The sequence below is a fragment of the Leucopleurus acutus genome (genome assembly GCF_964270905.1).
Source record: "Leucopleurus acutus genome assembly, chromosome: 3".
Classification (NCBI taxonomy): Eukaryota; Metazoa; Chordata; class Mammalia; order Artiodactyla; family Delphinidae; genus Leucopleurus; species Leucopleurus acutus.
The window spans coordinates 116,727,195-117,303,910 of record NC_139145.1 but is presented as its reverse complement, the minus strand read 5'-3'; the positions used below and the strand labels follow the sequence as shown (position 1 = coordinate 117,303,910).

The 576,716-nt window shown below is 38.0% G+C and overlaps 6 protein-coding genes across 9 annotated transcripts in view; 3 read left to right on the top strand and 3 right to left on the bottom strand.

Moving 5' to 3' along the window:
• The window catches only part of ANKRD31 (ankyrin repeat domain 31), a gene marked incomplete at its 3' end in the record, with an annotated part of 129,924 nt that extends 7,453 nt beyond the window's left edge, over window positions 1-122,471 (bottom strand). The window contains exons 1-24 of the mRNA XM_082836379.1: window positions 121,966-122,471; window positions 113,396-113,469; window positions 109,586-109,686; window positions 101,860-101,900; window positions 98,142-98,218; window positions 96,578-96,621; window positions 92,824-93,354; window positions 90,208-90,479; window positions 87,816-87,925; window positions 77,907-78,062; window positions 70,233-70,375; window positions 63,960-64,104; window positions 60,981-61,033; window positions 58,496-60,014; window positions 57,802-57,972; window positions 55,835-55,972; window positions 47,929-48,071; window positions 41,814-41,976; window positions 39,605-39,720; window positions 35,740-35,827; window positions 24,533-24,629; window positions 20,954-21,953; window positions 15,310-15,450; window positions 7,778-7,880 (exon numbers count right to left, since the gene is read on the bottom strand). Of these exons, the coding sequence (XP_082692505.1) occupies window positions 7,778-7,880; window positions 15,310-15,450; window positions 20,954-21,953; window positions 24,533-24,629; window positions 35,740-35,827; window positions 39,605-39,720; window positions 41,814-41,976; window positions 47,929-48,071; window positions 55,835-55,972; window positions 57,802-57,972; window positions 58,496-60,014; window positions 60,981-61,033; window positions 63,960-64,104; window positions 70,233-70,375; window positions 77,907-78,062; window positions 87,816-87,925; window positions 90,208-90,479; window positions 92,824-93,354; window positions 96,578-96,621; window positions 98,142-98,218; window positions 101,860-101,900; window positions 109,586-109,686; window positions 113,396-113,469; window positions 121,966-122,120 (5,581 nt within the window). The 5' untranslated portion in view covers window positions 122,121-122,471. The remainder of the gene's footprint in view (window positions 1-7,777; window positions 7,881-15,309; window positions 15,451-20,953; window positions 21,954-24,532; window positions 24,630-35,739; window positions 35,828-39,604; window positions 39,721-41,813; window positions 41,977-47,928; window positions 48,072-55,834; window positions 55,973-57,801; window positions 57,973-58,495; window positions 60,015-60,980; window positions 61,034-63,959; window positions 64,105-70,232; window positions 70,376-77,906; window positions 78,063-87,815; window positions 87,926-90,207; window positions 90,480-92,823; window positions 93,355-96,577; window positions 96,622-98,141; window positions 98,219-101,859; window positions 101,901-109,585; window positions 109,687-113,395; window positions 113,470-121,965) is intronic.
• Window positions 122,472-122,699: 228 nt separating this feature from the next.
• HMGCR (3-hydroxy-3-methylglutaryl-CoA reductase) lies at window positions 122,700-176,275 on the top strand. 3 transcript variants are annotated; one of them, XM_082836159.1, is made up of 20 exons: window positions 122,700-122,783; window positions 160,140-160,327; window positions 160,753-160,864; window positions 161,144-161,231; window positions 162,560-162,644; window positions 163,539-163,644; window positions 166,690-166,796; window positions 166,901-167,017; window positions 167,450-167,598; window positions 167,717-167,964; window positions 168,074-168,252; window positions 169,284-169,478; window positions 169,815-169,973; window positions 170,115-170,272; window positions 171,000-171,105; window positions 172,730-172,900; window positions 173,202-173,342; window positions 173,428-173,586; window positions 174,031-174,185; window positions 174,330-176,275. In XM_082836159.1, the coding sequence occupies exons 2-20, from the start codon at window positions 160,163-160,165 to the stop codon at window positions 174,382-174,384; spliced, it is 2,655 nt and encodes an 884-aa protein (XP_082692285.1). In that variant the 5' UTR covers window positions 122,700-122,783; window positions 160,140-160,162; the 3' UTR covers window positions 174,385-176,275. The 3 variants fall into 3 exon arrangements, with proteins under 3 accessions (XP_082692285.1, XP_082692283.1, XP_082692284.1); XM_082836157.1 differs by lacking the exon at window positions 122,700-122,783 and adding an exon at window positions 155,037-155,106; XM_082836158.1 differs by lacking the exon at window positions 122,700-122,783 and adding an exon at window positions 155,045-155,093.
• Window positions 176,276-188,956: 12,681 nt separating this feature from the next.
• CERT1 (ceramide transporter 1) lies at window positions 188,957-312,202 on the bottom strand. Of its 2 annotated transcripts, XM_082836072.1 has the most exons (18): window positions 311,720-312,202; window positions 306,761-306,895; window positions 274,022-274,138; window positions 255,906-256,013; window positions 254,970-255,108; window positions 250,093-250,176; window positions 239,756-239,913; window positions 235,540-235,632; window positions 219,225-219,311; window positions 217,041-217,133; window positions 216,457-216,534; window positions 210,071-210,166; window positions 202,364-202,496; window positions 201,448-201,518; window positions 197,535-197,663; window positions 196,861-196,990; window positions 195,500-195,636; window positions 188,957-192,017 (listed from the first exon to the last, which is right to left on the bottom strand). In XM_082836072.1, the coding sequence occupies exons 1-17, from the start codon at window positions 311,813-311,815 to the stop codon at window positions 195,509-195,511; spliced, it is 1,875 nt and encodes a 624-aa protein (XP_082692198.1). In that variant the 5' UTR covers window positions 311,816-312,202; the 3' UTR covers window positions 188,957-192,017; window positions 195,500-195,508. The 2 variants fall into 2 exon arrangements, with proteins under 2 accessions (XP_082692198.1, XP_082692197.1); XM_082836071.1 differs by lacking the exon at window positions 216,457-216,534 and having other exon boundaries at window positions 311,720-311,927.
• Window positions 312,203-312,457: 255 nt separating this feature from the next.
• Window positions 312,458-374,003, top strand: POLK (DNA polymerase kappa). Its single transcript, XM_082836070.1, has 15 exons — window positions 312,458-312,539; window positions 331,701-331,864; window positions 338,169-338,288; window positions 347,101-347,253; window positions 350,892-351,023; window positions 354,182-354,335; window positions 357,876-358,115; window positions 359,273-359,397; window positions 360,713-360,879; window positions 363,256-363,288; window positions 366,483-366,579; window positions 368,951-369,122; window positions 370,823-371,782; window positions 372,281-372,323; window positions 372,550-374,003. The coding sequence occupies exons 2-15, from the start codon at window positions 331,709-331,711 to the stop codon at window positions 372,632-372,634; spliced, it is 2,637 nt and encodes an 878-aa protein (XP_082692196.1). The 5' UTR covers window positions 312,458-312,539; window positions 331,701-331,708; the 3' UTR covers window positions 372,635-374,003.
• A 3,522-nt stretch (window positions 374,004-377,525) lies between these two features.
• Window positions 377,526-433,701, top strand: ANKDD1B (ankyrin repeat and death domain containing 1B; the record flags this gene model as incomplete). Its single annotated transcript, XM_082835056.1, is given in 14 exon segments — window positions 377,526-377,674; window positions 379,845-380,164; window positions 387,544-387,647; window positions 390,600-390,697; window positions 399,917-400,019; window positions 400,118-400,219; window positions 407,784-407,939; window positions 413,154-413,252; window positions 418,766-418,864; window positions 421,344-421,442; window positions 424,333-424,411; window positions 424,414-424,430; window positions 428,603-428,698; window positions 433,360-433,701. Coding segments are annotated over 14 exon segments (1,863 nt in total).
• A 7,281-nt stretch (window positions 433,702-440,982) lies between these two features.
• On the bottom strand, window positions 440,983-474,195 carry POC5 (POC5 centriolar protein; the record flags this gene model as incomplete). The annotated part of the gene is made up of 12 exons (XM_082836073.1): window positions 474,091-474,195; window positions 470,063-470,158; window positions 466,199-466,340; window positions 464,348-464,431; window positions 461,139-461,344; window positions 459,073-459,249; window positions 457,155-457,259; window positions 455,172-455,351; window positions 453,564-453,717; window positions 448,940-449,223; window positions 443,611-443,787; window positions 440,983-441,126 (listed from the first exon to the last, which is right to left on the bottom strand). Exons 2-12 carry the CDS (start codon window positions 470,144-470,146, stop codon window positions 440,983-440,985), a joined length of 1,737 nt encoding a protein of 578 aa, XP_082692199.1. The 5' UTR covers window positions 470,147-470,158; window positions 474,091-474,195.
• Between the last annotated feature and the right edge of the window lie 102,521 nt (window positions 474,196-576,716).

Below are 576,716 nucleotides of genomic sequence, written 5' to 3'. Positions count from 1 at the left end.
GCACAGCTAAGGAACTAAGGAACCATTCTGCCTATGGACAAGGTAGGGAGAAATAAATCTCCCTCAAGTAATATCACCAGACTTTAGATATTCTGCACAAGTCTGCTTAAAATGAATTGATAGATTCATTAGTAGGCAAAAGAATGGGCTCATGCAACTATTCATGTTATCCAGTGGCCAAAACTGGCAATTCAAAATGACCTACTAGTTAGGTTAAAAATAATTTAACTTTTACTGTTCTTTTTCCTCTGTTTTTTGGGGGGGGTTTTACAGTAAAAGAGAACCTTTAATGTATGTCATGAAAACGTCTTTTATACCAGATTTCAATGACCACTGAAAAATGCAATAAATAATGTGACATAAAATAATTTTTAGACAAAGTAGAGAGGGCTTATGAATGAAGGAAATTCTAAAGGATATAACACAGGAAGGAAACTTGTCCTAGATGGAAAGTTTGAGAAGTGAAATAGAACGGAGAGCAAATAAAGTAGTAAATATGTAGATAATCCAAATGAACATTGACACTTAAAAACAATACACAATACAAATACTACATATGATAATACACAATTATGTAAGGCTGATGAATTTTTTTTTAAACATCTTTATTGCAGCATAATTGCTTTAAAATGGTGTGTTAGTTTCTGCTGTATAACAAAGTGAATCAGTATACATATATCCCCGTATCTCCTCCCTCTTGCATCTTCCTCCCTTCCACCCTCCCTATCCCACCCCTCTAGGTGGAAACAAAGCAGCAGGCTGATCTCCCTGTGCTATGCAGCTGCTTCCCACTAGCTATCTATTTTACATTTGGTAGTGTATACATGTCCATGCCACTCTCTCACTTCGTCCCAGCTTCCCCTTCCCCTTCCCTGTGTCCTCAAGTCCATTCCCTACGTCTGCGTCTTTATTCCTGTCCTGCCCCTAGGTTCTTCGGAACCATTTTTTTTTTTTAGATTCCATACATATGTGTTAGCATACGGTATTTGTTTTTCTCTTTCTGACTTACTTCACTCTATATGACAGTCTCTAGGTCCATCCACCTCACTACAAATAACTCAATTTCGTTTCTTTTCCTCTGTTTTTGAAAAAAAAATTCCCTTAATATATCAAAAGCAAAAATAATCAGATTCATTATTTTAACTGATGGTTCACTTCTGACACATCCCTAACCCATCTTACTCCTCTGGTTCTCAGTTTCATCATCTGTAAAACAGGTCCGAGACTAGCTGATCTATTAGGTTCACTTCTAACTTGAAAATTATTGAACTCAGACTTCCAGAACTTGTGCTTACAAACTAAGCATTCTAAACTTCATTACGATTATGGAATGAAACATCACTTGCTCTAGTTACAAAGGAAAATGAACATACTTATGTATACATTCTCATCCTGAATTAGAAATATAATTCCAATCAAAGGCAAAATGATTAAGAATAATTTTAATGAATTGTAAAAATACATCTGCTCTAGTTATGATGGGGGAAAAATTCTACTATGGCTATTTAAATATGAAGTTCAGGGACTTTCCTGGTGGCGCAGTGGTTAAGAATCCACCTGCCAATGCAGGGGACATGGGTTCAAGCCCTGGTCCGGGAAGATCCCACATGCCGTGGAGCAACTAAACCCGTGTGCCACAACTACTGAGCCTGCGTGCCACAACTACTGAAGCCTGTGTGCCTAGAGCCCATGCTCCGCAACAAGAGAAGCCACTGCAATAGAAGCCCGCGCACCGCAATGAAGAGTAGCCCCCGCTCGCTGCAACTAGAGAAAGCCCATGTGCAGCAACGAAGACCCAATGCAGCCAAAGAAAAAAAAATAAAGTTCAGTGTCTTCTGATAAATGAAGGATCCTAAAGGATAAATATGGTGATAGAGTATTACATGATTGGATATCTAAAACTAAATTAATAATTTTGCACAGATTTACATTGATAATATCAAAAGCCATCGGTGAAACTGTACTGGCATCAAGAAACAGACTTGATTATTATACTTAGAAGTTTAAAACTATTTAGGCCCTCATTGTTCAGGGGAAAATGGAAATTAATAGGTGGTTCTTTAAGCTGAATTGGATTTGAGATACTTGATTTTATATGTAAAGTGTTCAGGTTTTCTGTGTCTCTGTCGTACAGACATGAACCTTGGAGTTCTACACAAAGAAGCTCCTAATGTCCTAATGTGTGTAAAATAATCTGGCAGGGGGTCTGGTGCATGGCAAATGCTCAACAGGTAATTTGTTTTCTTCTCTTTCCTCCCCTATCAGTAGATATAAAATACCAGGATGAAAAAAAATACGATCAAAATAATGAAAAAGGATCAGGAGTTTAAACAGGAGCTGAAATAAACACCCTGTGCTCTGTTATCAGGCACCCATCTTCCTTGGCTGTTTAAGAAGTTCTTAACCACATAAAACAGAAGCACCTGTGAATGTTTGTGTTCTATTACATATACTTTTACAGAGAAATGAAGCACAATAACAGCACTGAAATGAAGAAAACTCTTTCTTTAAAGTCATTTATTCACAACAGATTATAAGTAGGTCAAAGACCATTTTCATTAAAAACAAAAAAAGTCTATTTTTTTCCTGAAAAAGCATATTCTATTTCAAATGAACAAGTGATGTTAGATCTTCCTGAGAGAAAATTATAAATTATATAATCAGTGTGCATTAAATGATAGCCTGGGAAAAGAAAGGCCTCAGGAGATACTCTTTTTTTGTTTGTTTGCTTTGCTTAGATGAATACATTCAGCTTCATGTGTTTTGAGTGTCTTGGTACTATGGTGACAGGGGACATAAACATATAAAACTGGCTTTCCAGGTAAATAATGAAATGTGATCTATATTAACAGAATGTTTTTCTAAAGAACTTTGTGAAAAATATGTCAATATTTTTATACATAATGTTCACATTATGTAATAGAAGTTTTGGGAATGTTCATTTTTCCCATTCCAATATATACTGAAATATTGATGAAGATTCCCTCAGTAACACAAAGGAGGAACTACAACCAAGTAGGCAGAGGGGAGAGAGGCTTGGGACGAAGCTGTGAAATTTTAAGGGAAAATGCATCATAGACTCACTCCATTTTAAAGCTTATAAAGGACTTTAGAGATAGATACTTCAGGGATTTCATCAACATTTCATGAACAGAACTTCATTTTTAAAGATTAGCATTGGTACGTTTAGAATCTTTCATTAGAAACAACATATATCCTCAAATGTGTTAATATACCACATTTTAACATCCTGGAATCTATCAATACATTGCCTCAAGTTGCCAAGTTAACTAGTTTTTGTGTAGAACTCAAATAAGTAAAAAGCTCTTCCATGATCTCTGACTTACTGAAGCAAGTCATTTTATCACTTATCTTCATGACTCATGATTTTCTTGATACCATGAATCCAAAATGATATGTAGAAGTAAACTGGATGAGGGGAAAGGAGAAATAGTTCTCTTTGAAATTTCTGGTTGAGAAAAATGTGGAGGGCCATCATTCTTTTTTCTTTTTTTTTGAAGTATAGTTGATTTACAATGTTGTGTTAGTTTCTGGTATACAGCAAAGTGATTCAGTTATACATATATATATTCTTTTTCATCTTCTTTTCCATTATGTTTTATTAAAGGATACTGAATATAGTTCCCCATGCTATACAGTAGGACCTTGTTGTTTATCTATTTTACATAAAGCAGTTTGTATCTGCTAGTCCCAAACTCCTAATTCATCCCTCCCCCACCACCCCCTTTCCCCTTTGGTAACCATAAGTTTGTTCCCTGTCTGTTAGTCTGTTTCTGTTTCACAAATAAGTTCATCTGTGTCATATTTTACATTCTACATATAAGTGATATCAGGTGGCACATGTCTTTCTCTTTCTGACTTACTTCACTTAGTATGATAATCTCTAGGTCGATTCATGTTGCCGCAAATGGCATTATTTCATTCTTTTTTATGGCTGAGTAGTAATTGTGTATATATACTACATCTTCTTTATCCATTCATCTGTTGCCGATGGACATTTAGGTTGCTTCCATGTCTTGGCTATTGTAAATAGTGCTGCTGTGAACATAGGGGTGCATGTATCTTTTCGGATTATAGCTTTGTCCAGATGTATGCCCAGGAGTGGGATTGCTGGATCATATGGCAACTCTATTTTTAGTTTTTTAAGGAATCTCCATACTGTTCTCCATAGTGGCTGCACCAATTTACATTCTCACCAACAGTGTAGGAGGGTTCCCTTTTTCCCACACCTCTCCAGCATTTGTTATTTGTAAACTTTTTAATGATGGTCATTCTGACAGGTGTGAGGTGATACTTCATTGTGGTTTTGATTTGCATTTCTCTAATAATTAGCGACGTTGAGCATCTTTTCATGTGCCTATTGGCCATCAGTATGTCTTCTTTGGTGAAATGTCTATTTAGGTCTCTGCCCAGTTTTTGATTGGGTTGTTTGTTTTTTTGTTGTTGAGTTGTATGAGCTGTTTGTATATTTTGGAAATTAAGCCTGAAGGGCCATCACTCTTATACCTCACAGTTAGACAGAAAATTCAGATAAGGGAGATTAATTCAGATAAAGGAGATAGTAGTAACTAACCAAAATCCCATTTACCATTTGTTGAATTCTTCACCACAAATTCTGTTATAGCCTGTGAGATCTAGGAATGTCCACCTATGAGGACCGCCAACTGTAAGTAAATTCAGTTTTAAAATAAGCAGTCCTTTGGATCATGTTCATGTTTCCATTCACTCATTCATTTATTCAATGAACATTTTACTTGGAAGCTACTATATGCCAGGCATTGGGAATATAATAGGAAGCAAGAGCCCACAAAAATCTCTCTGAACTCAAAGATCTTCTCAGTCTATTGGGGGTTAAGATTAGGTAACTAGCAATTATTTATAATATAGAGTGATATACATAAGATTTAACCATCTATTTACACAGTAGTATGCTAGAAACTATACAGTTAAAAACTTAAATAAAACTGAAAGTTTCTCTCTTTCTCTTTTTTTCACCTTGTCCAAATTTCATTTTTTCCAACAGTTATTTGCTTGGTTCCTGTACTAGGTTATCTAAACAAGGCATGTCTGAAAGTGAAAGGGAGTGGTACTAATAATTTTGCTGGATTAGGGACTGCCCTGGTCAAATGGGGATACATGGTCATCCTAGTTATGGGAAATGTAAATATCTCTTCCTAGTCCACTATTTCCAAAAAACAGTATTCTGAAGAGTGTGATCATCAAAAAGCATAAGAGAACAGATATGTTCATGATCTGAAGTAGGCTAATTAAATCCATGTGGACATGTTTTTCCTTTAGACTTTATGGTCTCTATGATGTCAGAGCCACAACTTCCATTACCACATTTTGATATGCAGAAGAGGGGAAAAGATTCTCTCCAGAATGCTTTGCTTGTAATAAGGTTAGAGACTTTACATTTGTCTAACTTACCAGGTCTTTGGATTTCTGTCAGGTACCACAAAACCAGGTACAAAAGAATCCTAAATCAAAGATGCTCAAACAAAACTTCAACAGCAGCCTACGGATGCCTGCAGGGACCTGTCTATAGATTCCTAGGTCCAGATCAAGGTAGCAAGATGCTGGTTGGCATACTGGCGCCTCCACAGTTCTCAAATTAGCACTAACATTTTCTGAAATATCTAAAGGAAAGAAAATTCAGGATTTCTGGACAGAAATTAGTAACAAGAAACTGTTTATACTGCAGGCAACAGGAGCAGCAATTCAGAACCCATTTTTTATTTCATGCTCATTTAGCAGAGGAACTGTGAGCCCTCTGAGGAAGAAGACGCATGGCTGGGGTTGGAAATACGTGCCTGGAGCTAGAAAATCTGAGGAGCAGATATGCTTTCTGATATGAGGAAGAACCTATATTTCTGCTTTGACTCTTAAGGATAGAAACTAGGAGAAAGGGTTTGCTTGACTTTCCTTCAAGTATGTGTGTGCGCACGTGCACGAGGCAGAGAGACGAGAGGGACAAGAGAGACAGAGAGACAGAGGGCTTGAGTGTACAAGCACAAAAGTGGGTGTGCTTTGGAATCAAAGTGAAGGGCTGAATATTAAGAATTTTCAAATTATTACCTGCATAAGAAATCAGATACTACTAGTCATTCAAAGTCAACAGTCAGGCTGGCTGCATAAGAATCAATCCTAAAAACTCAGGTTCCTTGGCCTATCTCTAAGATTAGATTAGGTAAGGAACCAAAGACCATGAATTACTACAACTCCTTCCAGTTTCGTAAGCTCTTTAACTTCCCCACAATTGTTTTATTTTATGTGTTTCCCCAAAATGATGAAAAATACTTTTGAGGCTATCCTTAGAAAACAGGGGAAAATGCATCTTATTCTGAAGCCAGTTTTTGAGACAAAGGTTAGAGTGAATTCAGTATAAACTTAGGAAGGTACTTTGAATTACTGGGATTTGTTGTAAGGAAAGGAGTAACCCTGGGAAACCCCTGGTTAGAGGCTTGTGATAGTAATCCTGTTTGGTTCTTGACTCTGGTTGTCACAGAATTATCATTTTTTGTTTTGTACCTCCTCTCCTCATATATTGTCCCCAACTGGTCTAAGACAGGGAAACTGGGGGAAAAAGAGGGTGCACTGCAGCAGAGAAGGGTGATACAACATTAGTTATGTCTGCTTTTCATAAATGTGTACTGCCCTTTCCAATAACTTCAAAATCGGCTGCTGACTGGTGAAGACCCCATTCTCTTCAGTTTTCTGAAGGTTTATTAGTGTACCCTAACAAGCAAAGACTTAATTCTAGTATCTAGGATCTATTTTTAGAAAATATGGAAAACTAACCAAATCATGCCTGCAGGAAGGAAAAAAATACCATTTTTCCCTTTTACATGACACTTAAAAAAAATCTACCTAAAGTAAGCACATCACAGATCCAGAGAAAGGAATTGTGAGAGAAGGTGTCATTCTTCTAGAATTTAAGTTAAACGGTGTTTAAACGGAGTGCTGTAAACAAACAAACAGAAAATAACAAGTTTTGGTGGAGATGTGGGGAAACTGGAACCCTTGCACCTTGCTGGTAGGAATATAAAATGATTCAGTTGCTGTGGAAAACAGTAATGGCTGTTCCCTCAAAAGTTAAACATATAATAACTATATAATATAGCAATTCCACTCCTTGGTATACACCCAAAAGAACTGAAAACAGGTATCCAAACAAATATATGTATACACCTGTTAATAGCAGCACTATGTCCAACAGCCAGAAAGTGGAAACCCAAATGTCCATCAAAGGATGAATAAATAAGTAAACTGTGGTTTATATATATATGTAATGGAAGCCATAAAAAGGAATGAAGTACTATTACAATGTAGATAATCCTTAAAAGCATTATGCTAAGTGAAAGGTGCCATACACAAAAGGTCATATATTGAAGGATTCCATTTATATAATATATTCAGCCTAGGCAAATCCATGCAGACAGGAAGCAGACTGGTAGTTCTCAGTGACTGGAGAGAGTGGGGAATGGGAAGTAACTGCTGAATGGGAAGTAACTGCTGAATGGGTATGGGTTTCTTTTTGGGGTGATGAAACTGTTTTGGAACTACGCAGAGCTGGTGGTTGTAAAACACTGTCAATGTACTAAATGCCACTGAATTGTTCACTTTAAAATGTTTATTTGAATATCATGTGAATTTAACCTGAATGGAAAAAAAAAAAAGACAAGTGCAATGCCTTCTCAGCAGATGTGGGTGTGTTTTCCCCACAACTAAGAAACAGATGTTGGTCTGCACATACCTGGAAGACAAGGTTGATGTTGCTGAGGTACCAAGTTTGGGTCTGGAGGCAAGGGTAATTCCTCAGAAATATACTTTAAAAGTTCCTTCCCCCGGTATGTTACCTGCACATAATTAAACACAGAACTTCAAAATCATATATTTTATCAGAAGCAAATACAGCTTTCTCCTGCAAATTGTAACTCCAGTAAAGTATTGATTGTTGTACATTATGTACTGGCAAACTAGCCCACAGCCAAATCTGGGCTGCCATCTTTTTTGTAAATAAAGTTTTACTAGAACACAGTGATTCCCATTCATTTACTTAACATCTATGGCTGCTTTTATGCTACAGCAGGATGGAGTAGTTTTGACAGAGACCATATGCTCACAAAGCCTGAAATATGTATTATCTGGCCCTTTACAGAAAAAATTGCTGATCCCTGATATGTACCATTAATTCTCTCATATGTTCACTTATTCAACAAATATTAATCCAGCACCTGCTACTTTATAACTTTAAAAAATTAATGTTGCATTAATAAAATTAAGTTATAAAAGTAAAATGATACTTTTCTACAAATCAGATACACAGCTGGTTACATTAACTGCATTTTAGGTCTATACATCAACGTTTTTTTGTTTTTCTTGGTTTGTTTTTGAACTTAGTTATTGTGTATCAGCCCAAAAGGTCAGAGCTTAGAAATATGTACATACAAATGGGCTGGACTGAGGTAGACTGGCAAACACCTGCCAGAAATGTTCTGAGTCCAAGGGTCTTTGCGTCCTCCAGACCTAGTTCTAGAGCAGTCTAATAGTATACTCCCAGAAGCTAGGTTCACTATGGTTAAACCAGCAAGTCTCAACTTGGACATCCCTTCCTCCAGGATGCCTTCCTATAACTGCTAAGCTCAAGTAATGACCCTCCTCTAGGATCCCATAAAGTCTGTGCTCATATTTCTGTCAAGGCACTTATCCCACTTAAAGGAAATTATGTATTAATGTGTCCGTTTCCATTGAACTATAGGCTCCTTGAAGAAGGATCTGTATAATATTAATTTTTATTCTCTAGCTCTTCATATAGTGCCTGACAATACTAAGAAAAAGCTCTTAAGTCCCAGCTCTTAAGCAAAATTCTTAAAATTCTCTGAGCCTGAGTTTGTGCATCTGTTAAATGAGTATCTCCAGATTTTTAAGTTGGGAGGAGTAAAGGAGATAATATATATGATAATATATACTTTTGGCATGCTGTCTAGCACATCCTGAGTGCTCAGTAAATGCTTGTTACTGAACAGAGCGAGGAAGGCCTAAGGAATACAGAATGGTTAGGCAGACTTTTAGCTCAATCCTATGACTAAACAAAGCTTGGTAATGTTAATGAAACAGACCTGGCCTACTCAGTATGCTAAACCCTCCTCACTTGCCAGGGAAAAAGAGCGGTGAGGCCACTGAATGCCACCTGTCATTTCTCCAAACAACTAACAGTTAACAACAATGGATTTTGAACATTTATCCAAAAACAGCAGAATATACATTCTTTTCAAGTGCACATGGAACATTTTCCAGGACAGATCACATACTAGGCAACAAAACAAATCTCAATAAATTTAAGAAGACTAAAATCATATCAAGCATCTTTTCCAACCACAACACTATGTGACTAGAAATCAACTACAAGAAAAAAAACTGCAAAATATCCTCACAAACACGTGGAGGCTAAACAATATGCTACTAAACAACCAACAATTCACTGAAGAAAGCAAAGAAGAAAAAAAAATACCTAGAGACAAATGAAAACAAAATCATGATTATCCAAAATCTATGGGATGCAGCAAAAGCAGTTGTAACAGGGAAGTTTATAGTGACACAAGCTTACCTCAGGAAACAAGAAAAAATCTCAAATAAATGACCTAATCTTACATCTAAAGAAACTACAGAAAGAAGAACAAACAAAACCTAAAGTTTGTAGACGGAAAGAAATCATAAGGATTAGAGCAGAAATAAATGACACAGAGACTAAAAAATAGAAAAAGTCAATGAAACTAAAATCTGGTTCTTTGAAAAGATAAAATTGATAAACCTTTAGTCAGACTTATCAAGAAAAAAAGGGAGAGGGCCCAAGTCAATAAAATCAGAAATGAAAAGGAGAAGTTACAACCAACACCACAGAAATATCAAGGATCTTAAGAGACTACAAACAACTACATGCCAATAAAATGGACAATCTAGAATGGACAAATTCTTAGAAATGTACAATCTCCCCACACTAAACTAGGAAGAAGTAGAAAATCGGAATAGACCAATTACCAGTAATGAAATTGAATAAGTAATTTAAAAACTCCCAACAAACAAAAGTAAAGGACCAGATGGCTTCACAGGTGAATTCTACCAAACATTTAGAGAAGAGTTAACACCTATCCTTCTCAAACTATTCCAAAAAACTGCAGAGGAAGGAACACTTTCGAACTCATTCTAGAAGGCCAGCATCACACTGATACCAAAACCAGACAAGATATCACAAAAAAACCTCACAAAATTACAGCTAATATCACTGATAAACACAGACACAAAAATCCTCACAAAATATTAGCAAACAGAATCCAACAATACATTAAGAGGACCATACACCATGATCAAGTGGGATTTATCCTAGGGATGCAAGGATTTTTTGATGTCTGCAAATCGATCAATGTGATATACTATATTAACAAACTGAAGAATAAAAATCATATGATCACCTCAATAGATGCAGAAAAAGCTTTGACCAAATTCAACATCCATTTATAATAAAAACACTCCAGAAAGTGGGCACAGAGGGAATATACCTCAACATAATAAAGATCACATATGACAAACCCATAGTTAACATCATACTCATGGTGAAAAGCTGAAAGCATTTCCTCTAAGATCAGAAACAAGACAAGGATGCCCATTCTTGCTAGTCCTAGTATTCACATAGTATTGCAAGTCCTAGCCACAACAATCAGGCAAGAAAAAGAAATAAAAGGCATCTCAATTGGAAACACATAAGTAAAACTGTCACTGTTTGCAGATGACATGATACTATACATAGAAAATACTAAAAACACCACCAGAAAACTACCAGAGCTCATCAGTGAATTCAGAAAAGCTGCAGGATACAAAATTAATATATTGTTGCCTTTCTATACATTAACAATTAACTATGTATGCATATGGCTGATTCACTTTGTTGTACAACAGAAACTAACATGGCATTGTGAAGCAATTATACTCCAATAAATATGTATTTAATAAAAAAACAAATGAACCATCAGAAAGAGATTAAGGAAACAATCCTGTTTACCATTCCATCAAAAAGAATAAAATACCTAGGAATAAACCTACTTAAGGAGGTAAAAGTCCTGTACTTGGGAAACTGTAAGACATTGATGAAAGAAACTGAAACTGAAACAAACAAATGGAAAGAAAAACATGTTGTTGGACTGGAAGAATTAATATTGTTAAAATGACCATACTACCCAAGGCAATCTACAGATTCAATGCAACCCCTATCAAAATACCAATGGCATTTTGCACAGAACTAGAACAAATAATTTAAAAATTTGTATAAAAACACAAAAGACCTGAATAGCCAAAACAATCTTGAGAAAGAAGAACAGAGCTGGAGGAATCATACTCCCTGACTTCAGATTATACTACAAAGCTACAGTAATCAAAACAGTACGGGCACAAAAACACACACACACAGATCAACAGAACAGAATAGAGAGCCCAGAAGTAAACCTATGCACTTATGGTCAATTAATCTATGACAAAGGAGGCAAGAATATACAATGGAGAAAAGACAGTCTCTTCAATAAGTGGTGCTGGGAAAACTGGACAGCTACATGTAAAAAAATGAAATTAGAACATTTCTCATACCATATACCAATCCAAATGGATTGAAGACCTAAATGTAAGACTGGAAATCATAAAATTCCCAGAAGAAAACATAGGCAGAACACACTTTGATATAAATCAGAGCAATATTGTTTTGGATCTGTCTCCTAAGGCAAAGGAAACAAAATAAAAAATAAACAAATGGGACCTACTTAAACTTAAAAGCTTTTGTACAGCAAAAGAAACCACTGACAAAATGAAAACACAACCTACTGAAGGGGAGGAAATACTTGCAAATGATATAACTATTTGCAAGTATTAAGGGGGTAATATCCAAAATGTATAAACAGCTCATACAACTCAATATCAAAAAACAAACAGCCTGGTCAAAAAATGGGCAGAAGACCTGAATAGAAATTTTTCCAAAGAAGACATACAGATGGCCAACAGTCACATGAAAAGATGTTTGACACTGCTAATCATCAGAAAAATGAAAATCAAAACCACAATGAGGTATCACCTCACACCTGTCAGAATGGCTATCATCAAAAAGAATACAAATAACATATGTTGGCAAGGCTGTGGAGAAAGGGGAACCCTTTCGTATGCTGTTGGTGGGAATGTATATTGGTGCAGCCACAGTGGAAAACAGTATGGAGATTTCTCAAAAAACTAAAAATAGAACTGTCATATGATTCAGCAATTCCAGTCCTGGGTATATATCTGAAAAAAAAAAACCCCAAAAACACTAATTTGAAAAGGTACATGCACCCAATGTTCATAGAAGCATTATTTACAGTTGCCAAGATATGAAAGCAACCTAAGCGCCCATCAACAGATGAGTGGATAAAGAAGATGTGGTATATATGTACGATGGAATATCACTCAGCCATAAAAAAGAATGTAAACTTGCCATCTGCAACAACATGGATGGACCTGGAGGGTATTATGCTACGTGAAATAAGTCAGACAGAGAAAGACAAATACTCTGTTATCAGTTATATGTGGAATCTAAAAAATAAAATGAATGAATATAACAAAACAGAAACAGACACAGATAGAGAAAATAAACTAGTGGTTACCAGAGTGGAGAGGGAAGAAGGGCAAGATAGGGGTAGGAGATTAAGAGGTACAAACTACTATGTATAAAATAAATAAGCTATGAGGATATATTGTACAGCACAGGGAATATAGCCAATATTTTATAATAAATTTGAGTATAATCTATAAAGATTTTGAATGACTATGTTGTACAGCTGAAATCAACTATACCTCAGAAATAATAAAGTTTACCTGCAAGTATATAAAAAGAAGAAAGAATGGATTTTGTTCACATTATCACCCTGGCAATATCCAACACACCTTATACACTCATCAATGTGTAGGCTCAGTATGTTTTCACCTATGTCTCAGATTTAAAGTATATTTTTATCAGTTAGTGCTGGGTAAAATTTTACCTTAGTAGCCTTAGAGGTCATGAGTCCCTATAGGTCCCAGACATCACTAGGGATAATTCACACATTCAAAGAACACAGCTTTAAGAAAATCCACTGAGTTAAAAATCTATTTTCCACAAGGTAGGAGTGATTTAATGAACAAGGATAACAATGAACAGAACTCAAACTGAACAGGCACTAGGTCACTTCAGGAGACTGAAGTGGCAAGAGGAGTGAGTGATGTCCAGTGGAGTACGCATGAGGATTCCCTTGGCAAAGCTGTACAGCAGCTCAGCTGCTTGGGTACGAGGTATGAGTCATCTCCGTGTCTAGTGGCTGTGTCATTCTGTCTGATGTAGGACAAGACCTAGTTTTCTGGCATTTCTTGCCTGACAACCAACCAGTCCTGGCTCTATAGCCCCACCACTGTACTAGGAACTAGTCGGTGGAAATGTTCACATTTACCGAGGTAGCAAAAAGCTCCTATCAAGAAGTGACTGTGAATTCAGGAGTTACCCCAAGACAAGAGGGGTAGAGGTTACTGTGGCAAATTTTAAAAGAGGCTTTAAAAAATTGTAAACAAACTCACTGGGGCAGTGCTTCTCAGCTTGTGGTATTTACTAGAAGTACATGAGTGTCCTACAGTAATTTTTGAAACTATTTCCATTTCTAGGATAATTAAAAAAAAATCTAAGCTTGCTCAGATAATCTGTATGAGTATCTTATATCCAAGAATTGCCCTAATTTTAGTGCCCACATTTGTATTTGGCTTCACTATCACATAGATGTTAAACAATATGACTCCAATTGACATGGCTAATGAGAAAAGACCAGAGGCAATGTGATATGTAAATGAGGCATATAAGTACAGAGTGAGAGCCAAATGATATCACAGCCAGCTATTCAAAAGCAGAAAATGCAGTAGTTCCAACAGAGAAAAAGAGTGGGAGGACTGAGTCATCATCAGTGGGCCACAGGCATGTTAAGCTCAAAACAACCTAAGCTACAGCAATTAGTACCATATTCACACTGTGAGCATAGATTCAGTTTCAGCAAAACAATATCATCTATCATGAATTTAAGAAACTTTGCAATAAAAAGGGATTTCCATGGGTAAAATGTTAATTACTAACATGCAAATATGATTTATGAATCCATGGAAAGGATTAGGCAGGTTGAATTGAAAGCAGATGGCCTGGTGACTCCAGTGGTGGGAAATAAAAAATAATAATAATACAGGAAAAAAGGAACACAGAGAGACTATAATATAAAGCAGAGAAAATTTAAAATGTGCTCATGTAAGTGAAGGAACTGAAACACTGTTCTGGAAGCACCTGCAACAGAGGTCTAGGAGACCAGAATGCAGAGTTTAGGAACTAAGACTGAGATAGGAGCTAGGAAGGAGAGTGGGCAGAGCTGAGTTGGACAAAAAACGAGAGAGGAAACCACCTTCTATTACTGGTGCACTGAGACTTACTGTAATGGCTAGTGGAGGTTAAAGGTATTTGCAGTTCTGTGAAACAGTAATGGTGACTGTCTGATGACTCACACTTTCCTGGGTGAATCATTGCAATACTGTTCCCTGAAGGGGTGCCATGGACATCTGGAGGTGGCTGATCACTGGACCTCAAGGGTGTCAGTCATCGATACTCTTCAAATTGGTTATTAAACTGGGCTTATAACTCAGAAGTCAGAACTGAGGGGGAGACCACTAAGTCTGGGAAGTCTGAATAAAAATTCAGAAATATTTTTTGGGGAGGCTAGCAATTCATGGATAAGACTATGTTCAAACATAAAAGTGCACCATAACTTCTGTGTGTCTTAGGCCCCTTTATCATAATTTTCGTCTTTAGGGGAATATTTTGCTTTATTTTATCAGAATACTAGTAACATATTAATTAAATTATCAATTCACCAGTGGTTCCAAATTTTCTATGTGGAGTCACAGGGACCTGCAATCACTGTGGAGGTGAGGTGGCAGGGACAAGAGGGGAAGATCGGAGGCATTCAATTTGCTGAGACTAGGTGAGGAACAAGGAAGGAGAGGCTCAGTTAGCTGTGCAATCCTGCTGTGGGGAATTCTGGCAAATAGGAATTGTGGGAGAAAGCATGTAGCACACTGCAGAAGGGATGCATGAGGACAAAACTAATTTGGAGAACTTTCAGATTTCTTAAAAAAAGGAATTAGTTTTATCATAAAAAAATATGTACCTTTCCATTTGAATATGAAGTTAAAGATAACTTAAGAATGACCCACCTTACTCCAAGCATAATTCCAGGTCACGTAACTATCAGCTCCTAGAAGATCCTTGAGCCAGATGACTGGGTTTTGATAAATCTGACCATTTTCTACCTTAATTTTGCCATTCAATAAAACACTGGCTTTATGGGTAGTCTCCTGAGGTGAAAAATAAAACAAAAATTAGGATTAAAAAGTATCTGAAATATATGAACTTCTGCTTCTGTCTATGATGAAGTAACAGGGACCAGATTTACCCTAACACATGACACAACCAAAAAAAAAGGCAAACTAAATATATGAAACAATGGTTTCCAAGATACCAAACATCAGGGAACAAAGTATAGTGATCCTGAGAAATGAGAAACTAATGAGGTGAGCCCTATAATTGTCCCAACTCACTGCCTTGAGAGTTTCCATGTCATGTTACAGAGAGAGGGCATCCAGGCAAAACCCGTGGATTCTCTGAGTTGAATAGACAGAGCATAGTCTAGGGAGGCATGATGGCTAGAGTTTGCAGGACAGACTACTGAAGAAGAGAGAAATATATATAGAGAGAACTCCGCAGATCTTCAGAGAACTCTGCAGAACTCTGCAGATCTTCCGCTGAGCTGTGATTGGCCATGTGTGTGAGGAAATTACCCAAGCCTGGGAAAAGAACTACTTGAAAGAAGTAGAGGTAATGGCATTCTCGGGCATTCTCAAAGTGCAGAAATAGCACCCGTTCCCAATAGTAAGACTAGAAAAACCTCAAAACTGATGGGGCATTGGGAGGTACACAGAAGAGTCTTGCCTCTGTAGTGGGATATAATTAGCCTTAGACTGAACACTGCTCCAATCCTGCCTAACAAATTATAAAAGCAAGACCCAAAAGGATAAAACTGTTTCTGTGTAAATTAACTATATTCTAGAACAAATATCCAAAATATTTTTAAGAATAAAAACATATCTGGCATCCAACAAGCTAAATTTCACAATTCTGGGATCCAATAAAAAATTAACAGGCCTAGAAACAGGTAGGAAAATAAATCCATATGGAGGAGAGAAAGCAATCAATTGAAAATGACTGAGAACTCTCAAAGATGTTAGAATTAGCAGATAAGGACATTAAATAGTTATTATATTCCACATGTTCCAAATGTTACATGGAGATATGGAAGATATAAAAGAAGACTCAAATCAAACTTCTAGAGATGAAAATTACAACATATGAAATGAAAAATACAGTGGATGATATTAACAGATTAGACACTGCAAACAAAAAGATTAGTGAATTCAAAGACACAGGAATAGGAATGGCATAAAAAACCCACAGAGCAAAGAGAATTTAAAAATAAGATCATCACAGTGAATTGTGGAATGATTTTAAGCAGCCTAATATATATGTAATGGGAATTCAAAAACGAGGGGAGGGAAGAAAAAATATTTGAAGAAATAATAGCTGAAATTTTTCTAAATTTGGAAAAAAAATTTCCAAATTCTTCTGTTTAACCTGTACTGGTGAGACAGAGTCTCTACCTTTGCAAGGTGCTACTGAGACTATTGGGGTCCTGCTCACACTTGCCCTGGCTTGTAAGGTGGTGGTTTCACGTCAGGAGAGGCAAGTTGAAAAGGCAAGAGGCTAGTGTGCCCCTTTCCACTAAATGCTCAGATCCTAAAGCAGGGGTATAATTCAGAGAGAAGTTGCCATGTTCCTGCCCTAAGCTCCAGAGCCATGGCACAAATATTTTGCCTGGGAACAATAACAAACGTAAGAGAAGATGGGGATCAATACACAGACTTGCTACAATACATTGCCTACTCTAAAATATCTAAAATGCCCAGTTCCAACAAAAAATTATGAGACATGTGAAGAAACAGGAAGTATGACACATACAGCAAAATAAACTAACGAAAAAGCAACATAAACTGCCTGTGAGAATGACCAGGTGTTAGATTTAACAAAGACTTCAAAACAGCCGTTTAGAGCTTCCCTGGTGGTGCAGTGGTTGAGAGTCCGCCTGCCGATGCAGGGGACATGGGTTCGTGCCACGGTCCGGGAAGATCCCACATGCCTCAGAGCGGCTTGGCCCGTGAGCCATGGCCGCTGAGCCTGCGCGTCCGGAGCCTGTGCTCCGCAACGGGAGAGGCCACAACAGTGAGAGGCCCGCGTACCGCAAAAAAACAAACAACAACAACAAAAAACAGCCGTTTATATACATGTTCAAAGAACTAAAGGAAACCATAATTAAGGACGGAAAGCAAGGTATGATAACAATATCACATCAAACAGAAAGTATCAATAAAGAAACAATTTATTAAGAAACAAAAAGAAGTTGAGTTGAAAAGTACAATAACTAAAATGAAAAATTTAATAGAGAGGCTCAACAGATTTTCAATGTCAGAAGAAAGAGTTAGTGAATTTGAAGAGAGATCAATAGAGATTATGTAAGCTGAAGAAGAAAAAGAAAAAAGAGTGAAGAAAAATGAAAAAGCTTCAGAGAAATGTGGGACACCATTAAGCACACCAACATATGCATAATGGGAGTACCAAAAGGACAGGAGAAAGGAGCAGAAAAAATATTTGAAGAAATAATGGCTAAAAATTTCCCAAATTTATTAAAAAACATTAATCTACATATTCAGGAAGCTCAGTGACGTCCAACAAGGATAAACACAAAGAGAGACAAAAATAGATACATAGTAAAAATACTGAAAGTCAAAGACCATAAGAAATTATTGAAAGAAGCAAGTGAAAAATGACTCATCACTTACAAGGTAAACCCCAAAAGATTAACAACTGACTTCTTATCAGAAACAATGAAAGCCAGAAGCAGTGGAATAACACACTCAAAGTACACAAAGAAAAACCTGTAACCAAGAATCCTATTTGCAGCAAATCTTTCAAAAATAAAGGTGATATAAAGACCTCTCTTGAGAAAATTTGTTGCTAGCAGACCTGCCTTACAAAAAATACTAAAGGAAGTTCTTCAGGTTGAAATCAAGTGACCCCCAAATGGTAATATGAATCCACATGGAAAAACAAAGAGCATCAGTAAGAGCACATATTATAAAAAACAGTATAAATGCACATTTCTTCTTTCTTTGCTTAACTGGTTTTTAAAACAATTGTACAAAACAATAGGGATATAATACATATATATTTGCAAAAGCACAAAGGCGGTGGGTGGAAGAAGTTTTACTGGGCCAAGAAAATGACTCCATATGGTAACTCAAATCCACAGGAACAAATGAAGAGAACCAGCAAGGATAAATAAGAAGGTTAATATATCAAAAGTTATAAATATAAACTTGCTCTCCTTTCTTCTCAGCTCCTTTAAAAGTCACAAAATTTTATAAAGTAATAATTATAACAATGAATTATTGGGTTTATAACATTTACAGATATATCAATAATATATATAATAATAATATCACAAAAGGGAAAGAGAAAAGTTGAGCAACACTATAAACTAACCAGACTGAACAGGCATCTATAGAAAACTTCTCCTAATGATAGGAGGATATATACATTCTTCTCAAGTACACATGGGACATCCTCTAGCATAGGCTACACACTATCTAAGCCACAAAATAAGTCACAGAAAATTTAAAAGGACCAAAATAATACAAAGTATGTTCTCTAAGAGCAATGGAATGAAATTAGAAATTAATAACAAAAAAATGAGAAACTCACAATTATGTGGAACTCAAACAACATACTCCTAAATAAACAACGGGTTAAAGAAGTAATCAAAAGGTAAATGAGAAAATACTTTGAGATGAATGAAAATGAAGGCAAAACATACTGAAACTTGTGGGATGCAGTAAAAGCAGTGGGTTAGAGGGAAATTTATAGGGGTAAATGCCTATATTGAAAAAGAAGAAAGATCTCACATCAATAATCTAAACTTACAAGAAAGACACTGGAAAGAAAACAGCAAACTAAACTAAAGCAAGCAGAAGGAAGGAAATAGTAAATATTAAAGTGGAAAAAGTAAAACATGCAATAGAAAAATAGAGAAAATCAAAAAAATCAAAATTGGTTCTTTGAAAAGATTAATAAAACTGACAAACCTTTAGCTAGATTAACCAAGAAAAGCAAGAGGGAAGACTCAAATTACTAAGAGCAAAAATGAAAATGTGGACATTACTACTGACCTTATAGAAATAAAAAGGACTATAAGAGACACTATGAACAGCTGTATGCCAATAAATTAGATGAAATGAGGAAATTCCTAGAAAGATACAAACTACCAAAACTGACTCAAGAAGAAATAGACAATCTGAAAAAAAAACTATAAAAAGTAGACACTGAATTAATAATCAAAAAACTATCAACAACAACAAAAAAGCCCAGGTACAGATGGTTTTACTGCTGATTACTAGAAAACACTTTTAAAAGACTTAATACCAATTCACAAACTCTTCCAAAAAACAGAAGAGAAGGAAACACTTTGGAATTCATTCTGTGAGACCAGTATTACTCTGAGCCCAAAACCAAAGACAACACAAGAAAACTACAGACCAATCTGCTTAAATGACTCTATGGACACCCTGTAGGAAGAAAGAGGAAAAAATACAAAAACAGTAGAAAACTTTTTTTTTAGCAATCATTTAGATTTTATACTTTGCGTATGTACATACATCAAAACTTGTCAAATTATATACTTTAAATACATGTAGCATATTGTATGTCAATTATATTTCAATAAAGCTGTTAAAAATAGCTGAAATACAAAGAATTATATTAGAATTTTATCATTGCTGATCCAGAGGAGTAACCACAGCTGTCAAAATTTTAGCTAATGTAACCAGTAACTGAAATTTGAGTTGCTTTGGCTAATGTGAAGTAGGTATTACTTAGCAATAAATTGGTTGACAGGCAAGCAAACAGGAACATCAAGGGATCTGAGATCAAGCTGCTAATTTAGTGTTTAAACTATAGTTTGGAGCATTAAAATTAAGTTTCTTTTGCTCCTAACTTATAAATAAAGCTTATTAACTAGGAAAAGTCTTATAATCCAGAAGTAGAAAGGGTTGAAAAAAGGGGTCATTTAGATTAAATTCCAATTAGCTTGGATTGGTTTTCTGTTGGACTGGTCCACAAGCAAAGCAGCATTCCAGGACCCTGCAAACTTTGCCACTCTTATATCCTCTTTCAAAAAATGAATAGGGGGAAAAGGGAAAGGAAGCCTCATTTGTAGGCATTTCTAGCAGAACCTTTTTTTTCCTCTTCTGTTATTATGCATATGTGATATTGTTTTAATTGAGTTATATTTACCCAAACTCCAAGTCACTTTCTGTTTCTAAATTGAGCTACTATGGAAGATGTGTTTATACTTAACCCTTATTAGGGGAAGCTTTAGCAGTACACACTGGTAGTTCCCAAAACTTTGGAACCAAACACAGCTCCAATTTATTATTTTTATTTTGTTCTTAAATCCTTCCTGCTGCAGTAAAACTAATTTTGGTCTGAGAGCCTAAAGGTGCTTGTAACTAAAATGTACAGGGCAATTTTAGAAGCATGATTTCACTTGCTAAGATATAATGGTCTCTCCATTCAAGAAGCCCAGCCAAACCCTATTCCCCTAATTAGAGCTAAACACTGACACTATGTGACAGCAACATTTACTCACTTACTTATAAAATTTACATAATTTTAGAGAAAAAAAAAGGATACCTGTGTTTTGAATTCCAGAATATTATTTCCCGGATTAATTCTTCCTAGCAACATCAGATCCTTTATCTGCATACATTTCTTTTTAGGAGTTGTGCTGTATTTTGAAGGATTTTTTACAGTATGTTGACGGCCAGACCCAGAGGAGGAGGAGCTCTGACTATCATTTGCATGTGGAACAGCAAGAGCTGATTTTCTAAGATAAGCTTTCACCTGATGCCCCGTATTACTGCCAAAGACATCAATCCCTTGATGCACCAGGGATTCTGATGTCCCCATATGTGGTTGCTGCGAAGCTGTTTTCCTGTTTCCTTTTTTTGGATCACAATTGGAAAGAGCCTGATCACAAATAATAGTTGATGGATTGGCATCATTGTGGGCAAATACACTTGCGGTTTCTGAAATCTTTAATGTGCCAGTTACTGCTGAAGGACTAAAGGACTCATGCCCTTTGGCTGTAGTAACTGTAAGATCATTTTCTTTTTGTGAATATTCTGCTTGAGCAATAAAAGAAATAGGTTGCGATTGTAATTTAATCTTCTTAGTGCCATCTGAAAGTCTGGATTTTGATAATCTATCTAAGGTACAGTCACTGACACTTTGTTTAGAATTCAGTTCATTTCCAGAAAATTCTTCCCTTCTCACTGTCTTTGAATTTAGACAAGTGTTGGTATTTTGGTTGTCATGCCAGATTTCCAAAGACAACTGTGTTTCCTGCATGCTTCCACAAACAAGGCTGACAGGAGAAACTGAACATGACTGGGGCTGTACTGAATTTTCCAGACTAGTAAACTCTTGGCTGTCCTTTTCATTAGAGATTTCTGAGCTCAATGGCAGCTTCTTGAAACTAAGACCAGACAAAGATGTAACATTCTTATAGTTCTGAATTTTCTGGCTTATTTTTTTCTGTTTTTTTGCTACAAGTAAAAGGCTCTTCTGCCTTGTGGCCAAGTTAGCTAGTTGGTCTCTCAGGACTCCATGCTTAAATGACTCTATGGACACCCTGTAGGAAGAAACAGAAAGAGGAAAAAATATAAAAACAGTAGAAAACTTTTTTTTAGCAATCATTTAGATTTTATACTTTGTGTCAAATTAATCAGCTCAAAGTACACAAGAGACTATCTTTGCAATGTATATTCTTTGAGAGGAAACTGTTGCTTTACTTGAGGTAAATAAGTTTGCCTTTTTTAGGTGACAGCGTGGTTATCCACATTTATATTCACATCATTACTTATCAGTTGTGAGTCAGCCCTAAAAGAGAAACAAAACTTGGGTTGTTTATCTAGATACCTAGTAGTTCTTTAGTTGGAAGGTATAAATTGATGGCCAAGGAGCAACACCATTCTTTAAGTTTGGAATTCGCTTACCTGTTTACAGTGAAATGGTGTATCAAGAAGTAAAATTTGGGAGTAAGTTCCACCCAAATTCCCTTAGTTATGGAGGACTGAGATTGTTTTGTGAATAATTATAAGTAAACTAGACCTGAGAAATGTCAATTCATCAAGTACTTATTGTATTGGGTTGGCCAAAAAGCTCATTTGGGTTTTTCCACAAGATGTTACGGAAAAACCCGAATGAACTTTTTGGCCAACCCAATAATTGTACTTTGAATCTGTAGTGAGGTACTTTGAAGTGATGACCCAGATAAGCATTATCCTGTGTGCCCTCCTTAAACCAAGTCTCTCAGGGGCTTGAAGACTGAGTGGGAGGAAACTGGCTCATCCACACCTGTCTTTTGGTTATACTCACCTATTCCACACTGATCTTCAGGATATTGGACACTTTGTTTCCAGTAGCTCTCAAAGTTTTTGGTTTCAGGACTTTTTTATACTCTTAAAAATTATTGAGGAATGCAAAGAGCTTTTGTTTATTTGAGTTATATCTATCAATATTTACTGTTTTAGAAAATAAGAGAAAATTTTAAAACACAAGACTACACAAGTGCACATTCCATTAGCTATTAGAGTGATGATATCATCACACGCCATGTGGCCTCTAGAAAATTCCATTGTACACTTATGAGAAAATGAGAGCAAAAGAGGGCAAATAACATCTTAATGTTATTAAAAATGGTTTCGGGGGCTTCCCTGGTGGCGCAGTGGTTGAGAGTCCGCCTGCGGATTCAGGGGACGCGGGTTCGTGCCCCAGTCCGGGAAGATCCCACATGCCGCAGAGCGGCTGGGCCCGTGAGCCATGGCCGCTGAGCCTGCGCGTCCAGAGCCTGTGCTCCGCAACGGGAGAGGCCACAACAGTGAGAGGCCCGCGTACTGCAAAAAAAAAAAAAAAAAAATGGTTTCGACTTCTTAGACCCCTTGAAATGGTCTCAGGGATCCTCAGGGACCATCTTTTTAGAGCAGCCGTTTTAAGAGAAAGCAATAGTATAGATACTTGTCTCTCTAACACAGTTTAGAGTTGTCGGTATTGAACTCCAAACCAACTGGATGTCAAAGCAAGTAGTAGATGTAAGTGGAAGAAGCATCAAGAAGAAATCAGATTAGCAAATAACTGGTAGTATAAAATGCAAGAAGCTGGATAGATAGAGAAGAAAGAAGAAATTAATATCACATTTAAAACTACGTGAAACAAAGAGTTCAGACAGAAAATACAAATGCTCTTTAAATTACAAGATTTTAAGGCAAATAGCAACATTAGTATGAAGACACACATATATAAAGGCATATTATTCAGCCACAAAAAAATAAATCCTGCCATTTGAGACATTGATGGATCTTGAGAGCACTATGCTAAGTGAAAATAGTCAGAGAAAGACAAATACTGTACGATCTCACTGATATTTGGAAGCTGAAACAAAAACAAAAAAGGCATAGATACAGAGAACAGATTGGTGGTTGGTGGAAGTGGAGGTGGCAGGTGGGTGAAATAGGTGAAGGTAATCAAAAGGTATAAATTTCCAGTTATGAAATAAATAAGGCATGGGAGTGTAATATATAGCATGGTGACTATAGTTGATAATACTGTATTACATATTTGAAAGTTGCTAAGAGAGTAGACCTTAAAAGTTCTCATCACAAGAGAAAAGAAAAAAAGAATAGAAAACTAAAAAAAATAATGCTCAAAACAAGAAAAAATCATATAACAAATTTCTCATAAAAAAGGATGATAAGAGATAAATAATCAATATAATCAGGATAAAACTCTTTAAGGACCCTGAGAGTTTAGAAGTACACAAAACCACAAAATATACATGATTAAACTGCTTAGAAGAACAACATTTGTGATAGCATAAAAGAAAAAATTTTAATGTAAAAAATGTGAGTTTACTAAGGAAAGAAATTTACTTATGGAATTCATAACCAGAAAGGCTTTCATAAAATTCATGGCTGTAGACAACTTTTTAAGATAGGAAAATGTCCTTTTCTGAACATTTCAAATAATAAAGTAGAAAAACATCTTTCTAGGAAGTATAATTCCTCATGGAGGTAATAGATTAGATGACCTCATAAAGTCCTTTTCTGGTCCCAAGCAACATTTGTAATCTTAAGAAATTCTAGGCCTACTGTAGATAAAAATAGATAAATTCTGAAAACTCTAAAGCATTCCTATTTTTTTTTTTTCACTCACCTGTATTTTTTAGCTAAATCATCCCTTTCTGCCTTCTGTTTGGTAAGCACGTTGTCCATAACCTCCTTTATCTCTAACATCTTATCAGTGTATTGTTCTAGAAACATGGTAATAAAATAAAAAGTCAGTTAATTGAGAGATAAATGTTAAATTTGGTCACATAGGACTTAGCCTTACTGTTAATTAAAAAGCCATTATTTCCCTAGGAATTATGTCACTCTATGGAAGTACCCTGAAGTGTATAAGTAAGAACATGGTATCAAGAAGAAGCAGGCCAGACTGAATTCTAATCCTGCTACCCCATTGACTAAGCTTTGTGAACCTGGACAAGTCACTGACCTCTCTGGTCAGCTTCCTTACCTGTGAAATGAGGGTAGTAAAGGAAAATAAATAGGAAGATAAATATTTTGTCTGTTAAAATTATGTACTTTTTAAAATACAAAAGGAATACATTGTCAATGTAAAGAAAATCTGCAAATAATATGAATGTTTACGGAGAAGAGAAGTCAAAGAGTATCCCACTCAACCACTCCTTCTCCTCAATATTTCACTCCATGAAAGAGATTGCTGTTAATACTTTGGTAGGGGTGTGTGTGTGTGTGTGTGTGTGTGTGTGTAAACTTTAAAATATATTTATATAATATATTGTTCTATACTATATTTGTACTATATATAACTTATACGTACTTAAAAATAAGAGTCACTATCAGTTCTTTTTTTAAATTAATTTATCTTTTATTTACTTTTGGCTGCGTTGGGTCTTCATTGCTGCACATGGGCTTTCTCTAGTTGTGGTGAGTGGGGGCTACTCTTCCTTGCAGTATGCAGGCTTCTCATTGTGGTGGCTTCTCTTGTTGCAGAGCATGGACTCTAGGCATGCAGGCTTCAGCAGTTGTGGCACGCAGGCTCAGTAGTTGTGGCTCGTGGGCTCTAGAGCACAGGCTCAGCAGTTGTGGCGCATGGGCTTAGTTGCTCTGTGGCATGTGGGATCTTCATGGACCACGGCTCGAACCCGTGTCCCCTGCATTGGCAGGAGGATTCTTAACCACTGCACCACCAGGGAAGTCCCACACTGTCAGTTTTTGTTCTTTACACTTAACACTTAGATAGGGCTATATGATATCTACAGTCACTTATTGATCTATATAAAATTACTTTTATAATAATTAAATTTTTCCTACTTTCTTCCATTGCTTCCCAAGGCATCATGACCTCCCGCATCACAGATTCACAGGATTTACATGTAAAGTCAGTTATGTCCAAACCCAGATTCCCAAATAGGAAATTTCGCTTAGATGAATACATTTTATTTCTTTTAAGCCTACCTGCTATTCATTTCATTTTTGGCTTTGTTTCTTAAGCTTTTTCCTAATTCTTTTAGACCAATGCATATTTTTCTAGATAATTTAACTAGACAAAATCAGTGGTGAAAAATGACATGAAGTTCACAGTTGGAATTTACTCCAGAACCTCTCTCTGCAAATCAAGACAAATAAGTATAGAGTCTGTTCCCAGACTAGTTTCTATCTCCCTATTATTATGGCAAAAGATTAGTTTCACGATGTGATGCATATGCTAACAAAGGGGAGAAACTTGTATGATAATTAAGAATTTAGATATAAACTTTTTAGCAGATTTGACACTTTAATAAAAAACATTTACATTATCTATGTCTCCTGTTACATTTGGGTTTTCTAACTGAATTTTAAACCACTGGTAAAAATAACATTATCATAGTAACCAAAAGATTCTATATATTTCTATAAGAATGGATATAAAGATGTTTTACATGTAACTTGATACTATATACTTATTTATCAAAGAGACAAAATTAATCAATGGTATCTTAGAGAAAACCTAGAAATTGCCCTAATATGTGTAAGATTTTAATATGTGATAATAAGGCACTGTAAACAATGAAGATGAGAGGAATTATTCAACAAATAAGACTAGGCAAATGGGGTAGTAATATGGGGGAAAGCCCTATCCTATCCTTATACCATACGTGGCAGAGAAATTTCAGTTGAATTATAGAGTTAAGATGCTTAGAAAAAAAACATATAAAATGTTTAAAATGAACATTTTTTTCTGTCTCAATTCAGTTGAGGCACTAAAAATATTTGACATCAATGTATATTAAGACATCAACAAGAAAAATTTACAAAGAAATGTACAAAAAAAAATTCGTTACTCTTGGATCCCTCAACCAGATCAAAGATACAAAAGATGTCAGAATATGGAGGTGGTGACTTTGTAAAGCTGTTTCTTTAGAGAGCTGTAGCTTAACTGGGTGGGATTCTCTATGCTGAGCAGCAAAAGTGAAAGGCGAGGGCGTTTCTCCCCTTTACTTCAAGCCTAAAGGGGGAGTTTCTCAAAGGACTATTAAGAGTGTAACGACTTTCTATTGAGGTGACAATGGACTCATATCTGACTTCCTCTTTGACCTTGAACATCTAGAGGTTGAGACCCTGAAAAGCAGGGAGCTTCTACAGCAGGGCAAGGAGAAAGTTGCTGCTGTGCTAGGAATTGATTGTCCTTCCTTCTAACAGTGGGTCCAAGGAGCCAGGATCTTGAAGACAGTGTGGAGACTGCCCTGTGGTCCTGCTTATGAGGGTTTGTACCTGAGGGTGACAATCTGTGTAAGGTGGACCCAGGAAAAAAAAGAAGCTGAGAGGAGACTGAGAGGGCCCCGGGAAAGAAAAATGTGCACTGTCACATTATGGGAGCTATGTAGAAGTTTCAGAACAGCCTCAGAAATTTTGTTTTGAAGAAACTTAGTTTTAAACAACTGCAAAAGAGTGATGGCGCCAAACACAGTCAGGACTTGATCACCAGCCAAGAACTCTAGAGTCCTACTGCCTTACCTCTCCTCCCCTAAAGGGGCAATGAGACCAAAAATAGGGATCATGATTAGAATAGTCATGGTGATAACAGAATCATGGTTATAACAGAATAAAATTAAGTTACAAAGCCTGGGGGTGGGGAGGGGAGGAAAGTTTCTAATCTTAGAAGCATTAAAAGAAACAGCAAAGAGGCTGATACATTCTACTATACAGAATTTGAGAATTTCTGTATTTAAGCACACACTAACATGTTATGAATAAAAAGACAGTTAAGGGGTGAAAAAAGTATTTGCAGCAGTTATGGCAGAAAAGGGGTCAATAACTTGATTATATAAAATGGCTCCAATTTATTAACAAACAGGAACAGTCAGTTCATGAAACAGAAAATAAAACTAGTGAAAAAGTACCACTAATAAAATCAATAAGGCAGATGAAAATACAATGCATATTTTTTATTAAATTAGTAAAATTTTTTTTCTGTAAAATTATTTAAAATGAAAATACTGAGGCTATTAGCAGCGTGAAGGCAAACAAACATGAATGTGTGTTGGCAGAAGTACAAATTATTATGTAATACTTTAGGAAATCAATTTATCAATATGAACCAATAGATTTTATAATGTTTATATATTTTTGACCCAATAATTTCAATTATGTTAATTTTTCCTAAGAAGATAATCCTAAATCCAGAAAAAACTATGTGTTGTAGTGTAATAGCAAAAAATTATAAAAATCTAAATGCTCAACAAAAAGGGGAAAATTAAGTAAACCATAGAACATTTATTGAACATTTACTATGTAACCACTAAGAATGATGACTATGACAAAAAAGAATGTAAAAACAGCACATCTAGCACACCTACCAAAAAAGATATCCTACATCCAAAGACAAAGAAACCACAATGAGACAGTAGGAAGGGCACAATCGTGATAAAATCAAATCCCATACCTGCCAGGTGGGCAACCCACAAACTGTAAAATAATTATACCACAGAAGTTCTCCCAAAGGAGTGAAAGTTCTGAGCCCCATATCAGGCTCCCCAGCCTGGGGGTTTGGCAATGGGAGGAGGAGGCCCCAGAGAATCTGGCTTTGAAGGCCAGCAGGGTTTGATCACAGGAATTCCACAGCACTGCGGGAAACAGAAACTCCACTCTTGGAGGGTGCACACAAGGTCTCATGTGCACCAGGACCCAGGGAAAAAAGCAATGACTTCATTTTAGCCTGGGCCAGACCTACCTGCTAGTATTGGAGGGTCTCCTGCAGAGGTGGGGGGTGGCTGTGCCTCACTGCAGGGACAAAGACACTGGTGGCAGTAGTTCTGGGTAGTACTCATTGGCTTGAGCCCTCCTGGAGGGCACCATTTTCTCACCAAGACCTGGCCCCACCCAACAGCCTATGGGCTCCAGTGCTGGGACATCTTGGGCCAAACAACCAACAGGACAGGAAGACAGCTCCACCCATCAGCAGACAGGCTACTTAAAGTTTCCTGAGCACACAGCTGCTGGCTAAACACACCCCTTGACATGGCCCGCCCACCAGAGGGTCAACACCCAGCTCCACCCACCAGTGGGCAGGAAGCAGTCCCTCCCACCAGGAAGCCTGCACAAGCCTCTTATACAGCCTCATCCACTGGGTGTTGGGGTGGGGGCAGAACAGAAGAAGCAAAAAGAACTATAACCCTTCAGCCAGCAGAATGGAAACAGCAATCTCAGAAAGTTAAGACAAAATGAGACAGCAAAGGAATATGTCCCAGATGAAGGAACAAGATAAAACACCAGAAGAACAACTAAGTGAAGTGGAAATGGGCAATCCATCTGAAAAAGAATTCAGAGTAATGATAGTAAAGATGATCCAAGACTTTGAAAAAATAATGTAGGCAAGGATCGAGAAGATACAAGAAATGTTTAACAAAGACCTAGAAGAATTAAAGAACAAACAAAAAGAGGTGAAAAGTACAATAACTGAAATAAAAAATACACTAGAAGGAATCAATAGCAGAATAACTGAGGCAGAAGAACAGATAAGTGAGCTGGAAGCCAGATGGTGGAAATCACTGCTGCAAAAGAGAATAAAGAAAAAAGAATGAAAAGAAATGAAGACAGCCTAAGAGACCTCTGGAACAACACTAAATGCACCAACGTTCACATTACAGGGGTCTCAGAAGGAGAAGAGAGAGAGGAAGGACCTGAGAAAATATTTAAAGAGATAATAGCTGAAAACTTCCCTAACATGGGAAAGGAAATAGTCACCCAAGTCCAGGAAGCACAGATAATCCCAGGCAGGATAAACCCGAAGAGAAACATGGTGAGACACATAGTAATCAAATTGACAAAAATTAAAAACAAAGACAAAATATTAAAAGCTACAAGGGAAAAACAACAAATAACGTACAAGGGAATTCCCATAAGGTTATCAGCTGCTTTCTCAGCAGAAAACCTGCAGGCCAGAAGGGAGTGGCACAAAATACTTAAAGTGATAAAAGGAGAGAACCTACAACCAAGAATACTCTATCCAGCAAGGCTCTCATTCAGATTTGATGGAGAAATCAAAAGCTTTACAGACAAGCAAAAGCTAAGAGAATTCAGCACCATCATACCAGCTTTGCAACAAATGCTTAAGGAACTTCTCTAGGTGGAAAAGAAAAGGACACAACTAGAAATGAGAAAATGATGAATGGAAAAGCTCACCAGTAAAGGCAAACATATAGTAAAGGTAGGAAATCATCCACACACAAATATGATATCAAAAACAGCAATCGTGAGGAGAGTACAAATTCAGGATACTGGAAATGCATTTGAAATTAAAAAAAACAGCATTTAAAACAATCTTGTATATGTATATAGACTGCTATATTAGAACCTCATGGTAACCACAAACCAAAAATCTACAATAGGTACACAAACACAAAAGAAAAAGAAATCCAAACACAACACTAAAGTTAATCATCAAATCACAAGAGAAGAGAACAAAAGAGTAAGGGAGAAAAAAGACCTAGAAAACCAAATCTGAAACAATGAATAAAATGGCAATAGGAACATACATGTTGATAATTATCTTAAATTAAAATGTATTAAATGGCCCAACCAAAAGACATAAACTGGCTGAATGGATACAAAAACAAGACCCAAATATATGCTGTCTACAAGAGACCCACTTCAGGTCTAGGGACATACAGACTGAAAGTGAGGGGATGGAAAAAGGTATTCCATGCAAATGGAAATCAAATGAAAGCTGGAGTAGCAATACTCATATCAGACAAAATAGACTCTAAAATAAAGACTGTCACAAGAGACAAAAAAGGACACTACATAATGATCAAGGGATCAATCCAAGAAGAAGATATAACAATTGTAAATATATATGTACCCAACATAGGAGCACCTCAATATACAAGGCAAATACTAACAGCCATAAAAGGAGCAACTGACAATTACACAATAATAGTGGGGGACTTTAACACTCCACTTTCATCAATGAACAGATCATCCAGACAGAAAATCAGTAAGAAAACACAGGCCTTAGATGACACATTAGACCAGATGGACTTAGTTGATATTTACGGAGCATTCCATCCAAAAGCAGCAGAATACACATTCTTCTCAAGTGCACATGGAACATTCTCCAGGATTGATCACATGCTGGGCCACAAAGTGAGCCTTGGTAAACTTAAGAAAATGGAAATCCTATCAAGGATCTTTTCTGACCACAACACTATGAGATTAGAAATCAACTACAAGAAAAAAACTGTAAAAAACACAAAACATGTGGAAGCTAAACAATATACTACTAAACAACCAATGGATCACTGAAGAAATCAAGAGGAAATAAAAAAATACCTAGAGACAAATGAAAACAAAAGCACGATGATCCAAAACCTATGGGACACAGCAAAAGCAGTTCTAAGAGGGAAAGTTATAGCAATACAATCTTACCTCAGGAAACAAGAAAAATCTCAAATAAACAACCTAGGCTTACACCTAAAGCAATTAGGGAAAGAAGAAAAAACAAAACTCAAAGTTAGTAGAAGGAAAGAAATCATAAAGATCTGAGCAGAAATAAATGAAATAGAGATGAAGAAAACAATAGAAAAGATCAATGAAACTAAAAAGTTCTTTAAAAAGATAAACAAACCTGATAAACCTTTAGCTGGACTGATCAAGAAAAAAAGGGAAAGGGCTCAAATCAATAAAATTAGAAATATAAAAGGAGAAGTTACGATGGACACCCCAGAGATACAAAGGATCACAAAAGACTACTACAATAAACTATATGCCAATAAAATGGACAACCTAGAAGAAATGGACAAATTCTTAGAAAGGTACAATCTCCCAAGACTGAACCAGGAAGAAACAGAAAATACGAACAGACCAATCACAAGTACTGAAATTGAAACTGTGATTTAAAAGCTCCCAACAAACAAAAGTCCAGGACCAGATGGCTTCACAGGCAAATTCTATCAAACATTTAGAGACGAGTTAACACCCACCCTCTGAAACTATTCTAAAAAATTGCAGAGGAATGAACACTCCCAAACTCATTCTGTGAGGACACTATCACCCTGATACCAAAACCAGACAAAGACAGCACAAAAAGAAAGAAAATTACTGGCCAATATCACTGATGAACATAGATGTAAAAATCCTCAACAAAATACTAGCCAATTGAATCCAACAATACATTAAAAGGATCATACACCATGATCAAGTGAGATTTGTCCCAGGGATGCAAGGATTTTAAAATAACCACAAATCAATCAGTGTGATACACCACCACATCAACAAATTGAAGAATAAAAACCATATGATCATCTCAGCAGATGCAGAAAAAGCTGGACAAAATTCAACACCCATTTATGATAAAAACTCTCCAGAAAGTGGGCACAGAGGGAACCTACCTCAACATAATAAAGGCCATATATGACAAACCTACAGCTAGCATCATACTCAATGGGGAAAAGCTGAAAGCATTTCCTCTAAGATTGGGAACAAGACAAGGATGTCCACTCTCATCACTTTTATTCAACATAGTATTGGAAGTCCTAGCCACAGCAATCAAAGAAGAAAAAGAAATAAAAGGAATCCAAACTGGAAAAGAAGAAGTAAAACTGTCACTGTCTGCAGATGACATGATACTACACAACATTTCTATACACTAACAATGAAAGATCAGAAAGAGAAATTAAAGAAACAATCCCATTTACCATCACATCAAAAAGAATAAAATACCTAGGAATAAACCTACCTAAGGAGGCAAAAGGCCTGTACTCTGAAAACTGTAAGACGCTGATAAAAGAAATCAAAGATGACACAAACAGATGGAAAGATATACCATGTTCTTGGATTGGAAGAATCAGTATTGTCAAAATGACTATACAACCCAAGGCAATCTACAGATTCAATGAAATCCCTATCAAATTACCAATGGCATTTTTCACATAACTAGAACAATGGAGACATAAAAGACCCCGAATAGCCAAAGTGACCTTGAGAAAGAAAAATGGAGCTGGAGGAATCAGGCTCCCTGACTTCAGACTATACTACAAAGCTACGCTCATCAAAACAGTATGGTACTGGTACAAAAACAGAAATATAGATCAATGGAAAAAGACAGAAAGCCCAGAAATAAACCCACACTCCTATGGTCAATTAATCTAAGACAAAGAAGGCAAGACTATACAGTGGAGAAAAGACAGTCTCTTCAATAAATGGTTCTGGGAAAACTGGACAGCTACATGTAAAAAAATGAAATTAGAACATTCTTTAACACCATAAAGATAAAATAACTCAAAATGGATTAAAGACCTAAATGTAAGACTCGATACTATAAAACTTTTAGAGGAAAACACAGGCAGAACACTCTTTGATATAAATCGCAGCATTATCTTTTTAGATCCATCTCCTAGAGTAATGGAAATAAAAACTTTGACATGTATGTTCCTATTGCCATTTTATTCATTGTTTCAGATTTGGTTTTCTAGGTCTTTTTTCCTCCCTTACTCTTTTGTTCTCTTCTCTTGTGATTTGATGATTAAACAAATGGGGCCTAATTAAATTCAAAAGCTTCTGCACAGCAAAGGAAACCATAAACAAAACAAAAACTCACAGAATGGGAGAAAATATTTGCAAATGATGTGACCGAAAAGGGATTAATCTTCAAAATTTACAAACAGCTCATGAGGCTCTATATCAAAAAATAACCCAATCAAAAAATGGGCAGAATAACTAAATAAAAAGAACATTTCTCCAAAGTATATATACAGATGGCCAAGAGGCACATGAAAAGAGATGGTCAATATTGCTAATTATTAGAGAAATGCAAATCACATCTACAATGAGACATCACCTCACACCAGTCAGAATGGCCATCACCAGAAAGTGTACAAACAATAAATGCTGGAGAGGGTGTGGAGAAAAGAGAATCCTCCTACACTGTTGGTGGGAATGTAAATTGGTGCAGCCACTAAGGAGAACAGTACTGAGGTTTCTTAAAAAACTAAAAATAGAGCTACCATATGATACAGCAATCCCACTCATGGGCATATATCCGGAGAAAACCATGGTTCAAAGGGATACATGCAACCCAATATTCACTGCAGTGCTGTGTACAATAGCCAAGACATGGCAGCAACCTAAATGTCCGACAGATGAATGATAAAGAAGATGTGGTACATATATACAATGGAATATTACTCAGCCATTAAAAAGAATGAAATAATGCCGCCATTTGCAGCAACGTGGATGGAGCTGGAGATTATCATACTAAGTGAAGTTAGATAGAGAAAGACAAATATCATATGATATCGCTTATATGTGGAATCTAAAAAAAATGATACAAATGAACTTATTTACAATACAGAAAAAGACTCACAGACTTAGAGAACAAACTTATGGTTACCAGTGGGAGAGGGTGGGGGAGAGGGATACACTGGGAGTTTGGGATTGACATATACACACTGCTATATTTAAAACAGATAACCAACAAGGACCTACTGTATAGCACAGGGAACTCTGCTCAATATTCTGTAATAGCCTAAATAGGAAAGGAACTTGAAAAAGAATAGATATGTGTATATGTATAACTGAATCACTATGCTATATATCTGAAACTAACACAACATTGTTAATCAACTATACTCCAATATGAAATAAAAATTTAAAAAACAATAAAGTAGCATATGGGAGAAAAAATTAAATATAGACCATCCATTGTTTAATTAATAATATCTAATACATTATTTCTCACACATCTAATATATTATTTCTGGTAATGCCTTAAATGTTTGAAATTTTGTGAGTTTCAACTGTAAAATTCAGATGTTTTAGTAAATTAATGCCAAAAAAGAAGAAGAAAAAAGGTTATAAATCAAGGATCTTCCCAAGCTGTCTGATTTTATCTCAAAGGGTACTTTTATCTTATGAGCACAATATGGGAAATTTCATGCAGGATAAAAGAAGCAAACAAACAAGTCTTCAAATAAATCCTACTCAGGACAAATAATAATTTGGCTTATGGCTTAGTAATTATTATCAAATTGCAACACGACAAACATGGAATGTACAGTCAAGTCACAAATGATTCAGAACTGGTTCCCTCTGACATGAAGTTTTTCTAGTGCATTTGAAGATGTGTAATTATATTTTTAAAAATTCTTCCTAATGAAACACCAGTAGCATAACCATTTTATAAAGAGAAACTTGCCCTAAATACTTCCATGAGAAGATACTTAGTCTACTCAATAACTTAGAATTAATTTGAGAATTTATTATCACTTTTAAAAAATGATTTCATTTTATATTATTTTACTTTGGTTTCAAGGGATATCATACTCCTGCAAACAGTGAAGTCCAAAATTAAGGTACTGACAGTACTGTACTCCCTCTGAAGGCTCTAGGGGAGGAAACTTCCTTGACTCTTCTAGTCTCTGGTGGCTCCAGGCATTCCTTGGCTTGTGGTTGCATCACTCCAGTCTCTGCCTCCATCTTCACATAGCCTTCTCCTTCTCTCTGTGTCTCTTTCTTGTGTGTCTCTTATATGTACACCTATCACTGGATTTAGAGCCCACTTGGAAAATCCAAGATAAATCTCATTTCAAGATCTCTAATTATATCTGTAAAGACTCTCCCCCCTGCAAAAAAAGTCACATTCACAGATTCTGGGGCTTAGAATGTGGACATATTTTGGAGGGAGGGCACCTTCAACCCCACTGCACTCCTATTTTGAATTCTACTAAAAGTTAATTTGGCCTGTTCTTGAACTTTATAAAAATGGAATCATACTTGTACCCCACCCCCCAAAAAAGAAGATGAGATAGCAATACCTTGGATGAATGAAATAATCAGACTTGAGTATGAGTATATATTTACCTGCATCTTCAGGGGTTCTTATTTCAAACGCTAACAAATTTTCTTGTTTTTCTTCTAAATCTTGTAGAACGGCACTGATGGTCTGATGCTATCAGATAAAATATTAAAAACTTCATTACAAGAAGTAGATGTTTTTCTCTGATATGCAACTGACAAATGCACAGTAAAAGTGCTAAAGAAAGTGACACTAAAAATGCTCATTTCCCTTTATGTTCCAAATGTACTCAGGCTTTGTTTAAACTTAATTGTATATATATTACATATTTGGGGAAAAATTAAACATAAATATATCTTGATTTATGTAGCAGATCTGCTCCAGGAAAACAGAATGTAAGAGTAGCAAGCATACAAAGAATCACAATTTCTCAATGACTTCTGTTATAGGCATAGGAGAAAAAGAACACTCAGCACATAATATTTAAAGACAATATATATGCAACAAGTTCACTTTAAGGCTTTATGACTATCATTGTACACTATTGAAATTTCACACACAGTCTTACAAATACTAAACACTCTCAAAAACTCACAAAGGGGATTTAAAACCATCTCTTTATATACTTGTCAGTATTAATATTCCTGACTCAAATGCCTTCTATATATTCTGCCCAGAACTTTCTCTTTCTTATCAGAGATGGAATTGTGGAGTGGACTCTGGAACTGGACTGCTTGGGTTTGAATTCCGGCTTCATCTCTTCCTAGCTGGGTGACTACAGAAAGTTAATTATCGTCTCCTTGTCTGAACTGAGTAACACATATAAAATGTTTAGGACAGTGTCAGCACAAAGTAAAAGTTCTATAAATACTGCTTATTATTATTATATTAAACCAATCTCACACACAAAACCCCTGACTAATCTAATCCATACTGATTTCTTCTTTCTCAGAATTACTTAAGAATTTTAGTGCTACAGAAATTAGCATTAACATGTATAATGTCTTATATATTATATTTCCTCCATCAAAACAATGAGATCTTGTAGGCTGGAGCATGGCTTTCATATGTGTACAGGTTTCCACACTGCTGGATATACAGTTGTTGCTCAATAAATGACAACTGATGGACTGACTCGTACTACGTATCCTTTAATACATTCTCAAAACACATTCATTTTTAAAAGATGTGTGTCCTCAAAGCCTTGTGAAGTACGTTGCTCGAAAGTTTTACTTTGGTGCCCACAAGGGATATGGAAAATGCACATAATAAAACCATCCAGTTATGTGGAAAAGTAAACTAAAGGTCTAAATTTGTGACCAGACTAAGCCTCTACCTACAGGTTGGGATAAAGAAAACATCTTTTGGTGCTGACTTCTCCTTCTGTTTTGTCTCATATTGTAGATGCACTCAGTCTTGTCCACCATGGGCCATAACTTTTCACTCCATACCAGCTCCACATTTTACCATGGAGGGCCCAGTAAAACTTTCCCTCCAAGATCCCCCTTCTTAGTCTTTCATTACTATTTGTTTATCTTACCAAAAACGAAAAACAAGAAAAACCACTCCTAACCTAGGATCTGTCTTTGGAATAAGCAACTTATAGACAGTTTACACTCTACTTACTGTAAAGCTTCACTAAGATTTTATTCCAGATTTACAACTTTTACTATGGCAGGATCATCTTTGCCTCTGACATCTCTTTTATAATTTTGAATATTAAAAATAAAACATAGTGGTTAAGAGCACAGGCTCTGGAGTCAGATTGCCTGGAGTTTAATTCTGCCATTGCTACTTAATAGAAATGTAATTCTGGATTGTTACTTACCCTCTCTTACTTTAGCTTATCTGTAATGAGGAAGGTAATGATATTAATAGAAACTACCTAGAAGAATTATTATAAGGACTAAATGAGTTAATATAAAGCACTTAGAGGAGAGCTTACCATATAATAAATACTCGGTGAATGCAAACTATTATCATTATTTTTTATTACTTCTGTACTCATTCTATATGGAGGTAGAGAAGGAGGCTGCCTACACATGCTGTGATCTGAAGGTGTTAGAAGGTAGCACCAAACTAAAATCATCTCATTTCCTTTGCACCTGGCCATAGAGTCGCCCCCGGCCATCCTCAGTTTGGTTTGGAAATTTCAACATTCAAAAACAATTTTACATTTACAAAAGACAAACCCTTGATGATTTTAATGTCTGTATATTTAAGTTTCTTTTTCTTTTTTTTAAAGTTGGTTTTCATTAAACTCCTATATCTCCACTATATTCCTCTGTGGCTCAGCATCTAAAATGATATACATTATTCTGAAGCAAATACCCATATAGTTAATAACAATAGGGTGATTTTTCCATAATGTTTTAATCTCTACATGAAAATATACCTTAAAGATACTAATGGTCAATATGGTGAACTGAGCTGATACAGAAGGACTCCAGTCTACTCCAAACAGTTGGAAAAACACATTAGACAAAATACAATAAACTTTAACCACCTGTCCCCAGCTAAGACTGGAAAAAGAAAGAGAAATAAAATGAAGTTAGTAGCAGCCCATGAGGGATCTGGAACAAACATAGATATTAGGGATTAGGGTCCTACAAAGGAACAGAAGATAAGGCCTCAGGGCCACATGAAGAAGGAGTTAGAATGGAGTCCCCTCATAAAGCTAGTGACCTTAAGTGGGTGTCCTTTAGCTTAAATAAGGATTAGAAAAAATTCTACTTGACACCCACCCAAGGCTTTGGGTAGAAAATCAGTGATCAAAGGCTATTGCCCAGAATATAGTGCAGAGAATTAAAGAGATGGAAAATATGAAAAAGACATATGGAGACTGGTCTAACAGCCATCTAAATATGAGTTCCAAAAAAGGAGAGACTGAGAATGGGACAGAGGTAATATTCAAAGATATAAGGGCTGAGAGTTTCCAATATACAAATGAGAAATGTGTCTTCAGATTAAAGGAGCATGCCTAGTCCTTAGAATAATTAATTAAAAACACAACCACATTTAGACATAACCTAGTGAAACTGCAGAATATAAATGAAAAATCTTAAAAACTGTAAGCTTAAAAGACATTACCTACAAGGGAATGCCAATCACATTGACAATTAACTTTTCATTCATTACAAGAGACACCAGGAACAATGTAAAATATTTTTTAAATGCTGAGGCAAATACAATTTAGTTTGAATACCATTAAAAATATTTAAGGTATAAAACAGTTGATTAATCATAGTTTAGGTTCAATGAATAATATTTTCTCCTCTACACTAACAAAAAATATGTAAGGGAAATCTAATCAACATCCATAGTCTTATTCAAAATATTTCATTGAGGATGCTACTTTGCTTAAGAAGTTAGTGTCTAGTAAGCTGTATGTTTTAATTAAACTAAGAATATCCATTTTATATATTTATATATGTATGACTACTATGGGTTTTTTTTTTCAAAAAAATACGTTTACATGAGGGATTTCACATATAGCAAACACTGTCACTATAAACCATGTGGGATCCACGTTGGTTAAACCAGGTTTCTTTTCTCTTCTCTGTCAGGGTTCCAGGGTCTTTTCTACCTAGTATGTATCTTAGATACTTTTTGGAAGTGGGTGGGTGAAGACACGCTATGACAGTGGCACTGTCTGTCGGATAAGAAGTAGCCAAAAAACGCAATCTAGGTGTAAAGGATAGTAGCTAAACTATAATTCTGTGTTCAGTGCAGATAATGGAGAGTTAACTATATACCATATTTTCTTGGTTCATTCTGTTCAATTATGCTGTATTATTTTCTTATGACAAAAAACATTTTCAACCTGTATGTCCTTAAAATGGAAAGAGTGCTGCCAACAGCCAATGGCTGGCTGGCCCAAAGAATGGCATTTTCTAGGCTGAAGAACAAAAGGATTTCAACTTCACTCACCATGGCGAGGTTTTCTTTTGTTTTTTCTTGGTGTGAAATAGAACGTGTATCAACAGTTTTGCAGTCATCACAAAAACACTGTTTATGTCTTTTTGCCTGGATAGCAGGAATTTTTACTTTAAAACATAAAATTAGAAAATATAAGAATGTGTAAAAATTTAGCATCATTTTATCAATTGTAATGGTGACAGGAATGGGAAGGATAAAGTAAGTCTATAATTACTATGATATCTTAACGTTGGTCAGCACCTCATTATTTATTATCAATTGACTAACTACAGCTAACATTTGCTGAATACTTATCACATGCTGGACATCGAATTCTTTTCCTGAATCATCTTATTTAATCTTCATATGAGCCCATGAGGTAGGTAATTAATTACATCTATTTTACAGAAGAGGAACGTGAAGCTTAGAGGGATTCAAGAAGTTGCCTAAAGTTACATAGCTAGTACTGAAACCAGATCTGACTTCAAGTCCATGCTCTTAAATACTAGGACTATAATTCACTGTCTCCGTAAAATTCTCTCTGAACCTTCTCCCATTTTGGATTCTCTTTCTCCATATATGGGTACCCTATACCCCTCATTCTGCTGGGGAACCTGATGAAGGAAAGGTATATACAAGAAACAACAGAAAAGTGGGAGTAGATATAGCACTTTTTAACAAGAGTGCCCAATAACTCCAAATATGGCTTTGAAGAGGGAAAGAGACATACCTGGGGCTTTAAGAAAGTCCCTGACCCTATGGACTTAGCATATGGTAGCAGGCAAAGAAAAGAAGATTTGTGTATCAGTCTCTTGACTTTGACCTACATGTGATCTAGCTCACTAGTAAAATAGGACACAATGATTAACCTTGCCTCTCACCAATCATATCAGTAATAATGATTCCTCCCTTGAAAACAAACAGTTGGTAAGGACTGTGGTAGGCTGGGGGAAAAGTGAGTCACGGGTTTTCTCTTCCCAATATTCTCCCTCATAGAGAGGACAGATAAGTTCCCGGCTTTCTTCTTCTATGAGTCAAGGCTCAAGCATGAAGGAAAAGGAAGAACAATTCTCTCTCCTCAACATTCCCAAAATTGTGTTTAACTGCCTGTTTTCTGGTTATCTCCTCACAAGACTGGAAGCTCTTCTTGGGCAAGTGCCTGGTTTGTATAGCAGGTGCTCAACAATTGTACGTTTTCTCAATTAGTGTTCACTAAATGCTTCTTCTTCTTTTTTTTTTTTTTAACACATCCATCACCTGACATTGTTACCGTGTGTGTGTTGGTGAGAACATTTAAGATTTACTCTCTTGGCAAATTTTAAGTATACAATTTATTATTATAAACTATAATCATCATCTTATATATTAGCTCCCCAGAACTAATTCATCTTATAAGTGAAAGTTTGTATTCTTTGACCAACATTTTCCCATCTCCCCCCCATCACCCCCTCCCCCAAGCTCTTGGCAACCACCATTCAACTACCTACCTGGTTCTTTAAGCTTGACTTTTTTAGGTTCCACATATAAGTGACATCTTAAAGAGTTTGCCTTTCTGTGTCTTTCTATGCTTATTTCACTTAGCATAACATCCTCCAGGTTCACCCATGTTGCCACAAATGGCAGGATTAAATGCTTATTTCTTATAGATAACTCATTATATTATTTAAGTGCAAACTACTGCTAAAGATGGTTCACAAAATTTTACCTATATATTCCCTTGAAATAGTCTTTCCATTGTAATATATTACACATACACTCACACACATATATAAGCATAATATATTTGCTTAACAAATTCATATTCTAGCATTAGAAAGTTTGTCTTGAAAAGTTGGCATCATTACAAGTTTTGAAGTAATGGAATATTAGTTTCAAAGACTTTAGTATGTCATTCTTTTCCAGCCCCACTACAAGTAAACCAATCTGCATAGTTTCAGTGACATCTCTATCTCAGATCCAATGTTACGAGAGATTAATGTTTGTTTAATGAATATGTTTTGTTTCAACATATAATCCCAATACAACAGGACCATATAATCTATAAATTAAACCAAGTTTGGAAATGCTATTTCTAAAAATAAATGATGCTTTTCAAGAGTTTAATAAACATACAAAACATTTATCCCTAGTTATGAAATAATTTACACAAATCTTAAGATTTTCTTTTTCTAAGCAGAGGTACACACCCTTATAAAATAGCAAGCACCACTGACATACATACCAGTGACTACAGCATTACTCTCATCTCTATTGTCAGTCTCAATAGCACCATAAGATTTTAGCAGCTCTTTCATGTTTTTAACATCTGCTTCATCCAAAGCAGTCTTCTGCTTTTGATCCTTTTGATTAGGGTTTGCTCCATGTTGTAGTAGAATCTCAGCTGCCTAAAAGGTATTTTTCCAAAGTTATCTCTACAGACACCTAAGATCAATAATTCCTGCTTTCATTACAAGACACCACTATCAAGTATTAAAAGTTATCAAAAAAAAGTTTTCAAACTCTGACCAAGAAAATCTTGATTAAATTTGATATGACAACTGTAAACTGCTCCACTGATTTGGCCTGATCTGTCCTCACAGAAGAACCAAACACCATGACATAAAAGTACCAGATATGCTGCCTTCATGGCTGAAGAGGCAGACTTTGGGAGACTGATGTGCAAAAGGATTTACTCTATCTCTTTAACACAGCCCTTTGTCCTCCCCTAAACTGCTGGAAGATAGGGTGGAGAAGGGAGGAGGGATCATTTCAGGATTATATTAAATTATACACTGTATTATAAATTGCCATCAGACATAGTTGAATAAAGTTTCATTTGAACTATATTTCAGGTATGTTACTTGTTTAGGAGGTTTTATAAGCTAGCCTGGGAACCTAATGTCCATTCTAATATTTTCTATGCAAATGTTTCCTAAATAGATGACATATTCACAGAATGTTAATAAGATTAAAAAGAAACAGAAATAATCTACTCCAACCCCACCTTTTAAAGAAGAGAAAACTGAGGTCAAAGATAAATGTTGTGACATTTTGGGGGCAAAAGTTTCTAATATAAATAATGCTTCCCTGAATAACTCAAATAACTCAAATTTGTGTTTAAAAAATTTGAATAACTCAAAGTTGTGTATCAGAAGTAAGTTTATAAGTCATCAAAGTTAAAGACTGTCACTAATTAGTTGACAGTATAAGCCAACTAGTAAAAAACAATCAGTGATTCCATCTGCACAAGGCAAATGACTTAAACCACTGAAAAATCTTTTGTTTAGGAAAAATGGTCAGTATTTTGTTAAAGTAAAGGTATGCATATGTGCTAGTAGCTTTTCTCTTTCAACTTGTGTCCAGATATGGAAAAGCAGAAAAACTTAGGAGCAAATGGGCCAGTAGAAGTAATAAGGATAGCTCCTTATTTGTTCTATCAGCCTATTTGTTTTAAAGTCAAGCATACAAAATTCACTCCTGCTACTTACTATCTATGTCCTTGGGCAAGTTATTTACCATCAGAACCTCATTTCTCTCACCTATGAGGCTTAAATGTGAACCCGTGTAAAGTATTTGGCACATGGCGGGGCTTAAGGAAAACACTCCCCTATTTAGCCCTGTGTAATCTCCAGCCTGCTGGCTCTTTGCTTAACCTCATGTAGTTTCCTTACCCACATCTGTAGATCAGCCAAGGAATTGAGGGGGTTCCCCTTTAAATCTCTGGAGAATTCTTTCTGTGCAGATATATTCTGTCTGGTATTTTGCCCCATAAATTTCAGCTGTTGGAGTTTAGAACTCCAAACAACCTTCTCAACTCATTGAGATCATAAGGCTATTTGCTTTCTTCCTCCCTAGGCTTCTGCCTGAAAACTCCTCCTAGTCCACGAGGTGGGGCAATCTTACGGTTAGTCTCATGTTTCCATCCTGTCAGGGATCACTGCCCTCTGCTGCATGTTGTCTAATGTCTCAAAACTGTTATTTCATATATTTTGCTCACTTTTCTAGTTTTTAAGGTGGGAGGAAATATCTTACCCCTGCTATCCCATCTTGTACAAAAGTGGGTACCCATTCCCCCCACATTTTATCTTTTAAAAAAATCTCTTATTCTTCTTTTCCTTATCTTTTTATTCTCCACATTTTACAATGTAGAATACATGACCATCTTGGAGGATAACTTAAAAAAGAAATTAAGATTTTTTTTAATTGAAAGTTGAAAAAGAAAATAAGATGTTGAATAACTTTGCATGTAGTCATGCCAGAGAGAAAATTAGGAATTAAATATACAGGGTGTTATAGAATTGATATTTAGTAGGTCTACAGTACCATATATTTACCTTTCTTGCTCCCCCTTATTAATCTTTCTAGATCATCTATCAATATCCTACCTCAAAATAAAGAAATAGGGACAAAAGGGGAGAAAGTGAGTCAGAAATAAAATGAGTCAATGATAGAAGAACTGTCACATGGAGGGAAAGTTAATGAAGATATGAAGAAAGATGCTGGCAATATATCAGTATCAAAGGAATTAAAATATCATTAAAAATACTACCTCCTTCTTTTTAAATAGAATATTTCTCCTTAAAGTAAAGGCAACAGAGATGTGGAAGGTTATTCCAAGAGCAAACTTGTCTTTATCACCACTTAGGTAAAAGAACGTCAGTAATTCTCTAGATCAAGCAATAGCAAACTATGGCCCATGGGCCAAATCCAGTCTGCTGCCTGACTTTGTAAATTAAGTTGTATTGGCACACAGTCAAACCCACTCATTTACACGTTGTCTAGGGTTGCTTTTGCACTAGAACAGCAGTTGAGTAGTTGCAACAGAGACTGTGTGGCCCGGAAAACCTAAACTGTTGATTAGCCCTCTGTAGGAAATATTTACCAATCCTTGCTCTAGACCAGAGCTGTTCAACAGAGTTTTCTGTTATGATGGAAATGTCCTAATCTATACTGTCTAATATGGGAGCCACTGCCACATGTAGCTATTGAGTACTTCAAATGTGGCTAATGCAACTGAAGAATTGAAACTTTCAAAAAAAATTTTATTTATTTATTTTGGCTGCTCTGGGTCTTAGTTGCGGCACTAGGATTCTTTGTTGCCGTGGGCTGGACCTTCATTGCAGCGTGCGGGATCTTTTAGTTGTGGCATGAGGACTCTTAGTCGCGGCATGCAAACTCTTAGTTGTGGCATGCATGCGGGATCTAGTTCCCTGACAAGGAATCAAACCCAGGCCCCCTGCATTGGGAGGGCAGAATCTTAACCCACTGGACCGCCAGAGAAGTCCCTGAATTTTCTTTTTAAGATTTTTTTTTTTGATGCGGACCATTTTAAAAGTCTTTATTGAATTTGTTACAATATTGCTTCTGTTTTATGTTTTGGATTTTTGGCCACAAGGCATGTGGGATCTTAGCTCCCCGACCAGGGATCAAACCCTGCAACCCCTACATTGGAAGGTGAAGTCTTAACCACTGGACCACCAGGGAAGTCCAAGAATTGAATTTTTTAATTTAATTAATTTTAAGTAATTTAAATTTAAATAGCCACATGTGGTTAGTGGCTACAGTATAGGACAGTACAGCTCTAGATCAAATTCCTTATTTCAGGGGTAAAGATATCTTTATCTTTCTCAAGCAGCAGAACTAGGCCTAGAACTCAAGTTCTCTAAAATCCAGTTCGGTGTTTTGTCAAGCTCCCTTTCTGCTATTTCCTGTGGTGAATTTTCAGTTCTTGGCATTTACTTTACAGAAGACCCTCTACATCTGAGTTATCATTTTCTCTAACCCTTGAAGTTACCAAATTTCTATGAGGGAAGCTACAGTCTTCAAAATAGGAAAATTCTCACTTATGAAGGCTACTTACAAAATTTGATCTAATCAAACATCCCTCCCTGTTCAATAACATGGCATTTTTTCCCATCCATCAAGTCAACATATTTCTCTTGAGTTTTGGTCAATTTACTACTGGTCCCTGATATTGTAAATAGCCAACAATAAAATGGAAATACACTACAAATTGATTACGAAGCCAAAATGTAAAAATGTAGGATTTCCTGAAGTCATATATTAAAATAATATTGTAGGGCTTCCCTGGTGGCGCAGTGGTTGAGAGTCCACCTGCCGATGCAGGGGACGCAGGTTCGCGCCCCAGTCCGGGAAGATCCCACATGCCGCGGAGCAGCTAGGCCCGTGAGCCATGGCCGCTGAGCCTGCGCATCCGGAGCCTGTGCTCCGCAACAGGAGAGGCCACAACAGTGAGAGGCCCACGTACAGCAAAAAATAATAATAATAATAATAGTAATAATAATATTGTAGAAATGCTTGAAGCACCTGTGAAGCAACTGATAAATGAGAAACTTAGAGGTAAAACTGTTAACCTAAAAAAAAGAAAAATTTTGAATATGAATGGATTAATACAGGACCTAGGGAAAACTTGTGGCACCTCTCAAAATTTTTGAAAAAGAGAGCTTCCCTGAGGTCATGATGCAAAAAACCAACTGTGAGATAAAGGATGTCCTATGTGCTGTCATACTATTTTGCCAGAAAAGCTAGGCCCAGAAAGCATATATTATTCTGTTTTTGCTGTTCCAGAAATCAGTATGTATTTCAATTAGAAACTAAATATAATACTATTTAGAAAGGAGTTAACATAGCAGGCATAAAACTGCTATCTAGAAAGGCTGCTTGCTAGGTTGGTCTGTAGCTGGCATCTGTGAACTTGGCTGGTAAACAGTGCCCTACATTGATATAAAACTGTCCCTAATTGATGAGTGGCTCTCTGTGCTTAAACTGTCTACACAAGCAATGTGGTTTATTTATGCTTCTGGGAGTCTGGAATCTTGCTATGTGCTAGGCAGAGGGTACATGACCAGCCCTCAATATAAATCTTGAGCACTGAGTTTCTAATGAGCTTCCCTGGACAGAAACATTGCACTTACGTTGCTACATTTTCACTGCTGAGGGAAAAGCAAACTGTATGTGACCTCTCATAAGGAAGAGTGCATAGTACAGCCTGCACATGGATACCTCCAGACTCCACCTTTTTCTCTGATGATCCCCCTGTGTACCCTTACTATACTGCTGTAATAAATCTTAGCCATGAATACAATCATATGCTGAGCTCTGTAACACCTTCTAACAAATTTCCAAGTATAGGGGTGGTGGTATTGGGAAACCCCTTATTTTGTTTATATTGCATTTTTCAGGATAATGTCTAAAATCCTGATTTTCCTACTATGAAATTTGGCCCTTATTTAAGTGGTTTCACTTTAAGTAACATTTTCCCTGTACATATAACCAGTAAGTTCATCACTTCAATGACTCTTCCTGTTTGCTTTCTTCCATTGCATGACCACATAACTTTGAGACTTTGTCAATTCTTTTTTAATTTAAATATCTTAAAGGTCAAAGAGCTTCTTTGATCAAAAGAAGCCTCCCTGGACATTAGCCCACCCATTTGGTATTATTCTTCATCATTAGTTTACCTCTCTTATCTCTGCAAATCATAAATTCAATACTATTCTTTCACATGACTATATTTAGACTGAAAACAGTGGGGATATATTTTCATAAAATTAAATAAAATTACCAGGCTATTAAAAATACCTAGAGACAGAAAAGTAGTTTTAGTGAGAGATCCAAGGAATTTTTTGTATGAACCTTGGTTTTATATTGTTGTTGTTGCTGGTAGTTTCCTTAACTACTTTTCAAAGCCAATAATTATTCCTGAAGTCTATATTGCCTACTGACAAATCTTCTAAGGTTTGTCGAACAAAAAAGATGAGTTTAAAAATCTGGAGAATTTTGAAGTCTAGATTTGAAATTGAGTGTTACTGAAATAATTACCCTGGTGATTTTCTCTTGTGATATTTTTACCATAGCTATCTGATTAAAAAAAAAAAAAGGAGAAAAAAATACAAGAACCCCCAAGGAAACAAGCAACTTGAGCTTTTACCCATTTCTTTGAAACTTCAAACCCACTGAGAAATTTCGAGTTTAAAAAACATCTGGCTGTCACATATATCATCACTATATAGACTCTTTTATACACAACAGCAAAGCATTTAATGCAATTAAAATTGGAATGTATTATATTAATAGGCTGTGTTTACTTCTAGCCCTTTCATTTTATTCTCACTTACATGAATTACATGATGAAGAGACAATGGAAAATGATTCATTAGGAAATACACTGGTTTTCTAATCTATATGTAATATCATATTCATTTGTACTTTTAAGCAGTTTTTAAAAATCATTTGTTTTAAGGAATCACTTCAGTTCGCAATTTAAAATATCTTCACTGTCTTCACTCACTTTTTAAAGAAAAAGAAATAGGAACCTAATCTGATGTGCACTATACCTTTAAATGGTTGTTTGCAACAGCACCATGTAAGGGCAGAATTCCATCTACATTTTCACAATTAACATTAGCACTAGCTTTTAACAACTCTACAATTATATCATTACATCCCGTACTAGCTGCCTCATGAAGTGGTGTCCAACCTAAAAAGGGAAAAAAGAGAAAACAAAACAAGCTGCTTACAAATCAGTATTCAAGTAGTATATTCATTATTAAGTTTATTTGCACTAATGGAATTATTAACTTTATTGATTCAAATGTATGTACTAAGTACTGGACAAGAAATAATATTGAAAACAGGCTACCTAAAGATCCCTGAGCTCAGAGCTGCCCCTGGACATGGGCCTGTCCACCAGAGGGCCCAGGATCCAGACCCACCCACCAGTGCACAAACTCTAGACCCAGGATGCACAGGGCCCTGTAGCCAGAGACCCTGGCACCCAGTTCCACCCACCAGTGGGCAGGCACCAGCCGAGAAATCCTTAGGCCCCAGGTCTGTGCACCAGCAAGGCTGCTTTAGCCTTGGGAACAGCCTCACCCACAGTGGGTGGAAACCAGCCCCAGGACAACTACAGCCCCACAGCCTGCTGTGGCAGGAGTCAGCCTACCCACAGGCAGGCCAGCACCAACCCTAGGACCAGCTGGGTCCAAGCTCTGCCTAGCAGTAGGCCAACACAAACTTTAGGACACACTGAACCCCACAGCCACCTGTATCAGGAACTGGCCCCACTCACCAGCAGTCCAACATGAGCTCTGGGACCCCTGGGTCTTGAAGCCAGACCCCAGGACCTGGCTCTTCTCGCCAGTGGGCTGGCACTGGTCCCAAGAACTAGCTTCACCCACTGGTAAATCTCCTATACCCAGACTCTGCCAATCAGTGAGCCAGCACTAGCCCTGGGGTCCCCTGGGGTTTAGCAGCCAGCCACCTTGTGACCTAGCCCCACCAACCAGGGGCCAGCAGCCTCCACACAAAGCAGGGCCTGGCAACCAACTGTACTGGGGGCCAGCCAAGCCTACAAGACCACACACAGTAGTCAGCCTGCCACAACAGAAGGACCCATGCAGCCCACCTAGGGGGTACCCCTAGAACATACAGCTCTAGTGATCAGAGGGGAGTGAACTCCTGGAAGCTTAAGACATTTCCTATAAAAGGCTACTTCTCCAAGGGTGGGATATGTAACAAGCCTACCAGATACATAGAAATAACTAGTTAAGCAAAATGAGGCAACACAGGAACATGTTCAAAACAAAGGAACAAGATAAAACCTCAGAAGAACTAAGTGGAGATAGGAAATCTACCTGAGAAAGAGTTCAAGGTAAGGACTGTAAGGATTACAAAAGAACTTTGGAGAAGACTGGATGAACAGAGAAGTTAGAAGTTTTTAACAAAGAGTTAGAAAACATAAAGAACAACCAAACAGATGAAGAATACAATAACTGAAATGAAAAATACACTAAAAGGAATTAACAGTACACTAAATGATATACATAGGAACGAATCAGCAAGCTGGAAGACAGAGTAGTGGAAATCAAGAAGTGAGGACAGTTTAAGAGCTCTCTGGGACAATATCAATTGTACAAACATTTTCTTTATAGGAGTCCCAGAAGACGAAGAGAGAGAGAAAGGGATGGAAAGCATACTTTAAAACATAATAATCTGAAAACTCCCCTAATCTGGGAAAGGAAAGAGACATCCAGGTCCAGGAAGCACAGACAGTCCCAAACAGGATCAACATAAAGAGGACCACATTAAGATACACTGTGATTTAAACGGAAAAATTGAAAGATAAAGAGAGAATATTAAGAGCAGGAAGGGAAAAGCAACAAATAACATACAAGGGAACTCCTATAAGGCTTTCAGCTGACTTTGCAACAGAACTATGCAGGTCAGAAGGTACTGGCAGCATATATTTAAAGTGATGAAAGGGAAAAATGTACAAGAAAAAATACTCTACCCAGCCAGGCTCTTATTCAAATTTGATGTTGATATCAAAAGTTGTACGGACAAGCAAGAGCTAAGAGTTCAGCACCAGCAAACCAGCTTTATGTGAAATGTTAAAGGGACTCCTCTAAGCAAAAAGGAAAAGGCCATAACTGGAAACATGAATATCACAAAAGAAAAAGTTCATCAGTAAAGGCAAATATACAATAAAGGTAGTAAGTCAACTGGGTACAAAACTATTAGGAAGGTTAAAAGACAAAAGTAGTAAAATCATCTATATCCACAATAAGCAGTTAAGCAATACACAAAACAAATACATGAAAAATATGATGTTGAAAACAGTAATTGTGAGGTGAGGAGAGTAAAAATGCAGGGTTGTTAAAATGCATCTGAAATTAAGAGATCAGCAAGTTAAAATAATCGTATATATATACACACACATATATAAATAAAACTCATGGTAACCACAAATCTATAATAGAGCCACATGCAAAAAAGAGAATGGAAACCAAACATAACATTAAAGATAATCATAAAATCACAAGAGAACAAAAGATGAAAGGAATAAAGAAGAATTACAAAAACAACTCCCAAACCATGAATACAATGGCAATAAGTACATACATATCAACAATTACTTTAAATGTAAATGGACTAAATGCTCCAATCAAAAGACACAGAGTGGCTGAATGGATACAAGAACAAGACCCATATATATGCTACCTACAAGAGACTCACTTGAGATCTAAAGACACACACAGACTGAAAGTGAGGGGATGGAAAAAGGTATTCCATGAAAATGGAAAACAAAAAGCAAACTGGGGTAACAATATCTGCATCAGACAAAATAGACTTTAAAACAAAAACTGTTACAAGAGACAAAGAAGGACATTACATAATGATTAAGGAATCAATCCAAGAAGAAGGTATAACGATTTTAAATATATTTGCACCCAATATAGGGCCACCTAAATACATAAAGCAAATATTAACAGACATAAAGGGAGAAATTGACAGTAACACAGTAGGGGACTTTAACACCCCACTTTCATCAATGGACAGATCATCCAGACAGAAAATCAATACAGAAAAACTGGCCTTAAATGACACATTATACCAGATGAACTTAATTGATATATATATAAAACATTCCATCCAAAAGCATCAGAATACACATTCTTTTCAAGTGCATAAGGAACAGTCTCCAGGATAGGTCACGTGCTAGGCCACAAAACAAGAACTGGTAAATATAAGAAAACTGAAATCATGTTGAGCATCTTTTCTGACCACAACACTATGAGACCAGAAATCAATTACAAGAACAAAACTGCAAAAAACACAAACACATGGAAGCTAAACAACATACTACTAAACAACCAACGGATCACTGAAGAAATCAAAGGAAAAAACAACAAATACCTAGAGACAAATGAAAATGAGAACACAAGGATCCAAAATCTATGGGATGCAGGAACAGCAGTTCTAAGAGAGAAGTTTATAGCGATACAAGATTTCCTTAGGAGTGAAGTAAGTCAGAAACAGGAAAACAAATACCATACACTAACACATATATATGGAATCTAAAAAAAAAAAAAAGGGGTTCTGAAGAACCTAGGGGCAGGACAGGAATAAAGACGCAGATGTAGAGAATGGACTTGAGGACATGGGGAGGGGGAAGGGTAAGCTGGGACGAAGTGAGAGAGTGGCATGGACATATATACACTACCAAATGTAAAATAGATAGCTAATGGGAAGCAGCCGCATAGCACAGGGAGATCAGCTTCATGCTTTGTGTCCACCTAGAGGGTTGAGATAGGGAGGGTGGGAGGGAGACGCAAGAAGGAGGAGATATGGGGATATATGTTTATGTATAGCTGATGCACTTTGTTATACAGCAGAAACTAACACACCATTGTAAAGCAATTAAACTCCAGTAAAGATGTTAAAAAAAAAAAGATTACCTCAGGAAACAAGAAAAATCTCAAATAAACAATCTAAACTTACACCCAAAGGAATTAGAGAAAAAGAACAAAAAACCTGAAAGTTAGTAGAAGGAAAGAAATCTTAAAGATCACAGCAGAAATAAATTAAATAGAGGCTAAAAAAAAAAAGAAAAGAATCAATGAAACTAAGAGCTGGTTCTTTGAAAAGATAAACAAAATTGACAACACTTTGGCCAGACTCACCAACAAAAAAAGAGAGAGGGCCCAAATCAATAAAATCAGAAATGAAAAAGAAGTTACAATGGACACCACAGAAATACAAAGGATCATAAAAGATTACTACAAACAACTATATGCCAATAAAAAGGACAACCTACAAGAAATGGACAAATTCCTAGAAATGTACAGTCTCCTAAGACTGAATCAGGAAGAAATAGAAAATAGGAACAGATAAATTACCAGTAATGAAATTGAATCAGTAATGAAAAACCCCAAACGAACCAAAGTCCAGATGGCTTCACAGGTGAATTCTACCAAATATTTAAGGAAGAATTAAGACCTATCCTGCTCAAACTATTCCAAAAATTGCAGAGGAAGAAACACTTCCAAACTCATTCTACAAGACCAGCATCTCCTTGACACCAGAGAAAGATATCACACAAAAGAAGAAAATTACAGGCCATTATCACTGATGAACATAGATGCAAAAATCTTCAACAAAATATTAGCAAACAGAATCCAACAATACATTAAAAACATCATACACCATGATTAAGTGGGATTTATCCCAGGGATGCAAGAATGGCTCAATAGCCACAAATCATTCAATGTGATACATCACATTAACAAATTGAAGAATAAAAATCATATGATCATCTCCACAGATGCAGAAAAAGCTTTGGATAAAATTCAACATCCATTTTGAAAAAAACTCTCCACAAAGCAGGTATAGAGGGAACATACTTCCACATTATAAAGACCATATATGATAAACCCACAGCTAAAATCATGTTCAGTGTGAAAAGCTGGAAGCATTTCCTCTAATATCAGGAACAAGACAAGGATGCCCACTCTTGCCACTTTTATTCAACACATTATTAGAAGGCCTAGCCACACCAATGAGACAAGAAAAAGAAATAAAAGGAATCCAAATTGGAAAGGAAGAAGGAAAACTGTCACTCTTTGCAGATGACATGGTACTATACATAGAAAAATCCTAAAGACACCACCAAAAAACTACTAGAGCACATCAATAAATTCAGTTAAGTTGCAGGATATAAGATTAACATACAGAAATCTGTTGTATTTCTATACACTAACAACAAATTATCAGAAAGCAAAATTAAGGAACCTTCTCATTTTCAACTGCATCAAAAAGACAAATACCTGGGGATAAACCTGCCTAAGGAGGTAAAAGAGCTGTACTCAGAAAATTATAAGACAGTGATGAAAAAAAAAAAAACTGAAGATGACACACCCAGATGGAGAGACAAGATATACCGTGTTCATGGATTAGAAGAATTAATATTGTTAAAATGACCGTACTACCCAAGGCAATCTACAGATTAAATGCAGTTCCTATCATAATACCAATGGCATTTTTCACAGAACTAGAACAAATAATTTTAAAACTTGTACTGTAGCACAAAAGACCTCGAATAGCCAAAACAATCTCAAGAAAGAAGACCAGAGCTGGAGGAATCACACTCCCTGACTTCAGACTATACTACAAAGCTACAGTAATCAAAACAGTCTTATACTGGCACAAACACAGACACACAGATCAATGGAACAGGACAGACAGCCCAGAAATAAATCCACACATTTATGTCAATTAATCTATGACAAAGGAGGCAAGAATAAACAATGGAGAAAAGACAGTTTCTTCAATAAGTGATGCTGGGAAAACTGAAGAGCTACATGTAAAAGAATGAAATTAGAACATTTCTCACATCTATACAAACATAAACTCAAAATGGACTAAAGAACTAAATGTAAGACTGGAAACCATAAAACTCCTAGAAGAAAACATAGACAGCATACTCTGACATAAATCATAGCAACATTGTTTTGTATCTGTCTCCTATGGCAAAGGAATCAAAATAAAAAATAAACAAATGGGACCCAGTTAAACTTAAACGCTTTTGCACAGCAAAGGAAACCACTGACAAAACGAAAAGAAAATCTACTGAATGGGAGGAAATATTTGCAAATGACATGACCAATAAGGGGTTAATATCCAAAATATATAAACAGCTCATAGAATTCAAAACCAATAAAAGAAACATGCCAGTCAAAAAATGGGCAGAAGACCTGAATAGACATTTTTCCAAAGACATACAGATAGCCAACAGGCACATGAAAAGATGCTCAACATTGCTAATCATCAAAAAAATGTAAATCAAAGCCACAATGAGATATTATCCTACTCCTGTCAGAATGATTATCATAAAAAAAAAACACCAATAACAAATATTGGTGAGGATATGTAAAAAAGGGAGCCCTTGTACACTGTTGGGCATGTAAATTGGTGCAGCAACTGTAGAAAACAGTATGGAGGTTTTTCAAAAAACTAAAAACAGAACTATCATATGATCCAACAATTCCACTGCTGGGTATATATCTGAAGAAAACAGACACTAATTCAAAAAGATACATGCACCCCAGTGTTCACAGCAACATTATTTACAATAGCCAAGACATATAAGCAACCTAAGTGTCCATCAACAGATGAAAGGATAAAGATGTGGTGTGTGTGTGTGTGTGTGTGTGTGTGTGTGTGTTTGTGTATATATATGCGCAATGAATTCTACTTGGGCATAAAAAGAATGAAATTTTGCCTTGTGCAAAAACATGGATGGACCTGAAGGATATTATGCGTAGTGAAATAAGTCAGACAGAGAAAGATACTCTATGTTATCACTTACCTGTGGAATCTAAAAAATAAAAGAAACAAGCAAATTCAGCAAAACAGAAACAGATTCATGGATATAAACAATAAAGTAGTGGTTACCAGTAGGGAGAGGGAAGGGGGGAGGGGCAAGATAGGCGTAGGGGATTAAAAGGTACAAACTACTATGTATAAAATAAATAAGCTACAAGGATATATTGTACAGCACAGGGAATACAGTCAATATTTTACAATAACTAAGTGGAATATAATCTATCAACTTTGGGTTTTTTTGTTTTTTAGTTTTATTTGTAATTAAAAATTTTTTTGAGGTACAGTTGTACAATATTACAACTTTGAATCACTATGTTGTACACCTGAAACTAATATAATAAATCAAGTATACCTCAATAAAAAAGTATGCTTCATTTTTTTAAACAAATTAACCACATCAAAAATATTTGTTGATACAAGTGCCAAAAGACTCACAGAGCATAAGATATAATGGGACCAGAGTAAATACTAATCATGTCAAATGGTTTCAAGTTAGATATTAAAATAGAGTAAGATCATCTGACCTTCCTATTTATACCCTGTATTGTCACATTTCTCTTTGAAATGACATTTGATCAATCAATCTGAGTTTTTTCCCTCTGGAATTCCTTATACAAGTTTCTTTTGTGCTTGAGAAAAATGTTAGAAGATAAATTTAAAAATGGAGGTTTAAGATAAAAACAAGACATGGGAGAAAAAAGGAACAGTATTAATAGACAAGGAAAGAAAAGAAGGGACAGGGAAATGGGAAAATTTGGTATTCTCTACAAAATTAGATAATGATATTAAGGCCTCCAAGGAAAAGTTCTAAATAAAGCTTCTTTCCCTTCCCATTCTGTATACTCCCTCTGAATGCTCCCAAACGTATGTTAAAAACTGTTTCAAAGGAGAAGGTTATTTTAGCAATTGGTGTGAACCAAGATAAATGTTACTATTCAACTAAATAATAATATATTATAAAAAGATTTTCAAAGTGAGCAGCTATATATCAGCCAGGATCAAAATGGGGGAGGGTAGCTGAAATGTGTATATCAGTGAGTTCAAATTATAAAGACAACTACAATTAAAAATCGAAACCTGCATTGTCTTTTAGATTCACATCTGCTCCAGATTCTATCAGAGCTTTCACCAGAGACAAGTTTCCTCTTCTGGCAGCCAAATGAAGCCGGCTTTCTCCTCTGGCATTCCTCTTATTGATCCCAGCTGTTTTCATTTCTGTAAATTTGCCAAGCAAAACTGAGTATTCTTTTCTGCCAAGTGCTGATTATGATGAAGGATCTTAGAAAATACACAGCAACTTCCTCAGAACATCCTAAGTAGGATGCACTACACAGAAACATACCTCAATTAATATCATTGCTGTTACTATTTAAAAATATAACTTGTAAAGAATTGATAGAGCATCTGATCACATTACTTCAAATTCATTCTAGCAGTTGTTCACTCTATCATATGCTTGATTAAAACAAATAATACTTGCTTCATTTCTACACTCACTTCACTCTCAGTAGTCCTCTATCAATGGATAAAAGTTTTCTTAAACCAAATTGTGATTTTATAAAAATCCTCTTTCTATAACTATTCTTATATCTCAGTGGGTGTGTTTCTGATCACAAAAGATGCCAAGAACCAAACCATGGCCTATTGGGTATTTCGTTTTCTTTCATAGAAAATGTAGTACAATATCATTATCTGAAGATTTTAAAATCTTTTCCTTGCATCACAAGTTAGACTTGAGTTGGAACTAAAAACAGTGAATAGTTTTTTTCCCAAACTATGCTAAAATGATGTACTAAAAGATTTTTTGTAACATCATATAAAGAAAATAGAAAACAATATCTCTTCTTCAAGTGGCCTACAGTATAGTGGAATGACAGACATGTAAAAAATTACATTAAAATATGATTCAGTGCTGCTAGAGAAATGTATTAGTTTCCTGTGGTAGCTGTAACAAATGACCACAAACTGGGTGGTTGTGTTGTGCTTAACACAACACAAATATATTATCTCACAGTTCTGGAGACCAGAAGTCCAAAACCAAGGTGTCAGCAGGGCTGCACTCTCTCTGGAAACTCTAAGGAAGAATCCTTCCTTGCTTCCTCCAACTTCTGATGGATACCAGCATTCCTTAGCTTCCTTGGCTTTTGGCCACATTGTTCCTTTGCCTGGGTTTTCACATTATCTTCTCCTTTCCTGTGTGTCTCAAAGGTCTCTCCATTTTTCTTTTATAAGGATACTTGTAAGATTTGGGTCCCATTTGGAAAATCCAGGACAACCTCCTCATCTCAAGATCCTTAACTACATCTGCAAAGATTCTTTTTCTAAACAAGGTACTGTTCACTCTTTAAATGAGATAGTATCACAGATTCCAGGGAACAGGACATGGACATATGTTTTGGGGGGCCACTATTCAACCCGCTACAGGAGGTATGTATAAGAAGGGCTTTAGTTTACGTGACAGGCGGACAATGCAGGAAAGTTCAAAGAGTATGCCTAATATTCCTACCTCTTACTATATCAACTTTTTCTTACTAAATCAACTTTTCGGTGCTTAACATTTAACCTGAAGTAGTCCAGTCTATTGTTCACGCAGAACTAGCTCCAAGAACTATCAAAGAATAGTCAGCTATCCATGCTGCCAAACACATACAGTTCATGCATCTGACACAAAGAAACTAGTGGCTATGCTTCTTTAATTTCCCATGTGTTAAAAGGGCTCAGTGGAAGTATCTAAGGGATCTGACACAATTCAGATGTGCTGCCCCCGTTCAACGTTCTTGCTGTCTCTACTGTTTATCTTATCTCCTCTAACGTAACAAATTAGAAGTCATAGGCAAAAATATGACAATATATTGGAAGACTAAGAGATTCTCAAGTGGTGGATTACAGTAAAACCATCTGACAAATATAGCTGAAATAACCTTATAAATTAGTGAATGACTAAAAAAAACGGTAAATATGAAAATGTGTAATTCTTTGAAGCAGAGTGGATTGCTAGGCTTGATCATGCAAACCTTTCCCTATATAAAAACAGGAATACAAACCTTGGCTGCAGGTAGCTTTCAAGAAATTTTGCCTTTTTCTGAAATTCTGAACTTTTTTGTGTTCCTGGATGTTAGTAGGCATGTGAATTTCTGAATCTGTTTTTTCTTTCTTCTCCTCACAATTTCTTATAGTGTTTTCATCTCCATTGACATTATTAGTTAATTCCTCACCTGAAAAACAAACATTTTGCAATATCAGTGTTGTAGTTCTCCTTACCGGTTACATGACTAAAAAAGAGTCTAGTCATGTTAATTGTTCCAAGTTTCTGTTCCTAGCTGGACTGCTTATTTTAAAGGAGTGGAAGCCTTTAAAAATGTTTTCATACAACAAACATAAATTAGTTTTCTGGATGCAATTTCAACTGTGAATCACTGAAATCAATGGAGCTAACAATTTCCTGCTATGAAAATGTTGTTCGCTTTCTTGATACTAAGAAGGTGCTATATTAAAAAAACTCATAGAAACATAAAAACTCATAGAAATACTGTTTATTATCTCCTGTCAATATCAATTTAGCACATTCTTTCAAAGTAAATACCATTACTTAACTAATTAAAAGTATCTCCAAATTATGGTCCACATGTCCTCATTCTTATCAGTTTGGGCATAGGTTGAGTGAAATTCAGTTAGAAATTTCTGTGAAATAAGTAAATCCAAAAGAAACGTGTACAAATTGAGCACTACTACTAATACCTGGTTTGTGAGAAATTTCCTTCTCTTCTCTTTGACTAAGCTGTGAGACGGTCAATTCTTTACTGGTATTGTCAGTGGACTGAAAGCCTATACTATGTATAGTTCTGATCTCTTGTCTCCTTTTTTCAACTTTAGTTGTTTCCATTACTTGAGAATGAACAACTCTGGATAAAGGCCTATTTGAAGAACTTGGTTTTTGGCCTTTGTCAGTGTAATTCCTTTTAGTGTCTCCTTCCTTATTCACCTTTTCCACAATATGTGTATCCGTTTGATTCATTAAAGGAGTTGGTATTCTGGGGCTACAATCCTGAGGCCTCTCGAATAGTTCCACGTGACTAGTCAACTTTGAAACTTCATGTGTTGAGAGTGTTCTTGTACAAGCAAGGGAAGTATGTTCAGGACTGCCATGTGAGTGATCAAAAGAAGTTCCACATGTACATTGTTCATAATCTGAAACATGTTCAGAAACTATTATATTATCTGAATTAGAAAAATTAACAGCTTCCTGTTGTGGAAATATGGTTAGGCTGCCTGCTTTTATTAACTCATTTTCCTGTGAAAAATGGTCTTGAGAAGGTAAAAATTGTTGAAAATCCATTTCTTCTCTATTTGTTTTATTCTCTTTATAATTATCGTGGTTTTTGCAACCTGAAGAACTTATCACCTTTTTAAATGTTACAGTCTCCTCAGGAGCACAGGAATCACCATCATCATCATTATTAAAATTTTCCTTTATAAAGGATGGGGAAGAGTTTTCCCACTTATTAGGGCTCTCATCTTTTTGACCTGAGTTACTGTTTTCATGAGATTTATAAGGGCTAATGTGCTGCTGTTCTTGGTGAGTATGAGGCTGCTGATCTGTAGCAACAAGTGGTAACTCGGTTTTTTTATGTAAAGAAAGTCCTGAGAAAGAAACGGCTTCAGCTTGGTCAGTGGATTCTAATTCCAAAAATTTTACTTCTTGTCTATCTGATAAATCCAGGCTTTGGGTATGTGTCTCTTTGGGAAATGAACAAGTCTCAACATCATTACTTAAACCATTTTTCAGGCCTGACAGAGATGGGCTAAAAGGTTTACATGATTTTTCTGGAAGGTCATCAAGGGTTTGGAGAGTATGTTGTTGACAAGTAACCAATCTGTTTATTTTTCTGGAAGAAGAGACAGCTATTGTCTTTCTTGGATCGCTTTCTTGGATTGCATCATCGACTTGAGTTCTTTTATGTCGTGTATTTCTTCTTCCTTTATCTTCAGACACATTTGTGCTGGGATCCTCAACACCATGGAGATTGTCCTTTCTGAGTCCTGTCGAGTATATTTGGTTAAGAGTTGATCGTTTATACTTGGATTTACCAAATTTCGTGTTTTGGGAATCTTTTTGGTAATGTTCATATACATCTTCTTTATTTATAAATAAACCCTCTTTGCTTCCTTTATTGACTTTTACATGTTCTGGCTTCTGTCTCTTGGAATTTTCATCACAAACAAACCCACTGTGATTTTTAGAACTGAATTTTGGTTTCTGTAGAAACAAAATACATAGTTAGCTTTAATTTTCAACTATAGTTCTACACTTAATTCATTCTGGATTGGAGATAAAGCAAACTAATATTCCATTCAATGTTATAATTTGATCTCACCACAGGACCTGCTGGGATATATACAACCTGGTTTGTATTTCAGAAAAGTAGACTAACAGAAGAAAGGCAAAAGTAATAGACTCAGTATGTGTACTAATCTTTATTTTCTCCTGTACATTTTAATTTCTTTTTGCCAGTATTTTAGCACTATCTATCTTACTAAACATAATGAAAAATTTTAATCTACCTAATTTTTATAGGCTTTTAAAACAATCAGGTAATCCCTTTACAAGGAATCTTTACAAGAATACTGTAGAAACACTCTCCTCTCCCATTTGTTATATAGATAGACCTAGAATTAAGAGTTTCTTCCTCTGGTATCTGTGAGAGACCACAGGTAGGGCAGTGGAAGAAGGGATTTAAAAACAAAAAGACAGATATACAACCAAGTTGGCCTGCATGGAAAGATTACTGTGGGCTGCCAAGATTAAAACAGGGACAGTGCTTCCTCTCACACATCACAACACAAGCACCAGATGAAAAGTAACTGCCCACCACGTGAAGTTTGAAGGGATGGATCGACACCTGTGACTCTTATACTGTGCTCAGGCCAGAGGAAATTTGACATTGTTGATAACCCTCATGGCTCCGTAAAGAGGAGAAAGGAAATGGAAATGGCTACCAATACATTAGTGTGCCCACATATGCTTTATTTACTCAACTGCTTCCCAAACTAACAGGCCAGAACCTTCTGATTCTTATGTAATTATTCCAAAGTGTCTTAAAAGCAAAGGTGAAGTCACTGTTCCTGGTGAATGCTTCAGTAGTCTTTCTTTCCCCTCTGATGATCTATAAAATAACCAGCAGGTGTGCTCTATAAAAATGTTTATTGTTGAACAGAGATATACCTTGTGGTGGTGTTCATCCTCTAAGTCTGAAGGGTCAGTGCTATTCGTCTGCGCTGTAAGCAAAAAGAGAAAAATCAAAGAAAAGAGCCTCCAGTAGTCAGACTCTAGACTTCTAAAACCAAAACTCCTTTGCCGTGAGAAAACCAAGTGGAAAAAGTGAAATTATGCAAACACTTTCTATTAAAATTGACACATATAATATTCCATAATTTATAATTTCCATATTTATTGAGAAAGCTGAAAACATTTCTCTAGGAAAAGCAAAACAGACCCAACAAAATTATGTTAAAGATGGGCACTGAACTCAGTATTTTTATATTCCCCACAGTTATACTCAGATATGCAACTGTGTGCAAGGTTTTGTAAGGCAAAAAATTCTTCCATAATTAATTGTATTATCATCATTTTCTAATATGTCTGCTTAATAAAGTTGCAGGATACATAAGTAATATACAGAAATCTGTTGCTTTTCTATATACTAATAGTGAACTATCAGAAAGAGAAAGCAAGAAAAAAATCCCATTTACATTTACAATCTCATCAAAAAGAATAAAATACCTAGGAATAAACTTAACCAAAGAGGTGAAAGACCTATACTCTGAAAACTATAAAACACTGATGAAAGAAACTGAAGATGATACAAAGCCATGGGAAGATATACTGTGTTCTTGGACTGGAAGAGTACTGTTAAAATTTCCATACTACCCAAAGCAATCTACAGATTTAATGCAATCCCTATCAAAATAGCCACAACATTTTTCACAGAACTAGAACAAATAATCCCAAAATTTATATGGAACCACAAAAGACCCTGAACTGCCAAAGCAATTTAGAGAAAGTTGAACAGAGCTGGAGGTATCGTGCTCCCTATTTCAGACTATACAATACTACAGTAGTCAAAATAGCACAGTAATGGCACAAAAACAGACACATAGATCAATGGAACAGAATAGAGAGTCCAGAAATAAACCAACACACCTATCTTCAATTAGTCTATGACAAAGGAGGCAAAAACATACAATGGAGAAAAGAAAGTCTCTTCAACAAAGGGTGCCTTCAATAAGTGGTAAAACTGGACAGCCAAATGTAAAAGAATGAAATTAGAACATTTTCTCACACCACATACAAAAATAAACTCAAATGGATTAAAGACATAAATGTAAGACCAGAAACCATAAAACTCCTAAAAGAGAACACAGGCAGAACACTCTGACATAAATCATACTAATATTGTTTGAGGTTTGTTTCCTAAGGCAAGGGAAACAAAAAATAAACAAATGGGACCTCATAAAACTGAAAAGCTTTTACACAGAATAGGAAACCATTGACAAAACAAAAAGATGACGTACTGAATGGGAGAAGATATTTGTATAAGATACGACCAATAAGGGGTTAATATCCAAAATTCATAAACAGCTCATACAACCCAATATAAAAAAAAAAATCCAATCAAAAAAATGGACAGAAGACCTGAAAGATATTTTTCCAAACAAGATAACACACAAAGGGCTTCGCTGGTGGCACAGTGGTTGAGAGTCCGCCTGCTGATGCAGGAGACGCGGGTTCGTGCCCCGGTCCAGGAAGATTCCACATGCCGCGGAACGGCTGTGCCCGTTAGCCATGGCCGCTGAGCCTGTGCATCCGGAGCCTGTGCTCCACAACGGGAGAGGCCACAACAATGGGAGGCCCGCATACCGCAAAAAAAAAAAAAAAAAAAGTCTACAGATAACAAAGATTGTTAAGGATTTGTAGAAAAAGGAGCCCTTGTATACAGTTGGTGGGAATGCAAACTGTTAAAGCCACTATGGAAAACAGTATGGAGGTTTCTCAAAAAAACTAAAAGTAGAACTACCATATGATCCAGCAATTCCACTGCTGGGTATATAGCCAAAGAAAATGAAAACACTAATTCAAAAAGATACACACACCCTAATGTTCATAGCAGCACTACTATTTACAATAGCCAAGACATGGAAGCAACCTAACTGTCCATAGCAAGTGAATGGATAAAGAAGATACAGTATTATATATATACAATGGAATATTACTCAACCATAAAAAAGAATGAAATGCTGCCATTTGCAACAACATGGATACCTAGAGGGTATTATTCTTGGTGAGATAAGTCAGAGAAAGACAAATACGCTGTTATCACATATATAGAATCTAAAAAAATAAAACAAACCAATGTATATAACAAACCAATGTATAAACAGAAACAGACTCACTGATATAGAGAACAAAGTGATGGTTACCAGTGGGGAGAGGGAAGGGGGAGGGGCAAAATAGCGTTTTGGAATCAAGAGATACAAACTACTAGGTATAAAATAAATAAGCAACAAGGATATATTGTACAGCACAGGGAATATAACCACCATTTTGTAATAACTTTAAATGGAGTATGATCTATAAAAATACTGAATCACTACATTATATACCTGAAACTAGTACAATATTATAAATCAATTATACTTCAATAAAAAAAATAAACAGTTCTTATATAATCTTCTTGAAACTGCAGGTCAAGTTCTTTTGTAGTTCATCTTAGTGCAATGATGAATGACAAGGCAAAAGTACAGCCATAAGAAAATATTCTTAAGGAATGAAAGTAAACAATCCTGGCCATATTCATGGAAAATGATAAAGCCAAATATAAGTTACATCACCCATGTTATTCAGACAACGGATTATGGGGAAAAGACCCAGAACTTTACAAAAGTTTTCTTAACTGTTTCCAATACATATCCTGGGGGAAAGTACATTTAATACTATCTTTCTTTGTTCTTTTAGAGTTCTTCCATTTGGTGCATTTGCAAACAAGTCAGTGTGCTCAACTAAAGGAATGGAGCAAGGACACCACAGGATGGATTTTCTCAAAATTTATGAGGAAAACCAATTTAATTTCTATAATTCCAAGTTTGATTTCTATAACTCTCTACTGACATGATGAACAGATATAACAGGGCAGTTCAATTTTACCTGATATAAGATGCTTTTGATGTTTAGGAACATATCTCTCAAGGAGACGCTTCATACATGAGTCTTTGGCTTCATCCAAAGCACACTTTCCACTGTCATTTCTAAATAAAGGATCTGCTCCATTCAAAAGAAGTAACTGTGTCACCTAGAGGAAGATTTTGTGAGGGAGCCCAGACAAAAGGTGTATTATTATAAATGTGTGCCAGCATACAACTCTAAGCAACATTAAATATTTCTTTCAACAATGTTTCCTGTAACATTACTGCCCCAAACCAAAAATTAATGTAACTGCTACTGAATAATAATTTATTAATATAAATATGCCTTCTCTTACAAAAAAAAAAAAAAGGAGAGAGGAAGTAAGGAAGAGGGAGGAAAGGAGGAATGGAGGGAGGGGCAGAAATGTTTGTGGTTCAGTTGCTGATGAAATGGAGCTAGCAGATATACCAGGAATTAGGATTACATTCTGTAGTAGTGAATGTAATTTTAACAGGTTCCAGGAAATAGCTATGTCTTCTGTATAGACCTGTGTTGCTGCAGCTCCCCCTCGGTATCAGAGAGAAACAGGTAAATCTTTAATCTGTTACTGCTCCTCGAGTAACCTCCTCTATGAAGCTCTCCCTGACCTCCTCACCCACTGATCCCCTAGAGAAAAATGACCTCTTCCTACCTTTATGTACATATTTTATGTCCAATATGCTGTATATTATACTTATTTCTTATATATTTCTCTCTCCTGTACTCCAAGTTTTTTGAGGGTAGGACTCTGTTTTCTTTTAAAATTAATTTATTATTTTTGAATAGGAAATTAATAAATACGGTTCAAAATACAGAAGGCTCAGAGAAGTAGACAACGAAAAATAAGTTTCCCTCCTCAACCCTTGTCCTCTAGTCATCTAATTATTTTTTCTAAGTCAGCTCTGGTTACAGTTTCTTCTGAACTTTTCCAGAGTTAGTCTAGTCCAACAGGTATATATGTACGAATCATAACTGTGTACATACATTTTTTCTTACACAAGTGGTCATATACTATATACATTCCTGCCCACCCCACCCTGCAACAGACTTTGAAGATTGTTCCAAATCAGTATGGATTGAACTTCATCATTCTTTTTAGCAGCTGAGTAATAGTTTACTTTTGAATGTACTATATGAATGTACTATAATTTACTTAACCAGTACCCTACAGATGCACGTTTAAGTTGCTTCCAAGTTTTTGCAACAGATATATGTCTTAATCATCTTTATATTCCCAGTGTCTATTTCAGTATCTGGCATAGAGTATATATTTAATAAATGTTGTTTAATAAAAGAATGAATGTTGACCAAGGAGGATGTGGGTAACAGGCTTTAAATAACATACTAAATGAAGCCTAGATTTCTCTGTTAATGTCTGGAATGAGAGAAAGGATCTGAATTTCTGAAAATTTTATGCATCTGAAGATTAAAGATATATACATTTTTCCTTTTATAAGAAAGCATTCTAGGAGAGAAAAATGCCCCACCACACACAGGGAGAATATGAGCCAAATCTTTTAAAAATTATTAAGACTCAGCAACTTGATTCTGCTTTTCAAATGGCTTTACTGTGGGAGTTTAATGCTAGATAGGGGGATTGAAAGTAACAGTAGATACAATTAAATTTATAATTCATATTCCTGGAGCTTCACATTTTGTTTAGTAATACAAATAGAGAGTGTACCACTTTTTTTCAGGAAAAGTAGTTTCATAAGTGGGTTGCCAAAGGAGCTGTGTTGCTTATCTCTGGAGGTTTTATGTCAAATAATAAGCCATGCAGTATGAAAGTAACTCAGGATCAACAAGCATGAGAAAGAAGATGGGAGGAAGGGAAAAGGCAAGGGCTAGAGCTTCACTTTTCTGGAAATCTGGGTTGGTGATCCCAAGCGAGTGAATACATTACTTTGGCAGTCTCTGTTTTAGACTCTGGATACTCTGCGTCACCAACTATGCACATTTACCAATTCTCTCTATAGCTTGGTATCAGGAATTCTGAAGCCTAACTAATATATCCTCTTTAAAAAACTCTCTTCTTACCAAATGGCAGTAAATCAGTTATTTCCACTACGTTTTATACCCCTATTTTAAATCTGCATTTAGGTTCTGTATTAGTTATCTGTTGCTACCTAACAAGTTACCCCAAAACTTAGTAGCTTAAAACAATAATAAATATTTATAATCTCATAGTTTCTGTGGGTCAGGAATTTGGGAGTGGCCACAAGTGGATGGTTCTGCCTCAGGGTCTCTCATGAGGTTACAGTCAAAATGTTGGCTGGAGATACAATCACCTAAAAGCTTGCCTGGGGACTTCCCTGGTGGTGCAGTAGTTAAGAATCCACCTGCCAAGGCAGGGGACACGGTTCGAGCCCTGGTCCGGGAATATCCCACATGCCGCGGAGCAACTAAGCCCGTGAGGCACAACTACTGAGCCTGCACTCTAGAGCCCGCGAACCACAACTACTGAGCCCACGTGTCACAACTGCTGAGCCCACATGCCTAGAGCCCATGCTCCGCAACAAGAGAAGCCACTGCAATGAGAAGCCCGTGCACCGCAACGAAGAGTAGCCCCTGCTCGCCGCAAGTAGAGAAAGCCCACATGCAACAATGAAGACCCAACGCGGCCAAATATAAATAAATAAAATAAATTTATTTTTAAAAATTTAAAAATTAAAAAATAAACAAAAGTTTGCCTGGGATTGGAGGATCTGTTTCTAAGATGGCTCACTCACATGGCTGTGGGCAGGAGGCCTTTGTCCACTGCCACGTGAACCTCTCCATGGAGCTGCTTGAGTGGCTGCACGAAATGACATCTGGCTTCTCCCAGCGTTGCTGAACAAGTGAGTGAGAGAACAAGGAAGAAGCCGCAACAGTTTTCAGCCTAGTCTTAGAAGTCATGTACTGTGTCACTCCTGCCACACTGTGTTTGTTAGAAGCAACTTACTGAAACTCCAGCCTACCCTCCTGAGGAGAGGAATCAGGATCCACCTTTCGAAGGGAGGACTGTTAAAGAATTTGTGGACATACTTTAAGATTACCACATGTTCTTAACTGGAACAAGCAGAGCAATTTCAGTAAGTGGCTGGCCTCACAATCCCCACTTATTTAGTTCATCAAACAGTAGGCCCCATAAGGAAATACACTGCTACTTAAAGCTTGCCCGTGGCTTTTCACCTTTAATCATATTATTGACTCTAGTGCTTTCCTCCCTCTAGAATCAGCTGACTTCTGTGTGGTTGAACCACACTGACTCCATTTTGTCAGCTCTATCTTAGGTCTGAAGTCCTACCCCTCCCCTTTCTGCATGATTAAGCTTTAGCCTACTCACAAGGAATGTGCCCAAGCCAGATAAACTCCCTGTCAACTTTTACCCTTGCTGACAGAAAACTGGAAGAGTGTCTTCTGTTGACACAGATGCTTAATGGTCATGAGACCCCCCAGGGGGAGGAAAAATCTCCAGTTCCAGTTAGTGTGGACATGCTTCTCATTTGGTAGTCAGATTCTGTTGTTAGCTTTGGCCGCTTTAAATCTCCCTGTGCTCCTTTCAGTGGTGAGGAGCACAGCTGTGAATGCCTCTGGACTGTGTCTGCCCAATCCTGCCAGTATGTAAGCTACCCACAATAAACTTCACAATTGCACTTTATGGAATTGCCTGCTTTGTTTTCCAGTCTCAAAGTTCCTTTTCAGTTTGGAGGATATTAGAAAAAGAGATACAAGTATAAAATCAAAGTTATTATGAATCTATAATATTAAGTCTGAAATGGAAATATCAGTAAGAACTCATGATTTGTTTTTCTTTCTAAAAGTATACATTTCACTGAAAATGCCTAAAAACAATGACATCCAATAGCAATGAGCACACATAGCACCCAGATTGTGGTCTCTGATAGTTTTTACATTAAAACACCATTTAGAGAAAATATGGGAAGAAACATAGATAAAGTCAGTCAAATCCAGAATTTAGGAAATTCTATAAGACAAATGACCCAGGTTCTAGAAGACACACACAAAAGAAAATATAGGAAGAACTGTTATAGATTAAAACATATTTAAGAGGGACTTCTCTGGTGGTCCAGTGGTAAAGAATCCACCTCCCAATGCAGGGGACGCAGGTTCAATCCCTAGTCAGGGAACTAAGATCCCGCATGCCACAGGTCAACTAAGCCTGCATGCCACAACTACTAAGCTCCTGCGCCTCAACTAGAGCCCACGTGCTGCAAACTACAGAGCCCACACACTCTGGAGCCTGGGCACTACAATTAGAGAAGAGAAAACTCGCATGCCACAACTAGAGAGAAGCCCGAGCACTATAACAAAGAGCCCGCGCGCCACAACGAAAAATCCCGCATGCCTCAATGAAGATCCAGTGTGCCACAACTAAGACCCGACGCAGCCAAAAATAAATTAAATAAATAATAAACCTTTAAAAAAACCACACACACTTAAGAGACATAACAAACACATGTAAAGTACAGACATTGATAGATCATGATTCAAACAAAAACTTGTAATAAAAAACATTTTTAGATAATTTGGGGAAATTTAAATATGGACTAGATATTATTAAGTGGTATTTAAAATTTTAATTTTTATAAGGTAAGATGATAAAAAATGTGGGTGTGGAAAAAAATGTCCTTATCTGTTAGAGATGCAGGTACAAGTATTTATGGATAAAATGGTATGATGTCTGGGATTTTAAAAAAATACTCCCAACAACAACAAAACACCATCCATGCTCCGGCCTGTTGATGTGGTATGACTTTTTAAAGTGTAATAGAATATACAATCAAACTTTATAAGAAAGCTCACTCCAGACACAAATGGAATGCATAATCACCATGTGTGGGGGATATCTTTTCAATATCTGTGAATCCCAGCAACACTGTCAATGAACCTCCAATTCAACATCTCAAATATTTATATACCACAGGATACTTCAGGAGTTAGAGGCCTGTGTCTTTGGTCCCTTTTACTTCACTAAGGGTACAAGAGAAGGCTACATATCTGCAAAGGCCAGAAAGAAGACAGCCAGTTATAGCCTGTGAGGCAGAAGTTAATTGGAGCCAAGTTATCAGGAGGGGCAAAGGAAGAACTGAGAAAGAAAAGAAAAAAAGGTATAAATCACCCACGGCTCATATTACCCAAAGGGAGAAAAGATTCTTGACCAGGACAGGTCAGCCCTGGCAAGTTGGAGAGCGGATGGGCCATGGAGAGAGAGAAGAAATGCTTTGGCATGAGGTTTCTCTGCTAGAGGCCAGTTTTGAAGAGCAGATAAAAGACAGAGAGAGGGCTCACACCATCACTTGTTCTAGCATTCTTCTGGCCATTAAATTAGGTCCAAGGCAGAATTTTCTCCCCCAAGCCCTCTACAAAATGTGCAGGAATGACCACCTACCATCAGGTGATACATTATCCAAAAAAAGCAAAACCACCCAAACCCTCCAAACTAGGAAGGGATATGTCCTATTTGTCTACGCCCATGGTTCCTGGCAGCCTTCCCCAGCTTTACCTGTGGTAGGCATTTCTTCTGGAGGAACACTGAACAGATCTTCCTGAGCCTTGTTGATTAGCCCCCTTTCCTACCCTAGAGGTTTTAAACCCAGAGGCAACTTCCAATACTTGAAATAAATAAGCTATTTTCACAAGTGCCTCAGACCAATGCAGTTCCTGGACCAGAAAAATGTCTAGGAAGCTCAGAACATATATGATAAAGCAAGTGTGCTGGAATTCATAATCTTAATTAATATTACCATTATTGAAGCTACTATTAACCAACTTGTATAGAATTATAGTATTTTGATACTATAACCACTGGTACCTCTGTGCTGGTGTGTACTGGCTGATCATTAAAACCTGGGAGGTTCTCATGTCTTAGTCTGACTCTGAAAGTAACACTAGACTACAAAAAGTTGTAAGCCTGCTATCAGGGCTGGACATCACTGTGTAACACTCTAAGAAGGAAATGTTCTCCTAAAGCCTATAAAGAACCATACAAAAAGAGTCTAAAGAAATTTAAAAAATACTGTGTATAACCAAAATACGCATTCTGAAGTTATTAAAAGTAACATGTAAAATGGGATCTACCACATTAGGCACAACTGATCCATCACACAGTAAAATTTTATTATGAATTCTGAGTATTGATTAGCAGAATGAACTGAAACTGGATCCCTATCTGTTTTTCTATTGCTTAGTCCCAGAGGTTTTTAATACTTGCAGAATGTAGTGTTTGCTCTGCAAACAAAAGAATCACAGTACCTTATAATGTCCATTCATCACAGCATCATGTAGGGGAGTGATCTGGTACATTCCTCTGATATTTACATCTGCTCCACCCCTTAATAGTTCACTTGCTGTCTGATAAAATCCTCCTACACTAGCTTCATGAAGTGCTGTCCAACCTGTTACACAAAAAAGAAATGGTGTTTGTTTATATTTGGCATCTTAATAATGTTTGTGCTTGCCCTTAAAATAAGAACTCTAATTCTAAGTTGTTGCTTTAAAAATATTTTGGTTATATGAGACAAGATAATCTCACCATGAAAGCAACCTGTATTATTTGTGGATTCAATAAATCTGATGGACAAACAAAATTCCTACCCCTAATTCTGTTGGTGTTAATATGGAAAAATATGAAAATAAGTAAAATATTTGAAACTATTTTTGCCCCCCTCAAATAAAAAGGCTGTAAGGGGGTCATTATTAGCTCATAGAGAATGCTGGTTGCAGGCTACTTTTCTGCAGAGAAGAGGGGGAAAAGCCTTATTTGTAACTCAAGGTACTTCCATTAAAATAACCCACCCAGCCAGCAAGACTACGCAGAAGTCAGTTCAAAAGTATACAGTCGACTCATGAACAACATGGGTTTGAACTATGCAGGTTTACCTTAGACACAGATTTTTTTCCAACAGTAAATACTACAGTACTACACAATCTGAGGTTAGCTGAAGGAGTAACCATGGATACGGAGGGCTAACTGTAACTTATTCTCAGATTTTTGACCACACAGAGTGTTAGCACCCTTAACTCCCAAGTTGTTCATGGGTCAACTGTATATTTCTTTTCTCCCTATTTGCAAAAAGTTAGTTACAGTAAATTCAACAAACATACTACCAACTCCTCCAAGAAAACCAGTCATCCAAATAAATATCTTCTTCCTTTGCTAGCCAGATTTAATGGTATAAGTCAAAGATACCTAAACTCCAAAAAATCATACGATTGATATAAGAAAACTTTAAAAGTTGCAAGTTAAAGTGTGCTTCATTCTTTCCTTCCATAAACCAGAGTTTCTCAACCTTGGCACTAACATTTTCAGAACCTTCTCCATAATCCAGTTTCTCAACCTTGGCGCTAACATTTTCAGAACCTTCTCCATAATCCAGTTTCTCAACCTTGGCACTGATATTTTGGGCTAAATGTTCTGGGCACTGTAGGATGTTTAGCAGTATCTCTGGTCTTAATCCATCAGATGCCAGTAGTACCCTGCTGCCCATTCCAGTTGTAAAAACTAAAAATGTTTCCAGAAACTACCAAATGTCCCCTTTGAGGGGACACTCCAGTTAAGAACGTCTATAAAACGAGTTTCTCCAATAGTATTAATTAGAAAGCCTTGAGGAAGAAATGAAGAGCACCAAAACTGGTAAATATATAGTTAATAGAATTTATTTCCTATAAATTTCCTTAAAATACACAAGGCTACTTAAAGCAAAAATTATAACTTTATGTTTTGGAGTTTATCCTGTATATACATGTAATATATGCGACAGACATAACATAAAGGATAAGGGAGGGGCTTCCCTGGTGGCACAGTGGTTAACAATCCGCCTGCCAATGCAGGGGACATGGGTTCAAGCCCTGAGCCAGGAAGATCCACATGCCACGGAGCAACTAAACCCATGTGCCACAACTACTGAGCCTGTGCTCTAGAGCCCACGAGCCACAACTACTGAGCCTGTGTGCCACAAGTACTGAAGCCCGTGTGCCTAGAGCCCACGCTCCACAACAAGAGAAGCCACTGCAATGAGAAGCCTGCACACAGCAACGAAGAGTAGCCCCCACTCACTGCAACTAGAGAAAGACCACGCACAGCAACGAAGACCCAACGTAGCCAAAAATAAATAAATAAATTTATAAAAAAAGAAGGAAAAGGGAGATGTATTTGATGTTCTTACATTTTATATGAAGTATTACAATATTAACTCTAAGAAGACTATAAAATATTAAAAATGTATATTGTAATCCCTAGAGTAATCACTACAAAATAATGCAAAGACAAAAACAAATAGATGAAGACACAAGAAACACAAGTAAAATGGCAGTAAATCCAAATATTCATATTAAATGAAAATCGACTAATTACCCCAATTAGACAGGCAGAGGTTGTCAGAATGAAATTAGAACATTTTCTTACACCATATACAAAAATAAACTCAAAAAGGATTGAAGATGTAAATGTTAGATGGGAAATCTCGCAGAAGAAAACATAGGTAGAACACACTTTGACATAAATCATAGCAATATTTTTTTGGATCTGTCTCTTAAGATGAAGGAAACAAAAGCAAAAATAAATGAATGGGACCTAGTTAAACTGAAAAGCTTTTGCACAGCAAAGGAAACCATCAACAAAATAAAAAGACAATGTACTGGATGGGAGAAAACATTTGCAAATGATATGACCAATAAGAGGTTAATATCCAAAATACATAAACAGCTCATACAACTCAATATCAAAAAACAAACAGGCCAATCAAAAAATGGGCAGAAGACCTGAACAGACATTTTTCCAAAGAAGACATATAGCTGGCTAACAGGCACATGAAAAGATGCCCAAAATGAAAAATTATCAGAGAAATGAAAATCAAAACCACAATGAGATATCACCTCACAACTGTCAAAATGGCTATCATCAAAAAGTCTGCAAATAACAAAGGCTGGTGAGGAAGCAGAGAAAAGAGAACCCTTGTACACTGTTGGTGGAAATGTAAATTGGTAAAGCCACTATGGAAAACTGTATGGAAGTTCCTCAAAAACCAAAAAACAGAACTACCTTATGATCCAGCAATTCTACTGCTGGGTATGTATCTGAAGAAAATGAAAACACTAATTTGAAGATACATGCACCCCAATGTTCACAGCAGCATTATTTACAAATAGTCAAGATTTGGAAGCAACTTAAGTGCCCAACAATGATGAACAGAAAAAGAAGATGTGGTACACACACACACACACACACACACACACACACACACACACACAATGGAATATTACTCAGCCATAAAAAAGAATGGAATTTGTCATTTGCAACAATGTGGATGGACCTAGAGAGTACTATGCTTAGCGAAATACGACAGAGAAAGACAAATACTATATGTTATGACATGTGTGAAATCTAAAAATTAAAAAGAAATGTATATAACAAAACAGAAACAGACTTACACATACAGAGTAAAAACTATTGGCTACCAGTGGATAGAGGGAAGTGGGGAGGGGCAAGAAAGGGGTAGGGAATTAAGAGACACAATCTACTGAGACACAATCTACTATGTACAAAATACATAAGCAATATGGAAATATTGTACAGGACTGGGAAATATAGCCATTATTTTGTATTAACTTTAAATGGAGTATAACATATAAAAATATTGCATCACTATGTTGTATACCTGAAACTAACATAACATTGTAAATCAACTAAACTTCATTTTTAAAAATAATAAAGAAATAAATGTTTGAGAAAGCCATGTTGGAGTTGAAAGAATAATTTAAAAAATAAAAAATATGTATACTGGCCCCTGCCCCCTGGTTCCTAACACAGAGCTCCTAAAACCCTTGTAAACAGGGGTGGCAGGATGATCTTTCGTCCTTATAGTCTTTGACCCTAGTTCCTGATACAGAATTTCCAAGACCTTTGTAATTTCCTGAATGATAGGAAAATCTGTCTCAGAGCTCCTAAAATCCCTTGGAATTTCCTGGGAGATATAAGTGTAGTTTGTTCCAATGAGGCAAGTTTTGGTGGGCTCATAGATGAGGCTGGTCACCAGAAAGACCAAGTCATAATTAGAAGCTGGAACTTTCAGGTCTGCCTCTGTTCTTCAGAAAGGAGAGAGGGGCTAGAAATGGATTTAATAATCGATCATGCCTATGTGATGAAGTCTCCATAAAAATCCCCAAAGTATGGGGTTTGGAGAGCTTATCCAGGTTGGTGAACACATCTGAATGCTGAGAGGACAGCACACCCCAATTCCATGGAGACAGAATTTCCTGTGTTTCGGACCCTTCCAGACCTCACCTTATGTACCCTTTTCATCTGGCTTTTCATCTGTATCCTTAATCATATGCTTTATTATATAATAAACTCGTAAATATAAGTTAAGTGTTTCCCTGAGTCCATGAGCTGTTCTAGGAAATGATCAAATCCAAGAAATGGGTCATGGTAACCCCCAGTTTGCAGCCAAGGTGAATGAAACCTGTGGGTAACCTGGTGATCTCCTACTTGTGATTGGCATCTGAAGTGGGGGTCAGCCTCATGGGACTGATGTCTTAATCTGTGGAGTCTACACTAACAATGTCTAGTGTCAGAACTGAATTGAATTGCAGGATACCCAGCTGGTGTGGAAGAATTGTTCAATGTGTGGAAAACACACGTATCTGGGTGTGAATAAAGGAGAAACACATGAGTGTTTCCCTTTACAATAAGTATGTAACAAAAACAAATATGGAGAATCTAGAAATTAGGTATATGGATGTTCACTGTTCAATTCTTTCAACTTTTCTGTATGTTTGAAATTTTTCATAATTTCATAAAAATTTTCAAATAAACATGAACTTTTGGAAGATAACTATTTAAGATCTATTTTTTAAAAAATAATATAAAAACTCTCTTCCCCCAAAGTACTGTCTCCAATAAAAAGCGTGAACTAATTGCTATTTAGGTTCTGGGAACTGTAAACCAGTGGAAATTTGCTTACTGATAATGTACACTGGTTAACTTGATTATTTGTCACAGTCTAGGTTTGGTGGGATGAAAAATGAAGTATCAGAAATCCAAAAGTTATTAACTTTGGAATGCAGATGATGATTTTCCTTCTAGGAAACTTCCTTTCCTTATTTAGGTTTTGCTTAAACTACAATAAAAATTAGTTTCCTAAAGGGGACAGAAATGGCTGCTACAGGAATGAGAAAATAACCATAACAAAAGATGTTTGTTTTCCCTGAGCTCAGAATGACTAAAAGATAAGGTAAATGTAAAGCAACTGTCTGGCTTCCAAGAAAAAGCCAGTCTCATACACTAAATTTACTTCAGAAAATTCCCAATGAAAACAAAGTACATGTGGGCAATTCATAGTAAATGATGGGGTCTTGGGGAGGGAAGCTGAAAATGAATGCTACTTTAAGTGTGACCTAAGTAAGCAAGGAGGACCCAGTGATGAACAGTATCAGTTCCAGGGTTGAAAGAAATTCCCAGCAGCAACAAAGCCAGAGGGACCTTTATTCTGCAGAGAGCTACTCTAGACCACATAAAGGGCTACATATTCCAGAAAGAAATCAAATGTAACAAAGAATTTCCCTTCACCTAAGGCTTACTCCTTCTGTGTTGTAAAACCACTCCTCGTAAATAAAGATGGAGTACATTTTATAACAGATCTTTTATTATCTCCCCAAACTGCAGGTTGGGAGATCCTTAAACAACATAGTTTTTTCTTTTTAAAAATGTAAGTATCTTGGAGGAAATTTCTTCAAAGGTTTATAAGAGTGTAAATTTCCTATGAAGACAATATAATTTAACGCATTTGTTTAAAAAGATTCAAGATCATAATAATATTAGTTATATGATCTAATGCAGCAATTGTTAACACCCACAGAGATATAAAGTGCACTCTCTTCATTACAGTCCTCAACAATTTTGCCTCTCATTTTTTATGTCTCTTGCCTTGCTGTTGGCTTAAACTTCTTGCTATTATCAATATCCTGACCTAAGCCAACCTTTCTTTTCAGTTCTAATGTGTCATAGGCTTAGGAATCAGATAGGATTCTGTGTAAAATAATGCTCAAGTCATTGATCTGAGAGGGTTTTAGCAAAGAAGCTTTATTAGATCTATTTTAGGTATTCAGAATTTATTTTCAGGCTACTTCATGGTTGTCACCCTTGGTTTTGATAGGTAAAGAATTATTGAAATTGGTTTTTTAAATCAAAGCTATCACAAAATGTAAATGAGGACTTATAAAATGCAAATGTTATCTATAAAAAGACCATTGGTCTGTTACTATAACGTTTTGTTAATTCCTCAAAAGGCACTTAAGCCTTTATTGGATTATCTCACAAAATAAATTTATTTAAACCTTCCTAGTAGATACTGTTTATCTTTTTGTTTTCATAGTATCTGGCACAGAGGAGGCATACGGTAAAAGCTCACTACATTGAATTATATGGAGGCCATACACCTCTTGTCAGTAGTTCTTGAACATTAATGAGAATAAAAATCATCTAGGGAACTTGATTTCCAGATTTTAACCTACAGATTTTGATTGTGATTTTGAGTGATTTTGTGTGTGTGTGGGCTTTGGGAGGGTGAAGTAAAGGTTGCATTTTGAACAAATATTTTAAGTGACTCTTACGAAAATGGCTTATGGACAACCCTTTGCAAACACTGCCCTCTGCAATTCTGTGGGATGTGGTAGCCAGAAGTAGTAAAGGTCAGATTAAGATGCAAATTGAGAAGGAAAAATAGAAAACAAGAGAGTTCAAAAAGTCTGGAAAATATGGAAGGATAAAGAATTCATGAAGGTCACAGAAGTACCTAGGGAAGTGAGGAGAAGGTCACTGCCTGGCCAAAGACAAGCAGGGAATAGCAACTGGGGATGTTAGTGATGGCACAGAAAAAAAGGTTAATGAAAAGAAACATGTTAAGACTGATGCTTGGGAAATCCATAAAGTTCAGTTATTGGCATGCAGAACTACTCCTAAACTTAAGGAGCACATAGAGACTAAGAGAAAGAACCATATATTTCTCAAAATCAAAGGAGCAAGTGCTCTGGCTAGCAAGTAAGGATCCAAGGTTGAGAGCTGTAAGACCATAATGGATGAACTGGGTGTGAGACTTAGAATAATAGTCTTTAAAACCCTGATTATAGTATAAACCCAGGTGCTGCTAAAGTAAGTACTGGAGGTGCACTTGTAATCACCTGCTTGTCCATGGATCGTGCTGCTGATCTCTGTGTACCATAAGACTTTGTGCATTGTTTCATACCCCGAGAAAGTCTAGAAACAATAGTAAAAGTATGGACACAGCGCTGCTCAGTGTTTTAAGTACTCACGTGCCTTTAAGGAATCATTCCTCTCCAGGAGAACGTATCAGGTTCTCCCCACAGGAAGACTGTACAGAGACCTAGCCTTGCAGAAAGACTGTTCTTTCTGAGCTTCCTGCCCCACCCTCTCTACCTCATAGTCTGTTCTCTCCATTTCCCTGGCAATTGTCCTTGCTGTACATCTACCATTTTATCATCAATTTTCCCTGAAGCTCAATGTACCATCAGCTTCTTTCAGCTTTGAACCTCACTTATCTTCCATTAAAAGCTGAGTCTCATAGTAAAAATGCCCACACAAAGCCAGCAAGCCAGCCCCAGGAACCCCATCCTTCTGTGTAATGCTACTGCACATGGCCCACCTGGTGCAGTGGGCCTTTGAAGGCATAACCTTTGAAGGCAGGCATAATCTTTGAAGGTGAAATGTAATGTTCTTCTCCTGCCTCTCCCCCCCTATCTTACCACTTCCCTGGGAGATGATGGTGAAGCACTGCCTAAGTAGAAAAATTACCTGGAAGCTTTTCTGTTTGAGACTTGCCTTAGGCCTACTTTGCCATACTTACATAGTAGTGACTCAGCTGAAACTACAAACCACTCTTAAGATAACTGTAAGTGGTAACCACAGCCTACCAGCATAACTTGGCTGATTAACATTTCCACCTTTCTTCATATAATGATGAACAAGATTAGCGTCGTTGTTCAGAGCAGCTTTATACAGTAAGTTCTCTCCAAAGATGTTTCTACGGTTAATGTTACAACGAGATACTTTATCCATCTTCATTTTTTCTGAAATGAGGGCATGAACAAAAGAAAACAAAAAAATTAATAATCCTTATTTGAAAATCAAGAGGAATATAAGTAATAGAATGAATCCAGTCAACATTCTGGAATAGAGCATATTACATTATGGAGAAGTATTTCTTCCATTAACCCAACTATAATGGTATCTACATGCAAAAAGATGAAAAAGACAAATGTCATTAGTTTGAAATATTTGAGTAAATTATAAATCATGTAAGCAGTTTATATTGATTGAAACTCTAGGAAAGGTGCATGTATGAGAAGACTAATGGATTATTTTCTTAAAAGTTCTGGTGAAAGGTATTATTTAAATCCAGAATTAGATGTTATTAAACCTAACAAAATATTAAATACCAAAATGTCTTATAAAACCATGAGGAGAAAATCTCAGAAGTATATAAGGAAGATACAAAAATTAACCCCAGCAAGACCAGAAAAGAGAATGCTAAATTTTCTTTCTTTACTAAAAATAATTGTTATGAACTTAAATAAAGCTTGGTCTTGAGCAGTATAATAGTTTTGATTTCCTAACCTGGGAAATACACAATTAAAATAGTTTTCCAGGTTATATATACCAAGTATCATTTCTCCCCTGTGCCTCCTAAACTCCTCATCTAGATAATCCAAATCCTGTCAGTTTTTACAGATAATACTCATTTGGTTTTCCTGAATTTCAGAACAGCTTTTCTTTCCTTTGGCGCACCGCCCAGCTTGTGGGATTGAACCTGGGCCCTCGGCAGTGAGAGCGCAGAGTCCTAACCACTGGACCGCCTGGGAATTCCCTCAGAGGAACTTTGGTGATAGCTTTTCCAGGTTCATCTAAATAACCTGCCCCATCCTGAAACCTCCGAAAGGTAACTGAGTACTGCAACAGGTTTCTTAATGGACCACAATTTAACTGCTTTGTTTTTATTTGATTCTCTCCATTCAGTTCCACTGTAAAACAAACCAACTGCTGAACACCTGAGCCTGCCTTCCCCCACCCCAGACTACAAAGCATTCTGCTCCCACCAGATAAACTATATGCAAAAATCAATAGTCTTTACTCCCAGATCTGTCTTTTCCAGTTGTACCTGCTATTATAAATAAGCAATTTATTAAAAATAACAAATTAAGAATACAAAAATTTTCAATGAAAACTAAGTTGTGAAAGACATTCACTTCTAATCATGACTAAATAACTGCTGTGACTTGCCCTCCCATTGTAAACAACTAGAATATTAAACAAAATATATGGGGGAAAAAGACCCTTTATTCAGACATTGGAAAATAGGTAGTTCAGACCTATTTGACTTCCCTGAGTGAAGACAAACAGTGAAGTGAGCCCTAAGGTCACTCACTCCAGCTTCTTGTCTGGAGGCTTTTCAGAGTATAGCACAAGCATAGCAAGGTGATTCTGCTGAGCTAAGGAGACAGAGGTCAGAGTCTGGGGAGGCTGGGGTGAACAGAACTTACAGGGCAGGGCACCACAGAGGAGAGCAAGAGAAAAGGCACCAGGAATCTATACAAAGGGCTCCTTGAGTCATTATCTGAATACTGAACTGCTCATGCGTGGGGTGAATCTTCATGAGGCTGGGCAAGAACAATTACCCAGGAACTATAAATTAACAACCATCAGAGATCACACAGGCTGGGAGACATTCACATTCCTGCCAGGCTGAGGAGAGACCTTGCTGAACTACTGGAACATTCAGAGAGACCTTTAATGGGTCATGTCTTAATAGCAGAGCTAAACTAGTCCTAGAGTAAGGCCTACACTAGACCTGCCTAACAAGGTTTTTAAAAAAGTGTTGAAAGGATCAAACTGATCTTCAGGTAACTTGTTGGCCAAAACAAAAATCAACACTCTTAAAATACACAGAATGACACTGAATAACATTCTGCTGCATATGGATATACAATTGTTTTCCACTACAAAGGCCTTGTGCCTTTGTCAAAACTCAGGGTTTATTTCTGAACTCCCTTCTCCTTCCATGGACCTATTTCCCTATCTTGATGCGAATATCATGCTGTTTTGATTAAGCCATATAATAATTCTTGAAATCAGGTAGTGTTAGCCCTTTCACTTTGTTCTTTATCAGAGCTGTCTTACTATTCTAGATTCTTTGCATTCTATATGAATTTTAGAACCAGCTTTGGTATTTCTACAAGAAAATCCTACAGGAATTTTGATTGAGATTGTGTAGAGTCCATAAATATACCTGAGTAGAAATAACATCTTAATAATATTGTCTTCTGACTCAATCTCTCTCCATCAAATTTCCTGTGTTTTCTCTGTTTAATATTTTGTAGGCTTCAGTGTACCTGTCTTTTACATCTTTTGCTAAATTTTATCTTTATTTCACATTTTTTGTAACTGTGGCATAAATTTCACTTCCTAATTGTTTGGTTTTCATGTTTCACTTTCTAATTGTTTGTTGCTAGAATACAGAAATATAATTAATATCTGTATATTGATCTTGTATCTTACAAGTTTGCTAAACTCACTTACAGTTGCTTTTATTGTAGATTCCATCAGATTTTCTATATAGACGATTATGTCACTTGTGACTAAAGACTGTTTTACTTCTTCTTTTCCAACATGGATGCCTTTTATTTGTTTTTCTTCCTGACTGTACTGACTAGGACCTCCGGTACAATGATCAACGGAAGTGGTGGGAACAGACATCCCTGTCTTATTTCTGATCTTAGGGGGAAAGCATTCACTCTTTCACCATTAAGTATGACAGCTGTGTATTTTTTTTGTAGATGCCCTTTGTCAGATTAACCAAGTTCCCCTCTATTCTGAGTCAGCTGAGAGTTTTCATCGTAATGGATGTTAGGTGTTGTCAAAATCTTTCTTTGCATCATCTACTAAAATGATCATATGGTTTTCCTTTTTTAACTTATTAATATAAGAAATTACAGTGATTGATTTTAAAATGTAATGTAATGGAAATTTTTTGTTCCAGTTCTGTAAAAAATGCCATTGGTAATTTGATAGGGATTGTACTGAATCTCTAGATTGCTTTGGGTAGTATAGTCATTTTCACAATATTGATTCTTCCAATCCAAGAACATGGTATATCTCTCCATCTGTTGGTATCATCTTTAATTTCTTTCATCAGTGTCTTACAGTTTTCTGCATAGAGGTCTTTTGTCACCCTAGGTAGGTTTACTCCTAGGTATTTTATTTTTTTGTTGCAATGGTAAATGGGAGTGTTTCCTTAATTTCTCTTTCAGATTTTTCATCATTAGTGTATAGGAATGCAAGAGATTTCTGTGTATTAATTTTGTGTCCTGCAACTTTACCAAATTCATTGATTAGCTCTAGTAGTTTTCTGGTGGCATTTTTAGGATTCTCTATGTATCTCGTCATCTGCAAACAGTGACAGTTTTACTTCTTCTTTTCCAGTTTGTATTCCTTTTATTTCTTTTTCTTCTCTGATTGCCGTGGCTAGGACTTCCAAAACTATGTTGAATAATAGTGGCGAGAGTGGACATCCTTGTCTTCTTCCTGATCTCAGAGGAAATGCTTTCAGTTTTCCACCATTGAGAATGATGTTTGCTGTGGGTTTGTCATATATGGCCTTTATTATGTTGAGGTAGGTTCCCTCTGTGCCCACTTTCTGGAGAGCTTTTGTCCTAAATAGGTGTTGAATTTTGTCAAAAGCTTTTTCTGCATCTATTGAGATGATCATATGGTTTTTATTCTTCAATTTGTTAATATGGTGTATCACATTGATTGATTTGCATATATTGAAGAATCCTTGCATCCCTGGGATAAATCCCACTTGATCATGGTGTATGATCCTTTTAATGTGTTGTTGTTCATCCTTTTAATGTGTAGAATTTTGTTGAGGATTTTTGCATCTATATTCATCAGTGATATTGCTCTGTAATTTTCTTTTTTTTGTAGTATCTTTGTGTGGTTTTGGTATCAGGGTGATGGTGGCCTCACAGAATGAGTTTGGGAGTGTTCCTTCCTCTGCAATTTTTGGAAAGAGTTTGAGAAGGATGGGTGTTAGCTCTTCCCTAAATGTTTGATAGAATTCACCTGTGAAGCCATCTGGTCCTGGACTTTTGTGTGTTGGAAGATTTTTATTACAGTTTCAACTTCATTACTTGTGATTAGTCTGTTCATATTTTCTATATCTTCCTGGTTCAGTCTTGGAAGGTTATACCTTCCTAAGAATTTGTCCATTTCTTCCAGGTTGTCCATTTTATTGGCATAGAGTTGCTTGTAGTAGTCTCTTAGGATGCTTTGTATTTCTGCGGTGTCTGTTGTAACTTCTCCTTTTTCATTTCTAATTTTACTGATTTGAGTCCTCTACCTCTTTTTCTTGATGAGTCTGGCTAATGGTTTATCAATTTTGTTTATCTTCTCAAAGAACGAGCTTTTAGTTTTATTGATCTTTGCTATTGTTTTCTTTGTTTCTATTTCATTTATTTCTGCTCTGATCTTCATGATTTCTTTCCTTCTGCTAACTTTGAGTTTTGTTTGCTCTTCTTTCTCTAGGTCCTTTAGGTGTAAGGATAGATTGTTTATTTGAGATTTGTCTTGTTTCTTGAGGTAGGCTTGTATAGCTATAAACTTTCCTCTTAGAACTGCTTTTGCTGCATCCCATAGGTTTTGGATCATTGTGTTTTCATTGTCCTTTGTCTCTAGGTATTTTTTAATTTCCTCAGCCATCTCTTGGTTATTTAGTAACGTATTGTTTAGCCTCCATGTGTTTGTGGTTTTTACATTTTTTTCCCTGTAATTCATTTCTAATCTCACAGCATTGTGGTCAGAAAAGATGCTTGATATGATTTCAATTTTCTTAAATTTACTGAGGCTTGATTTGTGACCCAAGATGTGATCTATCCTGGAGAATGTTCCATGTGCACTTGAGAAGAAAGTGTGATCTGCTGTTTTTGGATGGAATGTCCTATAAATATCACTTAAATTTATCTGGTCTATTGTGTCAGTTAAAGCTTCTGTTTCCTTATTTATTTTCATTTTGGATGATCTGTCCATTGGTTTAAGTGAGGTGTTAAAGTCCCCCACCATTATTGTGTTACTGTCGATTTCCTCTTTCACAGCTGTTAGCATTTGCCTTATGTATTGAGGTGCTCCTATGTTGGGTGCATATGTATTTATAATTGTTATATCTTCTTCTTGGATTGATCCCTTGATCATTATGTAGTGGCCTTCCTTGTCTCTTGTAACATTCTTTATTTTAAAGTCTATTTTATCTGATATGAGTATTGCTACTCCAGCTTTCTTTTGATTTCCATTTGCATGGAATATCTTTTTCCAACCCCTCACTTTCAGTCTGTATGTGTCCCTAGGTCTGAAGTGGGTCTCTTGTAGACAGCATATAGATGGGTCTTGTTTTTGTATCCATTCAGCAGGCCTGTGTCTTTTAGTTGGAGCATTTAATCCATTCACGTTCAAGTTAATTATCGATATGTATGTTCCTATTACCATTTTCTTCATTGTTTTGGGTTTGTTTTTGTAGGTCCTTTTCTTCTCTTGTGTTTCCCACTTAGAGAAGGTCCTTTAGCATTTGTTGTAGAGCTGGTTTGGTGGTGCTGAATTCTCTTAGCTTTTGCTTGTCTGTAAAGCTTTTAATTTCTCCATCGAACCTGAATGAGATCCTTGCCAGGTAGAGTAATCTTGGTTGTAGGTTCTTCCCTTTCATCACTTTAAATATATCATGCTACTCCCTCCTGGCTTGTAGAGTTTCTGCTGAGAAATCAGCTGTTAACCTTATGGGAGTTCCCTTGTATGTTGTCATTTTTCCCTTGCTGCTTTCAATAATTTTTCTTTGTCTTTAATTTTTGCCAATTTGATTTCTCTGTGTCTCGGTGTGTTTCTCCTTGGGGTTTATCCTGTATGGGACTTGCTGCGTTTCCTGGACTTGGGTGGCTATTTCCTTTCCCATGTTAGGGAAGTTTTTGAATATAATCTCTTCAAATATTTTCTTGGGGCCTTTCTCTCTCTCTTCTCCTTCTGGGACCCCTATAATGCAAATGTTGTTGCATTTAATGTTGTCCCAGAAGTCTCTTAGGCTGTCTTCATTTTTTTTCATTCCTTTTTCTTTATTCTGTTCCGCAGCAGTGAATTCCACAATTCTGTCTTCCAGGTCACTTATCTGTTCTTCTGCCTCAGTTATTCTGCTATTGATTCCTTCCAGTGTAGTTTTCATTTCAGTTATTGTATTGTTCATCTCTGTTTGTTTGTTCTTTAATTCTTCTAGGTCTTTGTTAAACATTTCTTGCATCTTCTCCATCTTTGCCTCCATTCTTTTTCCGAGGTCCTGGATCATCTTCACTATCATTATTCTGAATTCTTTTTCTGGAAGGTTGCCTATCTCCACTTCATTTAGTTGTTTTTCTGGGGTTTTATCTTGTTCCTTCATCTGGTACATAGCCCTCTGCCTTTTCATTTTGTCTATCTTTCTGTGAATGTGGTTTTTGTTCCACAGGCTGCAGGATTGTAGTTCTTCTTGCTTCTGCTGTCTGCCCTCTGGTGGATGAGGCTATCTAAGAGGCTTGTGCAAATTTCCTGATGGGAGGGACTGGTGGTGGGTAGAGCTGACTGTTGCTCTGGTGGGCAGTGCTCAGTAAAACTTTAATCTGCTTGACTGCTGATGGGTGGGGCTGGGTTCCCTCCCTGTTGGTTGTTTGGCCTGAGGCGACGCAACACTGGAGCCTACCTGGGCTCTTTGGTGGGGCTAATGACAGACTCTGGGAGGGCTCACACCAAGGAGTACTACCCAGAACTTCTGCTGACACTGTCCTTGTCCTCACGGTGAGACACAGCCACCCCTCGCCTCTGCAGGAGACCCCCCAACACCAGCAGGCAGGTCTGGTTCAGTCTCCCCTGGGGTCACTGCTCCTTCCCCTGGGTCCCGATGCGCACACTACTTTGTGTATGTCCTCCAAGAGTGGAGTCTCTGTTTTCCCCAGTCCTGTGGAAGTCCTGCAATCAAATCCCACTAGGCTTCAAAGTCTGATTCTCTAGGAATTCCTCCTCCCATTGCCGGACCCCCAGGTTGGGAAGCCTGACGTGGGGTTCAGAACCTTCACTCCAGTGGGTGGACTTCTGTGGTATAAGTGTTCTCCAGTCTGTGAGTCGCCCACCCAGCAGTCATGGGATTTGATTTTACTCTGATTGCACCCCTCCTACCTTCTCACTGTGGCTTCTCCTTTGTCTTTGGATGTGGGGTATCTTTTTTGGTGAGTTCCAGTGTCTTCCTGTCAATGAGTGTCCAGCAGCTAGTTGTGATTCTGGTGTTCTCACAAGAGGGAGTGAGAGCACGTCCTTCTACTCCGCCATCTTGGTTCCTTTCCCCTCACCTTCATTTTTGAAAGATATTTTGCTAGGTATAGAATTCTAGGTTCTAGTTATAGAATTCTATAGAATTTATTTTAGTACTTTATAGCTGCTGCTCCACTGTCTTCTTGCTTGCACTGTTTCCAACAAGAAATTTAATATCATCCTTATGACATGAAAAAAAAAAACATGGCCTTTTTTTCCTTATCAACACATACATATTCTTCTGACTTCCTAAATGACTGAATATTATTTCATTGGTTACATTATAATTTGTTAACTATTCACTTAATTTAGATCGTTTCTAGTCATTTTATTATAATAAACAATGCTGTAATCAACATCTTTATAAAATATATTTACATATTTAAGCAAATACAGCCATAGAATAAATCCCTTTAAACAGAATTGCAGATTCAAAAGAATTGTGATTTAAAATTCTGATGAATGTAAATAAACTGCCCTATAAAAAGACTGGAAAAACTTTTACCAAAAACGTATGAGATTGTTTACTTTTTCCACATTCTTGCCACTGGGAATTCTCAAATGTTTATTGGCATTCTCTTAGGTGAAGATTGTACTTGTTAATTTGCATTTCTTTAAGTATGAGTGAGATGTTAATCTTTTCAGGTATTTACATTTTTTTTTCTGTGAACTCCTATTTTTCTTTATCCTTACTGTTTTGTAAGAGCTCTCTGCATACTAGTATAATTAACCCCTTGTCATGTGTTATTAATATTTCTTCTGTGTTTGATGATTTTTTTTTTTTTAGGATATCTTTCCATACAATTTTTTAAAAATGTATATAGTCAGTTTTATCATTCTTTTCCCTCCTGGCTTCTGGTCTTGAATTGTTCTTTACAAAGGGTTTTTCCAAGATTATAAAAAGATTCACTTGTCTTTTCTCCTAGAACTTTTCTTTTCCTTTAACTCTGGCCAGACTGGAATTAAATTTGGTATAAGGAATGTTATAGGGATCCAACTGTTTGTGTTTTTCACTATTTATTATTTACTCCTTCTTTCTGCCATCAATTTGAGATGCCATATTTATCATAGACCTACCCCCATATTCCCATTGTATCTGGCTTCTACATCTAAACCCTTTATTCTGTTTCACTGATTTATCTGTCTATTCCTGTGCCAATACCAACTTATTTTAACTTCTATTGTTTTCTAATTGCTTTCACATTATGTAGAGCAGGTTCCTGCCTCTCTACTCTCCCTTTGTTTTATTTTTCAGAATTTTCTTTGTTAGTCTTTTATATTTAGTTTTCCAGCTGAAATTTTGTATCATTCTCATAGCTAACCTCCAGCCTTATAAAGCAAAACAAAACAGAACAATTAACAAATACACAAAAATCTGTTTTTGATTGAGCTCTCATGCATTTACAGAATAATTTAGGGAGAAGTAAGTTTCTTACAATGCTGAATCTTTATGGTCAAGAATAAGGCTCTTCTTTCCATTTATTCAAGTCTTTTTTATGTCCCTCAGCATAATTTTTACACTTTCTTCTTACAGGTATGGCAATTTCTTATTAGGTATATGAGCAGGTATTTTCTCTCTTTTGTAACTATTATAAATGGGATCTTCTCTTATATTTTGTAACTGGGTAATACTTATGTATATGAAAGGTATTTACTTTTGTCTTCTTTTGGTTTATTGAATTTTTTAAACTTTTTAGCTGGAAATAATTTCCGATTTGTAAAAATAAAACAAAGGATTCCCCCATTGTTAACATTTTGCCGCCACTTAAATCATTCTATCTACCTCTTTATATATACATACACATGCACACAGACACATATACACATAATGAATAACTTGCATACACCATGCCTCTTTACTTAGTAATACTTAAGAGCATATTCTCTAAAAGCAAGGATACTATCTTACATAACCAAATTATTAAATTAAGAAAATTTAACATTGATACAATATTATTCTTTAATCTACAGTCCATATTTCAATTCTGCCAACTGTCCCGCCATCTATTATTTTGTAACCAGTACTCCTGGGTTCTTATTATTTCTGATAGTTTTTTAGTTCATTCTTTGGGGTTTTATATATAGGAACAAAGAAATAACATCTAAATATATAATAATTTCCTCTATTTATTCTTCTGGTTATAATTTCCCAAAGCCTATGCTAGGTTAGTCACACCACAAATAGGTCAGATATCTAAATTTGAAAAGGGTTCTGAAACTATTCTCTTAAAAGTAAAAGTACAGGAAATATAGCAGCCTATGAGGCAGAAGTTCAGGATCCTAGTTTTACTACTAATGAGCTGTGCAGTGCTGGGGAAAATCCTTAACCTCTCTGAACTTCCTCATCAGTAGAATGAGAAAGTTGAGACATATAATCTCTAAATCCTTTTTTAGTACCAGGATTCTATATTTTTGTAAGTTACTTATTAAAGAAATAAAATAGGCCTCACCATTTTTCCCTGCAAGTTTTCTGTTTTTCCTGATCTGTTCTCCACTCTTGAGTCTGGATGAATGCACAGTCTTCCCTTTACCGTCAATCCTTAAAGCAGGATTCTGCATTCTTGAAAAATAAATGTGCTTTTAAAATTACTATCATGTTCTCCACAACCGTTCAAAGAGAATCATACCGAATTTTTGACTAATTTTTTTAAAACTCAAAGATATTTTACTGAGCTGTTGTCAAGCAGGATAGCAGTTTTAAACATGGAGATGGCTCCTGAGTAAACTGCAGATAATTCTGTGACAGACATGCCAGTCATTATGGTTTGTATTTGTGCCACCTATGGGTTTCTCTCCTTTAGGGATAGTCACCTATAAGTGAGTATTCTGAGGCTCCTGTCCCTCACTCCCCATGCTGGCATGCCACTATCCACTCTATTCACAACTTCTAGGAAAAAAGAGGCAGGCAAAAAAAAAAGGACTTGCCCTGTGGTATTGCACTGATCAAAAACTGTAAAATACTGGCATAAAAGCATATATGGGTAGGTTTATTTTGGTTCTCTCTATTCTGAGAGCCCCAAAATAAACCTACCCATATATCTTCAATTAATCTATGACAAAGGAGCCAAGAATATACAATGGGGAAAGGACAGTCTCTTCAGTAAATGGTGTTGGGAAAACTGGACAGCCAAATGCAAGAGAATAAAGCTGGATCAAAATCTTTTTTTTTTTTTTTTTTTTTGCGGTAGGTGGGCCTCTCACTGTTGTGGCCTCTCCTGTTGCAGAGCACAGGCTCCGGATGCACAGGCTCAGCGTCATGGCTCACGGGCCCAGCCGCTCCGCGCGGCATGTGGGATCTTCCCGGACCGGGGCATGAACTGGTGTCCCCTGCATTGGCAGGCGGACTCTCAACCACTGCGCCACCAGGGAAGCCCCTGGATCACAATCTTACACCACATACAAAAATCAACTCAAAATGGATTGAAGACTTGAAAGTAAGACTTGAAACCACAGAACTCCTAGGAAAAAACATAAGTAAGCACCTTGACATCAGTCTTGGCAATGATTTTTTGGATTTGACACCAAAAGCAAAAATAAAGAAGTGAGACTACATCAACCTAAAAAGTTTCAGTACAGCAAATGAAACTATCAACAAAATGAAAAGACAACCTACCAAATGGGAGAAAATATTTGCACATCATATACTTGAAAAGGGATTAATATCCAAAACATATAAAGAACTCATACAACTCAATAGCAAAGAGAAAAGCAATCCGATTAAAAAACGTGAGAGGAACTAAAAAGACATTTCCAAAGAAGGCATCCAAATGGCCAGCAGGTACATGAAAAGGTGCTTAGCATCACTGATCATCAAGGAAATGTAAATCAAAACCACAATCAGATATCATCCCACACCAGTCAGAATGGCCATCATCAAAAAGTCTACAAATAATAAATGCTGGAGAGGGTGTGGAGAAAAGGGAACCCTCTTGCACTGCTGGTGGGAATGTAAATTGGTGCAACCACGACGGAAAACAGTATGGAGAGTCCTCAAAAATTAAAAACAGAACTACCATATGATCCAGCAATTCCACTCATGGGTATTTATCCAAAGGAAACAAAATCACTATCTCAAAATAATATCTGCAGTCCCATTTTTACTGTGGCTTTACTTACAATAGTCAAGACATGGAAGCAACCTAAATATCCATCTATGGATGAATAAATAAAGAAAATGTGATACACACACACACACACACACACACACACACACAATGGAATGGTATTCAGCCACAGAAAAGAAAAAATCCTGCCATTTGCTAGAACATGAATGGGCCTTGAGAGCATTATGCTAAGTGAATAAGTCAGAGAAAGACAAATACTGTATGATCTCACTCACATGTGGAATCTAAAACAAAAAAACAAAAAGTCAAAAAAACAAAAACCCTAAACTAATAGATACAGAGAACAGACTAGTTCTGGAGGTAGGAGACGGTGTGGGTGGGTGAAATGGGTGAAGGTGGTCAAAAGGTACAAACTTCCAGTTATAAGATAAATAAGTCCAGGGGATGTAATGTACAGCATGGTGACTATAGTTAATGATACTGTATTGTACATTTGAGAAGTTGCTAAGAGAGTAGACCTTAAAAGTTCTCATCACAAGAAAAAAAATTTGTAACTATGTGTGGTGAGAGATGTTAAAGAAAGAAAATTAGCATTAAGCTAAAATACAACAATTTCCCATTACTTTGTCTTAAAAAAAGAAAGTAAAAGAGTTTTCTGGGTTTTTTTTAAATTGCAAAATTAATAAAATAATAAAACTGAAATATAAAGTTCTTTACTTAGAGGTACACTGACTCTAATGTCCCAAACACAGAATTATGTATTAGGTTGGTAGCATACCTGAAATTCTCAGTTGAAGAGTTATTATTTGTTTGATCCTCACAGCCAAGTATTTTGGGTAAAATCTTTTCTGGCATCTTATATATGTCATCTGTGGGCTTTGCATCTCTGCCTACTTTCAGTCTGGATGATCTCCTTAACACACATAGAGTGTCCTGGTCAGAGCTATTTTCCACCGGCTTTGAATTTCCTTTATTATTTAGTGGATCACAAGAGGTGACATTTTGATGAACCAAAGTTTGCAATCCAAATGGATTTGGGTCTTCTAGACTCTGTAATAAGATGTAAATACATACACAAATAATTACAACAATGCAATAAAATAAAATAAAATTAGAAGAAATTAAGTTTTATCTTGTCCTTTGATTACACAAAAATACCTTATAAGATGGAAATACAAAAACCCATAGACATATGTGAACATAATGTAAATTTTATCATAGTTAATGTAACAAATGACAATGCAGATTTAAAAGCCTAAGACAAGAAAAGCATAAGTAAATATTATTTTTTATCAATATTCATCCTTAAAACTCAAGGATAAACCTAAGGTCACTCTGGGTGCTTTAATTTCATAGGAAATGGGTAGCACGAAATGATGAGAGACACATAAAAAGAGTAGTACTGTCACGCCAGGCCAGATCAGTGTTCTATTCAGCCTAGTATTTTGTTATTTGATAGCAACAGTAAGTGATATTTGTGGGATGAGATACTATATAACTTCCATTATATTGATTTTAAAAGGTTAGCAGTATATCATGAACAGCTCTAACTTCCCCTTAAAGTTAAATCCATTATAGATTTAACTTTTGTGGGGATACACATTTTTATACATATCACGTAAACCTTTCTTGAGCTTATTTATATATCCAGCTTGCAAAGCTTCTCAAGGTAACAAGTTTCATATTTTATTTAAAATATTTATTTATTTATTTATTTGGCTGCACCGGGTCTTAGTTGCAGCACACGGGGTCTTTGTTGCCACATGTGGGATCTTCGTTGCGGCATATGGGATCTTTAGTTGTGGCATGCAGGATCTAGTTCCCTGACCAGGGATCGAACCCGGGCCGCCTGCATTGGGAGCGCAGAATCTTAACAACTGGACCACAAGGGAAGTCCCACGAGTTTCATATTTTTATTATAGCTAAGTAAAAGAGTATTTACTTTGATTTGTTCTAAATCAGTCTTTTCTACTTCTAAGTAGACTTTTTTTTGAAGACCTCCTAAGTTCATGCTCACTCTATCAATACCAGTCATAATTTCCTACACTTTACTCATATTACCTCTTTTTAGATTAGAATCCTGGAATGTTTAACTTAATCTTCATGCCCTATCCCCATGATTAGTTTCTCTTTTTCTGGATTTTTAAACATATCATTATATCTGTTTTGAAATTTTTTGACCAGAATTGCATGCAGTATTATTCCAGGTGTGTATGTTATAACCTGAGCTTAGTATCATGTTATTTAAATCTTCCAAGAAATGTTCACAGGAGCATTTTGGTAATAGCCAGAAGGAGGATAGAAAAGAAAAGAAAAAAAAATCCAAATGACCATCATTAGTGAATTGGTTAAATAAATTATATTATTATACACACACACACACACACACACACACACACACACACCCCCACCCACCCACCCATAGAGTGGAATACCATTCAACAAGTAGAAAGATTTAAGTAGTGCTACTTTTGTTGACACAGAAAGATAACCACGATGTATTATTAAATTTTAAAAACAAACTGCAAAGCATTATGTATAATATAATCCCATTTATATAAAATAAACTTACATAGAATTATGCATAGAAAAAAATGGAGACATGCAGCAAACTGTTAACAATGATTATCTCTGGAAAGTGGAATTGTGGGAGACTTCCTCTTACTGTAATGTTTGATTTTTTTTTTTATAATGAGGATGTGTTACTATTATAATCAGGAAAAAATAAAGATTATTTTTAAAAAGAAAAAAACTGTCAACGTGAAAAAGGGACTTGGCAAGTGACAGGCCACTCCAGGGTCTCCAAGCATAATAGTCCAGGAATTCTACACCCAAGAACTGTGTCACCTGACAGTATCCTCAGACACAGCATGCAAAGTTGTACTGAAGCCAGGCATAATTTTCTCCCTCTCCTGGCAGTCCAATTGCATATATTTTACTTCCAACTAGAAACTGATGTGGGTATGTTATCTCTACTCTGCACCTAGGCAGACATAGTGATTTTCTGAGCTAACTGGGAAAATTCTGGTAACAATTTTTTTCCTTCTTCTATATAAGCAATGTAATGATGATATATCTTCTCAGGTTTTCAGAGGAGAAACTTATCTATTTTAACTTTTAACCCCTTGAAAACTCTACCCCGGGAACCTCAGTAAAGGTAACTATATGCTTCAAAGTCAAAAAGTATCTTCTGAATGTTGGTATTTGGGTAGAAGGTTTGAATTTAAAATAAAGTATATGGGCAATGAAGACTTGTTAAAGGTCACTATAAAAGGCAAAATCATAGACTCATACTTGCACTTACTTGCTGCACTGAAAGATGCTTGTCCTGTAGCTCACCTAACTTGGAATCTTGTTCAACTGGTTGAGTAGAACAAAGAGCCTCAAAATTCACCTCTGCTATTTGTGTACAATCTTCATCAGCCTGAGACATACTGGGCTCCACTCCTAAACATTCATTTCCAGCACTGAGACTGGTATCTCCCTCTTTTCTGTGACAGATGGGTTCCACCTTGGCTTCTGACAACGTGTTTAAGGCTGCTAACGACTCAGCTGGCAATGCATCATCCTTTGAGTTTTCTAGTAAATCTTTGTGACATGTCAAAGGTATTGATATGGAACTCGAAGAATTGCTCAATGGGTTCATCAACTCTCTACATTGAAAATCACTCATTATTCTAATCGGTCTTTCCTCCTGGGTGATTTCTGGTGATGTCAGTAACTTTTCTAAGGTAGACACAAAAGTTTCAAGAGAGCTTTCTTCATCTTTGGTTTCTTCAGAAGTCATGGTCAATGTGACGTCCTTGCTAGGCTCCTTCTCTGGCTCTATTAACAAGTTCTCCTTTACAGCAAATGTACCAAGTTCTTTAATAGTAGTACTTGAGAGAAGGCTTATTTCAGGAGAGTCTCTGTCTCTACTTAGTTCCTATATATTCCAAATAGAATTTACATCATTATTACATATACAAAAAAGTGTTTAAAGTGAAAATGTTATAGTTTTCTAGTTCATCATGTTGCTAAGTTACCACCAAAAGCTTTATCAACTTTCCTCCCTTCCATAAATAAAAATACTCTTTATTGGGGCTTCCCTGGTGGCGCAGTGGTTGAGGGTCCGCCTGCCGATGCAGGGGACGCGGGTTCGTGCCCCGGTCCGGGAGGATCCCGCGTGCCGCGGAGCGGCTGGGCCTGTGGGCCTGTGGGCCGTGGCCGCTGGGCCTCCGTGTCCGGAGCCTGTGCTCCGCAACACGAGAGGCCACAGCAGTGAGAGGCCCGCGTACCACAAAAAAAAAAAAAAAAAAAACTCTTTATTACTTTCCTATACCAAATTACTAATGACTGTGAACACATGGTTAAACATTTAATAGTAGACCAAGGGTAAAATTGGCCGGGCCATAATTACAGATGGCAAATTATCTATTCAGCTAAGTTTAAATTATCTGGGCTAAGGGAACACCAGAGATAACATGGATAGTTAAATCAACAGATAATCTAAAAACTTCACTGCAGTTAATAGTTGAAAAATTCTCCCTTGCTAAAAATCCCTATTGAATTTTATTAATTAACCAGGAACAAAATTGGTGTAGTTTCACCTTCCTTTTATTCCCCACCTCTGTACGCATATGTAAATGTGACGTAAAAAGGCCAAAGGACAGGTGGTCAGGGAGGAGAAAAGGAGAAATGAAAACAGTTCTATGTAAATATTACAAGCTCTGGCTATAAATCAATGGTTCTGACTTATGGTTGTTTTAAACAAAAAACACAAAACTACAAAACACAAAATGACTATTATCTTCAAAGACATCACCTTAATAGGTTATACTTGTTCTCACAATATTTCCAATGATCAAAATATTATTAGACTTCCTCTTTTGAAAGCGCTTTCAAAATTGTTTATAAGCCATTCAAGAAAATCAGTCTCAATAACTTAAAAGCATTAAACTTTCTTTCAACATTGAAAACTGTTAATTTGCTTGACCTTAAATATCAGAATGGGTTTCAGTGACTTCTGCCTGTTTCTAAAAATCAAATCCACCTTCACTGACACATCACTCTTCCAGAATGCACTGTAACTTGTAAGCCCTCTAATACTATGATTTGATTTGAATAAGGGAAGTGAAAACCATTTTATTCTCCCTCCTTCCTTTTCTACCTGCCACCATTTATATTCTCTGTACATAGCATCCAGAGCTTAATAAGATATATTTATTAGCAATGCAAACTATAATTTGCTCAGAAAGATAAAAGAAATTTAGAAGGAATTGAAGAACTGGATCCTATCCATTCTTGAAGTCATGTTCAAGATCTCCCTCTTATCTGAAGTCCTTATATCTACTAAATTCAAGGCCTTAGATCTAATAAAGTATATATATATATATATATATATATATATATATATATATATAGAACTCTGCCCTAAAGGAAATTAATTCCTAAATTAAGATTGAAGGCATTAATACATAAGACATTAAATAAACTATAAATCGTGCTTCGCTGCTGGTGCAGTGGTTGAGAGTCCACCTGCCGATGCAGCAGACGCAGGTTCGTGCCCCAGTCTGGGAAGATCCCACATGCCGCGGAGCGGCTGGGCCCATGAGCCATTGCCGCTGAGCCTGTGTGTCTGGAGCCTGTGCTCCACAACGGGAGAGGCCACAACAGTGAGAGGTCCGCGTACCGCAAAAAAAAAAAATAAATAAATAAATAAATAAATAAACAAACTATAAATAATGTCAAAAACACTGCATGAACTCAAATGAATGGCATAAACCATAGCCCTAGTGTAACAAGAATAAGTTTTCTGGGGGGAAAGAAAGGGAGGCAGTGAAGGGTTTTCAAGATTGCCTGAAAAATGCTCGGTTAAACAAAGTTAAACAGATTTATTTACTACAAGACTTTTCAAAACGTGCACTATAAATCTCTGAGGAGACTTTAGGATACAGTGTTCTCTAAACTTCTTTGTTCAAAAAATCCTTTATTCTCAGAAGATCTATTACTGTCACAGGAGGCAAGTGATAGGGAAATACTGATATAGTGAATAAGCAATGTTAAAGAGGGAGCAATTACTTTGGTCAAGATCACCACAGTCATCTGAGACAGATCCAAAGAGGAGAAGGAACTTAAGCCAGAAATTAATGATTTGTGAAGGCGTAAAAGTAGGAAAAACACGTATTTCTTAAGCACCAACTAGGTACCAAACACCGTGAGCCATCACTGCTCTCAGTCCTCACTATAATCCTATGAAATGAGTATCACTTTCCGTATATTACACATGTAAATGACACACTTGCCCTTGGAACACAACCTATGTGGTTCCAAATTTTATGCTCTTTCCCTTGCTTTCTGGCTCCTGACTTAAACAAAGGCATGGAGGTGGGAATGTGTAAGGTATACCTGAGATGAAGTAAGGTACAGGTGTATGACAGGGTTGGCCTGGGGAGGTCCTTGATTGTTGGAGTCTGTTATGGGCAGAGCCAATCTTATAGTCCTCTGATTTCCCATAGCACCAAGCAGAAAGCAAAGTCAAAACAAGCCCTCAGGTACATGGTTACTGATTAGTAACTGGAAGATGGGAAAGCAGTATCCAGCAGGAAATATTAAAGGAACAAGGGTAATAGACAAAGCAACAGAAGGCATTTTTGCTATTACATCTCAGCAACTAGTTTGATATTAAATTATATGCTTCTCCTCTAGATAAAGAATAAAAGACTTATAATGCTAGATAAGAAACACAGATCAAGAAAATTCTATTTCATTAGAGATAAGGAAGAATAAATACTGAAATAGGTCTCCACTACAGATATAAGATAAGTGTCCTCGCGATTTCTGTCTGACTGTGGCAGCCCAGACTGAATGCGAGAATGCAGGGAAAAATTTTTTGCCACTCGCAAAAAAACCTGTGAACAGTGAAAGCCTGCTTTATTCCAAAGACAGATATACAAGAGTTTACGAGAAAAGTACTGGAAAATTATTCCCCTTAAAAAAAAACAAAAACACTGAAATGGGTTGTTACACAATTCTATCTATTGAAATGGTTTAGTCATATTCCTGCCTAGGGGAAAACTTAAATGAACTTGATACTTTAAGCAACATAATGTTTTTAAAAAAATCTAAACCCAAGATTTGAATAGCTAATTTCTATTATACAGACCAACCTTTTCTGGGTGTGTTAACACTTTAGGATCTTCAGCCTCAGGTCCTAGAAGATAACATTATATGTTTTCATTCCAGTTTTATTAAAGCATTAAAACATATTGTCTCACTCAGCATTTCTTAATCATATAACTTGAAATGACTCCCTCATTCATGTGATATATCAAATATTTAATAAATATTATACCAATTTATTGATATAAAAGTATGTTGGCAATAAAATTATGAAATTCTTCCATTCCTTAAAAAAATATTTCACATGAAGCCAGGTAATATTATAATTGTTTGGAATTAGTTTAGTTAAAAACTAACCTCTCTACTTTGGCTGAGTTATCCTAAGTATTCGCAACTACATGGAAAAATCATATCTACTTTCTCTGTGTCATTATCATCTCCATTATAGGTAACAGAATTCAAATGAATTCATGCTGTTGAGTTAGGCATAAAAAGGAACATTCATGTAGCGGCCAAAAGGAATCAGGAGATGTCCTAAAGGTACATGTATCAACAAGTCTCTATTTCTTAAAGTTATTAAAAATTTTTAAACATTCTACGATAGTTGCTTTTTTTTCCTGTATTGAGACTACCTTTTGAACACTACTAACATTTTTTGAGTATCATTATGAACTCATGATTTTTTTTCCACAAACTTATTTCCATGAACCAAAATCATGTTAGTTTTTTTCCCCAGCTAATTTGTCACAGGTTGGCCAGTGGGAGCACAATTGAGCTAGCTCTTTACCCTTTTAGCACTGCCCCCTGACATCCTTGAAAGCATTTTTGTTTTCCAACAATGGTAAGATTTTCAGATCCATCCTAATATCTTCAAGCTCCAAGACAGATCAGCTATCCTTTTAGGATCCCTGGTTTGCTTGGCATTTGTACACCCATAGCACCCATACACCTGGCACTTAGCAGGCTCAATAAATATTTGTTAAAATAATGAATAAATAATATTACAGACCAAAATCCAGGCACTAGGAGTGCATGCAAGAGTTGGTGATGGCGTTAAGTGGTACTGCTATTGTTGTAGTAGCAACAGATCAGAAGACAGAGATTTTAAAACTTAGCTTTTCAACTTCAAGTATCACGTCCTTGTGCCTTTTCTTATAATACAAAGTTTCAATGACCACTAAGAATATTTACTACACTGTCATACAACATACATAGGTGGCACTTCAAAGTGAAAGACAGCTACCCCTCTAATACAGCTGAAATCAAGTAAATGGCCTGCCTAACTGCCAGTCAAGAAAGACATGACATACATATTAAGAATGCTATGAATAGAGAAAACAAACATTGTTTTCAAATTTGAGCCCCCAAATTACAAGTCAAAAAAGTAGATGTGGAGGAGTAGGTACTGACTGCACCTGAGCTCTTCGCATATGGGCAACTTTAAGCAGCATGATTCCAAGGTCAACAGCAACACTGATTTCATATGTAAAAATGTATGGAAGCAATGTATAGTAGACCAGCCTAGTTGTAAATAAATCCATATCTAATTAAGCCTTCTATTTTTAGGCAAAGACAAATTCACTTTATATGACTCTACTCATCAAAGTGTACCTTGAATACTCTGGTGGTTCAGTGAAAGTTCAGCCTGGGGAAATGACACAGTGAACGCTGGACAACTTTTTCTAATCCTAAAAAAAAAAAAAATCAATCAATTAATTAATAAATACATATAAAGTTTCAAATGGAAAAAACCCCACTATTTCTCATTCAGATACAATTTAAACTTCTTTTTAATTTAAAGGAATTTCAAATAGGATCAACTTTTTTTGCTCCAATTACTAGCAATTTGTTAACATTTAAATTTCAAATGGCTGCAAAAATGGAGAGAGCCAAAAAAATTAAGGAATGAACTTTAGGAGTGTAGACAAGCTAAACTACATTTAGGTCTGAAAGTAACTTTGGAGATGACTGTCTACCAAATAGAAAGGTGGAGTGAGAGAGAAAAATTGGTCCTAATTTATGAAGCTTGACTACTTAAATCCTCAAATACACTGAAAGTTTGTCATTATAGCTTGAGATGTAAGTGAAAGTCACTCATGAGAAAATTCTCAGACATTATTTACCTTTCTTGTATTTCACAGCAGGGGAAAAAAAGGCAGGAACTACTGAAGGGAAGAGGTTGTGAGCAAAATAAAGGTCAAGCCTAATCTACAATTTTGATCATCTACCCTGGGATAATTAAAAGTTGACTGTAAGCTGGGACGAAGTAAGAAAGTAGCGTTGGCATATATACACTACCAAATGTAAAATAGATGGCTAGTGGGAAGCAGGTGCATGGCACAGGGAGATCAGCTCTGTGCTTTGCAACCACCTAGAGGGGTGGGATAAGGAGGGTGGGAGGGAGACGCAATAGCGAGGGGATATGGGGATATATGTGTATGTATGGCTGATTCACTTTGTTATACAGCAGAAAATAACACAACACTGTAAAGCAATTATACTCCAATAAAGATGTTTAAAAAAAGTTGATTGAAGAAAAGCAATCAGTTAACTATTTTTTTCCTCAATCTAATTTACTATACAAATGCAATCAAGATATCTTCCTTTAAAAAAAAAAAAGCCTCTTGTTCCAGTTGTTTTAAGAACAGTTTTTATGAACCAGGCATAGCTACTTGAATCCTAAGCAAGAATAATAAATTGAACATTCTCTCCTGCCTAAAAAAATAGAAGTGATCAGTATAAGCTATCTTGAAAATGAATCTGCTCATATAGAATAATTTCTATGAAGCAAATAGAAAAGAATGCCATTTTTTCCCCTAAAACATGATTCTTTGAGTACAAGCTGATTTAAAATAAAACAAAATCGTAGTTTGAATCAACAGCAGAATTTTTTCCTTAATTATAAAAGAGAATTTAACACAGAAGTTTTGAAAATAGAGCAAACTTTCATCTAAGGTATTAAAAAATAATTATTTATATTAGGCAAGACTGCAAACAACATACATGTCCAATATTAGCGAAATGATTAAATGAATTACAGTATAGTAAGTTATACAATGAAATATTATGAGGTCATTAAAATTCATGTTTTTACAAAATATTAATGATGTGAAATAATAATGATGATAAACACTACTTAAAATTTGAAAACAGGGGTAATTCCCTGGTGGTCCAGTGGTTAGGAGGCTGGGCTTCCACTGCAGGGGGCATGGGTTCGATCCCTGGTCAGGGAACCAAGATCCCACAAGCTGCGTGGTGTGGCCAAAAAAAGAAAGAAAGAAAGAAAGAAAAAAAACAGGAAACAAAAGTATCTGCAGAATAATCCCAATTTTGTAGAAAATATGAACAAAACAAAAATATATAGAAAGCCTAAAATAAAATGTACCAAAATGTTAACAATGGTTCTCTCCAGGCTGTGAGACCATGGATGCTGCATTAGTCTTTCTTAGTCTTTTCTCTTTTTCCATTTCTGTAGATGAACTTATATTGCTGATATATTCAGTAAAAGGATTATTTTAAAATAGTGATTCTCAAACTTTTGGTCTTTGGACTCCTTTACACTCTTAAACCTTAGTGAGGAACTCAAAGAGCTTTTGTTCATGTGGCTTCTATTTATTTATATTTACATATTAGAAATTAAAATGGAGAAAAATGTTAAATAATCATTAATTTTTAAGTAACAGTAATAATCCAATATATTATTATATTATTATGAAACATTTTTGCATTTTCCAAAATAAAAAAAAATTTAGTGAGAAAGTGGCACTGTTTCACATTTAAAAAAATCTCTTTAATGTATGGCTTAATGCAAGACAGCTGTCACCTGAACTGCTACAACACATTCAATCTTTTGCTATATATATATATATATCATATATATATATATATATATTTTTTTTTTTTGCGGTATGCTGGCTTCTCACTGTTGTGGCCTCTCCCGTTGCGGAGCACAGGCTCTGGACGTGCAGCTCTGCGGCCATGGCTCACAGGCCCAGCTGCTCCACAGCACGTGGGATCCTCCCGGACCGGGGCACGAACCCGTGTCCCCTGCATCGGCAGGCGGACTCTCAACCACTGTGCCACCAGGGAAGTCCTGTGATATATTTTTTTATTTGAAGTATATTACAAAAATCTGGCCTTATACAGATAAGCAGTTGGAAAAGGAAGGAGTACTTTAGCAGCCTTTTAGGATAATAGTGCATATTCTTTTTAGATAACATACCAAAACTCTAAAAGCAATAATTTCCTTAAAGGTTACTGGAAATGTGAAAATTGAAACAAAATCAATGAACTTTTATATTGGTCTACGCTGCACTTTGAACGGATCTTTTACTTGTCTGTGGGTGATGCTGTGACATTATGCATCGGTCTTTCAGAAAATACTGATTTGCTGAGTTATGCAGCTCTTCCCTATATTGATCTATTTCATCATAAAAATCTCAAAACGGTCACCTTTGTAAATATTTCCACTGATCTTACCAGAAAGTTCAAGAAAATGTCTGCCGTATACTCCACTGTGAATAAACAGTTTGTTAGTTATTCTTCCAAGTTAAAAAAAAAAGGTGAAACTATTTTTTTTTTACTAATCTTATAACTCAAACAAGTGCACAAGTGCTCTTCTTAAGACAACTATCACACTTTACACAGAAGGGTAAAAAGATATATATTCAAGGGTAGAAATTTAATAAAACTAATAACTTTTCTGCTTCATCAAATGCACTAAGTAAAACTGGCCTTTTTTTTTTTTAAACCGCTAGTACATGGCTGTGAAAAATACGGTGACTACCAGTCCTATTTGGTGCCAGTGCCCTGATGCCTACTAAGGCTCCAGCTTTTTATCCACCATTTGCTTTAGCACTGTAAGTGTAAATGTCAATACCATAAAATAGGCAAATAATGTGTTAGCATTATTATGAAAATAGTTTTGACCTCACAGATCCTCTGGGAAGAGCCTCAGGGACTCCCAGGGGGTCCACAGGCTTTACTTTGAGAACCATTGTTTATAAAAAAATTGAAAGGATAAGGTCTCTTTAAGTATAATAGTTCTATGAAAGTCTAATTTCAATAAGCTCTACAAATTCTTCCCTCATGCTATGCTATAAATTTGCTTTTTAAGTAATATTAGAGAATCAACTGATTCAGTCTTTCTCATGCAATGAAACTTATCTACAATGTTTGTAAAGTAACATATATTTATGTTGCTAAAGGGACAATTATTCAAAAATATACAATAACTCTAAAACTCTTAAGAAAAAGAACACTTATTTTATATGTGTAAAATGACAAAAAATATCTATAATATAATAATGCCCAAAATCATTATACTTACTGTAACGGAGCTTCATTTTGTTCCATTTCATCTTGAGGTTGCTAGAAAGAAAGAACAGTAGTTTTTTCCAACTGAGGAATACTAAGCTAATACAACAAGCTAAAAATTTAACATTTAAGATATGTTATTCTTTCTTAGAATCTTTTTTTATTGTGGTAAAATATGTAAAACATAAAATTCACCGTTTTGACCATTTAAAGTTCTGTGGCATTATGAACATTCCCATTGATGTACAATCAACACCAACATCCATTTCCAGAACTTTTTCATTTTCTCTAACTGAAAGTCCATACCTATTTAAACACTAACTCCCCATTTACTCCTCTCCCAACCCCTGGCATCCACGATTCTTTCTGTCTCTGTTTTGACTACTCTAAGTGCCTCATATAAAAGGAACCATACAATATTTGTCCTTTCGTGACTGGCTTATTTCACTTAGTAATGATGTCTTCAAGGTTCATCCTTGTTGTAGCATGTATCAGCATTTCTTTCCTTTCTCAGGCTAAATAATATTCCATTGTATGTATGTACCACATTTCATTTATCTACTCATCTATTAATGGACACCTGGGTTGCTTCCACCTTTTGGCTATTGTGAGTAATGCGTCTATGAGTGTGGGTATACAAATATATTTTCGAGTCCCTGCTTTCACTTATTTTGGGTATATAACCAGAAGTGGAATTTCTGGATCATATGGTAATTATATGTTTAATTTTTTGAGGAATCACCATACCATTTTCCATAGCAGCTGTACCATTTCATTCTACATTTCCCACCAGCAATGAGCAAGAATTCCAATTTTTCCATATTCTCATCAATACTTGTTATTTTGTTTTGGTAATAGCCATCCTGATGAGTGTGAGATGGTATCTCATCATGGTTCTGATGTGCATTTCCATAATGGTTAAAGATGCTGAGTATCTTTTCATATGCTTATTAGCCATTTGTATGTCTCTTTTTTTTTTTTGGCCACGCTGCATTGGCTTGTGGGATTTTAGTTCCCCAACCAAGGATCGAACCTGGGTCCCAGCAGTGAAAGCGCCAAGTCCTAACCACTGGACCACCAGGGAATTCCCTACATCTTCTTTACTAAATGTCAATTTATGTCCTTTGCCCATTTTTTAATTAGTTGTTTGCTGTTGTTGAGTTATGAGTCTCCATATACTCTGTGTATCAATCCTTTATCAGATATATGATTTACAAATAATATTTTCTCCCTTTCTTTGAGTTATCTTTTCACTCTGTTGATAGTGTCCTTTGATGCACATAGGTTTTTAATTTTCACGAAATCTAGCTTATCTATTTTTTATTTTGTTGCTTATGGTTTCATAGCCAAGAAATCATTGCCAAATTGAATGTCATGATACTTTCCCCCTATGTTTTCTTCTAAGAGTTTTATAGTTTTGGCTCTTATGTTTAGTATTTTGTTTTAATTTCTTTCTGTAAAAGCATTTGTGGAACTTAGGTAAAGAGAAAGGGAGTGTTCCTTCTTTTTATTCCTAGCATTTCCCTTTTCTTAGTTCATTAATCCATAATACTCCTGATGAGCCACTCTTGTCAGGTTCTGAGTTCTAATATTTCTCCTGAGGGCCAAAAATCATACAACCTTTGTGTTACAGTGTTAAATGCTTAATGGATTCTGCCTAATTCTCAAGTCATGCCAGAAAAATCTGAAGTTGTTGTGTCCCTTTCAAAAAAGATTAAAAAGTGTTTCCATTTTAAGATTTCACAGCACACTGGCTTTCATCGCTTTAAAAGGAATTCTTACCTTAAATATCTTATTAGTATCAAATAAGATCTTTACAAAAAGATCTCTCTTTGGGGTACCCTCTATGTTTGTTTCTATGATCAATAATAAAGCTTTCTGAAAATATGTAAAGCCATTTAGCCTGAACTTCCAAGCATTTTTGATCACTGAAACAGCCATAATAACAAGAAAACACAAAGTAATTTGAGAACTTAAATCCTCTCCAATTAATAATGTTCATTGTTATTTATTGATAGTGCATCCTTATAGTGCTCAAGGTTATCACATTGGTTCCACATATACATACTTCCTAAGCAGACATTGCAAAAAGCTCAGAGGTCCAGAGTGAAGAAGGAATTTCAAGAAGTAAACCTAGGGACTTCCCTGGTAGCGCAGTGGTTAAGAGTCTGCCTGCCAATGCAGGGGACTAGGGTTCGAGCCCTGATCCGGGAAGACCCCACATGTCGCAGAGCAACTAAACCCATGCGCCACAACTACTGAAGCCCGCGTGCCTAGAGCCCGTGCTCTGCAACAAGAGAGGCCACTGCAGTGAGAAGCCCGCACACCGCAACAAAGAGTAGCCCCCGCTGGCCACAACTAGAGAAAACCTTCGCACAGCAACGAAGAGCCAACACAGCCACAAATAAGACAAATAAATAAGTAAATTTATAAAAAAGAAAGTAAACCTAGATATTCCCAAGGATTAATTAAACAGGGTACACTTATGTACTTACTTGGTATTTCTGAGTCTTCACAAAGCAATTCATTCAAGTATCTGTAACACTCATTTCATTCATCTTACTAAAGGACCAGTGAATTTTCCAACTGAGGGCTAATTTTTCATTTGACCCTACCCACATAAGGAAAATACAAAAGATAAGAGAGCAAGTAAGAAGAAAGTTTGCTCCTGACAGCTGATTTTTTTTTCCTCTTCCATAGGCAGAAATACCCCTCAGGAGGTAATGCCTCGGAATATAATGGGGGTTGGAGCTGTTCATTTGTTGATTAACAAAATGTAAGGATACACTTCAATCAATTCTTTCTTAAGGGGTACAAATTGCTATCTATGCTTTTGATACATGAGACATTTTTCTCCTGCCCCTACGAGGGCAATAAAGTGCAGACATTTAAAAAAAAAATCTGTTGGGGGTGTGGTGTGAGAGGTGAAAGAAGGTTTAAATTAATTGTATCAATTTAGAGGATCTGGGAAAGGAGCAAATCTGTTTATATATCCTTAACCAAAAAACAATACTCTACTATCTGAGATCATTTTCTTCAACTGAATCATGGATTACTGGGAGAGAAATGGAAGCCTGGCCAACCTGATCAGCCTGACCAACCTTGGCTCTCCATGAGGCATGAGATGTCTCACACAAACTATCCTCACATTCCGCAGAACAGAATACACATTCCTGATATTCAGCGTTTTAGTGATCTTGATGAATTATTGATAATGTTTGCTTAAAATACCTTTCTCTCAGACTGAGGTAGCCAAATTTGGTTATCTATACAAAAATATTTTTTATTATTTCCAAATATCCACATGATTGTCTTTTAGAGAGTTTGATCTGGACATATGGTACCATCTCCACATTGCTTCAGTGTTAGTAATGCTAAAATGATCATTTTAAACTCCACTGAGTAGTATCTAAATACAACTTAAACACAAAGTTATTCAACCACTGAATGAGAAATATCTTTACTCTGGCTGAGTCAGGTGCCAAAGACCTGTTTTCATCCATTCCTTCCCAAAATATTCCTAAGCAATTGCAACTCTGGGCAGAGACAGCAATTCTAGGACCCTAAGAATTAAAGCAGGTCAGGATGGGTTAGTCAGGAAAAGGATATCAAAGACATTAATGATCAGCATAATAGAGTCAAGGGGTTCCCTAAGTTTTGAAAACTCACCTTGAATTTGAGTGGTCCAGCTATTCATGAATCAGAGAGGTAGCTAGCAAGAGAGAATATTACCTGCCTACTGGGGCTTAAAAAGACCCTGCAGGATTCAAATTACTACATATAGAATGGATAAACAACAAGGTCCTACTATATAGCACAGGGAACTATATTCAATATCCTGTGATAAACCATAATGGAAAAGAATATGAAAAAGAATATGTGTGTGCATGTGTGTGTATATATATACATATATATATAACTGAATCACTTTGCTGTACAGCAGAAATTAACAACATTGTAAATCAACTGTACTTCAATAAAATAAATTAAAAAAGAAAAAAGACCCTGCAGTATATATATACATAATCTCTCCATGGGCTCTGGTCTTGCCAACCATGATCCTTCTTCCATTACACAGTTGTCGAACAAGCCTGTGCTTGTTTGTTTCCCTTTCAAGGTTCTCTTAAATGTTCATTTTAACTGATTTCACCACCACATATGGATAAGGGTGGAAGGTGAAAGCTGCTTAACGGAGAGGAAAAGTGAATTCAACCTGGATTCATACCTCTTAGACAGCATTTCAGTGAGTAGAAGATGGAAGAAGCAGCCTGATGGTAATAATCACAAGATTGAATTAATCATTGTTCCCTATCAAACAAGTAGTTTCCAGTATTCAAAAACGATTATAGTAAGATCAATGATGCCTGCTATATTAGTCAGGGTTCTCCAGAGAAACAGAACTAACAGGATATGTTTATACATAGAAAGAGATTTATTGTAAGGAGCTGGATCATGTAACTATGGAAACTGGCAAGTCCAGATCTACACTGTGGGCCATCAGGCTCAAGACCCAAGAAAGCTGATGGTATAGATAAAGTCCAAAGGCCGTCTGCTGGATAATTCTCTCTTGCTTAGGGAAGCTGGTCTTTTTGTTCTATATAGGCCTTCAACTGGTTGGATGAGGCCCACCCACTTTATGAAGGGCAATCTGATTTACCCAAATCCAGTGATTTAAACGTTAATGTCATTCAAAAACATCCTCAAAGAAATTCCCAGAATAATGTTTGACCAACTATCTGGGCACCTGATGGCCCAGACAAGTTGACATATAAAATTAACTATCATACCTCCTAATTTTGATAGTAATGTCTCCAATTATCTCTCCATACATACTACTAAACTCTCCAAACAAAATTTTTAAAATTTCTATGTAAAGTTTAAAAACTGCTTGCCATAGCACCTATAAAGAACAAGAAAAGGTACGGCAAGACCCAATAAAAATGATGAGTATGAAATATTTTAAAAGACTGCTTCCTATGTTTTTAAAAATTAGCATAGTGGGGCTTCCCTGGTGGCGCAGTGGTTGGGAGTCTGCGTGCCGATGCAGGGGACACGGGTTCGTGCCCCCGTCTGGGAAGATCCCACATGCCGCAGAGCGGCTGGGCCCGTGAGCCATAGCCACTGAGCCTGTGCGTCCGGAGCCTGTGCTCCGCAACGGGAGAGGCCACAGCAGTGAGAGGCCCACAAACTGCAAAAAAAAATTAGCATAGTGCATGTCAAACGAAAGATCCTCTATTTCTTCATAGTTTGCCCTTACTTGAAATGTTCCATCATTTTTAAAAAAATTTTTATTGCAGTACAGTTGCTTTACAATGTTGTGTTAGTTTTTGCTGTGCAGTAAACTGAATCAGTTATACATATACATATATCCACTCTTTTTTAGATTTCCGTCCCATTTAGGTCACCACAGATCATTGAGTAGCGCTCCCTGTGCTAAACAGTAGGTTCTCATTAGTTGTTTATTTTATACATAGTAGTGTATATGTGTCAATCTCAATCTCATCATTTCTAAAATAGTTTGTTTTGAAGTTGAATATCAATATTATATCTGAGTTTTAAGAAAAATTTATTTAGAAATCTGTTTAGTAACTGAATTATTTAGAATTCACTTAAAATTAGGTTGAAGTTGTGAAACAATATATATTTTTTTCTTTAAATAACTCTGGGAAAGCACCTTTTCTGGTCTCTCTATTTATTTGACAAAATCAATTTTACTCATATAGTTAAATTTCTAAAGGTTTATTTTCAAAGAATAAAATTAAAAACTGTGAAAGCAGCATCTGTTAATTTAAAAACTGATATCAATTAAAATTTGCTACAGATGTTTAACACTTTGGTAACATGGTCTAACTCTTACTGTACACAAAAACGGTGTGGGGGGGTGGGCAGTGGAAAGTTAAAGGAGGTATCTATTTTACTACCAATGAATTCCCACGAAGGCAAAGAGAGGGACCAATACCAAGTGCTTCATTTATCCTTCTTATCTTAATTTTACAACAAGCCCATAACCAGCAGATGGCTGAGTTACAATCTCATGAAAAATCTTTGAAAGATACATTCATTAACTCTTCAAGTCCTCTATGAAAATTGTTCCAACAGCTGATCATCAGCAATTACTTGGGAGGCTTTTGAAAAATGGACAGTCCTAGGTTCTACTCAAATACGGGTCTGAGAGTCTATATTTTTAAAAAGCTGCTAATAAATGGAATATTTATAAATGGAATGGAATATTTATAAATGGAATGGAATATTTATAAATGGAATATTTCCTGCCGTATCGATAAACAAAGGATGTCACAGTCATCAATGATTGCAACCATCCAACGTGAGCCAGTGAGCCCTGAGGAAACTCAGGGCTGAAAAGAATACCTGCCATCTAGCAGCCATCAGACTGCAGCCACTCCCTGCGGTGAGTCCTGAGGAAACTCAGGATGTGAAAATACAGGATACCGGCCCCAGAGAGCTGAGGTTCACATCAAAGGAATGATTTCAACGAGCCCAGACTCTGGCATCTTCCCATACACAGAAAAGATCTAAATTCCTTAACTTGAGATATCTGGTTTTTTTTCATTAACAATAATCTTTTAACGTCCCCCGACTACCTGCCCTTTGTTGCAAAACTCCTAATTTATCCTGGCTCCTCCCCTCGCCTCCTCAAAGCAGTTTCTCAGAGTTATCTGAAACGCTGTCTCCCGGGCTGCAGTGCTCATTTTGCCTCAAATAAAACTTACCTCGTAACTCTCACCTTGTGCAATTTTTTAAGTCAACACTATCCAAATAAGTTTGGTAATCAAGCTCTCAAAATCACCGTTCTGAGGTACAATCTAGAGCCTGATACAATTTTCACATGGTAAATGTTTCTCAGATAAATTGAAAACAGTTAATTTTTATTTCCTATTTCACAGTTACTGAAGCTAAAGGGAAAAAAATTATTTTTCTTAAATGAGAAGTTACAAAAATGATATTTCAACAAATTAGTAGAAACTAAATATGGACATCTCAGCTTTAAAAAAATATTTGGTGTTGAATTTTACTCTTTTGACTAGATACAATTCAATTGATACACCTTCCTAGGTACAATATTAATTAAACCCGCATGGTCACTCTTTGGAACTGCTGTCAGTTTCTGCTATTAAAATACATGTATTCTCCGTTCTATTCCTTAAGACTCTGTAGTTATCTCTAGTTAGCTAACTTATTTATGCCAAGGTGCTAAATGAATCATCCCTTACCTTTCCCCATGGTGACTGCATTAAAAAGAAACAAGTGAAAATTTGTGTATCTAAGTGTGTGCCCACACACATGCACTCACACACCCACACACACACACACACACACACACACACACACACGACAATAGAAGGGTCTTTCAGTGGCCCATATCTCAAATTATACTACACAGACTAGTATCTTCTTCACAAATTTAAGGTGACCTCTGACACACAATGGAGATGAAACTGTAATTATTATATCCTATTTTAGCCTATTTTAACCTTCTCAATTCCACATCTCTACCAGAAAGAGAAATAAATAAAGGAAAGAGGGCCTAAAACATTTGGCTTTTACTGAAGTTGCAGTGAAGAAACAGAATGACTGGCGAAGAAAAGGGAAAAAACTGAGTAAGAAAAGAAAGAAGTAAAATAATAGGACAAATAGAATTAATCATTAGTAATTTGCCCCTATTTCAAACAGCATTACCAATTTTTAATAAGTATGTATTTAATCAATATACTACATACCTGTAAGACTGCATCCTCACTAATAGGCATCATCTGATTTTTATTCAGTTGCTCTTGTGGATCCTTTCTGAGTTTGAATCCAAGTTGAATCTCTGGAGTGCCTAGAATGAAATATAATCATAAATCATTTGCAATAGTTTTATTGCTCTGCTTTAACAACGACCCAAGGATTTTATAGACACTGCAAAATGTCATTAAAAATCATCTTGTACGGGACTTCCCTGGTGGTGCAGTGGTTAAGAATCCACCTGCAAATAAATGCAGGGGACACAGGTTTGAGCCCTGGTCTGGGAGGATCCCACATGCCGCAGAGCAACTAAGCCCGTGCACCACAACTACTGAGCCTGTGCTCCAGAGCCCGCATGCCACAACTACTGAAGCCCGCACGCCTAGAGACCGTGCTCTGCAACAAGAGAAGCCACGACAAAGAGAAGCTTGCGCACCACAAGAGTAGCCCTTGCTAGCCGCAACTAGAGAAAGTCTGCGCACAGAAACAGAGACCCAACGCAGCCAAAAATAAATAATAAATAAATAAATTTTAAAAATCATTTTGTAAATCATAATTTCCTAACTGCCACTTTTATGTGTCAAGGTATTTAAATTTAAGAAGAAACGTATACACAATGCTGAATGAAATAGTACTTGATATTTCTTTGTCCCAGGATGAATGAATGCAAAGGATATATAAAGAAAATTGTACAGACTTAAACCCTGCTAGAAAGAACACTTTCTTTTTTCATTTTAAGTCATTTTTTAAAACTCATAATGCTAATGTATTATTCAAGAAGAGTCAGAATTTTCAAGACGGCAAATTTAGCCCATATTTAACTTTTCTTCCCTTCCGAGTTCCCAAAAAGAATCCAAAGAAATTAGTTTAAAAAAAAAAATCTGAAGCAGCAATGGGAAAAAGGAAATATAAAATAAAAAATATATATAAAATAAAAAATATATCGGGCTTCCCTGGTGGCGCAGTGGTTGAGAGTCCGCCTGCCGACGCAGGGGACATGGGTTCGTGCCCCGGTCTGGGAAGATCCCACATGCCGCGGAGCAGCTGGGCCCGTGAGCCATGGCCGCTGAGCCTGCGCGTCCGGAGCCTGTGCTCCACAATGCGAGAGGCCACAACAGTGAGAGGCCTGCGTACCGCAAAAAAAAATAAAAAAATAAATAAAAAAAATAAAAAATATAGAAGATGGGAATGGATTAGAGGGAAACCAAACCCTGGTTAGCAGCTTGTCACTCATCATAGGAAAAGGAGGGGCTCCCTCAGAAGTAACCAGTATATGGAATTCTTCCATCAGAATCCCAGAAAACCACCTAGCTCAGAGTAAATCCCACAGACAAAATATGAAGGAGGGTAAGCTGGAAGCTCACAGTGGCTGAAGTCTCATACTATTTGTACCAAAGAGCTTGCTGTTTGTACTAAAGAAGCTTAGGATGTATGCTGCAAGCCAACTACTCTGTGTAGGAGAATATGTTCCCTCCAAGATATGGAAATGTATTAAAATCTAAGGCTGATAAAATAATGTAGTGATGGCACAGAAGTAGAAATAATCAAATATATCAGTGAAACAAAACAAAAAGTGGGAAACAGACCTATAATATATTTGGGAATTTAATATATAACAATAATGGTATTTTAAACAGTGGCAACAAGATGACATTCAATAAATAATACTGGGGCAATTAGTTAATCATTTGAAAAAAATGAAGTTAGAGACCTACCCTACCTACCCTCCATATGCTAAATTATTCTAAAAATATTAAAGACATAAAAGTAAAAACAATAAATATAATAAATGGAAAAAAGATAAAGAAAATATTTTTATGGTCTTGAGATAGGTAAAATATTTCTAAGTTTGAAAAAAGAAACCTTGAAAGAAAAGACTGACAGATTTTATTATATAAAAATTTTTAATTTCTGTACTACAAAACATATCATGAATAACATTAAACAATAACTAGGAAACTGGATAAAACTATTTACAATGTACATACAACAAAGTTTTGCTATCTTTAATATATAAAATGCTCTTATAAATTAACAATAAAACGAGAATAAGAGGCATTAAGGCAATTCATACACACAAAAAAATTATAAATGGTCAATATTAAAACATGCCTAGCCTTGGTATTCTTCAAAAATGCAAATTAAAATAATCAGATATGTTTTATTCACCAGTTTGGCAAAGATTGCACATGTCCTGTGTTGGATCTAGAGGGAAAAAGTCATCTATTTTAGGGGGCAATATATGTCAAGGTCTGACATGTGCTCATCCTTTAAAGCAAATCTAACTTTAGCTAGTTACTCTAAGGAAATAATCAGAAAAGTAGGCAAAGATATAATACTGAGAAACATCAAACATAATCAAATCATTAAATGGTACATTCATACAATGGAATAAAAGCAGCAATTTAACAGGCTGAGGCAGATCAATATAACAAAGAAATAATACATGTAGTACAATACTAATTATGAAAAAAGATATATATATTGGTATGCAAAAGTCTGGAAAGAAACACAAATACTAAACACTGCCAATTGTTGGGAGTGGAATTACAGGGAAGAGAAGGGGATGGGATCTTTCACTTTCTGCATTATATAATTTTACATTTAAAAAATATTTTATACTTTTAAAAATTGGCAAAAATAATTAAGGTCTATCCATTTGGGGAAGTGAAGGGAAGGGAAGGGAAGGGAAGGGAAGGGAAAAAACTTGGTTGGAATATTGAAACAGATCTCTAACTTCTTCCTAGTGTCATTTTATATATCATAAGAACACATTCTGGAGACCAATATTACACACTATCCCTTCCAATTACATGTAGGAAAAACTACTCCAAGAAGAAGCTGTAATTTGCCGCTGGGGTATCAGGTGAGAGGAAGTACAGTGAAGACTTTGTGAACTACAGTGGGCTTGAACTACGCAGGTCCACTTAAACAAGGATTTTTTTTTCATAGACATATATTTGGCCCTCCATATCCATGGGTATGGCGTCCACAGATTCCACCAACCGCAGACCATATCGTGTACTATGCTTACAATCTGCGGCTGGTGGAATTTGTGGATGTGCAATCCACAGATAGGGAGGGCCAACTATGGGACTTGAGAATCTGAGGATCTGGGTGTATACAGGGGTTCCTGGAATCAATCCTCCATCGATACCAAGGGACAAGTGTATACACACAAGAAGGTTTTCATGATGTTTAGGAGATTTTCCTTCCATTCTACACCTATTTCCAGACATCCTCCAATAAAAAATGGCTCACAGGAAGAAATCATAAAAGGAAATAACCTACAGTTTGAACAGCTACTGCAGAATTGATCTTTTTGAACTGTAACAATTAGTGATAGATTTTTCCAGAAGTGCTTAAATTGATCTAGAAGTGGACTTAGGAGGTTTGGAGAATTTGTAAGTGAAAGGCTCTTTTTAAAAATATATATACCAAGGATATTTGTACCTTAATTTTAGTCAGAAAGAATCAGACTGATTATTATAAAGTATTATCTACTTTTGCAAATAGGAAAGTTCAGGGTTAAGCAGGAAATTCTGGGGTGGAGAATTGCTATTCGAGTGCCACTTCCACAACTCAGTAGCCCTCTCTAAAAGTCTTAAACATCTTCCAGAAGTTACAAACCCCATTGCTATCCTTATAAAATAACAGATTTTAAGGTCTATTACAGATGCCTGTAAGAAACTAACTCCGTGTAAAGAGTTAAAGAATAAGACTAAATATAAAAGGAGAAGTTAATGGAATAATAATATTTGGAAAATTAAAGGAACTACTTAGAGAAAAGAATTATTTCTCACCTTTGCATGTTCTACTTATACCAGGATGGAGACTGAACTCAGATCTAAGAGATGTGTCTTCCTTAAAAATCAACCTTTCAAACATAAGAAAAGAAGGTACAGATGTTATGATGTTTTCTAAACAAAGACTAACAAATCAACTGTCATCTTTTAGAAAATTTTTTCCAGCTTTATCGAGATATAATTGACATACAACACTGTGCAAGTTTAAGGTGTATAATATGATGATATATTGCATAAACTGCAAAATGATTAAGTGGATAAACTTTTAACATGGTGCAATGTAAACTACTCAAAAATTATAACTTGTTAAAATTCTTAGTTATACCACTATTAATATTCTATATCAAAATTTTTTTCCAGAAATGTAGCCTTTAATTTAAAACTTATCCAAGATGAAAAATAAAGACATATTCATGTGGTCATGTTCATTTTAATAAATATTCTGCTATTTTTATATATTTTGGAGTAAGGGACAAATATCAATATAGTTTTTGAACAGAAGTGAAATGAGATTATTTGAAGGACCAGTGCTGTTGGGTTTTTTCCTTCACCTTTCTCTATACCACAAAGAATTTCAGATTAAAATCCCAGGGTTAAATCTGAGTGTATATTTTCAGAACATACAATTACAGAACTTTAACTTTTGGATTCACTTCTTACTATGCTCTTGGCAGCACCAAGGTAAAGAGAGAAGACAGTCCTTATTCTCAAGAAGCTTCAAATCTGGTGAGGGATACAAATAGCAATGATATAGCACAGTGAGTATGCTACTAGGCAGACCTAAGTATTTATTTCTTCTGCTTAAAAAACCTTTACAGAATGAAAAAACAGGCAAAGGACTTGAATAGACATTTCTCCAAAGAGAATATACAAATAGCCAGTAAGTACATGAAAAGATGCTCAACAATACTAAACATTAGGGAAATGTAAATCAAACCACAATGAGGTACCACTTCACACCAACCAAAAAACAGAAAATAACAAGTGTGGCAAGGATATAGAGAAACTGGAATTCTTGTACTTTCTACTGGGAATGTAAAATGGTACAGCCACTGTGAAAAAGTTTGGTGGTTCCTCAAAAATTAGACATAGAACTACCATTTGATCCATTAATTCCATTTCTGGGTATGTACACAAAATAACTGAAAGCAGGGACCTAACTTGTACACCCATGTTCATAGAAACATTATTCACAATAGCTAAAAGGTGGAATTGACAAGTATCCATCGACAGATGAGTGGATAAACAAAATATGTACAGACATACAGTGGAATATTTTTCAGCCTTAAAAAGGAAGGAACTACTGATACATGCTACAACATGGATAGACCTTAGAGACATCATACTAAGTGAAATAAGCCAGACACAAAGAACAAAAATGGTATAATTCCATTTACATGAGGTATCTAGAGGAGTCAGATTCATAGAAAGTAGAATGGTAGTTGCCAGAGGCTGATGGCATAAAAGAATGAGGAGCTATTATTTAAAGGGTACACAGAGTGTCAGCCTGGGAAGATGAAAAAATTCTGGAGATAACTAGTAGTGATGGTTGTACAACAATGTGAATATACTTAATGCTATTGAATTATACACTTAAAAATGGTTAAAATGCTAAATTTATGTTATATATATCTTACCACAATAAAAAAAATGTTTTAAAATCTTGCCAGAATCCAAGAATGTAACAATGTACTAAGGCATAAATATATGATTTGGAACTAGGGCTTTTTTGGTTTATTTTCTTATTCATTTTGCTTTTTACTTTTTTTATGGAAAATTACAAACATCAACAAGTAATACAGACAACAGTATACTCATCGTCTAGGTGCAACAATTATCAGTACACAGCCAATCTTGCGTCCTCTATGATCCCTCTGCCATCCTCTCTACCCCCTGCAAGTCTCCCACTGGACTATTTTTAAAGCAAATCCTGGACATCTTATTCCACTTCATCTGGAAATATTTCAGTATTCAACTTTAAAAGATAAGGCTCTTCAAACGTAACCGTAATAATCACACCTTTAAAAAAAGAGCCAAAATTTCATACCTAAAAAGAAGTCAATAACTCCTTAATATTATTAAATTTACAGTCTGTAGTAAGCAGCCTCTATAATGGCTCCCAGTATTTATGCCCTTGTATATGGTACTTATCCTTGAGTACGGACTGGATCCAGTGACTCTTCTAACAAACAAAATACAGCAAATAGGTTGAGATGTTCCTTCTGAGATTAGGTTACAAAAAGATAGTGGCTTCCATCTTACTCTCTTATTCTCTTGCTTCTTCCCTCTCATGGAAGCCAGCTTGCCATGTTGTGAAAGCCATTTGCAGAAGCCTATGTAGCAAGAAACTAAGGGAGGCCCCCAGTCAACAGTCAGAGAGGAACTAAGGACTCAGTTCAATAGCCAGAGAAGGAACTGAATCTTACAGCCACCATTTGGGAAGAAGATCTTTCTCATGAAGCCTTGAGATAAATGCAGCCTTCTGAGTCCTTGAAGCTGATGATTCAGTTAAGCCACTCCTAGATTTCTGAACCACAGAAACTACACAGTATGTGTATTGTTTTAAGATGCTAGTAAGTTTTGGAGTAAGCTGTTACACAGCAATGTAAACTAATAAACAGATTGTAGTCAGATTTCCCTGTCTCTTTTTACAGTTGTTTTGTTCATATCAGGCTCCAAACAAGATGCACACATTGCATTTGGTTGTATGTCTCTTAAGTCTCTTTTAAAATCTATAAGTTATCCCCTTCCCTGCCCCTTACAATTTATTTGTTGAAGAAACTGAGTTGTTTTTCCTATAGAGTTTCCCACATTTTGGATTTGAAGACTGCATGTCATTTAACATGTTCCTCTGTCCTGTATAGTTCCTGTAAACTGGTTATTATATATAGAGGTTTGATCTGATTCGAGTTCAGTCTGGGGAGGCACTGTGTGTACTTCCTACAGGAGATAACAAAGAATGTGCTGAGAAAGGCAGTCTTGTGCATACAGTCTTTCAACCCCTGCTAGGCCTTGGGTCTGGAACACCTTCTTACTAAAAGATAAGAGTCCTCCCAGCCTGTACTAGACTTACCACCTTATATGGGAATCCCTTTCCCTGTTTAGACACAGTGTGTACTCCTTCGTTCTGTTTAAACGTGTGTGTCATATGGTACCTGGCCAACCCCACTGCTCTGTCTATCCTCTGTGGGGAGAGGATGAAGTCCTTCGTTCTGTGGCACAAGAGGGGTGTGGGCAGGCCAATGGCCCTGCATCAGCTGCAGAGAGTGACTGCTGGCCATGCGGGACTGATGCCCTCTACGGAAGCTAATCTTGCTCTGTCTCTTCTCTTCTCTCCATTTAACAGTTTTAAGAATAGTACTTGGCACCATTCTGTTTTAATCATTGGAAGAGCCCCTATTTGCCATATATCCTGACCAAAAATGTTGCTTTCTTTAGCTAATTTAATGTGATTATTAATTCTTTGTCTCCTGTATTTTGCTATTTTTCCCTTCTGCAACTGTATCCTTTAAAACAGGTATTTTCCATCTAGACAATTCACATGAAAATAGTGCTAGCCTATCTTAAGGGAAAGAATTAACACTCATTTTGCAGGGTAATTATGTTCAATTAGCCTTTTACTATATGCACTTATAATGTTCAGAGGACATGATTTGACCTGAACATATACCTAAATCCAGGTAATAATGAACTATCTTATAAGGTGGTTCTGTTTAAATGTATTGAACAGGATTAGTTTGCAGTATACCCCTTAATGTTATTGAGCAGTTCACATTTACGGGAGGCTGGGACAGAAATTAAGGATTGGTAAAAGGTTCCCAGGGCACATATAAGAAAAATGAATCCTGCCTCTTAGTAAACAAATCACAAGCAAACAAAACCTCACTAATCAGCAACTTAAAATCTTACAGATTAGTAGCAACACTTACCAAGCCAAAAAAGGGACTGGATGCATTTTACAGTTTCAAGAGGGCTAGGACCAAGTCCAGGTCCTCAGAGTACTTTTCAGGCACAGTTAACACCTGGCATCCTCATTCTTTGAAAGCCTTGCTTTATCTAATCCCAGTGGTCATCAAACCCCTTCTCAGATCTTAGCAAAAGCACCTTAATAGCTGCAACATTTAAGGATTATTTATGTATAACATTTTGCCTGTTGGGCGTCTCTGCTCTACTAGGACCTGTGCTCCTCATTCCAGTCAAAGTAGAGAGCTTGTGCATGAAAAACAGAATAAACTGCATGTAAGTAAGCAAAGAAGATGGGTGGGAGGGAAGCAATGGTATTCAGCTCCAGCAATGCTTAGACTTTGTATTTCCATACCAATAAAAAGAAAACTAATTTTTAACCTTGAGCTATGAGATCTGAAAGAATGATGTTTCTATGGCACTGCAGAGAAGCATTTAAAAATGAATTAGGGGGGAAAAAAAGATTGGTCAGTCAAGATAGAGTAAGCCATCTATAGCCTAGTTCTCCACTCATTACAACTAAAAACTCTGGTAGATGGGACTTCCCTGGTGACGCAGGGGTTAAGACTCCATGCTCCCAATGCAGGGGGCCCGGGTTTGATCCCTGGTCAGGGAACTAGATCCCACATGCATGCCACAACTAAGGAGCCCTGTGCTGCAACTAAGGAGCCAGTGAGCTTCAACTAAGGAGCCCACCTGCCACTAAGCAGCTCACCTGCCACAACTAAGGAGCCCATGTGCCACAAATAAAGGAGCCCGCGAGCCGCAACTAGAGGAGCCTGCCTGCTGCAACTAAGACCCAGTGCTACCAAATAAATAAATAAATAAATAAATATTAAAAAAAAAGAAGACAGTGCCATCTATAAAAAAAATAAAAATAAAAACTCTGGTAGAATTTTTTTTTAACAGCTACCTGAGCAATCTGAAAAGTAAATAATAGCAGGTAAACTGGGGACTGAAATTGAAATCTAAATAACAACTCTGGAGTAGGTGAGTCTCATGGTTTGCTTGGTTTTTTTGTTTTGTTTTTTGCTCTTTTTTTCTTTTTCTTGTCTCCAGTTTTGATCCTAGGCCTAAACCTATAAGTGTACAGTGGACACAGACAGGAAAAACTCCAGAAGAAACCTCTCCTACCTTTATCCAGAGAACTAGGGAAAGGGATCCCTGAATGCCGGAAGGTGTGGGGGGAATGTGCCTGAGTTTTCTTGTTTTCTCTCTTTAGCTTCAGAGCTATACTGCTACCAATCATGGTAGCTTGGGCCCTTAAAACTTAAGAGAAAACCTGTCTCTCTCCTACTAGAGGAACCATACTCCCAAGAGTATGAAAAGAACCTCTTTTATTTTCTTCTCTTTTTCTTTCACTTTGCCCTGAAGGTGGCCCCAACTGCAGGGAACTACTCTACAGCGAGAAGGCTAACACTGAAAGAAATCCATCTTTCTGGTCAAACGAATCAACATGTGGGCATGGGGAGGGAAGGGTGCATGAGAATCCTGGAGAAAAGAGAGCAGGAAGGGGAATCACCTACTTCTGTATATGATCCAACATAAGTGTGAGACTCAACCCTGAGCTGTCCACATGCAGAGCAGATTCAGAAAAGTGTAACAAAGGCTTAGAGAACTGAACTATGATATTAACTACTGTCCAAATTCCAGATTAATCCCTGAGTGGTACATGAGTCAGACAGACTCAAACAGTAAAGTAAAGGCTTTACTCAAATAGTAAAGGCTTTGAAAATTGGACTGATGTCACCACCCACAGAAGGCAAAACAGAACATGCAGTCAGAACCTAATCAGATTGACTGCCTGTTAAAACAAACAAAAATCAACTCCCTCTAGAGGATTTTAACAGGAACAAGAGTCCAAAACATAACATTCAAAATATACAGGATATAATCCAGAATTACTCAACGTGCAAAGAAAAGGAAAATCTGACTAATTCTTGAGAGAAAAAATAACAGATGCCAATGCCCCAACCTCCCAAGCCCAGATGCTGGAATTACAAGACAAAGACCTTAAAGCAGCTATTATAATAATTCTCTATTACATAAAGGTGAACATTTATCAATGGATGAAAACAATGAAGTTCTCAGCAGAGAAATAAAAACTGTAAAAGAGAATCTGATGGAAATTTTAGGAGATATAATTATAATATCTGAAATTAAAAATTCACTGGATGGTCTCAACAACAGAATGGAGATGAGACAGGAAAAACTAAGTGAATCTTAAGATAAAGCAATAGAAATTATACAGTCTGAAGAACTAAGAGAGAAAAAATCAAAAAAAATTATTAGAGCCTCAAGGATCTGGAGACTATCAAAAGGTCTACCATTCGTGTCATTTAAAACCCCAGAAAGAGGGCTTCCCTGGTGGCGCAGTGGTTGAGAGTCCACCTGCCGATGCAGGGGATGCAGGTTCATGCCCCGGTCCGGGAAGATCCCACATGCCGCAGAGCGGCTGGGCCCATGAGCCATGGCCGCTGAGCCTGCGCGTCCGGAGCCTGTGCTCCGCAATGGGAGAGGCTACAACAGTGAGAGGCCCGCGTACCACAAAAAAACAAACAACAACAACAACAAAAACTCCAGAAAGAGACGATAAAAAGATTGGTACATAAAAATATATATGAAGATATCATGACAGAAAACTTCCGAAGTTTGGTGAAAGATATGTTTATAGATTCGAGAAGCAGTGAACCCCAAACAGGAAAAACACAAATAAAATCATTACCAGAAACATCATAATCAAACTGCTGAAAATGAAAGACAGTGAGGAAAATGAAAGCAGACAGATTAAAAAAGATGATATATCACACAAATGGAAATAGTGATTTAAATGGGGAGGGAGGGGCTTGACTACAAGGGACAGGGCAGCCCGAAGGAGTTTTTTTTGTTTTTTTGGCACAACAGAACTGTTCCGGATCTTGAGTGTAGTGGTTGTTATAAGACTCCAGGTACCAGTCAAAATGGTCCCTGTACACCAATAAGAGCAAATATTACTGTTTCTGTATATAAAAGAGCCAAAAATCTGGATATCATCCTTTACTGCTGCCCTGCCCTCATCCTCCATATCTCATCAATCACCATCTGCAGCTAAATTTACTTTCTAAAGGCTTCTCAGATTTGTCCTTTTCCCTCTATTCCCACTGTTTCTGCCTAGTTGAGCTCTCATCATCCCAGTGTGTTACTACTTTGATCCCAAAGCTAACCCCTATAGCCTTGCTTTGCAAAAGGTGATCCCCGATCTAATAGTACCAACTTTAACCTGGACGCTTGCTAGAAATGCAGAATCTCAAACTCCAGCCTAGAACTCCTGAGTTGGAATCCACCTTGTAACAGGATTCTGAAGTGATTTATAAGAAATTCATACCTTTCATTAAAATTTGCAAAGCCCAGGCTTCCCTGGTGGCGCAGTGGTTGAGAGTCCGCCTGCCGATGCAGGGGACACGGGTTCGAGCCCCGGTCCAGGAAGATCCCACATGCCGCGGAGCGGCTGGGCCCGTGAGCCATGGCCGCTGAGCCTGCGCGTCCAGAGCCTGTGCTCCGCAACGGGAGAGGCCACAGCAGTGAGAGGCCCGCGTACCGCAAAAAAAAAAAAAAAATTTGCAAAGCCCTAGTCTAGGGCATGCCTGAGTGAATGAAAATCTGATTATGTTGCTCCTCCACTTAACATCTTACAAGCTCCCTACCAGGACACACACAGGCTATAAGAGGCCTCACGTGACCTTACTGTACCTTTCTCTCCAGGCTCATCTTTCACTACACCCATCTCCCCATTTAACACTTCAGTAACACCCAACTGATTGCACATTCCAACACACATAACACAATGCTATGTCCCACCACTACACCTTTACCCGTGCATGCAACTGCATGAAAACCTCCTTGGCCTGAAAACCTCCTCTCCTTCATCTGACAAATTCTGACCCACCTTCAAGACTCTACCCAGAAGTCAACCCTGGCAAACTCTGATGACCACCTAGGTTGAGGTAAGCATCCCTCTGGGCTCCTAAACCAGCCTGGGCATCCTTCCTACCCTGACTTCCCACATTACATTGAAATCATCTGTTTACGTCTTTCCTGGCCTGTAGGTTTCTCAGAGTCAGTGGCCTCATCTCTTTTATCTTCTCCCTGTGTCCAGCACAGGGAACTAGATATGTTTTGATGAACGGAACTACCATCTTCCCTTGATTCTTATAAAACTATCCGTTTCCAGTTTGGTAGTAACCATTTCCCCCGTCACACATTCTCTTCCTGAGAGAAAGTATACTAACCGTCTCCTGGACCTGAGCTACGAGTCGCTGGAAGCAAAATGCACTTGAGGAGTTTAGACCCAAGACTGTTTTGCCTACGCAAAAAAAGCCCCAGGCTAAGAAAGAAGGCTTTTTAAAAATGTCAGAAAGCCACCTGCTATAGAGCTCATTCGGTCCTAAGTTGGGGAAGGGCTGGGGGGCAGTTGCGGTCTTCTTTCTATACGAAATTCGGAGCTCAGGCCCAGCTGCCCCATGAGGCCCTACTCCCGCCCGCACGCAGACGTTCGGCTGGTAACAATTTCTCCTCAACCCTCAGAGGGCCACCCGCCGCCAGAACCCAGGCCCAACGGCGGTCACCTTCTCCAGGGCAACTCCTCTTCTTCCTGGTCGCTCTCCGTCACCGATGCCTCGATCACCGTTTCATCACTGTCCCAGTTTGGGGCCTGGGCACCTTCCTCCATCTCCGCCTCACACTCCAAGTCTTTTTTATCCTCTTTCTCTAACTCCTCCATTCCCCCAAAAAATAAAAAAAAAATTAAAAAAATTTTAATTTGCTCTGAGGGCCAGGAGAAATTGTAAATTCAGAACAAAACTGGTGGCGGGAGCCCGGTGGGCCACGCGAGCACACACCGCGGGGTCGGAGGGCGTCGTGGGGAAGGCGGGCGAGCGCGGAGGCCTGACCCCACGCCGCCGGCAGGGGGAGCCGCGCGCCGCTCGTCTGACCCTCGCGCCGTACGTCGACCCGTCACCCCCCGCTCCCGTGGCCGGAAGTGGCCCGAAGTGGCCGGGCGCGCGCCCGCGGGCCCCGGGTTTCCCGGCGGTCTGGGGCGTGGCCGGCTACCATACCCGCCTTCCGCACTTTTGCTTTGTGGCTGGGCGGTGGCGCGGGGGGTCGTCTAGAGCTGCGGCCGCGGGGATCGGAAAGGAAGCGTTGCACCGGACAGACTGGAGGCCGAGCCCGCCTAACGCTATACCGGCAGCGAGGGAGAGCTGGGTCACGTGCCGTGCAGCTCATTTCGGGCTTGTGAGACGCAGACCCGGAAAGAACTGTCAGCTCTGCTAGACTTTTCTGAAGCCAGAATGTGGTCTTAGCCCCGAAGAGTGTTTTTGAGTCCTTCAAGTGCTGCCTTTCTCCTTAATCCCTTTGACATCCCTTCCCCAAGAGTCCCCCTGAGGTAAGCAAAACAAAAATGTTAATCAGAAGTTTTTAGATGATCCAACTGGTTTGTTTTATATTTCTGTTTTTTCCTCAACTCTTTGGTTATGCTAGAATACAGATTGTGTTGGAAAGGCAGGTTAAATGCCTTGTATTTTCCCTTTATTACTTTTTATAATAATATTGGTGCCTAGCAGCCTCCCACAGTAACCAATTATTATTTTTAAATGAAATGACTACATTCTTATATATTTGATTTCAGTCTCTTTGCAAGTTTTTAATTCAGACTCATTCGAAACAAAGCCAAGTGAGCTCCACCTCCCAAGTGAGAGGAAGATTCCAATAAGACACACCCTTTCTGCATAGCAAGTTTTTAGTACTCACTTCGGAATCTACAGGGTCCAAGCACATATTGGGTCTTTAATGGTTTGTCAAATAAATGAAAGAAACTAGGGTTTTCTGACTCCTCAATTTACTGTCCTTTTCAGTACATGGAGTGGCTTTGCCATACTTATTATTATTTTACTACTTTTCAAAATTTTTATTTTGTATTGGAGTAGAGTTGATTAACAATGTTACTTTCAGGTGTACAGCAAAGTGATTCAGTTATACATATGCATGTATCTGTTCTTTTTCAAATTCTTTTCCCATTTATGTTATTACAGAGTATTGAGCAGAGTTCCCTGTGCACTTTACTATTTAGACCATAGTTAAGCCACTGCTGTTTAAAACACTTGGTTCGTGGTTGTCTTTTAAACTTACTTGATTCTGGGTGTGGAGAAAAGGAAACCCTCCTACAACTGTTGATGGGAATGTAAATTGGTGCAGCCACTATGGGAAACAGTGTGAAGGTTCCTTAAAAAACTAAAACTAGAGCTACCATATGATCCAGCAGTCCCACTCCTGGGCATATATCTGGAAAAGACAAAAACTCTAATTTAAAAAGAGTCATGTACCCCAATGTTCATAGCAGCACTATTTATAATAGCCAAGACATGGAAGCAACTGAAGTGTCCATCCACAGATAAATGGATAAAGATGTGGTGTATATATATACGATGGAATGTTACTCAGTCATAAAGACTGAAGTATTGCCGTTTGCAGCATCATGGATAGACCTAAAAAATATCCCACTAAGTGAAGTAAGTCAGACAGAGAAAGACAAAAATTATATATCACTTATATGTGGAAAAATAATACAAATGAATTTATTTACAAAACAGAAACAGACTCATAGACATAGAAAACAAACTTACGGTTACCAAAGGGGAAGGGGGGGTAAATTAGGATTATAGGATTAACAGATACACACTATGATATATAAAATAGATAAACAACAAGGATTTACTGTATAGCACGAGGAACTATATTCAATATCCTGTAATAACCTACAATGGAAAAGAACCTGAAAAACATATATATATATGTATAACTGAATCACTCTGCTGTACACCTGAAACTAACACAATATTATAAATCAACTATACTTCAATAAAAATAAAACAACCTACAGTTAATATACAAAAAATAAACTTATTTGAATATTCCTCACCTCAACTCTATAAACGAGGCAGAACAGTAATAAATATGCAAAGAACTAGACCTCTTTGTGTTTTTTACACCTCTCCACCTATATATCCTCCATGTTTAAAACAGTCCTAAATTCCCAGGTGAAAGGCTGATGGGGAATTTTGTAACAGGTAGATCAGGCTGACAACATTACATCCACTGATAATCTTAACATATCACTAATAGTGAGATAACCAAATATGCTCCTCCAGGCATGATACAATAGGAATAAATGGTGCTACCTATGAAGTATTCTAAGCCCCCACAAAAGTTAAAAACCTGAATCTAATCAAGACTCTAGATCTAACTATCAGTTATTTATATGAGGGGGGAAGGTGGAAAAGCAGAGAAATGTGTTAACACCAGGAAGATAAAATTAACCAAATCTAGAATGTGGGAAATTCAATAGGACAAATGACCTGGTTTCTTTCAACAATTTAATATCATGGGGTAAAAAAAGAGAGAATGGGAACTCTTTTAGATTTAAAGAGTCCTAAGAATAGGGGAGAAATTCAAGTAGTTAAAAAGGAAAATTGATTGCTTGTTAATATAAATACTAACACATAGTGAATTAGTCAGAAAACCTTGAGAAGAGCATTATATTCTTTTTAAACCAACAAATATCTGTAAAAAATTAAAGAATATGAGGCAGAATACAGTTAAGTTAGATTATATCAAAATTTGAATCTTTGAGGAATAATATTGTATAGTAAATTTATAAAATGAAACCAAGTAATCCTTCAGAACTATAATTAAATTTTCATTGCTTGATTTCCATTTAGGCTTTAAGTCTTTCGAGAAAAAGTTCTATTTGGGAATTCTTTACTTGTTTTAAAGGTGAATTAGAAGTAGAAGGCCAGCTTTGCCACCTCAGATTTTCATTAGGAAGGAAAATTCCAAACTCATACCAATAGCATATATGCTGTACCACAAATGCTCGTGAGGCTCAGTGCCCTGAAGGAGGGCTGGGAATTAGGGCCCTTCCCTTACTGGCCTCGCCTTCCAATGGATGAAGCAGACAACAAACAAGTACATAAATAAATGAGATAATTCAGAGAGTGATGTGTGCCTGAGAGAAATAAAGAGGCTGCCGATTAGAGAACGTGGTCAGAGATCACCTCTCTGAAGAGGTGACATTTGAAGAATGAACATAAGTGCACAGGCCCTGAGACATCCCAGGAGGCTTGTGTGCCAGAAGCTGGGGAGTCAGAGGAGAGTGGTGTGAGATGAGGACTCAGGCACTAAGCAGGAAGTGGAGTATGTACAAGGTGTACTATAATGAGACTTGTTTGGAAGTGTGGATTTTGAAAAAGAAGTCTCAGGATTTTTGTGGTTACACAATATATTTGGCTTTTATAATTTAAATTTTTTCCTGCCTATATAGCTTCATAGCATTTCCATTCTATCCAGGTTACTTTAGATCCCAGAACTGTAAGAGATGAGACTTTCATGGAAGATTTGCTTGATCATAAGTATAACACAACATGAATATCTAAGAGAGTAAACCCACTTTTCACCTTATTACTTTATTTCCCCCCAAAATAAAGGTATATAAAGTACTTCACTGAGTATTTTATGATGAATATTTTAAAATGCATTTTCCAAAAATAACATTCATTTTCTCAAAGATTTGGATTAAAAAAAAAAAGATTGCCATCCATCAACCCAAATTATTTGCATGGTCTTTAGCACAAATAAGAACTATTTTGTGAATTTAGAAATGAATGAGAATATGCATGTAATCCGAAAAATCAGTATATGTGAGACCCTTTCTCAAAAACTGCAAAATGTGGGAAAACACAGAGACAGGTTTACACAGGATTAGGTGTTGGTTCAATACCTAAATTTGTTTTGCAGTCATCGTTATAGTTGATTCACTTGTGTAGGAATATGCTGACCCAACTCCTACAGGCTATGTCCTTTCTTAGTGCAGAATTTAATATAGAAGCTCAATTTTACTTTAAAATAGCATATATAAAATAGATATGAAAATAATTCAAAAAGTTAAAAGTACTATGAAATTTAAGGTAATAGCCTAATAAGCAATTAATATTTCATTTTAAAAAACCCTCTGAAGAATAATTAATAGCATGTGTTATTCTGGTGATTGACAAAAAGATATATTACAATGAAGCCCATAAAATCAGCAAAGGTTGATTGCAAAAACTCGGCATTTCAAAAATGAGAATCAGAGGACTAGGCATGCCTAGTGGTAACTTATAACAACCCTCCCTGACCCATTGCCCCAGGATGCCTACAAGACGTTGCTATTCTGTGTGATCTCTAAAATCATAATTATTCATTGTTTAGCTCTATTAGATCATGAGTAATATATTTCTTTAGAAGTGAAAATGCAAAATGACCTAGTTAGGGGGCAACAGTTATAAACTGATCATCTGTCTCAGAAGGAGAAATACATTACAACATTATATAATTTATGATGACATGAAAAAAGCAACAGATGTTAAACAAGATTATCAGGATTTTGTAAGGATTCTTAAATTATTTTCCCCCTAAAAACACAGTATAATGTTGGTATAAAAAATTGGCAATCAAAGTGACAGATAAAGTCATGATAGGCTGTCAAAGAATTAGAAACGCAAATGCAACAGCCTGGTGAAAATGACACTGATTTTGTCAACTAGTTTTGACAAGTTCAGAAGATTCCAACAGTAATTTTGAAAAGTTAGAGACACCCTAAATGTCCATCAATAGGGGATTATCAGTGGAATACTATGTTGTCATTAAGAAGAATGAAAAGCAGATATATACATAGACATGTATAGCTTCTCTTAGTATACTATTTACAGAATAAAGCAAAGAGCTGAACAGTGACAGCTCTGGAATTTCATATAGGAAAGTTGTCAAGGTGATAATCTTTTTGAAGTGAGAGCTATGAAACTTCAACAAAGGTTGTGTTTGAATAGCAAACACAGTTGTCACTTAGCTGCTTACACAGCAAATTCACACCTGTATCTTAGAGTGTATGTTTATTTGGGGTTGTTTAGGGGGATTGAGGAAATAAGAGGTTATCAAGCATACCAAGCCACCCCCTGACTCTGCTACTGAAGAACTGTATAATCTGTTTTTTATTGCTTCTCTTCATTAAGGAATAATTTGCATATAATGACATATGTAGACCTTAATGTTCAGTTCAATGTGTGGTGGATTTTTTTTTTTAAAAAGTTTCTGTATTTCTTACACCAGCATACACAACCTACAGGAGGAAAATTGGAGTTGTAAGTGGAAAAACGGTAATCTTAAAAGCTCAAATCTTAAAAGTATAATTTACATAAATGATTAATACATAAAAAATAATAAATTTTAGTTGATTTTTGGACTCACGAAATTGCCAAATTTACATATGGTAATGGGATATTCTTTGTGTGTAACTGAAACAGTCATGTAAACTAGTTTAGACTAATATATTAGCAGGTCTGCCAAAGTAGAAAGACACAAAAATGCCAGCCATGAAAGGTTAATCAGAATTTTGATGTAGTAAAATGATGCAGTTCAATGGTTTTGAATACACACACACACACACACACACACACACACACACACACACACACACACACACACACACACACACACACACTCTCTCTCTCTCTCAGGTAACCACTGCTTAAAACAGGATTAAGAATATTTCCATTGCTTCTTCCCTTTCCTCAATACCTACCCCCAAGCAAACACTTTCTGATTTCTATCATGTAGTTTCTCTAGCACCACAGAGTAGCCTTTCATGTAAATGGAATCATATTGTATGTATCTTTTTAAACTGGATTCTTTTAGTAGGTTTAATGTTTTTAAGATTCACTGATGTGCTTTATATCAATGCATTCCTCTTTATTGCTGAGTACTATTACACAGTATGAACATACCAAATTTGTTTAGTCCACTCGCCTGTTGACAAACATTTATTTCCACTTTGGAGGCTATTATAGAGAGGCTGCTGGTAATATTCTCACTGAAGTTTTTTTGTGGATGTATGTTTTCATTTCTCTTAGGTAAATACCTAAGAGTACAATTGCTGGGGTATATGGTGGGTATATGTTTAACTTTATAAGAAACTGCCTTTCTATACTCCTACCAGCCATGTATGAAAGCTCCCTTTGCTCCATATCTTCACCAACATTTGATAGTCAATCTCCTATTTATTACCCATTCTGGTGGGAGTGAAATAGTATCTCATTGTGGTTTTAATTTGCATTTCCCTAATGGCTAAGGACACTAAGCACCTTCTATGTGCTTTTTGACTGTTTGTACCTTTTGTAGTTTCTATGCAAATTTTTTGCCCACTTGTCAGTTGGGCTGTTTGTATTTTTATTGTTGGTTTGTAGGAGTCCTTTACACAGTCTGGACATGAGGCCTTTGTCAGATTTATGCATCATGAATACTTTTTTTTTTTTTTTTTTGCAGTACACGGGCCTCTTACTGCCGTGGCCTCTCCCGCCGCGTAGCACAGGCTCTGGACGCGCAGGCCCAGCGGCCATGGCTCACGGGCCCAGCCGCTCCGCGGCATGTGGGATCTTCCCGGACCGGGTCACGAACCTGTGTCCCCTGCATCGGCAGGCGGACTCCCAACCACTGCACCACCAGGGAAGCCCTCATGAATACTTTTTACTTGTCTCTGGCTTGCCTATTCAATTTTTTTTCTTTTTTTGAATTTTATTTTTTTTAATACAGCAGGTTCTGATTAATTATCTATTTTATGCATATTAGTGTATACATGTCAATTCCAATCTCCCAGTTCATCCCACCACCACCACCCCCCGCCCCCCACCCCCCGCTTTCCCCCTTGGGTCCATACGTTTGTTCTCTATATCTGTGTCTCTATTTCTGCTTTGCAAACTGGTTCATCTGTACCATTTTTCTAGAATTCCACATATATGATTTAATATATAATATTTGTTTTTCTCTTTCTGACTTGCTTCACTCTGTGTGACAGTCTCTAGGTGATCCACATCTCTACAAATGACCCAATTTCATTCCATTTTATGGATGAGTAATATTCCATTGTATACATGTACCACATCTTCCTTATCATTCATCTGTTGATTGGCATTTAGGTTGCTTCCCTGACCTGGCTATTGTAAATAGTGCTGCAGTGAACGTTGGGGTGCATGTGTCTTTTTGAATTATGGTTTTCTCTGGGTATATGCCCAGTAGTGGGATTGCTGGGTCATATAGTAATTCTATTGTTAATTTTTTAAGGAACCTCCATACTGTTCTCCACAGTGGCTGTATCAATTTACATTCCCACCGACAGTGCAAGAGGGTTCCCTTTTCTCCACACCCTCTCCAGCATTTGTTGTTTATAGATTTTCTGATGATGGCCATTCTGACGGGCGTGAGGTGCTACCTCATTGTAGTTTTGATTTGCATTTCTCTAATAATTAGTGAGCACGTGAGCAGCTTTTCATGTGCCTCTTGGCCATCTGTATGTTTCTTTGGAGAAATGTCTATTTAGGTCTTCTGCCCAATTTTTGATTGGGTTGTTTGTGTTTTAATATTGAGCTCCATGAGCTGTTTATATATTTTGGAGATTAACCCTTTCTCCGTTGATTTGTTGCCAAATATTTTCTCCCATTCTGAGGGTTGTCTTATCATCTTGTTTATAGTTTCCTTTGCTGTGCAAAAGCTTTTAAGTTTCATTAGGTCCCATTTGTTTATTTTTGTTTTTATTTACATTACTCTAGGAGGTGGGTCAAAAAAGATCTTGCTGGATTTATGTCAAAGAATGTTCTTCCTATATTTTCCTCTAAGAGTTATATAGTGTCTGGTCTTACATTTTGGTCTTTAATCCATTTTGAGTTTATTTTTGTGTATGGTGTTAGGGAGTGTTCTAATTTCATTCTTTTACATGTAGCTGTCCAGCTTTTCCAGCACCACTTATTGAAGAGACTGTCTTTTCTCCATTGTATATCTTTGTCTCCTTTGTCATAGATTAGTTGACCATAGGTGCATGGGTTTATCTCTGGGCTTTCTATCCGGTTCCATTGATCTGTCTTTCTGTTTTTGTGCCAGTACCATATTGTCTTGATTACTGTAGCTTTGTAGTATAGTCTGAAATCAGGGGGTCTGATTCCTCCAGCTCCATTTTTTCCCCTCAAGATTGCTTTGGCTATTCAGGGTCTTTTGTGTCTCCATACAAATTTTAAAATTTTTTATTCTAGCTCTGTAAAAATGCCATTGGTAATTTGATGGGGATTGCATTGAATCTGTAGATTGGGTAGTATAGTCATTTTCACAATACTGATTCTTCCAATCCAAGAACATGGTATATCTCTCCATCTGTTTGTGTCATCTTTGATTTCTTTGATCAGTGACTTATAGCTTTCTGAGTACAGGTCTTTTACCTCCTTAGGTAGGTTTATTCCTAGGTATTTTATTCTTTTTGTTGCAATGGTGAATGGGGTTCTTTCCGTAATTTCTCTTTCTGATCTTTTGTTGTTAGTGTATAGGAATGCAAGAGATTTTTGTGCATTAATGTATACTGCTACTTTACCAAATTCATTGATTAGCTCTAGTAGTTTTCTGGTGGCATCTTTAGGATTCTCTATGTATAGGTATCATGTCATCTGCAAACAGTGACAGTTTTACTTCTTTTCCAATTTGTATTCCTTATTTTTCTTTTTCTTCTATGATTGCCGTGAATAAGACTTCCAAAACTATGTTGAATAAGAGTGGCGAGAGTGGACATCCTTGTCTTGATTCTGATCTTAGAGGAAATGCTTTCAGTTTTTCACCATTGAGAGTGACGTTTGCTGTGGGTTTGTCGTATATGGCCTTTATTATGATGAGGTAGGTTCCCTCTGTGCCCACTTTCTGGAGAGTTTTTGTCCTAAATGGGTTTTGAATTTTGTCAAAACCTTTTTCTGCATCTACTGAGATGCTCATATGGTTTTTATTCTTCAATTTGTTAATATGGTGTATCACACTGATTGATTTGTGTATATTGAAGAATCCTTGCATCCCTGGATAAATCCCACTTGATCATGGTGTATGATCCTTTTAATATGTTGTTGGATTCTGTTTGCCAGTATTTTGTTGAGGATTTTTGCATCTATATTCACCAGTGATATTGGTCTGTAATTTTCTTTTTTTGTAGTATCTTTGTCTGGTTTTGGTATCAGGGTGATGGTGGCCTCGTAGAATGAGTTTGGGAATGCTCCTCCCTCTGCTATATTTTGGAAGAGTGTGAGAAGGATAGGTGTTAGTGCTTCTCTAAATGTTTCATAGAATTCACCTGTGAAGCCGTCTGTTCCTGGACTTTTGTTTGTTGGAAGATCTGTAATCACAGTTTCAACTTCATTACTTGTGATTTGTCTCTTCATATTTTCTATTTCTTCCTGTTTCTGTCTTGGAAGTTTATCCCTTTATAAGAATTTGTCCATTTCTTCCAGGTTGTCCATTTTATTGGCATAGAGTTACTTGTAGTAGTCTCTTATGATGCTTTGTATTTCTGTGGTGTCTGTTGTAACTTCTCCTTTTTCATTTCTGATTTTATTGATTTGAGTCCTCTCCCTCTTTTTCTTGATGAGTCTGGCTAATGGTTTATCAATTTTGTTTATTTTCTCAAAGAATCAGCTTTTAGTTTTATTGATCTTTGCTATTGTTTTCTTTGATTCTATTTCATTTATTTCTGCTCTGATCTTTATGATTTCTTTCCTTCTACTAACTTTGGGCTTTGTTCTTCTTTCTCTAAGGTTCCTTTAGGTGTAAGGTTAGATTGTGTATTTGAGATTTTTCTTCTTTCTTGAGGTAGGATTGTGTAGCTATAAACTTCCCTCTTAGAACTGCTTTTGCTGCATCCCATAGGTTTTGGATCGTCGTGTTTTCATTGTCATCTGTCTCTAAGTATTTTTTAATTTCCTCTTTGATTTCTTCAGTGATCTCTTGGTTATTTAGTAACATATTGTTTACCCTCCATGTGTTTGTGCTTTTTATGTTTTTTTCCCTGTAATTGATTTCTACTCTCATAGTGTTGTGGTCAGAAATGATGCTTGATATGATTTCAGTTTTCTTAAATTTACCAAGGCTTGATTTGTAACCCAAGATGTGACCTTTCCTGGAGAATGTTCCGTGTGCACTTGAGAAGAGAGTGTAATCTGCTGTTTTGGGATGGAATTTCCTATAAATATCAATTAAATCTATCTAGTCTATTGTGTCATTTAAAGCTTTTGTTTCCTTATTAATTTTCTGTCTGGATGATCTGTCCATTGGTGTAAGTGAGGTGTTAAAGTCCCCCACTATTATTGTGTTACAGTCGATTTCCTCTTTTATAGCTGTTAGCATTTGCCTTATGTATGAGATGCTCCTATCTTGGGTGCATATATATTTATAATTGTTATGTCTTCTTCTTGGATTGATCCCTTGATCATTATGTAGTGTCCTTCCTTGTCTCATGTAACATTCTATATTTTAAATTCTATTTTATCTGATATGAGAATTGCTACTCCAGCTTTCTTTTGATTTCCATTTGCATGGAATATCTTTTTCCAACCCCTCACTTTCAGTCTGTATGTGTCCCTCGGTCTGAAGTGGGTCTCTTGTAGACAGCATGTATATGGGTCTTGTTTTTGTATCCATTCAGTGAGCCTGTGTCTTTTAGTTGGAGCATTTAATCCATTGACATTTAAGGTAATTATCAATAAGTATGTTCCTATTACCATTTTCTTAATTGCTTTGGGTTTTTTTTTTTGTAAGTTCTTTTCTTCTCTTGTGTTTCCCACTTAGAGAAGTTCCTTTAGCATTTGTTGTAGAGCTGGTTTGGTGGCACTGAATTCTCTTAGCTTTTGCTTGTCTGTAAAGCTTTTGATTTCTCCGTCGAATCTGAATGCGATTCTTGCTGGATAGAGTAATCTTGGTTGTAGGTTCTTCCCTTTCATCACTTTAAATATATCATGCCACTCCCTCCTGGCTTGTAGAGTTTCTGCTGAGAAATCAGCTGTTAACCTTATGGGAGTTCCTTTGTATATTATTTGTCGTTTTTCCCTTGTTGCTTTTAATAATTTTTCTTTGTCTTTAATTTTTGCCAATTTGATTACTATGTGTCTTGCGTGTTTCTCCTAGGGTTTATTCTGTATGGGACTCTCTGCGCTTCCTGGATTTGGGTGGCTGTTTCCTTTCCCATGTTAGGGAAGTTTTCGACTATAATCTCTTCAGATACTTTCTCTGGTCCTTCTCTTGTCCTTCTGGGACCCCTATAAATGTGAATGTTGGTGCATTTATTGTCATCCCAGAGGCCTCTTAGGCTATCTTCATTTCTTTTCATTCTTTATTCTGTTCTGCAGCAGTGAATTGTACCATTCTGTCTTCCAGGTCACTTATCCATTCTTCTGCCTCAGTTATTCTGCTGTTGATTCCTTCTAGTGTATTTTTCATTTCAGTTACTGTATTGTTCATCTCTGTTTGTTTGTCCTTTAATTCTTCTAGGTGTTTGTTCTTTAATTCTTCTAGGTGTTTATGAAACATTTCTTGCATCTTCTCAATCTTTGCCTCCATTGTTTTTCCGAGGTACTGGATCATCTTCACTATCATTATTCTGAATTCTTTTTCTGGAAGGTTGCCTATCTCCACTTCATTTAGTTGTTTTTCTGGGGTTTTATCTTGTTCCTCTGCCTTTTCATCTTGTCTATCTTTCTGTGAATGTAGTTTTCGTTCCACAGGCTGCAGGATTGTAGTTCTTCTTGCTTCTGCTGCCTGCCCTCTGATGGATGAGGCTATCTAAGAGGCTTGTGCAAGCTTCCTGATGGGAGGGACTAGTGGTGGGTAGAGCTGGGTGTTGCTCTGGTGGGCAGAGCTCAGTAAAACTTTAATCTGCTTGTCTGCTGATGGGTGGGGCTGAGTTCCCTCCCTGTTGTTTGTTTGGCCTGAGGCGACCCAGGACTGGAGCCTACAGGCTCTTTGGTGGGGCTAATGGCAGACTCTGGGAGGGCTCACGCCAAGGAGTACTTCTCAGAACTTCTGCTGCCAGTGTCCTTGTCCCCATGGTGAGCCACAGCCACCCCCCCCCACCTCTGCAGGAGACCCTCCAACACTAGTAGGTAGGTCTGGTTCAGTTTCCTGTGGGGTCACTGCTCCTTGCCCTGGGTCCCGATGCGCACACTACTTCGTGTGTGCCCTCTGAGAGTGGAGTCTCTGTTTCCCCCAGTCCTATCGAAGTCCTACAATCAAATCCCTCTAGCCTTCAAAGTCTGATTCTCTGGGAATTCCTCCTGCCTTTGCCAGACCCCCAGGTTGGGAAGCCTGACGTGGGGCTGAGAACCTTCACTCTAGTGGGTGGACTTCTATGCTATAATTGTTCTCCAGTTTGTGAGGCACCCACCCAGCGGTTTTTTTGATTTTATTGTGATTGCGCCCATCCTACCGTCTCATTGCAGCTTCTCCTTTGTCTTTAGATGTGGGGTATCTTTTTTGGTGAGTTCCATTGTCTTCCTGTCAATGATTGTTTATCAATTAGTTGTGATTCCAGTGCTCTCGCAAGAGGGAGTGAGTGCACGTCCTTCTACTCTGCCATCTTGAACCAACCCTTCATTTTCTTATTAATGCCTTTTCATCAGAAATAGGTTTTGAGTGATGTCCAGTTTATCAATTTCTTCTTGTACGGTAAGTGCTTGCATTAGTTTCCTAGGGCTGCTGTAACAAATTACCACATAGTGGATGGCTTAAATAACAGAAATTCATTATCTCACAATTCTGGAGGCCAGGAGTCTAAAATCAAGGTGTTGGCCAGGCCAGGCTCTCTCTAACGCTTCTAGATGAGAATCCATTCCATTCCTTCCTCTTAGCTTTGCTGCTGCTGATAGTTCTTGGCATTCCTTGCCTTGACTCCAATCTCTACCCCCTTCATCAAGTGGTCTTCTCCCTATACATCTCTTTCTCTGTGTCTCCTCCTCTTCTTGTAAGAACACTAGTCATATTAGAGCAGGGCCTACCCTACTCCACTATGACCTCACCTTAACTTAAACAATTACAACTATAACAACCCTATTTCCTAATATGGTCGCATTCTGAGGTTCCTAGAAGAACATGAATTTGGGGGAGGGGGGACACTAAACAACCCAATACAGTGCTTTTTGTGTCTTACGCTAAAAACCTTTGCTTAAGCAAAACTTATTCTACACGTTGCTTTTTCTTTTCTGCTTCCCTTCCTCCCCTTAACTAACCTCAAAGGCTGATCTCTCCAGGACTGGACTATGGGGAAGACAGAGAGTTGGGGGAGGGAGGCAGGGAAGTTCTTACTAGAGTGGTGTCAAAGGTGAACTTGATCCAGCTTCTACTAGTTTGTAAGAGCTGATTGTTAAATTTTCAGGAATTTGGAAGTCAGTTATTAAACGTAGTCACTATTAAAAATTAAAGTATATAAGCATAATTGAACAAATTATATTAAAAATAAAGGCAGTAAATACCCAAAACTCATCACTTCTCAATTATTTTGTTACATTTTACTATGGGGCCAGATTTTGTGGTTTACTGAGTGGAGGAAGAGGACCAGGAAAGAAGAACTAATAATGTGTAGAGTAAGTTTTGGAGTATTTACACCACAGAAATCTGCAAATTTTACAAGTAACCGCCCGCCCCCTGCCGCCTGCCCTGCTCCCACACATCATAGGGCTGGTTGTTATTATGTTTAATAGCTTCCACAGGATGTGTGTATGTGTGTGTATGTGTGTATATTGTGTGTATATATACACACATCATATATATATACAATATGTTATCATCAAACAAAAATGTATGTATGTATATATACATATACAACATATATAATTAAGCAAAAAGTATATATATACATATATAATTTATACAATATTTTATAGTTTAGAAAGTATAGGAGAGGGCTTCCCTGGTGGCACAGTGGTTGAGAGTCTGCCTGCCGATGCAGGGGACACGGGTTCGTGCCCCGGTCTGGGAAGATCCAACATGCCGCGGAGCGGCTGGGCTGGGCCCGTGAGCCATGGCCACTGAGCCTGCGCATCTGGAGCCTGTGCTCCGCAATGGGAGAGGCCACAACAGTGAGAGGCCCGCGTACCGAAAAAAAAAAAAAAAAGTATAGGAGAAAAGCTGGAAGGAAAGAAATGTGCTAAAATGCAAAAGACAGTCACCCTGAGTGACTATCCTTGAGTTCTGGGTAATTATTTTCTCCTCTATAATTTCCTATTATTTTCCTAATTGCTTAAATGGCAATGTAATACTTTTAGAATGAGAAAACAGTAATTTTTACAATATTAAATACTTTTTAGGATGTCCAGAATGTTTGTACTGTTTTTGAAACCTGATTTGAAACCTCAGTCAAGTTTCAGATGCCCTAGGAGAGATAATCTCTAAAGATTTAACATTGTATTCAGCTGACAGATGTCAAAATGCTAATGCACAAGTTTCAATTACGCCAACATTGTCTTTTAAATATTCAGTCCTTAGTCAGTTTTACTTCCTTCCTATCTTTTGAAGATATGCTTCCTGTTTCTGTGTTTAAGCTTATATCCTTCCTGTTTCTGATGGCTGCAAGTTTCTAGTTCAGTAATTCAGAAGCTTTGGATGAAACTGAAGACTTTTTTCCACAGCCCTGTAGCAACATCTAGTGGGTATTTAAAGACAGGACAAGACAGAGCAGCAGTTTTGATGGCAAATGTGACTTAGCAAAAAACAAAAACAAAAAAGCCTTAAATCCTCAAGACAAATAGAATCTCTCCTGTGATTAAATAACTTTACATACATTGGTGTGTATGTAAACACTTAAGATAAAACATAGCTGACATTTCCTCATCTAGCCTGCTGTGAACTTAAACAGCATTTGTTACTACATTATATAATGGGCATTATCATGAAGAACCATATGAGAGGTCCCTAAGCAAGAGTACCAGAGCAGTGTAAAAACCTCCAAAAGCAAAAAGGAAGAACTTGTGTAGAATGGCACCTGAAAGGAACAGAAGTGTCCAGGAGTATAAGCAGAGAGTAAGAGAGAAGAGACAACAGGAGGGAAGGGGTAGAAAGGAAGCCAAGGAAGAAGAGAAAACTAAAGCAAAATCATGGGAAGTGGTAAGTTTACAGAATCCAGATTTATCCCAAGATAACTGCAGTCCAGTCATTGTTCTCTCAACCAAAAGGTAGGTGTTTCTTAACCCCTCAAGCCTGTTCGAGGTACCCAGTCCCCAAAAGATCTTTGCCATGTTTCCCTTTGACTTGATGCATTACCTTTCCCATCTCACTTTCACTAGAAGTTCAGGACCTAGGTAGGTGATGGGTGGTAGCTGATGAGTGAGGAAAAAAAGTGACCGTAGACACTTTCTCTAATCTCTCTCTGCCTTAACTTCTCTAGTTGAAAATTAGAGAATAATTTGGTCCCTGTAATTTTCATAGACATTTTTCCATAATCATCAATTATTTATGAAAATGCTATTACTTATAGAAAAAATCCATAAAGCTTAGATACTAGTGGTAGCATTCCTATGCACACCTAAGAAACAAATACCTGCTTATGGCTGTCAACATGTGGGGCTGGGCTGAGCTCCACACGAGTTAGGAAACCTCGTTCTGCAATCTGGGACCATTTTTCTAATCTGGCTTGTTGGAGAGGGAAATAAATAGAGACATTATTGAGGAATTATTGAGGCAGTATGATGGGGGAGGCAAAAAATATGAGATTGGGTAAAGGGAAGACTTGTCCTATCAGATAGCAAAATGTATTTTAAAACTATGAATTATAATATTATATATACTGGAGCAGATATAGACAAATAGCTCAGTGAAAGAGTATAACTACATAACTAGATCCATGCATGTATGAAATGCTTGGCAATGAAGATCAATAGGGAAAGGGGGACTTTTTTTTTTTTTTTTTTTTTGCCGTACGTGGGCCTCTCACTGTTGTGGCCTCTCCCATTGCGGAGCACAGGCCCTAGACGCGCAGGCTCAGTGGCCATGGCTCACGGGCCTAGCCACTCCACGGCGTGTGGGATCTTCCCGGACTGGGACACGAACCCGCGTCCCCTGCATCGGCAGGCAGACTCTCAAACACTGCGCCACCAGGGAAGCCCAGGGGGACATATTTAAGAAATGGTATTGGAACAATTATTCGTGTACAAAATATTAAATTTGGATCCATACCTCAAACTATACACAAAAATGAATTCCATATGGATCAATGAAGAAGCCAAATTTTTAAACATTTAGAAGAAAATATATCTTTATAATCTCAAGGTAAGGAAGGATTTCATAAACAAAACACAAAAAGCAAAATTCATTTTAAAAAGGTTGATAAAGTATATAGTATAGAAATCAAGAATTATATTCTTGGAAAAGACAAGGAGGGCCCAAAAACAGAAATGCACAAACCAGGAAAAAATTATTTGTAGAACATAACCAGGAAATTATTAACATCCAGAGTATATAAAAAGCTCTTCTAAATCAATAAGAAAAAAAATCAAACAATCCATAGAAAAATGTGCAAAGGTCACAAACAGGCATTTCATATAAGAGGAGACTTGGTTGGTGGGTAAACATGAAAAGATGTTCAACTTCTTTTGTAAGCAGGAAAATGCAAATTGAAATTAAAAGTAATACCATTTCATATCTACCTAGGCACACTTCCTTGGAAGATCTTACACATGTGCATTACAAGTATAGAACTTGCCTGGTGGCATAGTGGTTAAGAATCCACCTGCCAATGCAGGGGACACAGGTTTGAGCCCTGGTCCAGGAAGATCCCACATGCCGTGGAGCAACTAAGCCCGTGCGCCACAACTCCTGAGCCTGCGCTCTAGAGCCCGCGAGCCACAGCTACTGAGCCTGTGTGCCACAACTACTGAAGCCCGCGTGCCTAGAGCCCACGCGCCACAACAAGAGAAGCCACTGCAATGAGAAGCCCTCACACGCACCGCAATGAAGGTATCTCCCACTTGCTGCAACTAAAGAAAGCCCACGCAGCAATGAAAACCTAATGCAGCCAAAAAATTAATTAATTAATTAAAAAAAGGCAAGTATAGAATATTCATCAAAGCCTTATTTATGATTATCAAAATCTGAAAAAAATATTAACAATGGATTAATGAATTGTGATATATAGTCATATAATGTAAATACAGCAGCAAAAATGAATGAATACAGTTATAAGTATCAACACGAATGACTCAAAAACATAAAATTTGGCCAAAAAAGGAAGGTATGGCAGAACATACCAATTTATATAATTTTCAAAGGAAGAGAAAAACTATCCAAAATATACTGCTTAAAGATACACAGATTGTGTAACGTTATAAAGAAAGTCAAGGTGAAAGTGGCAGTGACAGTAGCACAGGTTTTTAATCTTTTCAAATTCCCACATAAAAACTAAGTGGCAAAACCAAAAACTCGTGGACATTTACAACATGACTATTTGCCAAGGTCTCTCCATGGACCTGAAAATACAAATGGGTGGAGATGAACATCCATGGTCCCAAGAGCTGTGTGTACCTGGGGCTATGTAGGAGGAAGCAGAGAGGAACAGGGGCGTGTCTGACAGACCTGAGAACAGGGAAGCCCCGAACAGCCGACAGATGGTCCCTGGAAAGCATGGTGTGCCCACTTCAGAACAGCTGTTGAGATTGACAAGGGTGTTGTCCAGTGCAGTAGGGTGAGTACAGGGGTCCTTGTTAAAGTCTGAAAAGGGTGCAAGCAGCCTGGGCTGCGTGGACTTGTAAAGACAACCAGGCAAAGCTGCCTTTCAAGACAACTGCTGAAAATAGGATAGAAGAGAGTAGAGACACGGTGTGCACCTCATAATACAAGAATAGACTTTTTAGAAAGTGTATTTCCATTTTTTACATGCATGTAGTTTGAAAACCATATTGCAATAGCTATCCCAAGTTTTAACTCCAGTCTTTCCTACTCTGCCTTTTGAATTACGTTCCTAAAGCTCTTATGTGGTCTTTTTGCTTATCTACCTATAGACATTTAGGCCCGTGTTCCTCGAAGTGAGATCCATCAATCCCGTGCACTAAAATCACCTGGGATACTTTTTTTAAAACGCAAATTACCCAGGCCCCTTCCTAGACCTGTGAAATCAACATCCAGAAGTGAGGCTCAGGAATCTGCATATTAAACAACTCTCCCCCACCATATTCTTGGGTGCACTAAAGTTGGAAAAGGTCTCAGTCCTGTGAACTTAGGCATGACCCAAATAGGCCTGCATCTCCACCCACCTGAGAAGCAGGCACCATAAGTTGCAGGACAAGGATGTTTCTGTGGGATGTGACTGGGCAGATAGGAAGAATGGTAAGGGGGCTATTTTCTGGCCTCCTAAACCTAACGTGGGGTACGTAGATTTAAAATGGATCATGGTCATATATGAAATCTAAAAAAACGGTATTGATGAACCTAGTGGCAGGGCAGGAATAAAGACGCAGATGTAGAGAAAGGACTTGAGGTCAGAGCGGGGGAAAGGGGAAACTGGGATGAAGGCAGAGAGTGGCATGGACATATATACACTAAATGTTAAATAGATAGCTAGTGGGAAGCAGCCACATAGCTCAGGGAGATCAGCTTGGTGCTTTGTGACCACCTAGAGGGGTGGGATAGAGAGTATAGGAGGGAGATGCAAGAGGGAGGGGATATGGGGATATATGTATACATATAGCTGATTCACTTTGTTGTACAGCAGAAACTAACACAACATTGTAACGCAATTATACTCCAATAAAGCTACAAAAAATTTTTTTAATAAAATAAAATGGATCGTGGTCAAGCCAAACACATCAGGAGCTTTTTTGTTTTGAGCAATAAATCTGGACGGCAATGGCAATTCAGTTTTTTTCTTAAATTTATTTATTTATTAGTTTTGGCTGGGTTGGGTCCTCGTTTCTGTGCGAGGGCTTTTTCCAGTTGCAGCGAGTGGGGGCCACTCTTCATTACGGTGCGCGGGCCTCTCACTGTTGTGGCCTCTCGTTGTGGAGCACAGGCTCCAGACGCGCAGGCTCAGTAGTTGTGGCTCACAGGCCCAGTTGCTCCGCGGCATGTGGGATCCTCCCAGACCAGGGCTGGAACCCGTGTCCCCTGCATTGGCAGGCAGACTCTCAACCACTGCGCCACCAGGGAAGCCCCGGCAGTTCAGTTTCTATTTGTTCTGGCTTAGATCTATTGTACTTGTAGACACCATAACATATATGTTCAATTTGGCCTCTTTAGGTAGGACTTCTGTGACAACCAAGAGCCCCAAATCTGGAATAAATAGAGGTTAAAGGAACCAATGCAGAAATGCCAAGTAGCTTTTTGATATGTTGGCTAAGAAAAGATGTAGAGAACAGTGAACAATCCCACCCTGGGACAAAAAGAGATAAAAACTTCCCTTCCCCCTCTTCCCATGTGTACACAACACATGACCGAATGTGTTGAGTCTTTGAGCAGAGGGTGAAGGTGGGGAATGGTATTTTCCTTGAGTCCTTTCATTGGGTTCCTGGTGCCTTGTATCAGTGCAGCTTTCATGACCCACCTCACTTATAGCACACATCTTAGTTTTTCAGCAAAGCACTTAAAAATGTACAGTTAGCTCTCACCTGTTGACTAATAAGGCCTAATCACCCAGAGGAAGGGCTCAACAATGTGTATTTTCAGTAAGCGTCCCATAGAGTTTTTTAGGAAACTAGCCTAAACATGGAAAAGCTGCTGAGGAGAATAAGCAATAAATTTTAAAAAATTTCAACATTTACTCAGGTCAAAGTGAAGCCAGGTGTCCAAGCTGCCCTTGCACCATTCATTTGTACAGTTTGTGTGAAGTTTGCAGGTCAAATATGTTTCATGATAAAGGAATTTCTATGATAGAGTAATTTTTATTTGTGCTTTTATCTTGTGCCAGCTGATGATGAAACCCACTTTTTCCAAGTCACACCAGCTGGGAGCAGGGCTAAAATAATTTCAAATAGGAGTCCTCCACTCAGCTGGCCCTGGCAAATTGGGTGAATGACCTCCTCCATTAACTCAAATCCCTTTCAAATAGTACAGGAGGTCATCCTGGGTGCCTCACTGGTCTGTTTATTTGCCTGTGCCGTTGGTGGAAGGATCCTAGGCCATTCTTTGCCATCGCCTGCCACTGGGTGGTTCCACTCCAGGTTTCTGATGCCTTCTGAGGCTCCTGGTGTTGACTACACAGATCCCCCAACCACAACTGGCATATCTTCTGTCCTCAACACTTCACCCTACTTAAATTGCATACATTCCAGAATGGCACTGAGGTTAAAGTGGCACAGATTTTTTTTTTTCCAGCTTTGCTCATCCTTAAGTCCTTGGAAAAGGTAAGGTCAGTGCATATCCTGGTGACTTCAGAATTGCCCTTTCCGAAGAGGCCTAATCCTTTCAGACCAAGCTTTGGTGCCCTTGCTCCTTAGGTTGAGGATGAGTTTTTTCCTAAGAATTTCTGCAGTTCTCAAGGCCCTCTGCTCCACTGCACTAAGACTTGTTTAAAGTTGCAGGATAAATATGGTTTATGCTCCCAGACTGGGGCTACCACTGCATGGAATATTCTGAACAGGTTAAAGCAAAGAGTGGGAATATAGTTTGTCTGAAAGCTGTCAAATGGCTGGATTGTAGACAGTCCAGAAGAAATCTTTTGGGAATATTCTAAGACAGTTACAGCCATCACCATTTGTTGAGTGATGACATACCAGGTATTATGCATACATTCAAGTTTACAACAACCCTGTGAGATAAATCATTGGATACTACAGGTGAGGAAAGGGCCTCAGAGAAGTCAAACAACTTGTCCCAATCATAGAGATAGTAAGTGGGGGAGGAGAGGTCAGGACGAGGGGATTAGGTTTGCTCCCAGGTCCAGGTCCAAGTCTGTGCCCTTACAAGCTCAGCACCACCAGATCAAGACCTTCTGAAGTGAAAGGGCTCTGAGAGACTAGATCAGTTGAGATCAAGATTGTGCTCTATTGTGTTGTTTGAGGAAAGGCAGGTGTATAAACACAAATAAGACAGGTGGATTATTCAAAAAGAAATTGAAGACACAGGGCATTGGGGGAGGGGGAGTTGAGGTGAAAATTCCAACCCTCTAATCATGCCTTGGTCTTTGTGGTGACCAGCCCTCATCCTGACACTATCTGGGGACCCCAGCCACTAGTCGTCTAATTAGCATACAAAAGACACTCTCATCACTCTGCAGATTCTAAAGGTTTTAGTAGCTGTGTGCCAGGAACCAGGGACAAAGACCAAATATTTATTTTGATTATATCATAGTATCCCAAACAAAACAAAAACTAACAAACTTGCCTGCTAAATTTCTGAAACTGGAAATCAAGACATTTCTACTTAAGAACAGGCATAATTACCCTACTTAAAGGGCAGTTGTCTTCTTTGGGTTTCTGGATCTGACAACATAGCACCAATGATCACATACCAACATACTAAGTTGTTTAGATTTTTACATTATTTATACTTACATATACTAAAATATGCTGTCCCTTTGCCCCCAGCATCTCCAGGGATAATCCCTCAGTGGTCAGGCTTTTTCTCCATGACTTGCCCCCTGCCTGTGACCTCAATAAGAGTGGGCAGCCAATTCAACCTGGTCCAATCAACCTCTTCCATCTGAATTTGAATTGTGAGGCATAGAGACTAGGAGTTGGGAGATGCATGCCATCAATAGCAGAGCTTTAAGCAGATCTCTCAACTCATGCTGTTGAGATTCCTACCTGCTGCTTGTTTAAATTTTACTTAGATTGCATAAGATCTGGTACTGCATTTTCATACCCGCATCATACCAGACATTGTTTTCAGCAAGCAGAAATGAGATATTTCAATGTGGTCGATCCATTGGTTGGTTAAGTAGCCATTCCCAGTCCCCTCTCCCTTGCTGTTTCCCCCAAAAGAGATTACAAAACTTAAATATTTTATTTCCCTGCTTCTCTTGCATTTAAGGGTGGCCATGTGATAGTTCTGGCCAAAGAAACATAAGTAGAAGTTTTCTGAAGAACTTTGGAGAATTTTTTTTCTGATAAAAGAGACAGATGCAGTATGCCCTTTCACCTTATTTCTCCTTTGAACTATAGGGGTAGCAAAACTTTTCCTCAGCCCTCTTAGAGTCTCTGGCTGGGCCTGAGAATTAAGTTGACATAAGACAGGTTAACAAGAGAAAAGTGTACAAATTTCATTTTTTACGTCTACGTGAGAGACTTCACAGAAAAATGAAGACCCAAAAAGCAGTTACACCTAAGTGCTTATATACCAGGTTGAACAAAGAGTACTAATTGTGGAAAAGTAACTAAAATATATGGGGAGGCTAAAGGAAGATAAGGGTTGATTTAACAAATCTGTTTGTACAGGTTTCCCTTAGCCTCGACTCCCGATCTCTGGTGATAAGAATATTCTTTCCTTCCTGGTGTAGAGAGGGCATCTTCCACATGAAAGAAAAAGTGCTTTCAGGAAGAAAAAAGGAGGTCACAGTGCCTTTCCTGAATCTTCTATTTTTCAAGTGCCTCTAGTTCAAAATTATCCTTGTGCCAAAGTGGTGTATTTGGGGATGGCACATTCTACTACTATTCAGAACCCAGATGTAACACCTGGAGCTTCAGCAGCCATCTTGAAACCATGTGTCAAAGGCCAACAGAATTGTAGACGTGCTATTCCTGACACTATTGTGCTACTGGACCAATGCTAGTAACCACCTACCTCCAGATTTCTTGATGTGAGAGAAGGAAAAATGTTTAAACCTCTGTGAGTTAGGTTCTCCATTATCTGCAGCTGAAAAGAATAATTCAAAAGCAACTCATTCGTAAAGACTAATTACCCTATATATATCTGAAGAAAACAGAAACACTAATCTGAAAAGATACATGCACCCCAAAGTTCATAGCAGCATTATTTACAATAGCTAAGAGATGGAAGCAACCTAAGTGTCCATCAACAGATGAATGGATAAAGAAAATGTGATACACACACACACACACACACACACACACACACACACAATGGAGTACTACTCAGCCATAAAAAGAACTTTGCCACTTGCAACAACATGGATGGACTTGGAGGTATCATGCTTAGTGAAATAGGTCAGAGAAAGACATGCTATATGTTATCACTTACATGTGGAGTCTAAAAAATAAAACTAATGAATATAACAAAAAAGAAACAGACTCACAGATACAGAAAATAAACTAGTTGTTACCAGTGGGGAGAGGAAAGGGGGAGGGACAAATAGGGGTAGGAGATTAAGAGATACAACCTACTATGTAAAAAATAAATAAGCTAGGGCTTCCCTGGTGGCGCAGTGGTTGAGAGTCCGCCTGCCGATGCAGGGGACGTGGGTTCGTGCCCCGGTCCGGGAGGATCCCACATGCTGCAGGGCGGCTGGGCCCGTGAGCCATGGCTGCTGAGCCTGCGTGTCCGAGGCTGTGCTCTGCGACGGGAGAGGCCACAACAGTGAGAGGCCCGTGTACCGCAAAAAAAAAAAAAAAAAAAAAAAAGCTACAAGGATATATTGTACATCACAGGGAATATCCCCAATACTTTATAATAACTATAAATGAAGTATAATCTTTAAAGATTGTGAATCACCGTGTTGAAACTAATAGAACATTGTAAATCAACTACATCTCAATTTTTAAAAAAATGAATTACACTAGTGCAGGGAAAGTACTTCCTGGGTATTGAGACAGCAAGCCAAAATGTAAATTTCATTAGTTCTATGCAGTCTTCAATTGTTTTCTAATCACTCTACATATACTCCTTAATCAGGGGAACCATATCATCCACCTTATTTAAAATATCCACAATCCTTGAGCAGGGCTGGACCATCAGAAAAGTGTTTTTTAAATACAATATTCTTTTCATGAAGCACTAGGGCTCCAGATAAGGTACACCCCAGAATCTGTAAGCAGTTTCAGAAAATAGTACCCTTTGGAACCAAGGATACTATTTGTTTTGTTGGAACCAAACAAAAAAACTAAGATGATTCAATACAGGCAGAAGTGACTCACCCTAAGAGGGAGTTATAGATGTGGCTGCAGAGAATATGGTGTTCTCTGTATAAGAAAACCGGAATACAGCCATTTGGCAAAAGACAAAACTGGATCTACACCTCACACCACGTACAAAAATAGACTCCAAAGGAATCAGAGATCTTAATGTAAAGAACAAAACCCAACAAGTACTAAAAGAAAACACAGATGGATTCCTTTATAATCTGGGTGTAGGGAAAGGCTTTTGAATTATAATTCAAAATCCAGATATAATAAAAGACTACATTTAAAAAAACAAAAACAAAACCCAAAACTTTTGCATGGCAAAAATCACTATAAGCAAGGTCAGACAAACTGGAAGAAAACATTTGCAAAATATATCACAAATAATGGGCTAATTCTCATAACAAGAAGTACATCTCAAATCTAACAGCAAGTAGAAGGGTAACACTGACACAGATTAGAGCAACTTGGTAGGCAAACAGGGATATATTACCATTCACTAGCTAGTTCTCATGCATATTAGGACTTCATAGTTAAATCTTACAGGCAGGAAGTTTCAAATGCTTACCTATCTCTGATGGACTCTTTCAATAGTCAGGTGGTGTCAAATCTAGTGTGCAGAAGAATTTCTGTCAAATCTGTAAGAACAAAGTATGCACCCTATATTTTAAGAAATACAAGTAGAATTCAAGGATACTTTTGACTCAGACATTTTCCCTCCTCACATGGTTTTAAAAAAATTAAAAAGCTTTGGGATTCTGCTGGAGTTCTGATTTTTACACTGATTTTAGAAAATAACTCCCACAAATAATATGCTCCCTCTGTCCAACAAAGATAAGAGTTTACATATCGGAATCATAGTAACTCCACCTGTATGTAGAAGCTTCATGAATTCCTGCTTAACCAGCCATCAGCCCTCTTGTCCTTTCTTTGAAATACTCAGGGCAAGAAATGTTTGTTGACTTCACTTGACTGGGCAAGTTCCTGCTTAACAGTATTTATAACCAGAGTCATAGTTTCACTATTGTTAGAGCCATCAACAAATATATATTGATCACTTTCCATGTGTAAACTAGAGTACTTGCAAGCTTAAAAATGTTGACATCCACCAGTTACGGGGACCAGGTCTACTCAGAGGCCAAGGACAACCAAAGTGAGGAAATAAGAGGCCTTCAGAATGTGGTTTGTGAATGGAATACTATTGCCCAGGCATTAGGAAGGAATTATAACAATTTCGGGGGGAACAGGGCCAGCTTCTGAAATGACTTAAGGCTTGTAGTCAAAAGAGGCCCAGTAGGAATATAAAAGGAATGAAAAGGCTGGCATGGCAACCCGTGATGCAGTCCTCACAGCTACGAGGTACCTCTTGCCACATCTCCTGCTCATGTGTCATCAGCAGCAGCAATTCCTGGCAGGCTGAAGACTTCCACCTTCAAGTGTCAACCATCAAGTCTTCCAACTTTTTTGTCTCAAGGCTTTTTCCAAAGCCTCAGTATCTCTGCTCTGCATACATGTAGCTGGAAGTGTGCCCCAGAAGGCATTCTCAACCAAAGAGTGAGGGACAAGTGATCCCACCTCACCACCACTCCCCCACCCCCGCTCTGCCATCCTTCAGAGGGGCATTCTACAGAGGGTCCCCAGCAGAACTGAGCCCCAGTTGCCCACAGTGGTGGCTAGCTGGATACTGGCCTTTTCCTTCTTCCCTGTTATTCTTTGCATTCTTATTCTGACCTCCTGGGGTCATCCCCCAAATGAGTTACTGCACTATGGTTTTTGACCCAGTCTTTGCCTTTGGGGGAACGCAAACCAAGACAGTCCTCCTCTCGGTGAAGGAGGAATAGGATCAACTGAAAAAGCAGGTTGAAGTTTTAGACTCAGTCAGGCCTGCTTGAAAAGAATAGGGTACCAGAGAGAAGTGGGTCTATCATATGGGTGCAGGGGAGAGCGGACAGAAATGCTTCTGTTATATTTAAGGCCTACCCAAATCAGAATGCCTTCCTTCTCTGTACCTGACTATACTTTTATCTTTTTATTTTTACTAGAATGAGAAGGGCACCTAAAAACAGACCAAACAGTTTCACTCTCACTTTATTCCCTATTAAATGCAGTGTCACACAATGGCCAGATATTACAATCTGAGCTTTAAGCTCTTTACCAAAATTGAGATTATTTGGTGTCCAACTAGTCCTAGATTCCAAAATAAAGATGGCTCCTCTTGTGAGGAATAAAGTAGAGGAGACCTAAGGCTTTGTCCACAGCCTGTAATCAAGCTCCTGGAGAGTTTCTAGAGCAACTGTTTCAATAAAGGACTGGGCAAGGGTCTGTTCTGGCTACTCGCATTACCTTCTTTAGGGAAAAAATTATTAGCCCAACTATAATTATCTTAACTTTCCTTGGTGTACATGGGTCAAATTTCCTCCTAAACGTGTATTTCAAAAGAACAAGCAAGCGGGAGTTCTGAACAGAGAGGCATTGAGCAGTCTTTGCAGATGTTTTATGTTCTCCCTTGGGGAAGATAAACAGCCCATCTTTCTAGAGGAAGCACAGAGACCTTGGCAATACCGTTCTTTCTTTCTTTCTTTTTTTTTTAACATCTTTATTGGAGTATAATTGCGTTACAATGGTGTGTTAGTTTCTGCTTTATAACAAAGTGAATCAGCTATACATATACATATATCCCCATATCTCCTCCCTCTTGCATCTCCCTCTCATCCTCCCTATTCCACCCCTCTAGGTGGTCACAAAGCAGGCAATACCTTTCTTGAGAACAGAGGTTAGTTTGCTAATTCTACTCATTCTCCAGGAGAAGGGAAAAATTAGCTTTAGGGATGTTTGGACCCAGCTAGGGAGATTTTATCAAGAACATCTCATAACATACTGTCATTCAAGAAGCACAAATTCTTCAAAGCCTGGAAAGTGCAAAGTCAAACGGAAAAAGTAAGATTTTAGGGATGAGACAAGGTCAGGAGACTTATCAGTGCTCATCGGGGCCCCCAAGACATGGGCTTTGAAAGCATCAATAACTAGTTTCAGTTCAGTCCAGCTGAAACAAATGTGGAAAGAACTGGAAACCTTCTCAGGGAGGCAGGAGTCACAGGCCTAAGCAATTTCAGAGAAGGAGGTAGCCATTGTGGTAAAAAAGCATGGAGATCATGGTAGGTATTAAACGATGCAGAGGAAAAAGCAGGGAAATCAAGACCACACGCTGGTTGAAAGTTGCTGGTAACTATTCATTCAGTGTTACAGGTGTTAAAGCAATGAATAAGACCAGTGAGGCCCTTTATTCTTTTTTTCTTTTTCTTTTTTTTTCTTTTGGCTGTACCACTTGGCTTGCAGGATCTTAGTTCCCTGACCAGGAACTGAACCTGAGCCCTTGGCAGTAAAAGTGCAGTCCTAACCACTGGACCACCAGGGGATTCCCAAGGCCCTTTATTCTGAGAAGAGAGAAAGAGAGCCCTCTTTGCTAGTTTCACAGATTACCTTTTTATGTTCAACCATTTGTAATATTATACATTTTCGGTGGATTTAGCTGAAACTCAAGTCTAGATGTTAATGAGAATTCCATTGACATTTCAAGCTAATGTTTATAAAATAACAGATCTTTGATCTTAGGTTTATATCTTTTGCTATGCCCCTAAAATCTTGATAGTAAAAGTGTTTCCTGTTTTTGAGTTAAGTGATCAGCAACTGGTTTGGGTACTTACTGTATGCTCACCCAGTGTGGGGACAATATGGAAGATTGAGAGGTGGGAGCCTTTCTTCAGTTTTGAGCTGGGCACATTGTTGCCGAAAAAGTTACATTCCCCATCTCCCTTGTTGCCTTGTATTTCTGGCCACTGAGATATAAACAATGAAAAGGAGCTGACTCAGTTGGGAGGGGCCCTTTTTCTGCCCTTTTGTTTTTATTCTGCTCCTTCCAAAAGGACTGAAATGCAGATATGAAAATGGAGCTCCAGTTGCCATCTTGGACCATAAGGTGACCCTGAGGATGGAAAACACAGGCTGAGGATGGTGAAGCAGAGAGACAGAAGGGTCCCTGATAGCATCTTGCACTTCCATGTTAATCCTAGATGAACTATTTCCAGTTTTCTTTACCCAAGAACAAAAAGAAACGCTTATCTTGTTGAAGCCACTTCTAGTTTAGGCTTTCTGTTACTTGTAGCCAAATTCATTGCAATTTGTAGCAGATACAGTTAGGGTGCTATATACTTTTTGGGCCATATTTACGTACGAGCGACAGTACTTTCATATTAAAAGATGGCCTACTATTTGCAGGCCTGGGCAATTGTTCTTTGTCTTTTCTTTCAATGGAGTTGCTCAGGGAAGCTGAAGAGAGCCCCCTTGCGCCCCTATCCTTCTTTATTTTCTTTTACACTTGCCTTGTTTTTTCTCCCACCATTATAATTTCCTCCCTCAACTGGGAGCAAATATAAAGCTGAAGGAAGAGGTTGGGATTGGAAGAATGAAGGTGAACAGGAGGAAGATACTGGGGACTTGACAACTGAGCCGGATACAGATTTTATAGTAAATGGCTCACTCCACTCTTATCAACTGAGACCAGGACCAGGTTTGTTATTGAAGGAGAAAAAGTGGTGCTCACACTTGGGTCAAAATGTGTTCTTTTTCTTTCCCCTTTTATTGGTCTTTCATTGACTTTTTTGGGAACCAGTCACCCTAGCCAAGAATCCCTAAGAATCTCGGGAATAGATGTTTACTCCTCATTATAGATATGCTGTTTCTATTGATATGCTGTCTGAACATTCTTTTTTCCTGAGGAGTGTAAATTCCTTTAAAAGAAAAAATATATATATTCCAATATATCTCATACCCACTCCCCAACTGATTCTACAAAGCTGGGGAAGGGCCTAAAGAGAGGAATGGGGAAACTGTAAAGAAAATCACTATTAAACAGTGAAAGCAGGTTTGGTGGACAGAAGAAATCTTTAACTGTGGGCACACTCTCCTGCAGAGACCTTTGCTCCTAACTTCAAGAGAGGCTCCAGCTATTGATTTCTGTTTAGAAAGTTTTAGAAACAAAGAAGCAGCATTCTAAGTTTTGCTACTGAAGTAAAATAGCAAAAAAAATTTAAAAAGAGGAATAGCCAAGACTTTGGCCCACGTGAGATGCCACCAGTAGAAACTTGAGATCAGCCAACCTGCTCATGACTTCCTCACCTTTTAAATATCTCATATCCTACAGTACTTCAAGATTTCTGCCTAATTAAATGTTCTGCTCCTGTGTCTGTCACCTCCATTCTCATGCTCACAATCTTGACTCTAGTGCCTACAATAGCCTTCCTTCAAACCACTTCCTCCCCTTGTTCAAAACACCCTGCACCCCAACTCCATGCCCTACCTCTTTTCTCAGTGGACCCTTGGCATACCTCACTCAGAACCCTTACCACGTTATCTGGAAGGATCCGTTTGTGTATGTTTTCTTATTTAAATCTGCACCTTGAGGGACTTCCCTGGCGGTCCAGTGGCTAAGCCTCCCCGCTCCCAATGCAGGGGGCCCGGGTTCGATCCCTAGTCAGGGAGCTAGATCCCACACGCCACAACTAAAAGATCCTGCATGCCGCAACTAAGACCTGCACAGCCAAATAAATAAATAAATTAAAAAAAAAAAAAAAAAGACTGCGCTTCCACTGCAGGGGGCGTGGGTTCAATCCCTAGTTGGGGAACTAAGATTCCACATGCCGTGCGGCACAGGTAAAATATATATATACATATAAGAATCTGTACCTTGAGTGCCTAGCCCTTTGCCTAGCACAGAGTAGCTCCTCCGTGAATATTTCTTGACCTTGAGCAGGAGCGATAATCAATCACAACATCTGCCAAAAGCTAAGTGACCAGTTATCAGTTGTAATGTACTAGTTAAAAAAGACATCCCTGAAATAAAAAAAAAAACATTTGTGCAAGACAAAGAGAGAGAGAAAATTACCCAAAGCTGGAAGATATAAATTTGAACACAGCTGGGAACTGTGAATGGGAAATAAATAAGTAAAACTCTTTGTTGATGTTATGAAAGGTCTTTCACAATGGATCATCAGAGGCTTCAACAATCATGATATGTGCAAGATAGCACAGTGGAGTGGTTTAGAGCATGTGCTCAGGAAATGGACTTCAAAGTTCATATTCCAGCTGTGTAAACCTAGGCAGATTACTTAACTTCTCTGTTTCTGTAGCTCCATCATTTGTAAAATGCAGATTCTACTAATGCTTTCCGAATGTTATGAGAATTAAAGGAGTTAATAAAAATAAAGCACTTAGAAAAGTGGCTAGTGCATAGAAAGAGCTATATAAAATTTTACTACTATTGTTATTACTGTTCCTGTTATAATTCCTCATCCTAAAGCATGGCCTATGACAACAAGAAGAAGGAAAAGTATGGAGGGCTAACATACTTATATAAGTAAATACTAAGAGCTATGTGGATAAAGATGGCAATGTGGGCCATTCACTACTTTAAATTTAGATCTCTTAAAATTGTACTTTTATAAACTCTTTGCTGTGAGGGTAAACCCACAAAAGAAGAAAGCACAGATTCCTTTGTCCCCACGCTCCCACTTTCCCCTTCTATGTGTGTCCTTGTCAAATTTTGTGATTTATCATTAAGTACAAATTATTATTTAAGTGCATAAAGATCCTTTTGACATAAATTGGGAATCATATAGAAGTTGTTTTAAGAACATAAAACTAGACAATTAGAGTTTCTTTATTACTTGCTTTTGAACTCATAATCTCACTGGAGTTCTTAATTAAGCCGAGTTTGGGAATACAGTTTCCAGATCTTGGTCTAAAGACTTTTTGTTGAAACACCTTCATAATCCTTATTTGAATTTATATTAGTAAGCATTTATATAATCTGTAACTTATAATTCTGAGATAGCTGGTCCTTTTGACTTCTGGGGACATTAAAAGTACAACAAAGTTTCTAGCTCTGAGTACTTACAGATCTTTTTTTCTTTCTTCTTCTTTCTTTTGATAAGACTCATAATAGGATACTTTAGTTTTTGGTTAGTTCCCCTTAGTCTTCTTCACTGTGAAAACTCTTTCCTTCCATTATGATCAATTCAACAAATATTTAACAGTCATCTAATTTTATGAAGGGGTATAAGGTTTATAAAGGAAGTTTCCATGTCTCTCATGTGGCTGCTATAACTCCAGTGCCAACCAAGGTGCGTTGCACATAATGGGTGCTTGAAAAGTATTTCGTAAAGAGATATGAATAAAGATCCTATACTGAAGCAGTGGAGGATAGTAGAACCAGTATAAGTTTTAGATATGTGTTCAAATCTCAGTTTTCCAAATTATTATCTATGTGATCTAAAGCAAGTTGTTTAACAAACTCATTTTTTCTTGTAAATGGAAATATCTGTTTCATAAGGATTATGAGAATTTATCAAGATAATAGTTTATTAAAACTCCTCCTGAGTGTATAGTGGGTACCAGGGACTGCGTTTCAAAATATAGGTCTTTAAACGTTGAGGGGATTGCAATTCCTGTTCTTAAGAAAGTTCCACATAATAATAATACAGGTCACAGAATATGGACATGTTATGGGTGTTCAGAGTAGGGAGAGATGACTGTATTTGAGGGCATCAGGAAACGAGGTGACATATGAAATAGTCCTTGAAGGAGAGTTAGGATTTCAACAGTTGAAATGTGCAGGCATGTCCAGATTAAACAGAGAACATAAACAGGGAGCAAAAAGGTACTGAGTGTGACTGAAAAAAGGTCAGTTACTCTTTTGGCTGAAATGTAGGGTTGACACAGGAAATAGTGAGAGATAAACAAGAAATGTGGGGTAGGGCCATATTGGGGTTGCCAATTTCTTTAATTCAACAGACAATGAGCAAACTCTTGGTAATTTGGGGGTAGGCCAACGGAATAATAGGATTGGAAGGTGGAAGCACCTAAGCGTGGAGAGACCAGTTAGGAGAGGCTATTGCATTATTTCAGGCAAGAGATAATAAAGGTCTGCAGCAGGGAGGGATCAGAGGGAAAGCAGACACGACAAAAAAGCAGGCACATTTCAGAGCGAATCGACAGTCTGTGCCTAGTGCCTTGTGCTGTAGGGAGAGAGGGAGAGAAGGGGGGAAGAGAAGGAGGGAGATGGGGGAAGAGGAGGAGGGAGAGAGAAACCCCATGACTGGAGCCATTTACACTATTTACGGGAATGGGTAAATCACAGGAAAGTGTCGGTTTGCGTTTCGGAAATGGGTCAGCTTGAGGTTTGGGTTGCTCCTTGCTGCCACCTTCCCTTTTGTACATCCTGGTTTTCAGGGCCACCTCCACCTCTTTCCACCAAGTAATTGTGCATTCTATCCTTGACCTGACCCTGCGTTTATCTTCACGCCCCAATTCTGCTCCCTACTACTCCTGGCCATTGTACTCTCACAGCCACAATGACCCCAGCTCAGGTCCTGGGCCGTAGGACACTCCACCCGGCAGATCCCCTATCGTCTTCGCCTAGGCAGCTTCCATGCGTGCGCCCCCACGGCTCTGTGACCAATAGGCAGGCCCTAGTGCTGGGATTCGACTGGCTATTGGTTGGCTGAGCCATGGTGAGAGATGGTGCGGTGCCCGTTCTCAGCACGGGTGAGAGCTGTGGGCGGTTGTTAAGGCGACCGTTCGTGACGTAGCGCCGTCAGGCCGAGCAACCCCCAGATGATTGGCTAGACGATCGGACGATCCTTCCTTATTGGTCACAGGCTCGTCCGGCTCCGAGCGTGCGTAGAAGCAAAGGTTTCTTCCGCTCCGCGTCTTCGTTGACTGGAGACGCGCGGAGCGCCAGCTCCCGGGGACTGTGGCCTCTGGTGAGATAGGGAGGTGAGGAGGGCGGCGGTGGGCGGGAGCGGGTTAGGGTCGTGCAGGTGGCGGTTCTCGAGTTCCGTCCGGCCCTGGAAAGGGGCAGCCGGCACCTCCTGCCGACCCGGGGGGAGCTGCGCTGGCGGCTTTGCCCGGGGTGGCGCCCGGGTCCCGCGGGGACTGCGAGGAGACGTCCTTGACGTGCGGCTGGCCGAGTGGCGGCCCGCATCTATGCCGGGGAGCCCGCGGGCCAAGCTGGGAGCCCGCGGGCCAAGCTGGGCCAGAGGGGAGGGGGGCGGGCCGGCCTCTTCTGGGCTCCCGTCTCCATCGGTGGACCGGCGGGGCGGCGCCGCGTTCGCTGGCCCTGTCCGAAGTCGGCGGTGCTGGCCAAGCAGTCACGATCGTCGGGGCGGAAAGGGTGCCAGGCAGGGTGATCTCGGAGTCCCCTTAATTCGAGGAATGCTGGTGGGCTGTGGGGCAGCCAGGCCCGCAGGTTGGGGAGGGAACGCGAGAAGGTCTGTCAGGTGTGGGCGTTCACGCCCAGGCTTGCAGTTATCACTGGGCTCACGCCCTGGCGCTGCTGTTCGTCAGCACCTTAAATGCTGCTGACTAACTCAGAGCCGTGAAAGAACCGTGGATCTGCATAGATGCGTCTGGTTATTTCCAGGAGAAATGGGATTGAGAGGATGCAGAGCCCAAGGTAGAGACTTGCCCGAAGACTTCAACGATTCTTCCTCTCCGTCTCCTTCCTCTCCTTCTTTCTTCTTCTCCTTTTTTTTTTTTTTTTTTTTGGTCAGGGGGCGTAGTCTCCTTGGTGCTGATTGCTGATGTCCTTTAGTCCAAACCTTGTAGGTTTTTCGGAATATTTGGTTTTGGTATTTTGATAAGGAAGAACATACCTTGGAGACTCGCAAATAGAACAGTCAGTTTTTGCAGTAGGAGGAGGTTGATGTACTTCATCTTAAATGGTCGTTTGAAATTTTTCAGATCTTTGAGGACAAGCCTTCTTAGACTTGGTCCTGAAAAGTCATGGGAAACATCTGTTTCCAGGCCGTACTAAGTAATCGTGTAAAATTTTAGCGTCACGCAATGTAGAGAATGTATTTTTTATGTTTGCTTGTGAATTATTTTTTTTCTCCGTGCAATGAAAGACATTTTTTGATTTAGAGGTAATCTAGAAAGGCCCAGAGTGTGACAGACTGGATTGTGAGGGCCTGCTTGGTGATAGTGTCTTTCCAACTTGTGATAAACTTGGCAGTAAAGACAATGGGAGTTAGTAATATGAAGGCTTAAAAAATGTGCAAAGATTACATCATTAACATGTGAAAACGGTTGTGTGTGTGGCATAAGCATTTCAAGATGAAGTGTGTGCGCACGCATGTGCATGTGCTCTTTTTATTCTTGTATGATCCAGTTTCTAGCCCATGGATAGATTAACACATCTATATCACTATCTGTTTAGGTTGACCATATGAAATTGCTGATATTTGACATTTGACCATTTTTCCCATACAAAAAAATAGCAGTTTCATATGGTTCACTTAATACTTGCCTTTGTTAAGGAACTTTGGAGCTCTAGCTTCATAAGTGAATAAAAAGATATGTGACTTACACAGAGGCACACCATGTCATAGAATTGGGTGTAGAATCCAGGTTTCCTGATTCCAGTGTGAGAATTTTTTTTTTCCATAGGATACTGGGTTGAGCAGCAGAATTCTCGATCCTGTTGGAATAAAAATGACTCCGTACAAGACATGGTTTATTTATTTGTTGTTTGTTTATTTATTTATTTTTGGCTGCGTTGGGTCTTTGTTGCTATGCATGGGCTTTCTCTACTTGCGGTTGAGCGAGGGCTGCTCTTCGTTGTGGTACGTGGGCTTCTCATTGCGGTGGTTTCTCTTGTTGCAGAGCATAGGCTCTAGGTGCACGGGCTTCAGTAGTTGTGGCTCACGGGCTGAATTCAGTAGTTCTGGCGCACGGGCTTAGTTGCTCCGTGGCATGTGGGATCCTCCTGGACCAGGGCTCGAACCTGTGTCCCCTGCATTGGCAGGCGGATTCTTAACCACTGCGCCACCAGGGAAGTCCCCTACATGGTTCTTGCCTTCAAAGAGACAAAACGTACACAGCAATTAATATGAGAACAATGTAAGATAGTGTATAATCAAATACTGGAATGTGTAGCACAGGAAGAGTGCTGAGTGGGAGGAAAGAATCAGAGTAGGATGCCAAAGCATCTTTTTCTGCAATTGGCCATAGTAGGTGGTTTTTGTAGCATATTGAATTAGAGTTTGGGGATTCAATTTAATTTAAATTATCTATTCTTTTGAATAATCTGTGAAATGTTTGCAGCATACTTCAGTCTGAATAAGCAAGGCATACATTGCCTAACTTGATTTTTAAAACTAAAATTTATTTTTATTGCAGCATGGCCTAAATACTGTACTTTGAATTGGCATGAGCTGTCTATTGCCTGCTAGTGCCACTTGCAACTGCTGATGAAGTTGGAAGATTGGATTCCATGGCATTTAAATGATGTGCAAAAACACAGGGAAATGGAGAGGGTGCTAGTGGGAAATGTGCAATTATAGTTACTTTTGACACACCTTTGTACATTTGGTTACTCATTTTGTATTTCCAAATAGGTGAGGTTCTCTGTGTTTGGAGATGGTTTATGAGATCATGTCACGGTATCACGTGTAAATCTTTTCCGGAATGTTGCAAAGATGACTTTACACCTAGGAAAGAAATGTTCCAGTATTGACAATGCTACCATGAAGCTTTTGAGGGAAAACATAATGTCCCTAATACATAATTATAGATTAATAATGCTAAACCTATTTGTGATCAAATTGGGGTGCCTTCTTGATAGCAGCTCAGATTTTAATTCAACTGAATTAACTTTTTAATAGTGAAGAATACATTTTCTTGTTAAGGGAATATTCTAAATTGAGAGGGCTTGCGGGGAGAGAGTGTTAGAAACTTTGACCTAGTTTCAAAATGTGTTTTTAGTTAATTCATCTTCTGCAACACTGATGCTAGTTGATCCTTTAGACTAGTTTATAGAGTTTTGTTTTTTTGTTTTTAAATATAAGGAAGTTATGTGATAGAAGGCTGTCATGAAAATCTAGGCTCTTATGAGGCTTTTAGTTGAAATGAAGTAGAGTTCAAATCTAAGATATGATTAATATTCTCCAATACTTTAAGTCCAAGTCCCTGCTAATTTAATAGAAAGTATGTTTGTTATTGTTCATTTTCCAGGATAGTATAGGAAATGTATAGCCTCCCTTCCCAACCCCATCCTCCCTTAATATGTTCTCTGAATGCAGAGAACTGGGGGGCTTGAAGTGGGGGAGTTATATCCATATCTTTAAAAAAGTCATCTTTAGGTCTGTTTCGAGACGTGTCAATAAAATGCATGCTACTGTAGCTTAAGAATTTATTTTTAATTAGCAGGTATTTGTTGAGCAACTGCTATGTATGAATGCAATGTGCTGGAGGATGAAATGAGCAATAGGCCTCAGGGAGGAAGGTTGAAAAAGCCTGAATAAACACAGGCAGATGCATGCCACATTTATACATTCCAGTGACCCGCCCGCCTTTTAAAATTGAGACCCACAATAAGAAATACATGTTATGTCGGAAGCCAGTACAAACACTCATATGTATAATTTCATGAAACGTAATGTTTCAAAAAATAATATCTACCCATACCACATGCCTTACCCACAGATTTTTTCTCTTTTTCCTTTTATTTTAAAATATTTGTTCTGACTCATAAACTTGATTTCATGATCTCATCGATCCAGTGAAGGGTTGTGACCTGTGGTTTGGAAACCAGGTATCTATTTGGTGGCCTGGTGTGGCTGAAATGTAGAGAATAGAGAACATTGAGTGATGCAGTGAGAGGTGACGCTTAGTAATTGCTTTGGTTTGTAAAAGCCATCTCTTATTTTCTTTTCCCTAACACTTTAAATAGATTAATGCTTTATTTTCCTTAATTTGGTTCCTTTTTATTTTCTTTCTTCAATAAATGAATCACTTTCTTAATTATTACCATAAATGTGAGATTCATTTGAATTCTTGATAGTCTGTCAATCAGTGGCCTTAAAATTAAATCTTAATTGATTTTTATGGGTAGTTAATATGCTTTATCATAAGCATTAATTTTAGTGTAAGAAGGCTTGCAAGTTCCTATATTAGAGATTAATAACTATACTAGATTTTTTTTTAAACCAGAATATCAAAATTATTATTACTCTTATTTAGCCGGCAAACATGGAAAAGTTTTGCCATGGTAGTCATTAGGTCAAAATAACCCATATTCTGTTGGGAATTTTTCAATGCTGTAGATGTCTACTTTGGCCAGCCATCCTCTTATTCAAGTACTGTTCCAGCATTTTTATTAAATGCTGTTAAAGTTTGGGAAAAGTCCTCTGGTGACAGCAACATTGGGAAGTTTATTAAACATTTTGCTAGTGACATATTATGCCATGTGTTTTATGGAATGGAAAAGTCTAATGGACTCCTGCCCTTGAAGAGCTTTATAAACTAAGATAATGATTTACAGGAGGACACTGAACAAGTAGATTGTTTGGTATTTATCTTTTGCATAACTAGAATGTATAGAATGAAGAGGGTGCTTATATGCATTTTGTGTCAGGGTAATCAAAATAAATGTGAATGGTTGTTTCTCACTTTTGTTTTGTGCTTTATTGCTCTCCTCCTTGCCTCAGATAATAATCGGGCTGAGGTGTTATTTGGTTTGATCTTAAATGCTCTAATTCATACAACTGGTAAGAAAAAGCTGCTTTTAAGTTGTTTGTTAGTGAATAATAGAGGATTTAAGTGTTGTGAGTAAAGAAGTAATAACAGTCCTCTTATTTTAATTTTGTAATTATTTTCCAGAATTATAAGGAATACTGTCAAATAGTTTTATTCTTAATATACAAGACGCTGCATACAAATCAGGGTTTACAATGCACTTTTCCTTAAAATGTTTTCCTAAGAATACAGTGAGCTGTATACTAAGTGTTCATACTTGATATTCCTTCCAGGATCCAAGGATTCTTCAGCTACAATGTTGTCAAGACTCTTCCGAATGCATGGCCTCTTTGTGGCTTCCCATCCCTGGGAAGTCATAGTGGGGACAGTGACACTGACCATCTGTATGATGTCCATGAACATGTTTACTGGTAACGATAAGATCTGTGGTTGGAATTATGAATGTCCAAAGTTTGAAGAGGTTTGTGAGATTAATCTGATTATTGACTAAATACATTTTGAATTTCTAAAGAGTGTCTCCTTTTAGAGACCACATAATCAAAAAAACTTATGAGTAGAATTTTTATTTCAGTATTCATAACTTCCATTTACTTATATAGTATGGAAATGCACTGGAAATACTTCTCTTTTGCTTTTGGTATACAAATGAGTGTAATTGACTTTACTTGAGAAATATAGCTTTCATAAGTGACTAACAGTGAAAAATGATCGGCTTAAACATTAGATTGTTTAAAAATTAGGAGTAAATTTTTGATTTGCATTGTAATATTTTATTTGACTTGTGCCTAAATTTATACTATCATGATGGTATGTAAACTAATGATGCATGCAAAATAAAAATTCTTATTTTTGATTTGGATTTTTCTTTTCTATCTCTCCCAATAGGATGTCTTGAGCAGTGACATCATAATTCTGACAATAACACGATGCATAGCAATCCTGTATATTTACTTCCAGTTCCAGAATTTACGCCAACTTGGATCAAAATATATTTTGGGTAATAATTTTATATATTAACCTTTTTGTGTGCTATCAAATTTTTGATTTACTGTGGAAATTTACCTGTTTGTTTAAATCATGTGTGTGGAAATGTGTGTGCTGCATGTATTCAATACTTTTATTTCTTTTTATTCAAGTTAGACGTTCTGCTATTTGAGACTTTAATAATCTGGAGAAAATAGTATTATTTCTCTCAGAATAGCATATGGGACTGTTTGTTATTGTGTGTGTAAAAAAGGCTGAAGTTTTTTCAGTTTGCTGAATTTTGTCATTTTAGGTATTGCTGGACTCTTCACAATTTTCTCAAGTTTTGTATTCAGTACAGTTGTCATTCATTTCTTAGATAAAGAATTGACAGGCTTGAAGTAAGTATTTAAGCATAAATATACTTTCTTTTAAAATATATTGTTAAGAACTGTTCTTCTCTATGATATAAAGCATTATAGTATGTAAATTATCAAAAGTTTATAGAAAATATGGGAAAATTTTTCATGTAATCATTTAGCTAATTTTAATACCTGTTAATGTTTTAGTATATATCCTGTCCCACTTTTTTATACTTAAAGAAAACTTCTGAGATCATACTGTATATACTGCTTTATAACTTTTATGCTTTATAATAGTTTATCAACATCTTTGCATGTCCTTAATGCTAAACTAAATTATTTGTAATAGCTGTCTAGTATTCCCCTATCCTCTAGGTTGGATTGTTAGGTTATTTAATTTCCCCCATTAATAACAACACTGTGATAAATGTCTTTGTAGCTAAATTTTTGTTTGTATTCATAGTCATTTTCTTAGGATACATTCCTAGTAGTGAAACAGTGGCTGTGTAGGTTTTTAGGGCTTTTAAGTGCTGTTATCGCCAATTTGGTCTCTAGAAAGGTTGTTCAGTGTATTCTTCTATAGATAGTAATTAATGAAAAAAGAATTGCATACAGTATACAGGTTTCCCCTGCTATCTGAAAGTACACCTTTCCTATGAAACCTTTTGTAAGTGACGAAGCAGTTGCCTTGGGACACATCTTTGAAGGGATGCACACAATAAATCAAGGTAAAGCACCGTGTTTACAGACACAGTTCAAAGCTATGGCAGCTCGGTGCTGAGATGCTAAGTGTAGTTCCCAGGCAGTGCCGTTCTCTCTGTCTGCTCCAGGTACCCACTGCCTCTGTAACGGTTCCCTGCAAAACAAACACTGAATGCTACTTTCTCTTTTCACCTTTTTTTGTCAAAGTGAAAACCTTGTTTGGATTTCTTTTGGTTAGCAAAAATGGTTACTATGTAGGTCTTTCATAAAAGAGAAGTGGCGTAAAGCAAACTTTCGAAAAGTGGGGGACACCTGTATTCCTCTTTTTCCCCCATGGTGATTCACAAGGACACATTTTTTTTTTAACTAAGGATGATATTTTGCTATAGAATTATCAGAAGTTGTTTCTGTATAAATATATTTACATTTTTAACATTAAAAATATTCTTAAATATTTTGAGTGACTAATATATTTAGCTTTGAGGATGTCAAAGGAATATAGGTTATACCTTTTGTTCTGCAAAGAGGTAACACATGCCAGAGCTCATACAAGGCATGGGACGAGGGGGGGGGGGAGTTTTGTTTTAGGAAGGGACTTTTCGGTAATATTTTTTCTTTTGTTAAATAATACCTGATCATCTTGTTTTCTTTTTTTCTTCCCCCAGTGAAGCTTTGCCCTTCTTCCTACTGCTGATTGACCTTTCCAGAGCAAGTGCACTAGCAAAGTTTGCCCTCAGTTCCAACTCACAGGTATTATTTATAAGACATGAATGTTAGTAGTATCCTTTTTTTCAGATTGTTTACATTAATAGGAAAGATTAATAGAGTTTCTTCACAGTTCAAGATTCAGGAATTGCCTGCAATTTTGTCAAGTCCTAAGACTGGTCTTCCTAGGAGCCCTAGGAACTGTCCCATTTATCTGACAACTCAGTTGTAATTCCACAGCTTCTAGAATTTGGAATCTTCCCTATTTTCCTTTTTGAAGTTTTCAGAACGTAAGGTATTATGTCTTTTGGATAAATTGGAGTATCTACCTAGTGAAACATACCAGAGAACAGACAGGATCTAATGGAAGAATCTCAGGGTAGATTGATTTCTAAACCCCGTGAATTAACACTAGCATTATTTCCCATCTAAAGTTTTATCTTGGTGTTCATTAGTCACTTTAAAGAACGTAACATTTTTAATAACGCTGAGTAACAGTATAAAATATCGTGTACTTCTGCCCTGATTATGTATTTGATGAATATTTATGATCATTTGAGCATTTTGACAAGGATATTTAGGTTTCATAATACTAATATGATCTCAGAAAATTTGCAACTAAGAACTTCTGTCAGTGGTAGCCAAAGTATAAAATGTAGGATTTATGTGGGATTTAAATGGCAGGATTAATGCACCACTTCAAAGGACTCTTCCTAAGAAATATCTCGTTCAGTGGATGGGGAAAGCAGGGCAGTGTATATATTCTTTCTTTAGTCCTCTGTATTATCCTTTGTATCTGGAATGCCTGTTAGTCTTAGCATATTGTGTATTTTATTCTTAATATAGTAAATTAGGTTTAGTAGAAGCCCTTGGATGCGCTAACATTTTTAAAAGTTACTTTGTACCTTACCCTCATGATATGTTTGGTCTGTGTTTTAGGATGAAGTAAGGGAAAACATTGCTCGTGGGATGGCAATTTTAGGTCCCACATTCACCCTTGATGCTCTTGTAGAATGTCTTGTGATTGGAGTTGGTACCATGTCAGGTTTGTAAACAGTTTTTAATATATTTTAAAATGAGTTTGTAGAAGAGAAAAAGGAATATATTAAATTGTATCAATTACTCTTAAATTCTGACTTTTAAAAGTCTGACATTACTCTTAAAATTTTTTAATTGTATGAATATGTGGGTATATCTGATCTGACCTTATGTCTGTCTGCTTTAGCAAAAACTTAGTAGGTTACCGATTTCTTTTTTTTTTTACATTAATTAATTAATTATTTTAAATATTTGGCGGCATTAGGTCTTTGTTGCTGTGGGCGGGCTTTCTCTAGTTGCATTGAGCGGGGGCTACTCTTTGTTGCAGTGCGCGGGCTTCTAATTGCAGTGGTTTCTCTTGTTGCGGAGCAGGGCTCTAGGCACGCGGGCTTCAGTAGTTGTGGCATGTGGACTCAGTAGTTGTGGCTCGCGGGCTCTAGAGCACAGGCTCCGTAGTTGTGGCGCACGGTCTTAGTTGCTCTGCAGCGTGTGGGATCTTCCCGGACCAGGGCTTGAACCCATGTCCCCTGCATTGGCAGGTGGATTCTCAACCGCTGCACCACCAGGGAAGTCCCCTGATTTATTTTCACTCTTACTATCTCATCATCTTTTCCTGTGCTCTACTTTTTTGATGACTTTAAGGTGTTTTTATTTGCTTTTTGGTTTTTAACCAAGATTGTATTCTAGGCTCATTTAGAAAGCATCTTCCAGCCTCCGCTGTTGTCTGGACTAAATTAATGACTTGGTTCCTTGTATTTTAATTGTCATGTAGGAGACAGTGCAAAAGTCAGGAGGTGGACAGATCTAAGTTGGGTCCACCTAACTGAGTGGTTAGGAAGATTTAATCAGACAGTATGCAGTACATCTTAGCACTTAGCCAGCACTGACCTCAACACATGTTTCTTCATCCTTAATTGGATAGTAGAGAATTAGATATTAAATATCAAACACAGGACTCCATTATATAGGACAAAAATTATGGCCTCATATGGAAATTTGCCAGAATGAATATATCATGCTGTTGTCAAGGTTTCCTAATCAACTAAGACTAGATTTTCTGGCTTTCTCATGAGGGTCACACTTAGTTAACTACTATTCTAGTGTATTTCCTGGTGCCTTAGTGCCCTCAATAAGGGGTTTCATTCTTTCAGAAGTGTATTATCTAACTTTTAAGAGAGCAGTTAGTTGCTATTATTAGTTGAGGTCTGTTCACTAGATAGTATGTTAAATATATATAATGTTTCTGCTAACTTTCTGAGGGTAAATTTATTATTTATTCAGTTATTTTACCTGTCATTCAAAGTTTATTTAGCAAAGATTTTTTAAAATTATTTTTTTAAATGTACATTTCTTAAAATTTATTTTTTGGGTATAGTTTTGAGTATTGACAAAGATGTAGTCATGTAACTGCCACCACAGTCAAGAAAAAATGTTTTTGATCAGGTGAAATATACCTATGTGATTTTATACAAGCCGAACAGTATGTAAGAAGATGAGAGGATTAGCTAGGAACTGGTAGTGGGCTGTGAAACCAAGGATTATTCATTTGAAACTGATGTGGAAAGCAGTGGAGACTGATGTGGAAAGTAGGGTGATGAGTTTGGTCATAAGTCAGAGCAGTGGACAAAGGAAGTGATTAGATTTGATATTGGAAAACCCAGCTAGGAGGCATTTACAGCCATACAGAAATGGTAAAATTAGGGATTTGGCTTAGGGTAGAATAAAAGGACAGATTTAACACATACTAACTAGGAAAGTAAACCTTTGGAAAGCCAGTAAAAAAATTTTAAAAAGTCTTTACTTCTTGGAACTTGTAGATTGGTGCTTCCTCCTTGTAGTAAAAAAGTGGCACAAAGAGGCTGCGCCACTGGGACAGAGTAAGGAAGAATGCCTGAAGAACCTATGACGACAGTAGTTACTGTTGTACAAAGGGAAAGAGTAGGTAGCCAGGTGGTAAAAAGCAATGGTCAATATGGGTTTGATAGTCTCAAGTTTGAAAAGATTACATTTGGCTACTTTTTAAATATAGGTTGTTCATAATGCTTTTGTCATTGTAATTTTGTATTCTCTTGAATTTCTGCATTTGAGGGTAATAGCTATAGAATTTTTAGAAAATACAATGTATGCTTTTTTTCTATTATTTAGTCAAATGATCTATTACGATTCAGAAAATAAAATACAACATTGAGGGTTTTTTTGTATTACTCTAGTTAGCAGTCTTTATGGGAGAAGGGAATCAATTTTTATATCTATTTCAAAACATTTTTATATTTAATGTGAATAACATCAGAAATACGTTTTATATTTTATATTCAAGTTTATTTGTAAAGAGAGGGAGTAGGATTTGGTAATCTAATCTTTCCCCAGCTCTGTTCCCTTCTATTTGAGAAGATTACCAAGTGATACTGCAAGCATTTTGTAATGGAACATTTGTTAACTTTGGATCTTGGGTTGCCTTTTTGCATTATATCATTTTTCAAACAGATCAATGAAATGAACCAAAATTGTAAGAACATCAGTAGACACCACAGAGGTTATATTGAAAACAGAGCTGAGTAGTACACATAAAATACTTATTATGATACTATATCAGGAATGGTATAACTGGCAGTGTGTTTTTTACAAAAAGTCCTTGGTCCACAGGTGAATTGCTTTTGTGGTGATGAGTGGGATTGGATCAGTAGTATAATGGGGTGGGAGGAGTTTGCTCCATTAGAGTTGACTGTCCTTGATATCCTGTCTCAAAACAGAGTACACCATTTGATCAAAGGGGATGATCAGACGGATATTAAACGCTGCCGTGCCTGGCATTGTGACGTTGGGGACATGGGAGAAGCCAAGGTCGCTGCCCTCGAGGAAGTTATCCTCTGTGTGCTCAGGCTTCACAGCACCTCTGAGTTTCTAATTCTTTTTCCAGTAGATGGCAAAGAGCTTAATATACTAATACTTCCACGTATTTGTCTACCTATAGGAAGAGTCCTTGTGATGTATGCAGCATCAGAAATACACATACTGCTTTACTAGCTGATGCATTTAATTTTTCTCTAACCAGGGGTGCGTCAACTTGAAATTATGTGCTGCTTTGGCTGCATGTCAGTTCTCGCCAACTACTTCGTGTTCATGACTTTCTTCCCAGCGTGTGTGTCCTTGGTTTTAGAGGTAAGAGCAGTTCTTACTTATATTAGTAGAAGAGTAATATTTTTCATGTTAGTTCACCTGAAGAATATTAGCACCTTCTAACGTGGTGCTCACTTACTTTGTAGCTTTCTCGGGAAAGCCGCGAGGGTCGTCCAATTTGGCAGCTCAGCCATTTTGCCCGAGTTTTAGAAGAAGAAGAAAATAAACCAAATCCTGTTACTCAGAGGGTTAAGATGATTATGGTAATTATACAGTTTTATTCTTCTTTCATTATTTTTAGTTCCAGTATCATATTCTGCTTTTCAATTTTTTTTCCTTCTTGTTGTCTTTGTGCAATTTTTGGCTCTTTCACTGATGTTCCTCTTCCCTTTTTTTTTTCTTTTTCTATCTTTTTTTCTCATTTCTTTGAGGCCCCTGGTTTTCTCTCTGCCCTAAATAGATTTTTCAAGTTCTTCCACTTTATCTCTCTTTGAAAATCTGTTCTTTTTTTGGGAATGTTTTCAGCTGTTCAATGGGGCCATTGCTTTAGTCAGTCACATAGCAAGCCTGGGTCTTTCTTTTCATGGTAAGGGAGGCCATGGGAGGATGGTAGTGTTTAATTATCCAGTTGCACAGGATGAGTTTAGGTTCCATTGATATGCAGAGGATACATGATTTTTACATTTTTATTTCAGTCTCTAGGCTTAGTTCTTGTTCACGCTCACAGTCGCTGGATAGCCGATCCTTCTCCAGCAGACAATTCTAAGGTTTCTTTAGGATTGGATGAAAATGTGTCGAAGAGAATTGAACCAAGTGTTTCCCTATGGCAGTTTTATCTCTCTAAGTAAGTTCCCTGAGCCCTACTTTGTTGTCTATGAATCATAGCACTCTATGCTACTGAGAATTTAGGTGTGCCTTTTGTATTTGAGTAATAACATTTTAATTTGCTTTCTTTTATTCAGAATGATCAGCATGGATATTGAACAAGTTATTACCCTAAGTTTAGCTCTCCTTCTGGCTGTCAAGTATATCTTCTTTGAACAAGCAGAGACAGAATCTACACTCTCGTTAAAAAACCCTATCACATCTCCTGTAGTGACCCAAAAGAAAGTTGCAGATGATTGTTGTAGACGTGACCCTATACTGGTTAGAAATGACCAGAAATTCCATGCAGTGGAGGAGGAGGCCAGGATAAACAGAGAAAGAAAAGGTGATTTCTTATTCTCTTCATTTTCCATTCTTCCACTGTTGATTTGTCAAGAAGTCGAGTCATTTTTAGAAGTTCAGTGTTGTGAGATTTCTTTTGATCTCTTGAACAGTTGAGGTTATAAAACCCTTAGTGGCAGAAACTGACACCTCAAACAGAGCTACATTTGTGGTTGGTAACTCCTCCTTACTCAATACTTCACTGGAACTAGAGACACAGGAACCTGAAATTGAACTTCCCATGGAGCCGCGGCCTAATGAAGAATGTCTGCAGATACTTGGGAATGCAGAGGTGAGAAAATAAAACAAACTCAAGCTGGTATCTTTCTTAAGAAAAGGAGCTTTTTTATTAAAGGAAGGAAGGAAGTTATAGCTACTGAGTACCTAAGTTCTGGGCACACTGTTGCATGGTTTACAGGTACTGGTCTTATTTATTTATTCCCTACAACCTTGTAAGATAGGTGGAATTTTCTCCATTTTTCAGATGAGAAAATGTAAGCTCCAGGAGGGTTAATTAAGTATGTCCCAAAGTAAAACATCTAGGAAATGGTAAAGCTAGGATCAAGAGTCCAAGATTTACTGACTCAAGTGTCACAGTGCTCTTTCTACTTTATTACTGTTTATTAAAGAGATGAGCAACTGCTGTATTCTCATATGTGTTAAGGCCTAGGAAAGTTTTCACACAGAAATGAACTTCAGAGAAAGAAGAAAGGTTTTGGGGGCTTTTTGTTTGGTTTGGTTTTTTAAAGTAAGCTTGAGCCTCCTGAGGAGGCTTTTTTTCTTTCTGATGTTTGAACAGGATGTCCTGCCTACAGTCTGCTCATGAGTTAGCGTGACTATTGTGTTCTATCCGTATCTGCTTACTCTGGTTCATTCCTAATTTATGTGCATATGAGTGAGAACAGATTGTGTTTTTCTTCATCAGTTTCCTTTCCCTCATTCTTATTAACATGTGTACCAGTATCTCAACTGTCATGCTGTATTACAAAACTTATAGGGTGGGTGTCAGCATCTTAATCGGAATTTTTTTTTCTATGAACATCACTTGAACAATTTAGTGTTTTTGGTTTAACATTTGTTTAGTTTTCACATTTTTATAAAGAATTTGTCTTTATTTTGATGTTCTTATTTCTACTTAAATCATCTCCTTCTTTAGAACTTCAAATTCCTTTGGGTTCTTAAAGTACTTGTGTTTTAGTTCTATGGAGAGCACTGTTTGTATTAAATGGTCTATTTATTATGAAGAGTATGAAGTATGGTTCTTCAAGTCTTTTTTCATTTCCCTCTATCCAACCCCCTTCTATTTTTTCCCCATTTCTTTAGAAAGGTGCAAAATTCCTTAGTGATGCTGAGATCATCCAATTAGTCAATGCTAAGCATATCCCAGCTTACAAATTGGAAACTCTGATGGAAACCTATGAACGAGGTGTATCTATTCGTCGACAGTTACTTTCCAGAAAACTTCCAGAGCCTTCTTCTCTCCAGTATCTGCCCTACAGGGACTATAACTACTCCTTGGTATGTTATTTTCTTGATTTGAGCAGCTTTGCTTTGTAGCTTTAGTTTTTCAGTCTTTTTCTTGACTTGTCTTTTATACGTACATAGTTTTATAAAACATCTTCCTTTTTAACTCATTTTACTGTCATTTTGTATTCTGCTTATGATATAGGTCATCAAAATTAAAAAATATTTTTCCTGTTTTTATTTATAGTCATTACTCAAGACTTTTAAAGAGTAAATAAAAAACTTGGTTGAAAAATACACTAAAGCATTAAGTTTGAAGAAAGTTATTAATGACAAGGGCTGGGTATTTGCTATATAGATTTTCACTTGGTGCCTGACTTTACCTTTTAGGTGATGGGAGCTTGCTGTGAGAATGTTATCGGTTATATGCCCATCCCTGTTGGAGTGGCAGGACCTCTGTGCCTGGATGAAAAAGAATTTCAGGTTCCAATGGCAACAACAGAAGGTTGTCTTGTGGCCAGTACTAATAGAGGCTGCAGAGCAATAGGTGTAAGTTGGCATTTATATATTTGCCTGTTTTAAGATACACTCTAGGCAGTGAGAAGAAATTTGGGGACAATCAAGGACACCTTTTGGGACAAGCAGAACTGTTTTCAGGATTAACATGCTTTTGTAACATACTCTTCATAGCTTGGTGGAGGTGCCAGCAGCCGAATCCTTGCAGACGGGATCACTCGTGGCCCAGTGGTGCGTTTTCCCCGTGCTTGTGACTCTGCAGAAGTGAAGGCCTGGCTCGAGACACCTGAAGGGTTCACAGTGATAAAGGAGGCATTCGACAGCACCAGCAGGTGTGTGTGGGGGGCTTATATGTGCATTTATGTTTATTTCAGAACCAGTGCCATCTTCTAGGATGGCTAAACATAACTGTTAACGTATTGACTGCCTAAGGTGATGTAATAAAATATCAACTTTCAATCCATTCTTTCAAAATAAGTAATATTAATGCTTGGTTGGGGTGGGGGGAGCAGAATGTTGATACAAATGAATATCTCCATAAAGGTTAATTAGAAAAAAATAGCGTGAGCTTGTGAGTTTGTGTGTTGGTTTTATAAGGCTCACTTTGATTAGGCTATTACTTTGCCCTACAAGAGTTTTGACCAAAACTTGCCCTAGGGCAGAATTGCCTGAGAAAAAGATTTTCCAAGCAGGATAGAGGTAAATATTAGTATAGCAGATTTACTTTGAATACAAAAAATTAAATTTATAAAGAAGTATAATCAATACAAATGATAACCCCACTATAGTTCAAGCTTATATGCTTGCTTTCATTTGAACTTTTAAAGTTTATTTATGATGACATGACTTTCTGCAGCCCTTCCTTCTTGCAGCATGTAAGAATGAGACAGAGTTGAAGTAGTATTCTAATATAATGTTTAATTAAAGAAGGTACATTTAATATGTAGTCTCCATGAGTTTTCTCTTATGTGTAAAATGAACCAACTAAGGTAGACTTTAAGATAACTTCCATTTCCTTAAAAAAGTAAAATATAAAGTCTTTGCTTCTTTTATTTACAGATTTGCACGTCTACAGAAACTTCAGATGAGTGTGGCTGGACGCAACCTTTACATCCGTTTCCAGTCGAAGTCAGGTGATGCCATGGGGATGAACATGATTTCAAAGGTGAGCATGGATGGACTATATGAGAACTTGCAGGAGTGACTGTCCCTGGAGGGGGGGAACAGACTTGCTCTTTACTTTATTCCCTCTATTCCCTCCTGTACTTTTGAATTTTGTACCATGTACACATACTACTTACTCAAAGAGTTAACTGATTGAAAGATTTTTATTGAAAGGTAAATATTGATTCATGTAACTCATGTTATATAAAGCAGGCATTTGTTGATTGGTGGTGTTTGTATTTGATATATTTAGACTTAACATTGTACATGTTCTGGGTCTACTCAGAAGGGCTGGGAGGAATCTGGGGATTTGTTCTTCAAAACTTTCTTAAACCTGAAAGCTGACCTCTTCTAGAGGCTTCAAGACATATTTAAGAAGCCAAGTTCATGTGTGTATAGTTCCTTTAATTATCTCTTTAGAAGATTGTGTATAGCTTAAATTTTATTCTACTGATATTTGTTGTTTATCAGATAGAAATGTAAAATGTTAAAGTCAATTAGCTAGGCTAATTGTGCTTTTTACCTGTTATAAGGACTATTCAGAAAGAGAGTATAGTGACTAAATACATACGCTTTAAAATTTTCCAATAAATAGTATAGCAGTTCCTGAAAAAAATAAAAATAGAATTACAAGCAGGATCTCAAAAAGACGTTCGTATAGCCATGTTCATAGCAGCATTCACAATAGCCAAAAGCTAGAAGCAGCCCAAGTGTCCATCAGCAGATGAATGGATAAATAAAGTGTGGTATGTACATACAGTGGAATGTTATTCAACCCTAAAAAGAAAGGAAATTCTGACACATGCTAAATATGGATGAGCCTTGAGGTTCACTTACTAAGTGAAATAGTCTGGTCACAGAAAGACAAATACTGTATGATTCCCACTTAAGAGTTCCCTAGATTAGTTAAATTCATAGGGACTGAAAGAAGGGTGGTTACCAGGGGCTAAGTGGAATGAGGAGTTTAATGGGTATAGAGTTTCAGTTTTGCAAGACAAAGAGTTCTGGAGATTGCTTACACACAATGTGAATGTACTTAACACTACTGAACTATACACTTGAAAATAGTTAAGATGGTGAATTCTATGTTTTGTGTATTTTACCACAATTAAAAAAAAAACACTTAAATTGCCAATAAGTATGTTTTGTGTTTTTGAAGTGTGAGTTAATTGAATTAATTTAACTTAATTGGAAGTCATTGGAAGGCTTGTTTACATTTTATGTAAATCCTAATGACTTTCCGTTAACAACAAGATTTACTTTAATGTCTGACTTCTCTTTACAGGCTCGGTAACTTGGGCCTTTGGGTAACAATTTAATAACTAGAAGAGGGAATTTATTACATGTTGATGGTGGATTGAGTACTCACTCCCCAGTGACATGAATACAGTATTATATTCTCAATGAGTTTTTTTTAATATTCTCATTATATTCTCATCATCCTATTCATCAATGACTATAAAGAACTCCATTTTCATATCTAAAAACGTATTAGGAAAAGATTATTATAGTTCTTATATTTAGAAGTGTTAGTATTATTAGATACAAATAAAGCCTCTGATTTATAAATAACTTTTAATACAGTTTTTGCTGTTGCTGTTTGTTTGTTTGTTTCTGGCTAATAGGGTACAGAGAAAGCACTTTCAAAGCTTCACGAGTATTTCCCTGAAATGCAGATTCTGGCAGTTAGTGGTAACTACTGTACTGACAAGAAACCTGCTGCTATAAATTGGATAGAGGGAAGAGGAAAGTCTGTTGTTTGTGAAGCTGTAATTCCAGCCAAGGTTGTCAGAGAAGTGAGTGATTGGATGACTTTTATTTTGTTAATCTTTCATTGGATTACAAAATTGGGAAAAGTAATATTAAGGGTTAAGTAAACTTGAATATACGGGTGTGTTTTATCTTATCTCACCCATCTGCCTGTGGGTGGCATTCACAGGAACAGACCTTACTGATAATCTTCTTATTGAGGATGGGGCTTACATGGGGCCACGTCTACACTCCCTTGTTTTCTGGAGGTACAGAAAGTAGATCTGGGTAACCCACTCCTGAATCTTCTGGGGGAAGATGTAAGATGTGCACCACTCTGTTTTCTAGGTACTAAAGACTACTACAGAGGCCATGATTGAGGTCAACATTAATAAAAATCTGGTGGGCTCTGCCATGGCTGGGAGCATCGGTGGCTTCAATGCCCACGCAGCAAACATTGTAACTGCCATCTACATTGCCTGTGGACAGGTGAGGGCGCCAGCCTCCACCTTTCTTGTCTTGCGTTGTTCTAAGTGAGATAAGTTTTATATTTTTTCCTTTCTGTTTTTTTAAGGATGCAGCACAGAATGTTGGTAGTTCAAACTGTATTACTTTAATAGAAGCAAGTGGTCCCACAAATGAAGACTTGTATATCAGCTGCACCATGCCATCTATAGAAATAGGGACTGTGGGTGGTGGGACTAACCTGCTCCCTCAGCAAGCATGTCTGCAGGTAAGACACATGGGGCACAGGCTCCAGTGACCTCAAGCCTAGTTCTGACTCGTTGGGATTCTTTGTGTTTCTGCCTGATACCACATATCGCTCCCCTCTCTATTTTAGCCGGTCTTTTCATTCGTTTCCCACCGGCCTAATCCAGTGTGTCCAAGTAAAGCATGTTCAGGCACAGGCTTAGTAAATTGAGAAAGTAGATTAAGAGAGCAAATGATTGTTCATCTGCTCTGAGTAAGTGCACTTCCAGCCAGGCTGTGGATGTTAGGTTCACTGTGGTGTATTCCATTGTTAGTACTGGCTGTCAGATCTTGGAAATGTAGTACTTCCACTGGAGCCTGGTTCTATTCTAATGCCATTGTAGTTGCCCTCATTTTAATTGATTGAATAGGAAGTTGTTGCCATGCCTTGAAGGGTGAGTCCTGCTGTGTCTGTCCCTGGCTGCAGATGCTAGGTGTTCAGGGAGCGTGCAAAGACAATCCTGGGGAAAACGCCCGGCAGCTTGCCCGAATTGTGTGCGGTACAGTGATGGCTGGAGAATTGTCTCTGTTGGCAGCATTGGCAGCAGGACATCTTGTCAGAAGTCACATGATCCACAACAGGTAAGACTTAAAGATTTGTTTAATATGTTTTCCCTATACTTAAAATATGCAGTAGAAAAACCTACTTCTCAGATACAAGTCCTAACTTAAAATTTTGCGTTCCTGATATTTTGTATATCTCTCCTTTGTCTTTTTCTGCTGTAGGTCAAAGATAAATTTACAAGACTTCCAAGGAACTTGCACTAAGAAGGCAGCTTGAATAGCCCGACAGTTCAGAACTGAAACACAGGCGTTTGGTTCTAAAGGACTAACATAAAATCTGTGAATTAAAAAAGCTCGATGCAGTGTCTTGTTGAGGATGAATAGACATGATCAGTGAGACGACTGCTTGGTTTTTGGCTCTTTCAGAAAGTCTGAGGTTCTTCTTTCCATGCAGAGTTCTCAGACCTGAGAAGTTTACGTGCTTTACATGCTGTGCTCTTTGGAAAGATCTCAACATGGATATTATGCCTTTATAGTATCACAGATGGTAAGCTACAGCACACTTCTGAAAGAGAATACAGCTGGAAAAACAAGTTTTCTTTTGATAAAATTCTTGGAGTTCACGGTGATCAGTGTGAGATTAAACCCTCCTCCTGTCCACACCCGCCCTAGCCCCAATCCTGGGTTGAAAATGGATTTGAAAATGGATTTTTAAATTATACTATAGCTGACAAAACTCCTGATTTCATAGTTAATTTATTAAGTCTGGGTTGTAGACCTTTAAAAAAAAATAAGAGCTAAGTTTATTTTTTGTAAACGAATACTTCATTTGGTGCTGGTCTATTTTGATTTTTGGAGGTGATAGGCAACAGGATTCTTCAGAAGGGGACCTGCTTTCTTCAGAGGAAGAATTACTCTTATTCCCAAATTACAGAATAATGTGCTAAGCAGTGCTAAACAGTTCTCTTTCAAGAAAAAAAATCACTGCATTTATCTCTGCAGGCTATTTGTTCAGAGAGGACTCTTGTCTAAATACAAATGTTTGTCTAGATTGGCTATAACATATCTTTCAGCATATAAGCCTTTAAGAAACAGAGTTTTGTGCTTTTTATGAAAGATGCAAGAGCTCTTAATATTGCTTAGACAAAGGTGACTCTGTTTATCAATGACATACAAGTCTGTGACCTCTCTTAGAACTCAGGGGGTAGAAAACACAAGTTTGGAAGAAAATTACCATTTCTTGAAGCCAAATTTAATTTCTTAAAAGACACTTAAATTTATTTAGCTGAAAAATCTAGGTAGTTTTTTGTAAAGAACTGTACCAAATTTGTATATGTTGTAATAAAGCTTCTTGTGCTAGGAGTTTATTGAAAGTGTTCAAGAAATAAACAAAAATCACCCGATATACTGGTAAAACACTCTAAGCTTGGGCCAGAGAAGGCAGTGTTCTTTAATGTTGTCCAGGAAAGCCTGGCTTGCTTGTTGAGCCTAATGAAGGGGAAAGTCAGCTTTCAGAGCCAGTGAAGGCGCCGTGTGAATGGCCGTGGAGGGAGTGTCCCTTGTCCTGTGGCCAGGAGGTTGGTGACTGAAACATCCACACAGGGCTCTTTGATGGACCCATAAAATCTTCCTCAGGGGGTCAGCAGAGTTGTTGAATCTTAATTTTTTTTTTTTAATGTACAACTTTTGTATAAATAATAAAGAACTCCTTATTTTGTATTACATCTAATGCTTCAAGTGTTGGTCTTGGAAAGCTGATGGCTCATGTAGAAGATGGACTCTGAGAAACATTCCAGTAATGCCGTGGCAGTACAGAGAGCCTCTGAGTGATTGTGTCTGCATTGTTGGGGAAGATTGACAATTTCTGTTTTATGTAAAGTTTAAATTGCTTCTGTTGTGACTTTTCATCCAGTGACTTTTTATCTGAATTTTTCATGGAAGTGGCAATGAGAAATATTTTGAGTCTTCATTTTGGTGACTGTAACCAATATCTTGCTAAACTAATGTTTTGTACAGTTACTAAATTGTATACATTTTGTTATACTTTTTCCCCAGTTCCAGTAAATTATGAAAAGGAGGTTAATACTGATAAGTGTAATCAGTAACCTTTTTTGTTTGGATTAACCATAGGCCTGTCTGAGACCTGGAAGCTTTAAAGTCTGGCCAGAGTGGTACCCTGTAATTCACACTAGGTGCCCCAAAACCCATTTATCATTCCCATTGTCTTCTCCCACTCTACAACAGGAACAGCAGGCCAGGGTTATACATATATTAAAACTATCTTTCTTATACTTTGAGTAGTTCAGATTTATCATCATGGACTACTTGTGGATATTGGGGGTATGACAGTTGAGAGGAAGAGGCCATAAAGGTTGGGCAGCCAAAACCAAATGGCCATTGCAGGTATGTACATAAGCTGTATCAGCTGACAGTACAGCTTATATAGCTGAGGCTGGCCTCTTTAAAATCCCAAATTCTGGTGATTTTTGACTATACTTCTGCCATAGTTAGAGGTGAACAGGTGTGTATGAGCCACTAAGAACTAAGCCCAGATACTTGAGAATCATTTTGAATTTTTCTCCCAAAATGGCATGTGATCACTTGTCTGGTCGGCCCTCTCGAGAGTGGGGCAAGCTGGACAGGAGATGGGAAAGTTTCGTCCCCTTACTGCTCAGGTGATTTGATGAGCAGTGAGATGCATGTGGCAGCACAGGATTTTTCCTCATCTTTGGAGAGTATGGAGAATTAAATCCAAAGAGAACATCTCACATTGAAGGGTCTGAGCTCAAACAAGAGGACACAGAACAGCAAAACATCAATACAAATCCACTGTGTACAGAAGGTTCAAGTAAGAGCAGTAAATTCACTATAGGAATTCTTTTTCAAGACCAATGTTACTCAAGCTGTCTTTCTGTTCTGGACATGACTTGAATTTATTAAGAATGAACTTCGCCCAGTTAGCAAAAAGATAACTTCTACACTGCAAGCCAAAAGAAGATGGCAAATGATTTATTTATATCTTAACAGATTCCCTTTTCCATTATGAGATGCATGGAACCCCTCCTTCCATCACACACACACATACTTTTTGTTCTTTTCTTCCTGAGCAAGTTTGGGAGCTCCCGAGGGAGGTGTGGGTACTCTTGTATCAGGATGTAAGACACTTCCACACAGTTGTTCTCTAAGGCCAGTGGGAGAGACCCTCGTGCCACCAGCTGGAGTTAGGAGGTGGGACACGAGAGAGTTGTAATCCAGGGATTCTCCAGCTCCAGTACAGCACACTCACCTGGGCTGATTCCCTTGGTCTTGGGTGGGGCTGGGACTTCCGCATTTCTTTCTAGTATTGCTGTTGCTGCTCTAACGGTGCTGGGTTTCAGTGTGAAGTGCCTGGTGATACTGTGAATAAATGGTATTAGAAAGTTGTGTTTATTCAGAAGCACACAGCAGACACCCACGGAGAGGCCAAGTGCTGCTTAATAGCTGCTTAATAAGACAGAATTAATCCTAGAGAGATATAACCAACTAGAAGGTATGTTATTTGGGTCTGTGTCTCCCCTACTGCCCCCCACCTGTGAACCTGCCCCCCCCTTGGCAAAACACCAAATTATCTGCATTTTCAAAGAATGGAATGACTGCCCCAGAAAAGGACATTTTTAGCGACTTTTCCCCCTCGCTTTCCTACCCCTTGGTCTCTGGTCTCTCTCCCAAATGAGACAGTGGGGGACCAAAGGGGAAAAAAGTCTACCTTTAAAGAGGTTCGTGTATATACCATTCCCTGCTCAGTACCCTCACCTCACCCACCCTATAGTCGCAAAGTTTGACTGCTTTGTACTGATACCTTAACTTCCCAGGATTGCGGCCCTGGAGCAGGGTCACTCAGAGGCAAGAAGCTGATTCCACAGACCATTCGACTGGTCAGTTCTGAAGCCAGACGGCAGAGAGCCTAAAGGCAGTAGGGCCCTGTGCCATTTACTAACATAAAGCATACAGGCACCTTGTGTGTTTTGTCAAGGCAACTTGGCAAGAAAGTATCAGGAAGTAATCCAAAAGAAAAGGACTGCAGTCACTAGCCTGTGTTGATTATGGAACTCCTTTGCTTTCCTGTCACTTGAAATATGAAATGGTAAACAGCGTTTAGTGGGTGAAGTGGAGGGAGGGGACAGTGAAGGGAGCTCTGTCTCAGTCTCCACAGCAAAATCAGCTGGGATTGTATGTTAAAAGCAGTGGACACAGTCAAGCAAATCCAGAGTATTATTAGCCCTAAATGTGTGATGGAAGAACCTCATTCTGCAGCTCTCTCCTAGCCCTTAGTTCACAAGGGAGATAAACACTGGTGCCCCTACCTCCCTGCCAATTTCACCGTGTGGACTAGGGCTATAGCCTCAGGGCTCTAAATGGTCAAAACCCACCAAGTTTTGGTGCATTTTCTACCTCAGTCTCTTTTGATCTAGGGTATGGCCTGTGAACAACTTACCTCATTTTTAAACCTTTATTGCTTTTAATAGGAAAGTAGACTCAGGTGTGTGTGCGCAGCCCACTCACCTCTGGCCATGGTTCCTTCAGATCTGGATGATCTCACCCACACTGCACAACCCTTGGTAAGCAGCTAAAGCTTGAAGCTGGCTTGCTGGTATAGCCTGGATAATTTAACAACTTTAAATGGAAAGCTCTTGAGGAAAGGCCCATTTTTAACTTGCTTTTAGGACAGTGCCTACCCAGGCCAGTAGAATCCAAACCTTGAACAACCTTGAGCACTCCATCAGAAAAAACAAAACTAAAATGATAAAGATAAAACAAATAAAAGTTGAAATTTTTTGTTTCCATATTTCAGTGGTACATCTTGCCCACATTTTCCTCCAGACCAAGGTCTCTTGAAGACAGGCACCATGTCTTTTCTTGTAACCTAGTACAGTACCTTAAAATTAACGGTCCTCCGTGTTGTTGAATGACTGACACAATAAATTTGTAATTAGGACTTACTCCAAAGAGAAAATAGTAGTTACAATAGGAAGACAAGGGCAGTGTTGAGGGAGCTGGGAATCCAGAGACCTCCATTTCAGTCAAGGCTCTGCCACTAGCTGTGACACCTTGGGTTACTGGCTTCGTGTTTCTTTCCCTCAGTTTCCTTATTCGTATAATGACATAGTTGGATTGGCTGGCTTCTAAGCCCTTAACTGGCTCTACAAATTCCATGAAATGCTTTATTTACTCTCTCCTGTATATACATGAGCCAATTGCACTGATAAGCTAGAGTCTGGCTTATTAGTAGAGCTGATAGATGAACACAACAGCAGTGTCATAGTAGTTGCATAATCCAAGTATGACGGGAAAAGCACATACAACTGGGGAGGAAGAGCTGAGGGTTGAAGGGGCTGGTATAGTTAAGGTCAGAAACTGGAACCCTGAAGTAGGTTCTGGATGTTGACTGAAGGGAGGAGAGAGAGAAGTTCCTTCGAAGGTGAGCATGGATCACTGAGTGACTGGAGTTAAGTCCACCTGGATGGGATGATTTATTTGTAGAGGGGACCAAGGAGAGGCAGGCTGGTAAGGCAGATGCAGTAAGGCCAAACTCTTAAAATGATACATTGAACATCAGACTGAAGTCAAGGAGTGTGGACTCAGTCCTTGGAGATAAGGGCACTACTGAAACATTTAGCAAGAGGCATTAGGTATTAAAGGATAACTCGATCAGGAGAAAAGAGGTCGCTTAGGAGACTCATCTCTACCCTGATTCTGCAGCTCTGAATGCTTCCACATTCATTTACAAGCTTGGCAGTGACTGCTGGGCAGCTTGTTTGAGGCACTATCACTTTCATTTCCCAAGTTTTAAAAGCTGTCACTATTATTACACTGTAATTGTCACTTATTCTGACATTAGCATGAGAATTATACACAAGTAAAAACATTAATGGTTGACTTATTCTACATCCAAACAACCAGGCACCAAGTCCCACTGATTTTTCTTAGATATGTAATGCTCAAGAAAGCCCTTCAGTGATGCCCATTGCTGGTAGAATGAACATCAAGCTCTTTGCACAGCATTCAAGGTTTTCCATGAACTGCTCTGCCTCTTTCTGGTTTTCTCCCTCATTAGACATACCCTATAGGCTAAACCCCACATGACTTACGGTTTGGCTCAAAGCCCCAAAATGTTTGCGTCCTTCTTGTCATTATTCCTGTGTCTTATTCAGATTCCCGCCTTCAGCACTCAAAAGACAGTATATAGCACATATTTGTGGTTGACCAAATCATTCCTTACATTTGCACAGTAGAGTGCAAAGTGTTTTGAATACATTATCACACTCTTCCCCAAACAATCCTGTGATGTAGATGATTTCATATTATTTTATGGAAGAGAAAAATAGATTTAGAGACATGAAAACGTCTTGGCAAAATCAAACGTGTTCAAGTGAGAGAGCCAGAAAAACTCTGGTCTTCTGGCTTCTAAATTTCATTCCTTTCAGTTTGTTGAATGCATGGTATCCAGAAACATGGGGAGAAATACACTTAGAAGTAACAGAAAAATCTACTGGATGTTACAAATGAAAAGTCAAAGTCACAAACCACAAAATTAAATTGTAGATTTAAATAATCAGCAGAGTAGACCAGCTTACTAATTTGGTGCTATTGACGTGCATGGAAGTTGGTGAACTTGTTAAAACACAGCAACAATCCATTCCCTATCTACCTTTTGAGGACACAACTGAGAACCAAGAATCAAAAAGACTTTCACACACCTCAAATGTGGTTAAGTCTACCATTAATGCACTGTATTGAAATGCTCTTGATCTCAATGTCTATTTCCTCTTAGTTTAGGTGCATTTCTAAAAAGCTTGGTTATGACAAAAACAGTGAATGCCAGATGTGCTGTTTGTTGCTGTATCCTTAATCCTGCAACACTTCATGGCATGTAGTAGGTGCTCAACAAATATTTCTCTGCAACTTGTTTTGGGTGCTGTAGAGTTAGTGCTACATATCTATATTGCTAAAATTGCTGGATGTTGACATCTTGACTTACTGCCACACAAGGATTCCCTGCTGCTGGGCCCAGCTACCACTTGGGTCTCCCAATTGCAAGGAGTAGTAACAGAAAAGAATCACAGTAAACTGACTAGGGGTGGGTCCAAAGCATGTTTCAGTCACTACCTCAGTGGTCATTTTGCAGCAGGCTGCCCACAAAAGTGATAGCTATGTTGAATCTCATCCTTGGGTTGAAAAATCCAAGATAAAATACCCTCCTTGGGCTTGTTTGTGGTGATGTTTCATCCTTCCAAACTGGAAGACAGGAAGGCAGTTAAGGCACCAAATGAAGGCCAGATTTAACCTTTAAGACAAAATTTATAGATCTGGTGGGGTTTTGTGACAGTAGGTATTGTGGTTTTGTGAAGCCGGTACTGAAGTGTGTGATGTTAAGACCTCTACCCCCAAAGTTCTAGTCTTCAAGCACGTCAGCTCTTCCTATTCTGCTAAACACTATATTCTAGACATTAAATACATAAGGCACTAAAAAGTAGCAGAGTCATACAGAGAAAAGACTTGAGAGTCACTCAGTAGGCCTGGAATCCTGGCCCATTTCCTTATCTTTATAATACGGGTGGTACCACCAACTACTACCACCACCAACCACTGCTGCTGCCACCCACCATGTTGTAAGGGAGGAAGTTAGATAAAACGCAGGCAAGTTATGTGCTATACATAATGGAGACATCCTCATTTAGCACCTCAACAATCCTAAAGCCTGGGTGATGAGAAAATCCTGGTTGGGCATCTTTTAGTAACTTCAAAGATCTTTAAGATTTGTTCTAGCACTAACCTCACAGAATTCTCTGCAGCAGAACAAAGAGGCCAAATAAAGTAGTTTAACTTTATGATACTTGTTTAAGGCTATTCAAAGTGTACATAGAGGGTTCACAAAAAATTTCTTAATCGGAAGACAATGCAAATGCCAACAATATGAGTCCTCTGGTAGTCTAATTCAAACAATGACGAGAAAATCTGGAAGACACTATAAAAACAATTCAATTTTAAAAAGCTAGTTAGAACTACACCTTTCCAATTTTGGAGATTGGTTCAAGATGGAGGAGGAGAAGGACATGCACTCACTCCCAACTTAGAATCACAATTAACTGCTGAACAATCATTAACAGGAAGACACTGGAACTCACCAAAAAAGATACCCCACATCCAAAGACAAAGGAGAAGCCACAGTGAGAAGGTAGGAGGGGCGCAATCACAATAAAATCAAATCCCATAACTGCTGGGTGGGTGACTCACAAACTGGAAAACAATTATAGCACAGAAGTCTACCCACTGGAGGGAAGGTTCTGAGCCCCACATCAAGGCTTCCCAACCTGGGGGTCCGACAACAGGAGGAGGAATTCCCAGAGAATCAGACTTTGAAGGCTAGCGGGATTTGATTGCAGGACTTCGACAGGACTGGGGGAAACAGAGACTCCACTCTTGGAGGGCACACACAAAGTAGTGTGCGCATCGGGACCCAGGGGAAGGAGCGGTGACCCCACAGCAGACTGAACCAGACCTACCTGCTGGTGTTGGAGGGTCTCCTGCAGAGGCGGGGGGTGGCTGTGGCTCACCGTGGGGACAAGAACACTGGCAGCAGAAGTTCCGGGAAGTACTCCTTGGCGTGAGCCCTCCCAGAGTCTGTCATTAGCCCCACCAAAGAGCCCAGGTAGGCTCCAGTCCTGGGTCACCTCAGGCCAAACAACCAACAGGGAGGGAACCCAGCCCCACCCATCACCAGTCAAGTGGATTAAAGTTTTACTGAGCACTGCCCACCAGAGCAACACCCAGCTCTACCCACCACCAGTCCTTCCCATCAGGAAGCTTACACAAGCCTCTTAGATAGCCTCATCCAGCAGAGGGCAGACAGAAGCAGCAAGAACTACAATCCTGCAGCCCGTGGAACAAAAACCACATTCACAGAAAGACAGACAAAATGAAAAGACAGAGGACTATGTACCAGGTGAAGGAACAAGGTAAAACCTCAGAAAAACAAGTAAATGAAGTGGAGATAGGCAAACTTCAGAGAAAGAATTCAGAATAATGATAGTGAAGATGATCCAGGACCTCAGAAAAAGAATGGAGGAAAAGATTGAGAAGATGCAAAAAATGTTTAACAAAGACCTAGAAGAATTAGAGAACAAACACCTAGAAGAATTAAAGAACAAACAAACAGAGATGAACAATACAATAACTAAAATGAAAAATACACTAGAAGGAATCAATAGCAGAATAACTGATGCAGAAGAACGGATAAGTGGCCTGGAAGACAGAATGGTGGAATTCACTGCCGTGGAACAGAATAAAAAAAAAAGAATAAAAAGAAATGAAGACAGCCTAAGAGACCTCTGGGACAACATCAGACGCAACAACATTCACATTATAGGGGTCCCAGAAGGAGAAAGGAGAGAAAGGACCCAAGAAAATATTTGAAGAGATTATTGTCGACAACTTCCCTAACATGGGAAAGGAAATAGCCACCCAAATCCAGGAAGCGTAGAGAATCCCAAGGAAAAACACACCGAGACACACAGTAATGAAACTGAGAAAAATTAAAGACAAAGAGAAATTATTAAAAGCCAACAAATAAAAACAACAAATAACATACAAGGGAACTCCCATAAGGTTAACAGCTGATTTCTCAGCAGAAACTCTACAAGCCAGGAGGGAGTGGCATGATGCATTTAAAGTGATGAAAGGGAAGAACCTACAACCAAGATAACTCAAGGATCTCATTCAGATTCAATGGAGAAATTGAAAGCTTTACAGACAAGCAAAAGCTAAGAGAATTCAGCACCACCGAACCAGCTCTACAACAAATGCTAAAGGAACTTCTCTAAGTGGGAAACACAAGAGAAGAAAAGGACCCACAAAAACAAACCCAAAACAATTAAGAAAATGGTCATAGGAACATACATATCGATAATTACCTTAAACGTGAATGGATTAAATGCTCCAACCAAAAGACACAGGCTCGCTGAATGGATACAAAAAGAAGACCTGTGTATATGCTGTCTACAAGAGACCCACTTCAGACCTAGGGACACATACAGTCTGAAAGTGAGGGGATGGAAAAAGATATTCCATGCAAATGGAAATCAAAAGAAAGCTGGAGTAGCAATACTCACAGCAGATAAAATAGGCTTTAAAATAATGTTACAAGAGACAAGGACACTATATTATGATCAAGAGATCAATCCAAGAAGAAGATATAAGAATTATAAATGTTTATGCACCCAACATAGGAGCACCTCAATACATAAGGCAAATGCTAACACCTATAAAAGAGGAAATCGACAATGACACAATAATAGTGGGGGATTATAACACCTCACTTACACTGATGGACAGATCATCCAGATAGAAAATAAGGAAACACAAGCTTTAAATGACATGACAGACCAGATAGATTTAATTGATATTTATAGGAAATTCCATCCAAGAACAGCAGATCACACTTTCTTCTCAAGTGCACACAGAACGTTCTCCAGGATAGATCACCCCTTGGGTCACATTTCAAGCCTTGGTAAATTTTAAAAAATTGAAATCATATCAAGCATCTTTCCCAACCACAACGCTATGAGATTAGAAATCAATTACAGGGAAGAAAACGTAAAAAGCATAAACACATGGAGGCTAAACAATACGTTACTAAATAACCAAGAGGTCACTGAAGAAATCAAAGAGGAAATCAAAAAATACCTAGAGACAAATGACAACGAAAACACGACGATCCAAAACCTATGGGATGCAGCAAAAGCAGTTCTAAGAGGGAAGTTTATAGCAATACAATCCCACCTCAAGAAACAAGAAAAATCTCAAATAAACAACCTAAGCTTACACCTAAAGCAACTAGAGAAAGAAGAACAAACAAAACCCAAAGTTAGCAGAAGGAAAGAAATCATAAAGATCAGAGCAGAAATAAATGAAATAGAAACAAAGAAAACAATAGCAAAGATCAATAAAACTAAAAGCTGGTTCTTTGAGAAGATAAACAAAATTGATAAACCATTAGCCAGACTCATCAAGAAAAAGAGGGAGAGGACTCAAATCAATAAAATTAGAAATGAAAGAGGAGAAGTTACAACGAACACCGCAGAAATACAAAGCATTATAAGAGACTACTACAAGCAATTCTATGCCAATAAAGTGGACAACCTGGAAGAAATGGACAAATTCTTAGAAAGGTATAACCTTCCAAGACTGAACCAGGAAGAAACAGAAACTGTGAGCAAACCACTCACAAGTAATGAAATTGAAACTGTGATGAAAAATCTTGCAACAAGCAAAAGTCCAGGACCAGATGGCTTCCCAGGTGAATTCTATCAAACATAGAGAAGAGCTAACATCCATCCTTCTCAAACTCTTCCAATAAAGTACAGAGGGAGGAACACTCCCAAACTCATTCTATGAGGCCACCATCACCCTGATACCAAAACCAGACAACGATACTACAAAAAAGGAAAATTACACACCAATATCACTGATGAATATAGATGCAAAAATCCTCAACAAAATACTGGCAAACAGAATCCAACAACACATTAAAAGGATCATACACCATGATCAAATGGGATTTATCCAGGGATGCAAGGATTCTTCAATATATGCAAATCAATCAGTGTGATACACCGTATTAACAAACTGAATAAAAACCATATGATTAGCTCAGTAGATGTAGGAAAAGGTTTTGACAAAATTCAAAACCCATTTAGGACAAAACCTCTCCAGAAAGTGGGCACAGAGGGAACCTACCTCATCATAATAAAGGCCATATATGACAAACCCACAGCAAACATCACTCTCCATGGTGAAAAACTGAAAGCATTTCCTCTAACATCAGGAATAAGACAAGGATGTACAGTCTCGCCACTCTTACTCAACAGAGATTTGGAAGTCCTAGCCATGGCAATCAGAGGAGAAAAAGAAATAAAAGGAATACAAATTGGAAAAGAAGCAGTAAAACGGTCACTGTTTGCAGATGACATGATACTATACATAGATAATCCTCAAGATGCCACCAGAAAACTACTAGAGCTAATCAATGAATTTGGTAAAGTTGCAGGATACATTAATGCACAGAAAGCTTTTGAATTCCTATACATTAACAATGAAAGATCAGAAAGAGAAATTAAGGAAACAATCCCATTCTCTATTGCAACAAAAAGAATAAAATACCTAGGAATAAACCTAAGGAGGTAAAAGACCTGTACTCAGAAACCTATAAAGACAGTGATGAAAGAAATCTAAGATGATACAAACAGATGGAGAGAAATACCATGTTCTTGGATTGGAAGAATCAATATTGTGAAAATGACTATACTAGCCAAAGCAATCTACAGATTCAATGCAATCCCCATCAAATTACCAATGGCATTTTTTACGGAACTAGAACAAAAAATCTTAAAATTCGTATGGAGACACAAAAGATCCCGAATAGCCAAAGCAATCTTGAGGGAAAAAAATGGAGCTAGAGGAATCAGACTCCCTGACTTCAGACTTTACTACAAAGCTACAGTAATCAAGATAGTATGGTACTGGCACAAAAACAGAAATGTAGAGCAATGGAACAGGATAGAAAGCCCAGAGATAAACCCAAGCATCTATGGTCAACTAATCTATGACAAAGGAAGCAAGGATATACAATGGAGAAAAGACAGTCTCTTCAATAAGTGGTGCTGGGAAAACTGGACAGCTACATGTAAAAGAATGAAATTAGAACACTCCCTAACACCATATACAAAAATAAACTCAAAATGGATTAAAGACCTAAATGTAAGCCCAGACACCATAAAACTCTTAGAGGAAAATATAGGAAAAACACTCTGACATAAATCACAGCAAGATCTTTTTTGACCCACCTCCTAGAGAAATGTAAATAAAAACAAAAATAAACAAATGGGAGCTAATGAAACTTCAAAGCTTTTGCACAGCAAAGGAAACCATAAACAAGATGAAATGACAACCCTCAGAATGGGAGAAAATATTTGCAAATGAAGCAACTGACAAAGGATTAATTTCCAAAATATACAAGCCGCTCATGTAGCTGAATATCAAAAAAAGAAACAACCCAACCCAAAAATGGGCAAAAGGCCTAGACATTTCTCCAAAAATGATATACAGATTTGCAACAAACATATGAAAGGATGCTCAACATCACTAATCATTACAGAAATGCAAATCAAAACTACGAGGCATCACCTCACACTTGTTAAAATGGGTATCATCAGAAAATCTACAAACAACAAATGCTGGAGAGGGTGCGGAGAAAAGGGAACCCTCTTGCACTGTTGGTGGGAATGTAAACTGATACAGCCACTATGGAGAACGGTATGCGGGTTCCTTAGAAAACTAAAAATAGAACTACCATATGACCCAGCAATCCCACTACTGGGCATACACCCTGAGAAAACCAGAATTCAAAAGGACACATGCACCCCAATGTTCACTGCAGCACTATTTACAGTCACCAGGTCATGGAAGCAACCTAAATGCCCATCGAAAGATGAATGGATAAAGATGTGGTATATATATATATATATATATATATATATATATATATATACACACACACACACACACACACACACACACACAATGGAATATTACTCAGCCATAAAATAGGATGAAATTGGGTCATTTGTAGAGATGTGGATGGACCTAGAGACTGTCATGCAGAGTGAAGCAAGTCAGAAAAACAAATATCATATATTAATGCATATATGTGGAATCTAGAAAAATGGTACAGATGAACTGGTTTGCAAGGCAGAAATAGACACACAGATGTAGAGAACAAACGTATGGACACCAAGGGGGGAAAGTGGGGGGGTGGGGGGTGGTGGTGACGGTGGGCTGAATTGGGAGATGGGTATTGACATGTATACACTAATATGTATAGAATAGATAACTAATAAGGACCTGCTGTTTAAAAAATAAAGAAAAAAAAAGAACTACACCGTATTTACAGGTTATATTCCAAAGCCAAGCCTAAGGCAAAAGCTGCAGTAAGTTAAAAATTGTTCTTGAAAAACTTCTTAAAAGTGTGCCATGAGGGTGACAATACTATTTCTGCGTCAATAAACCCAACACAGCGCCGGATTTCCCCTCCAGCATCCCCTGAGATTAAGTAGTTGGCTTGTATGTGAGGTCATATTGTTTGTATGGTATTTCTCTTTGAACACCAGGAGAGAAATATGCTCAGTGCCTTTCAATATGGAGGAAACCAACGACCAAGTGAACTGCAAATCCACACTTCCCATCTCATCATGGTTCTAGGGTGTAAATTCCCTGAGTGTAACAAGTGGAGCTGGCCATATTATTTAAATAAATGAGGGATGATTTTTTTATGGTTAAACGCATATAGCTAACTTTCATGTGTGTATGACTGGCTGGGTTTTAGAAACACCCAGCTGCATATGGCTTCACTCTCTAGCAACTGAAAACAAACTTTTGGACCAGGGTCCATAGTAAAAAAAAAAAAAAAAATCATTTAAAACTGTAACCTACTACACACACACACACACACACGCGCGTCTGTGTGTGTGTATATACAATACATGCATATACATACATACACACATATATGTAAAAAGGTTCACAAAATATTTACCTTTATTACATCCTATGTATTTGATCTATTCCATTCTGTTCTACTTTCTTAAAATTTTTTTAGGTTGCAACTCAGTAGTTTTCTTGATGCCCAACCGGGTTACAACATACAGTTTGAAGAACATTGAACTGGAGTATTTCAAGCTCTTAACTACTCAGAGAATTATGTAGGGCAGTACCTGGGGGTTAAGAAAAACAATCAAGCAAGCACATTTGTCCATAATATTTTAATACTTTTCCACTTTTAAATACTGGTTTTAATTTTGTGATTGTAACATGGAAGATCCAACTTTATTATTTTTTAAAAACATCACCAGGATCATAAAGCTATTTAGAATACACTCTACACACTCCCAAGGTACTTTAAAATGATTATGTTTTGAGTTTGTAGATGAACAATGACAATAATCCAAATACACTGTCTGTACAACTTGGATCAAATAGTGGTGAAAGTGTTTAACTGGACAAACAACTGATAAGCTTAAAGATAATCAGCACAATTTCACAAGAGAACCAGCTCAGCCCAACTAAAATTTTCTCAATAGCAATTGACACTGATGTTGTATAGGAGTACAAATTAGTTGATGAAACTGAACAAATGGGAACCCCATTCCTCCTTTTCCTTCTTTTGTATTCCTACATCCCTCCCAGTCATCCTCTTCCTTGGTCTGGCTACCCCTGTGGCGAACCCAAATCAAGAGCTGCTATGACACCCTCCACCTCAAAATCAGGAGCCCTGAATTACAAGCGAAATACTGTGCTCTCTTGAACTGTACAGTGGGCACTCAGGGACAAAACCCCTCATCACCAATATTTTTCATGTTTCTATCACAGTACAAAAGAGTAACTGAGTAGAAAAGAGAGTAAAATGATAATTTTTTTTTTGCTTGGGGAAGAGAAGTAGGAAATAACTGTGGATGAGAAAACATCATGTATATTCAATATGTAGGAATTAGCCTTATGGAAATAATTCTAGAGGGTCTGAATGCTGTCTAAAGGGCTAGTACCTCTCCAAATTTTGATCTCTTTTACTCCTTTCATATTCCCCAACTCATTTCTAAATCTGGTTGGGCAGGATTAACCCTAGTGAAGTACCAGTGCAATTACCTGAAGGTAAAATGTATCCTTTACTTTTCTTCTCTTTTTTAATACAAATATTTTTCCTGTAATCATTTACAGAATTGCAAAAGTATATCATTAACATTTAGTGCAAATGCAACTAATGTAGGTTTAGACACTGCTCTGTAAACTTTCCATACCTTTGTAAAATAAAGCTATCCAATTTAGTCATGATAGTACCAGAAATGGCAAACAGAGAAACATTTATAGTGGGCATATAGAATTGTTTTTGAAGATTCCCATCAGTGGCTATGGTGAATAAACCTTCCCTCCCCAACCCTCCCATACTCCCAACCCCAATCCCGCAACTGATTGTAAAATAAAATACACATTTGAGGTATAAACTTTTCTTTTTTAAACATCACAATATAAAATGTTAACTGGTGATGTAGTAAACTGATAAGATAATTTGTCTTATTTGCCTTAACTAGCATTACCACCATATAGGCACTTTTTCCTTGTAGTCAAATTATGAATAGTATTTTTCTGTAATAAGGCATATTCCATGCACATCATTTAGAGAAAGGTAAATTAAAAAATAGTAAAGATTTATGGAGCATGAAATCTGCGTGCATGTAATGTAAGCATATGTTTTATATGTATTTTCCTCTCTGTACAGACTAATAAATACCACTTTATCTGATGCAAGTAATTCACTTCCAGGATTGTGTATATTAAGTGATCAGACTAATCCCATCATTAAATTATCACCTTGCATTTATCATTAAGACTCCATTACCATGTAGGAAATATATACAGGACATGTTCCACGTGACATGATTTCCTGCTTTACAAAATGGGTCTGGTTTCTGTGTTTCTATAGAGATGAACAAGTCAGCAAAGCATCTACAAAATGCCTCTGATTTACGTAAGCACATTTGTGTATAAACACAGTGAAGATTCTGAAGTGGGCAGTCATTTCTACTTCAATGAGTACCATTCCCTGCCTCTGCTCCATGTTTCAGGGTTTTTCAAAGGGGCCTAAAACTAAAAAAGGTATTTTACGTTTAACTTCTTACAGCAACTAAAGAAAGAATTTCAGTTTGAATCACATGGTCTTCTTTACTGCCCTGTTGAAGTTTCTGATCAAGAGGCAAACAGGAGCGGTGCCCACATTTTCTACGCATATCTTGCAACGTTATCTTTTCAACTGACCCAAATTAGAAGAACAAACACGTGTTACTGAATACTAGAAATATAGAATCAAATGCCAAACTCAAACAGTGAGATTTGCTGGAACATGTAATACCGTATATCCTCTCACCAATTTCAGGAAAACATGAGCTCATTTTATTCTGACCGTTTTACCAGAAAGTAGTTTATGCCTATAAGGTTGTACAGATGTTTCTGTTTGGAGGCAGGCAGAACCAATTTAGAAATTACCAAATTGTGTTTGTAACAAACTGAAAAAAATCTGTAGCACACAGTACACAACTAAAAATACAATAGAAATATAAAGATATCTGGAGAAAAAAATAAAGCTTTTCACTCTTTCTCCATCAGAACCAAAGTTCTTCATGGGAGTAAGACTATAGAAAAGGCGAAATCACAGGTTATTGACAGCCCTCAGTTATTAAGAGACACTTTACATGACAACATGAATTATTATAGAAATCAGCAGCAATGAATTCTATGATTATACAAAGCAAAAATGTCAAAAAATTCTGGACACAGATTTGACTGTAGGCCTATAAAAAGAACCCCATCCAGAAATTTGGTGCACAGAAAGCACATGCCCCATGTGCGTCCAACTTTTGTGCTTTTCTCTTGTGCACAAAGCCTGGTACAACTGAGGATCTTAGGCCAAACCACAGTAAATTAAAAATTCTGAAAAAGTTTCCAAAAATTAAAGCATCGATTCCTAGTTGTGATTCAAAGTTGATTTTTTTTCTCTTCTAGGAGCAAGCAAATAAAAATATAGCCATATACATGTAATTTTACATGTATTTATAGTTATATGCTGAGCGAGGAGATCTAGCAGAAGACAGCTAGTGTTAAGATGTTCAGCTTTGCTATTGCAGTATTTCTTCATTTTTGTACACAAGGCCAAGGTGTTGGGCCATAGACAAGGCTATAGATCCTATGTTCCAGCTTAGAGCATTCAATTTTGTTTTTTAATTTTTTTCCTCCAACATGGAATGTCACACAGCCTTGTTTCAGTCACTGTAGGAAAGAAAATGACAAGTAAAACATTCAGCACTGTATTATTTACTAACAGCTGCAGGACTAACAGAACAGACTCCTCCTACTTTCTGAACTCATGTAATGCACAGAATCTTTATCAAAGTTTATATTTTAAGGATTTTTCACCTTTAAGAATATAAAATTATTAACTTTATATATTTGACATTTATCATCAGAAAGGAACAGAAAGTATAAGAAATGTTCTGAAAGTTAGAAAAAATTAAAAAGGGCAATGTGCTACAAGAAGCAAAGAGGGAATCAAGTAGAGGTTTCTGGATCCGTACCCCAAAAACTGGAATTTCCTTCTTCTTAGTGTTCAATAAAAACTATGCTATACAATATCATTTATCAAGAATTAAAAAAATTTATTTAGGCTATGGGAAAGAGGTCTGCCTTATCTTAAGAAATACTGTGTCAAATGAGTTTAAGAGTTTTGACTAAGTTTTAAATATCTTTGGGCCTCATTAACTCTTTATGGAATTTCTCTAAAGATGATACACACTATTGAAAGTTACTATTTCTCCATCACCAAAATTAAGAATGTTAGCTTTCCTAAGGTTTCAATGCTAGGATCCACTTCATACATACATCTTCCAAAATTATTATGAAACAATTATTACTTTAGGTAAATGAAGATTTATTTTAGGTAAATGAAAATTTGGTTCTCTGCCAGAAAGAAGCTCAATCTGGACTCAAAGGCCAGAGCTAAGTTTTGGCCAGTGAGTCTTTCCAGTTCTATCTTTACACACACACACACACACACACACACACACATGTCCACAAACAATGGTACCATCTCCTTCCCCTAATATGAATTCTTTTCCAAGGATTTCGAGCCCTTCCCTCTAGGTCCACAAAAGAAGAATGTGTACACTCGTGGGCGCACACACAGTCAGTCAATAAAACAATGCCCCAAATCCAACAGTTTAGAGGCAAATGCTGTGGACATGTTAGCATGTATTTTGCAAATATTTTCAAAATTATTCTTCTCAAACATAGTTGAGAGCATCTTTTATTATATAACTGCATTCTGATTTCTTTTGCTTAATACCCAGTTATATTTTCTACCCTTCTCTGCAAGGCTGAAGGTAAAGGTGAAGAGGGAAAACAGATACAGCTGCAAGCTTGGTCTTGGTTCGAGCAAACAGCAACTCTAGAAATCTTAAGGCTGTGGGGAGAGACACACAGCTAAGTAAGGTGACAAGCCTGCTGCCATCATGTGGCATCACATTTTCAGTGTATTTGATTAAATACAATGCAGTGACAGAATCAATAAGAAGTTATGTGTCCAGATCGAGCCACAACAATTCTGAAGTACAAGATATCCTAAAAACAGTGCATTTTGGCAGTGCATTTATGCTTTAAGAGAATCCCTCAAAGGTCAGGCTTTGTCCCAAACACTAACCATTCAGAGAAGTAAGACTAGAACCTGTTTAACATTTTCATGTAACCTGTTTTCCTGGGAAAAGCTACATATCTGGGACATCAATGCACTAACCCTTGTGTTAGTGTCTGAAAATAAATTTACGCTTTGAGTTTTTGTTTTTTGTTTTTTTAAGAAATAGCACACTATAAACATTATCAGAAACCAGACTTAATTAAAAGTATAGTCACTACAGTTGACCCTTGAACAACATGGCTTTGAACTGCGCACATCCAACTACATGCAAATTCTTTTCAGTACTACACGATCTGGGGTTGGTTGAATCCTCGATGCAGAGGCACCTAGGACATGGAGGGCGGACTGGAAGTCATACTCGATTTTCATCTGTGCAGGGGGCCAGCGCTCCTGACCCCCACGACGCTCATGCGTCAACTGTACATGGTTATTAACTATATTATTTTTATCTAAAGAAATTGACTCAAGAATATAAATTTCTCAGCAAATGATTTAACAGTCAATGTAGGTGAGCATGAGAGGACGGTCATAAGTACTTACTGCTTGTGAATTATACTTTGGTAATATCTATTACAAATTTAAATGTTAACATTCAGAGAGTTTCACAGAAATTGAATTATACAAATGGTTCTCAAATGGATGAAAAGATGCTCAAATTCATTTGTAACGAGGACTATGACAGTTATTTTTTGGCCATGCCACATGGCTTGTGGAATCTCAGTTCCCCGACCAGGGATTCTGGAATCCTAACCACTAGGCCACCAGGGAACTCCCAAGAGGACCACAATTTAAACTACACTGGGAGAGTATTTTTCACCTATCAAGTTGGAAAAAAATCAGAAAGTTTTATTTCATACATTGTGTGAGAGGGTCAGAGAAACAGGCACTCCAACATGTTATTGCTGGTGAGATGGTAAATTAATACGACCTCTACAGAGGCCAATATCTAAATTACAGATGCACAAGCCCCCCAGAAGTGCCAGCAGTGTCACATCTAGTAATTTACCCATATACAAAATGACATACGGATATGACTGCAATACTGTGTGCTCTAGCAAAAATTAGAAACAACTTTAACATCTACAAATGGAGAATTGGTTAGATAAATTGTGTACATCCACACAAATGGGATTCTACATAGCCATAAACAAAGAATAAAGCAGCTCTGCACCAATATGGAAAGACCTTCAAGATAAAGCATATGCAGAAGCAAGATGCAGAACCCTGAGTAGAGTACGCAATTTCTTTCAATAACAATAAGTGTATGTGTGTGAGGAATACACTTGTATTTGCTTATTCAGGTGAAAATGAAACATCTCTGGAAAGACACAAGAACATACTCACAGCAGCTATACACTTGTGTGTGTGTGTGTGTGGGGGGGCAAGTGTGGTGCTGCAGAACTGGGTGAGCAGGGGACGGGGGATGAATTTTACTGTGTATCTTTTCATACTTTTGACTTCTGAACCATGTTAACATGTCACTCATTTAAGAAAAATTAAAGAGTTCAGCTCCTTGCACAAAGAAAGTCAGTGCAGCATTATTTGACAGTAGAAATATGGAACCAACCAGACATTAACATGGGACAGTGGTTAATAAATTCTGCAATATTTATACAACAGATGTTAAAAGAATGAGATGGTTTTGTATGTCTCATATCTTTATATGGACTAACAGTCAAGATACATTAAGTAGAAAAAGCAAGCTGCAGGATAATGCTTTGAAAAAAAATTTTTAGATATATGTCAATACATATGTACAAGTCTGGAAGAATATACAACAAACGTAACACTAATTTATGGGAAGGGAGAAACATAGGGGATTTGTACTTCTGAAATTTTATAGTTCTATAATATTAAAATTTCCTTCAATTAAGCAGACATTATCTAACATAAACAGAAAAAATAATGAAAAATTAAGTTTTAAAGGCTATAAAAACTACAACTCTTCACATCTGGAAACATCATGTAAAAGAAACTACTTTCAAAAACTAACTTGTAATGTCTACAGAGCCATATTAGTCTATAAAGTTTAAAAAAAAGAATAACATATATTTTCCAGTACCTGTTAATACTAGAACAAAATAGGTTTTCCTGCAGTTTTTTCTTGTACGTAAGAAGTAAAACGTTTTAGAAACTTTGGATACTCTCGCTTTGCCACTGCCCTTAACACTGAGGCTGGTGCCCATCCTCCAGGGTTTACTGTGAGACAAAGGAAAATGAAAACTGTTAAGATAATTCTCCAAAAACACGTAAAGCACTCATTTTTGTTCCTTTGTTTTTTAAAAATTCCTCTCATTGAAAAAGCATCTCTTAAAAGTCTTGACCACTCAGTACTTAGTACTGTACTAACCACCAGATGAGAACAGATAACAAATAAGAAAGCATTTATTACTGTTCTAAAATGTTCTTGGTTCCCTAAATTATAAGTAAATATTAGTATAGCAACACTTTAGGTTACTTAAGGCAGATTTATTCAATGAACTCTACTATAATCAAATAGTAACTTGCTCAGCATAGTTGTCTCTTTAAACATACTAGCTGTGATGGCCCTGTATAAAGAAGGTTTGAAGGTTTGATTAGAGGGACTCCAGTAACTACTGCAGGTAGGAAATAGGTGTAGCAAGGAACCATAACAAGTGATAAACAGGGCTGTCCAGCAGTAGGCCGATGTGAAATAAGTCACTAGCAACTAAGAAAGAAGCAGGGAGCAAAGATTCAGAAAACTAAAAAGCCTGACAACAAGAAAAAGAACTGTTCACCTGAAACATAATATTTTATATCAACTATTATTTCAATTAAAAACAAAAACACACACAAAAAAACAAAATTATAAAGTAAAAAAGAAGAAAACTATTTCCAGTAATCCAACCACCAAGCAACAATTCAATATTAACATTTTGTTGTATTTCTTTCCAACTTTTCACATATATATTCTTTTCTTCTTTTAAAAATTATTGAAATGGTATTTTATATGCTTTTTCTCACCCCACTTAACATTATTTTGTAAACATTTTTCTAAATCACTAAATGGTCTTTGAAAATTTGGGAAAAAAAAGAAGTATTAATTTTCTTTCTCACTGTTGCTTATTTTCCTAATTACACATATTCTATTAGGCAAATATCTAGTAAAACAGTTCTTAAAACCAATAATATGTAATAGTGATCTAAAGATGAAGTTTAAAAATTTACCTATCCAGCCCCAGCTTCAGAAATTCTGATACAGCAGTTATTCAGACATGTATATTTTGAAAGATTCCTGATAATTTTGATATACATCTCTCCAAATTAAAAATTACTAAATCTAAAGGATAAAAACTAAAAAGACATTTATAAATGGTATTTTTCCAAACTGTCAGTTATCATGTAGATCACAATAAAAACATCCACATTCCCAAGTAGCAAAAACAAAATCAAAATACATACCATTAGCTACATATGTAATCTTGCATAGAATGTTGTCCCTGCTGATCTCCTGGTTTCCCTCTGGCGGGCTTACCAAGGTTTGACAAATCATAGCAATATTTATTTTGGCACGGACACATCGATTGTTTAGCTGCCAAAACAAAAAGTAAAAACAAAACACCAGTGTAGAAGATACCCAGTATTTTGTAACCTCTTCTGGTCTAATTCTACATTAGATTAACCAAAACCGTAACTCATCTACATCTCCCACAAAATCTCATAAGCACTAATTAAGAATACATGCCAAGCTGATACGACACCAGGAATGGTTTCCCCCCGCTTAAGCAGTAAAAGGAGCTAAACCGAGGTAGAAACCACAGAGGTTTTGCCAGTAGTTGATCATGGCTTGAGAGACAACTGTGAGAAGTAGCCTACCTATACTACCCATTCAGCTGTCTCATCTAACCTCAAGAGGAAAGGAAAACAACCCTGCTGGGATGCTCATGGCCATGACTGTTGCCCTCAGATAACAGTGGCTATACTCTTCCAAGAAGCCAACTTTAATAAACAAAAATTTAAGAAGCATTTTCAAATCAATTATCTCTGTATGTGTGGTATGCGTTTATCATTTTTGCCCTGCGTTGTATATTTAGCTTTGTATTGTACAATTATACACATTTATACAATGTACTTACAGGAGCACTGTTGTGATCCACAGAAAAATTACAAACTATCCAAGTTTCCGGGTCATTTTCAGTCAAGGCTGGTATCTTTCGAATGGCAGAAAGATATAATACATCCCGCTGAGAAGCAGGCCACACTCTCTGTGGAAGAAGTACAAATCTTTTGAAAATTTGAACTTTTTTTTTTTTGGCCGCACCACATGGCATGCAGGATCTTAGTTCCCTGACCAGGAATTGAACCCGCACCCCCTGCAGCAGAAGCTCGGAGTCTTAAACCACTGGACCGCCAGGGAAGTCCCCAAAATTTGAACACCTTTTTATTCATATATAATATGGAACTAACAAAGAAACAAGTGTAAAACTAATAAATGCCTTTAAGGTAACATCTGTCAAATTTTAAATGGAAAGCACCCACCAAAGGATTGATTATGAACACTGAGTTAAAGGCTTTGAAGAACATACCAAAGGAATAATGTTCTGCTATTTCTTTTTTTTTTCCTTTTTTAAATGTTTATTTATTTATTTGGCTGCTCCGGGTCTTAGTTGTGGCACACAGGCATGTGGGATTAGTTCCCCAACCAGGGATCCAACCCCAGCCTCCCTGCATTGGGAGTGAGGAGTCTTAACAACTGGACCACCAAGGAAGACCCTATTTTTCCTTCTTTTACGTAATATATAATTGGTATATATAATATATAATATATAATATTATATAATTGATATATTATATATATATATTTTATATATATAATATAATATATAATATTATATAGTTGATATATATAATATATAATATATATTTTATATATATTATATATATAGTATATATATAAAATATATAATTGGTAATATATATGTAACATAAAATGATAAAATTTTTTTTTTTTTTTTTGCGGTATGCGGGCCTCTCACTGTTGTGGCCTCTCCCGTTGCGGAGCACAGGCTCCGGACGCGCAGGCTCAGAGGCCATGGCTCACGGGCCCAGCCGCTCCGCGGCAAGTGGGATCTTCCTGGACCGGGGCGCGAACCCATGTCCCCTGCATTGGCAGGCGGACTCTCAACCACTGCACCACCAAGGAAGCCCGATATAAATAATTTTTAAGTGTACAATTCAGTGGCCTTAACTATATTCACAATGTTATGTAAATAACACCACTATCTAGTTCTAAATGTGTCATCACTCCAAACAGAAACTCTATACCCATTAAGCAATCACTCCGCATTAGCCCCTCCCACAGCCATTAGTCCACTTTTTTTTTTTATAGTTTTCATTTTTGGCTATGTTGGGTCTTCGTTGCTGTGCGTGGGCTTTCTCTAGTTGTGGTGAGCGGGGGCTACTCTTTGTAGCAGTGATCAGGCTTCTCATTGTTGTGGCTTCTCTTGTTGCAGAGCACGGGCTCTAGGCACACAGGCTTCAGTAGTTGTGGCATGCAGGCTCTAGAGCGCAGGCTCAGTAGTTGTGGCCCATGAGCTTAGTTGCTCCGCAGCATGTGGGATCTTCCCAGACCAGGGCTCAAACCCGTGTCCCCTATATTGGCAGGCGGATTCTTAACCATTGTGCCACCAGGAAAGCCCCATTAGTCCACTTTTTTTTTTTTTTTTTTTTAAAAAGAAGATGTCTGGGGTAGGAGTTTGGTAATTTATTTATTTTTGCTGTGTTGGGTCTTTGTTTCTGTGCGAGGGCTTTCTCTAGTTGTGGCAAGCGGGGGCCACTCTTCATCGTGGTGCGCAGGCCTCTCACTATCGCGGCCTCTCTTGTTGCGGAGCACAGGCTCCAGACGCTCAGGCTCAGTAGTTGTGGCTCACGGGCCTAGTTGCTCCGCGGCATGTGGGATCCTCCCAGACAAGGGCTCGAACCCGTGTCCCCTGCATTAGCAGGCAGATTCTCAACCACTGTGCCACCAGGGAAGCCCCACTTTTAAGTATAGTATTAAACCTCTGTTTCAACTGTTCAGAGCAAAGATTTTAAAAGCAAGTATATTAGGGAAAGAGCATGCTCCTTTGATATCATAATCATATTTAAAGAATTCCAAATCAGTAATTTAATCTTCCAACTTCATACTGTTGGAATGACATGGAAACTAGGTCTCTGAAAACTGGGACTATGTACTTTTAAATGAGAGAAAATATGCACAGGGTCTTTCCTGATTGCTGAATTTAATAAATCTCCAACAACTCAGTGTCAATACAACACAAAGCATTTGCAAAGTGAAATGGTTCATCTTTTAAAGATACAAAGTTTCATTAAGTTGATGAAAGTAGTGCTGGGCAAATGTATGTGAAGCCAGTAATCAATGAAAATGTGGCCATATTAGAACTAATGGCTACAAATCCACAAGGATGATGATAAGACAGAAATTTAAAGAGTGAGAATGACAAATATCAAGAGATGAGAAGTCCTTTTTAAGACATTATAAAAGAAGCCAAATTTAAAGAGAAAGGTGTTGAATAGTTATTGGATTTTGTTGAAAAAATTATGCCAGGACAAGTCATTTATTCAAATAATTACAACTGTAACTTAAATTTTGTTACACATAAAGTACATTATTTTAATAATTTTTAGTTTTATTTTTCCAGAAATAATCCTAATATAATCTATATATTCCTCCCCTCCATCTACTATTTACCAAGTGAAGTACTTTCAGCAGACCATTTTCCAGGATCAATTATCTTCACAGAATAAGAGTCTTCTGATTCTAAATGACTGGTCATTTATTTTCATTGCAAATTACAGGACAACTAATATTTTAAAGTCTACTAAATTTTAGACTTCACTTTTGACCCCCCTAAATCAGTAGGTTGAAACAGAATCTTCATTGCTATTCATTTCTTGAGTAGCTGTCATGTAAAAGGAAGCCTAGGTCATAGTCATTAAATATAAGATGCCTCAGATGACAAGACTGAGCTCAAGATATACACAGCAAACCTAAAATATTTTCAAATATTCAGCTCAGTTAAAAATTATTTTAAAAAAGAAAAATGAAGTACTTACTGAATTATCATGTTTCTTATATAACATACAATATTGTTTTTGGTAGATCTCTACAAATTTTTAATTTATTTTATTATTGTTTATTCAATATAATATTTGGCAATTTTCAGAAAGGAAACAGAGCAGAATAAGATAAATATTCTATAATTTAAATATCTACATTAACAGAGGAAGAAATGAAGTGAAAGGCAACTTTTTTTTTTTTTTTTTTTTGCGGTACGCGGGCCTCTCACTGCTGTGGTCTCTCCCGTTGCGGAGCACAGGCTCCGGACGCGCAGGCTCAGCGGCCATGGCTCACGGGCCCAGCCGCTCCGCGGCATGTGGGATCCTCCCAGACCGGGGCACGAACCCGCGTCCCCTGCATCGGCAGGCGGACTCTCAACCACTGCGCCACCAGGGAAGCCCGAAAGGCAACATTTAAATGACAATGTTTCTTTGTGCTCTGGTGTATGACCATCCTCTCAATAGCTGATGCTCAGCAATTTTCCCTTGATGTCAGATAATCTACTTAGATCATCTTTACTTCTGAGTCTTAACACAGACTAATAACATACTTTGCATTTCCTTATTATTCTCACAGGAAACTGATTCACTTTCATATTTGGTAATTCATCTATCTCCTCTAGAGACTAGATGCTAGAAAAACATTTAAGTGGATTTTCGTACTTTCTTGTTCAGACTTAAAAGTTTGCGGAACTAACTGTACATCTTTGTCAAACACACTGTTTCTGGATATTTCTCAGGTTCTTATTTTCACCCATTTCTGCTTTAAATGAACTGAAATTACCTTTCAAATACATGAAATTCATGAATTATTAATAAAGTCTTTAAATCTTTTGTGGCACTTAATTTCCTCGCAAATTTTACTTTAGAAAATTTATATGTCTCTGTTTGAACTACGCTGGAATCCTTTTGGGATGAAAAGATATTTACCTTGTGCGTTTGATAAATGATGATTGCATTATCAGCTAATGTTTCCACCACATGAAAGTTTTCTATAGTTGCTGCAATGAAGAAAAAATGTTAGTAGTCAAAAAAGATATATTACCTTTTCCCAGAATGTGATTATTGAGAAAGTCAATTACGAATGGACATTATAGTAAAATGAACAGGATCCTGCCCTACATAGGCTAAGTCCAAATGGAAAGCGGTTTAGTATTAGGGCTACAGGTGGTGGCTGTGAGACCTAATCACCAGGAAATCTCATTAGCTTCCATGGCAAGAAAGCAATTCTAATCACCATTTCATTACTAGGGCACAAATTATTCCCTAACACTATGACCCCTCCCCTCCCTATAATCCTTAATTTATTGAAGCTGAATAAGCTGTTCTATTTAGGTTTAGGTGACTATGTTTGTGAGAGTGTCAAACTGCCATAGATAAACATGTTGTTCAGAAGTACCCATATTTATGAAATTTGATGCCTGAGGGGATCAAATAACTCTAAACAAACCACAGCAGGATTCATCTACAATTTATGATGGAAACAAAACAGTCTAGGAAAAGAGAAGATGATACAACAGAAACCTTTTATTTCAGTCCTGGCTTTTCCAATAATTAGTTCTGTGATCTATGACAAGTCACTTGAGCTATCTGAATTTTACTTTATTACCTACCTATCACACAGGATTATTGAGGTAATAGATCAAATGCTATACCTTACTGAGAAGCATTCTGTACAGTGAAAAGCTCTATTTAAATGTAAGGTATTATCAGTTCCCTATACGATTCTCCAGATATTTTCTATATTGACTTTGTAAACCATAGATCAGATGTAGAAAGCCAGGTTAGATTTGGTATTAAATTCAAACTAATAATTTTATCAAATATACTAATAATGGCAGCTTACTTTCCCAATCATTGCGAACATCAACATTCCAGAAGTAATTGCAGACCTCATGTCCTGTAACACCTTTAACTGCGTGGGTAGCTTTCAAAGGATCCAAAACAATCCCGTTTTCTTCTACTTCTCTTCTGTATACCTAGAGGATATATTTTAAAACATGTTAATACATATTGATACTTATCTTAAATGTAAATGGATTAAATGCTTCAACCAAAAGACACAGACTGGCTGAATGGATATGAAACACAAGACCTGTATGTATGCTGTCTACAAGAGACCTACTTCAGACCTAGGGACACATACAGACTGAAAGTGAGGGGATGGAAAAAGATATTCCATGTAAATGGAAATCAAAAGAAAGCTGGAGTAGCAATTCTCATATCAGACAAAATAGACTTTAAAATAAAGACTATTACAAGAGACAAAGAAGGACACTATATAATGATCAAGGGATCAATCCAAGAAGATATAACAATTGTAAATATTTATGTACCCAACATAGGAGCACCTCAACACATAAGGCAAATGCTAACAGCCATAAAAGGGGAAATCGACAGTAACACAATCATAGTAGGGGACTTTAACAGCCCACTTTCACCAATGGAAAGAGCATCCAAAATGAAAATAAATAAGGACACACAAGCTTTAAATGATACATTAAACAAGATGGACTTAACTGATATTTATAGGACATTCCAACCAAAAACAACAGAATACACTTTCTTCTCAAGTGCTCATGGAACATTCTCTAGGACAGATCATATCTTGGGTCACAAATCAAGCCCCGGTAAATTTAAGAAAATTGAAATCGTATCAAGTATCTTTTCCGACCACAACGCTATGAGACTAGATACCAATTACAGGAAAAAATCTGTAAAAAATACAAACATATGGAGGCTACACAATACACTACTTAATAACCAAGAGATCACTGAAGAAATCAAAGAGGAAATCAAAAATACCTAGAAACAAATGACAATGAAAACATTACAACCCAAAACCTATGGGATGCAGCAAAAGCAGTTCTAAGAGGGAAGTTTATAGCAATACAATCCTACCTGAAGAAACAAGAAACATCTCAAATAAACAACCTAACCTTAAACCTAAAGCAATTAGAGAAAGAAGAACAAAAAAAAACCCCAAAGTTAGCAGAAGGAAAGAAATCATAAAGATCAGATCAGAAATAAAAGAAAAAGAAATGAAGGAAACAATAGCAAAGATCAATAAAACTAAAAGCTGGCTCTTTGAGAAGATAAACAAAATTGATAAACAAAATTGATAATCCATTAGCCAGACTCATCAAGAAAAAAAGGGAGAAGACTCAAATCAATAGAATTAGAAATGAAAAAGGAGAAGTAACAACTGACACTGCAGAAATACAAAGGATCGTGAGAGATTACTACAAGCAACTATATGCCAATAAAATGGACAATCTGGAAGAAATGGACAAATTCTTTGAAAAGTACAACCTTCAGAGACTGAACCAGGAAGAAATAGAAAATATAAACAGACCAATCACAAGCACTGAAATTGAAACTGTGATTAAAAATCTTCCAACAAACAAAAGTCCAGGACCAGAAGGCTCACAGGCGAATTCTATCAAACATTTGGAGGAGAGCTAACACCTATCCTTCTCAAACTCTTCCAAAATACAGCACAGGGAGGGACACTCCCAAACTCATTCTACGAGGCCACAATCACCCTGATACCAAAACCAGACAAAAATGTCACAAAGAAAGAGAATTACAGGCCAATATGACTTATGAATACAGATGCAAAAATCCTCAACAAAATACAAGCAAACAGAATCCAACAGCACATTAAAAGGATCACACACCATGATGATCAAGTGGGGTTTATCCCAGGAATGCAAGGATTCTGCAATAAACACAAATCAATCAATGTGATACACCATATTAACAAACTGAAGGAGAAAACCCATATGATCATCTCAATAGATGCAGAAAAGGCTTTTGACAAAATTCAACACTCATTTATAATAAAAACCTTGCAGAAAGTAGGCATAGAGGGAACTTACCTCAACATAATAAAGGCCATATATGACAAACCCACAGCCAACATCATCCTCAATGGTGAAAAACTGAAACCATTTCCACTAAGATCAGGAACAAGACAAGGTTGCCCACTCTCACCACTATTATTCAACATAGTTTTGGAAGTTTTAGCCACAGCAATCAGAGAAGAAAAAGAAATAAAAGGAATCCAAATCGGAAAAGAAGAAGTAAAGCTGTCACTGTTTGCAGATGACATGATACTATCCATAGAGGAATCCTGAAGATGCCACCAGAATACTACTGGAGCTAATCAATGAATTTGGTAGAGTAGCAGGATACAAAATTAATGCACAGAAATCTCTTGCATTCCTATCCACTAATGATGAAAAATCTGAAAGAGAAATTATGGAAACACTCCCATTTACCACTGTAACAAAAAGAAAAAAATACCTAGGAATAAACCTACTAAAGGAGACAAAAGACCTGTATGCAGAAAACTGTATGTCACTGATGGGAGAAATTAAAGATGATACAAATAGATGGAGAGATAAACCATGTTCTTGGATTGGAAGAATCAACATTGTGAAAATGACTATACTACCCAAAGACTACAGATTCAATGCAATCCCTATCAAGCTACCAATGGCATTTTTCACAAAACTAGAACAAAAAATTTCACAATTTGCATGGAAACACAAAAGACCCCAAATAGCCAAAGCAATCTTGAGAAAGAAAAATGGAGCTGGAGGAATCAGGCTCCCGGACTTCAGACTATACTACCTAGCTACAGTAATCAAGACAGTATGGTACTGGCACAAAAACAGAAATATAGATCAATGGAACAGGACAGAAAGCCCAGAGATAAACCCATGCACATATGGTCACCTTATTTTTGATAAAGGAGGCAAGAATATACAATTGAGAAAAGACAGCCTCTTCAATAAGTGGTGCTGGGAAAACTGGACAGCTACATGTAGAAGAGTGAAATTAGAACACTCCCTAACACCATACACAAAAATAAACTCAAAAACGATTAAAGACCTAAATGTAAGGCCAGACACTATAAAACTGTTAGAGGAAAACATAGGCAGAACACTCTCTGACATAAATCATAGCAAGATCCTTTCTGACCCACCTTCTAGAGACATGGAATAAAAACAAAAATAAACAAATGTGATCTTATGAAACTTAAAAGCTTTTGCACAGCAAAGGAAACCATAAAGAAGATGAAAAGACAACCCTCACAATGGGAGAAAATATTTGCAAATGAAGCAACTGACAAAGGATTAATCTCCAAAATTTACAAGCAGCTCATGCAACTCAATATCAAAAAAACAAACAACACAATCCAAAAATGGGCAGAACTAAATAGACATTTCTCCAAAGAAGATATACAGATTGCCAACAAACACATGAAAGAATGCTCAACATCACTAATCATTAGAGAAATTCAAATCAATACCACAATGAGGTATCACCTCACACCAGTCAGAATGGCCATCATCAAAAAAATCTACAAAGAATAAATTCTGGAGAGGGTGTGGAGGGAAGGAAACCCACTTACACTGTTGGTGGGAATGTAAATTGATACAGCCACTATGGAGAAAGTATGGGGGTTCCTTAAAAAACTAAAAACAGAACTACCATATGACCCAGCAATCCCACTACTGGGTATATACCCCGAGAAAACCATAATTCAGAGTCATGTACCACAATGTTCATTGCAGCTCTATTTAAAATAGCCAGGACATGGAAGCAACCTAATTGTTCACTGACAGATGAATGGATAAAGAAGATGTGGCACATATACATATAATGGAATATTACTCAGCCATAAAAAGAAACGAAATTGAGTTATTTGTAGTGAGGTGGATGGACCTAGAGTCTGTCATACAGAGTGAAGTAAGTCAGAAAGAGAAAAACAAATACCATATGTTAACACATACACATGGAATCTAAAAAAAAAAAAAAAAAAGGTTCTGAAGAACCTAGGGGCAGAACAGGAATAAAGACGCAGACATAGAGAATGGACTTGAGGACACGGGGAGGGGGAAGGGTAAGCTGCGACGAAGTGAGAGAGTGTCATGGACTTATAAATACTACCAAATGTAAAATAGATAGCTAGTGGGAAGAAGCCACATAGCACAGGGAGATCAGCTTGGTCCTTTGTGCCCGCCTAGAGGGGTGGAATAGGGAGGGTGGGAGCGAGATGCAAGAGGGAGGACATATGGGCATATATGTATATGTATAGCTGCTTCACTTTGTTATAAAGCAGAAACTAACACACCATTGTAAAGCAATTATACTTCAATAAAGATGTTAAAAAAACAATCAAAAAAACCCAAACATGTTAAAAAAAAATCCAACCCCAAAACTACAAACTTGAAGTCATGTTTTATCATTTAGCAGCTTTTTAGAATTTTATGTATGAAAATATACTTATGGAACATAAATATTCTGCCAAAAAGTTTAAAATTTCAAATTATTACCACATAAAAATATTTAAAACTACAAATCCAAGGTAAACACCAACTATGAAACATATGCATATATGATGAATGACTAAATTACTGTGAGTCGTTGAAGGAGTAAGTATATCAATTTAAATTAGGCATTATTTACTGAACATTCTCAAAGACCATTCAACATGGCTAAGAAGGCCAAATAAAGCTAGTTGGAACATAATCTCCTTAGGGACAATGACTTAAGGCAGCTCTGATCAATGTTGTATCCCCACCATCTAAAACAGTATCTGAAACACAGTAGGCACTCAATTATTTGTTGAACCAATGATGGAAAGCTAAAATCGCTTAAAGATCAATGATATCTTGCTTTTAAATACTGAGGCTGCAAACCTAAAAGGTCTATCTTGCTTTAAATACTGAGACTGTATACATAAACTGCTGAACAAAATTAATTACTTCAAAATTATAGAGGGTTTGCTACTTTAGACAGCTCTGTAGTAAGTTCTTTTTAAAAATGAATAAACATGCTATCACAGGGAAAACAAGCTCTCAATTTATGGAGTGCCTATGGTGCCAAACACTGTGAGGCATTTCACATTATTTTTCTTTTACAATCTCTCTCTCCAAAGTACCTTTCCTTACATACTTATTCATGCTATTGGGACTGATATTTTCCCAGTCATGGAAACTGGGAACTCTAGACTTTTGATTCCTTCCCTCACATTTCATGTAGTTATTAAGCTCATTACTAATCTTCTATAAGACATCCATAGTAGATGGATGTAGAAAAGTAGACTTTTCTACTATTGGATACTTTTTTTTTTAATTTTTATTTTATTTATTTTATTTTTGGCTGCGTTGGGTCTTTGTTGCTGTGTGCGGGCTTTCTCTAGCTGCAGCGAACGGGGCTACTCTTTGTTGCAGTGCGTGGGCTTCTCATTGTTGTGGCTTCTCTTGTTGTGGAGTGTGGGCTCAGCAGTTGTGGTGCATGGGCTTAGTTGCTCTGGGGCATGTGGGATCTTCCTGGACCAGAGCTCGAACATGTGTCTCCTGCATTGGCAGGCGGATTCTTAAACACTGTGCCACCAGGGAAGCCCTGGATACTTTTTTTAGGTAAGCTTTCATGACCTCATACCTGACTCTCTGAAGTGGTTTTCTTGGTCTCTAGTTTCATCCCTATCAGCCTAGTCCTCCAAAAATGTTACTTTGTGTACAATGGCTAGCCTACTGCTACAGAAAACAGAAAATTCTGTTTAGTAGGTTATTTTATACTCCCCATAATCCAGTCCCAATTTCTCTCTCTCTAAAGTTGTAGGAGAACTTTTTCTCTACCACTCATTCCATGTGGAAGACCATCATCTAGACTATCCTGGTTTCTCTTCACCCTTTCACTTCCTCCTCTTTGGGGGGAAATGGGGACATCTGAATGGTGAGCACAGAAGGAAGACTAGGCAGGCCTGGCTCAACCCCTCCACCTGTGGACAGGATGTATGCTGGTCTGCTTTTGGGGCTTGCTCTTGTGGGGGAAGGCCTGGGACTATCCAGCTATGTCAGAAATATTATGTTTAGGGGACTTCCCTGGTGGTCCAGTGGTTAAGAATCCACCTTCCAATGCAGGGGACATGGGTTCGATCCCTGGTGGGGAACTAAGATCCCACATGCCGTGCACTGTAACTACTGAGCCCCCAAGCTTCAACCAGAGAGCCCACGTGCCGCAACTATAGAGCCCATGTGCTCTGGAGCCCGTGTGCCACAACTAGAGAGAAGCCTGCCGCAATGAAAGATCCTGCGTGCTGCAACAAAGATCCCATATGCCGCAACTAAGACCCGACACAGACAAAAATAAATAAATAAAATAGTTTTTAGAAGTACTATGTTTAATTCTGAGGTAACATGTTAGCAAGACCTCATGGCAGCTGGTCTTCATGCTCTCCAATCAGCTTATTAGAATTATAACTAACATTTTGGTATCTCATTTGCCTATCTCCTCTATCTTATTTCTTAATTTCTTCCATATTCAGGAGGAGAGGAAATCCCAACATCTAATATTGTATCTCATTTGCTAGAATAATTCTGGTCAAAAGTCTATACAAAACTCCTGAATACAAAATTTGCTTTGAAGTTTTAGCTCATGTTGTATTTCTTTTCTAAAATGCCCTCACCTCACCTTTGTCATAACCTTGTTTCCATTTCTAGACATAGTTCAAATGCTCCTCAGTGTAAAACAATCTGTCTCAAATCAGAGATCTCTTTCTTTTCCAATTTTTCTCCACTATTCACCTGTACTTTTCACTCACTGTTATCCAACGGAGCTAATTTTTTTTTTTTTTTTTTTTTGCGGTATGCGGCCTCTCACTGTTGTGGCCTCTCCCGTTGCGGAGCACAGGCTCAGACACGCAGGCTCAGCGGCCATGGCTCACAGGCCCAGCTGCTCCACGGCATGTGGGATCTTCCCGGACCGGGGCACGAACCCGTGTCCCCTACATCGGCAGGCGGACTCATCTTCCCAGACCGGGGCACAAACCCGTGTCCCCTGCATCGGCAGGCGGACTCTCAACCACTACGCCACCAGGGAAGCCCTAAGTAATCTTTTAAATGTCAATGCCCTCTTTCTCCAACCAAAGTTTCAGCTTGCAGGGAGTCTTATTAAACATCTCTTTATTGTTAGCATAGCACCTTGGGCATGAAGTAATCCGAAGTTCAATGCTGCTGCTGCTGCTTTTCAACCCAGCTCTCAATCTCTTGTTCCTTGCGCTTACTGTCTTCTGTGTTTAGGGATGTGAGCAAGATTAGCTAACCAATGTCCAAATATCAAAAAAAGATGCAGTGAGAGAAAGACCAAGAAGTGAGGTACAGACCAAAGAGGGAAAAAAGTGACACCTGGGCACAACATTTAGTATATTAAAAGAGAGAAATATCCGAAGAGAGAGACATCAGCTAATTATGACCTGTTCATACTGAAACCCCCAAACTATTTTCTCCATGGCCTAGGTAAAACAGAATGATCTGTGCACAGATTTATATTATGATCATAAAGAAATTATGTAAAAGCTAAACCAGGGAAGCAAAAGGACATTTTATTTCTCAATATTTAGTACTTCTTTGATCACATGTAATAATTTATTTAAAAGAAAATTTTAAATGCTATCTTACTTATATCAGTAGTAATAATATAGTATGATTGCAACAGGGCTGCAATTAGCAACCTACAACAATACACTGGGAATTACCTTCATTTCTCCTTCTTCTACAACCAACTGCCAATTGGCATCTCCACCTACATCCTGTAATGAGTAAGTCATGTGGTTCTGCACCATCTCTTCAACCTTAAAAAGAAAAATAGAGCCATAAGAATCCTCCTCCAATTAATAGCTATGTCATAATCTCTAAAACAGAATGGTATTCAGTTTACTTCAGTTCAGAAATGATGTTCTTAGAAAGCTAAGCAACCAAATGCACAAAGGTTAGTAGGTTTTATATAGTGTTGAAGAGTTTTAGTCCACATTCCAGATATCATATCCAGGTTAATGACAGGAAGGAGAAATGCGGGGAAGGAAGGTGCTTCACTCTAATAACGTATTGGCCTAATGTGCATCAAGTGACCAAAAAAATAATTATTCCTTCATCATAAAATGCATCCTTACAGAGATAATGTCTTAAAGCATAAAATCATGGAACATTAAGGGTAAAAGGGGCACAAAGAGATGACCTAGTCCAATGTTCCTATATTTAAGACTATATAGAGATATTAGAAAGCTCGTTATTTGTCAAGACTTCTCTACAAAAAGGTAAGAAGATTTTTGTTATTTCACTGATAAGCTCCTCTTTTATCATGAATATAAGCCAACTTAAAAAATAACCAACCCCTCTACATATTTGATTCCAATTTCATTGGTCTAAACTCTTTTAGGGACAATGCTAATAATCATACACACAAAGATTTGCAAATTATCACCTTTTATTAATAGTTCATTCTTTCTAAATTTCTAACTAAATTTCTTTTACTAAATTTAAATTGCAACCTCTGCTTTTAACTAACAAATTACCCCTACCCATCTTTTATAAGCAAATAAGGTCAAACAGTTCACACTCCCAGAATCCTCAATCAGATTTATTGGTAAGATTTCATTTACGTGTTCTTTGGAAACCTTCCTATTATGAAACATATTTTTAAACAGAACTGAAGTGACAGAAAGATCATCTCTGAAGGAACTGCCACCTTTACCATCTACGCATAGACACTTAGTTTCTAAGTTCTATTTTCTGAACTTTTACTCATAATTTTGTTTACCTAGTAATATTATTAAGAGAAGGCAGAAAAGAGTTGAAAAATATGCATATTATATACTTCAATTTTAAGATTTATTCCTAAGTTTAATTACTTATTTTACATAAAGTCTATTGCATTTGTCAGGGAAACGTAAGAACCAGGTTTACATGTGTTTTGAAATAAATACATGAATACTTTGGGGGCAGAGATCTTAAAATTATTCACCCTGGGGATATAATTTTTCTACATAAAAGGATGTTATCAATATGTTATTGTGATGTGTAAACCAAGTTTTCTGGATTTCAGAATGCAATTTTGGTTACTGAAAGTAGTTATGGCTTTAAGTATCTCTTTAATTGGCAATGATCACCAGAAAAGTTTTTGATAAAAATGATTATGAGGAAATTCTACAATCTAGTTTTGTACTAAATAAACATTACATAATATATTATTTCTTTACTCATAAACTTTAATGTGAATGGTGCTGGGTTACAGACTTGAAAGAAATTTTAAAACATGACTACTAGTACCTCTATAATTTTATAAAGCCTTAATTAGAAAACATAACTTCAGAGGCTGACTGGAAAAAACCTTTGTGCCTCTAAAATTTTGAAATCTGCTTTGAGAGGGTAAGGATGACTAATGTAGGACTCCAAGTTACAAATAATACATACAAAACGTATTTTATTACCAAAAGACGAAGAACAAAGAAAGTCCCAGTTAGTATGCATAAATAAAGCCTCAACAGTAGCACTGGCTTGATTCATTTGTCTGTGTCACATCATGATTGGGAAAAGTTTTTTTATGATTTTTAGATCCCAAGATCTTAAAAAATCTTCAGATCTGAATACGTATGTACTTTTAGGTACGACACTGGGAGTTAAGAACACCCATATTTATTATGAGATTAGAGGCAGAAGGAAATGTTTCCCCCAAATAGGCCCTATTTTAAATGGATTACTTGTGAAAGAAGAATGTTAAGGATTTTATTCTGCTAAAAAACAAAGAGAGTTCTGTGTAATAAAACTTTAGTGCCATTTAGCTCTTTTGTTGAAAAATATTGCAGGTAATTGTGTTTCTGTTTAGGAGATTATTCCTAAATTAGTTATTTCAAATGTTTGAAAAACGAGGTGTTTTTGATTTATGCTTCATTGCAAATAGAAACCAGATTCCACAAATATAAATTGATAGAAGGTAACTTAAGTTTGAAACAATGTACAGTAAATGCATTCAACATTGTCTTTCTAGATAGATGAAAGAATAGTTACCACTGCATCTATGGAAAAGTTTTCAATCTTTTGTCCTCATTTATTTCCTTAAGAGGGCTTGAAAAAGTCCAACAGAGAAACAAACAAGATGTATTCAGTACTGTGCTCCTAGGAAATTAATGAAACTATCGAAGTACCCAATTACTGTACTAACCATGTCTGCAAAGCCTTCATCAAGGAATCTTTATCCATTATGGTATATTCCCCGAGGTAATAACATTAAGGTTAAAAAGAAAGATGATACTGGTAAAATTTCACTATTACGAATTTTATGTTAAAATATGCAGTAGCCAATGTTTCTATAGGGGCAATGACGTGGGCACATGTGACCACACTCACATTTCAGATATAAATCTAAAGATGCTCCATTTACTGTTTTCAGTTACGACTCTACATCAAAAATAAGTGGGAAACTAGGGACCATTAATTGGATGACAAGAATAAACATATGCCAAATTTTCTACCTTATCAGGTTCAAAATTTGATTACTAGAAAATAATGTTACTAGAAACATCTATCACTTAAAAAAACAAGGCTGAAAAAAAAAAGGCTGAATTTTACACTAAGCATAATTTCAGGAATCATGCCCTTGATTTTTTTGCACCTTACATACAGCATCTTCATACCAAATGAACTATGAAAAAACTGAAGACAAAACAGATTTGAAATAGAGGTGATGGCACTCCAATTCTTACCTTTTCTTTCACTTCACATTTGAATCACTCAGTATGCCATTTTAGGAGGCCAGATCTAATTGGATCTTTCTAATATTATTAATATAGAAACTTTAATAGAAAATTGTCCTTTGATGGTACAACAAAATTGTATTGAGCAAAAGTCTCAGAAGGGCTCAAACAGAGCTTGGATCTCTTTTTCTTACCCATGTGAAAGGAATACAACTATGCTTATTGTTACAGAGTCATAAAGGGATCTGTTGGATACAATAATTTATTAATAACAAATTAACAGTGTACTGTTAACCCAAAAGAAAAATGGTCAAGGACATGAATAGCCAATTCACTGAAAAATGCAATTAGCCGAGAAGAAAAATAACACTTTTATTCTATCAGATTGGCAAATATTAACTGAATAATAATATTCAGTGTCAGTATAGCAAAAGAAAACTGACCTGGGAGTGTAGCTGGTTCAACTTTTCTAATGAACAGTTTGGCAATAAGAATAAAAAACTTGGGTGTGTGCATGGCCTTTGTCCTAAAAATTCTACTTCTATAAATATATTCTAAGGAAATAATTGGATAAGTGTACAAAGATGTACATACAAGGATGCTGTATATACAAGGATGCCCATGTGGCACTATTTATTAAATAACAGAGACTGAAAATAAACTAAATGTTCAATATTAGGTGAGTAGGTAAATCTAGTATTCATATCCATACAATAGACAAGGAGATCTAGACCTATATTTACTGATGGGAACATGGGCCTAATTATATTTGTGCTTTAAAAAAACAAAACAGCTAGTTACAAAACAGTATATATAGAATTACCCACTTTGGTAGAAAAAAACAAGTACTAAGGTGTGTATAATCAATATGTGACTGATTTTATTTAATTTACATATATGTGGAAAAAGGATATGCATAAGAATATTAATAGTGATCTAGTAATTTTATTTATTCTACTTTCTAGTTCAGCTAAATTAGCATTCTATTACTTATACTGATACAATAAAAAAGGGAGGGGTAAAATAAATAATTACCACAACAATGATGTTACTATGCACAAAAGTGGGAAAAAGCTTTACGCAGAATTGTTTTTGTAATGGTGATGCTCATCATATATTAACCCAAGATGTACTACCCACCCTTTGATTTTCTTTTTTTCTTTCCCCCAACTAAGGATGCTTTTTATTTCCCTCTGATTTTTGAGGTGACATCTTTAGGTGGTAACTGTTATAGAAATAAATGTGGTCAAGAAGATCCATTTATAAATCTAAGTCCTTCCTAATTTCTATACACTTTCATCGAGAGCTACTTCATTTCCAACATCTGTCCATCAGACAGATACAGATTCACGTGTTGCTACTAATTTCCTAGTAGAGTCACATATTTTATTTGAAGTTATTTTCAGGGAATCTCTCAGTTCTACATTTAAGTATCTTACTCAGGCAGGACTATGACCATTATTTCAACAAGAACAAACCAGTCATGAGCCAAGACTTATAAGTAGATAGCAAAGCCAAATGAATCAATAGTTAACTGCCAGAGCCCAAGTCTGCTAATGACAACAAATACTTTAGCAAGGAAAATAAATACTTGAAGACCTCAATGCTGTTTTCCTTCATTTCCTCTTCTGGAATATAAAACAGTAGAATAATCAAAAGTTTAAAAAAAGAATCGGATCAATAACAAACATCATACATTAGAAAAAAAATACTAGAAAGATTTTTCTCAACTTATACACAAAAGTTACACAAAAAAATTAGGTAAAGAAGCTACAATTTGACAGTCTTATAAAAATGTGGACACCTGCTTCTCAGTGATAGTTCACCTGTATTCAAAGGCTTTCAGCTGTTTTATATATCTCTATAGCTAAGGCCCAGCTCTGGGTTCTGAAGCCCTAATTCTTAGGCACCTATCAGCGGCTCAAATTCTTTTCTTGCTCTCATTACATTTTAAAAAATTTATAGCCTATATATTTCTATATTTTAAGGGAAAATGGTGACCAGTACTGATGTCTTTTAGTCAGTCTGTTAATTTATTATTTTAATGCAAGGTGGAGCTTAATTAAGAATAAACCAAAGTCTCCCAGTATAATCTAGTTTGGTCAATGATTTATTGTGAGTATGTCACTATTTTAAAAGCATACATAAATGAATGAGCAATAGGTAAGAAATATTGTAATAAATCTGGCTAAGGGTAATTTCTGATGAGGAACTGATGCATCTCTTTCCCAAAAATGTTCAAGGAAAAAAAAAGCTACAAAAGTCAGAAAAAAATTTAAGTCTTAAAACTTAATTTTCTTATTTATTACATAGTTGAAAACTAATGTAAATTTTATTTGTATGCCTGTTTTAAACTGACTTAAAAATTTTTTATTGGAACACTCTGATAGAGAAAAAATAATGTAGATAAGTTTGATTAGCTCAAAGAAATAATATTATAATGATAAAAGCTCACTTACTGAGCACTTACTACATGCTAGGTTCTAGCTCTATCACATTCCTAGCTAGATGACAGAAGCAAAGCACAGAGGAGTTAGAAAAGTTGTCAAACATCATGCAGGAAACCAGATTTAAACTTGGTGATTTTGACTACAGAGCTCAGGTTCTTAACATACTATGACATATTGCAATCCAATAAAATGCAAACACCATAAAAATACAAAGTTGAATGGCAAATATGTGAAGATTAAAAAAAATTTTTTAACCTAATGCTGATGCTAAAATAATATTCCTCCATTGACACTTTGATTTTATTATGAGGGCAGAGACTGCAAGCATCCAGCTTCCTGTCCTAAATTCCTAACCTGTGCTGATACTAAATAAGTTAAAATCAATTTCCATAGATTTATCATATGGACTGGAATACTCATTTCCAGGGATAATTTGCCAAAGCAAAACGCAACCTGTTCAATGAAGCTTAGTATAATGGTAATGAGACAAATTTTATTTAAAAAATTATTTCCCTGTTGAAAATATTATGAAATATTTTAAATTAGGTTAGAAGTAAGGCTTGAAACCTGCTTTAATGCTATAACATATCCTATAGACCATGTCCACAAAAGTTGCTGAATCCTGTCTGAAGAAACAGATATCACAGGATAGTTAAAAACCAGGTACCTTCTATTCGTTTCAATTCAATTTGAAATCTTTCAGGAGTATCTCCTATATGGCGAAATTCCAAGCTATTCACAATAGAGGATACAAAGGGCACATGCAAGCCTGACAGAGGAACTATTTAGCAGATAAGGAAGGCTTTCTTTAATGCTTGATGTTACTATTTAAAATTCAAAACCAAAACAAGTGGCCTAACCAAAAGATTTCTAGGAACTGGGAAAGCAGGCTGAAATATAGCACAGAAAGTCTCAAGTCCACTCTATACATTCATACAGTACCTGGGAGCTGAATCTGTGAACATCGTCAGAGGCACTGACTAGATCAATGGAAGACATGGAGGAAGAGCGACTATAGGGCTACCAGAGACAGACAAAGAAAAAACCAAGTAATCAGAACAAAGGCACAACAGAGCATTCAGTACCAACTTCCAAACACAAGATAAAGAAAGAGAGAACAAAGCACTATATGAAACAAGCTCAGCAGCAAGTGCTGACTTCATGCACCTATTATGTGTTATGCTCCAGAATCGAATGCAGTGCTTCCAATAATACAAAATAATACCACTTAACCCCAAAGGAAAAAGAGATCTAATATCACTGGCTATGCTTCTGGTTAACTATTTTGGACAAGCTACTCCCTATTCCCCCACCCTTCTTTCCCCCTTAAATAAAAAAGAAAGAACATTATGTTCAGAAGATTTCTAGCAGTTCTGGAGGATGTATATGGAAGAAAACATGTAATACCAAAAAATCTCATTACTTAAATTCAAGAAAAGGAAAAAGACTTTATATAACAGGATAGTTTCGTCAACAGTGAAGAAAAATATAGCATATACTTTTAGTAAACTGTGACATTAGCTTACCTTTTGGACAAATCTATGAGTCCCCACAGAAGAAAAGGCATCTCCAGATGGCATTGAAGTAGGCCAATGTAACCTGACCTTTTCACTCTGTGACTAAGAAAACATATAATGTTAAATGGGAAGGTTTCGAAGTGTACTTTGCAGCTTAAGAATGGATAATATAACATTTAATTACTGAACACTTTAGTTCTTATAAATATTTGAATTACGAAGTTACTCTAAAGATACAAAGATACAAGCCTTGCCAAATCTTGACACTTCATGTATCCCCATTTTCTTCTTTTGGATTCCGTAGACACTACCAAGGATTAGTTCTTTTATTTTTGCTCCCAGTCAGGATTTCCAGTACCAGCATGGCACCATTTACCATGAATCAACCTTAACACTGCTACCAAAATAATTTTCTTATCCTAACTCTGGCCAAATTATTCCAATCATTCCACATCATCAGGGCCTCGGAGGGCTGTATTATTTGAACCAATAATCATTGTTTGCTTCAGTTATGTTCAAAAGAACATATCATGTATATCTTTGTCTCCTTTCCATGAAGGTATTCTGCCTTCATCCCATCACCTCACTCTTGTTAAGCTGCCACTTAACCTCTTGCCTCCTTCTCAGCTTGCCTAGTTTCTTCTCACTTGTTCAATAAATATTTACTAAATATACTGTACCAGAAACTATGCTGTATTGTGTGTGTGATTATCTTTGTCATATCAACGTGCCTGGCTCTTAGGCAAAGAAAATCATGGTCTGTTTAATGACTTGTTTTTATCTACTAGAGTGTCAGGAATAGACTGATATTAAATGAGTTGATCGCCCTGTGAATATTTCTTTTTTCTAAAGCATACAAAAGTTTTTATTGATTCTCTTCAACTCCAGCTCAACCACCATATTGATACTCAGTGGAGGAGCATTTTAGAGCCAGAAGGGATGATCTGAATCATCTTGTCCAACTCCTTGTTTCAGATTAGAAAACCAAGGCCCAGAGGATTTAAGTGATATGTTTAGAGCTACACAGTTACTGGCAAAACTAAGACTAACTTGTCTTGACCTCACAGTTTGCTATTCTTCACGAAATAACACATCTTAGATTAAAACAAAAGTGAAAACATAGTGAAGGGGAAAAAAAAAAACCACCCAAAACACCCTAAAAAACCAAATACAATGATGCTATTTCAGATATTTTTGGCATCCAAAATTAGACCTTATTTAGGAACTGAAAGTTCTATTGAGTGCTGTGTAGCATCTTTTGGGTATAAAAAATGAGCAGTAAGCTTTTATAAATTAATGTGACAAACTTTTCATCACTGATAAAAAACAGGGGAAAAATAAGCATGAAAAGCAAACAGCCACTATTGCAGATGACTTACCCTCGGATAGATAGATCAGTAAATGGGCATAATAGCCATGACTGCCCTAGCAATCAGAGGGAATAAACAAGCCAATTCTTCTATGCAAGTTAATTTGTAGTATAAAACTGATACACATATGATTTATTTGCAAGATGCTTAAAGTCTTGAGAAGAATAACTAAAATTCATCTTTAAGTACCATCTAGTGGTAATATATGGTAACTGCATTGTTGCAGAATTAAAGGTAAAGGCTCAAATTAATCTTGAAACTAGAGTTAAAGGATTTTAGAAATGCCTTCCTTCAATTTCCACAGAAGGAGCTGGGTATAACTGCTGTGAATTTAATGATGAAAAAACACTGAGCAAAGTTAAAAGTGAGGAAGTAATTAAGGTGAAGGTAGTGAAAGCAATAAATGAGTTAATAATAAAAACTGAATGGTACTAACATAGAAGAAAAATAAATTCTTGGTCATCTTCCTTTTGAATTCATATGGCACTTGGTGGTGAAGAGAAATTCAAAGAGACTGTTTTACTCAGAGCAAATATATACTTTGTATTAACAGAATGATAATAGGTTGGATACTTCAAGGGGAACAGGCAGAATATTTCCATTTAATTTCATGTTAATTATGCATGCCTGCTTTAAACAATCATTAGTCTTCTTTCTATTGCTTGGAAATTGGTCAATAAAGTGACTTATAAAGATTCTTCTACATTTGTGACTCATTGTAGACGAGAGTTCATTTTTAGGTTATTAGGATCATGATTTCAAATTCTATTTATATGAATAACATACATCAAGGATTTTTAATAATTTTTAATAATATACATACCTGTTCTTCTATTTTATCTTGCCTGTCAAGAGCAGCTTCCACAGCATCAAAGAACTCTTCCTCATTAATCAAACTGTTTGGGCCTTCCTATTCAGACATACAGGGGAAAAAAAAGCTGTTGATTCAAGAAAATAGAAAACACTGATAACCCTGGCATTAACTCTAGGAGAAAGGTGAAAAGTGAGCTGACAAACATTTCTGAACCAGTTAGTACACTAGGTAATATTATCACAAAGATGAACAACATATTGCTCTGTGCAAAATCAGTGCACAGAGTGTTACAATTAATTCACTCACTCAGTACTCAAATACTTACTGTATATTGACCGACACTGTGTTAGGGCAATAATCTAGAGCAGGGGGTTGGTGAACTATGGCCTGTGGGTCAATTCTAGTCTACTGCCTACTTTCAGAATGGGCTTTAAGCTCAGAATTTCATTTCTAAATAGCTGGGAAACAATAACAACATTTCATGGGGGAATTCCCTGGCGGTCCAGTGGTTAGGACTCTGTGCTTTCACTGCTGAGGACCCGGGTTCAATCCCTGGTCAGGGAACTAAGATCCCACAAGCTGAGTGGCATGGCCAAAAAAAAAAAGGAAAAAGTAAAAAAAAAAAAAAAAAAATTCATGACATGTGGGAATTATATGAATTTTAAATAAAGCTTTATTGGAATATAATCATGTTCATTCATGTATGGTTTATATCTGTTTTCATGGTACAGTGGCAGAGCTGAGTACCTGTGACTTGAGGACTTATCGACGGAAACCATATAAAATTGCAGGAAGGTTTTAAGTACAAAGTTGCAGATCTATAGCCAATGAGAAGTACAGATAGGGCTTCTGAGGGGAACCTTCCTATAAGCAAAGACAATAATATCATAGAGAAAAAAAAGTTGAACTGATGCTTGAAAGCCTGCTTAGAATGGTAGAGCAGTGGTTCTCAATCACTTGGGGAACTGCCTGGGGAACCTGTTAAAATGAAAATTCCCAGGCCCCCATTCGCAGAAATTACTTTTCAGTAGGTCTTGGGTGGAGCCAGGAATATGCGTGTTTAATAAGTCCTCCAAGTAGTTCTAATGCAAGTAGAACCTCAGCTGTATCAGAAGATAAAAATATAAAGAATAATAGCAAAATGGAAACAAGCAAGCTATGTGTGTATCTTGCTGTGTTAAAACAAATTTAAGTGGACTATAAGTGGAACAATAGCTTTGTTGGGGCCCAGAGTAGGCTACCCCAAAATGTGCCTCAGTGGCACACTGATTATTTTGAATTAAGGTTACTCAAGAAATGGCCAGTGCCACAGGAGACACTCCTGTCTCCCTGAAAGCAGGAAACAAATCTCATGTGAAATGTGTATTCCCTGCATCTGGAGGTAGGACACCATTATTGTCAAAGATAGGGAATCTGGTCTGAGAAGCAGGAAACCTCTATAAACAAATCTTGTTACATTTTAAATTTACTACTCCAAGTCCAAACTCTGTTTAGATTCTTCACTAATTGGGCACCCCAAACCTAAGTTTCTTTGCCCTCACAACTTTGTTGTTTCTTTGTTGAGAGTAAAAAACCTGCCTGCTTTGGCCACTGTTTTGGTCCCATTTCTGTGGGACCCACACACACATGAGTTAAAATTTGTTTTTCTCCTATTAATCTATCTTGTGTCCATTTTATTATTAGTCCAGCCACAAGAACTGAAGAGGGGCAAAGGGGGAAATATCCCTCTCTACAGCAGCTTCATATTACTATTAAACTTGAGGCAGGAGATAGATGGGCCCCTGGGGCAAACAGCTGGAGTTCGTTCTCTGTGGATACTCTATGATGAAAATAGGAGGAGGAGGCTGGGCCCTGCCCAGATAGAAGATAAGAGAACACATATTTCTCATTCTTGACGTCAGGAGACCTCCCTGACTACACATGCACAGAAAGGCTCCTTGGAGGTCAAAAAGGGAGGGGGCGCCACCCCACAGTAAGTGATGCTAACTACCCATAGGCCTCTTCAGTAGAATCCATCTCGGCTAAGAGATGTGCGTGCACACATGGGAGGATCCTGAGATATACCAAATACGGACTCTGAACCAGGCAAATCAAAATGATTGGCCAAAGGAAACTGGGAAGAAACGCCCCATATAAGTGATTCAAACTACCAAGAGGGTGTGACTCTCTGAGTCTGCCCGTGTGTCTATCCACACATACTGTACTCTTTTCTTCCTCCTAATAAACACTTTACTTGTTTCACTACTTTCCGTCTTTGTGGGAATTCTTTTCTGCAAAGCTTAAGGGCGAGGGCCTTGTCACTGACCACTGGTCTAGTGGCTAGGATTTGGTGCTCTCACCACCGTAACCCGACCTCAATCTCTGGCTGGGAACCGAAACCCTGCTTCAAGCCTCTGCAAGCTGAGGCCACCTGAGATCAAACTGAAGGCTGAAAAGGCAGGCTTGGGTTTAAGTTCCCCCAATTTTTAAATGTACAAAATAAGACACGTGGACAATTGTGGGTCTGTCTGGAATAAATCCTAAGTCGTCACTACTCCATTAAAAAGTATGAAGCAACATCATCCCTGCGCTGCCACAACCTGGGGCCACACAAGAAGAGAGGGAAGAACTATGCTGTAATGCTCCTGTCATTTCGCACAGGCATATCAGAAATCTTGATTCAATGTAGTAGTTCTTGTAGAGTTATGGGGATCCCTCAAAAGTCACTTCAAACCACACCCCCACACACAACTTTTAATTTAACTACAACACTCATACAGAACAGTACACATCTTGATGAATTACCACTAAGTGAATATAACTGCAGGGGAGCAAAACGTACCACCCCAAAATGTCTCTTTGGCATGTGGATTATTTTGAGCTAAAAACAATTAAGGCCCAAAAGACTCAGGAAGAAACTTTGACCTTCCCCTCTCACTGCCTAAAAAAATTTTAGATAGAGGGTCTGTTCCTGGAATAGAGCTATCACTAGAGATATTCTGCGAAGAATATTGGCTAGGTGTTATGGGGGAAACTCAGCAGGGTCTAGAGACCAGAGCCTACTGTGTGTCCCACTGTTTCTGCATGGCCCAGCAAACATTTGTTTACCAAACATTTGCATTCCCATCTTCCTGTGAATTGTCTTACACCTCTTTTAAGTTCCAAACCACTATGCCCACATTTTCTTTTGTCTTTAGCTGAAGATGGTATTTTAAAGTGAGGGTTTCAGTCATTTTATTGAGTTACTCAGTTTTCCTGGATCTCTCCCACATATACATACTATTAAACTTTGATTTTCTGTTAATCTGCCTCATGTCAATTTAATTCTTAGATGAGCCAGAAGAACATGGAAGGGTAGAGGAAAATTTATTCCTCCCTGACATAACCATCTAATGACCAGCTGGATCATGAAAGAGTCCTGAAGGACTCCCTTTATAAAGCCAAAACATTTCAGACACTTAACTGACAGCAGTATCACTTTGGTCTCTGCTGATATGAGAAAAATATAAAATACCCCAAATCTATTCTGAACTCAAACATATTTTCTAATCATTTAAAAATTCTATTGATCATAACCACATTGACTCTTTAAAAAATTGTAATACTCATTCATTCTATTCAATTACATCAGAGTCTCAGAAGTTTACCAATTGGGAACTACAGCGTTAAAAATCCGAGGGAGAACTAAAGTAATTGGAATAAATTTTCCTTTATTAAAAAACTTAAACACTTTTATCTCATCACGCTTACCAAAGAAAAGAGCTATTTATTGCTGAATCTATGGGACACTTCATAGTCTTTATCTACTTGCCCTAATTATTAGCAGCATTTCTTATGTTAATGACTCTCTTTGGAGCCATCTTTCCCCTGCGAGTCTTAATTTCCCAGTTCCTCTCTAAGTAAGCACTGTTCTTTGGGTTCCAGGGCAGGCGCCTCCTCTGTCTACCCCTTAAACGTGAGTGCTCCTCAGGGTTCCACACTTGCTCTCCCCACAGCATTCTTACTCATTTCTGTGACTTCAGTCATCTTCTGATGATTCCCAAATTCATAGCCTGTCCATCTCTCTCCTAAGTGTTAGATCTTTACATCTAATAATATATAAGATGGAGTGTTCAAGTGAATGTTTCAACTCAGATGCACCGTGTCTAAAACCTGTTCTTCCCTCATCTCCATATCAATCTATCTAAGGCAGAAACCTGGGCCTGTTCTTGAATCCCTCTTTTTTCCCTCATTCAGTCACCACACCCTTCAGTTCTACCTTCCAAATATCTGATTTGTCCATGTAGGCTATCTTCAATTCTCACCTGTAATACTGAAAAAGTCTCCAAGCCCTCAGTCACAACAGTCAACTTCAGTCCACTCTCCTCACTGCAGGAAGTAAGAATGACTTAAACCCATTGCCTGAGGATACTGGTTCTAGCCAGTCTTGCCACTCCCTACTTTTGATTGGCTCTACCCTCCACAGATAAGTGGTTTGCGTTACCCTGCGGCAAAATGCTCTTTTTCTTCTGGTCTCCAAATGTCTTCTTTCTTCTCAGCCCCTATAAGCAAACACTTTACAGGCTATTCACCTGGTTAACAAATACTCAGCTGACTCATTCTTAAGGTTTTAGCTCAGACGTAGTCGTTGCATCTGGAAGCCATCCCTGACTCAATATCTGTGTTCACAGTGTTAAAGTGTTCCATAACATACATTATTCTAATTGCCTGTTAACTACTCTGTGTTCCCATTATGTACGCAGCTAAGGCCCTCAGGCAGGACCCTTGTTTACCTTGTTCCTTGCAATATCACCCATGCCTAGCAGTGTCTTACATTAGTAAAATCTTAAGGCACGGATTTAAGATTATAATTTCTGAGGCCACAGATGACAGAAACATTTAAACTTTGTTCGATAACTAGAACATCATGAATGTTTGATAAGGACCAAAACAAAGTCATATTTTGAATTATCGTCTAAAATCCATGCAAATGTAGTATGAACACAAGTAAATATAGATGGTTCAAAACTCCAAAAGGGGAAAAAAGTGTAAAAACAGGCCCTAGTTTATTTAAGAATTACATAACTTGATACTACAGGGATTTGAAATAAAATTCATACTTTATGGCAAGACAAGGAAAATCTAAACGTAAAAAAATTTTCTCTGCCCTTTGGCCTCCTCTTTCCCCCCTACTCTGTACTGTATATCTGCATTATGCATCCTGACCAAATCTTCCCCAAGAATACCAGCCCAGTCCTAAGGTGCAACATTTTCCTAGCATCAACAAGACAACTCCTTAAAAGATAACCTTCTTTCTTGATCTTGTAAGGGGTCACATGACTTACAACCTTGTTCCTGTAAAACTGGATTGTGTCAACTGTCAATATTACATCATTTGATGTACCGCCCTCTGTCTCAAAAAACTTATATTACTGTGCTTTGACTTCTAATGGGCAGAACAGTTCTCAATTTGGCTCAAATAAAATTTCCATTTCTTTCTCAGATTGACTGATTCATTTTTGTTGACATGCATGGTTTAGCTGGCAGGATATCAGAGATACCCACTAGTGAACACCTGGAGTCAACCCAGAACTAGTGCTCAGTACCAAGCATGGGTCCGTTGAGCCCCACCAGCTTCTCAGTACTCCTCAGGTGTTCTGGTGAGCTCTCCTAATATCTGGATCTCATTGTTTGAGTAATGATCCTGAAATTTTATTTGAGCTGTTTCACTTAAGGCTTGGAGTCTTAAGGGGCACTGGTGCAGTTCTTGGGCAGGACTTCGGGGATCTGGACAAGGGGCCCAGGGAAACATAGGTGGCTGGGTTTTTGTTAACTTTGGCTTACATTGAAAAAAGTGAGTTGATATATGTTCTGAACAAAGCTTTTGCTAGTGAAATGAGAGACTGAATTATTCAGCTCTGAAGAATAAGGGAGATCCACTACAACCATTAGGTAAATACTGCTCATCCGACGGGGCACAAGAGAGGCTGATAACCTAGTGCCCTCAGCACCCATGGCGGTTTTAGACTGTCACAGGGAGAAACTGAGCCATGTACAAGAGTCAAACCAACCCAAGGTTAACTCCTTGGGGCGAGACTCAGAAGCAGCACACATTTGATCTACCACACTGTCCTCAGAAAGCTGTGCAGATCATATCTCATATCCCATATCTGAATTAGGCTATGAAATAATAGGAAATTGTGCCTCAAAGGCCAAACAGCTCCCAGATGGACAGTCACCTATGAGAATACCAGCTGGGTTTATGTATGCTTGCAAGTTCTTAATCGGAACTAAAGGATGTTGGGCCCTGAAATGGTGAGACAGGTTCTTCTGGCACTCCCAAACTGATTTTTTTCAACAGCAGTAAGAGTTTTTCTCTTTTCTAAAATTATATTAGCAGGGAAAAATATCTGTCAGGCTAGCTTCTTAGATCCTTTGAATGGGAAAGTCTACTAAATTGTTAAAATTTTAGAGAGCTCTCATCTTAAATATTGTACCTATTTTAATTGGTATACAGAAGCCCCAAAAGGCTTCAAAATTTCAAAATAACCTCATTGAAAGATTTGTTGTAGAAAGCTAATAAAAGATTAATGATATAAAAGGTACCTAAAACTTTAACTACTGTTCCCATCTACTAATAATCTCCTGTCTGAATTGCCTTTCTACTCAGAAGATCCTATTAAATGGTTACCTTTAGGAATGGGACTACATGAGGCTTGTAGGCAAGCCTCTTCAGATCAAAGGCTGAACTGAGGGCCACAGTTAAATAATTTCTTAAACCCAGGGAGAATCCTTAAAAGTGTTTATAAACAGATTACCAGGACTTCCCTGGTGGCGCAGTGGTTAAGACTCCACACTCCCAATGCAGGGGGCCCAGGTTCAATCCCCGGTCAGGGAACTAGATCCCACATGCATGCTGCAACTAAGAGTTTGCATGCCACAACTAAAGGAGCCGGTGAGCCACAACTAAGGAGCCCTCGAGCTGCAACTAAGGAGCCCTCGAGCTGCAGCTAAGGAGCCCACCTGCCACAACTAAGAAGCCCGCCTGCCGCAACTAAGACCCGGTGCAACTAACTAACTAACTAAATAATTAAAATTAAAATAATAAATAAATTAATTACCAAGTTGGGAGGTGGGAAGCCAATGGTTTGACTAAACTGACCATAGCTGGTAATTGGAACCTGATAGTAATTTTTTTTGGAGGGGGGTGGTGCTGCTTCTTCCCTAAGCTAAATGAGGGAAAGTAAGACATTCCAACAAAGGTGAAGGGGTATGTCAGTCCTTTGAAATCACTGAGGTGGCCACCCAATTCTTTGAGAAAAAAACAAAAACAAAAAACTGTCTTTATTTTCCAAATCTAGTCTTTATAGGACCAGAGGTATGGCTCCAGAAATAATCCAAAGCCCACCAATCTTTTTACCACTCCCAAAATGTCCCCTTATTTATCTTAAGAGGCTTGTAAACAGAGAAAAAGAAATGTTTTCTGGCCTTGAGGGAGGGTAAATAACTTGGTACTTGACTTGTTAATGACAAATAGAAATCTTAAGTGTCTTCTCATAAATACTAGTAAAAAGGTTTTAGCAATCTAGATAGGTGATCTTGATTTGTTCCATCTGCCAGAAACCCAATTTGAATTCAATCTCTTTTATAACTGAGGGTTTTATATTGTTACACCTGATTCCTGGCTGAAATTTTGGAATGGGCACTATGAGGTCTCTGTGTCTGTTTGTGTGTTTCTTCGTATTTACATAGGTGTGTTGTAGATGTGTGGTACTGCAAAAATTAATTTGTAAAAGAGCTCTGTTTAATTGGCTTAAAGGAAATTAAACAGTTATATAAATATTCAGAAATACAAAAGAACCTGGCTAGAATGAATTTCAGGCTTATGTGATCTAGGAAATATTCAGTACTGAATTAATATCTGGTATTAAAGTTAGCTTAAGCTTGTTGGTTTAATTAATACAGACATGTCTTTAGAGTCATCAGCATTAAGTATAATATTTTTATTGTACCTAGGTATACTAGAAATTAAATTAAACCTTATTATTCTTGTTAGAAAGTTGTTCAGCAAGAAAAAAATAACAATACGATGAAACTTTTAACTCTTTAGGAATAACTGTGTTTTGGGGATGTCTATCTAAAATACTCTTTCCAGATTTTGGTAACTTGAAACTTTAGAGCTGTGCTAAATTAACTTAAATAATGGGAATCCATCGAATACCCAGGTCATTTCCAGCTAAGATACTGGTACATTAATTACTGAGCACAGGTTTCCTTTTTCAAAGAAACTAAGGTTAGTTAGGACTATTAATATGTTTGATGTCACATTGAGACATTTTCTGTAAGAAAGAGAACGTTTTCTAGAACCATAAATATTATTTATAAGCTTGCCAATCTGAAGAATACTAACGGAAAAGACAGTTCATAATTGCTTACTTAGTTTTTGCTAGAAACTATGTTTTAAGGTTAAGAATTATAATATGTGTAACTAAAGCTACTAAAATAATAAGGGAAACATTTTAGTATCCGAGGAAAATGGGAAGTATGTTTTCACTAAAAGAGGGTATAAGGACTGGAAATGCATTTTGTTAAAGGAAAAAAAGGGTAGTTTTGTCTTAGAGCTGGTTGTTTCTGAATGGAAAAGAAAATAAGGGACAAAATAATATGGATACAGAAAGTTGTAAAAGGGTCGAGGAAAAGGAACACTGAGAAAAGAGTTTTGTACGTGGTCAGGATTGGCTAAGATTGAGTTTAGTTAAGAAAATGATTTTTAAAGGTAAAGTGTATAAAACCAGAATTCAGTTTTCTCTCTAAGAGCACAAAGTTTTCTTAAAATATTGAGCTGCTTTTGGTAAGAGATTGTGTGACTTTCTTTGCCTTTAAGTGATTTATTACCTTTGAGATCTTTTATTGTCACTTTGCTTAAATGAATGAGTATTGTTTCACAGTGACCTATGATCCTATTTAACTAAGTATTTTAAAACTTTTTGGTATTTTTGACAAATGTCCCAAAGATCAAATTCTAAATGAAGTTCACTGGACCTCTAGTTAACTCTGAGGTTTTCGAAAGGGCCCCTGGTATGCCTCAAAATATTTGTTTTCTCTCCCTCCCAGAGAGAGGAATATTAAACTAATTAGTCTTATTTGGTATGTTAAATTACATGGGAAGCATTGTCAAATTTGAGTGGTGATAAAACTTCTCAGGTTATATCATATGGGTAAATGTTATTAATATAGAAATTCTAGAAATTATATAGAACTCCTAAAAATCTGGTATGTCCTGGTAAAATGTTATCAGTCATAATTCTAGTAATTATCTTAAATTGTTGTATGTCACAACAGTAACCAAGTTTATTTGTCAATTGGCATTGTAATCAGGTCTTTAGCCTTGACTTTTTGAATCTTTTATCATTTATGGACAGTTATTATTTTACTCTGAAGTTTTTGCAAAAATGCTTCAACTTGAAGAAGATTCACAGAAAGGACTTTTGGACAAGTATAGGTTTCTGATAACTTTCAGATCATACCACTGAACTGGGTAAGAAATTAAAGACTTCTGATGGAAAACCTGATGGCTTCATAAAACCATTAACTGAAGATTAAGATCAAGGATTAGTCACATAAGACTGAGTGAAATTATGAGTATGGTTATATAATTTTTGTTTTTTGTCTGAAATATTATTTGTTTTTAATCTGTTTTCCAGATATAAAGAAACCTTTAAATCACAACTCTGTATGTAGAATTGAAACATTAATCTTTTCTCTCTACCTGATCCCTTCAGAACCTGTAAACTCTTAGGTTCCTAGCAACTTTCTCAGGTAATAAGGAAGGTCACCTCCTAACAGGTACAGGAATCTCAAGGTATTCAGGAGACTATGAGAAGAGAGAAATTCACCCAAACCTAGCACCCAAAATCTACAGCTGTCACAGGCGGAATCTATGACATGCCTTTAGTGTGACTTTCCTGGCCCTGAGAATTTTTTTTTAAAAGTTCAATCTGAGATTCCTTGTGAAAAGTTCCAGCACAGCCAATTTAAAGAGCCTAGGTTGTCAATTAACCAGACATTTTGCAAACCAATTTGTCTTAATGTGGCTACATTTGGTAGAAATTAGGGTAATTTTAGAGAGAAATAGATTATGTTTCAGTGGATATTAAATTCTAGTTTTATTAAATGAGGTCTTTATTTACTACTGCCTAAGACTCATTTCCCAGATAGTTTCCTTGTTGTTGTATTATTATAAAGTTTAGTTATTAAAAGGATACTCCAAGTTTGTTTCTGAAGCTTATCACAGTAATCTAACTTTGAATGAAGATCAGATGTGCCATGACCTGCAACCAGGAGATTATTCATACTGGAACAGGTATCAGATAAAGGACTCTTTATAGCCATATTGGAAGAGTCCTCCTCTCCTGAATAAACTGCATATCAGGCCTCCTCTCCTGAATAAACTGCATATCAGGCCTCCTCTCCTGAATAAACTGCAACTCCTGTTTCTGACACTTGACTTTGACTAAGAACAGCACTACCAGACCAGCAAGAGAAGACATCTGAAGAAAACAGCTGATCCAAGATGCTGTACTAGGTCTGTACACTGATTACTTTGACAACTGCTCACACTTTGTTTTCTCCTCACACTTTTGCTTGAGCTCAATCATTTGCAAGTTTCAAAAAAAATCAATCTAATTACTGGGTTTGTGGCCAATTACCTATGTCCAGTACTCCCAGGTTGCCTTGGTAGATTTCTCCTCTCCAAGGCTCTAACTGGACAGCCCTTAGAAATTTTATTTTAAAAGAAAGAAACTCTAGCACTGGGCAAGCTAGTATCACTGCCAATATCACTAAGTGAGATGCTATTACCTGGCCAATTAATTTTTTTTTTGCAAGTTCATATTTTATTTCTAATATGTTTGGAGCTTTGATTTTTGTAAAAAAGTTTTCACTTAATTCATTGAAAGCCCTTTCGTGCTGAGCCCAAGGTGGGGCCTAGGCCAGGCCAGACCCTTTGTAGCCTTCTTGCTCCCAGCCCAGACACCCAATGCGGGTGCAGGGTGGCTTCCCTCTGTCCACTCTGCCCTCCCACCCCCCTGCTGCATCTCTCTGTACAGAACAATTTTAAAAATGGAAGCTAAGATACAATATACATTGGACAGGCACGCAAACACATACACACAGTCATCTGCTCCAAACGGGCAGGACGTCAGCTACACTCAGAGAGCACCAAGGAATGCATACGGAGCCCCTCCTGGGGGGGAGGACAGGGCCTAAGCCCCACCTTGGTCCTCATAGACCGCAGCTCCTCCCCACCTATTGCCCTGCTACCTGCCAGAGGGAGGGGTGGACAGCACAGAGGGCTGTGCACAAGGGAAGACAGCTGAGGGCAGCTGGGGGGTGGTGGAGAGGGCAGTGCCAGCCTGGAACAGCCAGGGAGGCTGTTCTAGGAGCCAGGGGGTGGGGGGAGGACTGGGGTAGACCCCCAGCATCAGGTACCTGAGGGGTAGAAGGCCTGGGCTTTGCCCATCGAGGAGCTTCAAGTCTTACCTGGCCAATTAATGATGCCTGTTCTGAACCTGGTCATAAACAATACTTTTCATTAGATGGTGAATACTGGGTAGCCCCTAAGAGGACCCAATGGTTTTATGGAACAAGTTTATGACCTTGGCTTTCCTCAGGTTGGTTAGGAAGATATGTTATTCGTTTCCCTTGGGCTCAAGGTCACTGATGGGTAGCTCCTGTCAATCTCTGATGTCAATCTGTAATGGGAGCACACTGGTTTCTATCATGTTTCCAATGGTATGACCATTTGGCCACGATATTTGTTAACTCATCTTATAACATACGAAGAGTCAAGGGCTTCCCTGGTGGCTCAGTGGTTGAGAGTCCACCTGCCCATGCAGGGGACACGGGTTCGTGCCCCAGACTGGGAAGATCCCACATGCCGCAGAGCGGCTGGGCCCATGAGCCATGGCTGCTGAGCCTGCGCATCCGGAGCCTGTGCTCCGCAACGGGAGAGGCACAACAGTGAGAGGCCCACGTACCGCAAAAAAAAAAAGAGTCAAATTTCCACTCTGAAAAATCCTCTTCCCAGTTTAGGGGAAATACTAGGAAAAGGGTTTGGTTCAGGAGGATCTTGGCTTAAATCTTTGTTAATGATGTTGTTGGTTCTACTGGCAACGTAAACTAGTTTGTGGAACTTACAAGGTGATAGCTTCTTGCCTTTCATGCTGTGTATCACCTATTCGTAGTAAAATAATGATGTCTAAACAACTTAAAACTTTGGATCATGTCTCCAGTGCTCTATAAAATAATAGGCATACATAATGCACATGTGAGGGGAATTGTCTTGTCTTACTGGACAGCCTAGAATTGGCTCTCAGTCCTTGCTAAACATTCTGCTAGTATAATTCCCCACCCCACCCCGCATCCCCCCAAAAAAGAGAAAAGGGCTATTAGGACCCAACATTGAGGGACACGATGGACCAACGGCAGGCAAGCAACCACCCTGGCATCAAGGGACCAAATATTTGATCACCTAATGCTTTCCATCGAAAGGTTAATGATCAGAAAGAGGAAATTGTGAAATAAAATTCATATTTTATGGCAAGAAAAGAAAAATTTAAACATAAAAATTTTCTCTGCCTTTTGGCCCCCTCTTTCCCCTCTATAGTGTACTGTATATCTGCATTATGCATCATGACCAAATTTTCCCCATCGGCAAAAATACCTGCCCAATCCTAAACTGCAACATTCTTCTAGCATTAAGACAACTCCTGGGGCTTCCTTGGTGGCAGAGTGGTTGAGAGTCCGCCTGTCGATGCAGGGGACACGGGTTCGTGCCCCGGTCCAGGAAGATCCCACATGCCGCGGAGCGGCCAGGCCCATGAGCCATGGCCGTTGAGCCTGTGCTCCGCAACGGGAGAGGCCACAACAGTGAGAGGCCCGCATACCACACACACACACAAAAAAAGACAACTTCTTAAAAGATAACCTTTCTTCTTTATCTTGTAAAGAGTCAGGTTACCTACCACTTTGTACCTGCAGAAGTGAACTGTGTAAACTGTCACTATTACGTCATTTGATATGATGTACATCCTGTCTAAAAACCACTTCTAACGGATGGAACAGTTCTCAGAGCTTTCTGAGATGCTGTTCCTAGCTTGTAATTCTCAATAAGACTAGAATATATTTTCCATTTCTTTGTTAATTTTTCATGAACAGGAAGATGGTGAAAAAAGAAGTGAAGTGCCCTTATTTTCTTCATTAAAAGAGAAAGAGGGAGCTGCATTTCAAATGGCTGGAAAAAAGATGGTTTATTCAACAAATGCCACTGGAATAAAATATAGATTCTTCCATTACACCATAATTTTTTTTTTTTTTTTTGCAGTGGCACTCACTGCTGTGGCCTCTCCTGTTGCGGAGCACGGGCTCCGGATGCGCAGGCTCAGTGGCCATGGCTCACGGGCCCAGCCGCTCCGCGGCATGTGGGATCTTCCCGGACCGGGGCACGAACCCGTGTCCCCTGCATCTGCAGGCGGACTCTCAACTACTGCGCCACCAGGGAAGCCCTATATTTTTATTTTCATATCCTTTCTAATGTATCTGTTAGTTTCCTAATTTTATTTTTTACTTTGTTATTGTTCTCTCTCTCTTATTTTTTTGCCATCCAACGTGCCTTGCGGGATCTTGGTTCACAAGCTGGGGGTCGGGCCAAAGGTCCTAGGGTGGGAGCTCCGAGTTGGAACCACTGGACTAACAGAGAACTTCAGACCACAGGGAATATTCATCAGTGAGGTCTCACGGAGGTACTCATCTCAGCACAAAGACCCAGCTCCACCCAACAGCTTACAAACTCCAGGGTTGGAAGCCTCAGGCCAAACAACCAGTAAGACAGGAACACAATCCCACTCACACACACACAAAAAAAGAGACGGCAAAAAAAATATGTCACATGTGAAGGAGCAAGGTAAAAAACTACAAGACCAAATAAATGAAGAGGAAATAGGCAATCTATCTGGAAAAGAATTCAGGGTAATGATAGTAAAGATGATATAGAATCTCAGAAATAGAATGGAGGTACAGATTGAGAAAACACAAAAAATGTTTAACAAAGAACTAGAAAAACTAAAGAACAAACAAACAGAGATGAACAACACAATAACTGAAATGAAAAATACACTAGAAGGCATCAGTAACAGAATAATGGAGGCAGAGAAACGAATAAGTGAGCTGGAAGACAAAATGGTGGAAATAACTGCCAAGGAGCGGAATAAAGAAAACAAGAATGAAAAGAATTGAAGACAATCTCAGAGACCTCTGGGATAACACTAAATGTACCAACATTCAAATTATAGGGGTCGCAGAAGAAGAAGAGAAAAAGAAAGAGGCTGAGAAAACATTTGAAGAGATTATAGTCAAAAATGTCCCTAATACGGGAAAGGAAATAGTCACCCAAGTCCAAGAAGCACAGAGAGTCCCATACAGGATAAACCCTAGGAAAAACAAACCAGGACACATATTAATCAAACTAACAAAAATTAAATTCAAAGAAAAAATATTAAAAGCAGCAAGGGGAAAACAAAAATAGCACAGCTGATTTGTCAGCAGAAACTCCACAGGCCAGAGGGGAGTGGCAGGACACACATACAGTGATGAAAGAGAAAAACCTACAACCAAGATTACTCTACCCAGCAAGGATCTCATTCAGATTCGACAGAGAAATCAATACCTTTTCAGACAAGCAAAAGCTAAAAGAATTCAGCACCACCAAACCAGCTTTACAACAAATGCTAAAGAAACTTCTCTAGGCAGGAAACACAAGAGAAGAAAAAGACACACAAAAACAAACCCAAAACAATTGAGAAAATGCTAACAGGAACATATATATCAGTAACAACCCTGAATGTAACAGATTAAATGCCTCAACCAAAAGACAAAAACTTGCTGAATGGATACAAAAACAAGCCCCATATATATGCTGTCTACAAGAGACCCATTTCAGACCTAGGGACACATACAGACTGAAAGTGAGGGGATGGAAAATGATATTCCATGAAAATGGAAATAAAAAGAAAGATGGAGTAGCAATACTCGTATCCAATAAAATAGACTTTAAAATAAAGACTATTAGAGAATGGACTTGAGGACATGGGGTGGGAGGGGGAAGATGGGGAGAAGTGAGAGTAGCATCGACATATATACACTACCGAATGTAAAATAGTTAGCTAGCGGGAAGCAGCAGCATAGCACAGGGAGATCAGCTTGGTGCTTTGCGATGACCTAGAGGGGTGCAATAGGGAGCATGGGAGGGAGGGGATATGGGGACATATGTATGCATATGGTTGATTCACTTTGTTGTACAACAGAAACTAACACAGTATTGTGAAGCAATTATACTCCAATAAAGATCTATTAAAAATAAATACATTTTAAAAATAAATAAAATAAAATTACTGCTCAAGTCTCATACTATGGATTTTCACAGTTGGAAATCAATTCCAACGTAAAAAATATTGTCAATAGCAGGTCTTATTTTTTCCTTTCTAGAATAAAAATGGCAGGAAATTTTTCTTCTGCTTTCTTAAATATAGTCTAACTTTTTTACCATTCTTCTTCTATGTCAACGATACTCCTTGCCACTCCTGTATGTGTTTGTATATGGAGAGGCAGCTTTTACTAACTGCTTAACAAATAACCAACAGGGAAAAGAAGCTGGTTTCAGACATTTTCCAAACATAAAGGTATGGCAATTTGAACAGTTCACGCTTTGCTATGGAGAAGACCTCACAGTATACAGCACAGCCTAAAATCTTTCACCTGTAAAGTTCTCAGGTTTTTCCTCTGTAGGTTGCTTTTGTTTGTTTGTTTGTTTTTTTAAAAAAAAAGAGTTAGGGACTTTCCTGGTGGTCCAGTGGTTAAGACTCCACATTCCCAGTGCAGGGGTAACAGGTTCGATGCCTGGTCAGGGAACTAAGATCCCACATGCCTCATGGAGTGGCCAAAAAATAAAATAAAATAAACCATCTATAGATTTCAAATAATAAAATTAAAGAAAAAATGAATTAGAATGTAATATCAGTAAGTATCACCCTAACAGGGGAGACAAAAATTTGTCCTATAAAGTAGAAGGCCTAGTAATAAGTCTTTTAAAGCCCTTTAAAGCTTTGTAGGTGAAAAAGAAAAAATTCTGTTTCAGGGTAAGCCTAGCATAGATACATTATGAAATATTCAAAACATTTAAAAGTAAAGTATTATGTAAAAATTAATCACTTTTGTGATATATATATATATATATACACATATACATATATAAAAATACATATATATATCTGCTACATGTTTCTCTAAGACCAAAAACATAACTTCATACCTCATAATCTGGTCCTCCAAAGTGAGATTTTTTCTTAAGTTCTGTCATGGCATTTTTGTATGCTTCCTCTATTCTTCTTCTCTTCTCACTTTCCTATTTAAAAAAAAAAAAGCAAGTGAAAAATTTATCATGTCAAGTGGGATTTTCTCTACATTTCATCAAAATTTTATAACTTGGCCCCAAAATAACTCCACTTCTGTGAAAAATGAGTATTCTTCTGCCCAAGAAAACACTTTTTTCTGGGCCATATATCACATACAAGCTACCATTTAAAATACCACTAAGATTGCCTTATAGGTAGGTTATATATTTAAATGGATTAAGTAACTACCAAAGTGTCTACACTTCAAAAAAACAAAAAAAAAAGGATAAATTAGCACCAGAGAAATGCCTACAATATATATTCACGTGTTTGTTTCCCCCAGTAGGAGCTAAATTAATTTTGTTACAGACAAAAAGTCAAGTAATGGATGCCAGGAAGAAAATAACTCAATTATTGGTAGAATCAATAAATGCAAAAAGATATTCTAAAGAAAGATACCTTTCTTATACTTTCCAACTGCTGGTTAAAATTATTTTAGAGCTGAAAAAGAGCTTAGATTTCTACTTTAACCTTCTCCTTTTATAGACAGGTTCTATGGCTCTAAGAGTTTGTGCAAAGATCCAAGGACAAAATGTAAAAAGGCTGGCCTTGACACCAACCTCAAACTTCTTTTTTTACAACAATGGACTACAATGAGTCAAATGTGATATTAAAGCCCTACAAGCTTATAAAGAACCTAATGCCTTTATTCCCTCACCTCAAATATTTAAAGGGCTAAATTAAAGTCCACACCGAACTCACCCAGAGCTTAACTACTTCTAAAAACCCTACCTGAATTAAGCTAGTGCAAATCAATGAATTAGTTCAGTAGGCCCAAACACTAACTGATTTTTGTGTACTGAAGAGAAAACAGGACTACAGACCCATCAGAATGGCTAAAATTTAAAAACACAAAAAATCACCCACAAAAAAAATGACAATACCAAGTGTTGTCAAGGGTGAAGAGCAACTGGAATTCTCATCTACTGCTGGTGGGAATATAAACTGATATAACCACTTTGGAAAATTGTTTGCCTCTACCCACTAAAGCTAAGCATATACCTCATGAATCGATAATTTTACTGCTTGGTATGTGCCCAAGAGAAAAGAGTGCATATATCCACCAAAAGATACATACAAGAATGCTCACAGCAGCTTTATTCACAACAGCCAAAATATAAAAAGTTAAATGTCCATCAGCAGGAAAAAGGAAAAAACAAATTGAAGTCATACAATGAAAATTCATTACACAATGAACAGCATACAGCAATAATACTATACAACAATAAAAAATAATAAACTACCACTAAAAGTTACAAGATGAATGAACTTCACAGTCAGTGTTGAGGGGGCGGAGGAGCGAGCCAGACACACGAGTATATTTTGTATGATTCCATTTACATGCTGTTCAAGAACAGGCAAAACTAATCTATGACTGTATAAGTTAAAACTGTGGTCACTTCTTGAGGTACTGGTACAGCATGGACTAGGAAGGGGCATGAAGAAACCTTCTGAGGTGCTATAAAAGTTCTACATCTTGATTTGAGTGGTGGTTACAGGGAAGTATACATGTGTATAACACTCATCAAGCAGTACACTTAAGATTGGTATACTTCACTGTATATATGTTAAACCTTAATTTAAAAAAATGAACAAAACAAAAACACACAACACAGCAATAATATTAAAATGATTTCAAGGAAAGCGAAAAAACGTGAAATTACACACTTGTAAATCCACTAATATAAGCAAACATCTTCAATGAATAATTTTTTTCTTATTAACATTCTTAACAACTAAAATTTGTTTAATCTTAGAATTTTTGGTCTTCCTGGACACGACTGGCTAAAAATTAAGCACACTTCTTCTAGAAAAGAAAGAATTATTTTTATAGGTAACTAAGAATATTCAATCATTTAGCTGTAAGAACAATGGAAATGAACAACATAAAATCAGAGAACTATTAGAGATTTGTATGTTATACACATCTATTGTATGTGTATATCTATTATATACATAAACATATATTAGAAATCTACATAAAAGGTACACAGCTATTAAATAGCTATTATTATATCACCTATCACCTACTTAATCACTCTCATTAGATTTTTAGCTCCTTGAAAAATGGTTTCCTGTATACTACTGTTTTCTCATTTCTAGCTTAGAGTCTAGCACACAACAGGCATATAAATACTTCTTGAATAAAACAACAATTTCAAGTAAACCATATTGTTAACACTGTATTTTCCTCCTCAATTATATGAATTACCTAAAAGACATGTTTGTTGATAAACAACTCTCTCTATTCAAGAACTTCCTAATCTTTACAGCGTGTGTATATATAAATGTATGTATGCACATACACATATGTATATATACACACATGTATACACACACACATTTAATATATATGTATATACTGTGTATGCACACACGGAGTTACATTTCCTGTAAAATGTAACTAGGAGCCTATATCAACCTTGAGAAGAAAATTATGGTGGAAAAGGTAAATAAGATTTGACATCAGATAGACCTGTAAAAGGATTACAAATTACAGCCATTTGCAGATTTCAATTAATACTACTACCTTTTGTGACTGTTATTTGGTTAAATGTGGTCTAACAAAACTGTTTTTTCACAGATCCTTTGGTATAGTCTACTTGTTGCTACCCAATAAAGAAAGAGAATGGATAAGATTACCAACATTGAAGACAACTGCAAGTACACATCCCTTTCAAATAAGAAATCTGATTGACAAAAAGATGGGGAAGCCATGTCTTATTTTTAATGAATTTTTTAAGGCAGTGTGGTTAGAGCATATGACTAGAGATGATGATCCTTTAGTGAAGGATAAGTAGACTGAAGAGAGGGGAGCTTAAGAGAAAGTTGCCAAAAAGTTTTGAATAAGCTAATCTGGATAAGTTGAATGATTCTCCTGAACAATTAGTCTAATGGATTTAAGGGATTGCCCTGTTTTCTCAGTGTTATTTTTTTGTGTGAACAGAGAATCTTCTAAAAATTGAATTTGATCCAAAATTGAAATCTATGACAATGTTAACAGTTCTACTCCAAAATAATAATGAAGTATCTGCGTGTACCTTAAATGGACATTTTCATTGCTTGTTTTAAAAGAATACATATTGCTAGTCAACCTGGCTTACTCTCACATGCACGTAAGAATTCTGACCAATTCTCTTTTCTTTAAACATGGGGACCTTCTTAAACATACAGTGCTGTTTAAATCCTGTAGCCATTCTGCTATTACATCAATGATGACATTGCTTTCCTTAGTGTTCTGTTCACATTGATAAGACCTCCAAATTCCACAAGCAATATGACTCACTAATGAATGATAAGATTCTGATTGATGTCTGCCCTGATATCCAGAGCTGAAATATAGAAGAGTAAAATTCTTCTTATTCGCTACTTAACACCTCTAGACAAGTCTCTGGGCCTCAGCTGCTGCTTCTATAAAATGATGGCATTGGACTAAATTCTCTAAGGTATGCTTTGGTTCTAAGATTTTATTGATGTTAAACTATAAACAAACATTTTCCTACTAAACAAATTCACTGAGCCAAATTCTACTTCACACTCGCAACTAAAGATTCATATTATTATTATCAGTGCTGCAGTTTAAACAAAGGTGGGAAAGGTGAACATAAGGCAAATGTTCAAGGAATAACAAAATGTGTGTTAAAGGATATCACAATGACCTTGGAAAACATACATGGCCATGAATGCAATAAGTTAATATTTAACTTTATAAATTGGGTGTTTTTAGTAGTTCATATAACTTAAGTACAGTTTCATGTATTACACAATAAAGCTAGGAAATGTCAAATGGTTCATTACTTCTATTCCAAAGCATTACTGTTACCATTACAAAAACTTTTATGTTAAAATCCAATGAAGAATGCATATTGTACAGTAACCAAATACATAACTAGTGAATCTCATTAGAAAAATGAGTTTAAGATGCTCACAAAGTTTCAGAGGAATAGTACCACCTGCTACTTCTCTCAATCCAATAGATTTTTCCCTAAGAAGTTAGTTTGGTTTAAATGTTCGATCAGTATATAAACAAACAAAATCTGACTATTTTTTACAAAGAAGAAAAACAAATCTTACCTTATCCAGTCTCTTTTGCCAGCTGTCCTCACGTTTTACCATTAGTTCAATACAATGAGAAAGTGTAGCAAGGATTCCAGCAGTAGTTGCTTTAAAAGTTATCGCCTCCCCTTTAAAGTCTATACCATTAATTCCTTTTGGTGTTACATGTGGAAATACTGAAAAAAAAAATTATTCACTAAAAATCTTTTTAACAAAGAAATCATTCCTCAGCACAACTTAAAATTAGAAAATTTTTAGAAAACTATCATATCAGAGCAGACTTTCAAACTGTAATTTCCTTCCTGTTGGCCAATATTTTAAAATTTGCATCCATCTCTATGAGCAAAGAGGCCTGTGACAGCATATGTACTCTCAAGTCCTTTTTTCTGCATTCTGTTTCCTGAAATCTATTTGCTATGCTGCACCCAGTGAAGAAACTGGTAGGTGGAATAATACTTTAATAATAACACTCAAGACAGCCTAGAGTGAGACCTAATTATGGCAAGAACTACCTTACATTTTGAGAAATCCTGAATTTAAAAAATATCTGAAAAGAAACTGCGAAAATGAATAAAGTAATATGTTAAAATTTAAATAAATGTCCAAATATAATTTGGGGACCAATGCACACATTAAACAGTTCTTATGTTTACATATTATAATTTTAATTCAAAGTTAGTCTTTGAATTAAATGAAAAATCTTAAAACTCATAAGATACAAATAGGAGAGCATAATATCTTATACTATAGTTAATAAGAAACCTTTTCAATAGAACTCTTTAAATGAAATAATGATACTTTAAACCTTAAAAACTCATATGTAGATACGACAGCAAAGGCACAATCCATAAAAGCTGACAAACTAAACTTCATCAAAATTTAAAATTTCTGCTCTTGAAGGCATTGTTAAAAGAAGGAGAGTTACAGTTATGTAGGATAAGTCAGTCTAGAGAGCTAACCTACAGTTAATAAAATAATGGTAACTGTGAAGAGATACATTAATTAGCTTGACTGCAGTAATCATTTCATCATGTACACCAAATCATCATTATTGGACACCTTAAATACATGTAATATCTATTTTTAAATTTTTTAAAAAAAAGAATGAAGAGACAAGCCACAGACTGGGAGAAAACCTTTGCACAGAATATGTATGATAAAGGACATATCCTTTATCTATCTATACATTAATATAGGCATATTCTGTATTGTAATATGCAAAATATAGTAATCTCAAACTCAACAATAAGGAAACATATAACCCAATTAAAAACTGAACCAAAGAATTGAACACATTTCACTAAAGAAGAGATCAGGATAGCAAATAAGCAGATGAAAAGATGCTCAATACTATTAGTTACTAGGGAAAAGCAAATTAAAACTACAGTGAGTACCACTACACATCTATTAGAAGACTAAAATTTTAAAAGACTGACCACGTCAAATGTTAGTGGGGGTTTGGATGAACTTGAACTCTCATAAATATGACTGGTGAAATGCAGCTTGGAAGATTTTTAAAAGGTTAAATACATACCTACCATATGATTCAACCATTCCACCTCTGGGTATTTAGCCCGAAGAAATAAAGTATACGTACATAAAAGAAACTTGTATGTGAATGTTCACAGCAACATTACTTATAATAGCCCCAAACTGTAAACAACCCAAATGTCCACCAATAGACGAATGGGTTGAAGAAACTGTGGTTGTTATCTACACAAGGGAACACTACTCAGCAATGAAAAGAAATTAAATACTGATACATACAACAACAATGAGAAATCTCAAACTGAGAAAGCGATCAGGCAAAAACACTGAGTTCTTGCTTTAAATTCTAGAAAATGCAAACTAATCTATAGTGACAGAAAAATCAGTGGTTGTTTGAGAATGGAGGGAGGAAGGGAAGACAAAAGGGATGGAAGAAACTTTTGAGGGCGATGGACATAATAATGGTCTTGATTGTGGTGACAGCTTCATAATAATATCAAAACTTACCAAACTGTACACTTTAAATATGTAGTTTACGGCGTGTTAATCATATCTCAGTAAAGTTGTTTTAAAACCTATTTTCTTTTTCTGGTATTTTCTGAAGATCCTTCCTATCACTATTTTCTACCATTCTTACCAAGACTGATGTTTTATTACAAACTACGATTTTTTTAAATAATCAACTTAGAAACTTAAAGTCATCTGTGTCCTATATATGAGGATGTGTGCCATTGTAATAATGGGTCCTCCATGCTCTTTGCTAATTTATATACAGTCAGTACAAGATGAAAGACCAACATAAAATGTCTTTGAAAAAACTTTTAGAAATGTACCTCTTCAGCTGCACTTAACTACTTTCAGAAGCTGTCACCCTCAAATCCTTTTCAGAATGATACAAGGATTATGTAACAGATTTTTAAACTTTCAAACAGTTGAAACTAAGTGTCTCAAACAGAGTAAGGTCTCTGAAATAAATTTCTCTCATGTTACATCTGTTAGGAAATGAAGGTCATGAAGACAAAACCTCATTTTAATTTGTCATCCACTGGGCTCCTCTAAGTACTGGTTACTTTGATTTTTGCTCTAAGTCTCTTATACCTTATTTTGTAGAACTACATTAATCTTGATGGAAAAACTTAAGCAAAACCCCAAACTACTCAATAATTTTAGATGAGTATACTCATCTAAATGTCTCAGCTGATCACAAGGGAAAGAAGATCTTAAAGAGACAAGGTGGCATGCCTTAGTTCTTCTGGGAAAATGATACACTGTAGCAAAAGGAAGTTGAAAGTATGTGAATGTAACCATGCTTATGAAGGGCAGAGATGAAAGATATTATAAAATAATCTATAAATCTAGATTTTTAAGTACTTAAGCTCTTAAAATTATCATTCAAATCTATAGTTCTTTTAGTTGAACTGACATTATACAGTTCAAAACTCTTTTAAAGGTGGTAACATTCAGAAAATCAAGGAACCCCGAAGCTAACATCAACATGTCAAAAATAAAAACAAATACTGACAGAAGCCAAGAGATTTGTAATCCTTTCATTTCATTAAGACTCCCAAACACTAATTTAAATAGTAGGCAACCTAAGGGGGAATCCTGAGCTTCTGTGGTGAGGATTTTTTCATTTCCCCACCTGAAATATTCCAAATGACTGTGTCCTTCTGGACATACAGGATGGCAACTTTGTTTAAATCTCCCACCTGTCTACTATGATAAAGAAGAAACATGGCTTAAGACTATGACCATGCTATTAATTGTACTAAGGTCAACAATCAACTGGTTTGGGACTACTGGTCTATTATAGATATGATTATTCTAACAAAGTAAGATACAGTTGGCTAAAAAACTAAATTTAAAATATTCTCAAATGAAAAATCTGTGAGCTGAAAGACAATGAAAAGTGATCTGTGGCTGGTCCAACTTCTTCATTTAGACAATTAATGTATGAGCATCTGTACACAGACTATGTGGGAGAAAAGGACAAGATGATAATCATGTTTCATAGAATAATGCATGTTCCATTAACATTAAATTGCCTCTCAATGAGTTTCATCAAGAGTATACCTTGATTTGACAGATTAGTTAATATTTACTGTCATTATTTTATATAGTAGATGACAATATGCTCTTGTATATTATTTACAAAACTGGAATACAAGTTACAAAATTGGTTAGAAAATATGGTTAAAAATATAGTTAAATGGGAACAACTGGAAAATATAATAGATATAAAAAATCCATGCAAGTAGCCATCTTTGACATGTAATTAATACAATTAATCATTAGAAATAAGGGTTTAGGGGTAGGAAATCTCTGACTTTAGATTGATTTAATCTAAAGTAGAGGCCAGGGAGTTCCCTGGCAGTCCAGTGGTTAGGACTCTGTGCTTTCATTGCTGAGGGCCCAGGTTCAATGCCTTGTCATGGAACTAAGATTCTACAAGCTGCATGGTGCGCCCCCCTCCCCCCAAGAAAAAGTAGAGGCCAAAAAATTGAACAGTACTAAGTCAGTGAATTTATTTACACTTTTTAAAAAATTTAAAGTGTACATTTTATTTATTTATTTATTTATTATTTATTTATTTAGCTGCACCACACAGCTTATGGGATCTTAGTTCCCTGACCAGGGATTGAACCCAGGCCCTCGGCAGTGAAAGCAAGAGTCCTAACCACTGGACTGCCAGGGAATTCCCTAGTCTTTTTATAAATACCAGCTTTACTGAGATATAATTTTCACAGCATAAAATTCACTCATTAACACATACAATTAAATGATTCTCAGTGTATTCACAGAGTGTACAAGCATCATCACAATCAAACTTTAGGACATTTTTATGAACCATCCCCTCAAATCCCACATACATTAGTAGTCACTTCCCATTTCCCCCAACCCTACCTCCCAGTCCTAGGAAACCACTAATACAGTTTCTGCTCTACAATTTGCCTCTGAATATTTCATATAAAGTAACAATGAGTGGTCTTCTGTGACTAGCTTCTTTCACTTAGCATAATATTTTCAAGGTTCATCCATGTTACAGCACATGTCAAGTATGTTATTCTTTCATATGGCTAAAAAATGTTCCATTTTGTTTATTCGTTAGTGGATGGATGTTTGGGTTATTTCCACTTTTTGACTGTTATGAATAATACTGCAATGAACATCCATGTACAACTTTTTATATGGATGTATGTTTTCATTTCTCCTGAATATATACCTAGGAGTAGAACTGCTAGGTCCAATGGTGACACCATGTATAATATGTTGAGGAACTGCCAGACTGTTTTCCAAAGCAGCTACACCTTGTTATGGTATTTCTTCCCGATTACAGCCAGCCCAATAGGTGTGAAGTGGTGTCTCACTGTGGTTTTGATTTGCATTTTCCTGACGGCTAATGAGTTGAGGAACTTTTCAGGTGCTCACTGGCCATTTGTATATCTTCTTTGGAAAAATGTCTATTGAGATGCTTCGCCCATTTTTGAACTGAGATATTTGTCTATTATAGATCTGTAAGAGTTCTTTATGTATTTTAAATACAAATCCCTTACCAGATAAATGATTGGCAAATGTTTTCTCCCATTTTGTAGGTTATCTTTTCACTTTTTGATAGTTTCCTTAAAGCACAAAAGTTTAAAATTTTGCTAAAGATCAAGAAAGCTTTGCCTTGCTCAAGGTGATTAACTCCTATATTTCTTCTAAGGTTTTATGGTGCTAGCTCTTTTAATTAGGTTTTTGATCCATTTTGAGTTAATTTTTGTGTTTGTGTGAAGTAGGGGTTCAACTTCATTCCTTAAATATGGATATCCAGCTGCCTAACACCATTTGTTGAAAAGACTTTTTTCCTGAGTTGTCTTGGCACTCCTGTGAAAAGTCACATTTATTTTACTATAAATGTGAGGGTTTATTTCTAGACTCTCAATTCTATTCCACTGTTCTATATATCTTTCCTTATGCCAGAACTATACTTTACTGTTGCTTTTGTAGTAAGTTATGAAATTGAAAGTGTGAGTCCTCCTACTTTGTTCTTTTTCAAGACTGTTGAAGCTACTCTGGGTCATTTGTATTTCCATATGAACTTTAGGATTAGCTTGTCCACTTGTGCGAAAATCCTACCTAGGATTTTGGTAAAGACTGGATTGAATCTACAGGTCAATTTGGGGAATACTAAATTTTTAACAATATTAAGTCATCTGATCCATGAACAGGGCAAATCTTTCCATCTATTTAGGTCTTCTTTAATTTTTTCAATAATGTTTTGTGGTCTTCATAATATAAGGTTTGTGCTTCTTTTGTTAAATTTATTCCTAGGTATTTAATCCTTTTTGATGCTGTTATAAACAAAACTGTTTCCTTAACTTTATCTTCATATTCTTCATTTCTAGTGTATAAAAAATACTGGGTTGGCCAAAAAGCGCCTTCAGTTTTTAAGTAAAAATAAAAGACAAATTTTTCACTTTTACCATGAACTTTACTGAACATATGCACCCTTTTGTTCCACTACCTTCTGCCATTTTTCAAGCAACTCCGTAAGTCCATCTTCCCAAAACTTTTTATCTTTTCGAGCAAAGAATTGTTCCAGGTGCCTTTTACAGCTTCCAGGGAACAGAAATTTTTTCCATTAAGAGAATTTTGTAAAGACCAAAATAAATGGAAATCCGAAGGTGCAATGTCTGGTGAATATGGCGGATGAATCAGAACTTCTCACCCAAGCCGTAACAGTTGTTGCCTGGTCATCAAAGAAATGTGCAGTCTTGGGTTATCCCGATGAAAGAGTATGCGTTTTCTGTTGACTAATTCCGGATACTTTTCATCGAATGCTGCTTTCAGTTGGTCTAATTGGGAGCAGTACTTGTTGGAATTAATCGTTTGGTTGTCCAAAAGGAGATCATAATAGAGGACTCCCTTCCAATCCCACCATATATACAACATCACATTCTTTGGATGAAGACCAGCCTTTGGTGTGGTTGGTGGTGGTTCATTTCACTTGCCCCACAATCTCTTCCGTTCCATATTATTGTACAGTATCCACTTTTCATCACCATCACAATTTGTTTTAAAAACGGACTGTTTTCATTACATTTAAGTAGAGAATCACATGTGGAAATACGTTCAAGAAGTCTTTTTTTTCTTAACTTATGTGGAACACAAACATCAAAGCGATTCACATAACCAAGCTGGTGCAAATGATTTTCAACACTTGATTTGAATATTTTCAGTATGTCGGCTATTACCCATGTGGTATAACATTGACTGTTCTAAATTAATGTCTCAGTTTGATTGCTATCAACTTCAACTGGTCTACCCTACCATGGAGCATTGTCCAGCGAGAAATCTCCAGCACAAAACTTCACAAACCACTTCTGATGTGTTCGATCAGTCACAGCACCTTCTCCATACACTGCACAAATCATTTTTTGGGTTTCAGTTGCATTTTTACCTTTCTTGACATACAGCATAAAATGCTGAAAATGTTGTTTTTCTTCCATCTTTAATATTAAAATGACTACACAAAATTTCACCAATTTTGATAAATCTTTTTTAAAATGCACGCTGATATGCCAGCTGTCACATACAATCTAACAAAATTGTTTTGAATGACATTAAAGCCGACTAAGTGCTACTAGAGCCATCTTACAGAAAAAACTGAATGAACCTTTTGGCCAATACAACTGACTTTTTGTATACTGATCTTATATACTGCAGTTTCAATTTATTAGTCCTAATAGGTTTCTAGTGGATTCCTTATGATTTTCTCTATGTAAGATAACGGCATCTTCAAACAGAGAAAGTTTTAATTCTCCCTTTTGAATCTGGATGCTTTTTATTTATTTTTCCTGCCCAGCTGTCCAGGTAGAATCTCTAATACATTATTGAACGGAAGTGGCAAGGTTGAACAATAGTTAGGAACAATGTTATCTTGTTCCTGATCTTAGGGGGAAAGCATTCAGTCTTCCACCATTAAAAGTGATGTTAACTGTGGGTTGCACTAAGAGATACTGGTTATCAAGGCAAAACTGGCCTCAGAGAATGATTAGTTAGGAAGTGCTCCCCCTATTCTACTATTTGGAAGAATTTGTGAAGAACTGGTATTAATTTTTCTTTAAATGTTTAGTAAAATTTACCAGTGAAGTCACTGGAGCCTGGGCTTTTCTTTGTGGGAAGTTTTTTTACTAATTGTGTCTCTTTACTTATTATTGGTCTATTTGGATTTTGTAGGTCTTCTCGACATAGTTTCAATAGTTGGTGTCTTTGTAGGACTTTTGTCCATTTCATCTAAGTTATCTAATTTGTTGGCATACAGCTGTTCATGGCATCCCCCTATAATCTTGTTTATTCCTGTAAGGGCAGCAGTAATGTCCTCCCTTTCATTCCTAATTTTAATAAGTTGAGTCTTCTCCCCTTTTTTCTTGATCAGTTTAGTTAACAGTTTGTCAACTTTGCTTTTCAAAGAATCAACTTAAAAGTTTCATTGATTCTCTATATTGTTTTTCAATTCTCTTTTTTCTTTATAATAAATGTGTTTCACCTACAAATTTCCCTCTAAGTACTGTGGCAGCCCATAAGTTGTGGCATCTTGTGTTTCTGCTTTCATTCACCTCACAGTATTTTCTAATGCCCTTGGTGATTTTTGTCTTTGATCCACTGGTTATTTATGAGTGTGTTAATTTCTACATATTTCTGAATTTCCCAAATTTCTGTTATTAATTTCCAATTTCATTCCACTGTGGCTGGAGGACATACTTTACTTGATTTCAGTCCTTTTAAACTAATTAAAGCCTGTTTTGTGGCCAAGCATAAGGTCTATAATAAAGAATATTCCATGAACAATTGAGAAGAATATATATTTATCTATTGTTAGGTGGAGTGTTCTGTGAATGTCTACTAGGTCTGTTTATTTAGACTATTCGAATATTTTACTGTCTTGTTGATCTTTATCCTACTTGTTCTATTCATTCTTGAAAGTTGGTTATTGAATTCTCAAACTATTACTATTGACTTGTCTCTTTGGTCAGTTTTTGCTTCATGTATTTTGGGGCTCTGTTGTTACATGCAAATACGTATTTTATTGTCATAAAATCTCTCCTTTTGTCTCTAGAAATATAATTTTTAAAAGATGGCATAGAATTTAACAGAAGAAAACTTATACAGAGGTAGATGAGAAGTTTGTTCACAAAAGATTGAGGAAACATTCCTTTCACTGTGATCTAGAACTCTTAAAAGTCTTTAACTAAGGAAGGTGTTTTCTAATTCAAAAATTTCTCCTCTGCTCTAATCTTCAAATTATTTTAATTGCCTTTCTTCTCATCTTAGAATATCTGGAAGTTTTACTCCTGTTTTAGTCTTCGCTCCATAACCCCCATTCCTATTCCTGGCATATTTACTAGTAGGTTGGTAAACTAGTTCTAAATTTTAAAAAACTTCAGTATAGTTACATCACAATATTTGATCTAGACCTAATCTTTAATAATGGCCCTAATGGTAAGAACATTACAATGACCACTCCCAAGAACAGAGTATTATTTTTCCCTCTTCCAACAGTTGATCAATCTAGGACTAAGACCCTGTTTTTGAGAGATGACTAAAATACCTTAATCCCAGACTACAATCAAGTAGTTCCAGATTTAAAGACTATGCTCTGTTCACTTTACCGGATTATACTCAATGCTTCTGACTAACTTATTTCTAGAGCTTAGCCATAAAAAGATACTTTCCACCTATGATGATTTTCAAGAGTTAATTTCCATCAACATTAAGAAAGGAATTCTGTTCTTTAATTGAAATATAGTTGATTTACAATGTTGTGTTAATTACTGCTGTACAGCAAAGTGATTCAGTTATACATATATATACATTCTTTTTCATATTCTTTTCCATTATGGTTTAATCACAGGATACTGTGGTATGGTTCCCTGTGCTATACAGTAGGACCTTGTTGTTTATCCATTCTATACATACCAGTTTGCATCTGCTAATCTCAAACTCCCAATCCATCCCTCTCCCACCCCACCTCGCCCTTGGCAACCACCAGTCTATTCTCTGTCGGTGATTCTGAAGAAAGAAAGTTGCTTATTTGCAACTTAAAAAAAGTTTTAGGAATCCATGCCAGCTTTTTCTTAGGATATGTTCAAAGAAAGCACTGACCATGAATCACAAGTTTCTGTCACAACCTCCCTGCCCACCCCTGCCTCATACATAGATTCCACACATAAGTGATACCATGCAGTATTTGTCTTTGGTTTATTTCTCTTAGCATAATGCCCTCCAGGTTCATCCATGTTGTTGTAAAACAAAGGTTCCCAATCAACAATTAAGAATTCCATCTAATGAGTGAGCCCTTATAAACAGAGCAACAATTAACTGATATATGAAATAAACTGATATATGTAATAAACCACCTTGCTCCTGAGTCTATAAACAATTGTGCTGTGAAATCAGTGATTTCAGTAATTTTCCTTTAATAACACTGATTATATACTTTGCAACACCAGTTTATCAAGTGGAGAGAGAAAAGAACATTAACAGAGAGAAATACACTCTAAAGAAACATTCAAGTTCCATTACAATGTTTCCTCCCTAAGAAGTACTTTTTCAGTACTAGAAACTGATTCTACCAAATACTGCTGAAATAAGAGGCCAATGTCCAGAATTTAGAATAAGTCTTTGTCAGATGAGCTGTCAGATTATTTAACGTCAGAATGTATATTTTACCTACATGTCTTTTCTTAGAAGAAAAATTTCGCTGTCCAGCTTAAAAAAATTTTCTTAACTATTCCATTTATTATTCTTGTTATATAGTTAGTTATTATGTAACTTTAGAAAGTGTATTTTACCAAACTGAGGGGGAAAATTTTACTACTTACCCTTTTCTTTATTGCCATTGGTATTATGCAAGAAGTCTCCATCAGAACGTGTTGTAGGAAAGTCATCTTCATCATCTTCTACCACTAAGTAAAATATATTTAAAGATATCAGGATGAAAGCATACAGAAATTAACCAGTTTATTCTTATGTTCAACGGAGTAAATGTACTCTGGATTCTGTGAGTACATGGTTTTATTCGTCTTTGTATTTTCAGTGCTTATCAATGTATGCCCAATAAATATGCTGTGGAATGTCTTTAAATACATTCTTATAAAAACTGTACCCATTCTCATTTGTGTAAGGGATAATACTGAGATACGATTTATTCTGTCCTTTAAGTCTTCCTATCTCTTCCTCCTGACCTTGGGGAGATTTCATAGTTCCACCAGAGGCCTACAAAGACTGAAGAGGACAGTAATGGTACATGCAGAAGATACTTTATCTTGCCTCTAGGATATGCAGGGAAAATATAATGACTTATAGATGTGATATCAATTTTAGTTCATCCCAATGTGTCTGTGCCTGGACATCCATTTTAACCTACCTAATTCCAGAAAATACAGAATCCCTGTGTTCTTCCACATACCTCTTTCTTCTACGTACTATCCCTTTTTCTACTGCCTAACATACTTAATCCTCTGCACTATGTATTCCACTTCTTAGTGCAAATTTCTAAACCTCAGCCCCCAACCTTATTCTCTGTTTCTGAATGGCTTCTTTAGTTTATTATCATTTGAGGAACTCCCTTTCTACAGAATAAATCTTCACTTTAAACTAATGTCTTACTCCTTGCCTATCTCTCTTTACATCAGGAGTAATTTGGCTCTATGAGGAACATTTCATCTATTTTTAACTCTCTCTCCAATGGATGCAAAGCCCACTACTATTCCTTACTCCTTCCTGTGACTAAATGGTAGTAATTACTATGGAAAATACCTTTATTCTGTACAATTTTCTAATTACTGGGCTATTTCATTTTTTTCATCACCTGAAAATTTTGCACTCATCTATAACAACTTTTTCAAATCATAAGCTGCTATTATCTACTAACACCTACTATTTTATAACCAGCTAACTGCTAACAGTATCCAACTGACATTTTTCTTTTCCACATCCATCATTCCTACAGACTTCAGTATCCATATTGAAGCCTCTGCAAACGCCTTAGTTCCAAGATTAATCAAATTCCCAGATTCTGTGGATCTCTGTCTTTTCGTCAATAATTTGCAAATATGGTCAATTCTAAGAAATTAACTACTACAGTGCTGCTCTGATTTTAAATCATTACTGATTTTAAATCATCAGACAACATCCTGACCTTGACTCATTACTAATCTGATTAACTGCTCTTAAATACTGAAATGTCTGCATTTCACTTGTCTCCTCAGTATCTACCTTGGGTTCCTAAAGATTCACTTTCATATCTCTAACCATCCAATAGCCTAGTACTACCAAACAGGGATTTTCAGCCTTCTTTTTCTAGTAAATACTCAAACTATAAGACTGATGAAAACAAGAGCTGCTCTGGCTAAAAGAGTGGCCCTCCCCCTTTCCTTCCCAACCAAGCACTCCTTGTCCATCATTGAGGCACCTTTAAGGGATGCCTGACATGATTTAAAACCACTGTCCTAATACAAATCTCCCATCCCAATCAGACTGGTCTCCCTTACCAGCCCTCAAATCTATTATGCTAAATTCCATCTCTGGATCTTGTACATTTCTGCTTTCATTATCCCAGCAATAATCCAAATCAACCACATTAATAATAGCAACTATTATTGATTTTTTGCTATTAAGCACAGGGCTAATATACATATTCTGATTTAAATCTCACAATCATATGTGCTGGATACAACACCCATGTTACAGAGGAAAGAGATGTGCAGAAATGTTAAGTAATCTACTTCAAGTCATCAAACTAATAATGAATAGAAGAGCAAGATTAGAACCTTTATGTTTAATATGGTATATATGTCTTGTTTTAAAATATATCTTTAGGTCAGAGATAATGTCTTCTACTTCTGTAATCCTAGAGTATTTGGACCTAAATGGTTAATTAAATCTTACTGAAGTGTGGGGGGTGTGTGTGTGTATGTGTGTGGTTAAGTCTCCTTACTAGCAATTACGATAAAACTTTTTAAATGAAAACATTGAACACCTAAAATGAGAGCTTGCTATTATCATTTCAATGACACACTTAATGAAGAACAGTGATTCTTCTTAAAAATTTTTTAAGTCACAGGTAATTTAGTCTTGATAATTTAGTGAAAGTACATCTATAGAGATCCTTAGGTCAGCAATTCCAGTCTATAGTCGAAGTAGGAAACTATGGTCCATGTTCTTATTTCACCTTTACCCAGCATGTACTCTTAAAAACATTTCTTAAAATAGCCATTTATAGGGAAATCAGTTGTTATATACTGAATTGTGCCACAACCAAATTCATATGTTGAAGTCCTAACCTTCCTGTACTCCAAAATGTGACTGGACTTAGAGATAGGTCTTTACAGAGGTAATCAAATTAAAATGAGGTCATGAGGATGGGCCCTACTTCAATATGACCAGTGTCCTTATAAGAGGAGGAAATTTGGACACAGACACTTACAGAAGGCAGATGATGTGAAGACACAGGGAGAAGATGATCATCTACAAATCAAGGAGAGAGGCTTAGAACAGATCCTTCCCTCATGGCCCTCAGAAGAAACCAAACTTGCCAAAACCTTGATCTCACATTTTTAGCCTCCAAAACTGTGAGGAAATACACTTCCGTTGTTTAAGCCACACAGTCTATAGAGTACTTTGGCGATGGCATCCCTAACAACTAATACATTAGTCTATGACTGCTGCTATATAATAAAACATGAATAATGTTTTAAAATATTTTTCAAATCTTCTACACAACATGGTTATTATTACATCCCAACTTCCACTCCTTCCACTATCACTTTTGTCTTTAAAATGCTATATATTATTGACGTGAATCATTTAAAAATAAACAAGGAATCCAAACCTGTATACATCCTGTTTTAGTTTAAAGGGCTATTTGCAAGCAAATGAAAGCTGATGTGTAATGTCTAATTTGACAAAAAAAAAGTATACATACTTTTTAAATTAATGAGAAATAGAAGTTCAACTGTCTTTATTTTTAGAGAAATAAATATTAAATGTTAAAGAACCAAAAACTTAAAAGTGCATCAAATATAAAGAACTTCAAGGATACTTCAGGTAAAATTAAGTGCTTTAAGAGGAATATGGGCTTCCGCTTCAGGCAAAGATGGAATAACAGGGAGAGAATTTATACTCTAGCATGAAACTAAAAAATCAGACAAAATATATGAAACAATGGTTTTCAAGATACTGGATATTAGGCAACAAAGGACAATGATCCCTAAGGGCTGGGGATCAAATGATGTGAGCGCTGTGAATGCTCCAGCTTACTGCCATGGGAGAGTTTCCAAGCTGTAGAGTAATGAGGAACCCAGGAGGAGCCTGGTAGACTCTCTGAGGTGAAGAAATGGAGCTGAGAATCCAGAGAGACGAAGGACAGTAGAGTTCACAAGGCAGAGTACTTGGGAGGAGAGAACTGTACAGAGAGAGAACTCTGGAGATGGGCAGAAGGTCCCCCTGAGTATTTTGCAGAGTACTGACAGCACATACAAGTTGAGGAACTATAGAGGTCATAGAAAGAACCATCTGAGAGGATTCCACCAGGGAAGAGTACCCAAAGCCTATGTGGGGCAGGGAAAAGCACCTGTTCCTATAACACAGACCTGGAATAATTCACAGGGAATTGGCTAGAGAATGCGAAACTGCCTTGGCACAGTCTTAGGGAGAAATGGAAATACATTATTCTAAGGTTCTTAAACAATACAGGAGGTGGGTATATTACTTGAAGGGAGACTGTAATAACTTAAATGTGCATACTATAAACCCTAAAGTAGCCATATAATAACAAAGAGTATAACTAAAAAGCCAACAAAGGAGATAGAAAACGGAATTATAAAAAATACTCAATCCAAAAGAAGGCAGAAGAAGGGAACAAAGAACAGAGAAGACAAAAAGAATATGTAAGAAGGGGTGAGCTCACGTCCTTCTACTCCACCATCTTGCCAGCAAGTCAACAAAAAGAATATGAATTCAGATCAAAGACATTTAATAAGACCAAGAAACGAAACCATGTTAGGCAACTTAGTTATACTGGGTATGAACTCAGAATGATTTAGTAATACTGTTATGAGTAGTTCATTTTTGCCCATTGTAACAAACTAAGAGAAAAACTAAAGAACAGATATTGACAACACCAGTAATATTTAGCAGTAACAAATGAAAAGTAACTTCAAAATTCACATTATAACTAAAGATCATCTCTCTTAAAAAAAAAACTCACTAAAATTACTTTTACATGTGTATGTAATTCCATTATTGACTTCTTCTATGAGAAAAAGGCCAGAGGAAGGGAGGGTGACAAAGGGAAGGAGAGAAAAAGAGGTAAAGAGGGAGAGGAAGAGGAAGAGCAAGGGATGAAAAGATCGACTGATTCCAGATCTGGAGGATTTAACATAAACATATGCTTGTCTCTAACACTTGTCATAGGGTACATTTATTAGACATAATCATGTGAAATGCCCCATATTATCAAGATGATATTATATTTTTTAATGGAATAAAGAGTTCAAAAACCATTTTAAAATCTTCAATGATATCTGGTATGGGTGATCAGATTAATTAGGATGTTATTCAAGTAGACAAGTTATGTGGACACTGAAATCTGTTACATTAGAGGTGTACAGCAAAAGTGACTATAATTACCTTCATCACTTAAAGACATTACCCTTAAGATCAAGAGGCTTTAAATAGTGGTAATAGCCTAATTAACCTTTATCCCTTTGAAGTTCATCCTTGGAGACAGCATCAGCACAGGCATCAAAGTACTTCTGTAGAGTATCGACTTGTCTGCATAGGATATCTCTAAAGGTTTCCATTTCAGCCAATTTCTCACGTAAACTGTGGCCCTTCTGCAAAACACAAAACGGGGAGATGTAATCCAAGTTAACAAAACTAGAATTTGTTTATTCTTAGTCCCATGGTATTTCACCACCTTTTAAGGTCTGTATCTTACTATTGAGGGCATGGAGTAGGGAGAGTTTTCAAGTTCAATGTATTATTTCCAGGGACAGACTTGAAACTCAGTAATTAATGGCTTGATAGTGGTAAGCCTGAAGGAAATGAGAGCAAGCCTGACAACTTGCCACTACAACATTTAATATTTTCAAATTAAACACTGTGATGATAAATTGTGAAAGACTTTAAAATGGGCAAAAATATTACTGGGTGTCCTTTGAAAGGAATAGTAAGTATCATCCATGATACTTACTGGGTGCCTGATCATATAGAAGTCTTTGATTTCATTGCATTTGAGCTATTTTACAACTCTTTAAGTCATAGAAAACTGAGAGTAATGTAAATGATTCTTGTCCATAGAAAAGCAAATGAACTTTGTCCAGTGGAGGTACACTGGTTACTAATGTGTGACTATTGATTAGTTTTGCATATATTAGCAAAATCATTTCAGCATTCCTCACATTCTTCTTTGAACTACATTTTTTCTTTAACATCTTATTTCATTAATGAATGAAACAAAATCTCTGACGTGTGTTCATTTTATTTTTATGAGTCATGATTTTACCTCTTAAAAAACTATTCTGTACAACTTCAAATAATTTACATTGTAGGAAAATTCTTTCAAAAAACTTATTCTATCAAATAAGTTCTGTTCACAACATTCAGTACTAAAGCATTCATAACCACAAACCTTGAATGAAGACGTGGATGTTGCAGAATAGCCACTTGCTCCAGACACCAGTGACACCATTGAGCCATGTCGACGCAAGCTGGATTCAGATCCATATCCAGACTCAGTCTAAAAAGGAAAGTAAACTACATGAAAAAAATTAAATAAAAAATACTTAATCATCACAAGAAAAAAACTTTTTAACTACGTGAGGTTATGGATGTTAACTAAACTTACTATGGTAATCCTTTCACAATATATACATATATCCAATAATTATGCTGTAAACCTTAAACTAATACAATGTTATATATCAATTATATCTCAATAAAACTGGAAAAATACTTAAGAGAAAACAAAAGTTTCCCTATAAATTAATAAGGTTATTGCAAAAAAATTTTTTGTTAAGGTTACCGTAACAATAATTAGTAGTTTGAGTTCACTCAAGAAATATAGGCAATCCGCTGGCATAAGCAATGCTTTCAATTCCTAACTGCCACTTCATTTAGAAATTTACTGAATACCAACTACATGCTGGGCTAGTTGGCTAAAAGAGTTTAATAATAGGAAAACTACCTACAGAAGGTAAATTCATAGAGACAGAAAGTGGAACAGTGGTTATCAGGGGGCTAGAAAGAGGGGAGAATGAGGAGTTAGAATTTACTAGGTACAGAGCTGGAGTTGGAGAAGATGAAAAAGTTCTGGAGATGGATGGTGATGGTGGTGATGGTTGAACAACAATGTGAATATACTTAATGTCACAGAATGAAATGACAGATCGTAATGCATATTTTACCACAATAAAAAATTTTGGTAGAACAAGGACCAAAAAAAAAAGGAAAACTTCTTTATAGATGAATTATTTACCCTGACACAGCTCAAATACCACTGTCTCAATGAAGCCTTTCCTATTATTCCAGATAGTCTGTCTCTGTATTCTCAACCATTCTTAACATATCATGATTATGGCATTTGCCACTCAATTTTAATAGTTTACATTTTGTAACTACTAGTGGACTTGTACCTTCTGTAAGAAGACTGTATTTCTTCCATTTTTGTAGCCACCTTGACAGTTCATGGCACAAAGAAAATCCCCAGTTTTGCCAGTCTATTCTGTAATCACATCATAGAAGATAACTGAACTCTTTTTGGGGTTTAGTTAGACTCAGAACTGTGATCTAATTTTGATGGAGTTGGCAATCTTTAAAGTATCAATTTTGCATCCCATCCTCCTTAGGAAAATGCAGTACTAAAAACATGGACAAAAGAATTAAACATTTGAAAAAAACAACTTCCAAGTACCTAAAACCTGCTCAAGTATTTTGGGATCTCTGATTTCTTCCTACTGTTATTCTTTTACAAGTACTGTGCATAATTTTAATCCTAGACACTAAACTTAAGAGGTAAAATAATATCTAATCATTTTTGGCATCACACCTAGTGCAGCTTCTTAAAAATTCAAGCTTCCAGTACATACCGGTCGCTAAAGATTCAAAGATTGTCATACTTTAATAATGCCTGTTCATAAAACACTCTACCTATAAACGGTACTGCAATATATTCCTAACTCTTAATTTACTAACAAATTACATATAAACTCATGACTAGATGGAATCAAAGGTACAATAAATTGAACCTCAATAAATTAGCTAAAGAAAAATAGGTAAGCTTGTTTCAGTATCACAGAATCCCACAAAAAGAAAATTCTAATTACAGAAATCATGCAATTCATAAAAAAAATAAGACTTCTTATCAAATAATGTCCTGGAACAAAGGTACTGAGCTAGGTTCCTTAACTAAAATGGCTCTAGTTTCTCTTTCTCGTTTGACAATAATGCTAACTTTCTAAGTATAGTGTTTCTACATTTTAATTGTTGTACTGGTTTGGTAAAGTTTTTCGTTAGATTTAAATATAGAAGATTGGAATTAAAAATAAGAAAAATCTGGGCTTCCCTGGTGGCACAGTGGTTGAGAGTCCGCCTGCCGATGCAGGGGACACGGGTTCGTGCCCCGGTCCGGGAAGATGCCGCGGAGCGGCTAGGCCCGTGGGCCATGGCTGCTGAGCCTGCGCGTCCAGAGCCTGTGCTCCACAGCAGGAGAGGCCACAACAGTGAGAGGCCCGCGTACCACAAAAATAAATAAATAAAAATAAGAAAAATCTACCTGTGATGGACCAAAAATATAAGGTACGTACTTCAGCACTTATCTCAGACACCTATATGTCATTCATTTCTCAACATAAATTAATCTGAACCGTCCATTTAAGTACAAAACTACCCCATAATTTACAATCAAAATTTTATTTAAAAACAAATTTTGGATATTTATTTGAAAAATATTTAAAACCAAACAATTTCAAATCCAAATCCAAATGAATCTACCCTCTCCATTTACTTGCTTTATATCAATGAGTCCTAAACGGAGTTAGTCAAAACTTTAAAATCTTGAAACAAAATATAAACACTACAAAGCTTTACTAAATGTTTTTTGATTATGAAACATACTTCTTACATCCTTGCCTGTTTTTTCAGGTTCCACGATTTCAAAACAGTAATATCTCCTTACAACAAAGACATGATAGAACAAAACACTCTACTATAGCAATACTGTTGCTATACATTTTAAGTAATGGATAGTAAATGAATGTTGAGGCTAAGAGTTTAGAGTAATTGTATTTCTACCTTTAATAAAGTTTCACTTAAATAAACTGCATTATAAATTATATACATCATTCCAAGGAAAAAGAAAATAAAGTATATTCATGAAGACCAATTCCATTTTATTCAATTTAAATAATGGGGATTCATTTGTCACTCTATGTCAGTACCTGCACTGGGATAACTTTTAAAATAAATAATTTAAGTGTTTAACAAATACACACATGCACATACAAATGAATTCTCACTGTTTAAAAACCGGTCATTCTGGAAATGTCTATAATTGTGCCAATGATGCTATCATTGCATAAAAGATTCCTGATGGTACTACCACAATATTTAGAGTAATTTTATGATACAGCCACAAAATGGAGCTATCTAAAATCATTTCAGGGAGTTGCAGAATAAAACTTTTAAAGCTGTTTCACTACTTCAAAGAAATAGCTATAAACTGTATAATTAAGCTTGACTGCCTTTCGTAGTCACATGACATGGCTCTGATTTAGTACTGGATTTCTCTCAAAAATCCAATCTATCATTAAGATATCAGTATTTTAGAAACACTTCGTCACAGGGGCTAAAATGATTCTAAAAGATAAGTTATAAAACTATTCTGAAAAGCAGCAATGTTGTTGACATCTATTTGGCTTTCCAAGATGTCTACTTTAAGGCAACAATACTCATTCTGAATTTAACAAGGTCTGCTTTTCGAAGGTGGGGGTGAGGGAAATTTCCAAGGATGGAAATGGGAAGAAATTACTTTATGGTCACAACTGATATACACTGTTAAATGTTCCTCAAAGTCTTGATATGCCTTTAAAATCTCATTGGTATGATTTTAGGGATAATACTTTAAAGGCATGCTGGCTTTTTCTTAACCCTATTCTTCCATAAGAAAAAAGTAGAGCTTACTTACAAGCTCTAATCACCAATACAGTATTTTTGAAAATACCAGTTTCCATCTAAAATTAATAATGTGGAATTCAAATACAGTTACTATAGGAATATTTCCTTTCAACATATACGCTTTAAGATCCCTCACACAAATTGCTTTGCCAAAAAAACCCTTCTTTCCCAAATTTGTGTGTTTGTAAGCAGTATTCCTCAACATGTTTTGCATGAACATACAATGACATTTTGGTTCAATGAAACACTTATTGAACATGTCCCATATAGAACAAGGCTGGGTTCTTTTAAATATTACAGTAATGAGGCCACACCTCTGTTATAACATTCCTCCTTATTTTGGGGGTGGGGAGTGTAATCTTTTGGCCACTAGAGGGGGTCAGTAGCACTTTCCAAGCAGTATACTTGGAAAGCTGACACAAAGGTTACTATTGGTCAAAGTACAATAGTAACCTTCAGACTAAATCCCTTGCATGTATGTACCTGTACTTTCTGTATCTTGATTTTCTGAGAACACCTAAAATCTTGATAAATTAAGTCATATAGTTCAAAGTTATGAATTTAATAAAGGACCAGAAATGCCTAAGAACTGATTTGAAAACTCCCTTAAAGTCACAGCTAAATTTTATAGTTTGGCTTATTCATGCAGGAGATAAACATATGTTTTCATTTTGCACAGTTTGTTCATCAGCCTATCTATACTCCAAAAAACAGTGGTATAAAATAAAGGAAATAGGTTGGCTTATTATTTTTTTTTCATAGCACCTGCCTTTTGAAAAACTTATTCATTTTCCTAATAACACTCTCCAGCAAGAAGCACAGCAAAATAACTGAGAAAGAAATTAACTTCCTCATGGTGTCAAAAATTACCTATTTTGTGGCATAGTCTCCCTATTGTTTCTTCCCATTTTAATTATGGGAAGAGAGAAAATAGAAGATTAAATGTTAACATTAGAACAATGGAGCAATTTCCAGAAACTGAAATTCTGAAACCCATAATAAAACCAAATGCATTTTAACATTAGAACAATGGAGCATTTTCCAGAAACTGAAACTCTGAAACCCATAATAAAACCAAATGCGCTTGCTATGTTGCCAGCACCCACACATCTACTTTCAATATTAATATTTTAAAGCAAACCACATGAGAAGACACTATAGCCAGGAGAACAATTTAATCAATAAAATTATGGTTTACAGTATCATAATAAGTTACAATGGCAACAATTTTATTTATGATTGTAGGTAAACATATATTATTTGCTATAATAAAATTTGGCATGACAATTTCACGTTTATAAATATTAAAATCTCATCTATTTAGCCTTTCAAATACGTATGGATCCCCCGATAGCCTCTGAAATATAAAGAACACAATGATAACAGAGAGAAGACCTGCTCGACTGTCACTGTCACCACTATACAACTAGACAAGTCAGTCATTACTTTCCTGGACTTAATTTTTTTTTAATTAATTAATTTAGTTTGGCTACGCTGGGTCTTTGTTGCGGCACCCGGGCTTCTCTAGTTGCGGTGTGCAGGCTTAGTTGAGGTATGTGGGATCTTAGTTCCCCGACCAGGGATCGAACCCGGGCCCCCTGCATTGGGAGCACAGAGTCTTAACCACTGGACCACCAGGGAAGTCCCCTGGACTTAATTTTCTTATCTTTAAAATGATATGGCTAGTCTAGAATTATAATTCTCTATACTAAACCTAAATACCAAAACTTAGGCTAAAAATGTATACATCCAGTGGAGGCCAAATATAAGAAAGCCGTTTGTTGAACCAGCTGGGAAGATTAAAACGTAACACAATTGGACTTCCCTGGTGGCACAGTGGTTAAGAATCTGTCTGCCAATGCAAGGGACACAGTTTCGAACCCTAGTCCAGGAAGATCCCACATGCCACGGAGCAACTAAGCCCACGCGCCACAACTACTGTGACTGCACTCTAGAGCCTGCGAGCCACAACTACTGAGCCCGCATGCCATAATTACAAAAGCTCGTGTGCCTAGAGCCTGTGCTCTGCAACAAGAGAAGCCACCGCAACGAGAAGCCCATGCATTGCAACGAAGAGTAGCCCCTGCTCGCTGCAACTAGAGAAGAGCCTGCACAGCAATGAAGACCCAATGCAGCCAAAAAATAAATAAATAAATAATTTTTTATTTAAAAAAACACTATTTATTCAGAAGAGCAACACTAATAATGTATCAGATGAGGAAAGGTTCAACCTACAATGTTTTCTAGAAATTGCAGTACCTCATGAATCAAAGAAATTTTAAAATATATTTAAGAAAATGGTATTATAAAAGATTTTATCCATTTCTAACTGCTTAGAACCCAGCAGCAATACAGTTAACTTCACTGAGTAGAACATTTGCTTACCCTCAAGATACTTTTCTCAAATCATACTGGAATGTTTCCTAGTCATTCTTGTATCATAATTTAAAAACCAGTAACAAATAAAATACTTCCTTTGAAGGTCATCTATGGACCTTAGTGCGGACCTTACTTGGTTATTCATTTTGCATTTTCTTCTAATAAGCATGAGATAAGCTTTCCTTTACAGAAATATCTAAATAAGCAATGTTGTAGTGATATGAGGCTGGAAGGGTTAACCAAGGCCTTATTGCACACCCTAGTTAAGTGTTAAAAGAATGCTAGGGGGGGGTAAAAGAAAATAAGACACTGCCTATGGAAATCCAAAGTACTAAAAAAATGCCCAAATACAAGATGATACTGTAGAAGTAGAGAGTTAACAATAGCTGCCTCTACTCTCCTTGATTTCAGAGCTTCCTCTTTCTTACAGTTTTAATTTAGGGTTTTGAACTCCATGACACATTGTTTTACCTATAGGAGAAATTAAAGTAGACTTAACAGGAAGCTATGAGTACAGCCTCTGCACCAAAAGCTTTTTAAGAACCCAATCCGTGATACAAAAGATACAAAGTTAGTTACATAAACTAACTTTGACACTCTGAAACTCAGTCTTATCTTTTAAACCTTCCCCCTTAAGTCCAATTGTCGTTTCTTAATGACATTAAAATGGAGGTAATGGGCTTCCCTGGTGGTGCAGTGGTTGAGAGTCCGCCTGCCGATGCAGGGGACGCAGGTTCGTGCCCCGGTCCGGGAGGATCCCACATGCCGCGGAGCGGCTGGGCCCGTGACCCATGGCCGCTGAGCCTGCGCGTCCGGAGCCTGTGTTCCGCAACAGGAGAGGCCACAGCAGTGAGCACTGAGTTACTTTGCGTACCACAAAAAAACCAACCAACCAACCAAACAAACAAAAACAAAATGGAGGTAAGAAATAACTAGATAAATCAAATGAGGCTGTATAAAGGAATACTGCTAAGCAATTTTTCCACCCTAGCTTTAGAAGGTGAATACTAAAGGATAAGGGAGATCTTTCTTGTTTTGCTTTGAGAAGAGGGCTGATGAAAGAGTTGAGCAATTTTACACGGATATTTTATATATAAATTTCAGAGAGCCACCCTGGATAAATTATAACACCAAATACCAATAGTAAAAGCTAATACTTAGGATACTTACTTTGTGCCAGGCATGATGCTAGTGCTTTAAGTGCATTATCTCACTTAATCCTTTCAATAGTCTAAGTAAAATGGGCACTAATATTATACCCATTTATAGGTGATTTTACATAATGAGTCATGCAAATGATAAGTAAGGGAGCCAGGATTTAATTCCAGATTCAAGGGCCCATGATGTTAATCATTACTATGTTGCTTCAACATCCAGAGACTTTGCTTCTACTTCTCTCAAATCTGTCCCTTTCTCTATTTTCCCAATGCCATTTTCTAGTTATGGTCACTTAGTGTCTCATTTGGATAAATCCTCCAGATTTCTAACTACTTTTAGTCTTGTTCCTCTTGAAATCCTTTCTAGTGTAGCCAGAGTGGTCCTTTAAAAACAGACATCTGATTCTTCACTTTCTGTTTTAAATCCTATTTGGCTCCATATTTTCCTTGGATCAAGTCCATACACTGCTTATAGGTCCCTGTTAGAGGTAGAAGTACAATTAAACTAAACTACTATCAGCCTCCATATTCACTTATTATCCATTATTTAAAATGTGTTGTATCAGTACTGTTGTAATGAAGTCTTGTTCTAGCATCTGTTTGTTGTAAGGAAATATGTCTTGAAATAGTAGAACTTGAAGAAATAGACAAAGTTATAAGAAATGTGCTTTATAGTGAAGAAATCTTTAATAATATTTTGTAATATTTATATTACATCATAAGTGCTTAATAAGTGTTAGCTACCATTCCTTCTTCACCTTCCCACAAAGGCAGGATATTCCTTTATATCTCTACTCCAGAAACACTTATACAGAGGAAAATAAATGTAAGAAGAAGCTAGCAGGAGATGTAACAAAATACCAACACTGCTCATTAACTTTCTTAATTTATGATTTGTCCTAGAGAAAAGGGCCAATGTAAATGTATTTTCTTTTAGAAGGAAGTTTCATAGGCACAAAATAAAAAGGTCATAATCCCATTCTTTTTATCTAATTGCAAAGAGACGACAGTGGCAAAACAATTAATATTACTTTTTGAGGCTCCCTTAAATGTCCCAATAAGAGAAAAAACAGATTTAATATGTATAAGTAGTACTCGCAGGATTGCTGAAACGTTAAGATGGTATTTGGCTAGGGGACTTGAACCATTAATTCTTTCCTGCAAGGATCCTAAAAGAAATAGATGCACATAAAACAATGGTCAGTAAATGAACATTCTTAATTATTCTGGGGCTTTGGTCCCAAACTTAAATTTTCTATAATTCCTTTCTTAGGGGGTAAGGGAGGAACGGAGATCTATATCAAACATGAAAAGATACCCATAACTTACTGTTGAGTGAAGGAAAAGCTACAAAGCAGTATGGTATCATTTATGTAAAACTCTAAGGCATACATGTAAAGAAATATTTGGAAGGAATCTTTACCAAGGATGAACAGTGGTCATTTCTATGTGGCCTAAATTTTCACTTTCTTTTTAATAGTTTTCAGTATTGTCTATATTGTTTGAATTTTATTACAGTAATCATATATCACCTCTACAAAAATAAAAACAAAAAAATAAAGTCACAGAATACATGTTTAATCTATCTCACTTAGAAAGGGCTAAAAAATTAATAATGCCGGTAAAGATGCAGCGAAAGGAAGATCTGCACATTCTGCAGATGGAATGTAGATCAGCACAATCTTTCTAGAAAATAATCTGGCAACATATATCAAAAATGCTTGTATCCTTAAGCCTAGCAATTCTACTTCTGATAATCTATTATGAGGACACAGTTAAACTACAGGAAAATATGTAGGAAAGCATTAAATACTAAATGCAAAAAAAAAAAAATTGAAACAATCTAAAGGTCTTATAATAAGCAAATGAGTACCAAAATGATAATACAATGAAATATTAATAAAGCTGTGTTATATGGACAAAATGATGTTAGATTTTTTAAAAAACAGGATATAAACTTGTTATTTCCATAATATTTTAGGGGTAAAATGTACAGAGAATAAGAAGGAAATACACCAAAATGAAGAAAAATTGTCTTGGTTATAAGACTGATGGTAGTTTTGTATTTTTTTTCCTTATAATTAACAAAAATTACTTTTAAAAACCAGTGCAAAAACCAATGAAATCTAATCAATAAAACTACTTGCAGGAATGGTTTTAAAAGACTTGCTAAGAATTTTTAGATCTAACTGTATGGGGAAGATTCTTCTTTTAAGGAGGCAGACTGATGATTTATTTTTTAGTATTCAACTACGCATCCATGAGAAAAAGCTGAAATTAACTAGAAAGGGGGGGGTGTATTACAAAAAATTGAGGTTGCTGTTCTTGGAATCTTACCACTCACTGATCAATGTTCTCATAATCCATTCAATTTCATTTTTATGCAAAATGGGAATAACACTTGCAGTGAAAGACTTCCAGGAGGATTAAATGATAACAGTGCCTAATTACTCATCTATCCCTGTATAGTTCAAAGGGGTGCTACTGAAGAGAACTAGGCTAGGGTATGAACAGTGATACAAGCATTCTTGCCAATGATCCTGTCTTGTCTGTCAAGAATGTGAACTTGCTATATGACTAAAAAATGACAGAATTTTTTTCAGTATAACATTTTAACCTGTAGAACATTCATTTACTTTGCTACCTATTCTTACGATTCTTAACCCAATGCTGTCTTTCATACCTCAATACCAAACCAGCCCAGAATATTTACCAGGCAATAAAGGCAACAGAAGCAAAATCATTTTTAAGCTATTAGCTAAAAAGATGTGTTTGGTGAAAAAGAGCAGTTTTGTGTTCCTTGATATTTTTAAGAAACATTTTCTCCCAGCTAATGTCCAATATACTCAGCAAGTAAAATTAGAAAATAGTTTCCACTGCTGTCAATATGCGTAAGCCATGCCACCCACCATTACTTTTCCACATCAGATATAGAAAAAGCAGAATCCCATCTGTCCTGGTGACTGTCAGAAATCTTCCCTCCTGATTAAATAAAAATTCAAATACAATACTGAAACACCGTTTAAAAAAAAAAAAAGGACTTCTATAGCACACAGCCTCATTTTCTTTAATATTTTCTATAGTAACAATACGGAACAGTTATTCAACTCTAGATTAACTGTGTTTTTTTAAAATTTCTTATCTAAAGAAACATTCTGCAAGCAAATTACAGACTAATAAAAGAGAAATCAGCTGAACATCTAGTAATATTTACCTAAATTGTTAGTAGCAAATATGTGGTAAGCATTACAAAAACTTGCAAGTTTGGTAAAATCTATACAAAATTATAGAATACCTTTTCAGAACATTTTATTTGTATAACTGCCAATCCCACTCTATCCTTTAAGTACAAGTAAATATACAATTCATTATAATTGGACCTAGGGTGGCCAATAGTAACCTGGAGTAAAAAGGCAATCGGGTTTTCTCAAGACATTTACTTTAGGAAATGCCAAGAGATCAGGGCAGATAGCGGCAGGAATTGAAGCCGAAAAGAAGCCGAAAGTAGGAAAAGGTCATGACAAAGCAAGGAAAAACAAACTAAGTAGGACGGGAGAGCAAAACACAGATAAACAGGAGCCATGAAAGAGAGAAGAAATAACAGAATGAAACTAAGCTACATTAACTGTAGGTGGGGGCAGGTGATTGAGTAACTGAGTTTTGTTAACAATAAAAGCACTCAGAAACAAGTGTACAGTTCCAGCTTTCTTTGCAGGTAAGGCATTATAAATTTTCTTGGTTCCTGGCAATATTCCCATTTTTCAAGGTAACATAGGTTGGCCTGTACCCCCCGTACCCTAAAAAGCTTAACTAAAAATGGATGAACCTATGACATCAATACTTGTGAGATGTTTTCAAACTTTCAATACTCACTTGATCTAGACAGACAACTATGCTCAGCTTTAGTAGATTCTACGAAATTGTTTCACCAGTTTACACCTGTTGTACCACAGCCTCACCAACACTTGGTGTTACATCTTTTTATTTTTTAAGCCGCTCAGATGGGCATATGCTGGTATCACTGCTTTAAATTTGCACTTCCCTGATGACTAATGGCACTGACTACCTTTTCATATGTTCATTACCCGTTTGGATATCCTCTTTATGAAGTGCCAGATCAAGACTTTTGGCCTTTTTTTTTTTAAATTGTGCTGTGTAAACTTTTCTTATGGACTTGTAAGACTCTCCCTACCTTTCTGACATCAAATGTTGTCAAATTATTTCTCCTCAACTAACCACACAGTTAATATGATTAGCTACCTAAATATCTTTATTCACTGTTCCATGTAAAATCCTGATTCTTCCTTTACTATCTTGGTAAAAGATAAACACCTTCCTCAGATAAAAGAACCTGGCTGAAAACTACAAATTAGTGACATTTATTCCCTCTTTTTAAGATGATATACTTCATTAAGTATTTAGGTGACGTATGGAAGTACAAATGCAAATGTTGGCTCAGGTGAATTCAGCTTTTGCATGCAACAAAATCGTAGGCAACAGAAACTAAAAAAGTTATTTTAAAAGCCCTTGACAGTAGAATTATTTTTATTCCCAGAACACTAAGAATATGAGTTAATACCATGTTTTCTTTCTTGATTTCACCAACCTTTAAAATCATGGTAGTATGACACTATCTACATTTAGGTGTTAAAAAAAATTTACTAACCATGTATGGATTACTGCAAGCAATTTAGCAATTAACTCCCACTGTTAGAAACTAACCAAATTTCTTATCTTGAGAGAAACATCCGGAGACATAATGAAGGTTTTTTGCTGGTTAATAAAGTTCAGTTGTGATACCACCTACTTGGGTTTTTCTACAACTTATTTGAGAAAATGGCAAAGCCCTGACCACTCCGGAAGCTAGTTACTGGATTTTCACTTCCCTCAAAAATTAAAATTCTTGAATGTAAAGGAGAAGTAAAATTTGATTCCATCTTCTTCCCTTCATCACTGTGGTAATGATGAAAATAATGTAAAAGAAAAATTGGTTCTAGTCCACTGACCCCATGAAATTACTTATATAAAGTGTACACTAAAAAATAGTAGTTTTAAGCCTTTGCCAATTAATCAGATTCAAAATTGCAAAGCTAAGTTTACATGATAATCATTTATAAAGCAGACAAGTATAGAAAGAACCTCTAGAATCTGTTAAGAAATTTTTCCAGTATTATAGTTGGTTAAAAATGGCAAACGGGGGACCTCGCTGGTGGTCCAGTGGTTAAGACTCCAAGCTTCCACTGCAGAGGGTGCAGGTTTGATTCCTGGTTGGGAACTAAGATCCTGCATGCCACACATCATGCGGTCAAAAAAAAAAAAGGCACACAGAGATAGGATGACTTTATATGACTTTGATATTTAAAAAGCGCTAAGAAGAAACAGGTATATTCTGCCACCTACCTATTTAAAAATACTTTTCTAATAAGTTTATGTCAAATTTAAGACAAAAACAATTAAGGTGTCAAATAAGCAGAAACTGCTCCTAAAAGTAAAGAAAACACACCAAGATCAAGCTGACCCTGACACACCACAGGAAAAAGAAAACTCATTATGGCAAATAGCAATACAATTTTAAAAAGATCTTTAAAGTGAGTCTTGGGCATTGTTTAGGTTGCTCAACTGTGACAATCTTTTTCCACATAATTTCCTGGACAGAAATCCCTTAACTTCTCAGAGAATAAACCTTTCTTCTGAAAGTAATAAAATGGAGCTTCACATATGAATTAGTGGGCCTTCACAAAGGAACAAATGCATACACATTAAATTGCAAAACAACTGCCTGTAGATTCTCACCAAAGAAAATCAACATCTGTAAAAATTACCTGGATTCTTCCTCCCTAAATTGTGTATTTTCCTATGACTCCTTTTATATCAGATAATTTCCAAAATATGGGGAATATGGGTGGTCCATGACCACCAAAATTTCAGGATCTACTAAGGTTGCTCCCCTATGGAAATGAGGGAATGTCATGATTACCACAAACTCTGTCAGAGCCAAAAAACTTAACTTTTCAACAAGATTCTTATATCTGCTAGTGCAAGGAGAGCCTTCCTGCTAGTTTTTTTTTTTTTTGAAGGATGGGGTGGTGAAATAGAGGAGTCTATTTCTTTCACGGTAAGAAGAAACTGTGTTTACTCAAAATCACACACATTGCAACTGTAGAAGATTCCAGGAGTAATCCTATAATTCTTTTAAATAGTAGCATCAACAGATGGTTTATCATATTTCATTTATTAACTAATTACGCAGAAAACGCTCACAGAAGCCCTTAGATAATACATAGATACATCTTTACTAGAAATATATTAACTTATCCAAATAAAAAATAACCATCTTAACTTCACATTCATACAGCTCTTTGTTTTCAAATAATTTTCACAAACAAAATCTCGTTCAACTTCAAAGACAACATGGCAGATGGCTAAGAGATTAAAAAAAAAGAGCACACCCTGTCTTTAAAGATTTATTTAGTGTTGTCTCAAATCCTAAGGAGAAATGCAGAATATGAATGGATTCCACATAATAAAGCCAGCACACTATTGTAAATAAAATTACTGGTCTGGTATACATATGCCCTTTTCCGTATTTTAAATTAAAATAGAATCTTTGAATTTAACAATGACCTCAGAAATACCTTTCTTCCACAGGGGCTACTTGTCTAACGTCACAGTGAACTATACAATTTCTAATATATTGAGAAAATTTAAATCATAGAATCATCTTTTTAAAACTTTGCTTGTACTGAGCAAGTTATGCTGGAATGAATACCAAGGAGGACAAAACAACAGAGCTAGACAAAGAACATAGAACCCTAGTGTATTTCTGTCAGTGATCATTCTAACACCAACCATGAAGATAAAAGGGTGAGAAAAAAAAACCTCCAAAAATTACACATTTCCCTCATAAAACCTGTTTTACAATACTGTAAATTATTTCAACTGGAAAATTTATGTGTCCAATGCTTTGCTAATTCCTACATAGAAGTTGTAACCCTGAGCCTTTATGGTCCAAAATGAACACTAGAGATATGAAGAAAATATAAAAAATATATGAACCTTGTGATTGAAGAAGCCCATGAGTTAAGTCAACAAAATATATTTCCCATGAATACATACTTATAGGATTGGCAGAAGTGCTTGCTGGATAAAAGCTCTGGTTCTCAGGTCATACAGACCTGGGTCTAAATGCTGGCTCCTTCACTAATTAGCAGTTTAACCTTGGACAAATTACTTAACCTCTCTATGTCTCAATTTCCTAATCTGTAAAAACAGAACAATAATGTTAACCTCATAAGACTGTGAGAGTAAAATGAGATAAAGTGTATAGTGTTTATCACTATATCTGGCACACTGTAATCCTCAAAAATGTTTGTTATCATCATCATCACCTCTACCATATTATTATTGTTGAAGAGGTCTATAAAATATTTATAACTCCTGGTATGTATGTATGTATGTGAAACTGACTGATATATAAAGGTTATTATAATGAGCATAACAGCTTCCTGGAAAGAAAGAATAGAAACCTCCAATTTCTCCAGCTAAAACCTATCAGGGAAGCCCTAACAAAGGCCTAATAGCAAAGGCAATGAGGGACTATCTGATGACATCAGAAGAGAAAAAGACAGGTCCGCTGTTCCAAGTGTCCTGTCTGGCCATCATAAGGACAGGTGGTGCCATGGAAGTAACTCTGAATTGAAGTGAGTGAGGTGGAATGATGGGAATATTACACAATATTATACAATATTCTTGATTTATCACAATTTGGTTATTTTGCTTGCTTGTTTGTTTTTTGTGTTTTTTGTGGGGAGATGTGGGGGGGGTATATACTGCATTATGTCATCTCTTCTCCTTTAAGTAACGTACCAAGGTCACACAACTATTATGTAATAGTGCCAGGATTTAACCCCTATGTGTCAGGCACCAGTATCCAGTGCTTAAACACTACAATAAAACGTTGTTATGGCAATCCATGGGCAGAAAGATGTGTTCATATTTATCTTGTATGTATATGGTAGCAGAACTCAGATGACACACTCTAACCTGCAGGAGGTGAGCCTATGGGAATTATTTTCAAACATTCTGCCAATGGTAACTGATAGAAAGCACAATCAACATAAAATTGAATCCTAAGTATCCACTAGCCAAAAAGTAGTATAATCTCTGGCAAGTTACTTAAATTTAATCTAAGCCTGTTTCCTTGTCTGTAAAACAATATTTGCCTCATCTCTCAGGATAGCAGACAGAAAATAAAGCACATGAAGTACATAATACAATAATTAGTATTTGGTGACCCTCAATAAACAGCAGCTCCTATCACCATCATCATCATCATGCCTTAACAATTTGATTTTAATTTCGAATATCAATATAAGAATGCTTATTTAAATAGTAAAATTACTAAACTTAGGTTCCACATTAATAGTCTTAAGTGATTTTGAAGAATGAATCAGGATGCACCTCCTCACTACCTCCCTGTTCCTGGTCTATGGGGGAAAAAAAAAAAAGAAAACTTTGCTGGTTATGTTTGGTGATAGCACTTGAATTTTCTCCCTCCTATGTTAGTTTAAGAACTCAATTTATTTTTAGAATTCAAATTCAATTTAAATTTTCACTGATATGTTGTTTAATTGGTACATATCACATGTTTTACATTAAAATTAAATAAGTACTAATAAGAATAACAATTAACAATGATTTCTCCTTGTCTATGAATAAACCATATTTAGAAATCAGAAAGCTTATACAATGTATCTGGAACGCTGTTGTTGAACCTATTGTCTAAGAACTTAAATTCACCAAAAATCTGTTATCGAGCATTAAGTCACAATACTCTGAGGGAGACCCAAAGATTATATTCTATCCATTATTCAAGGGTGCAAAGAAATCAATGATATGGAAGAAATATATGCTTTACGCATCATTCTACATCCAAGGAGAAAAAATAAAATGAGAACCTGCAAAGATTCCTGAATCAGCTTTACTAAGAAGAATGAGCAAAATAAAATACGCTTAATTAAAACAGAGAAAGCTAGCATTAAGCCTTTAAAGGTCATCTCAGATATAAACATATAAATTAGTTCTACTTAATAATGTCTTTAATCACTAGGAAGAGGGCTGGCCCTGATTAACTACACAAAATAGGCCACTCTCCTTATATGCACATTTAGCAACTCTCATTGAATGTAGAACTCTTTATCCATAAAAAACATGGTATAATTTTAGTGAATTTAGTTGTGACTCCCAAAACCCTTTCTTTTTCCACTGTGTCATAAATGGGAAAATGTATCAGCCACTGTGGTAAGTAACCTCACATATATTATTTCATGTGTTCTTAAACACATTTAGAAGAAGTGAATTGTCAGGCAAGGTCACATATGTCGTACATGGCAGAGGCTGCAGTGTCTTGTATCCAGGTAAGCCCAGCTCCAAAGCACTGAGATTCTGGAATTCTAGCTCATCTCTTTTAGTTATTTATTTTTATTTTAAATTTTTATTTAACTATAGTTGATTTACAATATTGTATTAATTCAGCTATACAGCTTCAGATTCTTTTCCATTATAGGTTATTATGAGATACTGAATATAGTTCCCAGTGCTATACAGTAAATCTCTGTTGTTTATTTTATATATAGTGGTGTATATCTGTTAATCCCATACTCCTAATTTATCCCTCCCCCTCTCCTTTCCCCACTGGTCATCATAAGTTGTTTTCTATGTCTGTGAGTCTGTGTTTTGTAAGTAAGTTCATTTGTATCTTCTTTTTAGATTTCACATATAAGTGATATCATATAATATTTGTCTTCCTCTATCTGACTTCCTGCACTTAGTATGATTATCTCTAGGTCCATCCATATTGCTGCAAATGGCAATATTTCATTCTTTTTATGGCTGAATAACATTCCATTGTATATATATACCACATCTTCTTTATCCACTCATCTGTTGATGGACATTTATGCTGCTTCCATGTCTTAGCTATCGGCTCATCACTTTTAAATAAAAGAAAACTGTTTCTCATTTTTAGACTGTTTTCTGAGGTAATAATATCAAGATAACTAAGATTCACAAAATGTTTTAAAGCAATATAACTCTAAAGCTAAAACAAGGAGGAAAAGAAAGCATTACACAGTCAGATTTCTTTAGGCTGGGAAAAATTCATAATCAAGAAATAAAAGCCAATGCATGATCAATATCAAGAAGAATGTGCCTGTAGTATCCCAGGTCAGACTGGTTTTTCTTGTTGTGTTTCTGTGTGTAGATGTTTTATGCCTGTTAAATAACCAAAACAGGTGTTTCAACTAAACTCTGTGAAACCCAAATGAACAAGTACAGACAAGTACATGAACAAGTCCAAAGTTTTCTTAAGCTACAATCAGGAGTGGCATGGTGAATTTATAACTTTCCCTATTCCTTGTTTTACCATGATATACTGAATTAGCTAATAATGCATACTTATTAATATCATGTATTTCTTTAGTCTACTTACCAATTATTCATAGCAGAAGTCAAAAACTTGCTTTAAATTACAAGAATATGGCTTATACATTTATGTAAGGAAGACTTTCTCAAGGTTTATTAGAAAATTTCATATTTACAAAAATTTAACAATTTACAAATGTTTATAATAAGAATATACCCAAATGGTTACAAATGACAACAAAAATTAACACTGAAGCTTTCAAATATTAGGATTTTAAAATCTGATGTTATTTTAAGAATCCTTTTATCCAGATCATATAAAAGGCATTCACTATGAAGCAAACCCTAAATATAAAAACCAAATTTGTTTTATATAAAAGGGCATATTTTGTTTTAATAACAATTAAAAATATTTATCACAGAAAATTCCCTTAGTGTAACTCAACTGTTAGAAATAAAATTATTTCAAAAATTTACATCTGTACCACTTTAATCTTTACCACCAAAATCATGTTCAACTTTTCAGGAACATATATACATCTCACAGTTATTTTAAAGGAGTTACCACCAGTCTCTTGCCTAGGTCTCTACGGACAGGTAAACATTGGAGACCCACCTTGTGCTGTTCAATGGCATCTATCCACTGCTGTCTGTGATCTGGATCCTGAGCACGAAGATACCAAACACTATCATTTACACTAATATCAAAGCGACATTCATCAAAATCGTGAGGCTGTGGACAAAAAGGAGAAAAAAAGCAAAGTTAATTATATTCTTAGAAGTGCTACATCCTACAGCAAAAACATGAACATACCCATTCTAGCTGGTGGGAGATTCTCGTTATTCTTTTATTTCTCTACTCAAATAATTTTTTTGAAGATATTTCAAATAAAGAGCACAAGGGCATAGTTACCAAAAACTAAGTTTCATTCACTATTCCCACAAATGAGTTGACACATAAACTACAAACATATTTTTAAAAAAAGAGATATTTTTCATCAAATACTTTGAGTTAGTTTAACTAGTGAGAATACTACTGAAAGCACAATTTTAAAAAGGGCCAAAGTAAGTTTTATGAAAGACGTTTACTAATTTTTTTCCTGCCTCCATTATTCAAAAGTAAATTCTCATCATCAATAGTTTTATTTCATTATATTTGATAAACAAGATATTTTTATAACATTAACAGTTCCTCCCAAGTATTTCAAATTAACTTCTAGGTTTTTACACATCTTGGATCGCAACAGCCAGGAGAGCTTCCAGTGAAAAGCAAAAATAAAATGAACTTTACATCAGACCTATGTTAGATAGCTAGAGGAAACTGCTTCCATCAAAATGTAAACATTAGTAAAAATGTCAACTATTTGGTTCAGCGTTTCACATTCTTCATAAGAATATATAAAATAAATATTTTATATACTTGTTTTTCCACCAATGAATAACTTCAAATATGACAGGATCTATTTCACAAATACCACCTCTTCTTCTACTGGATAAAGCACAATCAATTTCCTCTCCTGTGAACAATCTTAGCCTTAGAGGACAGAGAATCCTCTCTGGTCAATGTAACAATAAACTTATTTGCTGAACACAATCTACATATTGTGTTTACTCTTTCCCCCTTTGACAGCATCAATCTTTTATCTCCTTATCAGTTTAACAAAAACAATATGAGATAATTCCACAATGTCTTTAGCCTATGAAACAATTTCTCTTTTAAGATTAAGACAACAATTCATGATTCTGACTGGCTAAAGGATACAAGTTAAACTTTCTGAATCACTATGTGATGGGCATCATAGTTAGGACTACATTGAGAGATAGAGTGTGCTACAGAGAAAAAAGGAAAAAACAAGACAATACATACCCCGCTTCAATAATTATGAACACAGAAATACATAAAATACAACATTTAACACTCATAAATATAATGACTATAAATTTAACTGAAAGCCAAATATTCGTAAATCTTAAGAATGGAATCCAGTTATTGAGAAAAGCTTCTTGGAGGAAGGGAAGCATATATACTATCTGAAGAACTAAGTAAATAATTTATCTGATCAGTCTACTGTTCTAAAAAGCACAGAGGTTTTAACACTTTTACTTCAGAATGATTATTATATTTCTAGTGACTATTCCTGAAAATGTTTTATATTATGTTCAATATTCTCATTAAAGCTTTAGAAAATAAAAAGAAGTAATACATATAACAGTCGTCCCTTGTTTTTTGCAGGGGACTGTTTCGAGGGCTCCCCTCGGATACCAAAATTTCAGATACCTAAGTCCCTTATATAAAATGGCTCAGTACAGTCAGCCCTCCTTATCTGAAGATGCTGAGCCAGCGGATATGGAGGGCCGCCTATAGTTAGAAATTTACTAGTTTCTCCAGCAAATACTTTTTCCAGCTTTTATACCTTCAAAATTTCCTCACAATCTTCCAGAGAGTCCAATGCCACATTTTAAATATTCCTAAAAACAGGAACCTGCTATTAAGCCTTCTCTGGGTGTGAGTGACTTAATAAAACCTGAAATCAACATAAGTAAACTTTGCCATTACTAAATCTGTTAAGTATATCAATTATGATTTCTTCTCTCTCTGTTTCAAAGTTTCGATATATGGAGAACTTTAAGCTTTTAATAGATAAAGTTATACATAGGAATGGAATAAAATGACAGTCTACAAATCTAGAATTAAAGAATTTGAAAATTTCATTTGAATGTCATACATTTATGAGATGCAATATCTCAATATCTGCTCAAAGAGATAGAGTTGGCAGAAAGTGTACATAAAGTAGCCATTTCTACCATCAACAATCTGAGGGATAGGTGGCAGAGAAAAGAGATGTACCAATTTTCAGGTGATAGGGAGTCTGTGAATAACACAGAAGGCTTGAATCCCTAAAAAGTGAATAAGTGTAGGAAGCTAAGTCTACAAGGCAAAAGAAATGACAGATTTGTTGAGGTGTGTTTAGGGGGATAAATCAAAGTCTAGACAATAAAGCTTACATCATGTCTCAACACACACACACAATCCCCTTAAACACATAATACAATAGTCTCCCTTTACCTAAGAGGAATACATTCCAAGACCCCCAGTGGATACCTGAAACCACAGATAGTACCAAACCCTATAGATACAGCTTACCCATAAACAATACTGTGATTAGGGACGTGGACCCTCTGCACAGTAGAAAGCCCAAGTGTCTTACAGTCAGTCCTCTGCATCTGGGGCTCAACAACCTTGGATTCAACTACTCTTGGATTGGGTAGTACTGTAAGTAGTATTTACTACTGAAAAAATTCCGAGTATAAGTGGACCTGTGCAGTTCAAACCTTCGTTGTTCAAGGGTCAACTGTACTATGTATTTTCCTATACAGGTATTAATGAGCAGGAAGTATATACAGCATGGATATACTGGACAAAGGAATGCGCCACGCCCTGGTAGGGAGAGAGCAGCACACAAGAGATTTCATTATGCTACTTAAAATAACATACAATTTAAAACTTATGAATTGTTTATTTCTGGAATCTTCCATTTAATACTTTCAGACCTGGAAGGTAACTAAAACTGCAGAAATCAAAACTGCTGATAAAGGGTGGGGTGGGGGAACTACTATAGACAGGCTGCTTCATTCAAACACAACTGATCTTGTCTTTATTTAGAATTTCATTGTTTTGTTCATTATGCATTACTCCAAAAATATGCATTAAAATAATATTTATCTTGATTACTGAGTTTTTTGATGCTCTCTTACATTTTACAACTGAGGTTAGCCCCTCATTGGTCTCATCCTAGTCCTAGTCCTGACAGATGATTATTAGAAGGAAACAAATAAGGTATAAAGGCCAAAAGTAGATGAAAACTACAAGACGTGGTAGACTGTAAGAGATGACATGAGCTATCTTCAGGAAAAAAACCAAACAAACCATAAACTTTAAGGAAGAGATAAAGCAGCAGGCAATGAAAAATAAGCTAATAGAGCTAAGAAAAAAGAAATGAGTTGAAACCACATCAGAAGCAGCAATAAAAAGCAAACAAAGCTAAAAGGGGCATGGTGAACAGACCTGAGAAAAATACAAAGTGAAAGAAATATAATAATGAGTGAAGAAGGAGGTCAAGCAAATGATTTAACTGGTGTTTTGAAAGAGGAAAATTTAACAAGTGTAACAAAAAATTCAAGGATACTATCTTTTCTTTAAATAAAATATTCAAGTTACAGATCAGACATACTATGCCCAGGAAAAATCAATCTGAAGACTTATTCTGTGAAATTAGTTTATTTAAGAATAAAGAAAATGCTATAGGATCAATGTTTCTCAAGCTTTTTGCATTATCACCCCCCACCCCGAGAAAAATAAATTCTCTTTAGTGAGAGAAAATAAACAGTAAGAATTAAGATTTTGTCCAGTAGGTTCTTCCTGGAGGGCCACTTAGATATTGTAATATCTAAGATTATTTCACTTTCCCAAGAACCAAGTATCAGCCCCCACTGAGAATGAGAATGCATGCTTATGGAAGAAAGCCGACTACATAAAGGAAAATGTAGGTGGGCCTCATTCTTTATCATGTCAACATTCACTGTTATGGATGAAAAATAAACCAAAAGGTGAAATGGCATTTATATCCATTCTTTGCCTGTCTTGTTAGTTCTTAGGGCCGCTATAACAAAAATACCATAGACTGGGTAGCTTTAACAGAAATTTCTCACAGTTCTGGAAGTTGGAAGTCCAAGATCAGGGTGTCAGCGTGGGAGGGCACTCAGTGAGGGCCCTCTTCCTGGTTTACAGATGGCTGCCTTCTACGTGTGTCCTCATATGGAGGAGAGAGAGCTCTCTGGTCTCTTCATTCCCTCATAAAGGCACCAGTTTCACCATGGGGGCTTTACTCTCATTACCTCATCTAAACCCAATTATGTCCCAAAGGCCTCACCTCCAAATTACCATCACAGTGAGAATTAAGGCTTTAATATATGTCACAACATCCACTATCAAAAGAATCTTATAGGAACAAAAGAGGCATAAATCCACAAAGAAGAAGAAGAAAAAAAGTTACCAACAAAATTTAAAGTTGGAATGTGATAAATGAATTAGCAGGCCTGAAAATGCTGAAAAGTAAACATCTACAAGGGAAAAGAAGACAAAACAAGCCAATTTGTATTGGAGGCATCAAGTAGTCCTAAAGATAAAGGCATGGGGAGAGCTGAAAACAGAACTGATCAAAAGTCATTAAAAGGTGCAACTAGAACCCTGGATCCCATTTGCCCATCCCTCTGTGCAGTAACATTAGAGGCCCCACCTCTCAGAGAGATGATATTAGGTATAAGAAGAAGGGACATTCCTCCACAGCAGGAGGAAAGGAAAGAAAGCAGTTAAGGAAAAGTATTCATGTTAAAGGATTCCTGCCCTTACTTGACTCCCAGAAGGCTTGCACCCATGCTTGCTCATTCTACCTCCTTCTGCGTATAAGGAAGATCCCTGTATTTCCTTCTATAGGAAAACTAAGTAATCCAAGAGAAAATAGTAATAATAATAAAAAAATAGTAATAATATAGTAATAATATTTAAGGGTTTCCTACTCAGGCCCTTAATCAGTATGAAAATTCTAAACCGTGAAGATGAAGAAATAATTACCTTTCAGAACTGGAAGATATGCTTCACCAAAATGAAGGAGTAACCAAGAGAAGTAAGAGGCAATTGAGATCCAGGAAAAGAAGCAGCAAAGGGACTTCCCAGGAGGACATTAAGGAAAATGCCAGCAGCAGAATTATGCAGAAGACAGAAAAGTCTAGATTAGAACAGTATAACAGGATGCTTTAGAAAGGATTTCTCTAGTGGGAGAAAAGTAGAATGAAAAGATTATCTAAAAAGTTAAACTCAGTGGAGAGAGTGTAGGAAGATTTAGCTAGAAATTCAAAGAAAGTCAACCAAATTTTTAATAAACTTTGTTGGTATATAATTAATGTACAATAAACTTTTCCATTTAAAGTGTACAATTCAGGACTTCCCTGGTAGTCGGGTGGTTAAGACGCCACGATCCCAATGCAGGGGGCGCGGGTCTGATCCCTGGTTGGGGAACTAAGATGCTACATGCCGTGCGGCATGGCCAGAAAATAAATAAATTAATTAATTAAAAAATAGTACAATTCAATGTTTTTTTCACTTGTATATAACCATGAAATCACTGCCACAGTCAAGATGGAAATGTTTTCATTTCCATAACCCCCCAAGGATTGCTCATGCTTGTCTGCAGAACATTTCTTCCTGTCACCAGCTTCCAGAAACCAAAGATCTGCTTTCTTTCACTGTGTATTAGTTTTCACTTTTTCTAAATTTATATAAATTGAATCAGATAGTATATACTGTTTTTACTCAGTATAACAATTTTGAGATTCATTCATATTGCTGTTGTCTTATATAGCTCATTCTTTTTATTGCTGAGTAAATTATGCTGGATGTAACATATTCTACTTATTCATTCACACCTGTTATTGGACAACTATTTACAGGTTTTGGAATTGTGAATAAATTTTTTGTGAAAATTCATGTCTTTGGGCATAAATTTTCTCCTCTTTTGACCTAGGAATGGGCTGGCTGACTCATAAAATAGGTATACAGTTAACTTTAAGGAAATGCCAAAAGTAGCTGCACCATTTTACATTCTCACCAGCAGTCTATCAAAGTCTAGTTACTCCACATCCTTGCTTGGCTTAATTATGGACTCTCTATTCTGTTCCATTCATCTAAATGCCTATTCTTACTCCAATAACACTGTTTTGATTATTGTTGCTTAATAGTAAGTCTTGAAATCATGTGGTATTAAGTCCTCAAACTATGCTCTTTAAAAATTGCTTTGGCTAGCCTAGGCAGTTTGCATTGCATAATATACATTTCCAGAAAAATTTTAGTACCAGTTGCATTAATATCTTAGATTTTCTGTAGATTAATATGGTAAGATGTGATCTCTTAATGCTGAGCCTTCTAATCTATGGACATAATATCTCTCTAATTATTTAGGTCTTCTTTATCTTGACAAGCTCACATAGTTTGCAGTTTACAGTGTACAAAGTACAGTATACAATGTTAGACTAATTCCTAAAGTATTTTTTTATGCTACTGTATATGAAATTGCTTTAAAAATTCAGTTTGCTTACAGCATATGATAACACATTTCATAATTGTATATTAACCTTATATTCTACAAACTTGCAAAATTCACATAGTAGTTCTAAAAGCTGTTTACCTAATAAATCTGAAGGAATCTACAGCAGGAGTCTCCAACCCCTGGGCCACGGAATGGTACCGGTCCTTGGCCTGTTAGAAACTGGGCTGCACAGCAGGAGACGAGGGCCGGGCAAGTGAGCAAAGCTTCATCTGTATTTACAGCCGCTCCACATCACTTGCATTACCACCTGAGCTCCGCCTCCTGTCAGATCAGTGGTGGCCTTAGATTCTCATAGGATAGCAAACCCTACCGTGAACTGCACATGCGAGGGATCTAGGCTGCGCGCTCCTTATGAGGATCTAATGCCTGATGATCTGAGGGGGAGCTGAGGCAGTGATGCTGGCACAGGGAAGTGGCTGCAAATACAGATTATCATTAGCAGAGAGAGGTCTGACTGCACAGAGACCATAATAAATCAATTGCTTGCAGACTCTTATCAAAACCCCATCAGTGAGTGGCAAGTGAAAACAAGCTCAGGGCTCACACTGATTCTGCATTATGGTGAGTTGTATAATTATTTCATTATATATTACAATGAATAATAACAGAAATAAAGTGTATAATAAATGTAATGGGCTTGAATCATCTCGAAACCTCCCCTCCCATCCTCCCCTCCCTCCCATCCATGGAAAAATTGTCCCCCACGAAACCTGTCCCTGGTGCAAAAAAGGTTGGGGACCATTGATCTATAGAACAATGATGTCATCTGCAAATAGTTTTACTTCAGCCTTTCTGACCTTTATGCCCTTTTATATCTTTTTCCTTCCCTTACTGAAATGACCAGGATGTCCAGTACAATGTTAAACAGAAGTGGTAAGGGCAGACATCCTTGCCCTATCTCTAATCTTACGGGAAAGGCATAATATATCACCATTAAGCATGATGTCAGCTGTGGGTTTTTGTGGATGCCCTTCATTAGGTTGATGCTATTTCTATTTCTAGTTCCCTAAGAATTTTTATTTTCAATCTAAAGGAGTATTGAATTTTGTCAAACAGTTCTCTTTTCTTGTCTGTCTCCCTCTATCGAAATTTGTTATGAATTTTTGTCTTTAATTTGTTAATACAGTGAGTTAAAATGACTGATTTAATAAAATATTAACCTTGCATGTCTGAAATAAACCCCACTTGGTCCTTTTTATATACTATTGGATTTGATTTGCTAATATTTTGTAAAGGAATACAGTATTTATGTCTACCAGAGATACAGAGCTGTAATTCTATATTCTTGCGATGTCTTTGACAAGCCTAGGTGTCATGGTTATGCTGCCCACATAATGTATGTTGTAAAGAGTTTGTAAAGATTGGGATTATTTCTTTGAATATATGAAAAGAATATACTGGTGAAATTATATGGATGCGTTTTCTTGGTGGGGGGGAATCAACAAATTCAGATTTTTTAGACATTGGTTTATTCACATTTTTTGTATCTTAAAAGCATTAAGAAGGAAAAATATAATCCTATATTTACCCATATATTTATTTTTTCTGATGCCCTTCACTAGTTCCTAAAGATCTGAGTTTGGCTTTGGTGTATTTCCCTTCAGTATGAAAAACTTCCTTCAGCATTTCTTGTAATGCAGGTCCACCCACAACAGGGTCTCTTAATTTTCCTTTATCTGAAAACATCTTTATTTCATTTCATTTTTAAAGGGTATTTTCATTGAATACAGAATTGTGAATGGAAAGTTTTTTCTTTCAACATGTTGTATCTTCTAGCCTCTATGGTTTCTAATGAGAAGTGTATGGTAATTTGAATCACTCTCCCCCAATATATGTGTTATTTCTCTCTGGCTACTTGCAAAATTTTTTAACTTTGGTTTTTACAGTTTGACTATGATTACTAAGATTATCCTGTTTCATGTTTGTTAAGCTTCTTGAATCTGTAAATTTATATTTTTCACCAAATTTGGTAAGCTTTTTACTATAACTTCTTCAAAAAATTTTTTACCCTCTTTTCTCCCTCTTGAGACTCATAAAACCTATTTAATTAGAAATTGCCCTAGAGATCCCTAAGGTTCTGTTCATTTAAAAACAAAAACCTCAAAACCTCTACTAATAAGAATGACTTCTTTTGCTCTAAATTCAAACTCCTGATTTTCTGTCATCTTTATGTACTATAAATCCTATACAGTGAATGTTTTTCATTTCAGATATCATTCTTTTCAGTTCTAAAAGTCCCATTAGTTCTTTTATATATTTTCTTTGTCTCTGCTGAAACTGCCTACCTTTTCATTCATTATAAGCATATTTTCTTTTACCTCAAATAATTATATAAAAGCTACTTTAAAATCTTTGTCAGATAATTCCAACATCTAATTCATCTTGAACTTCGCATTCATTCATGTCTTTTCCCTTGAGAACATGCTGCAATCTCCTGGCTCTTTGTACGCTGAGTAATTTTGAGTTGATCTTGGACATTGCGAATGTTAGGTTGTGAAGTCTGGATTCTGTTATATTACTCTGAAAAATAATGTTTTTGCTTTAGCAGGCAACTTTTTGCTTAGACTCAAATGGCCAATTCTGTTGTATGTTTAATGGGCAGCATCTAGGACCTCATTTCAGAAAGCTTTCAGTCCTGCCTGCATACACATTGCTGAGGGGACAGGTACAAATTTGGGCAGAGTGTTATACTCAGAATCTGGGGTTCCCCTTCTTTGGCTCTATTTTTCCAGATTATTTTATTAACTGGGCCCCTTTTGGTCCTTACAGCTAAAAAAATGGCAGTTTTCTTTAAAGGAGTTTTAGCTCCCCCAAGTCTCTGCCATGGTAGCAGTGACTCAGGTAACACTTCAGACTGCTTTCCAACTGCCTCATGCATGCATGGTGCAGGAGTCAGCCAGAGACTTGGGCAGAGGTTATACACACAATTCTGAGTTCCCCTTCTTGGCTTCTCTTTTGTGGGGTTCCCTCATTCTCCAGCAGCCCTGGTTGTACCAGGTACCTTTCCCAGGTTCTGCTGGTGAAAGACGCTGCCTGGTTTTCCTGTTGAAGTTTTAGCCACCCAGTGCCACCACTATAATGAAGATGACACTTATTCTACTCATTGCCAAATAATCTGTCCAACACTGAGATTAAAGTCAAAGACTTTAAATTATCCAAGCAGAGCATCTAACTCTTTTTTACAAATAAATACTAAATGACTAAATGTTAAATCTTCTTTAACAAGGAAATAGTCAAATCCTACCACATTCAAACAAAATAAATCAATCAGTACTCTAAATTATAAGCAACAGAAAATGATTCTTACTCAAGAAGCAAAGGAATTTATTTAGAAGGTATCAGGCAACTTACATTGTTAAGAAATATGAATAAATGAGATCAGAAATGGAAAGGAACCAGGGAGATTAGGCAAGAGAACCCCAGCTGAGACTGCACTGTGGGTGCCAGCTATATAGACAGGGCTGCTTCCTCTTCAGGACCTTGTGAGCCACTACTGGCACTGCTGCCACCACAGACTGGATGCTGCAGCTGCCAGCATCATCAGAAGAAAAACTTGTCTCTGCTTCTCCATATGATTCTGCTCCACAATCAAGGTAGAGCTAAGGGAGACAAGGAGGGGTAGGTAAGGGAAGGTAGTGTAACAGCAGTCTGATTGGTTCAGCCTAACTCATATGTCCATATTAACTAAGGGGAGTTCAGTGGGTGGAGGGATACTGGGGTGGGAGGGAAAATTGAGTATCAGTCTTTTGCAGATTCACGTGGGACACCTACTCCGACTCATGGTAGGGCATTCTTCAAAAGCAGAGAGGAGATTTTGAAAGAGCATGCCACTTATTAGCCTATTGTTTTTTTTTGTTTTTGTTTTGCGGTACGCGGGCCTCTCACTGTTGTGGGCCTCTCCCGCTGCGGAGCACAGGCTCCGGATGCGCAGGCTCAGCGGCCATGGCTCATGCGCCCAGCCGCTCCGCGGCATGTGGGATCTTCCCGGACCGGGGCAAGAACCCGTGTCCCCTGCATCAGCAGGCAGACTCTCAACCACTGAGCCACCAGGGAAGCCCTAGCCTATTTTTTTTAAAATCCACCCTTCTATACTGTTTTGTGCTACTGGACTGGGATGCTGCAAACTACATTTCTCCCCTGCTAGCCTCCTTTGTTAGGTTCTCCCAATATGGGCAATACGCTAGATGGAGTCTGGCAGCCAGGAAGAAGGTAGAAAAAACATGTGCTTTTCTTTGTCTACTGCTTCCCCTCAACATCTGCCCACCAAAGGTCCTTAGCTCTGGCAGTGGCAGTCAGTTCCAGTCTCCATATTCTTTTAGAACTCCCTGAACCAGCCTCATCTAAGTGTACAGCGGTGGGGGAGGACAGGCTAAGTAGCAAGCTTATTTGTGCCACAGAAGCACAGAAAGAATAAAAGAATGAGAATCAGTAATTTGGAGCTCCAGGTTCCTCTGAAGCTACAAACAGAAAGACTGATTATAAGAAAGAAACAATTAGTCTGCCTATATACCATCTCTAAAAATAGCCCAATTATCCCTCTAGCAGAAGATTAGAGGTTTTCTATTCGGGTATGTTGAACTAAAGGAACCCTTAAACTAACGGCGATCAAGGAAAGCTGAAAAAAAGGGTGCAATATTTAAAACAGGAAGGAAGATTAAGGCAAAGTCTATACTGAATAATAAGACCCCCACTCCCCAATCTGATACCATTGCCTACCCAAAGCAATCAAGGCTTCCAGACATGGCTGATTCCAGGACTGGAACAGGTAAGGTACACAATGAACTTGGAAAATCTTGAGCCTAAAGGTAAGGAAGTGCTTTTGGAGATGGGGAGGTGGTCATGGGGGGAATGTCGAAAGGACCAAAGAACCAACTCTAAGGGACTTCAATTAGCCAAATCAAGGGCAATTTGATCATCAAAATACATAAGTACAGCAGTGGATTGAATAATTCAGTAGCTCACTGAATAATTCAGGAATATATGAGTCCATTCTATTAACAACTAGGACAAAAAGAGAGGGTTTTTAAAAAACAAAAACGAAACAGTAGAATGCTGACTGATAAATGTGGAAGGGGTTTATAGAGCTGGAAGATCTCCATTTTGCAATCATTATAGAAACGATTGGGTGGGGCAGGCATCATAAATGGTCACTAAGTCAAAAACGGAAAATTCTGATGAAGAACAGGATTTTTACATGGTCTTAAAATGTCTTCCCAGGGAGCTTACATTCTAATTTCAAGGAGAAAAACAGTCACTATAAACAGAAAAACTGGACAATCCCTTCACTGGATGATTGAAATTAACATCACATATGAGAGGCAAACAGAAACATGTGCCTCTGATGTGACACCCTGAGAAGGACATCACATCATTTTAGTACTATTTTGCCAGGGATGCACAACCTGAATCTAACCATGAAAAACTATAAGATAAACCCCAAATGAATAACATTCTATGAAATAATTGGCCTGTATTTTTCGAAAATATGAGTGTCATGCCAGACTAAGAAAGGCTAAGCAACTGCTCCAGATTAAAATAAACCAAGAGACATGACAACTAAATGCAATATATACTCTGGACTGGATTCTGTACTGAAAGGAAAAAATATGCTATAAAGGAAACTGTTGGAACAAGCGATAAATGTATACTGTAAATTAGAAAAAGGTATTATATAAAACTTCCTGAATTTGATAGCCAAATTACATACTTAGTAAGAGCATATCTTTTCTTTTGGAAATTACACACTAAAGTATTAAGGGGAAAAGAAGTATGATGTATGCAACGTATTCTCAAATGACCCAGAAAAAAGTGTGTGTGCATGTGTATGTGTGTAGAGGGAAAGAATGATGAAAGAAATGTTGTAATGTTAAAATACTGGTGAATCTAGGTATTTATGGGAGTTATCTACATTACTCTTACAACCTTTCCGTATGAAATTATTTCAAAATAAAGGTTACATAAAAAGATACCAGTAGTCAACTCTACCCTTTCTCTATTCACAACAGTCCCCTCTGACAGCCAGCTGCTTTTTTTTTCCCTAACATCTTTATTGGAGTTTAATTGTTTTACAATGGTGTGTTAGTTTCTGCTTAACCACAAAGTGAATCAGCTATACATATACATATCTCTTCCCTCTTGTGTTTCCCTCCCACCCTCCCTATCCCACCCCTCTAGGTGGTCTCATAGCACTGAGCTGATCTCCCTGTCCTATGTGGACAGCCAGCTGCTTAATCTCTCCTTACATCTCATTGTTAAGGGGAACCAATGCCATCAAATATTTGAAAAAACTTCTAACATTAAAATCAGACTAAACACGGCAGGGGGGAAAAAAAAGGAATTCTGAAGAAATCAATGATGTGAGGACCAAAAGATAAATTTACACACACACATCATACATGCACCTCCATGCACACACAAACATATACAACTTGTAACTCCAAACAGGCCCTCTTCCCTGATATCTTGACTTTTAGTTAATTGCCTCCTCCATCTTCTCTTCAGTGCCTAAGAGGCAGCTCAACATATCCAAAACTGATCAGCTGATTCGCCTCCCTATACTTCTCCTCTTGCAGGCTTCCTTCCACATTTCTGTAAATGGTAACTACTAGTTGCTTAGACCTGAAGTCATCTGACTCCTCATTTTCCTCACACCTCATAAGGAATTCATCAGCAAATCTGCAAATCTTGTCTGCTCTACCTTCAAAATAAATCTGGAATCCAACCATTTCTCATAATCTTCACCAACGCTACTCTGGTCCAAGCCACCATTGCCTCTCAACTGGATTACTTGCAATAGCCTCCTACAGCTGCCTGATTTTATTTTCCTGCTTCCATTGCTGCCTCCTACAATTTATTCTTAACACAGCAGCCAAAAGTGATCCTGTTACAAGGATCAAATCACTCCTCTGCTCGAGCCTCCAATAACTTCCCATGTCACTCAGCATGAAAGCCAAAGTACTTATAATAACCTACAAGGCTCTACATGGTCAGGTCCCACAACCTCTCTGCCTTCTTTTCCTACTACTTTCCCCCTGTCTACTCCACTCCAGCCATACAGGCCTCCTTAGAATTCCTTCAAGTGGCCCAGGAGGGGCCTTTACAACTGCTGCTCCTTTCCCAGTTACCTATCCCCTGATTCTTTTTCCTCCTTGAATCTTCTATTCAAATACCCCATTTCACCCATTATAAAAACTACCCCCTTTTAAAATCTCTGAAATAAGGACAAATCTTACTTGATACAACTAGAATTGGCAACGTGGCATATAAAATAATGGTGCATCATAAATTTAGTGGCATCAAACTCACTAAAATACAGTAATACTTTGCCAGAGAAACCTTCCCAGATTACCCTACAATAAAAGATGCTAAAATAACAAAACCTTCTTAACAAATATATGTTAGTTTAAAAGAGCAGACCCTGATGACAGATTCCCAGGCAAAGTCCCTCTGATTAACTTCATGGCCCCCAGCTGCATATTATCTTCCCCAAGATTTCTTCTGTTTTTATTTGTAAACCTAATTTGTAAACCTTCAGGAAAATATATAGGAAAGCAAATTATAAGTATTCACTATTCATTTCAACTTTTTTCATTTAACATATTGACTTGATATACCCTCTGGGTAGTTTGTCTCTTATTTTTACCACAATTTTGAGAATTTCTGAATAAACAAAACCCTCTCAATTTTTACCCTCAAATAAAGGCTACACCATGAACCAGGCAGCCCCCAATTTCTTCGTTTTTAATACGCTTTAACATGTGTGCTGTCCAATACAGTAGTCATTAGCCATGTGTGACGAATTTGAACTGAGATGTGTTGTAAGTGAGAATACACACTGGATTTGAAGACTTGGCATAAAACAAAACATCTCAGTAATAATTTTTATGACTATAAATTAGGATGATAATATTTTGGATATATAAAGTTAAATAAAATATAATAAATTAATCATTCTTAATGTGGCTACTAGAAAGTTTTTAATTACACATGTGGCTTGCATTTGTGACTCACATTATATTTAAATTAATATCTAGTGATAGGTAGTGATAGTGATATTTTGAGATATCTGCAATACAGGTAATGCCATGTGACACTATCTGTAATTTCTGTTGGTAAAAAAGTCACAGATACTGGCAATATTACTGTGATTTTTGTCTACATTAATAATTAAAGAAAATGCTAAATTTCACTTAAAAGTTAGTGAAAATAAAGTTGTAATCCTTTCCCACCATGTTTGCAAATCCCTTGTGGACTTGTAATGGAATTTTATTGGTAATGGTCTACAACTAAAAAAAGAACCTGTCCCAAGAATCATAAAAAGCAAACTTCTGCATCCATGCACATTTCCTATTATGATAAAACTATACTATTTCATAGTAAGTAAATTAATATAAACAAACATCTTTTGATATGTTGCACTCTACCTAAAATATATCTTGGCCAAAAATAACTTTATTTAGCTCCAGTCATCTTCTTCAATAATTCTGAATAACATCTAACAGTTTATGAAAATCAAATCCATAACAGAAATACAAAGATTTGCTCTTATTCAACTGACAGGCTTTTTATAAAGGCATTATGCTAGACACTAGAAATCATAATCCCGTAAAGGAACTTCTGCTCAAAATAATGTGATGGCAGAGTCCCAAATACACTATACGTTTGTAATGATAACACTACTGGTATGTTACAAAACTTTACCACAATTTATTTGACTGTGACTGCTTCACGATCAAAGTACATTTTAATGACCTTAACTTAGCTCTGAAAACTGATTCTTTCCAAGTCTTCTGAATAGTAATAACAACTTAATAACTTGAAAATATTCATGTCTCTTCCAAAACAAATTTACTTTTTCATAGAACTTGCAAATACAACGGGAATCTGTTTTTTTGGTTTTTTGGGTTCTTTTGCGGTACGCGGGCCTCTCACTGTTGTGGCCTCTCTCGTTGCGGAGCACAGGCTCCGGACGCGCAGGCTCAGTGGCCATGGCTCACGGGACCAGCTGCTCCGCGGCCTGTGGGATCTTCCCAGACCGGGGCATGAACCCGTGTCCCCTGCATTGGCAGGCAGACTCTCAACCACTGCCCCACCAGGGAAGCCTAGGAATCTGTTTTTAACAAGCCTTCTAGATGATTCTAGATGAACACTTAATGTTTGGGAACCACTGGGCTAATGGAAATCCTTCCACCTTGAAACAGGAGTGGGCAATTACTATTTCTCCTATAAGAATCAAAGGCACAAAACAAGATAAAAGCACATATATGAAAAGGTTAAATATACAATATAAGGTAATATTTATTTGGTTATGTATAAGGAGAGTATTATGACTACCAAAGGAGTTGACGTGCAAAATACCTAGCACAACGCTTACCACATAACTGCCACTCAGTCTATGTTACTTTTCTAAAAATCTTATAGTTAAGACAAAAAGACAAGGAGCGGTTCTTTGAAAAGTTGTGGTTTAGACTGAGCCCAGAGGAAAGACAGGTGTTTGATAATGGAGGAGGAAAAAGACATTTTATTCTAGGTAAACACAGAATTCAATGGGCAATGTTAGCAGAGAATGTCAAGGTGCCAGTTAGACAAACAGCCAGGTTGGTGTAGAGGATGTTCATCTCTTCTCCTTATAACTAACTATTCCATTTCTGAGACAATCGCTAACCTTAACAGTTTCCCAAAGTCTGAACCTTTTACACACATTCAGATTGCTAGCAATAATAGCACAACTAATAGCAATTTCTCTGCCCTTATATATAAATACTTGATTGATCTAAATGTCACATCAACTATCAAAGTCCAGTGAAGAAGCACTTAAGAAAATTAGATGGAATAAACCACCAGTCATGTCCATTCTCTTCTTGAGCACAGCAAGTCTTCTTGCTTTAGGAGAGTGGTTCTAAACTTTAGCACGCATCAGAATCATCTGGAGGGTCTGTTACGACAGAATGCTGGACCTCATAACCAGAGCTTATTCATTAGGTCTGAGGTGGGGCCTGAGAATTTGTATTTCTAACAAGTCCACAGCTGATACTGATGCTACTGGCCTGGATATCACACTTTGAGGACAACATCCTCTGCCTGTGTTCCTCTTATTTAATACTTCCTTGTTTTGAAATGGCACATTTTCCAGAAGAATGTAAAATGTGTGTTTCTTACTTATTATGAAAATTTTCAAACATACGCAAAAATAAAGAACGACCCCCACATACCACTATTCAGCTTCAACAGTTATTAACTCGTAGTCATTCTTGTTTCCACTATACCCTCACAAATTCACACTTCACTAAATGCATTATTCTGAAGCAAATTCAAAACATATTGCTCCATCTTTAGAGATCCAATTATGTATCTTTAAAATAAAACATTTTTAAAAAACCACAAGAAGTAAATTTTTTAAGACCTTCATATTTTAAAATGCTTTTATCTGCCCTTATACTTCCTTAGTGGTTTGGCTGGATACAGAATTCAGGGTTGAAAATATTTCCTCAGAAGGAGGAAGGCATGGCCTATTGCATTTTAGCTTCCAGGGTTGTTCTTGAGAAGTCCACAGTTACTTTGAATCCTTATCCTTTGCTGTGATCTGTTTTTTTTTCCCTCTGAAGCATTCAGGATCTTCTTTCTTCTCAGTGGTCTGACTCACCTCAAAATGTTTCTTTTATGATTTTTTTTCCATCTGTTATGTTGGCCCCTCCTTGGCCCTATCAGTATGAAAACTCATGTTCTCTATTTCCATTAATTTTTCTTGCATTCTTGCATTGATGGTTCTTTTCTTCTCTGTTCTCTCTTCCTGAAGCTCCCATTGTTCAAATCTCAAAACTCTTGGATGATTCCTTTAATTTTGTCTTTTCTCCTATTCACTATCTTTTTTTCCTTTTTTCTACTTTTTTGGGAAATGTCTACAATTCTAACTTCTGACCCTTCCAATTTTTTCCATCACTGCGACCATATTTATAATTTCTAAGAGTTCTTTTCTATACTTTCTTTTTTAAAAAATTTATTCTATTGAAGTATAGTTGATTTACAATCTGTTAATTCCTGCTGTACAGCAGTGATTCAGTTATACATGTGTATGTGTGTGTGTGTGTGTGTGTATACATATTCTTTTTCATATTCTTTTCCATTATGGTTTATTACAGGATACTGAATATAGTTACCTATGCTATATGGTAGGACCTGGTTGTTAATCCATTCTATGTAATAGTTTGCATCTGCTAATCCCAAACTCTCAAGCCATGCCTCCACCACCCCCCTCCTCGGAGGCAACCACAAGTCTGTTCTCTATAACTGTGAGAACACCTTAACTCTTTTCTTTTAATTATTAATTTTTATTGGAGTATAGTTGCTTTACAGTGTTGTGTTAGTTTCTTTCTGTACAGCAAAGTAAATCAGTCATACGTATACATATATCCACTCTTTTTTAGATTTCCTTCCCATTTAGGTCACCACACAGCACTGAGTAGAGTTCCCTGTGCTATATACACTAGGTTCTCATTAGTTATCTATTTTATACATAGTAGTGTATATATGTCAATCCCAATCTCCCAATTCATCCCATCCCCCCTTTTCCCCTTGGTAAGATAAGTTTGTTCTCTACATCTGTGACTCTATTTCTACTTTGCAAATAAACTCATCTCTACCATTTTTCTAGATTCCACATACAGGTGATAGCATATGATATTTGTTTTTCTCTTTCTGACTGACTTCACTCTGTATGACAGTCTCTAGGTCCATCCACGTCTCAGTAAATGTCACTATTTTGTTCCTTTTTATGGCTGAGTAATATTCCACTGTATATATGTACCACATCTTCTTTATCCATTCCTCTAGTGAAGGACATTTAGGCTGCTTCCATGTCCTGGCTATTGTAAATAGTGCTGCAATGAATATCAGGGTGAAACCATAATTCAAAAGGATGCATATACTCTTCTTCCTTTTTTATAGTATACTTTTTTAATTTTTTTTTTTTGGTTGCATTGGGTCTTTGCTGCTGCACATGGGCTTTCTCTAGCTGCGTCGAGTGGGAGCTACTCTTCGTTGCGGTGCGTGGGCTTCTCACTGCAGTGGTTTCTCTTGTTGCGGAGCTCGAGCTTTAGGTGCGTGGGCTTCAGTAGTTGTGGAACATGGGCTCAGTAGTTGTGGCTCGCGGGCTCTAAAGCGCAGGCTCAGTAGTTGTGGCACACGGCTTAGTTGCTCTGCGGCATGTGGGATCTTCCTGGACAAGGGATCAAACCCATGTCCCCTGCATTGGCAGGCAGATTCTTAACTACTGCACCTCCAGGGAAGTCCCGATAGTATACTTTTTGATTTAATGATTCCAAATACTCTTAGCTCTTTGGGAATACTAACAAATTTTCTTATTTTTGTGAAATATTTGAGTAATTTGTTGCCTAGTATTGCATTTACTCTCTTGATCTCTTTCATACTGAAAACTTTCCTCACATGCCTGGTAGTTGTTGACTGTTCATTTTTAAAAGTGGGGGATCTAAAAACTGATGGGAAGCTGTAAGGCCATGGATAGTTTAGTCAAAGATGGGCTTCACTGTGGGATAATGTAATTGGTCTACTTTGCTGGGGAAGCTCTAATGCTATCATTAGGTCTTTCCTCTTGAGCTGGTTGGATTCTCTAGAAAAGACTCCAGCAACCTCCTGCCCTGAAAGTGAAAGTTTGTTAGCTAGTGTTTTGGGAACCAGGTGGGGAAGAGGAGTGGGATGGGATGGAGGGAGGTTTCAGTATTCAGTCAGCATACTTAATCACCCTCTATTCCTTGCTTTCAATTTTTTTCTAGTGCCTATTTCCCCACTTTCCAGCCCAGAGATCACTATTTTATCCACCCTAAAAGAATAATACACCATCTTTTGTCAGGTTAGGGATGGGTCAATCACCCAACTGCCCACAGCTGAGGGAGAAAAATCTGGGGATGTGATTGTTTCTTAACCTGATATTTGACTCATCTTCCTTATTTACAACTTCCACTCCCAATTCTTATTTCAAGAGGTATCTGGTACTGCTGAAGTATTATATAGTTGTGATGGAAATCTAGTTCACAGCATTCCCAACTCATAGCTTCGGAGTTGGATTTCTCAGATCTACAAACTCACTTAGTACTGGTCCATGTTTTCCAGCTTCTAAAATTCTGTCTTCTATTGTCTCCTCACTTTTCTCCCTTTTGGGATTAAAAAATTTTTTTTTTTTTGCGGTACGCGGGCCTCTCACTGTTGTGGCCTCTCACGTTGCGGAGCACAGGCTCCGGACGCGCAGGCTCAGCGGCCATGGCTCACGGGCCCAGCTGCTCCGCAGCATGTGGGATCTTCCCAGACCGGGGCACGAACCTGTGTCCCCTGCATCGGCAGGCGGACTCTCAACCACTGCGCCACCAGGGAAGCCCGGATTAAAAGACTTTTTACCACTTACTATTCTTTTTATGGGCAAGGAGATAGAGTAGATGAATCTTTACCTGGAGGAACTTCCTAATTTTTTAAAAGCCAAATGAAACCACTTGAAGTCCTTCATAACAGGAGAAAACTTCACTTTATGAAACTGGGTTTATACGTAAGTTTTCAAAAATTATTACCCAACCCGATCTCCCACCCTCAAGACATTATCACTTTAGAGACCACCTTGATTTCTGGATGAGCTTCAACTGGTCATGACTTCTTGGTCTCTTGATTCCTTATAATCAATTTATAAATGATTTTTCTTTTTTAAGTGATAAATCCTCACTAGTGAGAACATATATTTTTAAAAGAAGTAATTGTTGCATAACATATATCTCTACTTGGGGACTAAGAGCGTATCTCGTTCTTTTTATCAGCTATGGTTTCCTTCCTTAGATGAAGAAAGGACAGAGATCAAGCCTACACAGCACTCACTCCAAGGAAGAAACTCAACAGTAATACCAGCTTCCCTGGTGAAATCACTCCCTGATGAGTTGTCAGCTTGTAACTTTAAATCTAAAGCTTTGTCACTTTAATTAAATGGCAGTGTGCCACTGTAGACCCAAACTAAAAAATTAAAATTAAAAAAATTGTGAGAAATGTTGCCTCCATACAAATAACCTAATTAAAGAACTAATAATAGTGCTGGTATCTTTGGAAACTACTCTGGGAAATAAATAAGCTTCAAAGGTTCCCCAAAATTCAGCAAAATATATATTCAAATGTAATTTATTTTCTAATAACAGTGACAAAAATCAGTCTGTTAGGTTGGCAGAAAATATTTGCCAAATACATGTCTGAAATTATGGTATCTGGAATATATAAAGAACTTTCATAACTCAATATTAAGAAGATGAAAAGAAACAAAAGATTTGAACAGACATACCATCAAAGACATATAAATAAAAAGCAGATGAACAGATGTACAACATCATTAGGAAAATGTAAATTGAAACCACAATGAGATATCACTACACACCTACTAGAATAGTTAAGATAAAAAACAAAACAAACAAAAAACCCAAAAAACTGGTACTGACAAAAATGTTGAGCAACTGGAATTCTCATACACTGTTGGTAGAAATATAAAATGGTACTGCCACTTCGGAAAACAGTTCAGCAGTTTCTTTCTTTCTTTTTTTTTTTTTAAAAAAAAGGAAATAGAGACACAGATGTAGAGAACAAATGTATGGACACCAAGGTGGGAAAGCGGGGGGCGGGGGGTACGATAAATTGGGAGATTGGGATTGACATGTATACACTAATATGTATAAAAAAGATAACTAATAAGAACCTGCTGCACAGGGACTTCCCTCGTGGTGCAGTGGTTAAGAATCCATTTGTCAATGCAGGGGAGGCAGGTTCGAGCCCTGGTCCGGGAAGATCCCACATGCCACGGAGCAACTAAGCCCGTGTGCCACAACTACTGAGCCTGCGCTCTGGAGTCCACAAGCTACAACTACTGAGCCCACGTGCCACAACTACTGAAGCCCACACACTGCAACAACAAGTAGCCCCCGCTCACTGCAACTGGAGAAAACCCACACGCAGCAACCAAGACCCAACGCAGCCAAAAATTAAATAAATAAATAGTTGTTATTAAAAAAAAAACGAACCTGCTGCATAGCACAGGGAACTCTACTTCACTGTACAGTAGAAACTAACACAACATTGTAAAACAATTATACCCCAATTAAAAAAAAAGATTTTTTTTTGGATGTGGACAATTTTTAAAGTCTTTATTGAATTTGTTACAATATTGCTTCTGTTTTATGTTTTGGTTTTTGGCCTCAAGGCATGTGGGACCTAGTTTCCCGACCAGGGATCAAACCCACACCCCCTGCATTGGAAGGCGAAGTCTTAACCACTGGACCACCAGGGAAGTCCCTGGCAGTTTCTTATAAAGTTAAACATACACCTACCATAGGACCCAGCAATCCCATTCCTAGGTATCTGCCCAAGAGAAATAGAACATTTACACAAAGACCTGTACTTGAATGTTTAGCAGCCTTACTTATGGTAGCCCAAAACTGGAAACATAAATCTAACAGGTGGTGAATGAATAAACAAACTTTGGTACATATATATGGTGGAACAGTACTCGGTAATAAAAAGGAGTAAGTTAGGGATACATGTAACACAGATGACTCTCAAAAGCATTACACTAAATGAAAAGCCAGACACAAAGAGCTGCATACTGTATGATTCCATTTATATAACATTCTGGAAAAGATAAAACTATCAAAACAGTGGTTGCCAGAGATTGGGGATGGGGAGGTAACCGATTACAAAGGGGCAAGCGAGAACTTTCTGGGGTGATGAAAACTGTCAATAATCTGATGGTGGTAGTGATCACATGACTATATACATTTGTGAAAACTATAACTGTACACTTAAAAAGGGTGAATTTTACTGAGTGTAAATTATGCCTAAATAAATCTGGTTTTTTAAAAGGTACAATATGCCTTAAAAAAAAACCCACACACAATAAATAGTAGAACAAAGGAAAAAAACAATCTGTCAGGAACATGCAGAAAGCATATAAACAGTTAACCATTTATATATTATATATTTTATACACACATACATATAATTTCTTTTAAGTTGTGAAACAGAACCACTTGGTTCCACTGAAGGAAATTGCTTACAGGAAATGCATGAGAACCTGTTCAAATATGACATGTCACATATTCTGGCTTTAGTAAGTCACTTGCATCTTTTTCTCCCTTTAATAAAAAGCTTTGCCACCTTCTCCTTTCTTCTTTAAAACTGTAGGCTCTATTTCTAATACAAACATATCACAAAATAAACTTAAAGAAATCTGAGTGCCTCTTATGTTGCCAAGAACAAAAGTACAAGTGCTTTTGTTATTTTGTTTAATGCACATAATCATTTCACCCTTAGATCTTATGCACCCATCTTTAACCACTTTAGTTATCTGTTCAAAGGTACCTTTAGCCATAAGAAGCAGAGCCAAGATCTAAATCCAGGTTTAACTTCAGAGCCCATGAACGATATTTTAAGCACTTTGGAAATTAAGATAAAATGCTAAATAAAAAATACTAAATATGTATAGCACAGGAATTATAGCCATTATCTTATAATAACTTTTAATGGAGTATAAACTGTAAAACTACTGAATCACTATGCTGTACACCTTTAAGTAATATAATATTGTAAATCAACTGTACTTTAATTAAAAAAATACTAAGTAAAAACTGGTATATGTGAAGCTTAAAAGACCTTCAGAGAAACTAAGAAAACAAGCTTCTTGCTAACTACTTCAAGCAGGCAAATGTAGAAAATTTTGTGTATTCCTTGCTTTAAGGAAACTTGAATGCTAAAATACAAACTATATTTATTAGAGATTTAACAGAAGACAGTAATAATAAATCACAAATTTCTTTTCACTTTTTTTATTTAGAAAAAAAAATTGATAAAATTTACATGTAAGTAAGAAGCATATATCTCAAACAGAGCTTCTTAAGATTAAAAGGAAAAAAAAACCCTTTTTATCTTAATAGGATGCTTTGTTCAAAACAAATTTTAAAGAGTTGCTTTATAAATATTTAACAGTCATGTTCCTGCAAGTCTTACACAACATAAAATGCATTGTATATGCATTTTTCCTATGCTCGTTGACATACAATAAAATAACACCAGGTGGGCTTCCCAGGTGGCGCAGTGGTTGGGAGTCCGCCTGACAATGCAGGGGACGCGGGTTCGTGCCCCGTTCTGGGAGGATCCCACATGCCGTGGAGCGGCTGGGCCCATGAGCTGTGGCTGTTGGGCCTGCGCGTCTGGAGCCTGTGCTCCGCAACGGGAGAGGCCACGGCAGTGAGAGGCCCGCGTACCACAAAAAATAAAATAAAATAAAATAACACCAGGTGGGAATTGGGAGACTTGAGTTCTAGTCTTAACGCTGATACTTTCATGGGTTATGGGTTACATTGCATACCCCCAAATCTGTATGTTGAAGCCCTAATCTGAAGTATGTCAGAATGTGAATTTATTTGAAAATAGGGTAACTGGAGATGTAATTAGTTAGGATGAGGTCACACTGGAGTGGAATAGGCCCCTAATCTAACTTGGTGTTCTTATAAAAAGGGGAAATCTGTACACAGTTACGTGCACAGGGAGGATGCCATGTAAACACGAATGAAGAGATTGGGATGACACATATATAAGCCAAGGAATGCCAAAGATTGTCAGCACACCATCAAAAGCAACAGAAGGAACCAACCCTGACAACATCTTTATCCGGACTTCCAGCCTCCAGAACTGTGAGACAATAAATTTCTGTTATTTAATTCAGTAAAGTTGGGGGATACAAAATTAACAGAGAAATCTGTTGCATTTCTACACACTAACAACGAACTATCAGAAAGAGAAATTAAGGAAATAATCCCATTTACCATCATGTCAAAAAGAATAAAATACCTAGGAATAAACTTACCTAAGGAGGCAAAAGACCTGTACTCTGAAAAACTATAAGATACTGATGAAGAAACTGAAGATGACACAAACAGATGGAAAGATATACCATGTTCTTGGATTGGAAGAATCAATATTGTTAAAATGACCATACTACCCAAGGCAATCTACAGATTCGATGCAACCCCTATCAAATTACCAATGGCATTTTTCACAGAACTAGAACAAAAAACTTAAAATTTGTATGGAAACACAAAAGACCCTGAATAGCCAAAACAATCTTGAAAAAGAAGAACGGAGCTGGAGGAACGACACTCCCTAACTTCAGACTATACTACAAAGCCACAGTCATCAAAACAGCATGGTACTGGCACAAAAACAGACATATAGATCAATGGAACAGGACAGAAAGTCCAGAAATAAACCCGTGCACTTATGGTCAATTAACCTACGACAAAGGAGGCACGGATATACAACGGAGAAAAGACAGTCTCTTCAATAAGTGGTGCAGGGAAAACTGGACAGCTACATGTAAAAACAATGAAATTAGAACATTTTCTACACCACATACAAAAATAAACTCAAAATGGATTAAAGACCTAAATGTAAGACCAGATACTATAAAACTCCTAGAGGAAAACATAGGCAGAACACTCTTTGACATAAATCACAGCAATATCTTTTTGGATCTGTCTCCTAGAGTAATGGAAACAAAAGCTAAAATAAACAAATGGGCCCTAATTAAACTTAAAAGCATTTACACAGCAAAGGAAATCATAAACAAAACAAAAAGACAACCTACGGAACAGGAGAAAATATTTGCAAATGATGTGACCAACAAGGGCTTGATTTCCAAAATATGCAAACAACTTATACAGCTCAATATCCAAAAAACAAACAAACCAATTAAAAATGGGCAGAAGACCTAAATAGACATTTTTCCAAAGAAGACATACACATGGCCAAGAGGCATATGAAATGATGGTCAACATCGTTAATTATTAGAGAAATGCAAATCAAAACTACAATGAGATATCACCTCATACCAGTCAAAATGGCCATCATTAAGTCCACAAATAACAAATGCTGGAGAGGGTATGGAGAAAAGGGAACCCTCCTACACTGTTGGTGGGAATGTAAATTGCTGTAGGCACCATGGAAAACAGGATGGATGCAGGTTCCTTAAAAAATTAAAAATAGAGTTGCCACATGATCCAGCAATCCCACTCCTGGGCATATATCCAGAAAAAATGATAATTTGAAAAGATACATGCACCTCAATGTTCACTGCAGCACTATCTACAACAGCCAAGACATAGAAGCAACCTAAATATCCACTGAAAGATGAATGGATAATGAAGATGTGGGGTGTGTGTGTGTGTGTGTGTGTGTGTGTGTGTGTATAAAATATGAATATTACTCAGCCATAATAAAAAAGAATGAAATACTGCCATTTGCAGCAACATGGATGGACCTAGAGATTATTAAGTGAAGTAAATCAGACAGAGAAAGACAAATATATGATACCACTTATATGTGGAATCTTAAAAAATGATACAAATGAGCTTATTTACGGAACAGAAATAAAAGAAAGTAAACTTATGGTTACCAAACGGGAAAGGGGGTGGGGGAGGGATAAATTAGGAGTTTGGAATTAGCAGATACAAACTACTGTATATAAAATAAACAACAAGCACCTGCTGTATAAACCAGGGAACTAGATTCAGTATCTTATAATAACCTACAATGGAAAAGAATCCGTATATAGATGTATTATATGTATATACATATATATATTATATATATACACACATATATCTGAATCACTTTGCCATACACCTGAAACACTGTAAGTCAACTATACTTCAATTAAAAAAAAGACAGCCAGTTTGCGGTTCTTTGTTATGGCAACCTTAACAAACTAACACAATTTGTAATTACATAATTTTGGATAAGTTATTTCAACATTCTTGGCTCTACATTTCAACTGGTATCTTTCTTTATATTTTTCCTCTTCCAAAACCTCTCACCAAATATTTTAAATATTTCCCACTATATCTAATTATTTGAGTTACATTATTCGAGTTACATTCCAGTTACCTAAAGATGGAAGATAATTATTTCCAAATGAACTGCTGAACAGATAATATTAGTTTCTAAAGGCATAAATCTTAGTAGTATAAGGTTCTAATTTCTTTAGAAATTCACTGGCAAATGCTCCTCAAATGAAGAGAATTATCAACTAGTATCTATCTAATGCTTTTACTGGTCGATATACATTCCTCTTTCCTTTGGTTCTTACTAACACAGTTCAATAGAGCAAAATTGCACATTTGATAAAAGCGAACTTCTTGGACTTCTTACTAATCTGGAGTTCCCCGTATGATGATTAGTTATGGCCCTACTCATCTTTGGTGAGATCCAATTTGCTGAACATCAATTTAAATCACAATTTTTTACTTTAAAATCCCACATTTGAAAACTTTAAAAATTAAAAAATTTTTTTTCTTCCAGTTTTACTGACAAATAGTTTACTCAAAAACTGTTTAGGGCTTCCCTGGTGGCGCTGTGGTTGAGAGTCCGCCTGCCGATGCAGGGGACACGGGTTCATGCCCCGGTCCGGGAAGATCCCACGTGCCACGGAGCGGCTAGGCCCGTGAGCCGTGGCCGCTGAGCCTGCGCGTCCGGAGCCTGTGCTCCGCAACGGGAGAGGCCACTACAGTGAGAGGCCCGCGTACTGCAAATAAAAACAAAACTGTTTAGATATGACTACTCTTTATTTGGCACTTAAAAAATTTTTTGTTTAATGATCCTTTTCAATTTTGAACATTTCCTTCCCTTTCTTTTTTAATTTTAATTTTAATTTTATTTATTTATTTTTGGCTGCGTTGGGTCTCCGTTGCTGCACGTGGGCTTTCTCTAGTTGCAGCGAGCAGGGGGCTACTCTTCGTTTCAGCGCGGGCTTCTCTTGTTGCAGAGCAAGGGCTCTAGGCACGCGGGCTTCAGTAGTTGTGGCTCGTGGGCTCTAGAGCACAGGCTCAGTAGTTGTGGTGCACAGGGCTTAGTTGCTCCGCGGCATGTGGGATCTTTCCAGACCAGGGATCAAACCCATGTCCCCTGCATTGGCAGGCAGACTCATCCATTGCGCCACCAGGGAAACCCCCTTCCCTTTCTTTTACATCTCTGTTGGCTTCTTTAATTGTGCCAGGATCTTTAAATTTCCTCCCTTCTAACCCCTACCTACTTAAGAGCTACTTGGCTTAAAATTTTTTTCAGTGTAGCAGTAAACATTTTCATTACCTTTCAGTTTTCCATCTGAGAATATTGAAACACTAAATTGATGAATAAATTTTACTATATCCAACCTATAATAAGAATAATATGAATCCCATTCATTTGGTAATTAAAGAAGTTTTATAAGATAGTAGGTATACAAAGTCAGATATCTAAGGTAAGACTTGGGACTATAGATAGAGCTTAGGCAAACCAATTCTAAAGACATTACTATTTCCATTTTACCAAAAATCTCTACCTACCTAATTCCTGAAATGTCTTCTAATCGCAGTAGCTACAAACAAACCACTTCTTTTATTTTCACAAAAGGATCATTAGCAGTTTAAAGAACTGATTAATGAAGTATTAGCAATATAATTTTATGTATGGTACAAAAAGGAATAGACAAACCAACTGAAGAGAAGAGAGTCCAGAAACAACCTCAAATACACATGGTAATGTAATAGACAATAAAGGTAACATTTCAAACCAGTGAGGAGAAGGTGAATTTTTCAATTAATGGTATTAGACTACATGGTTAGCCATTTGGGAAAAAATTAAAAAGCTTAATTCCCACATCACTTCTTTTTTTTTTTTTTTTTTTTTTGCAGTATGCGGGCCTCTCACTGTTGTGGCCTCTCATGTTGCGGAGCACAGGCTCCGGACGCGCAGGCTCAGCGGCCATGGCTCACGGGCCTAGCCGCTCCGCAGCACATGGGATCTTCCCAGACCGGGGCACGAACCGGTGTCCCTGCATCAACAGGCGGACTCTCAACCACTGCGCCACCAGGGAAGCCCCCACATCATTTCTTATACTAAAATAACTCCCACAGGAATCAAATTCAAATGTAAAATTGTAGATGAAAATGTAACTACATTTATATAGAGTTATAGTCTTTGAGTTATGTTTTAGTTAAACATAACTAAATACAGAAGCCATAAAGGAAAAGGACAATAAGAGCACATAAAAATTTTTAATTTCTGTTAAGGCTTAAAAAGAATATAAAATAAGGAAAGAAAAAATAGACAATGACAACCTGGGGGGAAACATTTGCAATAAATATGACAAATTGCCAAATATCATGATATAAAGAGCTACAAATCAATAACTAAGAAAGAGATGAACAAGCTATGAGAAGAGGAAAAAATGAATTATAAACATATGAAGTTACCCTCTTGAATAAAAAAGTGCAACTTAAAATAATGAGACACCATTTTTATCTAGCACTTTGCCAAATATTTTAACATTTGCCAAAACCTGACTTCCTCAATACTTGAGAGTATGGAGGGACTTCCCGGGTGGGAAGATTCCACACTCCCAATGCAGTGGGCCTGGGTTTGATCCCTGGTCAGGGAACTAGATCCCATATGCATGCTGCAACTAAGAGTTCGCATGCAGCAACTAAGAAGCCCTGGAGCCACAACTAAGGAGCCCGCCTGCCACAACTAAGACCCAGTGCAACTAAATTAAATATATATATATTTGAGGGTATGGGGAAATAGGGACACTCATGTACTAGCTGTAGGAATGAAAAGTGGTACTTCTAAAAGGGCATTTGACAGTAACTATAAAAAAAATTTTTAAATACTACATATGCTTGTTTCAAGAGTGTTTGTAGTAAAACAAATTTAAACATGATCTAAATTTCCAAGAACAGGGAAGGGGCAAATAAATAAGACATGGTACATCCACAATATTCAACAAAATGTAGTAAATGTCCAAGACATATTAAAAGAAAACAAGGTGCAGAACGATAGATTTAGTATGATGCTATCTGTGTAAATGAAAATGAAGGATATAAACAAATAAATGCTTATATAGGCATACATAGTATCTGGAAGACAGACCAAAAATTTGACTTTTGTTATGTCTTGAGTGCAGGACTAAGAGTAAAGAGAAGCATTTACTTTTTAAACCTCTTCATGCCATGGATTATATTTTTTTTACCACGCGTACTTTATTTAAAAACAGAACTTAAGGGGCTTCCCTGGTGGCGCAGTGGTTGAGAGTCCACCTGCCAATGCAGGGGACACGGGGTCGTGCCCCGGTCTGGGACGATCCCACACGTCGCGGAGCAGCTGGGCCCGGAAGCCATGGCCGCTGAGCCTGCGCATCCGGAGCCTGTGCTCCGCAACGGGAGAGGCCACTACAGTGAGAGGCCCGCGTAGCACAAAAAAAAAAAACAAAAAAAAACAAAACACAACTTAAAAAATAAATAACAGTTTAAATACTCCATAAACATTGCTTTTGATTGATCAACTAACATATATTGAACATCTACTACATGGCAAGTTTTGTAGCAGGGACTGGGTCTTAAGCAAATAACTATTAAACGATAATAACTGAGAAATTCAACTTTCTACAAACATTTACTAAACATACAAATAGGTGACTTCACAAAAAGTGACAGAGTACTATTTTTCCTCTCATTAACTTATTCCCAATCCCTTCACGTTAAGAATTATTTCCAGGTAACAAATTCTCCCAGGAAATACTTTGTTCCTTAAAAGTATTTCACTCAACTTATTATCACATTACTAAAGAACATGATTTGAATAAGGAATGACTTGTTAAGCTAAAATAATAGTGAATTTAACAATGAATTAGGTTCTATCCAGAAAAGGTGGGCTCAAACATTAGGTTCACCAACAAATAATAAATATGTTAATGAATGGTCACAGTAAAGTCACAACTCTTCAAGTCCAGATTTCCTCATATATGAATACTATCAATTTCATAAGGATGTCACATGCACAAATTCAACCATATTTATTCTTTGCCTTCAGAGATGAACTGATACATGTAATAGCCCATATTTAAGAAAAGCAAAAGATACCTATTTAACAGAGGTTAGTATTACATTTTAAAAATTTAACTCAAATACATACTCTATTTGTAAACTTCATTCTGAGAAGTTCACTGAATTCAGTTATATTTTGTAATTTCCTTGAAATATGTAACAGTGAATTTATGAACCGACAGAATAGGAACAGAGTTGAAGAAGTTCAGGAATATAAATACTTGTGTTTCTCCATACCACCTGGTTAACTATAGCGAAGACTAACTACCATTCAGATTCTGCTGCTTCATTCATTTTTTTTTTTTTAACCTTCTCTACTACCACTTAGCCCAGTGAGTACTTCCACTAGGTCCCTTCAATGTTTTCAAATTGTCTTGCTTTCCTACTCATTTCTTTGATTATGAACCACAATGAAAAGTTCTATAAGCAAATACAGATAACAAAAATACCAAAATAACAACAACAAAAAATCTACGTAGAGCTAACACATTGTTTTTTCCTGAGCAGATGCAATGTAAATATTTATTAAAAGTTTTTCTTTTCCCCAAATAAGCCATGCACTATTACCACAGTCCATAATTCAAGACAGGATAACTAAATTTAAACTAGCATGGTACTCTAGGAATACTACTAGTTAGGAAACAATAAAGATATAAACTATTTTCAAAGAGTCAAACAAGCACTGTAACTAACAAGCATCCAACAATATGCAAAAGAAGGAAGAAGGGGAAGAACCAAGGGAAGACATTTCAAAATTGTAAAGTACATTACTCTCCATGATTCTTTCCTCTAGCATGAATAGTGATCTATCTCAAGAGAAATAAAACCCCAAAATATTAACTATCAATAGATACAATTTCAAAAGTACATTATAACGTACCACATACCAGTCCAAATAAATAGTGAGCCTTTATGTTCAAACTACTTCTTTAAAATTGTCCATAAGAATGGAGAGTAGTAGTTTCATTCTGAACATTTCCAAACAACCCCTCTATAAGTTTTTCCAACTCAATATCCAACTAAGCTTTTATTTTCAAACTCTGAATATATAAGAGGGGCAGAATGTATGAAAAGTGATGGAAAAATACTACATGGTTTTACTTAAATGTGTAACATAAACATATGTAAGTCATATTTAGATATCAACACGTATCCAAAGTACATCATTTATCTTTATAAACAATATAAACTCTAACGTAACATGAATTCTCTTTGAATGTATCAGTAAAATCTATGATTGTTTTAACACATCCATTTTTAGATTTTAACTACAATAGCTTCCTTAACTGACCTCCATTTAACTGACCTGCCTTAGACAATACCTTTTTTTTTTGCCCTTTATTAAATATGCCTCGACATGCTGACCACTCTCAACTAGTATGCTATTTTTAGTATATTCAGGTACTTCTGGCCCACTAGTTGAGTTACATGTTTAACAAGTCAGTTGGTTGTTCCTAAACCTGTTTATGCCAGTCTACTTGCTGTAGTTCTTACATAACTTAAACATCATGTAAATCTATGGAATACAAGAGCAAAGAGAGCTGTTTCTGTGTAAACTACATTGAATGCAAGCTAAGTAGAATGACTCAACAAAGGTTAGTCATTCTTTTAAAAGGTATTAAATTAAATAAAGGTGAGACATCTGTAAAATATTAGGGAAAAACATTAAAAGTCAAAAAGAGGAACCTATATTTAGGGTTTTTCAAAAGTATCTTTAAGTTTTTATTCCACTTTAGAGAATGAAAACTGGAAATTGCAAAACAGGCATTATGGATATAATACTTTACATAAGAACAACTTCTCTCAACTCCATATTCAAAGACATACTGTTAGCTCTACATCAAAAAGTTGGCAAGTGAATTTAGATTTATATATTTTAAGGTAAAAATTTAAAATGTTAAGATATGTATCTTTTTATTTTCCTGCTTTAACTTTTTCAATAACTCACCAAGTAACTGTCCCCATCTATCAGATATGAAGCCATCTAACATCTTTTTTTCTGAAGCCCTTGTTTAATGGCTTGCTGTAACCAACTAGATAAATACTACATGTCTATATAAAATAACAGTATGTAGTAATACACTCTAAAATAATTTTATGGAAAAAAATATTAGACTGCATGCTCCACAAGTGCAAGGATCTTAATCTGTTTTGTTCATAGACATATCCCAAGCCCCTAGAATAGGTTCGTGGTGTATAACTTATGCTCAATAAGTATTTGTTGAATGAAGGAGAATAGGAGCTTACCGTGATGACAGCCTTGCTAAGACAGATGGATCCTCTACAGCCATACTCTGTCTCATCTTCAGATTTGTAGTAACTCAGAGTATTATTTTTCAAAACTACCCAACGGTCCTGCCACCCATGAATGTAGTTTGTCCACTGGAGGAGAAGAAGACAAAAAATTACATTTTTAGAAATCCAAACTTTCTGAAACAGCAGTCAATCTAAGTTTAAAACCAAAATGTGAGAAGTCCTAACTTAATTATAAACAGTAAAAAAAAAAAAAAAACTGAAAAGTTAAAATTTTCCAGATTGTATATAATTTTCAGTAATTTCTACAAAATTATAAATAAAATATAATAAAATATAACATTTTCCTCTAATATTTGAGGATTAAAACTGAAGCACATTTCAGTTAAAAATTCTGCTATACTCTTTGTGTGCTTTCATCCTCCCCTCCTCACCACCTTCAAAACTCTTAAATTGTTTTGGTCCCTGTCATAATTGACATATTCAATAGAAAAGTTTGGCTATACAGTCTGTCGTTCTCCTACACCAAGTACTGCATGAAGCCTTCTAAATCAACAGAAGTAGAAGTCAATCATGGCCCAAACTCTATTTTTGTTGTAAGTTATTCCTACATGAAAATGTATGATGTTTACGACTACATTAAAGTAAAAATAGATTATTACTCTTTAGAAAGTCTACATCAACTTTATTTTTACTTCCACAGAACTCAATATTATAGAATAGTTAATTCATTTTTTAAGTTTCTCTGAAGATCTATTTTTCAAACTCAAGAGTAAAATACAAACATAAAACTGGTTTTCAAAAACATACTTGGATTATTTGTTTCCAGTACCTACAAATGGTTTCTGTGTTGCTAAAGTTTCGCTACTGCACAGTGAAGATCACGATCAATAAACTTGCAAAGGCAGAAATGTAACCTCTATGGGAATTGTTGATATTGCATATTTTTATGCTCTGGGGTTTTAAGCACAGACAATTCCAAAAACTATCTGCTAACTCAAAAACTATCTGCCAAAAACTAACTCTAAATGGATTGTTAAAAATATACTGCATTGGCTCAGAGGAATCTTTTCTTTACTATTTCCTAATTCCACAGGTTTGAGATGGTTCAGCTCTTATATCTTCTAAACTCCATCATTACAGCCCCTCCCTGAGATCTGATCCATGCTGCCAAGTTAACTCATTCTTTCCTGAGGGCTCTCTAATCACTATTTCCTCATTTTAACTCCCTGCGATTTACTACCACTTAAGACAGCGACTTGAAATAATGATTGTTACATACAAAACTAAATTTATCTCCACCCATAGGATGCACATCCCCCTCTGTTCCTATTTCCTTGGCTATACTGCTACTGCCACAGCCATTCAGACTCAAACCTGGCACAGCGTTCCTGTACTGTGTGGACAGAGCAGTGGATACAACATCAGAGAGACTCAACTACTTTTACTAGCTGTGTGAAAAGTTCTGACAAATTATTTAACTTTTCTGAACTTCAGTTTCTTTCCTCAGTCATTTGAATGGGTGAATAAAATCATGAATACACCTACTATATTCCTAGGAGATACTCAATACCTGACTGTTCCTTCTTAATCTTTATAGCCCATTATCAACTCCTATTCATCTTTCCTTCCTATTAAACCCTTAAATCTGACTCCTTTATCTTCAAGTAATCCAATCAAATTATCAGGTTCCTGGATTCCTGAGAAGGCTTAATATTAATAACCTTACCTCTGATATCTTCTGCTTTTTATTTCATAACTTACATAATCTTATTTATTAGGCATATTTTGCTGACTTATCTTACATATTAACCTCATTGAGCCTCCAGCTCCAAAACTTACATGAACAACTCCCAACTGCCTGTAATACAAATCGTTTAGACTGGCAATCCTTAATCCTACCTCGCTTCCAATTACTGCCCGTCAGAAAGCTACTAACTGTGATTGTGGCCAAGTTACCTGTTTGTTTGTTTGTTTCTCAAACTCTACCTCTTAAAGTTGTTTAACATTAAGCAAGAATAGACTTAGAACACTGCCAAGCACAGTTGGAGGCAGAGCTATGCATAGCTAATGAAGCTTAGAAACCTTCAGGGAAGCTCACAAGAACAGACACCTTCCAAGGTGACAGAGGGGCCCTAGAAATCATGTGTCCATATTTTCATATTTTTTTCTTACAGAGGACCCAATAATTACATAAGCTTCAGGATTTACGCAGAAAATGTTAACTCCTATTCACAGCTAGAAGGCAGATTTTTGCCTTTTCTCTACCCTCGTAACATTCCCTGGCTCTTCCCCATTTAACAGAGGCAAGGCAATATGCAGACACTGCAGGAGAAGCAAACATTCCTGCCTCCAATAGTCCAGCAAGCATAAATTCAAGAGGAAAAAAAATACATTTAGAATAAGAGTCAGAAGCAAGTTACTAATAAAATGCTATAGGAATTTAAGGGAAGGAGCTCTGGGATGGTTGGTGAAATAAGAAAAGTCTTTATGAAAAGAATAGTTGAGATGGACTCTACACATGGACAGAATTTCAGCCAACAGTTAGGTATGTGGAAAAGACGTTAAGGTAAAGATAAGATAAAAAGGATGGAGAGAATTCAGAAGGAATTGGATGAGACTGACCAAGGCTTAGTTGCTCTCAAGTCCTACTAAGGCATGAATCTTTCCCCATCCACAATCTATCTTGATATGTGTTATAACCACCTAGAATTATTGTCTATTCAGTATTTTTGGAACTTATGTGCCTAAGAAGGAAGTCTGTAGAAAATATATCTATATAAAAAAAAAAAACCTTTGGGCTGGTGTACAAGTTTACTCCACCACCACCATTCCAAACTCACTCCATTTGGTGGGGGGAGGAGTGGGGGGACAAAACAAATTAGTATTTGGACTTAACTACATTACTAAGCAGAAGGAAAAGAACAGAGGCTGAGTTCTAATTTTGTTTAAAATTACCAGGTGAATACAAAGGCTGAAAATATATATGTACTTTAAATTTAAAAGCATTCATTCAATAAAAAAATATTACTGATTAAAAAGCTTCCAAGAAAACATATGTAACCATAAATTGTTAAATTTCAGGGAAATTTCCTTCATAGCTGTTAACAAGAACTCCAAAACTACGTTGATTCTATGTATGCAGCAACAATGAAGTTATTTACGAACCAAAGAAGTGGTCAAATACTACATTTCTATACACTTAGATATCAAGAAGATAGTCTTCCATTTTTTTGTCATAAAGTATACACTTACTACACTGCTCTGCGTAAGTGATACTCAGATACTCATATATAGTACATACTCAGAGCACTGGTGACTCCACCAATCACTACGATCCTCCTATCCCCCAAAAAGTGATGATCAATAGTTCAAAAGTACGGCTTGTTTTGTAAAATACCTAACACTCCACAATACTAATTTGGAAGTCTGCTTCTCATTTAATGAGAAAACAGGGGTGAAATTACCTGAATCACTGAGAAGCAAAGAGCCCATTTCATAACAGTTCCAAAGAGAAATGTATACCTATTGCACAACATGTTCAATATAGATTCTTAAATTACACAATACATTTAATCCAAAGAAACTCTAGGGAGCTTCACTTTACTGAAAACTTTTCACTGAAATTCCAATAATGATCACAGTATCAACACACACCATAATTTTTCTGTATGCAAATTATAGTTAACACTCGCAAGCCTTAGTTCTGACATACTTATGCCTTTCTTAGGTCCTTTCTCAGTCTTCTAAAGACAATATAAAAGCTAGTACGAAACAATTCCACAAACAACGTCCCAATGCTTAGCCAAAGTATGTATACTGGAAGCAGGGTGATTTCTTAATAGCCAGTGGCTGCACATGATCTAGGGTCTTATGACCAGCCTGTTGAGAGACTGGACCTTGCTCCCCCTCTCCAAGTTAACTGCTAGCTCCAGCCATTTCTAAAAGTTTAACAGGAAGAGAGAAGGAAGTAAAAAAGACAATGTGGATCTTCTCATAGCAAAAACGTTAAAACAAAAAAAGAAAAATAAAAAAAACCCCAACAAACCCCAAACTATGTACTACCAAAAAAAAGATCACCCACCTTCTCTCTTAAAAAGGGCTTCATCCATTTCAATTAATTAGCTTTCAAACTCTACAAATGACTATCTGCTTTGCAAAAATTTTGGAAAAGTGGTTTTAAAAAATTTAGTAAAAGTAAGATGTCTTTTCCTTACTCTGGCCCACTGACTGTAAGAATATTTTACTATTAAATAATGCTCTTCTTCCTGGACTAAAGGTCTGTCTCCATTCTGACAAGTTTCAAGTTACTGTGAATATTTCTTGTACCTATCACCTGACTATTCAATAGCTCTTCTCTGAACTGGGGTAAAGAGTAAGGGGAAAAGTACAAAACTCCTCCTCTCATTGAGATCTTTCACTACATCTAGCCTGGCATAGTTTATCACCTCAGATTTCAGCACCAAGCCGAGTTGCTACGGCTTCTGTCTCAAAAGCAGGGTCTGCAGAAACCCCTCAACCCTATTCTGCTTGGCATCTCCCGGACTAATCTCGTTTGAGAGGTCTGAGGTGCACGATTCCCATGCCCAGTCCTTCGGGTACCGCTGTTGCCCAACCCAAATTGCTATACCCGGACAGCTGCCGCTCGGGGTCCCAAGTCACGGTGCGCATCCCGCTCCCAAACAGGATCCGGGGTTGGGACAGGTCTTTCCCGGTCCCAGGCCGCCGAGCCCCAGAGCAGGCGAGGAAGACAGTCCCCTTCTGCCCCCACCCCCACCCAACCCTGGCCCGGGCACTCGTGCCGCAGTACTCGGGCCCACACCCCGGCACATTCCGCAGCCCCCGCCCCGGCAGAGTCTGTGCCTCGCGCCCAGCCCCACCCCATGCCCTCAGCGGCTCGCCCCGCCGCAGGTGAGTCTGGGCAAGGGGTCTTCGGCCCCGCGGGTTGCTCACCTTGCTGAGGACCCCGCAGCGCTCCACAGGCGGCCCAGACTCCGTCTCCGGATCCTCCTCCGAGCCCGACGAGTTCCAGCTCTGGTTATCCGACATGGAGGCGCGACAGCCGAGCAGGAGACCGGCCCCCGCTCCCTGAGCTGCGCCGGCGGAGGCGCCCAGTCCCCGCGGTGAAGCGTCGGAGGATGGCGAAGGAAGGAGTGCCCGCTCGGGAGCAGGAGGGAGCTGGAGGAGGGACGAAGTGCGCCCGCCGCGCCGCCGCCGCGCCTGACACCGAGCGGACCGGGGAAGGAGGACAAGTGGCGAAGGAAGCCTGCCCTTCCAGCCGTCAGCCGCCGCCGCCGTCGTCGCCGTCGCCGTGACCCCTGCGCTCTGCCCGGCGCTGCCACCCGAACTCAGCCCCCTCGATGCCAACCTCGGGATAAACGAAAAGGGGAGGAAGAGGGGAAAACAAAATCTAGCTGCAGAGACCCAAGTCCACTCACACCTCCGCTACCGCCGCCATCTTCCTGCCTGGCCCACTATTTACCCTCCCCTCCCCTCTCCCCTCCCCTTCGTCCTCCCATTCTCCCCCAGCTCCCCGCCCCGTCCTCCTCCCAACGTCTGACGCGACACGCCGAGGCTCGGAGTGCCCTCCCGCAACCTACCTCCTGCCCTCCCGGGTGACGCCGGGTAGAAAAGTAGGAGGAGCGGAGAAAGGAGAAGGAGGGATGGGGACGCCACTGTGCTGCATTCTGGGAAGGACGCTGCTCCGTACGCCGCGCAGCCTCCTGGGAGTTGTAGTCGCGGTCCTGAGGCAACTGGAGGGAGAGTCGCGTTGGTAAGTTTTGCCGCCTTGGGGACGAGCAAGGGGTGGGTGGGCTTCGTTTGACAGTTGCGTGACCCGTCCCCTCGGCCGCGTTTCTATCTCAGCCTAATGTGTTTATGACGAACTTATGCCGGGCTTGTGGGCCCGGACGTGAGATAACTCTGCTGAGGATGCCCGGGCTTGCCCTCCATGGCGGCTTCCCGAAAGCCCGGGAGCATCTTGCCACTTGCCCGGACAGAAGTATAGTGGGCGCTTCCGCTTCAACCGGGGGCCAGGGGTTTGCGACCTCTCTAATAACAAGGGCGTTTCTTTCCGTCAAACCACCTCTGCGAATTTCGAAGTCTTCCATCTCGCTCTTTAGAAGTTAGACTTCACACGACGTTTCCCTGTTTAGAAGGAAGCATTTAGTCCCTTCTCACCAGAGCAAGAGCTTTTCGTTGTTAGATTTACAGAGTTTTTATGTGGAAAGTAATTTTAAAGATGTCAGAGAATAAATGACTTTGAAGAGTTGTTAAAGTAAAATAAGAATGTGAGATGAGAGCCTGGAGTTTTCTCTTAGTTGTAAATGAGTGTTTTCCTGACACCCAAGTTAACAACAATCTCTACTGACCTGCCTTCCTCTGAAACATAGGAGGAGTTGGAATAGAAACTGTCATGTATAACAAAAACCAAAGTGCACTGATCTTATTAAGTAATAAGGGATTAGGCAATAGGAGGCTGGCTTTGCTTTAAGACTAGAATTGAATTAGTGGAAAGACGAATAGAAGATCTAACAAATCTTGTTTAGTCTCTTTGCATACATTACAAGGATAACTTTTATGGGGAGAGCTATAACTTTGTAGCTTCAGTTCTTTCATCCTGTTTGCTACTTCTCTATCTCGTCAATTTCCTAATAATTGCCAACAGTAAAATTACTTATTAAACCTTAGAAAGAATACCTGCTTACTGTAGGTGACAGGAGAATAGAAATGAAATTTTGAGTCTAGGGGAAAAGGCACAGTGGCCGGAAATAGCTCTGGTAGCCAAAGAGGTCAACTTAACTGGGATCTTCAGGAAAAAAACGGAATGATGGAAAGTGTCTCTGAGAAGTACCTATGAATCTTTCATTTTCCTAGATTTACACTTGAAAATGCTGGATCTGTTGTAAATCAGTTACAAATCATTTTTCCATTATGAAATCAAGTGACAATGCATAGTTGAAAGCCATTCAGATGAATAAAACCTTGAGATAAAGCTTTTGAAAATACTTTGTCAACATGTTAATTAAAACATAATCCAAATTTTGTCATTCAAAAAAAAAACCCACTTAGCATATTTTTCCTCTTTATTGAATTAGTAAATTATACCTTTAGAATATCAAATATTGTAGCAATTAAATTTTGCTTTGCCTTCCGATTACCTAATATAGTTGACATCCTTTTTCTGATTCTTTTGAGCTCTAGGTTTTAAAATGTCATTAATCTCAAGGAAATGATTGTGAATTGTTGAGAACTCCACTTCATAATGCAATTTAGAATCATGGAAGCATAGTATATATTTATTTTTGTTTTCTTTTAAAAATTGTTTTGGCTGCGTTGGGTCTTCGTTTCTGTGAGCAGGCTTTCTCTAGTTGCAGTGAGCGGGGGCTACTCTTCGTTATGGTGCGCGGGCTTATTGTGGTGGCTTCTCTTGTTGCGGAACATGGGCTCTAGGCATGCAAGCTTCAGTAGTTGCAGCACGCAAGCTCAGTAATTGTGGCACACGGGCCCTCGAGCGCGCGGGCTTCAGTAGTTGTGGGGCACAGGGTTAGTTGCTCCGCGGCATGTGGGATCTTCCCGGACCAGGGATGGAACCCACGTCCCCTGCATTGGAAGGTGGATTCTTAACCACTGGACCACCAGGGAAATCCCTTATGCATTTCTAAGTTGTGTGACTGTAACCACCAACACTAATATGACTACAGTACCCACTTAATCAGTAGGAAATTGTTTCATTGTATTTAAAATTAATATGAGAGAAATTGTCTTTTAAAAAATGTTTTTGTGGGACTTCCCTGGCAGTCCAGCGGTTAAGACTCCACGCTTCCACTGAAGGGGGCATGGTTTCGATCCCTGGGGTGGGGGGGAACTAAGATCCTGCATGCCCCATGGCATGGCCTAAATAAATAAATAAAAGCTATTGCCACATTGTCTCTCTATACTTATAAGACTATTTAAAAATGTTTTTAAGTACAGAAGGATTTTTGTATATTGTTCAGAATACCACATTAGAGGTTGGGATTCACTTCATTTTTGCTAATGGGAAGAAATTGCAATACAGTAGTAAAATACATGAGCTTTCTCTTTATGGTGAGAGTGACAGCTTCTCAGTTTTCTCGCTAACTTAGAACCTTCCCCAACCTTCCTGTAAATATTCCATATTTTCTCTTTTAGTAGTTTTTTTTTTAACTCTTAAAACTTGAATCCACCTGGGATTTATTTTTGCGTATGGAATAAGGTAGGAATTGTTTTTTAAGGACAGCCACTTGGCCCAACATTTTATTTAATTGCCTATTCTTATGCTTATATTTATATGATACACAAAATCTACATATATCTAGGTCTGTTTCTGGACTCCATTCTTTTTCATTGATCTACTTGTCTATACCTGTGCTAATACCATACTGTTTTAATTATTTAACTTTATACTATTTTCGTATATAATACCAGAACTCTCCTGATGTTCTTTTTCATATGGATATTTTTGTATATCTTCTCTTCCAGATGAATTTTAGAACACCTTGTCAAATTACATGAAACACTCTGTTGGAATTTGGATTAAGAATGCACTTATTTTATGAAGAAAATGACATCTTTACAGTATTAACTCTTAGCCTCCGTCAGGCACTTTACGTATCTGATCTAACTTATTCCCTATAAACCACATAAGGTGAGCATTGTTGGGCTCATTTTAAGGATAATGAATCTGAAGCTCAGTGCTGCTAAGTAACTTATCCAGTGCCAAATAGGTACTAAGTGTTGGACTTAGGATTTGAACACAGATCTGATTTTAAAGATCATATTCTTTTCTTTGCTTCAGAATACCTCTAAAAGTGGGAAGAATTGTGTAAATAAATAACATATCCTGTAGATGAGTATATCAGAGCAACTATGCTCTTAATTCAGGTAATGATTTTGCGCATTTCATTTACCCACTGCTTACGTCTATGCTGTCTTATTTAACCCCAATGAAGAATTTATTATTGCTATCCTATTTCTATTATTTCTAATATTTCACATGAAGAAACTGAACCCAGAGAAGTTAAGTAACTTTCCAAAGGTCATACAGCAGTAAAGAGCATAGTTGCGGTTTGAGCCCAACTATCCTGATTGCAGCGTTCATTCTCATCCCACTAGAGTTCTTCAGTTCCTCTTCTTTCTCCCCATCTTCCACTTCACCTCATTCTCCCACCTTTTCTCTCCACAAAACACCAATCCCAAAGCCTTCATCCCTACCTCACTCTCTCACTGCAATGACACAGAAGCCAAAAACCCAGAGGTGCTGGAAGTGAGAATCTTGCAATTTTACTGATCAACAGGTAGAGGCATGGAAGGGAATACCAGTCGCACCTCCCCCCCACTCCCACCCCGGCTGCGATGCACGGATTGTTGGATCCTAGTTCCCTGACCAGAGATGGAATCCGGGTCCTTAGCTGTGAAAGCATGGAGTCCTAACCACTGGACCACCGGGGAATTCCCGGGAATATTTCTTCTTGATGCTAGAACTGTAGTAGGAGAGGATGTCCCAAGTTGAAATTGAAGACATTGTCTAATGTTTTTAAATGATGCTATAAAAAGCCTTCGTTAGTATCTTAGCCTGCCATAACAAAATACCACAGTCTGGGTGGCTGTGGTCCCTCTTCCTCTTCTAATAAGAACACCAACCCTATTGGATTAGGGCCCTACCATTATGGCCTCACTTAACCTTAAATATCTCCTTATAGGCCCTGTCTCCATATACAGTCCCATTGGGAGTTAGGTCCTCAAAATATGAATTTGAGGGGAACACAATTTAGTCCATAACAGAGCTTATAGGTTCTGTATTCTCACAGTATTTATTATGGTAAAGATGCATTTGGAGTTAAATAGTCCTTTTTAGCTAACCTGGGAATTTAACTGTTCTTTGTAATCTTTATAATACTGTTCCCAGCTGAAACATAACTAGTTAAAAACTGGGGATTTACATAAGAAACTTGATTTTGAAAACTTAGAGATACTAATCTATGAAATAGAGGTAATGATCTATGAGTAGCAACAGTCTAAAAACAAAAGTACAAGTGAACAAAATACAGCATATGAATAAAACAACTGATTTTTTTGCCCTATTTTAATGTCTTGAATAATAATCTGGGGGGTGAAATTATGGACCACTTGAATTTTTCTCTTTGTACCATTTTGTATGAAAAAAATATATCATGTGAGTATGTTTGTGCATGTGTATATGTATCACTTGTGAGAAGAAATGGTAATTATAAATGATATAAATTAAAGATTAATCTCTTTACACACAGTGTTCTAAATTAATTTTCAACTTAGAGTTGTTAATGTCCCTGTTTTTCCATACATTTTCCTCTTTACCATCAAGAGAATTGATGATTACAGGATTTCTTTAAAAGGCCCCATCATTGTCTTCAGAGTTATTTTCCCCAAGCTGCTGACCCCTATCCTTCACATTTTGATACATATGTAATGACAGTTATGTCACAACTGCTGTCTCACTGACAAGGATTATATGAAGCATCCCGATTTTTTAAATGAAAAAAATGTGTGTTCTTGAAGCAGTGAAATATGGTACAGTCGGCCTTCCCTATCTATGGGTTCCGCATACTCGGATTCAACCAACCTTAGGTCAAAAATATCCAGAAAAAAAAAAAAATTCTAGAAAGCTCCAAAAAGCAAAAGTCGAATTTCCTGCCCACCAGCAACTATTTACACAGCATTTACATTGTATTAGGTGTTATAAGTAGCCTAGAGATGATTTAAAGTATACAGGAGGCTATGCATAAGTTATAGGCAAATACTGCACTATTTTACATAGAGGTCCTGAGTATTCATGGATTTTGGTATCCGCAGGGGGTCCTGTAACCAATCCCTTGTGGATACTGAAGGAGGACTGTACTTGGTTTTTTAAGCATTCCCCCTTCTTTTTTCCCCCCTAAGAGCACTATTTGTAATTTTTAGAATATAAACATATAGAGACAGTCCCCTACTTAAAAGGATTCAATTTAGTATTTTTCGACTTTATGATGGTGCAAAAGCAACACACATTCAGTAGAAACCATAGTTTGGATTTTGAAATTTGATCTTTTCTCAGGCTAGCAACATGTGACATGATACTCTCTTGTGATGCTGGGCAGTGGAAGCAAGCCACATGATCATGAGGGCTTAACAACCATTCTGTACCCATATACTTTTCGCTTTCAGTACAGTACTCAGTAAATTACATGTTCTGCTTTTCGCTTTCAGTACAGTACTCAGTAAATTGCATGAGCTATTTAACATTTTATTATAAAATAGGGTTTGTATTGGATAATTTTGCCCAACTATAGGCTATTGTAAGTGTTCTGAGTACATTTAAGGTGGGCTAGGCTAAGCTATGATGTTCAGTAGATGTATTAAATACTTTTCCTACCTAAAGGTATTTTCAGCTTATGATGGGTTTATTGGGACATAACCCCATCATAAGTCAAGGAAGGTCTGTGTGTGTGATGGGGGGGACACTCTACCATTGTACAAATTGCATTTTTAATTTAACAGTATATTGTGAACATCTATTTCATAGCGTTTTTTTTGTTGTTGTTGTTGTTGCGGTACGCGGGCCTCTCACTGTTGTGGCCTCTCCCGTCGCGGAGCACAGGCTCCAGACGCGCAGGCTCAGCGGCCATGGCTCACGGGCCCAGCCGCTCCGCGGCATGTGGGATCTTCCCGGACCGGGGCACGAACCCGTGTCCCTTGCATCGGCAGGCGGACTCTCAACCACTGCGCCACCAGGGAAGCCCCGTAGCGTTTGTTTTAATGACTGCATAGAATTCCTTTTTTGATGGGCAATCAACATTTTTCATGTTTTGCTATTACAAAAACGCTATAAAGAAACACTAGTTTAACTTTATTTTTGTGCACTTGTCTAGCTCTTTTTGGGGGGTAAATTCCCAATAGTGGGCTGCTCAAACAGAGAATATTTTACAGTGGGAGACTATCAAATTGTCCTCGAAAAAGTTTGCATTAGTTTACGCTGCCCAGTAGTGTGTCTGAGTCCTTCCTCCCCGCCCTGCCCCAATACTTGAAGACAAAGGATGGTGGTAGGATAGCATTTGAGCAAGCTATTGGAAGGAGATAATGGTAGGAGGTTACAATTTCAGAATGAACCACATTGGAATACTTTTATCGGTGTTTATTTTGGTTGACCAGTTGGGTATTATACTATTATTGATCTTATCAAGGCTCTTTGACTAAAGGAATCAGAAATATGTTTGGGGTAGCTCAAATAAGAGATGTTATTGTAGAGATCTCTGAATCCTCAGCCGGGCCTCGTACACGTATTTCAATACTTGGAAAATGAGGATTTGGTGTTTTTCTATTCATCTCTGGGACTTCATGATATCTTTCATCTCTATGTTCTTGTGTTCTCAATCTCAGTTTATTTGTCTCTTCAAATTTCATCTTGCATGTTGTCCAACTTGTTTTAACTACCTGTCAGTTTCAGAGCTCTCTCAATGTCTCTCAGTTCAGATTCTTAAAAGAAATAGGTAGTTGGCCAGCCAGTGCTCTACTCAGCTCTTCCCAAAAGTGTGGAGTGTAAGTCTACTTCTTCTGTGGTTTGTTGGGAGTGGGAGGCCAACTGGAAACAATAGGCATATCTAGTATATATAATTTGCATTATATTCTAACTGTAGTGGTAAGAAAAGGGGCATTCTGAGGAGAAAGAATTATTTAACATATGTGAAAATCTCATTGTCAAGCACCACACAGATATTAATTCTTTTCAAAGGCATAAGCACAGACTAGCACATGATAAATGGTTAATATGTGCAGTATTAGACTGCATATATTATTTTGTTCCACTAAAACATGAGTTTAAAATTTTTATCCACTTTTTTTCTAATTTTAGTCCCCAGAGTAGTGCTCAGCACATAGAAGGCAGTCAATATAATTAATGTATTTTACCTTATCTTTCAGTTAATAATTTAATTCAACAAGCATCTAATATGCAGGATATTATGCTGACTACTGTGGGTAGTTTTTGTTGTTGTTATAAATTTATTTATTTTATTTATTTTTGGCTGCGTTGGGTCTTTGTTGCTGCACGTGGGCTTTCTCTAGTTGCGTCGAGCAGGGGCTACTCTTCGTTGCGGTGCACAGGCTCCTCATTGCGGTGGCTTCTCTTGTTGCGGAGCACGCGCTCTAGGTGCGTGGGCTTCAGTGGTTGTGGCTCGCGGGATCTAGAGCACAGGCTCAGTAGCTGTGGCGCACGGGCTTAGTTGCTCCGCGGCATGTGGGATCTTCCCGGACCAGGGCTCTAACGCATGTCCCCTGCATTGGCAGGTGGATTCTTAACCACTGCGCCACCAGGGAAGCCCTGTGGGTAGTTTTAAAATAGTGACAGATAAAAAAAAGAGCGAGGGTTGTGGGGGTCTGCATTCAAGGAGATTAGAACAGAAAACAAGATAAGAAAGGTATACATGTAACTATAGTATTTTGTAAGTTACAAGCAGGTAACTTTTACTCCTACCACCTGACAGTGATAAATCCTGTTCTCTAATCGTGTTATCTAATCCTACTTCTACTGGATCTCTGTAGGCCACCTGCTCCAGGTCTTTTTAGTGAAGACAATGGTTATTTGGAATTTTAAAGAAAAAAGGATTGTCCTCGTTTGCTGATCTCTTTCCACCAAGTTATCATGTAAACTGTTTAATGAGTCTTGTCACATTAGCAATATTATAAATTGGTAGATCTTTTTATGGCTTATAACTCTGTGTGTGACATTCAGCATGTCCCCTAAATGAAGTTCAGAAGTTTAAAAGATTTAAGAGCTCCTCTGCAAGCCTTTTTCCAGTTTAGCCTGTACTACTTGCCCTTTTGAATGCTTTTTTTTTTTCCTTTTCCTGTTTTGACTATTAATCAATCATATTAGCCTGTTAGGCTTAGTGTTCCTGTCAGGCCTATTAAAGAATCGTGTAGTTTCTGCCACTATGGTGATTCTCCCTGAGTTCAGAGTGAGCAAGCAGACAGCCCCTGGGTGAATCCTAGGGCTTCATCCTTAATAACCGTATGGCTTTGGTTGTGTATTAAATAAATGCTAAGTTAATAAATGGCATTAGTATAACCAGTCTTTTTATTACTATGTATATCCCAATTGTTGTGGTGTTATATGCATTTGTAAAATGATATTTACATAAGTATATCAAAGTGGATATTCATTTATGTAAAATGTGAATGCGTCTATGTCCATTTCTGATGATGTAAGCACCAGTTTCAGAAATATTAGGGGCTACAAGAAACTTGCATGTATTCATCTTTTATGACATTATACAGAATTATTTTGTGATATCTTTGTGAGTGTATTCAAATAAGGAGGTCGTATACAAACCTGTAAAGTGAATGTAGGAATATTGAGGGCATTGCTCCCCTATGTATCTTAAACTTTTGAGTTGGTGCAAAAAAATGATTGCATTTTACCTGTCAATAGTCAACATCTGGCCTGCCTATCTCCCAAATTAGTGATTTTCTCTTAGACTTAGATCTTTACAGGTATATTCATATCCAGTGTAAGTAACCCAAGTGTACCAGTCTATGAATTAACTTAATTAAAGGATCTGTCAAGTTTTTTAAATAGTTGAGCAAATTTTCCGGTTGCTGAGAAAAATACCAAAAGCCGATCATAAAATCTAGTTGAGTAAAAGGAGCCTTGTAGTTAATCTGACCAGTTTATGTGCATTCTTTATGTATGAATGGTCCCCACAGCCAGACAGCTGCAGAATTTCTCTCCTTCCTATATATGCTGGTACTATTTTTTTTTCCTCATTCCTCCCCTTCCCCTGCGTTACTGTTGTTTATATGTGTTGTGCATTACTATTGTCTGTTACTATATTTCTTCCTTTTCTGTTCTTCCTCTACTGTAGCAGTCATTGGCAGTAGTGATGGGAAAAGCAGAGGAGGGAGTAGGTGAGAAATAGTGAGAAGCTAGAAGAAGTAAAAGCTGTAATAGAACCTTCATAACATGCTTTCCATCCTGTTGTAATTGACTTATAGGAATAGTGAAAATTATGTTATGCCCATTCTTAATTCGATCCTTTTTCCCACCTCACTAGCTCAAGAGCCCCGAAAATTCTCACCATTTTCCCCAGCCCTGTGACTGCTCCTCATATCTTGGTTTCAAATATAGGCTTGATGTCCTTTTACTATATCCCAGTCTCATATTTTTTTCCTCAATTATGATTCTAAATGATTAGTAGCACTAAGTTAGGTTATCCCTGTTGTGATGATGGATATTTAACTAGGCATTGCCAATATTTACCTTGCTTACTTTCTTTTTCTTTGTTCTGTTTCTAACTACCCACACTCCATTTGGATTGGAAGACTTTGTTTTATTGACATCAATTATTATATTATGTTCATACTGCTAGGACTTGCCTGTTACTCTGATCCTTAAGGTGAGTTTGCATATATATCTTAGACTCCCTTGTGTGTTGATTTTTACCATTTAACTCTCCAAGGACAACTTTATTTGAGGGGGGAGGGGGAGGTTCTCATTGATACCTTAATACACTGCATACAGCTACTTAGGAATAAGTCACATCTCATGGACAGTTCTAACATTCAGCATTAAGACTGATTTCAGAAACAGAATTTCGAAGAGCATGTAGGCTATCCTTTTGTCCTGTTTCCTGTTGTTCAGAGGAAAGCCAAGTCAGGCATGTTCTAAGCAGAATTATTCTTTCTTACTGTTGAATAAAATTGAAATTGTATTTCATTATCTTTTATTTATATCTATTTGGTTTTGTGGGTTAAAAACTTGTTAGGGGTAGTTGTCATTTAATAGGTTTCACTATAACAGTAAAAAATACTTTAGTCTAAAAAGTACATAGTGTACATATGTAATAGATGAACAGGGATATTAGTGTCCACTCTCTGCATGTATACATTTTCTTTCTGTTTTTCTCCCCAAGCTTTTGAGTCTCTAACTTTTAACGTCTTTTCATTACATTGAGAAATTACATTGAAAACTTATTTTGTTAATATGTTAAAGCCATACTATATAGAGCATTGTGGTATTCTTAAGTATTGGTAGAATCCTCATGATAGTTATTTTGTAAATGTGTTTGCTTTCTGTTTTTCTCCCCACCCCTTTCATTGTTTCACTTTTACTGTAATTTCAGGTCCTCTTCTCAGTCAAGTAAGGTGAAAAATATTATTATGGAATATGCATGCTGTTATGGTGATATAGTTTATTAATATACAGTTATCTTCATCTTCATTTAAAGTATTTATTAAAGAACTTGCTATATGATGATCCTGATTAAGGTGCTGTAAAAATGAGATATATACGACATCTTTCATAGATTCATTATTTTCTAGCATACAGAAATGTATGTCTAAGAATGTAGACAATAATGCTAGACTTTCAAAATATAGACAAAAATAAGTAATAAAACTATTGATATGTTTTTAACAGTTACATTATTATTAAAGAGCAAGTAAAGCTTTAAAATTACCTGTCACATAGTGAGTGTTCAGTATATATGGATTAATGGAATAAGTTTAGTTGGTTGATGATTGAAGGGAAGTTGTAGGAATTGCAATTAACAAGGCCCAGGAGAAAAATCACTAAGCACCGTTAAAATTCATGAGAAACTAAAGAACCAAATTCTATAGTTTAATAAATTATTCTAGCTCAGTGTTTTGCAAGGGTTTTTTAATTTATGCTCCTTTCACAAACCTTCCTTTAATGTTAGTTGATGCTTCAAAACAAATTTAGTATCACTAAAAGCAAATCATTACTACCCCCCCACTTATAGCATATAACCCTGAAAGAGATCATCTCATCAAGAATAATTATTTTTGCTAATTTAATATAAATTCCAGATCCTTTGTTATCAGGTGCTCTTCTAGGTCATGTCTATTTAAATGTATTTTCATAACTATGTTAGTAATAATTTACAAATAGGTTGTTAATTTTTAAAACCAAAGTTCTTTTAACAGAGTATAATCTGAACAAAAGTCAGATACTTATGGAGTTTTTTATTTATTAGGGTGGGGGGGAGGCATGTAGATATATTTTAAATCATTTTGGGTTAACTACTACAAAATCACAACTTCTTACTAATTTTTCTTCCTATGATTGGCAGATTTTCTGGATGTTTAATTTAATTTTTTGTTTCTGGTTTTCAGGCATGTATAAGACCAGGAAGAAAACATAATACTAATGATTTTTAGAGCCTGACTTCTTATGGAAACCATCTTTTAAAATTCATCAATAGTAAACAATTGTCAGCTGAAAACTGTTAGTTCAGTCTTGGAGTTGGTAACAATTTCAGTATATATCAGTGTTCACACAGGTATTTCTAAGGAATCAGGAGAACCAAAGAAATGAAGGTTATTATTAACTTTTCCTTTTCTTTAGGCTACCTATTCTTTTACTTTAGTGATAGAATATATATGAAGAAATTATAAGAGAGCTGTACAGCATTTGTAGAACAAAGATTTAAGGAAAAGTTTGAGATTTCATGTGAAAGGGTTACGTTGCTAAAAATATTTTAAACTCCTGCCGTAGACTGTTAGAGCCATGAGAAGTTTAAGAAATCAGCAGTGAATCAAGATTAGGGCTCAGAAAAAATTGGAGCCATTTGGCAGAGGAGGTAATTGCAATGATCATTTTCCCAGGACAGGAAAATAAAATATCCTGTACAACTCTTTCTGACCTTATTAAATATTTTCCTTCTAATAATATAGGAGATAGTATAGTGATAATATAATAGTTGAAATTTCCTACTAGTGGTGTAACCTTCCCTTATTATCCTGGCTTCTTATGCAATTCTATATTAAAATGGTAACATTTGAGATTGTAGAATTTTAAAAGTTATTACAGTACCCAAAATGGTACCACAAGAGAATCTTTTCCTCCTTTTCTAAGACCATATGTATTCAACTATCCGTTAAGGTTTGTGTGCTTTACTATATACCTCAACTAAAACAATTAATCTGTTTGGTATCACGTCTACAAAAGTAAATATTTTTGCTGACTTGATCTAATACCCAATGAAAGAACCTCTTGGCCTACCTCCTTTGTGTGAGTATAAACAAAGTTTTCCTTGTTAAAGAACCTGGAAGACTTTTTACAAAATATGCAACTCATCATCAGAATAGGAATGTATAAACTGAGCTTTGGGAATTTACCTTTGAACTGATTTTTTTTTTTTTTTTTTTTTTTTGGCCACACCACGCAGCATGTGGGCTCTTAGTTCTCCAACCAGGGATCAAACCTGTGCCCCCTGCATTGGAAGTGTGGAGCCTTAACCACTGGACTGCCAAGGAAGTCCCTGAACTGATGTTTAGTTAATGTGTTTTGTATCAGGATATATTTCATTCTGTACTAAGAAGCAGATAATTTCAATTTATTATTCTCTAAGTGCGAATGTTATACATGTGTAGGATTATGTAGAGTGTAGGGTTTTTGACTGCCTTCTGTCTCATTCATCTTTGAAATAAATTAAATTAATAGGCAACTCAGGAAGGAAAAAGACAATTGAAGAGAATATATGCATGGTTCTCTCTTAAAGAATAGACCTTAAATCCTTGGTGAAAGGTTGAGGGTTTTTTTGGCCAAGCCATGTGGCTTATGGGATCTTAGTTCCTGAACCAGGGATTGAACCCAGGGGACAGCAGTGAAAGCGCCAAGTCCTAACCACTGGACCGCCAGGGAACTCCCAACTTAAGTTTTCTTTTAGCATACATCCCCTTGGTTTAAGATCTGTGGGGTTACATAATTTCTGTTATTTCTCTCAGTGATACATATAAATTATTAAATATTGCAGATAATCCTATCTCAAATAATTTTGAAATTTTTGTACATCTTATTTTGCAAAGATATAAAAAACTAAAGCTAAAAATACAGAGGTGCCTCTGTGCTTTAATTCCCATCATATAGAAATTGTAGAGACTTCCCTGGTGGCACAGTGGCTAAGAATCCGCCTGCCAACGCAGGGGATACAGGTTCAAGCCCTGGTCCAGGAAGATCCCATGTGCCGCGGAGCAACTAAGCCCGTGTGCCACAACTACTGAGCCTGGGCTCTAGAGCCTGTGAGCCACAACTACTGAGCCCGTGTGCCACGGCTACTGAAGTCTGTGCATCTAGAGCCCATGCTCCACAGCAAGAGAAGCTACCGCAATGAGAAGCCCGTGTGACGCAACGAAGAGTAGCCGCTGCTCACCGCAACTAGAGAAAGCCTGTGCACAGCAATGAAGACCCAACACAGCTAAAAATAAATTAAATAAATAAATTTATTTTTTAAATGTTAATTTCTTTAAAAAATTGTAGGCATGCAGTTTGAGTATATATGTTCATATATGTGTGTGTAAAATAATTGGAGAGGAACATGTTAACAAATTAATCTGTTAAAGTCTTGGGGTTGTGATTTTTTAATTTTTTTGAAAATTTAAAAAACGTTTTTATAAGAAATGAGAAAGAAAATTTTAGGTCAGGCATTAATTTGGAAATTACTACATTAAAATTAGAGTAATATTCTTAATTTGATACATTCACTGTATTTAAGTGTAGATTGTAAAAAGAACATTTAATCACAGTCTGAAGTTTTGTACTGGGTGCTTAATCTGTTCAGACATTAAATATTTGAACATTTGAGGGATTTAAAAATAATATTTGTTCTTAAGACATATAAAGGTTTTCTGGGGGGGCTGGTTATTGAGTTTGGTTATTTACAGTATGTTAGAAATAGGAAGCAAGCTCTGTCTAGGAGCCTACTATAGTTTAGTTTTCCCTCCTCCTCTTTCCCCTCTTCCTTCCCCTCCTGCTTGATCCTCTCCTTCTCTCTCTCTGCTACCCTTAGTATATTTTACCTGTTTCCTGGTAGATTAATTCCAGGTGACTTTGGTCAATATGCTAAGCACTTTTGATACTGTTTACATAGTTTTGTGTGGTTTTTATACGGAGGAGGAACCCTACCACAGAAAACTTCTTTCTTAGAATTCCTTCTGAAAAATTCTAATTTTCCTTTCTTACTATCACCAAAACAGAGGTTGCCCTTACATTTTTAAACTGGTAACCAGAATAGTCTGTGGTAGAATCAGACTGGAAGAATTTGAATATTTTCAGAGAAAATGTGCTTTTAAACCAATATGCTAAACCACAGGAACCCAGAGTTCTTTCCTTTGAGCTGTGCATTACTGTTTGTGCAGCTTCTGAATTGAAGTTAACAGACTGTATTCTGTAATATTGAACTATAAAAATGTTTGACTATTCTCTTTCTCAAAAAAATTTTTTGTTTGTAAGTCACAATTATATCCATTCATAGACCTTGGGACTATATATGTGACTATATGTGAGTGCACAGTAATCGTAGGACAAATACTTCTTTGGAAGCAAAACAAAATTCATCTGTATGATCTGTGAACATTAGCTTTTTCTCAAGGATGCTCACAGTGTACCCTGTCCCCTTTTAGAGTCTCTTTATCTTAAAGAGCGAAGTAAGAAAAGTAGGACTAGTGATTTTCACAGCTCTGGAAATTTGGCTTAACTTTAATAATAAATAATAAGTATTGATTGTGAGTTTATCATGTACCAGACATCATACTAGGCACTTCCATTATATGCTGTCCGTACAAAGCCATTTGAAGTAGTACTAAATCTCACTTCCCAGAAAAATGTGGAATTTATCATACTTTGTTATATTATGTGATCATCTCTGCTAGAAGCTCCCCCTTTCAATTTGTGGACTTCTAGATAAAGAAACTCAGAGCTAATGGGAAGAATACAGATAACCAGTGCTAATGAGAAATTTTAGAAATTTGAAAATAACAGAAATACTAACCAATAACAACAAAAGCAGACTCACCATAGTAACACAAATGATAGTACCAAAAGGAACTCATAGAGATCCAAGTATACTAAAACTTAGTATGTTGTTTATTACCTTTGTCCATTGATTTTTCTGAGATTTAGATATAATTGAAAAATATTAATCAAACAAATTAAATTTAACAAAGTAACTTAATTTCCCAAAGTAGAAATACCAGCTAGAATTTTTTAATATTAATGGAGCCTAGCAAGCATTCTAATATGTAAATTCAAAATATTCTTATATTATAATAGAAGTCCTGAAAGCTTTAATAAACCAATTTAACCATGAAATTTCGTAGGAAAATAAGGCTCATAAAATCAAAAGTGGTTAAGCTCATATACTTGTCCTTACATATGTAATATTGAAATAAGAGAAAACAAAGTATTTTTAAATTAACTTCAGAAAAGCAGTTTTTCTCCCAATCTTTTAATGTGATTATGTGAACTTGCTAGGTGAATAAAAGAATGAGAAAATGATATAAACTGAGTTTGATCATTTAACAAATGTTTATTGACCACCTACTCTGTGCCAAGCACTGTTTGAGGCATTTGGTATACATCAGTGGGGGAAAAAGTTCCCTGCCCTCATGGAACTTACATTTTCACAGGAGAGGTAGACAATAAACATAATAAGTAAGTAAACTATGAAAAGCAATGGGTCATTGGAAAGAGGGTGTAGGAGGGATAATCAGGCTACAATTTTAGATAGGGAAGTCAGGATATGCCCTTATTAAGAAGGTGACATTTAAGCCAAGACTTGAAGGAGATAAGGGGGTTTAGACAAGAGGATATCTGGCCAAAGAACCATCGAGGAGGAAGGAACAGCCAGTGCAAAAGGCCTCCAGGTCAGAGTGTGCCTCGCTGATTTGAGGAACAGCAAAGTTGGAAAGCAGTGAGCAAGGGGGAGAGTATTAGGTATGAGGGTAGACATGTAACAGATAATAGGGATACAGATTCTGTAAAGATTTGGGGTTTTATACTGGAGTGAGATGAGGTGCCATTGTACAGTTTTTATTAGAGGAGTGATATGACCTAACTCATGATTTAGAAGAATCAGTTGGGCTACTGTGTTAATAATTGACTATAGGAGGGCAAGGGTAGGAACAGAGACTATTTAAGATTATTGCTATTGCAATAATCCAGGCAAGAAATAATGGTGGTTCAGACTAGTGTGAAAGCAGTGAAAATAGTGAGAGGAGGTTACATTCAGGGTGCATTTTGAAAGTAGAGCCCACAGGATTTCCTGACAGTTTGGATGTGGGGTGTGATAAAGAGGAGAGTCAAGAATCACTACAAGGTGTTTTGCATGAGCAGTTGGAGGGGATTAGAGTTGCCTTCAACTGAGATGAGGAAGGCTGAAATTAGAGCTGGTTTGGGGGATGGAGGCAGATGAGAAGGTCAATTTCAGACTTGCTAAATTTGAGATGTCAGGCAGGCATTTGGACTAGAGCTGTAAACTTGCAAGTCATTAGCATGTAGATGATAGTAAGCCTGTGCCCATGAAACTGGATATATGTTACCTGGTGATGGGGCATCAACAAGGCAGCAAGATGGGAATTTCCTGGCGGTTCAGTGGTTAGGGCTCCGGGCTCTCACTGCCAGGGGCCCAGGTTTGATCCCTGGTCGGGGAACTAATATCCCCACAAGCCACTCAGTGCGGCCAAAAAACAAAAAAGGCAGCAAGGTAATGAAAACTAACTCTACCTATCTCACAACTTTGCCTGGCGCCAGTATTGCTGGTAGCCCAGTTCTTCTCGCCGATTAAGGACCAAAACCAATTCTCAGAGTTTTGGGGCTAAGTAATATACTATATGTGAAGTAGTAGGCATTCAATAATTGTTTCTTTTCCTTTCGTACATTTTAACATTTAAAGGACAAGACAGCTTAAATGTAGGATGTCTGTATTTAGCCTCTTCCCTCTTCAGTAATGTTGGTTTGGGGAAATTATGAATGAATTACATTCACCTGTTTTACTAGAAAATGATAAATTATTGGATTACTAAAGCATAAGGCAAAATACAGGATAATATTAGGCTGAATGTGAAACCTGAAGAGAAAAAAATTCAAATGATAAGAACAGAAAATCAACCTATATTCCCTTAGGTACCTAGAAACAACATCACTAGTGGTTCCAATACTTTAGGACACACTGGAATTATCTGGGCATCTCTTAAAAATACTGGTATCTGGCTCCTACTCCCAGAATTTCTGATTTATTTGGTATGGGATACAACCTGGCCATCCGGAGTTTTAAGATCCCTCCAGACATCCCTCTAATGTGTCACAAAGTTTGAGAACTACTGTGTTATACACTTTTTTTGTTCTAATGGAACTGTCACTAATAATCACAGTATTCAAATTTCCTTCCATAATTTATTTTATTCTTTGCTGGTGTCAAAAATGGAAGCAGCTATCAAGAAAAGGTCCTCTTGAGGTCATTATGCTAAGTGAAATAAGTCAGAGAAATTCAAATACTGTATGACCTCACTTATATGTGGAATCTAAAAACAAAAACAAAAAACAACTCACAGAGAACAGATTGGTGGTTGCCAGTGGCAGGGATGGGGTGTGGATGGGAGGGGTGAGGGGTAGGGGGATGGGGGAAATAGGTAAAGGGAATCAAAAGGTATAAACTTTCAATTATAAAATAAGTCATGGAGATGTACAGCTTGGTGACTATAGTTAATACTGTATTGTATACTTGAAAGTTGCTAAGAGTGTAGATCTTAAAAGTTCTCATCACACGAAAAAAAAACAACTATATATGGTGATGGATGTTAAATAGAAAGAAAAGAAAAGAAGAGAAGGGAAGAGGAGGGGAGCGGTGGGGAGGGAAGGTCCTCAAGGCAGAGTAGAATAAGTGAACCCTCTGTAAATCATGCAAATGAGAAATCACTGCCATAATTTGTTGTAGATTCATGGCAGATATTCACCTGGCCATTTATTTGTAGTATAAGTGAACCCCAAATTGGAGGTAGCTCTGATGTCATGGTAGCTGCTTTAGACTTGGAGTAAGAAGACTTGGATTGAAATCCTAGTTCTTTTGCATATTATCAGATAATTATCATAATTGCTTATTATCAGTTATTATCATAATTACCCATTGTGATGGGCAATTCATTTAACCTTCCTGAAATTCAGATTTCTTTCTCCCTAACATGAGAATGAGCAAGTCTACTTTGCATGGTTGTAATAATTGTTTTTAAAAGTGAATGTATGTGAAGGTAAATTATAAAGCATTATATAAAGACACTAAAGAATTATTATTTGAAATTAATCTTAGAAGTGACATAACATTGTAAAATGTAATGATTTCCTGGAAGTAGATAGATATTTCTTCCTATATTTTTTCACTGATTTAAGAACAGAACTCTGCAAACAGTAAGTAATAAATGTTTTTGATCTTAATGTTAGGCATGAAAACTGTTATTTTGTATTTATTTCTTATACAGTGTATTAATATGGGAAAAATATGAACTGTCGGACACAGATGTTGTCACTTATTATCAAATTTGTGTCGCTAGGCATGTTCTAAAACTTAGGTTTCTTTTCTCTTTATATTGGGAATAATAATATCTAGCTTTGGGCTTCCCTGGTGGCGCAGCGGGTGAGAGTCCGCCTGCTGATGCAGGGGACCCGGGTTTGTGCCCCGTCCGGGAAGATCTCACATGCTGAGGAGCAGCTGGGCCCATGAGCCATGGCCGCTGGGCCTGCGCTTCCGGAGCCTGTGCTCCGCAACGGGAGAGGCCACAACAGTGAGAGGCCCGCGTACTGCAAAAAAATATATATATATATAATAATAATATCTACCTTTCAGGGCTGCTGTGTAAAATTCAAGTGTAAAGCACCAAGCATAGTGGCTAGCATAGGTTGGCAGGAAATGTTGATTCCTTTCTTCCCTCCAAGAGTATGGTAATCTTGGGATAATAATTCTAAAATCTGAGTAATAATTATTTCTCCATAGCCAAAAAATCTTAACTGTCATTTTTATTTTGCTGATTTCTATATCATTTTAACTTTTAAATGTCCACCCCTCTCCCAAAAAAGCCATTTTAACTTTAACTTTTTTTTTTTAACTTTAAGTTTACACCATGGATAGCACAGAGGAGAAGAATGACAGCACAAAGGAGAAGAATGACAATTACAAAGATGATCTTCTGCTAAGGGTGGGACTTAATGATAATAAAGCCGGAATGGAAGGATTAGATAAAGAGAAAATTAACAAAATTATAATGGAAGCCACAAAGGTATGTTTCTTTTTTCTTTCAGTATCTTTAATTCAGTAACTTTTTAACTTTCTGTTTAAAAGAAAATTAGCATTTTAAATATCCTTTTAATTATAATTTTAAATATTTTAAGATATAAAATTATTAAGCTACAATGCATATAGAATAATTTCCCTTCTCTTCTGTTGCTTTGCCATCCAGTTTTCTACTTCACATGCACATAGTATGCATGTTAAAGCAAAATAACATATATCTTCTTTTTTCACCCATTTTTTTTACCCCAATAGGAGAATAGTACAATTGTGGGTTTTTTGTTTTTGTTTAAGTTAATTTATCTTTGAAGTCTTTCTGTATAAGAAACTAGAGATCATTCTTTTTTATGCCTGCATATGTGGATATACTATACTTTATTGAACTAGTCAGAATCTTTATGGATGGACATATAATAAGTCATTTCTAGTCTTCCATTTTTACAAACAATACTATAGTGAATAAGCTTGTATTTCATAACTTTACATATGTGCAAATATAACTATAGGAGAGATTCCCAGAAGTGGGATTATTCCACCAAATGCATATAGCATGAAAGGATATATGCATGTGCAGTTTTTAATTAATTGTGCAATTGCCCTCCATAGTAGTTGTATCAATTTACATTTCCACTGCCAATATGTGAGAGTATGTTTTACCATGCTGCAACCATACCAACGTAGTGTGTTACTATACTTCTGGATTTGCCAGTCTATGGTAACATAGGGTCACATTAATTTATATTTCTCTTATGAAAAGTGAGATTGTACATCTTTTTCATATGTTTAAAAGCCACTTATGTGTATTTTTTACACACTGTCTCTTCTTACCCTTTGCACAATTTTCCATTGGATTATTGTTTACCTTTTGACTTTGCTCATGGTAGTTTAGTCCTGTGCAGTAGTTTTTCGTTTGCTTCTTTTTACGTACTTGAATTAGTTAACTACATATGACTTTCTCCAAGATCATAAAAGAGTTCTTTAATGGGTTTTTTCTACCATTTGGGGGGTTTCATTTATGTATTATGAAATATCCATGCAGAAAGGTGTAAAATTTAAGAGAATATCCTTATTCTTAGCAAATGCGTGCTGATAACTGCACCAACTTACTCTCAAATGGTTTAGCCAAAAAAAGAGGGTGGAGAGAGAAAGAGAGAGTGAGTGTGTGTGTATGTGTGTGTGTGCGCACACAAGCACACATAAGAGTTGGGAGAGAAACCGAATGTAGCAGGATATCAACAATTGGTCAGTCTAGGTGAGGACATATAGGTGTTCCTTGTACTGTTCTTTCAACTCTTGAATATTTGGAAATTCTAAAATAAAGAGTTGAGGGAAAAATAATTTTTTAAGCATATAAAATGTAGATACAATTTTAAAAGTATCAATAAAAGATAATTAAGAGATGAAATAAGGAATCCATATAACATGGATTCATAAGAGATGAAATAACATAACATAAGAGATGAAATAACATAAGAGATGAAATAAGGAATCCATATAATATATGGATTGGATCCTGGTTGGAACAAATACATTTGGAACATTTAGAGAAATTTGAATATAGGGAGGATACTAGATAATATTAAGGAATTAGTGTTAATTTTATTAGTTATGAAATGTTATTATGATTACATATTACTATGGAAAATGGCCTTATTTTTAAAGATGCATGCTAAAATACTCTATAGAATAGCTAAATGTCATTATATCTGTAATTTACAACAGTTCACTTAAAAAAATCATTGAAGGAAATTAAGCAAAATGTTAACAGTTGTTAAATCTCAGTGATAGTTTTATATATTTATTATAGTAACCTCTATATTTTTCTGTTTCAGACTTCTTTGAAATTTTCATCATAACAATTTTTTAAAAGACAAAGAGTGAAACCTATGATCCTAGTTTTCAAGTTAAGAAATAGAATATTTAAGTTATCTTAGATGACCCTATCATATTCCCTCTTTCTTCCTCGTGTCTCAGTACCATTTACTAAATAGTCCATCCTTTCCTACTGATCTGCAGTGCTTTCTACTGTTCTAATAGATTATTTGTCTGTTCTTGCACTGTACAACATGATCTTAAATACAATACTTTAAAGTCTTGATATCTGTTGGAACAAGTTCTCTTTTTTTGGCCTTTGTTCTTTTACAAGAGTATCTTAGGCATTCTTAAATCTTTGCTCTTCCATATAAATTTTGTATGATATTAATATGTAGTAATCATAGAATAGATACTTATGTATTTTATATATTAATATATTTGTATACTTTATATAATATATATTCCTCTAGTAGGGAGGAGGGGTGAGTTTATCTGAAATATCTTTCTTAAATTGAAATTTTCTAATTCTTGCTGCTCCATAGCAATTTACTTTTTAAAAACTTTAATCAGAAAATTTTAAACACCCAAAATTAGAATAGTATAGTGAATCCCAGGTAATCATCACCCAGCATCAACAATTATCAACATTTTTACAAATATTGTTTCATCTTTCTCACTTACCTCTCCCTACTGAATTTTGGAGGTGGAAATTAGAGTATTTTAAAACAAATCCCAATAAATTGGATAAATTTCTAGACATTCACAATTTTCCAAAACTGACTTAAGAAGATACAGAAAATCTAAATAGACCTATAAAAAGGAAAGAAATTAAATTAGTAATTAAAAATCTTCCCCTCACCCAAAAGGAAAAAAAGAGATCAGGTCAAGATGTCTTCACTGGTGATTTTTTTTTTTTTTTTATACAGCAGGTTCTTATTAGTCATCCATTTTGTACACATCAGTGTATACTTGTCAATCCCAATCGCCCAATTCATCACACCACCACCACCACCCTGCCGCTTTCCCCGCTTGGTGTCCATACGTTTGTTCTCTACATCTGTGTCTCAATTTCTGCCCTGCATACCAGTTCATCTGTACCATTTTTCTAGGTTCCACATACATGCATTAATATACAATATATGTTTTTCCCTTTCTGACTTACCTCACTCTGTATGACAGTCTCTAGATCATCCACGTCTCAACAAATGACCCAATTTTGTTCCTTTTTATGGCTGAGTAATATTCCATTGTATATATGTACCACATCTTCTTTATCCGTTCATCTGTCAGTGGGCATTTAGGTGGCTTCCATGACCAGGCTATTGTAAATAGTGCTGCAATGAACATTGGGGTGCATGTGTCTTTTTGAATTATGTTTTTTTCCTGGGTATTCACTGGTGAATTTTATTTGACATTTAAAAGAGAAATAATACCAATACTCCACAAGTTCTTCCAAAAAATAAAGAAGGATGGAACACTTCCCAGCTCTTTCTATGAGGCCTGTATCCCCTTAATACTAAAGTCAGACAAGCAGAAGATGATAGATCTTTATAAATGTAGAAGTCCTCAATAAAATATTAGCAAACTGGATCTAACAAAATATTAAGATTATGTAGCATGACCAAATGGGATTTATCCTAAGAATGCAAGGTTGGTTTAGCCTCCAAAAATCAATTAATATACTATACCATGTTAATAGAATTAAGGACAAAAAACACATGGTCATGTCAATAGATGCAGAAAAATCATACCTGACAAAATCCTATACCCATTCATGCTAAAAACTCTTAATAAATTTGAAATAGAAGGGAACTTCTGCAACCTAAAAAGGACATCTATAAAAACATATACACCCCAATAAAAATTAAAAAACAGAAAAAATCCAAAAAAAATAACCCTATAGTTGTCATTATACTTTATGGTGAAAGACTAAACACTTTTGCCCGAAAATCAGGAACAAGGCAAGGATGTCCAATCTCACCTGTTCTTTTCAACCTAGTTCTGAACATTTTAGCCAGTGCTGTCAGGCAACTAAAAGAAATTAAAAGCATCAAGATTGGAAACAAAGAACTAAAACTGTCTGTTCACAGATGACATGATCTAATACATAGAAAGTCTTAAGGAATTTCAGGAGTGCAACAATTGTACCTTGAAAATTACAAAAACTTGGTGAGGGAAGATAATGACCTAAAAAATGGAGACATATGCCTATTCAAGGATGAGAAGATTCCATACGGTTAAGAAGGCAGTTCTCCCCAAATTGATCTGTAGATTCAGTGTACTTCCCTCATCAAAATTCCAGTGGCTTTTTTTTTCCTGCAGAAATTGACAAACAGATTTTAAAATTTATATGGAAATGAGAAACACCTAAAATAGTCAAAACAATTGTAAAAAGGAACAAGCATGGGGGTCTGACTTTCCTATTTCAAAACTTACTATAAAGCTACAGTTATCAAGACAATGTGTTACTGCCGTGAGGCTAGACATATAGAACAATGGAGCAGAATTGAGAGTCTGGAAATAAATGTTTATAGTTTATTGATATTTGTACCAAGGCAAAAGGATAGTCTGTTCAGCACATGATACTGGGACAACTGGATATCCACATGCAAAAGAGATGAACTTATTAGACCCTTAACTCACACCATACACTGAAAATTAACTCAAAATTGACTTAAATGTAAGAACTAAAGCAATAAACCTTTTAGAAGATAGGAGAAAATCTTTGAGATCTTTGGTTAGGCAAACATTTCTTGGATACAACACTGAAAGCACAGTCAGTAAAAGAAAAAGTTGACAAATAGGGCCTCATCAAATTTCAAAATGTTTGTACTTTAGAAGATACCATTAAAAAATACAAAGATAAGCAACATACTAGGGTAAAATATTTGCAAAATAAGAAGACAACCCAATCAAAAAATGTGCAAAAGATATAAATAGACATTTCACTAAGGAAGATATAAGAATGGCTCATAAGCACATGAGAAGATATTCAACATTAGTCATTAGAAAAAGGCAAATTAAAACCACAATGAGATGCCATTCATAGTATTATAGCCTAGAATGGCTGTAATAAATAAGACAGGACTTCCCTGGTGGCACAGTGGTTAAGAGTCCGCCTAAATATAGGGGACACAGGTTCCATCCCTGGTCTGGGAAGATCCCACATGCCATGGAGCAACTAAGCCCGTGCGCCACAACTACTGAGACCACGTGCCACAACTACTGAAGCCCACACTCCGCAGCAAGAGAAGCCACCGCGATGAGAAGCCTGCACACTGCAACAAAGAGTAGCTCCTGCTCGCTGCGACTAGAGAAAGCCCACACACGAAGACCCAACGCAGCCATAAATAAGCTAATTAATTAATTAATTTTAAAAATAAGATAGACAGTAACAGATGTTGCAAGGATATAGAGAAATTGGTACCCTCATACATTGCTGGTAGGTTTGTAAAATGGTTCTGCCACTTTGGAAAACAGTCTGGTAGTTCCTCAGAAGGTTTAGCATGGAGTTACCATATAACGCAGAGATTCCACTCCTAGGTACATATCTAAGGAAGATGAAAACATGTGTCCACACAAAATGTGTACACAATTGTTCATTGCAGCGCTTTTCGTAATAGCCAAAAAGTGAAAATAATTAAATGTCCATCAACCTTATAAATAGATAGTATGTTCAGTGATGGAATGACGGATGATTTTCTAAAAGTTATTTTCTACATTTTATTTAATGGCTAACATTAAATTTGTTAAAGTACTGTTTACCTAAAACAACTAGACTGCCAGTTATTTCTCCACTAAAAAAATATGTTTATTCAAGATCAGCGGAAAATTGCAGTTCAAGGTCTGCAACCATGGCAAGCCAAATGCAAGTCCCCAGCAAAACTGGAGAGGAAAAAAACTCTTTCCAATAAGGGAAAAGGAAGTTGGCAAGGGTATAGTAAACAGAGTCCATGACTTTTTATTGGCTGAGTTCTTGCCAGAAAAGAAGAGGAGTCTTCTTTGTCTTGCTTTCTACTATCATCAAAGGGCATGAGAGCTCCCCCTTCTGATCTCTGACTCTATTTAATTGAGGTTTCTGTTAGTTAATTTTTTACAATAATTTTTTAGTGAAAGTGAAGGAGATAACTGATGACTCAGCTGACTAAGGCCTTGGATATGCCCGGAGGATCCCACCTAGGACACATTGTTATTTTGTTATTTTCTGAGTGCAGATCTGTACTCATCTCTAGAGTTTGTACTGTGCTACATCCTGCCTCACAAGATTCCTATGATTTAGGTAACTATAAATTCATTTTACAGGTAAGGAAACCTAAAACATAATAAGATTAATTTTAGGGTAACCCAGCTAGTAAGTAATGGAGGTAAGTTTTGAATTCAGTCATTCTGTTTCTAGAGTCTGTGCTCTTAGCCATCAGGTTCGCAGTGATGCTTCCTTCAAACATTCTTCTTATACTTTATTTTGTTTTCCTATGTAGGGGTCCAGATTTTATGGAAATGAGCTCAAGAAAGAAAAGCAAGTCAACCAACGAATTGAAAATATGATGCAACAAAAAGCTCAAATTACCAGCCAGCAGCTAAGGAAAGCACAATTACAGGTATTAATTCAATTGCTAAATAAAGTGGAAGCTGGTAGAATAATAATTGATAGTTAAAATGCATCATGGTCAAGTCATAACTGAAAACAAGGTGAAATGTAAATGTTCATTACATTGTAAAGCATAAAATTTAACAAATGTGCATACAACTTTGTTAAATACTGCTCTACCCTTTTACATAAAGACCCACACCTAGACATTGTCACCTGCATTATACAGAAGAGTAAATGGAGCCTTAGTTAGGTTGTGACTTGCCCAGCTTCGTATGACAGGTAGTTGGCAAGGCTAGGATTTAATCCAAAGCTTTTGTTCTTTTTATTATGTATGTACATTGCAGCTAGAAAAGCGCACAAGATAAATGTGGCATGTTTTCTGCAAAACTAATTTTGCAAAAAAGATTTAGGGGAACATGTTAACCAATTAAATTTGAAAGTACTTTAAAACATAATTGTGTTACAGTAAAACGAAGTCATGTAAATGGTAGAGTGCCAAATGTATGTGAACTTTTAAGATAAAACACAAGACTTCTAAAAATGTGGGGCCTTTGGCTTCTTCAGCATCTTTGGGGAGTAAATACTCAGTTTCTGTGGTACTAAAAGTTATTTCAGTAGAAGAGTTTGAGAAGAACCAAGCTGCAAAGCATCATGTGGTAGACTGAGAACTCAAAGCAGTAACATTAAAGTTTACTTTTAAAGACAGTTTTACCCTCTGGGACTTCCCTGGTGGCGCAGTGGTTAAGAATCTGCCTGCTAATGCAGGGGACACGGGTTCGAGCCCTGGTCCAGGAAGATCCCACATGCCTCAGAGCAACAAACCCCATGTGCCACAACTACTGAGCCTGAGCTCTAGAGCCCGCGAGCCATAACTACTGAGCCCATGTGTCACAACTACTGAAGGCCGCGCAACTAGAGCCTGTGCTCTGCAACAACAGAAGCCACTGCAATGAGAAGCCCGCACACCGCGGCGAAGAGTAGCCCCCACTCGCTGCAACTAGAGAAAGCCCGCACACAGCAACGAAGACCCAACACAGCCAAAACTAAATTAATTAAAAAGAAAAAAGTTTTACCCTCTATCAAAATCTGATTCAGTTTTACAAAGCACTTTAACCTATAACGTAACAATAAAATTATAATATTAATCTACTATGCTGCAAAATTCTTTTCATGATAGAGTTCAAAGATTATAAATTTTGTTTTCTTTATCAAACTACAGTGTGTCATTTCCTTTTTTGATATATGCTTTCCTAGAGCACAAACTAGTTTTGGGGTTTTTTTTTAATTTAATTTATTTATTTTTGGCTGCGTTGGGTCTTCGTTGCTGTGCGCTGGCCCCCTCTAGTTGCGGCAAGCGGGGGCCACTCCTCGCTGCGGTGCGCGGGCTTCTCATTGCAGTGGCCTCTCTTGTTGCGGAGCACAGGCTCCAGGGGCACGGGCTTCAGTAGTTGTGGCTCAAGGGCTCTAGAGCACAGGCTCAGTAGTTGTGGCGCATGGGCTTAGTTGCTCCGTGGCATGTGGTATCTTTCTGGACCAGGGCTCGAACCCGTGTCCCCTTCATTGGCAGGTGGATTCTTAACCACTGTGCCACCAGGGAAGCCCCAAGCTAGTTTTTTATCTTCTGTGTTAAGTGGTCTGCTATCATGACTAAAGATGATTTGTCAGTCAAATCATCAGTTTTAATGCTTCATAGCAGTCCACTGTATGGAGGTGCATAATTTATTTACCTCATCCCACCTTGGTTCCAGTTTTTTGCTTTATATACAACATTGGGATGATCATTTGTATTCATGTATCTTTGTACTCTCCCGTTCTGTTATTTTCACCAAAGATGGTACCATTTTACATTTTCAACATAAAAGTGCTGGTTTCCTCACATACTTGTTTAAAACTAGATTTTATCAATTTTATCAGTCTTTTAGTTTTTGCTGATACGGTGTCTAAATATTATTTCATGGTTGCTTTAATTTGCCTTCCTTTGACTATGACAGAGAAGGAATGTCTTTTCACAAATGAATTAGCCATCAATATTTCCTTCTTGTGGGAATATCCTCCTTTATTCTGTTTGTTAGGATATAGGCTAAGTAGCTAGCACAAGAGACTCAAAAATATAATGGTTCAAATAAGTTTATTTCTTTCCCACATAACAGGTATGTAGTCCCAGCTGGTCTGGTGGTTCTGATCACCATAGTAATTTAGAGACCCAGGTTCTACATTGTCTTGTTCTATCATCCCCTAGTGTTATCCTTACCTGGATTGACAGAAATGGATTACCTTCAATCCATATTCCAGCCTCTGGGAAGGAAGAAAGAACCAGGAAAATATCATCGAAGGAAAGTAATTTACTATTAAACAAGTGAAAAAGAATTTGCGCACATTACTTTAGCTCACATTGAAGTTTCACGGCCACACCTAAGTGCAAGAGAAGCTGTAAAATATATTCTCCAGCTGGGTGGCCATGTGTCAGCTAAAAATCTATTACTATGGAAGGAAGAGAGAGTAGATTTCAGGGTTCAACTAGCAGTCTAAAACAATACTCTTTGCCCACATTTCTAGAGGAGTTTGTTTTCTCCTCGTTTATAGATCTTATACATGAAAATTTTTTTTTCTCTGCCGCTTGTAAAGATTTTTCTAATATGTTGTTTGTCTTTTAATTTTGCAGGGATTTTTTCCTATACATTTTTAAATGTTTATGTAATCAAATCCAGCAGTGTTAAAATTTTTTTTCTTGGCTTTAGTATTGTGCATAGAAAGTTATTCCTCACAACCAAGCCTATATGTTCTTTTAGTATTTTTATAGTTTTTTTATATTCAAATCTTTAGTCCATTTGGAATTTGTTTTGATGTAAGGTATGAAGTATATTTTTCTTAAATAGTATTATATTTTCCTTAAATGGTATTATTTTTCCTAAATGGTGATCCGCTTGTCCCAACATCATTTATTTAATCATAAGTCCTTTCTCCACTGAATTGAAATGAGGAACTTCCATATACTAAATTTTCATTGTGCTCGGATTTGTTTCTGGACTCTCTCTCTCTCTCTCTCTCTCTCTTCTTTTTTTTTTTTTTTTTTTTTTTTGTGGTATGCGGGCCTCTCACTGTTGTGGCCTCTCCCGTTGCGGAGCACAGGCTCCGGATGCGCAGGCCCAGCGGCCATGGCTCGCGGGCCTAGCTGCTCTGCAGCATGTGGGATCTTCCCGGATCGGGGCACAAACCCGTGTCTGCTGCATCGGCAGGCGGACTCTCAACCACTGCGCCACCAGGGAAGCCCTCTTTTTTTTAATAAATTTATTTATTTATTTTTGGCTGTGTCTGGTCTTCGTTGCTGCACGCAGGCTTTCTCTAGCTATGGCGAGTGGGGGCTACTCTTTGTTGTGGTGCGTGGGCTTCAGTAGCTGTGGCACATGGGCTCAGTAGTTGCGGCTCATGGGCTCTAGAGGGCAGGCTCAGTAGTTGTGGCACATGGGCTTAGTTGCTCCATGGCACATGACATCTTCCTGGACCAGTGCTCAAACCCGTGTCCCCTGCATTGGCAGGCAGATTCTTAACCACTGCGCCACCAGGGAAGTCCCTGGACTCTCTTTTAATCAATTGAATCTTTCCCCATATCAGTACCATGCAGTTTTATTTATTGAATCATAATAATATAGTTTAATATTCCCCCTCACTACTCTTTAGAAAAACAATTTTTTTTCTCATGAATTGTTTCTTTCACATAAGTTTAAGCATTATTTCATCAAGTTAAAAAAATTCTATTCTGCCCGCAGTAACACTGTTTTTAAGTTGATATTAATCCTTAGGCAGTTTACTTTCCCTTTTTGGTAACTTTTATTGATTTATAGTCTACAAATATCTTTAATAAAGTTTTAAAAATGTAATACATAGGAGTGGTACAATATAACAACTTCTTGCTGTTTATACTACTTTTAAAGCTCATTTCCTTAAGTATGCTAATAATCTGAGGAAACAGAAAATACCGTACATTGTGTAGCGGTACTTCAGGTTTTGCTACGGTTTTAGTTGATATTCCATGGGAGGCTCTGAGGCATCTTTTGCAAGGGAAATGGCAGGAAATGTGTTTTATGTTGATTGTAAAATTGTTTCAGTTTTTGAGCTTCCTTTAAAAGAAGTTGTATAAGTGGGAGGGTATTGAGGAAATCCTAAGGAGTCTAGAGGGTCTGAAAGAACAGAGAGGTTTTCATGGGAAATGTGTTTCTATTTTAGAGTCATGAAATTTCCAAGTAGTAGATTTTATTATGTGTGATAAGATAAGAAAGCTCTGTAGGCATAAACTCCCTTGATGTTTCTTGAGAACCTCCCTAAGTATTCCCCACCCCATCCCATCCTTATTAAACTTCTTAAAAGCACAATCATTTTTGTAGCTGTCAAAACATCTTATTGTAACATGGGCTCTTAAATTGAATAGACAAACATCCATGTTATATTAAATGGCAATTACACAGCAAATCAGTGCATTTTGACCACTTTAACACTGGATTTGGAGAACCCAGATTTACTTAACAATTTTTAGGGTAATATTAAGTCAAGAAAATGAAAATATTTCTGAAGTAGTCTCCTAAATGTAATCCAAAAGGGGGATTTTTAAAACATAAATAAGACATAATATGATATAAAATAATACTACTAGAGCTTGATTTGAGCTTATTTCAGTGTTAAACACTTTAAGAATTCATTTTAGGGAAGTATCATAAAATAATTGAAAGAGCACAGGCTTTAGAGTAACCTGTTTTCCAGGTCTAATTCTAACATTTACCAGCTCTATGACTTAGGGCAAATTTAATAATCTTACTGAGCTTTAGTTTCATCTATAAAATGGGAATAATAATTATTCACTCAATTAATTTGACCATTAGGTGAGTTAACATAAGAAGCATTTTTCATATTACATATAATATACTCAGTAAATGTCATTTCTACTTTAAAAATTATAGTTAATATCACTAAGCCCTTACCATATCCCTAGATAAGTGAGTCATATGGGTATCTCTTAATTCTTTCAACCTTTTGAAATTGGTTTAGTCCCTCTTTACAAATAAATAAAGGATGAGAGGGATTAACTTACCCACTATCATGTAACTAGTAAGTGGCAGGCTTGAGACCCAAACAAAAACCCACTGTGATACACACTGGCTCTGAACTATAGCAAGAGGGACTAGGTACATATTAGAGACTCAGATCAGAACTTGGAAGTCATTTGGAAGGAAAAATGGAAGAAAGGAAAACATGAGTGAGAATTTCAGCAGAAGAAACTGGAAAAAAGCAGTGGTGGTGTGCATTTGGTAGATGTAGAAGAAAAGAGTTCAGATAAGGGTGACTAATGAGAGATAGTAAAGCAAAGTGGAATGTGAGTCATTCAGTGGCGAGATTTCCTTTTGGCACCTGTACACTTGTTTTAAGCACAGAAAAGACAATAGATTGCTGAGGAAACTGTCATAGCATTAATGTATGGGTCTAAGGAGAGTTTTTTCCCATTTGGTTTGTTTTCTATTTATTATCTTTTTCCTTTTCAGCGTTTCTGGGTTAAGGTATTTCAGATGCTGCTCCCTTGTTCTCAGTTGACTCAAATCTAAGGCACATTTTCTGGATTGATATAGAGTCGTTTTTAATCTACCCTTGTTTTTATTAGTCTCCATGAATTGTTTACATCTTTTTTTTTTTTTTTTTTTTTGCGGTATGCGGGCCTCTCACTGTTGTGGCCTCTCCCGTTTGGAGCACAGGCTCCGAACGTGCAGACTCAGCGGCCATGGCTCACGGGCCCAGCCGCTCTGCGGCACGTGGGATCCTCCCGGACCGGGGCACAAACCCGCATCCCCTGCATCGGCAGGCGGACTCTCAACCACTGCGCCACCAGGGAAGCCCTGTTTACATCTTTTTTTATGTCAGGATGCTATTCTCTAGTTTGAAATTGAAGTACTGGAAGAAATAGTTATTCTAAATCTGGATGATAAATTGGAGTAATGTTAAAACGTTCCATTTATTAGGTGTAGTATCTCACTGCATGAGATAGCCTTCTCCAAACTTTTTCTACAAATACTACTTTCTCTTTTTTAATCAGAAATATATATATTATATATATGGAATAAATATATATATAAAAGAATAAAATTTATACTGATATGTATAAATGGGTGTACGAGTCTCTCCTCCCTTTCTCTTTTATGAGGAAAGAATTTGTTTGTTTGCTTGTTTACGTAGTTACCATTATTTATTTTCATTGTGAGAACCTTTAAAATTTACATTCTAGTAACTTTCACATATCAGTACAGTATTGTGAGCTATAGTTATCATACTGTACCTTAGACACCAAATCTTACTCATCTTTTTTTTTTAACTGAAGTAGGTCAAGTGACCTATAACACTATGTTAGTTTCAGGTGCACAATATAGTGTTTAAATATTTCTATATGTTACAAAATGATCACCAGGATAGGTCTATAGTTACCATCTGTCATCTTACAGAGTTATTACAGTATTATTCCCCATGCTTTACACTTCATCCTTGTGACTCATTTATTTTGTAACTGGAAGTTTGTACCCTTTATCTCCCTTTGAGGAAAACTTTTTAAAGCAGATAAGGTCTTTCTCCTGATGGAACTCACAATTTAGAGTCTAATATTACAGTAAGTGCCATAGTAAGAGCAGGAAAACAAGTAAGGGAACATTGAATTCTGTGGCATAGAGGACAGAGATCCAATTAAGTTACAGAGACACGTCTGAGCTGATCCTTGAAGGGTTGGTGACAGAACTAGGAAGGGCATTCTGCACAGAGGAACAGCCTGAAGAAAGCACAGAGTACCCCATGTTATTCAGTGAGTTGCAGCCTAAACAGGAATGGATCCTCTAGAAAGTCTCACTGTGGCTACTGGAGACAAATATGAATCAGGGTGATTGTTTCTAAAAGAGGAGTTGCGGAGTTTCCCTGGTGGTGCAGTGGTTAAGAATCCACCTGACAATGCAGGAGACACGGGTTCGAGCCCTGGTCCGGGAAGATCCCACATGCCACAGAGCAACTAAGCCCGTGTGCCACAACCACTGAAGCCCATGTGCCACAACTACTGAAGCCTGTGCACCTAGAGCCCATACTCCACAAGAGAAGCCACCACAATGAGAAGCCCGCACACCACGATGAAGAGTAGCCACTGCTCACCACAACGAGAGAAAGCCCGCACGCAGCAACAAAGACCCAATGCAGCCATAAATAAATAAATAAATATTTTTTTAAAAAAAAAGAGGAGTTGCGGTTTTAACTTGTAGCTAGTAGGCCAGGCGTCACTATAATGTGAAGAAGGAAGACCTTGAAAAAAAAAATTCCGCAGAATGAAAACAAGGTTGAAGTCCAACGAGGGGAAAAAGCTAAATTATGCCCCTGAAACTCTCCACCTTTTAGGAAACCTACTCTAGGGATCTCCACATGATGGAAATTGCTTTCACTCCAGAGCTCACCCCACTTGCTTATTTCTTTCTGGCTGCTTTTCCCTTAATTTTTTACTGCTTTGTTATGCAGTTCTCCAGTGATCCTTTTAGTAATAGATTGCATTTATTGAACTTGTACCATGTGCCAAGACACTCTTCCATGTTCTCTATGTATTCTGTTTCATTCAATAGCTTTCTTTCTCTTCTCTTCATGATTTTACTTAATGCTCTTACTGACTTCCTTCTATGTTACTAAATCAAAATGGTCACACAGCCACCCCCAGCTGCAGGGGAAGCTAGAAAAGTGTGTATTTAGCTTTTTCAGCCTGTATAGTAGAGGCCACAAAAAAGGAACACTTGGGAATGGGTATGTCTGCTACATAAACCCTTTTCTTACTGCCCTACTTTGGTTATTTCTTTCATTTCTCTTTCTTCTTTCTTATCAATCCAACTCTTTTTCTGTAAAGAAAATTCCTGTAAAAAACTTGCTGTAAAATTTTTGTAAAATTTTCTGTAAAAATTTTACAAAAAAAAATTTCTGTAAAATTTTCTGTAAAAAAAAATTCCTTAAAGATTCTTCACTGTTATATTTGATGTATTTATATATGTTGAAATTTCATGAAAGGATAAATTACAGATTAAATTTTCAATTTTGATTTGAATAGACTAACAGTTATCAAATTTTAGCCTTATAAAAGCAATTCTACAGAGGAAATGTTTACAGTATGCCTTAGGACGATCGATTGTACAGTAGTATTCAGCATAAACATCATATGCCAAAGAAGTATAATCTTTTATTGTACATTTCCTTTGTTAATATTTTAAGATGTTAATATTATGGGTCAGGTGGGAGTTGTTGTTTATTTTACCTAAACTGAAGCTTTTAGTTACAGTAAGTTGTTTTCCAAATTTATAAAGCAGTAGAATCATTTGATATATAAACAGTTGGAATGCTTTATTCATTCAGTAAATATTTATTAAGTACCTGTTATGTACTTGTAGGTATTGTAAAATGAAAGAGTTAGTAGGGAATGATATTTGAGAACAGACTGCCTATGTTCATGAAAATAAAAGCCTTAATAAACAATAATCAAATATACATAGATAGGTGTGGGGATGGGTGGGTGAGTGGGTAGCCAGATGGATGGATGGACAGACAGAGACAAATTGACACCTACTAAAAGTAAGATTAGTGTTGGGAATTCCCTGGCAGTCCAGTGGTTAGCACTTGGTTCTTTCACTGCCATGGGGCCAGGTTCGATCCCTGGTTGGGGAACTAAGATCCCACAAGTCACTTGGCCAAAAAAAAAAAAACAGATTAGTGTTATGATTAGTGGTATTTCAATATTGTGTTGTCTAAAGTATATTAACTTTTTAAAAATTAAGGTTGACAGATTTACAATGGAATTGGAACACAGCCGGGATCTGAACAATACCATAGTACACATTGACATGGATGCTTTCTATGCAGCTGTAGAAATGAGGGACAATCCAGAACTGAAGGATAAACCCATTGCTGTAGGATCAGTGAGTATGTTGGTAAGTAGATAAAGATCAAAGACAAATAGGAAGTTCATGACATATTCATATTCAAGTAATCCTTACTGGTTCACGAATGGGAAAGACTATTGAGTTCCACCAGTTCTATCAGAGTATTTATATGTGTTCAATTACTGAATCCTTTCAACATCAGTTGAGGTACAAATTTTTATTTCCATTTGACAGATAAGAAAACAAACTCAGAGAGGGGTTTAATAATGTCCCCAAATTTACAAACCTGGTAAATGGTAGAGTGGCGTTGTATCTTTCTGCCGCAAATTATATTTTTCTTAAGTAACTGTTCTAGTTAAAGAGAACTGAAAAAGAAAGAAAAGGAAATGTTATTCTAAAGCAGAGTTTTGCAAACAATGGCCTACAGGCCAAATCCAGCCTGCTGCCTTACTTTGTAAATAAAATTTTATTGAACACAACATTATAAATCAACTATACTCCAATAAAAATTTAAAAAATTTTATTGGAATACTGTCACACCCATTCATTTATTATTGTTTCATTAAAAGAGCAGAGTTTAGTAATTGCAACAGAGGCCATATGATCTGCAAAGCCTGAAGTATTTGAACCTTTACAGAAAAAGTTTGCCAGCACCAGTTTTGGAGTAACATGTTTCATTAATGTAAGTACTGTAATTAAGTGGTTTTTTCCATGACTTGAAACCTTTGCACTTCTGTGACTATGTTGCTTTTCCTATTGCCACCCTCACCGTAGAAGGTAAAGGTGACCAGGATAGCTGTGTGTAGCTAAAGATGTGTTGGGAATTAGAAACAGCAACTGGAGTATATGGGTTTTGGTATTAAAAAAATACAAAAGAAATAAGGAAGATTCTTTCCTGTTCTACTCCTTTCAATGCCTTAGATAACTATTAACCTGATTCCCGAGTTATTTTATTATAAAACTGTAATCTGTTCATTATCTCTGCTCCCACAAGCATGCAGGCAACTAACAATCCTGGTTCCAAAGCAGTGCTTGTAGGAAAGGATACTCTCTTCTCCTACAAATCATCAACTAATATTTGAAAAAAATATATTTAATTTTATTAAGAATATATATCACCATATATTTATGTGAAATTATGTATATGAACCCCTTCAGTACTTACTGGACACCCATTTATGCTCATGATTCTGTAATTTGTTTGGCCTGAGGCGACCCAGGACTGGAGCCTACAGGCTCTTTGGTGGGGCTAATGGCGGACTCTGGGAGGGCTCACGCCAAGGAGTACTTCCCAGAACTTCTTCTGCCAGTGCCCTTGTCCCCACAGTGAGCCACAGCCACCCCCTGCCTCTGCAGGAGACCCTCCAACACTAGCAGGTAGGTCTGGTTCAGTCTCCTATGGGGTCACTGCTCTTTCCCCCTGCGTCCTAATGCACACACTACTTCGTGTGTACCCTCCAAGAGTAGAGTCTCTGTTTCCCCTGGTCCCGTAGAAGTCCTGCAGTCAAATCCCGATATCCTTCGAATTCCTCCTTCCGTTGCTGGCCGCCCCCGCAGTTGGGAAGCCTGATGTGGGGCTCAGAAGCTTCGCTCCAGTGGGTGGACTTCTGTGGTATAATTGTTCTCCAGTTTGTGAGTCACCCACCCAGCGGTTATGGGATTTGATTTTATTGTAATTGCGCCCCTCCTACTGTCTCATTGCAGCTTCTCCTTTGTCTTTGGATGTGGGGTACCTTTTTTGGTGAGTTCCAGTGTCTTCCTGTTGATGGTTGTTCAGCAGTTAGTTGTGATTCCGGTGCTCTTGCAATAAGGAGTGAGCGCACGTCCTTCTACTCCACCATCTTGAACCAATCTCTCCAGAAGCTGCAGACTTTTTAATGCCTAGGTTTCAGGACTCACATAATGTCACTCCCTCACATTCTTTTGGTCAAAACAAGTCACAACCAAGTCTCTTGGTATGAGGAACCAGAACCCACCTTTTGACAGGAGGAACTGTAAAAGTTTGTGGCTGTGATTCATAATCCCCCACAAACCTAAAAGTTAAAGGAAGTGACATCTAAAGTTGTGTTTGTACTCTACTGTAGATCTAGCTTTTATATCGGTTCCATTAGACTTATTTATATTTAAAGCATTGGTTTGTCCTTCAAGTGCTGTCTGCACTTTCTAGTCCAGAAGATTGACCAAGGATTAGCATAGTTTTGAATACTATCAAGATTTCTTAAACACCATTTGAAAACCATTAATGGCAAATTTATATTATCATTCTGAAATAATGCTTTCATTTGGTAGATTTTGTTTGCTTTCTTTGAATTTTCAGTTGAGATTCCAAAGATTCCATTTGTGATTAGTTTTTTTTAAATGGTACTATGGCCTGCCACATTAATCTGGATTGTTGTCAGGTATCTTCATCAACAGGATTTAATAAGTAATGTTCTTTTTACTCTCGATGACAAAATTTTGGCTCCCTGTCCACCAATGCCGAAGAAAAAATACGGAGACAGGGTTTGGAGGAAGTAGAAAAGAGTAGCTTTATTCCTTTTGCCAGTCAAAGGGGGTCACAGCAGGGTAGCACCTCAAGAGCTGTGCCCCTTCCCTGGGTAATAGGGGAAGTTTGTATAGCCTGGGGCTTGTGGTCTAGGGTAGGTGACACGGCTCAAAGTAATGAAGGTCTCGCATTTCTTTTCTTCTGCAAATTCATGGCCAAAGCTGGCATCAGGAGGCTCAGCAACTGGGTCTGGTGACAGTGATTATCGGCCCGTGACCTTCTTTCTGAAATGAAGAGTGCTACCAGGGAGTGTAGAGGGAGAAGAAGTGCCAGGTGCAAAGGGTCATTTGTGTGGAGTCAGAGAGTAATCAGCTTTGTGAAGGACAAGTCTAGCTACAAGTGTTTGTTAGTAGTAACAGCTAAAGAATAACCAAGATTGCTTAACTCTTTCAGTCCTGTTTATGTTGTTTCCCCAGCCTATTCATTGATTCCTTATTTTCCTTGTTTATCAGAAAACAAAAGTCTCATTTCTATTTTTGCTGCAACACTCTCATAATTGTTTAGTACCATCTCATAGTCAAAATGTTTTCACCAAAAAAGATATTCAAGCGTTAAGAAATAAAGCTTAATTTTTAAAGTTCTTTTATGCTTTAATCACTTCATGTTTGAGACTTGATTTAACTGACCATATATTAGAACTTTGTTTTGTTTTTTTTCTAGATCAAAAATTTACAAAATTCCAAATCCATACTATTATACTATACCATTACTTTGCATACTATTACTTTTTGTAACTTCTATACTATTTGTACTATATTGCTTTATAACTATTACTTGACTACTACTATGTTATTACTTTAATGTAACATCACCCACTATCATCTAAACTTTTATATATACTATATTACAGGTATGCATTAAATCCAATGAAGTTTAGTTACTGGAAATGTAAGAGAACCTTTTTATTAGCACAGTCTTGCTTATTACGTCACGTCACGTTATAAATATGGTACAGCAGTGGGAGAGGGTCATGGTGTTATACCATAACAGGATAAAATCAAAGCTTGATTTGAGACAGTGGCCTATAAAAGAAATGTCCTTGAATTGAAAATGCACAGCAGTAATGTTTCTTTTGAAAGCATGGATCAATATGTCCATTTAGGTTTGAATATTTTCCCCCATGTGGTCCATTTTCTTTCAGACTACTTCGAATTACCACGCAAGGAGATTTGGTGTTCGTGCAGCCATGCCAGGATTCATTGCAAAAAGACTCTGCCCACAACTTATTATAGTGCCCCCAAACTTTGACAAATACCGAGCTGTGAGTAGAGAGGTAAGTCTGATGTCTCACCCCTACTTATAGCCTTCTGCTGATTTCCTATCATCTACAGAGTCAAGTCCAAATGCTGTAGCACATCAGAATTTAGCCTTAGCTTATCCCTTTAAGTCTCCCTTCTACCACTTCCTCAGCTTATATGTCAAATACTGAGCTGCATGTGTGTCCAGAATACACTCTTCTATTTCCCAGTTCTTTGCTTTTCCATGTGTTTTTCTGTCTGCATAGAAAACTCTTATCTCCCCAGAAAACTCTGAATTGCCTTAATTATAACCTAAATTAACTTTAGCTATTTTTCTGTTAATGTGCAATGTACATTTTCTTCTAGAATCACCTTATATTTATAATCTACAGAATTAATTCCAAGTCATTAATTCCAAGCTCTTTTCTGAATAAATTTTTTATCAATGTTTTTAAACAGTAACAAAATTAACTTATTTTGATTAGCTGCTCTCCTTGCCCCATAATCTAGGGAAGGTGCTTATGAGCATTTAATATCCAGAGGGTGTAATCAAAGAAAAAGGGGAATAATCTATTGCTTTGAAAAGGTTCTCTGAAAAATAAAGATTTGATGATTCACTAAAATTGCCTAAACTGTCATATATGAAAAACTGCCCTTTTCTCTAATTGTGGTAACAACTGGACTGTCATGGCACTGCTAAAACTTCAGTCATAAATTGAAATTTTAGTATACGACCTCAAACATTTTTAGACTACTGTGGCAAAATGCAGTGGGTTAAAGCCTACTGTCTGAATTGAAACACTTAAAAACTCTGGCTTCCCACTTATTACCATTTAGTCTCGTAAATTGTCTTTAGATTCACTCTTCTTATTTGTATTCCACCTCATTTCCCCTAGCAGTGAAACCTCCCCCAAATCAAAATGATACTCCACTCCCAGTTTTTTTAAAGTTTTAAAAAATTCTTTGAAAAACAGCCTGTGGAAGCAAGTGCTTTTGTGCCTACATCTGCAGAGGTGGTGGGGAAGGGGAAGCAGGTTCACACAGGTTACTGCTTATCTGTTTTACTGTATTCTTAAGTAGAGATAAAATGCCAACCATAAATATTATAAGCTTTTAATAAGTTTGAAAATCCTCCAAAGACTTTGTAAGAATTTTTTTAACTTCTGCTTTAACTCAGTAAAACTTCTGACAGTACGACAATGAGAACTAAATTGCTTTTAGTTCTCTTTAGTTATTTACATAAGATGGAGAAATCTTTCTTCAAATTCAATCAGGATCTAACTAGTTTATTTGCAGATGACAAATGGATTCTTATCTGTAAATGAACTACAGTGCAAATTCACTGATTATAAATGCATTAATATTTATGGCTTGGTTTAAACGTGTAAGAAAAAGCCATTTTCGTTTTATCCAAAAAGAATGGAATAGCTTTAACTGCTCTCCAAGCCTAAGTGCTTGATTTTTACTGGAGTCTGTCTATTTTTGTTCTTAAAGCAGTATCCTGTGTAAAGGAAGTTAGTGAGTGTTCATTGTCTCCAGAGAGTACTTCTCATTCAGAATAATCTTAGTTGGCTGCCAACTACAGACGTTCCAGAGTTTCATTTTCACTAGAAAGATTCCATTTGAGCACATTGTAGAATTGGTTTCTTCTACAAGAACAAAGCTAATTAAGGTACTCTCTGAGTAAAGCTTGGCCAAGTTTTATGCCACCATTTTCTAAAATTACCTTTGACTCAGCTGTTCATAATTATATTAAGCTAAAATGCTTTCTTTTTATAAAGCATCAAAAAAAATTTTCTCATGATAAGGCAGACAGCTTGTAAACACTAGGTGAAACATAACATAATTCAGCAAGTATGTTTTTCTAATATACATATTATTTTGGCAGCCAGTTCCTCTAACTTCAGCTAATACTTAAGTGGTTAAAAAAAACTTTCATATAATAAAACTATCTTATATAAAAGGCATTTCTGGAATCATGCAGAGATTCTGATCTTTTTACATATTTCTTTTATCCCAAGATGCAACTCCAGGCTTTTCCCCATCATTTAATATAGACACAGACTTACACTACAGATTTTGTCATCTTTTCCATTCTAAATCCTGATTTTTGTTTTCTGAATGGATACATGCATTAGTGTGTGTACTGAGTGGAGTTTTATGGACATATTATAATTAATTGGAGCAGAACTACTTTCTAAAGCAACATAATACCTTCATGTAAGAGTATTCCTTTTTAAAATGAACAAAAACGGGCCTTTCTCACCTTCTGAAATGACCCACACTCTGTCTGTGGAGTGTGTTTCTCCCAAGGCCGCTCTCACCTTCTGAAATGGCCCGCGCTCTGGCTGTGGGGTGTGTCTCTCTCTAAACAAGTTGACTTGGGGACTTCCCTAGTGGCGCAGTGGTTAAGAATCTGCCTGCCAGTGCAGGGGACATGGGTTCAATCCCTGGTCTGGGAAGATCCCACGTGCTGCGGAGCAACTAAGCCCATGAGCCACAACTACTGAGCCTGTGCTCTAGAGCCCACGAGCCACAACTATTGAGCCCATGCGCCACAGCTACTGAAGCCTGCAAGCCTAGAGCCCGTGCTCTGCAACAAGAGAAGCCACCGCAATGAGAAGCCTGCACACCACAACGAAGAGTAGCCCCCGCTCACCACGACTGGAGAAAGCACGCGCCCAGCAACGAAGACCAAACGCAGTCCAAAAATGAATAAATAAGTAAATAAAATTTAAAAATAACTAACTAAATAAATAAATCCACTTCTTACCTAAGAAAAAGAAGAACAAAAACAATAGTAAAAGGTAAAGGAGAGCAGGATCCTATTGTTCCCACTTCTGCTTTTGACTTGCCACCTAAAATTATGTTGCTTAACCGTTTTTTCTGGGCCTATCAGAATGATGTTGTTGTTTATTTGAATCACTTATTATATATAGATATAGGTGGCTAAATAGAGATTGAATCAAATGAAGCTATTTCATGGTCTTCTGCCTTTGTGATCTACTTTAATACAAAAGAGAATTTGGACAAACTTGCCCTAGCAGTAAATTATTTATTCTCTAAATCCATGAGCTATTGATTATAGAATCCTTACTATAGTTGCAAAGTAAGAATATTAATGTTTCTTATCAGCTGTATGTGGCACGTTTTACTTTGGCAGCAAAATTAAACCATTTTGTTCCTTTCGAAGGTTAAGGAAATACTTGCTGATTATGATCCCAATTTTATGGCCATGAGTCTTGATGAAGCCTACGTGAATATAACAAAGCATTTAGAGGAAAGACAAAATTGGCCTGAGGACAAAAGGAAGTATTTCATCAAAACAGGGAACTCTCTAGAAAATGGTAAGCAATTTATTAGAATGCTCAGACTAAAAACAAACAAAAAATCCTTTGAATTAACCAGTTAACTCATTAGGATGCATAGGTACAGGACTAAATATAGCTTTATTATGAAAAAGTATTAAAAATTAAAAATCAGGGAATTCCCTGGTGGTCCAGTGGTTAGGACTCCACGCTTTCCACTGCAGGGGGCACGGATTTGATCCCTGGTTGGGGAACTAAGATCCCACAAGCTGCACGGCACAACCAAGTGGGTTTTCTGAGATAAATGTGTGGAATGCCACTTTTAAATCAAATGAAATTGTTAAATCTCTAGACTTTAAGAGTGTGCAGAATCCCTAAACAAAGTAATTTCATAGCAGTTTTTTCCGTAAGATATAACTAACCAGGGGTTGGATTGCCTTGAATCTGAGGAGGTTCTTTGTTTATAGTGGCCTTTTTATGTAGCTGTTAATAGAAAATAGATTCTTTTTTAATTAGCCTTGAACTTATCAAAATATTGGATGGGTTTTTTCCTTTATTTCCCAAATTTTCTATAATCTGTTTATACAGTGATTGCTGTTCTTAACCTTGCCGAAATTAATGACTCCCCAACTCCCTTCTTGGCCTTAGATCTTATTTTGATTCTTTTTATATATAATGAAACAAGTTTATGACCCCAAGGTTTTTTTCAAATGAGCCCCTTATTACCTACCCAAAACAATGCCAAAAATCATGCAGATAATACATGTACTGCTTTCAGTCCTCTGTCAGAGGTGTGATTACTTCAAATGCCAGCACTGCCCTGGACCCCTGAGCAAAGTTCACCTGGATGAAAAGGTAGAAATAGAGGGTTTGCTCAAAACCCATAGCCATGTTTCATGTGTACAACTCATTAACTGCTTCAGAGGGGACAGGCTGTGGTGGGGAAGCTCTTTGTAACTTTCCCTGAAGCAAAAAGGGTAGATCCCCAATGCCATAAAATTCTAACTTTACCATTGTTTGGGGCTCACATCTTTGGAGCAAATTTAGTATGGACATTGAATCATGATTTTATTACCTTACTCAGAGCTCTAATGGAGTAGGTCTCTCTCTTTAAGAGAAACATTAAACAATAAACAAACATAATTTCTGGACACAGGGGCTTGGAGCAAAAGGTTTTTTGCTCTTATACTAACTTTATTGTTTGAGGAAGTGACACACAAAGTCTAATGGCACTTTGCTTAAAATCTTACTTTGTTAGTTCCTTACTTTTCACAGGAGAAAGGAGGGGAGCCATTAAATAGTTATGTCAGAGCATCCCCTGAGGGTGTCCTATAACAACTGCTTTCACAATATGTTATAAAAAAATTATATTGGGACTAAGGTAAATGTTTTCGTTCTCTACTAATGTTCTTTTCATTTACTATATGTCCACACTTATTATGAGGATGTGAATTTTTAATATCGTTGCTTTTAACATATTTATTTATGTACTTTCCTCTTCATGTATTTCATATTCTTAAGCAATTTAAATAGTTTAACTTTTTTTTTTTTCATATATAAGTCCCTGTCGGCTGGACTTTCAGGCATATCTGATTTCACATTATGCCCAGAGAAGCTGTCAACAGTGAGTTGGAGTCATGGCAGGTGGTTGATATACCTTCCTCTAAAGTCCAAAGGATTTTTCTGCTGTTTGCCCCTTTTCTAAAAGGCACAGTCTATAAAGAAATAAAATAATAATTATTATTATTTTATGTTTATTCTCTCATAAATCTAGATGGTGCCAGGCAATGTAAAAAACTAAAATACTGTACTGTATACTTTTTAGCACTTGCCATCCAGATGGGATCTTAGTCCTACTGTTTCAAATTATAAGAAACCTTACTTTTATATGCTGATCACCTCAGTTATGAGGCTTATAAAGATATTTCTTTCAGAAAGCAAATAAGAAACCACTTCAGCGGTTGGTTGCATAGCCAGGCCTCGCAGAGAAGTAGACAGATTGAAACGATAACTACACCATTCAGCAGCGGCTCTAAACAATGAACCTGGAAACAGCATGCTTTGCTTTCTGCTGTAGTGTCCTGCTATCAGTGACTCACCTGAGGGCAGTGTGATAGAAGCATGAGATACAAAACATGGCATAAGGAACTGCAGAAGGAGGTTGTGAACGTGCCTTACGTGGCCTGCAGGTTTTCCGTATCTCTTTACCTTGACTTTCACACATCTAGTTGGGAAAAAGAGGGTCCAGGTAAATACCATTTCAGCTGTGCCTTAGTCTTAATCCCCCTGAATTGCTCTGCATTTTAAAACCAGATAATGGAAAATGAAAGGAACTAAAGTACATACATAACGGCTAGTGTAAGTTTGAAAATAAGGCTTGTTTTGTATATGGCCTGGGAATTCAGATTTGGAAAATACCTGTCTGTAACTTAATTCATATTACATACTTAAAAATTTGAAACTAATTAGGTGTCTGTCATTTTATTTATATTATCTTTATAAAATCTCTTGAAAAGGCCATCTTCATTTTTTAAGTATATGTGTCTTGAAACTAGAAATTTAATTTTTGCATCTGTATTTACCTTAATTTGGAAAACATTTATATGTAATAAAATTATGAAATGGATGAAAAAGCTCTGTTGTTAATCTTAGTTTTTATCAATTTTACACTTCAACTGATTTCTCCTCCATTAAGCCCGGAAAGTAAAGTCTTCAATAGATTTGTTCATAAGGACATTTTTAGTATCTGTATAGATTTAAGTGTATTTCACAGTTCATTTATGAAAAATGCAACTAAAATGAGATAATAACCAGATTAGTTTTTTTACTTTACTTTTTAATATTAATATTAGTTTACTGCCTTTTGATAATAACGAAGGCTTCTCGCTCTTAAACTTGGACCATGGTTAATCTGATTAGACCTTAAGAATTTATATATTTAAAGAAATATAACTTCCAGAAGTAATTTCTATTGATTTCAGATGTGCTCTTAGTAAAAGTGATACTTTATAAACAAACAAGTCAAAATTAAAATCAGCATTTGAAAGAAGAAAATTCAGATTATTTAACATTTGAAAAGTTCTTCCATGAATGAAAAAATTTTTTAGGCTTTTTTCCCCCTCCAAAAGCAAAATTTATCTTTCAGGCATAATTGCTCTATGTTGCTTAACACCTTTTTCCTTATTCCTAAATTCTAATTTAAGAAGGTTCTTTTTTTCCTCTAGAGATGAGTAAAGGAAAAAAACCTTTCATCTTTTTGAGAAAAAAGCACTGTGAATCTAATTCCAATTCTGGGTTTCAATTAATTTCAGTACAAAAATTAGTGAGATTTACATGAGATATTTCGTTTTAAAATGTATACAATGGAAATGGATAATATTTCTTTTAAGAAAAACTTAGAATCAGTGTTTTCTTTGGTAAACATTTAAAAATATAAATGCTAACATTTCTGACCTTGGTTCTTAGAAAGCAAACTAAACTAGATTTGTTTTGTCTTTAAAAAGACTGTAGGGAAACCTAATTTATGAAGTATGTGCTTTTTAAAATGAAGATGAATTACTGTTGCTGTTTATAATTTAGATAAACCAGGAAAGGAAGTTAATAAACTGCGTGAGCAGGAACGATCCATCTCTCCTCTACTTTTTGAAGATAGTCCTCCTGATTTGCAGTCCCCAGGAAATCCTTTCCAAGTGAACTTTGAAGAACTGAATAATCTTCAAATACTCCAAAACTCAATTGTTTTTGGAACATCAGCTGAGGAAGTGGTAAAGGAAATTCGTTTCAGAATCGAGCAAAAAACTACACTGACAGCCAGTGCAGGTACTTAAAAGGATATTGATGGTTCCAATAATTTTCAGACTAGCTAACATAGTGTAATATTAGTAGTTTCTCACTATAAAGTGTAGAATAACATTTTACTTAGCTGTTTTTTTATTAACTTCTGACAATATACCTATTCAGAATACTGTGAACCTATAGGTAAATTGGAATTAAGCACAAAAACCCATGTGTCCAAAGCAAAAACTTATCATAAAGCTCATGTAGCTATCTTTTTTGAAACACAAAATATATTTTAATTGGTTTTGGACATAATACTTTGTTTTCCCTTTGAAGACTTACAGTGCAAGAGAGACCACAGATGTCCACACAAAATATGGATGAGACAGGAAAAAACACCAACTAGCAACATAGCAATCTAGGATCATCTGGTGAAGGGAAAAAGAGCTTTACATATGCCAATAACTCATGAGGGTATCACTGTGTCTTAGCATAGAAACTGATATTCATGAGGACCCTAGATTATCTTAAGAAAGCCATATTATGATTGGGTTAGTCTTTTCTTCCTATGCCAAAGCATGAGAATAAGTAATAAATTTTAGAAAAATGTGTATAAAAATTGAACTATTTGATGATCATAGTTGAATATACCTATTTCAAGTTATCTTAATCATTAAGACACCTAGAAATTATAAAACACCTCTCTGAAAAGGGGTAATTTGCTTTGTGAGTAGCATAAAAACGATACACGCATTTCATTATCATTGTTTTAAATATACTGGAAACAGAATCTTTGATTTTTTTTTCTTTATGTGGATAATCTATACAGGAGACCTTTTCAAAGAGTAAACATCCATCCTAAATTATATTCTCCATCTTTTCTGTAAGACAGCCCTGTATTCCTACTAAATATAGTAAGTAAACTAATAATATCACTTAAACTCAGAAATTACTCTTAGACTTTAAAATACCATGGAGATTTAAATATTCCTCATTTCTGCTGCCACAATAACTAATACAATTCCTTTTCCTAAAACCATAGCAAGCCCTGGGGAGATAGATAGTAATCAAATGTTATTTTTAAAGTAGCATTCCACATTTCAGATTTTTGCATTTAATTTTTTTTCTGTGTTGTTATCACGTATTTTAAAATCATACATATCATGTTCTTTGAGTCATCAGAGTGTTCTTCTTTTAAGGCATCGCACCAAATACAATGTTAGCGAAAGTATGCAGTGATAAGAATAAACCAAATGGACAATACCAAATTCTCCCTAATAGACAAGCTGTGATGGACTTCATCAAGGACTTACCCATTAGAAAGGTGAAATTTTATGCAAAATTTGTCATCTATATATATACTCGGTGTTCTGAAGAAATACTATTTAGGATGATAGTAATCATTCTTTCAGAAACTTTTTAAAATGATAGCTAACAAGCAAGAATGATAATGGATGATTTAATTAGGACTTGAAGAAATCTTTCTATGAAATCCTAAAAGTGAGGTTTAGGAAGCTTGTATGTTGAAAAGTTTGTTGAAAAGATTTAGAATTTTAATTGTTTTTGACCAGAAAAAAAAAACCCAAATACTTTACCATCTTTAAAATGGTAAAATGATTCCTCAGGGATTATAGAAAGGGTATATTTTATTATTTTTTACAGCTTCTAGATTATTCTGTATATATATGCTTTTTAAAAAATAATAATTGTACTATACACTATTTGATGTTCTAGGGCTTGCTTCCCTGACTCAGCATAATGTGTATTAGTGAATCTAAATAAACATTTTCAACGCTCAGAAGAAAGTCTATATCAAAATATATAATGTATAATGACTACTGAATAGCTTAGTATATATAAGATATAGCTATAAAGCAGTGTTTTCCAATGTATTTTTAAGGTATGAATGGGTGTTCTGTTAAAAAACGTTCTGGGGTCAAAGAACTTTGGAATGTACCACCCTTGGTGGGTCACAAGAGATATTAATTTATTGAAGATTCATAATTCTTACAGTAAAAAAGTTCATTTAAAGTTTGTTTATCCTAGAAACAGACTGATTGTTACAGAGAACAAACTGGTGGTTTCCAGAGGGAAGGGGGTGTGGAGTTGGGCAAAATAGGTAAAGAAGATTAAGAGGTACAAACTTGGAGTCATAAAAAAAAAGTCATGGGTTGTAATGTACAGTATAGAGACTATAGTCAGTAATATTATAATAACTTTGTATGGTGACAGATGATTACTAGACTTATTGTGGTAATTGCTTCATAACGTATATAAATGTTGAATCACTGTGTTGTACACCTGAAACTAATATAATGTACGTCAACTATACTTCAGTTTTAAAAAATTAAAAGGGAATAAAAAGTTGTTTATCCTACCATTCCCCAAGTTTATATGACCGCAGAACTCTTTTTTAAATGCTTTTTAAAAATTCCATGGAATTTAAAATTTTTAATTTTCATGGAACACTAGTTTAGGAAATATAGCCAAAAAGTAACTAAAGCCATTCTCTTGTGTGACTTTTGAAACTAGGCACATTATTTATACCTTTTATTAGTTATAAAATATATGATGAGATTATAATATCACTTCTTATCTTAATTTCAAAATGTATTAATGATAAGTTGATTCTTTTCTAGGTTTCTGGAATAGGAAAAGTTACAGAGAAAATGTTGAAGGCCCTTGGAATTATTACTTGTACAGAACTATACCAACAGAGGGCATTACTTTCTCTCCTTTTCTCTGAAACATCTTGGCATTATTTCCTTCATATTTCCCTGGGTCTAGGTTCAACACAGCTGGCAAGGTATCTGTATTTATAATTATTCTGCTTTTTTTTAGCATTTGCTGAAATAACAGTTTTCACCATTGAGATAGAGACTACAAGGATAACATGTTTTAAATTTCTTTTAGGCTAGCTCAATTCAGAATATAATTTTTGAATTAGAGTCAAAAGATTGGTTGTGAGAGAAAAGGAAAAGAGGAATAAAAAATCACTCCTAGGTTGTTGGCTACAGCATTTGGATAGAGGGATAAGAGGAATGATGGGTGCTTTCTTTTCTGTACCTGCCTTGTTCTTTGTTCAGAACGTAAGAATATTGGTGATCAGATTGTGGGGGTGAGAAAGATGGCTCATACTGCAGAACTCACCCTTTAAAGCAAGTAGACTTAACGATTCCTTGAAAGCCTTCATGAACTACCTGTATTTCTTCTGTTTTCCAGATTTGTAAATGATTCATTCATTCAGTACTGAGTACTTTGCGTTAGGCACTGTTCTAGGCACTGGGGATAATAGCAGTAAACAAGACAAAGTCCTGCCTTCATGGAGTTTGCAGAGTAGTGTGGGAAATAAAAAGTAACCAAATAAACAAATGGAGAAAGTAAGGCAGAGTGGGGGCACATAGATGTTGACTTGGGGGGTAAGAGATGGGGTTGGCAGCGGTTCTCCAGAGACAGAGACCTGAAGGGGCCAGCCATGCAAAGATCTAAGAGAAGAGGAAACGGCTAGAGGAGAGGCCCTGTGTTTCCTCCCTGCCACTCTTTCATCCAGGTCTTAAAAAGAAGGATCCCAGAGCTAGAAGGGTACACTGTTTAGGGTGGGTGAAAAGAAGGCACTAAAAACAAGAATGAAAATTAACACTGGGCACTATTTTTACGATTTCGTTATCATCTTGTTAGCCTGCCCTCAAAATAACTCTTTTATATTCATATAGTTAAACTAAAGGAAAACAAGATTACTGAGGAGGCATGTAAAATAAGTTTGATTAACCAATTAGACCTGCTATATCTTACAGAAATTGCAAGGCATGTGCTATTATTTTTCTCATCTCTCCATGCTCCTCATTCTTTCAAGTCCAGGTAGCTGACTTTGATCTTGAGTGGATATAATGAAAGATGAGAGAAAGACTTCACAGTACTATAAATAATCCAGTACATGAAGGTGATGAGAAATAAAACTTTCTTCTTTAATCCAAAAATTATCCTCTTTTTATTTCCATAGTGCTTGAAAACAATACAGTTTTTAATATAATATAGCACATATTAACCTGTGGTAGAGATGCAGGTAATGCTTTTAAGTGAAATTCATAGGTAATTTTTAACCATATAAAATAGCAAACTTACCTTCCCTTCTATCAACATTCTCTGTTTCCTTAATTTGCTTTATTTTTTAATCTGTAGTACTTCTCCCCTTCTAACCTGTTCCATATTTACTGCTATGTTTATTTGTCTCCCTCCACTAAGATAGAAGTTTCTTTATAACTATTTTTTTAACATTTATTTAATTTACTTATTTGGTTTCACTGAGTCTTAGTTGTGGCAGGCGGGCTCCTTTGTTGTGGCTTGCAGGCTCCTTAGTTGTGACATGCGAACTCTTAGTTGTGGCACGCATGTGGGATCTAGTTCCCTGACCAGCGATCGAACCCAGGCCCCCTGCATTGGGAGCACAGAGTCTTAACCACTGTGCCACCAGGGAAGTCCCTAAAATATAAGTTTCTTAAAGGCAGGCACTTGGTCTGTTTTGTTCATTACTGTTATCTCCAAGGCCTAGAACAGTGCTTGATTCATAATTGGTTTGTGAAATATTAGGAAAATGAATAATCTACATGTCATTTCAGCTTTTTGATTTTAACTGCTCCTACCAGAGCAGCTAGAATCCAACCAAACTAGGTGGTTCAGATTCCCAACCATCATCCTATTGCTGTATGGCAAATTTTGACTGAGCTTCTATAGAGTGGTATAAGTGAATAATAAATAGGCTATTATTAATGTACTAGGCCAAAAACTAGATAATGGATATTAAATTATTTAAAATTTAATTATATCTTATAACTGCAAGCCATTATGCTACTACCTTCTGTTGGTTTTTGTAAGTTGTGATTTTTTATATTCAGGCTTTTAATAGAAACAATTTATAATATCATCCTGTTTTCAAATTTGTTGTCTTTGATAGATATAGACTTGATCCATCACACATGTAATTATATTAGCATATCTTTCTACATTCTTTGGTGATAGTTTTATTTTTAGATTAAAAAACTCACTGTGTTGCATGATGTATAACTTTTAATCTAAAACATTGAGATCTCTAAAGGGTAACTGATGTAAAATCATCTTGGTTGACTAAAAGAAACTCAGTCTTCTTTGAGAAAGCAAATAAAAGCTTTTTTTTTTTAATTTCAAGGGATGGAGAGAGGAAAAGCATGAGTGTTGAGAGGTAATGTTTTGTTACTAATTATTCATAATTTGTATTATTTTAAACTAATTTTTAATTTTTAGTAAATTTTCACTGAAATTTAAAAATCTATTTGCAAACCAAGTAACAATTTTCATCAGTTGATACTCCTACAGTAAATGTTCCAGTGCAATGCTTTATTATCTTTGCTTGCTGTGCTCTCAATGGGAAAAAATTTAACTGCAGTTATTTTTTTAAATGTTGGTTTTGTTCCTATTCAGTGAAAACCAAGCATTTTAGGATTCTAAATCTTAATTTATAGGCTTATGTATAAGAAAAATTATACTGAGTAGTTATTTGGGAAATTTAAGAAATGATGATGGAAATTCTTCCTGAAGTTCTTCAAATATTGGTGAATAACCATAGACATCAAATAGTAAGATACTGATGAACAAGAGCTTAGAGGTGATCTAGTTCAGTGGTTTACAATCTTGTTTGAAGTCAAATGAAATCTTGATGGAACCTTATTGTTTTGGGAAATATGTCATTGTTTGAAAAGTCCCTCGCTTATCTCCTCAAAGAACCAAAGTTCCACTAAGACATTTAAGAACCGCGGACCTAGTATAAGGTTGTTTTCATTTTGTACATATATTATTCATGATCAGAAAAGCTGAATGACTTTTTTTTTATTTTATTTATGTTTTATACAGCAGGTTCTTATTAGTTATCTATTTGATACATATTAGTGTATACATGTCAATCCCAATCTCCCAGTTCATCCCACCACCTCCACCACCCCCCCTTTTCCCCCTTGGTGTCCATATTTGTTCTCTATTTCTGCCTTGCAAACCAGTTCATCTGTACCATTTTTCTAGATTCCACATATTTGTGTTTATATACGATATTTGTTTTTCTCTTTCTGGCTTACTTCACTCTGTGTGACAGTCTCTAGGTCCATCCACATCTCTACAAATGACCCAATTTCATTCCTTTTTATGGCTGAGTAATATTCCATTGCATATATGTACCAGATCTTCTTTATCCATTCATTTGTGGATGGGCATTTAGGTTGCTTCCATGACCTGGCTATTGTAAATAGTGCTGCAATGAACATTGGGGTGCATTTGTCTTTTTGAATTATGGTTTTCTCTGGATATATGCCCAGTAGTGGGATTGCTGGGTCATATGGTAATTCTATTTTTAGTTTTTTAAGGAACCTCCATACGGTTCTCCATAGTGGCTGTATCCATTTACATTCCCACCAACAGTGCAAGGGGGTTCCCTAGAAAAGATGAATGACTTTTACAAGACAACACACTTTATCAGTAAATGACTGATAAAAATTGTTGTTTTAGGCTGTGATTTACATAAAAGCAATCAAAGGAAAAGAGGGGAAGAAAGCATCCAAAAGTGAGATAGTATCGTCCTATTTAATGATTTTTTCTTCTATTTTGTCTTTTGTTATTGAGAACATTGCTTGCTGTACAAGAATATTAATATTAACTAATATTAATATTTCTTAAGAAAGGGCCATCAAACCAATAGAAAAAAGTGACCAAAGATCTAATTAGTTAACAGAAAAGATGGTACAAATGGCTTTATAAACATGTGAAAATAATATCAGTCTCCGTATAATTTAAGAAATTCAGATTGAAAATTCTCTGAGATAGCATTTTTCACTAATTAAGTTGGCAAAGATGCACACTCTATTGGCAAGACTATGGGAGTGAAAAAGCTATTAAACTTTAAAGGAGGGTGTACTAGTTTCTTATTGGTGGTATAACTAATTACCACAAATTTATTCTCTTACAATTCTGAAGGTCAGCAGTCCTAAAATTAAGGTGTCATCAGGGTTGCATTCCTTCTAGAGGCCCCAGAGGAGAATCCATTTCCTTTCTAAAAGCTTCTAGAGGCTTCTTGCATTCTTTGGCTCACGGCCCCATTCTCTATCTTCAACTCTCACATTTTGTCTTTCTTTGACTCTTACCCTCCTGCCTTCTTCTTACAAGGACCCTTGAGATTACAGTGGACCTACCTGGATAATTCAGGATAATCACCTCATCTTAATTTAACCACATCTGTAAAGTTCATTTCACCATGTAAAGAACTAGATTCTGAGAGATAAGTATTTGAACATCTTCGGGGACCATTATTTTGCCTACCACAGGGGGCAAGCAATTTGGCAGTATCTATCAAGATCACAGATACACATGTACTTTGATCCCACAGTTCTTTTTCTAGGCATACATTCCACTGGTGTAATCACATGTCATTTTACATGTATACATGGTTATGCACTGCATTTTTTTTTTGTGATAGCAAAAGATTGGAAATAAGTTTCTACAAATAGAGGATTGGTTAAATGATCTTACATCTTTAAATTAGAATTTATGCTGCCATATATAAATGAAATTATTTATAGGGAACTCTCACCAGGATGAATGAGAAAAGCAAAGTGGTAAATAATGTATCTAATATTCTACTGTTTATATAGGGGAAATGTTTGCTTGTTTGCTTTTATATACATACAGTATTCTAGAGGAATAAATAATGAATAGGAAGCTGGCAATATTGGTTGCCACTAGGGAAGAGAACTGGGTAGCTGGGAATAGTTAGAAGCGGGACTTTTCACTGAATGACTATTCAGGGTTTGCTCGGGCTTTTTTACTGGTTACCCCACTCTCTCTTTAGTGTCTTTATGTTAATATGACCTTTCAATACCCTTGTGCAGATGAAGTCACAAGTTCTACATTTAATCTTACCAGCCCTCCATTTCCGGTTGCCTATTAGATGACTTTATGTAGGTGCCACGAACCAACCCCTTAAATCTACTTGAAGATAATTCGCTTACAGAAAATACACATGCAGTAATTGGAATGTTGTTCTCATTTGTACTTTCTTAAGATAATCCTCTGTAGCAGAGTCTGTATACATATGTATCCTAATGTTTTGTAAGTTTTGAGGGCATTATCCTTATATGTTGGTGACTTTAATCATCTTTTAAAACATATTGTAGAGAGCAAATGCACCTTTGCTAATCAGTTTAGCTATAAACAATCTCCCATTATTTAAGAAGATCCTGGATGTTTTTACTTAATCATATCTTAGTTCATCTGAAAACTTTGTACTGTAGAAAATATAACTTAATGCTAGGCCATTTACATGTACTATATCATTTCTAAAGTATACTGAATTGTAGTTTACTTTGTGCACCAAAATCATTCTTGCCTTTCTAGGACATTCAGTGAGATAAGTAAAGCAGAAGAACAGTACAGCTTGTGCCAAGAACTTTGCAGTGAACTTGCTCAAGACCTGCAGAAAGAAGGACTTAAGGTACTTCATTTTTATGCAGTGTTCTTAGTTTTCTAAATTTTTAATAATAAAAAGCTACCTTAAATTTTTAATAATAAAAAGCTACCTTAAACCAAGAGTTAGATTTTGCATTTAAATACAAATTGGGATGTGTCAGAAAAGAGAATTCTTGTCTTCAACAGAGACAAATTGAATTCTGACCCTTATCTGAGGCCTATGATGAGGTCATTTTATGAGAAGCAACTTATGAGGTTGGAGTGATTCCAGTATAATTCCAGAGAAGTTTATATTACCTTGGGAGTACATTTGAATAAGTTCAAAATCAGAGTTATATTGGCAGTAAAGAATAAGGGATAGGGAAGGATTTCCCTAGAACTGTGCTTGTTATAAATGCCTTTCCAATTATCCTTTAATGTCATTGTCAGGTAGACAGTGACCTTCTGGAATAGGCATTTTGTTTCAAGGCCTTAATCCAGGTTGCTTAACACATTGAGAACAAAACCTGGAAGGCTTTGAACTTTGTATTGTATAATCTTCACTCACAACAATCCATGTTTAGTATTTTTCCAACATTCTCAAAACAGAGGTAGAGTTATTACAAAGTATAATACAAAAGCAATAAAAAGTTATTACAAAGAAAGGGATAGCTGATGAATATTTTCTTATAATCCTTCTCTTTTATACCTTAAATATATAGAGAGTTCTTTTCTTAAAATTTTTTAAATAAACTTTTAATTTTAGAATCATTTCAGATTTATAGAATAGGTACAAGGATATTATCAAGATTTCCAGTATACCCAGTTTCCCTCATTATTAACATCTTATATTATCATAGTACATTTGCAAAACTAAGAAACTGACACTAACACATTTCTGTTAACTAAATCCAGACAGTATTTTTGTTTTACCTGTTTTTTTCCATTCATGTCCTTCTTCTCTTTGTTCCAGGGTTCAGTCCAGGGAACCACATTGCATTTACTTTTCATATCTTCCCAGTTTCCTCCAGTCTGTGACAGTTTCTCCGTATTTCCTTGTTTTTCATGACCTTGACAGTCTTGAGGGATACTAGCCAGGTATACTGCAGAATGTCTTCCAATCTGGGTTTGTCTGATGATTTTCTTATGATTAGACCAGGGTTATAGGTTTTTAGAAAGAATACCACAGAAATGAAGTATCCTTCTCATCACATCCCATCAAGGTATATGATAGCCACATGATATCACAGGTGAGAATAACCATCCTCACTTGGTTAAAGTAGTGTTTGCTAGGCTTCTCCACTGTGAAATTACTACTTTTCCCTTTCCATACTCTATTCTTTGGAAGTGAGTCAACAAGCCTAACCTACTCTCACAACCTCCAGGAGGTAGCAAAATACACAAAACAAAATTTACTGTTTTAACTTTCTAAGTATACATTTTAGTGGCATTAAGTACATTCAGATTGTACAACCATCAACACTTTTGATCTCCAGAACTTTTTCATTATCCCAAAGTGAAACTGTATCCATTAAGCAATAACCGTAAAGGAGTTCTAACACGTAAATTTAACATAATATCTGGCATATAGTAGGCACACAATAAGTGTGAGCTGTCCAGAAGATCTTTTCAATGAGGTCCCTTCAGAAAGATTTTTTTTTCCTATCTTTTTAGGTACTGAATTAACCTCAAAAAAGGATTCAGTAAAAAGAAAAGTAATCAGTTAACTTTGCCCTTTATATAAAAGTCTTTTATAAAAAGTCAGTTGGGGAGGGAAGTAATAATTACTGACTAAAATGGGATTTTTAGATTACTTATGGATTTCAGTTATTCTTTATGACAATTTTCATTACCATGGGTTTTTTTTTGTAATTGTAATAGTTAATATTTATTGCCGTTTAATATACATCAGGCACTGTTTTAGGGTCTTTATTTAATGAATGTTGATCTTTAACATTGAATGATCTCAACCCCAAAGAATTAAAATTGTAAGTTTAGTGTTTTGTCGTTATAAGACCTGTCAACTAGTGTGTCATTGGAGTTCTTCCTTCCTAGAAATTTCTCTTATATAGAAACTGTTATATGATGCACTTGACAAACATAGGGAAGGGAGTGTGGATACAAAAACTCTATGATCAGCCCCTAGACCATTATAGATTGAGTCATTATTTTATCACATAAGCCAAAATTGTGTTTTTCTGTCTTTCATTACTGTTTTGTTTAGGCACAGTGGGTAGGGCAACAACTCCTCCTCCTCCTACAAAAGCTCCACATTACCATGTTTTTTTGTAAATAATTGATTATACTTCCGTACTCTGTGTACACAAGAGACCTTTCTGAATTTTTCTATCCTGTAAAGTAACTTTTTTTATGGAAGTTAAAAAGCCATATATAATAATGTATTCTGTTTGTTACAGGGTAGAACTGTTACCATTAAGCTAAAGAATGTGAATTTTGAAGTAAAAACTCGTGCATCTACAGTTTCATCTGTTGTTTCTACTGCAGAAGAAATATTTGCTATTGCTAAAGAATTGCTAAGAACAGAAATTGATGCTGATTTTCCACATCCCTTGAGATTAAGACTTATGGGTATGACTTTTCTTTACTTGTTTTTCCTTAAATCTGCTAGACTTTTCCATAGAATCAACTTGGGAAATATTCTCACCTCTATTTTATTTCTTAAACATGTTTAGGAAGTTGTACTTATGCTACTGCCATTTTTCTCGATTCTTAGGACCTGATGCATGTGACGCCACGATCATTAGTTTAATTCCAGTAAGAACCAGTTAAAGTCATTCTTTTCCTTACTACTTACTGAAATCCTTGGGGTTAGGTATCTTTCAAAATTTTAAACTTTTCAGATTTTAGAAAGCAAATTCACTGCATGTTGAGTGTATTATATAATACTCCTTTGGGATCTGAAGCAGCACTTCATGATCAAACACATTATTATTTCTGTAGGAAAACAAAAAAATATTCACACTGAGTTGTAAAGACTCTAAATGGTCTGACACCAATCTTGTCATCAATTACCATTTGTTGCTTACGATTTTCAGAACTTTTTGGATTTCAGAATTACAGATAAGGGATTGTGGCACTATAAAACCACATTTCTAGCCATCACGTGGTAAAAAAAGATACACAAACCATGTTTCCAAAGTGAACGAGTGAGAGAATGTTTATGGATAAGCACTCCAAATGCCAATTTTACTGCTAAGGATGGGTCATTAGCCATACTTTCACATATGAAAAATAGCACACACTGAAGTCAATTTGAATAAAGTATGTTAACTAAAAGAGCTAAAGAGTGGATGTTAATAGCAGCTTTATTTATAATTGCCAAAATTTGGAAGCAACCAAGATGTCCTCCAGTAGTAGGTGAATGGAAATTGTGGTACGTCTAGACAACAGAATATTATTCAGCACATAAAAGAAATGAGCTATTGGAGTAGAGGGTGGGGGAGAAGAAAAGAAACGAGCTGTCAAGCCATGAAAAGACATGGAGGAAACTTATATATTATTAACTGAAAGAAGCCAATCTGAAAAAGCTACATCCTGTATGATTCCAACATATGACATTCTAGAAAAGGCAAAACTGTGGAGATACTAAAAAGATCAGTGGTTGTCAGGGGTGGGGGGAGGGAGGAATAGGCAGAGCACAGAGGATTTTTAGGGCAGTGAAACTATTCTGTATGATGCTATAATGGTGGATACATGTCATTGTACATTTGTCAAAACCCATAGAATGTACATCAAGAGTGAACCCTAATGTAAACTATGAACTTTGAGTAATAATGTCATGTCAGTATAGATTCATTGATTGTAACAAATGTACCACTCTGGTGTAGGATGTTGATAGTGGAGGAGGAGTGCATGTGTGGGGCAGGTAGTATATGGGAACTCTCTGTACTTGCTACTCAACTTTGCTGAGAACCTAAAATGGCTCTAAAAAATAGCGCCTATTGCAAAAAAGGGAGCTAAAGAATCTATGCAATTGACTCCAATTAGTTACTCGATATTTAGTGGTATCATGTGTCAGGTATTAACTGAAAGACCTATATAATCATGCTAACTCCAATAGATACTTACTATTTAGTATACCCAGCTTTATGAAGAAAGTTAATTTCTACTCATAATACCACCTTTGAAAAAGCATCCTTTAATTCAGAAAAGACAGTGTTGCTTATTATTTCTGGCTGAACAGCCCTTTTTCATATGTGTTATAATAGTATTATGCAAAATGTCTCTATTGAATTTGAAATGGATTAATTACGGTTGGTTTAATTTAGGGGTGCGACTATCTGGTTTTCCCAATGAAGAGGAGAAGAAATGCCAACAAAGGAGCATTATTGGCTTCTTACAGCCTGGAAACCAAGCCCTGTCAGCCACCAGGTGTACACCAGAGAAAACTGACAAAGATCAGTTTCTAAAACCTCTAGAAATGTCTCCTAAGAAGAGTTTCTTTGATAAAAAACGATCTGAAAGAAATTGGAGCTACCAGGACACATTTAAATGTGAAACTGTAGATAAACAAAGTTTACAGACATCACAATTCTTCCAAGTTTTAAAGAAGAGGATGAGTGAGAATTTAGAAACATTGGAGAATTCAGATAACTGCCATATATTTACTTGTCCTGTTTGCTTCAGGGAACAAGGAAGCATCAGTCTGGAAGCCTTTAATAAACATGTAGATGCGTGTCTTGATGGACCTTCCATCAGTGGAAACTCTAAAATGTCCTCACGTTCACATGCTTCCTCTACAGAAGTGAACGAGAAAGAAAATGTCCATGATTTTGTTTCTGTCTGTGAGAAGCAGGATTGTGAAACTCATCAGAAGAATGCAGAGATCACATCAGTAGATTCTGTAGAGTTGGCAGAGACTACTGGTAATCAATCTAATACAGAAGGTGTAGATGCGCTAAGTAATAAGTACAGTGAAGAGGAATGTTCTAGTCTTCCAAGCAAATCGTTTAATATGGAACACTGTCCTCAGAATTGTTGCGCTGTTTCACTGGAAAATGAAGATGTTGCGTCATTAGGAAGGAAAGAGCCCCTACAACCTTATTTATATGAAGTGATCAGTGACCAAGTCCTCGTTTGTCCTGTTTGTAACCTAGAACAAAAGACTTCAGATCTTACCCTATTCAATGTGCATGTAGATGTTTGCTTAAATAAAGGCATTATCCAGGAACTGAGAAGAGAGAAGGTTAATCCAGTTAACCAACCCAAAGAAAGCACCACAAGTACTGGTGAGTTTACAGTTTACAGTTTACATAGTTCACGTATGCTGCCATTTAGGAAAATGTTACCTTAACGGTGGGTTAGAATTAGCTGAAGACATTAGATTTAAAATTTTGGGAAACCTCTGGTTTGGGCTTGATTTAGCACAGAATGAACTCAGTGGTTTAGGGAGCTGAGTGATCTAATCAAAACAGAAATTCCTTCAGAGAACACTTGCCAAGGCACAGTGGTAACTTAACTATAATTATATAGCCAAAAAGCCTCTTTAACTTGTTTTTTGGTAGTTCCGACTCTAACCCAACTTCAAAATCAGCTGTAATACTAATGAAACAAGTAAATTACAAAGAAATTATGCTATACATTAGTTTCTGGTATATATAAATTCGAACAATGTAGTACTAAGGAGGTTTTTATTGTCTTTAATCAGTCAACCTTAACTCTTTAAATTTTTCGAAAGCTTTTTAATTATTTCATGTTATTCATTGTGGAATTTCTTCCCTCTAAAGATAACTCAGGCAAAGTACAGAAGATTGGAACAAAAGCAAACAGGTATGGCTAATTTGAGTTTTAATGAAGCTGGCTATAAAACTGTTATATTTTGAGGTCTGATTTTTAAGAAATGTTAAAATTTGCTTTTAGAAATCATTAAGTAAAAGTTCTAAAATCAATTATTTGCATAAACAATTTTTTAAATCTCTTCGTGCATTTTATTATTTTATGTTTTTTGTTTTGTAGTTCTTCATGCATTTTAATTGCATGTTCTTTTTTATTCCAGGCCAGGACTGATGACAAAGTACTCGGCATCAAAGAAAACAAAACCAAACAGTCCCAGACACACCCTTGATATATTTTTTAAATGAACTTTGAACATTTTATCATTAATTTTTGATTGAAACTTGTTATTTTATAATCAATGAATGTATTCTTCCTCATTCCAGGCTTACAGATTCATTGAGTGAAAGGCAAGTGCAATAAGCCCTCCCCAAATGACATTTCCTTTATATGAATTTGGAATATATACTAATTTACTTCTGTATATTTTTTTGATAACAATGAGAATTCCACTTCCACTATACTTCAATTGGAAATCCGTTCTGTTAGAGACAATTTTAAAATGAGAAGTTAGGAATGGGATCAGGAAGTGATTTCCTTCTTTATTATGTTTTATAGTGAATATAAAAACTTACATTTATAAGGGCTCTCAGAAGTTCAGATAAACCTGCTTTAGCATAAGAATTTTTCAGCACTTAACCACTTTGTTGGCACTGGACTGCTATGTTTGATCTTAGTATCTTCTACAACTTTGTATAATTATATTTTAGCTCCTAGTATCTTCAGATACCTCATGAACATTCATAATTAATACTTATCTTAAGTTCTATGAAGAGTATTAGCTTAGCAGAACTAGCATGAGTGGTTTTGTTACCTTCAGGAAAATAATGTCACAGTATTATTTGCTGTGTTAAAAGAATTTTTGTTTAAAATACGATTATTCATTTGATTTTTTTAATTTAAAATTTCTTTAATGAATAAGCACTTGGTTCACTTTAAAAAAATATTTAGTCTAAGATTCAAGGTAATTATTTTCATATATAAGACTTTTAAATAGCAATATTTCATTTCTTGGCAGTTATATTTGTACTTTACACAAATCTGTAAAAAAGGATAAATTGTACACTCACTTCATTTTTATTATGACCTTCTGGAGAAGAATGTGCAATTCAAAAGATTAAAGTGTGTTAAAACACCTCATTTATCTTAGTTATATTTCTATCATGTCTTCATTAATATTCGCGAAAGAAGACAGCTTAACAGTAGTTAGCTTAAGTAGTTGTTCCAAATATTTTTGTGCTATCAATAGAGGAGTTTTTATCAAAAAAACAATTATTTAATTGAAACATGAAGATGGAACCCATTTTCTATTACTGCTTTAAGGAACTGAATCTTTTGTTCTCATATTTTCGTTTCTTTTCGTATTTTATAGCTCGTTACCTAAATGTATAAAGACAATGTTTTAGGAGTAGCGTAAATTAGGATCTCGCACAACCTTTGGCCAAAGTGGTAATTTGACTTTAAATTACTAGATGGATTAAAATTAGGCTTAATGTTTATTAACATACCAATTTCATGCCTAATATTATTATACGCTATGCTTAATACCTAGTTGTAGAGCTACGCTTCTTGATTGTGTGATTTACTTACATTAATTCTCTACAAAATTAAGTTCAATGAAGCACTGATTTAATGTATTGAAAAGTAGATAGAACCATATTTGTTCTTTTCTATTCTATTTTGTTTCAAGTTCATTTTTATTGTGTTTTCAACATTAGAGTGAATACTAAATTATTTTCACTTAGATGATTCATTTAATTGAATGTTATCATTTAGTAATATTTAATAAAAATTTAAAATGAAATTTTAAATGTTTAATCTTTAGCCAGTAGAAATGGTTTCCTTACTTTCCACTCTTTTCCCACCTCTGTTGCTTTCAGTCTTATTTTCTTTGCCCAGAATTTTCTCCACATCCTTTTCTGTTTTGTCTAATAATCCAACTCATTTTCTTTTTATTATAATTTTGTTTGGGGGCATTAAAAGAAAATACAACAAAACCACAAAGAATAAGCACCTATAATCTTACCTATTTAGAGAGTCAGAATATAGGGAACCACCTGGGAGAACGTATTTGCAACACATATAATTGGCAAAATACTAGTATCCAGTATATATATAATCCAGAGTATATAAATGATTCCTATGAATCATTAAGGAAAAGACAGACAGCCAGTAGAAATTTGGACAAGTCTTTAGATGGCACTTTACATAGAAAAAAATCCAAATGGCCAAGAAACATGAAAACATCCTCAGCCATTTTAGTAATAGGGAAATGAAAAAAAAAAAAAAACCACAAAGAGTTATTGTAATACCTTTCCCAGATTCACAAAATGAAAGGATCCAATGATATTAAGTTTTGGTGATGATATGGAGCAATATGAACTCTTATTTGAAAACAATCTCTTTGGAAGACGGTTTGTCCTTCTTCAGTAACTCTGAAGATGTGCACACTCAACACCCCAGCAACTGCACTCCTAAATACACGCCTTTGCTGGTTATCTTCCATTTGCCCTCCTGATTTTACTCTGTGCCCTCCACCCTGCTTTAAGTTCAGTGAGGCATCATGGCAGCGGGCAGCCACTGCAGTAGGTTTCAGGGAGGAAAGAGGATGAAGTTGTTTATTTATTCCCTCATATAACTTTTTGAAGAATCATGTCAAGCTGGCTAAGTCCCTTGATGAAAGATCACAACTTCTTCATATGTCATTTTCTGCTCTCTCTCCAGGTTCTGATAATCCTTTCCTTGCCCTCACCCCCTCATCCTAGGGGTGGCAACAGAGCCTTGCCCTTACTAGCCCTAAGGTGCTGCCCTATCTTTCGTGGTTTCCCCACACCCTGCCCACACCTTTGTAAATGGTCCCTTTCTTAAAAGTCATCTCAAAATACAATTTTTTTCCTGCCAGAGCCATAACTGATACAATGTCTTGGGAAAACTATTGAACATGTTTTTTAGAAAGCATGTGCAAGAATGCACATAGCAGCACTGTAATAGCCAAAAAGTGGAAATAAACCAAATATTCAGCACTGGTAGAATGGTTAGATTCTACCATTGTATATTCATGTAGATTCAAACAGTAGAATTCTACACAGTGGTGAAAATGAAGGAAATAGCTAATCAGAAGGTGGATGAATATCACAAACATAATGTGGAGCAAAAGAAGCAAATCATAGAAGGATGCCATCGGCATGATTCCATTTATATAGTTCAAAACAGTGTATATTGCTTTAAGGATGTATTCATATGAGATCAAATTATTAAGAGAAGCAAGTATATTATTGTCCCCAAAGTTAGAATAATGACTTTCTCTGTGGGGAGGAAAGGGAATGTGATTGAGAAATGGAACAGGGAGCTGTTGGGATGCTGACAGTCTTCTGTTGTCTTGGGTGGTGACTGCATGGATGTTTATTTTAAAAATATTATTTAAACTGTATGTATGTATTTTATAGATTCTTGTTCATATGTGACCTATATCACGATAAAAAGTAACACAAAAAAAATGGCAGGAACCGCTTTCCTTAGTAAGGTGATGTTCTCCTTCATCTCTGCAGGCTACTAGCTTCAACAGAGAAAAAGTACATTTCTCTCTGCTAGGACTTTGCTGAACACAGCAAGAAAGAGTCATCCCATGACAACATTTTGAGTTTTTCTCCTAATGTTTCCCCTAATGCTACAGCCTCAATCAGCATTTGGTCTGCTCTCCAAAGTCAAATTGCCAAAGTTGACAATTTGGCCAAATATTTTATCATCTCCAAACAAGTCACCAGCTTCCCAACCTGTGATATATATCACCACTCCTCAAAGCCCCTCCCTCAAACATTAAGCCAATTCTGTATATTAGATTTTGTTATTTTCAGCACTGCTTTCTGTATCACTGCTTTCTGTATCACTTCAGAATTTTACTTCAGCTATGAATTACAGAGACCCAATCAGTGTCTTAAAAAAGAAAAAAATCAGTTCTAGTGTTCCCACAAAACACAAATTTCATTGATTAACTTTGGCTCGATAGTTCAAAGATGGGTTCACAGTCTGATTTTCTTGGCCTCACATTGCCAACTTCTGGCCACAAGATGGATGGACTTTTCTATATCCAGCCTTACACATGAGTTCCAGGTAGGAAGATGAGGAAGTAAAAAGGACAAAAGGGCAAGTCTGTCCCATTTTAAAGAGCTTTCTTGGAAGCCCCACATAACAATTTCCACTTCCATCTCATTGACCAAACAGTGTCATGTGGCTTCCCCATATTAAAGGGAACCTGGAAATGTAGTTTTTAGCTGGCTACGTTGCTACACCCAAACAAAATCAGGTTCTGTTAGTAAATTGTGCCTCACCTATTAAAAAATAACTATATAACTTTATTGTCAGATGATGTGTTTGTCTACATTTTTTAAAATCTACATTTAGGACTTCCCTGGTAGTTCAGTGGTTAAGAGTCGTGCTCCCACTGCAGGGAGCACAGGTTCAATCCCTGGTCAGGGAAGATCCTACATGCTGTGCAGCGCAGCCAAAAAAAAAAAAAAAAATCTACATTTAATTAAAAAGTTCAATAAGGTTATGGCTACAAAATCAATGTACAAAATCAGTAGCATTCCTGTACAACAGTAATAACCAATTAGAAAATATAAAAATCTCTTTCATGACAACAATCTATAAGGGACCTAAAGGGGCAGCGGGTTGTGGGGGGGCAGGGCGGGTATCTATCAAAATAGGTGCAAGGGGCTTCCCTGGTGGTGCAGTGGTTGAGAGTCCGCCTGCCGATGCAGGGGACGTGGGTTCGTGCCCCGGTCCGGGAAGATCCCACATGCCGCGAAGCGGCTGGGCCCGTGAGCTATGTCCGCTGAGCCTGCGCGTCCGGAGCCTGTGCTCCGCAACGGGAGAGGCCACAACAGTGAGAGGCCCACGTACCGCAAAAAATAAATAAATAGTGCCTAAACTCTGACCTTCCAACTGATTTCTCAGCTTCTCCTGCTCTAAACCATTTTGTGCATTTTTTGCACATTAGCCATAATGTTTTCATAACGTCACTCGTATTAGAAACAAAACAAAAAAAAGATTTCAAAGCTCTCAACTCTGTCCAGGATCAGTGGGAGCTGAGAAGGGGACTGATTTTCAGTGTATGATGATTTCTATGGTGCAAATAACATGACAGATTTCAAGCTATTGACACGACGTCAACCAGTTCACAAAGTTCCTGAAAATTTAACAGTTGGCTCTTGGGTGCCAGCACAAGCGAGTTCCCAAAAATCAGTGTTCATGGTGCCCACCAAATACTGGCTTGGCATTCGAGCCCGGTCAAGTCACACTGCATAGCTTGCAGTTTCCTGAATTAACCAAGCTACTTCTCCCTTCTGGTGTCGTGCTCAGTTGCTCCCTCTGCCCAGAATGTGCTTCCTGAATGCCCCTTTGCCCTCTCCATACACAGTAACCATACACAGCTATTCATCTTTCAACTCATCCCAAGGACCACCTTCAAGAAAGGCTCTCTGTCCCGTAGGAAAACTGATTAGTCACTCCTTTGTGCTCCTGTTTCTCTTTGAAGACACTGAAACATTCTTTGTTGTGGCTTTGCTGCGGTCTCTCCCTTCTAGGTTGTAGGCTGCTAGAGATGCTGGACTGTCTTTCAATGATCTCTGAATTATAAGTGTGAAGTGTAAAGCCTGGCACTCAGTAGGTGTTAACTATCATTTGTTGACCCATAAATGAATAAATAATGTTTGCCCAAAGACTGGTGTCTATTACTGTCATACTAATTTTTTCTGTAAAGACAGGGTGGCCGACGTAGATGGCTGCACTCAAGCTGGGCCCTAAGGATGGGCATTCTGGAAAGAGAGAATTGTACTGATTGTTCCCTTTATTGGGTAATTGCTTGCTTTATAAATGTTTTATTACTGTGTTCTTTTGGGGTAGCTTGGAAATATTTGGAAAAAGCCTCAAAATATGACTATTAACCTAGGGCTAAAAAAAATGATTTTTGAGGAAATATTCCATTTTGAAAATCACCCCTGGTGCCTGCTGTCTGCTTTTTTTTTTTTTCCATAAGTAATCTCCCCTTTGTTTTTTGGCCATGCCTTGTGGGATGTGACATCTTAGTTCCCCAACCAGCGATTGAACCTGCGCCCCCTGCAGTGGAAGTGTGGAGTCTTAACCACTGGACCACTAGGGAAGTCCCAGTAATGTCCCATTTTGAAAAGCAGTAGTACATTTGAGCATACCTGGTGCTGGTAGGGCTCTAGTGAACATCACAGAGAGGTGGTGTTTATACCCCTGAAGCAAAAGCTGTTTTTTTGTTGAATCATTAAGGGATAATCACTTTTGCTTTGTAATACATAATTGGATTAACAGTTGTTTAAGAAAAATGATATTATGGTGAGTATTGAAAACATGATTCCATTTATTAAATCGTATATTGGACTGCTCCCCTTACAAGTGTGAGGTAATTTATTTTCTAATTATTGCTGTCTACAAAAGGCTCAGGGAGACAGAAGATAATTCAGAGGCAAATAGTTTCACACTTCCTTGTATTCGCGGTCTCTTAAGTTTGTTATGATTTCAAACCCATATATACCTACATATACATATGCCTAGATGTGCATACACCATATATATATGTGGGTATATACATACTACACACACATACACACAACCTCACCTGAACCCATATCTGTTACTGAATTCTGTCTACCCTTGTAGGGCCTGTTGAAAACACCCACTTCTTTGTATTCCTATTGTCAAATCCCCAACAGTTGCCTAATCTCTGGCCTTCCAACTTATTTCTCAGCTTTCATCAGTTTCCTTCCCTTCTCTAAACCACTTTGTGCATTTTTATAGACAATGCTTTCCTAACATCACTCATATCCATCTGTGTGTACCACAAATGTGGGTCAGTTCTGGGGTCAGATCTAGTTCTATTTTATTAGGACTCAATTTTTTTTTCACTTCTAGAATATGCTCAACTTCTAATTTAACTTCTGAACCCATCCACAGGCATGAGATGTGCCATGGTTTTATTTGTAATCCATCAAACAGTGCTTACGTACTAGGGATTCAATGGAGATATCCTGGTTGTCCTTCAATATTCTACTTTTCTTCCATATTATTAGAATTTTAGCTAGGCACACGATTGCCCAGAATAATTTACTATATTTCATCAATTCTTTATTTTATAAACCACTAAGAAAGAAATAAAACCCAAGATGGGGAGTCCAGTAGGTTACCACTGCATTAAAATGGGGTACCAAGGTTTTCCATCTTCAGAGAGGCTATTGAGTCTTACTTTATTCTAGAGAAAATTCTGGAAGCCCATTTAAAAATGATTCAATACTTAAGTTCCGATAGTGTTGGTTATCAAGCAAACCTCGACACTTCTCCCAACTGTACGAAGAACGGCCTAAGTGTGCGCCGGTAGTTTTCTCAGAACGTTTTGCCTCGCGTGAACCCAGCCAAATCACGCCACACCTGAAGGCAGCTCCGCCCGGCCAGGGCTGGAGACCCGGGGCGAGCCGCCATTAGAAGCGCCCGCAGCCGAGAGCGGCCCCGGGGGGCGGCCCCGGGGGTGAGCGGCCACGGGGGCCTGAGGGCCTCGGGGTCGGACACGGAGCCGGTTCGGCGCGCCCCGCGGCGCAGGGAAGCGGCAAGGGGGCTGCTGCTCGGCGAGGCTGCGGCCGGCAAGGGGTTGCGGGAGGACCTGAGGGGCGCGGCGGCCCGGCCCTGGAGAGGCCTGGCGCGGATCCCGAAGCAAGAGCGTCCGCGGCGCGAGGAGGCGGCGACCGAGCACGAGTTCCGTGAGTCTGGGAACAAGGCCTGGAGACGCCGGCGCTGGCGGCGCCGCGCGGGCGCGGGGAGCTGGTTGAGCAGTGTGGGTGCAGCGCTCAGGCCGCGGCGGGAAGTGACCCGAGCGCATCCTCATCCCTGCGCCCTCGGAGGGCTAGTTTTCAGCTTTGGGATCCACCCCCACTGAAGTTTTGGCTCACACTTCTCAGGACGTTTTTTTCCGGTTAACCCTGCGCTGTGGGTGGAAGGAAAGTGTTACCCTTTCAAATTAAGGAAAAGAATTTTTCAAGAAATGATTAAGCCCTTTTACAAATAAGGAAAGAGGGTTTTTTTGTTTGTTTTGTTTTTTTGCGGTACGCGGGCCTCTCACTGTTGTCTCGCCCGTTGCGGAGCACAGGCTCCGGACGCGCAGGCTCAGCGGCCATGGCTCACGGGCCCAGCCGCTTCGCGGCATGTGGGATCTTCCCAGACCGGGGCACGAACCCGCGTACCCTGCCTTGGCAGGCGGACTCTCAACCACTGCGCCACCAGGGAAGCCCTTATAAATTTATTTATTTTTGGCTGCGTTGGGTCTTTGTTGCTGCACGCGGGCTTTCTCTAGTTGCGGAGAGCGGGGGCTACTCTTCGTTGCGGTGAATGCGGGCTTCTCATTGCGGTGGCTTCTCGTTGCGGGCTTTAGGCGCGCGGGCTTCTGTAGTTGTGGGTCACGGGCTCTAGAGCGCAGGCTCAGCAGCTGTGGCGCACGCGCTTAGTTGCTCCGCAGCATGTGGGATCTTCCCGGACCAGGGCTCGAACCCATGTCCCCTGCGTTGGCAGGCAGGTTCTTAACCAGTGTGCCATGCAGGAAGCCCGATGTTGAATTTTTTTAAATGCTTCTTCTAAATCAATTTAAATGATCATGTAGTTTTTCTTTTTTAGACCACTAATATAGTAGATTACATTGATTTTCAAATATGGAACCAGTTTTGCATTGTCAGGATAAACCCCACATGGTTATGGTGTATTATACTTTTTATATATGACTGGATTTGACTTGATAATGTTTGAGGAGTTTTGAATCTGTGTTGTTGAGGGATATTTGTTTATAGTTTTCTGTTCTTGTAATGTCTTTGGTTTTAGAATCAAGGAAATGCTGATCTCGTAAGATGTGTTGGGAAGTGTTTCCTCCTCTTCTGTTTTCTGGAAGAGATGGTATAGACTTGATGTTATCCTTTAAATATTTGGTAGAATTCACCAGTGAAACTATCTGGGTATGGGGATTTCTTTTTTGGAATTTTTAAAACTACAAAGCCCATTTCTTTAATAGTTATGGGATTATTCCAGTTATCTGTGTAATCTTGAGCGAATATTGGTAGTTTGTGGTTTTTGAGGAGTTGTTTCATTTCATCTAAGTTGTTGAATTTATGTGCATGGAGTTGTTCATAGTATTCTCTTTTTCATCTTTTAATGTCTGTGGAGACTGTAGTGCTCTGCTCTCTTTCATTCCTTACATTGGTAACATGTGTCTTCCCTCTTTTTTCTTAGTCTTGCTAGAGGTTTATTGATTTTATTGACGTCTTCAAAGAACCAGCTTTTGTTTTTATTGATTTTTCTCTGTTTTTCTGTTTTCAGTTTCATTGATTACTGCTTTTACCTTTGTTGTTTTTCGTCTGTCTGCTTGATTTAGGTTTATTTTGCTCTTCATTTTTTACTTTCTCAAGGTAGGAGCTTAGATTATTGACTTGAAGCCTTTCTTCTTTTCTGATAATTTAATCCTATAAGCTTTAGCTGCATTCCACACATTTTGATATATTTTATTTTTATTTTCATTCAGTTCAAAATATTTTCTAATTTCTCTTGAGACTTCCTCTTTGATCCATGGTCCAGATTTTTTTTTTTTTTTTTTCAAAAATTGGAAGTTCTCATAGTACTGAGCCTATATTCCCTCCTGGCAGTATTCTTCTGGAAGTGATTGTGGTTACCCAACCCTTCCATCCAACCATTGAACAAATATTTATTGAACATCTACTAGCACTAGGCACTGGGATTACTTCAGCTTCCCCATGGATGTGTATTCAGGTGAAGGAAGCAGACAGTGAACAAGTATATATGTATTAAATGTCAAATAATATCAAATGATATGAAGAAAGAAAGGAGTAGGGCATAGGGGTAGAGAATGACAGGGGAAAGAGGATTGGGTGGTCAGGCGTGGTTTTTCAGAGGTGGTACCATTTGAGGTACCACCTGAATGACATGAAAGAGGAAGTCTGGACTTGTTTTTCTAGCTCAGCATGGCCCCCTCCTGTTCTGACCCTCTTTCCTCAAACTTGCTCTGCTACTGAAGGCATGGAGTGTTGTACCCCTAAAAGTTTAAGTGAATGATACAGCTCTGTGTAACCTGTTTTTTTTTTCTTAAAGTATGTCTCCTACACTAACCTAGATCTTTACCGCTACCAGTACCCTGCTACATCTTTTTTTTTAAATTTATTTAATTAATTTTGGCTGTGTTGGGTCTTCGTTTCTGTGCAAGGGCTTTCTCTAGTTGCGGCAAGCGGGGGCCACTCTTCATCGCGGCGCATGGGCCTCTCACTGTCACGGCCTCTCTTGTTGCGGAGCACAGGCTGCAGACGCGCAGGCTCAGCAGTTGGGGCTCACGGGCCCAGTTGCTCCGCAGCATATGGGATCCTCCCAGACCAGGGCTCGAACCCATGTCCCTTGCACCGCAGGCAGATTCTCAACCACTGCGCCACCAGGGAAGCCCTAACCTGTTGTTTTTGACTGAACATTTAACCTTTACTTGATTTTATCTGTTACATTTTTAACGCATATATATTAAAGTACTCTTCTAAATATTATTTAGTAAATTGATATGTTTATGATTTTGTCTGGGCCATTTTCTCGACTCTGTCACTTATTACCCAGAAGGTAGACGGTGGTGTGTTGGTAAGGGTCTAACTACCAACTCTCTGGGAGAAAAAGTTCTGATTTGTAGTGTTTTCCAATTTCCTTTGTGTAATGCTTCCACTGTGACTGATTTCAAGCTACAATGTGATGTCACTGAACACAGAGTTGAGAAGAGTTACACACAGTTGGTTCTTATTAGCCTGTGCAAGCTGGCTCCTTCACACCACTGAAGGAAGGTTTTATAATCTGTTTTACAGGTTGGGATATTAAAATTCAGAATTGTTACAGGGTTACACAATTAGTAAGCCGTGGGCCAGTCAGTGAACATTTTAAGCCCCTAGATATTCTGATGTAATTGGCTTGGACCAGGAGTTTTCTATGGTGTTTTTTTTTGTTTGTTTGTTTGTTTTTGCTGTACGCGGGCCTCTCACTGTTGTGACCTCTCCCATTGTGGAGCACAGGCTCACAGGCTCCGGACACGCAAGCTCAGTGGCCATGGCTCACGGGCCCAGCTGCTTCGCGGCACGTGGGATCTTCCCGGACCAGGGCACGAACCCGTGTCCCCTGCATCGGCAGGCGGACTCTCAACCACTGCATCACCAGGGAAGCCCTATGGTGCTTTTTAATTGTCTTAGAAACTTCCTTAAAATTAAATTTTTAAAAATATTTATTTATTTATGGCTGCGTTGGGTCTTAGTTGTGGCGTACAGGCTTCTCTCTAGTTGTGGCACGTGGGCATCTCTCTAGTTATGGCACGCAAGCTCCAGAGTGCGTGGGCTCGGTAGTTGCGGCACAGCGTGTGGGATCTTAGGTCCCCAACCAGGGATTGAACCCGCATCCCCTGCACTGGAAGGCGGTTTCTTAACCACTGGACCACCAGGGAAGTCCCTTAATTTTCCTTATTGATATGGTAGAAAAGGGGCAAGATACTCAACTTCAGGGACAGACTAGAATCCATGTGTCATATTTCCGGGCACAGTAAGGTCTTGACTTGCTATTTCAGGGATATACCAAAGAGGGATAAGGACCTGGAAATAGAACTCCCCTCCCATTGGATTAATACACTGGGGCAAGGAGCTGTGGCCAGGCTGTGTACGAACCAGGAGAAGGAGCTGAGAGGAGTCCGGCCTAACCAGCGGAATGTGTTAGCTAAAGCATGTGGCCAGTGGGCAGTTTGGCCCTCTACTTCAGCAGTACACTCCCATACTGACACCCTGGACACATGCAGTGACTGGAAGCTTGGGCTTTGAATTCAGGCTGCCTAGGACAATTCTATCATTTATTATCTTTAAGGCATGAGCAAGTGGTTTAACTTTTCTAAGCCTCAGTTTCCTCATCTGTAAGATGGGGGTAATAATGTCTGTTCCATCAGGTTGTTAGTTTTATAAAAACCCTAGTTTTATAAAAACCCAACATTTGGAGATCGAGCAGAGGAGGAAGAACCAGTGAAAGAGACTGGAAAGCAACAAGTGGTCTAACAGAAGCCTGGAGGAAAACGTGTTAGAAGGAGAATGTGGTCCTCTGTGTCAGATCTGCCGGGAGTTCAGTGCACATGACAGAGAAGTGATGACTGGATTTTAGCAAGATGGAGTGACCCTGATAAGAGCAGTTTTGGTGGAGCAATAGGCATGATGTCTGATTAGCATAGGTTGAGATGAGATGGTGAGATGAGTGCATGGAGACAGCATTATAGAACATCATTATAGAACACTTCTAAGAAGTTTGAGGGTAATGGGAAATTGAGAAGTGGAATGGCAGTTGGAAAGGAATGTGAAGTTAAGGGATTTTTTTACACAAGAGGTATTATAGCACCTCTGTATATGTTGAAGGGAACAGTCCACTGGAGAGACATTAAATGATGCAGAGGAGAAAGAGGATAATTTCCAGGAGACAGATGAAATAATTGAAAAGATGAGAAGGGATGGGATCTAGATCCCAAGTGGAGAGGTTGGCCTTGGGAAGGCACAGGGATGCTTCATTGATTGTAACAGTAATAAAAACAGAGAGTGTGGGTATAAATGAAGGTGGGTAGATTGGTTGACTTTTAGCTGTCCAGGTATAGAAATGGAGCAGATAGCAGTTGGGTTTAATCTCAGAATTTGGATTCTGCCAACTAGTCGGATGAAGGAGGCGAGTGGTGAGGGAGGTAAATGTGTTTGCACGGAAGTGGTTCAAAGATGAACCATAGGATCTATACTGGGTGAGGAGGGAAGTAAGGGCCTAAGGGATGGATAATATAAAAAGACGGTGAGAAGAGTGGAATGGAGGACTTGATGAGGTCGCAAAATTTCTGGACTGGGAAAACTAGAGCAGTTGAGCTGAATGGATGAGTCCATGGTCAGAGAATGGGATTCTTGAAGATGTCAGAGGTAGTGTAGTTATTGTTGCAGGAAGGAGAGTAGGGCACGGGAGGATGTTCACATCCCAGGTCACGTCCGAGTCCCTGGGACGGCTGCCAAGTGTGGGTTCTTGGCTTTGCGCAGGAAAGAATTCAAGAGCGAGCCATAGTAAAGTGAAAGAAGGTTTATTCAGGGAGATGCACACTCCATAGACAGAGTGTGGGGCATCTTGGAAGGCAAGAGGCACCAGGGTGTGGGCTTGTCCGTTTTTATAGGGATGGGTAATTTCATAGGCTAATGAGTGGGAGGAGTATTCCAGCTATTTTGGGGAAGGGGTGGGGATTTCCAGGAATTGGGCCACCACCCACTTTTTGACCTTTATGGTCGGCCTTGGAACTGCCAAGGCACCTGTGTGTGTCTTATTTAGCGGTGCTGATGTGTTACGATGAGCTGAGCATATACTGAGGCTCAAGGTCTAGTGGAAGTCAACTCATCTGACATCTTGGACCTATTTGGTTCTAATCAGTTTATGTCTTGTCCTCAGGCTATGTTATTCTTTTAGAGATTGTGCCCTGCCCCCTTCCTGTCTCATTATGATGTAGTGATGATAGTCATGTCAAGAGTATGACTCTGAAATTAGGTGGCTGAGGTCAGGTGGAGGAAAAGATTATTGGAGGTGAGGGGGCTAGGGAACTGAGAGACCAAGGTGTTGGATTAATCATCTGCCTGGATGTTGAAGTTACTTAGAGTGGTAGCAAGAGTAGCAGTATTGGGCTGGCCAAAAAGTTCATTTGGATTTTTCCATACGATGGCATGGAAAAACCCAAATGAACTTTTTGGCCAACCCAATGGGAAGAGCCAAGCGATAGAATGAATGTGTATGTCTCCCAGGAAGATACTCCCTGGTCTTTGACTGGACTTGGAAGCATGATGAAAAGTCCTTGGCAGATGCTAGGGAAACTACTCAACAATACATCTATAGGGACTTCCGTGGTGGCACAGTGGTTAAGAATCCGCCTGCCAATGCAGGGTACACGGGTTCGAGCCCTGGTCCGGGAAGATCCCACATGCTGCGGAGCAACTAAGCCCGTGCACCACAGCTACTGAGCCTGCACTCTAGAGCCAGCAAGCCACAACTACTGAGCCAGCAAGCCACAACTACTGAAGCCTGCATGCCTAGAACCCGTGCTCTGCAACAAGAGAAGACAACGCAATGAGAAGCCCACACACTGCAACGAAGAGTAGCCCCCTCTCGCCATAACTAGAGAAAAGCCTGCACGCAGCAACAAAGACCCAATGCAGCCAAAAAAAAAAAAAATCTATAAAACCTCTCTTAGGTCCTTTCTTTTTGGAGATGGTCAATTGCTGATTTCACATCATCCCAACTCTGAGTTTATTCCCCAATGTTGTGATTGTCCTCTGAGAGCTTTCCAGCTCCTTTACAATTACAAAAGAGCAATAACAAACCAACAACAAACAAACAAACAAACAACTCAGTAAATCCTGGAATCTCCTCTAGGCTATTTAATAAAACCTGCCATCTGAATATGTATTTGTGTGTGACATATAATGTTCATAGTGTATAGTAATGTTAATGTTTATAGTTAAAAGTGTGAATCCACTTTTATCTCCTTTCATATAAATGAGAATAAAACAGGTTCATCTCTTTTAGCCTTCGTTCATGTATATTTATATGATGTGCTGCATTTTAAGGTTCTGTTTCTGCAGGTCTGGCATCTGCAAAGGGTTCTGCAGACAACAGTTTTATCTCTATAAGCTTGCATGGAGTATTTGGGCTCCTCCCTGAGTAATCTTGTACAAACGTCTTATAAACAACACCCCCTGAGAAGTCAATGGCCACCCTCTGACCTCCTAGAGCTAGATACTGCATTGCTGACTTCAGGGTGGTCCTTTGGAATAATGTTTTGCTTGGGACCAGGAAGATTTTTAAGGCCGTGAAAACACTTGCAGCATGAGGAGAACGTGGAATCTTGATAATACAGCTTTATGAAATACTGAAGCAAAGTTCCCACGTCCAGAATAGCAGAATGCGAAAGGCTCAAGGCTGCTGTTTCAAGTTTTTAGTTCCAAGGTTTGCCACACGAGGTTTGCTTTCTCTTCAGCCCTCTTAAATTCCCTGTCATGCTTGCTTGCTTGCTTGCTTTTAGTGCTGCCAAATGAGAGAAGCTTCCAGAATGCTGCTAAAAGCAATAATTTGGAGCTTATGGAGAAGCTGTTTGAAAAGAAGGTTAACATGAATGCTGTGAACAATGTGAGTAGAAATCACAGATGTGACAAGTGACAGTGGTGTGGGTTTACACAGTCCAACTGAAATAAAAATAAAAGTGATTCTGCTAAATGAGATGAGGGAGAGCTCTGTTGCTGGCAATTCCATAATGTTTAAGCTAAAGGTGGAATCAAGTAGTGGAAGAGGCTCTGCGTGTTTTAACTGATCTATTCCAAGGGGAAGCATCCAGGGTCTTTATGTGCAGCTGTACTAAGTCTGTGGGTGGACAGTGAAGCCAACTGTCAAGGTTATGGGCCTGGACTTGGTCCTGGATCATAGCCTGTGGATCACTTTGGCCTCAAACGTTCTGGAAAGGCAGAACATCTTTTGCTACACGGTTCATCACTGTTTTCTCGCCAGTGATGTCCTTTATGGTTGGGGCCTTCCAAATTTAAAATCCAGTGGAGAGTATGGGTTTGCATTTTATTGCTTCTGAAATATAGTTCATCTGCATGTTGGGCAGTGAGGCCTCTTCTGAAACCTGGCTCTCACTTGTTCTTCAAGTGCCTGGGTTTAGGGGAGAGGTCCCACTGACAGACATGGATTTCCTACTGCTTGCTTCTGTGGGGATTTCCTGACAGCCCCACCAGGCAGGGTTTATCAAAGTGAACAGACTGGGGGCTGTGTCAATTGTTTAGGACAATTTGTGGGGATGGCAGAGGTGGATGTAATGCAAATGAAGCATAAACTTTAAGACACCTGCTTGCACAGACTCCTTCCAAGGCACTGGGAGGACTCTAGCAGTGTGTTCCATTGTTATATGATTTTGTAAAATCTGAAAAAGTAAGAAATTTTAACTGTAATCCGTTAAGCTTTCTGACTCTGGCTTTAAAGAGGGCTCCCAAAGAGTGTAAACTTGACGTTCCACAAAACCTGGATCTATCCCAGGCAATGAGGTCATAGAAACTGAGGTCATGCATCATGTGCAGTGGAAGGGTGTTTAACAGTTGTGCATGTGTGTGTGTGAGGGGATCTGTGTTTATGTGTATGTGGGAGTTTATGTGTCTGTGTATATTGTGTATGTGTACATGTGTATGTCTGATGTATTACCTGTGTATACCATATTCATTGTCCACAGACATCCTAGAGAGAGTAGAAAAATAGCAAATTTTTACAGCATAACAATTTTAGGAACAAAAAAAAAAAGGAAGGGAATCAAGAAAGGAAGGGAGCAAAAATTAAAGAAATAAGCAAGGATCTTTTAAGGTAATATCTAGATTAATTGTTGAATAAGTAAAGCAATAATCATTTTTCCAAGCAGCAGGAAATAGATTCTCCAGTGTACTTTTATAACCATTTGAAAATTTTTTCCATATAACTTTCTGATATTTTAAACCATATTTTTATATTAAAGTACTTAGAGAGATAGTACACTTAAACTTACAGTCAGTGTAGCAAGTTATTGTAAACTCCTGATGAATTATATTATGCTTTCTAATGACATCTCTTTTAGTCCTGTTTACAGCAAATTGTTGACATGGTTACTTGTAGAGTTCCTTAAAATCTGTGATGACAGAAATGAAAAAACATGGAAGTGGTTTTTTTTTTTTTAATTTTTTTTTTTTTTTTTTTTGCGGTACGCAGGCCTCTCACTGTTGTGTCCTCTCCCGTTGCGGAGCACAGGCTCCGGACACGCAGGCTCAGCGGCCGTGGCTCACGGGCCCAGCCTCTCCGCGGCATGTGGGATCTTCCCGGACCGGGGCACGAACCCGTGTCCCCTGCATCGGCAGGCGGACTCTCAACCACTGCGCCACCAGGGAAGCCCGGAAGTGGTTTTACTGAATTATCTTGGATGGTATTTTGATTTGCATCCTTATTCACGAATAAAGTTAAAGGGGAGTTTATAAGCCCAAATTTGACATACTAGGACGTAGCTCTAGACTGCAGAAAATAGCAAGGGTAACTCAAATTTAGTTTATCACCAATTTAGCTACCAAGGAAATCAGATTAAACAGTTCTCAATTTTTGCAATAAATTATTTATGAGAAACAAAGGATAGTAAATTCTTTGGAAGCAAGATCAGTATCTAGAATGTGGGAACTATGACGTGTTTTAGTTACAAGCAAAACATCCATTGTCTGAAGCATGTCAGACTGTCTCTAGAAATCCTGGGAGCACCAAGTTGGCTTTTCTTTGAAGCACAAGATATTTATAGCTTTCTTTCTCTCTGTGTGTCTTTTCTTCCTCCCTCCTTCCTCCTCCCCTCCCCTCCCCTCCCCTCCCCTCCTACCTCCCTCTCCCTCTCTCTTCCTTCCTTCCTTCCTTCCTTCCTTCCGTCTCTTTCTTGATTTGTTTGCTTCAGTAAAATTTACAGTCCAAAAATTACAGAGGAAAGAACCATATATGGATTGAACTTCTAGGAAGATTTTTTGTTATGTATTATCAACATGTCCTACCATTATTAATGATTGCATACCAGAGAAATACAGCTTTTACTCTCTAGTTGAAATCCATACAATCAGTCATAGTTTACGCAGTGGATTTCAGCTTGAGGCATATCCTCCAGTTGATTGCTGCATTCTCTATTATCTAACAGTAGAGAAATGCAAGATTATGCTGGATACAGTTCTCACTACTTTCAAAGGCTAGGCAAATAGTAGATAAATAATCAAAACACAAGCACCTGATAGAAAATTATGGCCGTTCAAGAACCAGGAATCTTGGACTTCCCTGGTGGCGCAGTGGTTGAGAGTTCGCCTGCCAATGCAGGGGACGCGGGTTCGTGCCCCGGTCCGGGAAGATCCCACATGCCGCAGAGAGGCTGGGCCCGTGAGCCGTGGCCGCTGAGCCTGAGTGTCCGGAGCCTGTGCTCCGCAACGGGAGAGGCCACAACAGTGAGAGGCCCGCGTACCGCAAAAAAAAAAAAAAAAGAACCAGGAATCTTAAGAAGGCTAAATAACAATCAGATGACTGAAAACACTAATTGTGTTTCCTCAGATGAACCGCACAGCCCTGCCTTTTGCAGTGGGGACAGGTCATTTGTCTGCGGTGGATTTCTTGCTGAATCACAAGGCCAGGGGGGTGTTGCTGGTGAGGTAACCTCGTCTTCGTTGGGGAGAATGGATCGGAGCATAACCAACGTAAGGGGAAAATCTGGCCGCTTGGGTTATCTTTTCTGCACCTACACACAAAATATTTCCATTGGCAGTGTTCATTTTGGAAAGATCTATTTAGAGAATACGCATATTATGTGCTTTTTGTATTTGATAGTCACCAATTGTTTACCCACTACCTATAGGATTTACGCTTTTACTTATTTTCCCATATTGACCTTATGGCCAGTAGCATCCATTTGTAAGAATAAAATGGTTGCCTAGAGTGTAACTGGGGGCATAGAAGACAGAAGCTAACTGGACTCAGGGACATTAAATCTGGAATTTTCCCTGTGAACTCTGATAAATAAATAAGGCGTATTAAACACATACTGTGTACCAGGCACCAGTCTCAGGACTTTGATATTTAGTGCCCCCAGCCTTGTGAGAAAAGTATTGCTATAATGTCCAATTTACAGATGAGGGGCCTGAGACAAAGAGAGGTTAAGTATCTTGCCCCCAAAATTACATCTAAGAAGGAGTGGAGGCAGGATTTGAACCTGGCTTATCTGATTCCAGAGACCATGGCCTTAGCCACATATCACCTTGATGATTTATCTGCCTAGACATCAAAATCCACCCTAAAGATTTTCCACGTGCTTTTCCCAACTTCGTTTAATACTTTACCATGGAACAAGGAAACCAGTTAGGCTGGAGAGACCCAACATCATGTTTATCATCTCCAGTTGCAAAAGTAGGTGATAACCTTGGCTTTTAGTTAATCCAATGGATGATAGTTCTTGATTCTTAGTTAATCCAATGGGCCATGTTTTTTAAAGTTAAACTATTCAAACAATTCTTAAAGAGCTATTCTATTTTTTCCCTGGACTGACTCTTTGGAGGGTAAGACTCAGCATTGCTTTACCTTCATGTCTCACAGGGTTAGGTTTAGTATGTGCTTGGTAAATCATTGGAAGATGAATAAATGAAATCAGTTCAAACCAATTGGTCATCTTATTGGTTATCTTATTGGTTTTGTCGGCACTCATAGACATGGCCTAGACTTCATAATGATGAGAGTTTCTCTTTGTTTCACCAGAGGGACACATCCCTCTCTGTCTAATTATTGCTCTAGTATTGGTAGGCAAGTGAATTGATAAACAACAGAATCAGAATGAAGAAAAACCCCTTTTAAAAAATTGGCACTGCAGGACTTCCCTGGTGGCTTAGTGGTTAAGAATCTGCCTGCCAATGCAAGGGACACAGGTTCGAGCCCTGGGCTGGGAAGATCCCACATGCCGTGGAGCAACTAAGCCATGCGCCACAACTACTGAGCCTGAGCTCTAGAGCTAGAGCCCGCAAGCCACAACTACTGAGCCCACGTGCCACAAGTACTGAAGCCTGTGCACCTAGAGCCTGTGCTCCGCAACAAGAGAAGCCACGATAACGAGAAGGCTGCGCACCGCAATGAAGAGTAGCCCCCACTCACCTCAACTAGAGAAAGCCCGCGCACAGCAACGAAGACCCAACATGGCCAAAGATAAATATAAATAAATAAATAAAATTTTAAAAAAAACTTTAAAAAAATTGGCACTGCAAGCACTCCAACTTAATGAGTGTAATAGGTTGTATTACAGTTATAATACTTAAGGAACATGTTGTTTAGGTCTGAAAATTATCATTTGATTATTTTTTCATGTTATTTAGCCTGCAAAAGATGTTTTGGTAATAGACATGATTGCCAAGAGTCTAGTTTTATTTTAACATTGAAACCCAGATACAATAACTTTTTATTTTACTTTAATTTTTAAATTAACATACTGTTCATTAACTTTCTTCTTGGCATACAGCTTTATGAATTTTAACACATGTATAAATTCATGTAACCACTATCACAATCAAAATACAGAACAGTTGCATCATCCAGAAAAATCCCGTATGCTGCCTCTTTGTAGTGAAAACCTCTTTGTAGTCAAACCCTGGCAACCACTGACTGATCTTTTCTCCACCTCTATAATTTTGCCTTTTTGAGAGTGCCATATAAATGATACCATATAGTATGTAACCTTTTGACACTGGCTTTTTTCACTCAGCAAAATTTCTCTGAGGTTCATGTGTTGCATGTATCAATAATTCCTCCCTTTTTATTGCTGAATAGTATTCCAGTGTATAGATATACCACAGTTTATTATATCCATTCACCAGTTGAAGGACATTAGAGTTGCTTCCAGTTTTTGACTATAACAAGTAAAGCTGCTGTAAACATTCGTGTACAGGTATTTGTGTAAGCATAAGTTTTCATTTCTCTAATGTAAATACCTAGAGAAGTGAGATTACTGGGGCATATAGTGAGCTATATACAAGAAGCCACTAGACTTTCTTAGAGGGGCTGCACCATTTTCATTCCCACCAGCAATGTACTAGGTTTCCATTTGTTCCACATCCTCATCAGCACTTGGTATTGTTATTTTTCTCCCTTAATTTTAGCCATTCTAATAGGTTTGTATTGGCATCTCATTGTGGTTTCATTTGCATTTCTTTAATAGCTAATTGTTATTAAATCATATTTTCTTGTGTTATTTACCATTTGTATATCTTCTTTGGTGATATGTCTGTTCAGATCTTTTGAACATTAAAAAAAATTGATTATGTTGGTTTTTTTACGTTAATTTTATTTGATCTTTGCAACAACCCTGTGTGCTTCGTACTATTCTTTAAAAAATATTTATTTACTTATTTATTTATTTTTGGCTGTGGTGGGTCTCAGGTGCGGCACGCAGGCTCTTTGTTGCAGCGTGCGGGCTTGTCTCTAGTTGTGGCACATGGGATCCAGAGTGTGAGGTCTCTCTAGTTGTGGCGCACGGGTTCCATAGCATGTGGGCTCTGTAGTTGCAGCATGCAGACTCCCTCGTTGTGGCACGCAGGCTCAGTAGTTGCAGCGCACAGGCTTAGTTGCCCCATGGCATGTGGGATTTTAGTTCCCCCACCAAGGATCGAACCCGTGTCCCCTGCATTGGAAGGCAGATTCTTAACCACTAGACCACCAGGAAAGTCCCTGTTTTAATTGTTGAGTTTTGAGAGTTCATTATATATTCTGGATCCAAGTCCTTTGTTAGATATGTGATGTGCAAATATTTTTTCACCCTCTGCAGCTTATCTTTTTAGTGTTTTTCATAGAGCAGAAGTTTTTAATTTTGATGAAATTCAATTCACTTGTATTTAAAAAATGAATCTAGCTATTGGTATTATATCTAAGAATGATTTGCCTAACTTAAGGTTATGAAGATTTCTCATATTTTTCTTCTAAAACTTTTATAGCCTTGTGTTTTACATTTAGATTTATCATCCGTTTTGAGTTAATTTAAGTATAAAGTTATAAGGAATCTGGTATATGGATGACCGATTTCTTCAACACCATTTGACACCAATGTCACCAGTTTTTAACACTTTTGTAGTGCTGTTTGGACCTGTGCGCTATCCATGAGCCAGTCTGAGACCTGGGCAGTGGTCTACCGATAGTTCAGTTCCCCAAGCTTTTGTCACACTGTTTAGGGTCAGGAACATGTACAGGTCCGGGGGGAGGCCAGTAGTACATACACAACTTTATGGGGTTGCTTTCTTGAACTCCCACCTCTCCAAGATCATCTCCCCTACATTCTCCACCTACAGGGCCCTTCTCCACCTTTTCCTGGTCTTCTGACTAGAAAGCCAAGGGTGTAGTATCCCAGCTCTGCTGTGTACTTCCCACAATTATGTCTGCCTCTGGGACTAAGAGAGGAAAAAAATCCCCTTTTCCCCCCTCCCCCACCCGCATCCTCCTCTTCTGACCACAGTTCCTCAGGTCAGAGAGAAGGATTCCCTCTGTCACTGCTTGCCCAGTCACTGCTCCTACCCCTTCTACTGTGGGGTTGCAACTTTGGGAGTGAGGCTTGCCTGGGGCGGAACCAGAAGAGAAAACAAAACAAAATTAGGATTTCCCCCACCTTCTCTGCCCTGTAGGGGCCCCCTTCCACTTCTTAGACCAGAATGGGAAGCTCCTCTTGGAGCTGTTTCTGTCCGGGCCAGTGATTTGTACTGCTTTGAGTCCCAGCTGGAAGGTATGGAAGAGAAAACAAAAAGATCAGGAAACCCTGATTGTTTGTATTTTGAGTTCTGGTTTTCTTCCTCAATCTACCTGCTGTCATTTACTCCTCAGAGTCCTCAAATAGCTGTTCCAAACGTCTGTCCAGAGATTTTAGTAGCATTTGTTGGGAGAGACAGAGTGGAGTGTACTTATACCATCTTAAACAGGACCATAGCCCTAAACCTTTGACATACTATGAAAGTGGAGAGAATTGTACAGTAAACACTGGTGTATCCATTGCCCAGGTTCAATAGCATCTTTTCTTTTAAACAGCATGTCTGAGGATTGCCATGTGTCTAATGTATTAAACACACTACTCGTTTATGTCAGAGTGTAAGTCAGTTGTACCCAAAATGTTGGAGAGAGGTTTTACCACTTCGTTCTCTCTGAGGTTTTTCCGAACATATATTTGTATTACCCTGTATTTAAAGCATGACTCTGGCTAGCATCAGCCTCTTGTAACTTTGCCTTGGGGCACTGAAATGCTGTCAGGTGGGAAATAGCATCATTCCTGATGTACCTCTGTACTCTGCCTTGAAAGATTCATTAAGTTAAGTATTTCTGTAACTAAATCAATTATTCACAGTGGCATTAGAGCATAACTAATAAAATGCTTTTTATAATTCAAGCAATGCCATGTTTGGCCAGACCTGGCAGCTTCTTTATCTGAGTGATGAGCCCTCAGTTTGACTTAGCAGTTCTGTCTTTTGAGTTCTAACACCTATTTGCAAAGAGCCAACAGTGGTACCCCTTCACCATCAATATTTATTCAGTGTCTGTTGTGGGTGAGTATCAATGCCAACTACTGGGGATTCAACTAGATATAAGTCCTTGCTACTCAAAGTAGGTCCTGGGACCAGAAGCACTGGTATCACCAGGGAGCTTGTTAGAAATGCAGAATCTTGGGCCCCACCCCAGACCTCATGAATCAGAATCTGCAATTTAACAAGATCCCCAGGTGATTGTTTCAGGAAGCACTGGCATAGATACAGTCCCTGCTTTGAGGAACCTACACTCTGTTGGGGAGCAAGGACTGAGACTGTAACAGGTAAGTTGCGTGCTGAGGATCAAATGCATAGCCCAGAGGCTGAGGAGTCCAGGTTCAAAGCGGGCAGCATCCACAAATCTGGGGAAGAGGCAGACGAGGTAAATGGAGGCTCTTACTCCAGATGTGAAGAAAGGATCCCAGGTGGAGTGCAGGTGGTGCCCAGAGGATAATGCAAGCATCTACTCTCAGAGCTGCTTACTCTGAGTGCAAGTGTTCCCCGGGGAAGTTACTGACCTTCTTGCCTGTCATCAGACTGGTAATGAGAACAGGTTGTCGGTGTCTCTGGGCATTTTACACTTTATAGAGCATCAGGTACTGACTACAATGTAATCTGTGACTCATGCTCATAAACTTCTCAGGCATGTCAGTTTCTTATCAGAAGACTTACTTTACATCTGTGAGGAGTGATTCTTTGCCTCTGAGGAACGATGGCTCCATTTGGAATTTATGGTTTCAGAGACTCAAGTTGTTTGCCTCTTGAATTCCTTGCTTTTGGATTTTATGATGGGTGTTTGAAATCCTTAAGTGTTGGCTGCTTTAAAATTAGGAATGACCTCTTAGGGAAAAATAGAGCTATCAAAATATGATTTATCATCTATCCCAAATATTTCTGGCCTCTTTTCTGACCATATGTGAAACTAGATTTATGCTTACTGGGTGTGAAACATTGATTTATAGGGAAGGCTAAATTAAGGGGTAAAATTTCTTGAAAAACCTCAACTAGTTATTGTACATCATTGTTCCTTGGGAAAAAGTGCAGAAATTGGTAAGCGTTTTCTTCACTCTAGACTTTAATAGACTGCCTCACTGTGTAGTATGACAGCTGAAAGGTAAATATTATAGGGTATGTACATTTAGAGAAGGGTTTCTCCACAGTGGCACTATTGACCTGTTGGTCAGGTGATTTTTTGTTGTGGTGGAGGTTGGGGGGGTTATAGGATGTTTGCAGCATCTCTGGTCTCTACCCACTAAATGCCAATATCTCCCCTAGGTCACAACAACCAAAAGTGTCTCCAGAAATCTCCAAATGACCCCTGGGGGCAAAATTGCCCCCAGTGAAGAACCACAGATTTAGAGTTACATCTCCATAATCTGGGACTTGCTTTTTTACTTCTCCATACCCAAACTTTACTGACAATAAGAGAAAACATTAATGCAATTTCTGGGGACAGCCAAAGTAACTGCCAAAAGGCTTATACACTTTAGAATGGAAGTCCCCCACAGACCCTCATTCCTTGTTTATTTATTTATATGCTATACATTTAGCAAATTGGTCTCCAGGATTACAGATACAGTTGATTATGAGATGCAAATAAGATGTGCTGAGAAGGCTTACTTTTTGGAAGGCATCTATGCAGAGGTTATGGATGATTTTTTTTTTTGGAGGTCCAGTACCATATTTATGGTGATTAAATACCTAACCATTTAACAGGTACAATTTACTGTTGTTTTTATTAGGGTCTGTCTTAGCTTGGGCTGCTGTAACAAATATACCATAGGCTGGGTGGCTTCCACAACAAATGTTTATTTCTCACAGATCTGGAAACTGGAGAGTCCAAGATTAAGACGACATCACTGCCAGCATCTTGTGAAAGCTGCTTCTGGTTTTATCCACTCTCAGTGGAGAGCCGCAAGAGGAAGCAAGCTCTCTGTGTCTGTTTATAAGAGCACTAATCCCATTCATGAGGGTTCCACCCTCCTGACCTAATTATCTCCCAACGGCATGACTTTCAAATACCATCACATTGGGGATTAGGCTTTAACATATGAATTATCAAGGGACACAGACATTCAGTCCATAGCAGGGTCCTATCTTTTTAAAAAGGTGTCAATGACAGAGTTTTTGAGTGTTGAGCCCCTGCCCCATTTCCCCTATAAACCCTGTGGATTTTGCTGTTGTTGTTGTTTGTTTTCATTTTAAAAGAGATTTATTTAAAATTTTTTTCAGCTTTATTGAGGTATGGTTCAAATAAAACTGTGATACATTTAAAGTGTACCTGGTGATGATTCAGTGTGTGTATACATCGTGAAAGGATTCCTCCCATCTAGTTAATTAACACACTCATCACCTCATTTCTTTTTTTGATGAGAACATTTAATTTCTACTCTCTTAGCCAATTTCAATTATATAAAAGTGTTATTAACTATAATCACCATGTGATACATTAGATCCTCAGACCTTATTCGTAGTTAATGGATGATTTTTTGACAAGGATAAAAGGAAACAGAAAAGCAGACACATGAACTTACAATTAAGGATCCTGACGCTAAGAGTTAACTAAGTTGACCAAGATTATAGCATTTGGAAGTGGTAGAGCCAGAGTTTGAGGTCAGTTTCGTTTGAGTCTACAGACCATGCTCATAATGTCTGCTCTATATACTTCTTTAACTTGGGACCTAGGGCGCAGGTCTTAATTTTCCTCAGGATACAGCCCTCGAATCCCTCCTCCCTGAGACAAGTGTTAACTGCTAGCTGTTTCCTTTCACACTTCTCTTCCTGTTCATTTGGTGTACAAGTCTAAGTACCCCCAGCATCACTGCAGGTCACTAGGTCTTGAGTGAAATCTCTCCTTCAGCCTCTTTTATGCATGTGTGATTTTACTGAGAGAGTATATTTTAAATAATTTATGCATAAATAGAATTCTTTTTATAACTTCAGTCTTTTGTTTCTTCTTTTTTGTGTAGTTTCCTTTTCTCCAGTAACTACATTTAACGATGTAGGATCTGTGTGTTTATTTCTGTACTTTTCCTCATGCTCATATGATCATATCCACATTGGGGTTTTTTTTTTTTTAATTAATGAATTTATTTATTTATTTATGGCTGTGTTGGCTCTTTGTTGCTGCGAGCGGGCTTTCTCCAGTTGCAATGATCAGGGGCCACCCCTTGTTGCAGTGCACGGGCTTCTCATTGCAGTGGCTTCTCCTGTTGCGGAACACGGGCTCCAGGTGTGCAGGCTTCAGTAGTTGTGGCTCACGGGCTTCAGTAGTTGTGGCTCGCGGGCTCCAGATCGCAGGCTCAGTAGTTGTGGCACACGGGCCTAGGTGCTCCACAGCATGTGGGATCTTCCCAGACCAGGGCCTGAACCTGTGTCCCCTGCATTGGCAGGCGGATTCCCAACCACTGCGCCACCACATTGTTATCTATCTATCCACTTACCCACTTATAATAGATATAGATACATACATATACACATATGAGTTTTTGGTCATAGCTAGTTTTATAAAAAATGGGATCGTATTATATTTTCTCTGCATCTTATTTTCCACATTTAACAACTACCTAATGGAAGTCTCTCCATGTCAATTGTTATAGCCCTAATTAATTATTTTTAAAGCCTACATCATGTGGTATGACTGTTCCCTGATTTGTTCAGTGTTCCAATATTGATGGACATTTACCTTGCACTGTTTTAAGGGTTGCAATTAATAACCTTATCTATATAACATTAGGTCCTAAAACTTATTTTCATGGGATAGAGTCCCAGGAGTGGGATTGCCAGTTGTATTTAAAATTTTAATAGATATTGCCAGATTGCTTAAACTATAATGGTTTCATTTCTACTAATACCTTAAGAGAGGACATTTTGGGGTCCATTTTTCAATGGGTTTAATTGCCTTATTCTGTTGATTTGTAAGAGTACTTCATGTATTATAGAAAATAACCATTTATCTTTATTAAGGTACATTTAAAAAAAATCTATCATTTGTTTATTGTCTTTGTTTATCATCTTGTTCCTTTTATAACTTTTGAATTAAAACACTATACATTATAGTCTAGATTTTCTTCTAATATATTTATTGTGTGCTTTTTTTGTATGTATGATATGATACAGGATTTAATTTTATCTTTTCCCAGATGAAGAACTACTTGTGCCTATACCACTTATTAAATATATTCATTGTCCCCATAGAATTGAAACATCACCTTTGCTGTATATTAAACTGTCATTTCTTAATTTTCAACAGTTAGGTATTAACCTAGCTTTTGTTGGCTGAGACAGTGTGGTGGCTCACCCAAGTGACAGATTCCTTTCTTCTCTTTTCTGGAGGAAGCATGGCTTGACAGTAATTCACCTTGCATCCTGGTCTGGAAGCCTTGAGATCATGCTCATGCTGGTTAGAGCTGGAGCAGACCAGAGAGCCAAGAATCAGGTAGGTATGTGGATCACACCTGGACAGAAGCCCTCTCCTCACAGTGCAGGAGGAGAAGATTGCAGTGTAATTGTCTCCCCTACCCTGGCTCTCTTTAGGATGGAATGAATGCCCTCCACTTTGGGGCTCAGAGCAACATGGGCATTGTGGAGTACCTCATTCAAGATCTGCACCTGACGGACTTGGACCAGCCTGATGAGGTGTGTTTGCTGTTGGGTGGACAGGTCTCAAATACACCCCCACTAAATTCTGCTTTCTTCCTGCCCTTGCAGAAACTGCCAAAGCAGCCAGCACAGACAGACCTGACCCTGTAGCTGGATCCTGTCTCTGTCTGGCAGACCACAGAGCAGATGGAAATTGTTGGTGCCGGTGGTGGCCCTAGCACCTGCATGTGGGGAGGGCAGGAGGTATTGAGGAAGCTGCCTCTACTCCCTCATCCTGGCCAGGGGTGGACAGTATCCACACTGTTTGGGTGCCTGAATTTTACTCGATTATGCCTGGCCTTTTGGGAATGTATTTGACCCAAGGCTGTGCTGTAATGAGCCGTGGAATATAGTGCAATTTTACCATATCCATCTATATTTTTTTCCTTTCATAAGAAGTGATATAGTAACAGCTACCACTTATGGAGTATTCGTTAGTGTGCTTGGCCCAGAGGAATGCTGTGTCCACACATTATTTCAGCGAGAGGTCTAGGGCCTGGCACGTAGGGATGCTTAACAAATCATTGCTGGATGAACAAATTATACTGTTAATCCCCACAGTAATCCTATAAAGAAAAAATATTTTACTTATTTTCAAAGGAAGTCTTATTTTTACTGATATTTGAGGAAGTCGAGGCCCAGAGAGGCTAGGTACCTGGTCTGAGGGCTCCAAACTGAGAAGTGACAGAGCCAGGGTTTGAATTCCGGTTTGGTTGACTCTAGCCACCATGCTGCACCGTCTCCCTTCTCAGAGGACAGTGGGCATTGCCCATGTGCTAGGGTCTGTCTTTTCCCTGGAATATCTCCTTCTAGGCTTTTTTCATAGGATAATATCTTCTGTGGGATTGGCATTTGGAGTTTGAATGGAACCTCCTTATCACTGTGCCTCTAGAACTTTACTCTCCATTAAACTCTCTCTAGAAGTTAATCAGTAATATTCGCTTTGTTTCACCTCTTTTAAAAAACCTTCACATTTTTTTCTGACCTCAATCTTAAAAATAATAACAACAAAAGCCATTCCTTCAAGTGAAGTCTATAAATTTATTTTACTTCTTCTGAATATGAGTGAGCAACTATACCTTTACAGATTGGAGGCAGACAGACTTGGGCTGAGGCCTGGGCATATATTAACTATGTGGCTTTAGCAAGTTCTCCAACTGCTGAAATCCTCAGTATCTCCCTCTGTGCAATGGGAATAATAAAACCTACTTCATGGTAGCACCAAGGCATGATGGGGTTGGGGGTGGATGTCTTGACCTCCATGTCATTTTTTATCAGCAATACCTCCATTCTTTGATAGAAATGATTTTGATGCTTCCTCAATCTTATATACAAATACCTATGCCAGTGAGCAAAATGGCAAGCCACTCTACCACCCCTTTCCAATCAGACGCCACCCCTAAGCCATTCCTATGTAGTAATATATCAGAGTAGCCACTGTTGGAATGCTTAAATGAGTTAATGACTATAGAGCACTTAGCGGAGAACCTGGTACTTGGTAAGTGCTCACTAAATGTTAGTTATTATAACAATTACTATAGGGTAAAATGCTATCTAATTTCCTTAAACTGATAACCATAATCAAACAGCATTTAATGTCAGGATGAGGAAGTCAGACATTCCAGCTTGATCCAGGCTAACTAGGAGTGTGGCCTATGAGTGAATTCCATTCAATTCAGTTCAGCAGATTATATGTACAGGACCTGATTTTTTGTTTGTTTGTTTGTTTTAATAAAAGGTATTTTTAACTGAAGTACAGTTGATTTACAATGTTGTGTTTGCTTTCTGCTGTAAAGCAAAGTGATTCAGTTATATATATATATATATATATATATATACATTCTTTTTATTTTAATTTAATTTAATTTTTTTATTGAAGTATAGTTGATTTACAATGTGTTGATTTCTGCTGTACAACCAAGTGGTTCAGTTATATATATTACATTCATATAATATATATATTCTTTTTTATATTCTTTTATCTCAGGATATTGAATATAGTTCCCTGTGCTATACAGTAGGACCTTTTTGTTTATCAGGACCTGTTTTTGTGGTACGCGGGCCTCTCACTGTTGTGGCCTCTCCGGTTGCGGAGCACAGGCTCCGGACGCGCAGGCTCAGCGGCCATGGCTCATGGGCCCAGCTGCTCCGTGGCACGTGGCACCCTCCCGGACCGGGGCACGAACCCGTGTCCCCTGCATCGGCAGGCGGACTCCTAACCACTGCGCCACCAGGGAAGTCCCTTAGGACCTGTTTTGTGCGAGAACAGGACTGTCTTCCGTTTCATTGGGCTCTGGATGCTTTCACGGGAGACGGCTGTGTGTGGGGAGGATCAGGCAAGCTGAAGGGGCTCAAAGACCAAAGCAGTTTGTGGGGAACCTTCCCCACTTCTGGAGCTTGTGCTGGCCATTATCTCTTCGGCAGGCTCTGGACTTGTGCTGTTCCACTCCTCTTCCTCCAACTCTGACTATTTGTTGGGGAAAAGGCTGAAGAGTCCTGGTAGCGGACTGTGCAGAGCCAGGTAGATGTGAAGCTAAGAGGACCTAAAATTAAGATGGGTGGAGAGACATATGAGGAATGAGCAAATAATGAGTTCACTGGGTCATCTAGGGAGAGAAGAATCTCTGAGTCCAATTTTAGTCCTAAAGAAACCTGGATTAATCCAATAAAAACACAAAGTCTGTCCTTTTTCTGAGATCTGTGAGTGAGGTCAAGGATACTGGCAAAAGCCAGTAGGAACTGGGATCAGGAGCTCAGGGTCAATTAATTCAGTGTTGGGTTTTCCATCTGTATTTGCTTAAAGATACTGTGGAGCTCATGAAATGCACTGTATAGAAAAGACTGCTCCACCTTCACAGCGGGCCTTCTTCCCTAGTTTCTTATCCACAGAAAGTGATGGAGAGCCTTTATACCTGCCCAGTGTTAGTAATCCTTCTCATTAGCCTACAGGGAACTCCAAAAGCTAACAAGGAAAGCCTTATAGGGAGGAGGTCTTTATTAACAAAATGGATTTAACTAGGCCTGGAAGAGATTGGGTGAGATGGGAGAGATGGAGGACACTGGAGTATACTGAAGTTTCTCCCAACTCCGTAGCTCTAGAAATCATGTGGCCTCTCCAGGGGAGAGAGATTAGAGCAACCAGGAGAAGTCATAGGTGAAGCAGTCTAGATATTTAGAATCTACATGTAAACTCCCACCTAGTGATCAAAAATAAATACTCAGACTAAAATGTTTGGAGAGGAAGGGACACAGAAGGGAATGGCCTCAGAGGCCTCTCATGTATCTGTTGAATGTTTATAAAGTTTGGTGGTACGACGTTAGGTTGGTTTCAGCTGCATACATCGGGGAACCTCCACTGGTTTAAAGGAATCTATATATGAAGTCTCTAGAGGTCCAAATGCAAAGAAGCATCCTTTTTTCGGAGGACTGGGGATAATAGTCATGAAGGGATTTGAGAAGACAGTTTCCTGTGTGGACCTGAGGCCCACATCTAACAGCCTTGAATTTCATCCAACTTATTGACTCCCATCTGGGGAGAACTGACCCAGCAGCTCCCCTTCACACCAGTTCCATGCCTTCATATGCAACACACTGCTCTTTCAGCACTTTTTACTCATGGCAATGTTCTCGTCCTCTCTCAAATCTCTAGTTATTCAAGGCCCTGCTGGTTTTCTCCTTCAACTAGGGTTCTGCTGTGGACTCCTGATCGCAGGGTGAAGGGAAATGTCTTGGATGTGTAGACATGCCCAGGAGGCACCTGGGGGCTTCATGCTGGATTCCACCGGCCTCCTCTCCTCAGAGGCTCTCCAGGGCACCCTCTCTGGGATCCCTGTGGGAAGGGATGGCCAGGTTGGACTTAAGGTGCACATTTAATGGCTGTTTGTGAAACATTTACTGAACTTGGTACCTTGTCAAATAACCCTGGCAGTAAACTTAAAAATGAAAAATAATTTCTAATGAATAATTGCAACTCCTCAGGCTTATTCACGTGCAAACAATTTAAATGCATTGAATTAAGACGTATTAGGTTAAATGCACATTAAGTTAATAAAGGAAAAAGGAACAGGAATTCTGGACCCTCCTTATTTTTGCTAATTAAGAAAGGGATTCAGGATCCCTTCCTGAGCTGGGAAGTTGTTGTGGTTTGTGTGGGGCTTGAAGCTTGAGGCCCTGACACCAGGCTCCATAGTCCTCCAGGCTGGAAAATCTCCCTGCCTTCCAAGTGAGGGCAGCCTCAGTTCTCCGAGGCTGCACTGGTAGAGGCCCACTTGAGTGTAATTTAAAAGGGTTGGGTGGTTAAAAAATGAAATAAGACATAAGAAACTATATTTTTTTAAAAACCCACATTTTTAAAATTCTTGTTATTTTGCCTAATTTCTTATACTAGAGATGGGAGAAAAGATTTGTATCTCATTTTACTGTCACCTCATCTTTCTTCATGCTACCTTTTGATATGTTTATAAGATAGAGACTACTTTAAATGTTCTTATTTTGTGTAATTTGGCTTTCACTCTTTTTCTTGATGATAACATTTTTTAAAGGGCATACAAAGTTTAAAGTAATAGCTGTTTTCTTGGTGAGGAAAAATGTTTTGTTTTTGATAACCTCCCATTTCTTACCAGACTAGGCTTTCTTTGTGGGTGGGTCCTTTGTCACTCTGTATAGGCATGCAGAAATGCAAGACTTTGTAGCAACCAAGGATAAAAGAGTTAAGGCCATTTTAAAGTTGAACAGACTCCTGATACTTCCGGTAGTGTGTGTCCCCAGACGGCTAAATATGTATTAGTTAGAGTTCTTTTTGTTATGAGTGACAAAAATCCAGTTTAATCTAGAATAAACATTAAAGGTAGTTTATTAACTCCTAACTAAAGAGTTTGAGGGTGTATCTGGCTGGCTTCAGGCATGGCTGGGTCCAGCTCTTTTTTTTCCTCCCAACTCTTGGCTGTCTCTGTTGGCATTATTGATAGGTTTACTCTCCACATGGTGGGAAAGATGGCTACTAGCAGCCTCAAGTTTTATATATGAAAGCTCACAGGTGACTCTGATTGGCCTGTGGCTTGGCACATGACCATCCTGAACCAAACACTCTGACCAAGGGGTAGATGGTGGAAGAGGCAGGAGCTATAATGAACAGCTCCACAAAGGTGGGGCACAGGGGCTGTTCTCCAGTGGAAAAGATGGGGACAGGAAACAGGTCACCAGTGCTCTTTCCTGCCGTTCCAGGGCATTAGCAACCTTTAAAGGCTATCTCCCCCCATTTCTTGTCACCTGCTCCCCAGCCACAAACACACACTCGCACTGAGTTCTGTACTCCCACAGATCGCCAGCTCAGGTCCTGCATTTCATTATGGTCACTCGTATGTGTGTTCGTCTTCCCTAACAGACTCTGAGCTTCTTAACATCGGGGTGCCGTATTTTTTATCTTGGCCACTCTTGCTTAGCACAGTATCTGACATATACATAGGTGCTTAATAATTGTTCAGTAAACAAGTGACTGATTTATAAGGATGTGTGACTAAATGTTTTCATCTAGTATATCATCAGTGTTTCCCATCCTCCTTTTTGTGATTTGTTTATATGGACCTTTATCTGTTGTCAGTATTAGCAGATATTTGTATAAGCCAGACACAGTAATTTTGTCTCTGTCATTTCCCAAGAGCTGTTCATGGCTCAAGACTAGATCTTGATCTTCAGTTAGGGGTCTAATCTCACAAGCAGCAAACGAGGCCCCAAGCAGTTTCTGTCTCTTCCCTTTGCCCTTCCTTAGTGATTCGATGAGAACCATCGATGATGAGTCAGGATTTCAAACTCTGAAGGGCTGGGGATGTAGGTCTAATTGACCACATATCTGGCTCAAGAATGTAAATGAGGTGAATTTTTGGTGCCAGTTTGTTTCTCCGACCTCCCTACATGCATGAGTGCAGAGCCCTGGAGGGCTGATCTATACACACTTTTTTTTTGGCCATTGATTATTTTAGCACTTTTCCTTCCTTTCTCTTTAAGTTGTCGGAGAATCATGAGCTGCTATCTCAAGTTAACAGTGACCATTATCTTTTTTTTTTTTACATCTTTATTGGAGTATAATTGCTTTATAATGGTGTGTCAGTTTCTGCTTTATAACAAAGTGAATCAGTTATACATATGTCCCCATAACTCTTCCCTCTTGCGTCTCCCTCCCTCCCACCCTCCCTATCCCACCCCTCTAGGTGGTCACAAAGCACCGAGCTGATCTCCCTGTGCTATGCGGCTGCTTCCCACTAGCTAGCCACCTTACGTTTGGTAGTGTATATATGTCCATGCCTCTCTCACGCTTTGTCACAGCTTACCCTTCCCCCTCCCCGTGTCCTCAAGTCCATTCTCTAGTAGGTCTGTGTCTTTATTCCTGTCTTACCCCTAGGTTCTTCATGACATTTTTTCCCTTAAATTCCATATATATGTGTTAGCATACGGTATTTGTCTTTGTCTTTCTGACTTGCTTCACTCTGTATGACAGACTCCATTATCTTTTTATTATCTTGCATTAGCAGGAGATCAGATAACAGTCTGGATTCAGGAACCTTCTGATAAAGAGTCTTGTATCTTGCTTTTCACATTTCAAACATCTTGCTAAGCTTTTAGTTAATAACATATCAAGCCAATCTGTGAATGTTTTCTTTAGTCGAAGAAAATACTTGTGCCATTTTGCCACCCCAACTTCTTTTCCTGCTTTTAAATATCTCAGGTTAGAAAATTGAGTTTTTTATGGGTATTTCATTGTTCTCGATGACATTTTGGCTGTTGAAAATGCAGTCTCCCTTTGCAGTGTGAAAAGTTGGAGAAATTGCCATAATCAGAAGATTCTGCACTTGAACCTTCCTCCCCAACAAATCACACCGAAACATCCCTCTTAAGCTATATTCTCTGGATAATTCCTAATTTCTCCATCCCATTTCATATTGACCTATTCTCAAGAGTTTTCCCGTTGATTCTTGGTGAAAGTTAGAGGTAAATGTATGAACAAGCAAGGAGAGCCTAAAGAGAAGCAGTTGACACACGTCATGTCTGAATGAGTCACGTAAATATTAAACCCTGGACAATTTCTGCTTCAAACATTTTTATCAGTAAGGCAAGGCTTACTGAGCAATACGCAGGTGACTCAGATGGGGTCTGGCACAAAATCAGCTTCTCAATAAATAGTCGAGTGAAAGAACTATTCAATAAATGCAGAAAGTTGGTAAAATTGTTACATTTGAAAGGGAATCTCATTGTCTGATTGTGGGGTGGCATCTCCCCAGGTGCTTGGGAAGACCGTTTCCAAACAGTACTTCTCTACCCCCATAAAAATGATTCTGTGCTGATGCAGAGTTCCCACAGTTTGGGGCAACAACTCAGAAATGGATCTGGTTTGAAGTGAGAGGGATTGTTTTCACCCTCCCCTAGGAAGGCCCCAGAATGCTGTGACCAGAATCACCACCTTGGCCTCCTCGCCATCCCCTCCCCTCAAGCTGCTGCCCACTTTGTTGGTTGCCTTGCCGGCTCAGTAAGTGTATAATGAACACTGAAGTTTATGATTGACTTTCAGAAAGGAAGAAAACCATTTCTTTTGGCAGCAGAGCGGGGCCACATTGAAATGATAGAAAAACTTATCTTCCTTAATCTGCATACTTCAGAAAAGGACAAGGTGAAATGGACTTTTATTTCTTTGCTGAGTACCAGAGAAAGGGGAGTGACAGTTGAGGTGTAGATTTGGTGATGGCATTTTGGTGAGCAGTAGAGTTGTTCAGTTGTTACTACAGTCAGAGAGAATCATCGAATATCCAGGTGAAATCAACCCACTTTTTCAGTGGACCGTCCAGATTGCCAATTTTGCTCCATAAATGTCTGTGAAATCAATGGACTACATGGAATTTTCTACTGTCAACTCCAGTTGCTCTTTTCTTCCACTGAGGTCTGCGGGAGGCTCAGCCCCACCTGACCAGGGAGGGCATCCATGTCTGTGTGCATATCTTTGATACTTTCCTTAGGAGAAATTCCTAGATGTGGAAATGTGGGTCAAAGAGTTCTGCACATTTTAAAACTACCTCCCAGAAATCTTTCACCAGTTTGCCTTCTCAAGGTTATATAGAATTACTTTTATTGTCCCACTTTTGCTAGCAAATTAGCAGCAAAGGTAGAGCAAGGAACATGGATGGATTTTTTCCCTTCTCGTTCAAACAGGTATTTATTTTCATTTAACACTTTGAAAGTATGAATTTCACTTAAAACTGTGGAAAACATGGCCACTACTCTATCCACAGCTTTAACAGGCTAAAGTAACTCATGGAGGTTCATTTGTTAAACCATTCACTTATTCACCAAAAAAAAAAAAAATTTAATATGTGCTCTATGCTAGGTAGAGTATGTTTTCTTATTCTAGAAGCCTACAGGGCAAGAAGAGCATACAAAAAATAATATATCGGGCTAAATGCGGTAATAGATGTATATACGGTGTGCTTTGGGAGCACAAAGGAAAATCTGTTTCAGAGATATCACAGGCTTCACAGAGGAGGTGGTGTGTTATGTGGGTCTGAGCATTTGGATGGACAGTGGTACGAGGAGATTGGAGGAGGGCACAAGGGTAGAGTATTTCAGACAGAGGGAAGAGCCCGTTTGTAAAGGAACCAAGGCATGAAAGAGCATGGTGTGTCCTGGGAATGACAAGTGCAGGGTGGCAGAAATTGAGGATGGGTGGGCTGGGAAAGGTGGATGCCAAGTGGGCCAAGGCAGAGAGACCATGAAAGGCTGTGCTCACCAGGAGGAGGGGTGATTCTGACCTATTGGCAGCAGAGACCTTGGAAGGTTTTAAGCAGCAAACAAGGGATGGGATCCATCCTGGGTGTAGGTGGGTAACTGTCACTGTGGTTTGAAGGGGGTATTGGTGCCTGGAGAGGCAGGAGGTGGGGAGTCCCAGTCAGGTGACTGCAGAAGTGGCTGAAGCAAGAGCTACAGAAAGCCTCTCACCGAGGCTCTCACTGGCAGCAAGCAGGACGAGGTGGTAGGAGGAGACAGAGGCCACAGGATTTGTGACCAGGGGGTACGGAGAGGGCAGACTTTCTGGCCCCTAGCTGTCTGGCTTTGACTTCCAGGAGGGTGGGGTGCCCATCCCTGAGCTGTGGGGTACAGGGGAGGAGGGAGTGATGCATGGTGAGTAGGAAGGTTTTGGAGGGTTCACTCTGAGGCACCGGAGTGGGGAGGGGGTATATTCAGGTGGAGGGCGGCAGGGAGTTAGAAACCGGGCCTGGGGTTCTTGTAAACCCCTTGTGAGTCATCTGCTCTGGGTGGTCACTTTTTAACCTCTGGCTCAATGCCTTTGAGGCTGGCTGTTTGGAGACTCACGTGAGTGGAGTCCTCTTGGACGTCATAGTTCAATATTCTGACGAATTCTAACTTGGCAGCTCTCCTGAGAGCTACTTTAAGAAGTAATATAATCATTTACTTTAAGACACCATTGATTGTAAGGCACATCATTATGTCATGTAACACTAAGAAAAAATAATGCTGCCAATTAAACTGTGACACAAAAAACTCTCTTGTCATTTAGAATATTTTATATTATTGAGTTTTTAGACTTTTATCTTAGATTTTTAAAAATCATATACATACAAAGGACGAAATAAGCAAGGGAGCTTGGTTAAGTATTCCTATCCTTCATACATTGAGTCGAATTCTTCTAAATCACTTTCTCACTCAGAGTCTTGATGTCCTTGCTTTTCCAGACAAAATATTGTCTTTTGTGCCTTCAAAGATGTTTGTGATGCAGTGTTTCTTCAAAAGGTGCCCTGCTATAGATTCTGAGATTTTCTTCTAAACCACTGACACCCATTCTGATTTAATGCAAATCACAAGCCATGACAGCTATATCATGTCTGCTGCCCAGTTGACTGAGATTGTGAGGTGCATCCTGATCGCAGATATGTTAACATGAGAAACAGGATGTGACTTAGAGTTGGTGGTGTATGGTCATAAAAATAGCAACTGTGAGCAATAAAATGAAAACTGAAGGCTGTGAAAGTGGACGTGTGTGATGCCTGGGAAAAGTCAGTATTCCCCTTGGACCAGAGAAGCATAATCAGCCTGGTCACATGCATCCCTGGACTGGGATTAAAAGCAGGGCTCTGACTGCCTGGGTCTGATCCTGGCTCCATCACCCCAGCTAGATGATTTTGGGCACGTTACTTGGCCCCTCTCAGCCTTAGCTTCCTCATCTATCAAATAGCCTCATAAGGCCTTAGTGAAATGAAAGGCTGTGTCACACACTTAGTTCAAGGAATGGTGCCTGGCACATGGTAAGTGTGCAACAAGTGGTATCCGGTGTCATCACCGGTGTTATCTGGGTGCAGTAAGTGGGATCTTGGTTATCATCGGTATCAGTGGTACATATTGTTATTATCCTCCTTTTTCTCTCTTCCAGTTCCTAGGAGAATGTAAGCCAGGCTTTCAGCTGAGGATCATGGACAAAAGTAGAGCCTTGATTTGTTTATTTTTATGTGTGTGACCATCTGACGTAGTGATGATCAGGTTGAACTAGTTTAACTTAAAGAAGATCCTAGGAATTTGGTCTTCTTGAATAAGAGTTATGAATGTGAGAAACTCAAAAAGAACATGATTCACCTAGGATAAATCTTAGCCATGATTGGCCTTCACAAGTCAATATAGAGATCCAGTCCTATAGTCATAGGATTTAATTTAAAGTCTTAGTTGTGCTTGCCCTGTTTTGCTTTAATACTTTACCACTGGAATGTGTGCACTTGGATTTCATCTACCTTTTAGTTATTTTCGCGTTGGGGCACATTGAGGAAAAGTCGTAAAGTCCAACAAACTGTAATTGTAGATTGTGATGGGTTTTATTTGCACAAAGTGAAGTATCTAGTGATAATATTAGCCTTTTGGATGAAGCCCATAATGTACATACAGTCTTGGGCTGCCTCTGATTCCTGACATAGGCTGTTGCTGGACCAGTTGGACTAGGCTCATGGGACTAGGCTCTAGAGCAGTGGTCTCCAAACATACTGGGTAGCAAACTCATAACCAGTAAAGAAAGTTTGAGCATGCACCTAATCACATGTACATTTATAATTAAATTAATATATTATAAAACATATGCCAGAAATATAAATTTTAAAGATTGAGATAAACATAAATAGCAAGTTTCATATTTTTCTCTACACTGAAAGGATTATCTTGTAAATATCTGATGTATTTTCCTTCCAGTTTTCTTTGTGCTCCTATGCATGTATATTTTTAGTGCCTGCCCAAAATTCATTTAACTGTTCTTTAGCTCTTGGACATTTAGGTGTTTTTTTATCTTTTTTTTTTTTAAATAAATTTATTTATTTATTTATTTATTTATTTATTTATTTATTTATTTTTGGTTGTGTTGGGTCTTCGTTTCTGTGCGAGGGCTTTCTCTAGTTGCAGCAAGCGGGGGCCACTCTTCATCACGGTGCGTGGGCCTCTCACTACCTCGGCCTCTCTTGTTGCGGAGCACAGGCTCCAGACGTGCAGGCTCAGTAGTTGTGGCTCACGGGCCCAGTTGCTCCGTGGCATGTGGGATCTTCCCAGACCAGGACTCAAACCCATGTCCCCTGCATTGGCAGGCAGACTCTCAACCACTGTGCCCCTGGGAAGGGAAGCCCCTGACATTTAGGTTTTGTTCAGTTTTTCTTTACTATTAAAGTAATGCTGTCATGAACCTCTTTGTATACAAACTTTAGTCTGTATTCCTCATTATTTCCTTTGGGTGTATTCTTAGAGGTAGGATAGCTGGGTCAAAGATATAAATGTTTATTAGGCTCTTGATATATTAAAGACATGAACTCTTTCCTTCACAATTTTTGCAAATATTTTTCCACTGGGGTTTGCCTTTTGGCATCTCTTTTCCTGGAAAAGGAGAAGGCAGATTATGAAAAGAAATTCCTCTCTAACAGATGGCTGTCCCAGGCTCTCAGGGGAAGCTGCTGAGATACAGTTTTTCCATCTCGGTGGGATAGGAACATTGGTTCCATGCTCTTTTGTCCCTGTTAACATGATTGTTTGTACCTAATTAGCTACAAGTAAAATTGTCTGAACTTATCCTAGCTGTTAGGCAGAATAATGTCCAAGGTGGAGAATGGTTAGGACATGGGGAAGGAATTCTGCATTTCTTCCCAATATTTTTAGGAAAGAATCTGCATGAGGAGGGGGAGGTATCCAAGTAGCTATTGTGTGAGACCAGTTCCTTCTTTTCTATGCTGTGGCCTAAACTAAACTCACTTTGTCCTACTAGTGTTTATCACAATGAGTTTCAGGAACCTTAATTACTAAGGTAGGGTATTACATTTATTTTAAATGACATGCAATATTTTAAATCAGTTTTAAAGGTTAAAACTGTACTTGGTACAAATGTGTTTCTATTTTTGTATTTCATACTGCATTTTAGTTCCTCATTTCCATGATTATCTTTCTTAACAAGCTGTTACCTTCTTGTAGACAGGGTCTGGATTCTAGTTGTCTTCCCAATCCCAGTGCCTACTACTGTCTGACAAACAACAGGTGTCTAATAACTGTTAGATTAATAAAGATCGAGAGTATGAATGATGGAGGGAAGGTGAGAAAGGAGGCAGCATAACAGAGTAGTTAAGAATGCAGCCTTTGGAGCCAAAGAGCTAGACTTGCATCCTAGCTTTGCCACTTTTCAACTGAGGCTTAGTTTCCTTATGTGTAAAGTGGGGATAATAACCCTGACCTCAGAGTCATTGTGCAGTTAAACTGTGCCAAAGCATATAGTCTTGTCAGTATAAGTTGGCACATAGATGCTCAATAAATGCTGTCTATTAAGAGTAATGCACAAGAGATAGAGAAAGCATGCTGTTTCTCAAGTAATTTCATTCCATGCCAAGGGGCAATTCATTTTAACTTTTTTTCTGTTTGTTAGAATGGCGAAACACCATTCTTCTTAGCTGTTGAAGGAGGTCATGAAGAATGCAGCAAAGTGCTACTGGCATCAGGAAGTGATATCAACATTCCAAGTGAAGTATGTGCTCCATGTCTACTCACACAGGGAGGGGGACTCAGAATGTTCTTTGGGTAATCTGGTCCTGCACTGACCCATTCACTGGGTTTTTGTAGAATTAATACAATTGTCCCTCGTATCCGTGGGGGACTGGTTCTAAGACCTGCCTAGGGGTACCAAAATCTATGGATGCTCCAGTTCCGTATGTAAACTGGTATAATACAGTCCTTATCCGTGGTTATCCATCCAACTGTGGGGGGCAGGGGGATTTGGAGGGCCGATTGTATTAATAATTTGCTTACTTTGGGGTAAGAATTAATGTCTTAACTCTGACATTCCCCTATTAATATTTCCTCAAAAACAATACCATTCTTCCTATTTATTTGGGGAATAATTTATTTGGAGAATAATTGAAAATAGGGCAAAAGTAGCAATAGTTGTTGCTTCTCAGACACTTTTATTCTACTTTGTTTTCTTCCTAGAAACAAGTAGTACCTGGCTTATACACAGTAGATGCTGAAAAAGAAAATTGTGTAAAAAGCCAAGTGGTCATTCTGGAGCCTGAAGAAGACAGGATGATGCCTTCTTCTAGGTACAAAATACAAAATACTTTGGGTGCTGAGATCCTTTGACACTGATCTTCATTTATTTTAAAATTTTTTTTATTTAAAATTTTTTTTGGCCGCACTGAGCAGCTTGTGGGATCTTAGCTCCCTGACCAGGGATGGAACCGAGGCCCATGGCAGTGAAAGCACCGAGCCCTAACCACTGCACTGCCAGGGAAGTCCCTCACTATATAAAATTATATATACATAGACAAGATTGCAAGAGAGAGTGGAATATGTAGGGTGAGGTGATTCCCACTGACGTTGCAAGGTTTTTTATGCGATAAATGAGCCCAGAGTTAAGAATTCACGGGGCCCAGGAAACATTCAGAATATGGAGAGCGGTGCTGTTTTTCTGTCATGCCCAGGTGCCCCTCTGCCCCCAGTCTGCAGCTTCCCTGGAAAGGCCTCCTTTATTAGCAAGATCCTCCTGGGATCACTCTTTTTGGCTCGCCTCGCTGCTCTGTGCCTCCCTCCCTTCTGTACTTAATTATTTGGCGCTGGGAAGGTTTTGCTTTGTAATGGCTTTCACATGCTCGCATTCTCCCCACCCTGCCAGGACTGTAGGCTCCACGTTGTCCATATCCTTATGGCCTTGGCCTCATTCAGACAGCCTGGAAATTGTCCTAAGTCAGTTTTACATCTTTTACGTTATCTTGGGTTTTCCCTGGAGTTCATTAGCACACTTCCTGGATCAATAGCCTCAGCCCCCCACCCCCCCACCCCGCTGCTGTCCACACCTGTCTCCGCCCAGTCCAGTAAAGGCCCCGGGGGAAACAAGCAGCAGGAAGCAGGAAGCCAGAAGCAAGGATACACACCAGGGTTGTGTGAGGCTCATTTTGCTTTCACATCTGTAGGCGATTACTGTGTTTGATCTTGGAAATGCTTCACCCGCTGACATTAGTTAGTCTTGTTCTCCAGGAGCTTGCTTTGCACCCACCCAGCTAAGGGGAGGGGGTAAAGGTGGAGTCATTTCTGAGGAGGGTAGTGGGGAGAGATTGTGGATTTAGCTGCCTATGGAGACCGCCTCCGTTGGGGCTGGGTGGAGAGGCTGCCTCGCTACCCTGGGTCAAGTGAAGACTTTCTGTAGACCCTAAGAATTCCATATTTCTGGAGGCCCTATCACATCTTATCAAATAACTTTAAATGCCCCCGCATTCCACATTAAATATCTCTTTTCTTTTGCTGTAAATTATTTTTTAAAGGCTTTTTTATTTGTGCATTTATAATCATTTGGATACGATAAACTACCTTAATTTATGATTGACTCTGATTTCTTAGAACTCTGTGCAGACCTGAGAATTCGAGGGAGGTGAAAAAATTTAACCTACAAATTGTTTACAGTGTAATGAATACCTTATGAAGATTACATTTAGCAATCAACGAAGTATGAACATGTCAATTAAATATTCACTTCAGTTTTGTGCTTTTCTTTTGGTATCTTGGGACCAACTTTTTTTTTTTAATAAAGAATGGCATGACTTTTAAAAAAAATTATTTTATTTTATTTATTTATTTTTGGCCGAGTTGGGTCTTTGTTGCTGCGCGCGGGGTTTCTCTAGTTGCCGCGAGCCGGGGCTGCTCTTCATTGTGGTGCACGGGCTTCTCATTGCAGTAGCTTCTCTTGTTGCGGTGCACGGGCTCTAGGCGCGTGGGCTTCAGTAGTTGTGGTGCACGGGCTCAGTAGTTGTGGCTCACGGAATCTTGAGCACAGCAGGCTCAGTAGTAGTGGCGCATGGGCTTAGTTGCTCCCTGGCATGTGGGATCTTCCCAGACCAGGGCTCGAACCCGTGTACCCTGCATTGGCAGGTGGGTTCTTACCCACTGCGCCAGCAGGGAATCCCAACCTTTTTTTTTAAGATTTCAAATATTTCTTTAGCTCTTAAAAAGTCTGTAGGCCCTACACACTGTGCCTGTTGTGCCTCATGGATAAAATGCCACAGACTCCTATAGCTCTTCCCACCATAGGGTTACTGGCTTTGGGCTCTTCACAAGCCTGTTTCTGCATCAGATCTTTCCATTGGGGGGACACTTCCTACCATTCTGGTCTCAGTCTAGACGTCACCCTGTCCAAGAAGCTTTTCTTGATCACTCACTGGAAAGAAACCATCCATTCATGCTGTTTTACTTCTCATTGTAGCATTCTCATTGTCACTAGCTGATGTTATTCTTCTACTAATGTCTAGAATCTACTAAATGGGTTCTAAATCTACTGATCTACCAATCAACTGATTGTCCACCCCTACTGAACGTAACGTCAGAGATCTTATCGGTTTAGTCATAGCCCCCGCAGTCTAACATGGGGGCTGACACGTAATAAGTGCTCAGTAAATTTTTGTGGAATGAATAAGATGATACTTGTGATTATTGTACACATTTACTAGCTCATTTATTTTCCAAGTGTTGCTTTGGTTTGAGAGAAAGAGGTAGGGTGGTGTGGTAGGCAGAATAACGGCCCCCAAAGATGTCCACATTATGACCCTTGGAACCTGTCAGTATGTGAGGTTACATGACAAAGGGGAATTAAGGTTGCTTTGCAGATGGAAGTAAGGTTGCTCATCATCTGACCTTACAATGAGATTATCCAGGTGAGCCTAATGTAATCACCAGGGTCCTTTAAAAAGGAAGGAGGAGGCCAGCAGGGAGGTCAGAGGGATGCAACGTGAGAAGGACTCAGCACACCACTGCTGACTTTGAAGGTGGAGGAAGGGGGCTGCAAGCCAAGGAATGTGGGTGGTTTCTACAAACTGAAAAAGGTAAAGAAATGGATTCTCCTGAAAGCCTCCAGAAAGGCCTTTATTTTCACCCAGTGAGACTCATTTCAGACTTCTGACCTCCAGAGCTGTAAGATAATACATTTGTATTGTTTAAGGCACTAAGTTTGTGGTAATTTGTTATTAGCAGCAATAGAAAACTAATAATATAGGTGGTTATGTCATTTTTACAGAGGAAGACATAGAGGCCCATCCTTGAGAGGCCATTTATTCAAGGTCATATAGGCATTTAGTATCAGCTCAAGCTAGACTCCAGTTGGTCAGAGCATGTATCATTCCTGTGAGTATTTATACCACTTATCTATTACTTCATAACAAACCAACCCAGAGCACAGTGGCTTAGAACAATGCACTGTTATCTTTCCTGGCTCTGAGGGTTGACTGAGCTCAGCTGGGAGATTCTTACATTGGGTCGGGTGTGTGGTTGCAGTCAGTTTCGGCCAGGGCTTCAGTCGTTTGCAGACTTACCTGAGGAGGATGTCCACAGTGGCTCACTCACATGCCTGGCAGTTGAGGTTGGCTGTCAGCTGGGCCTCTTGACAAGAGCACCAACGTGCAGCATCTGCATTGCCTTCTCATAACATGGCAGCTGGCTTCCATGATGTAGGGAGCAGCAGCTGCCAGGCCAGTTAAGGGTCACACCTGGAACGAGCACACTGTCACCTCTGCCATATTCTGTTGGCCAAAGCAGTGACAGGGTCTACCCAGATTCAAGGGGGTGAAGAAATAAACCCCACTCCTTGGTGGGGAGTGGCAGGGTCACATTGCAGAAGAGCAGATTGGATGGAACATACTTATGCAGCCATTTTAGGAAAACATACTAACCTACATACAGCCTCCTTACTCTGAGGACCTGAAAATACTTTGCAGCAATCCTGCAATTACAGGACACCCCCTCCCTGGGATACCAAAATCCAAGGATGCTCAAGTCCCTTAAATAAAATGCATAGTATTGGCATGTAAGCTATGCACAGCCTCCCATGTACTTTATTTTTTAAATTTTTTTACTTATTATTTTTGGCTTCATTGCTGGGCGCGGGCTATCTCTAGTTGCGGCGAGCGGGGGCTACTGTTTGTTGTGGTTCGCAGGCCTCTCATTGCGGTGGCTTCTCTTGTTGTGGAGCATGGGCTCTAGGTGTGCGGGCTTCAGTAGTTGTGGCTCACGGGCTCAGTAGTTGTGGCTTTCAGGCTCTAGAGCTCAGGCTCAGTAGTTGTGGTGCACGAGCTTAGTTGCTCCGCGGCATGTGGGATCTTCCCGGACCAGGGCTCGAACCCGTGCCCCTGCACTGGCAGGTGGATTCTTAACCACTGAGCTACCAGGGAAGTCCCCTCCCATGTACTTTACATATCTCTAGGCTACTTTTAATACCTAATACAATGTAAATTCTATGTAAATAATTGTAAATAGAATGTAAATGTTATGTAAATAGTTGCCAGCACATGAGCGAATTCAAGTTTTGCTTTTTGGAACTTTCTGGAATGTTTTTTTTTTTGAATATTTTTGATGCATAGTTGGTTGAATTTGCAGTTGCAGAACCCATGAATTTGGGGGACCAACTGTAATCAGTCAGTAACTATCCACTGACCTTGTCTTATTGCAAGGCCTTTTGGAGGAGGCCCTGACCTAAGTAGTTTGCCCTCTAGCATGGGCACTAAGTGAAGGAGAGATGCTAAAGAAGTTGAGTGAAAGGGCTGTGAGGGAACCTGCACATAGGCTGCAATCATGCTGAGTTCTCAGGCGGTACCTGTAAAGGGGAGAGTTGCTAGTAAATGGTCAGGGCGGGAGAGGGTGGATGCACTTCTGGGGCCAATACCAAGTTCAGCCCTTTTGGCTCAAGGAGGGGGTTTGCAGGTTGTATAGAGAGAAGGCTTGGCCCTAGTCCACTTCGTACTTCCTGGAGAAGGGAAGGATTTTAGCTCATATTTGCCTGAGGCACGTGTTGTCTAGGATTCTAGTCTCTTTTAAATGGGAGATACCTAGAAGCAACCAAAAGCCCTCCAGCCCCCAAATGATCAGAGACACGTTGAATTTTCTTTTTTAACTAGGCATACTATTTCATTGTATTAATTGATTACCATGGAATGAACACCAGAAACCATGCTAGATTCTAATGGGAATCCCTCCGTGCCTTCTCTCTCCACCTGTCTCCTGCAGCTCGATATCAGTGCTTTGCAGATAGCAACCCGGAACAGCCACGCATTCTTTGTCAGCTTTCTTTTCAGTGAGAACGTTGATCTGCACCAGAAGGTGGAAGTGAGTCAGTCTATTATGATAACATGGGCTTTGATCCCAGCTCTGTGAGGCTGGCTGTGCTGGGAGATGCTCCTTGCAGATGCATGGAGGGCTGGAGAGGGGAGACGAGTGATCACAAAGGAGGAATTCTTTCTGGGAGGGCCGACTGGCTTCTTCTGGAGACGGAGTCTTAATCTTAAGAAATACAATCCAAGGGATGAATTTTAGAAAGTCATTGAAGTTCCTGAACAAAATGAAATCTTTGTGTTTTAAATATTTACATTTGCTGCAGTTAATTTTTTTTATGTGTCTAGAGATGCCAGTCTTGTATTAAATTTATCAGTCTGGGAAAATAATGAAACTGCTGTTAATAGGAAGGAGAATGATTATTTTTCCCCCTTCACTGACCGATCTTGTTTTTCTTTTGAAAGTCAGTCATTTGTATTGATTTAGGTTTTCTGAAGTTCGAATTGGCTTTGGTAGAATTAACAAAAGCCCTCTGCGCTGGAATTAGATGGGGAAACATTCCCCTGTTTTTCACTCTACTTTCATTTCTCCTGTGAGAATATTCTTTTCTCTAATATTGCTTAGCCATTACTATTTATTGTATTAACTGGAGAGGAGGGACGTGATTTAACCCATGACTGGTAGTTTTTGGAGAATGGCATTAGGGGAACTGGTTCTGACCTTGCCTGGTCCATCCAAGGATGCTTCCTGTTTCTCAGGAGGAATTGGGCCCCAGCAAGGCCAATGGTCCCAGCAGGAAGGGCACTGCTTACGTCCCTGGGACGAGGGATACGTTCTCTTTTTTCATCCTTAGCGCCCCTAGAAAGAAGGTCCTCCCTGAGCAGAAGAGGTCTGCACAGAAAGCTTTCCCCTCCTGCTGCCCCTCTGCCCCATCTGTCTCCCACTTCCCTTGCTCACCCTTGGACAGTCTGACATACGCAGACGTAGCATTCCACCTGCCCCTGCTTTCCTTCTCCTCTGTGTGCTGGTGAATCCCCTGCTAACTCACTACATCTCTCTTCCATCCGTCTACCCCTGTTTCCTGGGAAGGAGCCTGGTGCTGCTGCTGGAGTGAGGAAGATCTGGGTTCAAATCCTGTCTCTGCTCCTTCCTAGCTCCGATGCCTCGAGGAAGTGATTTCACCTCTGTGCCTCACATATAGAGTGGGGAAGAGAAGCCCTAACTGCTAGGGTTGTTGTGAATGAAAAGCTGTTAGCCCGGTGTTTCAGAGTATAAACTGTAGGGGAAGTGAGTGAGTAGTAGGCACCATTAGGAGAGTGTGTTGTATGTGCATAAATGATGCTGATTAATATCATCTGCTCCGCTTGAGCAGCACTGCACCCTGTCCTCACCACCCACCTCGCAGCATCTGTGTTCCCTCTTTCCACGCATTTTGCCTCTCAGCTCAACTACTGTTGTCCACACAGTCTCACTGCATCTTCTGCCCCTGCTCCCTCACACCTGTACCCCTGCCCCTCTCCTCCCCACTAAATGCCCCTCACCTCACTCTCTCACACCTTACCTGTGTTCTCCTCGCCTTTTTTCCTCCTTGCATCTGCCTTTTCTACCCCCAGAGATGTGTTTTCTCTCAAGCCTCCTGGGCCAGTGGCAGCTGGGTGGGAGCAAAGGCAGCAGGAGGTTGTGTGTGTGACCCTGGAGGTGGGCACTGAGCCTGACAGGGCTGGTAAGAAGCCCGTAGTAGAGGTGGCTGAGCGCATGGCTGGAAGACAGGCGGCTTAGCCACAAAGGAGGAGGAAAGGGGATGGCTGGGCTCTACATAGGTGGGAGGGCTGAGCACTGACGGTGCCCCTGGGTGAGTGGGGCATTAGTCCCACAACATGCTCTAGGCAGAAAGAACCCAAGATCAAAGCAACTCGGAGAATGCTGAAGGGGAATGCTGTTGCTTCCTTGTGGCTGTTCCCACTGCACTTTAGCTCTTTGAAGCCTCTGGGAAGTCCTGCAGTTAAGCTATTTAATATTTTCTTAGCTTCATATTTGAGCTCAAATGTCAATTCTTCAGGGAAGCCTTTTCTGACTTCCAGAAAGTTTGGCCCTTGGCCCACACCCACATGTGCTCTCTTACCACTGTGCACTTTTCCTTCAAGGCACTTATCGCAATGTGTAACTGTACATTTATTTTGTGACTTAAAAAAAAACATCAATATCTGCTTTCCCTACTAGATGAAAGATTCCTGAGGATGGGCCATGTTCACCACTGAACCCCTAACATCCTGAAAAGAGCCTGGCCCATTATAGGTGCTCAGTGTCAAGTTCTAGAATGAATGAAGTGGGAAAGTGGGTTGCTGGAGAGCGGGATTTCTGTACAGCCTTGGCGTGGAAGTGACTGCTGAAGACTTACTAAGGGCCTGCAACCATGTTGGGCAGTACCAGCATTCAGGAGATTATCAGGAAATGTCTGATGAAATGAGTCGCTTTTTGATCTGATTGATGAGGCCAGAATCTTTTGAATTTGAAATGTCATTTCTTTCTGCAGCCTAAGGAGTCCCCTCTTCATTTAGCTGTTATCAACAACAATATCACAGTGGTAAACAGCTTATTAAGTACACAGCATGATATTGACATCTTAAATCAGGTAAGCCAGGCAGATCAGAACCTAGAGAGTCTATTTTCTTGTTTCAACTCAGCATGTGTTTAGGGGTAGTTTTGATCAAGTTCAAGGTGCTCTAAAGATTCCTGGGAAGAATATGCACATTCATATTTTTATCCTTTTGCCTCTGTAAACCCCCACTCCCACTTGCACACACATATTTTGTCTTTTTCAAACGCACAACTGGGATTCAGCCAATGCGTTATTAAACTGTTCACATTTAACAGGCCCAGTACTTCTGACAGATAAACAGTAGCCCAGAGGTAAATTGCCGGTGGCAATTTAAATCAAAAGCTACTCCCCCAGTGTGAAATGTTGTAATTGGCAGGGAGCCCTTCTCCACAAGAAAGGAAGCTTTGTTTCTATATTATAGACAGTAAATGTATCTTCTTTTTGCCCAAAGGCAAAAGAGACCTCCTGGAATTTTTTTAAAAATCACCTTGAATTCAGACCACTGGAGCAGAATCAAATGCCGCATAAAAGGCATCCATCACTGGCAGGAAATGGAAATGCTGAGGTGGAAGAATTAAAAGGATGGGGGTGGGTGCTGTCTGAGCCAGGGCCTGCTCTGGGAAGGGCTACCCTCTTCCAGAGGTCAGGAGTGGGAAGGAAGACTCTCGGGAGAGGGCCCTTGCCAGAGTCCTGAGGACAGATGAGCGTCTGGACTCCTCCCTCCTTCCTGGCTGCCCCTTCCCAGGTGAGGGAGCAGCCATGTGCAGTGGGCATGCGTGTCCTAACCCACTGTGTCATCCTCGGTTTCCTCATCTGTGAAACCAGAGCACTGACTCAGATCTCTGCAGTCTGCTCCAACTCCAGCCTGTGAGGTCCCTGGTGCCCTGAGCTGAATTGGGACTTAACTCCCCTTCTGTCCCTTCCTTCCCCAGAGACCGTCCTCCTCCCTGGTCTTTTACTATCCCAAAAGTTTGAGGGAAGAAAATCTCTCTTATTATTATTATTATTATTTTTATTTTAAAGGAATTTTGCCTTTTTTTAGAATTTTATTTATTTATTTATGGCTGTGTTGGCTCTTCGTTTCTGTGCGAGGGCTTTCTCCAGTTGCGGCAAGCGGGGGCCACTCCTCAACGCGGTGCGCGGGCCTCTCACCATCGTGGCCTCTCTTGTTGCAGAGCACAGGCTCCAGATGCGCAGGCTCAGTAACTGTGGCTCACGGGCCCAGCTGCTCCGCGGCATGTGGGATCCTCCCAGACCAGGGCTCGAAACCGTGTCCCCTGCATTGGCAGGCAGACTCCCAACCACTGCGCCACCAGGGAAGCTCCTCTCTTATTATTGAACATACATATGTATTCAACTATGTTAATGCCCCACATCTTTCCTCATGGGCAGAGTCTTTGCTCTACACATGGACAGAGCACCCAAGTGATTCTGCCTTCACCAGAATTGTCTAGATCCACTCCAGTGAAGGAGGCTTGCTAGGCTGCCACCCAATTATAGAAGTAGACTTTATCATTTATGGTTTTTGTTAGACCAGGAATACACACAACGTATAAAAGTAAGAAAACATAAATAAGCTAAAAACTTACAATTTGTTTATAATCCCCCCAAAGAAAGAGAACTCTGTTAACATTTTGGTGCATTTCCTGCCTTCTAGACTTCTAGCAGTTTTGCCACAGGGAGATTTTATGGGTATTTGATGTATGACACTTGTGTCTCTGTTTCATGTTGGTGTAGACTTTTGATAGGTCTGTCAGTGTAAGTTTGATGTCATGGATAACGAGCCCCCAGAGGGGCACATTGCCACCTAAAAGTGGGTCTTCAGTAAATGCTTGTTGATATTAATTATGTTAACATCCCAAGCAGGTTGGCCATATGCTCTAGTAGCAAGAGTCCTGGGCTAGATGCTACTGCCCAGCTGTGTGACCCTTGGGAAGTTGCTTCCTCTCTCTGGTTTAGGAGTTGGGCTAGATTATAACCAATGTTCCTTTCTGTGCTAAAATTTTAGAATTGTCTTCACATCAGCATTCCTTTCAGTGGGAGGTTAAGATGGGTGATTTTCTTGTGATTTCATATATTTCTCTGAAGCATTCTTATCCTCTTCATGGGAAAGTGGTTATTCAAGAAAGAAATTAGAAGTCTTGCACTCCTTTATACACTATAATGTAGGAAACTTACAAAATAGAGAAAAGCATTGAGAAGCCAATAAAAATAAGCTCTTATCCCTCCGTCTAGACATTATTATTCTTAACATCACCAATGCATTTCCTTCTTTCCCTCTATTTTTTTCTATAAATTGAGCTCAGCTAGATAGTGTTATTTTGCTAAGGTTTTTAATGTTGTATCATAAGCATTTTTCATTTTTAAAAATCTCTGAAATTATTTTTTATTGTGGCAAAATAAACATAACATAAAATTTACCATTGTAACCATATAAGTGTACAATTCAGTGGCATTAAGTACACTGACAATGTACATAACTCTCACACCATCCATCTCCAGAACTTTATCTTCCCCGACTGAAACTCCATACTCATTGAGCAATAACTCCTCATTCCCTCCTCCCCCTTCTCCTGGAAACCGCCATTTCACTTTGTCTCTATGAACTTGACTACTCTAGGTATCCCATATTGAAATCATTTTAAAAAATCATTTGTGATGGTTGCCTACTATTCCAATATGTGGATATACCGTAATTTATCTCATGAGTTTCCTTACTAAACATGTAACTTCCTTTCAATTTTTCATTGTTATAAATAACACTGCAATGAATGTCTCCTGTACCTGTTTAAAAATATGCGACCTTATCTATTTTCCCTTACGCCTGTGTAGGACACCTTTGCTTTCTCTTTCTCTGTTTACTATGCAAGTTTTTTCTCTCCTTAACATGCTTGGATTACATTTTTGAACTTTCTTATGTCAGAGGTCACAAGCTCCTTTGCATGTAGCTGCTGATCTTGGAAGTGTGGAACTGGTGGAAACCCTGCGGAAGGCAGGCAGTGACCTAAGGTTGTTGACAAAGTGAGTTCATGGGCTTCACTCTGTTTAGCTGAGCTGCTTGCTGAGTCCTCCCTGCCGGCTGTAAGCCTTGAGGGGTAGTATTACCACATCCTTTGTGAGATGGACACAAATTGGAGAGACCTTGTATCTTGATGGTAACATCCCAATTTTAATTGAGATAAGTTGGTAAGAATTTTTACTCTCAACAGTAAACTATACATTAAAAAAATTCAAATTATTTATTTTTTGAAAAGATGATAGATTTACATGGTTCAAGAATTTAAAACTTAGTAAAGGTTTTACAGTAAAAATTTCCCATCTACCGCGTCCCTATTTGTCTGGCTCTCATACTATCCTTGCCATACATACCCATTATTGTAAGTTTCTTCTGTTCTTGCCAGAATTTCTTTATGCATATAACAGCAAACATAAATATATTATACTCTTATTCCACTCCTCCATCCTTCATACACAACTGTGGATACCTATACATATTGTCCTACATTTAGCTTTTTTCCCTTATCAGTATAAAGCAAAGATCATTCCGTGTAAGTACATGGAAAGTTTCTTCTATTTTATACAGCTACATAATAGACTGTGGTGTGGATATATCATAATTTGTTTAGTTCTCAACTGATGGGCATATAAGTTGTCCTTAAGCTTTTGCTATTATAAATAGAACTGCAATAAATAAATTTATATGTGCCTAAACTTGTTTTTTAAATTTATTTAAAAATTTTTAATTGTTGTAAAATACACACAATATAAAATGTACCATCTTGACCATTTTTTTTTCTTTAATTTATTCATTTCCTACTTTTTAAAAATTTTTTTGGCTGTGCTGCGTGGCTTGCGGGATCTTAGTTCCCCAACCAGGGATTGAACCCGCACCCTTGGCAGTGAAAGCTCGGAGTCCTAACCACTGGACTGCCAGGGAATTCCCGTAACCATTTTTAAATGTCCATTTCTGTAGTGTTAAGAATATTCACTTTGTTATACAACCAATCTCCAGAACTCATTCATCTTGCAAAACTGAAACTCTATGAACAGCAACATTCATTTCCTCCTCCCTCAGCCCCATTCCACTTCCTGTCTCTATGAATTTGACTACTCTGGGTATGTCATCTAGGTGGAATGGTACAGTATTTTCCCTTTTGGAACTGTGTCCTCAAGGCTCAACCAAGTTGCAGCATGTGTTAGAATTTTCTTCCTTTTTAAGGCTGAATACTGTTCCCTTGTATGTATATGCCACATTTTGTTTATCTGATCATCCATGGATAGACACTTGGGTTGCTTGCACCCTTAAGCCATTGTGTAGGTGTGTTTTTAAAGACAGACAGCTTTGTTTCTTTCACGTGACGCAGTTCCGCAGGCTCAGCCATGGCAGGGTTGGGGTTCCAGCTTTACTGAAAGGTGTAGAAGAAGACACTGTGTGGCCCCCCTGGCTAGGTACTCATTCACATCTTAGCTTAATCCTCCCATCTCCTTTGTGAGGCAGACGAAATTATCCCAGTTTATAAGAGAAGAAGAGAATTATCCCCCCTGGCTAAGTACTCACTCACATCTTAGCTCAATTCTCCCATCTCCTTTGTGAGGCAGATGAAATTATCCCAGTTTGTAAGAGAAGATTTGATGACATCGGGGCCATTGTAAGAAGCAGAGCTGAGCTTCAAAGCTAAGGCTACTGGCTGCTTGGCTGCCCAGCACTTCCAGAAGTTGCAGTTTTTCCTTCCTGGTCTTTGCCCTCACTAGTCATCAGCTCAGTGCATCCCTCATTCCCAGGGCAAGCCTGTGTCCTCCCTAGTCTATTTCAGGATCACACATTGCATGTTTGTGGGATCTGAATTAGTGATATGTTATTTTACTTGTCTCCATCAGTTTTCTTTTTCTGATCATGAAAGTAATACAATTTGGAAAACATAGAAAAGCATAGGGGAGGAAAACACCATCACCCATATTTCCATCACTTAGGTGGAATTCCACCAGTAGTGGCTCATTAACTTTTGTTAACATTTGACGTTAGTATTAACATTTAGCATTTGTAGCTAAATGTTAATAGCTTCCTGTGCTTTCTTTTATTCTACTTTGTCCATAACACTTAACACCTCCAGGGCAGTCTGGTGAGTAGAGAATCTAAAGCATTGGGCAGGGAACTTATGTTGGGCCCCCACTGCAAGTGGACTGGATATTCCAGTGAACATGTCTGTGCTACAGCTTGATTCTGTTTTCAGAACAAAAGACACAGTTTCTTGGGCCTCACAGTCTGATTTCCCAGATTTCCTTTCTCCTCCTCCCTCTTTTCTCATCGCGTCTGGTGCCTCTCTGGCACCCAGGACATATGTAATTAATGAATAAAAACTATCTTTTCTGCCTGTTCCCACAATTTTTACCAAAGACAAGTGACTGTTTCTAGGACTGAATTAAGGTCTGCTCTGGATGGAAAAAAAGGAGCCAAGTTTTGGTATAAAGTTGACTTTCCCTGTCCTCTCAGCCTGTGGCGTCACAAAGCTCTCCGAGGGCCACCCGCCCTCAACAGCACAAGTATTTGGATTTCTACTCCAGCTATACTCCCTGTGAAGGTTTTCCTATGAGCTTGAAACCTCTGGCTCCCAGAATGCTGCCTTCCCAAAATAGGCTAATTATGGTGATTCAGATGGCTTTACAAGCCAGAATTTGGATAGCATACAATTAGAGGCTTGCTAAATGCCTGCAAAATGCAGTTCTTCCTAATTTCATTACTGTCTCTTTTGATTGGACGCTGATTACTTTCAGCTCTAATTTTCAGGCTCACCTGGGTCTCAGTTCCGGGACAGCAGACAAATCATTTGACTTGGTGGCAGTTGCATTTCACAAATACTCAGCCTTGTGAGAGAATTATCAGGATAAGTTTCTGGATCTCTAAGCATAGAAACATGGGTTTCTCAGGTTGGAACTTCTTCCGAGGTTACTTCTGACCATTCATTTAAATTATCTTCAGGATCCCTGAGCAGATTTTTCATGGGTCATTTGGAAAACAAATGAGGGACCACCATCTTTTGCTTGGGAAAAAAGTGTAGATGTATAGCTTGTGTTCTGCACAAAATCTAGGGGACACTGCTTGCAAAGCTGTATGCTGTAGCTTTGAACTATATCCATCTTGACCAAGGTACGTCATTTGTAACTTGTATAAGGTACCATATGGGTGCCAGGCCATTCATGCTCCAAATTATGTCTAGAACAGCCTTTATTGCTCATTCCATTTGGTTAAGATTCCAACCCCAACCCCTCATCTTTGGTTAGAGGTGGTATGATATAATAGGAAAAAATTATGCATAGGAGGCCCGTGAGCTGAATTCTGTATTATGTAGTGTTACTATTATTGATTGTATTCTGCATGAGATCCATCCCTTTTCTGTTTTATTACTCTGCCCTCCTCAACACATGGCTTTCGCCTCCTGATCTAAAGTGGCTGTTCAGGCTCCTACCGTCATGCCAGCATTCCACTGGGGGAGGAGGAAACTTTGAAATCTCTTTTAAAGAAACTTCCCAGAAGTTGCATATACTGCTTCCATTTACATACCATTGGCCAGAACTTAGTTCACATACCCAAGGGTAAGGGAGACTAGGAAATGTTCGGGGTGGCCAAGTGCCCAGCTAAAATCAGGAGGTCTCTTTTAGAAGAAAAACGTTATTTGTGGTGGGTGGGGCATGGGACACTGACTAAAGCCTCTGCCACAGGCGGAGTCAGACTCTGGAGGAGAAAATCGTATGATTACGTTATTTGCTGAGGACTTCACAGTGCAGTGAGCCAGGGAGACCACTGCCGGTCTTGGAGAAATGCTTGGGTTCTCATTGATAGGGCAAGTGTAGAACGTTACCTGTTGATGTTGGGTCCCTAAGCCCAAATCCTTCCCCCTGCCCCATTGACACAGCACCTGACACTATCAATATCTAGCATCTCTTAGACGATTACCACACACAGCCCTAGACTGTGCCACACACAGTCCTAAGGACCCTATACGAGTTATCGCACTTGCCCCTCACCACTACTCAGAGGGGTAGTTATTGAGACCTAGGGAAGCTGAGGACTGGCCCAAATTTGCCCTGCAAGGAAGCAGTAGGATCAGGATTTGAATCCAGGCCCCCTTGCTCCAAAGCGAGAGCTCCTAACCAGTAGGCCGCATTGCCTGACTCTTTGATTTTTGACTTTTTAGCAAGGGAAGCCTGCCCTGGCCGTGGCCGCCAGGAGCAACTGCAGCCTCCTCGTGGGCACACTCATTGAAGCCGAGAGGTGCTACGCCTGGAGAGAGGTAAGGAAAGCCGAATTCAGCTCGGTGAGGGCCTCTTCTGCAGCCCCCTCTTCTTACAGGGCAGGCTGGGGTCTGTGTAATTCTTTTTTCCGCTCTAGTGGGGAGGGCCCTGGTTAGTGTGTTATAGCTGTCCCTTCTGTCCTGTGCTGTCCAATTTGCGGCGTGAACAGCTGCCTCTCTTCCTCTCCATCCTTTGTCAGCACCAGTGGTTGGAACTGAAGTGTGTAGAGCTCCACTGGGCCAAGCAGGCCAGTGCACGTTGGCTCTAAGGAGCCTGGCATGCATGCTCCGGGTGGTTGGCTGCTGGTTGTGCCTGCTGTCACGGAGTCTCTGGCTATGGTCCCTTCTGGAAGCTCCCAGACTCGCATTCTACTGAGTGGTAAGGAAGTTCATATTTAGGGTTTTGCAGTTTTCCACATACCGCTGTGCCGGCTACTCAGCACTCAAGTATTCTCCGATGGTCACGAAAACCTTATTCATCTTCAGAAAACAAAAGCTTGTTTCCAAGACATTCCTTCCATCTTCTTTCATCAGTACTGCCTCTGATAGCTGCCACTCACGCAGCTTCTCAGTAGAATGCCCTCCCCTCCAAGATTCAAGTCTATGTCCTTGGGCAGGAATTTCATCACCAGACACCACCCTCTGCTGCCATCCTAGACTGAATGTCCACTCTGGTCCAACAGGCTGGAGCCAGAATTGAGGTCCTATCCCTCACACGTCTACCCCTGAGGAGCCTTAAGCCCAGACTGATGTCTAATTTGCCAATCCTGAGAAATGTCCCTTAAATCCTTAAGGGGCATTGATTTGCCTCCTTGCTCGCAATGCAATACTGTTTATTTTGGTTTTTATTGTTTGTTTGTTTGCGGTACGCGGGCCTCTCACTGTTGTGGCCTCTCCGGTTGCGGAGCACAGGCTCCGGACGCGCGGGCTTAGCGGCCATGGCTCACCGGCCCAGCCGCTTTGCGGCATGTGGGATCTTCCCGGACCGGGGCATGAACCCGTGTCCCCTGCATCGGCAGGCAGACTCTCAACCACTGCGCCACCAGGGAAGCCCCCGCAGTACTGTCTAATTGGCTCAGTAGTCCTGGTATATGGGGATCAGTTTAAAGGCCACACTATCCTCCCCCGACTTTTCTTATTTGCCTGTAGGACAAAACAAAACAAAATAACATCTGACAATTAGAATTCTGTTTAATCGCTCTCCTTCCTCCTCTGATTTCTAGTCTCCTTTTTCCTCTTCCTCTTTGTCCTAGCCTCATTCTCGTTTTCTTAGATCATCACTGTATTTTATTGAGGATGACTTTCCCAAGTTCTGTCTTTGTTTCCACATTTTCTTTAAAAATAGGAATATTCATTGGTTCTATTTTTAATTCCTCTTAACATTTTTAGATTCTTTTTCCTAGATGAGAATAAATTATTTTTTCCACCAGATGAATAAGCCCTCTTTCCTAACAAGTCTTAAGGTGTGAGAGTTGGATGAACTTTGAAAATCATAAATAATGCATACATATAGCTGAAGTAGACCCCCAGAAATGCTAAGGCTTGTTAACCCTGGTGACAACTGGGACCCTGAGGTCTGGAGTGGGAAGAAGACTTGTTTTTTTCATATAGAGCCTTAAAAAATTTTTTTAACCAAATATATTTATTGTTATTTATTATTTAAAATTCCCTTTGTTATTAAACAAGTTTATATCTTGGCCTAATATAAAATGGTTCCCAATGAAAAGATTAAAAAGATGATTGGAATTTCCTCTCACATATCCATTTACCCATTTACCTAACCACCTAATCATCTATCATTAAATTCAATGGTTCAGGGCTTGCTTCCTTGGTAGCGCAGTGGTAAAGAATCCGCCTGCCAATGCAGGGGACACGGGTTCCAGCCCTGGTCCGGGAAGATCCCACATGCTGCGGAGCAACTAAGCCCGTGCACCACAACTACTGAGCCTGTGCTCTAGAGCCAGCGAGCCACAACTACTGAAGCCCATGTGCCTAGAGCCCGTGCTCCGCAACAAGAGAAGCCACTGCAATGAGAAGCCCACGCACCGCAACAAAGAGTAGCCCCTGCTCGACGCAACTAGAGAAAGCCGGTGCACAGCAACGAAAGACCCAAATAAAATAAACGAGGAGAAAAGGAAACGAGGAGAAAAGGAAAACGAGGAGAAAAGGAAAAAGGGCAGTGCCCACAGCTCGCAGCCCAAATAAATAAACAGATAAATAAATAATAAAATAAGTAAATTTATATTAAAAAAATAAATTCAATGGTTCAGAGGTAGATGGGGGCTTCCTAAAATCGTGGCTTATGCTATTTCAGTTTCCTCCAGTTCTGGCTTATGTTATTCCTGCAAATAGTTCAGTGCTTTGCAGACAAGTTATTAATGCTTCCACTGACTGTTGAAAAGGACCTGGGCTTTCCAAATCCCTGGCCCTTTCTGTGGAAGCCTGAAGGACTGCCCAGCCCAATCCTGGAACGCACAAAGCAGGCATGTTTCTCAAAGAAATAAAAATGCTGTAATGCGGAGTTGAAAGCAGAGGCATTTTGTAGTCTTCCCTTTAATTGGTGGTGCTTGGGGTTTTGATCTTCTTGGATTTAACATTTTCAGGAGATGGAACGAGGAGAAAAGGAAAAAGGGCAGTGCCCACAGCTCCTAAGTTTCTGGATCTCCCACCCTCAGCCTTACCTCTTTTAGGATTTCCTGGGAGCCAGGCACTGTGGGAGTAGAGCAAGGCTGGGGTGAAGAAGACCCTGAAAGGGACTTCCCTGGTGGTGCAGTGGTTAAGCATCTGCCTGCCAGTGCAGGGGACACGGGTTCGAGTCCTGATCCGGGAAGATCCCACATGTCGCGGAGCAGCTAAGCCCATGGGCCACAACTACTGAGCCTGTGCTCTAGAGCCTGTGAGCCACAACTACTGAGCCCACGTGCCACAACTACTGAAGCCCGTGTGCCTGCAGCCTGTGCTCCGCAACAAAGAGTAGACCCCGCTCATCGCAACTAGAGTAAGCTCGTGCACAGTAACGAAGACCTAACGCAGCCAAAAAATAAATTAATTAATTTTAAAAAAGTGTTAAAAAAAAAAAAGACCCTGAAAAAATTATGGGAAATTAACTCCTCCCATTCCTATTCCAACTTCTGTTCACAAAGTCCAGATATCAGAGAACGGTCTTGCTGTTCTCCTTGGCCAAGTTTCCCAGGAGTCTGTAGGCCTTCCAGAGGAGGTCACTGATGCTGTGTGGGTGCAGGCTGGTCCATGCTGGTGGCTGGGGCACCAGCCTCACCACGTTCTTCTCATAGGGTTCAAAAACCAGGTCCCCATATCCCTTTAGTCCACTTCCTGCCCCAGCATTGACTCCTGTATGGCTGTTCAGAGTATCTTTCACTGACTCACTTTTATTTAAATGAAAGATAAAGACAAAATTCACTATATGTAAAAGAGGAAAGGAGAATAGATAGGAAGTCCCAAACCTCTTGGTGGGCTCTGTGTCCTGCGTGTCCCTTATTCCCACTCTCCAGAGGAAGGCTTGTCTGGAGCCCTGCTGGCATGTGTGTGACAGGGGCAGCCATAGGAAACCATGACCCCTGCTTTCACTTTGAGATTTTCTCCAGTTGTTTTGGTTGGATTCTATAGCACTCTGGTGGATTCTTTTTTGTTTTTCGTGGGGTTTTTTGGTGGATTCTTAAAAAGGGACGAAAGGAATCTTTGACAGATCAGAAAGCAAGAATCAATCCGGGCACGGTGCTACTGGGCTGAGCCTGGCTGCAGGGCTGTAATACAAAATGATAATGGAGCCTTGTGTCCTCCACTCCTCAGCCCCCAGAGTTAGGATGCTCATTTGCTTTCCTCCCAGTCACCAGAGAGCAGGATGAATGGAGGGATCAGCTATGGGGTCTTATCAAGAATATATCCAATCTGGGCCCCACTGAAACTTTGATGTGAGAAAATCGAACACCCCAAAGAAGAAAAAGGGATATGGTTGAAAGTAACGCCTTTAAAGATACATTTGTTTTTGTGACATTTCTGTAGTCAGCATACCCCCTCTGTTTTCTTTTGGGGTGGTAAGCAGGCTGGGATAGAGGCATGCGATACAGCATGGCAAAATCCCTCACGCTTCCTGTGTCAGACAGACGCCAGCTTTTTTTTTTTTAATTAATTAATCTATTTATTGGCTGCATTGGATCTTCATTGCTGTGCAGGGGCTTTTTCTAGTTGCGGTGAGCAGAGGCTACTCTTTGTTGCGGTGCACGGGCTTCTCATTGCGGTGGCTTCTCTTGTTGCGGAGCACAAGCTCTAGGCACGTGGGCTCAATAGTTGTGGCTCATGGGCTCTAGAGCGTAGGCTCAGTAGTTGTGGCCCACGGGCTTAGTTGTTCCGCGGCGTGTGGGATCTTCCCAGACCAGGGCTCGAACCCGTGTCCCCTGCATTGGCAGGTGGATTCTTAACCACTGCACCACCAGGGAACTCCAGACTCCAGCTTTCTATTTCGGACATTTGTCTCTATCTTGGATGGCAAAAAAATGATCCAGTTATGCTTAATATTGAAAACATAGTCTCAGTTACCACTCTATGGGTTACATCTGAAAAAATATATACGTATGTACTCTGAAATAAGGCAATCAGCAGAAAATGTCTGAATTCATCTGATACAATTACCTTCAATCTAGGAGCATGGTGAGAACATCAAGGACCCATCAACCAGCTTTACTCTGACGTTCAAGCAAGATCACAGTCAGGAGACCAGGCACATTCTCAGTCTCCTCTGGCACCTGGCTGACCGTCAGCTGAAGACCAACGAGTGCCAGAGGCTAGCCCGTTTGTGGAACTTTACAGACGCCCGGATCAGAGCCATCGAGGAGCAGTGGTCAGGTCAGCATGTCCCAGGAGATGTGGGCAGGAGGCATTCAGTATTAGGAAGAGCCATCCTTACTGGTGCCCATCTTCCAAGTGGGTGTCCAGTGCTCTTGATAAGCAACAGATTGCAGGGGCCCAGGAGTGGGGACAGTTAGCTTAGGACCACAGAGGTGATTGGGAACCTTGCAGACTGCTAGTACTCATGGGAATCTGCAGTAGATTGAAGTTTGCAAAGGATGATTACTTTTTATTGAGCCATATTGAAAAGGTGGCATTTAGCCTAGAAGGAAATTAAGGTTCCCAACTGAATTGGGCACGAAGGAAGCAAGGATTTAACAGTTGGCTTGTCACTGGGAAGCCACCTGATTTCTGGAGTTCCTTGAGATCATCCTGGGGTGAATGGATTCATTCCCTAACAACAGGCTAACTATTTAGGGCTTCCACACCAGGAAGGAATCCCTTAAACCAGGCCTGGGGCAAGGGGTTCTTGTAGGTCATGGCCTTGGTGAGACCAGGTGTCCCATGAGAGATGTGTGGGATAGAGACCCATGGCTCTCTTGGTTAGAGGATTCCAAGCCATGGAATCATTTCAGCCAGACTCCAGATGTCAGAATTAGTGAGGTCGGAGTCCTTAGCTTTGCTTTTTTATGATTTGACCCAAACCTAGGAAATACAGAAAGCTTGTTTGCATTATCAACTAATTAGCTTTAAAAACAAAGAAGCAAAGACTTTTCTTGGCAAAACTTTTTATTCAGAGCACTGTCCTTACATGGCTGTCATGAGATGTGAACGAGTCCCATGCGCAGGGGGTGATCGCATTATTGATTGCTGGGGATTGGGGATAGCAGAACCACAGCCCATGGGCACATGGGCACACAAGTAAATTATGACACTTTTATTGCTAATTCTAAGGATACATTTTCACATGAAAAAATGGAAGATAATGCATTGAAAATGTTGACTATTGACTACAGTTTCTAAAAAGATTTCTTTTGTATTGTTAAGATTTCTCCTTGTTGCTAATTAGGCACATAGTGTTCTGTGAAGTCTTTAGGAAAATGGAGTTGCCTTCTGGAAATTTCTCTTGACCTAAAAAATTGATTTGGAAATGTAGTGTGCTTTCAGAGTACTTGCCATCAGGATAAGGGGAGTTTTGATGTGTTTCATTCACACATTACTGAGTGCCTAGAGTGTGTTTAGCTGTGCCAGGGGAAGCATACATCAGCTCTGTAAGCCATGGTGCATGTTTAATGGAATTGATAATCTAGTTGGCATGATAATAGTAACATTCACAATCCAATTACATTGTAACCCTGGGTTATGCTACTGGCACAATGGAGTTGGTGGGCTTTTGAGCAAAGGAATGACACGTTGATGACGGTATTTAAGAAAAATTAGTCTGGCAGCGGCAAGATTTAGGAAAGGAACTGGATTCACCTAGGAGCACTTTTTCTTTTTTAATTTATTTATTTATTCGGCTGCGCCGGGTCTTTGTTGCTGCATGCGGGATCTCTGTGGCCAAGTGCAGGCTATTTAGTTGTGGCATGTGGGCTCTTTAGTTGCAGCTTGTGGGATCTAGTTCCCTGACCAGGGGTCGAACCTAGGCCCCCTGCACTGGGAGCGCAGAGTCTTAACCACTGGACCACGAGGGAAGTCCTAGGAGTACATTCTTCATGCATATAGTTTGTTCTCCCTGAAACGCCTGCCCCTCTAACAGTCTGTGCAGCGGATTTCCTCCCCAGAGCTGAGGCCCTCCTCATCTCGGCATCTGGCAGAGCTAGGAACCTGGCACGGGTTTGTAACTGTGACCTCCAGCCGCGAGTGACCACGGTTCCCATCTCCGTATCCCAGCACTTCCCTGAACACCTCTCAGGGGTTAGGCGTCTAGTGAGATCTGCCCAGTGAAGAGCCCTGGCCTGGCCGGGGGTTGCAGACTTCTACCAGAGGAGTTTCCTGGAAGCTGGACTGGCAGGTGGGTGCGTGCTGGGTGCTTAGGGTGTGGTTCACGGGCGGCAGCAGCAGCAGGACCTGGGAGCTTACTCACCTGCAGATCCTCACCCCAGACTGACTGAACCAGCATCTTCACTCTAACAAGACCCTCAGGTGAATTGCGCATCTTAAGTTTGGGAAGTGCTAGCCTCTAGCAGTGCCACCTGAACGTTGAAGAAAAGCTCCACATCTCTTTAAGATTGTCCCTCCCTTCTCTCATCCTCAGCTTTCATCTGTGTTAAGCACAGCAGGTGCGTGGCAAGTGCTGAGAGACTCCAAACTCTGGTCCCCCTAGAAGTACCAGTGAGGCGACTGGAAGGGCTTTCATTCACTGGGCTTCTTATCTCACAGCTGCCAGAGGAGGAATGAACATGCAACCACAGTCATATGGAACTTGTGTTAGAACTGAGTTCACAGTAAGGAGGTGTCAGCATCTGCCCTTCGTGCTTGCCACGGGAGAGGAGAGCTTCCGTGAACACGGCCACGGGGCCCTGGTGACACAGGCCACGCCGGTCAAGCCCCTGTACGAAGAGCTGGTGTGCGTGGGTGAGTTACAGTTTTCAACAGATAGGAACTCCCGCTGGTGAGTTGCAGTTTTCAGAACTAGCTCGTGAGTTACAGAACTAGCTGGTGAGTTACGGTTTTCAACAGATAGGAACTCCTGCTCTCTTAAAATGGTAGGGGACGGTCAGCACAAGTACCTCCCTGAGCCACAGCAGTCCCAGCTTGGTGTCAGAACATGCAGCTTCTCCTTTGGTGACTTAATCAGCACTGGTCCCGTTGTTAGCCTGGTGGTTCTCAGTGTCATTCCCCTGCTGGGCATTTGAAAAGTGCAGGAGTACTTTTGTGCGTGTGCATGTGTGGGAGGGGTGTGGGTGGGAGGAGGGCAGCAGGAGTGCTGAACCATCTTACAGGACGGTGCTCTACAACTAAGAATTGTCTTGCTCAACATGCCTGTTCCTCTTGGGAACTCTGCGAGTTAGTATGTTTGAAAAAGTTACTTCTACGCTGAGAGAAAAGAGCAGACAGGCAATTATTTTGCCAGCGGGGATTACTGCTAAAAATCACTCTGCCAAAGACCATACTGTCAGGGAAGATGCTTTGAAAACTTATCACCATTATTTTCGCTGGTGCAGTTTTACCTGAAACTGAGAACATAAATGCACATCACATCACGGATCCAATATTCAGTTTCAAGCAGTGGTAGGTACGAGGAATAGTGCGCATGGATTATGCCTACCTTCCATGACATTATCCTCCTAGCTCTGGGTTTGTTCCCTCAATTTTGAACTTATTCACTTCTATGAAATAGTGTCCACAAGAACTCCCAGGGAAGACTGAGAGGCAGTCCACTGCAGTGGGTGAGGGCATGTACTCCGGAGCGAGACTGTGTGAGCTTATGGCTGAACTCCAACAAATAATGGGCTATGATTTTGAGCAAGTTCTGTACAGAAATCACTCTGCCGGCATTCTCAGTTTTTAACTAGAAAAGTGTCTGTGTCAGAGGGCTGTTGTGGGACTCATAGTGCCTGACATGTAGCCAAGTGCTTAATAAATATTAGCTATTAATCTTGTTATCATTTTTTCCAGAAAAGATTGGGTCAATTTAAAAGTGAAACTGACTCAAGGCCCAAGAAATGTGCAGTTTCATAAATGCCTAAAGAAATTGTATTTAAATGAGTTTCCATTCAGTATTCAGCCCTCTTAAATTCAGTTCTTCAAATGGCGTAAAGTTCTTCCAGCAGTAGTATTGATTTTCTTTTCAACCGTGAAGATGGCAGTGACAGGATTCTCTAACAGATGAAAAAATGGTATTACACTTTCCAACCACTGAAAAGTCAATTTTTTTGGTTTTGCTTAAGGCAAGTTGTGTATGATTTTTCCCATTTCTGTCATTTGATGCAACATAATATGTGGTAACATATCTAGTGACAGAATAACCTAGGATTTTGTATATCATGTTTTAAAAAATTATGATGGTGGGAACATTATGGTAAATGAAAAAACCCAGGGTTTTAAGAATAGACAGACATGGTTTTGAATCATGGTTTTGCCGTTTATTAGCTGTGAGCTTTGGGCATGCTAACATTCAAGTTCTCAGATCTTTAGTTTCCTTCTCTATAGGATGGGGGAAAGAGGTCTATCTCTTCTATAATATTGAGGTGATGATGAAGGGAGAATATCGATGAAATGCCTAACCTCATATCCATAGTATTTAAATCATTAACCGTTATTTGTTTCATAAGAGAAACTTGCTTTGGAAATTCAGTTACTGTTGGCTTTAAATAACACCTATGTGTAATATATCACTTAAGAAAAGACCAGAGGTGTATGCACCAATGTTTTTTAATCTCTTGGTGATGTAATTACAGGTGATTTTCATTATCTTTGTACTTTTGGTACTTTCCAATATATTTTTAAATATTAACCACACATTATTTTTGTAATCTGAGAAAATTCTGAAATATGAAATCAAGTATCAATTTCTATCAGCTTATATGCACCTGTTCATTATAATTTAAGGCTCTCCATTATCAAATTCTGACTCTAAGTCTATAAGCCCAGAAATAAAATCACGAGCAATTTCAGTCCATTTATTATATCATGAATTTATAGTTCTGTATCTTCATCTCATGCTGATTGTAAATGGTAAGCTTAATTTTAAAACAGGTAATATGTTCACATGATTATAAAAAGTTTTTAGAAAGGTATTTAGTGAAAAGCATTGTCCCCACCTGTTCTTCAGTATGGCGTTTCCACTGACCTTGCTTCAAAATCTGGGTAACCTCTTTATGCAATAATAAACAAATATGAATACATACTTTTACTGTTTAAGTGTTTTAATTGTTAAATTTAAGTTGAATTAGGCTAACACTGATTACTTGGTGCTATAGACAATATACAATTTCTAGAGTTTAGATAAAGCTTTAAAAGATGCTTACAATATTCTTTTTTTTTTAAAAACCTATTGATCTGTGATTTAAATTTATTTTATTTATTTTTGGCTGCATTGGGTCTTCGTTGCTATGCATGGGCTCTCTCTAGTTGCGGCGAGCGGGGGCTGTTCTCTTCGTTGTGGTGTGCAGGCCTCTCATTGTGGTGGCTTCTAGAGCCCAGGCTCAGTAGTTGTGGCGTACAGGCTTAGTTGCTCCGTGGCATGTGAGATCTTCCCACACCAGGGCTTGAACCCGTGTCCCCTGCATTGGCAGGTGGACTCTTAACCAATGCGCCACCAGGGAAGCTGCTTACTGAAAACCATTCCCTGTTGTCATGTAAGTTCCTTAAAAAGCAGAGCCCAAGACCAAAGTTTATGAGCAACTGCTTTTTTCAGGAGTGTAGATCCAAGGAAGCAGGAGTGAAGGAAAAAGGAAGTGAGATGGGGAAGGGAGAGCCAAGACCAGCATGATTTACCAAATTGGCCAACACTTGGTATCAGGAACAACTGATTATTTGACCTCAAGAATGGACTAATGCATCTGAGGACAATTCATATGGGGAGAAAGTAAGAATTGATCTGTTTACCCCAATGGAATGTTAATTCCAGGCTGCATATGAGTGGAGCCTGCCGGTATCTCAACTCTCTGAGTGGACAGGGAAGCTCTGGGGAGGAGCATGCCCGTGGTACGGGCAGCAGGAGATGAAGTGCTGTTGATTTGTGCTTATTGAAACCCAAGAAGAGCTATTTGCCACCAGTGGTAGCTGGCCACAATCCAAAAGAAGCACTGCATAAGAAGGATCTAATACTCTTTAAGACACAGCCAGATACTTTTATAGTTCAAAAAAGCCTTGGTGTGTCCTTTAGAAAATGGGATATTTGCCAGTCTCACATTTATTCTCTCATGTCCTATTACAACATGAGGCAATAAGAAAAACTATTTCCAATAGTAAAGTTAGAGCACAGGGCTAGGTCATGTTCAGACTGAAAGAGGCTGAAACCATCCACTTCTGTTAAAGATATGGAAACTGAGGCTGTTCACAAGTTCCTCAGAATCCACTCATTTTTATGTGAGCCATAAGTACTTTGGAAAATAGGTAGGGTAGGTAGATCTCATTATTTCACAGATGAGGACCCTGAGATTAATTTAAGTGTCTGGCCCTAGATAACACAGTCAGCCAGCAATAAAAGCATTAGAAGCCTGGTCTTGTTCTCCTAAATCTGTTTGCCCAGATGGTTTCTTCCTATTGGCCAGGCATTAAAAAGTGTCTGCCAGGCCTGGAAGGCCTGAATTGCTGAATTGTCCAGGGCTGTACCATCACAGGACAATGTTTGGATGTTAGAGCAAAAAAAGGTTCAATGCTATAGAGTTTCAAAAAGGTAAGAAAGAACATTTGAAATAGGATCATCCTAACAGGAAATTTCTTTTTTTTTTTAAAGATTTTTTTTGATGTGAACCATTCTTAAGGTCTTTCTTTATTGAATTTGTTACAATATTGCTTCTGTTTTCTGTTTTGGTTTTTTGGCCACGAGGCATGTGGGATCTTAGCTTCCCAACCAGGGATTGAACCCACACCCCCTGCATTGGAAGAAGTTAAGTTGAATTAGGCTAACACTAATTACTTGGTGCTGTAGACAATATACAATTTCTAGAGTTTAGATAAAGCTTTAAAAGATGCTTACAATAATCTTTTTTTTAAAAAAAAACCTATTGATCTGTGATTTAAATTTATTTTATTTATTTATTTTTGGCTGCATTGGGTCTTCGTTGCTGCGCACAGGCTCTCTCTAGTTGCGGCGAGCAAGGGCTGTTCTCTTCGTTGTGGTGTGCGGGCTTCTCATTGTGGTGGCTTCTAGAGCCACCACTGGACCACCAGGGAAGTCCCAGTAGGAAATTTCTTTCTGATGTTTCTGTAACTCTGTTATTGTGCTAGTAAAATATTTCTTCCCTTTTAACATTAAAAACTATTCATACGTATTGCTATTTCCCCCCCTATTTTTAATTGTTAGAGCCCCCAAAAAATGAGGACTAATATATTAAAGTCACAAAAAAACTTTGTGATATTACTCTGGGCTTTTATTTTTTTAATTTTCAAATAAAAATACCTTAGTTTCTATTAGTTTAAATAATTTTTTTAGTAAAGTTCTCTCTCAAAGTTTACTTGGTAACATTGCAAATGATTTAGCCTTTTGGAAATAACACTGCAAAAACAGGATTTATATACTTTGATGATATAATCGGTCACAGGTTGAACCTATTAAAAAAATTAAGGCTAGTTTCTTTTTTAATTTAAAAAAGTTTTACTTAATTGCTTAAATAAAAAATCACATTAAAATAATCCTACATATAGTTACAAAGGATGGTACAGCTTGAAAAAGTCTCTTGTAATTTTGAGGAAATTAATATGATGTATCCATGATGTTCTAAGAATATGAAATTTTAAAAACTAAAAATTTCTAATTCTTAGTAAAGCCAGAAGAATTCAACAACCTCACTAGGAACATATTCATTTTAGTCAACCACTTTTATGGACTGAATGCTTGTGAGAGACTGGGTGTGAGTTGATCTGGTTCCGAGAGATCTGGAAGCTGAGGTACTACTTTCAGGGTGAATGGTCCGGGGATATTTTGCTGCAGTAGCTTGCGGAATGGTTTGCTGAAAAGGCAAAAATATGCTTCAACAATTCCATAAAATTATACATACTAAATATCATTTCATTGTCTATAACTTAACCCAACAAACATTAGTACATGTAGATTCCTATTAGGGTCTTCCACTTAGAAAAGTCATCTTTAAAATACTTGAAGTAAAATTATATATATTATATCAAAACATTCACTGTGTATTTCAAAAGCTCTACGATACAGCTTTTGCTTAAAAAAAAATGAATGAAATCTCTTTAAACAAAGATCCTCATGTCAGATTCTGCTTTAATAAGATTTTCTCTTTAAAGAAAAGGAGAAATAACCTCTTTTCTTAGAGTGTTTTATATAAATGTTTCTTCGTACATAAATAACTGGATAACCATTACAAATGGGAGAGATTCTTGCAACTAAGATGAAATTTTAGTTGCTAACCACCTAACCTGACCCTGACAAAAGAGCTATTTCTCCTTAGGGATGATGGGCAAGAGAACCTGTAGAAACAGATTCATGGTACCACTGGCATCATGATCTACAAAACATGGCACAGGATGAAGTAGCACTAGGAGCAAGCAATTATCCAGCAGATGGAGCTCAAGTGTCAGAAATCTGATGAATGGTTTATTAGTAATTGTCTCTAGTAGTTCTAGTTCTTAGGATCCTGGGATAAAATGAAAAATAAAAATAGCACAGAGGACTGCCACTGTACCTGCTACACAATCCAAAGTAGGTAACAATGGAAGCAGTTTATGGCTATTGAATTCGTGCCCAATTACTGAAGAGTAACTGAACATACTAAATAAACGAAGGGCAGTTTGAGAGATAAATATCAGAAACAGGGGTTGTAAGTCCTTAGTTCCTTGGTTTTTATTCTGTAAAATATCATTCCAATCAGTGCAAAAAAACAGGTTGTCTGAATTAAAAATAAACACATGTGCTGTCTTTATATCTTCCTTACCTTATGAACGGACAGTCTCTCTCCCCCATCCCTTTATAAACATCATATGTGCTGATAAAAATAGAAATGAGTTCATTTCTTCTCATCTTTGATACCTAATCTCACATTTTCAAAAATACGGGGAGAAGTCATCTAAGGACTTTCAGAGGCTGTCCAACCTATAAAGGCTAAGGTGATCCTCTACCCTCGATGTGTTCAGTTTGGACATGGTACCTCCATCTCAGTCTGCCACTTCACTGTGGTCACACTTTACCTGAAGCTAAATTTAAACAATCAATCCAGCTTCTTTTGACTTAATCATCTAGTAACAATCTAGTGTTCAGAAGGAAAAGGATTTAAAATCATTCCTTTTATCTTTTTGACATATTAAGCAGACAGGAATGTTGCTTAACATTCAGAATTTATATAGAGGACATTCTTCTTTAAAATCAATCGTTGTTTCTCTTTAGGGATGTGTTCTTGTAACTTTTAGAAATTAAACTTTTTGAGACAATTGTTGATTCATATGCGATTGTAAGAAATAACACAGAGATATCCCATGTATCCTTCTCTAGTAACTTTTTTGTTGTTGTTTTTGCAGTACGCGGGCCTCTCACTGTTGTGACCTCTCCCGTTGCGGAGCACAGGCTCCGGACGCACAGGCTCAGCGGCCATGGCTCACGGGCCCAGCCGCTCCGCAGCATGTGGGATCTTCCCGGACAGGGGCACGAACCCGTGTCCCCTGCATCGGCAGGCGGACTCTCAACCACTGCGCCACCAGGGACGCCCTCTAGTAACTTTTATTAAGTTAAATTTGCTTATGGCTTTACAATTTACAAAGTGCCTTTATACAGCTCATTTAATTTTCATGTTATCTTATTTAATCCTGAATCCTGACAATAACTCTAGGAGCTAAGTACTCTTATTGCTCCCGTTTTACACGTGAAAAAATGGAGGCTCAAATATTTACTTGATTTGTATACGATCACAAAGGCAGTAAGTAGCGAAACTGAGGCACTAACTCAGGGGTTTTTTTTTTGGCTTAAATTCCATGTACTTTATATCACGTGAATTTATTGCAACCTGATTTTTTTCCAAATTAGAAATACGTTGACAATTATATTTGAAAATAAGACTTCAAAAAATAAAAAAAAGGAGGAAAACTTAAAAACCATAAAAGTAGGTGTTTCTTAGAGTAAAAAATCTGCTACATGGACAGCACTTAATGAGTAAACAGTTTTTGTCATTTTTTTTTTAATGAGAAATCATTTATATACTTTACCCTTTTGGCCATCAATACACTGGATTAATTGTATTTGATAATTTTTATACTATTGAGAAGAAACAATGTTTCTGAAATTAATTTCCTAAAATAGGAAAGGTAGATTTAAAGCAGGTGTGATAATTATAAGTATATAAAGACTGTAATAGTAAAGGTAGAATAAGTACCAGTCATCATGGATTTTGATCTTCTCCTCAACATGTCATTTAAGTGTTTATTAGGCTATCAACTCTCAGGAAAAAGAATTTTTGACAAGAAGTTATCAAATGCAGACTCACCACTGTGACCGGATGATGTTTTTCCACAACGACGGAGCTCATGGGAGGAGAAACTCCCATTATAGCTAAACTGCTACTGATTCTATTTTTTGAAGCAAAATCACATTTCCCTGTGACCCGGGCTGTGATTGTTCTTCCAGCTTTCTGTTGTGCTGATGTCACAACCCTGGGCCCATACTAAAAAACAAAAAAATATTCAGCTGGTAGAAAATCCATGGCAAAATTTATGGTACTTTTGCTTCTATAACTTATAAAGAAAATACACAGGCACTTAAAATAATTGTATATGCAACCAACTCTAACATGGGGAAAAATTTTTAAACAAGGCAAAAAGCAAAACATAAAACCAAGCACCCCAAACACCCCTTTAACCTTGGTATACCAACTATTTTATAGGATTTTAGGAACTTCTAAAACTTTATTCTGAAATAATTATAGATTCGTAGGAAGTTGCAAAGAGAGCATAGAGAGGTCCTGTGTATTCTTCACCCAGTTTCCTGCAATGATTATATCTTATGTAATTACAATGTCAAAACCAGGAAGCTGATGTTGGAATGATGCCTGGGTATAGATCTATGTCACTTTATCACATGTGTAGATTCCTGTAACTATCACTGCAATCAAGATACAGAACTATTCCATCACCACAAAGCTCTCCCTCGTGCTGTCCTTTCTTTAGAGTCATACCCATCTCCCTTCCCAAACAATCCCTAATTCTTGAACCGCTAATCTGTTTTATGAACTTCTGACCCTTATGGATAAATCATCATTACTCATATGCTTTTGTGTCTTCCCCTTTTTCTTATGGCATTGTTAATATACTTTTTTTCATGAATAGAGACTAGCTATCATTTTTTTTAATTTTATTTTTATACAGCAGGTTCTTATTATCTATTTTATACATGAGACAAGCTATCTTTTTTTTTTTTTTAAACATCTTTATTGGGGTATAATTGCTTTACACAAGCTATCATTTTTAATGAGAGGTTTTTATATCAACAAACTGCAGTTTAACTGTCCCAGTTCTTTTCCTATTATATATAGCAAACTTTTGTAATTAAAAAAAAAAAAAAAAAAAAAGGATTTTTCTTTTTTTTTTTTTTTTTTTTTTTGGCTGTACCACGCGGCTTGTGGGATCTTACTTCCCTGACCAGGGGTGGAACCCGGGCCCTCAGCAGTGAAAGCACAGAGCCCTAACCACTGGACCACCAAGGAATTCCTGGATTTTCCTTTTCCTTTGAAAGTTATTTGTAGAATGTATTGCAAAAAGCGAGATGATCATATCAAAAGGTAATGTCAGGTTTTACAGTTTTTGTTGCTTACCGCTGGACAATACACCAGAAAGATTACATTTACGTCAAGAGTAGTACATGTACTCATTTTTTTTTTTCATGATCAACTAATTACATTAGCGGGGCAAAAATCAAAAGGAATAAGAAAAAGGGAAATGACATATTTAAAAAGCCCCAATATTTGTATCTTAATATCTGACATGGAAACAATGCAGATTATTGGTTGAGTACAGGGCTCTGAAGCCAGACTGTCAAAGTCTGAATTACAATTGCATTAGTAATTGTGTCCACTGGCAAGTTACTCTCCCTAAGCCTCAATTTCCTCATGTATGAAACAGGGAGAGCAGGCCCAACTGACTAATGCTAGCCTTTCACTTTCTGTTCAGATGAAGAGCAAAGTTAGAAACTTTACTGAATAGCTTAAAAATCCAATTAAAACCCCTCGATTATTTCAAATGGAGTTAGAAAAACTGAAGTGCCATCTGTTGTTCAACTTTGTGAACTGCAATAGTACATTTGCTTGTATAACTGCCTAATATATATATTTTTTCAGTAAACGTGCTGCCGAAGCGAGCACATGTTTTTTGAAAATATTTTCCACCATGAAATTCTGATATTTAACATACTGATGATGTCTGCAGAAAGGAAATAATTTCACAGATGAAAATATTCTTTAACTAGAATGGTAATCCTCCCTTCTCCAGTTATTTGTCTCCTGATTCTCTGCAGTTTACTTTCTACACACACCTCCTTTTAGGTACTGGAAATTACTGAAGAAGACTAGAAAAAGTTTTGAATGTTCATAGGAATCCTCTGTGATTCAAATGAAGAGAAAGATAGCCAGGCCTGGATCACAAATCTCTCTTTTCCTGTTCCCAAAAATAATGGTTTCATGTAAGGTAAGTAATCCAAGTAATGTATTTGTTTTTGCTTTTGTCAATATGGTTCTTTTTAAAAACAAGAAGACATATTTGAGGTAAATCTGCGTATTTTAATTAAATAAGAAAGGAAGAAAACTAGCATGGCACTTACAGATTGATTTACTTGTGATTCTCCTTTCTCTCTAACCCTAAATGCTGTACTTATGTGAATGAAATTGAATGGGTGTCTGTTTTGAAGGAGGAGGATGTAGCTGGAGGGGTGGGGGAAGAAGAAGGGCTGTCTATATAATATTGTGTTTTTCAGGTTTCAAAGACTTCAAAATTATCTCAGGTGACCAAATTGTTTCAAAAAATAAGAAGGGTGGTAAGTACACTCATTCATTTGGTTCTTGTTATGCATGTTCAGATTCAGATACAAACCCAGATGTACAAGTGGTGCAGTCATATTTTAAGAAGGGAATTTTGAAAAATCTAGCTCTATGTGTTATCTGGATATGCAGCATGAATGACAAACCAGAAATAAATACTCACTGTGTTTATTTAAATGAGATCATCAGTATAGGATCACACTTCGAAATGTGTAATCATGAAAAATAAACACAGCTTGAACGCATGTCAGGGTTGAATTTTAGTGTCTTATTTCTAAATCAAAACTCCCCCACACATTCAAATTTCTCTTAAGTCATATTTAAGAAATGCAAAATAGCAGATCTCAACATATTTTTCCCCAAAGTTAGTATCTTCCAAAAGGCAGAAATTCAAGGGACTTCCCTGGTGGTGCAGTGGTTAAGAATCCGTCTGCCAATGCAGGGGACATGGGTTCGAGCCCTAGTCCGGGAAGATCCTACATGCCGTGGAGCAACTAAGCCTGTGCGCCACAACTACTGAGCCCACGTGCCACAACTACTGAAGCCCGCGCGCCTAGAGCCCATGCTCCGCAACAAGAGAAGCCACCGCAATGAGAAGCCCGCACATCGCAATGAAGAGTAGCCCCGGCTCACCACAACTAGAGAAAGCCTGCGCACAGCAACAAAGACCCAACGAGACAAAACTAAATTAAAAAAAAAAGAAAAGCAAAAGGCTGGAATACTTCAGATGACCAACTGTCTGGCTGACTCATGCGTCCCTTGGCTGCAGAGAGCTGCCTAGCTCTACAGCACCTTCTAATGGCCTGTGTAACTCTTTTTTTTGGCTGCGTTGGGTCTTAGTTGCAGTACACGGGATCTTCATTGAGGCACGTAGGCTTCTCTCTAGTTGAGGCGTGTGGGCTCCGCAGTTGTGGCGTGCGGGCTTAATTGCCCCATGGCATGTGGTATCTTAGTTCCCTGGCCAGGGATCGAACCCATGTCCCCTGCATTGGAAGGCGGATTCTTAACCACTGGACCTCCAGGGAAGCCCCTGTAAATCTTAATGAAGACCTAAAACCTACTCTGCCATCTTCCTTCCTCTCATGTAAGTGGTTAGGGTCAGGGAGGAGAGGAGACAAGCAAATCTGAATCATCCCAGCACCTTTATAGAACTGTACATGCCTTTGTGCCAGATCCAAGCCAGAGTAGGGAAGAAGGGCATAAGGTTTTTGTTTTTTAAACATAATGTTTATTATATGGAAAATTTTTATTTTTTATTTTATTTTTTTTGTTAGTTTCTGCTTTATAACAAAGTGAATCAGTTATACATATACATATGTTCCCATATCTCTTCCCTCTTGCATCTCCCTCCCTCCCACCCTCCCTATCCCATCCCTCTAGGTGGTCACAAACCACCGAGCTGATCTCCCTGTGCTATGCGGCTGCTTCCCACTAGCTAGCTATTTTACGTTTGGTAGTGTATATATGTCCCTCACTTTGTCACAGCTCACCCTTCCCCCTCCCCATATCCTCAAGTCCATTCTCTAGTAGGTCTGTGTCTTTATTCCCGTCTTGCCCCTAGGTTCTTCATGACATTTTTTTTCCCTTAGATTCCATATATATGTGTTAGCACATGGTATTTGTCTTTCTCTTTCTGACTTACTTCACTCTGTATGACAGACTCTTGGTCCATCTACCTCACTACAAATAGCTCAATTTCGTTTCTTTTTATGGATGAGTAATATTCCATTGTATATATGTGCCACATCTTCTTTACCCATTCATCCGATGATGGACACTTAGGTTGTTTCCATCTCCTGGCTATTGTAAATAGAGCTGCAATGAACATTTTGGTACATGACTCTTTTTGAATTATGGTTTTCTCAGGGTATATGCCCAGTAGTGGGATTGCTGGGTCATATGGTAGTTCTATTTGTAGTTTTTTTAAGGAACCTCCATACTGTTCTCCATAGTGGCTGTACCAATTCACATTCCCACCAGCAGTGCAAGAGTGTTCCCTTTTCTCCACACCCTCTCCAGCATTTATTGTTTCTAGATTTTTTGATGATGGCCATTCTGACCGGTGTGAGATGGTATCTCATTGTAGTTTTGATTTGCATTTCTCTAAGGGCATAGGGTTTTTTTAAAAAAAAAAGCCGTGCAGAGGTGAGTCTGATAAGCTTGGCCTGTATCCCTGTGCCCTTCACTTGAGAGACACTGAAGAATACAGGTTTAATGACAGGAGGCCGAGAAGTCAGAACCACAGTATGCATATTAATAGCTTGATTAATTTAACTTCAGGTAAATTCTCCCACAAATACGCCATCCTCATTCAGTACTCTTCCCCCTCTATGGACTCCTCTATTAGCAGCTAGTGACTTTAGGAAAAACAATTCCTATTTTCATTCCAATTATAAATGAAAACTTAAAACCTAACCAAGATGGAGTCACTACAGAGTAGTGTTAATATGTCTGCATCCAGGAAAAGGGAAGCTGTAGTTAAATAAGAATATACAAAAAGGCCATTAGCCTCCTAAGCCCTTGAAAGTACCCACTAATTTCCTTTAAAATTAATAAGTTCTTCATTTTTGTTTAATTATCACTATTGTAATAGAAGTTTCAGGTATTATTTTCATTACAAATTCATGTTTTAGCTACTTTGTGTATTAAATATTTTCTGTGGATTGGCCTAAAGACCACATAGACTCTTTTCTCCATGGGAAAATATGTTCTGAGTTCAAAATATCCAATATACAAACAAGTTTGGAAACTTTTTCCCAACATAGGCACCTGAGTTAACTGTACTGACCATTTCTTCCTGTGTAGAGGAAGCTGTAGCTGTCGGTGCAGCGCCATGAGGAGCAGAAACAGGAAGGTGAACAGAGGAAGTGGAAGCAGCCCCGGCAGGAGTGATGGAAGCAGCAGAGGGAAAGGCAGCAGTGCAGGTGGCTCCCAGGGCTGCCGCTGGTGGGGATGGTGGCACTGCAATTGCTGAGGGCATCGGAGGAGCTAAAGGATCCAAATGAGAAGAATGTTCTTTTCCTTGAACACCAGGACCATACTCTTCCCTTTTATTATTTGTGAAGTCTGTCCCTATAAATCACAAATTAATTCCATTAACACTCTTCCAAGTTAAGATTACTTTTATCTTCCCAACAATGAAAATACATAATCTCCAAAATGTGGTCCAGCAGAAATGTAGAAATGTGTCATATACTGGATAGGTTAACACTGTTCGGTTAATGCAGTTGGTCAGTGTTAACTGGTTAATGTCAGCATTAACCACTAAAGACTTCAGACCAGTTCCTTCAACATGTGAAAGCTAATGAATGATTTGCTCTTATGTAAAAAAATAAATTATGTACTCAGCTGGGACCTTACAACCACTATAATAATATGGTCACATTGTGCCTAAAGATTTATGTTCTTTGCATTATTTAATACAACTATCCTGATAAATGGCCTGGTATTTAGATCTTTAGAATAGTTTTCTGATATCACCATACCCTCTTCATTTACTATCTATTGCTCTTAGCCTAACAAAACCAATGTATTTTTAATTCTTGATTTTTTCAGCAAACAATAATAAATCAATAAGTAACACTAAAATCTTTACTTTTGATACTGTAAAAGAAATGAGTTCTTGCAGGTAGATTATATGTCATGAATTAAGAGCATATTTGCACACTTAACTGATTTTAGTGACACATATATAGAAACCTTCTCTCAAAACTGAACCTTAATCTTAGATCAAAGGAATAAATAATGTCAGCTTCCAGAAGCCAGGATAAAGAGTCCTATTCTAGATTTCCACCCCCCAGCATTAGAATTTGGTTAAAATTTCCATTTAAGACTATATCTTCGGGGCTTCCCTGGTGGCGCAGTGGTTAAGAATCCACCTGCCAATGCAGGGGACACGGGTTCGATCCCTGGTCCGGGAAGATCCCATATGCCACGGAGCAACTAAGCCTGTGGGCCACAACTACAGAGCCTGTGCGCCACAATTACTGAAGCCCACACACCGAGAGCCTGTGCTCCGCGACAAGAGAAGTCACCGCAATAAGGCCGCACACCGCAACTACAGAAAGCCCGTGTGCATCAACGAAGACCCAACATAGCCAAAAATAAATAAAATTAAAAAAAAAAAGACTATATCTTCCTGGTACCAAACATCAGGGTGAGGATTTCAATATTCAGTCACTGAGATGTTTCAGAATATATGAATAGAGGGCATTATGTAGCCCTATGCTGAAAAGGTTTTCCGTGTTGTCCTCATTCCAGAAATTCCAGAAATTTGGACTTCTGTATAAGTTCCATCCAGAAATTTGGACTTCTGTATAAGTTCTTGTCTTAGACTATCTTTACATAAAATAGAGCAATAGTTACTTCATTAACAAAGTTTAATGAGGATTACAATGCATAGGTCCTTTGAAATAATTTGATGAAAGAGATGAATTCAACATATACTGCTTTTGCTTTGAAAACAAAACACACACACACACTGAGTTTTAACATGTTTTTCATAGAAAGTGACTGATTGTCTCTTTTTTTAGGTGGGTGGCAGACTTATGTGGAACCAGTATAGTAATTATTCTCGCTTTAACTGGGTATGTTTTTCAGTTGGAAAGCATTTTTCTACTGTTCCTAAAACTACTTTAAAAATTGGCAGGTATCCCTTTAAAGGCCATTTGTATTGACATATTTTGTCTACCTCATAGAAACTTTTATCTAAGCTATAAGATTGATCAGGATATTGTACAACATGAGATGCACTGCAGATTATGGCTAGCAGAGAATCAAAAGAGATAAAAAATATATATTTATTTTGCTCTAACAAGTAGAGCAGTACATTAGAAACACTGTATTATTAAAATCTGCATTATAAAAAACAATTGCTTTGGCTTCCCTGGTGGCGCAGTGGTTGAGAGTCCGCCTGCCGATGCAGGGGACACGGGTTCGTGCCCCGGTCCGGGAAGATCCCACATGCCGCGGAGCGGCTGGGCCCGTGAGCCATGGCCGCTGAGCCTGCGCGTGCGGAGCCTGTGCTCCGCAACGGGAGAGGCCACAACAGTGAGAGGCCCGCGTACCGCAAACAAAAAAAAAATTGCTTTAAGGGGGCCAGAAGTAATTTTATTTTCTTGTGAGAATTTATTTTTAAAATTTATTTTTGGCTGCCTTGGGTCTTCGTTGCTGTGTACGGGCTTTCTCTAGTTGTGGTGAGCAGGGGCTACTCTTCGTTGTGGTTCGCGGGGTTCTCATTGCGGTGGCTTCTCTTGTTGCAGAGCATGGGCTCTAGGTGCGTGGGCTTCAGTAGTTGTGGCATGCGGGCTCCGTAGTTGTGGTCTGCAGGCTCTAGAGCGCAGGCTCAGTAGTTGTTGTACACGGGCTTAGTTGCCCTGCAGCATGTGGGATCTTCCCGGACCAGGGCTCAAACCCGTGTCCCCTGCATTGGCAGGTGGATTCTTAACCACTGCGCCACCAGGGAAGTTCCTCTTGTGAGAATTTTTAAAAATTTATTTTAATAGCTGTTATTAAAATGCCACAAGACAAATATCACAGAGCAAATCCAGCATTACATTACACTGAACTTTTGCCTTTGGTAGCTCCATCAACACTAGTGTGTACTGCTAACATGTGTCTTACTAGTCCTGTTTATCTTTATGACCCATTGTTATGGTAAACAAAGCACAAGGGGACTTCCCTGGCAGTCCAGTGGTTAAGACTCCGTGCTTCCAATGCAGGGGGTGCAGGTTTGATCCCTGGTCGGGGAACTAAGATCCCACATGCCGCACGGCACAGCCAAAATTAAACAAAACGAAACAAAGCACAAGGCCACTGAAAACAGCTGGGATCCCATAACCTGGCATTAGCTGCAGATGACAGTAGACTTAAAAGCAATAGGAGCAAAATAAATCATGTTGTATAATTATCAGAATACATTTTCTCCAAGTCCTGTTATGGATACATGCCTGTAAGAGACATAGCTGTATTTGAATTTAAAATTTAAGACAGTAAATTTATTAAAGTGGTAAGACACTCTGTCCTAAGTAAATTCGTAACCTTCTTAAGTAGGTTACGAGAAATAGATTACTTGCAATTGAATGTAGCAAGTTCTAATGATTATAATTTCTCACTGTACTTGTGAAACCCAGTATCTGTTACAAGTAGATAATTAAATTCTTCAATTTAATATATACAACTTGCTAACAATTACAACCGAAAGCAGACTATCCAATCATTGGGGACGGTAAGTTTGTTTTTAGCATTAATACTCAATTAAAATACGATTTACTAGAGAAATCAAGTACTCATTTGGGTATTAGCAAGATAAACCATTCAGCTTCAAGATTCTATGATTCTAAGTTTCTAACTTGCATGTGGGCCACATACCATGACTGCCTGAGAAAGAAAACGATTTGCCTTAACTCACTATCATCTATAGCGTGCACAATTGAAATAAAAACTGTTTATTGATGCTTTAAAATGAGGGCATAACAAGCACAGACAAGTTATTCACAGGACTGAAATCATATTAATCATGGTACAAAATGAAATTGTCTCAATAAATAAACTGAGTTTCAAACAGGATTTAATATGAGGAAATACTGCAAAAATGTTCAATGTGTACATGAAACTTTGGAGGCTGACTTAAGACTGCAGTAATTATATCATGAGTATCCTCTTACATGTTTAAGTATTTTTTGTCTTTTAAAGTGCTTTCAATTATATTTCACTGCATTCTCACAAGAATCCTCTATGAAGCAGGTAAGGAAGATTTATATTATCTTCTTTGTTCAGAGAAGAAAACTAAAACCCAGTGAGGAAAATAGGCCTCCTTGTAAATTGGTGGCAAAGCTGTTCTAAGCCATGTGGATGACAAAAGCCACTCAGATCCTAGCCAATACATGGACCTTTCTTGACATAGAATTATTTTACTCAACTTCTATAGATAGGCCGATATGTATACTTGTTGAAAATGAGTTTTAGTTGAGGACTCTCTTGCACTGGAAGACAAGCAATTTTTAAAAATGGGAAACCATGAATAGACAAGAAATATTTAATAATGAAAACAGTCTAAGGAATTTGGCTACTTAGAAAAAAACAGAAATGAAATTTTATACTTAAAGGCATTACCATTATAGTTAAAAGAGCCTTAAAATAGTGTTATACATTCAAAGCATTATTATAACATTGAGCCTAAATACTTGAGTTAACAGTTTACTTGATCAGATATAAGATACTGTAAGTAACCATGACTGAGAGAATTTTCATGGCAGATTTAAAACTGAATATAACACCATGATATTAAAAATAGCAGTGCCTGGATAAGACATAGGTACTGCAGAAAATCAGTACTGCAGACCACACCAATCACTGAAATCTCCTCAAGCCCTTTTTGAAAGTAAGCAGAGAATCTTAAACAAAATACTAACCTGTATCACCTCTGCTTTGAAATATAGTCATGGCTTCAAGATTTAATGCACATACACCCCTCATGAAAGCTTTCTTCATGGAATCTTCAAAGTGCTCTTTTTCATGCTGCATCCTTTGGATCTCAGCTTTTGCATTTTCCAAAGCTCCAGATAACTAAAATCAGGAAAATTTTTAAAAAGAAGAGAAAAAAACTGAGACACAAGGAAGAATATCTATTGTTTAAAAAAAAAAAGAGACTTATACTGTGAAGTTATTTTTGTGTGAAATACTAAAATCACTTTACCACATACCTCTTCTGCTGTGTCTCAATTTATTTTAAAAGATGCATCTAACCTCTATTGTCTCCATCAACAAACCATTTTCATTCCTAACCATAAAGTCAGGGTTTAAACAAAGGGAATTTTACACCAGTCCGAATCCTGATTGATGTGTTCTAATTATACAGAATGATGTTATTTCTCACCATAAAATTTTTATGTAGGATACTAAACAAAATATATTAAGAGCCCCAAACAGCCCTCACCCCTTCAGAAAAAAATAACTAAACGCCTGCAACAGTAACAGTTTTTTTTTTTTTTTTAAACTAGATGTTATCTATAGAATTTAAAGTGCAAAGTGCCATTAGGTACAACACTTTCCCACAGACCAAATCTAAAGGGACTGCATGGGACTTCCCTGGTGGCGCAGTGGTTAAGAATCCACCTGCCGATGCAAGGGGCATGGGTTCGAGCCCTGGTCCGGGAAGATCCCACATGCTGCAGAGCAACTAAGCCCATGCGCCACAACTACTGAAGCCCTTGCGCCTAGAGCCTGTACTCTGCAACAAGAGAAGCCACCGCAATGAGAAGTCTGCGCACCACAACGAAGAGCAGCCCCCGCTCTCCGCAACTAGAGAAAGCCCAGCGCAACAATGAAGACCCAATGCAGCCAAAAATAAAAATAAATTAAAATAAATTAAAAAAAATAAAAAAGGGACTGCGGTTTTGCATGTCATTTTCAATTGCAGAAAATTATTTGCATAATAAAACTTTAAGAATTTAGTGTTATAATGATGAAAAATTTTTTTTTCCTCTTAATATTTGATTTCAAGAGGCCTACTGCATTCTTTAGTATGGTTTTATTTTCATTTTGGGTCTCAAACGTTTTCCCATGGAAACAATGTTAATATTATTGTTATAAGTCTAAATAACTTCAATTTATATACAAACACTTTATACCAACATTATAAAAACACAGTACACTTAAAATAACATCAGGATAAACACTTTTGTTTTTGGTCTTTATTTCTGGCTAAATAAAGGCCAAAAGAAGCCTAAGAAAGTATGCTTTCTTAGAGATGTAAGGATCTGTGGCTGATTTACATTTCCAAGAGAAATGTACATGCAAGAGATTTAACACAGGTTTGGAGGTCAAAGTTATAACTACTTAAAAGAACAAATAAGTCTGTAAGTCTGACTAGTACTGTTCGTTCCCAGTAGTCTCATTTGAACCCATACTGCACTGAATGAAATTGGAGAAATGGGTTACTCTGCCTAACTGTAAACTAACAGTGAGTGATGCTACCCATCTTTTTTACTTTTATTAAAAAAGTGAAAAAAAAAGTTTACCACTGCAACTTTGGCTTCATAGTCATTGGAAATCTGGACACAGACTTCCTCAGCTCTTGCTTGGCAAGCTCGTTCCACCACTTCTTTCCACTGCTTCTGTACTATGGCCCGCCAGCCTCTCCAGACTTTCTTCAGTAAAGTTCTCTGGAAGTACTGGTCAGCTAGTTTACTTTCATAAACCTAAACGAAAGTAATATACAACCTCAAAAACACAGTGGACTGGTAAAATATACTGGCAGTAGTAACAAAAAACATCAGCCTGCGGGAAGCAGGGTACATGCGTTATCATTTAATACTGTGTAATCGTGTTCTTCTCATGTGCAGATGGGAGGACAGGCTTAAAGAGGTTAAGCAACCTGCCTAGGTCACACAGGCAGAAAGGGAAAAGCCAACCTTGCCTCATTCCAGAGCCTAAGCTCTTATCCATTACATCATTGCTTTATGCAACTAATCAAGGTAGGGGGAAAACAAAAAACAAATGAAAGAAAATGAGTTAACTTGCCCCTTGCCATCTTGGTTATGAATTCGCATGACCTTTTAGCTGAAAACAGGGCTAGGAGCTGGAAGGCAGAAAGGGTGGTGACTGTGGCTCCAGATGGCCCTGCTTTCTCTACAGCTTGGTGGCCACCACCATAAGCAGATTAATTTAATTTACATACTTTACCATCATATTTAGTACCAAAATGATCCTAGTAGGAACATATGCTATTCTTCTTTTATCAATGAATTTAAATTCTTTTGAAGGAGCATATCCAATTTTTGATTTTCTTAAAAAATTTTTTTATTCAAAAACTGATGGCAACTTCAACTATTTCAACTAACAGTTGAACATATTCTCATTATGTCACCCAATAAATAACTTTCAAAATATGACTCAGTTTTAAATAGCTCTTTTAAATATGGTTAATGTAGATTTAATCTATTGGGATTAATTTTAAAAAAGAAGCACTAATAAGTATTCTTAAAGGAGAAATCCTATTCCATGACAGTAACAGCCTTTTCCTTAAATATTAATCTCTTGGAACTAAATGCACAAAGATTACTCCATGACTCACATGGGCATCATATATAAAAAAATTATATATATATATATAATCTCCATCCCCTACACTCTTTGAGTCTCTGTATTCTGCCTTCTTGTGGGATACATATATACTTTCATACTTTTCTACTTCTGATACAATAACTTACTATTCTCAGCTTATATTTATACTGATATACTGATTCAGCTCACTTTTTTTTTAACATTTTTATTGGAGTATAATTGCTTTTCAATGGTGTGTTAGTTTCTGCTTTATAACAAAGTGAATCAGTTATACATATACATATATCCCCATATCTCCTCCCTCTTGCGTCTCCCTCCCTCCCACCCTCCCCTCTAGGTGGTCACAAAGCACCGAGCTGATCTCCCTGTGCTATGCGGCTGATTCAGCTCACTTAATTAAAATAAAAGATATTCAAGTTTAAATTATATATAAACTAAGGATAATTTTTAAAAAGCTTATGGACATGGATTTCTTTAATTCTTATTAAGGCAAGTTATGCAACAAACATGCAATTTTATAATTATAGTATTGCCTCTTTATGAAGATGATATATTCAGGTATTTTAGAAGTAGAACTAATATAGGAAGCATATGATATGCTAAAGGTGATAAATTCATGTGATTACATCTGAAGTCAAATTTGTTAAAGGGGATTCCACCACCAGGACATCTGTAATTTAGGTACAGTTCTTACTAACCTACTATGAAGTAGAAAATGATATATCAATAAGTCTATAAAATATAAGAAGTATTTTTTCCCAAGCCATACCAAAAATCAAGTTCCTTTAAAACAAGAGTAACATTAAATTGTTAATTCATTTTGACTTACTAAAAAAAATCTTTCTTTGACTTGAACAAGAGTTCTAATACATGATTCTAAATGCTTCTGAGTTCAGAAGTCTAATAAGTGTCAGTCAGCTTTTCTTTTTCACACTTACGTCCTGTCTGGATTTGACATGGCTGATTTGCCAGCGGAAGAATGTTCTCATCAACTCTATCCTTTCCTTTTGCTTGCCTATGGCATGAGACAAGCTAGAAATCACCTGTAAACAGCAATTAGTAAAAGGGTTTTTTTATATATCAAAAAATGCTAGAGAGAATACTTATGGATCACTACTGTATTCATCTAGTTAACCTCATTAAAAAACTTTCCCATATGAATACACTACTTATCAATGAATGAAGGGGAACAAAAGAGGAAAGAAATCTTCATTATGTGTATCCTGGTAATAATCAATAAAATGTTTATATACAGTATATGAAAGTTAATATGATCACTGGAATTTAATTCAAGAAAAACAACCATACATTTGAGAGTTTTACTACGTATACAAAATGTTTTTATTCACTAGACTTGAGGGCAGAGACCAGGTTTAAAATATCTTTCTAGCCCCTAAATACCTTCAATACCTTGGATTAGAAGTTTCTCAATAATTGTTTAATGATTTTCTGGATTCAACAAACTCATAAAAGCAAATAATTGTTACACTTTGATGTACTTTTTCAGTGATATTATTCCTGTTCTTTAAAAAAAAAAATCTATGAAGGCTTTTAAATCCTGAAATAATTTTTTTTTTTTTTTTTTTTTTTGCGGTACACGGGCCTCTCACTGCTGTGGCCTCTGCCGTTGTGGAGCACAGTCTCCGGACGCGCAGGCCCAGCAGCCATGGCTCACGGGCGCAGCCGCTCCACGGCATGTGGGATCTTCCCAGACTGGGTCATGAACCCGCGTCCCCTGCATCGGCAGGCGGACTCTCAACCACTGTGCCACCAGAGAAGCCCAATATTCTTTCTTATAAAGAACTGAGTAACTGAAATATATATCTAAAAATGGTCCCATTAAAAAGAGATTTGGTAAATTAGGCATATTTACTGAGAGACATTCTGGTTCTTTAAATAATTTTCAAAAGTGGAAAAGGGCAGGAATTCTAAGATACTAGTAATAGTCCATTAAACTGTGTAGTGGCACATGGCTGTTCACTTTATTTTCAAAAACTGGACATGCATATATACTCTTTTTGCGTGTGACACTTCTGAAATAAAAAAATTAAATTTAATAAAATATTTTAAAACCCTAGGAGAGAATTTTGAGGGTAATAGAGAAAATGACTGACATTAGTATCTATTGTTTCAAAAAAGCAAACTACGTAAAATGATCAATTTTACATTGCACCCTATAACACCCTCAAAAAAGTATATTTAAAAAAACCAATAATCTTATCTAGTTCATTAAAACAGTGAGTGCTGCATCTGCAGACAGGTAGCTGAGGTGTCTGCTATGAGTCCCTCTTCTCTGAAGGTCACCATCCTCCTGGGGGAGCTACAGATTTGCTGCCCATCTGCTTTGTTCAAGGTGCTGTTGGGAAGCACAAAATTAGCCCAGATTTGAACCCTACTCTCAAGTTCTTAAGAGGCTGACAGAAAGTGAAATAAACAGTGCTCTTGTGCTTATCAACAAAATGAAGGACTTCATTAATGAATAAAGACATATCACAGATAGAATGTGGGATACTTATGCCCCTCCGAAAGGATGGTTGAAAATGTGGGTAATGCTGGTTCCCTGACATTCTGTTAAGGGCAGTTAGGAAGAAAAGATTGGGAAGAAAAGACTAGTGTTCCCACACTTAATATGCACTCTTAGAGCACACAAAACGTGATGGCAAAGATAAAATGACGTGATCCTGGCACATTTAATGTGAAGAATAAATCTTGTTTCTATGCATCTATTTTTCTACCAGTTTCTGAAATGATCTTCCCTTTGTATCTTGTAATGATCTAAACAATCAGTTCCTGGCATTTATTACCCAGCAAGACATTTACTGAATCTCAGTTAAAAAGCAGTATGAAAAAGAAGACCTCATCTTTTCTCCCAATGGAGACTTCATAGGTTTTTTGCAGCTCCTTCAAGCTGTTGATCTGGCTGCACAGTTGTTTTATATCTGCTGCATGCTTTTCTCTCTCTTTTTTCATTTCCATTCGGTGCCAGTCAATAAAATTAAGTCTCCATTTACTTAGTTCAGATATGATGTTTGTCTGAAAAATAAATATACTGACAATTAAGTAGTCTGTTCCTTAATACCACTTCATAAAATGACACTGAAATTAAGAAAAAATTTTTAAAAATCAAAACAATCAACATAAGAGCTATTAAAAAAAAATCCACTAATGAAAACATCTGCAAGTTCAACAGTCACAGCTCTTCTTAGTTCACATTCACCATACTAAGGACATGATTTTTTTCCCTATTTTAAGTTACTTTGTATGAAACCTTAGTGTCATTAAAATATTTTTTAGGTCTCATTCATTAATAAACAGTTCCTTTGTTTACTCAAGGACTTAAATATCCATATTAAGGTGGATCAGACAAAAAGGAAATGCAGGACTATGGCCTAGGCTGAGCCACAGGACTGGGATATTATTTAGATAGAGATGAACAGTGGAAACCATTGGAGTTGATGTTTTCTTCCTCCAAATCATTCATCACAACAGCCACCTTACAACAAATTGCTAAGACTGATCCCTTTTCACCCTACTGACTGGCATAAATAAAAAGACCAAATAATCATGTTATCAAAAAACTGGATAACAGTATTAAAAAACTGGGTAACAGTATGGTTAACTGAACATAGGACAATTTTTAAATGGTTGGTGGTACATTACTCCAATGGACTTAACGCCACAATTAGAAGTATGAAACCTGTTCCCTGGAGAAAAATGATAGAAATTATACTAAAAGATTACTTCTAGAATTTAAGGTTCCAAATAATGGAGAAAATATAGATGCCACAAAACTCTCATGACCATAATTTCTCCACATATGTGAATACTCAGCTTAGTTTTCTCAAACTGTTTCAGAAGAACTGTCATTTTCTCCATTATATTTTAAATAGCAGAAAAACTGCCATTTCTGGATTACTTTGTTTTATTTAGAGGCCATTAACATCACCAAAATAAAAATCAATTTTTATTGATTTATCAGTTACATACTGTGGTTGCTATAAGAGTGGCTATAAAATGAATACATGTTGCTAAAATTGGGTCTTATGCTTCATATAAAAGGAGACATTTCCATTAGTCATAGGTACGATGTGGGAAAGGCTCAATAGGTGTCTCTCTCAGTCACACAGGCTGAGCCTTTCAAAACATCTCGAGAAGTTCAGTAGCACATGGAGAGCTGTTCCAGCAACTATTTAAAACCTTGCTATTCAAAGTATGGCTTCTGAACCATCACCTGGGAGCTTGTTAGAAATGCACCATCTTAGGGACGTCCCTGGTGGCACAGTGGTTAAGAATCTGCCTGCCAGTGCAGGGGACATAGGTTCGAGCCCTGGTCCGGGAAGATCCCACATGCCACGGAGCAACTAGGTCCATGCTCCACAACTACTGAGCCTGTGCTCTAGAGACTGCAAGCCACAACTACTGAGCCCACGTGCCACAACTACTGAAGCCCGGGAGCCTAGAGCTTGTGCTCCACAACAAGAGAAGCCACCACAATGAGAAGCGCGCACACAGCAATGAAGAGTAGCCCCCGCTCACTGCAACTAGAGAAAGCCCATGTGCAGCAACGAAGACCCAATGCAGCCAAAAATAAATAAATAAAACTAAATAAAAAATTTTTTAAAAAAGTGGTACAGGTCTAACTATGTGCGTTTCAAAAAAAAAAAAGAAAGAAATGCACCATCTTGGACCATGGCCAAGACCGACTGAATAAGAAGCTGCAGTTTAACTGAATCCCCAGACGATTCATATGGATGTTAACAATTGAGAGGCATAGATTTAAGATACTGGACTGATCTAAGGCAACTAAAGTTTTTTTGTTTTTCTTTAACTTTTTAATTCAAAGAAAAGAAGAATAAACAGTGCAATCAAGAGCAAAACTGCTATACTACATATTAAACAATTGTAAGTGAACACTGTAATACCTTAAGACCTGAACTCCAATGATCAAGCACATTTTCCATCTTTTGAAGGTTTTCATCAGAAATAAGAAAATCGGTCCCAACTACTTCATGGGCATCTACAGGACTAGAATTAGACCTTGGTGAGGAAGAGTCAACTAAAAGATTCGAACTGAAGAAGTCCAAAACCAGGTGAGGTGACTTCCTTGGGGACGACACTGGTGATGACCCTAGAAGAAGAGAAAAGTTGGAGTGGTTAGCTAAATTGAAAATAACCCAAATTGGTAAGGAGTTATACTGGAAGCCTACAAGATGTCAGTTATCTATGGAGGCTGAGGAAAATGCAGAGAATGGACTTTCAGTGTACTGAATCTGGCTATTTTAAATTTCAGTATTGTCACTGATTTAGGACTGACCAGCACAAGAAGTCTCCTACACTTCCCTCCCCCACCCACAAATGACCTCTATCCCAAACAAGGATGTTTCATATACCTAGGTATAGCCTGAGCTGAAACTATTATCATTCACATCATCATATCAACATTTACTAAGTGCTTTTCATGTTCCTGTAATAAAAACGTCATAAGGATGAGCTCATAATACACACTACTCTAAGAAAAAGGTATTATTATCTCCATTTTACTGATGAGGAAACTGAGGTTTAGAAAGGGTTAAGTAACTGACCAAGGTCAGAGTGGCTGTATATAAGTCATTATTACTTTATGTAAAACAATGGGGTGGGTTTTAACACTACTAAAATTCAACACTATAAGAGACTAGTTTAGTTTATCAAACACTCAGTTGTAAGGCACCCTGTGAGCCTTCAACATATAGATGAGAAATATATGTAACTATATATATGTATGTACATATGTACATCACTCCCACCTCCTTCCCATGTACATGGGGGGTTGGTGTGAGAGCCAGAGCTAGAAAGAGAATTGGTATCTATCTTTAAAAAGCACAAAATAGAAAAGTTACTATTTTATCACACATGAATATTGGAATTACAGACTATTCATCATAACTTCTCATGTATCTCACACTTTTACTATAAGGGTCCTAATAATCAAGACTGAAGGGCTTTCCTCTTTTCCTTACTGAATGTATCAAACAAAGAATAATCTACTATAGAACTTGTTACTTAAAAGTAAATCTTTCCAGAATACTTTGCAAAAGGGAAAATCATTCCCTAATACATATATTTTGTGTAAAAAAAAAGTATCAAAAAAATGGTTCAGGCTAGTCATACAATGAATTACTACCTACTTGTTCTGAAGATGGTTAAGGAACCCAAAGAAAAAGGCAGAATGACAAAGTACATGAATATTCTCTTTTACTACAATTAGATCTGCACTCAGGGAAAAAGCATGGCTCTGCTTTTTTGTTGTTGTTTTTAAATATATACTCACCTTTTAAAAAATAGCATCAACTTAAGAATGTGGGAGGCTCCAAGTCTTCCATTTATAAGTGAGAAAACTAAAGGATAGAGGCATTTCTTATATGGTGGCTTAAATGGTCCTTACATTAAATAACACTGAATCGGGCTTCCCTGGTGGCGCAGTGGTTGAGAGCCCGCCTGCCGATGCAAGGGACACGGGTTCATGCCCCGGTCTGGGAAGATCCCACATGCGGTGGAGCGGCTGGGCCCGTGAGCCATGGCCACTGAGCCTGCGCGTCCAGAGCCTGTGCTCCGCAAGGGAGAGGCCACAACAGTGAGAGGCCCACGTACCGAAAAAAATAAAATAAAATAAAATAACACTGAATCACATAGTAAGAAAAGTCTATTTTTATTATTCTACGTCAAAGAAGAAGTTTCAGTCTGGTGTTAGTATGCTTTTACAACCTCTTTAACACTTGCTAATCTCACCCTTCAACAAAGAAAAAACAGACTTCAGGCTGAACATATCACCACTACTAGTGTTCGGTCAAAATTTAACAACTTTGTTTTAGTTGCATTTATTTTAACCATTGCTTTATAATTGTAACAAGTATATATTATTTTTATGCGATAATCAATAATGACAGATATAAATTTTCCTTTTAAAATGAATTTAAGCTAAAAATGAATATATCTAAAGAAAAACACTAAATGATAGGACAGGTGGTATAAAGATGGGACAAAAGTCATTAAGTTTGTACATGGATGCCTGAAAGTTGGGAAATAATGTTCTGGTTTATGAAAAAAATTAAACTGGCCAAAATGATATCCCATTAAATCTTTAAAAATATCTGCCCTTTGGGACTTCCCCGGTGGTCCAGTGGGTAAGACTCCACACTCCCAACACAGGGGGCCCGGGTTTGATCCCTGGTTGGGGAACTAGATCCCTCATGCATGCCACAACTAAAAGATCCCACATGCTGCAACGAAGATCCCACATGCTGCAACTAAGACCCGGCACAGCCAAAATAAGTAAATAAATATTAAAAAAAAAAATCTGCTCTCTAATCTAGCAGTTTTAAGAAAAAATGCCACACATTATAATGCATTAACCTGTCTTAATTGTAGTATCTGGCATCTTACAAAATAATTTAATTTTATTTTTTTTAAAGATTTTTTTGATGTGGACCATTTTTAAAGCCTTTATTGAATTTGTTACAATATCGCTTCTGTTTTGTTTTTTTGGCTGCGAGGTATGTGGGATCTTAGCTCCCCAACCCGGGATTGGACCTGCACCCCTGCACTGGAAGGTGAAGTCTTAACCACTGGACTGCCAGGGAAGTCCCCAAAATTATTTTATTTTATTTATTTATTTTTATAAATTTATTTATTTATTTATTTTTGGCTGCGTTGGGTCTTTATTGCTGCACACAGGCTTTCTCTAGTTGCGGCGAGTGGGGGCTACTCTTCGTTGTGGTGCGCGGGCTTCTCACTGCAGTGGCTTCTTTGTTGCGGAGCACGGGCTCTAGGCACGCGGGCTTCAGTAGTTGCAGCATGTGGGCTCAGTAGTTGTGGCGCACAGGCTTAGTTTGCTCCGCGGCATGTGGGATCTTCCTGGACCAGGGCTCAAACCCGTGTCCCCTGAATTGGCAGGCAGATTCTCAACCACTGCATCACCAGGGAAGCCCCCAAAAATATTTTAAATAGTATTACTTAATAAATTAGTAATAATAGCATTTAAAAATCCTGCCAATAAGTAATATGCTGCAATTATTCCCCTTACTACATGGATAATATTCACCAAGCACAAAATGTTGTATATTAATAAAAATAAGCTAAGGAAAAGTCCTACCGTCTGTCTTTGAATGACTTGAAATATTTAAATCACATCTTTTTCCAACTTCCATCCTCGTTTCTCTTACTGCAGGGCTATTTCCTGCTGAAACGAAAGAGATTTTTCTTTTAATTAAACCTAACCAGTCTTATGTAGAATGCCTAATCACACACACCTAATTTAAGAAGGTAGCTGTACAGAAGTCAGATTTTAGAACAAGGAAAATACAGTATGCTGGGATACAGGAACATTAAGACAAAGAATAGGAAGAAAAAAAAAGTGTGACTTGAAAAGTCTTATTGTATCATTAATAAGCTCAATTCACCCAAAAAATATGGATGAAAAAGAATTCAGTCTACTAATGGCATTCAATTCACACTAAAAGAGTAAGTGGATGAATGACATTAGAACTTAGAAAAGCTGTCTTATCCTACAACACTGGATATTTCCGGGGCCCGGTGCTTTTCACTAGCTGCATTCAAACTAAAGTGACACCGGTTCCCCCCAGATAGGGACTTCTTTACTTGCACCTCAGAAACCTTTAGTTAATACATGGCGAAAAGGAAACTGGGAAAAAAAACCTCACAAGGATGGCTGTGTCAGAGGCTTACAGAGACTTTGCCAACTTCAACACAAGCAACGGCAATACCAAGAGTAAAGAGAATGGGATAAATTTACATAGTCCATTCTAACCAAGTCTGTGTGTGAATTAGGATATCTAAACTCACTGCCTGTTGTACGCTTAGATCTCAAGTCCTTTTTGAAAAGGGCAGAGCATAAACAAATGAATACTATCTTACATGCTAGAAAAGACCAGGGTTCTTAGGTCCAAAGTGATTGCTTTAAGACAGTATTCAGCACTTTGGGTTTGCTCAGTAGGAAGTGCATATAATCAAAACATGGTCGAGATCACTGATGGAGAATGAATAAATCCAAGGGTCATATCTCTTGAAGATCAACAGAATTTGGGCAGAAAGTGTTCAGTGTTAGTACGTTTCAGTGTTAGAAGAAATATGTAGAAGAAATATGTTTTGAGGTTCTGGTCCTATTTGTTGATCCAGTGTCGTAGGCTGAGGAGCAATGAAAACTCCATGTCTACAGAGGGAGAGGAACAACAGACACTAGGGCTGTGACTTACCAGGAACCCAAGAGCCTGCTGGCTCTGACTAGGCTGTGTCATGTGCTTCAACAAGGGATCCTTGGAGTTATGCTTATTGTTGATAACTGCCCATTATCAGGGCTGTTTTAGGAGGGCTATCTGTGCCCCTTGAAAGAACACTTGTTTTGAGTGAGCTGTTTGGAATCTTGTATCAAATAAGGAACAGATTGGTAAAAGGAGCTTTATCTTCCTTTCTCTACCTTTCACTCACTCATCTATCAACACACATCCTGGTTTGTGTTAGTTCTCAATTCTATCAGTGACACAGTTCAAAAATGGGTTCACCTTTGCGGTAACAATCCAAACAGTCCTCCAGGCCCGTATAAATACTGCTGACAAAGTCCTAGCACATGGTTCGTGAACTTAAGGGGTTCTGAGGGCTACCTATAGACCATCTCTAATTTGGGGGCTTGGGCATTTCGTTTCCAGTGTCTCCTGGCATAAAACCATTGTAACAAGTACAGAGATGCAACATACTCCGTTGCTCTAATTTTATGACTTTTCATAAAACAGCTAAATGAAGTTCAAATAAAAATCCAACTGTTATAGAAGAGCCAAGAAAAACGTATTAAAATGTAAAATTTCCCCCAAATTATACACTGTTGATTGAGAAGAATCACTGGAGAAGTATTTTCACAATCAAAAGTCAACAGCATTAAAAAACTCAGTAACATCTTAAATGAAGAGACATCTCGAAAAATATACATAACCTGGATTTTGAAGAATATCATCAATTATAGTAGGAATTCTAATATCTGGCACCACTTCTCCCTTAGAATGAGACGGCTGTGAAGCACTTGATTCAATATTTGGAGTCACTATAGCATAACGAAGCAGTTCTTCATACTCTTCCTATGAGAAGCCAACAATAAATAATGTATTATATCCCTGTCACAAGGCACACTCAGGCAAAAGAATGGTAAAGGCACAAAGATGTTTTCTACTTCAGTTCCCGAAACAGTATGCCCAAACGATAGTAAGGAATGTGTACTTTTGATTTATGTTTTTCATTCATCATTTACTCACTCTCTTGTAGTAAGTAAAACTTCTTAAAAACAAGCAAAAAATCCAACAAATATACCTACCCAAATTTCTTCTAGTGCTAATGCCTTAGTACCCATATTCCTTCAGCATGTCAATTTAAAACAGTAACACAGATTACCTAGAGCAGTTTCCTGAAGCCGATCAACATCTACAACACAGAAGAGCCCTCTTTCAATTGGCAGCTGCTTGCAGGTGGGAAAAGACACGGCAATTTCTCTGCTTTTCTGAAATTTAGTTCTAAGATGCTGCTCCCAAAGACTCCACAACAGGAAGGTCTAGGGATGAAAAGTGGTTTTGGCTCTGATCAATCCCTGCTCCCACCCAATTCTACAACAACCCTGAGTCTCTTTTCATATGTAAGCGTGGAAAGAGTATGAGAGATACTGGGAGAGAAAGAATACTGAAGATAAAAAGAGAACACAATGCCAACCCTCATTCTACCTGCTGGCACACCATGGCACATGCCAAAGGAGGATAAAAAAAAGCATGCCATGAAGTGTAGACCTTACAGGAATATTCCTCAAGTTAAAAAAAAAAAAGTGGAATTTCCTAATATAGATAGTTAGATATTTGTTTAGCCAAACCAAAAAATTCTATCAGTGAAGTAAAAAATATACTGGAACTTAGTCTCCATTCTAAAGGGGTTGGTCACTGAGGCAACAAATATTCCTATTCAGGAGTAATTTCTAAGGATATTATGCCATGGACCCAGAGAACGTCTTTGCAGTAAAAATGGGGGGAAGGTTTTCAAGAATATAAAATGTCATTATTCTAAAGAATTAATATTAGTTTTTCTCCATAAAAAGTTTAGTTCAGATACAGAAAATTCTACTATCATCATTTCATTGGTCATAACTGTCTTATTATTTGATTCACCTTCAGGATGAAGAAAAATGATGCTAAAAATTACCTCCTTGAAGTGTCACAGTAAATATCTGCTGAATTGAGTTAACAGAGATTCTGTCTAAAGCAAAGAAAGAAAGAACCTTACCTTAATAAGACCGTTATGATATGCTATAGGTGTTTGAAAATTAGCAAGCCTTACTTTTTCCCTGTTTTCTATGAGCAAGAATATTTAACTGTCTAAACACACTCAAGTTTCTGGCCATGAATATATCATAGTGTCTTGTGTTTCCTAAAAGAATAGATGTAATTGCAGTCAGAATTCTGAAGTCAGAACTACCTTGTAGACTATGTAAGTAGTCAATATCAATACATTTCAAACTAGTTTCCAAGAAGGTACTTCAGGGAATCCACAATATTTTCTTCATATTTCATTTTTAAGCTATTTAACTCTTTAAAAAATTAATAAAAGAGCATACACTATCAAAGGTGACATATATACTAAATTTTAACAGGCCAGAAGCTGTATATTATTAAATTTGTTTGTTAGTTGGAATAAAGCTCCTTCTGCCATTGATGTCAAATTCTCGTGAATGTGTCATAGATTGGAAAGGTTGTAGCTCTGTACAAGTTTATGTTTTGTTGTTATTTTAACTTCACATCTGTACACATCTGCTCAAGTAAGCTGTACAGGTGAGCACACAACTATGACATAGGTGGTCCACACCAACTACCAGCTACTCAAACTCAAGCACATCTGATGGGGTCAGTCCCTCCTTATGACACGAGAGTGATGAGCTGTGTGGTAGCCAGTGACTTCACACCTTGTCACATGCTTATCATTAGCACTTATTCTAAGTTTGAGTCTTTGGGTGCTGCTTGTGTGATAAAGAAGTTTGAAGATCTTATAAGGTGTTTACATTTTAGTATTAAAGGTCCTGTGAGTTTTTTCCCCACCACCACTAAGCAATTCTTACACACCACTTGGGTGTCCTATAATTCAACTCAATTCTGACACTTTCCACCAGAGATAGCATCAGATTCCAAAGGTGAAGGGATCAGTCCCACAAAACTGCCCTCCCCCACCCCACAACTTCAGATGCCAGTCGCAAGTCCAGGTTATCACCTGTGCTTCTGACCAACCAGCTATGGACTGGAGGTTCCAAAGACCCACTCCTTGGGTTTGAGTAATTTGCTAGAGGGCTCACAGAACTCGGAGAAACATTTTGCTTACTAGATTACCATTAAAAGAATATAACCCAGAAATAGCCAGATGGAAGAAATATACAGGGCAAGGCATGGGGAAGGGGCATGGAGCTTCTGTACCCTCTCCTGGCAGGCCAGTCACCCAGCACTTACACGTGTTCACCAACTGGAAGCTCCCCAAACCCAGTCCTTTTGGGTTTTGATGCAGGCTTCATTAAATAGGCATAATTGAATAAATCAATGACCACTGGCGATTGATTCAACTTCCAAGACCCTCTCCCTGAGGTCAGGGGGGTGAGACTGAACGTTTCAACCCTCTGATAACATGGTTGTCTCTCCTGGCAACCAGTCCCCATCCTTAGGCGAGGTCCAAAAGTCACATCATCAACATAACAAAAGATACCATCATTCTCACTAGTTAGGAAATTCCAATAGGTTTAGGAGCTCTGTGGCAGAAATGGGATGAAGACCAACTATTTATTATAACACAATATCACAGGTATAAATAAGTTAATCAGTTCTCTCCTGAAGGAAGTTTGGATATGGCAGAGATGAAGGGTGCAGGACAACACTGTTGCCTAAAGAGATAGCACTATATGGGAGAGGTAACATCCAAAGGGAAGGCAAGGATGAGACATCTAAGTCACAATTCCAGACCACTTTTACCCTAGTAAATATTCACACAGATACTTTTCCAATAGCTTCCCAATTCCTAAACCTGTTATTTCAATTAAAGGAACACATCTGTTTCATAAAATATTTCCCTAAAGCTTCTGTCACCTTATGCAGTGCCAGTAACAACTTACTCTACTTAGGCATAAACATACCATCCAGCTTTTCCCCTCTTAAGTAATATAACCATAAAACCCAAGATATACCGTGTCCGTATTCTCTCATTTAAAATCTACTCTAGAAATCTGAATCCATATTTTTGATGATAAAACACTTAGAATTAAAAGAAATTGAAAACATTTCATATAAAAGCCACGCCTTCTGTAGTCAATGTACCTGTCACTGTCCAGGTCCTGGGCACCAGCAGGTGCTGAATGGTATGGCAACAGGGGCCAGAACCAACAGTGGAACACTGGGGAATCTAGGGCCCCAGAACTCTGGATGGCTTGACATTGGATTAATTTGCATTAAAGTGAAAGCAGCATTCACATGAGAGAGCTACAAAGAGAAAATTTCAAGAAAAAATATTTCTTCAGATTTCCAGCTTCTCCTCTCACTGTGTTGTTTGAAGCCTTTGTACAGAGAATGCTGGAAGCGTTCATGATTATTTTCTGAAAGGTTAATTAAAACAATGTAAGGTATTTCCCAAGGTTTGTAAAATAATTCCCAAAGTTTGATATTATTATAATTTGATACACATTATAATTGTAAATGGCATGAATGAATGAAAAATGTATTCCTAGTTTTCCCTCATATTGTCTCTTGTTTGAAATAAATAAGTCATGACAAATTTAGACATGTCTTCCTACCTGAAGATCTGAAGAGACAGAACTGCCTCGGTCGGATTCATTGTGCAAAACTGGAGGTGAGCATTTCTCCTCATCTGATGACATTCTGTACAAATACTATAAAACAGGAGAAGCTAACTTCAGTTTGTTTTTTGCAATATTTAAACTAAAGTAAAATGTTTTCTATATACATATATGTGTGTGTAATAACATCCTACCCTGTAAACAATAACCATTCCATATGTTAAAATCATTCAACATACTGAACACCCACAGACGAAATCACTGGGCAAGAAAGACAAAGACTCACTTCCCAGTTTATAATGTAGTCAAGGAGATGAGACAAATAAATGAAAGGTTAAAGAAAACATGGAGGCTCCCCAGAAAAAGCCATGGTAGGGGCTGCTGAGAATCAGAACGTGTGATCACTGTTCAACAGTGTGTGAGGACCTAGGTGCTGCATCCTTTCCCACAAGATACTGAACCAAGAGAGAAGGAACCACCTGTGTAAATTCTCTGCTTGGCGAACTGACCTTTTGGGAATACTATTTTAAGAAAAGCAAGCCTATATGGAACAACAGATTCTAATACCATGCAAAGAAAAATTGTTTAAGGTCTTAACCAAAAAAATAAATAATAATAACAGTACTGGTAGTAACAAGTACATAAGTTCCTTAAAAGGCATATTATGACTATTCAAATGATCCAAACACCAGTTATATGTAAGACATTGGTGAGAAAGGTAAGATGAAGAAGTCCTTGTTCTCAAGGACTCTGCAATCTGTAAGGAGGGCCAGACATGTATATATTAGAAATGACTGATGAAAAAAGTGCTGTTAGATCCTAAAACAACAGAGGCACAAAGTAGGGAGGTCAGAGTAGCCTTTTTCACACGGTGGGATGATGAGGCTGTGAAGGAGTGGGAATAAACGATCAGGGTGTTGAGACCTGAAAGACAGATAAAAGATAAAAGGATATGCAAGGCAATAGCGCAGCATAAGCAAAGTCAATGAGGCATGGCCACATACTCCAGGAACTGCAAGTAGTTTGTGAAGCTAAAGCAAAGGGTACAAAGCAAGGTTTGGCTAAGGATGAAACAGGCAAGGTAAGGAGCAGCCAGATCATGGAAGATCATAATTATGCCATGTTAAAAAGTTTCGTCTTTCTTCTAAGAGAAGTTATTAAAGTCTTAAACAAGTGATAACATGATCAGGCCTGTCTTTTAGAAGGATCACTCTGGCAGCTTTCAGGATGGATTTGACAGGTGGGATACTGAAGAAAGAGCAATGGAGAGCCAACTTCAGTAGTCCAAGAGATAAATGTTCCCTCTGGCAAATGGGGACCTGAATGGAGGAGGCAGCAATGGGAAGTGGACGGAGTTATGCCTGTGAGACAGTTGTGTTATGGCAGTGGAAATTCGAGATCATGATCAACTATTGGTTAAGGGGTTAATGGGAGGAAATGTTGATCTCTTCCAGATTTCTGGCTTGCAACTAGATGGATGGTAGTGCTACTCCCCAAGGCAAGGAATACAGGAAGACAAGCAGGTTGGGAGGAAGGGTAATGGACTCACTATCAGACTTGTTGGGTATGAGGTGCCTCCGAGGCAAGGAAGTGAGGCTGCCGGTATGCAGTATCTGGGCACACCACTTATGCAATGCACAACTCCAAGGACTGCCATTCACAATGGCTACAATGTGAATGGTACTTTCTGGAGTTAAGCAAGGTGGGAGTCCTGCACTGGATGTATGTTTCGAGATTCATTTTGAGGAATCGTCAGCATAATGGGAACTGCTGAAAAAAGAGAGAGGATAAGATCACTTATGAAAAGGAGTGTGAGAGAGAGTGCTTATTCTGAGGTCCTTACACCCAAACTGTATGCAATATTTTTAGTACATGTGTATTTTTCTAGGAAGAGGATTCTCAGCTTCCAATATGTGTCCAGAGGGTACTGTAACCTTAGTGAAGTTAAGGGCCACTACTGTAGCAAGAGGAGGGTTAAAATCAGAACCGCTAATATTTAAAGGGGAAGTGAAGAAGAGCCAGCAAAGATGGAAAAGGAAGTCAGAAGAGTAGAACAACGAGAACAGCATCACAAAAGCTTCCAGGAGGGAGTGGTCAGAAACAGATGCCAAAGGAAGATGAGAATCTGACAGAGTCCCTTGAATTTGGCAATCAGGAAGTTGCTGGGGCATTTAGCCTGAACAATTTCAGTGGACAGTGGAACAAGCCTCAATCACAGTGGGCTGAAAATTAAGAGATGAAGAAAATGAAATAGAAAGGGCAGATACAAGGGAGAAGTGCAATATTAGAATGGAAACATAGGTTGGGGTTAGACTGTGGAAAGGAAATTTCAACTTTATTCAATGAGCATTACTGTGTAGAGACATGATCAGTAAATGAAATCTCAGCATGACTGACTTTAGTTAAGCCAATTAGGGAGGATAAAATAAGCACATACATCTGCAGCAAGGAATGGCTGCTTCACGGACTTCAAATCCACCACTGTGGTAACTTTGTCCCTTCTATTTCAATTCCCTTCTTCCTTTAGGATGTGTTTGCAGACTGGTAATAAGGGGGGCAGGGGTTGGGGGTGCTGATTATTTAAAAAACAAATAAGCTGAGAAGTATGGTCAGACCTCAAAAAGGATTTCTGAATATACACACTGAAGACACAAAACAACTACTGTACTTTTGGAAAATATGCTATAAATCTTCCATCTGCCCTGTTTTGATGCCAACAAGGCATGACAGATTATCTAAAACTCTACCAAAAGTAGCATTTTCCTTACTGTTTCAGAGACAACGGAGAAAAATGAAACTTGCTTTGATGGGAAGCAGATGTACATCAGATAACTAAATTTTCAGTATTCTCTAACCCAAGATATCAGAAACCACGAGATAAAAAGTTCCCAGCCCTTGTCTATTGCCAGAGAAATCAAATTACATCTTGGTAATTGCCTGGCTGATAGGGGAAGAGGGTCCGGGAATTCAAATTAACCTCCAAGAGGCAGAGTGAATTAACGTGCGAGCGGGCAGCAGGGTGACGTCCCTGCGCCCTTGAGCTGTCTTAGCTGCAGGCAAGGAGAGGGGGTGCGCCAGCCCCTCCCCACGTCAGGGACTACAGAGGGAGAAGCAGCTGCGAGCAAGCAAAGGGCTACAAGTTCTCTTCAATCACTTTCTCTTACCCCTGTGTTAATCGAATTCTTACTTTAAAACAAAGTATTAGCCATAAAAAGAAACGAAATTGAGACATTTGTAGTGAGGTGGATGGACCTAGGGTTTGTCATACAGAGTGAAGTAAGTCAGAAAGAGAAAAACAAATACCGTATGCTAACACATATATATATGGAATCTAAGAAGAAAAAAAAAAGGTCATGAAGAACCTAGGGGTAAGACGGGAATAAAGACACAGACCTACTAGAGAATGGACTTGAGGATATGGGGAGGGGGAAGGGTAAGCTGTGACAAAGTGAGAGAGTGGCATGGACATATATATACGCTACCAAACGTAAAATAGATAGCTAGTGGGAAGCAGCCGCATAGCACAGGGAGATCAGTCCAGTGCTTTGTGACCACCTAGAGGGGTGGGATAGGGAAGGTGGGGGGGAGGGAGTTGCAAGAGGGAAGAGATATGGGAACATATGTATATGTATAACTGATTCACTTTGTTATAAAGCAGAAACTAATACACCATTGTAAAGCAATTATACTCCAATAAAGATGTTTAAAAAAACCCCAAAAAACAAAGGGTTAGCCATGGTCATTTTACCCCCTAACGTTTTAAATGACCCGAACCTATAGCGACAATACCGCTATACTTCAGGCACCCCTCACTCCTGCCCTCTCTTCCCGGACGGCTCGAAGGGAAAAAAACCTCTCGACCCTTGCCGCCCCGCAGAACAGTTGAAGGGCCCGCGTTTCGGGAAGATGCCCCCAGCCCTGTCCTGTCCGATCCCCGGGGGCGCCAACCCAGGCCGAGACACTTTAAACCCCACTCCAGTGCCTCCGCCAGGGGCGCGGGGCTCGCCCACGGCGCCGCTACCCACCACCTCGGCTCTCCGCAAACACGGACTCCTTCCTCCGCGTCTTGTCTCCGCGTCGCCGCTGAGACAACAACGCGTCCAGCGACTTCCTCAGCAGCAACCTGACAGTTTCAAACTGCACGGAGTAAATAAGGACGGCCCCGAGCATTGGCCCCGAGCTTCAGCAACCTGCCGTCTGATTGGTCTGAGATCCGGGGGCGGGGCAGGAGGGAGAAGCCGGAATTAAGTTTCTTAGGGAGAGCCCCGCCCCTTGCATCGGCTTGTTCAGAGGGGGAGGAGTCTTAGGGAGCCCCGCCCAGCGTACAGGAGCCCGTGATCAGTTCCGTTCTGCGCCTGCGGGAGACCAGGCGGCTCTGAGAGCGGGTTTGGTTAGAGACTGCCGAGCAGGGCTGAAGTCCCCTAGGATGTTATGCAGCTGTCTGTGCGATAATGCCCATAGCCTATGCGTGTGGTCCTCATGCATGTGAATCATCTGCTTCCACAGGTGCCCTGCAGCAGAATCACCTGCTGATTCCTTCAGTCTTAGGCAGGGCCGGGGAATCTGAATTTTTAACAAAGACCAACAGTGATTCTGACGCAGGGGTCTGAGAACCAGGCTTTAAGAAACTGCCGGACTAGGTTTTACTAGTGACTTCAAACGTGTCAGATTGCAAGGCAAGCCCTTCGGGCAAAGTGAGTATTGACCTTAGAATCATCATAAGTATATCCTGGCTGTATCACGTACTCACTGTCACCTTGGATAATGCTATCCACATATAGGCTTGTAGGGGGATTAAATGACTTACTATATCTAACATAACTATCGCATAAACATCAAAAAACTAGTCTTTCAGCTTATATTGGCATAACAGCTAGAGGTACGTTAGGATCCAGGTGGCAAAGGGAGTGCCCCAATCTGGAGAGCAAGTAATGAGATCCCGGTGAGTTTTCAGGCTCCCTGTGTTACCTGGAGGATGAGGTATCCGTTTCTTTTTCTGTAGATAGAAATGGCATAACCTGGGTCTCACCTACTTACCTGTTCACGGAGCCAGACTTCTATGTATACAAGCAATGAAATAAGAAGAGCACCAGCAGTTTCTTCAGCATAAGCTATGTTTGTTCTCTGCCCCCCACCTTTCCCATGCTTATAATAAAGGACAAATTCCTATTGATAGATACAAATTCATACCTGGTCCCAAAATCTGTTTTTCAATTGAATTACCATGTGGTGACCCCTTACACTGTAATTGTTTCTGATTCGCTATCCCTGTGCCCTCCTGTACTTGGCTCCATGTTTCTCTTCTCTGTCCCTTTGGGGGGCAGATTTTCATAGAAAACTGTTGGCTAAGGCATCACCATTCTTCTGTGAAGCTACATCGAGAAAGAGAACAAACCTGTCTCCATGTTATGAATTTAGAACAGATTCTTTTTCGAAGGTTCCTAGAGGTGGAGCCAAAGAGAGAGAGGGAGACTAAAACCCTCCACAAACCCACGAAAATTAAATTGCCAGCTTGAACCCTGCGTAATTATTCTTTCAACAAATATTTATCTAACAGTCATCAGATGCAAAGCATTTTATTGGTGCTAGGAATAGAGTGGTGAATAAAATAGACACACTCTGCTCTCATGGAATTTAGTCTAACTGGAAAACAGACATCAAATTAACAATACAAATGAATAAATAGTTATGAATTATGTTTGAAGTGAGGAGAAATCAGGAAATGTCTGTGTCATAAAGTACATTTAAGCTGAGACCTGAAGGATGAGCATATAAAGAACTTTAATAAACACACATATAATGTTTTCTGTGTTCAGGGCACTGTACAAATTAACTCATTTAATTCTAAGATTCTCCCTGTGACTTGGACTTTGTTTCCATCTTCATTTTAAAGATGTGAAAATTGAAACTCAGAGCGGTTATGTGGCTTGTCTAGGCACACACAGCTAATAAGAGCAAAACTGGCATTCAAATTGAGGCAGTCTGGGCTCCAAAGTCCATGTCCTTATCGCTCAAAATGTTCTGTTGGGAATAGCATCACTGTTATGGATTAGATGGTATCCTCCAAAAAAGATATGTTTAAGTCCTAAACCCTAGTACCTGTGAATGTGAGCTTATTTGGATATGGGGTCTTTGCAGATATAATCAAGTTAAAATGAAGTGATACTGGATTAAGCTGGGCCTTAATCCAATGACTTGTATCCTTATAGGAGAGGGAAATTTAGACACAGAAGAGATACAGGGGAGAAAGGGAGGCAGAGATTGGAGTGATGCATCTATAAACCATGGGATGCCAAGTATTGCCAGCAACCACCAGAAGCTAGAAAGGCAAGGAAAGATCTTCCCCTAGAGTGTTCAGAGAGAGCATAGCCCTGGTGACACTGTGGATTTCTGACCTCCAGAACTGTAAATGAATAAATTTCTGTTGTCTCTTATATACACTACCAAATGTAAAATAGATAGCTAGTGGGAAGCAGCAACATAGCACAGGGAGATCAGCTCAGTGCTTTGTGACCACATAGAGGGGTGGGATAGGGAGGGTGGGAGGGAGACGCAAGAGGGAGGAGATATGGGGATATATGTATACATATAGCTGATTCACTTTGTTATACAGCAGAAGCTAATACAACATTGTAAAGCAATTATACTCCAGTAAAGATGTTAAAAAATTTTCTGTTGTCTCAACCACCCATTTTGTGGTAATATGTTATGGCATCCTTAGGAAATCAATACAGTGGCCAAGGCCTTGAGGTAAGAAAACACTTATTATATCTGGATGATGAATAAAAGCAAGTAATCTTAGTGAAGTAGGGACAGGTACAGGATAAGGCTGCAGATGGAAGTGAGGGTTCTATGTTAAGGGTTTGAGATTTTACTTAAAGTCCATTAGGATATTTTTAGATGTTCAGGAGAGAGATGAAAACAATTTAGAATAGAGGGGTTGCAAGGGAGATGGAGAGAAGATGACAGATATGAGATATATTTTGGAAGTAGAATTGATGGGACTTGATGAATTGTATTTGAGATGAAGGAGAGAAGTGCTAAGAAGGATACTACGGTTTCAAGTTTGTGACTTGAGCGACTGGGTGGATGACATTTACTGAGAAAGAGAACACTGGATGAGGATCAGGTTTTAAAAGGAAAAGATCAAAAGTTCATTTTTAAATATGCTGTTTGTAATACCTGGACATAGCCAAGTGACTGTCCATTAGGCCATTAGACATATATGTCTAGAGCTCAGAAAAGAGGTCGGGACACAGATACGTAAATCAAGGAGGCTTTGCATGTAGAAATTGTGGAGGATTTCAAAAATGGCTCCAATTATTCATCTCTTACTATATCAGTGTCCTTTGCCATGCCTTCTCATTAACGGCAGATGGGATGTTAAGAAACATGATGGAGGCAGAGGCTTTTAAGATGCTTGTTGATTGGCTTGGCTTGCTTTTGCCCTCTGTTATCATCATGAGAACGTGTCTCGACTAGCCTAGTGGAAGTTGACAGTGTAGTAGACCTGAGTTGCCTGATCATCCCTGCTGAGGCCATCCTAGATCAGTCTATAGCCACCTGACACCCAGACAGGTGGGTAAGTCCAATCAAGGATGGCAGGACCACCCAGACAACCTGCATAGTCCGGAGCTAAATGAACATTGATTGCTTAAAGCCATTGTGCTTTGGGGTAGCTTGTTATGTAGATTTATTGTGGTAATAAATAACTGATAAGGTGCAATTTAAAGTTAAGGAACTAGATGAGACAACCTGGGGGGAGAGAGTAAAGTGAGTAGAGAAGAGGGTTTAGAAATGAACCCTGGATTCCTCTAATGTTCAGAGGTTGGGTAGCAATGGAGGAGCCAGCAAATGAGACAGAAGGAGGGGCTGGAGAAGTGGGAGGAAAACCAGGAGAGGCTTCAGTAAAATGCTACCGAAGTGACTACTGAGTTTGTCCATATAGATACCTTTCCATGGGCCCTAAGTTCTGAACCTCTGCTCTGATATGTTTCCTTTTAATCCCCACTGTTTTAGCTTAAGCTGTTGCTAAATTTGGACTGTTTCTCTAGTTGCAGGTCTTTATTTCTTCTTTCTATAATTCACTCTTCACACTGCTTATAAATTATCTTCTTAAATTTAGATTACATCACTTCTACCTCAAAAACCTTCCTTGGTATTACATGACATTCAAAGCTCCCCTAAATTCAGAAGATCTATCCCGGAGTTTTCAAATTTACCATGTACTAGGTGTACAACTTTGCGGAAGCTTTGTGTCCTTTATGAGCCTAAGCTCATCTCTTTAAAGTTGAGAAAATAATAGAATCTACCAAGTCTAAATCTAAAGCTAAACCTGAACCTGAACCTGTATCTGTCTGTCTATCTATCTATCTATCTATCTATCTATCTATCTATCTATCAAAAATCTATTCCCTTCTTCCATAGTAAAATCATCAACTCTGAGCACATGGCTGCCTAGGTAGACTACATTTCCCAGTCTACCTGGCAGTAAAGTGAGGTATGAGTGGAAGTGAAATGGGATTTAAAACCTTAGTTATGTTTTCTCTAAGCCTTCTCCTTCCCCACTCTGTTGGGCTGAATGATCAGGTGGAATAGAACTCTGCCAGTTCTATAATATAGGAAAACAAACAAATTGTTTCTTTTTTTCCTTTAAGTCCCTGTATTTTTGGGACAATCTCTTATAGCCATCCCTCCAACTAATATCACAACTAGATCTATACAGATGGACATATGAATCTGTTGGGAAGCAATGTATGTGAAAGTACTTTGCAGTTTTTAAAAGTACAAAGGGTTCGGGTTTGTTAGATCTGATGTTTTAACATTCTTCAAGATGAAGGCATGAACATAAGATGGCTCTAGGTACCTGTTGGGAGCATCTCTGAGTTATTATTGTTGGAAAGAGCTGAAACCCATGTTATTTTTGCTAAGCCTGGGTTAAGGGACTAATTTGAAACCTCTTTATCTTCCAGGTCATCCCTGACTCATCTAAAAAGCCTGTCTCCTCACCCTATTATTTATTTAGCTTGGACTGTAAGGGAACATTCCTTGACCTGGAAGTCTTTAACATTGATGACTCCTGTTCTAGGGTAGCAACCATAATCTAGTCTATCACTTTCATTTTGTGGAGGAATAAATTAGATCTAGAGAAAACTATATTTGCTTTCTTGGAATTGCCAACCTGGAAAGAGAGAGAAAGTGTCAAATAAAGAGAAATCCAGGGAAAAGGAATAGGGGTGGAGATGGGGAGAGATTTCAGGGTCAGAACGCTTGCTAGGACCATATTTGGGTGAGACTGCCATGGTGTACCCTAAGGTCTTGATACATTATAGCTAACCCCATGGATGTTTTTCCATAAGACTGCTGGACTCACAGATTTTCCTCCCCTTCTTTTTCATCCTCTACTCCTCAATTCAGAGGTACCTGCCTTTGTCACAGCCTCTCAGGCTGGACCTTGTTTCTCCAGGTTACAAGTGGCTGACATAGTAATTTAACCTCCACAGATGAGAGAGGCACAAGTCTCCAGAGAGGTCCATTCCTTATGAACTACGAGTACTGGCCTTCTGGAAACAATGCTCTTGTTTTTCTAAATCAGAAAAGTGACTTGATGGTGAAATCTGAGTTCCGGCAGGAAGGTGTGCAAAGAACATGGTAGATTATTTTGGGGAAAGTGGTTTACAATGCATGTCCCCACATAGAATTTCTGTAGCTGGACTGCGTAGTCTATTTAGAATCCCAGCGCACACTGAGAGCCAAAAAGATGGATTCATTGAACACATTTAACTGAAGGACAGCAGAGGGAGAAAGACTGTCGATAAGCAAAGACAAAGGGAGGTGGTGGGCATTGTGGGCACAGTGGTCTGCAGATGAGGCAGCATGGCAACGCTGTGCAGGGGTGGGTATTTGTAGTGGAATAAGAGCTTATTCAGAATATTTTGATTCCCTGGAATCCACAGTTGCATTTTGCTACACAGCATTCCCTGGTCTTTTTATGGCAGAACGGAGTTTGTTTCTTAACCCTCATCATCAGCCTTCTCTGTTCTTCCTAAGTATAAAGACATGCCCTTGAACCCCTCTGTTAGCATCCTCTAGCCATATAAAAACTTCCTTACTCTTATCATTTCTTTCTCCTGTTAAAACAATCTAGGACTAGCTGCAAGAAGCACATTAATTAGTTTTTCACAGAACAATACTACTTGAGTCCCACTGATGTTTTGAGTGCTCTACAGATGTTATATTCTTGGGTCATTAGGGCTTCTGAGGGTAGGTTTGCAGACGCGGGTAATTCAGCTCAGTGATGAGAATCTATGCAATTCTTTTTTTTACTATAATAATTTTTTAAAATTGAAGTATAGATTTACAGTATTGTGTTAGTTTCAGGCATACAGCAAAATGATTCAGTTATACATTTATATTCTTTTTTTGGATTCTTTTCCATTATAAGTTATTACAAGATATTGAATATAGTTCCCTGTGCTATACAATAGGTTCTTGTTGTTTATCTATTTTATATATGGTAGAGTGTATCTGTTAATCCCATACTCTGAATTTATCCCCCCCCACCTTTGATAACCATGTTTGTTTCTACGTCTGTGACTCTGTTTCTGTTTTGTAAATAAGTCAATTTGTACTATTTTTTTAGATTCCACATATAAGTGATATATAACATTTGTCTTTCTCTGTGTGACATCACTTAGTATGATAATCTCTAGATTCATCCATGTTGCTGCAAATGGCGTTATTTCAGTCTTTTTTATGGCTAAGGAATATTCCATTATATATATACCACATTCTTTTTTTAATGAAATAATTTTTAAATTTAATTCATCATTTTCAAGGTATCTTTATTTTTCACACATCCACTAAAGATCAATGTGGATTTTTTTTTAATTTTTGAATTTTATTTCATTAATTTTTTTATATAGCAGGTGCTTATTAGTCATCAGTTTTATACACGTCAGTGTATACATGTCAATCCCAATCTCCCAATTCATCACACCACCACCACCAACCCCTGTCGTTTTCCCCCCTTGGTGTCCATACGTTTGTTCTCTACATCTGTGTCTCAGTTTCGGCCCTGCAAACCAGTTCATCTGTACCATTTTTCTAGGTTCCACATATATGCGTTAATATACGATATTTGTTTTTCTCTTTCTGACTTACTTCACTCTGTAGGACAGTCTCTAGATCCATCCACGTCTCTACAAATGACCCAATTTCATTCCTTTTTATGGCTGAGTAATATTCCATTGTGTATATGTACCACATCTTCTTTATCCATTCATCTGTCAATGGGCAATTAGGTTGCTTCTATGACCTGGCTATTGTAAATAGTGCTGCAATGAATATTGGGGTGCATGTGTCTTTTTGAATTACGGTTTTCTCTGGATATATGCCCAGTAGTGGGATTGCTGTATCATATGGTAATTCCATTTTTAGTTTTTTAAGGAACCTCCATACTGTTCCCCACAGTGGCTGTATCAATTTATATTCCCACCAACAGTGCAAGAAGGTTCCCTTTTCTCCACACCTTCTCCAGCATTTGTTGTTTGTACATTTTCTGGTGATGCCCATTCTAACTGGTGTGAGGTGATACCTCATTGTAGTTTTGATTTGCATTTCTCTAATAATTAGCGATGTTGAACAGCTGTTCATGTGCTTCGTGGCCATCTGTATGTCTTCTTTGGAGAAATGTCTATTTAGGTCTTCTGCCCATTTTTGGATTGGGTTGTTTGTTTTTTTAATATTGAGCTGCATGAGCTGTTTATATATTTGGGAGATTAATCCTTTGTCAGTTGCTTCATTTGCAAATATTTTCTCCCATTCTGAGGGTTGTCTTTTTGTCTTGCTTATGGTTTCCTTTGCTGTGCAAAAGCTTTGAAGTTTCATTAGGTCCCATTTGTTTATTTTTGTTTTTATTTCCATTTCTCTAGGAGGTGGGTCAAAAAGGATCTTGCTCTGATTTATGTCAAAGAGTGTTGTTCCTATGTTTTCCTCTAAGAGTTTTATAGTATCGGGTCTTACATTTAGGTCTCTAATTCATTTTGAGTTTATTTTGTGTATGGTGTTAGGGAGTGTTCTAATTTCATTCTTTTACATGTAGCTGTCCAGCTTTCCCAGCACCACTTATTGAAGAGACTGACGTTTCTCCATTGTATATCCTTGCCTCCTTTCTCATGGATTAGTTGACCATATGTGCATGGGTTTATCTCTGGGATTTCTATCTTGTTCCATTGACCTATGTTTCTGTTTTTGTGCCAGTACCATATTGTCTTGATGACTGTAGCTTTGTAGTATAGTCTGAAGCCAGGGAGTCTGATTCCTCCAGCCCTATTTTTTTCCCTCAAGACTGATTTGGCTATTTGGGGTCTTTTGTGTCTCCATACAAATTTTAAGATTTTTTGTTCTAGTTCCGTAAAAAATACCATTGCTAATTTGATAGGGATTGCATTGAATCTGTAGATTGCTTTGGGTAGTATAGTCATTTTCACAATATTGATTCTTCCAATCCAAGAACATGATATATCTCTCCACCTGTTGGTATCATCTTTAATTTCTTTCATCAGTGTCTTATACTTTTCTGCATACAGGTCTTTTGTCTCCCTAGGTAGGTTTATTCCCAGATATTTCATTCTTTTTGTTGCAATGGTAAATGGGAGTGTTTCCTTAATTTCACTTTCAGATTTTTCATCATTAGTGTATAGGAATGCAAGAGATTTCTGTGCATTAATTTTGTATCTTGCAACTTTACCAAATTCATTTATTAGCTCTAGTAGTTTTCTGGTGGCATCTTTAGGATTCCCTATGTATAGTATCATGTCATTTGCAAACAGTGACAGTTTTACTTCTTCTTTTCCAATTTGTATTCCTTTTATTTCTTTTTCTTCTCTGATTACTGTGACTAGGACTTCCAAAACTATGTTGAATAATAGTGGTGAGAGTGGGCAACCTTGTCTTGTTCCTGATCATAGAGGAAATGCTTTCAGTTTTTCACCATTGAGAATGATGTTTGCTGTGGGTTTGTCATATATGGCATTTATTATGTTGAGGTAGGTTCCCTCTATGCCCACTTTCAGGAGAGTTTTTTTTTTTTTATCATAAATGGGTGTTGAATTTTGTCAAAAGCTTTTTCTGCATCTATTCAGATGATCATGTGGTTTTTATTCTTCAGTTTGTTAATATGGTTTATCACATTGATTGATTTACATATATTGAAGAATCCTTGTATCCCTGGGATAAATCCCACTTGATCATGGTGTATGATCCTTTTAATGTGTTGTTGGATTCTGTTTGCTAGTATTTTGTTGAGGATTTTGGCATCCATATTCACCAGTGATATTGGTCTGTAATTTTCATTTTTGGAGTATCTTTGTCTGGTTTTGGTATCAGGGTGATGGTGGCCTCATAGAATGAGTTTGGAAGTGTTCCTTCCTCCGCAATTTTTTGGGTAAGTTTGAGAAGGATGGGTGTTAGCTCTTCTCAAAATGTTTGATAGAATTCACCTGTGAAGCCATCTGGCCCTGGAGTTTTGTTTGTTAGAAGATTTTTAATCACAGTTTCAATTTCAGTGCTTGTGATTGGTCTGTTCATATTTTCTATTTCTTCCTGGTTCAGTCTTGGAAGGTTATACCATTCTAAGAATTTGTCCATTTCTTCCAGGTTGTCCATTTTATTGGCATAGAGTTTCTTGTAGTAGTCTCTTAGGATGCTTGTATTTCTGCGGTGTCTGTTGTAACTTCTCCTTTTTCATTTCTAATTTTATTGATTTGAGTCCTCTCCCTCTTATTCTTAATGAATCTGGCTAATGGTTTATCAGTTTTGTTTATCTTCTCAAAGAAACAGCTTTAATTTTATTGATCTTTGCTATTGTTTTCTTTGTTTCTATTTCATTTATTTCTGCTCTGATCTTTATGATTTCTTTCCTTCTACTAACTTTGGGTTTTGTTTGTTCTTCTTTCTCTATATTTTTTTATGAAGAGAAGGAAGAGAAGCTAGATCCAGCATTTCAAAGCAGGTTTGTACACTGTTGTCATAGACTTTGTTTAATCTCCTTGATAGTACCATTTGAATAGATTTTTGTTGTTCCAGTTTGTATGTGCCGGGTCATGCCAATCAGTCCACCTCCCATCTATGAACATGTTCTAAAGTTCAACTGTAAATTTGTTGATTGTAGGTTGAAATGCATTTTTCTACCAAAAATATGAAAATGTTTTAACTCCAAGGGCAGCTCCACTATGAATCCATAAATAGGGCTGAAATGTTGTTCACAAGCAAAAAAAAAAAAAAAAAAAGTACAAAACAACATTGTTGCAACGCTAGTAGATCTAATAAAGAGGAGAAATAACCCTGAATAAAAAAGATTTTATTGTGTGTTTATCTTGAATGCTGATGAGAAAGGAATCGGGTGATATGATGGGAGTGAGGATACGCTATTGATTCAGAGGAGGCTGCATGAAAATGTTATTGAATACCTAGGTAATTGATGGGGGGATGGCAGCAGAGGAGAAGACATGGCAAGATTAACGTGAAACAGATCTATGTTTTCTGCTCTACGATATTACCTGGGGCTGCCATGCTTCTAGCCCTTGTGATCATCTGTGCCTGCCAGTCTCACAAAAGATACTTCGTGAGTTGAAATACTAGTCTCACTATATACAGCCTATGTATGTGTCTTAATGTGTCTCCCATTTCAGAATCTGTGGGAGGATAAGTGAAAGGAGGTGGGGATTCCCGGAACATAGGCTCCATCTTATTGTTTATTAGTTGGGGTCTATCTTAAGTCTGATATTAATCCCATTATATATACCCCTTCCCTTCCATCCCTTGGGTCTCCTAGGTTCCCTAGCCTGCATCAAATTCTCCTGAATCGGGCTTCCCTGGTGGCGCAGTGGTTGAGAGTCCGCCTGCCGATGCAGGGGACACGGGTTCTTGCCCTGGTCCGGGAAGATCCCACATGCCGCGGAGCGGCTGGGCCAGTGAGCCATGGCCGCTGAGCCTGCGCGTCCAGAGCCTGTGCTCCGCAACGGGAGAGGCCACAACAGTGAGAGGGCTGCGTACCATAAAAAAAAAAAAAGAAAAAAAATTCTCCTGAATCGTTTACTAAAACATAGCTTGCTGGGCTCCACCCTCCGTTTTTCCGGATTAAGTAGGCTAGGGGTGGGCCCAAAGAGTTTGCATTTCAAACCGGTTTCCAGGTGATATTGATGCTGCTGGTCTTAGGGCCACACGTCACCCTGCGTCAGTCCCCTCCTGCCCCTTGTTGTGAGGCCGCATACTCTCTGGCTATAAGCTTCAGCCTTCTTCACCCTGTCACAGTCAGACATTTCTATGGCTCTGCTCTGGGCACTCCAAGCTTCCTATCTGGTCCTCTGGAGGTTGAAGTCCATTCTCTTCCTAAGCCCAAAAGATACTTTTCCAGACTAAAGACTGTGGAGCCCTGTTCTGACAACTGTTCACCTTGGAGATGTCTGGGATTCTGGATCTTGGAAATTTCATTCTCACTTCACCCGTTTCCTCTGTTCTTTTCAGTTGTCTCCTGCATGTCCACCCCCCAGCAAATGAACCCTGCTGAAGCACAGCTTTTCACTGCCTCTCCTAAGTAGCACCAGGTCTTAACTCATCCTATTCCTGGCGGATTGTGATCCTGAAAGCCAATTTGTGTCCCACATTTTCCCTCCACTAGCTTTTAGCAGACCTCTGTTTCTTGCCCCAAAGCTACGTGAATGGAAGGTGTGAAGTGGCTTCTGGGCATGTAGTTCCATAGCATTGGCTCTCAGATAAGTTCAGATACTTCCCATGTGCTATCTCATCACTCCACTGTTGACCTTTCTCTCAGGAAAATGGTTTTTCAGAATTGCAGTTTCAAGCCCACAGCGGCCTTGGAGTAAAGCCAAGGTCTCTATACTATTTCTTTTATTTGGTTCCTACCAACCTCATGACAAAGCCTTACTCGTCACTGGTTTCTGTGAATCAGAGGAGCTGGCTCACATACAGTCACAAGGAGCATCCTCTCAGGTACCGTGAAGTGCTTGCCATTTTTTCTTTCTCACTCAGGATTTCTTCCTTTCTCAGTGTGTCCTCAGGTGACCCGCTGCTGAGAACTTAGATTCCCTCAGAGACACTGCTGTGCCCAAGGTGCCATCACCTCCCACACTCACTTGCTCTCTCTGTGGCCCTGCTCTCTCAGACCCCTTCCAAAAGCACTGCTGCTGGCTGTCCTGTTACAGCAGGGGTGAAACAGCCCAGGTCAGCCCATGTCTCTCCTGAATGCGTTGGCCCCTGTTGCTGGCAGATTTGCTAGGGTCCTGCCTGTTGATGCGGAAACAGGTGGTGGCGCTGATATGATGAAGACAATAGTTCTCTGTTAAAATGGGAAGGATTTTTGGTGGCTTTTGTCTTATGCTTTTTACCTGGGTTCCAAGTTAGTGCTTCCTGATGTTGCCAGTGACTGGAATTTAGTGAAGGAGCCTTTGGAAGAGATAGCTAGCTGCCTCCCAGAAGTCGGTTATGTAGAATTAGTGCTAAGAAGTAGCTGTGCAGGCATTTAAAAATCTTTCTGAGTCCCCAACCGCATCTTTGTATTCAGTGGAATTTTGGAACTAGTTCTCTGCAATGTGAACAGAGCTGATGTGTATTGTTTCCAGGCCAAGGAGAGTTTAGAAGTAGGTGTGCCTCCTTTCTGTTCTTTCTTTCCCCTCTGGCTGGCTCTAAGACTTCAGGAAATGTTAGAATATAGGATGAAAGGAACCAGGATATTCGCCTTGGACTCTTCTATAAGCAAGAAATATATTTTCTGTACACTTAAAAATGATTAAAACGGTAAATTGCATGTTTTTTCTTTCTTTGTTTTTTTTTTTTTGCGGTACGCGGGCCTCTCACTGTTGTGGCCTCTCCCGTTGCGGAGCACAGGCTCTGGATGCGCAGGCTCAGCGGCCATGGCTCACGGGCCCAGCCGCTCCGCGGCATACGGGATCTTCCCGGACCGGGGCACGAACCCGTATCCCATGCATCGGCAGGTGGACTCTCAACCACTGCGCCACCAGGGAAGCCCAAACTGCATGTTTTGTATAGTTTACCACAATTAAAAAATTACATTTCTACCATGATAACTTACTGGAAATTTGAGGTTTATTTGTATAGCAGCTAATTAATTCTCAGCTTCCTAAATTTGTTCTATTTTAGATCCATTTCCTAGAATCCTGGTACAAGTTGCACACAGAGTGCAGTAGGAACAACACTCCAAATTTCACTTCTCTTTTCATATTGGCCCTTCGTCCTTGGCAAGCCTTTCTGCGCCTGGAGCCCCTTAACATTCCTTTATAGACCTTCCTAGAAACAGACACTTGTTATTATAGAATAGTGATTTGCCTTAAAGACCCTAGGACAAGGTACATGGATTTGAACTCCAGCTCTTCCCCTTACTAGCTGTGTGACTTGGGCAAGTTACTTAACCTCTGTGTGTCTCAGTTGTCTTAACTGAAAAATGGGGCAATAGTTACTATTACTTACCTTCAAAGGTTCTTGTGAGGATTCCATGAGTCAAAAGAGAGAGAGTACACATACCTGGCTAGAGTATACATCACTGCTACCTAAGTTTTAACTCTGCTACTATTGATAGTATACCTCACAGCCCCTCCAGTCCTACCCACACATGGATGACTCTTGGGTAGATAATTTAAGTTTGAGCTGAGCTTCTTACTACAGAATATCGGGTTGGCCAAAAAGTCCGCTCGGGCTTTTCCATAAGATGGTACAAAAACCCGAACGAACTTTTTGGCCACCCAGTAATAAAACGCCATATTAATAACAGATGTAATTTCCCCTCAGATCCTCCTTACATTTCGGAGTATCAACCTCAAAAGTACTTGAGTAATTGTCATGTATCAAGCAATTTGCTGGACCATTTAACATATATTTTGCTATTAATTGTTATAAAATTCTGCATAATTAAGCCATGGGAGAAGAACTAAAAACTTAGTTTGATAATAAATGGGGAATTGTGATGCAATATTAACCATTATTACATATTACAATACTGCATTGTATATTTATCTCTAAAGTATAGAATTATTTTTTAGAATGTAATTGGCATTTTAGAATTTTAATTAATAAGAAAAAAAGCAAATTGATGAAACCAGATCAATTAAAGATTGTTTATTTCCTAGAAGAGAAATGACATTAAAAAATAAGATTTTATAATCTTTCTCAAGTGTCATCTTTATCCATTAAGAAATGTAAATACATAATCCTAATATTATATGAAGCATTCTCTATCATATACCTTTAAAAAATATATATGTGCGTATGTATATATATTTCTGTTAATATAAAAAATGGAAAGTTCATTTTGAAAGTTATGGGTTGATAGAATTTTATATTTAAAAAATTTTTGTTATTATTCAGTTTATATAAATCATTATTTTTTCAAGATTAGTGGGCATGTATTTGAAGACTATTCTAATAAAAATTCAAAAGTCATTGGTTTATTTTTATGACCCTGAACAGTTATAAAATTTATGTAAACACCTCAGAATTCTAGAAAAAATATATGCTAAGAACATGCTCTTCTATAAAGTCAATTTTAAATTCAAGATTGTAAAATACCATGATAGTTCTGCCTAGACTATAATTCAAATAACTGAAATTCAGTTGAGGATGTTGAAAGAAATGTGTGCAGTATAAACGTATTAATTTTACCATGAGAGTAAATGAAGGGATGAAATTGATATGCTGAATTTCTTTTTCTTTTTTCTTGTTTGGCTTCTAGTTATTTTATTATAGTTTATTATTTTAACATTATTAAAATAATACAAAAATAGTGAACTTAAAAATTCACTATAAATAGAAAATAATACACCCTGTATATTCAAATCCAGCTCCAACAACTATCAACTTTCCCATGGTATTTGTTTCATCTAGCCTCTCTTTTTTTTTAACATCTTTATTGGAGTATAAATGCTTTACAATGGTGTGTTAGTTTCTGTTTTATAATAAAGTGAATCAGCTATACATATACATACATCCCCATATCTCCTGCCTCTTGCGTCTCCCTCCCACCCTCCCTATCCCTCCCATCTAGGTCGTCACAAAGTACCGAGCTGACCTCCCTGTACTATGCGGCTGCTTCCCGCTAGAAATGCTGGATTTCTAAGGCAAGTCATATTGGCTACCCAAGCATCTTTAAAAACAAACTCTTTGGACAGGCGGTGGCGCATGCGCAGTAGAAGGAGGTCCGCGAGCTGCGTGGGCTTGTGCGTAGGCGCCTGTAGCTCGTGGCCTTGTGCTGGTACTGGGGGCGCCGGGTTGGCGACTTCGGCACTCCTGGCGTTGGGTGGGCAGTATCTTGGGGGTGACTTGAGCCAGTGGCATCATGCCCGCGGGCGCTGGGGTCAGCGTCGCGGCTTTTCCGGACGTTCGTCGGCCAAGAGGAAGGGCGGAAAGTACATCCCGGAAAGGTAATACGCCTTGGCCCCTGGGCGTTGCCGGTGGAGCTCAGAGCCCCTGGGCCTGGGCTTCGTCTCTTGTGCTGTCGCCTGTCACAGTTGCCCCCGTGCGCTGGCCAGTCCGCGCTGTGCTAGGGGGTATTGGTCGTCTCGCGGCTCAGTTCACAGTAGCTGAAAGGGACAGTGTGTGATGTTCTGATTTCTCCCCATTGTTTTAAAAGGGAGGCTCTGGCCATTGCTCCTCGGGTAAAATGCAGAGGGACTGCTTTTTAAGATGGGACTGTCAGTGTTGGGGACACTCCTTAATTACCAGGATGGAATCCCCTTCAGTTCCTCAAGCTGTGTTGTTTAGGCACAGAAAATGTGAGTAATAGTTACTGGAACTAAGTTTGAGTGAAAAAAAACGCACTGGTACCGCCGAATTTTCCATCGAAACAGTTGATTTGTGTTGTCTCTTGGAATTATAAAGGGTGTACTGTTGCTTCCTAACCGGTGTCATTTGAGAGATCTACCTCTGTATGTTCAAATGATTAATTTTGAGGCTTTGCTCATATGTGCAGTAAACCCTTTAATTCCCTAAGACCTTCCTTTCCTCCATCTCATACCCCATTAAGCCCGCTTCAGTTTATCTCCTGAATTTCTTTTGAATCTGTCAACTCTTCCTCAACATCCTAATACTGAACTTGCCTGTCTGTTGCAATTAGGTCCTAACTAGTGTCCATATATCTTGTTTCCTTCTAATCCCTTCTTCACACAAGAAACCTTAAAAGCAAGTTGGAACATTGCTCATAAACATCGTTTTGAGAATAGAAAACAAACTGTTGGCCTTTAACACTCTGCGTGGTCTAGAATCCTCTCTGCTTCTCTGGCCCCATCTTGTGCCACTTTTGCCCTCACTTTCTATGCTTCAGATACACTGAATTAACCTTAGTTCTAACTCATCTTACAGAAGTCAGTTGAGATATTATTTTTCACTGTGATTCCTAGCATTAAGGAATTTTATTATCAGGTTTTGTATGAGGACTAAAAGTAAACTGTGAAAAAAAAACCAAATCAAACTCTTTAAAAGTAAACAGCTGGAGGAGCTTCAAGATGGCGGAAGAGTAAGACGCGGAGATCACCTTCCTCCTCACAAATACCTCAGAAATACATCTACATGTGGAGCAACTACTACAGAACACCTACTGAACGCTGGCAGAAGACCTCAGACCTCCCAAAAGGCAAGAAACTCCCCATGTACCTGGGTAGGGCAAAAGAAAAAAGAAAAAGAGACAAAACAATAGGGATGGGACCTGCACCAGTGGGAGGGAGCCATGAAGGAGGAAAGTTTTCTACACACTAGGAGCCCCTTCACGGGCGGAGACTGCGGGGGGTGGAGGGGGAAAGCTTCGGAGTCGCGGAGGAGAGCGCAGCAACACGGGTGCGGAGGGCAAAGCGGAGAGATTCCCGCACAGAGGAGAGATTCCCGCAAAGAGGATCAGTGCTGACCAGCACTCACCAGCCCGAGAGGCTCGTCTGCTCACCTGCCGGGGTGGGCGGGGCTGGGAGCTGAGGCTCGGGCTTCGGTCGGACCCCAGGGAGAGGACTGGGGTTGGCGGCGTGAACACAGCCTGCAGGGGGTTAGTGCGCCACGGCTAGCCGGGAGGGAGTCCGGGGAAAAGTCTGGACCTGCCGAAGAGGCAAGAGACTTTTAATTGCCTCTTTGTTTCCTGGTGCGCGAGGAGAGGGGATTAAGACCGCCGCTTAAAGGAGCTCCAGAGACGGGCGTGAGCTGCGGCTATCAGCGCGGACCCCATAGACGGGCATGAGACGCTAAGGCTGCTGCTGCCGCCACCAAGAAGCCTGTGTGCAAGCACAGGTCACTGTCCACACCTCCCCTCCCGGGAGCCTGTGCAGCCCGCCACTGCCAGGGTCCCGTGATCCAGGGACAACTTCCCCGGGAGAACACACGGCGCGCCTCAGGCTGGTGCAACGTCATGGTGGCTTCTGCTGCCGCAGGCTCGCCCCGCATCCGTACCCCTCCCTCCCCCCGGCCTGAGTGAGCCAGAGTCCACGGAATCAGCTGCTTCCTTAACCCCGTCCTGTCTGAGCAAAGAACAGACGCCCTCCGGCGACCTACACGCAGAGGCAGGGCCAAATCCAAAGCTGAATCCAGGGAGCTGTGAGAACAAAGAAGAGAAAGGGAAATCTCTCCCAGCAGCCTCAGGAGCAGCGGATTAAAGCTCCAGAATCAACTTGTTGTACCCTGCATCTGTGGAATACATGAATAGACAACGAATCATCCCAAATTGAGGAGGTGGACTTTGGGAGCAAGATAGATTATTTTTTCCCTTTTTCCTCTTTTTGTGAGTGTGTATGTGTATGCTTCTGTGTGAGATTTTGTCTGTATAGCTTTGCTTTCACCATTTGTCCTAGGGGTCTGTCTGTCTGTTTTTTGTTTTTTTTTCTCTTGCGGTACTTGGGCCAATCACTGTTGTGGCCTCTCCCGTTGCGGAGCACAGGCTCCGGACGCGCAGGCCCAGAGGCCATGGCTCAAGGGCCCAGCCGCTCCGTGGCATGTGGGATCTTCCTGAACCGGAGCACGAACCTGTGTCCTCTGCATCGGCAGGCGGACTCTCAACCACTGCGCCACCAGGGTACTCCTATTTTTTATTTTAATAACTTTATTTGGTCTTATTTTATTTTATTTTATTCTATCCTCCTTCCTTCCTTCCTTCCTTCCTTCCTTCCTTCCTTCCTTCCTTCCTTTCTTTCTTTCTTTCTTTCTTCTTTCTTTCTTTCTTATTTTTTCTCCCTTTTATTCTGAGCTGTGTGGATGAAAGGCTCTTGGTACTCCAGCCAGGCATCAGGGCTGTGCCTCTGAGGTGTGAGAGCCAAATTCAGGACACTGGTCCACAAGAGACCTCCCAGCTCCACGTAATACCAAACGGCGAAAATCTCCCAGAGATCTCCATCTCAACACCAAGACCCAGCTTCACTCAACAACCAGAAAGCTACAGTGCTGGACATCCTATGCCAAACAACTAGCAAGACAGGAACAAAGCCCCATCCATTAGCAGAGAGTCTGCCTAAAATCATAATATGGCCACAGACACCCCAAAACACACCACCAGATGTGGACCTGCCCACCAGAAAGACAAGATCCAGCCTCATTCACCAGAACACAGACACTAGTCCCCTCCACCAGGAAGCCTACACAACCCACTGAACCAACCTTACCCACTGGGGACAGACACCAAAAACAACGGGAACTACGAACCTGCAGCCTGTGAAAAGGAGACCCCAAACACAGTAAGATAAGCAAAATAAGAAGACAGAAAAACACACGGCAGATGAAGGAGCAAGGTAAAAACACACCAGACCTAACAAATGAAGAGAAAATAGGCAGTCTACCTGAAAAAGAATTCAGAATAATGATAGTAAAGATGATCTAAACTCTTGGAACAAGGACCTAGAAGAACTAAAGAGGAGGCAAGCAATGATGAACAACACAATAAATGAAATTTAAAATACTCTAGAAGGGATCAATAGCAGAATAACTGAGGCCAAAGAACGGATAAGTGACCTGGAAGATAAAATAGTGGAAATAACAACTGCAGAGCAGAATAAAGAAAAAAGAATGAAAAGAATGGAGGACAGTCTCAGAGACCTCTGGGACAACATTAATGCACCAACATTCGAATTATAGGGGTCCCAGAAGAAGAAGAGAAAAAGAAAGGGACTGAGAAAATATTTGAAGAGATTATAGTTCAAAACTTCCCCAGTATGGGAAAGGAAATAGTTAATCAAGTCCAGGAAGCACAGAGAGTCCCATACAGGATAAATCCAAGGAGAAACACACCAAGACACATATTAGTCAAACTATCAAAAGTTAAATACAAATAATAAATACCAAAGGCAGCAAGGGAAAAACAACAAATAACACATAAGGGAATCCCCATAAAGTTAACAGCTGATCTTTCAGCAGAAACTCTGCAAGCCAGAAGGGACTGGCAGGACATATTTAAAGTGATCAAAGAGAAAAACCTACAACCAAGATTACTCTACCCAGCAAGGATCTCATTCAGATTTGATGGAGAAATTAAGACCTTTACAGACAAGCAAAATCTAAGATAATTCAGCACCACCAAACCAGCTTTACAACAACTGCTAAAGGAACTACTCTAGGCAAGAAACACAAGACAAGGAAAAGACCTACAATAATAAACCCCAAACAATTAAGAAAATGGTAATAGGAACATACATATCGATAATTATCTTAAATGTAAATTGATTAAATGCTCCAACCAAAAGACATAGATTGGCTGAATGGATACAAAAACAAGACCCGTATATATGCGGTCTACAAGAGACCCACCTCAGACCTAGGGACACATACAGATGGAAAGTGAGGGGATGGAAAAAGATATTCCATGCAAATGGAAATCAAAAGAAAGCTGGAGTAGCAATTCTCATATCAGACAAAATAGACTTTAAAACAAAGACTATTTCAAGACACAAAGAAGGACACTACATAATGATCAAGGGATCAATCCAAGAAGATATAACAATTGTAAATATTTATGCACCCAAAATAGGAGCACCTCAATACATAAGGCAAATACTAACAGCCATAAAAGGGGAAATCGACAGTAACACAGTCATAGTAGGGTACTTTAACACCCCACTTTCACCAGTGGACAGATCATCCAAAATGGAAATAAGTAAGGAAACACAAACTTTAAATGATACATTAAACAAGATGGACTTAATTGATATTTATAGGACATTCCATCCAAAAACAACAGAATACACATTCTTCTCAAATGCTCATGGAACACTCTCCAGCATAGATCATATCTTGGGTCACAAATCAAGCCTTGGTAAATTTAAGAAAATTGAAATCATATCAAGTATCTTTTCCGAGCATAACGCTATGAGACTAGATAGCAATTACAGGAAAAATTCTGCAATAAATACAAACACATGGAGGCTAAACAACACACTACTTAATAACCAAGAGATCACTGAGGAAATCAAAGAGGAAATCAGAAATACCTAGAAACAAATGACGATGAAAACACGATGACCCAAAACCTATGGGATGTAGCAAAAGCAGTTCTAAGAGGGAAGTTTATAGCAATACAACCCTACCTTAAGAAACAAGAAACATCTCAAACAACCTAACCTTGCACCTAAAGCAATTAGAGAAAGAAGAACGAACAAACCCCAAAGTTAGCAGAAGGAAAGAAATCATAAAGATGAGATCAGAAATAAATGATAAAGAAATGAAGGAAACGATAGCAAAGATCAATAAAACTAAAAGCTGGTTCTTTGAGAAGATAAACAAACTTGATAAACCATTAGCCAGACTTATCAAGAAAAACAAGAAGACTCAAATTAATAGAATTAGAAACGAAAAAGGAGAAGTAACAACTGACATTGCAGAAATACAAAGGATCCTGAGAGATTACTACAAGCAACTATATGCCAATAAAATGGACAACTCGGAAGAAATGGACAAATTCTTAGAAATGCACAACCTTCCGAGACTGAACCAGGAAGAAATAGAAAATATGAACAGACGAATCACAAGCACTGAAATTGAAACTGTGATTAAAAATCTTCCAACAAACAAAAGCCTAGGACCAGATGGCTTCACAGGCGAATTCTATCAAACATTTTGAGAAGAGCTAACACCCATCCTTCTCAAACTCTTCCAAAATATAGCAGAGGGAGGAACACTCCCAAACTCATTCTATGAAGCCACCATCACTCTGATACCAAAACCATACAAGGATGTCACAAAGAAAGAAAACTACAGGCCAATATCATTGATGAACATAGATGCAAAAATCCTCAACAAAATACTAGCAAACAGCATCCAACAGCACATTAAAAGGATCATACACTATGATCCAGTGGGGTTTATCTCAGGAATGCAAGGCTTCTTCAATACAGGCAAATCAATCAATGTGATACACCATATTAACAAATTGAAGGTGAAAAACCATATGATCATCTCAATAGATGCAGAGAAAGCTTTCAACAAAATGCAGCACCCATTTATGATAAAAACCCTGCAGAAAGTAGGCATAGAGGGAACTTTCCTCAACATAATAAAGGCCATATATGACAAACCCACAGACAACATCATCCTCAATGGTGAAAAACGGAAACCATTTCCACTAAGATCAGGAAAAAGACAAGGTTGCCCACTCTCAGCACTATTATTCAACATAGTTTTGGAAGTTTTAGCCACAGCAATCAGAGAAGAAAAATAAATAAAGGAATCCGAACTGGAAAAGAAGAAATAAAGCTGTCACTGTTTGCAGATGACATAATACTATACATAGAGAATCCTAAAGATGCTACCAGAAAACTACTAGAGCTAATCAATGAATATGGTAAAGTAGCAGGATACAAAATTAATGCACAGGGCTTCCCTGGTGGCGCAGTGGTTGAGAGTCCGCCTGCCGATGCAGGGGACGCGGGTTCATGCCCCGGTCCGGGAAGATCCCACATGCCGCAGAGCAGCTGGGCCCGTGAGCCATGGCCGCTGAGCCTGCACGTCCGGAACCTGTGCTCCACAACGGGAGAGGCCACAACAGTGAGAGGCCCGTGTACCGCAAAAACAAAAACAAAAAAAACAACAAAAAATTAATGCACAGAAACCTCTTGCATTCCTATACACTAATGATGAAAAATCTGAAAGAAAAATTAAGGAAACTCTCCCATTTACCATTGCAACAACAACAAAAAAAATACCTAGGTATAAACCTACTGAAGGAGACAAAAGACCTGTATGCAGAAAACTATATGACACTGATAGGAGAAGATGATACAAACAGATGGAGAGATATACCATGTTCTTGGATTGGAAGAATCAACATTGTGAAAATGACTCTACTACCCAAGGCAATCTACAGATTCAATGCAATCCCTATCAAACTACCACTGGCATTTTTCACAGAAGTAGAACAAAAAAATTTCACAATTTGTATGGAAACACAAAAGACCCCGAATAGCCAAAGCAATCTTGAGAAAGAAAAACAGAGCTGGAGGAATCAGGCTCCCTGACTTCAGACTATACTACAAAGCTACAGTAATCAAGACAGTATGGTACTGGCACAAAAACAGAAATATAGATCAATGGAACAGGATAGAAAGCCCAGAGATAAACCCACCCACATATGGTCACCTTATCTTTGATAAAGGAGGCAAGAATATACAGTGAAGAAAAGACAGCCTCTTCAATAAGTGGTGCTGGGGAAACTGGACAGCTACATGTAAAAGAATGAAATTAGAACACTCCCTAACACCATACACAAAAATAAACTTAAAATGGATTAAAGACCTAAATGTAAGGCCAGACACCATCAAACTGTTAGAGGAAAACATAGGCAGAACACTCTATGACATAAATCACAGCAAGATCCTTTTTGACCCACCTCCTAGAGAAATGGTAATAAAAACAAAAGTAAACAAATGGGACCTAATGAAACTTAAAAGCTTTTTCACAGCAATGGAAACCATAAACAAGATGAAAAGCCAACCCTCAGAATGGGAGGAAATATTTGCAAATGAAGCAACTGACAAAGGATTAATCTCCAAAATTTACAAGCAACTCATGCAGCTCAATATCAAAAAAACAAAGAACCCAATCCAAAAATGGACAGAAGACCTAAATAGACATTTCTCCAAAGAAGATATACAGATTGCCAACAGACACATGATAGAATGCTCAACAGACACATGAAAGAATGCTCAACATCATTAATCATTAGAGAAATGCAAATCAAAACTGCAAGAGGTATCATCTCACATTGGTCAGAATGGCCATCATCAAAAAATCTACAAACAATAAATGCTGGAGAGGGTGTGGAGAAAAGGGAACCCTCTTGCACTGTTGGTGGGAATGTAAATTGATACAGCCACTATGGAGAACAGTATGGATGTTCCTTAAAAAACTAAAAACAGAACTACCATATGACCCAGAAATCCCACTACTGGGCATATACCCTGAGAAAACCATAATTCAAAAAGAGTCATGTAGGGCTTCCCTGGTGGCACAGTGGTTGAGAGTCTGCCTGCCGATGCAGGAGACATGGGTTCGTGCCCCGGTCCAGGAAGATCCCACATGCCGTGGAGCGGCTGGGCCCGTGAGCCATGGCCACTGAGCCTGCGCGTGTGGAGCCTGTGCTCCGTAACGGGAGAGGCCACAACAGTGAGAGGCCTGCATACCGCAAAAAAAAAAAAAAAAAGAGTCATGTACCAAAATGTTCATTGTAGCTCTATTTACAATAGATAGCCAGGACATAGAAGCAACCTAAGTGTCCATCGACAGATGAATGGATAAAGAAGATGTGGCACATATATACAATGGAATATTACTCAGCCATAAAAAGAAACAAAATTGAGTTATTTGTAGTGAGGTGGATGGACCTAGACTCTGTCATACAGAGTGAAGTAAGAAAGAGAAAAATAAATACCGTATGCTAATACATATATATGGAATCTAAAAAAAAAAAAAAAAAAGGTCATGAAGAACCTAGGGGCAAGACAGGAATAAAGACACAGACCTACTAGAGAATGGACTTGAGGGTATGGGGAGGGGGAAGGGTAAGCTGTGACAAAGTGAGGGAGTGGCATGGACATATATACACTACCAAACGTAAAATAGATAGCTAGTGGGAAGCAGCCGCATAGCACAGGGAGATCAGTTCAGTGGTTTGTGACCACCTAGAGGGGTGGGATAGGGAGGGTGGGAGGGAGGGAGATGCAAGAGGGAAGAGGTATGGGGACATATGTGTATGTATAACTGATTCACTTTGTAATAAAGCAGAAACTAACACACCATTGTAAAGCAATTATACTCCAATAAAGATGTTAAAAATAATAATAATATTCTATTGGCAAAAAAAAAGTAAACAGCTGTTAATTTATTTATGGTCAGTGAATATATAACATGTATGAATATAATATGAATATGATAATATGAGTATATGATTTAAATTATTTTAAATTTAAAAAATTTATTTATTTATCTATTTATTTATTTGGCTGTGCTGGGTCTTAGTTGCAGCATGAGGACTTTTATTTGCGGCATGCAGGCTCTTAGTTGTGGCATGCACGTGGAATCTAGTTCCCTGTCCAAGGATCGAACCCAGGCCCCCTGCTTTGGGAGTGCGAAGTCTTAACCACTGGACCACTGGGGAAATCCCAAATTATTTTAAATTTTAAGTAATCCTGTCTTAATAAAATTATGGAACCTTTATATGGGAGGGGTTTTGTCTTTTGTGTGTGTGTGTGTCTTTCTTTTTGAGGTTAAAGAGATTTGAAGAAAGCTTAATGGAAGTATTGCTATCCAACACTATCATTTAGGAATTACTTTTCAGGGAAAGCAAAATCTTTCAGTATTTCTAATTAAATAACTTTCAGCCTTCTAATAATAAAATTCTAATCACAAGTGACTATGAAAACTGTAAATTTTCTCTTTTATATTTTGCTTATGATAAAATGGCAAGATAAAAATGTAATAACTATTTTTTTAAAGAGGTTTCAATTTATCATTTTGTTATTTTTGGTATGTGTTTTTCCTCTTTCTCCTCAGTTTCCTGTTGCAGCCTATAAAATCCCAAATTTCTTTCAACGCCTGTTCCAAATGCCACTCCTCTAAGAAGTCTGTTTTGCCAAATGCCACTCCTCTAAGAAGTCTGTTTTGTTTTTTTATTATTTCTTGTGACCTCTTCCCCATTTGTGCACTTTGTATGCTTAGCTCATATTGTATTCTGTCGTATATTGCTAAATCCTCTGGGACAGTGTTTGTGCCTTCCTCTTTTTTGTGTCACCTGCAGAATTAAGCACAGATCTTACCTGCAATGGGCCCTAAATAAACATTTGCTGACTTAAAAATGCTGAATACGTAAGATTTTCCCCTCCTCTATAAAATGATTTGTGTTTGCTATTGATGCAAACCTCTCTTCTCATTTTATGTAGACCTACAAATTCGTCCAGAATGAAGTTCAGCCTGCGGCATGACTCAGCAATGCTGTCCCTGCCCTGGTAGCTTTTACAGAATGGAAGGAAGTTTGTCACCGCCACACCAGGTGGCAGTGTGACCCAGGCCAGCATGGCCGTTAAGGCAAGTGTGTGAGGAAAAACAATTCAGTGATTCTACAAAGAAAACATTTGAAAATAATTTAACACAAAAGGGATAAATGAACTTAATTTTCTATATTTTAATCAGAGATTCAAGATTTGTGTGATTTATATGACAGCTATTGACAGGGAAAAGTGAAAAAAGGAAGTATTATTTGCACTGCCAACAGGTATACAGAGAAATAAATATGTATCCTGGCAGACAAGAGCAAATATTTGCATTATGTAAGGGAATAGAAGTGATCATATTGAAAGTTATTGTTATTATATGGTTTTCTAGATATGAGAATAGCTGTAAAAGGCACAATTATTCTTTGGAACTCAAATGGTCAGACTATCCTACCTATCAAAAATTAAGAGATTAACCTGATTCCCAAGAAATAGTATTTTTTGAAGTTATAAAATAGTTGAGTTTTGGTGCAGGTGAATGATTTCTGCAAAATGTTTTCCTTGCATGTATTATTGTCTTAAATTGGGATTACAGCTGAAGTCCCTCTGAATTTGGGATATGGCGAAATAAGGAATAATTGCATTATTCTGGTATCTACCATATTCCTCCATGAAGTAGCACACTCTGCAACACTTGGCACGTATTATCACTTCTACATTTCGGTTGGTTTTCTGAGCATTTGTTGCAACTGTAAGATAGAAGCGCTCACCAACAGAGAGAAATCCCTCCTTTAGGGGTTATTGTGGACATTTGTCCTTTAGGGCATTTCTGATTACCTAGCACCTTTTGAGCACTCTTCTGATGTTTCGAAAATGTCCTGTTTTATGAGCTCCACTTCCCCAGGTTGAAGCAGCAAACTAGTTTGCCAGGTTCCCTTGCAGCAAGGGCACAGGTGTATATGGCCTGGATTCCATCAAGCAGATGTACTTGCACGTGACTTTGATTCAGCAGTGCGCAATGGGAGGAAGGAGGCTTGTAGAACTTGTCATCTGGCAAGCACAGCAACAATAGTGTTGGGGTTTTAGGGGGCATCACTGCCAGAGTTTCCAGCGTCTGCTCCTGAGCGTCACTAGCATGAACTGGGCAACATCTGTGCAAGTCATGGTGGAGGTGCCAACCAGTGGCAGCAGGGGTGTTTGAGCTGTAGGGGCTCCTGCAGAGTAATTGGACATCGTTCCTGACTGCTCAGTGTCCAAGCCTGGTTCTCAAACCCTCTTGGAGGGTCTATGAGCTACCTACTAGCCTTTAATTAATTCTTTTTTTCACTTAAACCTTCCAAGGTAGATTCTGCTGTTTGTCACTTAAAACCCTGATAGAAACAAGGAATGAGAAGATGTACTCTTCTTTTTCTAGACATAAATTTTGGGATAAGTTGTAAAAACTTTATTGCTTTATAAATCTAGGGAAAGTTTGATATGAAACCAAGAAAGGAAACAAAGAAAGAATACAGTATAATAACTGTAATCTGGAACTGATTAAAGATCCAATAAATGAGATAAAGCAACCAAAACTGAGTTAACAAGGAGTCATTTTAATATTTACATTTATAAGTAAAATGCTTTTTATAAATAAGAGGGAAATAGAGGACCTAATGTTGCCAATTCCAGAACCTTTGTAGATTCTGCAAAGCATATTGGGTTTCTTCTTGGCTTCTTCCACTGCTGGTTTAGGACTGAGCTTTCTTTAGATTCTTTCTCTTTAGATTCGTTCCCACTTATCCAGCTTTCAAAATTGTGCTGCAGTTGTCCCTTTTCTCTTTGTCCTTGTGGTTTTGTGTCCTTTAAAAAGTTCTTTCCTGATGTTTTAGTGTAGTTTTGAGGGGGAGTTGAATAAATGGAAATTTACCTGAAAAAAAAAAATAAGGGGGATATAATTTTAATGTTCAAAACTAGGAATTTTCATGTTCATACTAGGAAACACTTAAATTTGATATCAAAGCGTAATTAGCAAGGTACCAGTCTTTTAGAAAAGCAGAATAGAAGACCTGCTGTTGTTTGACCAGTACCCCATTTCCCTTCTAGTTACAGAATCCCTCTTTATTATGGGGAACCCTCGGCATGGGACTATTCATGAGAAGATAAGAAATAATTGTTGAGAAGAGTGGGGCAGAGGATTAACCAGGGCCATGTTGGTAGCACTATGGGTAGCACTATGGGTCATCCTAGTTGTGTAGTTGTTTTCCAGCCACGTTCAGCTGATTAGGTGTGGGTGTGGAGTAGGCCGAATAAGAAGAGTAATTTAGTCTGGGATACTGTTTAGCCCGTTGAAGTGAAGGGCAAGAATGGTGAGGGATGCGAGGGAGTGACTCTAAAGATAGACCATGGACTCTTGGTGGGATAAGGGAGAAAAGGAGGACACGAGGTAGGTGAGGAAGAATGAAAAGTCGGAAGGCCCACTGGGGTCAAAGCACTGGTAATATATGGAGTGAGTGGGAGAGGAAGAAAGTGGTGGTCAGAGAATGGAATCATTGACATTGAGATTAAAAATTTTTTTCGTAAAAAAGATATTGTTTATGTATCGATTTTCAATAATACTCTTTCTTTAAATCAAAAAGTTAATATATAATTTATAATAATAAAATTCACATATTTTCAGTATATGGGTTGATGACTTGACAAATATATACACCTATGTAATTACAATCAAAATCAAGATATAGAAGAGTGCCATCTTTCCGAAATTCACTTGTGCTACTTTGCAGTTGATTTTCAATCTCTCTGCAATGGGCTGAATGTTTGTCCTGTGGGCCCGCCCCCCCACCCCGCCCCAATCCCTATCTTGAAATCCTAATCCCCAGTGTGATGGTATTAGGAGGCGGGGTCTTTGGGAGGTAATCAGGTTGTGAAGGTGGAGCCCTCGTGAATGGCATTAGTGCACTTATAAAAAGAGGCCAAAGAGCTAGCTAGCCTCCCTCCACCATGTAAGACACAGCAAGAAGATAGCCACCTATGAACCAAGAAGCAAGCTCTCACCAGACGTTGAATCTGCCAGCACCTTGATCTTGGATTTTCTAGCCTTGAGAACTGTGAAAAATAAATGCTTGCTGTTTAAGCTGTCCCAGTCTATGGTATTTTTGTTGTAAAAGCCCCAACTGACTAAACACTACCCTCACCCTCACCTTAGTGAAACACTGGTCTCAGTTTTTTAACTCGCTATAGATGAATTTTAACTTATATGAGAATTTCATACAAGTAGAATCATATGGTATGCACTCTTTTATGCCTGGCCACTTTTACCCAGTGTAATGTTTGTGAAATGCACCCATGTTATTGTGTTTATCAGTAATTCATTCCTTTTTATTTCTGAGTGTTATTCCATTGTATAAATATACAACAACCGGTTTATTCACCTGTGGGTAGACATTTTTGTTGTTTCCAGTTTGGGCTGTCATTAATGTTTATATATAAGACTTTTTTTTTCTTTTAAAGTGATTTATTTATTTATTTTATTTTTGGCAGCATTGGGTCTTTGTTTCCGCATGCAGGCTTTCTCTAGTTGCGGCGAGAGGGGGCTACTCTTCATTGTGGTGCGCAGGCTTCTCACAGTGGTGGCTTCTCCTGTTGCGGAGCATGGGCTCTAGGCGCATGGGCTTCAGTATTTGTGGCGCGCAGGCTCAGTAGTTGTGGCGCACGGGCTTAGTTGCTCCGCGGCATGTGGGATCTTCCCGGACCAGGGCTCAAACCCGTGTCCCCTGCATTGGCAGGTGGATTCTTAACCACTGCGCCACCAGGGAAGCCCCTATACAAGACTTTTTATAGGCATATGTTTTCATATTCTTGGGTAAATACTTCAGACTGTAGTTGCTGCTATATATTATCTGTTTTTACGTATTGTTGGATTTGATTTAACAATTTTTTTTTTTTTTTTTTTTTTGCGGTACGCGGGCCTCTCACTGTTGTGGCCTCTCCCGTTGCGGAGCACAGGCTCTGGACGCGCAGGCTCAGCGGCCATGGCTAATGGACCCAGCCGCTCCGCGGCATGTGGGATCTTCCCAGACCGGGACACGAACCCTTGTCCCCTGCATTGGCAGGCGGACTCTCAACCACTGCGCCACTAGGGAAGCCCCAATTTGCCAATATTTTATTTAGAATTTTCAGGTCTATGTTTACAAGGCCAAGGGAAGTCACAATAACTATCAAAGAGGGAAGCACTTAGTTCTTTGCTGGGAGGCTGAGGCAAAACTAACCCTTTGGCTCTTCACCTTGTGTTGAAGTCGTCACAGCAGCAGTCCCTTGATCCTAAACAATGGTAAATGGAACCAGAACACATACAAGCCAGATGGAATCATCTACCACTGCAGCAAGAAAGGCATGAGAAATGAATAATGGGGCATGGCAATGAGGAATAACACAGAAATTCAGAGGCCACAATACTCCATCCTCATATCTACGTACATTTTCCCTACACTCCTTCCAGTCTTTGTTTTCTGGTCCTCTATGTACCCATATTCTTATGCAACCAGTCCTTAAGTTGATGATATTCTGATAGCAGCACAGGCAGTCAGAGACTCTCCAAAGTGACACTGTACATTTGGGGGGATCAGTGGTATAATTTAAAATGTCCTTAAGAGGCAGACTGTTTTCAGTTGTAGCAGTGTAACCACTAAACCACTGTACCCAAAGGTGAGTCCAGAAAGGAGCAGTCACCCTGGATCCATGGAGTTACAGCTATTGACACCTGGATCAAATGTCCTCTTCCTTAAGTGTGAAATGTTTCTGGAGTGTTATTGCTTTAAAGACTGTCAAGTTCCCAAAAAGTAAAAATTATTTATTCCTTAGCAAATAATTCCATTTGCAAGTTAAGATTTATAATTAATTTACTGGAACTTCTCTTTCCTGCATACTTTTTAAATACTCGACTGAATCTCAGGCATGTACTGAGGCAATCAATAGATTTTTAAGAAAGCAATCAAGATTCCAAAATGTCTCATCACAAAATTAGGACTTACATAAAGATAATTGAAGTAAAAGACAAAGAACACATTGTTCTCTCGACTCATTTCAGTTCTCCCCTGACAATGAATTTTCATTAGCTGCTTGGACGATTAAGATAAATTGATATTTTAAAGTCTGTGATTATTGTGACAGGAGTACAATATTTGTAGGCTTTTGCTTGTGTATTTATACTGATTATCTATGAGCAACTGTGAGTAAAATACCTTCTGTTTTAAAATTGCTCATTTAGTATAGTACTTGCCAAACATCACTTAAATGAATACTTATTATATGTGGAACACAAGTGCTTTAATGACTTGCCTTTAAAATATTTAATTGAGGGGAGGAAATGAAAAACGGAGGGACTATGATCTTAGAGCACAATGTAAATAGCTTCTATGACTCTGGGGGGAAGGATCTGTTAGAGTAAGTTTTCTGAACCCCTTTTTTATTTTAAACAATTAAATATTGATAATATTCTTTTTTAATAAATTTATTTATTTTATTTATTTTTATTTTTGGCTGCATTGGGTCTTCGTTCCTGTGCATGGGCTTTCTCTGGTTGTGGCAAGTGGGGGCTGCTCTTTGTTGCCCTGTGTGAGCTTCTCATTGCGGTGGCTTATCTTGTTGCGGAGCATGGGCTCTAGGTGCATGGGCTTCAGTAGTTGTGGCACGGGGGCTCAATAGTTGTGGCGCACGGGCTTCGTTGCTCCGCGGCATGTGGGATCTTCCCGGACTAGGGCTCGAACCCGTGTCCCCTGCATTGGCAGGTGGATTCTTAACCACTGCGCCACCAGGGAAGCCCGATAATATTCTTTTGAAATATAATGCTTGAGGAGAGGGACAAGATAGTGGTAGGGGATTAAGAGGTACAAACTACTATGTATAAAATAAAAAAGCTGGAGGGATATATTGTAAAGCACAGGGAATAGAGCCAGTATTTTATAATAACTTTAAATGGAGTCTAATCTATAAAAGTACTGAAGCACGATGTAGTACACTTGACACTAATATAATACTATAAATCAACTATACTTCAATCAAAAAATGTAATGCTTGATTTCCTGCCATCTTAGCAGAGCATACAGAATATAATCTACACTTCCTATAGGTGATAACCATGCACATCAATTCAACAAGGGGTGTTCCCCTTGAGGTTTATTAAAGTTTATAGACACCAAAGAGGTCAGACTGTATGGCAATTAGGGGCCATACAGTCAATTGCAAGTCTGCCTCTTCTCTCCTCCCGTTTTCCTCCCTCCCATATCCATTTGCTTCCAACCTATTCATTTCATCTCAGGAAGACTGAGGGTTCATAAGGGGCACCAGATAACCTTGGTAATTCCTTCACTAGCTTCACTTTACATTCTTATACATTTTAGTTTTGAAGAGGGGCCCAAGGGGGACTCTCAATGCTTTCATGCGGGAGTCAAGTGCTTGTATTCACAGGCCTTTTTCTCTCAGTTTTGTTCCTATAGGTCTCCCAGTTTATTAAAGGTAGCAAAAGTGGGTAGCTGGAGATAGGGCACATTACTGGACTAAGGTCTGTGTACTTCACAAACTTCCAGTTCTAAGATGAATAAATTCTGGGAACCTAATGTACAGTATGGTGACATGGTGACTATAGTTAATAATACTATATTAGATACTTGAAATTTGATGAGTACGTAGATCTTAAGTGCTCTCACCACACACACACAAATGGTAACTCTGTGGGGTGATGGGTATGTTAACTAACTTGACTGTGGTAATCATTTCACAGTGTATACCAATATTAAATCATCATGTCGTGCACCTTAAAAATATACAACTCTCATTTCTCAATTATACCTCAGTAAAGATGGGGGGGATGTTCTGTGTACTTCAGAGTGTAGGAAAAGCATGGTTGGCCCACTCAAAACTTGGCTTTTTTAGTCTTTTCTGTTTGTCTCCGGTCTTAGAAGCAGATCCTGAGACAAAGATTCAAATAAGAGTACAGTTGGCCCTCTGTATTCATGGGTTCTGCACCCCCAGATTCAACAACCTCGCATGGAAAATACTTGAAAAATATTCCAGAGTTCCCAAAAGCAAAACTTGAATCTGCCACAGGTCGACAACTAGTTACATAGCATTTACATTGTATTAGGTATTATAAGTAGTCTAAAGATGATTTAAAGTACACGGGAGGGTGTGTGTAGGTTATATGCAAATACTATGTCATTTTATATAAGGGACTTGAGCATCTGTGGATTTTGATATCTGTAGGGGTCCTGGAATCAATCCCCCATACTGAGGGAGGACTGTCGTTTATTTGGCAGGTGAAGGCAGGGCCATGGTGGCTTGAGAGAAGGAAGCGAAGGCAGTCAAAAGAGTGTGTTTATCGAGCCAGCTCCCACCACCCTCACCCTCTGCGGCCACCGAATACTGACTTTATGAAAACTTTATACTGTCTTTATAAAATGCTCAACTGTGGGAACAGTGAGTACAGATAAGCAGGAATTTTGTCTTATGTTGTAGTGGGAAGCTTTTTTTTGGAGCATCCTTCTATAACAGAAGTTTTCAATGGCTCTTGCATTACAACACCCCTGGGAGGAAATGATGGTTAATATTTATGCTAACTTGCAGAAGAGAAAATTACTCCTGGATATGTTACCGACCCTTTTTTTTTTTTTCTTTTGCGGTACGCGGGCCTCTCACTGCTGCGCCCCACCCCCACCCTGCCGCGGAGCACGGGCCCCGGACGCGCCGGCCCAGCGGCCACAGCGCACGGGCCCAGCTGCTCCGCGGCACGCGGGATCCTCCCGGACCGGGGCACGAACCCGCGCCCCCTGCATTGGCAGGCGGACTCCCAACCACTGCGCCCTCAGGGAAGCCCTACCGACACTTTTGAGATGAGCCCAAACAAGGGTCCTGCTGCCCAGCGTCGCTCACTCCAATAGAACAAGATCAAGTTCAGTTCAGAAGCAAAAGAAAGTTTTATTCTTGGATCAAAGAACCGAGAGGCAGGAGCTTGCGCTCTGGAGCACAGGCATTTCCCACGGGCCATGGGTGGGGCTTCTTTATATGGTTCCCGTAGGGTGGAGGGTGGAGGGTGGAGGGGGAAGGGGAGAGGCCTTGCCTCTGGGGCGCAGGCGCGTTGCTCACAGCTCTTCAGACTGAGGTGCCCGGTGCCGCCATCTTGAATTGAGGTTCCTCAAGCAGCTGTTCGGCGCAGGGTCTACGGAGTTGGGGTGTCGATGTGGTAGTTCTGCACTGTGAGCTCTAGTCCGACGTGTTAGGTATAAGGCCTCTGCACGTGGCTCCCTAGAGGTACGTGAAACCAGACTAAGCACAAAAGAAGAGGTTAAACCTTCTCACCTAGATTCCATCTTATTTTTTCCGGGGAAAAATAAATGGTTTCTGCTTGTGACAGATATTCAGATATTTTTGTCTCCTAGCCTCCAATTCCAAATAAGTTTGTGAAAGTTGGCAAGTAGGTAAATATGTATATTCTTTTATAATTTTAATTCCTATGTGCAACTTTATTTCCAGGGCTAGGGAATTAGGGTCTGAGGTGATTCCGAAGCGTGAAAAGCACTTGTTGATGTGCAGTATTTACGCTATACAGTAAATCAAATGGTGCTTGCAATTCCTTTGTGAATTCGTCAGAAAACCAGGAGGTATCAGCTAATGTCTGGTCTTGGAAACCTTAAAAGTTCATTTGGGGATGGTGAGTCTTAGAGCAAATTCCTGGTCTCTCCTGATCACTAGCACCTCCCCCTCCCACCGAGCAATGATCTCAGCTGTAGATGCCTTACCTTAAAAGCGACACTTAATTGTACAATAAAAACAAATGATTTAGAGAGTGCCGGTGGGCCGGGACCTCTTGGTGTTTAAGAGCAGAGCTGGGTGTGCTCTGCTGTGTCACATACTCGTGGGAGTAGCCAGGGTTGTAAAGAATAAGGAGGGTAACACGATAATTGGGATAAATCTTCTGTTCTGAAAACCTTTTGTTTTCAGGAATCCTTACACTCTTAAATATTATTGAAGAACCCGGAGACCTTTCGTTTACATCGTTACATCTGTTTATATTTACCATTTGAGAAATTAAATAAGAAAAACCTAAGTATTGGGAGGCTTACAAGCTCATAGTAGAGGATATGTTTCCAATATTTTAATTTATTTTAAAGATTTTAAAGATTAGAGTTTGTAATTGGCAACAAATACTTTGTTCTTTTCTTTAAAGTGACTGGAATGTGAAGTAATAATGTCCACCAATACCCAAATCCGAATAACCATACTTTGTCGGTGTTTTTTCAAGACAATGTGGAATCCCTTGAAAAAAGTGTGTAGTTCAGTTTGCAACTTAAATACTCACACAAGCTGTTTTCCTCGAGCCAACTGTTGTACTTTGGTATATAACAGAAGTGTTTTATGAATAGTTTCCATTTTATAACATAGAATATTAAAGGAAGCATACTCCAGGCTTCAGAACTAATAATTTTTTAGTGCTTTTCCAAGGACATTCTTAAGTGAAAGTGGCTTTTTTTTTTTCTTTTCTAAACTGTGAGTGCATGGCAATGAACTATACAACTGCTAGAATAGTTTGGTGCCACTGCGTTGATTGGTGCTAAGGTGACAGAAGTTTCACCCACATTGCTTTTGCACCATCAGTGCAAATGTCAATACATTGAAAAAGGCAAATATCCTCAGATTATTATGAAAATAGTTTGGACCTTGTAGATTCCCTTGAAAGGATTTGGGAATCTCCAAGAACTGGCAGACTATACTCTGAGGACCACTGATTTAAGAAATGCTATCTTTCGAAAAAAGACGTATTGAATACCTGTCACTGCCAGGCACTTCTGTGTGCATGGGACATGTCGGTGGACAAAACAAGGAGCTCTGCCTTCATGGAGGTTATATTCTAGCAGGGGTGGTGACCGACAATAAGACAATAAATATAATTAACAGGTATATTAGGAGACGCATCAGGAGGTGATAAGTGCTCTGGAAAAATAAAAAGTAGAGCAAGGTAAAAGTGACTGGGAGCGCTGGTAAGTGACAAGGAGCAGGTTAAAATTTTAGGCGTCATGGAAAAGAGGATACGTGAGCAGAGTCTTATAGGAGGTGAGGGAGTTAGCCATGTGGCTGCCTGGTGGCGGAGCGTTTCAGTCAAGAGAACAGCTGTATAATGACTAAGTGGGAGTATGCCTGGTGTGGTGCAAAAAGCACAAGGATGCTGTGAGGAGGGAGTGGAGGTATTGAATGTTAAAGGTCTAAGATATGTGGTCAGAAAAGGAAAGGAGGGCACAGATTTTGTAGAAACGGAAGCTACTGGAGGGTTTTTAGCAGAAGAGTGACCTAATATCTCTTATGCTTTCCCTGATTGTCCAGTGGCTAAGACTCTGCTCTCCCAATGCAGGGGGCCTGGGTTCGATACCTGGTCAGGGAACTGGATCCCACATGCCACAACTAAGAGTTCACATGCTACAACTAAAGATCCCGCATGCCGCAACTAAGACCCAGTGCAGCCAAAAAAATAAATAAGTATTAAAACAAAATAAAAGGTTACTTTTGTTGCCATGTTGAGGATAGACTGTACAGGACAAGGTAAGAAAACAGAGATTAATTAAGAGACATATGTAGTAATCCAGATGAGATAATAGTGGGTCGGGCCAGAGTTGTAGATGTGGAACTGGTGAGAATGGAGAATCAGTAGAACTTCCTAATGGTTTTGATGTGGGTGTAAGAGATATAGAGAAGTCAGAGGTAACTTCAAAATTTTTGGCCCGAGTAACTGAAAAGAGAGTGTATCTCTTATACAAAAATTAACTCAAAATTTATTGTAGGTCTAAGTATAAAATTATAAAACTTTTAGAGGAAAAGACAGAAGAAAGTCTTCTGGGTAGGCAAACAGTTCTTAAACATAACAAGAAGCATGACCCATAAAAGAAAGAAATCAATATATTGGACTTCGTCAAAATTAAAAATATTTGCTGTTTGAAAGATACCATTAAGAGAATGAAAATAAAGTCATAGCATGGAAAAAATTACTTGTAAATCACATACCTCACAAAAGATTTCTATCCAGAATATATTTTAAAAAATCTTTTAAACTCAACAGGAAGAAAACAATCCAATTTGAAAATGAGAAAGGGATTTGAACAATTACTTTGACAAAGGATGGCAAATAAGCATGTGAAAAGATGCTTAACATCTTTAGCCATTAGGGAAATGCAGATTAAAGCCACTAAGAGAGGATGGAAGGAAGAAAAATTCCAGTAGCAAGTAGAAAGAGAGTAGGTCTGGGTGAGCACAGGCCAGTGGCTCTTACACATAAGCAAATTTGCTGGCTATTCCTGGTGAAGGACTTCCTGTGTTTCAATTAGAAATAATGAAAAAGGAAGTAGGCGTAACCCAAAGAACTTACCCTTTCCAATATTTTGAAATACAAATACACACACACTCACACACATATATACAATTTTGCATTTTGTATTTGAGTGTGTGTGTGTATACACATACATACATACATACATAAAGCTTCTACTACAAAGGGCAGAACATTGGGGCAATAAAAAATATAAATGTAAAGAACAGGTTTTTGACATGTACCTCTGCTTTTGATACAGCGTAGCTGGGGAGAACAGAGATAAATGATTGATTTTTCCAGAATGTATTTAAACAACAGAATGTTTTGATTTCCTCTGGAAGAAAACCCTGCCCTCTGTTCTACCTGTTCTTTGAAGAATGCCTAAGGCAGGGCAACTAGTTCTTGGGTAACTGAACAGCAGTGCAGTCTTCTTTCTCAAGATCGCAGGTTGCTGTTTATTTTTTAAGCTGCAGTTTTGTGCTGTTATTTTTTTCCTCTCCATCTGATTCATTCTGAGTCATGGGGAGCATTCTCTCATTGTGATGGGGTGCCCTGCAGAAGAGAGCTGCCTTGCTTGTTCTGCACCATTAAATGTTTGCTTGAGTCTTCCTATAAGAAATAGTATGGAGAGTCACAACACAGGGGAAAAAAATGGGAGTGTGAGGATTCTGCCTGGGAAGACTCGGATTAGTAGAAATGGGATTAATGAAGAGAGTTTTCTGTTGTTTTCCAAGGAAGAAAATAATGAACTAATGTGCTTGATGGGCAGCTAAATCTCTCTGTGTGTCATGATTTTCAAGCAACTAAATAGCCCTTAACAATGGCATTCTCTCCTGATGAAAGATTCCATTCAAGCATGCCAGGTTCCCAGGCAGGGGGGAATGGGTTGAGGGAGGGATCACCTCAGTGGCAGAACAGCATTACCAAATGTCAGATCTCCTGGGTCATTAGCCTTGCCCATATACATTTACTTGTAATCCGTCAGTGGGGAATTGAAGGATGTTGTCCCAGTCACACTGAAAAGACGTGATTTTCCAGGATATGGGAGGCTTCTGTTCATTAAGCTGAAGCTGAGCATAGCTTGAAGAATTTAATTTGAACAAAATGGCCCTGAACTCAGTGGGAGTTACTTCCAAGGATATAGGACAAGGGCACTATACCTTAAGGATATTAAAAGCTGGAATAGAATGAAGTGTGGTACATTTCTCTCCTTTCCTCCTTTCTGTGCTTAAAACCATTATGTCAAATGTAAGTATGATACATTTAGAAGATGGAGACGGAATCAAAAATCACTCTTTGACCTCTCTTTTGCCTCAAAACATTAAAATCCAGTTGATCTGCTATAACAGTAATAATTCCATTCACAATAGACAAGAACAATAACACCAGTAAAATGATAGAAAAATGCAATTTGTTGCATTAGTGGCAAGCAATTGGAACAAAATGCATTAGTTTAGAAACCATTCTGTGTGTAATTCTGTGTGTGTTGTGTATTAAGAAAAAATACACAAAGTGGTAGGATGTGAGGGATAAAATATCTTTTCATTGGCATGATCCTTTTACTTGAGAATCCATTCTATAGTTGTAAGTTATAAAAAAGCATATTTGCCCCCGAAACTGTGTAGCTTGCAGTAAGACCCATTTTCAGCACTTCTGAATTCAGCTCACGTAGCCTTCTTGTAGGCTGTAAGGAGGTTCAAGCTGTTCTAAAACAGTCATCACGATCCATTACACTTTGTTCCCTGTAGCTTTTGTTCCCAGTTGCATGTGATACTGTTGATCGTGAAAGAAAATTTAAAATATATGCTGACTTTACATATGGAAGGATTATAGTTTCGCTTGTTCAAAGCATTCTTGAATATACCTTCTAGAATCTAGTATGAAAATCCAGGGCAAAGGTAACATTTCAAAAGAGGATATATCAAATTAATATTCCCTTTTTGTTAAAAGAATTATCTTAGGAGAAATGTACTTTTTGAGATTGTGAGTTTGTTTAAATATGGGAAACAGAAGCCAGTAGTTTAAGCCTGAAAGGTTTACTGCAAATACCTGTATCACTGAAGCAAAAGCAGTTTGCCTCAGTACACATTGAAGAAAATTTATCTTTAATTGGAGATTGTATTGATTTTTAATTAATAATAAAAGGCATCAGATCTAATATTTTAGGCTATGTTTGGAATATGTGTTCTCTTTTTGGGTGTTGCAGATTATAGAGAAAGATCTTCTTTGAGAGGTAACACATATTTGAAGAGAAGACACATATTTTTATACTAGTTTATCCCTTCAAACGCTGCGGAAAACTGAATATTTTCTCCCAGGAACCTACTCCTGCTGCTCAGGATCATTATTGCTTGATGTCTTCCAGTCATTCAAGCTTCTTTGAGATATTTCATACTTTCTTTCTCTATATAATCAGTTGCCAGGTCCTACCAAGTCTTTTCTTTCTTTCTTTGTTTCTTTTTTAAAATTGAAGTATAGTTGATTTACAATGTTGTGTTAGTTTCAGGTGTACAGTAAAGTGATTCAGTTTTATACACACACACACACACACACACACACACACACACTCTTTTTCAGATTCTTTTCCATTATAGTTTATTACAAGATATTGAATATAGTTCCAAAGTCTTCTCTTTTAAAACTACTCTCCTCCATAGAATCACAGATTTTTATGTCCTAGAAGGAAGCTCCTATAGTTCAGTTTTTTCAGAACTTCTAGAGTAACAGAACCCTTTCTCTGAATGATCCCTAGAAGCCCCCAAATTACTCCTATTACTACTACTACTACCATTACTGCTGCTGCTGTTGCTGAGTTTGATTTGGTTGAAGCAAGGGTAGACAGGAGGGTCACAGACTTCTATCTGTTTGGTCCATTTTTGTTGGCTTGCTGTCACCTTCAAAGATGCTTTATTTAATCCCAAGGGATCCTAGGAGTGGAGGAAACCAAGGTCCAGAGATAAGTGTCTTGTCCAAGGTCATTAAGCCAGTTAGTGCAGAGCTGGGACTAGAAGTCAAGTTAAAGTTCAGTGCCCTTCAGGTCCATCACCTGTACCATCGCTATCACCACCTGAGACCTGGCTTATTGCAATCCATTCTTAGCTGTCTCTGATCCCCCCTCTCCTATGTCCTCATTTACAGAACATATGATATTTTGTGTTCTTTGTGTCTCTCCTCTGTACAACAGGCTTCTATGGCTCTCCATTTCCTATAAAATCAAGCCCCAGTCTTTACGGGTTCATTTCAGTTCTTCATAATCCAGACTTTTTCTTACATTGTTCTCCAATCCAAAGCCACTGTGCCAGCCTGTTTGCTTTTTTCACTGATCCTTGAACCACCTCCAAGTCTTTCCTTATATTTTCCCCTCTACCTGGAATGCTGACTTTCCATTGACCCTGTCCTTCCAGACTCAGATCAAGATCCTTGAAGCCTATTCTAACTTTGCAGGTTCACAGTTACCCCTTTTGTCTTTTTGAGGACCATATGCATTCTGTACCATTTTTTGGCTTTTAAATTTCACATGGGTAAGAATATGTATTGTCTCATCAGTGAAAACATAAGTTCTGCTAGGACATGGACCATGGCTTATTTTGTATGCAATACTGACATGGTGCTGTGTGAAAACCAACTGTGTTTTGTGAGTGAGTTAAATTGGACTGAGGTGATGAAAAATTCTCCCTGCTCTTGATCACCACACAGGGATCCACTGCAGCATTTTCCGTGTAGCAGATGATGGGTATTCCATCCATTTCATCTGTTTTCCTTTCCCACCATAAAAAATTAGATCTAAGATTTTCTATTTGATCTTTTCTGTAACTATGCTATCAGCCTAATCATTAAAAAATTCGAATTGAATGTAAACATATGTTGATAATAATACTAATGTAAATGTTTTATTGTAAATACCTATTTCTATAACTTTTCAATAAATGTCTTTATACTTGTGTAGTACAATAACTGTAACTGCTTTTCAAAAATTAATGAGTCACACCAAAAGCCATATTTGCTCCTAGAGGAGAGGCTGTCCACGCCTCTCTCATATCCAGATGGCAAACTCAGGCAGGACTCCACGTTTTATCTACCTATACATCTACAATTAAAATTCAGAAGGCAAGGTTATTTGAAATGAACAATGGAGTCAGAATTCTGATTGGTTATTGGTTTAACAATGAGGAATAACTTTGCTAATTAGGTTATAGGATGAGTATTTTTGATACACCTTTGTTAATACCTTTTTAAAAAATATGCAAGCTGAAGATTTAACCCAATTTGTTGAAAACATGTTAACAATATTGAATATAATTAACAATATCTTAGTTTTTCAACTTGTTCTGGGTATATTAGGCTACAGACGATGCCACTAAATGAAAGATTAAGAGGTATAGTTAATAATTATTTGAACAGTCTTGGAAAAGGTTTTTGATATATTTCCTAGAAATTGAGAAATTGATGTCATTAATGATGGGTAACAAATCTCTTCACAATTCAGGATGATTTTCATTTCTTTGCTTTCAACAAAATTGAGGAATGTATAATTGAGTTGTCAGCTGGTGGATCACAAAAATAATATTTGAAGATGTGTCACTGTGGTTTGGGAATATAAAGTGGAAGAAGCTCAAAGAGATGAATGACATTTCTATAGCAAATTTTGCTCCAATTCCATCTATTTATATATGTTAACAAATATTCTCATAGCTCACAAAAAACACTTTAGAAATGATGCTGAACCTAGTCTCATTGTAGCTACAAGTAATATTCATCCACCAAAATATGAAGTGAAATAAAAAATCCTCATCTACCCCATTAATGGAAGAATTTCCAAATTCTTTTTATGTTTAAAATTTATATTTATATTGCTTTTGTTAAACTATATATTAATAATAATTTTAATAATGACTCAATCCAGAAGGAAAAACTTTATCTGGAAGGATGAAACAGCATCAGTGAAAGATTTTCAAGAATAAAAATATTTCATGTGAAGATATTCTGTGGGGAAGCTGGAATGGAAACGCAAGTTCAAGGAGAAAAAAGAATGATATAAAATTTCTAAGTGTTGAAGGTCAGCTCGTTCACATAAATATATATATTTCAATGGATGGTATTGGTTATTAATAGCTTTGGTATTTATATATTTTTTGATATATTAATTATTCCATTATTTTAAAATGTCAATTTTACAACATACCAAAAATCAAATCCTTTGCAACCATGTAAATTTAAAATGAAATAATTTAAATGTGAATTAATACTGTGTGAGTGGGTACATAGTTTTTCATAATTATTTTAGAGGGATACGTAAGTAAATCTTAGAAACTCCTCTGGCCAAGAGGCACTGAATGTCATAGCCTCTGCCTGTCTCTCCAGTCTTATCAGATGCTTCCCTTTTATTTGCTCTCTACTTCCATGGCACATTGGTCCTTTTTTAGTTCTCTGAATTCTTCTAGTTGCTTCCTGCCTAAGGACTTTTCCTCCTTCCTTATCTGCTCAATGACACCACTCTGCCCCCAAAGCTAACTTAACCACCCTAGCCAGATGATGTCCACTCATCCTTCTTAACAAAACTTCAGTGTTAGGTCTTAGGGGAGCCTTCTCTAAGCCATTTACCAAAGGTAGGTTTCTCTAGACTCCTCCCTAACCCTGTAACACCTTGATCTTTTCCTGCATATCTCTTAGCCCAATTAGGACTTAAAAAGTTGATCATATATATATATCTATATATCTGTATATCTATCTATCTATCTATCTATATATATATATTTTACTGTGAGTTCCATAAGGGCAGGTACCAACTCTATCTTGCTCACTGCTGTATCCACAAGAGAATCCAGCACAGAGATGGTGTTAAAGATGGTGAAAAGAAATTATTCATGGCCTTTATTAAAGATGGTAAGGCAGACTTTATTCAGTTCCACTGTGATAAGTATAGGGACCACTTTGATAGAATTTTGCAGTGGAGAGAGAGATTGGGTTCAACTCCAAACACAGCATGGGCAAGTGGGAATTTAGGATGGAGGTCAGTGGGTGAAAAATTACTAAGGAAAATATCAGGAATAAGATCGAATTCTGGCTAAATCTGTATAACAGGAGTCTTATTGAAAATAGGCCAGGGTGATCATATATCACCTGGCAGTTGATAGAGGATAAGGAACCTGGTCAGATATCTTGCTGAAATGACTTAGCAGAGTTCTTGTTAAAACTGGATTTTATAAGGAGTACACAGATGGGCCTAGGAGAAGGGTTCAGGAGCCTGACTAAAGTTTGGTCAAGCAAAGAATCTTTGTCAATGAGTGCATAGAAGTGACTCAATATTTGTTGAATGGATCAGTGAAAAACACAGCTTATTCCTTTTCTTTTAATTAAAAAAATTTTATTGAAGTATAGCTGATTTACAATGTTGTGTTAGTTTCAGGTGTACAGCAAAGTGAATCTGTTACACAAATACATATATCCACTCTTTTTTAGATTCTTTTCCCATATAGGCCATTACAGAGTATTGAGTAGAGTTCCCTGTGCTATACAGTAGGTCCTTATTAGTTATCTATTTTATATATAGTAGTGTGTGTGAGTACAGATTATTCTTAATATCTGTGTATGGTCACAGATACTTGTAGAGTATTATTATTCATTTAAGGAAGAAGGACATTATTCATGAAAGATCTCAAGAAAACTTTATAGTTACATGGATCCAATAAGATTATGTACAAAAAAAAGACTTTGAAGGAGTTAAAATAATTATTCAGATGTTGGTTATTTCATGTAAACTCTCTGCATCACTTTGAATTCTCTGAGAAGCAGTCACCAAGATTGGTTCAGATTGTGGGAGATTTTTTGAGGAAAATGTATGTGAAAGATAAGGGAGAGAGAGTGGGAGTAGGTGGGGAGAGCTTCAGACTGTAATGTGGTTAAGACACTTTTGAAGGAGAGGAATTTGAGGAAGAGTTTCAGACTGCAGTACAGTTCTAAGAATGTGTCAGCCAAATCAATGAAGAGTTCTTTAGCCTAAGTCACCTGTCAGAGGAGTTTCGCATCCTACAAGATGGACCTGCACTAGTACCCCTTCCATGCAGAGCCAAGACTTGGGGAAGTCTAGGGGAAGGAAAGCATGGCCTTGGTGTAGACATGGTGGTGGATCTCAAGCTCCATTCTGCTCCTGCCAGCAGGAGAGCTGAGTGGTGCATTCACACCCAGAAATCTAGAAGTGTATCGTCTGTCCAACCGTTTTCTAATTTATCTATACACAGTGCTTAGGGCAGAGCTTATATTTTCTGATTTTTACTTTGCAATTAATGAGGTATATTTTCCTCCATGAATTTGACTGAGTTCATTCAATAATGCCACCAAGCTTCCTGGCCTAACTTCTGTTTGCCATCAGCTTATTGAATATTCCAGAAAATATGGATCTCACTTCTTCATGACCACCAGTCCATTTACCACTTGGAACTGACAGGTTGGTTCTTGGTTATTCCAGTGCTGGGTTAAAGAACAATAAAAAACAAGGAATAAAGATAGGACTTTAGCAAACAGTCCTCGTTGTTGTTAAAGTTCTCTGGCATAACCACTTCCAAAATATTGCAACAAATAGGAATTCAAAGGGACAGAAATTCAGAAATATTTAATCATAAAAGCACCTCCAATGCCAATGGCTGATCACCATTACCTGTCAGTGAGTTCTACTTTAGAGAAGTGCAAAGACCCAGGGATGATATCTTAGCACTTGTAACGGCTGTAGAAGACCAGTTCCTGTCTTCTCCTTGGGGTTTCATCTGTCCTCAGCAGTTATAACTGAACCATTATTTCAATTTGCCTCTACAGGAATTTCGTTAATGGCTCTGCTACTATCCCTGTAAAGTCACCCTTGGAGGAACAGTTTCTAGTATGGTTACCATGGTGATGCCACGTGGATCAGTTTGCACTCTCTCTCTTAGATGACCCAGACTTCACAGACCTTGATTTTAGGCTAGCCCTGTACTCTCTTTAGGAGATTTGTAATTATGAGTCAATCACATAGAGCACTAATACTCATTATACAGAGGTTTCATATTAAAATAGTATTAAGGGGTAAAAAACTTTCAAATTCGCTCCCTCTCTTATTATCTGTCATTCCCTCCCCAGGGTAGCCTGGTTTTGTGTGTCTGTATAATTGCATTATGGTTTTGCTGGGTGTTCCTTTATTTTCTTCTTCTTTCCTGATTCTTTACACTAGACTACTTAGAGGCCTTTTTGAAGTAGAGTATAGATTAGGAAATGCAAAGAATATACATTTTGTTTCATGTATAGTGACCACCTGTTTTCATTAGCAAAGTAATATAAGAGTCTCTGGTCAAGATAGGATCAGAAACCTCTCTAGATCTCTCTTTGTCTCGTGGATTGCCATGGTGATAGGAGGGAGGTAGAACTGGGAAAGGACTGAAACTCATTGTAATATTTGAAGCTTATAAAATCCATGTGAACGTTTATTTCTGACTTGGACATTGACTGATCCCTATTATAATAGTGAAGGATACCATCTGTTTAAAAAAGTCTGTTAGCATCCTCCCAGGACTTTAGAGATTGTGGCTGTTGGAGAATAGGTTCTTGAATCTATAATACTGTTTAGTTTTACCCATACAACATTTGGCATGAAGAAGGAAAACTATAATATCCTGTGGTTGTTTGAAGGTGTTTAACGGTATCAGGCAAGAATTGTAATGGAGAAGCTCAAATGGAGGGTCCCTTTTCAACTACCATTTCAGCAAGAATGCTGATACCTGCAGAAAGAACATGCCCTCCAGTGAGAGAGAGAGAGAGAGAGAGAGAGAGAGAGAGAGAGAGAGAGAGAGAGAGAGAGAGAGAGAGACAGCGAGCTCTAACCATCATAGCCATGACAGTACTGCAGAGCTGAGTAGAGGGAAGAAAGCCTTTCACGCTGATTGATGGTGTTGATTTAATCCTCAGCCACTATGCATGAACAAGTCTGTGGACCAAGACTGAGAGCTATCTGTGAACAGACACAAGGGGCTCTGAGGAAGGGAGATAGCACAGCACTGTAGAGAAAGAGGGAAGAGGGACAGGAATGACTGGGCTCACGGTAGGGCATCCAGACAACAGCATCCAGTTACTGTCTCCTCATCACTCTGGTTGAGACAGTTTTTCTGAACTGTGTTCTACAGAACACCAGTTCTGCGAGATGTTTAGGTAAGACACACCAAAAAGAGGATTCCATGGTCAAATAAATTAGGAAATACTACCTAGCATATCCTCCCTGGTGGAGATGTGTAATACATATGAATTAATGCAAACAGTCTAACTTTATTCAAACCCAGTGTATCTCAAACCTTTTTGAATATAAAACCTTATTTTTATTTACTCATTTAGATATTTATTATTAATACCTAATGAAAAGTGTGTCCTGTTGAATACAGTATGGAAAAGCCATGGTAATGGTTACTAGTGATGAAATGTAGAGCAGTGAGAATTGGATATCAGAACCCAATAAATGGCCTTTCACGTTCTTGTATATGTACCCAATCCTAGCTGTGCGTCAGGATCATCTGGTGGGGTTTGTAAAAAATGTCCATTTCAGATCTCATCCCTCGTCTAAGAAATCTGAATCCAGAGGATAGGGCCTTAGGATCTGTACTTTAAAAATGTTTCCCTGGTGATTCTTATAAGCCAGCCCAGTACTGTTCTATGGACCAGCATTTACAGACCATTAAATTACAGACTTTGGGCTCAGTTGTTCCAGGAAAGATTTTGTTGGCTCTGTGAAAATCAAGTGAAATAATTCATGTAGGTAGTGTCATATAGTATATACCTAAACTGAATATAGCCCACCTGTAGATTAGAGCCAAAATTCTGGTGTCCAAAGTAGGCAAAACCCAGTAATTTTTCTTCTTCCAGAATTCTGCTTTAACAAAGTTGATTTTTCTGCATGTGTTACCTTTTATTTTTAACTAAAATGTTATTTAAGGAATTGAACGAAGGGTAGATGAAGACAGGATAGTATACAGAATAATTTTATAAATCCTTAGTTCAGTATGGAAGGATTTCATCTAGGGAAGTACAGACTAAACTGCCCTTTTAGTATTTTGGTAGAAATAACACTTATTGTACATGGAGTGACATTTCAGTGCAGAGAAAGCTGGCAACCTTTATTGGGGAATCTACTCCAACAATCTTCTCTTGAGCATCTTCCTCAGACACCTGCACCATTCTTATAGCTTAGCTTGACTGTTTACCTGAAGGTGATAAAGCATGAGTGGTGATGGTTCTGATAAGGTAACTGTCTGTAGATTCCTTAAACTCAGCTAAGAAATTATGGTTCTATGGTCAGAAACAACTGTGTCTAATAATGTGATGTTGTCCATAATTACTCAGAGCAGTGATGGTTACAGTAAAGTAGGTAGGATTGGAACTTTAAGAAAACCTCTAAAAATCTAGATTGTTTCTGCAAAATAAACTCATTTCGTCATTGAGATTTCTTAGTCTAGCTCAATGGAGGAGAATGCACATTTGATAGGCTATTCAAAATAATTTCACATGTGATTTTTTCCTGGTGACCTTTTACATGTGAGAATTAATTCCAAGGCAACAAGCCTAGATCTCATCTAACCCAAAGACTGTTAGATGAGAATTTTGCCTCTGAAGCAGAAATTGTCAGGCAGGAAAGGAATGTGATACTTTAAGGCACTGCTTCTGAAACTTTAACGTACATATGAATCACCTGGGATCTTGTTAAAATGCAGATTCTGGTTGAGAAGGGCAGGGATGAGGCCTGAGATTTCTAGCTTTTCTTGCAAGCTCCTGAGTGATGCTGACGTGTAATGGACCACCCTGAGGTTCTAAGGTATTTGGAAAGCTTTCCTCTTGGGGCATATCTGGAAACATAAGGAGAATAGTGTATTTATTATGCTTTACCCAGAAGCATACTGAACATACTATTTGGAAGTGCAGCTGAATAGTTACACACTATTTAAAAATAAGTTTCCTTTATGTTTCTTGCCTTTGCAACACTTACGGCTGCCAGCAAAGCTGGTGCAGTGTGAGTGGCTGCCAGTGGACAGTGACAAAAACAAGACTTACTGAAACAAACAAGGGTTTCTTATAAATAATTTGGAAACGATTTTGGAATCCATTTCTTGGCAATGGAAATAGTGCATTTCAGATGCTATTAAGTGATTGATTTATATGTGGGAAGGCCTCAGTTGGTAGTTCTGGAAATACTTAATGATGCTATGCCACCGTCCATGAAGTTGAGAGGATATCCTATAGAAAATGAAAATCCCAGAGGAAGGAAGTACATGCTGTCTCTGCACAGTCACAATCATCTTATGCAAGGTTTGTGCTGGAGAACTGTGGTGATACAACCAGTTACAACTGAAATGGGCCCTCAAGGATAGATTAGAGACAAAACAGGAATCCACAAAACAGCTCCAGTATATGTTTGGACAAGCATCCAACCAGTCAACCTTTCTGTGTTTTTTCAGTCATAAGACTTCCTCTTTTTCTGTGATCCACTTGTCAAGTACATTTTGCCTTCACATGGTACATGTGATAGTCCAAAACTCAATCACATTCTTCCCAGCTGTAAACTGACTGCAGAGATGACTAAAAACGCCATGGAATTGAACTTAAAATAGTAATTTTGCTTTTTTTGTTCGGTGCCACATTAGGAGACAGAAAGATTTTGAGGGCTATCAGATTGGTAATACTTGATATGAACGGGTGATAATATCTTGATAATAATTTATCATGTGTAGAGACAGGGTGGATACAGGAATGATATTTGTATTGAGTTATTTTACTGAGTTAGTTTTGTTGTTATTGATTATACAAAAGAAATTAGTGCTATGTTGTACACATTCCACATTTTTTTCAGTTTGCCTTTTACTTTTGATTTTGTTTAGTGTCTTTATCCACACATACATTTTGAAATTTGTGTTGCCTTCATACCACCAAGTTCACCCATTTTAAGTGTACAATTCAATAACTTTTAGTAAATTCAGAGTTATACAATCATCACCATAATCTGATTTTAGAATATTTCCATCACCTCCAAAACAATCCTTGTGCCATTTGCAGTTATTATAATTTTTGATCTATCTGAAATTTATTTGGGTGAAAGAAGTGGGTTAGGAATCCAGCTTTATTTTTTTTCCAAATGGCTAGCCTGTTTCCCCAACATTTCTGCCTCACAGAGTTGAAATGCCGCCTTTTATCCTAAACTAAATTTTTATATATACTTATGTTTAGGTCTGTATTCTAATCTGTTCTATTAACTGATGTTTATTGATCTGGGATGATCATATTTTATAAGTTAGTGGCAAATTATGATGTTTTAATTGTGGAGGTGCTAGATTTCAATTAGTATCTTCTTTTTCAGATTTCCCCAAATATCTTGTGTAGTGGGATAACAGAGGACATGGAAAGGAGACGTGACCCATGAGCGCCCCCCCCCGCCCCCAGCAAACTGGGGGCTGGCGAATAAGCCAGAACTGCAAACAGTCCTGATTGCTTTGAGCCCCCCCCCCCCCGCCCCCGCCTCGGCAAACCGGGGGCATGCGAATAAGCCAGAGTTGTGAACAGTTCTGAATGCTTCGAGCGCCCCCCCCCCCCCACCCCGGCAAACCGGGGGCCTGCAAAAGAAGCATTGAGTGCTTTGGGCACTGATCCATGAGATGTCCTCAGTATAAACAGAGTGGTGGGAACGCAAGGAGATGTCCTTGTGCTAGTTCAGTATAATCAAAATAATGGTGGGAACTTTGTGCTGTTCTTGCGCTCAAGGACGAAGCACGGCAGGTGCTCACGAAAGCCAATTATTGCTTGTATAATTAATAAAAACATAGGTTGCTGCTTTGGCACTTCTGAAATGTTAAGAAAACAAGTCTTAAAGTGTAAACCTAGATAATGCTTTAATAAAAGTTACCACAGCAAGACAGACGGCGCTGTTCTGCCCGAGCGAGCGGCAGCCCTCTCCTGCTGTGCTTCGGCACAGTTCATCTCGCGTGATGAGCTTCCTTTCGGCCCTGTCCTAAGAAACTACAACAATCTTGTATGTCTATGTTTAGGTCATCTGGTCAAAGGCTTACTCCATGCCTTCATAGCTGCAGGTCATGCAGCTTTTAAAGTTCCTTTTTGATGCCTCTGGTTGTAAGATGACTGCCTCTACTACAATATCACCTCTGAATCCCAGGTGGAAGTAAGAGAAAGGGCAAAAGATGTTAGCTGACTGGTCTCCCTTTACAGATCATTCTGGGAGCTCCACCCAGTGACCTGTGCTTTCATTTCATTGGCCAGAACTCTGTCATATATATACTCTGGTTTCAAGAAGGCTAGGAAATGTAGTTTATCAGCTGGGCACATTATCACCCCATTAAAAACCAGTATACTGTTGGTAAGGAAGGAGATTAGATATCAGTAGACACTGAGCAGTGTGTGCCACTTTCCTGTTCTCAGACATTTCTGCAATGATAGGACCAGAAATATCTTGTTTTCCTCTTGTTCAGTATAATATCAGTGTACATTCACACTCTTCAATTCACATCACCATACATTTTAGTAGGGACCAATTTATATGCAAGTATGTGAGCTGAAGCATATGACTGCTCCCAATAAGAATTATAGTACCTATTGTCTTTTGGTATGAGCGATCATTGGGGAACACTAAACTTTTCTTTCTTTTTCACATTTTACCCAGTGATATTTGTGGCATGTGTCTGTTATTCTATTTAATGCACAGGAGTTGGAGATTGCCAACTTGATAGAAATGAGAATGGGGCAGAGGAAATGGGAAAAATAAGGGAAATTTATCAAGGATACACATCAGCATTTAAATGTTAAATAGCACTGGTTAGCAACTGGCTGCCCAATGCTTTGACCATAAGATAGGTTGAAAAAGAAAATGAATGTATAAATGATGTTAAAATAGAAATGAACTTCACTTTCCTAGAGAGAGTCTTCACAGAAACTTTTGGAGGAGAGGGGAAGCCAAAGCTGTTGGAGAGGATGCCGGGATATTCTAGAAAAGGGGAAGCAAGGTGCCTTTTCAGGAAAGTTGAGCTAAAAATAGAGCCCTGGTATCCAACAGTGGCCTGGGTGCTTCAAACGCTGGGGTCCGTGCCATTGTTGTTTTTTTAGAAAAAACTTATTTTGAGTTAATTTTAGACTTACAGATGAGTTGCAAAATAGTACAGAGAGTTCGCATATACTTTTTAAAATAGTTTTTTAAAAAAATTTATTTATTTTTTATTTATTTATCTTTGACTGCGTTGGGTCTTCATTGCTGTGCACGGGCTTTCTCTAGTTGCGGTGAGCGGGGGCTACTCTTCATTGCGGTGTGCGGGCTTCTCATTGTGGTGGCCTCTCGTTGTGGAGCACAGGCTCTAGGTGCACAGGCTTCAGTAGTTGTGGCACGTGGGCTCAGTAGTTGTGGCTCACGGCTCTAGAGCACATGCTCAGTAGTTGTGGTGCAGGGGCTTAGTTGCTCCGCGGCATGTGGGATCTTCCCGGACCAGGGATCGAACCCATGACCCCTGCGTTGGGAGGTGGATTCTTAAACACTGCACCACCAGGGAAGCCTGAGAGTTCGCATATACCTTTCACTTTGCCTCCCCTTATGTTAAAATCTTTTTTTTTAATTAATTTTTATTGGAGTATAGTTGCTTTACAATATTGTGTTAGCTTCTACTGCACAGCAAAATGAATCAGCCATACATGTACATATATCCCCTTCATTTAAGACACTACAGTGCATTAAGTAGAGTTCCCTGTGCTATACAGTATGTTCCCATCAGTTGTCTATTTTATACATAGTATCAATAGTGTATGTGTGTCAATCCCAATCTCCCAGTTCCTCCCACCCCACAACTTTCCCCTTGGTATCCATACATTTGCTCTCTACCTCTGTGTCTCTATTTCTCCTTGGCAAATAAGGTCATCTATACCATTTTTCTAGATTCCACATATATGCATTAATATACGATATTTGTTTTTCTCTTTCTGACTTACTCTCTGTATGACACTCTCTAGGTCCATCCACATCTCTACAAATGACCCAATTTCATTCCTTTTTATGGCTGAGTGATATTCCATTGTATATGTGTACCACATCTTCTATATCCATTCATCTGGTGATGGACATTTAGGTTGCTTCCATGTCCTGGCTATTGTAAATAGTGCTGCTGTGAACATTGAGGTGCATGTGTCTTTTTGAATTATGGTTTTCTCTGGGTATATGCCCAATAGTGGGATTGCTGGTTCATATGGGAATTCTATTTTTAGTTTTTTAAGGAAACTCCATACTGTTTTCCACAGTGGCTGTATAGCATCTTATATAATGAAATAATTATAACAACTTGCTGAGGGAATTCCCTGGTGGTCCAGTGATTAGGACTCTGCACTCTCACTGCCGAGGGCTCAGGTTCAATCCTTGGTCAGGGAACTAAGATCCCACAACCTGTGTGGTGTGGCCAAAAAAAAAACTTGCTGAATTTCCAGATACACTAATCAGACCTATCAGTACTGAAGAGAAGTAGCAAGCCTTGGAAGTAGGGAAGGTATAATTAAGTAAAGTATCTAGAAAAAGATTTTTTTTATTCCCAGATATTCCCAATCCATCAAATCTATTAAAAAAAAATAGAGTCAGGATTAACATTACTGATGGTTAGTTTTTAATGTGAGCAACTATCGTTTTGAAAATGAGGCATATTTTGTCCTGATTCTTGCATTGCTACTCACTCTGAAAATAACAGACACTCTGCTTCTGAATTTTAGCTCATAAAATAACTCTGGGTGTAGATTCAGTTCAGAAAATACTTTGGGCTTCCAGTTACACAGTTTTATAAAATACAACAGCCCATCCCTCTTCCTGGGGGTATATCTAGGGTAGGACATATACCTATATACTACATTTTTACCAGTTGTTGGTGCAATAAAAATCAAGCATTTTAAAGAAGGATTAGACCAATATAGAGTTGTCTATCATTTTAGAAAACTGTACTTTAATGCTGTAGTTTGGTATTTATTCCAAATATTCCTGGTCCTTGTGACTGGAATCTTCTTACAAGACACTCTCCTGCCCCCATCATTAGAACTATCACCAGCCCCCAGCCTCTCCCATCTCTCCCTCCTTCCCCTCCCATGCTCACAAAGACACACATTTTCTCTCTAACACTCTAGGGCAGTTAAGTTCTAGATCTTTTGGGTCTCAGATGAAATGTTACTCCCTCACCAAACCCTGTTGTATTCAATCACCAGCATCTAGCACAATGCCTGAGATATAGTGGACATATAATTAATTTATATTATTCCTATTTTTCGGATGAGTAATGCTGCAATTAACATCATTGTGCACGTATTCCATCCATATTTCAGGTTATTTCCTCAGGAAACTAATTGAGTTTAAAGGTATGAATATTTTCAAGACTAAATATATATACTGCGAAATTGCTTTCTAGTAATTGTTCCAACTTCTACTCATACCATTAGTGTGGTCTTCCTGTGAGGAAGCAATTAAATATGGGGGCACTGTTTTCAGGCTTCCTAAATTCTACAACTTTATTTTGAATTGATTGAAAATGGATTTGCATTCTCTTTTTATTTTCCTCTGTTGTTTGCTTATTAAAAAAAAATCTCATTTCAATGAGCACTTGACTGACACACAAGTATATTCTCTTACAGTTTTCTTATTCAGTATCACATGATATCTATTCTGAAAGGCAATTTTTTTTTTGCCAGAGCCACAAATTTTTAATGCCTCAAGTTGAGCTGTCATCTAGTTCACCAAACCAACAAAAGGGTGATAATACAGTTTATATAAATAATTTGGGAGGATTCCTCCTGTCAAAACAAAAAGCACCTCTAAAAATAAACCGATATTAACAGTAGCAATTGAGAAAAAATACTCTAGCAAGTCCACAAATGCTATTTCACATTGATCTTATGCTTTATGTGTGAAAGCCATATCATATACTGCAAATAATAAACTATATTATATTATCAGGTACATAATTCACGATATTATGTAGCAATTGAGGGGAAGGAGTAAAAGAATAAATGTTCTTTTACAGAAAACATGGCAAAAACCAATCACCAAGATTAAGAGTTTTCCCCAACTGGCTAGTGTATGAACAACACAAATTGGAGTTTGGATATGCTGATGTTTTATATTGATTCAGAATATTTGATACCCTCTGTCATGGATTGACAGACTTTTTCTGTAAAGGGCCAACAGTACATATTTTAGGTTTTGTGGGGTCGTTGGGGATCTGTTTGCAAGTACTCAGCTCTGCCATTTTAGTGCGAAAGCAGCCATAGACAATGAGTGAACAATGAGTTTGGCAGTGAACCAGGAAAACTCTTTTTTTATTTTGGTAAGAAGGAAAATTTATTTGGCTAGAGCATTTAAATAACGTAACTGTTTTTAAACCAATGAACTTGGTAATACACATCATTTCTGGAAGATTTTGATAAATTACACCCTTGCATTTAAAGACATTTCCAGATACACTCGAAGTAATTTACCACAGTTTTGGACGGCATCATTTGTAGCTGTAAAATGAATTAATTTGCTATAATTTTATTAAATAAAATCATACTTTTCTTTGAACTAGTATCTCCAGCTTAGTGAAGAGCAGCCTGACACATAAACAAGACCCTGGTTATTCAAGTAAATAGAATGTAGGTGCTGTCATCAAGCTGATCTGTATTCATAAGATCATCATCCTTAGAAGAGAACAGGAGGGAAGAACAAAACTTGGGGAACGACTTGTCAACATCTAAATAATTTCTTCAGGACTCTTACGATTTTATCCTTTTTCATTTCCACAAAAGGCTGGACTTATACAGTAGTTAATTACATAATCTGAAGTTTTAGAGTTTTTTTCTTTTAGATTTTAGAATCGTATAGGAATATGATTAGTAAAACTCTTTGCCACAATAGGAGGGCAGGAGGGCTGGAATTTGCTGACTCTTGGCCTATATGATAGATAGGACAGCCATAGGAGATGTTGCTCCAGAACTTGAGAGTCCAAAGCATGACTGTAAGGAAATACAGAAATATTTATAAAAGCATGAAGAAACCACACTTTAAAAGTGGCAAATAAAAAAATAAAACCCATGTAGAGAAAGTCTGAAATAATGTCCTGAAAGTTTTCAAAGCTGGTAGAAAGAGATGAGAAGAAACTGAGTTATTTATAACATAGCAGCCTCTCTCACCTCAAGGCAAGAGGGAAAATAATTCAGAGGGTGCTGATGGTGAGTCAGGGGGACTAGGGATGTTTACTGAAGCTTGGATTGCAGGCTGGTCTTAATGGCAGAACCCCTAGGAGAAAGGACCTTTTTTCCTTAGGTATCTAAGGAAGGAATGAGCTATTGAGATGGACTTAGCTTGGTGTGTAGTGAGTGCTTTCTACTTGGTCTCATCCTCCCCTTCCCACGGTGGTGATCCTGGGGGCCAGCAAGGAAACTATGTTGCCCAAATGTTACCCAAATTACGATGGCCCAAGACCCACTGGCTTTATTTATCCTTCCCAAAGTGTACTCAGATATGTCAGAGAGGTCCTGCAGTGCTGCCTCTTATGTGGCAAGTACTTCCTCACCTTCTTGTCTTTCATTCTCCCTGTTACACCTGCACAGTGGTGCCTCTCTGGCTGATGGCCCTCATGCTTTGCACAGCATAGCTCTCCCTCCGCTGGTGCTGGTGAGCCCCACTGCTTTAGAAGAAAAGGTATATTTTTCTCCTTGTAGAGATGGCATTCAGCTTTGACTAAACTGTAGTGACTTAAGTGGATACAGATCTCTTTTTGTCACAAAATAAGTCCAGATTCCTTTTGTGTCACCACGCTTAGCCTGTGGTTTTTATCCTCATGATTGCAAATTGTCTGTTTTGCACCTCCATATCATGTCCACAGTCCAGGTAGGAAGAAGGCAAAAGGGAAAGAGTTGGTACCAGCAAACTTCTGCTTATGTAGTTTTGGCCCAAACTCTGTCAAATGGCTGTATATAGTTGCCACAACACCTGAGAAATTGATATGTATTTATTTTTAGTAGCCTCAGTAAGATGGTAGTTGGGTTAGCCAACCTGTACTGAATTCTCAACTTCTTGTTTGCTTCATTCCACGAATAGGACAGTCCTTTCTCCTAAGTTCCCCAAAGTATAGTAGAGACTAGGCTTAAATTTATAAAGATAGCTCCCTTATTTTTAAATAGTTTAAGATTTACCAGAAGTTGCAAAAATAGTGGTACAGATCCTGCATACCCTTTATTCAGCTTTCTCAAATTATAATATCTTACATAAGCATAATATGTCGTCATAATCAGGAAATTGATGTTGGTACAATACCATTAACTCAGGTACAGACCAAATTTGATTTTCACCAATTTCATATGCACTTTTTTCTTTTTTGGTGTATATTTCTATGATATTTAGTTGCATGTGTAGATTTGAGGAACCATTACCACAATAGGGATATGGGAATGTTCCATCACCACAAAGAAGCTCCCTCATTTTTCCCCTTCATAGTCCCCTTCATAGTCCCCTTCCTCAACTCCTTAACAGCTACTCCTCTGTTCTCCATCACTATAATTTGAGAATGTTATATAAATGAAATAATAGTATATGAGACCTTTAAGTTGACATTTTTCACTTAGCATAGTGTCCTTGAGATCCATCCAGATTTTGAATGTATCAGAAGTTCATTCCTTTGCTGAGCAATATTCCATTGTATGGATATGCCACAGTTTGTTTATCCATTCATTCCATGTAGAACATTTGGCTTGTTTCCAGGTTTTGAATATTACAAATAAAGCTACTATAAACATTCATGTACAGATTTTTGTATGAACAAAAGTTTTAATTTTTCTAGGATAAATCCTAGGAATACGATTGTTGGGTTGTATGGTAAGTGTATGTTTAACATTATAAGAAACTGCCAAGCTATTTTCCAAAGCGACTATATCATTTTACATTCCCATTGTCCATATTAGTCTTTTTTTATAAATTTATTTATTTTTGGCTGCATTGGGTCTTCGTTGCTATGTGCGGGCTTTTCTCTGGTTGCATCGAGCAGAGGCTACTCTTTGTTGTGGTGCACGGGCTTCTCACTGCAGTGGCTTCTCTTGTTGCGGAGCATGGGCTCTAGGCACGCAGGCTTCAGTAGTTGTGGCACGCGGGCTCAGTAGTTGTGGCTCACGGGCTCTAGAGTGCAGGCTCCGTAGTTGTGGTGCACGGGCTTAGTTACTTCGTGACATGTGGGATATTCCCAGACCAGAGCTCGAACCTGTGTCCCCTGCATTGGCAGGCAGATTCTTAACCACTGTGCCAGCAGGGAAGTCCCCATATTAGTCTTAAGGTGGAAACAACTCAATCCAAAATATCCATCAACTAATGAATGGATAAACAAAATGTGGTATATCCATACAATAGAATATTATTTGGCTATTAGGAGGAATGAGATATTAACATAAGTTAATCATGTTTTGAAGAATACTTCAAAAATATTATGCTAAATTAAATAAGCTAGACACTAAAGACCACATGTTATATGATTCCATATCCTAGTCTGGACTAGGAAAGTCTATAGAGAGAGCAAGTTAACCAGTGGTTGGTGCAGGAGGATGGAGTGACTGCTAATGGGCATGAGGTCTGGTTTTCCGGTGAGCAAAATGTTCTGAAATTAGATTGTGGTGATAGCTGTATACAGGCTCAGCGGCCATGGCTCATGGGCCCAGCCACTCCGCGACATGCGGGATCTTCCCGGACCGGGGCACGAACCTGTGTCCCCTGCATCGGCAGGTGGACTCTCAACCACTGCGCCACAAGGGAAGCCCTGTTGGAAGATTTTTAATCAGAGTTTCAATTTCAGTGCTTGTGACTGGTGTTTATATTTTCTGTTTCCTCCTGGTTTAGTCTCAGAAGGTTGTGCTTTTCTAAGAATTTGTCCATTCCTTCCAGGTTGTCCATTTTCTTGGCATATAGTCTCTTGTAGTAATCTCTCATGAACCTTTGTATTTCTGCAGTGTCAGTTGTTACTTCTCCATTTTCATTTCTAATTCTGTTGATTTGAGTCTTCTCCCTTTTTTTCTTGATGAGTCTGGCTAATGGTTTATCAAGTTTGCTTATCTTCTCAAAGAACCAGCTTTTAGTTTTATTGATCTTTGCTCTCGTTTCCTTCATTTCTGTTTCATTTATTTCTGATCTCATCTCTATGATTTCTTTCCTTCTGCTAATTTTGGTGTTTTTTTTTCATTCTTCTTTCTCTAATTGCTTTAGGTGTAAGGTTAGGTTGTTTATTTGAGATTTTTCTTGTTTCTTGAGGTAGGATTGTATTGCTATAAACTTCCCTCTTAGAACTGCTTTTGCTACATCCCATAGGTTTTGGGTTGTCATGTTTTCATTGTCATTTGTCTCTAGGTATTTTTTATTTCCCTCTTTGATTTCTTCAGTGATCTCTTTGTTATTTAGTAGTGTATTGTTTAGCCTCCATGTGTTTGTATTTTTTACAGTGTTTTTTCCTGTAATTGATATCTAGTGTCATAGTGTTGTGGTCGGAAAAGATACTTGATACAATTTAAACTTTCTTAAATTTACCAAGGCTTGATTTGTGACCCAAGATATGGTCTATCCTGGAGAATGTTCCATGAGCACTTGAGAAGAAAGTGTATTCTGTTGTTTTTGGTTGGAATGTCCTATAAATAGCAATTAAGTCCATCTTGTTTAATGTGTCATTTAAAGTTTGTGTTTCCTTATTTATTTTCATTTTGGATGATATATCCATTGGTGAAAGTGGGGTGTTAAAAGTCCCCTACTATAATTGTGTTACTGTCGATTTCCCCTTTTATGGCTGTTAGCATTTGCCTTATGTATTGAGGTGCTCCTATGTTGGGTGCATACATATTTACAACTGTTATATCTTCTTCTTGGATTGATCCCTTGATCATTATGTAGTGTCCTTCTTTGTCTCTTGTAATAGTCTTTATTTTAAAGTCTATTTTGTCTGATATGAGAATTGCTACTCCAGCTTTCTTTTGATTTCCATTTGCATGGAATATCTTTTAACATCCCCTCACTTTCAGTCTGTATGTGTCCCTAGGTTGGAAGTGGGTCTCTTGTAGATAGCATATGTCGGGTCTTGTTTTGTATTCATTCAGCCAGTCTATGTCTTTTGGTTGGAGCACTTAATCCATTTCCATTTAAGGTAATTATCAATATGTATGTTCCTATCACCATTTTCTCAATTGTTTTGGGTTTCTTACTGTAGGTGTTTTCCTTCCTTTTTGTTTCCTGCCTAGGGAAGTTCCTTTAGCATTTTTTGTAAAGCTGGTTTGGTGGTGCTGAATTTTCTTAACTTTTGCTTCTCTATAAAGGTTTTAATTTCTCCATTGAATCTGAATGAGATCCTTGCTGGGTGGAGTAATCTTGGCTGTAGGTTTTTCCCTTTCATCACTTTAAATATGTTCTGCAACTCCCTTCTGGCTTTCAGAGTTTCTTCTGAAAAATCAGCTGTTAACCTTATGGGGATTCCCTTGTATGTTATTTGTTGCTTTTCCCTTGCTGCTTTTAATATTTTTTCTTTGTATTTAATTTTTGATCATTTGATTAATATGTGTCTCAGCGTGTTTCTCTTTGGATTTATCCTGTATGGTACTTTCTGTGCTTTCTGGAGTTGATTGACTATTTCCTTTCCCATGTTAGGGAAGTTTTTGACTATAATCTCTTCCAATTTTTTCTCAGTCCCTTTCTTTTTCTCTTCTTCTGGGACCCCTATCATTCAAATGTTGGTGCATTTATTGTTGTCCCAGGGGTCTCTGAGACTGTCCTCAGTTCTTTTCATTCTTTTTTCTGTATTCTGCTCCTTGGCAGTTATTTCCACCATTCTATCTTCCAGCTCACTTACCCATTCTTCTGCCTCAGTTATTCTGCTGTCAATTCCTTCTAGAGTATTTTTAATTTCACTTATTGTATTGTTCATCATTGTTTGTTTGCTTTATAATTCTTCTAGATCCTTGTTAAATGTTTATTGTATCTTCTCCATTCTGTTTCTGAGATTTTGGATCATCTTTACTATTATTCCTCTGAATTCTTTTTCAGGTAGGTTGCCTATTTCATCTTCATTTATTTGTTCTTGTAGGTTTTTACCTTGCTCCTTCATCTGTAACATATTTTTTTGCCCTTTCTTTTCTTTTTTTTTTGATGGGTGGTGCTGTATTCCTGTCTTACTGGTTGTTTGGCCTGAGATGTCCAGGACTGGAGTTTGTAGGCAGTTGGATAGAGCTGGTTCTTGGTGCTGAGATGAGGACCTCTGGGAGGCCTCACTCCGATTGATAGTCCCTGGGGTCTGAGATTCTCTGTTAGTCCAGTGGTTTGGACTTGGAGCTCCCACCACAGGAGCTCAGGCCTGACCTCTGGCCTGGGAACCAAGGTCCTGCAAGCTTCATGGCATGGTTAAAATTTAAAAAAGAAAGAAAGAAGAAAAGGAGCAATACAATATCAAAGAATAAAAAACAAAATAAAATTAGAAGGATAAAAAATATATTAGGAAAAGTAAAACTATAATTGAAACAACTGCAACAAGGTAAAATTAAACCACAACAGAAAAAAGAAAAAAAAAAAGGTAGGGGGGAACAAACCAAAAGGAGAGAACACTAAGAAAGTATAAAGAGTAAAATAAAATTAGAAAAATATAAGATTATTAGGAAAAATAAAAATATAAAAGAATCAACAATGAATCAACAAGGTAAAACAGAACCCTAATCTAAAAGAGGAAAAAAGAAAAAAAAAAAAAGAAACGCCTTGGCTATTTTGGCTGTGTTTAGGCAGGGGTGGGGTTTAGGGTGGGGCGGGACCTAGGTGGGTGGATGGGGTGACGTTTAAGCATGGGGCGGGGTCTAGGCTCAGGACCCATGTAGCCGGAAAAGGCCCTGGTGGCTGGGCCTAGGCAGGGTGACATTCCAGCATGGGACAGGGCCTCTGCTTAGGACCTACGCAGAGGGGCGAGGCAGCGCGTCTAAAGGAGGGCATCTGGAGTGTAGAGTTCTGGAGTTTGGAGGTAGGGTCCTGGGTGGGGGTGTGTGTGTGGGGTTTAGGCCCAGCTCCTTGGAGGAGGTCTCCGAATATAGAGGTAGGGCCCTGGATGGGGCGTGTAGGGGTGGGGCTTGGGTTCTGTGCGGCAGAAGGGTGGCTGGGAGGGCAGAGGATCAGACCTGGGAGCCCAACAGGCTTCCCGTTCCCTAAGTGGACAGGGAAAGCACTGGCTCCGTTCCCTTCCGTTCCTTCGCGCCCCTTCCCCACCATCTCCCCCAGGGTCTCCCCTGTCTCTGCTGAACCCCTAAGCGTGGGTGGGTCCCGCTGGGTGTAGGAACTCCTCTCCTCCCCAGCCACCCCTCAAGGGTCCTGGTCCCAGAGGTCCGGCCTTTACTTTTGCTCCCCCTTCCCTCCCTCCCACTCCCTCAGGACCGAAGCAGCTGGAGGGGACCTAGGTGGGCAGAGGATCAGGCCCGGGATCTCAGCAGGTTCCTGGGGGTCCAACTGGACAGGGAAAACCTGGCCATGCTCCCTTCTTATCTTTTGCCCTCCCAGTGGTCCCCCAATTTTCCCCCTTTGGGCATGGGATCCCTTCCCCTCCCCAAGCCGGTCCTCAGGGACACCAGTCCCATCCCGGCTCCACTTCTCCTCCCCCTTCACTCCCACCATGCCCCATGTCCTACCCAGTTGCTGGGGGTTTCTCCCATCCCCTTAGGTGTCCGTGGTCCCCCACCGGTGCCTGGTAGGTGCCCTAGTTGTGAGGAGATGTGAATTCCGCATCCTCCTAGTACACCATCTTGACTCTGCCCTCTCACTGATAGGGTTTTGATATGAGTCTTTAAGCAATTGATTTATTATGGTCTCTGTGCAGTCAAACCTCTCTGCTAATGATAATCTGTATTTGCAGCCGCTCCCCTGCACTAGCATCACTGCCTCAGCTCCATCTCAGATCATCAGGCATTAGATTCTCATAAGGAGCATGCAACCTAGATCCCTTGCATGTGCAGTTCACAGTAGCGTTCACGCTCATATGAGAATCTAATGCTGATCTGACAGGGGGCAGAGCTCAGGCAGTAATGCAAGCGATGGGGAGCGGCTGTAAATACAGATGAAGCTGCGCTTGCTTGCCCACTGCTCACCTCCTGCTGTGTGTCATGGTTCCTAACAGGCCACATACTGATACTGATCCATGTCCCAGAGGTTGGGGACCCCTGATGTAAAGGATCGATTCTGGAAATCTGAGTTAGTGACATTATATTTCTGTTTTACTCCAGATCTGTTTTAATGCCCATTATAGCTGTCTGCTATAATGGGTAGCCCATGTCTGAATCCAATTCTGGGAATATTCAAATCCTAACAATCTGATCAGAATTATACTCAACAAAATAGGATGGAATAAGACAGAAACATACTGAAATCTATCTGTGAAGACTCCAGAAAGTGAGGAGTCACTGAAGAAAAATTTGCTTAGTGTTTATCCAGCAGTGCTGAAGACCTGAAAGGTATCATAGTCTGAATGTTTGTGACTGGGCCCTCCATGTTCCTGGTACCTCTAGCTTTCTCCGTAACAGGAACAGTGGGTTAATATGAAGTGAGGGAGAGTGTGTTGATCTCTTCAGTTCAAATGAATGGCTTCATTTTCAAGCTCATTAAGCACTCTTCCCCTCTGTCATGTGTCTTCTTTAGGTCAATAAAGGAAAAAACCCACACTGAAGTGTCACAGCACTATGGTTATTGATTCATTGTCTAGTAACTAAAGCTGATTTTACTTATTTGTGGGTGAGATTCAAATTGACTAACAGTGAAGAAAAACACCTGTTAGTTTTTTCACCATCCAAAGCATGCTCCACAATAACAAAATAATTGCATTAGGCTTATTCTTGCTCTTAGGGATTTAACAGGCTAAATAATTGATCAATTTGTATTCCAATTCATGATTTAGAATAGCAACGGAGCTTCTGACTATGGAAAGGAAGATATTGATTTGTGACTTGGGAAAAAAATGGTCAAAATGTGGATGTGCCATCAACATGTATAACAAATGAATCATTGAGATCCTGACTGGGAATTGGCTTGTATTTAATTGCGTGTGGAATAGAAGAAGTCTTTGAAGATGACTAGAAGGACAACAATGAGTAGGAAGAGACCGAAGTGTCACCATTTAGTATTGATTCTACTGAATGATTCTAGATGAAGCACTTCACCTTTTTGTTATCTTGGTGTTTTCATCCAAAAACTGCATATTTAAAGATTGTCTCTGATTTTCTGAGTAAGAATTTCTTGACAGGACTGAACTTGAAATGATCCAAGGACTTAGTCCAAGGACAATAGGCTCAGATGGCTTGGAAATATACAAAACTGTTAACAGTGGAGGTATAATAGGGGACCTTTATTTTCTGTAGTTCCCCAAATTCTGCTGTGAATAGGTATTGATATTATAATTAGGAAAAATTAATAAATGTAATTTAGCCAATAAAAATGGACTTAAACCTCATTGGTTGTATTCCCAACTGAACTTAACTGGATCCCCAAATGCCATAGTTACTCCAACAACCACGCAATGTGATGGAAAGCATGAAGGAGCAGAAGGTGAGATGGAGAATCATTAATCTTAATCAATTATAATTAAAATATTCTACTTTTGCAAATTTTACAAATTTGCTGAAAGAGCAGGTGTAAGATTCCTTCCCTGGGAACATACCCTGAGAAGAAGTTTAGCATGCAGTGTGTTTATTAGCAAGTGCCCTTGGGGTCAATACCTATGAATGAAAATGGAATGAGGCAGGATTGGGCAGAAAGAGAAGTTGAGTTGCCTCTGCTGACTTCATGAAAACCTCTGGAGATAGAATGACCTTTCCAAGTTGTCCAGTTTTTCGTTTTCATTATTTTTTAAAGAGGTAAAATAATCATATGGTAGAAAATTCAAAATATTCAGAAAGAGTATCCAGAGGAAATTGATTCTCCTACCTTTGAACTTCAGGCCCCAGGAAACCTCTCCAGAGTTAACCTGTTACCAGTTCTGTATATGTACTTCCAGAGATATTCTAACCATATAAAATCACATTCATATTTCTCTTTCTTTTTTCTCCCTTTTATACAGATGGCAGCATACTATACACAAGAGCAAGTGGGTCCACTACATTACAGAAAGAGAACAATATGGAGCCCAGAGGTGGATATGTGATATTCTTTGCTTTTTCTAGGCCCTAAAGACTCAGTCTCAGATGACTGTCCCCCTGCCCTGATGCCCTTCCTTTTTCCTACATGCCCAGCTTTATTTTGCTAGTGGGGTGAAGGCTGGGGAAGTCATAATTCCTGGCTGTGGTAGGCTGAACAATGGCCCTAAAGATATGTAGAGCTTAATCCCTGGAACCTTATAGGGCAAAAAGGATTTTGCAGATGTGATTAAGTTAAGGATGTTTAGATGGCGGAGATTATCCTGGCTTGTCCGGTGGCCCTAAATGTAATCACAAGTGTTCTTATAAGAGGGAGGCAGGGAGAGATTTGAGTCCAGAAGAAGGCAATGTGAAGACTGAAGCAAGACACTACTCTGCTGGTTTTGAAGATGAAGGAAGGGGCCATGAGCCAAGGAATGCAAGGAATGCAGCTCTTGAGGCTAGAAAAGGCAAGGACACGGGTCCTTCCTTAGATCCTCTAGAGGGAGAGCAGCCCTGCGACACCTTGATATAAGGCCAGTGAAATTGATTCCAGACTTCTGACCTCCAGAACTGTAAGCTCTAAGAAAATGAATGTGTGTTGCTTTGAGTGCCGATTTGTGGTGATTTGTTACAGCCACAGGAAGTGAATCCACTGGTCATATCCTGAACAGGCAGGAGTCAGCTGTTGGAGCCAGCAGCTTCCTCAAATCCTTCATCACAACAGGAGCACCCAAAACACAAGCAAACTTTCTTCTTAATAAGGATAATTTTCATGGCTTAACAGCTTCACTAAAAAGATTTCCAACTTCCTAAGAAGGAATGAGACGGAGGGGCCTGAAAACTCCACCCTGCCCCTAGGTGAGCTGGACGCCCATCATTCCGTGCCTCTTCTATACGTCAGTGTTGGTCCTGGTCCAGTTTCTGTGAGCCAGGTAAAGGTAATGTGCCATTACCATCTAGTCTGCTCTCCTTGGCAATATGGCAACATGGAGAGGTTGTCAGTTCCGGAATTACACTCTTCTTTAGCAGACCCTCTTAGGACAGACTTGCTGTCAAATAAATTTTGTGCTTCTCTGTTCTTGTGAGACATAAATCTATCATAGTATCCTTCCCCACTAAACTGGGACTGGGTCTCTGAATGCCTCTCAGTACAGAGCTCTCAATGGCTACTGACAAATGAAGGACATTGCTCAAGAGGTTTTCAACCCCAGTCATAAGGGCATGCTGAGACTGAGAACACTCATGACAACTCCAGACTGACCATATTTCTCCCACCAGACAGAGGAGAAATGACCTGATTAGATTTATAAATGTTTCTTTCCTTTTAAAAAATATTCCTTCAAAACCTCTTATGTGAATCATGAGTAGCATCCCTGGAAAAACTTCTCAATTGTGAGGAAACTCAAACTGTGAGAACTCATTAAGTGTGTTAATTGTTCTGACCTCATCAGAGGAAGAGGTGTCATAGAAATGAAAAGATTTTAGCTATTTTTATTTTAAAGTTGCAAACAAGTTCTTTAACATTTATTCTCTCTGTTGGTTGGTTTTTGCATAGTGGCTACCAAATCTTATTGTGTCACTCTGTATTCAGCACCCTTCCTCTCAACTTTGGGTCACATCTGATTCCAATTTTGTTTCCACCTAAGGTACCCAGTGTTCTGCCTATGCCTCTGGATGGTCTCAAGCTCAGCAGTGCATCTCCTCATTCAGTTGTCTCACTATCCCCATTGGTGTTCAAGGTAATGGACATTCATTACTTCATTACTTCTGCTAGATCCCTAGGAGTCCAGTGAACAAGTCCGTTGGATCTTTGGTTGCCCTTAGCCATGGTCCTCCTCTTGGTGGAGTTGAACTTGGCAAAAGTAGGTTTGGTTCATTAGTAGAGATGACCCAATTTATGAGCTAGGCCTTTAGCACATGGGCTAACTGAGAAGGGAAAGTTTTCATGTCTGAGTGAATTCAAGGGTAGCAGAGCTGGCTTAATTGAATCTCTTATCTGTCCCTACATTTTCTTGCAATTCTTTTGTTCATAAGTAGTTTAGACATAAGTGTCTTTTGCAATGAGCTATGAGATGGAAATTTGCAATGGGAGAGAGCATGCTTTTTACATTTGGAACTGGTTCACCGCAAGTGGTACACTCCTAGAGGTCAACAAATGTGTTCATTTTGTTGGACAAATTTTCCCAGGGCCCACTATTTGCACCCTCATAGCCACTATTCTAGAAAGCTGTTTAGAGTAAATCTGAAAAGCGTAGTCATAAGTTAATTAGACCTGTCTGCAGAAAGGAGAAGCTGACATCCCAGTTTTATTAAGAAAGATTTCTTGACAGGTTGACTGCTAGTGTTGAGTGTTTAATGTATGAGTATTAGGAGAACATCATTTAGGAGCTTAGGGGATTTCAGCATGGAATGCAGACTGGGACAAGAGAACCTAAATGTATTACAAATGTTTTAAACAATCTCACCCAAGTGGGTAAAGGGAGATGTGCAGACCTAAGTCACTCTGGAAATGAGAGGAGATGGTAAGACTAAGGGCAAAAGGAACTGTATATGAGTGCTTACTCTAGTTGATGAAGTTGTTTCTCATGAGGGTGCAGGTTAACAATTCTAATACTACTGTACCTGTATACTGGAATTGAATAATTATCTTCCATGCAGAAGAATTCCAAATAATTTATGTAAGTACTTTGCTTAAAGAAGGGGGAGCATAACTGTTAGCTCTGCTCTGGAAACAGGCCCCTCATCTAAATTCTCAGTTAGGAGGGAGGTAACAAGAAAAACTTCCTGAGTCTACTGTTTGTTAAAAATAATCAGCCTAAATTAATGCTCATACAAAGAGACACATTTTGGGATGGCAAATTTTGTTCCCCTACAGTAGCCAGGTTTTAGGGGAGCTTTGTGAGCAGCATGACAACCCTTACAGTAATAACCCTCTGTCACGAAAGTGATGCACTGAATCCACTCTAAAAATCCCAGCCTTTCTGGTCTTTCCTATATGTCTTGACTACAGCGTCTCTCAACCAAGACAATGCTATTGTTCATAAATTGGTCCTTTGTGAAAAATATGATGACTGTATTGTCAGCAACTGCCAGCCATAGTTCCCTGATCTGGAATTCAGGGCAGACAGTCATCCCCTGGGCAGGAAGATTCTAACCCTGGAAATGTTGAGTTGAAGGTGTAGAGATCTATTTGGTGATAGAAAAATAGGACTCTTAGGATGTCACATAAAATGGCAGAGAACACCAGCTCCTCACCGGCAGATGTGAACATACTGGAGGTGAGACAGCAGCCCATTCAGGCAATTTCTTAAGTGATAGCCCATTCTAAAATTGTGAACGTTCAGTTCAAATGGGAGTTGTCCAGTAGCACCTTTTACCATTTTACCAAATCTGATATTTATAATGGCTCAACAAAAAGTCATGGCCAGTCAGACTGCCATAACATGTGGGGCAAATAAAACTCATCCCTTACCTCCCATAGTGAGGAGGGAAATTAAGTAATAGAGACAATTTGGGCATGGCAACATTTATCTTCAGGTAATGTAGCATGCTTTGTCATGTAACCCAGCGCAAGAAGGAGCGAATATTCTCATCATAATAAGGCTGTGATATTTTTTAGTGTAAAATAACATCAAATTTATGCTATGAATTTATCGTGTGAGTTGGAGGGTGAAAATTAATCCTTATGGTAACAAAGTGTGTTTAACGTTTAGAACCTTTAAGAGAGAATGCGCTACATAGACCCCAGAGTAGAGGAGCCCCTCCATTTCTCACTTACCCTCCCGCAGCCCAGAGCCAGCAGAACCCACCCTTCCCCTCTGCTGAGCAGTGGGCACAGTAGACACCCTCTGGCACGAAACACTTGGGGTTACGGAATCTGCAAGACTTGGAGGGAAACGACGGAGACTGAGATGACTATTTTCGTGGGACGTCATGGTAGAACTCAGGGGAGAAGCTGAGCAGTGACTGGAGCAGGGCTAGCAGAGGAAGAAAGGGTTAAAGGACGGGGGCTGTGGGAGAATTAGGAAAGAGAGAGGGGGAGAGCTAGGAAAGAAGCAAACACTCAGGCACCCTCCCAACACCCGCCCTGTCCCTATCCCAGGCCCTTAGTGAGGTTTTTTCCCTGATGCGGGAGTGAGGAGTTACAGGTGGGGGCCCTCAGTCCCCACTCTTCCACACCTCTGCTGTCAATAGGCAACCACAGCAACATCCCTTTGTGGGTCACTAGACAGCAGGTGTTGTCTCCTCCTTCGGGTGCCAAGCCAGTGAGGGAAGGAGGAGGTCCCTGACACCACCCTCCCCGAGGATAATTCAAGGCAGATTCAAGGAGCTGCTTCTGACAGAAATGCCGCCCACAACGTTCATGCAGCCATACAGATAGGGAAGTGAAGCAGCCATCCTGACCTATGGTTTTGGTTCAGCTCTTTTGACGCGGGAGACATTTTGTTGATACCATTCTGATGCAGCTGTCTGGAAGCATAGCGTCAAAGTCGCTGAGTCAAAATGTAAAAATTTTACCTTTTATTACATAGTAATGTACACAGCAGGCACCTCACACCCTGACCTTTAGCTGCGGCCAAATTCGAAAATGGGGAATGGGCTGAGGTGAGGAGACAGTGTATTTCCTGAGATAAATGGTAAGCTTTGATTCCATCCTTGCGCCATTATTGTCTCCTCATTGACTCTTCCAGAGAAGCCGTAGTACTAAAGCTGTCGTGGAGAATGGCTGTGACAGCTTCCCTAAGAACGCTCCATGCAGTAGATTATGTGCATGATAAAAATAGGGAGCTACAGAGAGGCTGCATAACTGGTTATTTGGTGCAGAACTGAGTGGGCATCAGAGTTGCTAAGCTGTAGCGGGGAGGGCAGTGAGAGTCGGGCACAGCTCAACCTCTGGGCCCAACTTCAGGTATTACACCTCAGGCTTCCTCATGGTCAAATGCAGTATAAAAAGCATGACATAACTTACAGGGAGAATGGGTCTCATGTTGTGCCATTATGATTCTTCAATCAGGTGCTTTTTTTTTTTTTTTTTAAACCAGATGTAGTTATGCCTAGCTTGGAAGTAACATATATCAATCCTAGACAAGATAATTTGAGGACATCACAGTATGGTCCATGACAGAATTAATATAAGTAGTGACTCTTTCCAATTTTTGCTGGCCTTAGATTTTAGAGCATGTTGTTGCCATTGCTACCACCTAAATTTCACCACTGCCCCATTTCTTGTATCCCTAGCTTCACATCCACACTTTTAGTTTCTGTGTCTGATTCCTTTCCCCTGGGTCAAATGCTCTAAGTGATGTGCCTCCCACCAAGACCCATTAGGAAGGGGATAATGTTCGGCAGCCAAAAGGACTTGACTACATGCTATTGGCTGCCCCACATTAAAGCACACTTTACTTCCCATGTTTACTTCTGATAAGAAGAAGGAAAGAAAGGAAAAAACTCCCTCCTTACATAATGCAGCTATTTCTTCAGACACCTGAAAGCATACTTGTGCCTTCCCAAAGGTAGGCCAAATCTCCTCAGTTACCACTACATTTCCAAATCCAACTCCATCTAGCTCTGCTACAGCTCTACAGCAGTGTTCTGCAGTTTGTATCCTATAATGCCAAATTACCCACCATCAACATGTTGTATAAAATAGTGAGTTCCATTGCCTTTCCTCCCTTGTAAATGGAGTTCCTGGACCAGAAGCAACATTTTATGGGACACCATAATGGTGAATAAGACCATGGATGGTTTCACTGGCAAAGCGTAGCAGGCAGGGATGGCAAATCCAGATCTGAAATGTGTCGATTATAGTGATTTTAAATTGCTACTCCTTTCATGAAGGAGAGGATCCAGTGTAATCCTTCTGTGATCAGATGAGCCATGAGCTCTTTGGGGATACTGGTATCATTTTTCATCTTTTTGCAATTCCACCCAAAGTTTAAATTCCCTTGAGAGGGAGGGTGTCTGATTTACCTAGACTGGATTCTATGCCCAACCACTGGTCAGGGGTGGAGCTTTAAGGGGAATTACGATTGACAGGAACGAAAAGTATGGTTAACAAATAAAAGGATGGGGATGCTGGGCAGACAAAAAGAACAAAACTACATTCTACCACTTTGAGGCTCAATTCCCTCCCCTCCACATCACACATGGATTTTCAGGCAGAATTTTAAATGCCTTATCTTAATAGTAAAAAAATACCTTGTGTACGATCGAGAACATGTTAGTTATTGTATTGAGCTTCAAGTTCAGGCTCTCTGGGTGAAGTTCATCCCTCTTCTAGTTCCATTGTGATTCTGCCTTGACATTCTAAAACCTCAAACTTGACTCTTTTTTTATTACTTAATTTGTGTAGGAGAGTCATCTATATTGATACATGTGGTTCTACTTCATTCCTTTTCACTACTATATGAATATGTTATGATTTACCCATTTTTCTGTTAAGGGACATTTGAATTTTTCTATTTTTGGCAATTATAAATAATATAGTGGTAAATATTCTTGTGTGTGTATCTTGGTTGACATGTACAAGAGCTTTTCTAGGGAACATCCTAGGAGAGGAATAGCTGAGTCAGAGTATGGTGCATTTCTAACGTTTTCTATTGTTCAGTTGCTTTCCACTTTATATTCCCATCAACTGTATGAGAATTTTATTTCCTGACCTCCTCAATGACACTCGTTGTTATCGGATATTAACAATTTGCTTATCTGATGGGTGTGATGATATCACATTATAGTTCTTATTTTCCTCTCGCTGATGTCAAACTTAGGTGGCAGGTATTATTATTAATGCCATTTTATAGATGGGGAATCTAAGACTTAGAAAATAAATTGTCCAAGGCCTCGCAGTTAGTAGGGGACAGGAAGCCAGGAATGATCCTGGAGAATCTAACTCCAAGCTATAACATTTTAGCTAACACTTTACTCTTGGGCCAGAATGTGTTATTATAATGCAGAAACAATGCAAGAAATTGCATTTTTCTCTTCATTCTGTACTCTTCCAGTAGTCTGCCCTCTGTTCAAACTTCTTTCCATTCGTCTTTTTTATCCTTTGTTTCCTTTCTTCCATCTTTTCTCTTCCTTCTCTCCCTTAGCCCCTTTCTCCCTCCCTCTCTTTTCCCTTCTATCTGTATATTTTAAATATATTTTTAAAATTACTTAATTAATTTATTATTTCTTTTTGGCTGTGTTGGGTCTTCATTGCTGCATGCAGGCTTTCTCTAGTTGCGATGTGTGGGGGCTGCTTTTTGTTGCGGTGCGTGGGCTTCTCATCGCGGTGGCTTCTCTTTGTTGCAGAGCATGGGCTCTAGGCACGCGGGCTTCAGTAGTTGTGGCACGCAGGCTCAGTAATTGTGGCTTGAGGGCTCTAGAGCGCAGGCTCAGTAGTTATGGCACACAGGCTTAGTTGCTCCATGACATGTGGGATCTTCCTGGATTAGGGCTTGAGCCCGTGTCCCCTGCATTGGCAGGCAGATTCTTAACCACTGTGCCATGAGGGCAGTCCTATCCCTATATTTTAAAAAGTGATCTTAGCTAGGTTATCCTGCACAGGTCTTCATAGATTTGAGAAAATGAAGTGAATAGGCATAATAATAAATCTTGGGAGATTAACTGATTTTTCTTTACATTGTATGTGAAGAAATGACAAACCCACACGTATGAAGGTTGAAGTGGAAAGAAACAAGGCTGAATCATTTGCGTGTGTATAATGTGGAAATGACTGTTAGCAAAAACTCTCTCTGGAGCAGCTGCCTCTGATACATACCACTTGTCTCCCATAATTAGAACAAAATTTAAGCTTCCTTAGGAACTGAAATTATGCAGCAAATTTATAATTAACAATAAAATGTTGAATGGAGAGCTGCCCTACCATTCATTCCTACATTAATTTCTCTTTTTAATTTCTTTAGCAAGTTCTGTTCTTAGCTAAAAAAGAATTATCACCTAAGCAGGTAATGTGAGGAATATGATTGTAAAACAAAATACAACCTCAGGATGTTCTAAACCTTGTAGTTGCAAGAACAATGAAGTAAATTGGACTCAGTCACCAAAGCACCAAGTTCAGCAAATTTGTAGGCCTCAGGGTTTGTTAGAAAGAAGATACAAGAAGTTCAATCAATATTTGTATACAGAACGTTATAGTTTATCATATTGCTTTTTTTCTTACATAAAGAGGAAGTCTTTCCTCTGTGCCCACATAGCCTCTCTGCATCCTGAGGACATTTTTGCCTATGAAGCTTTCTGGTTTATGTGGTTGATACCATCATATTGCAGAAGATCCTTGACAGCAGGGCCCATGGCTTGTGCATTTGTGACTCTCACAGATATTAGCACCTTGTCTGTCACAAATGGGTGCACAATATATGATTACTGAATTAAGTTAAACTGAATTCAATAAAGTAACAAACATCCTGCTTTCTAATTCTGATCATGTCTATGAAGAACTGCCCCAGAGCACATGATGAACTGTTAAGATGACAGCAAATCTCTTCATCTCCATAGCCCCAAACTCCGGAATATAACTCTGTAAATAGAAAAATTAAAGTATCCTAGGTGGGATATTGGGAGTGAGATTGTGGCATAGGTTAGCAGATAACCAATAAGAGCAATTCCACTTCTTGAGGTGCACCTGAAAAAGTGAAAATAATCTACCTTGGGTAGGTAGATTCAATCTCGTATGATTTTTTTTTTTCCTTAAATTAAGACTTATAGGAAGTTTGGGGTGGGAGTGGAGAGTGAGTTGAAAAGAATATTTTAAAGTTAATTTGGAAGAAAAACAGGCAGGAGTTCACAAAATCTGAAAGAGTAGTAAGGAGTAAAAACTTCTCATGCAAGGTATTAAAACATATTACAAACTATAGTTATTAAAACACAATGGCACTGGGATAGGAACAAATCAACTTGTATATCTGTTCACCTGTTGGTAGACATTTGGATTTTTCGCAGTTTTTTGCTATTATGAAGTGTCTATGAACATTTTTGTAGAATTCTTTTAATTCACTGATAATCTCTGCCTTTTAATTAGAACATCCAAATTATTTATATTTAGTGTGACTATTGATACGGCTGGATTTAAAACTACTATTTTGTCACCTATTTTTTTAATCTCCTCTGTTCTTTGTTCCCTTTTCCCCTCTTTCTGGGGGTTAATTGAGTATTTTATAATATTTCATTTGTTTCCACTATTGACTTATTAGCTATCCTTTTAGCTAGTAAGTTTGTTTATTAGCCTGTTTGCTTTTAGAGGTTGTTTTCTAGTTCCAGCCTTTACCTTATTACAGCAGTGTGTCATGGGACACCCTGAGCCACAACTCCCCAGCTGAGTGCTTCTTAAATTCTTGACCCCCAGAAACAGGAAAGAAAATAAAATAACTGTTGTTGTTTTAAGTCACTAAAATGTATTGTTAACTGATACAGCTATAGATAATTTACTTACAGTACCAAGATATTTTCCAATTATTTATTGGTACATAACCAACTACTCCAAAATTTAGTGATACAAAGCATGCACTTTATTATGCTCGTAGATACTGTCAAACAAGAATTCAGGCAGGGCGCAGTAAGTATGGTTTGTCACTGCTCCATGATATCTGATGCATCAGCTGGAAAGACTCAAAGGCTGGGGCCTCGTATCATGTGGAAGCAGTTTACTCACACATGTGTGGTGGTTGATGCTGTTTGTTGGCTGGAACCTCAGCTGCAGCACCTACCTGGCTCCTTTGTGTGGCCTGGGGCTTTCTCACAGCATGGTGGCTGGATTCCAAGAGGAACCTACTAGTTTCTTAAGGTCTGGTCCTGGAGACCTGCACAGGGTCACTTCTATTGTGTCACACAGCTTAGATTCAAGGGGAGAAGACATACACTCTCATCTCTGGATGGGAGGAGTGTCCAAGAATTTTGTATACAGTTAAATTTCATCACACAACCCATAGGCTAGGTAGTGGTCTATAACATGTCTAGCTCAAAAAGATAAAGTGGGTTAATTATTTTCTCTTTTTCAAAAGTTTAAATTAAGTAATGCATTGTAATAATCTAGTTAGAAGTGGGAGGTAGAGATGGAAGAAAACCATGACATACAGACAAGGCCGTGAGTAAACCAAGGTTATGAAGAAGCAGAAACTATGAGAAAGCAGAACATCTGTTGAGTAGAGATACAATGAAGAGAGAAGGAGAAATGAAGTGAAAGAAAATTCGTGTAGCCCTGGGGAGGGGTCATAGTAAGAGAGGGGAGTCTCTGGAATGGCCCCCCTGTCTGGCAGTTCCTGTTCAGTTCCAGGTCATTTGTTGCTTTTGACATTGGACTTTTCTTTCTTACCCAGTTTTCTAGGTCACAGTTAATAGTAATGTCCTACATGGCAATAAGCTGTGCTGAAATGAATGAGGCTGGGAAACAAGTTTCTTCTTTCCTCAGAGTTTTTACTGATGTGATGGTGAGAGGCACCATTAGAGAGAAATAACTGTGAAGTGGTGCTGCTGAGTAGTGAGAAAGAGCCACTCTGCTCAGTATGTCCACCTGAACTTGACCATTATAGGCTGAGAAGAGGAGTGGGAAGCGAGCATGAGAAAATAACGCCTTATTTCTGAAGATGGATTGTTTTAGAATGCATTTTGAAATGGCAGTGAATAACCAGTAGAGATCTGGTTTTATCCGACCGCAGGGATTATTTTTGTAAATAAGGAATGGAAAAAAACTTCAAAACACATTTGTTCAATAAGTTTTCCCTGAAATTTGAGAACATTTGCATTATCTGGTATATATTGGTCACATGATTACTTAATTCAGTGGCATACACTTTTTAAAAAATTTATCTTATTCAAGTATAGTTGATTTACAATGTTCTGTTAATGTCTGCTGTACAGCAAAGTGATTCAGTTATACATTATATATACATTCCTTTTCATAATGCTTTATCACAGGGTATTGAATATAGTTCCCTGTGCTATGCAGTAGGACCTTGTTGTTTATCCATTCTATAAATAAGGGTTTGCACCTGCTAATCCCAAACTCCCAGGACATCCCTCCCCTCTCTCCATCCCCCTCGGCAGCCATAAGTCTGTTCTCTGTCTCTGAGTCTGTTTGTAGATAAATTCATTTGTGTAATATTTTAGATTCCACATATAAGTAATATTATATATTTGTCTTTCTTTTTCTGACTTACTTCACTTAGTATGACAATCTCTACATCCATCCATGTTGCTGCAAATGGCATTATTTCATTTTTTTACGTCTGAGTAGTATTCCATTGTATATATGTACCACATCATTTTTATCCATTCATCTGTCGATGGATATTTAGGTTGTTTCAATATCTTGGTTACTGTGAATAGTGCCGCCATGAACATAGGGGTGCATGTATCTTTTTGCATTATAAGTCTTGTCTGGATATATGGATGGCATACACTTTTCAAAGAAATATTTTGTTACCCAAGAAACTAGATGTCTTCCCAGTACTCTTAAATGGGGTGTTTGGAGTTCACCTACTGCTATATATTGAGCTTCTTATCTAAAGGGATAGTTAGGCACAATGATTATATTAAATAACTATAATAAGTATTAAATGTTAGTGTGTCATGGTGAAAATATGTAAAAAGCCCAGGACTTTTTCAAAGAATGACCTTTGTCAGCAGGTACAAACCTCCCCTGACCTGACTTCACATTGTGTCTTTCCTGTCACGGCAAAAGCAGCTCGAAACGTGCAACTTTATTAGCAGAATTTTAAGTGAGTCTTTGGTCAAAGAGGTCTGTACGAAAAAGACATATATTAGTATTATTCACATGAATAGTTAGGCAGTCACTAAGATACCACTATTGAAACAGCATTGACTCCAAGAATATCATCTTCTTATTAGAGAAAATAAAGAATTCTGAGTTGTGAATAATACTAATATATGTTGTACGATATGAAGTCAGGTTAGGGGAGGGTTGTACCTACTGACAAGGGTCATTCGAAAAACTCCTGGGCTTTTTACACATTTTCACCACGACACACTAACATTTAATACTTATTGTAGTTATTTAACCTAATCATTGTGCCAAAGATATAATTGATCTTTCTCCTGTAGGCGGAACATAGAGTAACAATGCTCTAATTTTGTATGTCTCTGTTCTATAATGACAGGCTGTCATTTTCTATCATTTACCAGAGGTGATAACAATGTGTGTAGGCTGAATGTAGTTGCTTAGTAACCACCTTTTAAAACTTTCTTAAGTGTAATTGCCTTTCTGCCAGGGAAATATTGATCCAGCTAATTTGCCCTGAACCACTCTCTAAGCAACTCAACATATTAAACACCCCAGTGCTTTTAATTTCAAATTATTTGTCTTTTTAAATCTAAGGTAAGCCACCTTTGTTATGCCCATTATTTGTCTTTGAACAAAGTAAGACTTCCAAATGATTATTTGTACATTGCCATTTCCTCCGCTGTTTTTCTGTATATCTTTTCATATTGCTTTTTTTTTAACAGTTGAGGATAGAAACTTGTGAAGAATCATGAAAATCTTCAGTTGCATTCTGGATAATCCTTAATGCTTTCAAACGCCACCAATCTCTAACTGTGTATCAAAACGTGCACCATATGAATGCTTTCTTTGCTTCTGTCCCTCATCCCACTTCTTGCAGTTAATCGAACACCTGTATTGCTGTTGAAGAAAATGTAGAGTCTAAGCAGATACCTAGCACATAACTTCAGTTTTTATAGTTGTGTCTGCCCATGCACACTGACTTGAAGGAGAAAATGGTCCAAAGCTAGAATTCTGTTAAATGTGTATTGTTAATATTGCAGGGTAATATTTCAAATCATTAATTGCTGCACTATTTCAAGTCCACGTTGTATAGTTGCCCAGTTTTTCCCATGTGGCAGGAAAAACTCAATGTAAGAGTAATTCACAGCTGAGGACAAAGCCGACTTATTCTTTTTTTTTTTTTTTTTTGCGTTACGCGGGCCTCTCACTGTTGTGGCCTCTCCCATTGCGGAGCACAGGCTCCGGACGCACAGTCTCAGCGGCCATGGCTCACGGGCCCAGCCGCTCCGTGGCATGTGGGATCTTCCCAGACCGGGGCACGAACCCGTGTCCCCTGCATCAGCAGGCGGACTCTCAACCACTGCACCACCAGGGAAGCCCCCGACTTATTCTTTGATTCTAAGTTTGAGGTGATTGTGAGATAGAAGAGACCAGAAATGGATTTGAGGAACTGAAAGAACATGTTTATATTTCTGCCTGCTAATCCCCAAACTTAATAAATGACATCCAAGCTAGAGACTAGGAGGGACTTAGAGAGAGGAGAAAGGAAATTAGAATCAGTATAGTGACTTCACACCCAAGTGTATGTCTCCACGCTCTCAAATTTTCCTTACATCTCAAGATCCCAGAGAGGAAAGTCCCAGGTGAAATTTGGAACAACTGCATGCCTCCAGAGAAATCCCTTGGTCTTTGTTGTCTCAGAAAAATGGCAGAATGGTATAGATGGAAAAGAGTGGGGCAGAGACACTCCCCTCTTCTCAAAAAACACACCACTTTTCTCATGGATCCTGAGATCCAGTTATTCTTGGAGCCCCAGCATGGGGACACAGAAGTTAGCTATGAGTGAGAGCTGATAACACATGCCAGGAGGTCACCTTACAGGGTTGAGAAGGTTTTCACCAAAAGAATGCTGTCTGTGCTCTCAGCCAGGGACGAGATAGATTGCAGAACTGAACCCAGAGGGCTGGCAGCACCAGAGAGCAAAGAGGGAGCTGATGGTCAAGAGCTCTGAGCTCTGCCTGAGGAAGCACTGAATACCTTAAACCAAGAGGACAGACAAGTTACACCCCCAGGGGACACCAGCAGAGACATGATCTCAGAGAGGTGACATATAGCCTACCAGTGCCGTAATGCTCCCACCTGGACTCAGATAGTATCCCAGAGAGAAGGATGGAGGAAGACAGAACATTTAGTTCACTAAGATTTAACCTGGTAAGTGATTTGATTACAAGTTGGAATTGATCGAGTGAAAGGTCACTGCTGGACCGAGAAAATCCAGGAACTACTTGTTTTAAGTTGCCTCTCCTTATACAGACTGGCGAAACATTTAATTGTTACACAAATAAAGTGAACATGTTTGCACCCTGTTAATTTGTACCTATGTGGCTCAGCCTGCTTTTGTGTTGAGATGGCAGGGGTTGAGGGGATGAGGGTGAAGGGGGCAGAGGAGTGTATTGAACTTTCTATCCCATATGGGGTAGTTTGGTGATATGATGGAGAGTAGACAATCTGAAACAGGCAACCAGTTTTCTGTTTGGGAACAAATTATTTGATTCTACTGAATCTGATTTTTCTCATCTGCAGGAAATAGGAAATGTTCAACTTCATAAGGTTGTTGTGAGGTTATGAGATGAAATATACTACACTTTTGGCACAGAGTGTCTGGAATATAATCACGGTATCGTATTCTTGACCTCCAGTGTGCCCCTTCGTCCCCACCCCACCCTCACTCCCTCCCACCCCTCACCATGAAAGAAGCCTCCACGTAGGCAGAGCTGCTTCTTTATTCACATTCGTATCCATAGTGTCTGGCACAAAGTAGGTGCCCCCAAAATAGCTGTTGAATGAATAAATTGGGAAGGAGCTCTGGAGAGATAGCTAGGAGTATTAAAGCGGGTTCTACCTATAGGGTAAGTCCCAAATGAAAGGAAAAAACTCAGACTTCAGTGAGGTAAATAGAAGAACAGATAGTTGTGAATGAGTCTTAGGAGAGCAGGTTTTGATCACAGGGAGGGAAACAGAAAACAATCATAGTCATGGGCACACGTATGTTGACAATAGAAAGGGAATAGATAGCCATGGTCCACACTGGCGAAAAAATCCTGAGCTATACAATCATACCTTTATAGACCACTGTTGTTTTTTCCACAAGCATGTGCATGTTTATGGGGAAGTGTGTGTGTGTGTGTTTCTACTGTGTGTTTCTGAGTGTCTGTAAAATACTTGGATTAGATTTTTCAATCTGACCTGCTTGTTTTGGATCTCTATATCTATCTACTTATCTATCTATCCATCTATCATATGCAAAATAAGTTTTTCTGTATGAAAAATGTAAACAATAGAATTTAACTATGTCACAAGATCAGTACTAATGCTTTAAGAATTTTTTTTTTTACTTCTAATGCTTTAAGTAGCCTTAAAAGCTTGTAAAGATGAAGAAAATTTTTAAAGATTTTCATTTGACATTCAAGACCACTGTAGGTTTTTAGACTATAATTAGCCCTTAGACCTGGCTCATTTATAAAATGGGTAACAGAATTGACCTTGGAATAAGAGCAAAATCGTAAAGGGTAATGGGATTAGGACATAGTAAACCTTCTTTCTTTTCCTTTTGTAAAAATTTTTAAAAAATCCTTTAAAATCTGTAGTTTTCATTATTTTATCATAACTGCTAGGAATGATGGGTAATAGTTTTCTGAAGAAATAAAATTTTATATTTTTAATATTTAAAGAGATTTAATATCCTTGACAAAGTAAGTGATGCTCTTTAATTGTTTTTCCTGAAAATCCTTCTCATTTGTTTTCCATATTCTTTGCCACATTAAGGAATGCCCTCTGTACAAAGTGGTCTGCCCTAATGTTATGGCATTGTCATCAAGCTATAAGTACATGCTCTTTTATTTATGAGAAAAGGAAAAGGTTCTTATGTTTTTTTGAAAATAGCTATTTGAGTATGTCATCATTGAATAATGTAGAACAAACGTTTCATGCTTCCCATAAAGATCTTTCTCTGAGACCAGTAGCAGGAAAGAGTTGTTTAGGAGAAGCTAATAGAATCCAGCTGAGTGGGAAGGAGTTGGTCTAGTGATTCTCGAACTTTAGCATTGTGAGAATCACCTGAAGAATTTGTTAAACTGCACATCTCTGCGCCTTGTACCCAGAGCTTTTGATTTAATAGATAGTGTAGTTGATTGAATGGTGGCCTCCAAAAAGATATATTCACATTCTATCCCATAGAATCTATGAATATTACCTTATTTAGTCACCCTGGATTATGGGGGTGGGCCCTAAATCTAATGATAAGTGTCTTTTTTGTTTTTTTTGCGTTACGCGGGCCTCTCACTGTTGTGGCCTCTCCCGTTGCGGAGCACAGGCTCCGGATGCGCAGGCCCAGCGGCCATGGCTCACGGGCCCAGCCTCCCCGTGGCATGTGGGATCTTCCCGGACCGGGGCACGAACCCGTGTCCCCTGCATTGGCAGGCGGACTCTCAACCACTGCGCCACCAGGGAAGCCCCTGCAGATCTTTATTAAGCAGATTTAATAGATAAAAGCGATGTTAGAAGCCGACCAACAAATGATTATTAAGTACTTCTTTCTGTGCAGAATGATTTACTGAATTAGACTCTGAATCAAAAGATATGTTTTATTAATATATTCAAGAACTGTCCACTCCAATGATAGGTGTGATGGTGTTTTCACCTCTGAGGCAAGTTGATTTTCTGTCAATTTGTGTTATACATATGCAAAAAAAGATGACACTTTCTGGAAAGTATTCATTTTAATAACCACAAAATACTTATGTTTTTATTAGGCTTTTAAAGATGGGCTTTGAAACTGAAGCTTCTTTTTTTATAATCAATAATATGAAATTAACTTCTTGAGTGGACCATTACTTTTCATTTCTGAGAAAATGACCAATCTGTTACTATGACTACCTAACACTGGTAAGAATTTAATTGTTAAATCCCAGGCTATCACACAGATTGGTATTCAGTTTTGGTCAGGTCACTAGCTCCAGTTCTAGCTATGCAAGGTGACCCAGGAAATTTCAGCAGAAATTACTGTCTAACAGTAGCTCATTCTTCCTCTGTGGAATATCTTTTTTCTTAACGTTTCGAAGTTTACTTTTTTTCAGCTTTATTGAGGTATAATTGATGAATGAAATTGGCGTCTATTTAAAATATACAACGTGATGATTTGATACATGTATACAATGTGAAAGGATGCTTCAGTGGGATATCTTAACAGGTTTTTACCAACCAGATAGTATTTTTATATATTAGCTACTAGCTGAAGTATATTCTGCTAGTAAGTGTAGTTTTGAATTAAAAACTTTGAGTCCAAGTTTTATTTATCTGAATCAAAAAGACCATATTCTTCTTATAAGACCACATATAAAAATAAAACAACTGGTGTAGACAGTTCCACTTCAGGCTAGGTTGTGAAAGTGCCATAGTGTGGTTGATAAGATGTAAATTTGGTCTTAGCCCATGGTTTCTGGCTCGCATATCCCAAAACTCTTGGAATTTTCTGAATGATAAGAGCAATAGGAGCATCTTTTATCATAACATATGTCTCTTGTCCTCAGTTTCTGAAATCACTTCAGAGCCATAAAGGTGAAATGGGGTCTTGTTAACCTAACAAGCCCCTTTCCACCAAAACTGTGTTTATGTTAATGAGGTGACTTTTGGACCAACACCTAAGGATGGGGCTGGTTGCCAGGGCAGCCAACCATGGGATTAGAGGGCTGGAACTTTCAGTTGTCCCCATGCCTCACCTCCTGGGAGGGGATAGAGGCTGGCGATCGGGTTCAATTACCAGTGACCAATGATGTAATCAATCATACCTATGTAATGAGGCCTCCATAAAAATTTTAAAGGATGGGTTTGGAGAACTTTCAGGGTGTCAAACACGTGGAGATGCGGGGAGATCGGTGCACTGGAAGAGGGTATAGAAACTCCATGCCCTTTGCCCATACCTTGCTCTATGAAACCCTTCCATTTGGCTATTCCTGAATTATATCATTTTATGATAGACTGGTAGTCCATTAAGTAAAATGTTTTTCTGAGGTCTGTGAGCCACTCTAGCAAATTAACTGACCCCATGGAGGGGTCATTGGAACTTCCAGTCAATAGCCAGTTAGGCAGAAGCCCAGGGAACAAACTTGACTTGCAATTGGCATCTGAGATTCTGGGCAGTCATGTGGGACTAAGCCCTTAACCTGTGGAATTTGATGCTACCTCTGGTACACAGTGTCACAACTGAGTTGAATTGTAGGACACCAGCTGGTGTTGGAGAAATTTTTGGATGTGTGAATTAAAAACCCACACACACTGAGATTGGGTGCTCAGAACCTTTAGGAAGGGCATGGGAAACTTTTTCTTGTATTACCTTTCCTTGTAGTATGTTTTGTAATACTACAAAAAAAATCTGGACAACATAAAACTCATACTTATCTATGGGACTTTTGAAGTGTGTTGGATGTAAGGAAGCCTTTACATACTGATTACCAGTGCTCTAAATCCTTCATGTTTGTTCTTTTTCAAAATTACTTTGGCTATTCTATGTCTTTTGCATTTTCACATAATTTTAAAGTCAGCTTGTCAATTTTTATTAAAAGAAATCCTGCTAGAATTTTAAGCGGAATTGCATTCAATCTATAGGTAAATTTCGGGAGATCTGATGTCTTAACAATATTGTTTTCCAAACCATGAACACGGTATATCTCTTCATTTCTTTAGTTCTTTAATTTCTCTCAGCAGTATTTTATAGTTTTCCATTTATTGATCTTGCAAATATTTTGTTACATGTATTCCTAAGTACCTTATGGGTTTTTTTCCAATTGTAAATGGCTTTGGATACTTAAATTTCAATTTCCAGTTTAATTGCTGGCTAAGATCAATACAATTACTTTTTATATATTGACCTTGTATCCTGTGACCTTGCTAAATTAACAAATACTCCTACTAGCTTTTGTTGTAGATTCCTAAGAATTTTCTATGCCCACAATCATGTCATCTGTGAGTAAAGACAATTTTACACTTTCTTTTCTAGTATGTGTGCCTTTTACTCTTCTTGCTTTGTTGCAGTGGCTGGGACCTCTAGTACAATGATGAGTAGGTTTGGTGAAAAAGACTTGTCTTCTTTCCACTTTTAAGAGAAATGTATTTAATCTTTCACCATTACATATGGTATTAGCAGTAATTTGAAAATGGTCATTTTTGTAATGAAGTCATCTTGCTATTTAATAACTGTAAAGTAGCAAATTGTATAAGCTCTAAGATCCATTTAGTCTACTACACAATTTTTTCTATAGTCAATAATGTTTGTACACATGTCAAATGTACTGATTCCTTTTTCTTTTCTTAGAAGAAGTCTAATATTGGATGAATTGTCATGAATCTGAAATCGTCTATGTTTGTTCAAGGTGAAATAGCAATTTCTTGACTGAATACACATGACTAGGGTTATGAGATTCACTTTTGTTGTATCACTGAACTTCTTATTTATCACTTGAATGGTACTCAGATTAAAGAGTTAGAATCCTGATATCTATCAGTCTGTGTCTCTTACATCTTCACACAAGAGGGCACTCATTTTCTAGGAGTTTATCTGTTGCCCTCAGGAGAAAAACCAACAACTCTTTGGAATACCACTGGGCATCAGTTCTCTGAAGAGCCAGGTCTGAATCATCTTTATTTACTTGTATTTCTCATTGAACTTGTGTGCATTTTGAATCACCTATATCATAAATAAGTTTCTGTTACTTAAGGCAGTATGATCATTTTTCTGTTCATGCCACCTGAAAGAACCTAGTTAATACATCTAAAATTAGAGTCAAGAATACATTATTCATTTCAGACTCCTTCCTCTGCTTGACCTGGAAAATAGCACACTTTACATTCTCCTGCCCTCCTTCCTCTGCCGCAACCATCCCTGAAATACCCTGAACAGCCTTTGTTAATTTAACATGAGTCTATAGATCTATCTTGCTAGGGGGAGAACTGAAATATATTAATAAATTAAAATATCCGTTTTAGTGGGGGAGCAGCTTGTGTTTAGAGAGAAACTATGTAAGCAAGATGCCATTTGCCTAGGCTCTAGATGGATGGCCAGACAACTTTGGGAAACGCATGGTTAGTGTGGAGAATTTTGTAATGACAAACATATATATACAGATCAGGAAATAGCTGAATGTCCTTTGGTCTTATAAAACCAAGGTTGTTATTTGGCAAGTTGTAAAATAAGGGAAATAAGTATTCTGCAAATAAAGAAACCAGGGCATTTTTCAGGTAGGCTTAACTGGCTGGACGTCACAAGGAAAAAGGTCTTGCTGTGGCAAGTTGTTGTCTTTGGGTGTTTTCAGGAAAAGTTCAGCCCCAGCAAGCACTGCTGGAGAAGAGGAACTGTGGCTGAAGCAACCTGTCCTCATCCTTTCTCTGCCCTTTCTTAGGGGACTGACCATCCCAACATGAAAGGCATCTTTCTCCATCTCTCTGCTTCTTGTGTTGCACGATGATATCACAGTCTCTGAGTAGATGCAGAAAGAGAAAGCATAATGATATCAGGGGTGGGATGGGGAACAAAACTGATTCTTGTGATCAGAACAAAATTTCCACTCTTTTTTTTCAAAAATTGAGATATAATTGACATACAACATTGTATTAGTTTCAGATATACAACATAATGATTTGATATATGTATATACTGCAGTATGAATTAGTTAACATCCATCACCACACACGGTTACATTTTTTTTTTGAGTGTGATGAGAACTTTTAAGATTTACTCTCTTAGCAACTTTTAATTATATAGTAAAATGTTAATAACCATAGTCACCGTGCTGTATATTACATCCCCAGGACTTACTTATCTAACAACTGGAAGTGTGTATCTTTTCACCACCTTCACCTACTTTGCCCACTCCCTACCTTGTGCTTTTGGCAACCATTAATCTGTTCTCTGTATCTATGAATTTCATTTTTCTTTCCCTTTCTTTCTTTCTTCTTTCTCTCTCTCCCTTCCTTCCTTCCTTTCTTCCTTTCTTTCTTTTTCTTTCTTTCTTTCTTTCTTTCTTTCTTTCTTTCTTTCTTTCTTTCTTTCTTTCTTTCTTTCTTTCTTTCATTCCATGTATAAGTGAGATCATATGATATTTGTCTTTTTCTGTCCATTTTTATTTTACTTAGCATAATGTCCTCAAGGTCCATCCAAGTTGTTGAAAATGGCAGGAGTTCCTTCTTCTCTATGGCTGAATAATACTCATATATATTCCACATTTTCTTTATCCATTCATTCGTTGATGGACACTTAAGTTGTTTCCATGTCTTGGCTATTGTAAGTAATGCTGCAGTGCACATAGGGATACAGATATCCTTTAATTTCCCTCAGATAAATATCCAGAAGTGGAATTGCTGGATCAAAATTTTCACTCTTTCTGATGATGGCACACTGCAATGCTTGGCTCCAGGAATTACGGAAGAGGGCGCCTATACAAACACTGTTAATGTGAACTCAGACGTCATCTGTCAGCTGGTGTGGATTCCAGAATATTTAGTGTTTCAGTCCTTGATCTGGAAAGACTGAGACCTTTCTCAAATTTTTAGGGCCTGGAAGAGTATTGCCAGGGTGTGCTGGTGAATGTTTAACCACCTGCTCTCTGAACAAAGAAAAAACTCCAATTTATAGTGTTCACCAATTTCTGTGATGTAGATACTCCGACCATGGCTGATTTCAAGCTACCAACGTGATGTTACTGAACTTGAGTAGAGATGCATGGTAGAATAACGTTAAGCAGCATTTCTACCACAGAGATACAATAATCTTTTTTTAAAAAATTTATTTTATTGAAGTATAGTTGATTTACAGTGTTGTTAATTCTGCTGTACAGCAAAGTGATTCAGTTATACATATATGCATCCTTTTTCATATTCTTTTCCATTACGGTTTATCACAGGATATTGAATATAGTACCCTGTGCTATACTGTAGGACCTTGTTTATCCATTCTGTATACAATATTGATAGTTTGCATCTGCTAATCCCAAACTCCCAATCCATCCCTCCCCTACCACCCTGCTCTTGGCAACCACAAGTCTGTTCTCTGTGTTTGTGAGTCTGTTTCTCTTTCGTAGGTAAGTTCATTTATGTTGTATTTTAGGTTCCACATATAAGTGATATCATATGATATTTGTCTTTCTCTTTCTGACTTACTTCACTTAGTATGATAATTTCTGTCCATATATGTTGCTGCAAATGGCATTATTTCATTCTTTTTTATGGCTGAGTAGTATTTCATTTATATATGTACCACATCATCTTTATCCATTCATCTGTTGATGGACATTTAGGTTGTTTCTATGCCTTGGCTATTGTAAATAGAGCTGCAGTGAACATTGGGGTGCATGTATCTTTTCAAATTATAATTTTGCCCAGATATATGCCCAGGAGTGGGATTGCTGGATCACATGGCAATTCTACTTTTGGTTTTTTGAGGAACCTCCATACTGTTCTCCATAGTTACTGTATCAATTTACATTCCCACCAAGAGTGCAAGAGGGCTCCCTTTTCTCCACACCCTCTCCAGCATTTGTTGTTTGTAGACTTTTGGATGATGGCCATTCTGACCAGTGTGAGGTGATACCTCATTGTAGTTTTGATTTGCATTTCTCTAATAATTAGCAGTGTTAAGCATCTTTTCATGTGCCTGTTGGCCATCTGTATGTCTTCTTTGGAGAAATGTCTGTTTAGGTCTTCTGCCCATTTTTTAATTGGGTTGTTTTTTTTGTTATTGACTTGTATGAGCTGTTTGTATATTTTGGAAATTAAGCCCTTGTTGGTTACATTATTTGCAAATATTTTCTCCCATTCTGTAGGTTATCTTTTCATTTTTTAAATTGTTTCCTTTGCTGTACAAAAGCTTGTAAGTTTGATTAGGTCCCATTTGTATTTTTTCCTTCTATTTCTATTGCCTTGGGAGACTGACCTAAGAAAACATTGGTATGATTTATGTCAGAGAATGTTTTGCCTATGTTCTCTTCCAGGAGTTTTATGGTGTCATGTCTTGTATTTAAATCTTTAAGCCATTTTGAAAACATATAATCTTAAGGGCATAGAGAACAGAAAACTGTAAAATTAGAAAGTTATGTGTTTTGAGTATTGATTGCCTTTGCTTTTAATATTGGAAATGTAGAGGTAAATGTCTTATTATTTGCAAATAATCTGATTATGTAGAACATTTAAGAGGTTTGGGGGCCATTTTCCCTCACTTGTGGCTTTTTCACTTGTCCCGTTTACCTTCAGCTGCTCTGAATCAGAAGGGTTTTTTTGATGCATTGTCAGGGCTTCACATTTTGAGGTTTTGCTCAACTATTTGGTGCTGACTCACTTGGTGACATTAATGCCTGAGATATTTTTAAAGACCCACATTCTGATAGTGAAATTATAGCTCATTTACCAAACAAGATTTTGTGCCCAAATATCATTCTGAGCAGATTGAATGTCACTTCTTCCTACTCTTTTCCAGAATCCTAAATTATGTTTTTCTGTTGATTTATTCTGCTGATTCAATTTGCTTACTAAACAATCTTTAAAATGTTTCAAGCTTTCAATTTTCAATATATGGCAAATATAAATTTGGACATATTCAACTGTCTGCCCATTACATAAAGAAAGCAGTATATAATTAGCTCTAAACAACATAACTGTGGTTTTACGATCATTTGAATTATTGTAGGATGATTTCAGTGGAATATTCTGTACATCCTATTTACAGTTTCTTATTTTACAAATGACATGAGAAGCAATATGAAAAACACATTCTGTTTAATAGTTCAGGGTTATGATTTATCAGATAATAAGAGAAAATAAAGGACAAAAGGATCTTTTTTCTAGAAAAATTGATTCTCATATTCTCTGTCTTGTTTAGAAATAATACAAAACTGTTTTTTAATGACCTCTGTGGTTTTCCAAGCCACTGCTTGTTCAGTGCCATTCATTTATTCATTTATTTACCAAATAGTACCTAGTGTATATCTGCTCTGATCTCCTGCAGAGAAAGCTGACACAGGTGAGGGTAAGATACCAGGCTGGATAGTTAGAATGAAATTCCCCACAGAGATGGAACTTGCCAGCCAAGGCAGATCAGTTGCATTGACTTTCCCTGGCTGGCAAACTGGGACCTTGAAATAAGGATGAGGGTGTCTGGGTGTTTGTCCCTAGGGAATTTGCCTCTGTGTTCTCCTCTGAAGTCTCCATCCATACGTTGGAGTCCCGCCCAGCATGGCGGCAAGTGGTTTCCTTAAGGGCCCACCCACCTCCTCTGCTGGCTGCCAGGCTGATAACTGGGGTTCAATCCCAGCACAACACAGCTGGGGGTGCGCTGGGTCTGTTAAGGGGCTAAGAAATCACACTCTGAAGGATCAGCAAGAATTAGCTAGCATGTACCATCAGGGCCCAGGGAAGTCCCCCTTAGGAGTGATGAGGTTGGAGCCAATTCATAAAACACTTGAATATGAAACTCTTTAGGGACTGAATTTTTTCCTCTGCCATTTATGAAGAGAGTATTTAAAAATAAAACCCAGAGAGTAAGATGAACACATTTGTTCTCTGAAGTGAGCACTTTGACTACTGTATGTGAGGTGGGTAAGAGAGGGGCAAGACTGGAGAGAGGGAGTCTCCGTGTCAAACAGTACTGGGACCAGACCTAAAAAACCTAGCTGCTGGCTTCAGGGAATACTTGCTCCTGGAAGAGAAGATGGTGAACTAACTGAAACAGTTTGCTCACCAAGACTCACTTAACAATCTTCTCTTCACTCTGCCCACCGATAAAAAGCTGTTATGTTGTGAGTTGAGAGTCATGATGCTGAGGGTTGAGAACGGGATTGGAAGTGAGGACGCAGAGTCCCAGGGCTGGGTGGTGGCAACGTCAAAGGGAAGGCAGACTGGGAGTTAAGACACCATCTTTCTGCTCCAGAGGACCGGCCCACCGTCCTTGTTTCCCACTATTACTCCACGGCCATGACTGTTGACAGCGCTCTCCTGAAAAGTCTTCTCTGGTTCCTGGTGTGAATTGCAAGGCACAGGCTTTGCTTGAAAGATTCCTATCGCGATTCCGAGTTTTCCTTCTTAATTTACCCGAAACAATATTTTATTAAGACAATTAAATCTACAAAAGAACAGCCAAGCAAGCAAGTACTTGTTTTCTTGCAAGTTTTAATTAGAAAGGAATGCCAAACACATTTGGGTGTGTTCCTTCTCAATCCTTCACACTTCTTTAACAACTTTGTACTTGGACTACTTTAATAATGTTTCTTTTTAATTCAGCCTGAGTTCTATCAAAAATCAGATTTGCATATTTGCAGTATCTGGCGGTAGTAAGCTGTTGTCTCAGCCAGAGGAAATACGTTTTACTGGCTTAGGATGAAGAAATGAATTAAATTTCAATCTTTAGCAAGTTCAATAAGTTAGAAAAGTCTGTGCAGTTCCCACTACACCCTTTATCTGAGTTTTTCTGCATTATTTCTCTCAATCAAGAAGAGAAAGAAGGGAAAAAAAGAACAGCTTGTCAAGATCACCATATTAAGAGTATAAAAATTCTGTGGCTAGTTTCCTTAAGTAAAAAAAGTAATGTTCCCTTATATTCTTAAAGAAAATTTTTGTGGCTTTGTCCCCATCCCCACTAGCAGAGTCTAATAGCACTTTTCTAAGGGTAGGTTAGAAAGGAACTGAGGGATCCCTGGAAAGAAACTACTAGAACACAGACAAGAAGTCTACCACTTCCCTAGAGTTCCACTTACACACCTATAAAATAGTCAAATAGAAATATTAGAAACTGATAGTGAAACATATGAAAGCGTGGCCCAATTTGCCAGGAAGTTTGTCAGTTGTAGGACAGATGAGACTGAAGTAAAGGGTGGACTAATGTGAATCAAGGCTCTCCACTTGGGTCCTGGGAGGTCGAGGAACATAGTTCTCAGCAGAACTTCCTCTCCTTCCCTTATTTAGGAGGATTTGTGGTGTGGTGGCATGGGGTGACAAGGTGAGGGCCTGTGCCCCTGCGACATGCCACACTTAGTGGAGCCTGGAATGATTTTGTTCCTGGCTTACCCTAAACACAGACATCTGTCCCAGACAAAGAGTTTCATCTGGCTCCTCATGAGGACAAACATGCCAAACAAGGAATCGGGGCTTTGCTGCAGCTAATTCCTGGCTGCTCAATAAACAGAGAAGCTCAGCGCCAGCCTGAGGACTGTTCTCCCTGCTGTGACTGCCTCTGCCTTTAGCTCTGGCTTAGTGACCCAGGCGGTTCAGTTTTTATACTCTGAATGGAAAATTACATTAAATCCCAAGCTTTCACTTCCCTTTTTATCTGGGTCTGAAAGATCCGGACAAAGATCCAAATAATCTTGGACAGAATCCATCTCACTTCCCAGAACTGAACAAGTACAGATACCTCTTTAAGGGTGAGCAAACAGGAAAAATCCATCAGACATATGAAAAGATACTGCTCTTTAAAAAGAGGGGGCTGGGACTTCCCTGGTGGCGCAGTGGTTGAGAGTCCGCCTGCCGATGCAGGGGACACGGGTTCGTGCCCCGGTCCGGGAGGATCCCACATGCCGCGGAGCGGCTGGGCCTGTGAGCCATGGCCGCTGAGCCTGCGCATCCGGAGCCTGTGCTCTGCAGTGGGAGAGGCCACAACAGTGAGAGGCCCGCGTAAAGCAAAAAAAAAAAAAAAAAAAAAAAGAGGGGGCTGTGCTGTAGAACCAGGGCAAATGTCTTCTTATGGCCTGCAGTTACTGTTCAAAATAGAGGGGAAAAGTTCAAGTTTTAAATTTGTGATCTTAACATGGTAGAGAAGAGGTTGTTGAGTCTACAAAAATAAACAAGGTGGTCATGAAGAACAATCTGGAGCCAGAAGGAAGAGCACAGAAGAGAAACAATTGCTGGTAATATTTAAAGCCTAAATGAAGATCAGATTTGCAGGATTTATTCCGAGGAATAAAGAGAAGAAAACAATGTGGAAAAAATTTAAAAGATAAGTAATGAAGGACTGAGCCAGGAGATCTAATATGCATGTAATAGAAATCTCAGATAAAGAGAACAGAGTAGATGAAGGAAATGAAATAATCAGGAAATAGATTTAAGAACTTTCTGGAGCTGAACAAATATTAAACATTAATTGTTTTCAGATTAAGAGGTCAACAAGTTCTGGTAAAAGTAAATAAGATCAACAGCTAGACTAGACATATCCTGGCAAATACTGTGACTTTCAAAGATTAAAAAACAGTGTATACATAATCAGGTGTTTAAAAATGTTATCCACCAGGAAGGAGAAACACCAGGGTTTCTCTACTATCAAAAGCCTGAAGATAAAGGAGTAATTGTTACAGACTTGTGAGGAAGAAAGATTGTGACACAAAAATTTTACTACATAGGCATTGAGAGAGGAATGTAAAAATAGCGTGTTACATTTTAAGAAGATGGAAAGGTCACATGTGCATAAATATTGTTAGCAAGTTCCAGTAAACATCTAGAGAACAGTTACTTTTCTTCTATTCATCTTGTAAAGCACAGAACAGATGGAAATCTTTTCCATTTATTTAAACAAGTTTAGCATGAGCCTAATGTCAAAATCTGGTGGATATAACAGAAGAAATGACAGAATAACTTCATATAAATGCAGATTTTAAAAGTGAGGGAAAAATAAGTAAATTGATTCAGTAGCATAATAGGAAATAATATGCCAAGATTAGGTGGGGTTTATTTCAGAATTGAAAGGATGGTTTAAATATTAGGAAATCTACTGATGCAACATGCCATAAGAGGCCAAAGGGAAAAGGTATATGACCATCCAGATAGATGTAAAAGAGGTATTTAATATAATTCAACTCCAATTTCTGGTTTTAAAATGTTTTTAGTGAAAGGAGAAATGGAAAGAAGCTTTTTTTTTTTTAATAAAAACTCCAAATCTATCATGCTTGATACTGAAGCAATAAAGGAATTGCAATTAATGAGAAGAACAAGACAAGAACTCCTGATATTACCACTGTTGTTTTGGGGAAGTTTTTGTTATAATTATATGAGAAAAAGAATTAAGAAGTATAAATACTGGAAAACAGACAAAAATTTTTATTTGCAAATGATAAGACTGCTTACCTGGAAAACCCCAAAAAGTAAGGGAAAAACTACTTACAGTTGCCAGTTAAAAAATAAATATAAAAATAAGATTGTTTTGTTATATGCTGGCAAGAACCAATTAGAAATTACAAAGGGAAAATCTCATTCATGATAGAACAAAAACACCAAATAATTTGGAAAAATCTTAACAAGAAATGTGTAGGGCCAATATAACATTTACTAAATTTATTAGACAAGATGAAAAAGATCTGAATAAAGAGACATCATGTTTAGTATTGGGAAGAATAAAAATTATGAAGATATACATTCTTCCCAAATTAATTTATACCTTCTTGAAATTAATTCCAATTAAAACCCAAATTTGATTATTTTTACACTCAAACAAAATTGTTCTAAAGTTCCCCTGGAAGAGTATTTTTGGGAAAAACAATATAATGGGGGAAGAAAACCCAGATATCAAAATATAATTTTTAAATAAAATAATTAAAACAGTAAGACACTGGAACAAGAAGGTATAGACAGATTCAAAGAAGAGAATTGGCAAACTAGAAAAATATCCTAGTAAATGGAAGAATATAGTATTTGATATAATATTTTAGAGAAATAAAGCTCATAGATTTCCAGTAACTGGCTATTTAAAAAGAAAAAATGATCATGTTAGATTCCTACTTCATAACTTACCATGAAATAAATTCCAGATAGTTAAAATACTTAAATATGAAAAATAAAGTCATTAAGGAGATTAGAAAGACATAGATGAATATATAATACAACTCTAGGCAAGGCCTTTTAGTACCAAAGTCAGAAACCAGAGGAAAACATTAGATTTTAGCTACCTAAAAATTAAAATGATCTGTTTATCAAAGTCATTATGTACAAAACATGAAAGCAAATGAAAACAAAATATATCATAATCTGTGAAACAAAGATTATAAAATTGGTCTAGAGTAGGTTCCAGTAATATCTGTTGAATACACGAATCAATAAGTGAAAATGTAAAGCACTCTTACGAAACAATGAGAAAGCCACTGAAGTCCCAGTGGAAACGAGGACATAGTGCATGAATAGCAATTTCACGAAAAACACAAGTGCTCAACATACATATAAAAAATTCAATTGTATTAGTATAAAATAAATCTAATTAAAATGTCATCATCTTTAAACTAAATTGGCCAATATTAGAAATAATCATAATACTTTAATCCCACAGATTCACATGTTCTCATACCTCAGATAATAATGTTAAGTGACATACTCTTTCTGGACATCAATTTGGGAATATCATTGAAAGTCTCAAAATATTTGTTTTTATATCCTTAGAAATAGCCATTTCACTTCTGGAATTTTATCCTAAGGAAAAAATCAGACAATCACAAAGGAATTATTTATGAGGACATTCACTGCAGTACATTTAAAATTGCAAAAAAATAAAAAATAAAATAAATCTCTAATAAACATTTAAAAACGTTTTTTAAATTTTTATTTATTTATTATTTTTTAACATCTTTATTGGAGTATAATTGCTTTACAGTGTTGTGTTAGTTTCTGCTGTATAACAAAGTAAATCAGCTATACATATACATATATCCCCATATGCCCTCCCTCTCGCGTCTCCCTCCCACCCTCCTTATCCCACCCCTCTAGGTGGTCGCAAAGCATGGAGCTGATCTCCCTGTGCCATGCAGCTGCTTCCCACTAGCTATCTATTTTACGTTTGGTAGTGTATATATGTCCATGCCACACTCTCACTTCGTCCCAGCTTACCCTTCCCCCTCCCCATGACCTCAAGTCCATTCTCTACATTTGTGTCTTTATTCCTATCCTGCCCCTAAGTTCATCAAAACCGTTTTTTTTTTTAATTCCATATATATGTGTTAGCATACGGTATTTGTTTTTCTCTTTCTGACTTAGTTCACTCTGTATGACAGAGTCTGGGTCCATCCACCTCACTACAAATAACTCAATTTCGTTTCTTTTTATGGCTGAGTAATATTCCATTGTATATATGTGCCACATCTTCTTTATCCATCCATCTGTCAATGGACACTTCGATTGCTTCCATGTCCTGGCTACTGTAAATAGTGCTGCATAAAATGTTTTTGAAGAATATTTGATAAAGTGAGAAAACACTCACAATCTAAATTTGGGTAGGAAGGCAAGTTGACAATGCTCTGTATTGCTGATACTAATAACAATATCTAACTTCTGTTGAGTGCTTGCTATATGCCAAGCATCATGCTCAGTATTTTACATGGAACATCTGCCTGTCCTTCAGTGGGGGTAGGTTCTAGGCTTATACCCATTTCACAAAGGAGGAAGCTGAAGTCTAGAAATTTGAGGTTAGAGGTCTGTCTCTTTTTGAGACTCTACTTAACCACCATACTATAAACTTCCACTAATTTCTTTAAACACATCTATAGGATACAGAGAAAGACTGATGAAACATCCTTTAAAATGTTACTAATGGCAGGAACAGTTGGTAATTTTTATTCTTTCTTTTTTATACTTTTATTATTTCTCCCAATTAGTATGCATTGGTATTATTTCCGAGGGAAAGCTGTAACAGTTTTTAAAGCCCCCAAATTAACTGAGCTCAAGGCCTAAACCACCTCTTTCCCTTCCCCAGCACCCACCATTTACACAAGCTCTTACACCTACTTTATTTACATTTTCCTCAGTGAGAATTAATGTCCATAATGGTGGTCTTGACATAATATAGGATAATCATTAAGGAGCTATTACACATAAACATAAACCCTACACTGGCTATACCCTGTACTGGAGTGCTTGAATGAGTGGAGCCAGAGTGCTGGGTTCAAAACCTCACTTGAACTTATCATTTATTTCACCTTGGGAAACCAACTAATCTGAGGAAATTAACAATTTTCTCAGTAAAATGAAGAGAAAAATGGTACCTTCCTCCTTTTTGCAGTGGAGATTAAATGACTTAATATTGGGTTGGCCAAAACGTTTGTTTGGATTTTTCCATAACATTTTATGGAAAAACCCAAACGAATGTTTTGGCCAGCCTAATATATGTAAAGCATAGTGACTGGCCCATGGTAAGTACTACTCAGTGTTAACTATTATTTTTATTAGCACACTTATGAAATCTTGAAAGTACATAATATTATTTTAGAAAGGTTTTCAACAAACAATTCTTTCAGGTATATTTCTGATTTATCTTGTTAACAGAGCTAACCATTGTCTGAACATTCTATTCAATGGCATTTTCACAATGGTATTATTTACCAGTCGCTTTGATAATTGAAGAAGATGCAAGAAAATGCAAATTCTAATTAATCAGGAAATTAATAAAGACTGGGGCTCAACAAAAGTGAGTTTGGGTTCTGTTAAACTTGGAAAGATTGACTCCAGTGTTGGGGGGTTTTCTTGGGGAGGGCAAACAAAAATTTCACCGTGAATTAATCATGCTCCACAGGTGTGAGCACAACTTTAGAAACACCAGAAGGGCCCATATGAATGGACTATCTGATTGGCTTTGCAGTAGCACTAATAAATGCTTGACTTCTGCTAATGTGGTAATTTTGGAATGATAAGTGGAACCTGCCGACAATGTCATTTTGCTTGATTGCACTGTAATTGCTTTTATGTCATTGGCCTCAAACTGTGCATAATGAGAGACTATTTTAACTCTAATAATAATACACTTTGTTTTTACATGGCTGAATAATATCCTACAGAAGCAACATCCTTATGTTATAGAATAATGGCTCAATATATCCATTCAAGGAATATCTGCCTTTTCTGACTGTTCATAGACAGGGTTGATGGACTTGATGATTCTCATTTCACAATGTAAAACTGGGTTGAGGTATGGTTGCGGAGTATGTTGCAAACTTATGTAAGTGATGAATTTAAAACATATTGTATAGAACTCAATAACAACATACTCATTCTGGTGTGCCAACAGTATTGGATCTTCACAACACAATTAGTGATAATAATAAAAACCTTTGTGACATTTAAGATGCTAAATAATACTTGAAATTCAAGGCAATAAAAACAAGTAAACAATAGAATAAAGGCCATTTTGAGTGGCTTTTGACGCAACACGTGAAAGTTTTACAGGGCTTGTTTATCCTAGAGATGTGAAACATACAAGAAATTTAGTGCCCATTATTCCAAAGTGTGGCTCTTTGCGCCAAAACAAATTATAGGGATTACCAAGTAAATACTCCCCCTAATCATCCTATCACCCCTTCCCTCCAACCCTAATTAGAGCCTAGGGATGCCTAATGGTTTACACTGATGGGGCATTCCTCAATTTCTTTGTATCAAGTTACTCAGCTCTAAAATAATATTCACCTCAACTTTTGTAACATTTACTATGTGCCAGACACTATTTGGATGCTTTACATTCATTAACTCATTTAATCCTCATAAGAACCCTACAAAATGGGTAAATTATTGTCCTCATTTTAAATATGAGGAAACTGAGGCAGAAAGTGGGTACATGACTTGCTGAGGTCAAAGGGCTAATAAGTAGCAGAGCCAGGGAATCTGGCTTTCTAAAGATGGGGCAAACAGTTCATCACAGAATTGTTCAGAGAATTAAATAAGATATCCTATCAAAAGCTCCTAGGGCCCCATAGCGTTTGTTCTAATGCTACCCATATTTCTGCTCTATGATTTTTCTGTACTTCTTGTGCAGTGCAGGGCCTGATCATTTATTTCCTTTTAGTTCTCTTGCCCTGTGTCCCACCACTGACCATGAGGGACTTTGATGTAAAGCACCAATTCTTGGGAGCCATTTCTCTCCAGACATGGTACCCAGATATGTTTCTTCAGGTATCAAACGTTGCAGTAGTCATCATAGTAATTACAAGGACAACGCAATAATAATAATGGTAAGCAGCAGTGCCAAGAGAGGTTTGCCTCCCTGCTAAACCATTCCAAATAAACATGCATTATGAATACTCTTACTACACAAGCACAGCTTAAGATCCCATCCCACCAAACTTCCTTCTTTTCCAATTAAATTGCCCCCTCTAAGCCTTACGATAATGTAGAAATGCTTTTAATATAGGGATTCCAACTACTGATATTGGTGTTGCTACTGCTGCTGCTAATGCTAATGGCACTTGACATTTTTTTGGAGGAGTTGCCAAGCATTCTTCCAAGTATTTTACATATATTTCTTCATTTCACCCTCACCATAGTCCTATGAGGCAGGTACTGTTACTTCCTGCTTATTACCCTCTTCCCACCTCCTCTGGAATCACAGAGCTCTAAGCTGCAGAGTCAGAGCTCAGGCAAGGGCCTGCCAGACTCCAGGCATGGCTCTTAGGCACAGTTTTCCCCACAGCCGTATCAAGTGTCCTTGGCACAGTGCCCGTGGGCATCTCTGGGGGGTGACTATTCTCTGCTCCATGACCAAAGCAGGTGTGAGGGCGGCCGCAGGAGTGGTTGGTGGACAAACAGTGCTGTAACTCCCAGTCTTGCTTCTAGTTGGAATTAGATAGTACAGCATACAAATCCTGACTCAGCGCCCTGGGCTGCAGAATTTCTCTTGTTTATGGCAAGGCACTCTCAATAGAGGCTTTTATTTTACAAGCTGTATTTATAATAATTTTTGCTCAGTGGCAGAGAAAGCTGCATTTCACATTTGGCTAACTGACAATCTGTGACAACTGTTTTTTTCATTGCTGGTCTAAGAAAAGTTGAAACAAATGTGACTTGGCTTTTTTTTTTTCCTTCCTGAGAGTTTGGCTACCAGGGAGGAAAGGTAGCCAAAGTTAGCCATCTGAAGTAAAGGGCCAGGTTAAATGACCTTGTAGAGTCCTTTCTGGCCTGTGACTCTAGGGATTAGTGACAACTTTCTTGGAGACTTTGCTAAATCACGAGAGAAAGTAATACTCCTTTTCTATGTGTGCTACTGTTCCCTGCCTTGGCCCCTATCATCACTGTTCTTACACAACTACTTTTTTTAAGCAACAAGTCAGGTAGGCAGCACCAGTGATCTATTTTCATTTAAATGTCAGTGTGTACTGTGTCCTCTGCCCATCACAACTGAGCCTTCCTTAGGCGACACTTCTGTGGACCCTCTCCCTGGCCTTCTGCAGTGACATCTCTCAAACTGGTGTTTGGCTTCTCAAGTTCTATATGGTTCTTTAACTTGGTATTTTTATTTTTATGAAAACGTAAAACCTTTTTTAAACCAGATAAAAGAGAAAACCTCTTTTTTGCAAAGGTAATTCATGATTAAGAGATATTTTTATAAGACTTCACGTTCATAAATCAGTGTTCCTAAAATCTGAATTCCTAGAACTATTTTTTTAACATCTTTATTAGAGTATAATTGCTTTACTCTAAGTGTGTTAGTTTCTGCTTTATAACAATGAATCAGTTATACATATACATATGTTCCCATATCTCTTCCCTCTTGCGTCTCCCTCCCTCCCACCCTCCCCATCCCACCCCTCTAGGTGGTCACAAACCACCGAGCTGATCTCCCTGTGCTATGCGGCTGCTTCCCACTAGCTATCTATTTTACGTTTGGTAGTGTATATATGTCCATGCCACTCTCTCACTTTGTCACAGCTTACCCTTCCCCCTCCCCATATCCTCAAGTCCATTCTCTGGTAGGTCTGTGTCTTTATTCCTGTCTTACCCCTAGGTTCTTCATGACCTTTTTTTTTTTTTCTTAGATTCCATATATATGTGTTAGCATATGGTATTTGTTTTTCTCTTTCTGACTTACTTCACTCTGTATGACAAACCCTAGGTCCATCCACCTCACTACAAATGTCTCAATTTCGTTTCTTTTTATGGCTGAGTAATATTCCATTGCATATATGTGCCAGGTCTTCTTCATCTATTCACCTGTCGATGGACACTTAGGTTGATTCCATGACCTGGCTATTGTAAATAGAGCTACAATGAACATTTTGGTACATGACTCTTTTTGAATTATGGTTTTCTCAGGGTATATGCCCAGTAGTGGGATTGCTGGGTCGTATGGTAGTTCTATTTTTAGTTTTTTAAGGAACCTCCATACTGTTCTCCATAGTGGCTGTATCAATTTACATTCCCACCAACAGTGCAAGAGGGTTCCCTTTTCTCCACACCCTCTCCAGCATTTATTGTTTCTAGATTTTTTGATGATGGCCATTCTGACTGGTATGAGGTGATACCTCATTGTAGTTTTGATTTGCATTTCTCTAATGATTAGTGATGTTGAGCATCCTTTCATGTGTTTGTTGGCAATCTGTATATCTTCTTTGGTGAAGTGTCTATTTAGGTCTTCTGCCATTTTTGGATTGGGTTCTTTTTTTACTTGTTATTGAGCTACATGAGCTGCTTGTAAATTTTGGAGATTAATCCATTGTCAGTTGCTTCATTTGCAAATATTTTCTCCCATTCTGAGGGTTGTCTTTTGGTTTTGTTTATGGTTTCCTTTGCTGTGCAAAAGCTTTGAAGTTTCATTAGGTCCCATTTGTTTATTTTTGTTTTTATTTCCATTTCTCTAGGAGGTGGGTCAAAAAGGATCTTGCTCTGATTTATGTCATAGAGGGTTCTGCCTATGTTTTCCTCTAAGAGTTTGATAGTGTCTGGCCTTACATTTAGGTCTTTAATCCATTTTGAGTTTATTTTTGTGTATGGTGTTAGGGAGTGTTCTAATTTCATTCTTTTACATGTAGCTGTCCAGTTTTCCCTGCACCACTTACTGAAAAGGCTGTCTTTTCTCCACTGTATATTCTTGCCTCCTTTATCAAAGATAAGGTGACCATATGTGCGTGGGTTTATCTTTGGGCTTTCTATCCTGTTCCATTGATCTATATTTCTGTTTTTGTGCCAGTACCATACTGTCTTGATTACTGTAGCTTTGTAGTATAGTCTCAAATCAGGGAGCCTGATTCCTCCAGCTCCATTTTTTGTTCTCAAGATTGCTTTGGCTATTCGGGGTCTTTTGTGTTTCCATGCAAATTGTGAAATTTTTTGTTCAATTTCTGTGAAAAATGCCAGTGGTAGTTTGATAGGGATTGCATTGAATCTGTAGATTGCTTTGGGTAGTATAGTCATTTTCACAATATTGATTCTTCCAATCCAGGAACATGGTATATCTATCTCTCCATCTGTTGGTATCATCTTTAATTTCTTTCATCAGTGTCTTATAATTTTCTGCATACAGGTCTTTTGTCTCCTTAGGAGGTTTATTCCTAGATATTTTATTCTTTTTGTTCCAATAGTAAATGGGAGTGTTTTCTTAATTTCACTTTCAGATTGCTCATTATTAGTGTATAGGAATGCCTAGCTTATATAATATTTAGTTGTTTCCTCTTTATAAGCCATGAATATGTATGTGTTCTGAACCAGAAATTATTTTGAATCTTTGGTAGGTTTTAGGTGTTTAATGAGTAGTTTTTGCCTTGAAATCTCCCCAAGGGTAGATCACAAACCTTAGAGATCATAAGACATGAAAAGATGGTGACATCCCAAGCCTTCCTATTAAACATGATAGAATGAGCACATTAGTTCTTCTCAACTCCCTCCCCTATTAAAATGAGTCAAAGGATAAATAAAGGTGAAAAACCACAAAGACATTGAGAATGGAAGAAAGGATGGCAGCAGATGAGAGATAAAAACAAAATTTTGGAATATAGAAAGCAAATAGATAAATGTAAAAACAAGTTAGCCTGCCAGAGAGAGCTGAAACTTACATGCCTGTAGAGGAGAAATCAGTGAGGAGAAACTAATTTTTGCATCACAGAGCCCTAGTAAGGTTCAGGAATTGGAGACATTGGATATTCCTGAAGGTGAGATTACAGGGCAGAACCCCAAACAGAAAACTAGTTGAAAGCCTTTAGAAGAGTCAGCTAGATTTCCAGGTTCCTTCTTCCAGACCACTCAGCTAATCAACAAGCACACTCACCCAATTCAGCCCATAGCAGAAGACTGGATGTACACTTTCCTAGAGGTATTGAGCCATATGAGGTCAGGTCTCAGGGATACCAGACACAGATGAGTACAGTGGTGTGGTGCTGTGTTAAAAATAAGGTGAGGGGATTAAATGAAAATCCATAAGCTGAAGGATGAGATCCATCCCCAATCTCTTGTTCTTGGCTTGAGAATGCTGAGCCTCAGAGCCGTAGGAGAGGTAGGAGATTAGAGCAGTTCCATTTGGGGAAACTTGCCAGCTTAAAAACAAAACAAAAAATACCTACAGATCCTGATATTAGAGAGTTCCTCCTAAGAAAAGCTAGGACCCACCTCAGTCAACAATATTGAAACCTTCCTGTTGACAGGTCTGGCTCATTCATGTAAAGCTTCCAACTGGGATTTTTTTTTTTTTTTTTTTGCGGTACGCGGGCGACCTCTCACTGTTGTGGCCTCTCCCGTTGCGGAGCACAGGCTCCCGGCGCAGGCTCAGCGGCCATGGCTCACGGGCCCAGCCGCTCCGCGGCATGTGGGATCTTCCCGGACAGGGGCACGAACCCGTGTCCCCTGCATCGGCAGGCGGACTCTCAACCACTGTGCCACCAGGGAAGCTCCCCCAACTGGGATTTTAATTCTCACTATTAATCATAATGAACAGTGTAGGATCATCTAACATTTGAAGATACCCTCTAACTTGAAATACAAAGCCAAAACTAACAGGAAAAAACGCAGTGTAAATGTAGGAGGAACTATCCAAAACCTGTAACTGATGATCGCTCTAGAAAGATTAAAGATAACGATTCGTGAAATAATAACAAGATGCTATTTTTTTTAAAAAAAGAATAAATATTGTCAGAGAACAAGAAAAAACTCTTGGAACTTAAAAACATATGGACAAAGATTTAAACTTCAAGAGGGGGATTAGAAGATAAAGATGACATTTATTGAAAGACCAAAGGATAAAGAAGACAGAAAATACAAAATAATCACGAGGAGATAAGAGAATTAAAGGATCTGTTCAGGAGGTAGATGTTCAATTAATAGAATTTCAGAACCAGAGCACAGAGAATAAGAAATGGATCCACTGACCAAGGTGAATTTCTTGGAACTGAAAAACATATTTCCAGATTGAAAGGGTCCATTAAGTATATGAAGATACTTTTCAGTTAGAAGAGAGATGTTAAATTCTCTCAGATATATAAAACAGATTGCATACAAAAGATTAAGATAGGTATCACATTTCTTAAAAGAAACTCTGGAGGCTTGAAATTGATGAATAATTTCTTCAAATTTTATACCCAGACAAACTGTTATTTAAGCATAAGGAGAGAAAAAAAAAAAGCCTTGATCATACCTCCAGGGCCTACAGATTTTTATCTCCTATACACCATTTTTCAGGCAAATACTGGAGGATAGTTGCCTTACCAAAATGAGGGACAGAAGTAGAGGAAATTTTCCTTCATAATACACCTGGAAATCCAGGGATAGCAGTGGCACACCTGGTCTAGAGAGCAACTGGCCCAGGCTGGAAAAGGACATTACAGGAAGAATACCTTCAGGAAAATTGGACTCGAAGATTATTGGACAGCTTTGATCATATGGAAAATTGAATTGGGAGACATTTTATGGAGCTATTTGAAGACAGTGAAAGTACTTGAAGATTTAAACCAAATGGGAAAAAAAAGGTAATTAATTCCAGGAAAGAAGTGAATTAGGAAGGCAATATTATCATAGTATACTCTTGACTCCTTGGTAAACAATATTTATTTAATCATAAAAATGGAAAAATTGAATATGGGTTTAACTAAAAAAATACTGAGAGGGTGGGGGAGAGAAAATGTGTGTATATGACAATTGATATGAGTTAATTCCTTGACTTCTGTAAGTAGGCAACAAATTCTATTTAAGAGAAACAGACAAAAA

What these genes read in the sequence shown, in the direction of transcription:
- HMGCR (XM_082836159.1), top strand. Translation starts at nt 160,163, where the DNA reads ATGTTGTCAAGACTCTTCCGAATGCATGGCCTCTTTGTGGCTTCCCAT. An exon ending in AATGTCCAAAGTTTGAAGAG is followed by an intron (nt 160,328 to 160,752) that starts GTTTGTGAGATT and finishes CTCTCCCAATAG; the next exon opens with GATGTCTTGAGCAGTGACAT. An exon ending in GGATGAACATGATTTCAAAG is followed by an intron (nt 171,106 to 172,729) that starts GTGAGCATGGAT and finishes TCTGGCTAATAG; the next exon opens with GGTACAGAGAAAGCACTTTC.
- POLK (XM_082836070.1), top strand. Translation starts at nt 331,709, where the DNA reads ATGGATAGCACAGAGGAGAAGAATGACAGCACAAAGGAGAAGAATGAC. An exon ending in TAGGATCAGTGAGTATGTTG is followed by an intron (nt 347,254 to 350,891) that starts GTAAGTAGATAA and finishes ATTTTCTTTCAG; the next exon opens with ACTACTTCGAATTACCACGC. An exon ending in GGTTCAACACAGCTGGCAAG is followed by an intron (nt 360,880 to 363,255) that starts GTATCTGTATTT and finishes TTTAATTTCAAG; the next exon opens with GGATGGAGAGAGGAAAAGCA.
- CERT1 (XM_082836072.1), bottom strand. Translation starts at nt 311,815, where the DNA reads ATGTCGGATAACCAGAGCTGGAACTCGTCGGGCTCGGAGGAGGATCCG. An exon ending in TGTTCGCAATGATTGGGAAA is followed by an intron (nt 201,519 to 202,363) that starts GTAAGCTGCCAT and finishes TCTTCATTGCAG; the next exon opens with CAACTATAGAAAACTTTCAT. An exon ending in TGGATCACAACAGTGCTCCT is followed by an intron (nt 196,991 to 197,534) that starts GTAAGTACATTG and finishes TTGTTTTGGCAG; the next exon opens with CTAAACAATCGATGTGTCCG.